Consider the following 576716-nt stretch of genomic DNA (forward strand, 5'->3'; position numbering starts at 1 on the left):
GCGGGTGGCTTACCTGAGGTCAGGAGTTTGAGACCAGCCTGGCCAACATGGCGAAACCCCATGTTTACTAAAAATACAGTAATTAGCTGGGTGCGGTGCTGGGCACCTGTAACTCCAGCTACTTGGGAAGCTGAGCCAGGAGAATCACTTGAACATGGGAGGCGGAGGTTGCAGTGAGCAGAGACCTTGCCACTGCACTCCAGCCTGGGCAACAGAGTGAGACTCTGTCTCAAAAACAAACAAACAAACAAACAAACAAACAAACAAACCGAAAAAAACCCCAAAAAGCCCCTCAATTTTTACCTAATGTTGAACACAAGCTGAAGAAGAACTATTTGAATGACATTTGATTTAATGTGTTTAGCAAGTGCATGCCTTGCCTAATGCCACCAAATGTGCACAAACATATTTAAGCAGTGTTCACCATTTTTGAACATGATGAAAACTTTTTAATGTTCCCTCACCTCTAAAACTTCCATAATAGCTTTGTATTTTCAGGATCTTCTGAGAAAACACTTGGTGACAAAAGCTCTTATGAATTCAGCAGTGCTTTGAAGTAAATCTGTATTTTTCACAATAACAGACACATACATTGGAAAATAGTGGTCTGCCTTTATGAGATATATAATATGTATTCAATGTACAAATAACTCTTGGTTAACATGTTGATTTTGGAACTCCTTACAATAAGCTTGGGGCCAAGATCAGAGCATGATAGCCAAGGAACTACAGATACAAATAGTGGTTGATTTATTTTACTGATCTTATCAGAAATTCTTAATTAAAGAGTGGTAAGCAAACCAAGACTAAGCCTTAAAGGCAGAAGCATATTCTGTCAAAAGACTTATTAATAAGAACTATGCTTTATAATATGGGGGAGGGCAGAAAAAATAAATACATACTTTATAATGTCAAAAGATAATACACTTTTTCATTGTTTAATCTGGATTCTGTAGAAAAAGCTGAACTTTTTTTTTTTTTTTTTTTACAATCACTTAATATCTGGAAGTAGGGGCTTGGGTAAATTAAATTGAAGTTTGTCATAATAAGAACAAGGCTCAACTCTGATGACCATTTGTAGAGCAGAGATTTCTCTTAAACAATAATATTAAAATGTGTCAGTGAAACAACCATTCAGATAATATTGGGGAGAGTTAAATTAGCACAACTTCCTATGATAGCAATTTGGCAAGATGCATTAAAAGCCTTAAATAGTTTGGCCCAGTAATCCTATTTAGTGGATATACAAATGCATTTAAATATTTTTTACATTGGTGAAGAATATGAAACCATCTACATTTCCAGCAATGGAAGTATGGTTAAGCAGATTATGGTTCACTGACTGAATGGAACATTAAGCAGTTATTAAAAATTATACTTACAAAGCACTTATTAAGTAAAAAATGCATCTTAAATTGTTTATGTTGTATAATATTATTGGACAAATAAAGATTTCCAGATTTTTATAATAAACACAAACATCTTTTATAGTGAAAACAATACATTTGTTTATTTTCAAACTGTATATTACAAAGTAGTTTTCCATTTTTTATATTATTGGAAAGCAATATGGAAACTAGCAAGGTCATTGACTTTTTATACAGGCAGATTTTGATTCAAATTTCAGTTCTGGGACTTGGTAGGTGTGTGACCTTGGGAAAGTAGTTTAAAAGCTCTAGTATCAGTTTCCTCATCTATATGAGTTGTTATGAAGATGAAATATAATAACACACATGTAAAATTCTTAATGTTAAGAAACAGTTAACAATTTCTATGTATGTATACTGGATTTGAACAAATGAAGAAATGAATGGTGGATGATGGGAATCAGTTTTCTCACTGCTGGAGAGTGATGTTAGATAAGCCAGGAGGAGGCAAGAGTGAGCCATGTGAATCAACTATGGATTAGAGATAGAAATCTCCATATGATGTCATGTTTCCCTTAATATAAAGATGCATAAATACAGACATAATTGTAGATATGTATAAGCCATTTACATGGATTAGGATATATATATATATATATTTTCTAGCTCTGTCTGCTGAGAGGATCTAGAAACAGTGACACCCTATTAGTGAGGAGCATACCCAGAGTACAGATCTTGGTTTCTAATACAATTCTTTCATTTAAGGAATGAGGGCTCCTTGGGGAAGTGGCTGACTCTAGGGGTGGGGCAGGGAAAATACAAGATGAGCCTGGAGCATCTTGTATTGCTAGAAAGTAAGGAAGCAGTCAAAAAACAAAAAGATGGGAACATGTCTAAGAAGCACAGGAGGTAAAAGAATTACCAATGGCCAAAGCTGGAAGAAGAACAAAAAGAAAAACAAAAAACAAAACAAAACAAAAACAAATTTGCAGAAGAGAGAAAAAAATGTAGTGGTAGTACTGGATTGTAACCTAAAGATAAAATACATGCTTATGAATCCATACTTGTATAAATGATTGATCAAGTAAACAAATAAATAAATGGGGAGAGAGACACATCTTACTCATGGAAAGATTCCAAATAATTTACATAGACACTATCTCCTGCAAGAGATGGAGCTCAATTCCTCCTACCCCTGAATGTGGGTTGGGTATAGTGATTTTCTTCCAAAGAACATAAGGATGAAAAAAGGGGAAAAACAGTAACTTTATAATGGAGAGATCTGACAAACACTACCTCAGCTTGATGATCCAGTGTTAACATCAACAGTGATATCACATTGATAGTATGTACGCTTGACATAATGTAATTAAAAATAACACTTTACCTCTGTTGTCTTTCCCCTCCAAATTTATAACCTCAGTTTAATAAGGAGGAAAACATTAGACAAATTCAAATTGAAGGACATTCTACAATATACTAGGTGATTCCTTCCCAAAACTGTCAAGGTCATCAAAAACAAAGGAATTCTGAGAGACTTTCACAGTCAAAGTCACCTAAGGAGGCATGACAACTAAATATCGTCTCCTATCCTGAATGGAATCCTGGAACAGAAAAAAATTACTAGTGGAAAAGCTAGTGAAATCTGAACAAAGTGTGATGATTAGTCAATAGTGATGTTAGTTCTTTAGTTGTGGCAAAAGTACCATAGTAATGTAAGATCATGTTTGCTACATCCTGGCAAGTGGTTGAAAAGTTTCCTTTGAACTTTCTAATCCACAAATTGAGGGATGCTGTTCCGACTTTGGTTAGCTATGAAGATTACTCACTCTTCATTCCCATCCATCCATTTAATTAACACTGATTAAGCACCTTAAGGCCCATGCTAGGGAATTAAGGTACATTGGTGAAGAAAATGAATGTAGCCTCTGCCCTCCAGGAGTGACTAAAAAGTGCTTTCTGTAAATTTGTTGAAGTTCCTTATAGATTCTGGATATTAGCCCTTTGTCAGATGGATAGATTGCAAAAATTTTCTCCCATTGTGTAGGTTGCCTGTTCACTCTGATGATAGCTTCTTTTGCTGTGCAGAAGCTCTTTAGTTTAATTAGATCCCATTTGTCAATTTTGGCTTTTGTTGCCATTGCTTTTGGTGTTTTAGTCATGAAGTCTTTGCCCATGGAAAAAAACAAACAACCCCATCAAAAAGTGGGCGAAGGATATGAATAGACACTTCTCAAAAGAAGACATTTATGTGGCCAACAAACTATGAAAAAAGCTCATCATCACTGCTCATTAGAGAAATGCAAATGAAAACCACAATGAGATATTTCTGTATGTTTCCTTCTAAAAACTTTATAGTTTTAACTTTATTTTTGGTCTATGATCTGCTCAAAATAAGTAAAGTTTTATTGAAACACAGCCACACTCATTTGTTTACGTATTGTCAATGGCTGCTTTCCCCCTATAACAGCAGAGTTGAGAAGCTGCAACAGAGACCCGTGTGACCCACAAAGCCAACAATATTTCCTAAATGGCCTTTTACATAAAAAGTTGGCTGATCCATGTTCTAGGGATTGAGCAGGGACAGGGTTGGTTAGACACAAAAGGAGATAGAAAAAATAAACTAGCGAGTGATACATGTCAGATGGTGATAGATGCAATGGAGAAGGATGAAGCAAGGGAAAAGGGATACCAAGAGCAGCTGCAAAGGCTGTGGGGGGTCATTAGGTAGTTTAGGGTTCAAGAGGACCTCTCCAAAATGGTGGCTTGGGATTGAAGGGAGTGATTCATGAGGGCATTTTAGAGAAGCACATTGGGAACTGCAAAGACCCCAAGCTCTAAGAGAAAAGGGTCCTCAGATTTGAGAAACAGTAAGCGGCCACTGTGACAGAAGAGAACGTGGGGTACAGGGAGAGTGGAAGGAGCTGAGGTCATAGAGGAGAGGAGAAGGGGAGGAGGGGCTGAGTAGGCATGTTTGAGGCCATTTTTTTCTCTGACATGGGGAATCTCTAGAAGATTTGGGGCCAGGAGTGGTGGCTCATGCCTTAAATCCCAGCACTTTGGGAGGCTGAGGCAGGAGGATCACTTCAGCCTAGGAGTTCAAGATCAGCCTGGACAATATAGGGAGACCCTGCCTTTACAAACAATTTAAAAATTTAGAAAAAAATTAAAAAAATTTGCTGGGTGTGGTGGTGTTGCACCTGTAGTCTCAGCTATTTGTGAGGCTGGGCTGGGAGGATCGCCTGAGCCTGGAAAATCTAGGTTACAGGGAGCTTTGATAGCACCACTACACTCCAGCCTGGGTGACAGAATGAGATCCTATCTCAAAAAGGAAAAAATAAAAGATTTGGGGCAGAGGAGTCAGGTAATGGGACTCCTTGTAAAGGATTGGTCTGGCTGCTATATTGAGAATGGACGGAAGAAGGGCAAGGACAGAAGCAGGGAAAGCATTTAGTGAGCTACTGTGGGGATCCAGGCAGCACAAATGGTGGCTCAGACCATAGCCACACATGGAATGAGGGGCAAAGCAGGACTGCAGCCCCAGATCAGCCTCACTCCAGAGTCTGTGCTCTGTCAAATGCAAGTTCTAATCACAGAAACTGATACTTTAGGTTTGGGAAATGCAAGGAAACACTTACCTGCAAAGGGTCTGGCCTCCTCAAGGGTTCTCTGAGTCCTATCAGGGGAATTTGGGTAGTTCTGATAGACAAATCCATAATAACAAGATAATTGGGGGATGCTAGATAAATCCCTTGGGCAGCACTCCTTGGGTCTTTTGAGTCAGAGTAGGGACATCTTTAGCATCTGATTAAAGCTATGGAACACACTCTCTGGAAAAGAAAAAGGACACACACACACAGATTCGCAATATTTTGCATACATTTTTAGAATGTTGATAGTCTTTGCCTCTAGGATTTAAGATTCTGTTGAGGTTATCTACATCTGAGCAAACTTCAAAATTGAGAATTGGAGGTTTATCAGTAAGAGGAGGTGGGCCTTCACGGAGTCAGTGGAGAGATACTAGGTTGGTGCAAAAGTAATTGTGGTTTTTGTTATTGAAATTAATGTAGTAAAGTAGTTAGGCACATGTGAATGTTATAGCAAGCTTTAAGCCATACTGAGCAAGTCACCTATTGTGACAACATGCAGACCAATGTTTTGCATATGTGTTAGTGAGAAATAACGTTCATTGTAGAACTTAAGACTTGTACGTTTTCAATGTTCTAGTTAGCATAATAATATTAATATGTTAGGCCCTGTTATACTACACAGTTCCCTCTGATGAATTTACTGATTATTTTTTAAACACTACAGGAAAGAACTATTTTAACCTCGATGTACTTCTATTGTATTGAAACAAAATTATGTCTTTGGTGGTGTATTTTTCAAAAAATAAATTTATTAATGCTAGAAAATACAGACATACTTGGTTTTATTGCACTTTGCTTTATTGCACTTTGTAGATATTGTTTTTACAGACCGAAGGCTTTTGGCAAACCTGCATCCAGGAAGTCTATTGGCACCATTTTCAAACAGCATGTGCTTACTTCGTGTCTCTGTTTCACATTTTGGCAATTCTTGCAATATTTCAAACTTTTTCATTATCATTATATCTGTTATGGTGATCTGTGTTCAGTGGTCTTTGATATTATTATAATTGTTTTGGGGTACCATGAACCATGCCTGTATAAGATGGCAAACTTAATGAATTTGTGGGTGTTCTGACTTTTCCACTCACTGGCCAGTCCTCTTCGCTTCCTTTCTTCAGGCCTAATCCCTGAGACACACAATATTAAAACCAGGCCAATTAATAACTTAAAAATGGCCTTTAAGTATTCAAGTGAGAGTTTCACATCTCTCATTTCAAATCAAAAACTAGAAATGGTTGCGCGTAGTGAGGAAGGCATGCCCAAAGCCAAGACAGGCCAAAAGCTAGGTCTCTTGAGCTACACAGTTAGGCAAGCTGTGAATGAAAGAAAAAGTTCTTCAAGAAAATTAAAAATGCCACTACAGGGAACACATGAATAATAAGAAAGCAAAACAACCTTGAATAGATCGAAACAGACACAATATTCTCTTAAACCAATGCCTAATCCAGAGCAAGGCCTTAATTCATTTAAATTGTATGAAGATTGAGAGAGGTGAGAAAACAGCAAAAGAAAAATCTGAAGCTAGTAGAGGTTGATTCATGAGGTTCAAGAAAAGAAGCCATCTCCATAATATAAAAGTGCAAGGTGAAGCAACAAGTGCTGATACAGAAGCTGCAGCAAGTTTTCCAGAAGACCTATCTAAGGCAATTGATGAAGGTGGCTACAATAAACAACAGATTTTCAATATGGACAAAACAGCTTTTTAGTGGAAGATGTCATCTAGGACTTTCATAGCTAGAGAGGAGAAGTCAATGCCTGGCTTCAAGGCTTCAAACGGCAGGCTAACTCTCTTCTTTGAGGCTAATGAAGCAATGAACTTAAGTTGAAGCCAATTCTTGTTTACCATTCTGAAAATTGTGGGGCCCGTAAGAATTATGTTAAATCTCTTCCTGCCTCTATAAATAAAACAACACAGCCCGGATGAGAGCAAATCTGTTTACAACATGGTTTACAGAATATTTAAAGCCAACTATTGAGACCTACTGCTCAGCAAAAAGGATCCCTTTCCAGATATCACTGCTTATTGACAATATACCTAGTAACCTAAGAGCTTTGATAGAGATGTACAAGGTTAATGTTTTTTTCATGCCTGCTAATGCAACATCCATTCTCTACCCATGTATCAAGAAGTAATTTTGACTTTCCAGTCTCATTGTTTAAAAAATACATTTTATAATGCTGTAGCTGCCATTCATAGTTCCTCTGATGAATCTGGGCCAAGTAAATAGAAAACCTTCTGAAAAGGATTCACCATTCTAGATGCCACCCAAGAACAGATGTGTTTCATGGGAGGAGGTTAAAATATCAACATCAACAGGAGTTTGGAAAAAGTTGATTCCAACCCTCATGGATGACTTTGAACTGTTCAAGACTTCAGTGGAGGAAGCCACTTCAGATGTGGTAGAAATAGCAAGAAAACTAGAATTAGAAGTAGAGCCTGAAGATGTGACTGAATTGCTGCAATCTCATAATAAAATTAGAGCAGATGATGACTTGCTTCTTATGGATGAACAGAGAAAGTGGTTTCTAGAGATAGAATCTACTTCCGGTGAAGTGACGATGAACATTTTTGAAATGACAACACAAGATTTAGAATATTTCATTAAACTTAGCTGATAAGGCAGCAGCAGAGTTTGAGAGGATTGACTCCAGTTTTGAAGGAAGTCTACCATGAGTAAAAGGCTATCAGCTAGCATTGTGTTCTATCTTTTGTGAAAGAGTTAATCAGTGTGCAAACTTTGCTGTTGTCTTTTTAAAGAAATTGCCACAGCCACAGGTATGATCTGCCACAGTCAGACCTGCAGGAACCACCACCCTGATCAGTCAGCCACCATCAAAATCAAGGCAAGACCCTCCACCAGCAAAAAGATTATGACTGGCTGAAAACTCAGAAGATCGTTAGCGTATTTTAAGCAAATGAGTATTTTAAAATTAAGGTATGCATATTGCTTTTTTAGACATAATATCATTACACCCTTAATAGACTACAGTGTAGCACAAACATAACTTTTGTATGCATTGGGAAATCAGAAAGTCTGTATGATTTGCTTTATTGCGATAGGCTGGAACTGAACTCTCAATCTCTCTTAGGTATGCCTGTATTGTCAATTTTCTTTGGTCTCTTTTGATATATTTATCTGACAATTGAGTACAAGGCAATATCACAATTCCTCTTGTTACATTTATGCTACCATTCACACTTTGTAAATGAAGAGATTGAAAAAGCTTTATAGGGAATGTAGATTCTTTTTCATTTATTAACTTGGCTTGAAATAGAAAAAAAAAGCCATTCAGGCCTAAATGGTGAGTTTTCTCCTTCCTTCTGACAAGTGCAACATGATGAGAGTTGTACAGTAATGTTGGGTTTTCCATGAGCGGTCTAAACTAGCTATTAACCTGGTATGTATCTGGATTTGAAAGATTCAGGCTGCAATTCTATTTCCTTAGACAATGCTCTTTATCTGACCCAATTCTAGCACTTCTTATCTAGAAGCAAAGACATTTTTCTAGTTGTTGTATTACTTTGATAAAGAGATTTGAGAGAGAGTAAATCAGAACAAGAATAATATAATATTTTCTCAAGGCATGCATGTAGAAGGTCTCATTCTCATGTGTGTTTAAGAACAAAGGGGTACACATTTCCTTAGTCAGTGTCATGCAGTGGCATACTGAACATATTTGACACTTGAAGCTGATCTTTTCTTTTTTTCTTTTCTTTCTTTCTTTCTTTTTTTTTTGGGGATGGATTCTCGCTGTGTTGCCCAGGCTGGAGTGCAGTAGCATGATCTTGGCTCACTGCAACCTCCGCCTCCCGGGTTCAAGCGATTCTCCTGCCTCAGCCTTCTGAGTAGCTGGGATTACAGGCCTGTGCAACCACGCCTGGCTAAGTTTTGTGTTTTTAGTAGAGTCGGGGTTTCACAACGTTGGCCAGGCTGGTCTCAAACTCCTGACCTTGTGATCTGCCCGCCTTGGCCTCCCAAAGTGCTGGGATTACAGGCGTGAGCCACCGTGCCTGACCAAAGTGGATCATTTTTTAACAACACATTTCCTCTCTATGACAAAACCATCTTCAGTAATTATCATAAAATAAAATTAGAGGCCTGTAGCTTTCATCCATAGGGATAGTGCCTAAATCTTTACTTGTAAGTGTTTCTGTGTCCAGCCATTGGTTTAGGATAATTTCTGGTTTCCTGACGCTGATCATAATATAACAAAATTTTGTTTCAAGGATTTGTTACACCTGCCTCTAGTGAATCTCTCATGCAAGGTAGTTATTTGAGCACTGTTAGATATGAGTTCTAAATTTCTCTTCAAAGATTCAATATGTCAGTATGTTCAATTCTTTGCCTTCTACTTTTAAACTTAACTTCCTCATAAAGCAACCTTTTTTGATCACCTGCTCCACCCTGACTCATTGCGATTTCCTACTCTGCCATAATCATTTTTCCCTCCAAACCATCACCCCATCTCTCTCTTTAAATTAGCCAATCGGAATTAGTTTAGCCTGTGCTGCCTAACCCTAGCCAATAGGGGAACTACACAGCAGCAGGGGCCACCTGCGTCAGGAATAGGAACCCCTTCCCCTTCCTTGTCCAGGTGTGCGCTCACCATTGCTCCGTCGGTGAGAGCGCACCTTTCTATAGAAGTAAATTGCCCTTCTGAGAAGAAAAAAAGAACATTTTATATTTGAGTGCTATTTCTTTTGTGGCACCGAAGCTTTATTTATAACAGGACTAAAAAGAATACAGCTGAGACTTTATTTAGATCAAGATATATTGTATGAACAGTTCTTTTTTACTTGCTTGCAATTTCATATTTATTTAATAAATGTCTATATAAATGTGTCATAATCTGGTCTGAGATATGCTTTCATTACAATTTGGTAATGAGGTTACGGGGAAGTGGCTGACACCCGCCTTAACATTCTTTTGAGACCAACAAGAATAACTTGAGAGTGTGCTCAACCAATTCTGTCAGCTCACAAAAACTAAGTATTCAATGGTCACCTTTATTTTCATGTTGCTTTGCTCCTTCTTATATGTGTAGGTATTCCACTCTAAAATGAATCGATTATGAAATGACTTACCTTATAAAAACAGGGTTAACCTTACAGTTACTCTGGTTTTCCAGGGAACAATGGCAATTAGGCATTTATCAATGGGATGAACCCAAACATGCAAAAGACTTAGTTCAACAAAAGAGACAAAGGCTTTTCAGCAATTTAAGAGTATTAAAACAATAGAAAAAACTTTGACTATGAGATATCAAAATTAAACTTTGAGGTCTTCTTGTTTCCTTTTATTTGGGATGTATAACTATTATTAGTTTGGTTTCATAGGTGAACTGGGCTATACCATCATATGGCAAACACTAGGTGGCGCTGAAGGACTGTAATAATTGACCACAATTAGAGCCCTTTACAAATCACATCATTGTTGGAATCAAGAAGAGTGTGAATTTTTACATTAAAAATGATGCATATGATCAGATTTCTTTCTCTTCTGACTATGGCTTTGCTTAGTAAAAATCCAAGTGCAGTTTTGTCATGAGTGAAATAGAATTTATGCAGTGCTTACTAGGCAATAACTTTTCAAAACAAATTACACTGGGTAAACAACATCCTTTTGTTTGGGAGCTCCTATTTTCAAATTTTGTTGCTCCTCAAAGTCATGGTCTTAGTCTGGTTAACAGTCATCAACTCATTGTAAAGCATCCACAGGAAAATATACTTGATAATCACCTCCCTAGTGACTGACAATTTCCCATTTTGTGCAGGTTTTTTATTTTTTTTAAATTTTTTATCTTAAAGAGTTACTGTAAATCTTGGAGCATAGTAGAGCATATGAAAGGTGAAGGCTGTTTCTTCACCCTCCATTTGCTCACATTGTAAAAAAGAATGAAAAATGCCTGCTGCAGAAGCTCATATTTTTCACGTCTCATCTTTACTCCTCAATGAGAAAACTCATTTTGTAATTGTTTCATCGGGGGCTATTTTTGTTCATTTTCATTGAAGGGTATCCAGTTCCCAGAACCTAATTAAGGTTTGGCAAAAGAGAGGATAGTATGCAAGGTTAATTAATTACATTTTTATTCTTTTTTTAGAAATGATAAAAGAAAGCATATACCTAGTTTTTCAGTCAGCTTATTTGTTATATTCCTCTGCAATATATGGAGAGTTTCTGTCTCATTCATTAATTCTGAAACCTAAGACACAAGATAGAAGTAGTGAAGCTGGGACTTAACATATAGAAATATATAGTCTTAAGATACAAAGTCTAAATTAGTATCTTAATATCTTACTCGATAGGAAGATCATTCCTACAAAATTAACATGAGTCTAATATAATTCATTTTATTTTGAATTATAGAGGCTTTTAAAATCCAAAACCTCATCACCATGAAAATAACCAAAAAGCATTTAGTGTTATATAAAATAAGAAATTTATTCACTAATATATGGTTAAATTTAAGTTAAATTATCCCAACTTTATATTCCTTTATCAAAGATAATTATAAAAAATAGCACTTTGGTTTTGTACAAAAGTTCTCTGAAAATCTCAACACAACTTCAAGTTTTAGGACAGATGACTTTAGGGTATAAGCTATACACTGAGGGCACTTGGGATGCTGAGTGGCTGTCTTAACTAGAGAATATATTTCCTTTATAGCATCATATGTTGCCATATAACTCTTATTTCTTAGGTTTTTTTCCTTAGAGCCCATGAACAAAAATAAGGCAAATGCGATTGTCAGATTTGTATTGTTAATCTTGAAGGATTCAATCATGTTGGGGTACCTGCTGGTTAATTATTCACTCAGATCTCGAATGGAATGGTATCTCAATGATCTAAGATGGTTAAGAAAGCTTTCGAAATTCACAAGAGTTTCCACACTAAGGAAGTAAGTAGAACATCTTTTAAAATATATCTAAGGTATGGAGTTCAAATAGGCTCAAGAAAACATTTGATTAATAAACCATTCTTTGTTTTGTGTTCTTAAGATCAGAAATCTAAGAGAATGAACATGTGGCAGAAAGATGTTCACTCCAAAGAGAAAACGTATTCCCAGAGTACATTTCTAGCTTGCATACCATTACTGTTTGACTCAGTGGTAGTCTGACAAAGCTTTGTAGAGGTACAGAATCAAAAGGAAAGAAAGTTGTTAAAGAACTATGTACTTTGCTGTGCTGTTATTTTGTTAAGTTAAGTAATCAAAACAGTTGTGAGACTATAAGTTTGTTATTAAGGAGGAAAAGAATATAATAGTAGAATTACAGTTTCACTGGAAAACAGATTCAGCAAAATCTCATCAATTCTAAATGAACATGCTTTGAAAACAATTTTGAGTTAGGATTCCAGTGGTTTTACTTATGTATTTATTTCCAGCAAGCAACCATGGTGGAAAGAGAAAATAACTGGATTTCAGTAGTTTTGGAATTGGATTCTGAATCTAGAACTGAATTAGGAAGTTTGGGTTCCAGTGTCCTGGAAAAACTTTGGGAAGGTTAACCTTTTTAAAACTATTTTATCATCTGTTAAATGTATGCTACCTATACCTGACAGCTCTTGTGTAGATTAAACGGGATAATGTATGCTCTATCAGATAACTGTACAACGTAAAAGCCATTTCCATCCATCCATCCGTCCGTCCGTCCGTCCGTCCGTCCATCCATCCATCCATCCACCCACCCATCCATCCAACACATCTATCATGTATTAATCCTTAATTAAAAGCCTTTACCTGTAGTAATACTTTATTTCTCATTTTATTTTTCATTGATACTGAAAGTGCTAGTTAATGAATAGGAGAAACAGAAAACCAAAAATGCTAAGCTTGGTCTAGGATGTTTTTTAAAGTGGAACAAATATAAAAGTAGAATTATGGAGTGCAATAGACAGCACAGGAAATACCTCATGAGGTTGACATAGATATGATACCTAAAATCTGGGGTAGCTATATATTAAAGCAAAAAGCATCCAAATATGGGACCAGAGCTATTCCTTGGTTAGTTTCTAAGAGGACAAAAGTCCTTGGATTGAATGAGGAATTTCCAAAAGATAATATCATAATTAAAATAATATGTGAAAATGAGCAGCTTTTTTTTCAGTAAAGTCAACAAAATGTCCTGACTAAAGCAGAGGGCTGTATAAGAAAATACTAAAAGACAAATTTTGGGTAGGGCCATTTTATGAAGGTCCTTAAATGTCAAATTGAAGAGCAGAAATTTAATCTACAAGTTGCTTGAAGTAGTTAAAAGCTAGGAAAAGGGGCAGAGAAAGACATCGTAGAAACATTTATTTGGTTTGCCATGTATTTTTGGATACTCATTGATATGGTTTGGATTTGTGTCCCCGCCAACATCTCATGTCCAAATTGTAATCTCCAATATTGGAGGAGGGGCCTGGTGGGAGGCGATTGGATCATGGGGGCAGACTTTCTCCTTGCTGTTTTAGTGATAGTGAGTCAGTTATCACAAGACCTGGTTGTTCAAAAGTGTGTAGCACCTCCCTGTTGTCTCTCTTCCTCCTTCTCCGGCCATGTAAGACATGCCTGCTTCCCCTTCGCTTTCCACTATGCTTGTAAGTTTCCTGAGGCCTCCCCAGCTGTGCTTCTTGTACAGCCTGTGGAACAGTGAGTCAGTTAAAACTCTTTTCTTTATAAATTACCCAGTCTCAGATAGTTCTTTATGGCAATGTGAGAACAGACTAATACACTCATTATGGGCACGGAATTGTGCAAAGCACTGAGGGGAGTGTTGCAGATGTGAAAGGAGATACTGATTCTTTCCAATAAGAGCTTCCAAATTAGCTGGAAAGAAGATATAAACACAATTGAAAACTGAGTATCACTGAGGGTGATCATAAAAATGTGCAAGTAAGCAGGTTAGTCCTAGATGGTATAGAGACTGAGGGAGAAGAAAATTAAGTAGGATAAAAGTAACGTCCTGAAAGATGATCCATATTCACTGTCTGTACACCTCTCTCCTTACATTTTTCTCTTGAATCCCCTCCATTCTAGCTCTCCCTTTATTTACTCACTGAAACTGCTCTTGTCATGGTCAGCAAAGACTTCCATATGTTTTAATTAAATGGTCATTTCTTTAAATCTTACTTGACTTATCAAAGCATTTGATTCCATTGCTAACTCCTCTTTTTTGGTCTCTGCCTGCATCAGTGTGTGCTCATTCTCAGTCTCTTTTTCTGGGTCCTCCTCACTCCTCCACACCGACTGTTTAACATTTAAGTGCTCCAGGACTCTTTTCTCCTTTTTCTATATTGATTTCCTTGATGATCTCATGTCTTTAAATACCATCTATATGCTGATAATACCCAAATTTATGTTTCCAGCACCGACATTTACCCTGAATCCTAACTCATAATACTCAATAGCTCCACATGGACGTCCAATGTACATCTCAAACTTAACATGCCTCAAACTGAGCTATCGATCTCTCCTCTCCCTCTGTCTACCTTTTTCTTCCACAGTCTTCCTCAAATTAATGGTGACTTCCATTCTTTCAAGTGTTCAGGGCAAAAACCTTGGAGACAACAGTGTCTCTCCCATTCCATATTCAATCCATCAGCAAATTATGTCATCTCTCCCTTCAAAATATATCCAGAATTGGTTCATTTCTCACAACCTCTGCTGCAATCCATGTCATGAAGTCACCATTGCCTCTTGTTTGGACTATTACGGTAACCTCCTAACTGCTGCTCTTGCCCTGCTTCAGACTGTTGTTGACACAGGATGTACAATACTGTGGTTAACATGTGAGTCAGGACATGCTTCTCTGCTCAGTGTAAAGCTATCCTGCAAGGACTTGTGAAGCGGAGTCCTTCCAGTGCCCTTCAGATGCTGCTCAGTCTGTCACCTCTGATATCAGCTCTTTGCCACTTCTTCCTAGCTCACCAGGAATGTGTCTGTTCTTCCCCAGACAAATTGGCATTCTTGCTGTCCCTCTAATGCCCAATGTGTACTCTTGCCTCAGCTTTTTTCACTTGATCTTCCCTCTACTTGAAAAGCTTTTGCTCCAAATATCCACATGGTCTACTTCCTCACCTCCTTCCATCTTTATTCAGTTTTCACTATCCTCAACCACTCCACTTAAAACTGCTTCTGCATTTTACTCCTGCCATTCTCTCTCTCTTCCCTTCTTTATTTTCTCCATAGAACTTATTGCCATCTAACTTAACCACATATTTTATCTTACATTACAATTTGTTTGTCAGTCTTTATGCACTAGAATATACACTCTCTGAGGACCAGGATTTGTGTTTATTTGTTCAGTGATATATCCACAGTACCTAGAACCACTGCTCATTCAATAAATTTGCGTTGAATGGATGAATGGATGGATGGATGGATGGATGGGGGAAGCTTCAGTGAGGAAGGCCTTGTTCCAGATGATGAACAATGGTTGGATTTGAAGATGTACAAAGGAAGAGGAAGTGGATGGAGAAGAGCATTCTAGTTAGGGAGAAGCTGCATAAGAAAGAACGTAAGGGCCGGGCACGGTGGCTCACACCTGTAATCCCAGCACTTTGGGAGGCTGAGGTGGGCAGATCACCTGAGGTCAGGAGTTTGAGACCCGCCTGACCAATACGGTGAAATAGAAAAAAATTACTAAAAATAGAAAAAAATTAGCCGAGCCTCGTGGCATGGGCCTGTAGTCTCAGCTACTCAGGAGGCTGAGACAGGAGAATTGCTTGAACCCGGGAGGCAGAGGTTGCAGGGAGCCGAGATCGCACCACTGCACTCCAGCCTGGGCGACAGAAACTCTGAAAAAAGAAAAAAAAAAAGAAAGAACTTAAGACTTGAATCAAGCCTGATATTAATATGATTGGGGGCAATAGGGCAATAAAATGAAATAAATGTTCTTGGGTGCACTTGCTATTAAATCTTTTTAAAAAATATATTTTATTTTTAATTAACAAATAATAATTGTATATATGTTTAGAGTACAACATGACTTTATGATATAGTTGGCCCTCCATAGCCATGTGTTTTGCATCTGTGGATTCAACCAAAACAGAATTGAAAATATTTGGAAAAAAATTAACAATACAACAATATAAAATAATACATATTTTTATTGTAACAATACAACAATAAAAAATAATACATTATATTAGGTATTGTAAGTAGAGATGATTTGAAGTATGCAGGAAAATGTGCATGGGTTATACGCAAACACTATACCTTTTTATATAAGCGACCTGAGCTCCCACGGACTCTGTGGAGAGGTGGTCCTAGAACTAATTCCCTGTGGATACCAAAGGACAATTGTGTATGTATACATCATGCAATGATTGAATCAAACTAATTAATGTATCCATGTTATCAAATCTTGATGGGTGGGATAAACAGGAGACTTTGACAAACTTTAATGTCTGCCACAAGGGGTTCAAATGTCATTCTGTGAGATGGAGTTTTAAAATTCCAGTTTATCACCTTCTAGGATAAGTTTTCTCAAAGTGTATTCTTCTGACGACCTTCATCGGATCACCTGGATGCTTGCTAAAATGCATCTTTTTAAAGATCAAGGCCCAGACTAGTAAATCCTAATCTAAAGTAGGGCCTGATAATGTGCATTTTACTTAACCCTCCAGGTGGAAATTAAGCAAACTAAGGTTTGGGAATTTCTGTCTTAGGGTATCTTAGATAGTTTCTAGCTCTAGGTTTGCTTGGGGATGGGAGAGAGGAGAGGAGGTAAGGTGGGAAAGGCTGTAGGTACGGATGTAAACATTTTACCCTAGATTCAACCAGAGAAGCTTTGAATTTCTCTATTTTACCTACCATGTTTTTGAGTGAGAATTCTCTTGAATAAATAATTTCTTGGAAAAAATTAATGAATACATAAAAAGTAACCCTGTTCTAGACATGGGAAGATAAGAGGAGATTTTCTGTGTGTGTGCCGAGGAGTAACAGGGCAAATATGTTGTGTAAGCAATAATCTATGGGTAGTATAAGGAACAGATCCACCCATCAAGTAAACATTTATTGGGCATCTACTGTGCAGTAGGCATCACACTAAGTGTTGGAGGTACAAAGATGGATAAGACCTTTGTACCATTACAGTCCTTACCACTATAGTGCTCATAGAAGTGAGATTAGTGAGAACTGGAAAACTAGTTAGGAACTGGAAAACCAGTTATAAGGTGTCTGTCCACATATGAGATGATGAAGCCTTGTCCACGGTGCAAGGAGGTGGATGCAAGAGATATTCCGAAGGAAGGCTTGACGAGACAATGTGCCTGACTGGTCTATGAGATGAATACAAAAATAACCAGATTAATTCTGAGGTGTAAAGGTACATAGAAAGTTTGGGTGCCACAAATGAAGTCATGGGAGCTGTGAATAGGAAGATGTGTGTTGGGGGTAGGGGGTGGAGTATAGTGTTGGGGGTATTGTCTAGTTTACCATTGAACATTTTGTATCAAAGAATGGCAGGCATTTGAGTGAAGATTCCATCTGGCAGATAGAGATATTAGCCTGTAGTTTTAAACCAAAGGGGTGGGCTGGAGGGCAAATTATCAGCCTGGGAGTGGTTAGTAGGAACAACCAGCACAGGGGACAAAAGGAAACTGTCACAGGTGTAGAAAAGAGACCTGGAAAGAATGGTTTTATTAAATAGTTACTGGTAAGGTTAATTCAATAGCCCAGGGCTCCAAGGCCTAGTGTTGTTTTTCTCCGGGGATGGCTAACTCCATTTCCCAGGTCCAGAGTTGGTGGTAGTTATGATAATGGTATGCACAGCGCTTTCTGTAACTCTTCTCCCTCTATCTCCTTTCCCTGTTTCATCTGGTCCTGAAGGTAGAGTGATAAGGTGAGGTCTGGTTGTAACAAACTGTTGGGTAAGATACTAATAAGTGGTGAAGCAACTGAACTGTGAGATAGGATTTGGGGTGTACCTGTGCAGAGGGAGCTAGAATTTGGGGACATTGGGGTCTTTTTGGTATCACCACATACTTGGCTCTGGACATGAGGGGGTTAATGAATCTGTCCTGAGTAACCCATTCAGCGCAAATTTTCCATTCAGTTTGTGATTCTGAGCAGAGGCTCTGAGGATGTTTGGGATGAAGGAGCTTGTGCCTTCTGGCCAAAATTTCCCACTCTAGTACGGTTCCTTTTGCTCATTTCACTTGGCTGATGTTTGCCTGAAAACTTCCTCCAACTATGCACTCTCTGAGAACTTCCTAGATGAGGACTTGCTGCTCCAGAGGCTCTGATATGCTCTCCTGCTGTGGGGTACACGAGGCTGTTTTTCGGACACTGAGCTTTCTGAGCATGATTGAACATTCAGCTCAATCTAGTTCAAGGTAAGGCTGGGGGTGCAAAACTGAATGTTGCTGTCCAGTAGAAAAGGGACATGTATAAACAGCATGGTGCAAATAGTAAGAATACATTGTAGTACACAAGTCCCTGAGAAAAGTGGAGAGGATGAGAGGTGATCTTTGAGCAGAGGTTGTAGGAAGATGAGGTGTTTACCTAGAGATTGAATTGAGAGGCATCAAAGCAAAGGAAAGAAGGTGCAGAGGCTCCAAGTTGAGACATATGGTTGTGTGTTAGAAGCTGTAAGGATAGGTAACTGATGAATGTGAAGCATGTAGCTGAGGAGGGGCCAGATGGAAGGAAAAAAAATGGAGTGGACAGAGGCCAGCTCACAGGGGGTCTCCTGTGCTGAGCTAGGGAGCTGGATTTGATTCTGTAAGCAGTGGAGAGTTTATGAGGAGATTTAAACAAGTGTCTGATGTGGGAACATTTTGGTTTTAGCTCCATCATTCAGGTAACAGTGAGGAGGATATATTTATGGAGATAGAAGCTGAAATGAGGGGAGATCAGTGAAAAAACTATTTCCACAGCCCAGATGACTAATGATATGAGCCTGGGTTATGAGCAGGAGCAGGAGCAGGAGCAGAGAAGAAAGGAGATAAGAGATAATTAGAAATAAAATTGAGATGTGTTGGTAATTTTATGTTTGATGTGGAGGACCAAAAAGAAAGCATAAGAAAATCTGGTACTTAAGTTTTCCAGTATGTTAGTGGGATCAGTTAGTCAGCTTTGCCTGTGATAATGCTGCAAAACAACACCCAAATCTCAACAGTTAAAGAGTGAACATTTGCTTCTCACTTTTGGATCTGCAGAACTACAGGTCAGCTTGGTGGCTATGCTCCAGATCCAGGTCAGGCTCTGGTCTTCATGTGCTTTCTCATTTTAGGTCTCAGGCTGAATGACACAGCTTCTACATGGTGCATGCTGTTCTCCTGGTGGCTGAAGGAGCAAGTGGAAACATGCTATGCCTCTTAAAGACTCTGATTATGACGGAAAAGAATAAGTAAGTAAGACAGGAAAGAAAGAAAGAGAGAGAAAGGAAGGAAGGAAGGAAGGAAAGAAGGAAGGAAGGAAGAAAGAAAGAAAGAAAAAGAAAAGAAAATAAAAAAAGAAAAAAAAGAAAGGCTTTGCATATATGGGGAGGTATACTTCTCCATTCCATCATGAGATCTTTTGGCAAAGGGCATGAGCTTAGTCCCATTACAAGTGGAGAACTCCACAGTGTGTGACACCAACTAACAGGATATATGTGTAATGTAATGACATAATTTCTTCTGTTTTAGGCATATTAATTTTAGGTTCCTCTAGCACATCTAAGTGGACATGATGGCAATTGAATATTCGGACAAAGAAAAAGATCAGAAATGGACTTTATGAACTTGGTGGTCACTAGATGTTAATATATAATAAAAACATGGAACTAGACAGGATTGTCTAGTAGGAGTGAAAAGAAAGTTATTGATGGAACCCTGAGGAGCACCAATGTTTAATGTAGGAAGATTAGTGCACAGATAATCTGAAAAGGAATGGTTAGTGGGTTATTTAAAATACTTGGAGAGAATAGTGGCACTGAAACTAAAATAGTGGAGACAGTTACTAGAGAGAGGGGTATACATTAACGGTCCAGTGATTCTCAGATTTTCAAGTCAGCCTTCGTGGAGATGAGTGTGAATGAGATCTTCTCATCTAACCCGGGAAGTTTATTTTTAAAACTAAATTGCTGATTGATGCTCATGGACTCACTAGGGATACAGTGGAATGATATAAATAAAACACAGGGTATGGTTCCTGGCATTTGCCTGGCACTTGGTAATTGGTAGCCATTACCCTGTTGAAAGCTATGGAGCTTTGAGAAATTACCATCTACTTAATACAAAATTTCATGTTAGACTATTTTTCTTTGAACTTTATCAAAAGCATTTTATTATTGAAACTAAAAGAAGCAGAAAAAATGTAATATTATGTGATTTTTATAGCATGACCCCTGAAGTTAATTATGGTGAAATTGTAATATAGTTGTTTTCATTAACTTGATATTAAAAAGGGAGATTGAAAAGTTTGTTGCATCCCTGTGATATCTCCTATTTAAAAGGTGTCTAATCCAAAACACTGTTATCACTATGACACTATATTTGGGTTGAAGCAGTTCTTTGTTCCCTGCCTGTATAAGTCATCTTGTTTTAGAGTGATGTATTCATATTGTCAAATCAGGATAAAAGCTGGACAAACATGTATGTTTCAAAATATCTAGGTACTTTAGATAATGGAGATGAACTATGCATTTACAGACTCATTTTCAACTTCTGATAACCAAAGAGCTTGTAGCCTTTGTCCTTATAATTTCTTCCATCCCTACGTGGTTGAGAGTCCCAGTGTTCTTTCTGGCTGAAAGCAGATACTGTATTTTGCTTTGTTAACAGAACATTGGTTATCAAGTTCTCTGTCTCTAATGATTCTGCTTTAGGGAGCTGTCAATTAATAATCTCTGGAGGAATCATCATAAAGAATTTCTGTAATGAGATTATAATGCAAAGGTTTGCTTAGTCACAATATTTTTTAAAATTTTAATTATGATTTTCGGGCGATGACCCCAATCTTTCCATCTTTTACATTCAACTGCCTTTTAAATGCTGGCTTTCTTCAATTTCTCTTATTATGTTCATCCTCTTTTTAAAGTTTTTGAGCATAACTAAAGCTACCCTACCTTTGAGAACCCTCTGTCTTCACCTAGTAGAATAAATGAAATGTGGATACAAAGGCTGAGCATATAAATTACCTTTAAAAAAGAAAATGCCTTCTACATAAAGGTTTTTGATTCTCTTTAGTTTTTTTTTTATTCTAGAGCTTGACGGCTATTTTTCCTCTCTAGTCCAGTGATCTTGTTATTAAAGCATTCTTGTAAAGGTAATTTAGCACACATGCCTCATAGTTATTAACCAAGTTCTACTACATTCAAATACCAAATATTCCAGGCTGGTAAAAATCACTTTGCAAATAATCCTTCCTTCCACTAGCAAAATATGTTGGGGGAGTGGAGAGGCCAGGGGCTTTTTTAGTAGTCCTGAGTGACATTTAAGAATTCTGCTAAAGGCCAGGCGCGTTGGCTCACGCCTGTAATCCCAGCACATTGGGAGGCCAAGACGGGCAGATCACGAGATCAGGAGACTGAGACCATCCTGGCTAATATGGTGAAACCCCGTCTCTATTAAGAATACAAAAAATTAGCCAGGCGTGGCGGCGGGCTCCTGTAGTCCCAGTTACTCGGGAGGCTGAGGCAGGAGAATGGCATGAACCTGGAAGGCGGAGCTTGCAGTGAGCCCAGATCGCGCCACTGCACTCCAGCCTGGGCGACAGAGCGAGACTCCGTCTCAAAAAAAAAAAAAAAAAAAAAAAGAATTCTGCAAAAGTAGTGGAAATAGCTTTGGATCTTTTCTAACCAATATTCATAAGTATAATAAGGATGCCACTTTGAGTGTAGATTCTCATAAATCAGTGACATTAAAAACATGTACAGAACAATTTACATGAAAAAGTAATATGATGAATTCAATGCAGTCAACCTCTGACCTAGAAGAAAGGTTATGAGGGTGGAGCAGGGAAGAAATGCAGAAAAAATCTTTGGCTCAAACCTATAAACACACTTGACTAAAAAATCTTTGAAATGCACCAAAAAAGAATGTTTTTTCAAACTGTTAATATCTTTGAAAATCATAATGCAGTATACAATTGTTTTTTGGGAAGCAGGTAAATTTTTTAAACCTGCATTTAATCATAAAAGGTAAAATAAAGGAACTTTAGAATTAGAAATCATTTAAAACATCATGTAACCTTACTTCTGCATTATACAGAGGAGGGTACCGAGGCCAGGGGAATATTTAGGCACTTGTCCAGGACTATACAACATGCAAATGCCAGGTTATGCTGAATTAAGGGCAGGAGGGTGATACAGTCTTTGTAAGTTTTCTATCACTATTAGAAAAAAAATAGGTACAATGCAGTACTATGTACAAAGTGATGTAATTTGGCCTGAAGCTTAAGCAAGACCACAGCTGGATGCTTTGTAACAATAGTTCTCTGTTTTTACTTGGATTTTCGGTAGAATATGATCATATTGAGGTGTTTAAGACAGGTTCATTTTAGGACAAAGTTTTGTAGAACTCAATCTGTCTCTTTATGTCTCTCTTCTCTCCAGCCCCAAGATAATTCAAACCTCTCCCTTCCCTCTCCCCTGCCAAAAAAGAGAATCATACAAATGAACCAAACCAAAATAGATAATTACATTTAACAGAACTATCAGTATATGTCAGAAGATTCTAGTTTAATTTCTTCTGGTTTTAACTTTCAGGAAAGTTAATTTCACTATTTTCTTTTGATGCAGCCCATTTTAACCCTTTAAAAATATATTTCTTAGAGACAAAGGTCTATATTATTTCTCATACTGTTCATTTCAGGTTGGACCAGGTAGACATGGGGAAAAGCAGACGCAGAGGGTTGTGTTTTACAGTGGTTATCATTCATACTAAGTTTATATGTGTATTAAGTTGCATTGCACACAAAGTTTGGAAACAGTATTTCTGAAAGAATTTTCAACATGAGTAAAGTCAGTAAAAATTGGTACAAACACTATACTTCTTAAGGTAATCACACTTTTGTTCTCACTCAATGAAGCTGACTGTTCATGTATTCTAAGAGTGCATTTTAGAGTAGGATACTACTTTAAACAGAAGAATGTAAGAAAATCATGCTTTTATTGCTCCATTGTTCTTTATAAAGCAAATGATAGGAAAAAAGGAGGGTGAATGAACCATTCTTGTCCACTTCTCCCCCAATATTATATTATTAAAACTGGAGTGGTTTAGCAGAAACAATGATACATTTTTCAGTGTTATTTGGTGGCTCAGTATCCTTTTCTGGTTGAGTATTATAGGAGATGAAGACCCCTGTGAAATATGAAAAATGACAATCCGCCACTGTTTTATATCCCAGGCCAAGTGTCTCATAGTATCCAGCGAAGGTTGAATGTCTGGGCAGAAGATCTCAGGTCATTAACAGAAAAAGCTCTTTGGCATCCTGTGTCATAGAACAAAGTGTCAAACCTGTTTCCATTACCAGGTGCCTGTGGTGCTTTTCTTAAATAATCAGTCCCATTCAGAGAGACATTTTAAGGTCTCTGATCATCTTTCTATTTCACAAGCAGTATTTTTTTTAAGGCTAAATGGCACTAGAAGCAGAATGTTTTTAAAGTAAGGTTTAGAAAAGAACTTGGTATATTCCAAAGCTAGCCGGATTCTTTCTCATTTTCCCAAAGGTCAGACAGAAGTTCAGCTCTGACAGCATTGTAACTGGGCATCCAGATAGAGGCAGGCAACATTTGCTCCAGCTCTACACTCCAGTCTGGGAGGCCTGGGAGCTCCTGTACAAATAGGAATCAATTTTAGGATAGCCTCATGAATCCTAGAGGATGGAATTAGACAAAGCTTTTTTTGCCCCTGCTTTGACCATTTGGCCTCAGATACAGGTGCCCCAATACTTTAATTTTTTCTTTAAAGTTTAAAGTTTTTAAGAAAATGAAATAGCTGGTAAGTGAAAATAGTCAAGAAAACATTGTAATTATGCTATATGTACATGTGCGTTTTTTCTGAAGTGGATTTTCAGAGACACAGTTAGAAGGTGTGCTTCACTGCTTTATTCTGCATATGCCCCAATGAATTCCAGGAGGTCACAGCAGTAGAGTACAACTTTTGAGATTAGAAGAGCTTGCTCTTTAAAGAGTTATTTTTAGCTGGAAGGGAGAGTGTAGACCTCAAAGTGCTGGCAGGCGTGTTCTACAGTGGGGATCTAATTTGGAGGTCTTTGGAGATCTGATTCCAGGGGAAGGTCTCAGTGGGGCTCCTCTTGCCTCTGCTGCAGGACTGGGTGGCTCTGCTGATTGTCACTGCCTTGTTTGAGGGGTGGTCTCCATCATCCAGGGGAATTCAGCCTGTGGTTGCCCTGGGACCTATTGTCTAGAGTGTACATTGTATCTAGGCCCAGACCTGCCAGAGTGTCCACAGCCACACTTGAGGAAAGGACATCCCAGACTCATTAAATATCACAATTCGATTTTGATGTCACTAACTCAGGTTCCTGAGATAAATTTCCATACAATTCCTACAGATTGATATGGATATGTGCATCACCCCAGGAGAGGCTCTGGTGAAGGGCAGGCTTGGAGATGCAATGGGCAAGGTTGGGGAAGAGATATCCTCTTCCGGGTTCCGATTTGTGCCCTGAATTTGGGCAAGCTCAAGGAGCACTGGCAACCCCACCAGCACCAGAAGAAGCTGGTCCTGGCTGTCTCCCGAGACTGGTGAAACTGCTCTGGTGGTGGTGCACTGGAAGGGTGGAGGAAAAAAAAAACAAAAAACAAAACAGGGTTTGAGGGGAAATGGCAGGGACACGGTAGAGGCACAGAGATACAGAGACCTAGAGTCAGAAATCCTGAGTGAGACACACAGAAAGGCAGAAAAAGGCAGAAAGATGCTGAGGGACAGAGACGCAGACCACAAGAATGACAGAAGAAGGAGACAGAGAGAGAGAGAGGGAGTGAGAAAGATACTGAGAAATAGGGACAGTAAGGGAGAGACTGAGAATGACAGAGACAGCCAGAGTCGGAGCACAGAGGCCGTGTCTGGGAGACGCTGGTTGAGTGGGAGGTGGCAGTAGCGAGGGAGGTGGTGACGGCTCGAAGCATCCCCCGTCCTCCTCCTCCCCCTTCACGCTCAGCCCAGCCGGCGGCGAGGAGTCCAGAGCCCAAGGTCGCCCAGTCCTCTCGGCTGTCTCGAGCTGAATGGCTGGCAGTCTGCGGCTCCCCCGCCTCCGGCCCGGCAGCCACAGGTCGGAGGCGCCCGGCGTCGGCGCTCGAGGCCGGCAGGGGCGCCCTGCACCCTCCCGCGCCCTTCCCCGCCCTACGCTACTCCCGGCTGCTCTTCCCGCCACTCCCCTGGGCTTTGCGATCTTCCCTACGCCCCCCGGGAAGGGGGCGCTGCGGCCACCGAAGACACCGCGGGAGCCACTTGTCCCTGTGGGCCCAGCCCGCGAGAGCCTGAGAGCCGGATCTGTTTACACAGGGTACTAATTAGTCTTTGAGGAATCATTCACCCACGTGCCAAAGTAATTGTCCGTGTCAGGAAGGTAGGCGTGCCAAGCCGCGGCTCCGCGGAGAAACCACGACCACCGAGCCCGCCGGAAACCCAAAGCGCTCCAGAGCGTCCCCGGGTGGCCGGGCAGCACCAGGGACAGCGCCCGGGACTCCACTGGGGACCGGCTCCTGGGCTTCCCAGCGTCGCGGGTAGAGGTACAGCTGCTCCGTGTGCCGCAGGCTCCAGATTCTCGCCACCCCACCCCTCCCTCAGAAACTCGGACTGCTCTCGTCTGCCGTGTGGTTCTCTTTTCTTCCGAAAGGCCAGTGTCTTATCTGTCAACTCCAAGTCCAGAGGACTTGCTCAGTCTCCTCCCCTTAAGTCATTTCCACCATCCTCAGGCAGCTGCGGGAAGCCGAGAGTCCTGGACTGTTCGTCCAGGTGCCAGCGCTGGCAGTCCCAGTCCGTCCGGTGCAGCAGCCCGGTGCATTCCCCTCTCTCCCTCCCTCTTGCTCTCCCTCCCTTTCTGTCTTCCTCTCTTTCCTCCTCTACTGCTCCCTCCCTCTCTTGCCTCTTAAGTTTCCTGCACCTTGAATCCAACTGTGCCAAGCCTTGGCTCCCGCGAACCAATCCTGAGTGCGACCCGGGCACTGGGACGGCGACTTCGCCAAAGCTGGACGAGGCAGCCGGACCCGTCTGCGCTCGAGCATGGAGACGGAGCGCCTGGGAGGGCACGTCCGGGGCGCTGGAGACGCCAGGCCCGAGTAGCTCCTCCATGGAGCCTGCCCAGAGCGGTCCCTTCTCGCAGGATTCGCCCCAAGTCCTGTGCGGTACGTACCCTTTGCCTCCACTGTTCCCGGAGGGTACACCTGGGAGCGGGGTGGTGGGCACGAGGAAGGGACGGCAGGGAGGGGCGCTGGTTAGGAAAGAGAACAAGCCTGGCAGGTGACCCTCACAGCTCGGAGGAGGCTTCTTCTCTAGAAGTTAGCGACCGGCTGTACCCTTTGGCTCGAAAAAAGTAGTGCTAGAGATGTGACTGTGAGCATTCGTGGGTATCTCTGTGTGCGCCAGGGGTTCGAATGGGTAAACTGAGCCCTGCTTTCCTGTATGCAAATTGCATTCTCTTTCCCCACCCCCACTTCACCGAACGTGTTGAGATACCTAGCACCTAATCGCGGTCAGTTCTACCTACCCCTTCCTCTCACCGCGCCCCCCTCGCTCAATCTCTCTCTCTCCCTTTATCTTTCCCCTCTATCTCTCTCTGCTGGTGTGTACGTGTGTGAGCACTGCCAGGGCTGGCGAAGAACCAGCCGCCGCCTTTAGTCCGAGCCGCCGGGCCACCCAACACTAGGGCAGGTCTCGCTGCCGGAGAAGCCTGGGCTCCGAACCAGCCTGCACGCGGCTCAGTGTGCTCCGCCGCCTGGGAACTCGCACCCGAGGAGCGCAGGGGGCAAGGAGCCCCTCACCCTCCCTCTCGTCCGCCCGCCCGCCTGCCCAGCTGCGGACCGCGCGCTTGCTGGTCTCAGGCGCTGGATTTACTCGCTTTTCAATTTTTCGTACCCTCCCTCCCTTTTTTTTTTTGGTCCCCCACTGCCCGCTACAACCCCCTTTCCCCGCTTGATTGTCAAGCCTAACCTTGCCCGCGTAGTCATGGGATGTCTAATTTTATTTGCATCTAGGCTGCTGAGAGCGCTCCTTGCTCTGTAAAGTGGATGTCAGGTGGATCTATGTTTCTGAAGGAACAAAGACTCAAAGAAGGCACCGCCAAGGAAGTTTGAGACGCGGGAGAATGCAGGCTTCGTGCTGGTACGTGCTTTTCCTCCTGCAGCCCACCGTCTACTTGGTAAGTCTTGGAGGGTTCGGGGCTTTCGCATTCTTACCCCGGCCGGGAGGCAAGGAAACTGGGGACACGCGGGAGAAGGGTTACGCCGCCAGTTCAGTGAGAGCAGCTTCCTAGCAGCTGTGTTGGAGCAACTTTGGCAAGCTGGTCTCTGGATTCCTGCGGATTTTCCGGGGTTCCCACCCCATTTTCTGCTCCAATCCCCCAGTCCCCTGCGCGTGATTCTGAAAAGGGGCTAGGGCGCCGCAGACACCCTAAACCCAAGGAGGTAGTGAGATGGGGTGCTTTATGTGATAGAAGGCCAACGAGAAGAAGTGGAAGGCAGGAACTCTCAGAAGCTCATGCACAGAGTTTAAACGAAGGGAAGTGGGGGTGTAGTTGGGGGGTGGAAAGAACAAATCTGCCCAGGTCTGTGAGTTTAAAAGTGAATCTACCCACCCACTTCCCCGATTTGGAGATGAGACACATAAAGAAGCACAGTTAACTTTCTTTGACTTGTAAGGGTTCCGACAGGATAAGTTTAACTATCAGGGGTACTGCAAGCAATCGGAGTTAGGACAGAGATACTCCAGCAAACATGTCCACCTTCCTCTCGTCTCGACCTCCCCTTTTCATCAAATAACTAAATCCCATCTCCAGTGACTAGTCCATTATTAGGGAATGGTAGGCTTTGTCGCCAGGGAGAGAATTCTAAACAAAGCCGCGGTCCTTGTCCTTCAGTAGCAGAGTTTTCCGGGGGGCTGGACTTTGTACACTGCTGGAACTCGGCTCCTGGTTGAAGAGCTTTGTTGTGGTGAATTGGTAGCTGTTTGTGCCATGTTGAGACAAGGAGAATGAGATATTTCAGGTCTGGCTTCTGGGGTGGGAATGGGGGAATGGGGGTAAGGGACACTTGTGCCCTGCTGGTGAAGTTGTGTTCAGTGTCCCGACCCCCAGAGCCCATCCTGGGCTGCGGGAGTGCACCGAGGGCTCGCTGTGTTCTGTCTAGGGGTGAGGTGCGCTAAAGCAGCCCGAACTCTCTGATGGGCTACACCTCTGATTGGAGGTGATACTGGCGCTCCTCAATCCCAAGAGCCTTAGATAGAACCCATAAGCCTGAAAGAATTGCCATCCCTACAATTGACAGCGTTTCTCGGCCGTTGCCCTGGTGCATGTGACTGCAAAGCTGCGAGTTGTGTGAATTCTGTGTATGTGAGTGACTACGTATATATATGTGTATGTGAATGTATATTTAACCGATTTCAGCTTCAATCCAAGAACCCTCGATGTTGCCTGTCTTTGCACCTTTATCGCCTGACCGTAGCAGCCGCGGACGCCAGAGGGCGCTGCGCATCAGCGTCCTCGCCCACAGGACACCTTGGGGTAAACAGGTGAAAGCCAGGGCAGCCAATCCAAAAGAACAGCCTTTCTGACTCTGTCACCGAAGTCTGTGCCTTTACCCGCTGGAATGCAGGCGGAATGCAAAAAGTGTCCTTCCCATTTCCCATCTTCAATCATTTTCACCCCCACCTGTGTTCAGTAAGCCCACTGACATTGAGAGACCATGGATGGAGGGCAGAAAGTTTGGCCAGAAGAAATATAGAATTTTTTTATTGAGAGATGGGGAGAGGGAATGCAAAGTGAAAGCGACGGGGGCGGGGGGTAGGTAATTTTAAGGATTCCCTTGACCATCGTAACCCGCTTGCCCTTTTCCTCTGCATACCTTTATGCCTGACCTGAACTTGAGGACTGTTCTTACGTCCTTGGGCTGTGCTCACACACACGGCAAGGGCTTGTGGCTATGGTGCAGTTTATTGCTTGGAGCAAGGATTTCGATAGTCTGGAAAATAATCTATCAAAAGCAGAAGTGAAATCAATACGTTGTGTTAAATTTTAAATGTGTTTGTTGGCAGTTAAACCGTTTTCCACTCATTACAACAACAGTGCTGGATTTATTCTAATGCGCTGCGTTCTCAACAACAAGCGCATTAATTCTTCTTTAATTGTAAACTGGGAGCATTTGAAAACCATTCAGTGTGCAAATTATGCTGATTCAATTACCGTTTAGTTACAGACTTCATTACCTGAATGCCTTTTGGCAATACAGAGAAAGGAGACCATTTTTCCAATTTCACTCAAAACAATACGAAATGTGAACAATAAAATAGAGAAGGCGATTTAGAAGTCCATTCTTTTTTCTCCAATCTAAAGTACTTTTGTGTGTCGGGGACTAGAAACCACATGCACCACAAAAACTACAGCTGATGGCTGTGACCCAAGGCAGTATTTCCAGGGATTGTAATCCCATGGATATTTGCCAGCAGAATTCCGAGCTGTTTTCCTGAAGGAGCAAAAAGCTGACTTCTACCATGGAAATGAATTTAAAAGGGTGAATTGGGCAGTCATTTCGGGATGGTTTTAGGCAAATAAAGAAGTAGAGAGCCTTGATTAAAACTCTAGGGCAATGAACCGATCAAGAAGTGATCAAGGCTTCTTTCTTCGTCTATTTCATTAAATACCAGATACAGTTAACTGGATTGATCATTTGTTTGTAGCTGCACATTGGAAGATTTTATCCCTTTGTAAGAACCTGCACTGGATGCATACAGATTGTCAGGAGCTGCTTTAAGTTACATTCAAAGAAGGCAAGAGTGGCAAAACCATTATTTTAATTTTCTCTTGAACTGACATAAGCCAGGGAAAAATTTGATGGATAATTTTTGACTTTGTGAGCTCACACCACTAGTTAAGTGCCTGCATCACTCTGTTTATGCCTTACCTCTTAGCTGATATCTCAGTGCACCTTGACCTTTAAGCCCATGGTATCCTAGTTATGTTTCCCAGGGAGTAATCACCACATTAAGTCCATGAAACAAGGCTTGTCTAGTTATCTCCTAAAGAAATATTTAGGCTTCTGTTTAAAGAGAATACCTTAAATACCCCCAAATTTGAGAATAACTTCTTATGAAAACTCTGCAGTAGGTCAATGCCCCACACCAAGCCACAGTTTCCTACCTGTATTTGGGTGAATGTTTGCAAAGTATGTTTCTGGGCCCGGGATTCTTTGAATGCTTTAGGTTGAGGATTTTTGTGTTTTTTGAGAGACAAGTCTGTCCTAGTTCAAAATAGAAGCTTATTTTAGTACTTTAATGGGAAACTAATTAGATATGTGCCCACAGAGTTACCTTCTGAAGCATGTTAGCTGGAATACTCAAAATCCACCACAGGACAAGCTCCAGCCATAAATGCATGGGGGTGGGAAACTAACTTTTAAAAATAAAGGTAAATAAAATTTCAGACTATTGAATGTTATGTATTGCAGATTTAAAAGCCTGAATTCAATAGGAGAGAAGTCTATGGTTAACAATGCTTATTAAAAATAATAAAAAAAGTTTTGCAATCTTTATTCTCTTATTATTCCTGGACCAGTTCCAGGATATTTTCAGTATAATACAATGGGATGGCAGGATGATAGCATTTTAACTTTATTGAAGCATATATTGAATAAGCTAGAAAAATATGGTTTCTTGCTGTGAAGAGTGGGGGTTCTAACTTGAATCAGCCTCATTGGATCAAGTAGAAGGATAGGCCAGGACACCAGGAAAGCATCTCCCACAGGGTGTGGCATTCTGTTTGCGGGCTCACCTGTGGTAATTCTCAGTTAGAGAGGTGAGTCTAATGAGCACTTTCTGAGCATGCTAATGAAAAAGTTACTCAGAAATTGAATCCAATGCATCCAACAAGGCACTGTATAATGTTACTGTGACTAGTCACCCATCCACAGCTCTATTCTAATGAGAAGGGGTCCCACCATTTCTGCTAGGAATTAAATTGCTAATAATAAAGTTGCTTTTTAAATCAAAATAGGCAGGAATTAAAAATCCTTTCTACACTTGTGCCACAACATTATGAGCCATCTATTCTCTCAAATTTGGGATATCCTTAAAATGTGAATTCCACACCAATTGTTTAATAGAGTTTGGAGAGTAATTAATGTATCTATGGGACCACTACCTCTGCACTGTGAAAAGCTAGACCATTTGGGTGAAATCCACTCATTATGAAGATGGCTGTTAAAATATATTGGAGCTGGGGGAAAAGCAGAGGGAGAGAGACCAGCAATGTGTTTTCTTTGGACTAGGTATGTGTGCTTCTCATTCTTTAAAAATTAAGCCAGCTGCACACTGAAAATTCTAATCAATTTGAGCTTATTACTGAAAATAAACAAAATAAAATAAATTTCCTGACAGTGGCTATTAAGTGTTCCCTATTAAGGCTAGTTCTTGGAGGCAGTACTAAAAGTTTCTCATTCCACTGCATTTCCTGACTCTTCTACTACAGACCAGCCTTTTAGATAGATACAGGATTCAGACTAGATTTTTGGAAGGCCCTCTACCCCAGCAGCACAGCCTTAGAACTCATCAGTTTTAAGATGTATTCCTGAGCTCTGGGGGACACAGAAGTTGCTACTATTCTAGGCATTTCCCTGAAATGTTCAACTTTCCATTGACCAAGAAAGCAGCTCGCCCAAGTGTGTGGGAAGCACTTGGGTGGGACACTTTTCTGCCCCATTTCCGGAAGGATTATCTTGGTCTGAGGCCTTCTAGTGACAGCTTTAGAGAAGCTGACTTTAGTATTCGGAGAGAACCAGGATTGCTCCAACTTTCTCAGCGGTATTTTTTCGGAAAGCCATTAAATTCGTGGCTCCTCTGCGCGAAGTTGATTTCTATTTGGCTTTGAATTGTTGACGGCTATTTCTTCCTTAATGAAAGTGTTGTCTGGGTGAAAAATATATCAGGTGGCTGGGAAATTGGTTGATTTTTTTTGAGATAGGTGCCCAATGTCCTATTTTTCTATCTGAGGAAAGATTTTCTGCAGACTACAGAAATTGACAGCATTGTCCGGGTAATAACCGTCGTCGACAATATTTTCGAAAGGGCATTTGAGTGACGAAAGCATTTAGATATTGCTTTTTCAAATAAGAAATTTTCTGCCCTGAGCTTCTTTGATTTTATAGGGGGTGGGGAGTTGACTAGGGGGGCGATGGGGAAGAAGGAGCCTCGCATTGGCAAAGAGATGCCTTCCCCATCCTCCCAGTCCTGGAATACCAAGGTGCTTGTCAGCTTCACCTGGAATTCCTGGATCTGAAGAGCCCTCAAATAATTCGGCTGCGAGTCAAAAGGGAATTTCGGGAATGAGGAAAAACACTCTTCTTGCGCTCCTGTAAAGCAAGTGATGGAAGCTCTGAAAGTTTGCCTGTCAAGTGGGAAGTTAGGAAGTGTGCGTTCTTTCTGATTTTTTTAAAAATAAAAAGTGTCTAGCTTTGATTCGATTCAGGAAAGCTCCTCTTGGGCAACCATTGTCCGTTAGGGGCTTCAGATCTCATTTTAAGACCTTAACAGTCCTCGCCGTCCTAATTAAGGAAAGGCAGGCGAGCCTGCCAGCAGAGAGCGGTTGGGTCAGCGGCTTCATGGTGCAGCCGAGTCTCAAAGCGGGTCTGCACTCTCGCCTCCCTCTGCATTCTCTTAGCCACTATTTGCCTGGTCCCGTCGAGTGTGTGCAGGAAGTTTCAGTCTTGATTTATCCACTAGTCAAGTTCCCGACCAGCTCTTTTTCTGGATGTCAGCACTAACCCCCTCCCGGAGCTTGGTAAACACAGCGCGCGCATTTTTCTGCCTCAGATTGGCATGTTGACGACTCTGCTTGAAGGAATGTGACAATAAAGTGGGAAACCAAAGCTTGGCAAGCACTTAATCAAGGATAAAAAGGTTCCGCTGTAAGGATGTCACTCAATTTATTGTGAAAGTCGAATGAATTACGTTTAATGAAAGTGCTCCCCAGATGAATATTACCAGCAATTTCCTGAGTTGGCTCTGTCAGCTCGAGATGAGGAAATGCCAAACCAGATCAGAAAAGAGCGCCCGTCTCAATTACTATGCAAGCTTTCCAAGAGCGGCTTTTTATTGAGATGATATATATTGGCGGCTTCTTCAAACCCCTCCGCGCGCCCAAGAGCGCGTTTGCGCATTTTCCAAGTTTGCCCTGCCCTCGCGGGTTGGTGGCTGTTGTTTAAACTTCTGATGAGCGCGCTGCGTTTCTGCTACGGGATGAAAACCTAATTACCTCCTCTGTAAACAGCTTTCCCTAGTATATTTTATTGATTGCGGAGGTGGGAGCCGGCAGGGGGTCTGTGGGGGTGGGCGGGGAGGGGATTCTCTTGCTCCTGTGCCCTCTGTTGCCGAAAGTTCCTTAGGCGTCTAGTCAGGGGTTCGGGGTGGTGGAAAGCGAGATGGCGTTGGGAGCCAGGGCGTTGGGACTGCACAAGCAGTGGGGTCCCAGGAGCAGCAAGACAGTAGCGCCTCTCGGGCCTCGGCTTGCGAAAAGCTTTCCTAGCTCCTTCTTCCTATAAATTAATGAGGGTATTTTACTCGTTCAAGCCGGAAATACGATGGGGAGGGGGAGACACAGGCCGCATCCAGAGCGCATCGCCTCATCTGCATGAGAATGGAGAACCGGGAGGCTTTTCTTGTACTGTTTCTTTCTCCCACAATAAGACAAATTGCTGCTTAGAAAAACTGAGTGTTTCCTTAGAAACTGGCTTGCGGGGGCTCTGCGCGTCCCCGCTGAACCTGCCTCTGGCCGCGCCTCGCCATCACCCCCGCCGCCCTAATGGATTCTGAAGCGAAGGATCCTAGCTGCCGCGGCTAAGGGCGCAGGGGGAGGCCGCGCGTCCTCGCCACACCGGAAGGAGAGGGCATCCGGCTCACACATCCCACCCTATGTCTTAGACCCCGTCCTCACACATTGACTTTAAAAGGCCTTTTTCCTTCGTCTTCTACAAGAAGCAAGAAACTTTTTTCGACGTAGGCTTCATACCCTCCCTTCGGAAACTCAGTCCGCTGACCAAAGCCGTAGTGTTCAGGCCCCGGGGTTTCCGAGCCGCAGTGGCCGCCGCCACAGCTGCGCGCTTTATTGTCTGCTTTTCAGTCGCAGGTGACCTCGAGCGATCCCGACAGGTTTATGGAAACACAGATGCAGCCCTCTCGCGTCCGGAGCCCAAGTCCCCATGCAAAAGCGCTGTTTCTGGGTAATTTTCGTCGACGCCACCAAGCTTCGGTGCTTTTGGGACAGCGGGCTGGATAGCGGCAGTTTTCGGGAGATAGGCCGCAGGCTATAAGATTTGATCGCGGGCAGGCGGGCGTGGGGCACGCCAGGGCCGGGAGAGCGACTCTTCAGCACCACGGCCAGCGCCACAGGCTCCGCCCCGCCTGGTGCCAGCAGTAGGGCCTCCCTCCCCCGCTGCCGCTCCGGCTGGGTCCTTAAAGTCGAGTTAGCACTCTCGGTTTCCGCAGATGCCTCCTCAAGGCCCGCTCGCGACTGTGACGACCCGCCTACCCCTTCCAGTTATTCGGGGGGCGGCTAGCTCCAGTCGCTAGGTCCCCTGCATGACCTGCGGTCAGAAACTCTTGCTTGCACCCCTCTCCATTCCCACACTCCGTGGTTGCGGCGTCACGTGATCACCACGGAGATTATGCGAATCCTTTTTTTCCCCAACTTCTCCCCCTACCCAGTCTCCCATTCTTTCACAGTTCATTAAATCTACCCCTCCCCCGAAACAGAAACGTGAAGCCTGTAACGAAGAGCTAGAAGTGTCTTTAGTAATGTAAAAGTCTCAACTGACAGACAAGGAAACTGAGGCAACCAACTTATTCGCAAGAGTAAAACCCTATGGGGAGAAGCGATTCCTGCCCCTCTTCCCCCGGCGAGGAACACGGCTGGAGCCACCCAGGTGCCTTCCAGGCTAAGGCGCCTTTAGCGGCGCGCAGGGGTGAGGGATAGGGTGGGGAGAGTCCTAATTATTATGAATTTCTAAAGGTGCAGTAATTATTCACGGGGAGCAGGACAAACCACGGCCAGGCAGGGAAATCGATATATTTGCTATCGAAAGTTCCTGGCTCGCCTTTAATGCAGACGAATGGGGGATGCAGCCTCATTATTTTCCGTGGTTAGGCTCGCCAGCGTGGGGCCTGATGCAGCGTGAAATCTATCATCATTAGACCCGGGATGGAGCGGGAGGGGGGGCATTTCTCTTTACTTACCAAACCGCAACAACAAACAAACAACGACAAACAACCGCCCCCTACAAACACTCATTCTCACACAACGTTGCCCTACCTCCCTCGCCCCTTGCCCTGGCCGCTGTTGCACACTCCCCCGGGGGCTGTCTGCACGCCCTAGAGCAGACACTGCGGTCACTTAAAGTGCGCCCAGTTCCTCCACCGCAGCGGTCACACCGTTGATTTGATCCAGAAATAAGACGGATAGTACCGAGCGTTGGCGCTAGGGGTTGTCTATGTCAAAGGCGAAGGTTGGCTGGGAAGTTCTGTCCGTTTCTCTTGCCTTAGCATAGGAGTCAATCCTTTTCTTGTCACCCGATTTTGCAAATTCTCGCTGTATTAAAGGAGCAGAGATCTGGCATGTAGTGCTGCATTAACCCGTAGCATAAGTTAGCTCGGACATAAAGCAAGCCCTCGAGAAGGAACGAATCAGAAGGTGAAAAGAGCGGTCGGAAGGTGAGGAAGAGAAGGTTTAGGCGCAACGCCTCGGAGGTATTCTCTGAGGCCCTGGCGAGATTTCGGCCTTTAGCTTAAGGGCCAGCCCGCTTTAGTTTTCTAGGACTGGGTATAGGCCCCGCCTCCACCCACCGAGGTCACTGAACTGTCCAGGGTCTTGCCTGCTGGATTACAAGCCTATTCCCATTTCTCCTCTCTTCCGCAGTCCACCCTCCCTGGCACAGTCTTTTTCACACTCAGAAGTTGCCTGATGCCCCCGGTGGACAGCTGCTGGGATGAAACTTGTATTCCTGTACAGGTGTCTTCGCAGTTACCTGCAATGCCATATACTTAGGGTTAACTGAGGTGTGTGTGTGTGGTGTGCATTTGTCACTGCCTCGTCTTCATCGTCTTCATCTAGCTCGCCCCTCCCTTATAACAGTCAATTAATCGCTGCAAAGAAGATAGGATGTAGCAGTTTTAAAATAACCTAACTCCTCCTTCATTGCAGTAAAATGATCGTATTTATAACATTAATGAGAACAAAATTAAAAATTATGGCCTTCCAGGCATTAAAGTAATAATATCTGCCCTCTTCTCTTGGATTTTCTTTTCCTCAGAGCCCAGCCTTTTTATGGCATATTGTGATTACCTGAGTGTCTTTGTTTCCTTGTGGTCAGAGACAGCTAGCCAACACAATACTAGGACTGTATGATGTAGGGCATCATTTCCTCCCACCCTCTTCATTTTTAGAGGCTTTGTAATTAAACTCTGTGAGATATATGTAACTTACATCCAGTGGAGAGCTCTTTTATTTATATTTATGTAGCATGCTGAGAAAGGAAAATTAAGGAAGTGCTTATATTGAAGTAATAAGCCTGCTTTGATATTAACAGAATTGTCCTCTTAATTTACTTTTCTCAAGTCTAAAGGACTATCTCTCTGAGATCAGACCCCACAGTCAAGCCTCTTTAAAGAGAGATCCCAATAAAGCGAAAAAGACATTTATTAGCTTGTATTAACTTAGAGGAACAAAAGGCCAGGCTTACCACTCACTGGAAATGTACACTATGGTAAAGTGCAGTATGATGCAGGAAGCTGAGCAGAAAGAGGTGACTGGAAACAGCTGCAGGGCCCTACATTTTTCTGCCTCCCTGCCTCTAACCCACCACAATGCATAAATTTACACATAGTTTAACAGGGCCTTCTAGAGCTAAGATAAAGATACAAATTGGCAGGAATTTTAATACAATTGAAAACCGCAGACTAAAAGAAAGAGGCACTTTCTTCTCTAAGAGGCTATTGGCACAAAAATTACGACAAAGATTTAGAGAAAATTTCCTGGTTTTAAAGAGCCTTTTTCATTTACAGATTACACATACACATATATACAAAGCAAAGCAAGGTTATATGTTTCTATGTATTCACCTCTTTAGAGGATTCCATGGAAAATAATTGTGGAGAATTCTTTTGTTTTCATGTAAGTTGTTCCAACATGGATTTGAAAGTACCATTTCCTTGGTAGGAATCTGATACCTGACATTGCACTGTTGTCCTGTTTATGTCAGTGTTTTCAGCTACAGAATGAAAGCAATTTTGGTAAAGAGGAACTACAATGGCATGATAGCTGAAATTTTAGTCATGCGCACTCCAACCTCTTCAACTGAACTTTAGAAAATGATTCTTCTCCTTGTAACCTTGTAGCTGGATGTTATTAGAGGCCCATAGGTATATAAAACAGCTTATATAAAATTAATGGACTGCTTTACATTCACAATCTCCTACTTGTGAAGCCCTTGTAAAACATTGCATCTACTTAAAATAGGAAGAATATAAAGTTAGGTTTGGTGTGCAATCAATAGTTGTAAATGATTCAGTGAAATATTTGATTGTGTTTGAGTGAGTTTGACAATGTAATGGAAATTTATTGTCTGTCTTAGTGCAGTGATACGAACACTGGTATGCTAATCATGGGTTGTCCCTTCTTTTATGTACTTGACCTGTTTTGAAAGTGATTATAAGAGTCCAAGGTAACATCTAAGTACATAATCAAAATTTTAGGAATGATGCATTTTCTTAACTTACCAGATACAAAGAAATTTATGGGTCACAAAGAAGTCATGGCTAAGAAAGAAAAAGGCCTCTCTAACATTGCTTTATTATTTTGCTTAAAATAATCAACAATATATCAGTTATGTATTGTTGATATTCTATATGCATTTTTGAATAAGTAAATGAATAGAGGTTTTGATTTTAGCATCAAACATAATAAAAATGAGACTTTTTGAATGTAGTTAAATCATTAAAACCAAATCTCTTCCTGTTTTCCACAGGCGCAATTTGAGGTCCTTATTTTTTTCTTCCTCCAAACAGAAATTAAAACTACATTTGCTCATTTATTCTGTTACATAGTGTATGGATCTCTAAGAAATGCCATAAATTCCACTATGATTTCCTTTTTTCCTCAATGTATATTTATATTGGGGGAATGAAGCATTTTTTTTCTTACCTTCCTGGACTGAGAATTATACACGGTTAAAAATCATGGTGACATTTTAAAAAGCTGTTCCCCTCCCCATTTCATTCCAATGATAACTAGAATAGTAATATTCTTTTTTTTTCTTATAAGAATGACCACTGCACTATCCTGTTAATATCTCCTCTAAATCAGAAACAGTGCCCTGACTTATTAACTGGCTAGATGCACTGCTGATACTGCCCGATTACTTGATGGAAAACTCTTAAAAGCATGAGCTGGGCTATATGAGACCTGTTATATTTTCTGTTTGAGAAATTTTAAGTGAAAATTCCATAATTAATCCTAAGTTTAATTCTAAAGCCTGTTTGCAGAATGATGAGTTGTGATTTGTTGTTGGAACAGCTGTGGTGTTAGTAATAGACCTGTCTATCTAATCTCTGAAATTGAAGATACAAAACACCTTTACTCACATATTTTTTTCCAGTTATTTGTGAATAGTTTCTTTCACCAGGGCACCATCATTTACTGTGTTAGAGAATTAAATGCAGAGAAAGATGCAAGCCACTGCATGTGAAAGGAAGTTATTCATGCATGGTCAGTGTAGTATTTCTCTGGTCTTGGTGTGGAACCTAATTGCTATTGATGTGGAGATTTTGCAGAACACGGCAGAGTTTTTGCGTCTTTCACAAGAAATATATAATTGAATGATGAGTGCCTGGTGTTAGCTTTTCAACCTTATTTCTTTTGGTTTAACAATGCAGAATTGTGAACAGCTGCAGCAAATAGGCAGCTACAATATCTAGCTATTATCAAATAAATGCAGATCTGGCATATGAGCTGAGCTACCACTTTTGGATCTGCACCTCTTGAATAAACATTCTGAAGTGTGGAAGCATGAAAAGTGAATGGTTTGCCCTGAGGTGTTTAATCCTGCCTTGCATTCTTGACTGAAATTCTTCACAATTAGGGTGACTAACATTAATATGTGGCCAGATGCATTTGCACAGATTGATGGATCCCCCCCCACCCTTGATGTTCCTCGAACAAGTGGTTAAAAGTGTGAGAGGCTTTAAAGGCAAAGCCACGTGCCTCCAGGTGGCTGATATTTTCCCAAAGACCATCATCAAACTTCCAGCCAGGTGGATAATATCATGGCACCCAACCAGGTGTCAACACTGAATTCACTTGGCTCCAATGAGGACCTGGCCATAAGAGAGAGAAAACAGGCCTGTTTTCAGTTATCCCAGGACCTCTCTCTCAGATCCCTCACTGCAATTCTTAAGGGAAGCAGCATTGTGAAAGACTGGCTAGGAGAAAAGAGAAGGTAATGGCAAAGTATTTCCTTAATTCTGTGACTTTGGGCAAGCTTAACTTCTCAAATCCTCAATTTCCCTGCTTGAAAAATGGGGCTGAAAATACCTCCCACCCATTAGAGTTATTATTGAGAATTCACAGAGTTAATGTATTCTAAAGAGCTTAGAAAGGTGACTGGTACAATGCAATGATGAACTAACAAAGAAAAAAGTCTTGCTAACATTTTAGAAAGAAGGGTTTCCGGACCAGGTTCCCATGTGCTTCCAGCACAGTCCTTATGAATATGACACAGAAGGCTGATTCTATCCTAGGGCCATATTTTTTGTTTCCTTCTTTCAGCTAGTTGATAGCTATATAGTTGCTCAGTGCTGCCCAGAAAGCCATATGTATTTAGAGTGGATAGTTGCCTTTACGATTACAGCCAGAAGAAAATGGACATTTGGCTGCGTGCGGTGACTCACGCCTGTAATCCTAGCACTTTGGGAGGCTGAGGCGGGCGGATTGCTTGAGCTCAGGAGTTTGAGACCAGCCTGGGCAACATGGTGAAACCCTGTCTCTACTAAAATACAAAAAACTAGCCGAGTATGGCGGCACATGCCTGTAGTCCCAGCTTTGGGAGGCTGAGGCAAGAGAATTGCTTGAACCTGGGAGGGGGAGGTTGCCATGAGCTGAGATTGTCCCGCTGCACTCCAGCCTGGAAGACAGAGCAAGACTTCGTCTCGGGGGGAAAGAAAAAAAAAAAAAAAGGACATTTCTACAGCAACTAGCCAATTGTTTATGGAAATGAAGAGATAAGTCATCAATAGGCTCAATAAACAGATTGCCTAATTGAGATGAGAATCCTTGTGATGTTTTAATTCCATGTGGCAAACACTATGGCCATTTATTAAGATGTGATTTTTAAATATTAATTTGTGAGTAGTATTTGCTTTAAATTACTTTTAACATTTGAGATTATCTTAAAATTTGCACACAGAATAATCAAAACTTATAATAACCTACTGGGTTTCAAAGTCCAGGGGCCTTTGGCCAGGGGGCTTTTTCCTATTGAAGTTCATTCTAGCTGAATATCTGAGTGTGACACATTAACTCCCTGGAAGTACTTGTCGAAACAGTTTGGTGGAATGAGAGCCACAGTATGCCTCTCATATGCTGCTAAAAATATCTTGTATAGGTTACCCTATGCCCCCTTCCAAGGCATTGCCCTGGGTATCCAAGAAGAGTTCCTACACAAAAACACTATTTTGTTTTATATTTGACATTAGAGTGTGGAAGGTGTAAAGACTACTAGAAAGGATAAAACGTTCCATATTTCTGTTTATTTTTTGAGGCAAGCACTGTGCCAGGACCTTAACATGGAGTTTTTTTTTCCATTTAGTTATTTTAATGACCCTATAAGGTGACATGTACTATTAATATTAGGTCATATTAATATCTTTACTGTTAATACGTTAATATGCTCATGCTAGTGATATGGTTGATAATACCCATTTTATAGATGAGGAAATTGAGGCACTGAGAGTGTGTCTGGTGTAAGGTGGCAAGATTCTATCTCAGGCAGTCTTATCCTTGAGCCAGGGCTTTTAATCATTAACCCATGTTATGTTTGTGTTGGAGAGTCTCATAAAAATATTTCAAAATAAATAACTGTTGCCTTCCATTTCAATTAAGAGTTCTTTTTTTCTCCCTCCTTTGGGCAGATCTTATTTGGGGAACTGGGGTCTGCATAAAATTGCTGTTGGTACTACTGTAGTTAAGTAGTTTTATTAGATGCAGTTTTTATTCTTTAGGGACTTCCCATCAAATGGGGATACAAAGTTAAGAAATGCAAGCTTGATACTGATGATTGTGACTGCAGCTTCTGCTCGTGGCATGTGGGACACAAGCATTTTAGGAAGTCTGCATCTATTGACCTGACCAATACGAAAAATGATCCCTGGGCCTCAGGGTAAGGTAAGAAGTGAGACTGGGACATAAAGTACAACCCTCAGTCATCTGTAGTAGATTTAAAAATGATACATAGTATCTGTATCTCTTCTAACAAATCACACTCATGTTTTTTGAATTATTTGCCATGTGTTGGCAGCAGGAGGTGGGGAGAGAAGAGCAGAGTTCACTTCTAAGGGGGAAACCATGTATACAAAGCATAAACTCTAACTTTCCTGTGGCACTCAATCTAATGAGTCCTGCTGTGCTGACAGCTTACTGGATTTAAAAGGGGATGCAAATCTACACTTTTTTTAAAGTAAAATATTTGCACAGTTATACAAACTATGAAACTTCAAATCTGCTTAGTTTAAAACCTTACAGTCAAAAGAGTTTCAGACATCCAACTAACTTAGCACAGGTCTTTCATTGCATTCTGCATGTGTAAAGATGAAGTAGAAAACTTCCTTGACAATATTTTGTAGAATTATTCGGTCTATGTTGGATCTAGGAATTTATCTATCTCTGAAAAATAAGAGTAGATCCAAGACACTTTTGCCCCAAGTGGAAATCCTCTGGTAAGAGATGAGGGAGGAGAGTCTGGCTTCATTTCAGTCTTGTACTACTTTTGACCTTGGGAGAGCTTAGTTATGCCTTGGGGCAAAAAATTAAATGTTCCATTTTGCAGCAGTATCATCTTTCACCTTTATGTGGATTTAAAAATGTAAATAAAATTGCTTTCTGTAAATGGTATACATGAAGGTCATATTCATATTCTCCGCAAGAATTCAAAATGCCATTTGACCCATCATTGGCTCAATAGATAATAATGTGTTCTATTAGTTTCTAGTAATCTACTTTTTAAGCATTTTATGACCCAATATTTTAATGCCTAGTTCCTAGTTTGTGAAATAAGAAGTCAGAAATAAACCTTTTAGCACTTCATTGTAGATTTATTTATAGAATGTGTGCTTTCAACTTTGAACTTTAAAAAATGCCAAATCTTCCCAGAATATATTTCCTTAGTTATAAAAGTGATCTGGATGAACATCTGCACTGTGGAAGAATATGCATTTGAAAGATTTTGAGGGCTCTAGCTTTTTTTTTTTTTCAACTATCATCTGTGTTCCTTTTGCTTATTTTTTCTTATAGATCCCTCAGGAATTAGGGTTTAGGAATCCTGATAACAGAGTGCAGCCAACAGACTTGGGAAGTAAAGTGACTGTTCTGTCTTTCAGAGAGCCGGTGTCTGAATTATTTTTATTGCAATTTGGATAATAAGACCCTGATAGATCCTTGTATTTAATTGTCATGATTTTGATCGCTAATGACTTTTGATTGCTTCTTCTGGAGACACCTGTCAGCCGCTTCCGAAGCACAGATGGCTTTAGCAGCAGCAGTAGGAGTTTCTTTTTCTTACTAACCTTGAGCTGAACAAACTATTTGGGGAATATGAACATACCAATGTCATCCCAAGTTTTTCTGTCTTTGAAACATTATTTTGTTTATTGAATAATGAATTGAGACTGCTCTTTTTCAAAAGCTTTTGGATTTTGTTTGATAGTAAAAAGCATTAGTCTTTTGTCTGAGTAGGTATGTGACAATTATTCAGTGGCCAAGGCCATACAACTGTGGTGAGAGAATACCTCTCTGTTTACTTGGAACAGTTCTGTTTTATGCCCATTGCCTATATCAAAAAAACCCTCCTTTTATATTCAGAGGTATCCTGATTTGGATGATTAAATTATATCATCGTCTTACATGTGATTCAATGTTCAAATGGCTGACTGAGAAAGGTCGATCATGAGCTATCAAAGATTGCTGCATAGGCAAGAAGAGTATTTCCATTTCTTTTTCATGATCCTTTCCCCATTAGGCATTCAGGGTCCTCATGGACTTGGGTGCAGGGTTCACCATGGTATGTGTCATGGAACATAGCCCAAACTCTTTTCCTTAAAAATCTGGTAAAATTTTTGAATGAAAATTGGGCAGTACACAGTTAGTTACTGGAAAAGCTGACAGAAGAAAACTGACTGATTAGCCACTCAGATGTCCCGCGGTTTGCATCAGCCTGGTGAAATTGATTTGGTCCCAGGCCCGGAAATGGAACTTTGTCAGTGATTCTACAGTTAATAGATATTCAGAAATAAACTGACTCTCACCAGAATACATTTTTGATATACCCTTTTCTTGTGAGAAGAATATCTGAAACACTAGAGTACTTTCCTTTCTAACAATCCAATAACTGAATCCAAGTTTTCTATGCTGACAAGCCCATCCAGTCTTTTTGATATACTCTTTGTTTAAATATGTTACCACCACTGATGAAACTTCAGTTAAATAGCTGTACCATGGACCTGTTGAATATTCCTCCTATTCCCATTTTTGATTTATTATATCCACTGAAGGCATTTTTATCTCCCTTAATGCCTTGGTTCCTTGATAGGCTAGAATCTCATTGACAGCCTTGATTTTTCATCATGTTTTACAGCTCTCTTTGTAAGGAGATGTAAAGGCCTTGGGAGTAGAACTGTGAATGTATGATGTTGATTTAATAGGTCAGGTTATTCATGGTGGGGAATTCAAGCAATTAGTTAGGATCCTAGGCAAAGCCATTTAGGTATGTGGTGGAAAGAGGGGAAAAGAAAGCCTTTTCCATGCTTTTATTCAAATGTTTGACTTGTTTTTCTAGTGCACATCCTAAAGACATATCTCAGTTTTCCTAAATTTCTTAGGATTATAGAAGTTGGTGCCTGATAAAGTATTAAAAAGAATGGGGGGTAGGGTGAGCTGGTCCTGGCGATTGATACTAGAGCCACTTCACAAATCTTCTGTTTTTGTAAATATATTGGCAAAAATTAACTGGATCCTTCTTGGTAAGAAGCATCAATGCAGATTGCACTTCTGACAGCCCAGAAGATGAGTGTACTTCTTAGTTTGCTTTTCTGGGGAAAGTCTCATCAGAACACGTACCCCAGGAATATAGTATCTGCAGGCCTCTGGCAAGAACAGACTTAATAATGATAACATACCAGAATTTCACCCCAGTTTGGAAACTAAAATGGTCTAAAAGACAGAAAGAATTCAGTTTACTTTCAAAGATACTTTTTTATTTTTTACAGAATTAGAAGGAGAGGGGGAAAGGGGAGAGAGGGAGAGGAAGAAAGAAATACTTGTATTTGTATTTATACTGTATTCAGAAACTGTCGTCATAAACCTATTACCCTCTCCAATGAGCTGAACAATTGACATGCGATCTTGCCTTCTTAGTCTCCGAACATCTGAAAATCATTCTGAATGTTTTAATAGGCAGGAAAGAGACAAAAAACCCACCCAAACATCAAACATGCACAATCACCAAAAATGCTATAGAAATGCATCATTGGTTGCCAAGGTGGCTGTATATCCCAAACACGGCATTTTTATTTCCAACTGTGGCATTTTGCAGTGGGGTTGTTTTATAAACTTAGTATATGAACAAATATGCTCTTACTCATGAGTTGTAAAGAACCATTTTTTTTAAGAAAATTTAATATGTTTTATTTATTAAACTGCCTTAGAGGAATATTGTGTAGGTTATTGTTGATCTGAGGACTAATGATATTGGTACTACTGCATCTCAGAAGTGAGTAATTCCTCTAACATGCTTTACACATAATGGTTTTAAGATATTTGTTGGTTCACTAAGGATAACGGCTTCCAGCTCTACCCATGTCCCTGCAAAGGAAATGATCTTGTTCTTTTTTATGGCTGCATAGTATTCCATCTTATATATGTACCAAATTTTTTATCCAGTCTATCATTGATTGGGCATTTAGGTTGATTCCATGTCTTTGCTATTGTGTATAGTGCTTCAGTGAACATATGCATGCATGTGCATTTATAATAGAGTGATTTATATTCTTTTGGGCCCGTATCCAGCAATGACATTGCTGGGTGGAATGGTCTTTCTCCTTAGCAAACTAAGGAACAGAAAACCAAATACTACATGTTTGCACTCAGAAGTGCGAGCTAAATGATGAGAACACATGGACATATACAGGAGAACAACACACACTGGGGCCTTTTGGAGGGTGGAGGGGGGGGAGGAGAGAGAGGATCAGGAAAACTAACTAATGGGTACTAGGCTTAATACCTCAGCGATGAAATAATCTATAAAACAACTCCCCATGACACCTATGTAACAAACCTGCACTTGTACCCCTGAACTAAAAATGAAAGTTTAAAAAAGGAATTTGTCGAATTGAATTTTGAAAGAGAAAGTTAGTGGACTGCCTTTGGAACCCAGTAGTTTACCAGTGAACTCTGTGATATGGTTGAAATAATGGGTAATTTTCAATGTCTTAGGTGTTTAGAGTCTGAAGGGGAGATAGATTTTAACCACCACAAGGTCTGAGACAAAGCATTTATCCTCTGCTTTGTGCATCATGCTTCTCCTTCTACAGGATGTTTCAGTTTCTCCAAGCCCTTTGTTCATTTGTAAATTTGACTTGTATTGATTGGGAAGTGTCAGAATTAGGGCCAGTCATGGAGCTAGATGTAGAAGATTTTCTGATGACATGCATTGGCCACTAGCCCCTCTTTCTGGCCCCCACCATATCTCTCCTCCTCTATGATATACTCAAAATTACAAATAAGTGCAAAAAGGCTCTTTAAAAAGAGAAACGTGGCTCTAGAGGAACATTGGTGGCTTGTGGTAGAGTTAGAATAAGTCAACTTTTCCAGCAATCAGTGCTCAATGGAATCCCGTGATTGAAACTAGAGTCTATGTCCCTATTGGGCAATATGACACTCTTAGTGAATTATAAATTTCTCCATTCCTGGGGCTTACTACATTAGACAGTCATCTTTCCTAGGAGCCACTGCATTATATATATGTGCTCATGGTAAGTTGTATTTCAGAGACAGAAAATGGATGAAGAGATTTCAAAAGAAGTATGTTTTCTTTGATAATTGCAAAAGATATTAAAAAATAGTCTAGAAGTCTAATTTATGATGCTGTTTTCTTCATTTGTGTAGCCATTAACAGTAGAGTAAATTGTGGACCAGAGGGCTACATGTTTGTGTCTTAGATTATCAGAGGTAACCTTGCAATCGTATGCCACGCCATTATTTTTTGTTAGACTGCCACATGAATCAATGAATTATTCCACCCACTATATTGTCGGTTCTCCTATATACATAAATCTAATAAAAGGAGATTAAAGCTGTGTTTGCAGGATGGTGGCATACGGCTAAAAAGAAAATAAATTGGCTTAAATTAAAGAGCAACTTGTGGCCACTTTAAAAGACTAATCCTGAGACTTTAATGAGTTGTCATGATATTCCATGTATGAAGAAAATTGATGTGCAGTATGTTGTGTCTTGGTGCATAATCTCTGGCCCTATTTTCATCTGTGGTGCCATTGAAAAATGAAACGAGTGGATCTTTTAATGGAAATCAGGACTGTTAACAGCTTTAGCAGAAGGGTGAAAGGTAAAGCTTTATTTCCTAGCCAGGACATTTCAGCTCACAATGAGAACAGACTTCCCTCTTTCTGTACACCATCTGCACAGCCTCGTGGCCTGCATTGCCATTACTGTCCAGAGAGAATGTTACTTCCCAGAAAGGATCAGAATTTGAGCAATGTTCCAGCCTGGAATTTCAACTGTCATAGGCTGTTTGTGAACACAAGTTGGGAGGAAATTGCCTGCTGCTTATCAGCATCCTCTCTTCGTTGCTTCTTCCAAAAGGGTTTCAGCCAATATTCAGTATCAGATGCTGTTGGAGCCACTAGCCTATACAATATTAAGTGGCTTGTTACAAAGCACATTGCCATACTTATAATTTGTTCAAACCAAATATGAGATAGCAGGGTTTTCTTCCCATGTGTCCTAGGGGATATTTTCTTGCCAATCATTTATTTCCTGACCCTTAGAGAGAAGGACAATTCTCTGGAATGGTACACATGATCCTTGCAAGGTCATTAGGCAATTTTCTAGATGTGGCCTCTGCTCTGAAAATGGGAAGAGAGGAAAGCCAGGCATGGGTAAGTCATTTGATAAGTGGTGAATATGAGGCATAGGGTAGTTAATTGTCTTACCTGGGTTACACATGTTGGAATGAGAACTCTAGTCTGATGATTTCCATTTTGCCCATGACAGAAATTAAAGCCACAAGATTTTACTGCTTCCCCATCTACATAAAGGTAAAAGTCTAATATGTTACTAAGGAGGGCCTTACCTAACAACACTATGTTTTTAAGGGAGGTAGAGTTCTGGTTTGTCTTGGTAGTGGCTGATTACCTTGTTGATCACTGAATTGGAAATAATAATGAATGCATATTATAATTGTTCATCACTATTTCTTGATTCTAATGTTACAATAATTTCAGCAATTTTACAATATAATCTGTCTATCTCTGTAGAATTCACAGAAGCTGTGGGACCTTGAGTCTGGTCCAAGTGGCTCTGTGTGCTCAGCATGTGACAAAAATGATGAATGGAATTGCAGGTTTAAGGAAACAGAGGTCTTATTGGAATGACATCTGCTTCTCTTCCAGGCCAGACGTGACATACCAGGGGTCAGTGAATCATGGTGGAAGAGAAATGTGACAGGCTTGAAAACATAACTTTTTTTTGGTCTATTTGATTTTGAGCTGAAAAACCAAAACAAAAGTAGTTGAATTTTTCTATTATCCATAACTTTGTACATCCAAATCCATAAAGCTATATTCAAATAACTGCAGTAAGAAACGCATTTTTGACTGTATGAGACTTACAGTTTAAGGCATGTTGCTCTTTTATATCTATTCCATGGGTAAAGTCTAGCTTAGTGAAAGAGACATTTTGCTTTTGATTTGTGTTTTAAGTTTATTCCTTGCCAGTGATTTCTAACTCCATTTATACCACTCTCCCCACCACAGCCTAGATAAGGTCTCTAACTCTCTATCCTTCTTAGATTGTCAAAATGGTGGCACAATATCTTCTAAACATTGTCCCTGGCATCTAGGACAAAGAACCCCTAATGTCCACAAAGGTCAATTGAATATTTATGCTTGATACGAGGGTTTTTAAAAACATTGTGTAGGAACTGGGGGTTCTTCCCATTTTAAAATGGCTTTTAAGTGGTGTTTTCAAACTCTTTACCTGTGGAAGAGGCATTAATTCTTGGCTTTTCCACTTAATTTCTGGTGGCCTTGAAGAAATTCTTTTTACTGTGCAACCATTTTACAACAGTTGGCAACTGACACAAGGGAAATAAATGTCTACTTCTCTGGTCTATGTAGCCTAAATTTCTCAGACAATCACAGAGCCTCTTCCTAAATGGGGGAAGAAAACAACCCAGAGATGCAATCTGTGGCTGGGTCAGGATAGGTACACTGATGGAGAAGGCACTTGTCAAGCTATGCAGCAAAGAATCAGGGTGCCTGTGACAGCTAGGCCTGGAGGCCCACATTCTTAACATAGTTGGAAAACCGAGGGTCTAGTCACAAACACTTCTTTTTTTGCCATTGGTAGAATGCTTTTCATTGCCCTAATTCTTAGTTTTTTTTTTTTAATTTTATTAAAAAAAAAACTTGAGCCTCAGAAGGCAGGTAAGACAATTTCATTGGTCCATTTGGTCTCATATAGCTCCTGGCATTCTCCCATTGTTCATACTTATATTTTCTCAGCATTCTCCTTGACTGGAGTGCTCAGTTCCTGGCTTACCTGAAATATTTGCATACTTATCCCTTGCTTCTCAGCCTTCTGGCAAAGACTAAGTGCAGGCTATGTGTGTGCATGGATGTGTTTAAGATCAAGGTTGGCATTTCTGTCATCTTTGTTGCCATTGATTAAAATAATTGAAAAAAAGTTAGAGCTATAAAAAATCAGCAACAGTTCAGCCCAATTTCTTCATTTCAAGAACCAAGGCCAGGAATGGTTCACTTTCTTCCTTCAAGAGTTAGTCGCATGCCAGAGGCAGGTTCCCAAAGCAATTCTTAATAATGTCATATTAAATGTTTTTATTTAATTATTTGAGAAAAATTTTAATTGGAACTGATGCATTTCAAAAATTATGAAAATAAATGCTATTCCATAAAAATAAAATGTTAGTGCTAGTGCAATTGAGATTTAATCTGATTGCATATATTCTATGCTGCTTCCTATGTAATCTGTGGGACTGTACTGATGTGAAAAGATGAACAACGGTGTTGCAAAGAGACGTGGAGAATCATTGACTTTAGGGTCTCTGGAACTGACTAGTGGGAAGAAGACCAGATGAGGAATTTTCTCAGGCAGTTCCAGAACCTCTTTCTAAGTGGGGGAAGGAAACAACCCACAGATTCATGCTGTGGTTGATACATACTAGATCATTATTAACACATTGATAGAGAAAACGTTCTAATACAGATTCCTAATATACCCTGATACAGATTCTCTCAGTTTTGGGTAAGGCTTAGAATGTAGAGCTGAAAAGTACTTTGGAGTTAATTTACTTCATCCCCTCATCCTTATTCCTTAAGAAAATGAACGAAAGAGTGATGAAGTGACTAATTCAAGATCACATAGCTAGTTTTAGGGGCACTTAAGAAGAGAATCCCAGACTTCGATTTTATGTCCTTCAGTATTTCTCCTACAATAAACTGCTCTCAGTCATTCAGTTTCTTGAAGTCTGTTTTCTAATATGTAAAGTGATGATTGTGGCATTTGGTTAACTATTCAATAGAGTTGTTGAAAAGAATAACCTTTAATTAATGAGAGAGAAGACAAGAGAGAGGGACAAAGAGAGAAAAGTAGGGTTTACCGTAACTTCGTAGAGTAGGAATTATGAGTAAAACACTGCAAATTTAGTAGGTTGAAATGATCTTGATAGAAGGAATCACTTTACACAACTATTTGAAAAGATCCCTCCTGGCATGGAAATAGAATTTTGGGGTGAGGTTAAGAAGGAGCAAATGACACATTCCTTTCCTTAAACTAAATTTATAAATTGATTATTGTCTTGGGAGCATTCTTACTCATAAAACTGTAATTACATAAAGCGTTCCCCTTACCATAAAGTAGCTTTTTGATTCTGATCTATTCATGATTTTTCCTTGATTTTTTTTTTCTTCCAAGGAGAAGGAGTTAACTTAATGAACATTTTGGGTTGTCTCTGTGGTCTAATAATTTAATGCTTATCTAAGAATTTTAGTATTTTGCATGGAAAGTGGTTAATGAGGACATAAAATTATTCATTTTTACCTGAATTCCAGATGAAATGATGAGAGAAGGATGATTAATTTTATCATGTAGAGACTTTACTGGATTTTACAAATTAAAGGCAAACACCCTTCACAAAAGTTCTTGGAGATGTGACAAACTGATTTATATTCCATTAATTTAACTCTATTTAGGCAGAATCATGGACTTCTGTAATAAAACACAAAATTAATTAAATTGCCCAATAGTATAATTACAGTTTCATCAATAGAGAAAACAACTTTGAGTGCCAGAGTTTTAAAATGTTAAACTGCATTTTCAGTTTAATTTGGTTAAAAATGTGTAATTGTACTCTGCCCTGCCATCTTCTTTCTTCTAGAAATATTAATGCAAATGCAGTCACTGCTTTCCCCTACTAATGACTTCAGCTTTGATTCCAGTCTACTAAACTTGTCCACTGTGGGTCCTCAAGACTGAAAGAGACTGAGGTTGGGGCAGCAAAAGCATTGAAATGGAGTGGAAAGGGTAAGGAAAATCTAGGGGAAAAGATTAAGGATGTGCAGTAGATATAAAATTCCATTATGAAGTCTGCGTGCCTGTAAAGAATATGACAGAAAGCAATATAGACCCAGATATGCAATAAATATTTGTTGCACGAATGAATTCGTGAATGAACATTGCAGGGCTGAAGATCCCTTGAAAATAAAAGCAAACATGAGTTATATGAAACATGGGTGCTTAGCCAAACTGAGCTATGCTGTGACAACCCCAAAGGTTTAATTGAATAAGTGACTTTCTGTAGGATTACATTTCAATGTGTGACCTTCCTTGTTTCCATGTTAGGTCTTCTGTTAGTTTTGTTCAGATGAGTAAATCAAAAGCTTACTTTTATACAAAAGAAGCTCCATAAATATTTAATTTACAAATGTAAGGATGATATATCATTTTTCCCTAGGCTAGATTTTTGAAGTTAAACTTTTGTTAATTTTATATAAAATTTGTGCTTGCTTCAGCAGCACATATAGTAAAAAAATTTTACCTGAAATTTATTATTTACTAACTTTGTACCTCTGATCTTTTTTATTCATTCTCCCTAATGGCCTTACGCTTCCCATTCCAAAAGAAGATGAAAGTAAAGAGGGACTGTCTTTATATCTATCTTTCCTCGTCCATTTAGTTGTTGCTGTTTTGGACTATATTTTTGTTAAGAATTAATTTTTTAAAATCAAGCAGTAGAGTACAAATTCAGGGGTTTGAGCCTTGATAGCAAACTTGACTCCTCTTTGCATGGCACTCTCCTTAGGATTTTCCTGAAGCAGGTTTGTTTAGTTAGTAATAGAATGTGATCAATGGGAAGGTTTGGATTCAATGAGAAGGCTAACTTTTACATTTTGCATTGACCATTGGACATGCCTAGCTCTGATCCTCCTAGATGAGTAGAAAGTTAGGGGAAATAAGCCAACAGTGTTTCGAATGGTTATTGCACTCCAGGCTTTTGTTTCTTGCTTAATGGAAAGTAGAAAGGAAAACAACATGAGCCCTGCAATGGACATGCTTGAGTGAGAATCTAAGCACTCCCAATTATTGACCACCTATCTTTGGAAAAATTATTCAACAACAGTCAAACATCTGTTGCCTATCTATAAAAAGGAAGATTGGAGTGATCATCTCCTAAGACTTTGTGAAAAATCAATGAAATAATCCATGTGAAAGTACCTGGCACTCACTCAGTAGGGCCTCATCACATTTCCTCAACTTCATTTCACTTACTTTTGGCTATTTGTGTTTGGATCTTTTCAATATTAGGTATTAAAAAACTGCCTTACACTGATGGATAAGTATTGGATGGACTAGAAATGTGGTAGTCATTGTCTCTTTGGAGGGTTATGAAAATACACAAAGATTGGAGAATTGCTTGGAGAAGATCTCAGCACTGGGTTGCAGAGGAAAAGAACATTTGGGGAGTGAAACATGCCCCGTTGCATTCAGTCTCTAATTGTTCAGTTTTCAATTCTCCATCCTCCCTCTGTCACATTGCATGGTTAGGAAGAGATTCCAGTTGGCACAAATCCCTTTCTCATTCTCCAGGTTGTATTTTTTTTTTCCTTTCTCTCTTCTTTTGCTTAAAACACCAGTTGAAGAAAGAGTAACTTCAGCTACTCCCAAGCTCTAAGGTGGAGAGAGAAATAGAAAAGAAAAAAGAATTAAGGAGACTTGAAGACAGAGGAAGCCTTTGTAGAGACTCTGAAGATGGTATTATTAATGTGAAGTAGATAGCGTTATCTAGGTCACTGTATTTTCCTCAAATCCAAATAGCTTTGTTGTTTTGCTCACTTTAAGAATAAACACACAAGTGCATACATGCACACCTACATATACTGAAACACCATTTAACACAAATGGAGTCATACTCCACAAGCTACTTGGGGTTTATATGTAGTATATTATTTTTATATTAATATAGATCAATGTTCTTTTCTTAAAAACATTACTCTCTTAAATGACCACACTGTTATATATATCTATATGTCTATATCTCTATCTCTCTATCTATTTTTTGAGACAGAGTCTCACTCTTGTCACCCAGGCTGGAGTGCAGTGGCGTGATCTCGGCTCACAGCAACCCCTGCCTCATGGGTTCAAGTGATTCTCCCACCTCAGCCTCCCAAGTAGCTGGGACTACAGGCATGCGCCACCATGCCCAGCTAATTTTTGTATTTTTAGTAGAGATGGGGTTTCACCATGTTGGCCAGGATGGCCTCGATCTCTTGACCTCATGATTCACCCACCTTAGCCTCCCAAAGTTCTGTGATTACAGGCGTGAACCACTGCACCCGACCTTGTATTATAATTTATAAATATTTTATGTATTTAAAGAACATATATGTGCTGGGCACTTTACAAATGTTAACTCATTTAATCTAGATAACAGCTCCCTGGTAATAGGTTCTGCTATTGTCATCACTGAGAAATGGAGAAAAAACTGAAGGATACAGAGGTCAAATAGCTTCCTACAGTCACTCAGCTAATGATGACAGAACTGAGATTCAAATGCAGCAAAGCTGGATCCACAGACTGTGCTCTTAACTGTTAAGCTGTGCTCCTTCCAGTCTCCTATTGATGAACATTTACATTATTTTCAGTTTTATGGTTTGTATCAGAGAAAATGCTGATCCCACAATGTATAGATATCTCAGAACAACATGTTGTACGTGATATATACAATTTTTATTTCCCAGTGAAAAAATAAATAGGATACTTGAGATGAATACCTTTGCATATTTCTTTTATCCTTTTACTCTTATCACTGTTATTTATCTGTGTATCATTTTGCATTTACTTAGTTATTTCCTTTGGATAAATTGCTAAAAGAGGAATTGCTGGATTGAGAGGCTTATTTTATAGTTAGACTAATAAAATCTCAACGTTTGAAGAGACATTACAGACTACCATGTTGCTGCCCAGCTTCTCTTTAATCTCTTACTTGAGGTAGGTGTTACATAGATTCGTTTCTCTTTTGTAATCTCCCTTCTAGCCCAGAAAATTCTTTACTTTTTAAGTAAACAGTGGAATTTACTGACAAATATAATTCATAAGTTTAGGGGTAATTCTTCAGTCATAGCCAAGGCAATGGAAAATAAGCCTTTTATAATAGATCTGAAATTCTCAAAAGTGAAATACATACTGCTCCTTTAAAACACAAATTGAGGCATATTTACATATACTGACACTTCCTTCTTTTTCACTTACCATCTTGGAGGTATTACCAAATGGTATCTATAAATGTATCTTTTTTTTTTCATGGTCACATAGTATTTTTTTTTTATCGTGAACTGTAATTTACTTATTGAAGTCCTCAAATAGACATTTATATTTTTTAACCCTTTGAAAATACAAACAGTGTTGCAATGACTACATACACACTCTTTCATGTGCAGTTATATTAGTATTACAAATTCTTGGAAGTGAACTTGCTGGGTCAAGGATATGCCAATTTAAAATTTTGATAGATATTTCCAAATTGCCATTAAAAAGTTTTGTCTCAGGTTATGTTTCCACCAAGAATGTATATGAGAGCTGTTTTTCATATCCTTTCCAACTTTTTGATTATTAGTATTTTCTTAGATTAAAAAATAGCTACTTATTTCAATTATTTGCATTTACTTCATTTTGAGTGAGGTTGAGTACCTTTTACGTGCCTAAGGCCGTTTATATTGCTTTGTTCTATGGACTGTTCATTCCCTTTTTGAGTTAGTCGCTTAAGCTTTCTAAGTTTAGTTTCCTTATCTGTAAAATGAAGGTTTTGAGGGATTAAAGATTATCTGAGGGGTTTTGTACAGTGTCTGGCAGAAAATAGGCAATTAATATAAATGTTGACTATTGCTGGCATTATTTCTACTACTCCATACTTACATCTTTGTCTGTCATTTGGACCTTTCCTAGGAGTTCCTGATTCATATTTCTATTCATATATTTTGTTCAAAACCGTATGTTCCCAGAGACGTCTCTCCTCTTCCTCCTCTTCCTTTTCTTTGTTCTCTACCTTAGTGGCTCTTACGTGCTCCTGCATAATCAGGTTTGACAATTCTCAGTGCTCTTTGTCCTTCACTCCTCACTCTTCCTTCTCCACCATATCTAATTAGCTGCCAAATTGTATCAGTTCCACTTTAATAATCTATCTCCATTTAACCTCCTTCTTTCTTAGCCATCCCTAGACATCTTTATATCCCCCCATAAAATCTTTTACCAACAATGTATGAGAGGTCCTTATCTGTGACCACTTGCCACTTCCATCCATCATTTTCACTCTTTTAGGAATATTTCTTTATGAAAACAAAGATGCTAGTATGCATCTTTTTCAAATTATTTGATAGCCATCTGCTGCTCATAGGTTAAAGTCCAAACTCCTGAGTCAGACTTTCAAAGCATCTTGCAATTTTAATCTTCCAGTCTTTTTACCCCACTACACTAATTCTTTCATGTTCCCAAAATGTCTTCCTGATATTTAACCATCCTAATCAATCTTTTGTCTGCTCCCTACACATGCTCAAGGCACCTCCTTAACATATATCACTTGCCTGTAGGAGTCAAGAAGATCTAGATTTGAATTCTGTTTAGTTCTGTTAAGGTAACCTAGAAAAGATAACCAATTTCCTCGTTTATTAAAATCTAGGACAATAAAGGTGGAATGATGCTTCTACAGAGTTTAGTGGAGTGAGAGGCACAGAGCAAATGTGTAATGCGTGTAGTTTTTTTTTTGTACTTGAATACTATTATTGATAGCTTATCTGGAAATGTTTTACTCTCCTAAGAATTCATATAGCAAGTGTATCACTCATCGGGATGGCATCCTTTATAGCCAAGGATTCATATGCCCATGTTCTGGAGGGCCTTAAAGTTAGCCTAACTAGTTTAGACTTTGGACTTTGATGTTTTTTTGAATGAGGGAGGGAAGGACCAAAATGTGCTTTGGGAAACAAATCTGGCAGCCTAAAATAATCCAGATGGGAGAGAAGGAGACATGAAGACCTATTAAGAGGTGGATATAGATACCAGGACTTGGGAAGGAGAACAATTCTAACTAGAAACAGTGGGACTTAGAAAGGACAACAGGAAAATTTATAGTATAGGGGATCTCCCCAAAATCTATAAGAAAAGCTTTCAATTGCACAAGGAGGTCTCAGTTTGATGGAGAAGTATGGGTAAAATCCAGCTGGAACCCCCAGAGGATTATTATAGCATCTTTACAGAAACATTTTTCTACTGGAATTTCTGATATAGCCCCCTTTCAGTGTGATCTATATAAAGAATTTAGAATAATGGAATTTTCTACTCGCTTCTCTATGCTCAGGTGACATTGGGGATTGTGCCTCCTGAAGGATTAATTACCTTTTATAAGGCCTCTCACCCCTGAAAGGCTTCCTTTTAGGTCATGGTCCAGCTCAGCCCGGGTTGAGTTGGGAAGGGTTGTATGTGGGATGCCTGCAGTGTCCCTGACAAGTAGATAGATGAGCTCTCATTTCTCATATTGTGCTATTAGGCTCCCAAGCTAGTGTAGCGCAAGATACCAGGAAAGTATTGCAAAGCAGGGGGCATTTTCACGGTCGCTTTCCAGCTGTTGGCTGTTAGCAACAACATCCATTCTGCTGCTGACACTCTGCTCTCCCTGGTGGCACTTATACTTAGAAATTATTTAAACCACTTAAAGACAGTAGAATATTTAAAAGTCAAAATGCCTGCTTTCTAATTATTCCCTAGACCTCACTTAGCAATAGCTGGCTTCATGTCACACAACATGACTCTCATGGGGATTACAGCAGCCCCCTGAACAGAAGTGATGGTGTTGGCATGCTGCTAACTAAATTGGAGACTGTTGTGTCCACAGCCTTGAAAAGGAAAGAGAATCCCCTTCTGTCCCCCATGTACTGCAAAGTCTCTAATTCAGAGGATAGGGCAATTTCAATGGGTTGTTCTTAGGTGGTTGGGGGAATCTTGAGGCTATTCCTTGACTTGCTTTAATTCACTCAGGTCATTCCTAATGAAATGATCTGTGAAAAATGTGAAGTAGTGAAAAGGGGGTTTGGTACTGTTGGCTTCTCTTGACCCTCACTGACTTTTGTGAGTACCTTGAAAAGTCATTAAAAAATACAAAAGGATTAATGAGTTAAAGGAAATCAAGACTGGGACCATGATATTATCAGGAAGTTTGTTGAAGGAGCTTTAGAATTTGCTTTGTTAAATCTTGAAAATGGCATTAAGCAGCTAATGGAGTTGATATATTAAATACAACCCTAGTCTGTATACAAGATGGACACTAGCTAATCAGTGATGTGCTACATCAGTTGGTATGGGAACGATGAGCTCTTTTTATTAGGTCAGCAGAACCAGTGATGTATGGAAGCACTAAAATGAAGGAACAGATTAGGCTGCTCTTTGCAATTTTAATTATGAATTTTTATGAACAGAAAAATGTAGACATTTTTGACTGCAAGAATAAAGGTGTCTGCAACATTTGCTGGAGTTCTGATCTATTCATGTTCTTTTTTCTTTAGCCTCACACCTAGATAAAGACTCGAAGGGACATTGTAAATTAATGTATTCTTAGTTTTTAGTATATCATTAAGGAAGATGGTGTGGGGAAAATCCTTTCATCTGACAGCTTGTGATATTACTCATATTACCCATTTTTTAAAAAGTAAAAAACCTAAAACTTTATACCTTGAAGAAACTTTGGGAAGTCAAGTTCCAGTCTTTTGTTCCCTAGTCTTGAAAATTTACTTTTCTTTCAGTTTCCGATCCGCCCCTCCCACCCTGCCCCGCTCCATTTTGTGTTTGGGAGGTGGTATAGGATAGTGGTAATGAGCACAGGGTCTAGAGTCATTAGAGCTGATGGGAATGTGGACTCTACCACTTGCTAACTATGCGACCTGGGACCATTTCCTTAATTTTTCCAAACCATAGTAGTTTCTGCATCTGTAAAATGGAGATAGTAGCCTCCCCTCCTTCCAGGGCTGTTGTGAGGATGAATAATATAAATGCAAGAAATATACAGCAGCTAGCACACTGACACTGAGTGTTCAGTGAATTTAAGAAATTATTTGGTATATGAATCTTGGAAAGTCTTCCTATTATAGAGTGCTTTCTTTTTTATATGAAAGTCTGTCACTACTTTGGGTCTCTTGGATTTTTCTGATAATGATACTTAAAGTATGCCCAAGTTTAACTAAAATCTGGTTTAAAAGGTCAATGTATTTTATAAATCTATGAAAGGGTATTAATAGCCAAAGACTGTGAAATGAGGAGCCACAGAAACATCAGGTGATGAAGCCTCTTCTAGAATTCTCCCTAAGGTCATATCATGCACATTTGCATATAGTTGGCATATGATTTACAGAAGCTTCCTGTCTGTTCTGAGATATTTTTAACTTATGCTTTTATTATGGCTCCCCTTAGGACACTAATTTCCTGAGTTTCCCTAATCTTCTTTCAGACTATCTTATATCTTACACTCTTTATGTTGTTAACTTTCTAAAAACATGAGCCTGAGATAGTAGATATATAAGTTAAGTGAGGGATATATAGCAGTGGGGGCTAGCACATACCTTTGACTGGGCTTCTTAACCTGTAAATGAAAATGTTGCATTTTTGGTCTAGCATCTTTAGATCTTGTGAGAGCATCTTGGAAGTTCAGGGGAATCAGGTTGAAACTATGACCAGTTAGTTAATACAGTGGTCAGTAACAAGATAGCCACCTCTTTCAATTTAGAACATTTTATTTAAAGTGAGTAATCATGAATACACATTTCCTTAGAAGAAAGGAGTTATCAGGTGTTCTGCCTGTTTTCTTCTAGAAAATTTATTATCAAGCATGGCTATTTATTTTGAGGCAGCTTCTAAGTTTTTCAGGCATTGTATACTATCAGTATTATTGATTGTACTCTGTAGGAATGCCTGTAATTTGTATGCAGTTAATTAATAAAGTTTATTGAGCATTTAGTTGTGAGATAAATTGCACAAAAAGAAAAATTTGTGATCCATCCATACTCCATTTAAATAAAGCAAGAAAGATAAGGAAAGTGGTTTGTGCCATGTTTTAATATACTTTCACCAAAATTTCTAAAACAAAGCAGGCTATAGAATAAATAATCAATATAAATGCTTCCAGAATGTAGCATATGAGATATTCTATAAAGATAAATCTAGAACTTGGCTAGAGCATTAAAAATAAAGTCAGACAAATGTCAGACAAATGGCCAAGTTAGAATGATCTTTCCTTGGAGTTTTCCTAAAATGGTTACATAGGTGAGTTTAGACAGTTGAAGGGGATTTAAACCCAGTTCAGAAATTTAAAGCCTATTCACATTTTATCTTGAAAAATGTCTTCTTTGAAAATGCTGACCATTAGATAAAAGCTGTGCTTGCAACAATCTGCATCTGTTTTACTATATCTCATTTTAAGATATTTTGTCCATGAATATAAAATCTTTTGCTTTGGTTTTTGGTTTTGAATTTGTGTTGTGTAATCAAAGATAATATCCCATGTCCTGCTATCTTATTTTTCATCAATACTCAACCAATGAACAGGAAACTATGGCCTGGGATTCTTTTCTGTACCTTAGGATGTGTACATTCCCTGGAAGTCTCCAAGATAATACTGGCTTTGGAAAGTTCAAAGCTTGGGGTTAAGTTTCTATGTTGCTTGCAGTTGATTGATTGAAAATGCTTTTTTTATTTGTAAGTTTTTCCCTAATGGTTAAGTTGTTATGATAGTTCAGTTCTTAGATTTGAGCGACTATTCTAGTTGTGCTAGTGTAAAAGACAGTGTAAAAAATTACCCAAGATAATAAAATTATGGAAAGGTAGTTTCATCTAAAATAATTTATTTTCTTCTATTTCTGGAAAAGTATATAAGGCAATTTTTAAGACTGTTAAATTTTTATCTGTGATTTTGAGACCATTTCTTTTCCATGCAATTGATACAATAATCTTGTTTTTAACTGAATGCTCATGTTGAAATTCTTATTTTTTAATTCATAAATTTGAAGTTTACATAAAAAGTAGATTTAAGTATCTTTAAGATACAGAGAAAAGAAATATTAAAATGTAGAAAAAGGATGTCAATTTTCTTAGAGTCCCATATTATACAAAGAAAGGGGTGAATGTTATTTTTTTAAAAAATACCATTATAGTGATTTTTTTTGGGAAATTCTACAATCTCTGAAATTTAAATTCTTGGACTATTTTAGACTTTCACATGAATTTATCTAGACTTTGAAAATGACTTCTATAGTGACCCATGGACTTTCTGTTATAATAGTCACATGAACATTAAAAAAAATCTTTATTTGCTAACACATTTTTATTGAGTATTTACCACGTGCCAGACACTGTGCTGGATGATTTAGCTCCAGCTCAGCAGCTCTCGGTTTTGTGAGTATAATCATCTAGGATCTAACGACAGAGAGCGTCAAATGTATATGTGCTCTCAGTTTCTTTTCTAAGTTCTGAACAATCGTTCCCTCTCCTCTTATCCTTTCATGAAACTACTAGTCTTTTATCTCTCTCTTTCAAAGTATGGTCCCAGGAAACAGTCAGATAATCAGATAACTTACATCTTATATTGAATAAGCTAACTTCATTATGAAGATTACCAGGGATCTTTACACTTTAATTCTATCGAACTGTGGATTGAAATGCACACTATGATGAGGGTAAAATACACACTATTACTATTATTGCTAACTATAGAAGTCTTCCATATGTATGAAAACTACCAAAGACTAGACATGCTGGGCATTTAATATACATTGTCTCTAATCCATGCAACAATGTTTGTGAAATGTCATTATCCTTACTCTCAGTTTACAGATGAGGAAACTGAGCTTCAGTGATACTGGCTTGCTAAAGTCCATATGGCTAATTATTAGAAGAGCTGCAATTCTATCCTAGTTCTGACTGCTTCCAAAGCCCATGTCCCTCTCATTCTACTAAACTGGCCTCCAACTGTATCTTAACATTGCATACACCAGACAATATGGATTATATGTCTTGTGTATGTAGTTGACATGCATGCACTACAGGAATCCAGCTCAGGTATGGTCAAATTGGTTGAAATTACTTTTGGGCTGAGTTTAGCTTAAGCATCTAGAGTTGGCCATGGCCCAACATGTCAGGCTTACAAATAAAAGTCTATTTCCCATTTATACTGTACTTTTATCTCTGGATAGATTATGCAGAGATCTACATTGACTATTAAGTTGGCTGAAATGTGGATTTCTATCATTTGATGCACATATAAGTGATGTTAATACATGTCAACCAAGAATGAGAGGGAAGTTTTTGATATGTGGTCAAGAGTAACAGACTAACATTGTTGAGGACGCCTGAATTTTTTGAAATAATTTTCCTACAAAGGGAAACATTTTGCTTTGTTCAAGTTGTGGCTGTTCCCTAGATTCTCAGAAATTCATGTTTTGCTTGAAGCTGAATCACTTCTGAATATTAGACCATTTAGGGCAAACTTTAGCTTTGTAGGGAAAAAATGCAGAGTAGGAACAGATCTCAGGAAAAGGTAGACCTGGTGCCTGGCTAAGCCAGTGGTGAAGTGTCAAACCTTTACTGGAAGTTCATGAGAGGGTGAGCATGAAATAAACACCCACCTTTAAGACTCTTGCTTAGGCATTTCATAGCCTGGTTTACATATGGATTAGTATAATGGCTGTTTATCAAATTCTTTAAAATGTCCTGTCAACTTGTCACCATAAAAACATTGTTGCAAAGGTGCTACTTTTGTAGCATGTTTTCAAGGCTGGCAATTGTGAACAGTCTTCCTCTTCACCAGCTATGGCTCTGTGATGATGAAAATAGATACTTTTTTTTTAAGAAGAAGGAAATAGCAGAATGGCCTAGACATGGGAATGGGATCTTATAAAATTCTATGGTTCAGAGAGGATCTTACAAATTTTTCTGGAGGTTAGGGCAAGAACAGGAAAAGTGAACAGCTAATTGGAACTTCTTGGGTTTCCTTTTTTTGGGTGATTGGGGTAGTGGGCAGATACAAAGTGATAGCATTTGGGTTTTCAGTGAGTTTATATCTGAAAATCAGAGCTAGTGCAGTAGGCCTGGTTTTACCCAAATTGGATTTGAATGACTTATGTGGAACTGCCGAGTTTAGCGTCTCAAAATTAAAGAAAACAATGGGATGTGGTCACCTTTGAATGTTACTCTTTAAGGCAGAGATCAGGCCAATGTGGCGGTACTCTACAAGAAAAGCTGTGCTTAAGGGAATTTATAAGTGGAATGAACCCTCACTCTGAGGGGAAGGATTTGTGAAGAGTAAAAACTCTGGGTCACACGAATATCATTAACATAGAAGATGTATTCTTATAAAACTGACCTTTAGTTCAGAAGAGGGTTGGAAGGACAGAGGGTTAAGGATGAGTATTAAAAAATCGCAGTCTCAATTCTGCTACTTAAGATGGGAACTGCTGAGTCAATGGCGGCTTTGGAAATGGGTTGTAAATACAATAGCAGACAACCTCCCTTAGGAACTCATTTTGTTGCTTCCTACAGAAAAGATCTTGACTTGGCATGGAACAATAGGAGGAAGGATTCATCCATGGCCTTCAACTAACTAGAGAAATCACTTTTTACTTTTTTATTCTTGAACTATCTATATTTATTTTTTTCTTCCCTGGAGACTAGAGCAAAATCTTTGTGAAGGTTTTTCTTTACTCATGAAAACAAGTACGCTATTACTCTTACATTTCTCATTTTTAACATGTTTCACTGGTGTTCCTTTGTTCAACTATACAGGAGAGCATCTTAAATTCTTTTCATTTAAAATAACAAGTTACAATAACAGTAGGTAGAGTATAATCTCATGGTAAATGGTGTTTACCATAAAGCTAACATTGATATTTTTCCTGAGAGAGACATTATGGGTAATTTTAATTCATTTATTATTTTTTTGATATCCTACAGGATGGCCATAAAAACTTAAAATATAAATAATATTATTTTATCATATTTATAATATAATAGCAATAAGCCATTATTTCATATCCCAAACATAGTAGCTATTATTTTATTTCCATAGGTGATGTGTCTTCTTTTTGTGCTAAGAATATATAAAAATAACTTACTGATATAGGTATATTCATATTGGAACTGTACAAATTTGTAATAATTGTGCTTTGACTTGTACAACAGCTCTGCTTCTGTTTGACTTTGTTCAAGTCATTTAAGCCCTTGGGGATTTTTTCCCCATCTGTATAATAAGGGACTGCAATAAATGATCTCTAAGGCCCTTCTAAAATTGTGTGATTTCATGAGTGAACACATTCTTCAAAGTACTTTGATATTCATGATTTCATTTGATTCCTTGACCACCTGGTGAGGGAGATAAGAACATTGCCATTTTACAAATGAGAGACTGAGCCAACGAGGGGTCGGGTGATTTGTCCAAAGTCACCCTGAGTTGGTATGAGACCCTGTGTGAGGCTATGGCTGTCCTTCTGTGGGCCCAGGCTTTTTGCCTCTAGTGCTGTCAGAGACTCCAGGATCTGGATGCCACACTTCCTTGGTGGAAGGAAGGGCCCAATTTCCCGGTAGGGAAGAGAGTCTGGATAGGATACCACAATCTGAGTTCCCTAATGGCAGAGAGGAGATGGAATAAATCCCAGGCCAAGTCAGGGAAGCTGTTGGTTTCAAATTCTCCTTCTCAGTCTTATAAAGAGTTAAACTAGGCTGCTGAAGGAATTGACTCATTAGCTGCAATAGATTCCCACTTGTCTAATGAAGGCAGAAGCCTCAAACAGAAAGATCTAGACTAAACAAGGGGAACTCACTTGGTTTTAGCACCTAGTCCTGGCATTCCTACAGGCTTCTAGAAGTTTGGAAAAGCCATTACTGTTCAGAGATCTCAGTTTCTCTATAGTTCAACAATAGGGCCAGTCTACCTTGTCACTGAAACATCTCCTTGTGGGCCTTGCATAAGAGGCACATATTACTACCAGTGTTATGTGCTGCTCTCCAATTCTAAAAAACAGACCAAGATCTGCACCCAAGAACCACTTTTCTGGTTATGGGGTTTAGACATGGCATAACTGATGGTCTTTTAAAATCTTTCTTACCATTTTCATATCTGAAGTTTTCAGGGAACACCCTTCAGATTAATTCTTCAATGTAGGGAAATGGCCATTGTCAAGTGAATAGGACTATACATGCTTTATCGAGCAGCTGTTCCCAACCAAGGCTTGAAAATCATTGACAAAAGCAGGCTGTATTATCTAAGTTAGTTGTTTCAATGCATTACACCCAGGCTATGTTATCCATCATAAATGTACAAGAAAGCCTTTTTCCCACTGCTATTGATTTTCGCATGGTGACTATTTGTTTGTATTCTTGACAGGATGATAGTTGGCTGACATTGCTAAGCTCTAGTGTCCTATACCCCCTGCCATCTAAAACTGGCATGCGGGTGTGAGGCTTCAGATTAACACCTACTTAAATAATTGCTCTCTTATTGGAGTTTTTCCATGTAACTTATTATTGTACTGTATTATCAGTTCAACATCTTTTCGCTCCCACACAAACTTTTGTTATATTTTTTCAGTTTCCATCTCTCTATGCTGCGTTTTCTGTATAAATAAGCTTATATTATCATTTGCTAGATTCTAAAGGCATTCTAAGGCAGTACACATGATCTGAGGTAGACATCAGAGTGCTGTTTTTTTTTTTTTTTAAAGAGAAGGCAAATTGCCAAAAGATAGACCAGCAATGATAGACCTTCCATTTAGTTAATTTCACAGCCCAATTTGACTAGTCTAGATGAATCTACCCCCAAAGAACCGACGGTTTCAGCTTGGGCAGGATGTCATTTCTCTTTTATAGGCTACTCAGATTTCATTTTTCACTTGAACTGCTGCAGGTATCCTGAGCTCCCTTCAAATTACCCAGGAGCTTGATGAATAGCTGGACTCACCAGTGAGTGGACAGCTCATTAGCCAATCTACAAGAGCCTGCTGTGACTACTCTGAATCAAAAAGCCAGTTTCTAATGGTGGATAGCCAATTAACAGCAAAATATAACCTCATGAATTTTAACTTACCCTGTCAAAAGTCTGAGTTTGTTCTCTTTATGATGTTTATTTTCCTTATTGTAATTAGGAATGTGAGAGGACATAGAATCAAGAATCAGGTGTATAAAAATAATTTTAGGATAGCTACACATATTTTGTGTTTTTTTCTTTCTCTTCAATTGGTGCAAACAATTTTGATCAGTTTCTATCGAATGGGTGCTGAGAGAAATGATACAGAAAAAGAAGTAGTAGCAAAGCTTTCTTGTTTTTATTAATAACTATTATTGTTTTATATATAGTACAAAATTGGGAAATATAGAGAAGTCTAAAAATGAAGATAATCACCCACAATCTCATCACGCAAAATTGACTCATGCTACCATTTGATTATACATCTTTCTGTCTTCTTGGCCTTTGTCTCTACTCCTTACTCTCTCACACACATCTAATTAACACATACCAAGTAAGTATGTTTAAACACATTTACAAAAAACAGGTTGATGCTCTGCAAACTACTTCGAAATCTGCTTTTATAGTTGATCGTTATATTGTGAGGATCCCTACATCATATATCTGACAAAACTTTAATAGTCGCATACTCACTCTCAAGGTTTCACTCAATCTAGCCCTGATCAGTCACCTTTTTCTTCTAGTTCACTTCATCCAGGTCTATACTTTTTCATGTCTCTTTTTTCCAACCTCACTTTTATACCCCTCTCTCCATCTCTAGTACATTGTCCACTTCCCACTGGCTTTTTCTTCCCTCTCAGCTGGAATTTAAGATGAACACATCCTGAAGCCGCGGCCATGCTGGTTGGTTCTTCTAAGTACCTTCTCCCAGGGTGAGAAGAATGAATGCTCCTGAGGCTTATGTGTGAGGACAGTCCCAGGTCTGAGAGCAGAAATGCCACTACCAAAGTCCCAGCCCTGGATATCACCCCTACTGGTGGGAGGCCATCCTGGTTTATGGAGAGGCACTCTGACTGGGGGGTGGGAAGAGGGTGTTGAGAACTTGTTTTCCTGCAGTGTATTATTCTCTTTGCCTTTTCACTTCTACATTCCTAGATTCCTTCTTTAGAGACCCCTAAACTTCAGTTGTTTAACTCTTGTGTAAAGAGATCAAGGGTGTGAAGCCTGATTCCCAATCTGGCCTGTCCCTCAGAGGCTCTATTTGAACCCTGCTGCTTGGTGTCCCCAGAGAGAATCTCAGGGACTTTGTTTCCTTTGAGGTTTACCTTTATTAGGAACCTTTCTGTTCTATAACTAAACCATAAGGTTGAACTATGTAGCTCTGGCCTAAAATCAATGGATAATTTGGGAAAATTTGGTATTAGGTATGTGAGGGCAAATTAGGACTTGATTTACAGTTGAATAATAACTAAACCCATGGAATGAAGATTTCTAAATAAAAAATAACAATAGCCATGCTGAAAACCCACCTAGAGCAGAAAAGTGATCCTCTGTGAATTGCATAAAGTGGATGTCTTCATATGACTTTCTTCTCTGCTAACTGCAACAAGGGAATCGGGACTGATTGCTGGGGAAAGTTTAGTGTTCAAAGGTTTTCTTCTTTGGTGGGAAGCTCTTTTGTTTCCCCTTTCAGGATATTAATGCTAGTGTTTTCTAATTTTTAAAATCCTTTTACCTCTTCACCTCTTCCATTCTTTTCTTTTGCTCCCGTTAAAATAAGAAGGATATAATATCACATATATAATTATTGATTAGGAACACTAAGCCATTTGATTGAAGTAAAATTTAGTCATATTAAAAATGTTATCTTGAACTGGCATTTGAATTCTGTAATCTTTATCTCTGTTTTAATTCCAGATAATACCCATGTCTGCCACCCCTGCACAACCTCTCCAACTTCCACTCACCTTGCCAGCAAGGAATATTTTTGTTTATTTTTAAGGCAATGAGAGTGGAGGTAGGGTGAATCTGAAATGATGCTAATATTGCTCTTACATGATGCAAGTAATGTTCTGAAAGTAATTTGATAAGTTCTTCTACAGTAGGTTTCTTAACATTTTGGGGACCATAGGCCCTTTTCTAAATCTGAAAATATTTATGGATCTTCCATTTTAAAGACTTAATTACCTTTCCCTATTCTGTATGTATTTAAAAGATGCCCATGAATCTCTGGCCTGTTCTTGGCAACACTCTGAGCGGTGCAAGTGAGTGTGGATATTCACAGTAGAATGCCCTGTTCTTTCTCTGTCAGCTGACAAGTTTCTTCCCTCAAACTCTTAACCTACTTTTTCTAATCTTTTTCTGTCTTTCAGGCCTGGGTTTGTATCTTCATGTCCCCAGCACACACATGCCTTTTGAGTCTCTCCTATAGAATCCTCTTACCCTGAGTTTAGACGCAATTCATTTTTTTTTTCCTTTCTAACATTACTCAAACCTTAGCTTGTTTTTCTTTTCCCTCATATTCATATGAGGGATTCATATAGATTCATATTTGGCGTTCTTTGATATACAGGTGTTATGTTGTTTTTTAATGATGTTTTTACACTAACCTTCCTGATCTGACATCCTTAAACGCAATGCTATACATTATTTATTTTTTCTACCTTAGCTATGAAGTATATCATTAAAAGGCTTCATGTTAATAAAGATAATAAAAAATAAAAACTGTAATGTGTTATACAAAATAAGCTAAAACTGTAAGAAAACGGCTCAATACATGGATTAATTAAACAAAAATACCCAGCAATGAGAGGGTGTAACTCACGAAAGAACCAGAAATTTTAACCAAGCACAACCAGGTATTGTTGTACTTAAAAATCTAACAACCATATAGAACTATTCCCAGAGTGGACTATAGGAGATCACAATGTACCTATTTCCTTATACTTGCCTTCAAATTTATTTTAAATTGAAGACTAGCTGGGAATCTTATGCCAGAAGAAGACACCTAAGTACAAATGTGTTCACGTTTTTGTTTTTGTGAGACTTGGGGTTTGTATGTTAAGCAGTACCCAAAAATACATCATGTCTGTGTAGTTGGGAGAGTAAGCAAATGAAGAATTCCTTTTCTCCTTCTTGGTTCTAAAATGGAGACAACCATATGGGGCATGACTCTATAAAAAGTACTTCCCTGGTGGATGACCTGGGACAGCAAATGTCCACAGTTTCTATAAGCAATTAAAGGAAGGTCTACCCAAAGATTGATATGCTTCTACACATTGTGTTTTACTTACTCTTACTTGTTCCCCTCCCTACCAATCCCCTGCTGTTCCCGAGCTGTATTTTTTAAAAATAATTATGTTGCTAGAGTGCAGGTGATTGATGGCTATAGATCATCACTCCAGTGGTCAAGCTGAGTTGTTGATGCAGCTAATAAACATACATTTTCTGGACATGAGGATGACTGGGAAAATGGCAATAAATTTTCTTTCTTTCCTAGACTTTTGCCTAGCAATACATACAAATGTACAATAGGATAGAGAGAGCTATGTAATTAAAAAAGAAATATGCAAATGTGCCTAATTTTCTCACAAGCCTTAATGCGCCTCTTAATGTAATTCTAGATTTAATGGCATTTTGGTGCTTGGGTCAGACCAGTGATTCTTAATAGGAATCACCTCCTGCTGCAGGGATGGTGCTGGGGGCGGATGGCTGCATCAGGAGCACATAGATGAGTGTTTAATGTGCTGCCTTAAGGAAACATGCTTTCTGAGCTGAAAAATCATCACTGTCTAGTTAGCCGTTATTGCTATTCTATTTCTTATGTGTCTTATTGTAGAGAAAGATTGAGAACCACGTAAGCTCATTGTCCAGAGACTTTATTACAATTATGTGTTTGAATTTCTGACTCCCTTATCAGCTTTTAAATCTAGGATTTAAGAGGCCTGAACCATGTCTGCCTCATTAATCATTCTTCTTGCTAATCATTAATAATCTTGTTAATAATTTGATTCCCATTGCTACACTTACAGTAGGTGCTCGTTGGATATTTGCTGAATGAATAAAAAGATGAATGTATGATGACAAGGAGACATTGCAGTTGGAGATTTCTCTGAGATTTGATTGTCTAGTTGGAAATTACCTTGCATGAGAACTTGCAAAAATGTGTAACTGTCTCCTTTCCTCCAAAAGCCACCAGAAAAACGTGGTGTAGGTTTCTTAACATTTGATAAGTTCTTCTACAGTAGGTTTCTTAACATTTTGGGGACCAAAAACTGTAATGTGATATATAAAAATAAGCTAAAACTTTAAGAAAATGGCTCAATATATGGATTAATTAAATAAAAATAAAAATACCCAGCAATGAGGGGGTGTAACTCAGGAAACAATCAGAAATTTAGAAAATATCAGTTAAGAAAGAATAAACATAAAACCAAATAAACAGAACGGGTAATTCCTTAAAAGAAATATAAATTAAAATGGACAAATTTTAAGATCAAAAAGAAATGAGGAAGTAAAGTTTTTGTAAAGAAAGATCCAACATAAGTATAATGGAAATTTCTGAAGAAATAAACCAAGAGAACAGAACAAATTCTAAAACCATAATTCAAGAAAACTTTCCAGAAATAAAAAACTGATTTGAAACTACATAGTGAAATATGTAGCTGAGAAAGTCCATCCAGAACAACAAATGCCAAGACATGTTCTAGCAAAATTAGATACAAAAGGAAACAAAGGCCATTTGAGCATATTGATCAAACCAAAAGTGATTTGTAAGTGAAAGAAAATTAGATTATTATCAGACTTTTTGATAGCAATTCTTTATAGCAGAACAAAATGGAGTAACATATTTAAGAAATTCAAAGAAAGAAAATATGAGCCAAAGATTTTTATATCTAGAAAAACTGACTTACAAGTATAGAGGGCACAGACTATTATTGGCATACAATGACCCAAATAATGTTGTTCCCTTGAGAACTTTCTGAGAGATCTACTAAAGAATGAACTTGAGACAATAAAAAATAACTATAGAGATATTGTCCTAAGAACTGGTGATAAGTTAAAAATATTGTTTGTTAACTGGTTAACATATATTGTTTAACTGGTTAACATATATGTTTAACTGGTTAAACATATAGTTACTTGTAGAACTAAGATTAAATGAGGGTTAAAGATCAAGTATCTATAAAACAGCAGATTTAATAAAATGAATATAAGGAATAATTTATTAAAGTGGGGATACAAATGAGGTAAGCATATTAAAATGTTTAAAAGCTATTCTCATTAACTTCATTGGTGGTGGTAATATTGTATTGTTATTCTCAGACAGTTATGTAACTAATATGGGAAAAGATGAGTAATTATGTGATTTTCTAATTCTGTCATTCCTGTGTATCTTTGAGCATTAGAATTTTTGTTGCAGAAAAAAGGAGGTACAGATATAATTCGGAAAGGGCTGTATTCTTGAATTTAAATTGGAAGTAAGAGTATGAACTCAAGACGTCTTTCATATGTATAAATGTATATCTTTGTATATCTATCTCTGCCCCCTTAAAGGCTTAGGAACAGTGAGCAACTTAGTGCAAAAAGCACTCCTAGCATCCAGATCGTGGTGGCTTTGAAATAATATTTCTCATTAAAAGAAACAGGACTTAGAGAAATGACTAATTCCAGGTCTGGGGCAAGAAATGTATAAGATGAATCTGTAACATTTTGCTAAATCATATAGGTAGGAAGCTATCAGAAACTCCTGTGGTTATGTCAAAAGAAACTCAGGAATCAATTTTAAGAACCTCCAATTGGGGCAATTTAAGCTTCAAAAGAGATAATAATTGCAGTGGAATAAATCCATAAAATAAGTTAAATGTGTGAGTAGATAACGGTATTTTAAAAACCTAGTTACCTTCAGAAGATGCAAGAGAACTAGTTCGTTGTCTTGAAAATGGGTAAATAGAGGGAAAGAATGTAACATTGATCCTGCCTTTCCAATAAGATAAAAAATAATTAATAAAATTAGAGATGTCTAGAAATGTATACAAGTGATAAAACTATAGAAAGTGATTGCTATAAAAGTTGGGATAGTGGTTACTTTTGGGAGGAGGGAGATGTTTGAGATTTGGATGGGGAACACTGATGAGATTTCTTAGGTAGCTGACATAGGTCTATATTTTGATATAGGTGGTGGTTGCAGGAAGTTGGCCTTGTAATAACTCATTAAACTATACATATATTTTCTGTGTGGTTTTCTGTATTTGTTTTATTTATAATTAAAAATTTGAAAACAAAAGAGAAAAAAAGGTTGGATGGAATTTTTATTTTCTCTCCTGGATGAATTCTGTGACTCTTCCTTTGCTCATATATGTGGCCTGAGATCTTATTAAATGCCTACAGTTCAAAACTCTTGAAATGGAAGGCAAATCTAACTTTACCTGAGTATGCCCAATGCTCCAGAGAATAGGCATGATTCAGAATGGACAATTTCCTCTTGGAATCCAGAATTATTCTGCACTTTATTTGCCTCCAGGGAAAACAAGGTGACATAGGCTCGTTGTCACCAGTGAGAATTTCTAACACTTGGTGTCAGGAAACTGGGCAATAAATCTCAGTGGACTAAACCACCGCCCTAAGTGGCTTACTCATGCCTTAACACTCCCTGAATAGCCTCTAAAAATGACTGCAACAGCTGTACTTTCCAGAACCTAGAGTTGATCTTTATTTAATTTATCCATCTATTGTGTGAACTTTGCCGCCCGGGAATTGTAAGAAGAAAAATGAGTCACCAAGATTTGTACATTGTGGAAGGCAAACTTCCCCCTCCCTACCAAGCAATCCTGGAAGTTAAATCTTTTATTCCTTAGTGATTCACTAAGTGTTTGCAATCATGGTCCACACATTTAGTTGTTGTCAAGATGGATATTTCTAAAGGTATTATTTTTTCATTTCATGGTGAGACTCTTTTTATCTTCCAGACACTTCAATTACTGACAGAAACTAGGTGTGAGAGGCTCAAACAGTGAGGTTTCATTTGTACATTGGTGCTCAGGATGAGGATCACACATGTACTATATTGTGTTCAATGTCTGATGAGCCATAGCAGCCTCTTTTGTGGATGTTGGCTGAGAGTTCTGAAGCTCAATTAAAGGTCTCCCTTTTCAGTCAATATCTTAAAATATAAAGGAGATACCTAGTGATGATTATACTGGTCAACTCCTTTTTCTCCTTTGCAGAACTCATATAGAAGAAGCTACATCATGAATAATGCTGGAGTGACTTGAGAGGTCAGAAGGCAGATTATTCACATGAGGCCATAGTGCATATTTCAGAGATACCTACACAGAGATGTCATTTATCCGGTTGCAGTGGTAATAGGATGGGTATAGAAAAATCTTGGGAAAGAAAAACACCTCCATGAAAATATTTGTTAGTGGTTGTGAAAGATCTTTTGATTTGAGGGTTTGAGGGTATTGGGAAATAAAATAAATACTATGAAATGAAACACAGAGGTCAGAAGTGAAATAGTGAGTCTGTTTTCATTGATCTTGGATTTGTTCATAATTTAGAGACATCCACCAGATTGAAGTTAGCATTCCAAGTAAGTGATGTAATTTATAAAACTGAAAAAACCCTAAATATCCACCAAAATAAAAATGCTTTATCTTGCTTTAATAAGTTTAATTTCATTTTATTTTTTCATTTTTATTTCATTTTAGATTCAGTGGGTGCATATGCAGGTTTGTTACCTGGGTATATTGCATAATGCTGAGGTTTGGGGTATGAATGATCCCATTTCCCAGGTAATGAGCATAGCACCCGTTAGTTTTTCAATCCTTGCTCCACTCCCTCCTTCCTCCCCTGTAGTCCCCAGTGTCTACTGTTACCATCCAAATGACTTCTGAGCCCTCTGGAGTTCTTGCATACATCACACTCAGTGCTGGCAGAACAGGCTGACCAGCACCTGATGCCCCCTCTGGACTGCTTCACTTCAGCTTGGACCTGATGCACATGCAGCCTTGTTGCCTTTTTATGGAGCTTCCTCTAAGACTGACTTGGGAGGCTCAGAGCATCTGGTCAATGTAGCCGAATCCGTAGGCTGGGATTACGCAGAAGCTGTGGCCCAACAGAGTGAAACTGCTGAACTTCAGCTTTGTCACCAGTTTGCTTCACTTTAAAGAGCAGCGTCAGCTTGAACAGCTGGGGCTAAATTGCAGGGAAAGTGTTTCCGTGAGCTTTGCTGGCTTTCCCAAATGAGTGTGTGGAATCTGGCCCCTGTCAGCAGTGCCAAAACACAGCCTTCTGATTGTGCCTCAGTGAATGAAATGAGGGTGGTTTCATTTCCCTTTCTAACATCCATTTCCCACACAGTCAAGTCTCCTCTAGCCAGGCCCACTTCTGTTTTTAGCAGGAAGCTGTTGAGGCCAGGGAAATCTGGAAGTACTTACTGTTTATATGACACTGGGAGTCTTTAGGTTCTCTTTTGGGCTTCCAAGCTTAAACTGACAGATATGTGACTCAAAGTGAAAGCTAGCCTGCCCTAGCTCAGGGTTTAAGTCTCAGCATTTCAAACTTTTTCTCTATTCTGGACTGTTCTCTATTTTGGCCTTGTAAATCAGGGGTGGTGAAGACTTGACAGGTATGCCTCCATTTCTCCCTCCTGTACAAAAGGCCAATAATGCTCATGGTCATTGACTCCTTTCTGCTAAATCCATATTCAACCTCAGAATACTTAATAATATCGTCAATCAATCAGTTAGCCCACATGTTGAATCCTGTTTGCTGTTTGGTAGGAGTGACAGTGGAGAATAGTGGCCCAAGAGACTGATAAGCGGGCCTTATCCCAGCATTGTGATGGATGGTGTCTTGGATAGAATAGTTAGAAGAATTGTCACTCTAGCTCTATCACTTACCAGTTAACTACAGCTACATTTGATTTCTTGAAGCTTAGTTTTTGTTATCCAAATAAACGAAATATCTTCTCTAAATACATTACATTTTGTTGTCAATATACGGAAATAAACAAATGGGTGTGGATTCCTTTGCAAGCAGCCTAGTGTGACATGCATAGAAGCTGTTAGCAATGTAATATTAATACATTGCAAATTCCTGCTTCTCTATTTCCTAGACTTACAGTTACAGTTATATACTAGGTGTTTTAAGAACCAAAAATTCCCTATTACTAGTGCTGTGGGATGTACATTAGATTGGGAATCAGATTTTTGTTTCTGTGCTACAAGTAGTTGCTTATAATATCTTGGTTGTTTGGGCTCTACATCCATATTTATAAAATTATGAGGTTGAATTAGAAGTTTTAAGCATTGCTCTTAGCACTCAAAACTAAAATTTTATTTTATTTTCTTTTTATTATTTTTTCTTTTCTTTTTTCTTTTTTTTTAAATTAACTTTAAGTTTTAGGGTACATGTGCACATTGTGCAGGTTAGTTACATATATATACATGTGCCATGCTGGTGCCCTGCACCCACTAACTCATCATCTAGCATTAGGTATATCTCCTGATGCTATCCCTCCCCCCACCCCCACCCCACAACAGTCCCCAGAGTGTGATATTCCCCTTCCTGTGTCCATGTGATCTCATTGTTCAATTCCCACCTATGAGTGAGAATATGCGGTGTTTGGTTTTTTGTTCTTGCGATAGTTTACTGAGAATGATGATTTCCAAAGACAGGGTATTGTTCAGTCACTCCGGCTGGAGTAGAGTGGTGTGATCTTGGCTCACTGCAGCCTTGACCTCCCAGGCTCAAGCAGTCTACCCACCTCAGCCTCCAGAGTAGCTGGGCATGGCTAAATTTTGTATTTTCTGTAGAGACTGGGTTTCACTATGTTGCCCAGGCTGGTCTCAAACTCCTGGGCTCAAGCGATCTACCCAGCTCAGCCTCCCAAAGGGCTGGGATTACAGGCGTGCACCACCGCACCTGGCTCAAAAACATATTTCTAGTGAAATCATATGAAACCCTGATATGAGACATATAAAAGAGCTGTGTTAAATCATGCCAGAGTGGGGTGTCCAGAGGCCTGCCTGTTTGACCTCTTCTGAAAGTGTCCCAGAAGTACTCTTGTAGCATCTTGGGATCCCCTGAAAATTTGAAAACCACTAGACCAGATGTTCTCCAAGGTCCATAGAAGTTTTAACATTCTACAATTCTAAATGTATAAGGAAGATTATTTTCTCGTTGCCTTTATTAACTTTCCTTTTATATGGTGGAAATAACTGGAAATTTATGGCCATTCCTATGCAAGCACAGCTAGCAACTAGAATAAATAACACTCCCCCCGCCTTTTTTTTTTTTTTTAAGAAGTAGACCATAGAGGATGTCAGAAATGTTTTTTATAGTCTTGTCTGGGAAGCCATTTGCTTCAGTAAGCCTTGAATCTTCATATGCTCTGCATGCAACAAACCAACAAACAAATTTCTACAGAAATCTGTTTAGTGTCTTCCATGTGCCAATCACAATGTTCATACTGGGGCTACAACGGTCACTAAGACACTGCCCGACCTCAAAAATCTCACATAGTCATAGTTGTTTTCAAACTGTGCTCAGCAAATCACAACAGAAACCTCATATTTTGGGCCTTACATATCAAGAATTTGTTAGGTTTTTAAGGGCTGGCACCATAACATGGCTTGCTTTTTTGTGCTGGAAATATTTGGTCCGCTTTATTCACCGTAGCTTATCTAGGTCTACACCATCAAGCAGGATGATGGCAATACCTGTGACTGAGAGCTCAATGATAGCAGCTGTCAAAGGATATGTAATTTTGACAAAGCACTTAGACTTTCTTTTCAACAAAAATAAGACAAGTTATTTTAATAACACATTTTAAATAATCCTAGGATTTACATTAATGAATGAAATAAGATTAGCCCTCGAAGTTTTAAACTGTATACAACATAACCACTTCATAAGTTGCTTTAGGGTTATTGATTTACTGAACTTGTTTGAGTAAATGTCATAAAATTGAGCTTTTAAAAAATGATGAAAACTCAAGGTATCACTTTTTAGAAGTAGTAATAGGAAAATGGACATATGTAGGTGTATTTAATTTCCTCCTTTCTTTCTATAAAAATAGTGGTATCCTTTCTTTAATCAGGGAAAAATATTGCATTATTCAGTAATGGATCAAATTCCAGCAATGACATTTTACCTCTGTTATTCTATACTCTGTTTAGATACAGAAGCCATCACTTAAGCCATTTGCAAAATACGTAAGCTTCTAAAAAAATATACAAGTGAGGTAATTGTGAGTCTGGAGCATATTTGTTAGGGCACTGATATGGTTTGGCTCTGTGTCCCCACCCAAATCTTACCTTGAATTATAATAATCAGCCCATGTGTTGAATTCCCATCAGCCACAGGGAACAAAATGGCATTATACCTCTCCTAATGTAAGAAGACCTAGAGGAGACATGTCATGGGAGGGACCCGGTGCAAGGCAATTCAATCATGTGGGCAGGCTTTTCCTGTGCTCTCTTTGTGATAGTGAATGAGTCTCATGAAATTTGATGGTTTTATAAAAGGGCAGTTCCCCTGCACGTGCTCTCTTGCCTGCCTCCATGTAAGATGTGACTTTGCTCCTCATTCACCTTCTGCCATGATTGTGAGCCCTCCCCAGACATGTGGAACTGTGAGTCCATTAAACCTTTTTCTTTTATAAATTACCCAGTCTTGGGTATGTCTTTATTAGCAGCATGAGAACAGACTAATACACCAAGCCGAAAACTGAAGCCAAACTAAATAAAAACGTGTCAATGCATCCTCCAGAGGGTCTTGTTCATGGATATCTCAGAAGTTCCGCAGAGGAACTTCTAATTTCTCATTATCTTTCCTCACTCCACAGAATGATGGCACAAACAATGACTCTGTTCTTCTCCAGGCCCCATGAGCTCCCATTGTCTTCCAAGAGATAGGTAGGGGTGGAGGTGGGATAGACTAGAGGTGTAGTATTTCGCTTAAGTCGGGGGGGGGGGCGGGGAGGTGGTTAAAGGACTTCTCATTTGCCAAAGTTCTTTGTAGTCTAAATATTATATTAAAAAACAACTATTTTTCAACTGTAGGCTAATAAGTTTCAAGGGACACATCAGAGGCAATAATTACAAATTATTTTCCTGAAGAGAACATTTTGGATTCAGGTATTGATTAGGTCCCTCTGTGAAAATGAAAAGAAAACCAAGATGAATAAACTTAAATCAATGTCATAAAAATTAGAACAGCAGCTGCCAGAACCATTTGTGGGTTAAACTTCATTGGTGTTCATCTGGCATTGACTTTAGTTATAAAGATCAGTTTCAACTTATCTGGTGTTCCCTTTCCAGCCTGACTTATGAAGATAAAATGCCTAGAAAGAGTTACTCTTGGGATTTTAAAACATATGATGGGATTTGAGGTACCCCATAAATGCCATTTCTTTCCCCATCTGAATGAGTCAAAAATATTTTATTTCTGATAAAATTGATTTTGGAGATTGTAATTTTTATCTGCTTGCAAGTAGTTTCCCTCCTTCTGAAGGAAGAACTAGACAGAATTCCCTTCAGCCACAGGGAGCAAAATGGCATTGTGCCTCTCCTAATGTAGGATGACCTAGAGGAGTAGGGCAGAATATATTCTTTAAGGAAGTAGAATGTTCTTTAAGGATAAAGCTAGGAAGCAGGGCCTTGGTTCTGACTGCCGGTTTTACCTTCCAAACTCAGTCTGATTAATTTTCTCCTCTGCAGCAGATAAAGGCTGGCCTATTGTTTTAGTAAGCTCCTTTACTTGTAAGAATCATTTGGAAAGGAAGGAGTATTCCCTCAAAGGATACATTCTTCTTTTAATAAGACTGCCTTCTGCCACAGACCAGCTGTGTGAACTCAGACAAGTCATTTAACTTTTCTCAATCATTGTTTCCTCATCTGTAAGACAGGGATCATAAAGACCTGCTTAGTAGATTAATTAAGCGAGATAATAAATGCCATGCTGGATCCAGCCCTCCCTGCCTCTCCAAACTCATCCTGTGCTAGTCTACACTTATTTCTAATGTTCTGGCTTTCCCATCTTTCTTTCCATTCCTGGCATACATAATGTTCTTTCTGACCTCATAATTTTTGGTGTGCAGTTCTCTCTATCTGGATAGGTCTCTTCTCATTATTTTTGATCTGGTTAATTCCTACCTTTTAATCGGTTCTCAGATTAAATATAACTTCCTTAGTTAAACCATTCTAATCTCCCTCATTTATTTAAATTACAGGCCCTTTATTATTTCTTGCTTATAGCCCTTATGAGTAATAATTTATCTTTCTTTGATTATTAGTTTAATCTCTATTTTCCATGATCAGATATTATGCATATAAGAACAAGAACCTATGTTTTTTTCATTTATCATTGCACATTGAGAGCCTTTAGAGTACTTAACATAATAGTTTCTCAGTACATATTTTTGAATGAATACGTAATCTACTTATCATATAATATATTCTATAAATAGTAGTTTCCTTTTGTTTCTGCTCAATATGTTATCAGTTCACTGGTTTGTATGATGGTAGATCCATCATTAGTGATACGGTTTGGCTGTGCCTCCACCCAAATCTCACCTTGAATTGTTGCTCCCATGGTGGGAGGTAACTGAATCACAGGGGTGGGTTTTCCCATGTTGTTCTTATGATAGTGAATAAGTCTCACGAAATCTGATGGTTTTATAAGGGAGAGTTCCCCTGCACATGCTCTCTTGTCTGCTGCCATGTAAGATGTGACTTTGCTCCTCATTTGCCTTCTTCCTTGATTGTGAGGCCTCTCCAGTGATGTGGAACTGTGAATCAATTAAACCCCTTTCCTTTATAAATTACCTATTCATGGGTATGTCTTTATTGCAGCAGTGGGAACAGACTAATACTGTAAATTAATCTAGCTTCTCTCTTGTCCTTCCATTTTATCACTCTACTTCCATACTACTTATGCATTGGTACTGTATCTCTCTAATCACTGTGTAACACTTTTAAGTGTCTTGAAATATAAATCTTTTTACTTCATTCACTAGCTTGCTCTGAAACAAGTGACTCTACTCAAAATAGAAAGAATAAAATTTTGGAATTTGTTTAACAAGGGAAGCTTCCGCATTTGGAGTGAGACCGTGGGACATGAGACAGCTTCGGACTGTGGGAAGGGCTCAGAGTTTAATATTAGAGGAGGTGTTTTGAGTTTCTCTTTCAACACCAGATTGACTTATTAAGTAATTTAAACTTCTGAAACTTAATTTCCTTATCTGAAGAATTTTAAGGGTCACATAGAATAACATATTAAAAAGTTAAATTATAAAAGGCCATTACAAGGCTTACAAAGGTCATCAGTTGTAACTTGGCAGGATTAGGTACTTATCAGGCTCTGCCACCAGATTATAAGCCAGTTTAGGGCAAAGTCTTTACTCATTATTTTGTCTTCCATAGTTCTTGCTCTTCATTTGTTTAATGGTGATAACAATATCTAACTTATAGATCTCATGAACACATTTTACGGAAAGCATTATCCTACAGTAGGTAACTTTTCTTTTTCTTCTTTTACCACTATCCCATACCATGGGACACATACTACATCTTACATATTACATCTTACATACTACATCTTACATAATACATCTTACATACACATTTATGTATGACCATAATGTGATCTGTCAGTTTATAAATCATACATCCATTAGTTGTGATATCAGGCTTCAAAAAAAGTAATGACTTCCCTCTTAAATGTTTATAACATTTGACCATTTAATAACTCTAGAGATTAAATTGATTAAGTGATTTTCCCAGAAGCATAAAGCTAATCTTATAGAAATCAAAATGACTGAAACCCAGGACTCATCTCCCTTGGTTTTGTAATTCTTTCTCCAACCGTGGCCGCTTATAGTGCTACCAGAAGGTACATAATGGGAATTTTATTTTGTGCCTTTTATTCTAATTTGTATGTTTTTGGTCTTCTGAAGGCTAATCAAGGACTTGCCTCTTTCATGTTCACCTTCATATAGGAATTTCTGACCTAGATCAATCACCTATAGCTGTGGAACCAACAATAAATCTACACTGAGTTTCTACATCTGTAAAATGGGTACAATGGTAGGACTCATCTCAAAGCTTCTGAGGGTTAAATGAGATAATCTCTGTATCAGACTGTGTACAGTTTCTGGAAGAGAGTAAGAGCTCAATAAAAACAGCTAATGCCATTGCTTCTGTTAAGATGATGGGTTTTGTAACTGTCAACTTTATCTTTTAGCAGCCTACTGAACTTCAACAACTCTGTTTTGAATTCTGCAGTAAGTTCTCTTAATGTCTCAATACTAATTGTGGTTGAAGAGTCTTTGGACTCAAACCTTTCAGAGGCAGATAATTTTTGTTCCTTGCATTTGCAAATCATCACGTATGGGGCTCTGATAGATGGGATGTGATTACAAGATTCGTGTCCAAGAGAATTTCATGTGATTGGCTGTTTCGTTGTCAGGGCTGTGACGGGAGGGTAAAATAACAGCAACATCTGTCCCCACGTGCTGGGGAAGATTCAGCCTATCTAGGGATGTTCTCTTCCTTCTTCAGTGTTCTATACAGAACTCTCTGGAAAGGGGGTGGCCTTCTCATATCGAAAAGGACCCTTCTTCATTCTAGGGAGTCTGAATTTTCATAGCACCGTTGAGTTATCTGTTCCAGTTCCAGAAAATTCTGGTGGTATAATACAGGGGATCAAGCTACTAACCACAATGAACAAAGAGAAAGGAACTAAAATTTATTGAGTGTATATGATGTGCCAGGTACTTCACTTGGGTAGTTTAGAGCTATTCTCACATTTAGTGTCACCAACTCCACTGAAGTCTGACTGGGGCTAACGGTTGAGTGGGTGGTGCTCTTACTATTAAACGGTTGATTCATGAGACCTGGGCTGTGCAGACTGAACATTTTCTTAGCCAACATTGGCCCATCTGAAAATAATGGACAAATATTAGGATACTGTGATTTAGAAAGAAAAGCTCAAGATTCCTGCTTTGCTATTCCATTTGACAAAACTACTCAGACTCATGGTATATTAGTATTATGAATGACATGTTGAAAGGACCTGCCTTAACATACCCTTAATTCCCTTAGCTGGACACTTAACCTCCACCTACAAATTCAATCCTGCTCTCAGTTAAGGGACCAATTTAATGGATGTATCAGGAGAATTTCTCTGCATCTCAATAGCTTTGCTGGGTCATGTTTTGGTCTGATGCCCTGGTTCAAGGTAAATTGGTTCTTGATTTAATTAAGCCAAACAAATCTTACTCTATTGAGCCTATGTCTTGGTCCCTCCAACACTCAAGTTCTGCGGTATCTTCAGTGGAAAAGCCAGAGGCTATTGTATTCCTGAGTCCCAGCCTTAAAAGGAGTGTCCTTCAGTATCCTACTGACTTAGTCTGGCTCTTTGAAATATCCTCTCAAGGCATGTGCTTGATTTGTGCATTCAAAGTCCACAATTTTCCAAACCAAGTATTTAAATGCTTTTCTGTTAATAAAAAAGAATTTCATGAATGCTACTTCGAGGGAAATTAACCAAATCATTCTGGCAGTACTTCAGATTCATTTTAAAAAACACAGGAGAGATTAAAAGAATGCATGAATGGTAATCTAATGAGTACAGAAATTACTAGACTAACTTAAATCCATGTATACCAATGTTACAGTAGGAGGTCTGGGGAGTTGCAGAGAAATAGCTGCTTGTAGTTACACATACACAGGCTGTTTTTTTTAAGCAAATTTTAAATTTAATTAGCTGATTACAACTTTGTAACCAAATTGTTTACTTGGTACTTCATACAAAGGAGTATAGTTTTCATTCTCATTTAACCTTCTCTGAGTGAAGGAATGTGGAAGTGATGATTCATTTTTTGTGGTCCTACATTTATAACTGGGGAGCTCTTTGCTTCCTGTGAAGCAGATCGGTTCCAATGTTTGTGGGAAGATTTTGACTACAACTGTTTACTAGTATAAAAATCTGTGTTATAAAATGTGAGAATCACTGTTTTCTATGTAAGATGTCAGTAGTTTTAAAATGGCAATAAATATTTAAGGGGGGAAGGAGACAAAATATTTAAGTGATTCTAAAGCTTGATATCCCAAGCCATATAATTTAATCACAACGGCCCCACCTTCCAGGTCTTTAATGTTCTACCAAATACATTTTATGAATAAATATTAGCCAAGTACGTCTGGTGTTTGTGATTAAATATTAACAGGGTTATTTTTACAAAATGCATAAGAACATTTCACAGGACTGTGTCTATGAATGTAAATAGGTTGACAGACATTTTGACAGATGCTTATGATTTCTTTTAGTGACACCTGCGACACCTGCTTTGGTTATTATTTACTATTAGAAAAACATTTTTTTTTTGCCTAATGTTCACCAGTTGCCTTCTTCCTCATCAGTGTAGCTTGTAGTTTATTATCCTCTGAAAATGTAATTTTACCACAGCAATGAATAAAAAATTTTGTAATTTATACTAATAAGCTTGAATGGGAATCCACTTGCTTTGGACATTTCCAGCCAGGCATAATTTATCCCTATCCTTGGCTGTGAAACAGTGTGGATCTTCTTAACTGAGTCCCTGACAGATGGTTTCAGCGTTTTCAGGACTCCATTTCCAATCATTTTGCCCATATTGCAAAATTGGCCTTGAAAAAGGGTAAAGAGTTGTTATGCTGCATTAACATCCCTTCAGAATTGCTTGCTGTGAAGGGCATGAAGAAATGAAGGAAATCAAGACAGTAATGTTTGAAAAATATGCTCCTGGAAGTTAGAAATGTTAGTGACATATTGATAATCCCAGATTACATCACAATCTCCATTTGATTTTGACTGTAAATCTCAAAGACACATTAAATACACTAGTAAAAACACAAATATTCAGTTAGTGTGGCTCATAAGCCATTCTGATGGTATTCATAATGTGGAAAGCTAGAAAGGGCTATCGTTTGGCTGGCTTCCCATCATCTTAAATCCTGCTGATAGGTACCACCACGGACTATTAGATGAACAGGGATTCTCACAGTACTTTTCAAGTCTTGCTACCAGCTCATGATGAAAGCACTGAAATATCTACATTCATTTTCCAAGAAACATGAATTGATCACATTCAGCATGCCAAATTTTCATTTTCTTTTGCAGCTTCAGCTGACTGACTTCTTCATCTAAAGTGCTGTTCTTTTCTTTTTGTCGCCTTTTAGTTTATGATCAAAATCAATGAGGACTGAAGCTTTCCACAGCCATCTATAAAATGCAATTACTGTATACAACACACAGTAAAACTCCTGTGGTGTGTATGTTGAGACATAATTTATGCGACTTACCTCCAGAGGTATCGATCTTTTTCTGTGAATGTTTTACAAAAGGGTCTCTTGAGTGCAAGCACAAGGAAATATGTGGCTATTGGAGCTGATCTATAATTTGATTAATAATGACCAATCTTTTGAACTTGACTCCTTACTGCACTTTTATTGTGATCCGACATTAGAATTTTAGATTTTTTCCTTTTGTCATTCTTTCCAGAAGCATAGTTATTCCTACGTTTTGATGTGCTCATCTTGTTACTTGCCTTATCCATGATGTCACTCTTATTAAGTTTGGCAGCACTATAGGGTGATGAATACTAAATTTGGAGTCAGAAGATCTGAGTTTGCTTTTGATTTAGCCATGTAAGAGCTGTGTGATTGTAGGTGCACTGCTTACATACCTGAGTCTCAGTTTTAAACTCTGCAAAATAGAAACAATAATCCATTTCAGGGGATACTGTTTTCTGAGGAGTAAATAAGATATTTATTTATTCAACAAATGTTTATCAACTAGGCCTTTTGACAGGTTTTGGGGGACACAATGGTGAATAAAACACACATGATTCCTGACTTCATGGAGCTTACACAATCAGCTGGTATGTAAATAAACTTCATATGCTTTAATATGTTATACATATGGAAGATGGCACCATCATCATCACTGCTATGACACATTGTGGTTGTTGTCATGCCTGAGAGTGGAAAGCACAATAATGCTGATGCTGTTTCTGACAGTGGGTCCCATTGGTGGAGGGAGCATTTAGAACTAATGCCATGGAAATTGTTCTGAAACTGCACAATGAGCCTTCTTAATGCTCCAAAGCTTAGCATTTACTAGTTTATCCCCTTAAGTTTGGCTGGAAACTCTATTTATTGATTATTTCCCTTGTAGCCAGAGTGTTCTAAGTGAAAGAGACAGAAAGAAAAAGAAGGAAAGGCCTTTTCTTTTGACTCTCCTAAAATGTAATCTATTAGAGTCAATGAGCACAGGAAGTTCATTTTCAAAGAACAAACTTTCCTGATTCATCCACGGTCCCTCAGGATCTTATCTTGGGGCAGCATGTGATGAATAATCCACTCTCCTCTCAACTATCTTTGTGAGGCAGGGTAAATTTGTGATTAAGGGGTTGTGGCCCTTTGACCTAGAATATATTTGCCATTGCCGGGGTTATATTATGGGATTTTCTGCCCCCCAAATAATGTGAGGATAATGGTTAGTTCACCTGAAGGAATGTCTCCTGCTAAGGCTCTGCACCAGCCATGGAAGGAAGTATGTTTTAAATTACTTGCAATTTTAACCCTATAGCTCCGGCTAGTTCATCACGGCTGGAGGAAATGTAGGGTTCAAACTCAGTACTTCGCTGGCATAGAAAATGGCAGCAGGTAAGTAATTGGTATATCAGACTGGCTTATGCTTTGACTTTGCTTACTGCTGTGCCCAGAATCTCATACTTTGCCAGAACATTTGGACTATGTGAAGAAAGAACATTTTGTCCTGCTAGAATGAGAGAACAGCTCAGGCTAATTTACCTTGAGCAGAAAACTGGAGAGTAGTATTAAACTTCATTGTTATATGACCACAATATATTTTCTCTCCTTGACCTGGAGTAAATGTCCACTTACGGGATTAGAAGAAAATTAATTGCCTACTTTTAGCTCACTGAAGTCAGTAACATAATAAAATGTTCATGTATCTGTGATCAGAAAGATTGTATTGTCAAGAAAACGTTCCAGTGGCACATGGCCACTTTTTGTCTTAAGGACAAAAGTCTGGAAGAAACCACTTCTAGTCAGATGCGATACTTGTGAGTGCATGAAAAGTTATCTCTTTCTCTCTCGGTCTCATTTTCTGTAAGTTTTAAGTGCCAGGAAAAACCTGAGTACTATTGCGCTAAGATCCATGGGATGGGATATTTTATCATGTTTCTGTTCACTCAAATAAGAAAAAGGATCCAAAAAATAAAATGAGGGTAAGCTTAAGAAGAAGTTAGTTGATTTTTATAATCATGTTTTAAATTAGAAAAGTTCCTTCTTATGTATAGTATCCTAGATTTTTTCCGTCTCAGGATATTGAAGGCCTTTACTGAGAATCAAGCTGTCAGCAGGCTCACAGGGAGGTACTACTTGTCACACTCTGTTTTCTAACTTGATTTTTCAAATTAGATTTCTTGATTTTTCATAGTAGAGTGATTTTTCATAGGAGAGTGATTTGTTTTTGGCAGAAAGGCATAATTTCTTACGTAAATTTTTATTCCTGCAGAGGAAAAGGAATTAATTTTCATTGACTATATAGAATGTGATAAATCCCATGATTAGCATGTTACACATATTTTTCAATTTTTATCTCTTTGTATCCACCTGTGAGGTAGGTAGTATTTTTTTTTCTTTTTTACTGCTGTGGGAATTAGGAGTTAACTTATTTTTTCTGCAACCTTATTTGACATCAGTGAGGCTCAGTTTCTCACTTGTGAAGTGAGGCTGATCGTGCCTTCTTCATAGATATTTAATGATACAATGTGTGTAGAGTGAAGATCACAATCACATAGTAACAATTTCAGAAAATTGTTGCTCTTTAAAATTTTCATTATTATTACTATTATATTTTTCCCTACCTCCAAATACCTTGACAATGCCAATAATGGAGTCAATCATCTGAATGGTGTATCTTTGTGCAGTACAACCATTTGGTTCTATCGAGCTGACAGAATTATCCTGAACTTAAGTCACTGCATTAATTGTTCTTATTCCAGGTACACATAATTTCATGGATGAATCTGCATATGCATATAGAATACAACTCAACTGGTTTAGTGGTCTAGCTTTTATGGGCACAGAGTAATAGATTGTGGTGGTGAGAACATGATCCTAAGAGTCAGGCACCTGAGTTCTAATCCCAGAGGCACATCCTGATTGTACTCCCACTAAATGCTGTCTCTTGGTTAAGTTCATGCTTTTATTTCCTCATCTGTAAAATAGGGATAATATAGATTTTTGTGAGGTTTAAAAAGGGATGTTAAAATGGAAGTTTCAGCAAGATATCATGGATTAGTTAGGTTTCTCCAGAGTAATAGAATCAATAGGAGATAGGTAATAGGTAGCTAAGTAGATAGATAGGGATTTATTTTAGGAACTGGCTCAGTGATTGGGGGCACTGGCAAGTCTGGAGTTTGTAGGGCAGGTTGGTAGCCTGCCTACTAGGATTGATGTTGCAGTCTTGAATCTCAAGGTAGTCTGGTGGTAGAATCCTTTTTCCTCAGAAAACCTCATACTTTGCTCTTAAGGCCTTCAACTGATTTGATGAGACCCACCCACATTATGGAGAGTAATCAGCTTTAATCTAAGTCTACTGATTTAAAGATTAATCACATCTAAAAAATATTTTCACAGCAACATTGAGGCTTGTGTTTGACCAAACAACCGAACACCATGTTAGCTAAGTTGACACATAAAATTTGCCATCACACACCATGATGCCATGGATGAGAAATTCTGAAGCTGGTTTTCCATAGATTGACTTCATAGAGAATATGACTTAGAGCCAATTCCATACTTTTCTAGCATTTTTTTTCATATTCTAAAAATGTAAGAGGGTCTATGGAGAAGGAAGAGGAATGATTTAGGAAGAGATGTAACTGAAGAGAGGCATATGATTTTGTGGATATGCAGAGGAAGAAAAAAGTGGGATGGGTGTTACCTCCTCTGCCTCAAGCTTTGTGAATGAGATTTCTATAGGACCACTCAGAGAATCTGAAATATGTTCCTTGCATGTGGGAGAAAGACTTAGAGGACTGGGGCTTACACAGGCATGGGAGTGGGGAATGGGCCTATGGCAGCAGGATAGACATGGCTGCCATGGTATTTGTTTGCATTCTTGGAATTTAGTGGGGCAGGTACAGCATGTAGTTGTGTTTCTGGTGAATCACAGGAGAGAGAACTATTGTGGGCTTGTCATGGGTCTTTCTAATAGGGCCTCCTGAAGGCACAGAGGGTTCCTGTGGAAAGAACTTAAGTATGAGCACTGGATTTATAGGGGCTTAAGAGGGACTAGGTGGTAGCTAGTTTGAATGAAGTTACATCAAATGAGTTGCAGCATTAGGATTCTCCAAACAGCACACTAAAAGCCCATTGGAGAGTCAGCTTCAAAATCTGCCAGACCTGGAGAGTGCAAAGATTATTACAATAGTACCATTTCATGTCCGGCCTTTCTTTACCCCTTACCTCTCTTCACACACACAAGACCCCTTCACCGATCTCAGAGGAGCTAGTGTGTGAAGGGTGAGCACAAGGTAGACAAATCCAGAAGCCAGGCATGTTCCTCTTTCCTTCCTCATTGTTTTCCATCCAGCTGGAGGAGAAAGAAGGCAGAAATTTTAACATTAAATAAAATTCAGACTTTTGATGAATATCATAATCTTGACATTCTAATTTCTAAATGGAGATTGTGTTCATAATTTACAGCAATAGTAATTGCAATTTAATATAATCCAAGAGTGGGCAGAAGAACCTTGAGACCTGCCCAAGTCTTTAATTGGAGTCAATAAGAGACAAAAGAGAATTGTGTCATGAGTACTTGAAAATGGTTTTCAAAGGGTGGTCCCCAGACAGGCTACAGTAGCATCGCCTGGGAACATGTTAGAAATGCAACTTCTTGGGCCCCATCCCAGAACTCAGGGAGAGGGAGCTCAGCAATTGCAAGCACTTCAGGTGACTGTGAGGCATGCTTTACTTTGAGATAACTTGTCCTAAAACAATGTCTCAATGTCTCTCAGGAGAAAAGTAGTTTCCTTTTCTTCTGCTCAGATATATCTATTTAATGACCCATGCTTCTCATAATAAATATAAAGGAGGTAGGTAGGTAAATAAAAACAGATTTTTTTAAAATTATACTTTAAGTTCTAGGGTACATGTTCACAATGTGCAGGTTTTCTACGTATGTATACATGTGCCATGTTGGTGTGCTGCACCCGTTAACTGGTCATTTACATTAGGTATTTCTCCTAATGCTATCCCTCCCCTTACCCCATGACAGGCCCTGGTGTGTGATGTTCCCTACCCTGTGTCCGAGTGTTCTCATTGTTCAGTTCCCACCTATGAGTGAGAACGTGCAGTGTTTGGTTTTCTGTCCTTGCGATAGTTTTCTCAGAATGATGGTTTCCAGCTTCATCCATGTCCCTACAAAGGACATGAACTCATCCTTTATTATGGCTGCATAGTATTCCATGGTGTATATGTGCCACATTTTCTTAATCCACTCTATCATTGATGGACATTTGGGTTGGTTCCAAGTCTTTGCTATTGTGAATAGTGCAGCAATAAATATACGTGTACATGTGTCTTTATAGCAGCATGATTTATAATCCTTTGGGTATATACCCAGTAATGGGATGGCTGGGTCAAATGATATTTCTAGTTCAAGATCCTTGAGGAATCGCCACACTGTCTTCCACAATGGTTGAACTACTTTACAGTCCCACCAACAGTGTAAAAGTGTTCCTATTTCTCCACATCCTTTCCAGCACCTGTTGTTTCCTGACTTTTTAATGATCGCCATTCTAACTGGTGTGAGATGGTATCTCATTGTGGTTTTGATTTGGATTTCTCTGATGGCCAGTGATGATGAGCATTTTTTCATGTGTCTTTTGGCTGCATAAATGTCTTCTTTTGAGAAGTATCTGTTCATATCCTTCACCCACTTTTTGATGGGGTTGTTTGATTTTTTTTCTTGTAAATTTGTTTAAGTTCTTTGTAGACTCTGGATATTAGCCCTTTGTCAGATGGATAGATTGTAAAAATTTTCTCCCATTCTGTAGGTTGCCTGTTCACTGTGATGATAGTTTCTTTTGCTGTGCAGAAGCTCTTTAGTTTAATTAGATCCCATTTGTCAATTTTGGCTTTTGTTGCCATTGCTTTTGGTGTTTTAGTCATGAAGTCCTTGCCCATGCCTATGTCCTGAATGGTATTGCCTAGATTTTCTTCTAGGGAATAACAACAGATTTTAACCTGTTTCCTTATAGCAGTAGTATTAAAACTGAAGTTTCCTCCTCTGTATGAGACAATCATAGGGCTCTGCTTATTTTGTGAGAATATTGAATCAAATGAGCTAATATCTGTGAAAATGCTTTTTAAACCATGAAGCATTGTACACACGCAAGTTATTATTATTACAAGTACCTTATTTAGATGGACATCAGCTTCATTTTGAAAGGATATCCCTGGGGTTTGCTGATCATTTAACTTTCATTATCATACCTGTCAACCAGTTTCCACTGCTAACCAATTAAGTATCAGGCAGAAGAGCCAAATCAGAGGGGAAGATTGGTAAAATCAGTGCTGAATGCTTTAATTTCAGTGGGAAAAAGTAGAGCTGATAGATTTTTGTCTTGGCTGAAATTGGATATTTAGAGTAACTTAATGACTACTGGTTTATCAGTCCCTCTATTTTTTCCCCCTGCTTTCGAAAAGGTTTCTGCCAGTTCCATAGACCCAGCCTTGGATGAAGTTAATAAAATTTGCAAACCAGAAGGAATTTCAGGATGAGATTGATTGTTTTTGAAATCTCCAGTTGTGGAAAGTTCTTTTCATATTGAAAATAGTCTCTGATTTTTTTGTTCTTATTGGAACATCTCTTTTTCAGTTCTATTGGGAAATTATAGCATGACGGGTTTATAGATACTGATAATTGCGTGTTACAAACTTCAGCATGCTAGCAGTCAATGAACACACTATTTTCAGGATCTATTATGAGCAAAGTCCTAGGGGAAATATCTAATGTGTCCTTCTTCCAAGTTGTTCTAAGAGCTTAGTAAGAGGGATAAGATTTAGACCTAGGAAAGGGAAATGTGATGTCAGTCAAATAGAATCTAGGTTAGAGTTGGGTAGATAATGCATGAGTGTGGGTGGCTTCCTTGAGAATTTGAGAATTTAACTCTGATTAAATAAATGTCATATATTTTATGTAACATTTGAGTATAAAGTTTGGTATTTGACATTCCAGGAGCTTGGACTTGAGAGAATGTTTAGCATGAAGTGAACAGATTCTACATAGTGTAAAGCCTCCTATCAGGTAAGATGATGTGAAGCACTACAGGTGCCTGGGTGATGATCAATGGTGTTGGACAGGAAGTATCTTTGAGCTGTGCCAGTGGAGAATTCTTTTTTGGTTTCTATACCAAGCAGGAAAGGACGATTCTTAAGGAAAGTACTTTAAAGTCTCTTCTATCACCACTACAAAAAAGAACATTTTGTTTGAGCATAAGAATGCTCCTTCCAGCTGAGACAGCACAGACAGAACGCCCAGGTGACCCCCAGCTGTGACAGCTGTGCACAGCCCTCCCAGGGTTCATAGCAAACAGCCAGTGCTCCAAGACTACTTTCATCAAATACTCAGCCAAAGACCAAGGCTCTGTAATAAGGGCCCTGATGCAAACAGCAGAGATCCCAGCTGAGCTATACCAGCCTACAAAGGCTAGTCTGGATTTGGAAATTAGCAAGAATGAGACTTGGATTCAGCCTAAGTTGCTTGTAGTTTGGTTAATTATTGAGCTACAAAAACAGACAGTGCAAAAATAAGGGTACAAGTAAGTGAGTATATGCAGCATCTTCCCAGGACCTCCCAGGTTCCACACAGAAATGCTCCCAAATTCTATAATCAATACTCATGCCTAGTGGGAAACTCACCAAGTCAGAACAACAAAAGCTAGACTCCCAGTGGTGAGGCCCAAGGAGCTCTCAAATGTCTATTCCCCGCCATTTTTGAGGCCTTTACTGCATGCCATAGTTGCACACTTCTGAGCATTGGCCTCTGCAGCTGGACGAGCCATGGCTTTCCATAGAACCACAGATTTTACAGAGAGGGAAGGACTGGGCCAGCAAAGAGCCTCCTTGTGCGGCCACATTAGGAGTTAAAGGTGCTCACCACTTCCCTCATGAAGAAGAAGCATGTACGGACAGAAAAATGTCTTCATATCCTTTATGGTTTGTTTTGTATGGATTCTGTGTACTATAAAGCGAATAACATTTTTATAACAGAATGTGGATTGCAATATTTCCAACAAATCTTTTTGTTCTTTTCATATATTTGTGAGTTAAAATACTGCATCCAGGTATAAACTCACACAGGCAGAAGTTTCCTCGCCATCAGGTCAAGATCCTGGAACCCGAAGAGGGCAAAAAAAGACAAGGCTTTTTGGTGTCTGGCATGGACTTAATTAGTGGTTACTTTTAGATTCTAAATCTAAGTTTTACTTCAGCAGCATCAATTACCTTTTGTCTAGTAGTCCCTCAGGTAACAGTATTGGATCAGATAATTTCTCTATGTTTGGTGTTTTAGGGAATTTCTGAAGTTTGGTTATCTGAGAAAAGGCAGGATATCATGATGATGAATAGCACAGACTTTAGGGTCAGGTTGCTTGAGTTTGAATTCGAGCGTGGCATTTTCTAGCTGTGTGACCTTGGGCAAGTTGCCAACCTCTCTGTGATTCAGAAATGGCATCTGCCTTATTTGGCTGTTGTGAGCATTAAATGAGTTGCTGTGTTTTGAAAATTCATAACAGTGCCTGACATGTGTTTGCTATTATTATTTCCAAACACAAGCCTCTTTTGTGAAGGGCACAATATTATCTAGACTGCTCAGGGTTTGCCTGCTTCTGTCATATAGAATTTTTGAAAGGAGCTTGTTTCTTAACTTGCTTAATGGCAATAACACTGTCTGTAACCACTGGAACCAGCTGATGCATTATCCATAATCCTAATAGCAAAATACAGATTCAATGTCTTTTCCTTTCTTAACCTCATTTTTCACAGTGTTATACGATTTTGATGCAGGCCTTCTCCAGTTGGCCCTCCCATTTTGCAGACATGTGATCAATGGTTAAATAATGACGTAGGGGTCCCTTAGCTTGTGGTTGCAGCCTGAATTTGAATATACATGTCTTTAGGCACTTAGCTCTAAGAAGTGTCCAGTAAAACATAATGTTCAAAAGTAAATAGCATGGAAGAGGTCTCTAACTCAAATCTTGAAAGGTCTGGTCTGCAATTGTGGAAGGTGTCTTATCCTTTAATGACACTTGTTTATGAGTTGGGATCTTCAGCATAGTTTTGGTTTTTGCTTTTAGAACTTTGAAAAATCTATCAGTTGTCACAGATACGATTTTTGTCATCTAGCTGTTTTGAGCTCTAGGGATCTGCCTTTTCTAAATTTCATAATATAATGTGGCTATCAGTTCTCACCAATGAATTGAAATTAGGCTTTTCATGTGCACAATGCAAACATGAGAAACTGTAGTTTGTTACTGAGTAATGAAATGGCAAATAATCAGTTCCTGGAAGCTTTTAGGAGTTGTACCATGCAAGATATGACTACAAATTACAGCCTGAGTGCCTGGACACAGTGATTTTCATACCCAGCCATGTATCCTGGGTAGAGCCTTTAAAAATGTGGATTCCTGGGTCCATTCATGACTTGGGAATCCATATGTCTTATGAACAGAATTATGTAAAAAATTTCATAGTGATTCTGATGAACCACTTTCCCAAATGACACATTAAAATAATTTCAAAACTCTAGAGTCACATTTCAAATATTAACATTAAAGCATTTGGACACTGGTAGGAACTTACATTCTACCATTTTACAGGTGAATAAATTAAGACTGGGAATGATGTAGCAATTTTAGGGTCATAGAGGTTTAGAGCAAGGAGCAAGTACACCAATTATCTGATATGTCATTGGCGCTTTATAAATGAAGAAACTGAAAACCAGTGCAGCAAGTAAAGATAGAGCTGTCATAGCTCCCCAAAGCAGCAACGAGAGCTATAGCAAGAACAGACTAACAGTCTTACCCAAGAGTTGTGGGTACATCAATGAAGACGGCAATTAGAGGGTAAGGCCTAGGGCCTATATACCCATCCAGTGGCCTACACAGATATTCTAAAGTTGTCTTGGAATATTACACAATTAGAGAAAAAAATTAATCTGAGATGTCATCTGAGTTTGGAGTGATCTTGTTGCTTGTTAATGGGCGAGTTAATAGACTGGAGGGAAAAAACATTTGGCTGAGAGCTGGGAGATCTGAGATCTTTTCTCATGTCTATCATTAATTGGCTCTGTGGAACCGTGTGTAAGTCACTTAACCTCTTCTAGCTTCAGCTTCCCTATCTCAGAAATTACAGTGATAATGTCTTTACTAAGTATTTTCCAGAATTGTTGTGAGTATACATTTTTTTAAATGTACAGAAATTTTAGATTTTATTGTATTAAGATGTGTTTAATGGCAAAAACTAAAAGGAAAGCAAATATTAGTTTTTCTTTTCCCAGGATTCCCTGTCAAGGGAACATTTTGATAAGGAACTAGGTCTAAAACTATATTTATTTCTTTTTTTTTCCTGGCCCTTATGTTAAAGATTAATTTAACAAACATTCATAAAAGTGTGTATTATGTACAAGGTGCTGTCTTGCACTCAACAAATAGGATTTTATTAATCCTCTTACATCAGTCAGAGTCCAACCAGAAGACAGAAACCACACAGTAATTTGAGTAGGGTAAATACAATATAAAGCATTAGTGGTGTGACAAGGGATTGGAGTAATGAGGGATTGGCTAGTAAGAAGTAAAGAGAACTCTGAAGAATAGAGGAGTAGCAAGTATAGGAGCACTCACTATCCCCAGGCTGAGATAGAGCTTTCAAGGAAGAAATAGGTCTCCTGTACCCAGGATTAAGATCCAGAACTCATTAGGAAGTGCATAATCATGGCTCACTAGATGGTAGAGGAGACATCAAAGTACCTCACTGGTAGAAGTTACTGCAAGCCCATCTTCTGGAGTGCTGGAGAAGCTGTTCACAGAGATGGGCTGGGCCTCCGAATGTGCAGCAATACTGTCTCAGAAGTGTTGGGGAAGCTGCTGGGTGCTAGGTGGGGCTAGCCACTGCATGATGCACAAGGTAGTACTAGAGAACCCATCCATGGTAAGGGCCGGATCCTGGAAAGACCACATGCTGCAGGAGCCTGTTGAGTGCAGTGTCTTGGAACTGGGTGGGAAACCACTGAAAATGTCTTTTTAGTGCCCTTTCATGATGGTGCTTTGCTTACACGAGCTGACAAAGAGAAATATTTGAAGAGCCCCACTCTATTTGTGCACAACAGGCAACAAAGGGTGAATATGGAGCTTCAAAATCAACACATTGATAACTGGAACACTTTTTAACAGTTCTGTGAAATAGGTACTGTTATTATCCTTATTTTATAGATAAGGAAACTGAGACACAGAAAGGTGAAACAACTTGCACAAGGAAGGTCACAGGAGTAATAAGGGGCAGAGCTAGGGTTTGAACCTGAGTATTTTGACTCCATAGTCTACTCTAAATTCCTCCCCTGTGCAGCCTCTTTGTCTCCTTCCTCACCGGTGATGCATGGTCAGTGTTATCTTGCATTATCCTGTGACTTTATATGCAAGTCCCACTACACTTGAAGATTGACTCTTACATTTACAGACATCTTTAAAGTCCTGGAACTATTTAGCACAAAGTTTTCTTGATACTTTTTCTGCCTTAACTATTTCTCTTGCTTGTTTTTGATGTTTCTTCAATTTCTGCTACAATCATGTGTCCAACCCAAACCTCAAACCTACTTTCTTTTTAGATTTCCTGATGCAGGTAAGGAAGGAAATGTGAAGGAGTGGTTTGATCTTCTCTGTAACATTTCTCTGTTTTCTGCTATCTTGCCACACTAGTTCAGACCCATAGTATTTCTTACCTATGAACACGGCCTGCCTAGCAGTCTGTCTGCTGCCCATTTAAGGTCCGGTTCATCCGGAACACCATCACTGCATTAGCCTTTCTGAATAGCTGCCCTGGTCACATCACCACTCTCCTCAGTAATCTCCAATGCTTCCTTAGGCACTGCTGTATTAAAGCCCATTCCCTCAGTTCAGCCTGCAAAGCCATCTACATTGTGGTCCTAAGTAGACAGCTTTCCAGCCCTAACTCTCCTGTCTTCTACTAGTGCCTATTCTTCTGCCTGAAGTTGCTATTCAGTGTTTCCTCAACTTTGTTTCTGCCCTGCCCCTGCTTCATTTCAGGGATGCATTATGCCAGGGGCTTTTCTGTCCCCATGTGTGTCCAATGTCACCCATCTTAGATGTCCCTCTTTCCACAAAGCCTTTCCCATTTCCAAACAATCTTGTTCTCTTTTGAAGCTCTAGAATGCTATATTTTTCTCTTGTAGTATTGCTTCTTAGGATAGCAGTACTATTCTCAACCTCCACCCTATTATTAGATCACAAATTCCTTGAAGACTGAGGCAATATTTTACTAGTTTTTCTTTCTTTCTTGTTTCCTTTCTTTCATTTTGTTTATATATAATTGTATTTTTTTCAGTCTGAGAGGCCACTAAAATAGGTTTCAAGGTATGGATTTTCAGTCAAGTTCATAAGACTCAATTAGATTTACTGAGCAGAAATTTTACTTAGAAAAAATGTAGAACAGGGAACTCACCTATGTAAAGCAGCATCATCACAGAAACTGCAGCCACTCAGGAGCAGTTTCTATCTCTTAGTCATGGCTGGGACATGTTTTTGTCTAAGATTAATAGTAAATGAATGGAGAACAAGGCCTATCAGAGAAATCACATGCTCTGCATTCCCTTGATGCTATGGACTGAATGTTTGTGTTGCAATCCTAACCCCCTAAAGTGATGATGTTAGGATTTGGGGTATTTGGGGTAATTGATTCATGAGGATAGGGTTCTCATAAACAGGATTAGTGCCTTTTCAAAAACAGACATGAAAGCTTGCTCTTGTTCTCTGCTCTGCTAAGTGAGGATATAATGAGAAGATGGGCAACTGAAAACCAGGAAGCAGATCCTCACCAGACACCGGATCTGCTGGTTCATTGAACTTGGACTTCCCAACCTCTAGAACTGTGAAAAATAAATATTTGTTGTTTGAACCACCTTGTCTATGGTATTCTGTTGTAGCAGCCCAAACTTACTAAGGCATTCAGTTTGAATGCCCTGCTAGCTACACAGCCCTGCAAGAGTAAGGGACATTCACTACCATGGTATCCTGCACACAGTAGGGGATTAAATTTTTTTTAAATTCAATTTTTTGTCATTTTTTGGTTAAATATCTGATTTTACACTGCACTGAAGGTCAGTGTTTTCCTCATATTAAGTGAATGCCAGGTCTCTGACCTACTGCTGGCTCTGATACTTTCTATACATACCCTTAACTCTCTGTTTCTAATTCTCAGCCCCATTGAGACCTCCAGTCACTGCTTGGTTTTCAAAACTTTCCTAATAATTTGGACTCATTTTCAGTGCTAACAACCTTCTTGATCTTTGAAGGCTTGTCTTAACCTCCTCTCCAGTTCTGGGTCCTTTATATTGGTCTATAATTTGCCCCAGAGTAGCCTGACTGGCCAATATAGTCATTTGTGAGCAATATACCATGAAATTGCTAAGCATATACCTATGCCTAGAAATAAATAATAGACCTCAACATTGCAGACTGGATTTCTGAGCCACTCAGCAGGGGTTCCTGGTAGAAGCAATAAAAGAAAAACAGTCTTAAAATCACATTTTTTATATTAGCAAATCTAAATCTAGGGGATATCAGAGAGTGTACTTATCAGATAATTTCCATGATACTTTTTGTAAAACTTGTGCCCATTAGGTTTCTCATGTGATTAATTGGAGATTTCAGTTTGCATTAAAGCTTTGCATACACTGAACATTCAATCATTCAATAACAGTTAGTTAAATAACTATGTTAGGCACATGATGTTCTGTTCTCAATTACTAGAAGTGTCGTTGTTTGCTAGAAAATTGACACTGAGGAGCATGCAGGTGTTTCTCTATTCTAAACTTTGTTGTGCATAAAAACCATTTCCCATGCAAATTAAAAGTGTAGATTTCTGGGAACCATTTTGATTCAGTAGAGACAGAAATGGGTCCAGACACCTGCATCTTTATAGTGTCCATATGGTTCTGATGTATGTGATCTGAGGACCATACTTGAAAAAACAGTAAGTTAGTCTTTACCAAAAGCATTCAAGAGTTTCACAGTTTTAGAGGTACTTTCTGAGTTGAACTCCAAAATATCCTTGAGGAACTTAGAGAGATTTTTAAAAACAATTTTATTGAAGTATAATTTATCTATTATAAAATTTACCTATTTTAGTGCACAATTCAATATTTCTAATACATTTGTTGAGTTGTGCAACTGTTGTTGCAATGATTTTTACCTCCTCTTCCTTGCCTGGATTGAAGGAATTCTGTTACTCCAAGGGAAGACCAAAGAGTCAAAGACCCAAGTTTGAGTTTTGGCTACATCATCCAGTGTCCTGAGACCTAGGAGCAAGGGACATGGGTCTTTCCATGTCTTAGTCACCTCATTTATAAAATGGGGATGCTATTAATATTTCCTTTATAGGTTACTTGTGAAGATTAAGTGAGAAAAGACGTTTGGAGTGCAATTTGTAAGTTTATTCAACTATCTAGTGAATGAATACCTACCTTTGGTTGCTTACTTGCTGGTCTAGGAACAGACTATTAATGAGTAAAGACAAATACCATCTCTGCTCTCCCTGAGCAGATAGCCAGTAGGGACAGTGTGTGTTTTATGAGAAAATACAGCAAATAAATTTGATTTGAGTGGGAAGACAGGATCCTGTTTAAGGAAGTCAGAGAAGTTTTACTGAAGGAGGTGATGTTTGAGATAAGAGCTAGCAGATGAACTGGCATTAATTAGGCAAGGAGATGGTGGTGCTAGCATATAGGGGGGAAGGAGTGAGGGCCAATGCAGCAGAGGGTACATGGAACATTACAAGCATCTGAACAAATGCAAGGGTAGCTGCAACATGAGGCTCAACGAAGAGGGTGGTGCTGGGGGCAGGCACCAGACCCTGCAAGCCCCACAGCCCATGTGAAGGTTTGGTTCCAATCCCTGAAGGGCTTTCAGTGTGTGTGTTTTCATGAGCCTGCGTGTGACATGATCAGATTTGCATGTCAAGTGCCCACCCCGGGAAGATGAAAGGGGAGTAGGATGAGGGCAGAGGTTATCAGAAAGCCAAATGGGAAGCTATGCAACAGTTCAGGTGAGAGACAATGGGCTAAGGTAGTTGTGGCAGACCCGGAGAGAGGTGGGTGCAGAAGAGGCAGATTTAAGGGATGAAATTGATTGGGTTTAGCTATGGGTTATATTTGGGGGTGGGGTGGGGAGAAGGAAGTGTCTGAATGACTATTAGATTTCTGACTTACATAATTGAATAGATGGTTGTTAATACATTAGGGCATGGAACACAAAGATGAAGAATTTGAAGGTGAAGGGGTAGATCATGAGTGAAACAGAAGCAAAACATTTACACCAGTGTTTGACATAACCAGGGGTAGCCACTATGATGATGGTGATAATTTCAAGATGTCATTGAAGCATCCTAGTGAACATCTTAAGCTGTAATGAGCTATACTATTATTATCATTACTTTGGTCATAAAACTTGGCAAGCAATATTTTAATTCATGTTTTAATTTCTTTCCACATATACATCAAAATCACTTATAACATGAATCCTTCTAGTAGTCCCCCCAGTGGTATAAAAGCAGGATTTTACCGTATTACATAGGTGCACATGTTTCATAATCTTCTAAGTTTATTGATTGAAGCTGAAAGCTGCAGCTAGATCATTCCTCAGAGTGCCTCTAGGGAGCGTTACATTAGAAAGATAACAGCAGGCTTATAAATTAGTACAGTTTACCAACCCACAAACATTTGTCACCCTCTCCCCTCCCCACAGGAGAAAATAAGCAGTCTTTCCTCAGCACCTCCTGCCTCATGATTTGTTTGGCATAAATTGCTACCTGCCTTGTGGCTGGGCAGTTAGCTAATTTAAAGGCTGAGTGAGAAAGCTCAGAAAACAGCCAGAGTGTTCTATTGAAGTAGACGGTCAGTCAATAGGGAAAAAAGGGAATAAGCTGATTAATGATCAAATCAGGAACACCCTTTGAAAAGAATCTTTATGCTTTGCCAAGCTAATTTCAGTGGATCTCATACCACTGGTCACCTGGTGCCCACCCAATGTTCCTGATTTCAAGTTTAGACAGTTCTCAGTATATCACTGTCAAATCATGACTGATATTCCTTTCAGTGGAACAATACTCAGATAATTGCAATTTAGCTTTTCTCTCTATTATAAATTTAGTTGTCTCTTTACCTGTGCAACAAAATCATAATTAGATGAATACCTGCATATTTATAGGTATATTTCAACCCAACAGACAGTCTAGACATTTTCTGCTAACAAACTTTGATTGATTGTTAAGGGCATGTGGAATCAGTAGTTGGCTATGTTGAGTACATCTCTGAGCTTTGCTTTTTCCATCTGTAAAATAGAAATAATATTATCTCCCTCATAGGGTAATTGCGGGAACTAAATGAAGCAAATATCTGTCGTATATATCTGTAAAATTCTTTGAACAGTGCCTCTTACATAAAAAGCATTCATTCAGTGAAAGCTATATTATTGTTAAAGAGTTCCTTCTAGCTCAGCCTGGGGAGATAGAGTGTAACCATTTCTCCATCCTTGGATAAACACTGTGGGTGGAGTTTGAGTCAGACCAAAATAAATTGCCCTTCATTTGTGAGATCTCATATTTGCTAAGCATCTTTTTTTTTATGTCTTGAATGTAAATCCTGGAGTTCAGAGGCTACAGCTATTTCTTCTATAACCCCAGTGTCTGGCCTCATGTGCTGCAAAGGGTCTAAGTTCAATCACTGTTTGTTGCATCAATGAATACATAGCACAGTGATTTGAAGTCTTTTCATTGGCCCTCAAATCTCTGTGGAAGGAAGTCAGGGTCTTGTAAAAGGAAAGATATCAGTCTGAGACTATTAATTTTATGCCTATGGTCATTTGGGGAGGCGGGCACATTAGAGGAAGTAGGACTAGATCCGTGGCCAAAGAGAAAGCTCAAACACAATTTCTTGTGGCATAATGCAAACAAGCGATATTCGTAAAAACAACTCCATATCTGTGGATATTTTCTTGTTTTTAGATGACCAAATTTGTCTGAAGGAGGCATGAAGCACCATGAAGTAAAAATTCTAACACATGGTGTAATTTTGATATCTTTATTAAATGACATTATCCATTAGTGCATGACTGCTGAGCCTACTGTTTACCAGCTGGAGGTGAACTGCAAAACTTATATATCTTATTTAAAAATTAAAATGTTGATTCTACAGGGTTATCAAAGAATCTAAGACATGCTGATTTCATATCGCAAATTATGTAAATGGAATTAATTTTGGAAGGCATTTTGTACAATTTAAGTAGCTTATTTCCACATTAATAAATATGATGTGGTGGCTAGGATAAACACCTTGCTTTGGAAGAGCACGTTTATTTCCCAAAGACAGTGTTAACTTGTGCCCTGTCATAGAGAGTAACAACATATGTGGAATGTCTATTCTCTTTATTTCTTTCTTCTTTTTTCTATCTCTGGAGACTAACGTCTTCATTTACCTAAGATCTCCAGCAATTGGAGGAAATCCTAAGGAAATTGGTAGTCCTCTGATTCTTGTGCTCCATTGTATTCCCCCTTCTTTTTCTGAGTGTGTGCTTGTTAGGGAGCTTGCAAGGATCTACAGTGGGCAGAAGCTTGTGTTTCATCTGAGAGAGGAGAGTGACAAAAGGGGACTAGGAAAGTCAGGCGTGACATGTCTATTTGGTGTGATCTGAGTTTCTTCCTGTGTTTTTCACTATGGGCTTCACTCACACCCATGAAACAGTTAACACATGTTCCAACAAAAGCAAAACCAGTGTGAAAAATGTCTCATCAATGCCTTTGTGTGGTGAGCAATGGGAAGTTGGGCAACAACATTTTTTCATGTAGCTGAGAATTAGCAATGATTATTTCTTCTTAAAGCAACATCTGCTTAATGACAGCTCTTTTAAACTTCATCAGGAAAAAGTGAGTGAAAAATCCTGTTATAAATACTACAGTGAAAGATTCTATTTAGATGTTCACTGTTTCAAAGTCACTAGCTCTGAGCTAATCCTAAGCTTCAGAAGCTTACTGTGCACCCTGACATGCTGACTATTCAAATGGGTCTCTCTCAAGATGGCTGGGAAAATGGTTCATATACAAAGGAGCTCAGCTTTAGCACCTAGCGGGGCTGAAAGCCAGGTGTGACAAAGGGTGTCTGGGGAGGCCAGAGAGATAAACTTGACATTTTGCCTATTTTCAACATTGAAATGACTGTTTATAAGTCAATGATGAATGTAATCATAGTCTTAATTAGTAATTACGAATGTTTATCATTATACACAAATATTAAGTGAAATACTTTCACAAACATTATTTTATATAATTTTCACAACTACCTTCTGAGGTAACTAATATGCCTGTCTCACAGATGACAAAGCTCTGAGGCATAGGGAGGCTGAGACAATTATCTGTAGTAGAATTTGCATTCGAATCTAAGATTAAAAAAAACATCTACATGTTCTGCACATACAATTCTAGCATTAGCCCCACTAACTTATAGGGCCACAGGGGAAAGTAAAATGTTTTAAAATTTTTTAAAGTTTGGTGACTGAAGGAATATTATATTTTGGTTTTAGGTAGAATGAGAAGTGTGGGCACAAAAGCATGGAAAGCCTGCTCCTTTTTGAAGAATTCTACAAATACATAGTCATATAATGTATAGGAATAGGTAACTTTTAAAAATACTTTATATGCGTATGTTCATAATGTATGTATTTATAAACACTATCAATATTAATTTAAATATTCTGTTATAGGTTCAAACTGAGGGACTAGTATATATTTAAGGCATTTGCCACTCTACCCTGAAAGTATAGTCTCTCTCAATAGACACTTGCTTGTTGGCTCCAATTCATTTTAAGTTTGAACTTCTGAGCCCTTCCATTGGAAGTTTCCATTTATTTTGTCATGGGCTCTTGGGAAATAAATGCCTGTAGTATGCTGCTACTAGTCTGATCTTCTCTGCTTCCCTGACCTTGGATCGATAAAGGAGGGGTCAAAGTAGATGTTCTCCACTTTGCAGACAAACTTTATTTTAATTAGAACAATAGAGCTTGGTTTAACCTGGAATCCAAAAAGAATAGGACTTGAATTACAATTACAGGCAAGTCTTCTAAAAAAATTAATGAGTTATGTATAGCATTAAAGAATTATTCTAACCCTTAGTGATAACAGCCAATCTGGGGCATTACTCATATCTCATTTGTAAATACTTGCTATATTTCCAGGCTTTGTGTTGGTGACTTTCTGGGTTAATTACTGAAGAGTCTGTTTTCTTTTCCATAGAGGCCACAACTCTTGTGACAGAGGCTGCCAGCCACAATTTTGCATTTCCTTCCTGCATGTGGAACCTGTCCTGCCTATGAATATTGTCCCAGCCTTTGATTTCAGATTTCTGCTGCATGTGGCCTGGGCTCCACTGCTGTCTGGCACCCTGCTCCCTTTCTCAGATGTGAGGCTGGTGTGTACAGTATAGACTGACCCCTCATTCAACTAGAGACCTTGAAATATCTCCTTCACTCTATAAGGAGTGGAGATGAACAGCCTAATAGTAGAACAAAAGAGGAAGCTGCACATTGTACCCAACAATTTGGGGAAGACTTTTCCACCTCTCTTCCAACCCCCTGGCCCCAGCGAACTTGTAGACTATATGTCACCGTGCGCTACTTTTGTGGCACCAGTATAATACAGCAAATAACAATTATTTCTGTTCTGATGCTGAATTAGATTCTTAGCTTTAAATCCTCTCACACACAGCAAGTTTGTAGACCCTACTGAAGATTCTGGCACAATTTCAGTCCTGGTGCAGGCAGCTTCAATAAGACATGGTCCAGGGTACTGAATTGAAGGCATATTTTCTTTTATCAAGGTTGACTGAAAGAAAGTAGCCACCGGGAGGTTCTGACAACACAGGAATGGATGACCCTGCCCAGCAGCTCTGGCCCTTGGCGCCCAGCCAGGGCAGATGCTAGAGATGAGTCTCACTACAGCTGCAGATGCCAAAGCTCAAGATGCATAATCCTGAGCTTGACAGCTGCCAAACTAGCCCCCTGAGTGTCCAAATGAGTTGGCTCTTCTGAAGGAGATGACAGGAAGGAACCAGAGGGATTGCTGTGGCTCCTCTCCAAATACAGCATTAAAAGGAAGCCAAGAGAACTTAGCAATTTTGCCTGTATTGTAAGAAGCGCAAAGAATCATGCAATAATCTTAACCAACTGTTATTTCAGTGGTTGGAAAGGGTTATGAGCTAGATCCCTTATATTTTTGTAACCCTTTTTGAATTTTAAAACATTCATTAATTCCATCATTTGACAAACATTTATGAAATGTCCACTGCATGACAAATAGTGAGAACACAGAGGTATATAAAGGTATAGGAACTTACATTAAGGAAGTGACTCTTAATCTTTTTGAACACAGTCTAATTAGAAGGGGACAATACTGTGGCTCATCAACTCCTGCCTTTTCCCTTTTGGTAGGAGATATTTGAGAGGGTGATTATGATGAATTTACTTTAGGATTAGTGGTTTGTATTTGAATCATAGTGCCCAGTCTAGTAATTTAAAAACTAGAGGCTAAAATAATTTTGATGCAAATACACATTTCTTCATACTATAAAGTTAACCAAGTAGCACAAAGTAAATTAACAACTAGAAAGTTAAATTAATAGTATTTCTTACTAACGGTAACAAATACAAACCACCCCCAATTTATTGTACCCATAATAAAGTGTTTTCTCCTAACTGCAAAATTCTATCTGCTTATGCATGTGTAGAAAAGGAGCGTTTCCATGTTGACCAGAATTGCATGGCAGCCAGACTTCTTAGCAGAAAACCAAATTAGAATTCGAACTACATTCTTAGAAACAGTAATTTTCATTTACAAACACTAAATGTTAGAAACTTATGACACACTGGATATATTACTAGCAAGTAATCCTTAGTGGTACAGGAAGATGAGGCTATACAGTATCGACCTTCAGTCTCTCTAAGGACCTGGAAAAAGGTGTTCTTTCTGAGTGTGTACAAAGTCAATATGAGAATTACTAAAATAGAAATATGCATGTGGAAGACATCATAGAAGAAGGAGGGAAAAGTGCCCAACTACCTAAGTAATGAGAGAACGTTACTTGGGACTGGTGGTCTTTGAATGGGGTCGTGAACATGGAATAGGAATTTTACAGGTGGATGAGGATGCAAAAGGAACAGTCCAGGTGCAGGAAACAGAATATACACAGAATAGAATGAAGGGATATCACGGAATAGAATAGGTTCTCAGTCTCTTACCTACAATTCTGAATTCCCCACATCTTTAAAAACTGAAGGGTTTCTTAACTCATGTGGCAACAAAATTGACCTTACGTGATGTGGGGCTACATGTAGTTTCTACTTATCAGTATTAATATTCACATATTTGGTTGCAGAAATATTAAAGCGTTGATTACAATGTATACCAGTACATCCTGCTGGAGGTTTTACTTAATAGATGCTACATGCATCTATTTCTAAAACCTGAATAATTTTGAATTCCAACACACCTGGCCCTAAGGGCGGCAGGTAAGGGATTGTATACCTTTGAGTAGCTGCCAACATTGCATTATGGTTTGGGGGAACAAGGAACATTTGGAGATGTGATTAGAGATCGGATGAAAAAGGTAAGGAGGAGTCATCTGAACCTCTTGAATTCCCTTTGAGCTCTCCACTAAGGCTTTCAAGAGAACCACCTATGTCATATGGTTTGTCAGACTTGCCTGCGTCTTGCTCCATGTATTCGTTTTCTAGGGCTGCCATAAAAAAGTAGCACAAACTTGGAGGCCTAAACAACAGAAACGTATTGTCTCTCAGTTCTGGAGACTACAAGTCTGAAATCAAGACGTTGGCAAGGTTGGTTCTTTCTCAGGGCTATGAGGGAAGGATCTGCTCCAGGCCTCTCTCCTTGGCTTGTAGAGGACCATCTTCTCCCTGTTTCTCTTCACTTTGTTTTCTCTCTGTGCATCTCTCTGTGCCCCAATTGTTCCTTTTTATAAAGACATAACAGATTGGGGTCTATCCTAATCATCTCATCTTTACTAATTGCTTCTGAAAAGACTCTATTTCCAAATAAAGTCACATTCTAAGGTACTGAGAGTTAGAACTTTAACACAAGAATTTTGGAGGTACAAATTTAATCCATAACTTATCACATCTTGCCTGCCTTCAATACATTCTGCTTTTTATATTAGTAGGCTGAAGCTACAAGTGTTGCTTCTCCTTCATACTCTCTCTCTCCAACATTTTTAAAGCCTTATTATTTGGGAAACCTACAAGTTATTTTTCTCATTTAAAAAATCCTCACTTCTAAGGATGATTCAGAGAGGTTCAGTGACATCCTTGAAGTTGCACAGCGAATAGCAGACTTGGGAATCAGTCTCTAGTGTTTCTACTACTATGGACAAGCATTTGGCTTTTGCTCAATGCATTGGAAAATGGTTAAAACAAAAAGAAGAATCCATTCCCTGATGCTACCTCAGGATGGTAGATAAAACTTCATATCCCCCATGTGCTGTGTGTGTCATGATTGTGGACTTATGAAAGTTATAGGGTCTGTGTTCCAAGTGGGTATATCCCATCATCTCATTGGTCTTTTAGACTCTTAGCTTGCGAGATAATGTAAGTTCTGTATGTATCTCTGATCCAAACAGACACTGTGCAAGACTGCATATTAATTTTTTAAATTGCATGCTATTCTTTTTCACCAAGCGGATGTCCATCTCCACTCCACTTCCTGCCCCTCCACTCACCTCCCCTTGCTACAAGTCAGTAGTTCAGTTGAGATGATTTGACCCAGATTACACACTCTAAAGGAAATTTACTTTACTGTCTTAGTTTCCAAATGTTTTACGGTCAGTTTAATTCATATGGCCCATATGTCTTCTGTCCCACACAGAGGCAGCTGCATACTTAGTGCCTTTTCTCCCTTCCCAAAGAACATTAGAAAAAACAGAGCGTTGCAGAAAGTGATGCCTGTGTGTATGTGTGTGTGTGTAAGAGTGCACACATGCAAGAGATAGTGAGACTAAGAAAGAGAGATTATAGTTTACAAAATGCTTTCCAGCTAAAATGACCTTTTAAAGGAATTTCTAATCTAGCTGGGCTGAAAATGTTTCCCATGGGGGATGATTGTAAGTGAGGCAAGAAGTCTGCATTTCTGGGCAGATGTGTGTCTAGGTGGGAGGTGGGATAAATTAGAGAACAGTTCTGCAGCATGTCCACCAGTCTGTGTGATTTTGCTTCATCATCATCAATTAATATTTATTGAGGGATAGATCATGGGACACATGGTACTGTATGCTGCTCCAAAGGCTAATATTTTATCTCCTGCTATGGATTCCTGGAGAGCTGCTACATTTCACAGCTAAATTGTGGATACTTGAGCAGTTGGTTAAAGGGATTCATTCATGTATTGTTTATAAAAATGCTTCACATTCTTTGGAATCAAGAAAAGCTTTTATGAATCGGTATAATTTTAGCTGATTATCACAGAGAGGAAGAGAAATGTATATATTGCACCAAAAGTAGTTTGCTTTAAGAATAGAGTAATAACACAACTCATGAATTCCATATTACTTTTTACCATGGTGTTCTAAAGGGCTGTAAATAAGACCTAATGTATAAATTTGGAATCATTGTTGAGAAACCTTTTTATTGCAGGTGTTATCATTTTCCTCATTCAACAATTGGTAGGCCTGAGCGTTTTAATCACATCTGTAAACTCACATGTGGAACATGAATCTGATCACATCAGCCCTCTGAGCCAAAGAAAATTGAATTAAATATTAATTTTTCTTCTGTATGGCCCATGGGTTACTCATTACTCTGCTATCTTACCTAACTCTAAATCTTCCCTTCTTCTGTTCTTACCACCCCATATTCCCGCAGCCTCTCACACACTCTTGCATACCTATCTGGTGTGCATGCACCAACTTCTGTCTTAGCCATATATTTTTCTGCCACCAAACCTTCCATTTGATTGTTTACTCATCTGTAACACCATAGGCTATTATTCACATCCTGCTTGCTTAAGTCTTGGACATCTTTAAGGAGCTATTCAAATATCACCAGTTATCAAGACCATTTTTTGATGTCCTTTCCTTTCCATCATTAGTAACCTCTCTATTTTTACCTCTCTAGCCATTACTCATCAGTTGGATCGTCTACGATATCTCTTTCCTCCTGCCTCCGCAATTTCTCATGCTTTATCTACTTGGGATTTGCTTATTAGTTGCTGAATATTTCATATTACTGGCTGGGTGCTCTCTTGTACCTTAAGGCAATAGAATCATCAATCAATAAGAAAACAGTTACTCAGAATATTTGTTTGGTTGTCTACTGTGAAGTAATAAACACAAAGAGCATTACAGTGAGCCTCAAATGATGATTTAATACTGTTTTTGCTGATTAGGAATTAAATTGTTTTGTATGAAATGTCATTTGAAAGTCTTCAGATATCACCTGGTGCTCAAGGATATCTTGATCCTGCTGAGGTTTCCATTAAGTTGATCAATAAAAGTGATGGTTTTGTCCTCGAGGAACATACTTGCCCAAGGCCAACAGCAGAATGGGGGAACTGCTTCATCTAAGTTATTCTTGCCTTTATTATATACTTTCAGTTATTAAGAGGAGGTAGAACTCTGGAGCCTTTTGAGTTTAGAACTTTAGTGAGAAGTGGAGAGAGAGAGAAAAAGAATGAATCTCTTGTTATTTATTCCCACTCAAACAGGTTTGCAAAGCCGTTTATTAACAACAAAATCATGAACGACTATAGAGAGAGCCAATGCCCAGGGTGCAGAAGGTGGATGGAAAGAAAGAGGGCAGATCTTTTCCCTTCATGATGTGTGGTCTGGCCATCTTAGGGGCTTCTGTTTTTGTTTTGTCCTTTAGGGTTTAATTAGATAGGATTCATCATTGAACATCTAAGAAAGCATGTATAAGTCAATAAATTATAAACAAACATTAATCAATGGATTGATCCAATCCACAAATGTACTGAGCACCTACTATGTTCCAGGCATAATAAAGCACCAAGAACACAACAGTAAAGAAGATAGATGTAGCATTTGCCTTTGCTGAGCTAGCAAACTAGTGTGCATAGTAGTGCCTCAGCAGTGAGCAACAGTGGCGGGTGACTAGGCTGTTACAGGGGAAGGACAGGGTGTTGCGGGGCCACAGAGAGGTACCTCACCCAGATTTGGAGGCTCAGAGGTAGAGTTGTCTAGAAATTGGGACTAAAGGGTAAATAGCATTTAACTGATCAGAGTGAGGAGAAGAGGATTGTAAGCATGTGGAGGACATATGTGGAGGACTGGGATGAAAGAACATGGAGTGTATGACTGTTGACATGGCTGAAGCATAGAAGCTGGGGGCACAGTTCGGTGCTGTCAGATGTAAATTTTGTTTCTGGGGGAGCCCATCTCCTAGGTAGGGGAGTAAGAAGTGGAGTCTGGAGTGATCCTTGCACATCAGTGTTTGGTTATGTTGCTTAAGATCTGACTCTGAGTTTGAAGCAGACAGATACACAAGGACTGAAGGGATATTTCTCTTTAAAGAGAACATACGGCACTGGATTACTGAGCCCTCCCAGAAGAGATCTTTCCTCCTATTTGTGCCTGGGCTTCTGTTTACAGAAATGGTGGAGTGGAGGTCAGGGAAGTGGGGAGAGGAACAACATTTATTTTTCTTATACTCTACTTGGGACATTTATAGAGGCAGTTCCTGGCAATTCTTTGAGATAATGTAACATATGCACTGGGAGAGAGCTAGGGAGATAATCCCTGACATCTCTGAAGAACCGTTAGGAGTGAACAGAGTTGCCTGGGACCATGTTTTGGTGAACAGAATTGTTTTTGAAATTGAGTTTCACATAAGCTTGATGTCCTGAAGCAGTTTCTTTCCACCACTGCAATATTCATCAAACATGCAGATAAAAGGTAGATAGGAATAGCAAATGCTTAGGTGCTGAATTTTAGTAGCTATATTTGTGAAACTTTGTAGGCCTGAGGTATGCCTTCATCTCAATTATGACAGTACTTTGTACATAGTAAGTGTAAAAAAATATTATTAGATTGAAGTTAACATTTGAATATATTACTAAAGGGTACAGGTCAATAAGAAATTCAGGGAAAAACCCAGACTTATTTTCTTCCATATTAAGAACGATTTATTTACTTCTTTTGCATTATTCCTACCTGGTACTGATCAGGGGCCTGGGTATGAAATATTTGTTGAAACATTGAAGGAGTGTAGTCCTAAATAAGAGTAGCATAAATATCTTCATCATCAACAATATAGTTATTATGTCTCACATTTTCAAGGTATTTTATTATATACCTAACACATAAAATTATTAAAAAAGAAAATATTGATAGCAAAAACAGAAGAATATATAAAGCATACATTTATTTCCTAGGTCCAAGTAGCTTTCCGCCCCCTTGTTTATAGAGGCAGGTCTTGCTGTGTTGTGCAGGCTGGGTTGGAGTGATGCAATCTCACTGTAACCTCGAACTCCTGGGTTCAAGTGATCCTTTTGGCTCAGCCCCCCAAGTAGCTGGGACTACAGGTACAGGACACCACACTCAGCTAATTAAAAAAAAATTGTAGAGATGAGGTCTTCCTATGTCTCCCCAGGTGGCCTGAAACTCCTGGCCTCAAGCAATCCTCCTGCCTCAGCCTCCCAAGTAGCTGGGATTATAGGCGTGAACCACTGCACCCAAGTAACTCTTTCTAATACATGGGTTTTGGAGCCACATAAGCTTGTGCTTAAACCTAACAGTTTCCACTGTTGAAGTAATATAGGGGCAAGTTCTTAAATTCTTTATATCTCCTTCCCCAGCTTCCCCCATCCCCTGTTCATTTTTTTTTCTCCCCAAAGACTGGAGATAGTGCGTGCTGATTTTGTAGTTTTGTGAAGCTATGAGGAGATTGTATCTTTATGTAAAGCATGTAGCAGAGTGCTTGGCACGGGTAGGTGATTGTTATTTGTCTCCTCAACTTTCCATCACCCTTTCCTTTGTTCTGAAGAATCAAGCTTCTGAGCAGTATGGCAAAGCCTCATTAGTATTATCTCATTTATTCTGAATTTGTTATTTTGCCAAGAATAGACAATATATTTTGTATACTCTATAAGGGAAGATTTCCTTAAATAAATGAATGGTGTAAAAAATTATAGAAAATGTATTACATTTACTCAAAAAACACCTTTAGAAAATGTGAGGCAAATGACACAAACATTAATTAAAGTTGCCCCTTCATATGTAGAGAGTCCCTAAAAGAACCGAGTAATATATATTCTGCAATTCACTTGTTTAAATTCAGGATAGCTTAGCCATGTTGTTTGACTTACTAAAATTTCCTACAGTGTTTCCCAACATTAAAAATGCTATTTTGTTTTCAGCAATGAACACATTTAAACTGAAGACACACTTAAACTAAGGGATTCCAAGGAAAGAAAAGGACAGGTTATACAAGGAAAGAGTTCTAATATGGAATAAGCATTTTCATTGCTTTTTTTGCTGTGAAATTGAATTGTCAGTTTTCCTATCTTCATAAATTGCAAAACAGCATTCATTTCCTTGTGCCTTCTTCTCTCTCTCCCTCACCCCTCCTTATGTTTTTACCTTTCCGTATGTGTGTGCATTACTTGAAAGCCAGGCATGGGCTGAAGGATGTTGCAGTAGAAAAAAATAAGAAGGCAAACAAAAGCTTATTGATTTCACTGTTTGTTAACAACAAAAAAATATATACACACACACACATATATTTATACACATGTATACATACAAATACATGTATATGTAGGTGGACATGTACTTGCATAGACATTAATGTATCATTTGAAATGAGAAAGTTTATTGATGAAAACCTATCATCTTAAAAATCTCACTGCCACAGTAGCTACAGATAAATTTCTAGTGTTTTTCACTATCTTCATCATAATGTTCATAAAAAATTATTTATATAAAGATGATGCATAATATATATATTTTCATTATACAAAAAGAATGGGGTTATAAACCCCAAATTCAAAAATGAGAAATATGGATTGAAAAAACTCCTTGATCACGTGTCACGAGAATCTGGAATAATCTTCCAATCTTCATGCTGACCTGGATTGGGCACTCAGAAAATCCATTGCCGCTATCCATCCTCTCCTGCCAGTAGTAGCTAGACAACCCAAATATAAGGTTTTTTTGCAAGTCACTGTCTGACTTTTTCAGACAATTCAACAACTTCTTTTTAAGGGGAAAAGCAGCAGCATTTGTTTTCCTTCAAAGCATTTTTGTTCTATGATTGAGATGACATGGTTTTTGGACTGCTCCCTGCAGGAGGAGAAGCCAGACGGAAGGTGGCTTTCTCTCAGCTCTGGCAATTATAACAAAGTCATAAAACCCCAGGTAAATGGGAACTCTTTAAACATTTGCAGATATAAATCCGACACGGTAGGAAAGTGACCCAAAGGGAAGTGCTTATTGATCCATTTCCCCCCAAAGCTGTCAGTGACGAATGAACATCATCTAATTTAATAGGAACAGCTCTAAGCCTGCAACCTTGCAGGTATTCTCCCTGGTTTTTCTTGTGTGACTGTTTGACCATGCCCAAGAAACTTAACCTTTTCAGGTGTCACCCTCCCTATCTGTTAATGGGGATAACAGTGTTTCAGTTCTGAGCCTTCTTATCTAAGGTAGCTCAGGAGAAATATGCTGTTGAGTTGCATTGTATCATAAACATATTTCATGCCGGGTTTTGTCACTTCATTTTCTCTTTGGTAAGGCCTTGTCCATCACTGCAGAATTCATTCTGTCCTAGAGTATAAAGCAGTGAAGGGGGACATTTCAAAGTTGTGGCATTCACATGTAGTTCATTGAGACAGCCACAAGAAATTCTGACATCCCTGCCAAATTCATTTGTCTCGTAAGCTGCACTTTTTCTGCAGCTAGATGTTGGAGCGAAGAGACATAACTTGACCAGATGATGTTTTCTCTGTCAGTTTTCAGATTAAATCCATCAATAAATACTTCCTAAGGTGATTCCAGTATATACGAGGTGTAGTTCTCGAAACTCAAGCAGAATCCTGAAGATGGATATGATGAATGTTTTGCACTTAAAGACTCTAGGGTGCTCAGACAAGTTAGAGCCACTACCAAACAAAGTGCAGTTTAAACCTGCTTGGCATCACTGATGTCCCAGTCCATTTGGGAAATATGATGTACGCTCACTGTGATAGAGAGTGCCGGGGCTCATCTACATCCAGTTTTCCTATTCTCTTGGAACATTTGCCAGTGCTATAGTTCCCAGCCCCCTTGCTGTTAGGTGGAACTGTGTGATGAATTCTAGCCAATTGCATAGTAGTGGGTGGGATGTATGTCACTTCTGGGCCAAGGCATTGAATTGCTGAGAAAGCTACCTCCAAGCTTGCTTTATCTTTCGCCACCATGGTATCCTTGAAGGCCAGGTGTTGAGATGGCAGCATTGCCAGATGGAGGGAGCTGGGATCGCTAGTTGTTGAATGATGGAGAGACCCTAATAATCCCCACAGGACTTTATGTGAGTGAGAAATACACTTTTGAAGGGGTTCACAATTGAGATATAGGAATTTTTAGACATCATTGCATAGTCTGGCCTATTTTGACTGATTGAATGTTAAATCATAAGAATTAAATGGCAGTGTAAGACAATGGCAGTGTAACTGTCACAAGCAGGTAGAAAAATAATTACCAAAAAAGAATTCAGGTGAACAAGTTTCCTCAGCACATGGGAAGATAACCAGTGTGGGTGGAAGTGATTTGAAGGATATGGAAGATTTGGATAGGAGGAGGACAGAGGCAGGAGGAGAGATAGCCTGAGAAGAAGGCCATGAGACGATGTTGTGAGCAAAGACTACATGGCTGCAAGGGAGAGTAGGATACTGACACTGCTACCTTGGAAAAGGGAAGAAAAAAGAAAGATAAACTTTGTATTATTGAAATACTAAAAGCTATAAACTCATACACATATAGGTAGTCATTGTTCTTAAGAGGCATTGTTTCAAAATTTAGGACTACAATGCATTACTGACATTCAGGGTGGAGAATATCACAGTTGATTATTTGAAAGAGAGCAAGACAAGTTACAATTGAACAAAGACCATAAGAATCCCTGGGCAATAGGAGGCCATTCTTGTGAAATCCAGGACACCAAGCATGAGTCTAGCTCTATCCCTTGGTCCCATTTTCTGCTGGGCTAGCTTTCCAGTTGTGTGCAGTGTTGACAGTGCAGGCATAGCATTCATTGCACAGCATTGAGGCCTGTAAATCAGCTAGTTCATACAATTGAATGTGATGACTAATTATGCCCAACATTGCTAAAAAGTCCCTTAGAAAATGGATCTAATTTGTTTTATGTAGTTAATATTATTTTATTGAGTATGCATTATTGATTTTATAGAGTAGACAATTCTTTGAGAGATATGTTTATGAATTTGTATCAGCTCTAGCACCATTTTTTTAAAGCACAGGAGATGCCAGTGAGGGACTTAAAATTCAAGTCCTCATTTTGTGATTGTTAATTTTATTCCATTGTCATTTAGATTAATTTCCCCTGCATTTCAGAAAACTAATTTTCCTATTTAAAGGATGAATTGTCAGCCCAAGTCTGGTTCCCTCAGCCTATATCTTCCATAAATGCCAAAGCTGGATTCATTCCTGCTTCCCACCTCTAGGTCCAGCCCTAGGTGCACCCTGTCCTTCTGGTGGAGACGGTGATTATATTATGCTCTGAGTTCAAAGGCCTGCGGGCTCTGTAGAGTCTACTTTGTACCCATGGGGCTTCCCCTTAGAAAGTGTTACAATGTGACACAGAGCATTGGCTTTGGAGACAGATGAATCTGGATTTCAGTCCCAGCTCTGTCATATACCAGCTGTGTAACTTTGGGCAAATACACTTTTTGTGCTCCAGCTTCCTCATCTGTAAAATGGGAATATGCAGGTATACTAGTTGTGAGAATGCTAAGAGAGGATGTGTTTCATGTCAGAAGATAACAGGCATGCAAAATGAGTGTTGGATGAGTGGATATAACCAGTAATGCTGGCACAGTTTAGTCCAGGACTTCCTTTGACTGCACTGGACCTGATTGAGGTCCATCTCAAGCCCATATCTTCCAGAGTTACAGCAGAGATCCTATTGTTACCTTTCACACTTGGTGCCTCATAACAGGCACACTCAGAATTTCTAATATTGGGAGATGTTAATCTGACCTCTTCTGGCACCTGTATATTGAAGCTGAGGTCCCCCCAACCAGGTTTTCACTACATGAAAATTCTTAGAGTCTTTTCTTCTCTCTTGATTGTACAAAAATGACTGAAGGATTTGATAAATATGACTGTACATTTGTCCTTTATGAGAATTAAGTGCAATTTTCTCTATACTAGCACTTCTAAAACTGTGTCCCGAGGAACACTAATTCTCTGAGATGTTCTAAATGTTCTTAGAGGGAAAAGAATAGGATTCTAAGGATTAGATACATTTGGGGAAACTTGGGTTAAGTAATCTTTTTTTCTTTTTGTTCAGGATTTCTTAAAGCGTTTGTAAAGTAATTTGTACTAAGGAGCTCTAAAAGACCTGACACAGACTAGGCATACAACAAACATTTGTTCCATGAGTGAATGAGTAAATGAACGGCTGAGTTAAACCTAAATTTCTCTTTCTGGATCCAGTTTTGAAGCCTCATCAGCTTCCCCTCACTCCTCACCCTTCATACATTCTATATCATGGGTCTGGACATGATTGCTGTCCTTCCCCACTAACCATTTGCTTTTGCCAACCTGCATGCCCCTATCCAGAAAATCAAGTGTGAGAGAAAACACTAGTGTTTCTCGTGTGTCAAGGATACAGGAAAGCTATCTTCAGCTGGGCACGGTGGCTCATGCCTGTAATCCCAGCACTTTGGGAGGCTGAGGCGGGTGGGTTACGAGGTCAGCAGTTCAAGACCAGCCTGGCCAAGATGGTGAAACCCCTTCTCTACTAAAAATCCAAAATTAGCTGGGCCCAGTGGCAGGCATCTGTAATCCCAGCTACTCAGGAGGTTGAGGCAGGAGAATCGCTTGAACCTGGGTGGTAGAGGTTGCAGTGAGTGGAGATCGCGCCATTGCACTCCAGTCTGGGTGACAGAGTGAGACTCTGTCTCAAAAAAAAAAAAAAAAAAAGGGAAAGCTATTCTCATACTTGTGAATCCTTATAGAATGAATGTAGTGACCCCAACAAATCTTGGTCAGTATCCTCTTAAGGCTTGGCTCTTTTCCCCTTGAGATGCTATGCTCTTAAAAGGAGTACCTCAGGTGGGACTTACAGGAGTCTTTCTGCAGGATCTACTTCAGAGGTTCAGCTGTCCCATTTTTTCCTTCCTTACTTACACTGATTGACAATTACCTTTTGGAAATCACAGCATGGATTGTTCCTCTCTCCTTTGCCCAATTAAGGGGACTTTTGTTTAAAATGACAATGCCAAGGTGTCTGATATGGTTTAGCTCTGTCTCCACCCAAATCTTAACTTGAAATATATCTCCCAGAATTCCCACATGTTGTGGGAGGCACCTGGGGGAGATAATTGAATCATGGGGGCCGATCTTTCCCATGCTATTCTCAGGATAGTGAATAAGTCTCATGAGATCTGATGGGTTTATCAGGGGTTTCCACTTTTGCTTCATCCTCATTTTTCTCTTGCTGCCACCATGTAAGATGTGGCTTTTGCCTCCAACCATGATTCTAAGGCCTCCACAGCCACATGGAACTGTAAGTCCAATTAAACTTCTCTTTTTCTTCCCAGTCTCAGATATGTCTTTATCAGCAGTGTGAAAATAGACTAATACAGTAAATTGGTACCAGGAGTGGGGTATTACTGAAAAGATACCCGAAAATGTGGAAGTGACTTTGGAACTCGTTAACAGGCATAGGTTAGAACAATTTGAAGGGCTCAGAAGAAGACAGGAAAATGTGGGAAAGTTTGGAACTTCCTAGAGACTTGTTGAATGGCTTTGCCCAAAATTCTGATAGCGATATGGACAATAAAATTTAGGGTGAGGTGGTCTCAGATGGAGAAGAGGAACTTGTTGGGAACTGGAGCAAAGGTGACCCTTGTTATGTTTTAGCAAAGAGACTGGTGGCATTTTGCCCATGCCCTAGAGGTTTTTGGAATTTTGAACTTGAGAGAGATGATTTAGGGTATCTGGCAGAAGAAATTTCTAAGCAGCAAAGCATTCAAGAGGTAACTTGGGTGCTATTAAAGGCATTCAGTTTTATAAAAGAAGCAAGAATAAAAGTTTGGAAAATTTGCAGCCTGACTATGTGATAGAAAAGAAAAACCCATTTTATGAGGAGAAATTCAAGCTGGCTGCAGAAATTTGCCTAAGTAGCAAGGAGCCTAATGTTAATCCCCAAGACCATGGGGAAAATGTCTCTAGGCCATGTCAGATAACTTCACCGCGATCCCCTTGCATCACAGGCCCAGAGGCCCAGGAGGAAAAAGTGGTTTCATGGGCTGGGCCCAGGGTTCCCATGCTGTGGGCAGGCTAGGGACATGGTGCCCTGTGTCCAAGCTCCTCTAGCCATGGCTGAAAGGGGCCAACATATAGCTTAGGCTGTGGCTTCAGAGGTGGAAGCCCCAAGCCTTGGCAGCTTCCACGTGGCGTTGAGCATGTGGGTGCACAGAAGTCAAGAATTGAGGTTTGGGAACCTCCACCTAGATTTCAGAATGTGTATGGAAATGTCCAGATGCCCAGGCAAAAGTTTGCTGCAGGGGTGGAGCCCTCATGGAGAACCTCTGCTAGGGTAGTGCATAAGGGAAATGTGGGGTTGGAGCCCCCACACAGAGTCCCTACTGGGGCTCCACCTAGTGGAGGTGTGAGAAGAGGGCCACTGCCCTCCAGACCCCAGAATGGTAGATTCACCAACAGACAGCTTGCACCATGCACCTGGAAAAGCTGTAGACATTCAATGCCAGCCTGTGAAAGCAGCCAGGAGAGAGGCTGTATCCTGCAAAGCCACAGGGGCAGAGGTGCCCAAGACCGTGGGAACCCACTTCTTGCATCAGTGTGACCTGGATGTGAGATCTGGAGTCAAAGGATATCATTTTGGAGCTTTAAAAGTTGACTGCCCTGCTGGATTTTGGACTTGCATGGCCCTGTAATCCCTTTGTTTTGTCCAATTCCTCCCATTTGGGGTAGCTGTATTTAACTAATACCTGTACTTCTATTGTATCTAGGAAGTAACTAGCTTGCTTTTCATTTTACAGGCTCATAGGCGGAAGGGACTTGACTTGTCTTAGATGAGACTTTGGACTGTGAACTTTTGGGTTAATGCTGAGATGAGTTAAGACTTTGGGGGACTGTTGGGAAGGCATGATTGGTTTTGAAATGTGAGGATAAGAGATTTGGAGAGGCCAGGGGTGGAATGATATGGTTTGGCTGTTTCCCCACCCAAAACTCAACTTGAATTGTATCTCACATAATTCCCACATGTTGTGGGAGGGACCCAAGGGGAGGTAATTGAATCAGGGAGGCTGGTCTTTTTCATGCTATTCTCATGATAGTGAATAAGTCTCATGAGATCTGAGAGGTTTATCAGGGGTTTCTGCTTTTGCTTCTTCCTCATTTTTCTCTTGCCACTGCCTTGAAAGAAGTGCCTTTTACCTCCTGCCATGATTCTGAGGCCTCCCCAGACATGTGGAACTCTAAGTCCAATTAAACCTCTTTTTCTTACCAGTCTTGGCTATTTCTTTATCAGCAGCATGAAAACAGACTAATATAATGTCTCAGCAGAGGTAAGGCACAGGTAAATATATTGTGCATAAACTTCTGTTTCTTGGAAGACAGGGGCTATCATAGCTTTTAATTCCTGTTCTTGTAATACCAGTCAGGACAACTCCGATGATAATATCTCACCAGAAATTCTCCTATAGTAATTTCCCAACAGAATTTGCCCCTTACCCAAAAAAAATGGGTAGAATTTTCCTATTAATTGATATTTGGGTAAATCAGGTTTAATAGCTTCCTCTTCCTCTCTCATTAGTGGCCAAAGTAATAGTAATAACTGACATTGAGTAGGAGAAGGCAAGGCCATTTTGAGTGGCCGCTTCCTATTATGTGGAGATTCTGGTTGACACTATTGTTGCAAGGAACCACGTAGTGACGTGTCGCCTCCCATGCAGCCTCAGCTTTTGCTTTCTTGGATGCACTCCAGAAGATGAAATTCTGATCCATGCACGATGGCTGGACAGTAGGCAGAAGGGGGCACTCAGTGAAGCTCAGATGGCCTCTAAACTGCTTTCAGAATCTTATCTGCAGTGTATACAACTTATTTTCCAGCTGCAACATTTTGTCTTTTTGGATAAAACTAACATGCCTCCTCCTTAAAAAATGACAGCATTATGGCTTTGGCAAACCCATAGAGGGGACAAGTTAGATCCACACAATCAGAAGGGGGAGACCAGTGCAATTAGTTGGGACCAGGACTTAAATATTTATAAATCTGGCAGGAATTAGTATAGGTGTTCCATACTTTTGAATGAGACTTTTCTGTGGACCTGCTAAATGGATCCAGACTCTGGCAGGAGAGAAATGAACTTGTTGAAATTAGCTGAATCTTTGTCATGTCCTCCAAATGGCTCATTCATCCAGGATCCAATATGAAATTGTCTGACAGACGTTTTCCTCTCCTGAAGAGACCTAACTATTGTAATTTAACATGGCAAAAGGACACCCACAACTTGATACACTTTTTAGTGTGAGAGACGGGAAAAGAAGGAACATGGGATGTGGAAATTGATCAGATAGATTTTAATCCACTGTCAATGACCCGTGACATGCTATCTATTTCTAATTGATCATTTGGTAGAAAAGAGTTTCCTCGGGAAGAATCTTCTCTCTGTAGACTATTTTCTTCGTGTTAGTTTTCTTTTTGTAGCTGATAAAACTCATACGGGTGGTTCTTTGACCTAGCTCCAAAAGCACAATAACCGATGGTTCGAATGAGAGAGAGAGGAGCTGTGGAAGTGGGGAGAGAGGAGTGGGGAAGTGGTTTCATTTACAGAAAACAGAAGCTGGAGAAGGGAGCAAAGGCTTATCTTGCAAAGACCCCCTCCTCCCCTGAAGGGCAAGCTTTGGGGCCTGTGGCAGTGCCCACCAGCAGTGGCACAGATTGTGCCCTTCTCCATGGTACCTGGGCTGCTTGCTGAGGTAATGGCTCTGGGGAGAGCCAGAGTGGGTGGAAGTGCCCATGCAGCTTGGGGCTACAGCCTGGACATTGCAGGAGAATACGGTGGAATTTAGGCATGACTTTGGTTTGCAGAAATGCTTTTGTTTTTGCAACAGATTGCATCCCACAAGTAAACAACATGTACAGACACATGATTCATTTTAACATGAAATCTGCACAGATGAAGTGCAAGGCATAAACCATATTGAATCGTCTGTCTTGTTTTAAGAGTCTTTATCTGAAAGGATGCCTTCTTTGCCTATGAAAAATATGTTCCTTTTTGCTGTGGTCTCTTCTCCCTCATTCTTCTTTGAAGGAACAGCTTTAGTTTGCTACTGACAATCATAAGGTTTACTTTGTTGAAGAGTAGAAAGAGACCTTAGGAAAATTGCACATACTTGCTTTATATTTTAAGTTTTATATTAAAGTTGAGACATCTGTTTTTCTTGTCCCAGGTGGACCTTGAAATAAAAGCAGAAGCTTATGATACAGAAGAGAGTACAAGAGTTTTCTATTGCTCTAATAACAAATTTCCACAAATTTAGCAGTTTAAAACAACACATATTTGTTATTTCAGTTTCTGTAGGTCAGAAGTTCAGCATGGCAGCACTTGCTTCTTTGATTAGGTGCTCACCAGACTCAATCAAGGTATCCCATGTGGTTCCCATCTGGGGTTCAGTGTCCTCTTCCAAGTTCACCAGTTGTTGGCAGAATTTGGCTCCTGGACCTGTTTCTTGTAGGACTCTATTCCCTTGACATATGACACCTGTCATCATCAAGTTAACAATGATGCATTTACTTCTTCTCATCCTGGTTATCTCTCTGATGTTCCTCTCTGTCACATCTCTCTGACTTCTTCTGTCCTTTGATTTTAAAGACTCACGTGATCACATTGGGTTCACCCAAATAATCTACAGTAATATCTATTTTCAGGTCACTAATAACCTTAATTATATACACAAAGTCCCTTTTGCCATGTAAAGTGACGTAGTCATAGATATGGCACCAGGGGGCCAAAATTCTGCCTGCCTCAGAGAGGGATTCCAGCAGGAAGCACAGTATAGGCAGCTGTGTGGGTGCAGTACACATGGGAAGGTAAAAGGACATATGACTAAGAGTTTTAGAAAGAACAGTAGAGATAAGGAGACTTGATGGGAGTCGTGATAAGGGTTCACACCTGCCAAGCTCTATTGTTCATGCTGGCAAGAAAGGGCTCCATTACCAGTAGAGTACAGTGGCTAAGTGTGGATGGTAGGATCAGGCAGCCTGCATTCAAGTCTTGGCTTTGCCAGTTATTAAATTTATTAACTCAATCAAATTATTTAATTATATTAAGCTTAAATTTTCCCATGTGTATAATAAAGATAATAATAAAGCTTAGCTTATAAGGATGTCATGCAGATTAAGTGAGCTAGGGCATAGTCTGGCATACAGTGAGTGGTCAATAAATTTTGTAATTTTTATTATTACCTCCTTTTCTTCCTGAATTAAAAAAAATGGTCCAGAGTAATTACATTAAGCTGAGAATGGCATGAATTTAATTTCTGTCCTCTCTCTTCTACCAGCTACCTGGGTGATCTTTCTTTGTCTCACAATTTTGTCACTTTTAAAATGAAGATTATGTTAATTATGCTAATCATTCCAAAAGTAAGTTGGTGATTTTAGAGCACTTTGAAGTAATCACTAGTTATTTTTGAAATGTGTATGATAATTTAGGGGAAAACAATCCTGATTTCTTTTAGCTTATTTTGTATCAGAGTCACACTACAACTAATGGTAGAGGCCCAGGACATTTCCCACGGGATGTAGAGAAAAACCAATCATCATGAAGAGCCTGTTGGAAGTGGACTTACCCTATGGATGGGCAGGGTAGCTGGTTGGCTAAGGGGTATGAGTTGTGAGATGTCAGAAAGACAAACTGCCCTCAAATATGTGTGCTATTAACCTGTAGCAAATGCCTCAAATATTAATTTTAGAGATCTTATCTTTTCCAATATTGAGACCTAAAAAGCAATGTGTTAGAATACAAAGAACCTTTCGCTCACAAAAATCTAGATTGGTTCTAGGACTAATTAGCCACATATCATACATCCTTTCTGAGTCCCATTTGTGAATGAAGGAGGTTAGTCTAGAATGATGTTTGAAGTCTTTTCCTTCTTCTAGATTCTGTGAACTAGACACCTAAGACCTTTGATCTTGGAGTATAAAAATCAGACAACCATTCTGGTGAGCAGCAGTTGCTCCAGAAGGTCGTCTCTGAGGAGATGAGCAAGAAAGACGGTTGTTGTAGGGTTTCTGCAAGTGTCGGTGAAAACTTGCCTGGAGGGGCATGAGGGAGGAGGTGAGTCAACAGAGGAGATGTTCTCAGGGGTGAGGTGAGAGCAGAGGGTGCCATGCAGGCCCTTGCCCAATTTTCAGCCCTGCTGAGGAGCTCTGACTACAGGCATCATCTATTCAGACATCTGGTTTGTACTATAAAGTTACTAGCCTGTTTCCTAGGCTGATTGAACTCTGTTGGCAAAAGCCTTGTCTATAAATGAAGTTAATACCAATTTATTTGTCTGAAGGCAGGGGGTTAAATTATACAGCTTTTTGAGGTTCAGTTAGCAATGAGGTATATTTATTCTGGGATGTACATTATCTCTTTTGCTTCAAAAGAGGACAGAATGTAACCTAAGGTTTTATATGTTGTAGTTTAAGGAGAACTAGAATGGGGATCAGAAAACATTATTTTCATCTTTGCTCTGGCACTGAACAGAGACACAAACCTGGGCATTCTGAAACCCATCAAGATTATATTCCTTCTTGGCAAGTGGAGATAATAATATCTGCCCTGCCAGCCTATTAAGCCATGTAAAGTGCTTTGCACAATGTTTCACTTAGTAAATCCTCCATAACTATGAGCTATTATTTTTCCAGCCCTGGCACACTACCTGAAAAATTTGAAACAGTCAATAAATAGCTATAGAGTGAATGAATGAAAAAAGGGTATAGTGAAGTTCAAAGTAAGTTAGTGTGATGTACTACATAATAATGTCATACTCTGTTAAATGAAGCAACAGTTTTTACATGTACAGAAACATTGTAGAAAAATTCTTTAAACATCTCTTCCCAAGTGAGGTGGATGGCATAATGTGTCACCTAATATCAGCGATCTCTTCTGTGAGCACCCTATGTAACTAGAACTCCCTTCAGTTACTGTACTCTCTATTCTCTATCTTGCCATATTTTCCATCTCAGCACTTACTTATCACCTGATGAGCATTTTTTTGCTTGTTTATTGTCTGACTTCCCCCACTGGAATGTGACATCTATAAAGGTAGGTTCTTTGCTTGCTTTTGTAAATTCTTGTTGCTGTAAACTACATTGGTAGAACAATACATGGCACATAGTAGGCACATAAGAAAGATGATGAGTTAATATATTTTGGGGATGCCTCCATTGTGACAATGACTTTTCTTAAATAATCAAGCTGTTTTCACTCTATCCACCATTACTTGCAGCCTACAATATGTTCCATCTGGTGTTAAAGCAGTAGCAGTATTTTTCTGTGTCTCATAGTAGGTATCTTACATATGGTTGGATCTTATTACCAGGACCTGGAAACTATTTGTATCTGATCCTTCGTCTCCTTAGGGATGGTCAGGATAACTACTTCCCAAATGGAGGTACCCTCAATCCCAACAGCTACAGAGGTGTCTAAGTTAGGAACAACACTAGTAATTCTGCTCTGTGCTCCATAAAAAATTAACAGCCATAAAAGTCAAATCAGCTTCCTCTCTAGCAAATGAACTTTACAACCCGCTTTAGCTTACAGACTCTTAGTAACCAATATGTAAAAAATACCAACCAGGGAAAGATATTTTCCTGCTTTATAGGCTTTAAAAAAACCATTTAATTCAATCTGGCACCCAGGCTGAATGTAAAATAGCTGCAAAGCAGTATTGATGGAACAACACATGATATAATTAAATCTATGTATCAATTCATCCAGCGTAAGATAAAAATCAATCCCGCTCAAACAGACACCTTCAGGCAGGAAAGAAGGAAAGCATTTGCTGCAGCCTGCCCCTATGTTGTACCCTGTTGGTTTCTTATTGGAGCAATACTCTCACCTGCTCTAGAATTATCCTTTCATATTTTTTTGAAGGGGGAGAGGGGGCTGCTTTTTACAGGGCTCTGAATAAAATATGAGTTTTTGAGCTTCCACTGCGGTTTTGAAGTTACTCCTTTCTGGAAAAAAGTGACAGAAAGCGACTTTCCCATGTAGACCACTGAGGAGCAAAAATCCATGATCTGAGGTCTGAGACCTTCCTGGGGAACTTGTTAAATTTGCAGACTCTTGGGCTCCATCACAGAGATTCTGATTATGCTGGTGGTGGTCCTAAGACCATAGCGTCATTTGCGCCCTGGGTGAGAATCCAGACTCTATCACTCAAACATTCTATGGCCTTGGGCAAGATAATTACATATTTTTATACCTCCGTTTTCTCATTTGTAATTCAAGCTTATGAATGGTAATGTGCTCTGGGTACATTCTCATTTAATCCTACTTTCTAGGTTAGTGTAGGGGTAAATGAGGCGATGTATGTTAAACATTTAGCTTACAGCCTGATAAATAGTGTACTGTTGCCACTGCCAGCAGCCAGGATTACTGAGTGCTTGCTGTCTGAGGGGCACTGTTCTAAGTGCTTTACATGTATTCACTCTTTTTAAAGCTTAGGTTGGTACTGCTATTATACTTATTTTATAGTTGAGAAAACAGGCACAGAGAAATTAAGTGACCTGTTTTAGGTCACACAGCATTGAGGTGATAGAGCAAAGAAGAGAATCCAAGTTTGTATGACTTCAAACACCACATATTTTACCCACTATCATTATGTATTTTCAGCTATAGATCACCTATCTTTTTTTCTTCTAGCTTTACATCTGGTTGTCATCAGCCCAATACTGAAGTTGTCTTCCTGGTTAATCTGTTGTTCTTTTATAGGTTCTGGCACTAGTATATTTTATTAGTGAAAGGACTCTTAACATATGCTTTTAGCGTATATTCTAAAATTAGAATCCATATCATAAAATGTAAGAAGTGCAAATAATCTGATATTCTCTCTCCCTCCCCCATAAAGATCAACATTAGGTGACATACCGGAAAACTTAGCATTTTTTTTTTTAATTCAGGTTAGTGTTCATCCTCAAGGGGAATCATGAAGAAAATGTTTAAAAACCAATTGAAAATTTAGTATTGTTTATGGTTATTTATGGCTAGTAGTATTATAGGCAACTTGCCTATCTCTTTACATTTTCTGCTTTTTCCAAATTTTGTACTACAAAGAACTGATACTATTAATACTTTTATAATCAGAAAGAAATTCTTTCTGTAAATAAAAAGCAAATTAATTACAAATAGGACCCCGTGGCATTGGTCCCATGTTTCTTCAGCCTGCTGTTCACTCCTAAGCATGCATCCTGGTCATCTCCATAGGACACCCAGAGAAGAGCTGATCAATATTTTGGTGTTAAGGGGAGGAAGAAGGAGCTGGTGAGAGGGAATATTTTGAAATTCTTTCTGTGAGCTCTGTTAGAAGTATGCCTCAGTTCACTGACCTTGAAAATTAACCTAGCGTAATCAGAGGACTAAGCCCCAGAATAAACAAACAAGCAAGATAATTCATTTTTAATTTTGACCAAATGTTAACAACATATTGTGCTTCCATGATGCCAAAACTTATTAGTTTAATGAAAAACAATATCAGTTAAGTCATTGGGAACACACAAAAATCAATATGGGTGTTATTCTATAGATCAAGCTATCACTTTATAGGTGGGATTTCTCTACCATTCATGTATTTGTTTATCACTTGACATAGTTAGAGGTCGATCTGAGCAGATGCTGGTGACTCACGGACAACAGTTATGAAAATATGAAGTCGGAGAAGGAAATGTGATGAAAAAGTCTTTAGTACCCTTCAGAGCCATAAAAGAACCACTGGAAACATTCCATTTTCTAATAAAGTGATTGCTAAATTTTAAAAAATAGCACAGTGGAATCTATTTACTACTAGGTTGAAAACATTTGGGTATAAAGAAATTGTAGACTGTGTAAAAAAATCTTTCACTCCAATAATAATCCCCCAGCCACACTGATGCATTAAGCTACTTTATAATAAGAGTTGCTGGGTAGCTAATGGGATAGGAGGCTCTGGAATGAAGGTATTTCATATCTCATATAAAAGCATAGTAAGTAAAATAGGGAGAGATGTTATTGTAAGTTCCTAAGAATTTGGAGAAGAAAAGCCTTTTATTTATCTGTGTAAGCTAAAAAAGAAATATCAAACAATAACAGTATCTTACATTTATAAATTATTGTACTCTCAAATATTTGACATGATTTCAGGTCTCTTTTATCACTCTATTCCTGCTAACAGCGCTGTGTCAGGTAGGCATTATCACCCCTGATTGATGAGGAAATGAAGGCATTGTTAAGTCATTTGCTCAAAGTTACTGGTAGGGCAAAAACTACAACGCAGGTTATGTACCTACTAAATTGGAGTTTATTTATACACTACATTTTTTTGTCTGTCTTGAGCATTTGTCATCATGGCACAAATGTATCTGAATGAAACATGAAAGAAAATAAGCAAATAGACAAAAAGAAAAAACCCAGTACCTAATTTGCTTTGTTTACATATCATTTAATATTTAGACATGCCCAAATCAATGAAAGTAAAGTGCAGTGTTCCAAAAAATGTCTAGGTGATTGACTACTATCTTTCCTTGTATCCGGATGCTATACCATCATTTAGACCCAGATAAAGTTAAAATATACAGACAGACATGAACACCAAAAATCTGAATCAAATTATGCATTTGGTAGTAGTCCTGTCTTTGACTCAGGTTTGAATATAGCTAGATGCCTGTCACGTTTAGGTTTGTACCAACAAAAAAAGAAAACAATCAGTGGAAATAATGGGGACAAATTCAGAGATACATAATAGAATCTTATGCTTCATTTGGGATTTTTTGAAAAGATTTGTTAAAAGAATGTTCCAATTTAAGCCCTTGATGATGTACTTCTGAATAACCTTGGCTATTAACAAAAATATACCCTGAAATTAGATGACCTGGATTCCTATCACATGAGACTGATAATGGATATGTGCTGACACTGTCTTGGTGACTGGGATTAATTGGGATATGGAATATAGCACTGGAAAAAAAATCCAGACAAACCAAACTCAAGAACAAACCAAGACCCTGCTGTCATGGTGGTCAGAGTCTAGTAAGGGAAGAAAGATAGAAAATAAAAAATCCTAACTATATGCCATTCCAAGGGGCTAGGATGAAAAATAAAGCAAGGTAAGAAGAAAGAGATAGAGAGTGACTGGGGTGTTCTTTTAGATAAGGGATCAGGCAAAGCAGTTTGTGGACAAGGTAAAATTTTAATAATAAATTTAATTCAATTTACAATTTTGAAAAAACTGGATTTTTCAAAGGTGGTCGATATGAAAATATTAAGGCAATACGTGGTGGCAGAACCATGCCATGTTTACCTTTTGTTCACCTGCTGTTTCCTTTGCCAGAAGCATCTCCTTTGTTCCCATATCCCACCCAGGTCTCCCCTTTGCCTAGGTGATTGTGGTAACTCCTGTTTATTTTTCAGGTCTCAACTTGTGTGATCCTTTGCTCAGATGGGAATTCTCTTCAATTCCCCCTAAACACCTTGTACTTCTACTTTTGTAATAGGAATCACATTTGTAATTGTGTGTTTATTATCGGTCTTCCCACTTGATTGAGTTATAAGAGTGCTAAGATCATGTTGCTCTGTTAACCTTTGCATTTTCTTTCTTCTATCCTTGTGGAGCTTGCAGATAAGAAAATATGAGTTTATCTCCTAGTTGGGGAATTGAACTCACTCACATGTATCAACGCATATAATAATAGAATGTTTGAAGCTCAATGCTGATCACATATTGAGGGGAGTAAACATGGGTGTCAGTAAGTTAGATTTTGGGGTGATAAGAACATGGCTTTAGAACATTTCTGTTTTTTTGTGATTGCATTGTGTAGCTAGCAATGTCCTGTTGTTGTTTGCTGTTGTGGGGTGGGGGGAGGGGGGAGGGATAGCATTGGGAGATATACCTAATGCTAGATGACGAGTTAGTGGGTGCAGCGCACCAGAATGGCACATGTATACATATGTAACTAACCTGCACAATGTGCACATGTACCCTAAAACTTAAAGTATAATAAAAAAAAAAAAAAAAAAGAAAGGTACCACGTAACAAACTCTGGTAACTGAAGTCATGAATGGCTCTTTTTGCTAGTAGTTTGCCTAGTTAACTGGTAGCTGACAAGCTAGTTGTATTTTTGGAGTTCTTTGGGGAAAGTGCTTAATAAGCTCAGCTATAAACTACAGAAAGGAGGCTATTGTGACCATTGGTAAACTTAAAAAAAAGGAAGTGACATCATTGGTTCACTTGCTCTTAGAGACATTCTGGTTGCTAGGTAGAAAATGTATTGTAAGGGGCCCAGAGAAGAAGAAGAGAGACTGTTTAGAAATCTATATTAATATCCCAGACAAGAGAATATGGTGGCTTAGAGTTGTGGAAATGGAGGAGAGAAGCAGACATATTTAGGATGTGTCTTGGAAATCGGATCAAGAGGATTTGTTTTATGGGTTGGATACAGGGTGAGAAGGAAATAAAGATGTCTGCTGATTTCTGGTATGAGTATCCAGATAAATGGTGGTGCCATTCACTGAGATGACAAGCCTAGATGGTGGCCAATTGATAGTGAGAGTTTTATTATGAATAGTTTTAAGTTTGAGATGCCAAATTACACATACACCTCTATGTTCTGGGCTAAGACTACAAATTACTGCATTTATTATGATGTTTGGAAATAATTTTTAAACCTTTTCTCTCTGAATTGTGAACTCCTTCTCAGCATAGCATGCTTTTGTATTCCCTTTTGTACTCCTTATTTCTGGAGTCTCTCAATTACCTGGATGGATGAACGGATGGATGATGACAGGGACTTCTACACTGCTTATTCTTTATTTCTCTGTCTTTCCTCTCCCTCTCCCCCTATTCACTTTATGTGCCACCTCCCTGCTTTCTGCAGTTTAACAGAAGCACTGTATTAATTTGTTCTCATGTTGCTAATACAGGCATACTTGAGACTGGGTAATTCATATAGGAAAGAGGTTTAATTGACAATTCGGCATGGCTGGGAGGCATCAGGAAACTTACGATCGTAGCAGAAGGGGAAGCAAACAAGTCCTTCACATGGTAACAGCAAGGAGAAGTGCTGAGCAAAGGGGGAACAGCCTCTTATAAAACCCTCAGATCTCATGAAAACTCATTCACTATCATCAGAACAGCGTGGGGGTAACCACCCCCATGATTCAGTTACCTCCCACCAGGTCCTTCCCATGACACATGGGGATTATGGGAACTACAATTCAAGATGAGATTTGAGTGGGGACACAGCAAAACCATATCAAGCACTAAACTGGGAATTATCACATTTGTGTACTAGCTGTATGCCAATGGGAGCTCTAATTAATATTTTTCTGGGCCTCAGCTTCTTCATCTGAAAGATGAGGCAGTTGGACATGATCTCTAAATTTCCTTTCAGCTTGAAAATTCTGTAATTGGTATTTTTTTCTCTGAGATGTTCAAATCAAATATATACTTTTAGGCTTTACTTTTTATGTTTTCAAAGGCATGCATTTTTAGAAAGAGACAATTTAGAGATAATCAGTTCAACTCACTCGTGTGAAAGGCGAGGGGAATGGAGCCCTATGATATGCTCCTCCATTTATAAAATAAGGCTACCAATGATAGTAACAATAACAATAGTTACAGCAATGATGATTGCTTCTCATCCTTTGGCTAAGATCAAGTGTAATAATAGTAATGATAAAAAGAACACCTATATCAAAATATTCTTGTGGAACTAAAATTAGATAAAACATATGAAAGTGTCTAGCTAGGAGTAAATGTTCAATAAATATTGATTCTCACAGTGGTTTTTAATATTAAATGTCATGTGACTTGCCCCCAAATATCTGGCTGGTGACTGGCAAAGCTGGGACTGAACCGTTTCCTTAAGGCATACAAGCCATTCATTTTTCTTCTAGGCCCCTTCTTGTCTTTTCCTCCAACAATCAGAGCTAAACCATCCTTCTTCATACAATATGGAGATAATACAGTGAAATAGTTATGAACATACCTTAGGGGTAGGATAAAACCTGGGTTTGAAACTAAATTCTGATATTCTGTATTTCTGGGACACTGGGTAAGTTACTGAATGTTTCTGAATCTCAGTCTCTTCATCTGTAAAATGAGGATAATGATAATGATAACCTCAAAGAGATGTAGTAAGGATAAAAGACATTATGTCAAGTACTTAGAACACCTCATGGCATGAATAAGGTCAATAAATAGTATCTATCTTAATTATCAACTTTTCCCCCACGTGCTAAGTGGCAGAAGTTCTCCACATTGTCTCCTCATTGCCTAGACAGAAGTTATTACACATACTCTTGAAAGAAGACTTGAACATTACCACTCATGGCAGAAAAATATATCAATTCAAATGTTGACTGGAGAAATATTGTCAGAATCATTCAGTTTGGATGTTAGAAGGTGACGGTAAAGCTGAAGTCCCAGACAGCAAGTTGTATGGATTTGAGCAGAAGGATGGAGAGGCATTTAAGAGGGTGGGCAGGAAAGAGATGAAATTGGCAGATTATCCAATGTGTTTTGAATGTTTGAAAAATATTACTAGTGGTTGGTAGATGTGTGGAAATATTTTAAAAATTCAGTGATAATTCATGTAAATCTGAGTAAATGAGGCTAGTAAAAGAAATGTCATCATTGGACATCATTTGGCTCAACAGTGAACAATATTACACAGACAAAGTTATGCAAACACTGACTACCTATGTAACCATAAATTGCAACTTCACTCTCCTGGGAAGATGGGTAGGTGGAAGGGGAGGAGTTGATGGTGGTGCTGAAGAAAAGCACCACTATCAGCTAAATTCTCATCTAAATTGACAAGAAGCTAAGGGATAATATCTAAGCTTGATAAATAAAAAATATAAGATTTATATTTAGAAACATGCAGAAAAACAGCTAAAGAAGCTGAAAGTGGCTATGCTTGGAGAATAGGACATGGGGAGTTAGAGGTTTGTTGGATAGAGGCCACTGTCTTTTCTTGTAAGCATTTATGAACTGTTTGACTTTTAAAACAATGATCACTCTGATAGCAAAAATAGAAAAAAGTGATAATACATACTATCTTTTCTTTTTGTAAATGAGATATATATGAGTTATCAGTAAAATTTACATGAAATTTTTCCTTTTAAAATGCTTATCAAGACTTTCACAGTGGTTGCAGAACTACAACCCTCACATATTATGTATAAGGATGTTTATAAAATACAGTATTGGATGATAGAATTTTTCTCACATTTATATACAGATATTGTTAATGCTGGAAATAAAGCATGTATTGATTAAATTATCAATGCACATGTATTACTAATATTACCAGACACATGTCCACAAACAAAAATTGAGGTTATAATTTTTAAAATAAATAGATACCATAATAATGCAGGATAATGCTTATTGTTTTACTATACTCTTCTTACATTGAGTGCAGGAATTGAGTTTTTCTCATCTTTGATAACTCTTGGAACCCAACAATGAATATATGAGTTACAAATATTTTCATTAGTGACTTTTGTTAATTATATTTCTTCTTATGAATATGTGCAAGACAGTAAACCTTTATATTTTGTTTTAGATAATTTACTTTGTTAAAAATATGATTTTGATAGGCTCATTTGGTGGTTTTGTTGTATACTTTTTGGAAAATATGAAATTCTATTACACGCTAATTTTATAGCAGATTTATTAGCAGATCCTACAATCTTAAAAACAATATAGTAGTGATTCTTATTTGGAGAAGATCAATGACAATCACAGAATCACCTGGGAAATTTCAGAAATTAAGTTACTACCCACCTTGGATATTCGAAATAACTCTCCCAATACCATGGGAGAGCAGGATGATGGTTCTTATCAGAATCTGAAAGAAGTAATCCACTTGAACTGGGACTTCTGCTGTCGGTAAAAGTGAAGTAATATGGGCCAAATTTACACTGAAACAACCAAGAATTAATAAAATGTGTGAAACAACAAGTTTAAAGATGTTGGACATCAGACACTGAAAGATAGTGATCCCTGAGAGTAGAAAAATAAACAAGGTGAGCCCTACAGTTTCCCTCACTTATTGCCTTGAGAGGGTTTCCAGGCCACTCTGCAGGGAAGAAAAACCCAAGTGAAGCCCAGGGGACCCCCTAAGTGAGGAGATGAAGCTGAGTGAATGGGGAGGTCAAGGTGGTTAGGATTCACATACAAAAAAAGAGTCCTCGAAAGGAGAGAGCTGCTTTTAAAGAGAATTTCCAAGGTCTGCAGAGGGTACCTTTCAATTCAGTGGAATAATAATTACCATGTAAATGTGAAGAAATTAACCAGCCTACAGAAGGAACCAGCTGAAAATGTTAGGGGTAACAGTGGCTAACACTCACACAGTGCCAGCAATAGTGCTGGTTTCCTCCAGTCAGACTTGAAAACCTCATGATTCATGGGCCGGAAGGTTCCTGTCTCAGTGGTGAAGAATAACTAATCCATGACTGAGCATGCTCCAGAGCTTCCCAACAAATCATAAAACCAAAGCCAGAATGAATCAAACTATTTCTAAGTAACAACTCTTCCAGAACAAAGCTTAAGTATATTTATTGAAATCCAAAAATAATGAGTACCCATCAAGGAAGATCTACAATGTCTGGCATTTAATTGAAAACTATCAGGCATGTAAAGAAGCAGGAAAACACAACCACTAATGAGGAGAAAAATCAAACAATCAAAAGTTATCCAGAGATGACATGAATGTTAGATTGAGTAGATATGGAAGAGACGGACTTCAAGGTAGTCATTACAACTCTATCCCATATGTTCAAAAAGTTTAGATATGGAAGATACAAAAAAGACCTAAATTAAACTCTGGAAAAGATGAATAAACTTGAAGATACAACAATAGAGATTATCCAAAATGAAACACAAGAAAAAAAAGGATATGAAAGAGGACATCAGTGAGTTGTGGGATAACTTCAAGCAACCTAATATATATATAATTAAGGTCACTGAAGGAAAGGGAGGGAGGATTGGAAAGAAAGATATTTGAAGAAATGATGCTTAAAATTGTTCCAATTTTGATAAAATTATAAATCCAAGAAGTCCACTGAACCCTAATCACAAAAAATATGAAGATATCTTCAACAAGGCACATCATAAACAAATTTATCAAAACCAGTGATAAATATAAAGAAGGAAGGGCATTAAAACTGGTAGCCACATGGGTAAATAAAGAAGAATTTTTGGTATAACTTAAATCTCAAAAATTGCTTAAACCAAAACAATCACAATGTAATATGGAGTTAAAAACATGAGTGAGAATAAAATACATGGCAGTAAAAGCACAAATGTCAGAAGGGGGAAAATGGAAGTATATTAATATAAGGTTTTTATACTATATATAAAGTGGTATAATATCGCTTGAAGGTAAACTGTGATAAGTTAAAGATGTATAGAGTTAACTCTAAAGCAGTAACTAAAATAACAAAACTAACAACAGAGAGGATAAAATGGAATAACAAAGATATTTAGTTAATCCAAAATAAGTCAAAACAGAGGAAAAGAGAAAGAACAGATAGAACATTTAGAAAACTAATAGCGAGATAATGATAGATTTAAACCTAACCATATCATGAATTAAAATAAACGTAAATAGCCTAAATATTTTAATTAAAAGGCAGATATTGTCAGATTATGTGAAAATTAAGATCTATTAATAACTATATATGGCTTGGGAGAAACACTTTATCAATTATAAGAAAAAGAAAAAATATACAATGTTAACATTAACAAAACAAAGCTGGGTTGGCTATATTTAACATAAAAGTGGATCTCTGAGCAAAAAAATAGTACTGGATATAAAGAAGGTAATTTCATAATAATTAATGGGTAAATTCATTAAATGGTCATGTAATTATAAGCATTTATGTATCTAATTTCAGAGCTTCAAAATACATGAAGCAAAAATCGCTAGAACTTTTATAGCAGTGAGAGAGTTAGAGATTCCAACACCACTTTCTCAATAATTGATAGAACAAGTAAGCAAAAAAAATCGTAAACTATATGGAGTATTTGAACAACACAACCAACAAATTGATCTAATCTGCAGGTATAGAAAACTCTACGCAACAAGAGCAGAATATACAGTGTTTTCAAATCTACATAGTGTGTTATCCAATGTGGATCATATTCTAGGCCATGAAACAGTCTCAGTAAATTAGAAAAGTATTCAAGTCACAAAAACTAGTTTCTCTGACCACAGCAAAAATAAATTGGAAATCAGTAAAATAGTCCATTTAATAACTAAATGAAATTACTTATACAACAATTCAAGTGAAAGTATCCTTTGATTTTAGGAACAAAAACCTATCAACTCTCACCTCAGGAGGAAAAATTATTATGTTAGATTATGCAAAAATTACCAGTATAGGAATACCATTTTAGGTACAAGTTTACACAGGCAAAATAATGTGGGTACTATGAGAAAGACTTATTCAGCAAATATACATGTACTTTGGATAAATGGAAGGAATTAGGAGACTTTGAGATCTGGAAGGTATAATGCATAGCGTAATTTTATTTTCTCTTTGCATTGCAAATACAGCCTAAAAGTCACTGAAAACACTTTTCCTTCAGACAGCATTTACATTGAATTTACATGCATTTGAGCTATCCCTCCTTGACCCCCATGGTGATTGTCCTTTTAGGGGTAGATATTTTGAAATTGGTTCTACCATGTATGTGTAGCTAACTCACTTTATTCATTATTTCTGCTTAACGCGTATACTCCTACTATAAAACTCTTCATTGACATTCAATTGCATCTCAGCCACTCCCACCTATGTATTTTTGCTCATGTTGAAACTCCACATTGAATACATTAATACCTTTTCCTTCCATTTTGCTTTCCAAACCTTATCCATGCAAGCTCCCATCTTACCTGCTATGGACTTCTCCTCTATTATTCTGATCTGTCACTTAATGTTTCTTCTCTGAACTCCTACAGAATTTCATAGATAATTAAGACTAAAGCAATATCACACAGACTCTCTTGTTAATTAATTTTGTATTCAGCAGGTTTTAAACTATAGTATACATTATAATTACTTGGGGGTGATTGTAGCAATGCAGATTTGGGGCCAAATCCTCAAAAATCCAAGACCACTAAAACTGGGGGCTCAGGAATTTATATTTTATAAAAAATCCCAGGAGATTCTGATGTGATGATTTGCAAATCATACTTTGGAAAAAACAAATTTCTTTAATGGATTTTAATAATTTGTCTAGTTCACACGTAGATGCACAGTATCTAATCCTTCTTTTATATTTTTATGTCAACAGGTAGCATGCTAAGCATATAATGGATCCTTAATAAATGCTTGTCCACCTATTGACGTAGTACAGTTAAACATTTTGTGTATGTACTCTTCAGTTGGCTTTTTAAATAAATGATTGCATACCAGGTGTTTTAATTTTTTTTCTAAGCTTATGATTTTGCTTTTCATTTGAATAATGGAATTTTAGAGCTGGAAAGGATCTGTAGAATTAATTTAGCTCGGTTCTCTCATATTTTTTCTGGAGGCAGTTGAGGGCAAAAGAGGTTAAGTGACTTAACCGAGTTCATACAGTTAATTAGAAAGAGAGCTACATCCGCAATCCAACTCTCCAGGCTCCCAAGCCTAGTGTTCTTGCTGGGGCACACGTTGCCTCTTACCAAGAAATTTGCCCGGTAGTTCTAGTTAGTCACACAAGTGAGAAGATTCAAACATGCATTTGTCAATAATTTGAGTGACTAAAAACTTTTATGTCACTCTTAAGAAATCACAGCAACTGTTGCTTTAGCTTGTTTGCTGTGGATAACTTTAGATTCAATACTTCTTTGTTTTGGGGGCTTTCTTGTACATTGTAGAAATTTTAGCAGGATCCCTGACCTCTAATCCCTCACTCATTGCCAGGAGCACCCTCCTACCACAATTATGTCAATCGGAAAGGTCTTTAGACATTGAAGAATATTCTCTGGCAAGCAAAATCACCTGCAGTTGAAAACCTCTACTTACAGACAAAAACATAGATCATAGATTCTTGAAAGACTCATAAAGAATGTTTACATGGAAGGACGCTTGGCATTTGAAATAATCCCTACCCGAAGACATCATAGGCATATGCCATAAACAAAAGAATAGTGAAGTTAGGAGTGCAGTGCAATGTTATAATGTAGACTGTACTGAGGCATATGATGGTGTCATTTTGATTTTACGGCTTTTTTATTTGTATGAATTTTTATTATGCTTCTTAAAAATTTTACTTATCAGTTCTAAAGTGCCTGTTTCTTTAAGTAGAGCATTATGTTATGGTATGAAGAGTGGTTTTCATCATTTATAAACCAACATATATCTATTCTAGACATGAAGCATTTGTTTTGCAGAATTTTCAAAAGTCAAGAAAAATTATGTAGCTATACCCTTTAGAAAATGTAAATACATATAGTGCTTTGTTATATGCAATGTCTTACCTTCTTCTATTTACTCTTTTCTTTGATTGTAGAAGCTTAGGGAAGCTATTTGACCACTTAGCCTAGCTTGACCTTAACAGAATAGTTTCTTAATGGATATCTACTCATCTTTGCTGCAGTACTGAAGGAAACAACTTCTTTCTACTTTCACAGAAGAGGATATAAACTGAGGTTTAACAGATGAGCAACATGTTATCAAGCAGCTACCAGGGAAATGTCTCTTCAGTGCTATCAAGGGTCCAAAATAAAGGAAGAGGAATATTATTTAGGGAAAGTTTTATCCCAAAGAGTAGCTTGTGAAATTGAGGCAGCATGGAGGGAGTAGAAGATTGAGTTTCAGTTCAGGCTTTGTCACTAGGACAATTTCTACTCTTGGGATCATTTTTATTCATCAATTAATGACAGTGTTGGGCCAGTTGATCTTGTACATGCCTGTGCTGCATATCTACAGTAGAAATTCTAATTATTTATGTTGCTCAAAATAAAATAATTTTAAGCAAAAAGATGAAAAATAGTATTAGAAAAACGCCTCAACTGATAACATAAACCTAATCAGGAAAAACTGTCCTCTTGTAGAGTTAAATATGAGATTTTACTTCGAGGGCATATGTACATATATACCTCAATACACAATGGTTCTAATTAAAATAAAACAAAATACTAACCTGCAAATAACTTTCTTTTTCTATGTTTGAAACAAAATACTGTATTTGCTCTTAGCAACTCTCTGCTCAGTTAGGTCAGTTAGTGGTTTAATATTTAAAGGAAATACTCAGCTTTATAATATTGATGATTTTCATAATTAAAGAAATTATAAATATCAACTGCTTAGACTCCAATGAGCTTATTAACATGCAGTAGAGAATACAAATGTTCATAACTGATACCATTTTTCTTAATCCATGGCAACTAAGCACTGTCAGCCCTTAATACAATTACATCAAGCTCTCATACAAGTTACCTTCTGGCCAAATGGTCTGACACAGGCAGTCAATATCTGGGCTTAATTATGTTGATAAACAACAAAAGTCACTTTTTTGTGTGTAGGCTAAATGCTCACAGTGGGTAGAGAGACCAGCTGTTGTACTTTTGATTTCACCGTAAAGATTGTAGCAAAAGGTCAGAACTCTTTTGATGCCAGCTAATTAAAATATCAGTAATTATGCAACTTATAAATTTGCTCTTAGTGTGTAAAGCTGAAACCTCTTTTTCATATATTTTGTGACTAGGTACTTTAGGGTAATTAGTTTGATGTGTTAAGTGTCAAGGAGATTGGCATGTTAAAGAATACTTAGGCAGTCATTCCTGGAGTTGGGTTTTCTTCCTTCACAAAATTGAGTACATTAAAGTATGGTCCTCCCATTCATGACAAAGGGAAATTAAGTTCGGGAGAGAAAGTCACAAATATGGAGGAAAGTATGTTCCATCAGATCATTACTGAAACGAGATGGGGATATTCTTTACTAGTGGTTTTTGGGCCTATTATTATATGCCTGTGAGTATTCCAGCGTAATTAATTGTGTTAGCTTCCTTAAAAATTTGTCCCTTTAGATCACACTGCAATCTATGGACTCTGTCTTAGAGTCACTGAGTGTTCTTATTAAAATGCATATTCCCTGGCCTCATGGTCAGATGTTCTGTCTCAGTAGGTCTGGAGTAGAGCTTGTGAATATACTTCGTAAATATTTGTTCTGATACTCATTAAAAGTTCTCAAACCACTAACTTAGGTTGCAGGAACCTAAACTCTGTTAGGACAAATATTTTGTCTATTTGCTTGCTTATCTTTCTGCTCATTCATCTCCCAGTGACCCCTCTTCCCTGCTCCATCTCCTACCATAAGCTTATCTAGGTTTCAGTGAACTGTCAATTGGTATCTGCTAATTGGTGCTTAACGTATTGGTGATCATGGTGGTATTTTTGTGTCAACAACAATAGTAATAACAGCAACAACCACAAGAACAGTAATATCTGGTTTACACATTTGAAACCTTGTATCTCTTTGACCCTCAAATACTTCTGGTGCCACAAGTTGTAGGGAATTTTCATACTGTGAGATGATATTGGCCTTGGACTTTCATGTAATCACTTGAAATGAGTCAGCAAATTGGGAAGTAGGAGTACTCTTGAACATCCTCCTAAACTGAGATGGTTAGCAATAACTTAAGTCTGTATGGAAGTAACTGTAAACCATATAAATATTTCCCATGAAGGTCCAACTAAATGTAACCATTCACAACCCAATGCCCCCTTAGGTGAATGCCAAAAATTCCTGCACACAATCGCTGCCACAGCACACAAGGTTATTGGAAGTGTGAGAGAGGGGGAAATTGGAGGAGAAAAAGATAGTGGCCTTAACATCATTGAAGTATCTTCTTTTGCAAATTTTAGAAAAACATATAGGTTACGAGAATATGTGTTGTCCTTCTCTTAAAGGGTTCCAGATAAGTAAGGGGCCCTGAAGCTTAAGCTTCACTCACTTCTCAGTAAGACACTTTTGCCTGTACACCTTGCTCAGTAATAGAAACAGCACAAGATGTATATACAATAAATAAATGAAGGACTAGAAAAGGTGTAATTCTTTTTTAAAAATTATTTTAGATTCAGGTGGTACAGGTGGTACAGGTACAGGTTTGTTTCATGGGTATATTGCATACCGAAGGGGATTAGTCTTCTAGTGTACCCATTGCCCAAATAGCGAATATTGTATCTGTTGCCTATAGGTAATTTTTAAACCCTTGTCCCCCTGCCCCACTCTCCTGCCTTTTGGAGTCTCCATTGTCTACTATTTCCATCTTATGTCCAAGTATACTCATTGTTTAGTTCCCACTTCTAAGAGGGAATATGTGGTATTTGATTTTATGTTTCTGAGTTAGTTCACTTAGCATAATGACCTCCACCTCCATCCATGTTGCTACAAGGGACATAATTCTTTTTTTATGGCTGCATAGTACTTAATGGTATATATATGAATTTATCCAGTAAACTATTGATGAAAACTTAGGTTGGTTCCATGACTTTGCTATTGTGAACAGTGCTTCAATGAACATACAAGTGCTGGTGTTTTTTTGATATGATTTATTTTCCTTTGGGTAGATACCTACTAGTGGGATTGCTGGGTCAAATAATAGTTCTATTTTTAGTTCTTTAAGAAATCTCCATACTGTTTTACGTAGAAATTCAACTAATTTACATTCCCACCAACAGTGTATAAACATTCCCAAAAGGTGTAATTCTTATCCTCCCACCTTTTCATATGAAGTGTTGAAGTTGACTTGTTTGAGATCACTTAACTTATTACAATGGGACAAGTATTAAAAAGGATACTTCCTGTTCATGGAGTTTACCATGCTCCTCAATGAGCACTACTCCTAGTGTAGCTCACTGTCACTTGGTTTCCATGTTGGACATCGCCCTGGTTTCAGAGACCAATCTGCATGGCGACATTTTTTTCTTTAAGAAAATTTCTATCTGCATGGACCCATTCTTTGTTAAAAGGAATCCAGAAGAATGTGACAGCCACTATTAGGTTATTTCTTCCAGATATCAAAACTCTTTGACTTAGTTAACTTGTGAGTTCTTAATAAGCCTATAAAGTAGCTGTATAAATGCTGGGTAATAGAGAGAGATAGAGGGGTATTCAGACTTTTGGGTAGTTTCCCTGTGAGACTGCCTAATGTGCCACTGACGGTGTCTCTGACATGAGAAGGACTTAAATGCCAGTTTACTAAAGTTAGTATTATACAGGGGTTGGTAGCCTGATTTATGGAGTTGGCATTCCTGAGTTCTTAACACAGCTTTGCTGCTTACTGTGTGACCTGTGCTCATTCACTTAGTCCTATTTCACTATCACATATTCACTATCTGTTAAGCATAACTGTTTTGAGGATTGAATGAATTAATATGATTAGTAAGTAGTCAATAAATACTGGCACTTACTGTTGCTGTACTTGGGTTTGTCTTTGACACTAACTAGCTTCTTGACATCAGCATCAGTTTTCTCATCAGTAAAAGGAGTAGTTAAGTGGTAGTTAAGATTCATAAAATTCTATGTTGAGTAATATTGGATTATACATATTACACTCAGAAAAAATTATTTTGAAGTAAAAGCTGTTGTAGAACTCCTTTGTTTAATAATTGAAAGATAAAAATCCCACTAATTATCTAGCATCTTAAAAGATAAATTAAAAAATCCAATAAGTTGGTTTCTTTCTTTCTCTTCGGAAACAAGTTTACTGAAGAGCCAGTCTTGTTGCTTAATGAACCAAGAACCCAGACCTTGGATTTCATTACTGTTATGATTCCAGATCCCACTAGAGTCTCTTATCAAATGTGGCCTCATTAAGTGCAACAGGTAATGCAATTCTCCGTTAAATTATGCTGAGTTAACTCGTGACTGACATGAGCCAAAATGAAATGTAATTATTTTAAATCGTTCCTATTGGACTGTAGTTGCACATCACAGACAGATATTAACACATGCACCACTACTTGTGAATCCTCATTTATCCAGGCTTTATTCTAAGTAAGTATACTGAATGCCAAGTCTTTTTAATGAAGCTTCTGTCAATAATAAAAACGAAATATAAAACAACTCCTGTGTTATCCTGTTTTGAGTAAGTTGTTGCCAAGACTAATTCAGTAGATTGTTTTCTTCCCCCTCTACGGAAGATAGAATTACTTATAAACAGACCCCAGCCACCAATATTAATCTGTGCTTTTTGGAATTTTGTAAAGATATTTATAACTTTGAAAAAGGAGAGAGTACACTGCCTTACAATAATTGCTAAGATTTTACACCAGAAATGGTTATAAATGCCATATATGTGTAACTAATTAACTAATTAACTTACTTAATCTGTTTTTACAGAGGAGGAAATAAATGTACACAGAGATTACACATTTACCCATTTATACATTTTAGCTAGTGAAAGAGCTGGATTCACACCCTGGAAGCCCAGTTTCAGTGCGTGTTTGTAACCACTAAACTACCATTGTTTCTCAAATTCCCTCTAAATTATACTGGTTTCCTTAGGCAGAGAGACACACTAAGCACTGAACAGTGAGGATTGAACCCACAGAATGCAAGTTTGTATCTGGTGATATATATGTCTTATTTTGTTCCTCAGTTAGAAAGAATACAATATATCAAATGCAACCCAATTTTTAAATAGGAGAAACCACCAATAGGTAGTTATAAAACTTGCCTGCGGTGATCTGGAGACTTTAGTGAAAAGCAGGAATAGTACAAGCTTGTGACTCTGACTTTGTCCTTGGCTAAAGCCACTAGTGTCTGCCTAGTGACAGCCATCAGTGGCTGTAGGGGATAGAGATGACTTGGACACAATTAGTGATTCCAGAGGGAAGTGACAGAACATGAAACGCCTGGGGGCAAAAGGGGGGTGTTGCTGGGATCCAGCTTATGGTAATAACTTCACCAACAACCTCAACTCAAAACAAAATTGATAATATATTTTAAAGGGCACTCCAAAATGATCTTACTATTCAACCCTTGGGTTCCACTGTTATAGAGTGAGCCCGCACTTTCATTCCTGAAGTCTTTTTTCAGAGGCAAAGACACATGGGCAATCCTATAAACTCTTCCCATGACTTATTGGAAGCATAGTGCTTCTGTTTTTCATTGACTTTTAAAAATAGTATTACTTTATATCAGAAATAATAACTCTTGAATAGACATATTATATGCAAAATAACCCATAATACCAACTCAGAGAGGAAATAGGAATTATTTTAGTCCCACCATTCAGAAACTATCAGTTAACATTTTTCTATGTTTACAGCTATAGTTATATCTATAACAACTTTTGAACCACATGCATCTGCAATTTTGGATCTTGTATTTCACTTAAGGTGAATAGTTCTCCAGGTTGTTACATATTTTTAAATTTTAAATTTGAAATACCATTTAGTGGGTGGATAATAACCTATTGCACATTGTACCATAATTTATTCTACATGCTCCTGTTGAGCAATTAGATTGTATACAGATTTTTTCAATTTTGAACAACATATATTTTTATACTTGAGTCCTGGAATTTTAAAAATTATTTTTAGGATAGTCTTTCTTAGGATAGGCATTTGTCTTCAAAGAATGTACAGTTTTAAATAAAACTTCTAATATGTATTAGAAAATTGTCTTACTGAAATATCTTAGTTTTTTAAAAATTCTATCAGCTGTGCAAAAGGATGTCTGTCTCATGAGATCCTCAAAAAATTAAAGATTATCATTAAAAATATTTGGTTAATTTAGTAGGTCAACTATTATACCCTATTCAATTTCTATTTTTAAACTATTTGTCATCTGTGTTTCCTCTTTTACAAATGAATTGTCTACTCATATCCTTTGTCTAAGATCTAATATATTAAAGAAGTGTTTGCTACTGTATGTTGTGATCAAAACGATGAATTCTGAACAAACTTGGTTAAAACAAAACATGCTAAATTCCAATCAACTTCACAAGGAGTTTAAAAGTTTTCCTTTACTAAATAAAATTCAGCCAGACTTTTTAAAATGAGATATGTGGAAAGATTTAGGTGAAACAAATACCATTTTTATAATATCTTATAAAATGGTGATGAATTATAAATAATGCAGAATTATCCTTTACGATTTTGGAACAAGGTAAAATACTCTGTTTAAATAAAATAAGAATTATCCTCTACAGTTATCTTTTACAATTTTGAGGAAATTATCCTTTACAATTTTGGAAGAAGGGAAATGCATTCTTTTTTAAACAGAAAAACATTCTTTTAAAATAAGATTTAGGAATATGTTTCATTCCTAAGTCTTACTTACTACTCTAACTGCTCATTGTTTCTGAATTCCTGCAGTGCATTATAACGACTTTGAAGAGCAAACAAATGAGCAAGAAAACAGTGTTGTACAAATACTGTCAAATATTTTTTCTCCATGTCCAACCATTTTAGGTTAAACAGTCTAATAGCTTTCTTCACCTTGTTCACCAAGTCAGCTTCCAATTTGTTCAAGTAGATCTATAGCTTTAAAGATGTGCATATTTTTTGAACATTTTTCCCTTAAATCCTCTGATGTCTCTTTTTTCTTAAACAAAAGACACAGTTTGCTTAGCTGCAAAATTTGTCTGTACTTTTCAGAAATTAACGTGAATCTTCCCAAGTCTAAGAACAATAATTCTATTTGGCTTAACTCCAATTGTCTGCAGAAAAAAAAACCAAAAAAAAAAAAAAAAAAAACCCATCGAAACCACACAAACTGTAAGGAGAGTAATGTAATTTGTAGAAATCTGCAGGAGGCCTCGGTCCTGAGTCCAGGAGTACTACTGCTGACGATTACACAAATAATGTTCCTATGCAATTATCCCAGCAATAACCGATAGCAGGCAAAAATTATAGAGGCCTGATGGGATTTATACTCAGAGGTTTCTATGTAGCACTTTGTTTGAATGAAAATGGCTGTCTTTATTTTTTTTTCTTTTCTTTAAAGAAAATAATCAGTCAACTTCTTAGGAGAACATAATTTTCTTCCATCTAGGTTTAAATGGCATTAGCACAGCAATCAGATGTCAAGGTGAAAGAAACATGTCTGCCCCAGGTACATAAATGGCAAAAATACCAGGTAATATGGGTACCATTTCCCTGGCTTTTGCATTTTAAATTGCATTAACCTTGTGCTGTGTAGAGTTATGATTTCTTGAACTGTTTTCACTCTAAAATGGGCAATCAATTCTACAATTTGAAAATATGCTGTGTGCTGTCAAGTTTTTCTCTTGGATGCGAAGGCACAGGAAAATATTCAGTTTGTTTTGGTTTTCATGTTTGCGTGATTACTGCACTGTATTTATTTCCACAATTCCTTCAATGTCACCATTTGACTACCCTTAATTAAAATCTGCTTGTATTTGCTCTTTGCCTAGGAGATTACATCTCAGGACATTATGTAATACATTTCAAGCAAATCAGATTGGAAGAAATTATTTTTTCCTTTTTTAAAACATGCAGGTATTAATGGTCACGTATGAAGTGTATTGAAAAGTAGTAAAGGTCCATCATTTAGGAAGTCAGACAGCCATTTTCACAAAAACTAAATACAACCACAAACTCTAAGAAGGAAGAAAGAGAGCACATGTGTACCAAATTCCCTTCCAATGATCCCTTTTATAAAACTTGACTAGAGGCAAAGAGAAAATGAAAAGCAGTTGTTAGTGAAGCTGTCTTTGGAAATTGTGCAGATTCTCTTTGGCTGAAAAAGAAAAAAAGCAGAGCTGGACAAACAAATTTATTTCTCTATCCTTAATGGATTGAATGGAAAATGAATTCCAGTGGGCAAACAAGGTTTGTCTTCATTGGGGTTTAAAAATTTATATTCCAAAGGAAATTTGGTAGCTTTTAATGAAAGTTCCATATTTTTTTTCTGAGGAAGGTGGTGGGCATTTTTTTTTTTGCTTATTATGTGTATTAGAAAACCGGAAGCAATCTAATAATTTTCTATATTTAAAATGATGGAGCAGAAATTGGCTGGTACATAATCATTAGTAAATAAATGCTTGTTGGATTAAATATTACTTGACATAGACTTGACTTGAAGCCTAGGCCGGTTTTATGACTAACTGACTAATGAGGAAGATACCCAGGTTTTAGCCTTAATTCAGAATGGGTCTTAAAGGAATGGAGGGACTGTCCAGCAAACTTTCTCAGGGTAATAGTTTAGAATATATGTGGCAGTAAATCTCTAGTTTCATCTATGCACCCAATACTGTCTTTTCCTTAAATCTTCCAGCTAACTTATCTCCACAGATTTAATGAATCACCAAGTCCCATCAGGCTAAGATGTTCAAACACCCTTGGTTTGAAAAAATCATCTTGAGCCATGATCAGTGCAGTCATTTTTTCTGTTGGATAAAAATAAAACAAACTACACGTTTCCCCAAGTTGAGATCTATTACTAATTCCAAATCATCACATAATTCTCTAATGAGTGTTGAGATTTCCTGTGGCATTGGAAAAATTTTTCAATTATATTTATTTCCAAGAACATTTCTTAGGAAAATAATCCTTTGATTTAACTGTGGAATTTAGTATTGAATCTCTAGAAAGCTGAAATGGTTATGTCAGTGGCTGAGGTGTGGTTTTAATCTACTGTGCTGTAAGAGGTACACAAACTGATTACAGGTGGAGTTATGCTTGTTAAGAGCTAAGTAAGATCTTGGTCTCAACAAGATGTGGGACTCAGGGAGCTTATAACATGATGGAAGAAAAAAGCAAAACAATAAGACTATGCCAATGTTAGATACTATCATTGCTTAGGTGTTAACCTTCAGGCATTTAGGATGACACCGAAGTTGTCTAAAATACAATAATAGCCAGGGGCAATCCTTCAGTCTAATGAGACAGATGTGATCCAAACCTGGGGATGATGCACTTGTCAGAGGAGGAGCAATACCGACCATATGGTGTGAGATCGACTCACATCCATCAGAAAGAGCCGGTCGGTGCTCTTGGGATTTGAAACTGAGAATGTTGTGCTTATGGGGCTGTAGATGTTTTTGGGTGTATGTGAGTGGGTAAATGAGCTGCAGTCCTCAGTACCCTGAATTGTGGTCCATAAATACATTTATAATAGGCTCTTAGTACATTAATATGTGTCATCTATGTTCCACATACTTCCACATCCTTTCTTATGTTCACATTTCAGGAAAAGCAAAACAGTATTTGGGTAGAAAAGAGGCTCTAGAGATACCTGTTTTAAAACCTGTGTTAAAAAACAGAACATGGCTGATCTATTTCCTGAATTCTTTGGCCTTTTAAGTATAAAATCCTTCCATTCTTTAGGAAGGCTCTTTGCTTGAAATAATACAGCCTGTTCACCAGAACAATTACGTTTGTAACAGTATGTGAAACAAGACTTTAAGGATTTAAAAAATGAAAGAAACAATCAAGACCTTAACTTTTCTAATTCCAGTTTAAATTTTTTCTTGATCCTATTAGAATTTTAGGAGGGATATCAAATTGATGGAAATTGCCATGACGTCTTGAATCACAGGGGTGTTAAATCCCTTTTGGATCAAGACACACATAGATGTCATCTTCTGCCAGAGCTTGATAGTAGGGAAGGGCAGTCCTTGGAAGGCAGTGTGGTTTGGCTTCGTTTCTGAAAAAGTGTAGGTCCTCAATAAAAGGCATTGAATGAAAGGACTGAATGCAACCCAGATATGCTGGTGTCAAGAGCCTGTGGTTCTAATGGTCAGGAGTGAATACAGTTCACTGGTTGGGGAAAACTAACACGCAACTGATAGACTGAAGTCCAGTGGGAGTTATTTTCTGCTCAGCACTCCATTGGAGGCTGCATTTGTGAATCAACTAAGAGCAGCTTTTATTGATATGGTCATTTTGCTTTTAGTTTCCATTTTGAAGTGTGTCTCTTTGATGGATGTGTAAGGAATCTGCTTAGACACCTCTGACAGAAGACACCAGGCAGAAGATACGAGTAGATTTTGAACAATCCTGATTCCACAAAAGAGATGACACAGACTGCTGAGTAAAACACAGCAAGCCAGTTTGTAAAGAGACCAAGCATTACATGACAGAAGCACCTAAGTCACTTTTCAGGTTGCTTGTCTTTGAGGGCTGGAGAGGAGGCTTCTTTCTGAAAGGAGAAAAGAAAAACTTTCCCAAGGCCAAAGCACACCAGGTTGTAAAAGCTTGGAGTAGAGCTTTGCTGACCTCTTGTCCAATCTCCCCAACCTCATTTCTTTGTTCTTCTTGGCAAGGACCCTCTGCTAGAATTTAGGCAGTTTCCTTCACAGATCTTGGCTATAACTTGTTCATTACCAGTTTTGAACCTTTGCATTTGTTATTTCTCACTTACTGAATGTATTCTCTGCCTGATTCCTGTGTGTCTACTTTATATTTTTTATCTTAAAAAATCTGGCGTACATCTAACTCTTGGGGAAGCATTTCATATCTAAGCTTCTCCTGTCTACGTCCTATGTCCCCGCTGGGCTTTCTATCTGTACTTGGAACAAATGGATCTAGTTTAGACAGTATAATTTGCATTGGGGTTAAATATTTGTTAACTATGGCTAGTCATTCTCTCTAACTATAATATAGGCTCTTGAGGGGAGGAACATATTTTTACTCATGCAGTTGTATTCGTCCTTCTTCCCTCCATCCAGGATAGGCCAGTGATTGGCAAACAGCAGGCACTTAGCACATGTTATGGCTATTGATCCAAAAATAAGTATCTTTATAATGGGCCCCAACTCAGAGAAGGTGAGCTTCAGGAAAATGGAAAAGAGTGATTACATAGAGTGTGTCTTCTGGGTGTCTACTGCTGCATAACAAACTATCCCCAAATTTGGTGACTTGACACAACAGTCATCTGCCATTTAGCAGGGTTTGGAAGTGATTGCTCAACTCTGCTGTGTGTGATGTTAGCTGGATTTTCTCTCTACTGAGTCTGGAGCATCTACTTCCAAGATTGCTCACTCACCTGGCTGTCAAGTTGGTTTTGGTTGTCTACTGGGAGTTCAGCTGCAAGTGTTAGCTGGGGGCTTTGATTTCTCTTCATGTGGGCCCCTCCACCAGGTTGCTTGTGCTTTCTTACAGAGTGATCAATGAGTTCCGAGAATGCTCCAGCAGGCAGAAAGTAAAAACTAACTGGCCAGTTAAGAACTATGTATTTCTAGAACTGACACAACATTACATCATCAGAAACAAAGTCTACCTCTTTATGGGGGAGTAACATGATAGTATTGCAGAAAACCACACTTGTTTTAAACATAGGTATTTGGAAAATACAGACTGCTATATGTTGTGTTACTAATAAAACTACACAAAGTCACATTACATAAAGCATGGAAACCCCTTGGTAGTGAACTCTTTTCAAACCAGTGATGATAGTTAACATTTATTTATTGCTTACTCTGTGTCAGGCACGGGCTAAAGGGCTTATACATGATTTCTCATTTGATTCTCACAACTTATGGGTCAGACATTTATTCCTGTCCCCATTCCAGATGAAGAAACAGATACAATGAGGTAATGTACCTTGCTCAAGGTCATAACTATTAAGAGGCAAAGGCAGGATATGAATTGAAGTTGTCTAAATTCATAACACATACACTTAACTCTCCTGTTTCCTAGTCGATGACTACGTAGAATGAGACATTGTAATGTAGCACAGAGATATGAGAAATACCAGTGGTCACTTGTCCAGAGGTTAAGAACCTGTGTTTGGGTCCATACATGTGCTTATGGGATAGTTGAAACCTCTGTGATTGTGTTACAGCATTGTTCATGTGGGTACATCCCGGGCTTTTGTTAGTCTTAAAAGGGCATGCATTGTAAATACTTAAACGTTAAAACAACAACAACAACAACAATGTGATTAGACCCCTCTTCCTAAGGCAGGCTCAATGTCAAATATCTCATAACAATGTCAGTCAACACCTTCCTTTAAAACATTCAGAAGGAGGCTTCCATGGTATACTGGGGTCATGCTTGCTTTGGGTCCTGTGACAGACTTGGTCAAATCCTAGCTACTCCTTTGCAATCCTTTTGATCTTTGGTAAGTTATTGACCCCTCCACTCAGGGTCTGGTTTCTTGGTTTGTAGACTAGAGCTAATGACAACCGCCTTTAAGGGTTTTGATGACAGAATAATTTACTGTGTGTAATGTACCCAGCAGTAATAGGGTTTTACCCATTGTTATTTCCTTTAATGGTATTTTGAGTATTGCACAGAACTGGTGCAGTAAAAACATTTCCTTCTCAAGTAGCTGCTACCCTCTAAAGGCAGGACAAACCTCCAGTGAAATTCATCTCTCACATCACTCATATACAGCGACATAAACTGCTCAGCTCACTTTTCAGGATTCAGTAGAATGCTGGACCCCATATTTTCCTCCTTGTGCAAAAACATTCTGCAGATTTAGTACCATGTAAAGGCATACAGAAAATCAATCCAGGCAACTGCTTCTTTACTTTCTGATCAGTTCCTCCCAGTTTATCCCCAGCTTTGAATGTACTTAATCTCTTCTATGTAGACCATTATCCTCTCTGCCCGCACAGTCCTATCATAAAAAAAGGTTCAAAGCACTTCACACACATAAAAAGGCTTGTTATTAAAATTTCTCTTCTGTCCTCCCTAATTTGATATTTTCTTAATAAAATTGGAGAGAGATTTCTATGAAATTTATGTATGAGAAACATTTTGATTTTAAATTCTTACAATTAGGTTTTATATGGGTTTCTTTATTATCTATCAGCTTTCAAGAGTCAAAATTGTATCTGTTTATTTGGTTATTTTTTTCGGTGACACATTTTATCTATTTTATTTTATTTTTTTGGCAAACATTAACAAGTCTTTTTGGGAGGTGGGAACTCCTGTACATAATGGAAGTGAGTCGTAATTCTTCCAGAGTGTTTTTCTCAGGTGCCACTGGACATCCTGTTAGACTTGAAGAGTTAGAGCAGCTGGGGCTTGGGAGAGAATATTAGTAAATGGTTAACAGTCAAATCGGCTTTTAATTTTATCTTTTTAATGTCTAGGAGACATTGGAGCCAATAAAGCTTAGTTACTACATAAAATGATATCTATTAACAATGCTTCCAGTGTGGTCTCTTTCTTTGTTCTTACAGCCTTTTCTTACAAGTAGGTTTAGTTCTTTAAACCTTTGAATGTGGCTCCATACTGAGCTAGATTCTTATATCTCATAGGCTCAAGTCACCTATGAGCCCAACGTTTTCCTTTTATATGATTGTTACTGATATTTAATAAGTTTCATTTCTCCTTGTTATTTTTAAATTAAGTTTCATCAGCCTACAGCAGATTTCGAGGTATTTTCTAGTTAGAATCGATTGTTTAAACTGCCCACCTTTCTTGCTTGCTTTTCATTTTGTTTCATAGATGACTGCCGTCTTTTCTGTTGATTATCTTGCTATAGTTTGTTTGTTTGTTTTGATCTGTTTTTGGAAGTATAGTGAACTGCAGGAAAAAATTAAAAACAATAGAATATTGATTACATTCTAATATTGGGATCTTTTTATTTTATTTTATTTTGAGACAGAGTGTTGCTCTGTTGCCCAGGCTGGAGTGCGGTGGCATGATCATAGCTTACTACAACCTTCAACTCCTGGGCTAAAGTGACTTCCACCTCAGCCTGCTGAGTAGCTGGGACTATAGGTACCATGCATGGCTGATTTTTAAAAATTTTTAGAGACAAGGTCCCATTATGTTGCCCAGGCTGGTCTTGGACTTCTGGTCTCAAGTGATTCTCCTACCTCAGCCTTCCAAAGTGTTAAGATTATAGGCATGAGCCACCACGTCCTGCTGGAATCTAATTTTAGAACATTAATATGAACATACAAGAAAGTCTTAATTTGATTGAAAAAGAAAAGTCCTTTCTTTCTTCTGTCACCTCCCCAGTGTCTTAGAAGATCTGTATTTACAATTTCCCTTAAATTGGTAAGACATGCTTTTGCCTTAGGTGTTTTCATTAAAATTCATCAACACCAGACAAACTCATTATTTGGATGCCCAAATTTAATAAAAATATAAATTCTTTTGGTTCCTATTTTCTCCCTACTTTCTTAAGACACAGTAATTAATTTATGCTGAGAACACTCATTTTTGTCTTAGCTGAGTTCCCTAAAACTTTCAGTGCTAAGTTAACAGGTACATGAGCTTTTTTCCTCAGTTAGATGCCACTAGTCCATTCAGTGTTGATAGAAGGCTGGGGGTGGGTCTGGTGCCTTAGCAGAGCCAAGTGTAGACCTTATAGGCTTAGGTCCGTAAACTTCACCTTATATTTTTCCTTCAAGATAATGCTACATAGACATGGATTTCAGTCATAGAAACTCAAATGTGTCACTTAATACAGAATGAGTCTTCATGATGTCACCAATTTGGAGTGGGCATAGCATACTGGGCCAGTAGTCAACTTGCCTGCCAAATCTGATCCATTTGTAGTGGTTGTTTTTCTGAAATTACTACTAGGCTGACATGAAAGATTGCCAGAATCGATTATTGATATCTACCATGAAGTAGGGAGAGAAAAATGGTAACGGTAGAGCCATGCATTTGCCGTCTTTAGGCATTATTTATGAAGAAAACAAAGAAGGACTCCTTTTCATTTTACTTTGATGCCTCAGTTACAAAACAGAATTCTACTTGAAAGGTTAATATAACTCATTTCTGCACATCTTGAATAATCCACTTAATTTCAATATTCGTAGTATAGTCAGGTCATATAAAATAATAGCATATGTAAAAGTCTAGTATTATCAAAAAATTATAAGCTGTGAAGTTTGATTTCTCAAACCCAACCTTCTCATACTATAATGCAGATGTGCTTTGCTTTACTCCTTGGCATTAGATATTTCAAAGACTGTTGACATTTGAAAACCAGAGTAGCTGAACATGGACTCTCTAAAGAACACACTCTAATTCTAGAAAAAAGGCAGTGTGATCTTTATTATTTTGTTTGATGTGACAGACTGCAAGGGAGTATACTCTGTGGTCATAGGGATGCTTTCATTTCAGAAGCAGCCACTTACTTGAATCCACATTATTACTGTTACGCCCTCCAATGGTAGGTTGTTGGCAAGTATTTATTACCCTTTCTGCAGTGTGTAAGTTAAATTTCTTTTCCAAGGCAATGGGGCCCTAAGGGAAAATCAAGGAAGGGAGAGAGTGAGAGGAGCCTGGGATGAGACGTCTGGTTCTATAACTTCCTTCCAAGCCATTAGTTGATCTATTGGATCAGCTTTTCTCAACCTTTTGTGTGTAACTTTCCTGGCAGAGTTGTTGAATTATGTGCAGCCACTTTCAGCAAGCTGCTTAGGTCAGGGGGCTTTTCTTTGGCATTTAGGTTCCACATACTTAAACAAAACCTCAATTTGCTAAGGTTTTTAACACTAGAAGCTTGTTCTCCTTATCTGGTTGTATTATTTCTTCCACACATTGTTATTCATAACACATCTGGCTGCAGGTTACAGCATTTTGGCTGAGTTTCACCATGCTAACCTTTGTTACCTCTCCTAGGGTTTAGGAAACAAGCCCCTCTGGATTGAAATATTAATGATCATAAGTACAACAGCAACCCCTCTGCTTTTCAAGTAATGCAATTCTAAGCTGAAGGGCAGCAGCACCAATTATAACTACGGGAATTCTATATACTCTCCCAGTAGGATAGACAGATGCACACACAGGGACTCAGCTGGGCTCTGATACTTGTAACTCAATGCTTCCTTGTGCTTTGGTGTTTTGAAGCTCTAAAAGAGAAAAATGATTGTAGCAAGGAGATTTGGTTGGTGAGGGAGAACCACTCACAACTGCTGAGCTAGCTGTGTAGCAAATTGCCCTTAGGTAGGGTCTCCTTACTTCTTGTAACACTCAGTTTTGGAGATGAGGGAAGCCTATGTCTCTCTCTCTCTCTCTCTCTCTCTCTCTCTCTCTCTCTCTCTCACACACACACACACACACACACACACACACACACACACACACACACACACCTCTCTCTCTCTCTTTTTCTCTTTCTCTTTCCCTCCCTCCTTCCCTCCTCTGGGCTGTTTTCAGTAATTAGAATAGTGTACCAAAGAATGTAGTAGTACCTTTTATTTTCAACTCAACTGCCACCTGAGAGACGCCCTGAGACATTCAGCCCAAGGGTGAAAACAAATGAGCAAAGATTATAAAACGGGTCGAGTCACATGGTATAGGGAGCCTGTTGGCAGAAACAGATTCACAGACTGAATCTTTTGAGGCTGACTTTTCTGCTAGACTACTCCCTAACTCCAGGCTGACAGTCAAAAGCCTTAGATGATTAGAGGGCATAATGAGGTTTTGTAAAGGTCCATGAGTTCTCAACAGGAAGAAAAGAGAAAAAAAGTGTAGAGCACCAGGCAGGGAAAAATTTAGGTATTTACATAAAAAGAGAGTGGTGCCAAAAGAATAAAACTGCAGAAAATGGGCAAACAATGGGGAAAGTGTTGCTGAGAAACAAAAGAACAAAGCAGTATGTGATTTTTTAAAAAAAGTATTGTATATATTTAACAACATGATGTTTTGATATACATATACATAGTGAAACGGTTACTATGGTCAAACAATATTAAGCATCCAAATGAGAGTTACAGATAATGGCACTTATCATTTACTGAATATCTATACTGTTCCAGGCACCATTTTAAGTGCTTGGCATGCTATTGACTTATGATCCTTGTAATGACCCTGTGAGGAAGGGAATATTTTATTACCATTTTACAGATAGGAAACTGGAGGCACAAAAACCCTAAATTTTAATTTGCTCAAGATCAACCTTATATTCTTAACCATTATACGTCAGCTTCCTCCCAAGAGATTGAAGAGGCTTTTTAAGAAGAGGTTGGAACAGTTGGAAAGGCCAGATGGAAAATATTGATCCTCAAAAAATCTGTAGGATTGAGCTAGGCAGGGGAGCTGATGTCTGTTCCAGGCAGATGAATAATATTAACAAAAGTACTTCAGCAAAAGAGATACCTTACAAAAGAGAGCTTTGTAAATGCATGATTTTTAATGGTTGATTCATTTCCTTGAAGCAACTGATTAACTTACTTTCCTTTTCCTCTATAACTCTGAATTCAGCCCTGGTGATAATGAAATGAGTTTTTTTTTTTCTTTTCTTTTCTTTAAACCGTAACTTTCTTAAATGTGATTTTTACAGATATTCTTCAATGACTAACACATTCCTGTGCTTGAGTGATGTTAAATGGAAACTTTAAAATAAATCTAAAAATAAATACAGTTGATGGATATCCTAATAGATAATACCCTAATGGATATTGTCTTAACGTATCCTAATGGATAATGTTTAATATAAATGGGAATGCTCATGGTATAAAAAATATGTCTGGTATAAGCTAGTGTTGTTTAAAAATGTGTATTGGTATGTGCATATATTTCAAAAAGATTGAAAAAACATATCTCTAGTTATCTCTGAGTGGTGAGAATATCAATGACATATATTTTTTCTGAATTTCCTAATTTAAAAAATGACATGTATTATCTCTATAAGCAGAAAAGATGCCATCAAAAGTAAAAATAAATATGGCTCTAACATCATGTTTTAGAAATGGCTCCAGTAGATAACTAAGTTATGAATTCTAACCTATAAGCATATACATACTTAGTTCTACTTTTTATTTGAATTAAATCTTCTGACTTTATATGCAAGATAGAACATTGACTTCCAAATCTGTAACAGAATTAGTCAAACCTCAGGAGGTCAAAATGAAACCAATTCTCTATCACACATTGCAAAGAAAACTGCCAGTTCCTGTTCTAAATTTTGGGTCCTTGAATTCTTTATCTGATTTCTAGTGTACAGCACTACTTAATTAGGAGAAGAAAAACATTGTTGTGTATTTTAAAAAAGAAGAAACTGTGTCTTAAGGCAAAAATCAGCCTAATTTTCTGTAGGTTATATTCAGTCACTGTGTCTGAATTCTTAGAGCTCTTTGAGAATGCCCACTAACTAAGAATTTGGATATATGTGCTCCTAGTTAGAGCCTACAATGAGCAACAAAATTGGTGTATTCCATTACAGAAATACAAACTTATGAAAGTATAATATGCTGATGTTACCATTTTTATTGATGACATAGGAAAGGAGGATGCAGAAGGGATTGAAACAAGACTCGGAAGCACTTTCTGACTATGAGCAATAAGGTGTGAAATAATGTGGAGAGCTAGTATGAGAGCTGGTAAAGGGAAAGGATTTTAGGAGAAGTCAAATTTCCTTGGGGTGATTCTGGTTGGGGGAAAAGGTTACCCATTTGGAAATTCCTCCTTCTCTATAGATTGAGACAAATATCCCCAGCAAATGCTTTATCTTTTTACCTGGAGTCCAAGGCAGCCACTGTGCTCTGCTAATAATGCACGCAGAAATTCTTTGGGAATGCCACTTATTGTGGTTAACTGGCTTGCCCAAACCATAAACCCTGGAGGGAGCTTAGTTAAAAATTGATGGGCCATTGAGTTTAAAAGAGCAAAACAAACAACCACAAAACAAATAAATAAGTGATGCTTCTTCAGTTAGCCAATGCCAGAACCCTTCACTGCCAGTTGGAATTTGAATAGGGTAGAATATATGCAAAGAACAGGCAAAATGCCTCTCTCAGTTCCATTGCATAAAACTAAGAAACTTCCCACCTCCAATCCTTCCTCTTGTCCCCAGAGCACAAAAATTATAGATTTAGCCCATGCTTTTTGACTATCTGCTCACTCCTTGGGCAGAAACATCAATCACCTTGCCATCCGCTTACTCTAATGGGGCTGTATAGTTTTTCTTTTTCATTGTCTGTTTGCCATCCTAGCCTCCTATAGCAAAACAGATTCAAGCCAATTGCAAAATTAATTTTAAAAATAAATGTCTTAAACCAGTGTAGCAGTAAATTAATTTCATGCCTATTCTAAATAGTTCTGTTAATAAAAGTAGAATGCGTATGGTACTTGAGAATGACTGTACAGGGGATGATTTTGCTGGCTTTCTCCTCGGGATGTGACATTGCTCATGGTTCTTCCCAACTGCTGCCAGAAGCTGTGTTGATTGTAGGTTGTGGGTGCTTAACAGCCATCTGGAAGGAAAGTTGGCAACACCTAGTTGAAAGCATATCTCAAATTGAGGGATCCTGGCTGCCATCTCGGTTAGTAAACACTGTAGCTTCCCCACTGGATTGAACACTTACTCCGAATTCCTAATGGGAAGAGAAAATCAAGAAGGAGGGAAAAGAATAAGGGTCACTTGAATGCTTTACGAACTGGCAATTCATTAAGGCAGGACGCTTTTCTTTTATTCCAGAACTCAATCCAGGTGAAGTGTGGTCCATTTCTTTCTTAATCTCATTAGATAGAGCTAGTCAATTACTGCTCAAGTTTAAAAAGAATATGCACTCTGTGCTTTTTAGAAACCAGAGTTTGTAACAGTCTTTGCTGGAAATAAGCGAAGAAGCAGGAGACATAGGATGATTTTGCTGTATGTTTATTCAACACTACAATGCCAGTTCTGAAATTATTCTATTGAATCTTTTTCTCTTATTTGCTGGACTGTGTCCTCTCAGGAAGTAAACAAGCAGACTTCAAGAGTCCCTTAAATTTTGGATTAGAGGTAGCAGTAGTAATAAAATAGGGAGCTTTTGTTGAGAACTCTTTCCTGCCCAATCACCTGTGGCATACAAAACGGCACCACAAATCAGATGTGGCCCTGTGTATTCTTTCTCATGTTTTCTTTCTCGTAGTTTTCAGGGTCATTCTCAGAAACCTGGAGAGTGATGATGGATAGATTCCAGCCCACTGTCACTCTGGGTGGGTCCTTTCAAAACATCAAAATGTGATTTTGCTGTCATTCGAGTGTCAATTTCTTTTCTCTCAAGAGTATTTACCAAGAACATCACTGGAAAGAGTTTGTCTTATACCCATATTTTAAGCACGCAGTGCAGGATCTTAGTATTTTTAAAGCCAAATAAAGCAAGGAAGACATAAGTCAATAGAGAAATTGAAACATGGAATCTAGATTTGTTGCCTAAATCTGATTCAAGAGCTTATGCAATCCTTAGAATGGGACTATTTCTATAGAATCACAGTGAGTTTGACATACATTCAAATATAAAGGAGAGAGGGTTTAGGTATAACAAACCTTGTTGTGTTCTAAACTAGAACATTTTTATCCAAACTAGATGTTAGTTTACTTTTATACTAGAGAAAAAACGTGAAACTATGTAGCAACAAAATATTGAAATATTTTGACTTACGCCACATCTTTTTAAACTTTATAATTTTATTTTTTTGGGTGTTTCACTGGTGTGTTTAGGTGCCCTCACAACATATTTTGTGGAATAAACTTATACTACCTCTTGGCCCATGGTTACTTTTAATGAGAGTTTTGTGAAGCACAACTTTATTGTGGGTTTGGCTTTCTATTTCTATGATTCCTGGTGAATTTTAGGACCACAAATTCAATAACAAAGGCGTTAAAGTATTCATTTAGTTTAGTATTCTCCCACAAACCTCATTGTAGCCTAACTCTCTTCCTTGAATTAAGAATGGGGGATCCTTTGGTGTCTTAAAGTGCTGACAGTTTCCCTTGGAAATTCTGTTGGTTTGGGGCACCCTGGTTACTCCAAAGTAGGTGGGATGATGCCAGGTGAGGACTTTACTGTCAAGAGAATCCTGTTGTTATTGCTTCCTTCTTATCCACTTTGCTTACCAAGTAAGCACAGCATTGTGTTTTCTGAGTCTCTCATAGAGGCTCGAGCAAAGGAGCTTCAGTCTCTCTAGTTCTTTGGCACCATCAATTCTGATGACTCAGATACTTGTCCAGATGGAATCATTGGAATCTTCTCTACGTAATGACACTGTGGTGCTCTCTTTTGGAGGACCATGAAATTGTTCCAAAATTAAACCTGTTGTTTACCTTTGGTTGCATGGACAGAGACTATGATGATTAATTTTAAATGTCCACTTGACTGAATTAATGAATACCTAGGAAAGTGGTAAAGCATTATTTTGGGGCTTTCCTATGAGGATGTTTCCAGAGGAGATTGGCATGTGAGTTTGAGTGGACTAAGTAGTGAGGATCTGCCTTAAAGGTGGGTGGGTAGCATCTAATGTGTTGGAGCCTTGGATGAATAAAAACAGAAGAAAGGCAAATTGGTCTCTCTCTCTCCTGGAGCTGGGACACTCTTCTCCTGCCCTCAGACACTAGGACCCCAGGTCCTCCATCCTTGCAATTCTCGGACTTACACCAGTGGCCTTCATGAGTTCGAAGGCCTTTGGCTTTGAATTAAGAATTACACTACTGGCTTCTCTGATTCAGAGGTGTTTGGACTTGGACTGAGCCATGCTACCAGTATCACAGAGTCTCCAGCTTACAGGTGGCCTGGGTCGTGGGACTTAGCCCCCCTCATCATCTGAGCCAATTCCCCTAATAACCTCATATTCATTCATATTTTTTTTTCTCTCTCTCATCTATCTATCTACTGTTAGTTCTGTCCCTCTGGAGAACACTAATACAGAAATCATCATTTACTCAAATTGTTTCAAGAACAAGAAGAAAAAAAGAATACTTAAAGATTCATGTGGCCTAAAATTTTAGTGAAACATTCAGGCTTCTCTCTTGACTGTCTGCTTTATCTCTCACACATACACATCTCTGATGGAAGCTTTGCTTTTCTACGAATCTTCATTATACACTTTCTACTAACTGGTTTGGCTCTGGTTAGCTTGCTTCAAATCTTATGTTTCCAACTCTAAATATGATTTTATCTCCCCCAAATAACAGTTTAAGTTCTTTTGGGTTTTCTAGAAACCATTTCTTGAGAAGCCCTGTTTCATTTTATTTTAAATAACAGGTCCTTTCAAAGATCACTTGCTAAGTATGAATTATTTGCCTTTGGTTCATGTTTGCACCTCTGGTCAAATCATTTCTGCAGGGTTCTTATAGTAAATACTGCACCTAAGAACTATGAGCATTACATTTCTTTGTGGAAAAGGCTGTGGGCAGGGCCCACAATGACTAACCACCTGCGTATCTGATATGCAATCCTTAGAATGGGACTATTTCTATAGAATCACAATGAGTCAGACATATACCTTGTTTCATTCTAAACTAGAACATATTTATCCAGTAACTAAAGTAGATGTTAGTTTGCTTTTAAACTAAAGAAAAAACGTGAAACTATAAAGCAACAAAATATTGAAATATTTTGACTTACGCCACATCTTTTCAAACTTTATAATTTTATCTTTTTGGGTATTCAATGCCACCAGACTGAAGCCTGCATATTTCTCTGAGGTGCTCTCTGAGGTTAGTTTCCTGCTAGTGTGGCTACGTGGAGTGTGATGTTCTTATAATCGACCTAAATATAGTTCAGTTAAAGGAGAACATATGGCCTTTCAGTGTTGCTCAAGGCATGATTTCACTGGACTAATTTCAATCAGATACTTTGTTTTCAGTGTGGCACTTAACAGAATCATAGGCAGTCTGAGCTAGGAGTGGCCTTACATCGTCTACTCCAAATCAAGTCCAACCCCTTTATATTTATAGAAAATAATTTGACCGAATACAGGTAATCTGTGTGGGTGAAAATAAGCTTGCTGAATTGCAGGGCGAGTCTTTTTTCAATGTCCCATGCTATTTTCAGGGATAGATATAACATATAGCTTTAAAATTGATATTCATCCTAAGTCCTTTAAATACAGGTAAATAAAATAGAGCAGATTATGTGACACTAACTGTAAATGTCCTGAGAATGGTAGAAACCTCTGTTGACTATAACTGGTTGTAAACCAAGATGCTGGAATTTTATTTTCTCAAATGTTTTCAGCATTTAAAATTTCCCTTGTATGTCTCTCTTAAGGTCCCAATTTCCTCGAATGAATAGGCAAACAAGAACTAATAATGTATTTTCTTTAGCTACATTCTCCCTCCTGATGCTATGATTTTTAAAAATCTCATGCTTTCTGCAAATATTTTAAATGATAAATTTTTACACAAGGCCCCAAAATAGCAGCTTATGTGCAGATGCATAAAGAGAAGGCTGTATTTTGTATGTAAACTATGTTAATGCAATGAGGAGACTATTTTTTATTTGTTTCTTTTCACAGCATTATGACCTCCTAACTGTGGTTCTATTATTTTGTATGTGTGTAAATCTCCAAACTTGATGCTTTGATCAAGCACTATGTCATCAAGTATCCCTTACATAATGCATAAAAGAAAATTTTCATTCTTAGCAAAAAAAAAAAATTCTCGTTTCAACAGAATAAATATTTATTGAATCAGTGCCAAAATGTTCAGTGAAGAACTGAGTACCCTGCTGGTACTTGAGATCTATGTCAACTACAGTTTGATGGAGGGCTTTTTCTTTGGTCCTTAAATGGGTAGTATTTTCTAAAGCTAGAGACTTTTATCTGCCTCCAAGTCAGTACTGAGTGCAGTGTTTGATATCTTTGCATTTGTAACCTGACCCATTTACTGAGCAATGCAACAGGGATTTGATCATGGATAAGAATTCCAAGTTAACAAATGCAAGGGGATTATGGAATTAGAAAAAAATTATAATTTTAAAAGCCTTTAAAATATTGACCCTTGACAATATAAGTCTATGAATTTAAAACTATTTTGATGAAATTCGAACACAGAGTAATTAATGCATCAGGTTGCCAATTCTGATGCATCACATCAATCTACTAATTTGGGATTACCAGACATTATGTGCATTCTAATCAGTAACTCTGGACATGTATAGCATCACCTATGAAAGTTTTGCAAAAATAATTGAACCTAAATCTAATTAAGCTTCCACACCTAGCTACCAGTTCTACATAAATGTCATGAGAAAATTAGAAAAGGGGGAGGAACCATCGTACTTTAAAAGAAACAATATACATAACAACCCATTGAAAGGGATATATGTTGTTAGGATTTAAATTCAAATATGACTATAAAAGAATATTTTTGAGACAATCAAGGAAAAATAGACAAGTATTAGATTTCATTTAGAGGTATTAATTTTGTTAAGTGTGATAATCATAACTATTTTAAGATATCTGTTAGCAATACATACTGATAAACTTATGAGTAAAATGATATAATATTTGGGACTTACTTTAAAGCTGTTCAGTAATAAAAGAAAATGTGGGAGGGCAGGTGCAGTCATGAATGGCAAGTTGTAAATAATTTTTGAAGCTGGATGATGGGTCTATGGGAGATTATTACACTCATTTCTATTTTTGTGTGTGTTTCAAAGTTTTCAAAGTAAGAGAATTACAAAATAAGCTAACAGAGGTTTGTCTTCTTCCTAGAGTGGGCAAGATCTTTAGAACCACAACTCAGGTTTGACTTGGTAAGAAAAAATGATATTCTGTAGGTTCCCACACTACTCAACACTGAAGGCTGACAACTTATTTATCAGGAGAGGGATACCTACGGTATTACTTTGGTCTATTACTGGTTGTGTGTCTATGGGCATTCACCTCTATCAGCCATTAGAGTTATCATTTGTGATGTGAAAATAATAGTACCCACAGTACATGATTGTAGTGAGGTTTAAATATGACAATGTATGTAAAATACTTGGTACAATGCCCAGCATTCATTCACTCCTCAATAAAGTGGAGCTGTTACTGTCTTTACCTCACTTAACAAAGATCAATTGAGTGCCAGTTATGTGCCAGAACCTGTGCAATATCCACAGGATTTTATGACAAAAAAGATATACTTCTCCCCATGAATGGTTCTTAATTTATTTAAAAAATTGACTCAGAAGAGATTGATGTTTTGTTGATATAAAACTGTTAAATATCAGCAGTTTCATGCAGTTCAACTTGGTAACTAAAGTGAGATATGATAATAGAGGCAGCATAGTTAAGATGATAGATTCTAGCACTAGACCTTTTGGACTTGAAACCTGGCTCTGGCATGAATAAGCTGTGTGATCCTGGGCAAAGTCATCTTTTTGTGCTTTAGTGTCATTGTGAAGTGAGGGATAGAATAGTACTTACCTTATAGGATTGTTATGAAGACGGCACATAACATACACAGCACAGTAATTCGTACATAATGAGCCTTGTATACTATAGTAATCAGCATATGTAGAAAGTGATGTGCGAAGGCACCCAATTGTGGGAAGTGCAGATAATCATATTGGGTGTTGGGGGTTTTTCTGAGGGGATCATAGAAGGTTTCACAGAGAGAGTATGACATTTGAGATTCAACAGGAAGAAGGAGTTATGCAGGCAAAGATTACTCTAAGCACAACTTAGACAAAGGACCTGGAATGTACAAAGGCATGGAAGTGGGAGGGAAGAGTTTCAGGAGCAGAGAGAAGTGGAGTATGGTTAGAGTTTAAAATGTGGGTCTTTGGAATGGAAAGGAACAGGGCAGGATACAGTCATGGTAGATTGGGTGATTTATATTTTGATAATTTGGTAGGCAAAAGAGTCATAAGGAGATCTTAACCAAAAGAACAATAGCAGTATTGTGATGAATTGCAATTGAGGGAAGACTTCTTGGGAGTTTATAAAAATAACCTACTCAGGAGGTGGTTTCTGTATCAACAGAATCAGTATATATGTGTCTGTCTATCTGTCTGTCTATCTAATCTAATCTAATCTAATCTAATCTAATCTAATCTAATCTAATCTAATCTAATCTAACTCTGGTTAGAAATGGGAATTCCTGGTCCCACTTAGAATTATGTGGTCCCACCTCACCCAGAATCTTTAACAAGATCTCCAGGTGAGCTATAGCATGTTGAAATTTGAAAAACACTGGCTTGACAATGTCACAGGAGAGTCTGGGCTAAGACAGGAATAGTGGGATGTAAAGGAGGGTGTGAGGGCCACTCCCAGATATATTTAAGAAGTGGAACTGAAAAGATTTGACTGATATGGTATGGGGATAGTGGGTAGTAAAGAGGATGCCCATCGAGAATATGTCTGTGATTACTTATTAGGGTTTCTTTATGGATGGCAATGGGAAACACAGGAAAAGGGGAAATTTGGGGGGAACAGAGGTGGGAAAAAGAACTCATTTTATTGCATATTAAGCAGCCTGTAGGACATGGAAGATCCATAAGAAATGGATTGAGGAAAAAGGAGTCACTTCATAATGAGGAAAATCTTAAGAAAGCGGTTATCTTAATGTCAAGGAAGAGTCCCAAAAGGACAAATGCTAGACATATCCCTCTCTACTGTTCTTCTACAACAGAACAAGGACAAATTAGAATTGGTTCTCTAGTAAGCATTAACTACTCTGAAAAATTTTGAGCTTGTAAAGGCAAAGATCTCTGGTTCCTCTGTCGAGTATAAATGCACAAAAATAAAACCGTAAGACACAACAAAGCTTGGTAATTTGTACGTAATTCTCCTCCATAGACTTGGCAGGAATTCAAGCTCTGGAATTGGAGAGGTTAAGGAGTCCTAGTGATTCCTTGGCATCATTGTTGGTGGATTTGTTAAAAAAAAAAAAACACTTGGTTTGGAAGGATGTGAATAATTTAGATATCTGAATTCACTATCTGCTGAGTTGAAATGAAATGCTACCCAGGGTTAGGCTTGAAAGGTTATTTAGCCAGATTGTGGAATCTCTAAATATGCTATCACTCCCCAAATCAGAGTTGCCACATTTAGCAAAAAACAGGACACCCAGTTAAATCTGAATCTTAGATGAACACAAATAATTTTTTTAGTATGTCTTAAATAATGCATGGAATATACATATATTTTAAAAAGAATGATTATCTGAAATTCAAAATTAAGTAGATGTCGTATATTTTATCTGGATACTTCCTCCAATGCCCTAATTATATTAAATAATTGCAATGGCAAGACAGTCTATTATTAAGGTGTAAGGTATCAAACAAACAGCAGACATAGAGCTGTGAAGGTAAAGCCTCATACTTATTTTTTTAAAGCAGACTCTGATATTAAGCAGATGTGCTTGTAGTGAACAAGGCAATGTTGAAAATCAAACTCTATTGCAGGTAGCATCTAACACATAAGGGAAACCTCCTTTTCGGTTGGATCTGTTTTTTAAAATTTTAGACTTGGGTATATATTAGTTTTTTTTCAATTAAATTCAACAAATATATCAAACAGAATATGCAATTAAAAATAGTTGGAAGTAAGAAATATTATGAGGCCACAGAGAAATAAGGAATTAATTCCATCAAGGGTCATTTGAGAAGGTCTTACAGAGGGCAGCATGAGAGCATCTTCTTAAAATACAGGATTTAAAAAAACCTCAGTATGTTATTTTTTTCTGATTAAAAGTAATACCTGCAGGAATTTTGTAGAGGGGAGTTGAAAAAAGTAGCAGAAAACAATTACCCTGAATCTCAAGACCTAGAAATACTGATATTGTTTTGATATATTTCCATCCAGTCTTTCTCTGAGTTTTTTTTTACCCAGTTAAGATCATACTGTGTACATGCAATTTTCTGTCCTGCTATTTCACTTAACAAATGTCTTAAACATTTCTCCTTGTCATTAAAAACTCTCTGTTCACATCATTTAAACCAATCATACATTATATTGGTGAGTAGTGATTTTCAATATAATTGTCTAACTTTGGGTTTTTAGGTACTGATAAGGTTTTTAAGCAACTATTTCACATTTAAATAAATTTATATCTCTATTTCTGAGTCTTAGAAGTAAATTTTGGGAATTAAGGGTATAAAACGACATGAATGGTCTTGACCTACATACTACCGAACTACTTTATAAATAGATTATCCCAATTTAGACTTGAAGAGTCAACAGATAGAGACAGGAAACAAAAGAGCACTATAGGGCATAGGTGGGGAAGTGTAGTATGTATTTGGCAACAAGGAACAGTTGGAATGTTTCGGAGCATAAGGCATGAGTGATGGATAGGTACAAACAGCCTGAAAAGGTAGTTTAGAACCAGGTTATGGAAGCTCTTAAATGCCAAACTAATGCAATGAGCTTTCTTTTTGCAGGGAGTTGTGAGCCATGGAAGGCTTCTGAGTAGGAGAATGCCATGACTTTAGAACTTTCTTCCAGTTAATTATAGGTTATTAAATGTCTCTGAACTTTTGGATCATGACCAAATAATATTTAAGGTCATCAGCTATCAAAATTTGAATGTCTGGAAATAAACTGTGCCATTTGCTCCTCATGTTTAAAGACATCATTGACATTTACCTTATTGAACATAAATTGATTTTTACACACTTCTGTCAGTGACTACATAAAGCTCCTGGAAGGTAAAAAGTGCTAGGTCAATTCTATGTCATGGAAGCCTTTAAAGGTGTACTCTGGTGGTATACAGAACTGTGAGTGTCATAAAGATTTATTGAGGATTTAAGATGTTCTTAGGACCTTCTAGTTTAATGATGTGCCCTGTAAGTGTTCAGGCTCTGAGCAGGACCAGAAGAGCAAAAATGGTATAAAAAGGCTATTCAGGTACATATTGTCTATTTAAAATCTGTACACAGTTTGCATCTTTTCCCCAAGTGTTCTGTTTGTCTATGACATGAAATATTTATCTGAAAAGCTAAATAAAATACTCAAATTTATTTTATATTTTCTAGGCAAAACTGTTTTTTTTAATTTTCAAAATTAAAAACTTTTTTTAAGAGATGGGGTCTTTCTATGTTGCCCAGGCTTGTCTCCAACTCCTGGGCTCCAGCGATCCTCCTGCCTCAGCCTCCCAAGTAGCTGGGACTCTGACTCGAACTGACTTTATTTTATTTTCTCTCATCACATAGATGTCTTTATGGAGCCAGTACAGATTCAGTTTAAGATTGCTCAGTCTGGTCAATAGGTTGTCTCTTTCTGAAGGAAAAAGATGGAATCTGTTACCTTCTTTCACATGAGTGCATACCCACAAAAAGGAAGATGGAACCCCAGATGGAAAAGGAAGGCCAAACAACACCACAGGTTGTTTTCCTGGTGTCTGTATCACATATACTTACGGGGTGGGACAATGAAAGCTTCCAAATTTAGAATCTATTTAAACATTGAAGGTTCTGTGTTTCAAATTCAACTTGATCTTGTTCAGCTTTGGATTCTGTCTCCTGCTGTCACAACATCCCTTCTCAATTCAAAAGGGAAGAAAAGAGATTCGTAGGACCTCAAATAGAGTTTCTCTGGCATGGCTGTGCATCAAGTGTAAATGAATCAGAAAACTGAGCATTAACTTTACTTGAAATAGATAAGACTTTAAAAAATAGGGATAAAAATGCATTGATGGTTTGAAATAGCAATTCAAGTAGTTTTATGGCACTTACCACCAGACATGCTTGGTTAAGAGAGTGAGGTACTCCTTCGACATTATAGCATTCATCGGAGACGTTCTGTTAAATCTAAAATGTAAATAGCTTCTCCCTTTTATACTATGTTTGACTCTGACATTAATGCTGTATCATTTAAGTGACTAAAAGAGTATTTCTGACTAAGCCTTCTAATTTTCTCATAAAACTTTGCTCAGAATGAATTTTTGCTTAAAAGGCCAACTCGAATCCATTTTTCTTTTGGCCAATTTAAAGCAAATAAATCAGGTCAGTTCTCTTTATGACACAAAAGGGAAAAATGATAAGTTTTCTTACTTCATACTCTTTTATTTTTGAATTTCTACAACTAAAATGTCTCTTTTTCTCCTTTAAGTACAAGCTGACAGGTCATTAATCCTTAATGTGAATTTATACCTCTGGGTATTTTGGGAAGAAAACTCATTAAAATTCTTTTGTTTTATATGTGACTGTCCTAATAGAAATTTGGAGTTCATGTTTAGAATTTGTTTAAATGAATAGAAAGCATAGAAATTCTTTTAAAAGAGTTGAAGTATATGAAATTACTTCTACCTATAGTCAATGCTGTTGCTCTGATCTTAAAAGTCTGCTGCTAACTTTTCTGCAGAAAGAACATAAGTTCTGTAAGGTCCATATTTTCAATGTGAATAGATTTATTCCATTTGAATTATCTGGATAGGCCTATGCACTTAATATAATTTTCTATAATGTTTCCTGTTTTTCTATGAAGCACTGTTTTATTTTTCTTTAATTCTACCAAAAGGTGAGGCATTGGGCAATGATCCTTTTTTTTTTTTTTTAAATAAGCTCTTACTTGGTCAAAGTTAGCTAGCTATGGCTTACGTATAGGCCCATTTTATGGATACTGGTGGATATATTCTGCAGCCTATTGCTGGATCATAGTTTCCCATTATTTCCTCTCTATCCAGTTTCTTCCTTCTTTATAGAGTGCTTGAAAGCCTTCTAAATGAAAAAGAACTGCTATCAACAAACTTATATTTCAAGATTATTAGAGAGATTTTATCATCTGTAAAAACCTCCCATCTCAATAGGGGATGGGTATACCTGCTTCTCTGATTTCCAGAATAGCTTCTATCTCTTTTTATTCTAGCCACTGGTAACAACACAAGAACTGATGAAGAGAGATATGCCTTGTATTTGCTTTCTTTTTCTTAAACAAGTATATCAAACTCTTCCATGGTCTTAACTGTACTCTAGGCATATGTTTGAAATCTCCATTCATTCCATGTTTCCATACTTAGCAAACATCAACTATGCCTTGAACACTGTGTTGGGCACTGGGAGCACAATAATGACCAAAGTAGTCATCATCCATGCCCTTTGGGGTAGGAGTGAGGAGAATGTGGCAATCAATGCTATCTGACTTGTTCCACAGGGAATAAAAGTGACAGCTGCGATAAGTGGTATTAAGGACAGACATGGTGCTATCATGTGTATAATAGGAAGAACTAATTTCTACTGAAGCGCAAGGAAGCCTTTCTTGAAGTATGTTTGAATGAAAGGATGTATTGAGGGGCATTCTAGACAGTGTAGCTTATGGAAGAAAGTGGTGAATGACTGTAATGTAGGACTGAAAGAAGGCTGCAGCCTTCTTTCACATGTAGGCTTAGGAGGGGTCTTGTGAGGTGAGGTGGGAAAGTTATATCGGGACCAGATCGTACATGACTTTGTGGAACAGACAGTAGAGAAAAAGGATCTAGGAGATAGTGATTTATTAGATAAGAGAGGTGAGGGAGAGAGATGTGATAGGATAAGTATCCATGTTTTTGACTTCTTCCTTATACTGATGATGGTTGTTCTTCATTGAAATGTTGCTTTTGTCTTGAGCTCATTAGATTATAAACTCCTATAGGGTCAGAGTTATGTTTCCAGATGAACTAGTCATCTTGAATATTAAAGTAATGAATTCTGGTCTGCAAAATTCTCTTTTTACTCTGAATGGCCTTTACTCTTTTATGGTGAAAATTTACAAATATTTACTCAAGCATTTGAGTTCCTTTAAAAACAGGGCCAAAGAAAATGCAAATAATGTTATTATTAGAACTTTGAAATAATGTTATTATTAGAACATTTGAAATGATAATAATATTAATACTGTATTAGTCAGGAATTCTAAAAGCTCAAATCCTCCCTGTATTGTTTAATGTATTTGCATAACATTCACGGGAGTATCTAAATTGTGAATTTCCATTACAAGGATAATGCAAAAAAGATTGACTGGCAGTTTCTAATCCTCTTATCGTTTCTTTTAATATAACTGATAAAGTTCATTTATCTATACATTTTATTCAGAGCTATGCTAGTGGATCAAGTAAGACTGCGTTCAGAAACCTGGGAATTGTTGCAGGGGTATGTGTCTTCTCCCACTATCACTAACCTTCTCCTCAAAACCAGGAGAGTAACAATCTTCTTTGCTGTGGTGATTGGGGAATATGTATGTGTAGTTTCATTACTTGCTTCAGTATTCCTTGTTTTTTTTTTGTTTGTTTGTTTACTGTTTACATCAAAAACTACCATTTGTTCCTTGGGCCACCCTTTCATCTATTGATCTATGATTCCAGCCATAGTTCCCTTCAAACATTTATTATCAATTACACACTGTGCATGAGGCACTGTACTAGTGACTCTGGACAGAGAAAACGACATCATCTGTGGAAGCCAGCTTGAAGGCTTCCAGTGTTCCTTACCGCCTGATACTGTGCCCTTGTGTAGTCTCCTTCCACAGTGAGTCAAGGCTTGCCTGTGTAACTGAACAAGTATTACGGAGGTGATGATGTGTGATTTTCAAGGCTTGGTTTCAAAGGGCATTGGGTCTTCCATCTTGTTTCCTTGAATCACTTGCTCCTTGAATCACTTGAGAGAGGCTTATTTGAAGAGGGACCGAGGCTACTTATCGTACCAAATTGTGAGCCACATGAGTGAGCAGACACCTTAGAAGTGGATCATCCAGCCCTATGCAAGCCTTCAGATGACTGCAGTCCCAGCGGACCTCCGACAGAAACCTCACGAAATACTCTGAGCCAGAAATATCTAACCACGCTATTTTTACATTTTTTCCCCATCAAAACCATGAAAGATAATCAATGTTTCTTATTGTTTTAAACCACTAACTTTTGGGGCGATTTGTTACACTGCAGTAGACTCCAACACTGGTTCCTACCTGAAGGTATTATTCTCCCTTCTATAACGGAGGAGGGTAGTATGGAGCTACTTGATTTACAAAGGGCTTTCATCCTGATAAACCCATTGTAAGTTGAAAATACTGTAAGATGAAAAGATCAAATTCAAAATTTGAAGTACAGTTTCCATTGAATGTGTCTCCCTTTTGCGTGATTGTAACTTTGAAAAATCCTAAATCAAATCATCGTTAAGTCAGGGACTGTCTATATTCACATCTCAGCCATGTCCCAAACAATAATAAAGTTCAACTATAGCCTCAGCAAATAGACAGTTACAATTCGAGCTTTTCAGAATTCATACCATAGATAATAGTAGTGACTTAGAATTTTCTAGCAATTTGCAATTTACTTTTGCAGTTTACCAAGTACTTTCATACGATAACTATAGTCCTCTGAAAGCAGAGCAGATTTTATAGATAAGGAGTTAACAAATCTGTATTGAGTAACTAGTGCAGGCTGGTCATGAACTAGGTACTGAGGTCATAGCAGAAATAAAGACGGACAAAGTCTCTGTTTTCACTGAAGAGGGGAGGAACACTTAAATGGTTACCAGAGCATGCTTGCTGCCAAGGATCAGGCATAAGTTGCTATGGAAACATAAAACAGGGGGAAGCCAAAGTAATATAAGGACCAAGAAAGGCTTCTCTGAAAGCATTTTAGTTCAGTTGAGCCTTACAAGATTGCAGGAGTTATCAAATGGAAGAAGTGTGGTAGGTAAAGATGAGGCAGAATATTCTAGGCATATTAAAGCCTGAGTCAGGATACAACATGTGTTGTTTGAAAACCTGAAAGAACTCAGGTATGGATGGAGCAGGACAAGGAAGAGGACACTTGGTGCTGGATGATGCTAGAGAAGCAGGCAGAGGCCAGGTACTCATCACCTTAGACCACTCAGTACCACATGTTTGTGAAAGTTAAAGGGAGAAATGTGAAGTGCAAGGCTGCGTGTGGCTGATCTAGAACTTGAACTCAGATTTTCTTTCCAATCCTTTCATCTTTTAGTACTCACTATTTCTTTATTAGAGTATCCTTGACAGATGGAGAGCGAGCAACCAAATACCTGCTTTAAAAGAGAGGAAGAAAGCAGATTCAGTGATGGCAAAGACAAGACTTACCTAAAATTATAACTCATTTGTGGTAGAGTAAAGAACTTCGCTATTAATCTAAGATTCATGGAATTCAAGTTTTTTTTGTTGTTTTTTTTGTCTTTCTGAGACAGAGTTTTCACACTTATTGCCCAGGCTGGAGTGCAATGGTGTGATCTTGGCTCACTGAAACTTTTGCCTCCCAGGTTCAAGTGATTCTCCTGCTTCAGTCTCCTGAGCAGCTGGAATTACAGGCATGCACCACCATGCCCAGCTAATTTTGTGTTTTTAGCAGAGACGGGGTTTCTCCATGTTGGTCAGACTAGTCTCAAACTCCCGACCTCAGATGATCCGCCCACCTCAGACTCCCAAAGTGCTGGGATTATAGGCGTGAGCCACCACACCTGGCCGGAATTCAAGTTTTATGACACAAAATTCAGAATATAATTTGTTTTATCCACTTGGTTTCATTTAAATCACATGATTGTTCCACTTGATTGCCAGAAGCATCTTTGGCAGTGTTGCAGAGCATAGATCACAGGGGCTATCAGAGACCTTGAAGGATGGTCCAGCTATAGCCATCCCTATTAAGTCCATTGGGGGGCATCTAGGGATCATCTAGAAGCGGGTCAGGCATTTGTCTGCATTGAATTCCTCTGGCTTCAGACCTACAGAGAAAAAGCAAAGTCTTTGCATAAAAAATGGCTGATGTATTTGTTATCAGAAACAGTGAGTGGAGACAGATGGGAAGAGTCTATGCCATTCCACAACTACTTTTGGCCAAGAACTAAAAAGTATAAAATGGGCAGTGGCTGTTAGTTAAAGAGAACAAAGTAGGCTGAGGCCCTGAGGCCTGCTTCACTGGGAAAGGGGCATGTAAGGATATGGACGGGACTTATGACCTTCCATGTAAGAGAACAGAAGGAAGGTAGCTTATGCAGCATTTATATGCCGAATCAAGAATGGGTATGGGCAAAGGATAATGCTGATTGAATATGGAGTTTAGAGGAGATAGTCACAGGCTGCTATTGTTAAAAGTTTATACTTCCACTGCCTATGACACCTTGAAAGATTGAAAATAAAGGCAAGAAGAGAGACAGGATGTTACTAACATCCACTTACTCCCGGCAGAAAAAGATTAGGAAACCAAGAATTCTTGAATTACTAACCAGAGACTGCTTCCTCAGGCAAGAAGAAGCTATTACTCTGCTTGGAGATTAGGGGGCTGAGAAAGGGAGAGAGGCTGATCCTTGGAAAATTGCAAAGCTGCTGAAGAGGCAGCAGCTGAACATATTTTCCTTTTATTTTTGAATGTTTCAGTGTCTGAAGAAAAAGATATCAGTCATAGTACTGACTGGCAGTGATCCAGACAAACCTCTGGATAGCTTAGAATTCTGATTGGCACTTGAGTGAAGTTCCCTGACACCCAAGCTGAATCTGCGGCATTCATGCAGGCTGAGTTGTGTTGGTCACTTTTTTTTTTCTTCTTATGCAGAGGGAAAAAAGTAGTTTCTGGGACCTGTTAGGCTTAAATTCCTTCCAGAGCAATTAGGGCACCTGCTTTCTTCAAATCTCTGTCCTTCTATCAATGAAATATTTTAACATCTGGAACTTGGCAGATGGAATTGTTCTTATATTCTTAATATTTTCCTTTTTATTTGGATTTTTAAAAACATAACCATCAATTCTTCTAGTCCTCTAGTGTTTCTGAATGAGTGCTCATCCCTGAGAAATGCTAAATCCCTGAGAAAGAAAGGGAGTTACAATCAAGGACCAAATGGGAGTCCATTACATTCACCTTCCACCTCTACCATTCTAGAAATCTTTGGTCTACAATCCTAGAATTTTCAGGTTTATTGAAATTTTCCCCAGAGGGTTTAGGATGGAAGAGAAAGCCATTCTCTTTCTCATTCCTGTTCTTCCTTTTTAAAAAAATATATACTTATTAAAGACATCTATGTATCAGGCATTGGGGAAATAATATGTATTAGTCCATTCTTGCATTGCTATGAAGAACTACCTGAGACTGGGTAATTTATAAAGAAAAGATGTTGAATTGGCTCATAGTTCCACAGGCTGTACAGGAAGCCATGGCTAGGGTGGCTTCGGAAACTTACAATCATGACGGAAAGCAAAGGGGAAGCAGGCACATCTTACATGGCTGGAGCAGGAGGAAGAGAGAGAATGGGGGAGGTGCTACACAGTTTTTAACAACCAGATCATGTGAGAGCTCACTCACTGTCATGGAACAGCAAGGGGAAAATCTGCCCCCAGGATCCAATCACCTCTCACCAGGCCCCTCCTCCAACATCAGGGATTACTGTTCGACGTGAGATTTGGGTGGGGATACAAATCCAAACCATATCCTAATGATTAGCACAACATGCTGGAGTCTTCACAGAGCTTAGAGTGTAGAAGGAAACACACATATGAAACAGAGCTTTTATAGTCCAGTGTGATAGGAGCCAAAATAGGAAATTGTAGGGAACGAGGGGACAAAGTAGCGACATTCAGCTTATTTGGGAGGGAGAGTAGAGGAGGTCAAAGGACTCCGCAGAGAAATTGCCATTTAAACAAAGTAATAGTGTCATGGGATCCTTGGGGTGTTGCTTTGCTAGCCAGAAACCTCTGTGGCCAGTTGCATCTTCTGCCCCTGCTGCCTCTGCTTGTGCTACCAGCCCAGATCCTATACCTGCCAAGGGCGAGACAGGTGCAGAGTGGTGAGGGGTGTGTGGGTGAGCAAGTGCTGGGTCCGGCGTCTGCACATAGCCAGGCATACTGGCTGCTGTGGCAGGGTGGGCAGCTCCAGGCACCAGCACAGGTGCTGGCTCTGTGACAGGCTGTTGCTGGATCAGATGTACTGCACGCAGCTTCCACTGTGGGCACTAGCATCTGGATGAGGGGAACACAGTGGCACTGGGAAGCTTGTAGATGCCGGGAATCACAGAGCCCCAAAGAGAGTGTCATAGCCCTGGCTCTGAGAGCCCCCAGGTCTGGTCTCCCCAAAGGGACACAGCTCTTCTTGCCTTCTCATTGACCACAGTATGGTGAATGGGGTCTGTGTTTCAGCCCTGTTTGTGTTACAGCTCTTTCAGTCCTGCCATTTGGCAGGTCCTGAGTTCTTGTCCTGTGTCCAGGAAGAATGAGGTATGTGCACACACAACTGGAGGGCGAGCAAGGTGGAGAGGAGCTTCACTGAGTGACAGAACAGCTCACAGGAGACCTGGAGCATGTAGCTCCTTTCTTCAAGCAGGTTGTCCCGACGAGTGTCCAGCTCTCAGCAGAGAGGAGACCTGCAGTGGGTAGCTCTGCAGTGGGTAGCTCCTTTCTGCAGGAAGGTTATCCTGGTGACCCGAAGTGGGTTGCTTCTTCCTGTAGCTGGTAGTTCAGACAACTGTGTGAGTCTAGCTGTGTCTAGGGGGTTTTTATGGGCTCTGAAGGGAGGAAGTGCATGCTGATTGGTCCATGGGCCCCACAGGTGGGCCAGAAAAAGCACTATGAGTAAATTCTCACTCTGGGTGCTAACTCCACCTGGAACTGACAGTCCAGCCCCCATGCTTCAGGCTGTCCCTGGCTTGAAGGTGGGGCTTCACTAGGGACCAACCCCTTTCCACCCAGGAGCCTGTCAGCCTCCTGCTGCCATCAATTATGTTGTCAATGGCACCCAGGCTGTTCACGCTGAGGGGCAGCTGCAGGCCCACGCCAAGCCACCCTCAGCACCCCCTTGGCCTTCCTCCCATGCCTGTTGGCACCCAAAGTCTGAAGGGGGCCAAGGGGGCAGGTGGCTGGCATGTCAGCACCACCCTGAGTGTGCGTACACTTGGCCGGGTTGTGACAGTGCCCAGGCTTGGCCACAACTTTGCTCCAAAATCAGAGCAGTCACCAGGAGTGGGGAGAGGCCAGGGAGTGAGAACAGGAACTGCCAAGCCTGAGGGGCAGGGTGGGTTCCTGGGCCCGGATATCATAGGGATGCTGGGTCTGGAGCCACTGTTGGGCAGCTGCAGCTGTGCCCAGGAGCATAGGGCTCCTACCCCTTTAACTCAGTAGGGGGCAGGGTTCCTGCCTGTTCTTAGCCCCTGCTGGTTCCCTAGCTGCAGCTGGGATTCCTGCAGTGGCTGTTCCAGACAGCCCACCATGGCCATCAATAGTGAGGGTGAAACGGTGCTAGGCAGAGTGCTCTGAGCCAAGAGTACAGGGAGTTGAGAAGATCCAGAATAGAGAGATGATGGAATTGTGACATTCTTAAGGTATTGAGAGAAGTTCACATGGGCAGGGTGAAGTTTGATGGTCATGGTGTTCAGGAAGGGCATTACGAAGGGTCAGGGAGGAAATGGTAAGAAATGGTACTGAAGAGATAAGCAGGGGCCAATTCATGAAGAGTGTGAAAGCTGTGCTTAGGGATCTGCTCAAGTATAGGCTGGATGCTTTCTTGCCCACAAGGATATAGTGAGGACTCCCATCCTGACTTCTAAATTGTCTGCCAATCTGTAGATCTATTATGACTTCCCAAAATAGGTACAGAGATCTGGCATTTCCCAACCATCTACTATAGGTAGACAGGCATTGTAAAGTGCCTTCTGGGGTCTGGAATCAGAGTGTCTGAGTTTGAATCCCGGCACAGCCATTTATTAGCTATGTGACCTTAGGCAAGTTACATGGCCTCTCTACGCCTCAGTTTCCTTATCTATATGTAAAATGTGGATAATAATAGTACCTGTACATAAGATTATGTGAATTTTAAGTGAAGTAAGGTCAGTGCCTAACAGATTGTAAGCATTCAATGCATGTTTGCTATCATTATTTTTATTATTACCCCATTATTACCCCCATCTTACAGTGGGAGAGACTGAGTTGCAGGGGGTTTAAGTAATGTGATACACAGCACTTAGTGATAGAATCGAGGATGACACTACCCTGGTGAAGGATGACATACTCTGCTTTTCTGGTAGAGAGAGCAGATATTGAACAGGGGCCGAGAGCAACAAGTGCAGCAACAGTGGTTCACAGACATTTGCCAGGTGGTCAGGACTTGAGAACTGACAAAGGTGAGAGGGCAGGTAGTCCCCTCCCATTCCCTCTTCATCTTTTGGAACTCCTCTGAGAGGTGGAGGAGAGGTAGGGTAGCAAGTTATTCTTTCATGCTACAGCCCGGTCATGGAGCTCTTGTTTGGATATGGAAGATGTAAAGTGGTGGTCAAGCTTCCAGTAGCTAATGGCATACAGTGAGAACACAGTTATCTGCATGGTCTCTCACAGAAAATTTAACATGGCTGAGCCTTTCAGTTCTCCCAAACTATTAATAAGTGTAAGCTAATTTTTCTTCAGATATTATTATGCATTGGATGCTGTTCTGTGTACTTTACAGATATTAACTCAATTAATATTCACAACACATTGGTGAGGTAAGTACTATTATTATCCTAATTTTATATATGATCAAACTGAGGCATGGAGAGGTTAAACAACTTGCTGAATCTTATAGAGCTGTAAAGTGGAATCAGGACTTGGCCCTAGATAGTCAGACTCTACAGCCTGTAATCTTAACCTCCATACTTAGAACTTTCTTAACTGTGAAGATTAAAAGAGACTATTGAAACACCAATAACATGGTTCCCCAATCCCTGTAGGAGCACAGAATAGCTTAGTTTGCCTTTTTCCCCTACAGACTTGTCTTCCTCAACAAGAAAATAAAGCTTTAGTTTATTTAACAAATATGCATGCATATTTTTTATTATGTATAAGCTATTTAGGTTTCATAGGGGGATAAAAGATGAATAAGATTTCCTTTAAGAGGTCAAGATCTAAAAAGCCAAGCTTTCTATAGAGACAAATACACACTCAGAGATCCAATACAAAATAAAGTATTAAATGGTATCACAGAGGGATAAAGTGACATGGAAATATGATCAGTACCATGGGTTTGGAGGACTTGTTCAAAAAACATTGGTGAGTTATTAGATCCTTAACCACTGATTCCAAGTGGAATCTGGGGGATCAGAATGGAGATGGTTGTTAAGGTTTGAAGTTGTCTGTGTTCACCATTTAAACGTCTAGTAATTTCACAATCCTTTTGTGTCCAAGGTATCCCATTTCAAATTATTACCTATCTCAATGGCCTTTTCACATTATTCACAATCTTATATTACTTTGTACTATGTATCTTAAAACATTTCTGTCTCATTTAGACTGCTTAGACTGACCACATAGGAATTGCTTTGGTAACTAGGACTATCGATATCTCTTTCTGTGTTAAAAATTGACTTAAGGCCTCTCTACAGTTTAAAAAAAGTTGTCATTTTACATTTTGATTACTTTTCTATATTGGAGATGTCAGTAGTGTTCAAAGTCTGGAAATTGGCCTACCTAATATTTTTACTGCTCTCTTTTCATTGGGAAATATCAGTAATTTGGGGGACTTTCTCTAAAATTATTCTATGTCTGCAACATCTGGTAACATGAAATACTTCATTTGCTTATAATTCTTTCTTCTGTGTTTTTAAAATATAAAGATATACCTCTTCTGTTTATTTGTGCCCTTGTAAAAGGGATCCAACCTGCTGACAGGTGCCCAGCTCTGCCTGTGGGGTCCAAATGAGGTATGCTTGCTCTGCCTGGGAGTGGGGAGTTCAACTGAAGCTTTGTGTTTTTGCTATAAACAATCCTTTATTATGGATCTTGAACTGTGGCTTTACTATAATGTAATTCTTAGAGAGTAGCTCAATTCTTTCAGTGTAAGTTGATATAATCATTCATGGGTAAATCATAACCAGGATTACTGATGAAAGAGCCAGGGTTGGTAGAAAGAGTCGTAGGGACAGGGAAACTTGCCCCAGTCTTGCTGCTCTTACATTGAAGTGTCTCATATCTAAGAGTCTTAAATATGTTTTATGAATCTATTTGCATTCTTGCACTCAATCTGGTAATATGATATATTTTGGCTGGACTGTTTATATTTCAAGAAACTTCATTTGTGTATTAAAATAAAAAAGATGAGTGTGCATCACATAAGTTGAAACATTTGCAATTAGTTGGTGCTACTCTCTTAAGTGATTGGGCAGGGCAGGCAGACAGCCAGCCTTGGCAATCTTTTCAGATTCTTTTTCATGCCAATTTGCAATTTGTGACAGTGCCACATTTTTATCGGGAGGGCTTTATTGAGCTTTGGAAAGAAGTACTTCTTGACCTGAATAGGTGGGTTCTTGGCTAGAACCCTAGAACTGTTTCTTCCTCTAATATTTTTCCATGGGAATGTTGGGGATAAAACACTGTAGAAAGCTCAGTGTGGAACAGACATCGACCCTTTTACAAGTTATCATGGAGAGGTTTGTAATACAGTTTGCTGTAGAGATGGAGTGATAGTAACACAGAAAGTCTTGAACGATCTCATCAGGAACACACCATATCTATCTTAGTTGGTTAGATAAGAATGGAATCAGTTGACTAAACCAAATGAAAATTTTAATCCAAAAACACTGAGGAACCTAAAATGCTGGAAATTCAAATCCCAAAACACTCTGTTTGGGATACTGTACTAGAACCTCATAGAACAGGAATGCAAGGGAAGAAGATTGTGGAGGGAGGTTGTATAAATGGGTTTGAGAATTTATTCCTGATCTCAAAGAGTAGGGAGTTTAGTATGGAATTCAATAATAGCTCATAGAAACTTAATTAATAAAAGCCCGTGTCATATGAACCAGTGCCAAATTGATTGCTGGTATGCAAGTAGAGACCACAGGATCTAAGAGGAAATGAGGACCCTGAATACTGTGATGGTCAGAGAAGTTTCCAAAGAAGACATGAGTTTTGTTCAGTCTTGAAGAGTAGAGCCAAATAACCAAGGTAGAAAGGGGATTAAGGAACAGCATGACCAAAAATTCTGGGGGAAGGAATGGCATGTTAAGAGAATAATGAATATATATATATGTGTATATATATATACATCGAGTAGAAACGTCACATACTGTAAGTTGGAGATTTATTTTAGGATAAAAGTAGTGATTTTCAAAACTTTTAACCTTTTGCATTCCAGTTGGAATAGCTCTAAGATTTTTCTTTGTGTCGGTTTTCTGTGTTGTTTTACATATTTGATAATGTGGAGTAAGGTATTTCAATTGATTTGAGTTGGGAATTTTAATTCATCAGACTATGAAGGAGAAAGTAAAACACCATGCAATACTCTATCCCTTAGAGAAAAGACTATTGTTGACATTAGGTAAATATTCCAGGCAATTCTCTATGAATACATAAAGATGGATACATAGATAATTATTAGATAATCATAAATAATAAAAAGGGATCATGCTATACCCGCTTATAAATTATATTCTTTATTATTTTCATGTAAAAATAGTGTCAAAATACAGTTAAGACTTTACATGTCAGAGAATTCAAAATGACATTTCATTTCCTAGTCATATCTCAGGCACCATGTTTCTCATAACCTTAATACCTTTGTGACATTTATTTGAAAATAGTTGCTGTGCAATCCTTTATTTTAAATTTCCTGGGTTCGTGTATATATCTCTAATTCTTATTCACAATGCTGCATTTATTCAAGGGCAGATTTTTAAGCTTTTTTTTTTTTTATAGAGGGGGATGGAGTGCAGTTTTGATATGTTGCCCAGGCTGGAGTGCAGTGGCTACTTACTACAGTGATCAGGTTGCACTATAGGCACCAACTTTTGAGCTCAAGGGATTCTTCCCAATCGGCATCCAAAATAGCTGGGACTATAGGTGCATGCCACTGTTTCTGGCTTCAGGAGATAATTCTTTTTAAAATTGTACTTTAAGTTCTGGGATACATGTGCAGAACGTACAGGTTTGTTACATAGGCATACACGTGTCATGGTGGTTTGTTGCACCCATCAATCCGTCATCTACATTGGGTATTTCTCCTAATGCTATCCCTCCCCAGCCCCCAACCACCCAACAGGCCCCAGTGTGTGATGTTCCCGTCCCTGTGTCCATGTGTTCTCATTGTTCAACTCCCACTTATGAGTGAGAATGTGCGGTGTTTGGATTTCTGTTCCTGTGTTAGTTTGCTGAGAATGATAGTTTCCAGCTTCATCCATGCCCCTGCAAAGGACATGAACTCATCCTTTTTTATGGCTGTGTGGTATTCCATGGTGTATATGTGTCACATTTTCTTTATCCAGTCTATCATTGATGGGCATTTGGGTTGGTTCCAAGTCTTTGCTATTGCAAATAGTGCTGCAATTATGATCAGACACTTCTCAAAAGAGGACATCGATGTGGCCAACAAATGTATGAAAAAAAGCTCATCATCACTGGTCATTAGAGAAATACAAATCAAAATGACAATGAGATACCATCTCACGCTAGTTAGAATGGCAATCATTAAGGAGTCAGGAAACAACAAATGCTGGAGCAGATGTGGAGAAATAGGAATGCTTTTACACTGTTGGTGGGAGTGTAAATTAGTTCAACCATTGTGGAAGACAGTGTGGCGATTCCTCAAGGATCTGGAACCAGAAATACCATTTGACACAGCAGTCCCATTACTGGGTATATACCCAAAGGGTTACAAATCATTCTACTGTAAAGACACAGGAGTGAATTTTTTAACATGTTAAATACATTGTATTAAATGACACTATGGATTCAAGGGGCAGACATAATTTGAACTAACTCAAAGAAGAGGGAATTTATTAAAACTGCACTGGGATATCTGATATAAATCAGGAAAGACAGGGAAAGTTGTGTCCCAGGACAGTGAAAAAAAAAATGGAATGGAATCTTTGCTTATTTTTGCACATTGGCGTTCTCTTGCACAACAGACCACATAACTACATGGTGGGTAATATGGTTGTTCAAGGCTCCCAGGCTTTAATTTCCACAGCCCTCCAGAGAGGTACTGACTCTTTTTCATTAGCTCCATCTTGGAAGACTTTGGGGAAAGACTGGTGTGGCTTGGGTTAGGTGCCCAATGGATTTTGAATAGAGTCACATGGCACACACCTGGTAATTGGAGTACATTCCTGTTTATCTTGTGTTCTAAGATAAGGGAGCTGAGCAGCCACCCTCCTCTAATTGGTGCCAGATATATACATAAAACTACACTTGGGTTGACATGGACAGGGTGCTTAAAATGCGATTATAAGGCCATAAAATTTAGAACACTTTGGAACTTCATTGTTTACAATTAAGGAAATAAGGTTGATAAGTGTACAATTTATTTACATGCATGCTGTAATCTTTAAAAAATTTCCTTTGTGTATTAGCACTATATGGAAATAGAAAAAAATCTAGACTGTCCAAGTTTGTAATTTAAGAATAAAGTAGTATGTTATTATCAGTGGAGGAAAAAGGATTCAAAACAGCTTTCTGGTGCAATAAAGTTTGCCTGCTTTCACACCTGGATAACTGACTTTTAGAAATACCAAATTTAACTTCTAAAATATTTTTCCTCTGCTCTGGGCTGTGGAAAGGAGGCTATAGGTGAATATTAAAAAATGGTGACTAATCTTAAAGTATAAGATGAAAATGGACACCTAAAATAGAATCTGAGAATCAGAGAATTAGAGGTGGAGCTGAACTATCTTTGGCAGGAACTGTCACTTGCATCATATTAAGTCACAAGGTATAAGATTTTTGAGCAAGACTTCTGAAAATTGTAGTTTTTGATGGGTGCAATGTTAGTTCTTGAAATATTACTATCCAGAAGGAGAAAGTAAGTATGCTCACCAGCAAACAGGAGAAGATAGCTGAGAACTATGTGGATGGAATCCTGCTGAAGACATGAGATGGTGGAAGAGTGGTTTCTGAGGGAGTATGTACCAGAGAGGGTATTATACCTAGCAAAAAGTGAGGGTGAGGAGATCAGCTTCTGATGCTGGACTACAGGGGCAGGAGACAAGAGCATTGGTCATGCAGACAGAACAGGTGAGTGAGTCAGAAAAAGAACGAAAAAGATAACCTGAAGAGAAGTTGGTGAATAAGTATTAAATCTTGAACCAAATATGAAGTTGGGGCTGAACGGAAGCTATTAAAGACTATGCTCTGGGAAAGGACAAACAGACCAGACAGCAGGTCTACAGTTGCAGTTGCACCATCCATTAGATAGCCATCATCCAGTAGATAGCCACCATCCAATAGCCACCATCTAACAGCCACCATCCAATAGATAGCCACTAGCCACAGGTGACTCTAACTTTATTAAAATAAAATGAAATTCAGTTCCCCGATCTCATTAGCCACATTTCAAGTGCCCAATAACCACATGGGGTTAGGGGTTCAAAGTCAGTGCAGGCATAGAACATTTCCTTCATGGCAGAAAGCTCTATTGGATAGCACTGAGAGGCTATGACAGCGAGCCTGAAGTGAACATGAACCTGAAGCCTTGACCCATGTCCTGGCTTCATTCTTCTTTTCCTAGTTATTGGAGGTTGACTATGTTGGGAATCTACTTGGATTCTGACACTAACATTTGGGGGCAAGCATCTATCATCACTAGAGAGGCAGATACTGGAGGGTGGGTTTAGATAATGAAACTCTGCATCCAGAGTTCTCTACTTCCTTCCAAAATATAAATAAGTAAGTCTAGGTCTAGGCTACCAGGTAAAGACTTGTTTTAATTATGGTTAGCCAAACCCTAGAGTGATCCTTCTGCTTCCAATCAAGGCTGTACCTAAGCCATATAAAACAGTCGACTGGCCAAGCTCTTTTTAGATGTTGCTTCATTTCTCCAAGGACATGCTAACTTTGTCCAGGATTTAGTGGGAAAATTAGAACCTTTACAGATGTCAGGTCTTTTTACATAATAGCGACAACACCTGCCTTATCGCAAGAATGTGGTGGTTTAAGATCCTGAAACTAAAGCCATCTCATTTTTGCATAACTCAATCTGTTCATGAACAATAAATGTTAAAAACTGAAATTCACATTCTGCTATTTGTAAATATTAATTCTTTGACTTGGTGTATTTATTTTAACTGAGATATGTTTTGCCCTCATCAATGATTCTTCCTAGAAACAGGGACCTTTTCACAGTAATTGACTCCAATTTTGTTGAACTGGTAAGCAATTAGGATTTGCGTATTTATTTAGTTTTTTTGCTAAATTTTGCTCTTTTAAAAATGGTATTGAGGAATAATGTCAAGGCAACACATAGAAGCTCATTTTCTCACTCCTTGAATTGTTCCTATTTTTAACTCAATGGCTTTTTTAAAAAATTGCATCGGCTTTCTGAGGCTATTAGGCTACTCTTCAATTAGGTATTGCTTCTGTGTACACAATAGCACGCCAGAAGCTGGAAAGTGCTCATGCAGTTTCAGAAGTGTTTAATTTGCTACCAGGGAATAGCTTAGTTTAGAACAGCATAAGAAAAGAAGAGAGGAGAAAACAAGATACTATTTCTCACACCTACAGTTACCAAAGAAGGATAATAAAAACAATGAGACCTAATGTTTATTGAGTGTTTACAATGGGATAAACATTGTGTCGTTCTTTCATGTGTTTTATTCGACCCTCACAAGAATGATTTCAGGTAGGTAAGATTGTTATTCCTATTTTGCTGATAAGGAAACTGAGGCTTATAGAGAAAGAGCAATTTATTCAATGACACAGAGCTAGTGAGTGGTGGATCTAAGATTTAATACTCAAATTGTTTGATTCTAGAGACCTTGTTTTTAACCACCACTTTCATATCTTAGTTGACTAAGATGGCTGTTTACTGAACACCTTCTTTGCTTTCCCACCTGTATCTTTTCTCAAGCTGGGCTGGAAATACCCTACTCCTAGTTGTCTTTGAAGTTTTATCATGCTTTAAGATTCTTATCTCCTCCAAGATTTTCCACACGTCTTCAACCAATATGAACATTCTTCTTCTCCCTTAATCTTGCAAAACTTTGTGTTTCCATTCCATTATTTTCAAAGTCTGCTTTGTATTGGAATTTTATGTCTGTACTGTGAGCTTCTGAGGAGTCAGAAGTTTAACATATAGAAGTTTTATTTCCCCTGGCACCCAGAAGTGTGTTTTAATATGGTAGGTACACAAAATATTTTTGTTGCTGACAATTTTGAAATTTCACTCACAACTTAATGAACATTGTATTTGCTGACTTTGGGTTGAAAGGGAGGGTGAAAGGGCTGAGGTTTCTTTTTTCTTTTTTTTTTGATAGTCTCTTTAGTTGCACTTCCTTATGTTTGAGGACAAGTTGTCTGTTGTCCTTTAATGGTGACCTTCAGGGTTACAGGCATTCATTCAACAGATACTCATTATCATCTTTCAGTCTTCTAGGAGCCAGGCATGTGATGGTGACAAAGACTGATTGTGTCACTCTTCTCTTGGAGTTAAGGGATAATCTGGAGAGGCGACAGATTGTCAAAAGTTGTCATCTAAATATATAACTGTAAGGGTACTACGGAGGAAACCAAAGAGGTGTTAGGATGAAGTGATTGAGGAAGTGATATTTAAGGGAAGACCTGACAGGTGGAAAGGAGGAAGCTGGGATGAGCAGAGGAAGGTGTATACTCATTATGTGACATGATGTGTGAGAGTCCTGGGGTAGGCAGAAGCTTGAAGAATTCAGTCACCATCTGTTCAAATGTCACGCAATACATAATATAGCAACAATTGCTTTCTGGTGGTCAGTTCTCCATAATCCATGCATGACAGGTTTATGTGCATTTCATGGTTATAGTTTAGACCGTGCCAATATTTCCATTTTGTAGGGGCTTTAGCAGCTACTTAGGGGTAAGTCATGGCTTTTGTAGGCTTGTTTACTTTTGAAGTTGTAAATTGGGTTTAAATTATAGCTTCTTACAAAGCAATCATCATATTTACTGTTCATTGAGGACTTATATGTTAAGTAGTATGTTAACCATTTTATTCATATTATTTCTTTTAATTCACTAAAGCAGAGATCTTGGCAAATGTTTCCACAATGGGCCAGATAGTAAATATTTTAGGCTTTACAGAGCTCATCGTCTCTGTTGCAACTATTTAACTTTGCTGTTTTAGTACAAAAGCAGCTGTAGATAATATGTTAATAAGTAGGTGTGGCAGTGTTCCAGTAATGCTTTATTTTTGGACACTGAAGTTTGAATGTTATATAATTTTCACATATTGTGAAATAGTCTTTTTTTTTTTAAATGTTCCAACCATTTAACAATGTAAAAACCATTCTTAGCTCACAGGTCATACAAAAACAGGCACTGGGCAGCATTTGGCCCAGGGGCTGTAATTTACCTACTCCCACCTGCTCTCCTCATTGTCCCCGTTTTACCAACACGGAAGCTGGAGTCACTGGGAAGTTGTTCATAGCCAACCCAGGTCTGGTAGATTCCAAGGTCCATTTCTTTAACTCAAATGTCTCACAGCATTAACAATTTGTTGGGTTCCAGAATGATTTCTTAATAGTTTCTGGTGTATAAATTTTAGTCCCTAAGCAGATTGCATGTTTCTCAGAGTAAGAAGCATTTTTTTTTTTTCTATTTGTCTTGTTTCCCTCCACAGGAATGATGCACTTACAGGTGGCATTCAGTAACGGGTTATCTGCCCTTAAAATGGTTTCTCTGAAAGTGGCTATGAACTGTAGATTTTTGGGAATACATAGCAATCATATTTATATTGCCCACCTAATTTAGCCTTTTAAAGCGGGGCCCTGAAAACTGATTAGAAAGATGATTAAAATCCTGGATGCCATTTTCACATCATATCTGTAGAATTAGTGTCATATTTCCAGTTTTCAAATGCAAATCTTGTAAAACAAAAAAGTTGATTTCTCTTCCTTTGTGGAATAAATTGCCCCCTAGTCCCCTAAACCATGGGGAACTCTTTAATTTCTTGTTTTTAAATTGTGCCTGTGGGGTCAATTAAAGGTGAATGTAAGAGCTTTCAAAATCTAAATAAAATGAGTAAATAAATAGAAAAAGCTTGAAGAAATTCATTAATAATACACCAGTAGCCAGTTTGTCTTGATGTCTTGCTGTCTCTGGACCTCTTCATCTCCCTTCCTAGTTACCTTAAAATTAAAATTCAGATGTGACAAAATTGTCATTAACATGTAGTAAGTGGCTAATATTTTTAACAATGAGAACTGGCCTTGTCATTTTGGATTCTGGTTATAACAGACATTTTCCATAGATTGGAAGATCCAAAATGTACCATGGTTTGGTAAAAATATATTTAAAGCATACATGATATGTTACATACAAAAATGCATATATTTTTACAAACATTTCAGCTTATGATAACATTTTTAGACATCAAGTTAAAAACATGTAAGTGGGTAGTTTTTCAAAATTCTTGTGGGAGGTATGATAGCAACAAATTTTGAAGACCACTGCTTTAGGGCATTTTTGTTTTAAAGGTTTCTCTGAAAGCCAGAATTCTTCAAGATCCCTAATGATTATCTACCTTAAAAGGCCCACGTTTTACTAGACCGCCACACTCCACCCCCACGTTTACCTGAATGGTAAATGTTAAGAGAATGCTGATGAAATGACATGCATACAAGCTACAGTAGTTTTGAAAAGAGTCTTTTTCACTCTGTAGTATTTGCAGAAAGAGGAACTGTTTTGATATGTACCTTGGGTAGAAACATGAAAGGGCTGTTTTGAAGTTTCACATATTTCAGACATGCAGAAGTATGTCATTGTTGACAATGGTAAACAGCTGGTAAAGATAACTGCCTGGAACAGCTGGAGGAGGGAGTTGACATTACCCTGTTTAGAAGTCTGGAAACAGAGAAAGCATATTTTTTTAACTACAGTGTACATCAGCAGCATAGATGCATAGTCTATGTGCCTATAAAGCAGCCATTCAAGCTTAAAAATATGTTTCTCTTTGCTTGTTTGTGGGACAAGGCTGTGAACAAAATAAATTAAGTGAGGAGGTTCTGACCTCTGCAGCTGGCTTCCACAAAATGATATGAGGACTTGGGGGGAAGAGAAATAAGTTTTGTCTGGCCTCAGTGGAATCTTCTCAAGGGAGCCTTGGTGGCAAGTTATATTTCTTTGGAAGTCGACTTGACTTTACTCTGGTTCAGGGAAGGAAGATTCTACTTAATAGAACCCTGGTGTCCCTAAAGAATCAATGCCGCTTCCAATTGGCACTTTCAAATTTAAACAAATTATTGTCTTGTGTAGGCTCAGCCTTTTCATTAGGTTTTCATGGGGAATAAACTTCCTGAATTTGCTGCAGGCTGAGTGTGTATTTCCATTAATTAGCAATGCAGGAAGCAGACACCAAAAGATGAGCAAACCTAGGTAAGACTCAAAAGCTCTTGAACCTGACAAAGCTACCAAGGTTCACAAAAGTGAAGTTACAGCTTCTACACTAAGTGGACTCTCAAGGTCACCCTGGAGAATTATTTGGCCCTAATTTTCAATGGCAACATCATCATAATGTTCTTTGGAAGCACACTTTTATCTGTCTTCTAAAAATGACATTAGGTTTTCTCTAGTATAAAGAAGGAGTGTTACTTCTGCCAGTATAAATAAATAAATAAATAAACAAATATTTGATTTCAAGAATTCTGGCTTATGTCACTTCGAGCAACCCCAGTATAAGAAAATATAAAATAAAGACAACAAATATGCATTTAAAGAAGTCATGTAATGAATTTTATTGCATTTAAAATATCATTGGATGTACAAATAATGATTTATTTTTTACTTAAGAAAAAATGAACTTAAAGCCGTGTTTACCATAAGTTGAAAAGTTGAAAAATGACAACCCTCTGGAAATTATTTGGTAAAATATATTGTAAACATATATATATAGTAATTTCGTAATTTAGTTTACGCAGCGAAAATCCTTAAATATTGTAAGTATGAATTAGTCATTGGATACATAATATTGATTTAATCTGCTAGGCATTTGTTTGAAAAGTATTTGATAAAATCCAGTTTTTAATGCTGCAACTTCTGACAATTTGTGAAAGTGTATCTGACTTCTACGGAACTCAGGAGTATACTGAATATATTTTAGTTGAGCTTAGTTATTTGTGTGTGTGTGTGTGTGTCTGTGTGTGTGTGCATGTGCGCTTCTGGGGAGGGATGGTTTTCTTTTGAATTTTTCAAGTTTCTTTCCCTAATGAAAGGAAAATTGAACAAACATCATCCTTTACCATCGCTTTTAGTGGTTATGTACCCATTTGTGGCTCGGTTTTACAGCCTGTTCTCTACTCTTAAAAGGTTATTATAAGGACAGATAAATAATAGGTTAAGTGATTTTTAAGTTACTCAGATGAATTAATTTGTAAATTTAACATCGTACTGACATTCAGATCCCTTTTAAAAATTTAGCATGCAAGTTTGATATGTCTACGATGTACATGTCACAGAAAACAAATGGTATATATATTCACTTAGGCATTATATATTTTTTTCCTGGGGATTTTGCATTATTCAATTTTTTATACTTATAAAATTAGTTAAGGTTGAGGACTATTGAAGTCCTGTTTTTTCTAAGGTGAGCAGAGTGGTTGAAATTGGGAAGTTCATTTCTGCTAAGTAAGTAAGCTCATGAGCTAATTCTGAATTGCCTGGGGAAATTCTGTTCAGGAACAGAATGACAGCATTGGTACAGAAATAAAACCTTAAAAAGGATATGAGTGCTTCAGAATTAGAGTTTGGAAAGTGACAGAATAGCGTACCTGGAAGGAGTTAATGAAGACATTTAGTTATTAGGGCTCTTGGAAGAATGTTTCCTGCTAAATGGCCCACAAAATCTAACATCAACCACTGCCAAAGTGTTTTTTATTGGAATGAACTTTACTATTATATCTTAAGTCAGCCTATGCAGGCCAGTTAACTGTCATGTCTAAGAGTCTACCATGTGTCCAATGGAGATTAAGGATGGGTGTCATTTACCTTTCAATATCATAAGTAACACTCATTAAACATTTACTATGCTAAAGCTTTATAGAAATCAGATTTTCTAATAATCCTGATAGCTCTCTAAGGTATATATTATCATGATCCTTATTTTACAGTTAAGACATTAAGGCACAGAGAGGTTAGGTGACTTGCCCAGGCCATGCAGTTGATAAAGGCTGATGTTAGCATTTGAAATCAGGGAACTCTGAAGCCTGTGTTCTGAATCACTGCTTTACTTTAGGAGTAGTGCTTGAAGAGCTCACCTTCTAATAAAGGCGAATGGGTACATACAATTTTAATATAGTAGGATAAATACAATCAAACAACTATGTGCAACGTGCAGAAATCCTATAGAAAAGGAACTATTGATATTATTTGTGGGAATAATCTTGGTATGGGAAGAAAGGCAGCTTACAGAGTCAGTGACACCTTGGTAAAGCATTGAGGATAAAGAGAGCCCTTCCAGGTGGGCAAAGTGGGGGATGGCCATTCACAGCTGAGGAAAGAGTCTAGCAAATATAAGAGATTTGCCACTACAACATGAATTCATAGAGCTGCAAATACTAGTTATGATAAATTTTTAAATGGGGTGGGAGTGGGTAAAGTGTTCAAGAGATGAGAATAGAGACTGACAACAACAAAGAGAGTTGGGTCTTTTCAGCCAGAGTAAGATGTTTTGGCCATTAAAGGGTAAAGTTTATTTAGCTAGATTGCTTAGTTGGACATGCATGGTGGACAGACGTGGTGGCTGGGAGACCACTTCGGGTTCAGTGCTAGAATCTAACCAAAGATAATGGGGGTGGGCAAGTGGGTGGATGGTAGAGCACCTGTATTAGGGAATACAAGCGTAAAAGCAGGCTTGGGGAAGATAGTGAGTTTGAATAAAGGTAGTACAATTACTTGATGAGTCATTCAGTGATATTCTGTACTTTCTTTATGTCTAGAATTTTCTTTAATGTACATTTGTATGGGGACAGATACTCAGAGGAACCAGTTTTAAAAATCAAACAGCCTCTATTTGCTCATTCAGACATCAGAGTTGTCTAAAGAATTAGAAGACTGAGTAAATGCCTCCAGCTCTGCTTATATAGTCAGGTCCAGGATGTAAAAGGAGGATCCGGGTGGGGGGCGGGGGGGGGGCAGTGTGGGGAGCAGTAGCTGTCACCTTTCTACTTGGCAACATGCCTTACTACTCTGAAGACCAGTCATTCTTTAGCTACTGTTAATGCTGATTACACAGAAAACTGCACAACACTTCACTTTGATTTGGCCAATTGAAATGCCCTTTTAGCAAACAAGTGGCACTACCAAATCAGTCAATTCCTCGATCAATGCAAATCTGAGAGTTCTTTTGCTGCGGAGAGTGGTCCTATCATTTCAGTGTAGTCAATTAGCAGAGGTGATATGAAAACCTCCAGCTCTGCTATAGAAAGCAAATAGGCTTTGCATGATTATTTAGCAGTTTTCTCATGTGTTCTTTCCTTGATGGAGTTAAAGGCATTAGGGTTTGAATCCTGCCCATGCTCATATATAGAGCATATGTCATCCTCTCCATCTTTATTGCTATTCATATTGAGGTCAATTATGAGCTGCTGTTTAATGTCACCATGAAATTGTTCAATTATTTTCTCCCAGCGTCTAAGCAGCTATCCTCAAAGGGATTTAGGAGGAATGGTATTAATACTGAGGAATTCTTAAGAAGCCAGTAGGCCTGGATGGCTCTCCTTTTATAATTCACCCCGTCTCAATTATGAGATCCAAAATGCTTGATAAGTTGTTAATGAATAGCTTAGTATCCAATCTTCTCTTTGGCTAATACTGGGGCAAATAGACATAGTTCCCTTCCTTGGTGGCGGAGTTGTAACTAAAGAAGAGAAGCTGCTATCTTTGTCACTTTTCCCCTCTTTCCCGTAACTAGACTCTTCTGGAGCCCCAAGGGCCCTTGCTTGGTTATTCCTAACTAAGGAACAATTAGGATGAGTTTTCTTTTTCCATTTTAATGTTGGAATGGGAAGCAAGGGGGTAGAGGAAAAGAAACCTTTTTTATTGAGTGAACCATAAGTATATTTGTACAGTGTCAGTATTTTCCGTTTGCAGTTTACAGATAAAATGTACTTGTATCTCTGTTATTATTGTCATGATTTGCAGGGGGATGCAAAGAGAAATATTTCTGTAAAGAAACAAATATCAGTGCTTTTCTTGTAATAGATCATGTTTCAGTTACTCCTTTTTTCTCTGTATAGCCTGGTAAGAGTTTTCTGAAGCCAGCCTAATTGCTTCTGATCATTTTATGCCTGCTCTAGGCTCTGGGATTTGGTTATGTCTTAGCAATGCAAAATCAGCAAAGTGTCTCTTTGAGACATTTCAATTTGTTCATTTATTCATCCAAACTTTTATGCATAAGGCATTGTGCTAAATTTATTGGAAGAAGGGGTATAATTGGATGAATCAGCCAGGGACCCTCTTTAAAGGAGTTTGTGATATAACGGAGGCAGTAGACATGGAAACAGTTAACTCGAATACAATGTAGAATGAACTGTGTTATAAGAGGAACAAATAGAAGGCTGTGGGAGAAGACATGAAGAAGCAGTTCTCAAAGAGATGACTTCCTGGAAGAGAAAATATTTGAGCTGAGCCTTAGGAGTGAGAAGGATAGTTATAGGTGGCATGGGATTGGTTGGACATTCGGGATGAGAGAATGCCATCAGCACTCACGAAGGTCATTACGCTCTATGATTTCATCTTCTTAACAATTCCCTGCCATGACTTTTGTTGTGGCCTTCAGAATCCTTCTATTTCCTAATGCTGTGTTACTCCTCTGGGCTCATCATTTTTGAAAATCTCATTCTCATCCTGTCTTCCCCACTTAGTAAGTACAATAGTATTCAATTTTCTTGGCTTAGTGTATGAGGTCTGCCATGATCTGGTAGGCACCTATGTCTGCCATTTCATGTCTTTCTGCATTTTAATTTAGGATTACCTATTCATCAGGCGTGAATTTTCACCCGTTTGTCTTACTGCCTTCAATTCCTTCATTTCTTATCTGCCTGTCAAACACTAAGTTCAATCACTTCAATTTGTACTATTGTTAGCACTCAAGACCTGGTTTATTGTGCTAGTACTGCAGGCTAGTATGAGTGGAGCCAGTAAACAGCACCATTAGAGAGTGCTGTTTAACCACACTTGCTCATAACTTGTGCCCATGTTACCCTTAGATAGTAAGATTTTTTTTTTTTTTGGTGAAGGGAGGGATTGTTGGTATTAGTTTAGTAGCAAATATAATTTTCATCTTTAGTCATTATTTATGTATCTTTCAGTCATATTACGATAACTATGCAGATGCTAAAATAGATTAATTTTGGAAGAAGAGCTTAAGAAATGAAAGATGTGGGATTGTGGGATTGAGAATTATCTGAAGACAATATTAGTAGTTGAAGGAGGGAAGGTGGCGTTGGTGGAGGGTGTTTTCCAACATTTTCAAATTTCTTTGTAAGAAAATATTTATTTATATGATGTTGGTCTTCAAATGAGAAGTTCGATTCAGTAAATAAATATTCAAAAAATGATTATTGCAGGGCATTGGGTATATACTCGTTCTGGGGCCTTTGCCTACTTTTTTACTGTGTTGACTTTTTAACCGAATCCTTGGAAACCCATGCCAGTGATTGAGAGGAACCATGTAAAAAGCTAATTTGGAAACCTGAAATCCTAATCAGGAGATTTTGCAAGGTTCAATTTTTTTCTTACTTATGCTTTTGCCCATTCAGTGCCTGACCCACTGGCTTCTGGTGGTATTGGCTACGTTCTCTGATCTATCTGTTTAGTGTCAGTTACCAGGTATCAGATTGCATAACTGAAGCATCTACTTGACGTACCTCTGTGCACCACATATGTGAAAGGCCTGTCACTGTGGTCAGATCTGGTTTGCAGATCCTGCTGTGTGGACCTGCATCAATGTCTAGGCTCTGTCTAGGACAGTTTGGGAGAGATCAGACGTAGATGTTCAGAGCAGAAATGTGGATTAAGTGGTATGACAACTAGTTCTAAGTCTTGAACTTTAAGCCACTTGCCTTCATTGAAACTTCTCTCTTCTCTATTACTTATGATTGACTTTTGGTTTCACAAGAGTATTTAAATTTTATTGCATAATATAAATGAACCACTTTGTTTTCATTAGGGGACTCCATACAAATGCAAACACTTTGTTTAAATACAGAAGTATATACAGTTGTCCCTCTGTATCCCTGGGTTCTGCATCCCTGGAGTCAACCAATCTTGGATCAAAAAGATTAAAAAAAATTGTGTCTGTACTGAATGTGTAGACCTTTTTTTTTTTGTTTTACTATTGTCTACATAATATAGCATAAAAACCATTTACATAAAATTTATTGCATTAGATATTATAAGTAACATAGAGATGATTTAAAGTATATGGAAGGATATGCATAATTTATATGCAAATATTATGACATTTTGTATCAGGAACTTGAGCATCCCCAAATGTTGGTATCCACAGGAGGTCCTGGAACCAATGCCCCTCAGATACCGAGGGATGAGTTTATATATTTTTCCACATGGTGATCAAAATTTCTTCCTTCCTGAGCCTTATGCAATTAGTTACTATCATTTCTCTTTTCTGCTTTTTTTTTTAAAATCCCATTAAAGGAAGTAATCAAACTTCTTTTATTAGTATCTGAATTTTAATCTACTATGGTGTTTGGTCATAGGAGAACCAGACTAAGAGGAAGTGAAAAAAATATCATTTTTGTTGCCAAATCACTTTTCAATGCATTAAAGGAAGAAAATGCAAAAAAGACAATGCTACCAAATTGGTGTATCCAGTGACTCTGAGGTTACCCAAGTTCTCAGCGCTCTCTACCTGTTGTTCAGGATGAAAAGTTCTCAGTCCCTTCACCATTTTCCTTTTCTTCCTCATGTGAAGACCAAGGTATATTATTCCAGAGGTGGTTAGTGATGTTGACCCTTGTCCTCACCAAAGTTATGCTTGAATTGTCTTTCATTGAAAACAGGGACAAGTCCCATAAGAGGTACATCTACTCATCATGGAATAGATCATGTCAGGACCCAATTCCCTAAAATACAGGAAGTCACTGTGACCTTGTGCTTATTTAGGGCCTAACTGCTCCATGATGAGAAACTCCTTCACTTCCCAGATTTGTGATCCAACTGGCTGTTCTTCCTGTAACTCAGAGCCACAAGGCTATTCTAGGACCAGACTGCAGGATATTCGGTAAAATGCCATCATTTGTTGGCTGCTGGAAATATTTGGCTTTAAATCAGTTACAATAAAAGTCCAGACCGAAGACCAATGGCCACATTTTAGCTTAATCAATACTGAAAGTTAAATACTTTTATGACTTTCAATTTTCTTTTGCCTCCAATCTCTTATATATATGTTATAGTAATAATAATTAGTATGTTCAGTATTGGTGGATATAGTATATCAGAAAAGTACACAACTTGCTTTTAAAAGTACAAACACCAGTCATGTTCATTGTAAAACATTTAGACAATGCCAATAGGCAAGAGTAGCTAAATTCTGTTACTCAAAAATTTTACTTTTGTTAATATTTTGGTGCTATATGCTCTTTTAGTTATTTCTCTTTATATTTAAAATAGATTTGTAAGTGATCCACGAATGTGTTCCAAATTTTTCTTCCTTCATTAGAGATCTGAACACATTATTCCTAAACTCAAAAATCTTTACTTGCTTTCTCTTGTGTCTGTAGAATAAACTCTGTCTCCCTGGCCTGTTTTTAAGACTCCTCACGGTCTTTTGACTGTTTCCCCTTAAACTTTCTGATTTATACTTTGGTCTCTGACATATGAATAGGTGCAGTTTTGGGTACTGGGTTCCTTTGTCTCAAATGCCCTCTCCCCTTCATTATCCATCTGGCTAAGGCTGTTCAAATCCTCTTTCCTTTGAATGTTCTCAGAATTAATGTCTTGCTTTACTCTGCTATTCAGCTCATTTATATTAAGCATAATTCTCAGTCAGTCTTTCCTTAACTCCATGTTTACATACTGCTTTCTCTACTAGATTTCAAGTCTGGAAGGAGAGGATTGTCATTCTCACAATTTGTTGTGAAGACTGATTTACTGTCAGTGTTCTCCACTCTGCTATTATCTGTATAAAGGCAGGGTCCACCTTCATAGCTCCAATATCATGTTCCTGTTGGCTGGGGAGAGCATAGTACAAACTCAACAATAGTGGACTTACCCTTGTGTCTTTTTTTTTTGATGGAGTCTCACTGTTGCCCAGGCTGGAGTGCAGTGGCACAAATTTGGCTCTCTGCAACCTCTGCCTTCCTGCCTTAGCCTCCCGAGTAGCTGGGATTACAGGCGCCCACCACCATGCACAGCTAATTTTTGTATTTTTAGTAGAGACAGGGTTTTACCATGTCGGTCAGGTTGGTCCCGAACTTCTAGCCTCAGGTGATCTGCCTGCCTGGGGCTCCCAAAGTGCTGGGATTACAGACGTGAGCCACCGTGCTCTGTCTATCCTTGTGTCTTTTGCAGCTCTTAGCATAATGCCTAGAATACGGTAATGCCTAAGAGATATTTGTTGAATTGAATTGTTATTGACTGTAAGTAAGGAGCATACATGGGCTATGTCCAAATTTGTTGGAACATTTTTGAAGGAAGTAAGCTTATTACTCTGAAACCTATTCAGTAGTATAAAGCATTTTGAATAGAAATACAGTTAAGTATTATTCCAGGTAGCAACGTGTGTTACAGAGTGTTCTTAGTGACCTCAATAGCCACTATCACCTTTTTAAACGTTATTGTTCTTACTATTTTTGTTTTAGTTTTTTTGCTCAGCTGGACACATTGTCCTTAAGATTGAATCAATAATTTTGTCATCAGCCACCTTCCAGGTAGAGGATTCCACCCATTTGCTTAAGACCCCTCAAGTCTGCCTTCATCATTTTGGGTATCATGGGTCTTTACTATCATTTGTTTAGCTTTTCCACATTTTGTGATATCTTTTCAGCTTTTACCTATTAGAATTATTTTTCCAAGTCTACTTTTGGATAGAATATAATTTTACTGTTTTTGGTTGTTCTCTAAGTGACATTGAAAGGTACACACTTTTTATTTTTTACTCTCTCCAGGATCTTAGTAGGAAGGAATGCATTTTATCTTTCACCACACTGTGTAATCTCCTTGGCATCCTCTTCTTTATTTGTTGGATTTTTCTTTTAATTAAAAAATCATTCCAGGTATGTTTTATTGCTTATTTATTCTTTCCTTATTTACTTTCTCAAAAACTAATTGAACATAGGAAAATAAATCTTTAATTCTGCTAAAAATATCAAGACTATTATTGAAATCTATTCTTACACATTCTTTAAAATGAGCACCCCAAATCATTGTTCTTTCTTGGGACAAATGCAATGAAGATAGTGTGTTAGCTATGCGATATCATCAGTGGTGTGCAAATGAGGAAAAAAATAAAAAAAAAGTGGATGGTTCTATCCTTTCTTCTAAAGACTAAGCTGGTAGCTGCCCTTAATGTTGGTGGCATTTTCTAAGTCAGAATCATGTACTACTTGGTACATTTAGAATGATATAAGAAGTGATTGGGATTAAGTTGTTATAAAACATCATGCATTTTTTAAACTTGTTGATTCAATCTTCTCTGCAACCCTTTTCAATATAGCCTGATCTTTTAAATTTCTAATTATCTTGTACAAAAACATATCTTGAGCACCTACCTACAATGTACCCAACACTGAATGTAGTCTTTGAGTGGTACAAATGGAATATAAGGTGTTACAATGAGAAAATACACTAAAATGGTTTCACCTGCATTTTCTTTTTGGTTGCACTAGTCCTGCTTTCTTACTGTATGATTTCCTTTCTTTGTTACATAGTAGATTGCTTTTCTCTCACCATATTTTTGATTAAAATTGACTTATGCAAGAGGGGCTTTGAAGTGAACAATATAAAAAATATAATTTTCGGTCAAAGTTTGAGCTTCATGGTTATATGTTTTTCATTGCAATTTAGAATCTATAATATTTTATCATGCAATATATATGCCTTATTTGTGATTTGGAATTTGTATTGAATTATTTTCTAAAACGAGATGTTATAGGCAGGTTCCAATATGGTATTAGACTACTAGTGGCAATAGCATAAACAAATACCAGTTTTGAGATTTGTGAATACACATTTCTTACAAATTTGTGGCTGGTCAAAATGCTGACTTTCTGATTAATTGGAAGTCTGTAGCCTCAAATAAGCCCAAATCTATTTATTCATGTCATAGAGGGGATACACTGAGTACTTCCAAATAATTTATATTATATGGAAATAGTAACATGCTTGTCATTTTTTCTCCACCATTTTAGATTGATTCTTAAATATCACAACATTGTACATCATTGCTAATTCTCAGAACTGCATACCATATTGCCATATTTACTTCTAAAGCTTTTCCTTTGTATTTTAACATTTGAAATAACTTCAAGTGAATTCATTCAGATTCATTCTTAATTACTAGGTTCCTAATAGGACTGTTTAAGGAATGCCTTATATTTGATGTGTGGAAAATGAAAGGTGATATAAAAATGCAGTGTTATAGGGTAGCTTCTGTGTAATTTTGGCTCACTGGAATGCCAGTTGGGGAATGGCAAAGGCTAATACTCAACAGATGGCAAAGTCCTAAAACCTATAATAATGGTTGCAGTTATTTTCATTACTGTCATTTGAAGGCACATGCAATAATGTGAAAAGGCTTGAACTGGGTAATCACAGTAAATATACTCAAAGGGACCAGATGCATTTCAAACAATCAAAACGGTGATGGATATTCAGGCTGAGTGCCACTTCTGCACATATTCTAGGTACATTTATTGCTAGGGATTAGAAGCAACATTACTTGTCACAGAGAGGAGCTCCATTTCCCCTTTTAGTAATAACAAGCAACAAAAATTGACATCTGTTATAACACAGACAGAACATTTCACATCCTTTATGATTGTGTGTCATTATCATGCATATAAATTTAGTTTGCAGATGTTCAACGTCAGAGATCAAAATACCAATTTTGCCTACAAAAGAGTTGCAATGGATACCGAAAATCTAAGCACTTTTGAAAATAGATAAGTTAAATCTTTTAGAGTGGGGACAATAAAAATCAAATAAGATTAGGAAGAAAAAGCATCAAAAGGCATCAGAAGGGGCTGTGTGGAAGTTTCAGAAGATCTTAATATTTCTATTTCCAGCTTTGTAAAAGCACCATTCTTGATTTTAATCTCCGGAGACTGTAGTTTGGAGTTGTTATATATCTTTGTTATTTTCTTCCATACAATAAATAAAATGAGGCCAACATTTTTTCCTTGAAAGAATCTGTCATTCCAGAAAATTAATTAGTTCACATATGAATATTCATAATTCTTCCTGTGTCTAATATGTAAAAATAGTTCTTGGTGATTTTGTGCAAGGGATGGGGTAGCAATGACCTACAATGATGCTATTAAACATAGTACAACAGACAAGTTGACCTTTTCAGGTATTCAGTACTCAATTTAACATCACTGTTTGTTCTATATATAATTTCCTTTATTACATTTAGGAAACAGATTAACAGATTGATAGAAGATGAGAGGAAAATTGTATATTTTGTAGTACAATATAAAACACCTAAGAATAAAAAAAATATGTTTTATGGAAAACTCTTCTCCTTTTCCCCACCCTAAGTAACCCCTAACCACATACAACTTCAACCAAAGGAAAGAAACCTACGTTACTTGTTTTAATAATCTTGTGCCTGCTTCAAAGGTACTGTTAACAATGTGGATGTATTTTGCATTTGCCTCTGGGGATTTACCACTCAATATTAAAGTACTTCCCACTGTGACATTTTAAAAACTGTCTCTTTCCTCTGCTGAGCTAAAAACATAATGGGGATCAAGAAAACCATCTGAAACAAGCATAGTATAAAATTTCTGCCAGGCATTGGAAGTTAAGGCATAGTTTTTGACCCTCCTTTTGTACTGGGCAAAGATACAGGACTGCTGCCCTCTCACTCTGCCTTTTCAAAAGCTTGTTAAATGAATTGGCTCTGCCATATTGTAAACTTGACATATTTGCCCAGGGTCTTTGGTTCAAATCTAAGTGTATACCCTACTAGTCCAGTGAATATGTGCAGAATGATACTTGTAAATCAAGACATGATAGTGATGATACTTTCTGAAGAATCTAAAAAAACAGAATTGGTAGGAAGCTGGGATTAGATGATGAGAACATACAGTTTCTTGAAAAATATTTTTATTTTATTTTTTTCTAGATATATTTTTCTACCTTGAAAAGCAAACCACTAATTTTATTGATTGCTTGATTTCTGATGTTTTGTGAATATAACCTATTCTTAGTAAATTTGGTAATCTGAGGACATATTTTATTGAATAATTTTAGTTGGGGCTTTAATTCTGGTTTTTCCTGGGACAAATATATGGTTGGACTCGTATATATCCTGGGACCAATACAGTTTAAATTATAGTAAAATTAACAAAATTAACTCGAAGTTTGAACTTGAACAGTGTGAAATCACATTGGAACATTTTAAATTTAGTAGCAATAATTGGCCTATCCATAATTAATACAGTACTTATATATATTATTGCTTAAATAGGTGTTTAAATTTTACATGCTCTGGGTGATTTTGCTTAAATGAGTTAAAAGCACAGTTTAATTAAGACCAATGAGTTGCTGGAAGAATGCATTTGGCTTCATACTTTTCTTGGATCGTGTCACTCGATACAGTACTCATTAACTAGTGGCAAATAAAAAAGTCAATAAATTCCTGTTTCCATCAACTAGACTAATGAACTTCATTAGTTGATCATGTTATCAGTATAATTACTACAGACCACATTTTGCCCTTGACTATTAATGTAACAGACTTCTGTACTTAGAAGAACTGCCTAAGAAGAGAACTCAGGTTAACTCTGGCAAATAACTTTGACTCTTTTCTTTCTAAAATAATTATTACATCCTCTGGAAATAGAGTATCCCATATACTCAGCTATGATGGTTTTCACATTCAACTGTGGGAATATGTTGCTAGACCGCTTTGCTTTGTTATAATTGTGTTGGCTATGCCTTTATGGGATACTGTTGTGGGTTGAAATATGTTCCCCAAAAAGATCTGTTGAGGTCCTAACATCTGGTTCCTGTGAATATGGCCCAATTTGGAAATAGAGTCATAACAGATGTAAATTAAGATGAAGTCATACTGAAGTAAGGTGGACTCTTAATCCAATATGACTGGTGCCCTCGTGAGGTGAGAAGAGACACACACATACCTAGGGAAAATGCCATGTGGTGATAGAAGTTAAGATCAGAGTGATGCAGCTGCAAGCCAAGGAATGCCAAGGATTGGTGGTGACCACCAGAAACTGGGAGGAGGTAAGGAAGGATTCTATCCGGAGTCTCAGAGAGAACACTGCTTTGCTGATTCCCTAATTTTGGCTTCTACCCTCTGGAACTGTGGGAGAATACATTTCCATTGTTTTCAGCCACTCAGTTTGTGGTACTTTGTTATAGCAGCCTGAGGAAACTAATACAAATTTCTTACTTGAATTATTAACCATAATAGATTAACTACTTAGCTAGTTAGGAGGAAGTGATCAGCTGTTCTCAGGGATAAATGGAAGTCTTGAAAGTCCAAGAATTATTCATTAGGACAAATTCTTAAAAATTCAATTTTTCTTTTTTTGAGACAGGGTCTTGCTTTGTCATCCAGGCTGCAGTGCAGTGGAGTGGTCACAACTCACTGCAACTTCAACCTCCTGGGCTCAAGCAAGCCTCCCACCTCAGTAGCCTCCCACTCCTGATTAGCTGGGACTACAGTGATGTGTCGCCATGCCCAGCGTAGTGGTATTTTTAGCAGATAAATAAGAATGGAGGTAGTGGCAGAGGTGGAGTGAGAAGAGGGACAAGTAAAATATAGAAATTTGAGGAAAGTGAAATGGCCCTTTCTGTATTTTTTAAAAAATATGGAGGTTTGCATCTTCTTGATTTGCAGCTTTGAAAACATTGACTTTTTTGTGCATCATATGACATTAATAACAGAAGCTACCCCACCAAAATACCACCACAAACTTGACTTAAAATAAACTCCAAAGAAGAATCCATTTTTCGTGTGATATGAATGACAAATGATTATAAGGAATTTTAATAATTTATATAAAAATCCAAAGAGTCATATTGTAAGTACTGACAGGTATACTAGGGAGTTTTTGATCACACTTAAAAATTACTTGTGTAATTAGGTACAACATTAAAATGAGAACAGGGATATATACAGTAAGTCCTCACTTAATGTCATTGATAGGTTCTTGGAAACTTAACTTTAAGGGAAATGACTACTCTATAATGAAACAAATTTTATCCCAGCTTAAATGATATAAATAAGAGTCATTTTGCTTGACATCACTGTTTACAAGAGCCTATCAATGATTTTAGGTGTGGACTTACTGTGTGCATAATTTATATATTGTTTAACAATATATTAGGTCCAAAGATATATCTCTGGCTTTCTTATTCTACAGATAGTTAATGTCTGCTAGCTAAGCTAGGTAAGTTAGGAAAAGCTTAGAAGCTCAATACATGTAAGCAAACAAAAAACCCAAAAACATCATGTTAGATGATTCTTTAACCTTCTATTCTAAAATTATAGCAGGCACTATACGTAAGGGCTTTATAGTTTACATTTTGTAGACGAAGAATATAACAATCAAGAAACAGTCTAAAAACTGGCAATGGAAGAAAGAATGAAGAGAAACCCAAGACTTAGCTAATTCATGATGTTGCCTCAAATATCAAGAAGCTTGTATTATGCAAATGGATCTTGTGAGAGGAAATGAACTCAGAACTGAGATTATGACTGTGACGTACTTTGAGACACTTTCAGAAAGATTGAAAGACGAAAAGATATTTCTTGGTACAAAGCACATTATGATTGATGACTGTTTGAGGGCAGTTATCTTTAAACTAGTATTACAGACAAAAATCCCATCACTTGTGTGAGGTCCTCCATTGTGTTGTAGATTTTATTAGCCTCATGGTTTTATGTGAGCAAAGAATGATCTCAACATGACACAATTTTAATATATTTTCTCCCAAGCTCTCAGAGCTATTTTTTCTATTAATTTTAACATAACAGAGACTGCAGTTTCCTTATATTTTGCTGTTCTAAGGGAGAAATATGTCTTTTATTTTAAGCCAGGCAGAGGGAAAGCATTTTTGTTGTTAAAATAAGTAAGGATGATTATTTTTCCCATTCAGATTTTCAAATCCCTTGGCGAAGAAGGTATTGCATTATTAAAATTTACTTGTTTGATTTAGAGGTACTGCTTTTGGACATGGTAAGAGTTTTGAACTTTAATTTTGATTTATTTGCTTGCTAGAGTGATAGCTAGGAAGAATTCATAACATTTTATTTTAAATGGAAATTGCTAACAGAAATAACTGCACTTTATAATCGTTTTGAGATAATTTTGGTTGCAATTTCACATTTGACTAACAGCATTAGAGATATGATTCCAATTAAGGGAAGCAGTAAATATTTTCCTTTGAAATTTCTAAGAACGGAGAGCCTTTCTGTGAATTAATGCATAGGTTGATATATGCAGAAAACCAAGCACTCTCCATAGCACAAGAATGTTGAATTAGCTAGGAATTTGCACTGAATTAGCTAGGAATTTTATACACCTGTCAACATTCTCCCCTTTTCTTGTAATTTTCTGTCTATTTCCAGATCTTCATTCCTCATGATTCTATCACAGGACGTGTTAGAGGAGCACACATCACTATGGCTTATGACATTTCAGAAAACATAACTTAAAAATTCCTTTGCAGAATTTTATTACATAAAAATTGATCACATGTAGTAAGGAATAATAGGATACACAAAAAGTACCACATAGAACAGTACAATTTTAGAAAGGGGAGAGAAAGAAGGAGAATATGTATCCTTCCAGATGTAGATCCCCAGATGATAACAGGGTTATTTCTGGGTGGTATGATTACAACTGGTTTCTATTTTCTTCCTTTTGTTTATCCATTCCCTCTAATTTTTATATGATTAACATGTATTAATTGTGTAATATTTTTTTCAACTTAGAACAACTGAATTAGGGTGGATGTTTTAAATCCCATCTCCATAGTACAATCAGCACACTAGATATCAAAGGCTCTTTTTTGGAACAGGAGAGCAGACTGCTATTAAATATTATTCCAGGGATATGCAAATGTTTAAGAGGCTCAGGTGGGCATGGAACAAGTGTGCTGGGAGGGTATCACCAATGGAATAGCCATTAAGGGCCTAGGCAGCTCTTAACTTGAGTCACAATAGCACTGGGTCTGGATAATAGCCACTGTAGCTGAAACGCCGCTTAGAGTTGTACTCTGTGCCAAATTCACTTTACCCACAGAAATTGCAAATGAGTTATCATTCTCATTTTTTCCTTTTATTTCTAGTTGCCACATCATTGTACATATTTATGTGATACAGAGTGATATTTTGATACATGTATACAAATTATGATACATGCCATGATCAAATCAAAGTACTTAGATTGTTGAAGGGCAGGCAGAAGACTACATGATATAATTTGATGGGCTTTTAAAATATTCCCTTACCCCCAAGTTTCTCTCAATCGGCTGGCCCTAGGGTTTTCAATTACCTCTGTCTTCCTTTGGGTTAAATCACCGTATTTTGAGAAAATGTCTTTGAAAATACTTGCGTTACATGGTCAAGACCACCATTCTACAGATTATTTGCTAAAGACCAAATCTCTGAAGAAATGAGCATAAAGTAAGAATATTGACAGAGGAAGGGAGACAGAGAATCGTTTGGATTGTTGATCACTATCAGTAGCAATAGGTGCTGAAGTCAAAGTGGAGGGTTTTTTCACCAGGACTCAGTGTGAAAATCCTAAGTATTTGATGTGAATTTGTGAAGGAAGGCACTGAAATAGGGAAAGAAAAATTTTAAAGCTTGCTCTGTACAGTGAAACCTTGTGGCATATTTAACAAATATGTTTTCAATAACTCCAATGATCTCTTGGTATGTTGGAATGTATAATTTTGCCAAATTTGCGTAAAGTTCATGGTAAAAAGATGATAGGAGACTTTGGTTAAGTAGTAGGTGCATCTATCCAGCCACTCAGCATTTCTTTCTCAGCAGGGCTCTTTTGTGTGTTCCTAGTACTACTAAGTCTAGAGTAACATGGAGAATTGTCCTACAGTATTCTTAGCAGTGAAACTTTAGGCAATTAATTTGTAATGTCAGAAAGTTCCCAGCATGCATGTAACACTAGAAGGAAATGTGATTTCAGAATGAGCCAGATGCATTTATAAATATTTCAAGATTGTAAATTTCTTGAAGTTTCCAGAGTAATAAAGAATATCAAGAACTGACTCTTTGGGAATTCAAGTTGTTATAAAGCTAATTGAATATGTGAAGGCATGTTCAATGTTTGAGTTCTTTTTCTCTTTTTTTTCCCTTCCACTTCTTTCCTTTCTCTTTCTGTCATTTCTCCCTCTTTACTTTACCTCTCTCCATCCCTCTTTCTTTTTCTTTCTTTTTTTTTACATTCTCCCCTTCCTTCCTTTCTTCCATTTTTTTTTTCTTTTTCTGCCTTTTGAGTATTTATAGTGATATAATCAAGCAGCTCAGGGAATTTGGCTGCAATAAAGGCTGTTTTGGTGACTCCCTGCTTCTCTTTTCCTCTCTGAAACATAGTTTTGAGAAGAGGAGATATAGTGCTAGTAGGAGCACTCAAGAGACACTTGATTAAACTTGAAATTTTATAAGCATTCCAATGCTATTACATTAAATGTATATAAATACTGACTTGGCCAGTTTTGCCAAGAGTGAATTAATAAGCATTCCTATGTGCTAAGCTATAAGAGAATCTAATCAGTTCTGCATTCTAACATTGCCTTTTGCTTCTACTTCTATTACAGTCCAAAGAGAATATTTAAAAGATTCCATGTTTATATTCTTATTTCTTGATATTAGACCACTATTTATTTTGTTAGCATTCTGTCTTCACAGTATGTCTCATTCATTCATTATACCCTTTTCCTGGCCTGGTATCATTAACCTTGCTTTGTAAATAAAGAGAGACACAGAGGTCAACCTTCTTGGCGAGTGTTTTGTCTGCTTATTGCTATTGCTGATATTAGATAAAAGTATTGAAAAAAATGCAGCTTAATTTCCTTGTTTACCTTACCTGAAGTTAGGTCTCAATTATGCACCAGGGGATTCTATGCTGCAGTGAAACTGCTTTGTTGGGTAGGATGTGACCAGGGAATACAAACTAACTTTCAATTTTCTGTGAATAAATAATAATAAAGATGGTCAGTGTGTTGCCAAACTATAGGGATATGTGTGTTTTTACTTGTCACTCTATACATGTGTATCCACATTTACATAACCATGTTTGAGTTTTCATGCCACTACTACCTTGAGTCTTCCTTAATATATAGGATTCAGAGGGTTTTTTTTCAATTATTAGCTCCATTACTTTCACATTGCCGATTTCAATAATTACAGTCATGTTTTAAGTTTTGCGCACATTTTCTTTTAGCCAGAAAAGCTCCATTTTAAATGCTAGCAAATCCAGTAACTCAAAAGCTTTCAAATATAGTCTATTGTCCAGGTCTTTCATGGTGCATTTCAACAAAGAGAATCTCTATGCTCACTCAATTTGCAAACATCTGGAGGAAAATAATGTGATAATTAGAAGGCAACATGGGTTCATCAAACACAAATCATGCCAAACTAACGTAATTTCTTTCTTTGATTCCTTAACAAGCTGAGTGGGAACACAGTGGGTATTTTTATTATAGTGAGACACTTGATGTAGCTTTCTAACAATCTTAAAAGGCTTAGGGAAAATGCAGATTAGGGAAAATGACTGGCTAATGTAGGATATCTTTGTAAAAAGGGACCAGCAACCATTATCTATCTGTGGTTCAGAATACAGTTAGTAGAGGCTGTTGGATAAATTTTATTTTGTTTATTGTATCATTCAATATCTTAAGTCTTTGACTTTGATTATATATATTTTATATCTCATAGTGTTTTTTAAGGTAACTGGCTATAGGGATTTTGTTTTTAACTAATAACATTGGTAATTTTTTTCTAGAAAGGAACATATATCTTGGCCAACTTTTTTCATTAAAAATCTATGAAAATCATACACACACATATACATATAAATCACATATAGACTGAACACACGTGTATATATAATTCATAAAATTATATCATAAATCATAATCTTAGTTTCAATGACTAATATTGTTTTAATAAATGTTCTTATGGTTTTATGTCTCTCCATAATGTTTTTATAAAAGTGAGAGTATACTAAGTTTACTATTTCTGATTTGTTTTACTTTAATAGTATAGTGTTAAACACAGTCCTAAGTTGATAAATGTACTTTTACAGATTTATTTATAATGATTGCGTAGTATTTCAGTGGATGTGCCATAATTTATTGACTCGTCTCCCTTTGTTAGATAGATTATATCTTTGTTGTTGTTTTTACAACTATAAAATATAATGGAATAGCTATACTTGTAGTTAAATCTGTTTTCTTATAAGGCATATACCTAGACATTGTATTATTGGGTAAAAAATGCAAACATTGTAAGAATTTTATGTGTGCTCTCTAAATGCCTTCCAAAAGGTTGAACCAGTTTACATTCCTACTGGCTGTTTAAGAGAGGATGCTATATATATGTATTCATATCTATAGACATATATGTATGTCTGTATGTGTATCTATGTAGATATGTGTATATGTCTATAGATTTTATGCATATGTCTATAGATATGGATACATATATATACATACACGTTTAGAAATAGACATACATGTGTACATAAAAGTGTATATGTCACATACACATACACATTTAGAGATAGAGACATATCCATATACATATATGTAGGTATGTATATGTCTACAGTTTCCATTTGGAAAAAGGAAAGTTCCTCTTTGGGAAAAATGAAACTCACCGGAAAGATTTAAATGATAAAAGTTGCCATAAATATTTTAGAAACTCTATGTTTGATTATGCAGCTGTGATGAAAGAATATCAAAATATAGGCTTAAATTGACTTTTCTCCTATTTCTCTGTAAAGATTTATCAAAAGGAGAGATTCATTTTGTGGCAGTTATTGTTCTTATTGAACATCCTGAAATAAGAATTATTCTATGCCTCAAAGTAACACTAAATTATATTCCTTGTTAATATATTAAACAAGCAAAGGTCTTTTGAATGGTGTTTGAGATTAAAGATTCTGTTTTGTATTTTAATTCTGCAGCAAATACAGCTTCCTAGCTTCTACTGTTAGTTGGCTCTGATTTCTAATTCTCATCTCTTCTTTCTTTTTACTTGTTGTGCCTCATTACAATTTCAAATGAAACTGTATGACGCTGATTGGAATTGTTTCTGTTGGGGGAAAATGTACGAATTAGATGTGCCCAGGAATTCATCTGCATTTGAGCCCTGCTATTTGTTTGACACAATGGGTTTTCAGGAATGGGATTGCGGGAGCTAAATCTTTAATAAAATTGTTATTGACTGTCCCTGCAGGAGGCAGTGCGCATGGTGGCTAAACATGAGGATTCAAACCCTCAGCTCTGTAGCTTATTGGCTATGTAATTAACCTCTCTGAGTACATTTACTCATCTGAAAAATGTAATGATACAAACCTCTTAAGGTTGTTGAGAGGATTCGATGGGATAATTTAAATAAGTACAGGGGACCTAGTAAGCTTTCAATAGATGTTAGGTGTTACTGCTATCTCTTGGTGATCCACACTTCCCTCAGATGGGAGGGCATAATCTTTCCTATAGCTATTGCAAAAATAATCTGACTCTGCTTGTCCCATATTATTGCCTCATTTTGGAACAATTATATCAGAATCTGTAAAATAACTATTATGTCAATATTTTCCTGCCTCTCTCCCTTCCCTCTTTCCCTCTTTCCCTTTCCTTGCATTTGTTGAGAACCAATGGTGTTCTATACTTTGCTAAAGATTGGAGAAGGAAAACTGATAAGAATCATATTCTGAAGAAGGTAACACACCAGTGGAGAAGACAGATGTTAATCAGGTAATCACATAAATAAATGTAAAATTGCAAGGATGACAAGTGCTACATAAATGACAGCTGCATGGGTTATAAGAGCATATAGGAGATTGGAAAGACTTCTCAGAAAATGAAACAGGGAAATAAAGTATAAGAGGTAAACAGGTGAAGCAGTAGACTTCTACATAGTCTCCCTATTTTTGCCGTTATCTTCTTAAAGCTTATTCTCCGCATAGCAGCCAGAGTGACCACATTAAAATGAAAGATAGATTATATTAGATCTCTGCTCAAATCCCTCTCATCATGACTTCATTACATCTCACTCAGAATAAATCTCATAGTTCTTGTTTTGTTTTATAGACCCCTGTGTGATTGGTCTCCTGCTACCTTTCTGACCTCATCATCTTTCACTCTCTTCTTACATAGTCACGTTCAACCACACTGGCCTCCTTGCTGTTCTTGCTGTTCCTTGAACATATAGGTAAACTTCATCTTGAAGTCTTTTGATCTTGTTCTCTGCCCAGAACACTTTCCCCAGGTACCCCCTCACCATATCAGTGAGCTCTTCCCTGATGACCCTATAGAAAATAGCAACTCTGTCTCTATCAGGACTCCTCATTGCCCTTATGCTGTATTTATCACCATCCCACATTTTATAAATTTACTTGTTTATTTTTTGTTCTCCCTCGTCATCTCGACTTAACTTGTTAAAACATCATGGGATCAGGAGGTTATATTTACTGCTGAAATCCCAACTCCAAGAATAGTGCCTTGAAGGTACAAGGAACTCATTCAATATTTGAGGAATGAATTAAGGAAGAAGAGACATGGTGGCAAGAGCATTTAGGACAGAGAGCGAAGCGTATGTAAGGGCCCCAAGGCAGGTAGAAGCATGGCAGCCAGGGGGGGACCGAGGGAAAGACATAGTTGCTTTTGAACACAGTGAACTAAAAAAAAGGGTAGAATACTAGAGGCAAAAAAGGTAGGTAAAGACTGGATCATGCAGTTATAAAGATTTTCCCCTAAAAACAAATACAAGCTACTGAAGTATTTTAAGTTGAGATGGGGTTGAAGGACCAGGTCAAGTTTATGTTAAAAAAAAAAAAAACCACTCTGGCCGAAGTATGGATATCAGATTTGAGGGGAGGACAGTGTGAATGTGAGTAGATCAATTAGGAGTTCGTTATAGTAGTTGTGCCAAGAGATGGTGCCAGCTTGGGCCACTGGCTTCAGTGGATAAGAAAGGAGTGGATTGTTTGAGAGCAGTGGTTCTCAACTGGAGCAATATTTGACAATGTTTGGAAATATTTTTTGTCATTACAATTGTTGGGAGAAAGGGGATGTCTACTGGCATCTATTGAGTAGAGGCCAGGGATGCTGGAAACCATCCTACAATGTGCAGAACACTCTCCAATTATCCAGTCCCAATGTCAATGGTGTTGAGATTGAGAAACTCTGTTTTAGAGGTAAACTCAAGAACTCTCTTCATGAGGTACAAACTCAGAACTTGCTGTTGGAGTAGACATGGGAGTTAAGAAAGTGGGTATTTCCTATAAAAGAAAGGAAATCAGTATGTCAAAGAGATATTTGCACTCCTATGTTTGTTGCATCACTGTTTACAATAGCTAAGATTTCGATGCAACCTAAGTGTCCATCAACAGATGAATGAATAAAGAAAATGTGATATATATATATAATGGAGTACTATTCAGCCATAAAAAAGAAGGAGATCCAGTCATATGCGACAACACAGGTGGAACTGGAGATCGTTACATTAAGTGAGATAAGCCAGGCACAGAAAGACAAACATTGCATGTTCTCATTTATTTATGGGATCTAAAAATCAAAACAATTGAACTAGTGGACATAGAGAGTAGAATGGATCAGAGGCTGGGAAAGATAGTGGGGAGATTGGGGGAACATAGCAGAGGTACAAAAAATAGAAAGAACAAATAAAACCTACTATTTGATAGAACAACAGGGTGACTATAGTCAATAATAACGTAATTGTACGTTTTAAAACAACTTAAAGAGTATAATTGGATTGCTTGTAATTTAAAGGATAAATGCTTGAGGGGATGGGTACCCCATTCTCAATGATATGCTTATTTTACATTGCATGCTTGTGTTAAAATATCTCATGTACTCCCATAAATATGTACACCTATGTACCCATGACAATTAAAGTTTTTTAAAAAGAAAGTGGGTACATCTCATGTAACCCAAAATATATACATCTATTATGTACCCACAAAAGTTAAAAATTTTTTAAAAGTAAATTAAAAAAACTTCCAGATTTGGGGCATGGGTAACTAAACTGATGAGTGTCACTCACTGCAGGGTTCTTCTGCCCATAAGTAATTATGATTTCTGTCCAACCTACATCTTTTCTTTGACGTTAACAACACTAACCAAAAGGGTAGAATGGATACTCATGTTTGTACTTTATGATCTGGGCATTTTGGGATCTATTTTATGGTATTAGCATGGAGGTTAGGAAATACAATATTTAGTTTGATATTTTCACTCAATTATCTGATGCCACTGATTCATCTGACTGTATTCATACAGCTGACATGTGTGGCACTAATTCTCAGAGCTGGCTTCATCAAAATAGCCATTGAATGCATCTTTTAGGGAGCATCAACACTGTGCTAACAAAATCTTGGATGTTTAGCCAATGAGCGTAAAGGTAATTAAATATTTTATTAACTTTGTATACAAGAGCTCAAAGCACTTTCACATACATTTTTCCTTCATACTCTTTATGTGCTTGTATTGGCAGAAAGAGGACAAAGTAGCTGTATTGCATTATAGCACAAACTTTCAGGCAATGAGACATTCCTGAGGCTTAAATTTCACTTGCAAACTAGGAGAAGAGGTGGAAAAAAGGAATCAGAATTTACCCTTTTGCTAATGCATTGTTTCCTTAGAAATGTAATCACTGCATCATTCTTTCATTTTGAGAGCCTTCTGAGATTATACAAGATATTTAATCCAATATCTTTATATGTTGAATCTGCATAAGAAGAACTGGAGAATGTGTGTTCTTTTTTATTTGTTTGAATTTATGCTAAACACACTATACAGAATTCAAGGAATGCTAATTATGTGTGCTGCAATTGAAGTTATCTGGACCCTGTTTTTTTCTCTTTTGCTGCTGCATTTTTCATGGCAAGAATCTGGTAGAAGATGAAAATTATAAAATTGAAATCTTTTCAGTTTGTGTGTTACTATTTTTAAGCAGGAAAAGTTTAGTATGTACAAAAGAGATGGTTTCAGTGAATTCCTGTGACATTAATGTGCTATCTTCTCTCTCTAAGAAGGAAGTTGAGAACTTGAGCTTGATTTTAGGATTATGTCTGCCCTGGTACCCTTGGTGAACATTTCTGCTTTTGCCATGTGTTCCTGGCATAGTTTTGAGGTGGCGTGCATTTCGAAGGGGCACTGATTTGTGTTTGAAAGAAATTAGGTCCTCTGTAATAGTCAGCAATCCCTGTCTTGTCTCCTTGGTTCAGATTGGTCTCTAATCTTCTATTACCTCCAGTTAACTTCTGCAGTCTGCTTCTATTCTCTTGTTAACATTTGTTGCTGCATCTGGGATGAAGCTTATAATTATGTGTCCATTGCCAACTCTTTACTAGAGTTTTGGTTAATCCAGGTCTTATTTTGTTTATGTTGGCTTAAGCAAATGATGTTCAATGCTCTTTCAGATATCCTTTAAAGTAATGGGATCAATAATTTAAGCCTTTATAAGTATGCATATCCTGGCTAACCTCATTTTACCCATGTGTCTGTACTGTCAGTTATATTTACATTGAGCAACCTCACTGACTCTTGTGGATTTATTTAACTATGAAGCAAAATAATAGTTATAAACTCAGTATGAGAAAGTATTACAGATATCATGTCTTATCTTATTCTCCAGCGTATTTTTTAAGTGGGAAACTGAGTCCCAGAGAATAGGAATAATTCTCTGCATTTGTAATAACACTCTGTAGTTTACAAAATATACTAATACCATTATTTCATATGATGTTTTCAGTAATTCTGTGAGGTGTGCTAGGAAGGCATTATTATCTCTATTTTACAACAAGGAAAAAAAGATGTAGAGAAATTGAGACTTGCTTCCTCAACTACCTACAACAAGTATGTGGTAAATCTGGATTTAAAATCCAAGACTTAAGGCTGTTAATCAAGTGTCCTTTCCCAAATATGATCTTGGCTCATGAGCAGAGTTTTTCCATCCACGTACTGCTGTGCTGTAATGTGTTGAGATACTGACTCTCTCAGCACTTAGAGCTGCCAGAGTAGCCATTGACCTCTAGTCACAAGGATCCTTCTCACCTCAGTGCAGCACAGAACTACTATTATCTTCTGTGTACCTCGACATTGAAAAAACACAGAAGCACAGTTCTAACATATAATGGAAGAAGACCTGATTAAGTCACTCAGTGAGTTTATTGAAAGATTACTGGGTGCCTAACAGTCCTGGAAATGTTTTCACAGTCTCCATTCATCCACCTCTGATACTCATATATATTTACCTCCAAGGAACCTCCCCTTCCTACCGACAGTTTGTGTGGTTCCAGGAAGCCAGCTGACAACAATTCTGACCCAGGTTAAAGATGTGGGCCTCAGTAAGCCTCTGTGCTGCCTCTTCTTGTCATGGTGATTAGTTCAGGGGTAATTATGGAATTCACCCAGAGCCAACCAGATCTCATGAGACTGTGACTTTTGGGCAAAAGAATATTGCTACTGTTCTGTAACAGACTCTGGAAGCATGCAGGCTGAGGCTGCTGCCACCAGCCTGACTCCTCATGTAGCTTAAGATTGAAGCCAATGCTGGAATTAAGGAGATCTGAGAGAGAAACTGAGCCCCGCTGATACCATTTGATGTCAAGCTGACAAAAAAGCTGAAGCTAATTCTGCGCTTTAGAATTATACGAACCAATACATTTCTCCTTTCCTTAAAATGATTAGATGAAGTTACCGTCACTAAAAATCATCTGTATTCTTTCATAAATGGTTAAAAATTCTAATTTGTCACTTTAAAGGCCTCATGGGGACAAGGACGAATTAGAAATGGATGTTCCAATTTGATCTGATCTCTTCCAGGTTGTATGTTTTTCTTCTCCCTTTGAAAAGGTAATTCATAACCTATGAATAAAAACGCTCTCTCTATAAACTTTCACACAATCTAAAGATGTTTTTGTCATAGTCAGTTGCCTATATTAATTCATCAAATAATTATTGTTATGACACTGAGGTAGGCTGGGGAACAAGACATCATCTTTGCTGTCAAAAAATTTATAATTTAGTTGGTAGAAAAAACATGTTATAATGGAAAGAAAATTAAATTTAATTAGTGTATATAACTAAATCTGATGTGAGTGTCACTGGAGTAGGTCAAAGGAGGACAAGGTGCCATAGATTCAAAAGTGATAGTCATCATGAAAGAGAGAACTGGAGTCAAATCTTTAGGATTTGGGCAGGTGACCAGGAAGAAGTCTGTCCAGGAGCTGCAGCATAGCACAGACAAAGACTCAGACAGGAAAGAATGGTGTTTGAGGAAGGTAGTGACTCAACAGGATGGGTTGCAGCAGAGGAGTTAGGGTGAGCAACAAAATAGCTTGGAAATTTCCATCTTTGACTTTTGAGAAGAACTTTGGGACAAAGCTCTTTGCTTAAGATTGGTATTGAGAAACAATAACATGCTAGCCACTCTTTTTTTTTTTTTTTTTTTTTGAGGTGAAGTTTCACTCTTGTTGCGCAGGCTGGAGTGTGATGGCACGATCTTGGCTCACTGCAACCTCCACCTCCTGGGTTCAAGCGATTCTCTTGCCTCAGCCTCCCGAGTAGCTGGGATTACAGGCGTCTGGCACCACGCCGGCTAATTTTTGTATTTTAGTAGAGACAGGGTTTCACCATGTTGGCAAGGCTAGTCTCAAACTCCTGACCTCAGGTGATCCACCTGCCTTGGCCTCCCAAGGTGCTGGGATTCAACTCTTTATTGAGCACTTACTACATACATGACAGTGGGTTAAAACTTCACATGCGCTATCTCACTTAATAATAATAACTTTCAGGTAGGTATTATTGTACCTACCAACCAACCCTGTAAGTGGATGAGGCAGAATGAACCAAGGACAGTCTGCCTCTGAAGACCATGCAGTTGCTCTGGCCATGAAATTCCATCTGTCTAAGATGAACAGAGCAGTCACTTTGCACATGTCATGTAGGTTTATAATAGTCCTCTGCACATTTTGGTGAGTATTTGTATTTTTGGCAAGTTTAATATTCGGAGTTACTACTAGCAAATTCTTAGAATTACTAGATTTCAGGCATTTAAAAAGCCTCTATTTTACCATGAAATTCATTGTGATTTATTCTACACTTAAAGCAAGGGAGTGAAATCTCATAAATTAGATTGAAGTAATAATTATTAAGAACATCACAACTTCTAGGGATTGAATTAAAGTATTTACATTATTATTTCATTTTTCCCCAACAGATTGTGAATGAGGGTGTTGTTATTCCCTTTGTATAGACAATAAGACTGAGATCAAAAGTATTTAAGTAGCTTATACAAGGGCATATAATTAGTGTGAGCAGAGCTGTGACTTGAATTCAGGTCCTTCAGTTATAAGTCTAGTTCTTTCCCAACTACATTAGTCTATAAGTGGCCAAAAAGTACATATGAAACTTGGCATTTTATATGTATTGGAGTTACATTAGAGCTTAAGTGGCCATAGAGTAACAAATGAGACTTGGCATTTGTGTTTACTACTAGTGAGTGTGAAAAGTCTAAGTAATTATCAAATACGAGGGATAATTTGACAAAGTTAAGTCTCATTCAAACTCAAAGTGTGACTTTTCCATTTGTCTGGTTATTCTATGATTTGTCAACAAGTCAGGATAACAAATATTTACTTAATACCAATTTATTAGGTAAAAGTATATGCTACTGTAAAAAGAACTTTGTGCAAACCCTACACTAATGGAATAGAAAATATGGTTGAGGGCAAGGCGAAAACCTATACAGTACAAGTGCGAGTAATCTCTGAGAAGTGATTAAATGAATATTTTGAGGTGGGACATAACTCATATCGTATGAATATTAAGGACTATGAGTGCAGAGGAAGAAAATATTTGTAGCTGCTGGAGTGGTCTTGGGAAATGTTAACATGAAATTTATTGTTATTCATGAAGGAAGTATTTGAACTAGTCCTTGAGGGGAGGACTTGGAGAAATCAGAAAGAGCAAAAGCAGAGTGGTAAGGAAGTATGTGGTGTGCTCCAGGGAGCAGTTTGTCCAGAACCAATATTTAAATACAGGATAAAATCACAGAAGTGGGTCAGGGCCAGCTTGAGGAAGTCTTAAAGAAAAACTAAGAGGCCTGAATTTAATGATGCAGGAGGGATGGCAGTGTGGGGCTGCAGGTGCAGAGGAGTGGAGACAGGGAAGACTGGGAGATGAATTAAAACAGGAGAAGAGTAGAGACAAAGGTTCATTTGTTATAGAAAATACTGGGGAAATTGGATGAAATAACTAACACAAACTACAAAGTGATTGGAACAGGTCAGGTCCCCACAAGTTAAAGGGGGAAGAATAAATAGATAAATGGCATTTCAAGTAAACAATCAGACAAATTTAATTTATCTGACATTCTGTAACACAAAGTAAACTGTCATGAAAACTAAATACTAGAGAGAAAAATTAAAAAGATAAAAGAAACAGAATAATTAACTACAAACACAACTTGTAAACTGTGATCGAATCATAGTTAACAAACAAAAAACCAAAAGCTGGGGTACTAGCGGAGAGATTTGAATATAGACTGGATTTTAGGTAATATTAATGAACTGTCAATTTTTAGTTTTGATAATAATTTTGTGGTATAGTAAGAAAAAGTTCTTATTTTTAAGAGATATATACTGAGAAGTCTCATATGTGCCTTTTATTGTCAATTTTTTTCTGCAAAATATATGTATATGCATATGTGTATTTTTATTTGTATTCTATCTGTATCTATATTTACATGTAAATCTTTTCTATGGCTTTGTATGTATTTATATCTACATTCATACTCAGACCCATACTCATAGTCACCCCATCCCTATCTCTGTATATATAGCTAGATCCAGATATAGATCTAGAAGAAGTATATGTGACATAATGTTAAAAAAATTTTGAATCTAGTTTATGGATGTACAGATGAGCAACGTGCTATTCTTATAATTTTTTGGTGTGTTCAAGATTTTTATAATAATAATTGAGCTAGAGGGAAGGGGGATAAATAGGTCAGGACTTGGAGCCTAAAGGAGAAGCAGTGTGAGTGGAAAGGAGGAGCAGATGTGCAGTGATAATTGGTAGCACAGGGTGGATTTTTTAACCCAAAGCATCAGAGGAGCCTCTTAGGTATGAGTTTTGACATTAAGGCCTTGCAGATTGGCTGTGGCCACATTTTGAATAAGGGCAGGAATGTCTTTAGAGAAAGTAAGTTTGAGGGAGAGAATGTACTCGTTTTCAGATGGGTTTTGTTTCCAGCGAATATGAGCTTTCCAATTGAACCTTGTTGGAGGAAGGTTGTCCAGACTCTGAGAAGATCAGAGCTAGAGATGCCAATTCCATAGTCAGACACAGCAGATGGCAGTCGAAATCATGAAATTGGATGCAAATTATGAGTAAAGAAGTGTGCAAAAGGAAAACTGAGGAAAACCCTAAGAAATGCCCATATTTAGGTGGTGGAAAGAAAAAGTGAGGAGAGCAAAGCAGACAAAGCAGGCCAAACCAGAAGGGAAAAGATAGTGTCATGTGGAGAAGTGGAGGGAGCACACAGCCCATGGTGAACACACCATGCATCTTTTTGAATGAATGAATGAATGGAGTTGTACAAAAGAGTGAGGGTCATTAAAGTGAAGATAAAGGGAACAGTAAAGACAATTGCAGAGTGAATGAAAGGCATTTGGGATTAGGAGTTGAGAGGTTATTTTAAACTCAGACTAAAGGTTTGGTGGAGGCTGTTGCAATGGTTCATTGTGGAAGCAAAAGCCAGCACGAGAAAGTGGGGAAGCTGAGTAGTAGAGGGCTCCTCAGTGCAGTTTGGGGATAGGAAGACCTGGATTCAAGTCATGACTCTTAACTCTATAACTGCCTTCCCTGGGCTTCAGTTGTCTATTTCCCTAAAAAAGTGGGGTAGGCTAAGTGATGTCCAACATTTCTTAAAGCACTCACATTCCACTGGCCCTTCAGCTGTTTTAAAATATATATTTAGAGAAGACTGTCCCAATCCATATTGTAGTGTCATTTTCAGCTTCCTATGTGTCACAGTTGCTTTGACTACAGAGTCCCTATGTAGAAATAGAATTATCCTATTCTCTTTTTGGCAGCCTCACTGATTTACAATGAAATTATCGGAATGGTCAATAGATACATCCATATAGCATTTTGACATAAGCAAAATGTAACTTGACTGAATAGTAAAATAATACTGTAATTTTTTATTTCCAATTTCAAAGATTATTTTAAAGAACTGAGGAGATGATATATTATGTTGCTATGCATTGGCAATTTCTGGTAGGAAGTTAGGGGGAAGATCAACTCAAATTCTGAAACTTTACTCCATTATAAGCTTTTCTACATCCTATTAGGTCCAAATATGCAGAAAGGGATTGTGCAGATGATACCATTCTTCTTAAATGACAAACCTGGAATGATGAATGCTTTTCCTGGTCAATTAACCCCTGCCAAAGCTCTCAGTGACTAAAAGAAATGCTGTGGAACACAGTCTCAAGTAGACTATAAAATATACAATTAGAGGTCTTCTGAAGAGGACAGTGTTCCATTAGAAATCTACCAGCTCCTTTTAACTCTATGGGTCCCTATTTCTCAGAACTTTTACCAGAGGTTTGTTCAGAAACTGGCTCATCACCAGTTTTCTTAACAAAGCTTTCAGATCTTTGTTATCACACAAAGAGATAAAGAGTCTGAAATCCTCCTTATGATTCAGGCATCATCTGTTATCCTAGATCAATGTCAAGCTAAAGATTTTTGGAAAGGATTTTGGCAAAGTGTAATTGTAGATTAACCCCACAGCCTTCCATTAGATAAATGGCATAATGGGAAGTTTCAAACAATGAGTCAGAGGACTGGGCTCTGATCTTGAGAAAGCTGATTTTCTCTATGACCTTCAATTAGTTATATAATCTTTTTGTCTGTGAATCAGTTATCTAATCTGTGACGTATGGTAACTACTTTTTTGTTTGTTGGTTGAGGACTATAGGAAATACAAGATGTTATTTTTTCTCATATGTTGGGAAGACCCATTCTTTCTGCATTTCTTTTAAGGGACCTCTTTCTCCTTAAGCACGTGGACTTCACTGGCAAACAAAGGATGTATTTAACCTGATGAGGAAAGTCAATTCTGAAAAAAAAAAAAGAACATTTTAATAAGGAAAGTGCTGGTGTTGACCTCATATTGAGTGTAATGAAGCATGGTTGGATATACATCATAAATTATGCATCTTTGGGCCTTAGTCTATTGCAAACTGCAACTTTGTTGAACCTCATGGACTATAATTCTGATGTGTCAGTGGGATATACTCATTGTCATGCAGTTTATTATTTTTTTTTTTTGGCAACTTCAAATACTTTCCTTACTCCAGATCTAACTTTCTGCTGAGGGTAGCTTGCCACCCACCTTGGATTCTATTACTTTCTCACTGCCATGAGGGACTCCTTTCCAAGCACTTGAATTTTCATTTTTTTTTCTTTTAAATTACTCCTTACAATGACTGATAAGAGATAGGATTCATTAGCACAGTTTGCTAGTACTTTGTGCTAATATTACACTGAAGTCAGGTCATATGAAATCAAAGTGTTCTTTAATTGTCCATTTTGCACATTCAACATGTTGCATATGGCCCTTCAGGATCTGGTCCTTGATAATGTCTTCTACTATTTTTAAGGCATATTTCACTCTGATTTTATGCCTTAATAACAGTAAAGTAGTAATTTCTCCCATGCGATGTGGTGTTTATCACCTGCAAGCCATTATCCATGCTTCTCTTATTCTTGGGACACTTTTTCTGGGCACTCTGCCTACTTACCTTCTATTCTTCCTATACACCTCTGCTCAGATTCCCTCTTTACCAGGTTCTTTTTCCTGACATCCTCATTCCTTTAAGCATAAGGACAAAGAGCCTCTCTGGGTGTTATTTTAATATCCTGTGAACGCCTCTGACTTTATGCCCCCACCTTGTTTATATTTCTGTTTATGTCTATTATATTAATTAGACAATGATATTCTGCAGATCATTCCAATACCCAGCCCAGTGCTTGGCTCACAGTAAATGGCTAATATACATTTAAGTGAATTGGCCTACTTGGAAGAAGAAAAAGATTCAGATTAGTGGCCATTTTTATGTATATTTGATGTCCAGCAACTATTATTTACGTACCTGGGAACTCATGCATGACCTCGGGCAAGGTAACAAGGGAATGCTCATTCGGTAAATGAGGCAGAATAAAAAACTACTTGTTAGTCTAGAAATTAAGGCCATATATAGATAGGCAAGTCTACATGGGAGGAGAAAAGAACTCAGGGGAAATAGGTAATGAAATAAGCCTCTTAAGTATGCAGTCAATGTTCTTCAGTTAATATCTCATATAAAACAAAGAAAAGACTTCCAAGCCTTCAATGTTCTAAGTTGCCATGGCAGCAGCACCACCACTCTTGGCTCTTTGAGTAGTAGGACTGTAGGGGAAGAAAGGCCTGACACTAGCAGGCAGAATGCCAAGGGGCTGGGAGAGGTTACTGAAGCATTTTATTACTGACACTGAAGAAATGATTATAGATCATGAAGCAGGAGAACCTACCATACCGTGGCAATGAGATTCATTGGTTTCCAGAGAGTTGCATTTTGACTTTTAAAAGGAGATTTTAAAAAATGATAGTCAAATTGCACTTCAATGGATTAAAAAAAATAACCATTTTAAAAGCAGAAGGGTAGAAGCTGCTAGAGAGTGTATTCAAATCCATGCTTCTTAGCAACCAGACCAGATTTCATCCATAAAAGAAAGCCAGAGGTACAATAAGAAAAGCCTCTTTGGTTCTCTAGAGAATATAAAGGCATATTAGAAAAAAAGAAGCACTTTGAGATCTGTGGATAAAAGGCACTATATGGGCATAAAGTATATTACAAAAAGAGAAGGACAAGGAAGAAATGATGTCTAGACTGGGCAGGTTATCTTGGGTACGTATGAGAATAATTGCCAAAGTCAAAATGAGAGATCCTGACAACTAGAATCATTAGAGTGTTCAGAAGTTAGTATTATTTTAAAACATAACAGATATATATTTTTTCCTGAATCAAAGCAAAATAAATGTAAAGGGAAAATAGAGAATATGTGGATTACTTAGTAACTACATACTATTTCCTCAAAAGATTTTCACAGTGAAGAGAGATGAAAAGGTGCAAAGAAAAAACGTCACTAACATGTTACAGAGTTTGATGTTATCTATCTTCGAAGTTTCAGTGAAATTCTACACAGTAATTGATTCTTTCTGATTCAGCCAAGTAGGAAACATTAGAACATTTCATGCATAGGTGATTTTTTTTTTTTTGGATAATGTAAGGTTAGAAGAGTCATCACAAACAAAAAAGCAAAAACCAAACTAAACCAAAAACCCAAACCCAACAACAAACAAACATTTAAGAGGAAAGTCAGGGACAAGAATGTAGTTTCTGGTGATAGGATAAGAAAAATTACAAGTTAAACTAGAACTGTAATTTTCTCTAAATTAAGCCAGCCCTTTTTGTGTATGTATAAAAAAAAAAGAACTGGGGGGTATGAAAGAAATGATTATTTTCATGTACTATAATCAATGCAGAGATTATCTTCAGGAAGATTCAACAATGTTCTTGAGTGGTATACAAAAAGCCTGGTGTATTTGAAAGAAAATAAATATAAATGAATGTTTTCTGGATAAATGAAGAAGCAAAGCTTGAAAGTAGAATGTGTAAATTTAGCAGAGATTTGACGCGTATGTTTGAACAGACGGTGGTGCAGTTGTTATCTTCCGAGGTTATTTTATGAAAGCTGCATTTTCCCTTGAAGCCAGACCCCATATGGGGTTGAGATGACGAAAGCCTCATGTATCTCACTATCATTAGGCTAATGAGATTGGTCAAGGCCACATGCATTCTAGATCTTGGCAAAATTTAAGATAAATCTAGTAAATTCTTCTAATAGCTTTGTGCTGTTTTTGGAAAGAAGAGAAAGATAAGAAATGAATAAAAACAAATTTTCGAGTACAAAAGATTTCATTTCTGAAATACTGTTCCATTATGAAAATGATTGATTTTAAGATAGATTATTTACCCCCACTGTTATAAAATTTTATGGTCACAGAAATAATTTAAACCAGGTATTTGTAAAAAATCCAATATGCAAACACAAACATTAGGAACATTTGTTTTTTAAGCATTCCTTTTGTACCCAAAACTTTGCAGTTTTTATAGTGAAGAGTTTTGAAAATTATGGTGGATGTACATTGAAAATGGGTTAGTTTAGCTGTGAAAAAGTTTATTTTTGAACTGAGACCAACTGTTGGAAATTATAGACAATTTGTAACTACTAAGAAAGGTGAATTGGTGGGAGCCATAATGAATGCTTTCTGATAGGAGGCTTAACATGACTTACATGCAGTTGGGGGAGATATTTCATTTAAAATCTTTGGGCAGGTTTTCATAGCTAGTTAAAAATAATGCAAACTGATTTTAAGTTTGGTGTGTTAATATTACAAGCTGTTATGTATATAAGTCATCGAGATTACTAAAATTGCTCTTTATATTGGTAGGAAATAGCTACATAGTATTGTCTGTAAAGTAGAGGCCACTGGGTGAAAAATGCTTTGATTGCTGTCCAAACGCTGAAGTTATAATACAGTGCAGAGCAACACCCAGTAATAAATGGAAGTACCATCTGCAGCATATTACAAATGAGTCAGTTTAAAGCATTGTGTGGGACTTTTTAAAACACAGTTGTAGCTGCACAGAGTAAAGTGGGGAGTTTAGAAATTGCCTGGTGCTTTTATCAGCTCAAGCAGCTACTATAGATAATTTAGGTCCTACAACATTTTGCCTCTGTGAGAATTAGATATTCTTGGCCTGAATAGCTTATATATAGCTTTAAGTTCATATATCTCTTGATTTGGTTGTACTATGCTAAAGAGGCCAAGATGGGTGGATTGGTGAAAATTTTACTCCCCCGCATTTCACCCTTGGGTCTTAAGCAAAAAGCATACTATTAATTTTGCCAGAATAACTTCTGTTGTAAGGCATACTGATGGTTGTTCGGACGCATCATGTTGACATAATACTATGATAATAGATGCCATCAGAGGGTGACATTCTAGTTCTGAGTCCTGTGCTTCATTAAGAGACTTCACCTGGAAAGTCTTTCCTACTAAGACATGTTCTAAGATATAATAATTAAATTATTATTGAATTTAATTCAATCCAATACTGAAAAACTAATTGAAGAATTAAAACTGTACAGTGTTTTATAATGTCTCACTATTCTCAAGATATTTAATGATACATTTTATGTCCAGGATTGGATATTGTTTCAGGTGCAATGCTTCCTCACGGGAGCTCCCAAGTTGCAATACATTCCCACCAGTGCTCCCCATGCTGACCAAAGGAAAACAACAGCAAAGATTTTGAGGAAAGAATGCAAACAGAACTAAAGACAGTTGGCATAACATTTATAAAAATGTTCTACGAGCATATACGTAATAAAATCCATCATTCAACATTCTAAGTTGTCATTTTACGACGAAAAGAAATATGCCCAATGTGATTAAAACTACTGAACTTTTATGTCTTGAGTTTTTCAGTTCTCTTGTTGCCTATGATACTACTGAGCCAAAGTCAAACTATTGAAGATTATGCATAATTTGACTTCACTTTATTGTTTGAAATTACAAATGCTGGGTTTTTTCTCCTTTTTTAACTTTTAACCTTTAAGTTCGGGGGTATAAGTTCAGGTTTGTTAAATAAATAAACTTGTGTCATGGGAGTTTGTTGTACAGAATATTTCATCACCAGGCATTAAGCCTAGTACCCATCAGTTATTTTTCCTGATCCTCTCCCTCCTTTCACCCTCCACCCTCTGAAAGGCCTCAGTGTGTGTTGTTCCCCTCTATGTGTTCATGTGTTCTCATCATCTAGTTCCCACTTATAAGTGAGAACATGTGGTATTTGGTTTTCTGTTCCTGTGTTAGTTTGCTAAGGATAATGGCCTCTAGTGCCATCTATGTCCCTGCAAAGGACATAACCTCATTCTTCTTTTATGGCTGCATAGTATTCTATGGTTTACATGTGCCACATTTTCTTTATCCAGTCTATCATTGATGGGCATTTAGGTTAATTCCATAGTTTTGTTATCATGAATCGTGCTGTAATAAACATACATGTGCATGTGTCTTTATAATAGAATGAAAATTAACTCAAGATGGATTAAAGACTTAAACGTAAAATCCCAAGCTGTAAAAACCTGGAAGACATCCTAGGCAATACCATTCAGGACATAGGGATAGGGAAAGATTTCATGATGAAGATGCCAAAAGCCATGGCAACAAAATCAAAAATTGACAAATGGAATCTAATTAAACTAAAGAGCTGCACAGCAAAATAAACTATCAGCAGAGTAGACAGATAACCTTCAGAATGGGGGAAATTTTTTGTAAACTATGCATCCAACAAAGGTCTAATATCCAGCATCTATAAGGTCTTTTTTTTCTAGTATGGTACTAATAATAGGATTAGCACTTTTCAACTTTTATTTTTGACTGCTTTGTTGATTTGTTTTATTCTTAGTATGTCCACAAAATGACCACTTAAAGGATTTTAACAGTTTTCGGTCACCACAATGTTGATAGCACTTGCAGGTGCTGTGGTCAACATCCAGAAAGCCATGGATTATTGGATATTCCAGGTGTCAATCCATTTAATTCTATTCTATTCTTTAATTTCTAACATTCTCTTATTAGAAGCAACTTATACCTTAGAAGTGTTGTTAGGACACAACACTAAAAACTATAATTCCAATTTCCATGTGTCTTTATTTTATTTCAAATGTATTTGATCAAGATGAGTATTACATTTTTGTAATAATAAACGTCCTCAGTTTTCTGGTCTGAAGGAGGACACCATTATTCATGTGTAGGTTATAGGGTATTCTTTACTGTGCCTGAGATAGCTAAAATATTGATAAAGATTTAGAGATTCCTGTAAGTTCAGCTTTGAAACCTTATGTCTGCCATTCAGGGAGCGTCCATCAGATGGCTGTGGCAACTTGAAAATTGCCATATACTTCCTTTTCTCTCCAGGGGCTGAGTGTTTACTAATAATTAAAATTTTCTTCCTCTAATTAATTTATTTAAAATAAATATATTGAATTAAGAAAATCTTATGATGACTAACCAAATAATTTTAGCTTGAAGCAAGATTGAAGATTTAAAACATCTCACGGCTTTTCCAGCAGTAATTTTCTATCAATATTTTTTATGTTGATTGCAATTTACTTCTGTATTGGCATTCTTGATTCCATTGCTTACCTGTTTACATTCAAGTAGATGTATAACTTTATGTCTTTGGCTCTTTTTCTCTGGTAGCCTCATTTCTGACTACTTCGAGGGTTGCTTGGCAGAGGTGAGTGGGAAATCAGTCACTTTAAGGGTTATCCTTTGATTTTTCTCACTTACATGCTTAGTGGGTAGTCTTGTCTATTTCCCAAATGCAGCAACTGGCACAGTGACTGGAGCATGGAATCTGTTCTTATCGCCTTATGATTCTTCTGAATTAGAAAGCATTCTCCTCAAAGATGGCAGCTGTGTGGCTAGCTTTCTCCTTGTAAGTTAACATACTGTTGCCTTAACTTACTCTCAAATTTCCCCTCCCATGAGAATTTCCGTGGTGTAGAGCTGTAATTGTAAAGTAGGGCTTCTAAGGCCCCTAGAAATATTCTAGTTTGTTAGAAGATTTTGAATATATCTTTCTAGAATTTTATTGAACCACAGTCTACTTAGATGAACATTCTAATAATCAAGTACCTAGTGAAAAGGAAACATGACAAATATATTTTTGGGGCAGATTATTTACTGCTCTGTGCATTATTACATCACTTCAGCCACAAGAGTATGGATGATTCTTTTTCAAATTGTAATTAATTCATGTGTTGAGAATGTGGGAAACTACTTTATGAAATTTTACAAATATTATCAGTGATGCATCCATGTGCTTCTACATGCAACCAAACTCACATAAAATCAATTAATAATGAAGTTAATACAACCATAATGTATCATTGAAATAAAAGTAACAGGCCGGGCATGGTGGCTCACACCTGTAATCCCATCACTTTGGGAGGATGAGGCAGGTGGATTACGAGGTCAGGAGATGGAGACCATCCTGGCTAACATGGTGAAACACTGTCTCTACTAAAAATACACAAAGCCGGATGTGGTGGCATGCGCCTGTAATCCCAGCTACTCAGGAGGCTGAGGCAGGGGAATCGCTTGAACCCAGGAGGCGGAGATTGCAGTGAGCCAAGATCGTGCCACTGTAGCCTAGAGACAGAGCGAGAGTCCATCTCAAAAAAGACATCCTTGTTGATGATCTCACAATAGAGTTTCCTTCTTTAGAATTATGCGGATGTGAAAGCGCACACACATTGTACTCCAGTGTTGCGTGACAACCGAATTTCTTAGTAGAATACTGAATTTCAGCCTCAGTAAGCTCTAATGATCTTCTAACATTCATTTATAAAACCCAAACTTTAGAAACACTTAACAAACCACTCAATAGGATGTTTAGTAACCTTTAACAATTTGCAAAAAATAATTGCCAATTACCCAGAAGACCTGAAAAAAGAATTCGTAATTTTTATACAGCCCATGGTTCATCAAGCTGAACCTTGCATGAGCTGACAACAATGCATGTTTGACAGTCTCACTTCAGTTGAACCCTCTTCTTGAGGATGACAAAACTGAGGTCTGCAGAAGGAAGGTTCTTGTCAGTTGTAGTAAAGTTAAATATTTTTCAATTTTTTGTGTGAAGTATTTGCTTAAGAATTGGAAGTCTAGGTTATATGCTGGGCCAGTTTCCTTATTTATTAAAACACCTTTGCTTAAGAGCATCTGTAAATGGAGATTTCTTCCTATTATGGGGTCATTTATTCCATTATAGGGTAATTCTGATTGTTTGAAAGTTGAGTCTGATGTGAGGCTGAAATCGAATCTGTCTCATGACAATTTCTATTTATTTTTTCATTTCCTGGGGATGTAGTTTAGCTGTGTCCCCACTCAAATCTCATCTTGAACTGTAGCTCCCATAATCCCCACGTATCATGGGAGAGACCCGGTGGTACGTAATTGAATCATGGGGGCGGGTTTTTCCATGCTGTTCTCATGATAGTGAATATCTCATGAGAATTGATGGTTTCATAAAGGGCGGTTCCCCTGCACATGTTCTCTTGCCCGCAGCCATGTAAGAGGTGCCTATGCTCTTCCTTCACCTTCCACCATGATTGTGAGGCCTCCCCAGCCATGTGGAACTGGGAGTCCATTTTTACTTTGTAAATTAAGTCTTTTACTTTGTAAATTACCTAGTCTTGGGTATGTCTTCAAAGCAGTGTGAAAATAGACTAATACACCTGGATAATGATAAGATTTGTTTTGTTTTGCTATCATACTCATCTGAGTGTTTCAGGCCTATGATATGGCCAGATTTGCATTAACTTACAAAGCAAGAGGTATAAAATTCTTTGGAGTGAGTTCTTTCTTCTGCAGTTATCTGCATGGTAGAGATTGTCCAGAAGAGTTTTTTTTTTTTTTTTTTTTTTTTTCAAAGAGCAGCCTCACTTCACCATGTGATTTGCTTTGAGATGGAAATGGCCCAGGAAATGATAGGGTTTATATCTATCTTCTTACTTAATAGGAAAGCATGCAGACGTAAAGAACTCCTCTCTGCCCCAAATCTCTGATAATTTCCCCAAGAATAAGTATTGAGAACTCCAGAATTCAGATGTTTCAACTCCTTCACAAGACACTTTTAAAGTACTTGAATAATAATTTCTGTATAACTTTCTGCTGTGTGTAGAAATGACTCTTTTGCTTCTCACCATTGACATATTACTGGAAGTGCAAACAATATTTGATGATGTAGCTATAATACTGGGAGTTTTGAACAATAGCTATCTCTAATCACATTTGTCAAAAGCAGACTAGAGATCTTACCTGTCTGAAGTTGTCAACCCGTAGGCCATTTTTCTAGAGGCAACCTAAAGTGCTGAATAAGATTTGCAAGTGGAAAAAAATGCCATGTCACCGAGGTAGAGGTAAGCTTGGAGCCCAAGTACTGTGCATAATTCTTCAAAGGTTATGAGAATGACAGCTATTAGCAGGCTGAAGGCACAATTCTTTAAGAACTAACACACAGCAGTCTTTGTTGCCTTTTGCCCTAAAATCTCACATCACATTCTATTTGGTTAGACAGCTATTGAACTCAAAAGAACTTCAGAGTTTCTTTCAAGTTTCTTTTCCTACCTTTCTCTTTTTAGTGGTATAAATGCATTCAATCTCTTGGGCACCCTTTGAATTATTCTATTAAATTCTGCAAGATCTTAGTGATTGGTTTCTGGTATTTCCTCCATTATCAAGACCACTGCTAAATCTTAAGGGCAGTGTTATGGGTATAGAAAAAAGAAAATAAAGATGCATCAAGATAGATATGTTAGATGGAGAACCATCACTCAATTACCTGCCAGAACATTGGAGAGTGACTGTGATGACACTGGGTCTAAAAGCATTTGAAATATTTAAAAAGAAATGTAATAACAGATCAACCCCCTATAGAAATCGTACTTTATTCTACTGAATTGTTTCTTGGAAGCATTTACGTCTTTAACCAATGGAAAGATGAAACAGCTTTTTTTCTTTTTTTGACAATTAAAAAAGTTTGGTCCAACTGAATTTAGAATATATACACTTGAATAGTTTGCCCATTTGTTTCAGCTAACTGGTAGGGTTTTTAAATGTGTATTAATTGTACCTCCTATTTATAGAAAAAAAGTGCTGTTCTTTGAGAGAGAGAAAGAATCCAGGAAATATGATGCTTAAAGGTAATGTCTTTCACTACACCCACTGAAGGTCACTTTATCTATCCAAGGGTAAAGTTTTTCTTTCTCTGTTTTATTTTTATTGAAGTTGGACTGCAGCCTGCATAGACTTTCTTTTTCCTTTAAAGATATCGTTTTCCGCCTAATTGTGCCCAGCTTCATTTATACCCTGAAAAGGATTGTGTTTGTGCTTACATACTCAGGAGACTCTTTGACTCAATAGCCAAACTCCAGCAACAGCCCTCTGGGATATTTGAGTAAATGTAAGTGAAAGCTCCCTGTGTTTGTCTCTGTGTTCCTTTTAAACAAAAGTTTAACTCAGGACACCGTGGGCATATTTAAAGAAATTTATCTGTAGAACTGTCTTCCAGATAAGATCTGAAAAATACATTTTGGCCTGCAAAAGTGTTCATCAGTCAGCAGAATTTCCAGTAATGCCTCTTGTATTTTCAAGCCACTTTCTCCCCGTATTAATAGGTAAAAGAACTAGCAGCACATGCCTACAGCCCATAATGATGTGCCTTTAAAACTTTCCGTGAGAACTTAGCAAAGGATTAAAAAGGAAAGGGCAAACCAAGGATAGCAAATTGGTTCAATTCCAGTGGAATGCCACCTCCAATCATTTAGTGAGTATGCCATCACAGGCAAGCTAAGGGGAATGATGAGGAGGCACTCAGTAGGAAAGCATGCTGTGATTGATTTGATTTTGCCATGGGCATGGGAAGGCAAATGATGACATATGTTACACACGTATTCCACCTCTGGCTTAATCTTCAACATCAGATTTGTATAGTCCTACAAATTACCTGTTTGAGTTTCTGAGCTACATCATTCATATTCTGTTAATTTGGGATTCTTATTTCCAACCGAATATATGAAGATTCGTATTGGATTTCTTTAACTAGTGAAATGTTCAAATCTGAGCAACAATTGAAGGTTCAGTAACAGGCCAGCTTTGCTTGCTTGGTCTTCCAGTTCTAGATCTAGGGACTTTGCTTTGATATTTATGACCATAACCTACTTTAAGCAGCCTAGCTTCATCTCCTTGAGAGCCCTGTGCATGGTACAACAATCCTTTTGTGTACATTTTGTCCTTTTTCTTCCTGGGAGCAGAATCATGGTACTGCCTATAGACATGTGGTCAGCCTTTACACTTAAATCAAGAAAATGGCAGGACCTTTGTCTTTTGTAAACTGTAAACATTTGAATGTCCCTTACACTTCATATTTCTCATCTTGCTCACTGCTGGGACTGACTCTTTTTTTTTTTCTTTGAGAGAGAGGGCCTGGCTTTTTTAACCAGACTGGAGTTCAGTGGTGCAATCATGGCTCACTGTAGCCTCGACCTCCTGGGCACAAGTGATTCTCCTACACCAGCTTCTTCAGTAGCTGGGACCACAGGCTCGTGCCACCATGCCTGGCTAATTTAAAAAAGTATTTTTTAGAGATGGGGTTTCAGTATGTTGCCAAGGCTGGTCTTGAATTCCTGAGCTCAAGCAATCCACTCCGTCAGCCTCCCAAAGTGCTGGGGATTACAGGTGTCAGCTACCATACCTGGCCAAGAGACTGACTCTTATTTCCTGTTCTGGTCAGTGAGGCTGGGCTGTCCCTGATTAACCTGCTTTTACACGATCTAATTGGCCACACTGACAGCTCCTTTTTATTTTTAGATGTTGTGTTTAGATTTTTGTTTAGATTCAGAAATAAATTTTAGGCTTTGAGCTACTTTGGCCTTTATTAATTTGTGCAATGAACTCACAATACAATACATGCTCTTCAGCTTCATTGAATTTGTTGTTTACACAGAGATTGATATTTTTCTTACATAAGTGGTTTAAGTCAGAAAATAAATAAGTTATTCAACTGGGTAAATATATTAATAAGAGGGACTTTGGTGATACGATATAAAGCAATGCAAAGAAATTTATTTTAAATGTGCTCCTGGTTTTTAAAAACATGCACTGAATAAGCTGAGCCCATACCTGGAATAGGAATCCAAGTCTAGACTATCAAATTAAATAAAACATACTCCTCCAAAAATAAAAAGTCAGCTAAAGAAAATTGGAGAATTGAACATAAAAGTAGATGTGGTGCAGGTGGCCATTACTTTGAGCAGAAAAAACTCCAGCTTGTAGAGACAGAGATGAAGAACCTGGAGAGGAGAATGCTGATCTACTAAAGCAGATGGTCCAAACAAACACGAGCTAGGAAAACAAAGCAGAAAGTCTGGGAGAAGAGCCAACATCTACAATGGACTAATAAAAGCGAACAAACACCTCGGCAACCACATCCGACAGCTAGGAACCCGAATTGGCACTGCTCAGCTCATTGTTTTGGGCATATCAGAAAAAGCAGAGGGACCACCAGCCCGTAGATGCTCCCATTCACTGCGGGCCAACAACCACTGGGGAGAATTAGAATCCTCCTGGTGCCAGGAAACCTCTTGAAGTTTGCATATTATCACTGCTAGTGCTATTCTCATTCAAATATACCAGTAAACCAAGGAATAGTGTAAGATATTATATTAAAAAGTTGTAATCCACAGTAGAAAGCTTTAAAGAAAGAGAATGGTGAGAACGAAGGAATGCCTTATTTAAGGATTGATTGTTGTATTTTTCATAAGTAGTTGTGTTTTTAGTTAGATAACAAACACTTAGAGGGGCTTTTAAGAGGGAGAGAGAAGAGCAAGGAATTCAAAAATTCTTTTCTCTGTCCATGCAGTGCTGTGCATATTAATTTGGTGAGTGATTATTGTGTTTAATGTTTCAATAGTATGATTTTAACAATGGATCCTATAGTTAATTCTGTATAATAATTTGTAATATAACCCATCTTGGCTGCATTATTTTTTACCCACTGCACTTTACTGCTCATATTTTACAATCACAACATAGTGGTTACGATCTTTGGGGACAGCTAGACCTTGGCTTGAATTACCTACTTCACTTACTCTTTGACCATTGATAAGTTTAAGTTCCTTGACCTCTCCAACCTTCAGTTTCCTCAACTCCAAGCTGAAGATAATAACATTTAATGAAACATATATTGAAACTATGAAATGAAATGTATAAAAAGTGCTTAGTTTCTGGCATAGGGCAAGCAGTCGATCACTGGTAGCTATCAACTTGTCTTTCTGTCAGTGCCAAATAAAACTGATAACAGAATTACTAAAAATTCATATAAACTAATAAGGAAATCTTTAATAACCAACTAATAATAGAATTAATATTTTGAGACTTCTGACCTTCCTAATACCACATTATCAAACTTCAGATCTGTCTAGAACTATTTTAATTTGGAAAAAAAAGTCTGATAGCTGCCTCTATATGGGCAAATGGAGATATAAGGAATTCTCCAGAGAATGTGTAGTCAAATAGATTTTCACATCTTGATTCCAGACACTATAAACAAAAGGCATGAACATTTACTTTAGATAGATGCAGCCACATTGTCCTCTAAAAGAGTACTTATTTACATAGCTACCATCGGTGTAAAAGAAAAAAAAAAGGCTGTTTCTCTATATACTTTCAAAATTTTGCCGATTTGTTGGCTGAAAAGTTGTATCTTGTTATTTTCATTGACGTTTTCTTAATTATTAGTGAGGCTGAGCATCTTTTTATAAGTTATTGGCTACTTACCTAGTGATATGGTTTGGCTGTATCCCCCACCCAAATCTTAACTTGAATTGTATCTCCCAGAATTCCCACGTATTGTGTGAGGGACCCAGGGGGAGGTAGTTGAATCATGGGGGTCCATCTTTCCCATGCTATTGTCATGATTGTGAATAAGTTCTCATGAGATCTAATGGGTTTGTCAGGGGTTTCCGCTTTCACTTCTTCCTCATTTTTCTTTTGCCCCGGCCATGTAAGAAGTGCCTTTCGCCTTCACCATGATTCTGAGGCCTCCCTAGTCATGTGAAACTGTAAGTCCAATTAAACGTCTTTTTGTTCTCAGTTTCAGGTATGTTGTTATCAGCAGCATGAAAACGAACTAATACACCTAGCTTCTGTGAATTGGTTGATCTTATAGTTTGACAACTTTTCTACTCAATTATTTATGTTTTTCTTATTGATTTATAGGAACTCTATACATATTTTAATTCGTAATGTATATTGCAAATCCATATTCCCATCCACTACTTGCCTTTTAATTTTTGGTTGTTTTACTCCATAGGAATTATTACTATTTATGTCAGTGTACATCTTTTTCTGTAAGGCCTTTGGGCTTCATATCTAACTTATGAAGATTTCAAATTCAAAGAGAAATCTGTATTTTAAATGCTTCTAAAGTTTTAAAAAATGTTTAGTGATTTATACAAAATTGATTTTTAAAATATTATATGGGGTGGAAATCAGAATTAATAATTCCATTAATGTTTTCTCTGTAAGAATATTCAGGGTCCTCATGTAATTTTTGAGTACTCCATTTTTTTCACCACTGATTTGAATATTATATTTATTAAGTATTAAATATATGTATAGTTTTAAATTCATTTTGCTTGCTTTCTTTGATCTAGTCACACATTTCTGTATCCTGTACTTCTTTACTTATCTTTAAATAAGTAACATAATCTTAAAATGAATTGGCTTTATTGTGCGTTTTAATATATAGAAAGTGCTCACTCATTATTTTTTATGTGATAGTCTCATAATTCTTATTCTTTTAGATAAAATTTAAAATTAGCTTATGAAGTTCTATCAGAAATCCTGGCTGGGCATGGTGGCCACACCTGTAATGTTAGCACTTTGGGAGGTCAAGGCAGGAGGGCTGCTATGAGGCCAGGAGTTTGAAACTAGCCTGGACAACATAGGGAGACCTCATGTCTACAAAAAGTAAAAATATTAGCCAGGGTGGTGGCGAGCCTGTAATCCCAATGACTCACGGGGCTGGGGCTGTTGGATCTCTTGAGTCTGGGAGTTCAAGGTTGCAGTGAGCTGTCATCACACCACTGCACTCCAGCCAGAGCAACAGAGCAAGACTGTCTCTAATATAAATAAATAAAATTAAATAAAAATTTAAAAAGTGTTATTTGTATTAGGCTGAAGTTTCAATTAACTAAAAGTTTGTGAAGCTGTAGCATTTTAATTGCACAGACTTCCATGTAAGAACAAAGTTTTCTTGTCTTTAAAAATATTTATTTAGTTAAGTTTTATCATATTCTTGATATTGATCTTTAACACTTTCAATAACATTTATTCCTAAGTATTTTATAATTTTTAAGAATGGGGACATTTTTATTATTAATTTTAAGCTATCAACCCTACCAAGTATTTGTTTATTAATTTTCAAAGTAATACCTGTGCACAGTTTAATATTAAATAATAAAAAAGAGTTCTCCTTGGATTGAAAACCCTGGTGTGCGGGAGCAAGCTTGTGTGGATCTCTTCCCAACTCTGTGTTCAGGGATGACAAATTGTTATTTTTAAATTGGCCATGGTGGGAGTATTTCTACCACAGAAATTGGCATGTGCTATAAATCTGAACTTTTTTTTTTCCTGGAGAGCAAATTTTAAACATTTATCAGCCTAACACTGCAACAACACTACTCCACTCCAATTCCCACCCCCAGAGACAACAATTTTCAACATTGTTAGCAGTCTCTTCAACTATGTGTATCTGTTTCTAAATATGCTTTGTCGGTTCCCTTTTTCTTTTTTAAAAATTTCATTAGCCATTGCTTATGGTATTTACTTCCCACCTTGAGTGACGAGAATTTCCACCACTCCTCTTTCTATAATAGTTTCTATAATAGTTACATCTCATTTTATTCAGGCACACTATTTTGATTATGTCCATATTTTTCATGAGTTATGTACTATAATTTAGTTTTCATTCTTATACAACCTTTTTGTCCTTATTTGAGTTAATAATTGCCTAATTTTTCTTAGCTTAGTTTTCTATGAATATATCACTGATTATCCTCTTCACTCAATGAATGTGTGAAACTTCTACAATAAAATCAAATGCCAGGGAGTTTACCTATAAGCTTCATTTCTTCCCCTTTGGAGACATTCCTGGAGCCCTGCACCTTCCTATTCCATTCTGCTCTCGATGTTACTATGGAAGTGTCATCCTTGGGCTTTCCTTCACCATCATTTTGGGAATTCCTTTTACTTCTGTTCACTGGAATTTATTTTCTTGGGCTATTTCTATATGTTGAACCACCCAATTAGCTTCCTTAAAAAGAGTGTTTTGAAGATCCTTTTTACTGGTACTTTGCAGGACTGAAAGTATCCTTATTCTTGCATCATACTTGGTTGATAGTTAAACTGAGTATAATGTTCAAATTGGAAATCATTTTTCTCTAGTGATTTTAAAGACATTGCTCTGTTGTCTTACAGATTCCAATGTTGCTGTAAAAAGGTCTGATGCCATTCTCATTTCGAATATTTTGTAGGTGGCCTCTTTTGTTCTCTCTCAAAGCTTTTAAGACTTTCTTTTTTAAATCACAGGTATTCTTAATTCAAATGATATCCCTTAGATGGGCATGTTTTCCTTCATTTGGCAGATTTTTTGAGGATGAGGGTGCTTAAGCAGTTCCCTCTGAGATTTATTAATTTTTAAAATTGGTTACCAAAAATATGTAAAAAATACTTTATCTTTTTAATGTTGCCTTTTTGTTTGACCATCTGTCTGGATTTTGTTATTCTAACATTCTAAATTTTTTTTGTTGATTTTCTTGGATATTTTACATGAATATCATCAATAAATAATGACTTTTTATCTATTCGTCCATATTTTCATATTCCTTATTTTTCTTGTCTTATCTAATTGTCTATGACATCTAGGGCACTGGAGAATAGTAACTGCAAACAGCAGATATTCTTTCACTTTCACTGACTTTAATGGGAAAGTTCTTAATGTTTTACTATGGATGTCTGGGCATATACTTTTTTTTTTCCTTTTTCTTTTCTTTTCTTTTTTTTTTTTGAAATGGAGTCTTGCTCTGTTGCCCAGGCTGGAGTACAGTGGCCCAATCTTGGTTCACCATAACCTCCATCTCCTGGGTTCAAGCAATTCTCCTGCTTCAGCCTCCCAAGTAGCTGGAACTACAGGTGCACGCCACCATGCCTGGCTAATTTTCATATTTTTAGTTGAGACTGGCTTTCACTATGTTGGCCAGGCTGGTCTCGAACTCCTGACTTCATGATCCACCTGCCTCAGTCTCCCAAAGTGCTGGGATTACAAGCATGAGCCACCATGCCTGGCCAGGCATACACTTTTATAAGTGAAGGACACTTCATTTCATTCCCAGCTTTATATAATTAGTATGATAAATAGCTGGTACATTTTCGCTATTTTAACTTGACATTAATTTTTAATAATATATGTATATGTACATATATATTCTTATACATGTGTAATTTTGCATTCTTCGGAAAATTGATTTGAGGCTATGATGAATTATTTTGTTAAGAAACTGCTGAATTGTTGCTAATATTTTATTAGGAATTTTACATGAATATTCTCAAAATAGGTGTTCTAAAGTTACCTTTTTAGTGCTTTTCTTCTGCTTTGATATCAGGTTATGTTAGCCTTTAGAAATGTTCTGGCTAATCTTTTGTTAATATGACAATTTGACTGATTTATTTAAATCTCACTTGTCTGAATATATTGAGATTTTTTTATTAGCCTAATATATGTTCAGGTTTTATAATCATTGCAAAAGACATTTCAGATAATGTATAATACGTACAAGATTTCTCTATATACCTACTTATTGTAAGCTTACTAATTATTGTTATTTAATTGAACAAAACTTTTTACTTTTAGGTTCTTTATTACTTTATTACTTTTGCATAGAGGTTTATTAGAGTACCCTCCTATGATTATAATTTTTGACAATATCTTCCTTCATGTATAAATTTTAACTTTAAAATCCATGTTGCTTGGTGTATAAAATTTAAAACTATGTGGATTTGGCCTTCTATCAGTCTAAATATTCATATTGTTTCATTTCATACTTTTGTTTTTATTTTAGTATTACATTTTTGCTAATAGTACTGTAGCACGTGCTCATAGAGGGCTTTCTTTGGGGTTCATGGACAACAACAGGCTGAAAATCTTTGCTCTTGGATTAGAGAAATGTGGTGTGTTTCACAGCTGGGCGTTACACACTTACATACTACATAGTTATCTCCCTGTCTTTTGAGGAGGTTTGCTTTGCTTTTCTTTCTGGCCTGGATATCTAGGCTAAAAGCCCTCTCACGGAAGAGTTTTCTTTCTTTGGAAAGTAATTCTTAAGACTTTAACCTGGGAAGCAAATGTCAGTGTTCCTAGCTGTTTTGGTTTTTGTCTGGGAGATGGAGGGCCAACACTGACACAGCAGTTGCTGTTTGACTGATGGTATTTTAATTAATTGTACCCATGAATGTCCTGCTGTTTCAATTTGCAGACTCTGAGCTTGGAGTTTCTCTGGAGTTCCTTTGGGAAGAAAGGTTCTCACCTTGGCAATGGCTTTCTCTCAGGCCTACTTTCGGTTGAAGTTTTTTCACTGTATTTTCTGTCAGTTTGATCCTCTCTTTATTCTCTTGTCTAGAAATCCTTCTGTATTTCTGGTTTGTTGATGGCATTTTTTCTTCTTGATGACTGCAGTTATTGTTGAATTCTTATTTTAGACTATTTTTTTTTGCCATATTGGGATTTCAGAAAGAACATTGTGCTCAGCCTGCTGTCTCAAATTGATAGCGTCATGTTTTTTAACAGAGTAGGACTTTTTTTGTGAATATAAAATATCTAATATCTAAATATAAAAAATATAACCATTACCGTCCAGATTAAGAATTAGAATATGATAATGACCATTGGATTCCATTGTGTATTACAGCCCAGCACATCTTCCTCCTCTCCAAGTGGTAACCACTCTCTTAAATTTTGTGCACATCATTCCTTTGCGTTTAGTAATAATTTTACTATATAAGTTTATCTCCCTAAACAGTATATGGTTTAGTTTTGCATGTTTTGTACTTTATATAAATAGAACGTCTTCTTTGGCAGTTTACCTTTTTGCTTAGCATATTATTTGTGGGATTCATCCCTGCTGATAAATGCAGTTCTAATTTATTGGTCACTTTTGCAGATGTACAATGTTCCACTGAATAAAAATAGTGCTCGTTCTCTTGTTGGTAAACATCTGAGTGGTTCTAAATCTTTTTTATTAGAAACAATACTACTATGATTCTTTTACTTTTCTCCGAATGCACACAAAGAATTCTTACGGTTTATACAAATAGGGTTAGAATGATTGAGTCATGAACTATATACACATCTTTAATTTTATTAGATAACTTAACCTTTTCCCAAAAGTTGTACCCACTACATTTCCACAAGTTCTATGTAAAAGTTTTCAAGGCTCCTCTCCCTCAGCAATATTTTCAAAGCTTTAAAATGTCTGCAAATATATTACATGGAAGGTTGTATTTCATTGGGCTTTTCATTTACAGTTTGTTGATTCCTATGATCCTGAACATCCTTTCATATGTTTATGGTATTCAAACTCCCTCTGTGATATTCTCCTTTATATTATTTGCACATTTTATTGGCATCTTTTTCTTTTAAATTTACTTTTAGGAGTTTATTAAAATAAATTTTAGGTATCAACCCTTTTTTGATTATATCTAATGAACATCACAAATATTATAAATGTATTATCTCTTTTTACTTCTTATAATGTTTTCATCATGGTTTGGGCTTTTTGTATCTTTTAATGGAAATATTTCTGTATCTTGGTCTTAAAGTTATTCTATACATTGTAATGTTTTGTTCTTTATATTCGAGTGTTTGATCCATATGGAATTGAGTTTTGAAGTACATTATGATGTAGTAACACAATTGTATGTTTTTATTTCTTTTTTTTTTTTTTTTGAGACGGAGTCTCGCTCTGTCGCCCAGGCTGGAGTGCAGTGGCGTGATCTCAGCTCACTGCAAGCTCTGCCTCCTGGGTTCACGCCATTCTCCTGCCTCAGCCTCCCGAGTAGCTGGGACTACAGGCGCCCGCCACCACGCCCGGCTAATTTTTAGTATTTTTAGTAGAGACGGGGTTTCACCGCGTTAGCCAGGATGGTCTCGATCTCCTGACCTCGTGATCCACCCGCCTCGGCCTCCCAAAGTGCTGGGATTACAGGCGTGAGCCACCGCGCCCGGCCTGTATGTTTTTATTTCATTTGGAATTCCCAACACCATTATTTCTCCACTGATAAGCAATTCTACTTGTTATATATCAAGTTTACATATATTTATAGGTCCAATTCTTTGTTTCATTTGTCTCTGTCATCTTTTTGCCAATTCCATGTGTGTTAATTGTATTTTTATTATAGGCACTAATGTCCATGAAGTATTTTTTTCCTTTGTACACGTTTTAGTAACATCTTGTCAAGTCCTCTCATGACCCTGTAGATATTTTGATTTTGCTATTAAATTAATGAATTTTGAAAAATTGACATCTTTTACATATTATCATCCTATCCATTAATGTGACCAACTCTTCAACTTTTAAATGGTCTTAAAATATGTCTTTCAGCAAAGATTTTAACTTTTTATATGATGACCCTGTGCCACTTTTCTTAGATGTATTACTGGGTGTAATTAGTTATTTTATTTTTTATTGTAAATGAACTTATTACAGATACATTTTTAAACTCTCCATGAGCGGTAAATACAAGTGCAATGGATTTTTGTACGTTTATCTCATATCCGACAATCTTTTAAACTCTATTATTCTTATAATTTGTATATTATTTCATGCTTTATCTGTTCACAATTTGTACATAATGACAATATTATTTCTTTTTTGCCTATCTTGATTCACTTTATTTTGTTTTCTTGTATGATATTCCTGGCTATAACCTCCAGTAAAATTTAGAAGAGAATGCTAATAAGGAGTATCTTTTTCTTGCTTTTAAAAGAAATATGACTATAGGCTTTGTTGTACTATTTGTAGTTATATTTTGTCAAGTTCAAGCATTCTCTTCTATTCCTAGTTTCTGAGATTTTTGTTTTTAAAGTCTTGAATGCCAATTTTATAATATGTTTTTCCTAGTCTATCAAGGTGATCATATAATTTTTCTCATTGAATGTGTTAATATAATGTAATATAAATCTTGCTGGAAATCAGTGGACCCCAAACAGTCCCTCTATAATTTTATTTTTATTTATGTTTATTATTTATTTTTAAATAAGGTTTACTTAATCAGAGAGCCTCTGAAGGCATCAGGTTTCTGTCATTTTTTTTTTAAAGGCAATAAACTGGCAACTCAGGTGCATGATGGGTAGGAACTGGGCATGGGGAGCTGGGAGGGGTACATGGAGAGAACACAGGGGAACAGGCACTGGGGAGGGGAGGAGAGAGAAGAAGGTGGAGGAGTATCAGATGGGACCATACAACAGTCAGACCCAGCTCCTAGCCACCCCTGGGACAGGCAGACAATCGGACAGACACGGATACAGACACACACAAAGACACGTGTGTTCTCTGAGCTCAAGAGCCTCTGCTGTCCTGCACAATCAGGGATCCGTCAGAGCCAAGTGTGGAGAAACTCAAGCAGATGCACAGGCTGTGCCTGATCCCTCAACCCTGACCCTCAGGCCCACAGTGTCTCCACTGGCCACCCGGAGGCTCTCTCCCCAGGGACTGGACATCCAGGCCCAGCGCAGGTCATGGGAAAGCAGAAGTCAGCTAGAAGAGAAAACCTCCAGACCACTCATGCCCAGCCCTGGCAGGAAAAGAAAGGGGTGGGAGGCAGAGAGGCAGGCAGTCCTTCTGTCCATCCATGGTCACACGATTGCATTTAACAGGAAGAAGACAGCCCCCAGTGCCAGGCCAGTTCAGCCATAAAATATATATATTATATATATATTTCTTTGATTTCATTTATGAATGTTTAGGTTTTAATGTTTATATTCATGAGTGTGTTGGTTTGTAATTGTTTTTCTTGAAATTCTTTTGTGTGGTTTTTATATCTCTAAATGATTTGGTAAGTATTCCCTATCTTTTAATCTCTAGTTATGTTTAAATGATGTTGGAATTATGTTCAATTCCAATATATTATATCCTACTCTAGTAGAAATTTTCTGTAGGCCTAGTGTTTTACCTTGTGTGAAGGTTTTTAATCACTGATTCAATTTTCTTAACCATTTGGTTTTTTTTTTTTTTAACTAAGTTTGGTTATTTTTTTCAAGTAATTTGGCCATTTTATCCCTAACCCATTATCTTATCCTAATTTATCCTTGACCCATTATTTCCCTATGACTATGTTTAAAAATTTGAAATATATGAGTTGATGTAGTTCTTATAATGTGTTTCTATCTTAATTTTTAGTCAAAATATTACATGGCCTATATGAAACTATCCAAACTCACTGTATGCCTTTTTAAAATAAATTTTTAATTTTTGTGGATGCATAGTAAGTGTATATATTTATAGGGTACATGGGATGTTTTGATACAGGCATGCAATGTAAAATAAGCACATCATGGAGAATGGGGTATCCATCCCCTCAAGCATTTATCCTTTGAGTTACAAACAATCCAAATTATATTCTTTAAGTTATTTAAAAATGTACAATTAAGTTATTTTTGACTATAGTCACCCTGTTGTGCTATCAAATAGTAGGTTTTATTCATTCTTTTTTTTTCTTGTACCCATTAACCACTCCCACCTACAACCAATCCCCCCACTACCTTTCCCAGCCTCTGGAAACCATCCTTCTACTCTCTATGTTCATTAGTTCAATTGTTTTGATTTTTAGACCCCACAGATAAGTGAGAATATGTGATGTTCGTCTTTCTGTGTCTGGCTTATTTCAGTGAACACAAGGATCTCCAGTTCCACCCGCGTTGTTGCAAATGACTGGATCTCATTGTATTTTATGGTTGAAGAGTACTGCATTGTGTATACACGCCACATTTTCTTTATTCATTCATCTGTTGATGGACACTTAGGTTGCTTCCAAATCTTAGCTGTTATAAACAGTGTTGCAACAAACATGGGAGTGCCTTTTTATTATAAACTTACATAAATCCCTCATGTGTGCTTGAGAATAATGTTTATTATTTTATTCTTTGGAGCAGATCTCTGTATTTGTACATTAAACCAAATGTGTTTTCTTGAAAACATCTGAAACAAATTCATTTTTATTTGCATAATTTATCAATTACTAAATGAGGGCCCTTCCTTAGAAAGCCAAAACTATGTGGGGAATTTATCAATTCTTATTGTAGTTTTTTAAAAAATTGTGTTTTATATAAGTATATACAAGTTTCTAATTGGTATATCCTTGTCTTACATTGAAACATTATTATTAATGAGATGACTCTTTTTCCAATGTAATCATTTTTGCCTTAAAAATCTGCTTTTTTTTAAGATTGCTATTTTACTCTCCATTACTTTTTTAGTTTTTTTGTATTTACACCTTTTTCCTTTTGATGGTACTTATTCGTCTATTCCATATATTATACTACTTTTCTTTCAACCTTTATATACATCTCTTTAAATCAGCCCTAAGCTGAGTTTACAAAAAGGTGAAAGTCTGTCTACATACCATTTTCTTTTTACTGGAGAGTGAGTTTAGTCCATTTACATTCATTGTGATTGCCAACATATTTCAATATAATTTTGCTATCTTATTTTGTGCTGTTTTTCATATGGTATTTATCTCTCTTTTAAAACGTATTTCTTTCCTTTTTTTGTATTCAATGTTTATTTTGTTTTACTTTTTCCATTTATGTTAGGATGTACGTTCAAACTACCTACTTTACAAACATGAAAATTACCATGCCTCTCAACACCTGTGTGTATGTGCACCTGCATATACACACACAATTATACCCTTACACACACATCCAAAACCAAGACCAGGGCAAAATATTTCCTTAGTATTTCTCTTTGGTGGGTGAATTTTTAAAATAATCTATGTTTTTACTGATTGTGCAGCCCTTTGGAGACGCGTTCTTTCCAGCTTTATATGCCTAGGTTCCAAGTCTATTGCAAGTGACCAAGGCCTTGTTTCTTGTCTTTGTTGGCTGCTAGAAGAGAAATGGAGTTTGAAGGTTAGCAGATGCTTTTATAATAGCCACAGCCTTAAATTACTGCTTATAATTTTCTTCTTTATTCCACTTTATTATTCTCTTTTGAGTTTTTTTCTTACTTTGCAGAATAAACACTAGTATTACTTGGTGTTGGATAGTGGGTATGTTCAGGGGATATCTAATCTACCATCTTGACAGAAACAGAAGCCCCCAATGCTATTTTACTCTTCATTGCTTTCCTGTGATATCCTCTATACAGGTAAAGAAGGCTTAAATTAAGGAGGGACTGAAATACTATGAAGTACAGTCAGTGAATTGGACATTGGACAATTATACCTGATGAAACCTGTCTACTTGGAGGTCTGTCTTTATCACTCAAGAACACTGTTGCTGGTATTTCTGGACAGTTGTACAAAAAGGATGCAATGAACAATTTTTATCTTAATTTACTTTGATTTAGAGAAAAAATAGTCTGTGTGGTATAGGAAAATCTGATCCAGCATCTTTTGTTCTTAAGGTTTTATCAGCATGATTTGAGATTAAAATGAATTAGAAACTTCCAAGTCTGCCTTTATTTTTTTCTAATACAATTATTTGCTAAATATGTAAAAAATAAAGTTTTCAAGATTGCTTAGGTTTATTACTATGTGATATTCATCTACATAGAAGAAACAAATACCTTATAGTTCAATTAAACTAGCCTTTACCTTATGTGATTTTTATAACATTTAGAAGGATGTCTTGTGATCTAAAGACACAGCTTCTTTGAATGAGCCTTAATTAGCAGTCTAAGTTTTAATATTATGTTTGTCACTGATGCAAGTCAGGTAGTTTATACATTTCAGTTTTGTCTTCTACCAAAGGCTGCCTAATCCTAACTCTGAAAAATGTTAGAATATGCTGGTATTCTTGGAACTTTCTCCTTTTTGTTTTTATTTTTCAAAATACTTGCATGTCTGTACATTATACAATGACAATCATGTGGCCTCTCGGTCAATCTCTTTAGTTGCCACATGGCAACTGTCTCTCAGCTATCATTTCAGTTTTGGCAGCATCCTATTGTAATTCACTTGTGTATATCAATGACTGGAAAAAGAGAAATGACAGTGCTGTTGCAATAAAAGTAGAAGCCACTAATACAGACGTAAGTAGTATTTAGTCTTATTCAGACACTCACTGTATTGACTGAGTTCAATGGTAAAGTAAATGAACAAAACTAAATGGCATGAATAAAATGTTGAAAATATACCATTGAAGGTTGATCCAAAAGATGGGATTTCATTTGAGACATAATATTTATTTATTTATTTATTATTATTATACTTTAAGTTTTAGGGTACATGTGCACAATGTGCAGGTTAGTTACATATGTATACATGTGCCATGCTGGTGCGCTGCACCCACTAACTCGTCATCTAGAATTAGGTATATCTCCCAGTGGTATCCCTCCCCCACCTCCTGCCATCCCACAACAGTCCCCAGAGTGTGATGTTCCCCTTCCTGTGTCTATGTGTTCTCATTGTTCAATCTCACCTATGAGTGAGAATATGGGGTGTTTGGTTTTTTGTTCTTGCGATAGTTTACTGAGAATGATGATTTCCAATTTCATCCATGTCCCTACAAAGGACATGAACTCATCATTTTTTATGGCTGCATAGTATTCCATGGTGTATATGTTCTACATTTTCTTAATCCAGTCTGTCATTGTTGGACATTTGGGTTAGTTCCAAGTCTTTGCTATTGTGAATAATGCGGCAATAAACATACGTGTGCATGTGTCTTTATAGCAGCATGATTTATAGTCCTTTGGGTATTATACCCAGTAATGGGATGGCTGGGTCAAATGGTATTTCTAGTTCTAGATCCCTGAGGAATCGCCACACTGACTTCCACAATGGTTGAACTAGTTTACAGTCCCACCAACAGTGTAAAAGTGTTCCTATAATTTTAAGTTGCCAAATAAAATTCTCTGTACCTATAAGCCTTTCGGATGAATTCAGAACATTTAATTTTGGTTCATCATTTCAAGTTTACCTTTTGCCTTTATCCTATGTTATGATACATGAAGAAAAACATTAAGAGAATCATCAACTGCCTGGTGGTTATAAATGCACTAGAAATATTTTTCAATACATTTTTGAAAATGCTTGTAATGGATAATTCATGGCTAAAATAATTAGTTCTTTTTTGTGTAGTCTATTAATTTTTGAGAACAAGTATAATATTCTTTAAGATACTTTTTCCTACTTTGACTTATTCTGTATATTTTCTCTGACACACAGAACAATATAAGGCCATTGATCCTCCCACCTCCACCCTATTTTCTGTTTCTTTTTGGTAAATCTTAGAAGCATTTTAAATTCCATCTGTCCCTTTTTAAGCTTTCAGCAATCTACGAAGGACTTATTCACTTTCTGGAGCACCTAGCTTCAATCTCAACCTTTACTTGACAAAATAAGCCTTCCATGTAAACATATGTTTGATGAAAAAATTTCAACAAACAATGAATTATTATTATAGAAAATGAGAAAAAGCTGTAACAAAATCACCTTTAATCTGCCTGCCAAGAAATAACCAATGCTACATTTTGATATAAACTCCCTGAAGTATTTAAATTTATGTGAATAAATTTTACATATGTGTTATTTTATCTATTTTATGTAGATAAATGAATCAAATAATAGTTAATGTAAGGTTTTATCATTTCTTTTTATTCATTCAAAATAGAGCCATTTATATATACTTATTTCCATATCGATAAACGTGCCTCTACAACTTATATTTTGTATATAACAAAATTCTATTACATGGTATAACAAATTTTAACTAATCCTCAATTACTAGAAATTCAGGAGGTTTCTAAGAACATTATTACACACAATTTTTGAGCACCTACTATGTGCCAGCTCATATATGAGGCACTGGAGTTTAGCAGTAAACAAGACAGGTAAGTTTCTGCTGATATGGAGCTTATTTCTGGAGAGTAGCCTTGAATTCATCTCTATTTTCTTTAACCGAGGTATTTTTCCTCATTATCACACAGGTATCTTAGGTTGTTGTCCAGAGGTGATGCTTTTTATCCTTCTTAAGGGAAAAAACATAACTTGGATGTATCTCACCATCCCTTTCTTCCACCAACTATGAGTAACAATTCATGGTTAAGATATTTAATTCTCTTTTTTATGTAGCTTATGAATTTTTAAGAACAAGTACAATATTCTTTAAGAGACTTCTTTCTGCTTTGATTTTTTTAATATATTTTGTTGACACAGAAAAATATAGGGCCATTGATCCTCCCACCTCCACCCTATTTTCTGCTTCCTTTTGTTTATTTCCAGAAGCATTTAAAATTCATTTTGTCTCTTTTTAAGTTTTCACAAATCTATGAAGAACTTTTTCACTTTCTGGAGTGTTTTTCACTTTCTCTGCTTTTTTTTTTTCAAGACTTTGATGGTACAGAAAAATGACTGCTCTTGCAAAACTAAAAGTGTAGCTGGAATATTTGTATTTATTGATTAAGAATCATCTTTTACTATCTTTTTAAAAATAAACGTGCCTAAATAAATACAGTTTAGTATATATGAGTTACAGTACAGTTTCATCTAAGCCTCATAGGCTACATATATTTTAGCAGTTTTGGTGGTGGAGTTTTGACAGCCACTTTTTTCTCTCGTGTTGTCCTGTGTGGCATTGTTCCATATCCTTAACCATAAAAGCTGAGGTGATTTCTATAGCGCTCGTAAGCTCTGGACAGAGAAGCATTGCACTAGCTACTGTAAAAATAGTTCTTAAGACTCTGGTACAAATGACTTTAAACCCTTTTGTATATATGTAATCATCCAATCTTTTGGCTTTTAGTTTTGGTTTCCCATAAGGATGTTATACTACCTTTTTCAATTATAGTAATGGCAGGATTTTCAAAGAAGGATAGTCTATACCAACAACCTATTCTATATATATAACTCCAATTTCTGTCCTCTAAATCCTGGGGAATATTTGCCGCCTTGAATGCAGAAAGGCAGCCCATCTGCTTCTTTGGGTAATTTACTTCATTATTAAATTGTTCCATAAGGTGATAGGAGAACTTTTCAGAGGAGTTTTCATCTTATCAGAAACATGATATACCATTGGACTTCATTCATTTTCTTGTTTTCATTTCTTACAATACATAGCTGACTATTTTCTCCTCTACATACTTTTGCATGGCTAGGGGTCAACTCCTATCATTAGAAAAATGTAGATTAAAAGTGGCACTATTAATGTAAGAGTTAACTTTGCTTGGATTTCATGTGTGGAAGTTCAGAGATAATTAATTGGGCTTTCATTGTAGTTTTGCCTTTTTCATTTCAATGTATAAATCTATTTTCAGGGAGGGCTGGCTAGCAGGACAGCAGACATCTAAGACTTCCGTAACCTTCACCTTTTGAAAAACTCTTCATTGCTTTTGGATAGTCTCAATTTCTTCTTCTATTTCTCTTAAGAAAATTCAGAATTAGTGTTGAAACTTTTTTTTTTTGTAAAATCATACTCTGTTAGATCCTTTCAAGTAAGGCATTTACCACAGATTTCCTGGAGTTAGATTCCAACTAGTATTTATGTTTTTAGTTGACATTTAGGAAAGGTTTTTAGCTAGAGTTAAAAAGAGAGTGAGGGGCAAATATGTGTAGCTCAACTGTTTTGAAAATGATCTGTTTTTAGAAGGCCACAAAACAAATATGATTATCTTATTCTTATTCTGAATTTTCACCACTAAAACCACGTTCTATTGAAGGAATATATAATAAAAGTGCATTATCATTTAGTGTCACAATGAGGGATTCAGGTGCGAAGGGAAGACTCTTTTCTGTGAAAACATAGCCCATCCCCAGCAGTTGGTAGAAGGATTTGCTGGAGTTCCTCCTCTTTGTGTGGCCTATAAAACATTCCATGAGGCATGTGGCAATAGTCACAATGATAGTGGTCTTATCTCCTCCAGTCTTTGCATCCTCACTCAAGCCACCTCTTTTCATAGACACATACTTTATGTTTGGGAAGAGGCGCTCTAGGTGAGACAACCCTGCCTGCTCCAAATAATTCCTACTGACATCCATGGCAGCTTCATTCTCTCTGAGCTGGAGATTTGGGAATTTAGGTGGGCACAGAAGAAAGAAGGGGTTTGGGGCATTGTCGTTTGGATGATTTTGACAGATTCTTCCTGGGGGTAAAGAGAGATAGGTGGGTCTAATCATCCAAGGGAAATAAAATGCAAAGGTGTGTATACGGAAGATCAAGGGAGAGGAAATTAAAATTATCCAGATTGCTTATTTAATAGTCAGGAAACTCAACTTTCCATGAAGGTAAGATTCCCCACTGTGTCTTTTTCTTTTTCCTAGAAATTGACCAATTTCTGAGTAGATGAAAAAATACAGGTGGCTGGGCGAAGTAGCTTATGTCTGTAAACCTAGCACTTCGGGAGGCCAAGGTAGGTGGATTGCTTGAAGCCAGGAACTCGAGACCAGCCTGGGCAAAATTACAAAACCTTTTCTCTACCAAAAATACAAAAATTAGCTGGCTGTGGTGGCATGTGTCCATAGTCCTAGCTACTTGGGAGGCTGAGGTGGGAGGATCGCTTGAGCCTGGAAGGTGGAGGTTGCAGTGAGCTGAGATCGCGCTACTGCACTCCAGCCTGGGTGACAAAGGGAGTCTGTCTCTGTCTTTGTCTTTGTCTCTGTCTCTCTCTGTCTCTCTCTCTCTCTCTCTATACACACACACACACACACACATCAGATATGTCCATCACACACACACACACGCACACATGCTTTCATTGTAGTTTTGCCTTTTTCATCTCAATGTATAAATGCATGTCAGTGTGTGTGTGTGTGTATGTTTATGTGTGTGTGTGATGGTCATATCTCATATATGATTATTATTGATTATTAAAAGATTTTCTTCATAGGATACTGCCCTTGTATGGAAATATCTATCCAGAGAAGAGAATAACAAGCAGTTCAAGAAGAGTTCACAGGCAGCCAGGCAAAATAAGGATCTGTTTTTTCAGACTCTTGCCTTTGACTAGAATTCTCTCCTCAGCTTTTGCATTTGGGAAATGTGACAAAGTTTTCAAGGTCCCTTTCGTATATCAACTCCTCTGAAAAGCTTTCCTTGATCTCTAGCAGAATTAACCCTTACTCCAGTGTGTTCCCTTGGCACAACCGTAAACACGGTTTTGTTTTACAATATTATATTTTGTTGTGCATGTGTCTTTCTCCCTAGCTACACTAAACTATATGGGGCTAGGAAGGCATTTAATATTGCATCTCTAGTGCATAGCAATTTGGTGGCACAAATTAGATGTAAGATAAAATGTTATTGAATGAATGATCTTCATCTAAGTGATTTATATCATTGGCTTCAGTTTATGTTTACATCTTGGTTGCCGCACAAGGAAGATATGTATAAGAAGGAAACGTAGCAAAGGCAAAATATTCTAGTTCACTTCTGATAAGACAAATAATAAAGCTAATTAATAATGAGTAAGCGTTACTTGCTTTTGCATCACAAAAACACAAGTAGGTTCTTTGTAATATTTGTAGAATAAATGAATAATTAATAAAAGCTTTTTAAAATTAAACCCTTAATATATGCTAGACACTGAGTAAATTTATTTACTTATCTCATTTTACTTCTATTAGACTGGGAGCTAGGTGTTGTTATCCCCAGTACAGAGAAGAGGATATAGACTCAAAGAAATGATGCAACTTTACTAAAATCGGATAACTCACAAACTGTAGAGTTAATGTTTTTGTTTTGTTTTTTTCTTCAGAGGGTGGTCTTTCTTCTTTTTTATTATTATACTTTAAGTTTTAGGGTACATGTGCACAATGTGCAGGTTAGTTACATATGTATACATGTGTCATGCTGGTGCACTGCACCCACTAACTCGTCATCTAGCATTAGGTATATCTCCCAATGCTATCCCTCCCCCCTCCCCCCACCCCACAACAGTCCCCAGAGTGTGATGTTCCACTTCCTGTGTCCATGTGATCTCATTGTTCAATTCCCACCTATGAGTGAGAATATGCGGTGTTTGGTTTTTTGTTCTTGCGATATTTTACTGACAATGATGATTTCCAATTTCATCCATGTCCCTAGAGTTAATGTTTGAACTGAGGTTTGTCTTACTCACTTTCTCATTAAGGTCTTCACCACTCTGCGAGTTTCCCATGAATTTACAATTCTTCAGCAATGGATTTTTTATTTTGGTCCTCATTCCAATTGTGTATGGCAGAGTAAGATTCGAGTTTCCACAGCTGGTGGATCTTTGATTCAGTGTTTATTGTACTTTTATGTACATGATGTCCTAACTGCTATAGGATATACAGTCTTAGCTACATAAGGGCAGGGATAGTGTTTAATTTATTTCTTAGTCTTATGGTGTCTTCCTGACACAGCACATTGCTAATAAAAGCATACAAACATTTAATTTGAAATTCTGAATTAAAAGAGCAAAAAACCAGCACCATAAATGCCATAAGGTAGTGCAAGTGCCAAAGAAATGTTACTAGGAAAATGGGCTATGAGCTCAGAATTGAGAGGAATTATTGTAGGTGGGAATGGTCAGGGCAGTTGGATTTGATAATTTTGTAAGATATTTTGGAACTTCCTGCCTTAGGTTATTTTTGGTAATTCCTGTATTTTTTGAGCAGTGATTTGCAGGACATTTCCTTTCACAACAAAGGTCTGGACACTTGACTTGGAAACAAGGCGAAAGTAGAGAAGTCCTGGCCCACTCCTAGGCAGTCACTGGAGGGAGGGTGAGGAATTTGGGAAAAGGAACCAGCATCAAATCAGAGATGAGGGCTCATGGCAGCTGAAAGGGAAGTGGACAGCAGCCTGGAGTATAAGATTCAGGTATGATTTATGATGAGAACTCCAGCAGCAGGAGATGTCAGGGATATTTCCAATGTTACAAACTTCAAAAATCAAAAGTTTCTTGGCACCAACAAAATCAATTGGAATATTAAGAAAGCATTACTGGACCAGGTGCAGTGGCTCACTCCAGTAATCCCAGCACTTTGGGAGGCCAAGGGAGGTGCATCACCTGAGGTCAGGAGTTCAAGACCAGCCTGGCCAGCATGGCGAAACACTGTCTCTATTAAAAATGCAAAAATTAGCTGGGTGTGGTAGCATGCACCTGTAATCCCAGCTACTCGGGGGGCTGAAGTAGCATAATTGCTTGAACTCGGGAGGTGGAAGTTGCAGTGAGCCGAGATCGTGCCACTGCACTCCAGCCTGGGCAACAGAGCAAGACTCCATTTCAACAAATAAATAAATAAAAATAAAAGCAACACTGTTTTTTGAAGGAAGAACAAATTCAGTGAAATGCAGTAATTCAAAGTTAATTTCACTCTGCATTTCTGTTTTCAGACCAATGTTTAGTGACTTCGAAAATACAGTATTTCTATGTCCATGTATACTTTCTACATAAAGTTTGAATAAAATTAGGCTTAACACTTATATATTAATACACTCTCTCAGTGCCTAAATTGTAAGTTCCTACTACTATGTTTTCTTCTTTTTATCTTCAGTACTTGCCCTGGTGTTTAATTTATGTTAAGTGCTCAATGAGTGTTTGATTAGTGAACACATTTCCATTTAGTATGCGGCAGTGTTTAGTACTTAAGAAATTTTTTCTTAAGTTTCCCTTAGTTCACAACTTACACATTGTAACTACAGCTACAATAAATTGAATACAATATGCAGTACCAGGCTCCAAGGAAACTTGCTTCATGTTGATTTGTGCTTATGAAGTTGACTTTGGGATTTTAAAAAACATATAGATTAACTGTGACCACATTCAGACATTTAAAAAAGGTTTCTTATCTATCCTTGGCTTTGATTTGTAAGTTATATAATCAAGATGAAAACAGTCATTTATAATCATTCCTGGTTCCCATATCGCAGTGTATTTATAAAAACAATATGTAGCACTATGTGTACTATTTCATAGTATTACGTATTGTCCTTCTTTTGGTTGCTTACACTCTAGTAGAAAAAAAGGTCAACCAATTTAGGTTACCTATAAGAAAATAAAATAATATAGATTAATGTGCATACAAAGTCAGTGTGAGGTATAATAGATGATTTTGGGACAGGGTAGGTTAGTTTTGAATGGTCTAAAAGAAATAATGAATTATATGCACAAGATTTATATCTGATAACTTAATATTTAAATGCTGTGATTTACAGAAGAATAGTAAAGGGAAAGCTGGCATAAGAATATATATATATATATATATATATATATATTTTTTTTTTTTTGGTAAAACAGAAAAAGTATAAGGTGAATGCCCCAGCAAATGGGTTTGTTTCGTGTATCAGGGCCAAGTGACAATTGGCTTTGTGTGGTTATAGTTTTCAGTCCCACTTAGAGGGATGTAGAAGAATCCCAGAAGTTTTGAAAGCTGATTAACAACTTAAAAAGGAAGATTACCAGAGTGCTATTGACAATAACTAAATGGAGATAATAAACGGCCTTAAACAGGTTTATCAGTCCAGAAAACATTGCTATTTAGAAAAACGTTGGATGCCTTCAGTATTTAGGGATATTGTTTCTCAGACCCTCTATTAAGGGTATCAGAAGACATTTTCTTTAATCAAGGTTTTTAGCTTCTTTGCGATGTGTTCAAACATCCTCCTTTAGCTCGGAGAAGTTTGATCATCTGAAGCCGTCTTCTCTCAACTCGTCTGGAAACCGTCATTCTCAGCAAACTATCGCAAGGACAGAAAACCAAACACTGCATGTTCTCACTCATAGGTGGGAATTGAACAATGAGAACACTTGGACACAGGAAGGGGAACATCACACACCGGGGCCTGTCGTGGGGTGGGGGCAGGGGGGAGGGATAGCATTAGGAGCTATACCTAATGTAAATGACGAGTTAATGGGTGCAGCACACCAACATGGCACATGTATACATATGTAACAAACCTGCACGTTGTGCACAAGTACCCTAGAACTTAAAGTATAATAACAAAAAATAATAATAAAAGAAATTTTCTTTAAAAAGAATGAATATAACTTAGAAATGCATTGTGTTTTTTTTTTCTGTCAACTCAAATTATTGTGTACTGTGCACTTAGTCACCTAAGGGTGCACAGCACAGCAGATAGTCTCAGCTCTGATGCAACTTATCATCCAGTGCTAGGGATGTGTGAACGATTGTGCAGGCAAACAATTTGGGGACATTTCACAATACAGAGAGAAGTGCTGGGATGGGATTGGCGTCAAGTGTTTGGGGAATACTTAAGAGGAGCATAATCCTGCTTGGGAAAAACCCAGTGTGACTTTCTTCATCTTGCAATATTACTTTAAATTAATTTAAATTGCTAAAATACGGTAATGATAATGACAGCAGATGTATGGAGCATCTTATTATGTGTCAGCACTGTGAAAATATTTTATATAAATTATTTCGTTTTAATTCTTGAAATTACACTGCCAGATAGGCATTAATTTGTTTTGTTGTTTCTATTTTGCAAATAAGGAAAGTGAGGCCTAACATTTTAAGTAACAGTCTGAGTAGCACAGAATTAATCAGGGGTGGTGAGAGGATTCAAACTCTTGGACTTACCTTACAACTCTTAGCTTACTGAACCTTTAGCTCTTAAAACTCTGTTAACTTACATAAACACGGGTGAAACTTTTGAAAAGCATAGTATTTGTTGCTAAAACAACTACTGTTCAAAAATTAAGAACAAACTTTCCCACATTTAAGTAGCTATGAATTTTAAAGATTGCAATGCCAAACTTGTTGAAGTTTTAAAAATGAATAAGGCTCAAATGTAAAATTCATTTTTTGGCATCTGAGAACAGGAAATGTAAATTTGAAATGAATTGGACAAAAGTAAAGCTACTCACTGAAACTGAAATCCTTTGTCATAATAACAACTGCAGCCTTCTTTGGCGCAATAATAATTGTAAAATTTTAATGTATGATTGAAGCAGAACTATCAGACAAGGAAAAGATTCACAATCTTTCCAATAATAGATATGTTAATTTTTTATGACACTGTACAAGAACAAGTTTAAGGTTACTCTAGAAGGTTAAACATTTGATTTTTAGTTTTACTATTTGTCTTTTATCAAAAATTTCCAGTCTAAAAATGGTTAATTTCACAAATGAAGAAAAGTATCAATTATGGAAAAATCAGAGGACATAATTTTTATATCATTCCTTTTTTTTTTTAAAGTAAGTGGCTAACACCATTATACATTGCCTTATATGGAATGATCTTTTCCTCAGGTAATCTCTTTTGATTAAGAAGCTGCACAGTGACATAGAAAAATATAGCAGAGTGATTGCTTCCTCTACAAATCATATCTGAATAATAAGTAGTCAAAGCAAGAATAACTGGGAATATTGAGGTGTCTTCATTTTCTAACCTCAGAATATTTCACCAATTTATTTTATCTTTAAAGTGCATTTGAAATTTTTTGTTGCCTTAAGGTTTGCAGCATATAAAATGATATTGTTGGAGAACAATTTGAACTGAGGATGGATTATGAAAAGATCTTTTTATCCCAAGTAATACCAATACCAAAGTGACTATTTCCTGTGCCTACTGATTCTTAAATGACAATTTGGCTCACCACACCCAGACTTATCAAAATAGTTCAACCTAAGCGGATCTGACAACTGCCTAGAAAGCTTGTCCGACCCCGCTTATTTTGTTGTTGCTGTTTTTCTGTTTTGTTTTGGGCTTTTAGCAGCCTGAAGTCATGTTTTTTGTTTTCTGTCTGAAGTGGTAAGCAGAAAAGAGGGGAGAGGAAGGGGCTTTACTGGCCCAACCAGAAACAGAAACTAAGAACCTATGTCTGTATTCTCTCCCTTGGATACCTGAAAAAGGACATTAAAAAGTCAGTGTAAAACAAAGAAAAAACAAAAATGTAAGCGGAATTTATGACTTTGGTTCAATTATATCCCAGATATCCCAAATCTGTAGAAATAACCAAGGGGAGATCAAAAATTTTCAAGTATAAAGGTAGTACTCAGTTTTTAACTTCTTAAATGAGGAGTGCCCCTCAGTCTTCTGTTATATAAAAATTTACTATTGCATATGTTTCCAAATAATGAATCACCAGGTATGACTGATACATAAAATTATACTATGAAAGAAAACTTACAAGTATTTGAAATATATCAAGTATCCCCCCAAAAAACAAACCAGTTAACTTGAAATTGTAAATTACACAAAATGTAATAAGTAAATTAACATATAAAGTCTTTTGTAAATTAAACAAAATATATCAAGTAAGTTAAAATATAAAGACTTCCCAGGTAGATTCCAACCAAAAAGTTGCTCAGGAGCTTGAAAATACCTTCTTAAATGCTTTGGCTCACATTTCTAGTTTAAATGATTTTTGCATATATTTTTGAGACATGGCATACGATTTTATATATATATATACACACACACACACATATATATACACACACGTATGTATCTCAAGAAGAGATGGATAGTTGTATAGCTTGATATTTGTTTCTATGTTTGATTTAACATTGTCATATAAATTTGTAACTGGCACTACATGGTATTGATGCCTTGTGATTCCCATAAGTAAGAAAAGTGGACAGTTGTTTTTTATTTATTTCCGTTCATAAATGTCAGAACGGGTACCCTTAAACTATGGGGATAAGTTTTGGCTTAAGTTACTGGAACTTTTTGACCAATATATTTAACTAGAATGAGAAAATGTACTTTGACAACTTCAAGCATAGTTATGATTCTATTTCCTAAATAAAAATTGTACAAAATTTAATATTTTACTTTTATGTAGGTATTTTTTTTAAATTTGTGAATGAAGGACTTTCAATTTTTTATCAAGACTGGGTGAGTGGTAGTTGTTATTGCATTACCTTTATGCAAATGAGAAAACTGAGAAGTGACTAAAGTCAGATAGCAAGTAAATAAGTATCAGTCAGGGCTGGCTGGCTGACTTCTGGTTCAATATTCTGTTCATTAAACTACAAGTAATGTTTTAAATCTATTCAATGTTGCAGTGATATCAAAAAGCCATAGTTTGTGATATTTGTGCAGCTACTAGTGTTGTTTCTTAAATATATTTTAAAATACGTGTCATTATTCAATGCTTGGAAGATGCAACAATAAAAGGTTATGCATTTTTTAACAAGTGAGGACATTTCTGTATAAGATTATCTTATCCATGTTTTTATCTTGATCAAAAATTTACTGATTATAACACAGTAAGTGCTAAAGGAAGGTATGAGTGTAATACTCTGAACTGATATGGATAGAATATTTTGGTGTGTTGGGAGATGAATGCTTACCTACAGAGGATTGATGACAAAGTCAGAGGGTATCAGGATGTGGTCCCACAGAAAGCTCTGGGCTTAAAATTGAGATATTGGAGTCATTTAGTATACATGGAGTCAATGTTTGTGAGTATCTAAATTCTTACTTGTAAAAAGAAGGAGATTGGTAGACATCAGGGTCCCCCATCGTTGAATTCTGGCTAATTCTGCCTTATCATCCCTTTCGCACTCACAGCGTGCACAGTTTTCCTTTTTAAATCCCTCTGGAAGAGGATGCACTTGACATTTAACCATGGGTCCCATCATCCTTTCTGGTCTTACGATCCATCTGATTTACAGTTTTTGTTATCTGCCTAGCCCCACTGTAGATTAATTCCAAGTTCTCTTTTTGCTAAGCAAAACAAAACAAAAAAATCCTTGTGGCATTTTCATCTAAAATTAACCGGTTGTATGTGTAATTGCAAACAAATAATAGCTAAAGCCGGCTTCTGTTCCAGATAATACTGTTTTAAGGCTACAAAACCTACTAAAATTGTTAAAGGTTTCTCAATTGCCAAAATATAAAGATATCCCCTTACAAAATTATTAACATTAATCTAATATTCTCATTTATGAAAATTCTTAAGAAGTACATTAATTACTTGACTAATCACCCAGGGGATCCAGCATTAGCTTTCTCAAATTTAACTGAGCTGAAAGGAGTCTAATCCTGTGATACAGAGAAATAATTGGGTTTCCAATGTGTGATAGTCTTAATTCATGGAGATAGCTTGAGTCCCTTGAAGAAAGGTCTGGTCATCAGGGTCTGTTAGCCTCTAATCGTAATCCTCATTTCTTCTCAAAGGTCTTGCTACCCTTTTTACTGGATTTAGAACGCCATGTATGATGCTTTAACTTTCCATCCGTAACAGATTTTCTCTGTCTGTTTTGGGTATTTCCACTCATTTTCTTCTCTTTGTCTCCCATCTTCCTAGAGAAGGAGAAGTCTTGTTACCCTTTTTACTGAATTTAGAATGCCATGTATGATGCTTTAAATAGCCTAACACATTTTCTCTGTTTTGGGTATTTCCACTCATTTTCTTCTCTTTGTGTCCTATCTTCCTAAAGAAAGAGAAGGGTAAGCTTAGCCCATCTCCTCCCTCAAGTGCTTTCTCTTTCATTTTTAATTCTCTTTGCCTAGCTTTTTCCCCTTTGTGAGGACCAAGAAAAATATCCTGTGCTTCCTAGAACATGTGCACTCTTCTTTCCCTCCTTATATTGCCCAACTTGTTTAAAAGTAATCTGCACAAAGCACACTTCACATGTGCCTCAACTGCTCACTACCTAACCTCTTACAGTTGGTAACCTCCCACTGCCCTTCTGAAATTGCTTCTGCTTTGCCTTGACTGGCATTTATTGCTTTCTGTCTGATTTTAAAAGTGATATCTATTTACTGTAGAAACTTACAAAGATATAAAAAAAGAAAGAAAAATTACCTTTAATACCATTCTCCAGAGATGCTGGATTATAAGGCACTTCTATTTTTAATCTTTTGAGAAACCTCTGGACTGTTTTCCATAATGCCTGTACTAATTTATATTCCCACGAACAGTATTCAAGGGTTCTTTTTTCTCACCTCGTCACCCACACTTCTCATTTTTTGTCTTTTTGATAATAGCCATTTGAACAGATGCAAGGTGATAGCTCATTGTGGTTTTAATTTGCATTGCTCTGATGATTAGTAATGTTCAGCATTTTTTCATATACTTCTTGGCCATTTGTATGTCTTCTTTTAAGAAATGTCTATTCAGTTTATTTGACTGTTTTTTAATTAGATTTTTTTTACTATTAAGTTGTTTGAGTTCTTGTATATTTTGTGTTTTAATCTCTTATCAGGTGTGCAGTTTGCAAATATTTTCTCCCATTCCATAGGTTATCTCTTCACTCTGTCAATTCTCTCCTTTGCTGTCATAAAGTTTTATATTTTATGTAATCCAATTGTCTGTTTTCACTATTGTTACCTGTGCATTTGGGGTCATATAAAAAAAATCACTGCCAAGACCAATGTTGTGGAGATTTCCCCTATGTTTCCTTCCAGTGGTTTTACAGGTTCAGTTCTTATATTTAAGTTTTTAATGCATTTTAGGTTGATTTTTGTAAATGGTGTAAGATAAGGATCTAATTTCCTAATTCTACATCTGAATATCCAAATGTTTCAGCACCATTTATTGAAAGGGCTGTCCTTTCCCCATTGTGTGTTCTTGGCACATTTACTAAAAATCAATTAACCATAAATACATGGATTTATATCTTGGCTTTCTATTCTATTCCATTAGTCTACTTTCTTTTTATATGCTATACCATGCTGTTTTAATATAATTTTGTAGCATATTTTAAAGACAGATAGTGTGATGCCTTTAGCTTTGTTCTTTTTGTTCAAGATTGCTTTGGCCATTTGGGGTCTATTTGTGGTTCCATATAAATTTTAGGACAGTTTTTTTCTGTTTCTGGGAAAAATACCATTGGGATAGTTATAGAAATTGCATTGAATTGGTAGATAACTCTGGGTTGTATGAACATTTTAACAATATTATTTCTTCACATTCATGAACATGGGATAGCTTGCTATTTATTGTGTTTAATTTATTTCATCAATATTTTATATTTTTCAGTGCACAGATCTTTTACCTTCTTAGCTGAATTATTTTAAAGTATTCTATTTTTTGGTAGCTATTTTAAAAGGGATTTTTTTTAGTTCTTTTTTTGGAAAGTTTGTTGTTAGTGTATAGAAATGCTAGTGATAATCGTATATTGATTTTGTATCCTGCAACTTTACTGAATTGATTTATTAGTTCTAAGAGGTTTTTTTTTTTTTTTTTGAAGGAGTCTTTGGGTTTTTCTATTTGTTAAGATCATGTCATCTACAAACAGGGACAATTTAGCATTTAATTTCCAATTTGGAGACCTTCTAGTTCCCTTTAGTTCTTTCTTTTGTCTATTTTTTCTGGCTAGGACTTCTAGTACTACGCTGAAAAATGTGGGAAGAGTGGGCCTCCTTGCCTTGTTCTTGATCATAGATAAAAGCTTTCAAGTTTTCACCACTGAGTATGTTAGCTTTGGGCTTGTCATATATGGCCTTTATTGTGTTGAGGTACATTCCTTCTATTACCAATTTGTTGAGAGGTTTTATCATGAAGGGTTATTATGTTTGTCAAAGGATTATTCTGCTTCTATTGATAAGATCATACGGTTTTTGTCTTTCATTCCGATAATGTGGTGTATCACAATTATAGACTTGTGTATGTTGAAACATCCCTGAGATAAACACCACTTGATCATAATAAGTAATCCTTTTAATATGCTGCATAAGTTCTTTGCTAGTATTTTGTTAAGTTTTCATATTTATGTTCCTCAGGGATATTGACCTGTAATGATCTTTTCTTGTAGTGGCTTTGCCTGGTGTTGGTATCAGGGTAATGCTGGCCTTGTACAATAAGTTTGGAAGTATTCCAATTTCTTTAATTTATTGGAAGACTTCAAAAAACATTGGTATAAATTATTCTTTAGATGTTAGAATTCAGCAGTAAAGCCATCAAGTCCTGGCTTATCTTTGCTAGAAGACTTTTTATTGCTTATGTAATTTCCTTACTCGTTATTGGTATGTTTGGGTTTTCTATTTATTCATGATTCAGTTTTAGTAGGTAGTGTATGTCTAGTAATTTATCCATTTATTCTAGATTATCCAATTTGTTGGCATATGATTGCTCATAATAGTCTCTTATGATCTTTTGTATTTCTGTGGTATTAGCTGTAATGTCTCCTATATTATTTCTAATTTTGATTCTTTTTTAAAAAATTAATCTAGCTAAAGGCTTGTCAATTTTATTATCTTTTAATTTTTTTGTTCATCTACTATAGGTTTTTGCTCTGTAACTAACATGAGGCTTGCTTAGAACATCTTATAGTTATAACTACAGTTATTTTAAGCTGATGACAACTTTTATCACATTAAAAACTGAACACTTTTACTCCATATATTCTAACATTTTGTTTTTAATGCCACAGTTTAATTTTTTAATTACATATTCCTTAACAGATTATTGCAGCTGTTTTTTTAAATACTTTTGCATTTTACTCTTTATACAAGGATATGTGATAATTAGCCATTACATTATTAGCATATTCTGAATTTGACTTTCACCAGAGAGTTTTACTTTCAGATGATTGTGTGTTATACATTAGTGTCCCATTTTTTTTCAGCTTGAAGAACTCCCTTTCACATTTCAGGTCTGGTAGTAATTAATTTCCCTAATGTTTGTTTTGTTTTGTTTTGTCTGAAAAAGGCTTTATCTCTCCTTTGTTTCTGAAGAGTATCTTTGTCAGGTGCAGTATTCTTGGTTGACAGTTTTTTTTTTTTTCTCTGCAGCATTTTGAATATGCATTTGCCATCCATTATCTATTGGCCTTTAATGAATTTTTTTTCTGTGAAATCTGATTCTAGCCTGATTGGAACTCTCATATATGTGATTTGCATCCTTTCTCTTGCTGCTTTCAGGATCTTCTATTTGCCTTTGATTTTTGGCAGATTGTTTATAATATGTCTTTGTGTAGTCTTATTTAGATTGAATCTAATTGGAGACTCTTCTATACCTAGATATTTATATCTCTACCTAGATTTGAAAAGTTTTCTGTGATCACTTATTTGCATAAGCTTTCCACCTCTTTGTCTCTCTCTTCTTCTTCTTGAACTCCTAAATCTTGAATATTTGATCTTTTAAAGCTGTCCCATAAATCCCATGTTTTATTTATTCCTTTTCATCCTCTTTTCTTTTTTCTCCTCTGATTGTATATTTTAAGATAAACTGTTTTCGAGTTCACAGATTCTTTCTTCTGCTTTGATAAATTCTGCTGTTGATGTTCTCTATTGTATTTTGTTGTTGTTGTTGTTGTTTAGTTCATTATATTTTCCAGCTCCGGGATTTCTGATTTAGAAAAAAATTATTTTAATCTATGTTAAATTTCTAATTTGGTTGTTTATTATAGTTTTTCTGATATCATTTTATTGTTTCTCTGTATTTTCTTGAAGTTTTCCAAACTTTCTTAAAATAATTATTTTGAATTATTTGTTAGACAGTTTGTTTCTCCATTTCTTTGTGGTCAGCAACTGAGAGATTATCGTATTCTTTTGGTGGTGTTATGTCTCTTTGTTTTTGTTGTTGTTGTTGTTGTTGTTGTCTTATGTTGATAAGTGCACATTTGGAGAAGTTGAGACTTACTTTAGTCTTTGCAGACTGACTTTGTCTGGGAATACCCTTCAGCAATCAGCCCATCCAGAGATTCTAGGCAGGCCATTTGCCACAGTCTACAGGTGAACTTGCTACTAGAGTTCTCATGCAAGCTTATTTGATTCTTGGGTTCAGCAGATAGGCAAGCCTGATGCCTGGGTCCATGGGATTGGGCCTGAATCCTGGATCCACTTGGGTAGACTTGTTGATTGAGTCCATGGGGGTGGGCCTGGAGCCTCTATCTGCAGGGGCTGGCTTAAAACTTGGGTCCACAAAGGCTGATGTACTGGTGGGATAGGCTTTGAGCCTGAGTCTGCAGGGGCTGACCAGGTACTGGCATGGGCCTAGGACCTGGGTCTACTAGAACAGGCCTGGAGCCTGAGTCCATAGGGTCTGGCTTGGTGCTGCAGCAGGCCTGAAGCTTGTGTTCATGGGGGCAAGTATGGCTTCTGGGTCCATTGGGGGCTGGCCTGGAGCCTGGGTCTGCAGGGGTTCATGAGGGCTACCCTAGCACTGCCCTGGCACTCAGGGGTCTACTGTAGTTAGGCCGAACCCTGGGTATGCTGAAGCCAGATTCGACTCTGGATCCAACTGGAGCATGGGTCCATGGGGACTGGCGTGAAGCCTGGGTCCTCTGGGGTTGGCCTGGAGCGTGGGTGTGTGAGTGCTGACCTGGAGACTAGTTCTATGAGGGCCATCCTGGAATTTGGGTCCACAGGGATGGTCCTGGAGCTTGAGTATGTTCCAGCCAGTAAATTGCTGGGATTTACAGTGATGGGTCTGAAGCCTGTATCTGCTGGAGGAGGCCTGGACCTCGGGTCTGCTGGTGTGGGTGTGTGCTGGGGCCAGCCCAAGACTGGGCAGACATGGAGCATGCGTCCATGGGTGCCAGCCTAGGTCCCAAGACCAGGAGTGCTAAGCTAGCCCTGCGTGGACCTGAAGCCTGGGGCTGTGTGGGTCCACCCAGCTCTGTGCTGGTCTGAAACCTGGGGTAGACATGGAGACCAAAGGGCCTGGCCTAGAGGTTGAGTCTGAAGATGCTGGCCTGATTACTAGGGATGTGGGGGCTGGCCTGGCACTGGGGTTGACCCGAATCTCAGACCTGGCTTGGGGGACAGTATGAAGCCTGGGGCTGTAGGAACTCAACTGGTTTTGGCACTAGCTTGGAGGTTCAGTCTGAGGGTACTAGCCTGAATTCTGGGAGCATGTGGGCTTGCCCAGCTGTGTTTTACTGGGGTGAACCTGGTGTTGGAGTACAAGGCAAAGTCTTGGCACCAACTCTGAGGTTCAGTCTGAGGTCTGGGAGCATGTGTGGTTGCCCAGCTGTGTTTTACTGGAGTGAGCCTGGTGTTGGAGTCCAAGGCCAAGTCTACTGCTTACTTCCCTCCCTTTCCCTCAAGCAGAGAGTATTTCTCCCCATGCTGTGCTGCAGGGGAAGGATTGATGTGGGTAATGTACAACTGTCCTTCCTACTCTCTTTAATGAATCTTTTCTTATTTTTGTGTCACACTCAGGTGCTATAATCTTTCACCTGTTTCCTTAGCTCTTGTAAAAATATTTTCATGCATGGATAGTTGTTCAAATTGATGTTTCTGCAGGAAGCCAGGGAATGAGGACTGGAAAGTTCTTTTCTGCCATATTGCTGACATCTTGCTGATCAGAACCCCAGTCTTCAGTTGTTAAGGATTTAGAATATTTTCTATTATAAACAAGTATTGGAATTGCTCTCTTGAAGGTTATCAGTAACCCCTAATGATGTAAACCAATGTCATTTTCTGGGCCTTCTGGCATTTGGAATGGCTGCTGCATCTTTTGAGATGAACTTCCCTCTGCCTTTGATTCTCTTTCTTTTGTTCTGACTTTTTATTCCTCTCCCTCTCCTAAATGTAGATGTCCCTTGAGGTAGTGTCCTTTGCTTTCTAGTCTAATAAACTCTTCTCTGGAAAATTTACTTTTCTGAAATTTACATTTTTAGTGTTGAAATCTCTCACAAGTTCTATCCCTTTTTTCTTCTTAAACATTTCTACTTAAAACCAATGTCAAAACCAAATTGGATTTACCAAAGATTATATAAAATTGAACTTCACTAACCCCAAATTTATGACTTTTTGTAACTTACAGATTTAATGGTGCTAACTGTTGTCTGAATTATCCAAGCAAAGCTTCTCATGTAAACTCGTGCATCTTTTCTGCCAACATATCCAAGTCCTTTTGTCCCCTCCCTCCTTTCCTTTCCATTTAATCTCAATGAAATTCATCCTCTACTGTTTTAACAGAAGTTATAACTTCCATTAGCATCACCTTTAGGCTGCCCAATATCGTCATTTACCAGAAAAAAATGTGTTCTTTAAAATATAGGTCAGTGGTCCAATATGTATCACAATATAAAAGCAATTTGAAAAAGTTTTTGATACTTCAGTTACCTGCATCACAGAAGAGTTTTCTTTTTCTATGTAGAGGGTTAGGGACAGGGTCTCTTTGTTCGTGCTTCTTCAAGGATTTGTGGTCTGGAAGGTTTTTCACTATGGGTTCCCCTCTGATACTGTTTTCTAATCATTGAAATCCATACACAGTGTGTTAGGTAATATCTAAGCTGATAGCACCTCTGACATGGTCTTATCTACTTGGGATGTACTCATCTGCCTGAGTCATCGTCATGTTCTTTAACAAGAAATCATTCAAAAATTGCCCTACCGTGGTCTGTGGACAGTTAAGACAGGCACTCCACAGATACATACCATTCAACTCTAATAAAGGCTACACATTTTTCAGATTACTTTTTAAGGCAAGAATATTTCTGTACAAATAGTTAATTAAATTACATATGCTATTTTTGTGTGTTCGTGGTGCTTAAATGAACAGTTTTATTTCTATGTGAAAGAGAAAAAAATGGTAATGTTATTACAGGAAAATACTATCATGTTAAGAAGAACATATGTTTGACTAAGATTTTATCATAGTAAGCACCCAGCTGTCTTTGGCCATTGAAGCTTTCTTGGACAGATATGTTCCTGAGCATTCTAAAAACACTCTTTTTGATTGCCAATATGATGTTTGGTTTCACAGACTTTCTGTCTCATGCATTTGCCATAAAGAATGAACATACTGATGCTCTCCCTCAGTTTTAGCAAGAGAAACATTTTAGAGCACTGGAATGAGGTACTATGGAAGGCTGTATAATTACCTTCCATTAAGGTCTTTAAAAACAGAATGGCTATTTATATTTCTTGAGTTGTCTTAAAGAAGCTCTTTCTACATGGGAGGAATTGTTCTGTGATGGTTTTTGAGGTCATTTCAGGTCGTGAGTAGTTTTTATGTTTTAGATAAGTTTGGTACAGAAAAACACACTTGTTCAGAAAAATTGGGTCTGGCACTGGTTCTATCATAAGGTTATTGCATAAATCCTAATTCTGTCACCATTTCTAAAGAGTGTTTTAGGATGGAATGAAATAATAAGTGTAAACATTCTGTTGCCTCTTTAGAAAACAGCTTGATTTGCATTTCTCTGATGGCCAGTGATGATGAGCATTTTTTCATGTGTCTTTTGGCTGTATAAATGTCTTCTTTTGAGAAGTGTCTGTACATATCCTTTGCCCACTTTTTGATGGGGTTGTTTGTTTTTTTCTTGTAAATTTGTTTGAGTTCATTGTAGATTCTGGATATTAGCCCTTTGTCAGATGAGTATGTTGCAAAAATTTTCTCCCATTTTGTAGGTTGCCTGTTCACTCTGATGATAGTTTCTTTTGCTGTGTAGAAGCTCTTTAGTTTAATAAGAAAATGTGGCACATATATACCATGGAATACTATGCAGCCATAAAAAATGATGAGTTCATGTCCTTTGTAGGGACATGGATGAAATTGGAAACCATCATTCTCAGCAAACTATCGCAAGGACAAAAAACCAAACACCGCATATTCTCACTCATAGATGGGAATTGAACAATGAGAACACATGGACACTGGAAGGGGAACATCACACTCTGGGGACTGTTGTGGGGTGGGTGGAGGGATAGCATTAGGAGATATACCTAATGCTAAATGACGAGTTAATGGGTGCAGCACACCAGTATGGCACATGTATACATATGTAACTAACCTGCACATTGTGCACATGTACCCTAAAACTTAAAGTATAATAATAAAAAAAAGATTAAAAAAACATAAAACACACCATAATAAAATGAAACCCCTGGGGGGGGGGGAAAAAAAAGAAAACAGCTTGAAAGACAAATCCAATACAGTCTTGTCTAATTGTTTTTTAATCTCTATACAGCTGAACTGTTGTGATGGTTGAGGCAATTAATAAAAGAAGTCTGCATTTTGAAGAAATAATAAGTTAGAATAAAAGTCAGGGGAGACCATTGTTTCACAGAGGCGACCTAAGTGGTTTCAACTTATACCAACACTGTGTGCTAACAGCTGTCGGTCCTTTCTCCTTTTCCAACTTTGAGAAGTTTTCTCCTTTCAAACGGTTCTTCCTTATCCCACAGTCTGCTCTGCCATCTCTTTCCTCATTACTTTTCTTGGCCTGAGCATCTGTTCTTTCCCCTGTGTGCTGCTAAGGGAAGAGGCAAGGTGGTAGGGTGAAAAGAACATGGATTTTGAATGAGACAGACCTGGATTGGAATCTTGCTTTATTACTTACCATCAAGATTGCTTTAGTCAAGTTACATATCTCCATCTAAAACACTGACATAATTTCTGTTACAAAACGAGGTGATATATTGAAAACATCTTAGCAGGGTTGCTGACAAATAATGCATTCTCAATAATTATTAGGCATTATTGCTCTATTTTCATATGGCGTGTCAAAATACCACCACCACCCAATTTAAACATAATTATTTTAAGCCTAATAAAAGGAATATAAATTGGCTTTAGAAAAAAAGTATAAATAGAAGCAAAAGTTATTTGAGTGAGATAGCCAAACATAAATAAAAGCAGGCATTATTAACATAAACAGTTTCAATTAAGATGCATGCTTTTAAACTGAATACTTTATGAGGAAAGTATCAAGTTCTCAGATATAAGTTGAGGATGGATACCTCTGGTAATTTTCCCAAATTAGAGGCCACTATGAAGAAATAATATTTCAGATATATACTCAAAAATGGAAATGTATTTCAAATCTGTATGTTTGTTGGTGAAAGCATGTGATATTTTCCAAGTCAAAGAGGCTGTGTGGCATTAGAGTTAAGTGCAGTGCTGGGTTTGTATTCCAACTTTATTAGTTACTAGCTGTATTATCTTGGGCAAGCTATCTAACTGCCCCATGCTTCATGCTTTCATGCATACATTTGGAATAATAATAGTTCTGTGCTTACATAGTTTGTGTGTGTGTGCATGTATGTATGTATGATAATTAACTGAATTATTTCATGAAAGGGATTACAACAATCTTTGGCAAAGACTAAGTGTTCAATATTAATTAGGTGCTCTTATTGCTATCATTATTAGTAGTAGTAGCTACAGGAAGATAGTGCTACTTGAAAAAAAACACATCTTCCCCAAATTATTTTATGGCTAACATGGATTGAGCATTGAATATCTTCACAGACTAGAAGAAAACACTGTTTGAGCCTAAAACAAGGGGATCAATATTATCAGTATTTCATTTATTTATTGATGAAGAAGTTAAAGATAGCTACAATGTTGAAAGCTACTCCACATAGCAAAGTAAAGATCTATTGTCTACTTGGTTTGTAAATAAGATATAGTATTGGAGTTGTGCCTAAGTAAAAATTATTTTTTCTATTGTAAAAATATCAATTATACATTTATTTTTTGTAAGGTACATTTTTAATCAATGTCCCTAGTACTTACAAACATATAGACACACACAGACACACACACACATGCACACACACACATATGCAATTCAGTCCTTGCTGCAATTCTGCAAGGCAGGTATTAATATTTCTATTGTACAAATGGAAAAATTGGAGATGAGAAAAATTCTGTGGGTTGCCTAAAGGGATGACTAAACTGAGTAAATGGGATACTTCTCGACTCTTCTTTGGGTCGCTTTGTTTCTCTCAAAGTATATTCACTTCCTGAGAGTATGACTATTACACTTCTCTGTGGACCTCTGCTATATTTTATGTTCAGAAAACGTACCGTATTTAAGAAGAAAGTTCATTCTTTGCAATTAAACTCTACTAAGAAATATGGGTGCATTCATATGGAGAGTTGCTGAATGCCTGAGACTGGCAAGCAAATCTCTGGAGGCAGAATGGAAACAAAACTCACTCTAAAGGAGTTTGGGGTTCCAGGCATTTGCAAAAGTAGAAGGCCAGAGATAAGCATGGAAGATGCTGATCAGTAGACAGACTGGAAAAATGTGACCATAGTCACAGAGGGGTTGAATTGTAGCTGCGTTAATGAAGCAGGTTCTTGACAATTTTGGTAAACCATGCTGATAGCCAGCAGCATGCACCAAAGAGTCAATCGTGCTCTCTGGAGGCCTATCACAGAAGGGATGCCAACTAATGAGATTCCATACATCATTGTGATGAGGTATGAATGCCCATCAGGAACAATCGACCTAGAAACCGAGGCCAGTATTTCAAGGGGTATCTTACAGTCAAGCCCTTACTGGTGTAGACAGCTCCAGATGAAATATATAATTTTTCTAAGCCAACTTGGTGACAGAGCAACCCTGACTATTTCCTACCAGGGCTGACAGGTTTTTTGGACTGGGTATGGATGAGTAAACCCTAAAATAGAACAAGGGGTAGGCTAAATCCTTCTGGTCATGTGTGTTGCTGGGAGAATAGGAACTCTGGAATCAGAGAGACCAAGATTCAAAACTCAGCTCTTCCATTTATTTTATATAATATTGGGTAAATATTTACCTTCTTAGGCTTTAGTTTCTTTATCTCTAAAATGGGACTAAGAATACCTACCTCAAAATGCCTAATATAATATACATAAATTTCTTTAATGTAACATCTATTTAATAATTTTCATTTTATTTTATTTAAAATTTTTTTAATTTCAGTATTCTAATTTTTAGGCATAAGCCAATAAATATTAGTTTTATCAGCCTCCTTCTATTAATATTTGAGACCAGAATTGATATACAGTGTACTTCATATCTTTTCCTGATTATAATTTCCTCACATTCTTGCTTTTTTCTTAAAGTTGATGATGCATTTATTCATTCGACAATCAGTTATTGAACAAATATAATGTGCCAGGAACAGTGTCAGGTACTGAAACTGCAGAAACAGAAGACATGGCCTTTCTTCCAAGTTAATCATTGCAGCATTCATAGACAACTTCCATACAATATGGTGGGTACAGGATGCTAGGGGAGCACCTCGGACAGATAGAGTGATGATGGTTAACATCTGTGGTACATTTTAAAGTATGAGTATAGGTTATCCAGGTAAACGTGGATGAGAATAATGATACATTCCCCCAAAAGGATAACATATGGAAAGATATGGAGGCCTTGCATGGACAAATATGGGTCTCTTTCTTGTGTTTTAGGCCATTTATAATGTGTAAATGGCTTCCAATAAATTAGTCAATTCAACTGCTAATCACGGACACCCATTTCCATCTAGCCTTCTCTTTTGCCACTTGTTGGTCATTCTTGGCTCCAGCTACCTCTAATTATCTAGTTTTCTATACTGTTTGGCTGTGTAAACTAACAAATCTCTAGGGATAGGCTTTAGATTTGCAAGCAGAGTCTGGATGTTTTTCTTAACAATTTAACCATAGTCAGTGCCACAGATGTGTTAGCAAAAAATAAAAGTGTAAAGTTTTACTGGGAATTAACATTTCAATGCAGTTGCTGCTGTACTTTACACACAGCCTTGAAAACAAGTATTATAAATCGAATAACCAGAAAAGATTATAACTCCCTACGTCTAAGATGTGTGTTATCCTAAGTGTCTATTGTGTGCAATAATGTAACTAGTTTAAAAACAGTGTTCAAATTTTGTTCAAATAGTCTATCAAAGCAAAGGATGGAATCCTGGTGCTCTTTACTTTAGTTGGCTTGTGTGTATTAAGATGAGTAGCTGTAAACTGAAGTCATTTGCATAACACTCCACCTGAGAGCCCCAAATCAGGCCTCATCTATACAATCGTGATTTTTATTTTATTTTAGTTAGATAATATATTTTGAACAAAGGAATTTTCTGTTTGTATATTATTGGAATATATACCTTTAAAATGTCACTTTGTCTAGCAAAGTGTAAGCTCACAGAAATATGTGGATATGTACAGAAATGTTGAATAAACACATTTACATTACTAGAAAAGAAAAGAAAAAGTGATGGCTGGTGACTTAGGATTCCAAGAGGTGCTTATTTATCAGTATAGAGCTTGGCTGCCTCTTTATAGTTTTCTAGTACTTGTAGGAATATTAGTAAGTTGCTTAACTGGGTAAAGAAGTAGCAACTTAAATATATATAATCCGTTATGACACAGGGCTTAAAGGCCAGAGAGAAAACATACTGTTTGGGACCTATAGTTTTATACTCTGTTGTTTCAAATCTCATTATTTATCAAGAAGCGTAAAGAGCCAACCAAGGTGATTAAGGGAGAAAAGACTTCTGAACCAAATATGTTTACTCATCACTCTAAAGTATATGGGCTTATGCAGAAATGCTAACCCTGCTACAAATTTACACTGTTCAGCAAATACTGGGTCTCTATGTTTTGTTTATTCCAATTGTGTCCTTTAGTCTCTGAGTCTCTGAAAGCATGGTACAGGTTGAATGTAGCCATCTGTGATGTCCTGTCTGATGTATCAGAGTTATCTTGACAACAGACAGCAAAGTTATAGATGTACTTTGTTTCATACTAATCTGGTATTGAGACCTAAGGAAACTAGAATAATTATAAAGGGCAGTTTTTGAAGAAATTCCCCATGCTATATTTAACCAGGTTGATAATGACAGAATTTGCAAATTAAACTAAATTAAAAAATTTCTAAGGTTATAACATTTATACTAAGATCTGTGATTCCTTAGAAAGTTAATGTTTTAGTTGGGTTCCATTTAAGTAGAAGGTTGTCAGAATGTGAATAAAGAAATAATGAGAAGGTATTTAGAAGTGCATTTAAGAAATGACAGACCAAAGAGAAAATGCTAGTTTGTTAATAGGAAGAGTAGACATTAAATGAATTATTTGCCAAGATATTTACAGCGAAAGGCAGGCGACAGATGCCAGCAACAGACATGAGTTTCCCCAGAGAGGAAAAGAGGAACTTTGATAGCACAAAACCAGATGATCAAGGTATTAGAATGTGAAGTCTGACAAAAGCTCCCGGCCATATGGAGCCCATCCCATTACTGTGAAATGAAAAAAGAAAGAAATAAACCTTCCTCTCTATGCTTAGTTTCCAACTATACAAGGCACTATATTAAAAGAAAATGCAAATGCATTTAGTTTAGAAGAAAACTAAAGATTAATTTAGCTATGAACAAGATGATTTTTATTGATAATAAAACAATGCATTTTACAGGTTATAAATTGAAGTTTATTTGAAACTTATAAAATGACTTAATAAAATATACTCTCAATCTTTTTGTCACCAAAGTAATTAGATTACATTACCAAATAGTTGCCCAAAGAATTAGTGTTTACATATATATAAGCATAGATACATTTATATATATTTTATAACTATATATGGTTATAAAATAATCTTTAGTATCAACCAATATAAACATCTCAATGTTGTATGTTTCCAATGAAAATGAAGAATAATTAGGATTAGTTAAAGCTTGATGGAGTTAGAGGATACTTTTGAGAGAAAATGTTGGATAAGAGGAATACATTTATCCTATTTCAAGTCTCTCTAAAGTAGGTGATTTCCTAAGTGTTTTAGGTCGCTAGTACACTAGTACTATTGTTTAGTAGCCCAAGGGTCTACAGAACTCACCAAGTTATGGGTTCAGAAGAAGGTTATGCCAGACGTTAGTCCAGAAGTTCAATAAACCCCACCTCTAGGTGCTTGGTCTAATTGCCATTATATAAATTCACATCTTTCCCTTGAGTAGATACATTTTTCCTTTTCCTTTACTCCTCTTAGAACTACTTCTGTCTCTCTTATGTACCCTTTCCCCTTCTAGAACATCTCTTGGGGTCTGTGGGAGTTTCTTATTTACAGTCCTTTTGCATCTCCAGTGTTTTTCTCCAGTTGTATCCTAGCTTCCTCTGGTTGTTGCTCACTACAGCCAGCATTGGAGCTGTTTGCTGGCTGTAGTGGATGGGCAGCTATGCCAGTGTTCGGGGGCACCTATCCTCTCGTGATCACCAAAAATCTCTTATTAATCTCACTCCCAGGGCTCTCAGCCAAGTCACAGGCTCCTATGGGTCCGCAGAGCCTCCTGTTAAGGAATGGGTCACTTCCTATTAGTTGCTGCTTGTGCCATTTAGGCTATTACCACTGCCTGCAAGTTTGTGGTCTGCACATGAACTACTCCTAGGGGGGAAAAAATAGTCCTCTTGTTGTTATTTTGTTTATTTAGAGTGGTCCCACAGCAGAGTTGCTTTGGACCTTATTATAAAATCTATTTTATCCTTGCAGACCTCTCCTCTCTTAGTTTTGGTTCACTTTTCTAGATTTATCTTTGCTTTATCCAATTTTTTTTTTTTTTTTTTTTTTTGAGACGGAGTCTCGCTCTGTCACTCAGGCTGAGCGCAGTGGCACGATTTCGGCTCACTGCAAGCTCCGCCTCCCGGGTTCACGCCATTCTCCTGCCTCAGCCTCCCGAGTAGCTGGGACTATAGGCGCTGGCCACCACGCCCGGCTAATTTTTTGCATTTTTAGTAGAGACAGGGTTTCACCGTGTTAGCCAGGATGGTTTCAATCTCCTGACCTCGTGATCCGCCCACCTTGGCCTCCCAAAGTGCTGAGATTACAGGTGTGAGCCACCGCGCCCAGCCTGCTTTATCCAATTCTTATTGGCCCCTAACATTTTAAGAAATAGTTCTGTAAAGAACATGTTCAAGTGTAATTCAGTACAATTTGCAACATTATGGGCTAGACAAATAAGATTTCAAGGAATTGGGGTGCCGCACTGGAGAGCTCTATGAAAAGAGAAACTGTATCCCATTTATCTGTGTATCTCATATAATGGCCAGAATGTTTTTTAATTAATGTAACATGTTTAATTGATAACGTTAGAGTAAGAATTAAGGAACACTCTAATCATAGCAGGTTTGAAATTGTTAATTGTTAAAATCTTATTGTCAATTTTCCCTCAATGTTTCTTTGTCACAAATTAACTTTTATTTTTGGTGTGAGTTGAAAGTCTTTGGTTAAGAATAAATATTTGTGATCAAATGTGTCTGAATTGGATGAAGGCTTGTTTCATGGTGGCCTTAATCACCCAAGTCTATTTGTTGCACTCTCTTCATTAAGATTTAAGCTAGGCTGGGCGCAGTGGCTCAAGCCTGTAATCCCAACACTTTGGGAGGCCAAGGTGGGCGGATCACGAGGTCAGGAGTTCGAGACCAGCCTGACCAACATGCCGAAACTCTGTCTCTACTAAAAATACAAAAATTAGCCAGGTGTGGTGGCGCGTGCCTGTAATTCTAACTACTAAGGAGGCTGAGGCAGTAGAATTGCTTGAACCCAGGAGGCTGAGGTTGCAGTGAGCAGAGATTGTGCCATTGCACTCCAGACTGGGCAACAGAGCGAGACTACGTCTCAAAAGCTAAATCATCTGTTTGAAACCCTAGTATGTTTTCAGACACGGAGTGGTATTTGTTCATGACCTGATTACTCTCATCAACAGCATAAAGCTTTTATTCAGTGCCATTTGTGGGTTTTCCTATGTTGGTAATTGTATAAAAGAAATTCAATTCATTTCAAATATTTATTGAGTACATGTGATGCATCAGGTACTATGATAGATCCTGGGGATATGAAGGTGCATTAAATGTGGTAAGAGTGTGCTGGTGGTGAATCCAGGAGAGGGATAGTTTGTTTCAGATGGAAGGAACAGCATATGCAGAAAGCACAGAGTGTGGAAAATACATGGGCTGTGTGAGGTCAGATGAATAATCAGTGCAGGTAAAGTTAAAAAGATATGCAGTCTGTTCTTCCAAGCCGTATAACCTAAGATTGTAGATTGCATTGAGAAAAACAAATCCCATGTCTTATAGATTATTTCTCCAAATGACTAAAGAGAAAATGTTAGGTAGTATATATAGATGCTTAGTTAAAACTTGTTCAATGACAAAAAAGCATTTTAAAATGAAACAAAACTAAAAATATGTTTCTGATGGAAGTAGGAAGATGGTGCACATTTCAAAAAGTGAAGTACAATGCCAAGACACTCGTGCTTAGTGACTAAGGAAAATTGTAGAATTATTATGCAATGATCAAAGGAATGAATTCATGTAATACCAAGGATCACTGTAACGGTTATTGATATAAAGTTAACACCTGGAGCTGCCAGTGCTAATGAGGTAGCTCCCATCAAGGATACCTGTGATCAGCATCTTTTATGTGCAAAAAAGTGCTAAAACAGCTCCTGCATAAGCCATGAGGAAAATTTCTATTAACAGAATATTAGTGCTGGAAAAGGATCACATGACCTAAAGCTATCAGCAACCTTCTGAATACTTCACCTGGGACAGGGTTAAGAGACTATTGAACTAGATGTTTTACAGATGAACAAACTCAGGCTACAGAGGTAAAGAGAGTTGCTCAAACACACAACTGGCTAGTAACAGAGCCAGCGCTAATGTCCGGTACAGTGCTCCTCTCCTAGACTTTGCTGTCCCTGGCCAGCCCCTTTATGTTACGTAGTTAGATAAGTAGATATTTATGACATCATTAAGTGGCATAAGTCATTTAGCTTCAGAGCTATCATAATAAAAATCCATCCCTTTTACTTTTAGATTTGAGACCTTTCTACCATATCACACCATCTTTCATATATAAGCATTTATCTTCTGACCAAAGTGATATATGATGCAAAAATACCAAATATAAACTGGAATTGCTTTATGCTTCTTTCTGTGAAAGTTAAGTAATATTTTGAGACAATTTACCCAGTAATGTGTATTTCTTTAACTTTGTAGACACCAAAGGGATCTTGTGTTTATCATAATATATATATGACATAAATTGTAATATATAGTTTAATGAAGCTACTCAGAGTGGGGAAAGTCCATGAGTTGGAACTGTGCCACTGCCCTGACGTTTGCTGCATCCACTGACCCCTTGTCTCCTTGACTAGACAGTAAGTCATAGGATTTCTAGGAAGGGGGTGTGCATGTAGAAGGCAATTACAATACTTGAGGCATTTCTTCTGTGTTAACAGTTATATCTAAATTTTGATTCCATAATATACAATGTATGGTGAAATGAAATCTTAATTACTATACTGCATTACAAAGTTTATGATTATTAGTACAGTGTGGCTGTTTTTCTTGAGAAACATCAGGCCTATGTCAGGCTGCATCTGAGATGATTGGGAGACATTGGCCTATCTGGCCTACCACATCTATATTTTTCCAGTCTTTCTCTACTACTGGGAGGTTGTAGAAACTTGTCCAGCCCATATGTGCCTCATTTACTGCAGTGAAACTGAGCTTTGCCCCTTTTCTAGAAATCTGAAAGTTGAGATCCAGAACCAGAAGTCCTCAGGGCAATTATCAGGAGCAAGAGCAAGGAGGCAAGAGAGGAGAAAAACAGGAGGAAGAAGAGAAGTGAAGGGTGAGCATGCCAGTGGAAGGGTCTGAATGGGTGCTGGGGTGAGGGGTGATTGATCACCTTCACCTTTGTGCTTGAGTATGCCTGTTTCATTGAAAGGGCAAGGGAGGGGCCGAGCAGGCAGTGAGGATGAATGTGGTTACTTAGGGTCCTGAGGAGCACAGGTGGGAAAATAATTCAGACCTCTATAAGTCTCTTCTGGCCTTAGAAATAGTAATTCTCAAACCTAGCCGTGCCTCAGAAGTTCTTTGGGATCAGATTCCCAGGAAGATGCATTCTGACTTCATAGGTCTTGGGACGAGATCAGGAGTGTATGTGTTTTAAAAGCACACTAAAGGATTCTGATACACAGCTGATTTGGTCTATATGCCTCTGGAAATTCTTTACAGTACTCACACAATGATTAAATGATTATATTTTAATATTTAATAAAGACTCTGGAATATTTACAAGATACCACTTTTACTTTACCAAATTCCTTTGCTCCATATAAAGGTCATACAAATAAGAGGCAAGACTTTACTCTCCTATTCTTATATCATCTGGGGAAAAATCACTTGAAATAAGCATCAGTGGAATCAACATACAGATATAAAATTGAAATATAATCTCATGCCTCTAGTGCTTAATGGAAATGAGTACCCACCAACTAGACTTTGGGCATGAATAAATAGAAGTATTGACCATCAGTCAGAAGCAATCATTATAACATTTTATAAAGAATGAGTGATGCTTCTTCAGAAATGCAGTACAAGATATGCCATTTAAAGGAATGCACACATTATTAACCTTTTAATAGTTCAAGTCATTAGAATGTGATGTTGAATGTTTTCAGGTATCAAGAGAAGATGAATTTACCACAAGGCAGCTTATTCCAGCACAAAGAGCCCTTGATTTCAATTCAAGAAATCTGGGTTCTAGCTCTCATTCAGCTCCTAACTAGCTGGGTATATTTTTCTGTTTTGCATTACCATAAAGGAATATCGTGTAGCTTGTGAAGAAAAGGTGTTTATTTGGCTTGGAGTTCTGCAAACTGTGCAGGAAACATGACACCAGCATCTGCTTGGCTTCTGGTGAGGCCTCAAGAAGCTTTTATCCAGGTCGAAGGTGAAGTGGGAGCAGGTGTGTCACATGGAGAGAGATTAAACAAGAGAGATGTCAGGCTCTTTTAAACAACTGTCTTTTGCATAAATGCATAGAGCAAGAACTCACTATTGTGGGGAGGGCATCAAGCCATTCATCAGGGATCCAACTCCATTAGGCCTCACTTCCAACATTGGAGATCACATTTCAATATGAGATTTGGAGGAGAGAAACATCTAAACTATTACACTGGCTGAATTGCACAACACTCCTTAGTGTCTTAGAAAAAGAGTGGGGCTATATCTCCAAAGTTTCCCAAAATCAAATTTTCTATGATACTTGTCATTGTGATTTAGAATTCTTACACAGGAATGGGTCAGATTACTGCAGTACTACAGTGGTTGGTTGGCAGAAAATGATTCAGCCCAGTGTGCTTTCTTCTGGTAAAATGCTACAACTGACAAGATCATTTCTGGGTTTGCCATTTATAGTCTCTAAATATCTTTAATTTAAAAATAACCTATTTTTTTTCCTGGCTTTTTGATCTATTAGGTTGGCACAAAAGTAATTGCATTTTTTTGGCATTAACTACAATTACTTTTGCACCAACATAATTTTTTTTGTTCTAGATCATCTTGTCACTTAACAAATATTTATTGACACGTATTATGTTCAAGACACTAGCCTGCTTAATATGAAAAATATACCCCCAAGGAATTTAGAGATTAATAGAGATGACAAGAAATAGACAATGCCCAGGAAGCTAGAGACATTGCTATAAAATGATAATTATAAGAATTCAGACTAGGAGAGCTTATTTCTACTATGATTCTGCTTTATAGAGATGGCATCTGTGTTGCGTACTAAAGTTCAGGAAGGATTTGGAAATGGAAATTTGCTGGGGCACAGCACTTCAGGTAGAGAGAGATGAAAGAACTGTATCATGTTTGGAGAACAGTGAATGATTAAGTTTGATGTATAGGACATAAGAAGAAAATCCCTGGGAAACAAGCTGAAAAGATGGGTTGGATGAGTGACGGTGAGGCTCATGGGTCTGCCTTTTCAGGAAGAAACTTTCTACGATCAGGCTATTTCTGGGTTTGTTAATATCATATTCCTGCCCGTGAGGCACCTTTGCCATTAGCTGTGATCACCACATGGTATGTGTGTGTTTCCTCACACCAGAGTTTATTTTCAGGAGACTCTTGACATGGTATCCTGGCCTTGAAACTTGGCCTTTGATATGCGATACTTGATGTGAAAAGTTAGGTTCACTGTTCCTACTTTGTTGACTGTTTTCTTTCAGGCCATATTCTGGTTTTATTAATTCTTAGTCTCCTTCCTTCAGTATGTTTCAAGACGGTATGTATGAAGGAGAAACTGATGCTTGAAATAAAAGAAAAAATGCACGTCTCCTGATACTAAGCACTAATGATCCTGGATGTTCAGAGCTTCGTGATCGTCTTGCTAACAATCTGGCACACTTACAGAACTGTAACTGCAAGAAGATACTGTTTGGAGAGGTTTTACTTTCAATAATAAACCGGATCTACTCATTAATTATATTCTAAAACCAACTTTTGTCATGGTGAGAAGAAAATTTCAAATCATTTCCTTTAGTGTCCAATGTCCCCTGTGCTATTTATTATATTCCTCTGGAAACCATTTTGTTTACCTATTTGAAATCTATTAATTTTGTCCCATTGGTCATATTTAGGCCCTTCTATAAGATGTACTTGCTGTGTTAATTATTTAACTATCTTCCAACATAAATAATGTGTGGGTTTGATTTCAAGTGTAGATGATCCAGGATGTGTTTTAAAAGGCTCAAATTCACCATGTTGCACTGTATAACTACATTAGGTGTGTCTGGGAATGGCTCTGAGCAGAATTAGAAGTAAAGGAACTTTGTTCTTCATCCTAGATCTACTTTTCTTGTCCCTTCCCTCTCCTGCCAGTGGTCTTGGCTTCTGTCTCTCAGGAACAGTTTCTATCTGTTCCTTTCAAAACCTGCCCTTATATGATGCTCCTTTAAATTAATTCACACAATAGTTTAATCAACTGATAACTGAGAGTTATCCTTTATTATGTGCATTTGATTTAATAGGTTATAATACCCTAAGCCAAATGAGTTTTTTTTTTTTAATTAGGTATGTTTGAAGTAGAGAGGCATTCCTGGCTTATTAAAATGTATCCTTTTGACTTTTAGATCCCACAGATAAGTGAGAATATGTGATTTTTATCTTTCTGTGCCTGGCTTATTTCACTTAACATAATGATCTCTAGTTCCATCCATGTTGTTGCAAATAACTGGATCTCATTTTTTTTATGGCTGAATAGTACTCCCTTGTGTATATGTACCACCTTTTCTTTATCCATTAATCTGTTGCTGGACTGTTAAGTTGCTTCCAAATCTTAGCTATTGTAAACAGCGCTACACAAAACATAGTGCAGCTACCTCTCCTTTGATATGCTGATTTCCTTTCTTTTGGGTATGTACCCAGCAGTAGGATTGTTGGATCATATGGTAGCTCAAATTTTAGCTTCCTGAGAAACCTCCAAACTGTTCTCCACAGCGGTTGTACTAATTTACATTCCCACCAATTGAACTCATCGATATAGAGAGTACAAGGAAGGTTACCAGAGTCTGGGAAGGGTAGTGAGGGAATGGCGGGGGGAAGTAGGGATGGTTAATAGGTTAAAAAAAAAATAGAAAGAATGAATAAGACCTATTATTGGATAGCACAACAGGATGACTACAGTCAAGAATAATTGTACATTTTAAAACAAAGAGTGTAATTGGATTGGTTGTAACACCAAGGATAAATGCTTGAGAAGATGGATACCCCAATTCTCCATGATGTGTTTATTCCACGTTGCATGTGTGTATCAAAACATCTCACGTACTTCACAAATATATACAGCTACTATATACCCACAAAAATTAATTTAAAAATGAAAAATGTATTCTTTATCCTCTCCTATCCCAATCGAAAAGAGCCATTTTAAAAAGTTAAGTATTTGATAAAATATTCTAAAGCTCTTTGTTAGGTATGACCTTAAGTTTAGCAAACATGCCTGATATTTTATACCTACAAGATTCCTCTTTCTAGTTTGCATTTAGAATGTGCTTTATTCCTCAAGTGTTTGGATGTTTCTTTTCTTACATCTAATGAAAATTCTGTATTGCTGTCAAAATTCAAAAAGAACCATTATCATTTCTCTGTGGTAGTTCAGGAAAATTTAAATTAGATTTGTACTCTTCAAAATCAAAGCCTGTTTAGGCATAAACAAATTACATGCAAATAATGCAGAAAATATCAGGTGTATTTATTACACTTGGATATGACCTTTGGAAAAATAATATAGTGCCTGGTTTTGTTAAAGAAGCAGTGGAGAACTGTGGCTGAATGAAAAGTCATCTATACACAGTAAAAGTATAGTTTCTTTAAGTAATTGTTCATATCAGAATTATACTCCTGTTCTGATATGTAATGAGAAAAAGGTGAAGAAAGTTAGCTCCACAAATGTGCTAAAGACAAAGAGACAAGTGGCATTATTTCATCTGCCTTTGGTTCTAATCTTGTTAAATTAGGGGAGAGAGGAGAATAATCTTTAAAATGCCATGTGTGGAATGTCATACATGACTGGAATCTAGGTTCCTTCAAACCAACTTAATATTATGATAAACTGGAACTGTTGTCATTGTTGTCATTTATGCCATCACTGTATTTATGGCCAAGGATGCTGCATTTTATTCTGAATTACACATTACCATAAACAAATGACGATAATTTTGATGCCTATAAGAAGTTTTATTTTTTAATGAAAAAAAGCAGGCAAGATGTTGTACCATTTGGCAAGATAGAATTTTCATGAAGACAAAGTATGTCATTGTTCATATAATGTAGTTTGGCAGTGCTAAGTAAGGGTCTCAGTCTCAAAACAAGACACCCTTTTGACTTCAGCAGATATGTAAAGGCCTTTCATTACCTTCCTACTTACTCCTTTTGGTAGATTTCACAATATGTAATGCATCAGTGCAGAGGCTCTCAGGATACCATGCATGTAAACTGTGATGACTGGTGGAGTATTGGGATCATTAGACTAAGTTTGGGTTGTAGAGGATTGGGCACTGCCTGAGTGAGCTTTTGGAGGTGAGTGAGAAAAAGGAGCAGGGGGACTCCAAGAAGGAGGAGTGCTAACATGAGAGACAGGGAATCCAAATTTCATCAAATCTTTTAATATTTAGTAGGACTAATTTTAGGCCCAGTATTACTAATTTTTTCCCATTTGATATTTAGCTTGTGAAAAGTCAACATGTAGACATTTGGTTGGGAAAAATGTTATATTAAAACATCATTTTACCTCATTTTTCTAATCATAGAAACACGGTTCTTTTTCCTGTAACATTTATGTCTCTGGACGTTTTTGTCCCTGAACGTGCATGGGTACAAAATCAGAAAGAAATGAGCTTAAATACTGCCTTTGCCACATAGGAGCAAAGTGATTTGGGGCAAGTTAAATAACCACACTGATCATAATTTTCTCATTTGAGAAATAGAGATAATAACCTTGATGAGATTTTTACGGAGCAATATGATGATATCTGTACATCACCTCATTGAGTGTTGGTACATGGTAATGTTCAAGGTTAGCTAGTATCATTGTCATTGATACTGCTGTCTCTCTGCTGAGACATTCTGAAAATTATTTCTTTCTAGAAATGAGCCTTTTGGTCAGACTTCACAAAAATGTTATTTTATTTTTAGTATATTTGAAAATCAGGCCTATCAGGCTCTGTTGTTTTTTTCAACGTGGTACAAATACATGCAGAGTTGATTTGATTTTAAATAAGTAAGGTATGAGAATCTTAGTCAAACCTTTTTTATGCCAAGAAATGTAAAGATTCCTTATTTGAATATTGTTGTGGTTCTTTGTATAAATGTAATCATTATGAAATGTACATTATGACTTGCTTCTCCATGGCATCTTGGACAGGAGCTTTTGCTTACTTTGGCAGAGGTCTGTGTGTATAAGGGTGTCTTCAAAATGCACAGCTGACTGATCAAAGGGATGCTCTAGGATCTGATGTTCTTGATGTAGGTAAGACTCATTATTCAGAAACTTGATAAACAGAAATATAAACTTCTTAATAACACTAATGTAAGTCATGGAACTGATTCATTATACATTATAAATTCATTTACATGTCTTGTAGTTAATTCAACATTTTAAATGTTATCTTCTATTATTTAATGTCCTGTAGTATATATCTGGGTAAATGGGGTTCTTATTTTTTTCTGTTACTGTAATATATTAGATTGCTGCTTCTGTCCTTATTTTGCATATCTTCCTTGCTTTAGGCCAAACCAATCTTTAGATTGTGTCTGCCAACAGAATTGGGAAGTACAGTTAAAGAAGCAAAGGATTACAGGTCATTGATCTGTTGCATGACAGGCAAAGATGCGATAGAAAGTAAGTGATGTTTTAGCTTAGTGTGTTGTATTCAAATTAGACACATGCATTTGTCTTCTTTTCACTTATAAGGCTTTGGCACTCATCAGACAGTCCTATGCTGGGAAGGGGAATTGTAACTCCTGCTCTCATTTATCTCATCATCTCCTAGTCTTGTTGAGAAATCTACTTTGACATTGCAGATACATTTTCATTGTATGACACAGTTAATAATTAGGATTTCAATTTATCAGAAAGTAATTGATAAATGTTGCAGAACAGGATTACAGCTTTCAGGCACATCCTTCTAAAGGTGCTCTTGGATACTGTATTGTTACATTTTGAAATTGACATCTGTTAATGTTTCTAGGTACCTTCGTTTTCCATGGTCTTTGTTTTTGATCTCTTCTGGTGCTTTCCTTAATTATTACAGCACCAAATTCATAGTAGTCTCTTTTTCAAAAAACGTTTGCTGACTGAGTATCTGCTCTTATGTCTCTGGAATTTTTTAAAGCACGTATTGTGCCATTCATTATCTAATTTATAGAATGAGAGTATATAGGATGGCTAACTTCATATAGGAGGATAACCCATAGTTTTCAGAGTCAAGGGCACTCAGCTTTGAATCTCATTCTATCCTGTACTAGCTGGAAAAAATAAAGTAGCTTCACTGAGCCTAGTCTTTTACACAAGTAAAGTAGGTATGCTTTCTATTACATGCTACATTCTATGCAGATGAAGTGAAAAAAAAAAACCCAACTTACTATCAGTCAGCTCGCTGGCAGGAAACATAGGACACATTCAAATGGGAAACTGAGGGAAGCAACACCTTGTAAAATATGGGCAAGTTTAAAGGGGACCTGCAAGGTAATATGAAGTATCCTGGACCAGCAACAGTGGGGGATCCTCGCTATGCATAGGCCTGAAGGGGAGTGATAGGAATGAAGTTTCCAGAACCCAGAAATAGTGTTAGGGTGTAGGAGAGTGCCTTCTGGAACTGTGGCCTTTGGTAGAAGAATGAAGCTGAACCATAGCCTGGTAGGGCATGAGAACAGGGAGTAAATACAATAACTTGACTTGATTCCCACTGTCCCATTTTCTGCTAGGGCTTCTGATTGGCCAAACTCAGTCAGAAAGGAATCCACTAATGCAATTTATAGAAATTAGCCTCTAGGAAACAGAGAAGGGTGGAACTGAGAGGAAAATAAACATATCTAGCTATCTATGGATCTATCATGGACTTAGTGACTGCTATTTAGCATATAGGGTGGCCATATAATTTATTGTCCAAATTGCAATACTTTTGAGAACAAAAGGAGACACCACTATTAATAACTGCACTGGGACAACAGGCATAAAGCAGAGCTGAGCCAGGCAAATTAGGCTTACTGTTACCTTACTAAGACCATAATAAGCCTAGGTGAATATGAATTGCCTTTCCTTTTTTAACCACTTTTCTCAGATTCTTTCTTTTCTTATAATAGTGTAATGTGAGTATTTTGAGAAAGAAGATTGGATTATTTTAATAAAGCAATCTAGACTCATACCCCTGTGGCAGGCTTTCCAAAGTCGTAATTATTACTGAGTCCCTTGCTAACATCTGCCAGAAGAGTGCAAAGGATTTAGGTTATTCGTTAAACTTAAGTCCTGATTATCTTGTTTAGTAGTCTCCCATTGCTTAGAAACCTCTTTTGAGCACTGAAGACAGTGGAAGCAGCAGAAAGTCTATTAATAAATGGGATATACATGCTTTGCATGAAGAAATTTGGTGAGCTATTTATTTTTCTCTAGCCATGGTCTTTCTATTTCTATCTTAAACCCAAGTACTTCACATGTAGGTTGCTTTGTTTTTAAAGATATCTATGATTAGTATTTTTAGTTTGTGTTAATATTGGTGATTGACCAGGAATGGTTTTTAATGTCTTATTTCAAGCAAGAAATAAGAATACTAATGAATACAGGGAATTCATGATATCAACAAACATTTCAGCATAGATACTTGTAAGTTCAAAGACCAAAAATATTTAAGTGAAGAAATGTCAGTAGGATTAAATGGAATAAAGTGCATTTGGAACAAAGGAAACTCTATGGAAATTGTAGTTTACCTTGTATATATGTCTTGACTGTGATTTTTTGACAGCAAACTTGAGAAATAAACAATCCTGGTGGTGTCTGCTTATCAGTGTTCCATTTTCATATTGATGCATTTACTGCCCCGTTTGTGACATCCCTGCCAACATCAATAACCTGCTGCTTCCCTTTCCTGGCCCACTGACTTTTTGAAAGTACTTGCTTTGCCCAACTTTGATGTATCCATTTGTTCATAGGATCTTGCACTGCTCCTTTGCCATTCATTCAGATTTGAATGAAGTCTCCTCAAGGAGTGGCTTACTCCTTTCCTCTGAAGACTTCCTTTTAGTTAACAATTGGTAGATTCACTTGACTGTGAGTCTAACTGATTGGGGTGACATATGGCTCTCTCAGCCCTAGTGTTTTTCCAACCCTTTTGAAAGACAGGGTATAATCCTAACTTTCCAATGGATTCTTTTTAGAACTTCTTTATTTTATTTTACTTTTTTTGAGATGGAGTTTTACTCTTGTTGCCCAGGCTGGAGTGCAATGGCGTGATCTCGGTCACCATGACCTCTATCCACCTCCTGGGTTCAAGCAATTCTCCTCCCTCAGCCTTCTGAGTAGCTGGGATTACAGGCATGCACCAGCACGTCCAGCTAATTTTTGTATTTTTTGTAGAGACGGGGTTTCTTCAGGTTTGTCAGGCTGCTCTCCCACTCCCGACCTCAGGTGACCCGCTCTCCTCAGCCTCCCAAAGTGCTGGGATTATAGGCATGAGCCACTGTATCCTGCCCTTTCTAGAACTTCTTAATGTCACCTCTACAAAAACAAATTAAGGAATTTACACAATTTGGTATTGTTAAACATGATTTTTTAAAAAAGCATATGTAATTATAATAAAATATTTTTTGCTACCAAATACAATTTTTTAAATTGAAAAGTAGAAATGGAAAAATTTTTACCACTGAAACTGCCGTATAAAGGTAAAGCAAATATTTGCAAATAAGCTGGTTAACTAATGTATCTATTCATTCACAAAATACTTTTTAAGTCCTGTTATCACCAGATGTTCCAGGCATAGGGGTACAATGGTGAGTAAGATAGGCATGTTCTCTAATCTAATGGAGTTTAAATTTTAAATAGGGAAGACAAGCAATGAACAACTACAACACAAGTAAACAGTTTATAAACCATCAGAGACTATCAAGTGCTACGTGAAGAATGCTGTTATGGAGTCACAGAGTTGGTGCCTTCTAGGTTAAGGAAAGTCTTTTGAAGGAGGTGACTGTTAAGCTAATGTCTGAGTGACAAGGGGCACCAGTCAAGCAATGATATGGGGAGATACTTTTCTAGTCTGTAGGAATCTCCAGCACAAGGGGGCTGGGGCTAGAACCAGCTTGGCAGGTTCTAAGCATCAGAAGATGGTCAGGGAGGTTGGAGTGAGCAGAGAGGAGAGTGCTATGAGATGGCAGGGAGGGATTACCAGATTCTGTTGGGCTTTGTAAACCAGGATAAAGAGTTCAGATTTTATTCTTTGTTCTCTGGAATATAATTGAAGTGTGTTACATAAGGAAGTGAAATGATTTGATGAACATATTTAGAAGATCACTCGGGCAGCTGAGTGAAGAGTTAACCACACACGTAAGCCAGAAAGGAGCCTTGAAGATTATTGAAAAGCTATTGCACCACCAGTGATAGATAGTGGTGGCTGACAATAAGGTAGTGGTGACCGCACTGGAGAGAAATAGGCAGAATGGGGTCAAGTTTTGCTTTGTTGGATGTTTGACTTTAGAAAGCAGTCTATAGGAATATAATAGTTGGTGACTAGAATCAAAGGGTTGTTTGTTTCTTTTTAACAGAACAAGACTTCCTAGGTAAGAACTCAGGAGGGACTTATATGTGCTCTAGCTATACTACTTTTTTCCTGTTTAGTTTTCTTGGCCTATTATCTGGAAAAGTGCTACCCAACCTTTCTCATAAAATATTATGGGAAAAGTCTCCATAGTTGCCTCTCAACCTGTCCATATTGACTGGGTGCTTTGTGTTAGTCTAACTCCCAGTATCCTTTGTGTACACAATTGTAATTCACACATTTTTGTGCTATTTAGAAAAGGGTGATGGTAACTTCTAAAGCCGAGTTGAAAGAAGCATGATAGAAAGGGATGCTGTGTGTAAGTAGGTTGTTTGGAAGATGAAATGACCCATGCTGTATGAATGTGACAAGGAAGAAGGGGATTTGAATGAATCACCCTTAGACAAAACACTGCCTGTAAGTGATTCAAAGGATGCATTACAGAAGCCCTTTACGAGTAACTGAAGTCTTCCTACAAGCCCACAGCTGATATCTTGATTAAATATTTAGAAGGAGCTCTTAGGAAAATAGAAAAAAGAGGCAAGTGAAGGGGCAAGGAGGAAAAATTTAGAGTGGAAATGGAACTTAAGCAGAGTCAAAGCAAGAAGAAGGGAGAGTCTCATTCTCCATTTGCTTCAAAAACAAAAACCAAGAAACAACCCCCGCCACCAAAACAAAAACAAAAACAAAAACAAAAAAACCAAACCTCAGTCTGTGAACAAAGCCCAGGTCAATATTTGGTAGAAAGAACGTTGACTTTAGAGTCAGGCAGGCCTGAGTTTGAATCCACATTCCAAGTTACATGTGTGTCCTTTTGTGCGTAAGAGAGGGATGCTTATACACAGCATCCCTTCCTATCATGCTTCTTTCAACACGGAATTGCCTTTGAGTCTCAATTTTTTCATATAGAAAATGGAGTCATAATGTCTAAATCATAGTGACCCTAGAAAACATTTAATGAGATGGCTGTATTTGACTCTAACTCCTGTCTGTTTATCTAAGTGTCTTTGGCAAAAGACTTAATCTTTTAAAACTTTGTTTCCTCATCTCTAAGGCAGGACTAATATCTATGTCACAAGATTGTTGTCTAATACATTATCATTAAGTGTTATTATTTTTGAAGTTTCATTGTTTAAAATCTCAGACCAGAAAAGGCAATCAATAAATATTTTTTCCTTTGTTATTTTCTTTTCTTCAAGTCTTGTATATTATTACTGTTCATCTTCCATTACAGAAAATCACTCCCGTACACAATGTTTATAAGTTGGTTTTCAAGTTTGCTTAAATAAGTACATACTTGCTTTGAACTATTTTTCTCCTGGGATCTCTGCATGATTTTTTTCCTCTCAGTTTGGTGTAATTACTAATGGCTTCTCTTTTCACTCTAAAAGTGTCCCAGTTTGGATAACAAATTATGTTGTCACCCCACTTATGGTTTCTGTTACTCATGTAATCATCCAATGTATAATTTAAAATATATATCTTTTAATTTTATGAAGAAAGAGTCATGTCAGGATGACATTTGTAAAAACAGTTTTCTGAAACAAAGCAGTATCTTGTTTACTGAATATGCAATGAACGAATCCACTGGCAAGCCCTGATTGATTAGGACACTCATGATGATCTGTCACTCCTGGAACATGCTGGGGCAGACCAGTTACATTCTTGTGGATCATTTCCTCAAGCTGCATGTCATGAAAGTGCTCATGATGTTAGAATGCAATCCACTCTTTCCTAAGTGCGGGTGCATGGTGGTCTCTGTGATTCAGATGTCCCTATGTGCATTGGTTGAGTTGTCCCTTGACACCCATGTCAGGGATACTTGTAAAAGCAACATGACTGACTTTAGGGAAAATGAATTTTTGAAGTCTCAACAGAAAGTATAGCTCAGTGCTTTTGGGGGAACCACAGGGATGACATTTTTTGGGAATGGTGATTTCATTTCTCCACTTGGTCATATGGTAGAGAAAAAAAAGGCTCTTTTAAAAGTATAGTCTGGACATAGCCCTAGTACCACATCAGATTGGAAAACTATGAAACTTTGAATTCTTAATATTTCATTTCTCCTTAAACGGGTTATAATAACACATCTATTTTTTTCATATTTGATTCATCATTTGACTGATTTTTATATGTTCTAGCAGGAAAGGAGCTAAAAAATTCATAATATTATAATTAACAAATGTCAAGTACCTTTACAATTTATCTCATTCTACTTTCTATGCCAACCTCTTTCCTATCACAATATAACTAGAAATTCATATAAAACAGTCCACATGAAATAGCATCTGCTTTCAGCTGGCTTTCTAACTTCTCAGAGTTATATACATGAAAAAAAGTTGAAGAAAATGAGAAGAGAGTAAAAAATAACTGCTAAATTAAGTTTAAAATGAATACTTCAGGGCAGGATTTGGGATTCTGTGGATAATTCAGTCTACCTAGGAAAGAAAATCTCTAAATACATTATTATTTTAAAACCAAGTATTAGAGGGTTTAGACTTTTAAAAGCATTGGATATAATTTTGGATGTCTGGCAGAACTAGGATATCAACTTTTATTAAAACAGTCCTTTTAGGAAAAAACATGAAATATTCATTGCTGATATTATTCCAAATTTTCTTCTATATTAAATCTGGAATTAGAATAGGGTACTTCTAATTTTTATAATGGTAGGTACATTGTGCTGTAACAATATTAGCTCCAATTTAAGGGCTTGGCGGATGCTAGGTCTTTGAAGTTTACTGTCTCATGTAATCCTCCCCACCTTCTTAAGGGTTAGTGTTATCTTCATAGCACAGGTGGCAAAACTGAGGTTGCTAACTTGGTCAAAGCCACACAATTAGTGATTGATGGAGCCAGTTTTCAATGCTAGAACTTGCTCTTTTACAGAATGTAGTTTGTTTACAAGAGTTATTATGTTTTTTTCCTAGATGTCATCATAATTTTAGTGGAAGTCACAATTTACTGCAATCATAATGTTTGCTAAACACCTCTTTATCCCTTACTTATCAGATTGCCATCATTAGCCTTAACTACATTGCTATTTATATGACCTTTACCTTATACTTTTCTACGGTTAAGTAGATATGAACCATTTCAGCCTTCTTTGTTAAGGAATTTTGGATATTTCTTGGTTCTGGTCTTCCAACTTAACTTCTAGTATACTAAGTATTTTGTGCCATAGTTAAACGTTTACTACCATTGACAAGAACTGTCAGCACTCAAAACTTTTTTATAAAGAAAAAATACCCTACAAATGTTAAGATTCAGATTGTTGAATTTTAATCAATAGGAAGCTTTGCTTACCCTCTGCAGTGAAATTTTCTAACTGAGATTAAACGTGGTTCCTATTCTCAGCTGTGCCCTAATGAATGTTCGTGGAGTCGTTCTATTGCTTCTTAATTTCTTCTTTTTAAAAATATTGATGTACTCCTTAAAACTGAAAGAAAATAACACCATGTGTCCGGGGATTTGGAAGCATAGTCTGAAGTAACTTCTAATAGCATAAAGTTTCAAGTTTTGTTTCATGTTAAAAATTCATGTGTGCACTGTAACTTGTATATTCTTATCTCTGATATAAATATATTGTCTAAAATACTTTCACATAAAACTGGTATTTCAGGAAGACGTGCTACATTTTCCTCTGGTATGAACTGTTTTGGAAAACTAACTTACGTTTTCTGGTGGCACACATAGTCTAGTTTGAAAATCATGAAGCTAAAGAATTTTCTCCAGGAAATCCTATTAGAAAAAGGAGCCACTCATCCATTTATTCATTCAACAGATATTCTTTCCTGAATTCACTCTAATGACTATGGGGACATTGAGCACAGGCTAATGACTAATTCCATCAAGGTTCTTGCTTTCATGGGTCATACATTCTGAGGAGGAGTATTACTAAATAACTAAGTAAGCCAGAAAATGCCATATGACAATATTAGGATGAAAATAAAGCAAGATATTGTGATTGGAATAAACATGGACTTTTTCAGATCCCATAGGTTGAGAAAGATCTCTCTGGGGATATAACTTTTTAAATGGACACCTGAATGATAGGCAAAAGTCAGTCATACAAATATATGTTGCAGTAATTTCCAGGCATATAGTTCCAGCATAGTGCAAAAGTCTTAGGGCTGAAATGAGTGTGACTTTGTCTTTTACCAGAAAGAAGGCAAGTTGTATAGAGAGAGTAGAATAAAAGTGAGGCCTGTAGTCCCAGCTACTCGGGAGGCTGAGGCAGGAGAATGGCGTGAACCCGTGAGGCGGAGCTTGCAGTGAGCCGAGATCTTGCCGCTGCACTCCAGCCTGAGTGACAGAGCAAGACTCCGTCTCAAAAAAAAAAAAAAAAAAAAAAAAAAAGTGAGGCCGGGCACGGTAGCTCATGCCTATTATCCCAGCACTTTGGGAGGCTGAGGTGGATGGATCACTTGAGGCCAGGAGTTTGAGGCCAGGAATTTGACACCAGTCTGGTCAACATGGCAAAACCCTGTCTCTACTAAAAATACAAAAATTAGCTGTGTGTGGTGGTGGGCGCCTGTGATCCCAGCTACTAAGGAGGCTAAGGCAGGAGAATCACTTGAGCCAGGGAGGCAGAGTTTGCAGTGAGCTGAGATTGTGCCACTGCACTCCAGTCTGGGTGACAGGGAAAGATTCTGTTTCAAAAAAAAAAAAAAAAAAAAAAAAGAGTGAATGATGAAGTGAGGGGATCAGATTGTCAAATACCTTGTAGACTATGGTGTCAAGAGTTTGGGCTCCATTCTCAGTATGAAAGATGCCAGTTGGGGGTTTGAAATGGGAAAGTGACATGATCTGGCTTATTCTTTTAAAAGGTCACTGTGGATGCTGCATGGATAATGGATTATAAGGGTAAGAATAGAAGTAGTGTGACCAGTTAGGTGTTCTATGAAATGGTACAGGTGAGAGATGATAGTGGCTCAGACTGCAATAGTAGCCATGGCTGCTATTTGTGGTATATTTTAGAGGTAGACAGAAGACTCGCTCATTGTTTAGACAGACTGAAGTGCTGGGGTAAGGAGAAGAGTATTGTCAGAGATTTTAACCTGAACAACTTGGTGTGTCTCTTTTTTTGTAATTGAGATTTTATTGGTTGCATGATAATTAGTATATACATTTCAATTTGTACACCATTGATGAGATGGGGAGGATCATGATTTGAGGAGAATGAACAAAGTATCTGTTATGGAAAATGCTTACTCAATATTTAGGTGAAGAAGTCAGGTAGGGTACAGAAGCCAGAGAAAGGCTCAGGCAAGCATGTTCCAGAGAGCGAGAAAACTGTAAGTACAGAGGCTAGAGTAAGCTTGATGAATTTTAGGACCGGCAAGAGAGCCAGTGTGTTTGGAGAGTGGAGCAAGAGAGACACACTGGTAGAACAGAGATCACAGAGATGACTCCTATAGGCAGGATCATTTATGGCCTGAAGGTCATGGAAGATAATTTGGATTGCATTCCAAGTGTGGCAGGAAATCATTGGTGGATTTAACCCAAGTAAAATGGTCTGATCAACATTTGTAAAGTGACCACTTTGGTTGTTATATGAAGAACCAATGGGGAAAGGACAGTGCAGAGAGCAAGAGTAGAAGAGGGAGATAAAAAGCTTACTGGGAGGCTTTCGGAGTCAGAAATACTAGACGTCTTACAATGTATGGCTGAGTTCTGTACCATGACAAACATTTACACCAATATTCCATGTGTTGTTTGAATACTCAGCTGAAGATTCATGGAGGTAATAAACCTATTTTCAATTCTATATTATATATAAATACAAACCATTTTTGCATAGTTTTATTGTACACTAAGTTTTTCAGGAATACAATTATTGCACATATTGAAGAAAATGTTGTACTTGTTTCGTTCAGAACTATACCAATAACTATTCACCATTTTATAAAATCAAGTCATTGATGGTAATGCCACCCCTGGTATTTAAATTGGTGTGGCCAATATCTCATACCAGTATGTATCTGTGTTTGTAATTGCTATCTTATTGATTGCTCTATGTATAGGTATAAGCATCTGATTTCAACATGTCTTGTAGGATAGTAGTATCTATGCATTTACATATTGAAAGACATCTTATGGGGTACTATACTGATTTTTTTGTAGTGTATATAGGTTACAGTATCTATGAATTTTATTTCAGAGTGATAAACTATTGCTATATGAAGGAGGCTATTAGAGTGATAAGTTGAGAACCACAGATCTATATAATTATGGATAATCTGGAATCTTAAGTTTATGGTTATGACCAGTTTAGGCTAGATGAAATTAGAATTGGTAGTCTCTTATATCAATGTAATTTTCCCAGGAACACATAGCTAATCAGCCACTTGTGCTAGTTTTGAATTCAGCCCAGAGTGTCTCTAAAGCCCATATTCATTACCATTATACCATTATATCAGGGTAAAAATTTATTTTCAGAAGTTTATTCATTGTAGTAGAGTATGCTGCTTAAATCCTTGGTGCAAAGAAAATGTTTTAAAGCTGTGTCTCTATTAGCAATAAAATAAATTTGTTGATTTAGCCAATTTAGTGATACAAATAATTACATTTGGAGGATTAGAACAGATCAAATTTTTTTGGTCCATTATATGATAAACAAAATCTGATTGTGGTTTCTTTTCACTTAGATCCAGTTGTTGAGATGTCTTACAGAAAAGGCTAGGTTTTCTCATTTTTCATTTTAAACGCGAAAACAGGTTTCTATTTGTTTCTAATTATCTTCTCTTATCACAAACTTACCTCATACTTGGTTAGATAAATGCTTCAGGACTATCACAAATGGAAAACATACATACTTTTATTTTAAGATTTTAAAACTACTAATTGTTTATTAGAAAAGATCTTCAGTTTTTATCTCTGATTTTCCCTTTGCAAATTCACATAGTGAAATGTTCTTTTTAGTGTCAATGTTTTATCTCATCAGGTACCAACAATATTATTATTCTGCAGAAGAATAGCTAAGAAGGAATTAACTTGGCAGTAATTCTCATAAAAAAGTAATTTTGAAGAGATATGACAGTTTTGTGAGCCGTTGTCCACCTATCACCAAAGCATTTTAATTTGAACGTTAAAAGAATTTGCAAAAGTTAAGAAAGATAGTTGCTAGGGAATAATATATCAACACATTGTGTACTATATCAAAGAGTTTTTTGATAGGGTTTTGATGATGGGAAAATACAAGTTAAAATACTACATCTGTCTTCCGTTTGGGCCACTTTGCATTGGAAATTGATGTGGTTTTAAAAGATTGATTTTTAACATTTCCTTTTTATTGTGGGGCAATCCACAATATCATGGAAGATTTCTTAATCTTCATGTTGCACCTTGCTCTTCATGGTGATTTGTGCTGTCTTTGTCTTATGGATAGAAAGGGAAGATCCACTTACTATGTGGAAGATATAAAAGAAATTAATTACACTGCCTGTGGTTATTATCTTCACAGAATCAAATTACTTGGTTTAGGAAATATTTCATGTGTTAAAAATCCAGTGTGAACCAGAGATACTGCACCTCAACCAAATGAATGGTGAAACCCGAAGATAAATTTTCTTTTCATTACTCTGCCTGTGAAAGGCAGCAGAGCACATGTTTAAAAGCTCTCCAGTGAGGCACCTGAGAGAAACTGTCATCGTTTCTTTACCAAATTGAATTGTAAACTCTTCCTATTTAGGATCGTTTATGAGCAGTTTGAATGTTATTTAACAAGCATAATGTTGTGGAGTAGTGTTACATATTGCCTAAGAAGGAGGTTTCTATTACTTCTATTTATCTTTTGCATCAGTGTTTGACAGGTAACAAATGAAATTCCTTTTCTAAAATTAAATCAGGCTTCATTTCTGTCTTTCACCCATAAAGGATGAAACATTATTTGCTTCTTAGACAGTTCCTGTACTCTATCATCTTTCATTACTTTTATAAGTTCTGTCATAAATGCTTTACCTCTTTGGCCTTGGCTTCTAACGGCCTATTATAGAGAGAAGTGTCTGGGTTTGATAATATAAAAACCTTAAATGTTTCTTTACCCTCAATTAAAAAGTACTTTAAAAGCAACATTAGAGTACAATATGGTCTTTCACTTTTTTATTATATTTGCCTTCTTAAATAGTTTTGGTTCTTTATGACCATGAAAAGCAGTGTTTGCAGAGAATTTGGGGTAGCTCCCTTTACTGAAGTCCATAGCTGTACACCTGCCTTCTGGACATCTTTACCTGGTTATCCCACAGCACCTTAAATTTAGCCTGATCACTGTTCCTTCCCATGTTTTCTCTATTACAGAAATTGGCAAATGATGGTCTCTGGGCTCAGTCTAGTCCACTGCTTGTTTTTGCATGGCCTTGTAAAGTGAGAATATCTTTATATCTTTAAATGGTTGAAATAAAATAAAAAGAGTAATATTTCATGATATGTGAAATTTAGATGAAGTTAAAATTTCTTTGTCTATAAATAATGCTTTTTTGGAACACAGCCACACTTGGAAAGTTTCACCACTCTCTCAACTCCTAATCTTAAAACCACTGAATCACCTTCCAACCTTTCCTTTTATTCATATTCATATTCTGTTAATGTATATAAGGCATATCTCCAAGGCCAAACTTCTCTTTACTGTAACCTTTATCTCTTGCCTGGACGTTTGCAATAGTTTTCCATAACTCCTGCTTCTCTTCAATAAAATGTAATTCTATAATGGTATCAGAATTATCATCTCATGAACATTAATAAATTAGATCATTTTTCTCCCATATTAAAGATGTCATTGGGATCCTTCTTTCCATAGAATCCAGTCCAAACTCCTTAGCACTGTAACAAATTCTTTCATTCATTGGCCCTGATTCCTTTTCTAGTCTAATCTGCTGTGGCTGCCTGTTCCCTCCTCTTGCACCTCTTGCATCTTAAATTCCTACAAGACAGTACTTCTTATTGTTGTCCCCCAATATGTTGATTTCTTTCAAGATTCTCTGCCTTTGTAATGTGGCTGTCTTATCTTTATTCCCCTTTTACTACTTTTTATATAGCAAACTTGATTTAAGTTTTTGAGATTCAGCTTAAATGTCACATTTAAGAATCCTTTTCAAGGGCTTTCAGGTAAAATTAAGTGTTCTCCCACTGAATTTCTGCACTTGTGTTTTAATCATCTATGTAGAAGTTGGAGCTCTTCCCCATTTTGTATCCTCAGAACCTAGCATTTGTTACAAAGATAGTCAGTAAATATTTGTTGGCCGAATAAGTGCTCATTTACTTTAGAAAGATTCTTCAGTTTAATTCAGCAGAACCAAAATTCTAAAAATAATAACAATCAAGTCTATTATTCTATATGGTCTGGAATGAACCTCTGAATCTTTGTGGGTGATTATCCAAAAGTCTCTGATAAGCATCTAGAACAGTCTTCCTTATTTAATTCTGTGGTTTCCTAACTTGCAAATTTATTGAATAAAATGTACCAATTTATCTATTAACTATTTCCTTCCCAAATAATTATTCATGATCCCAATTAAAGAAGAAAAAAGCCCTCCGTATTCTAACTTTTGTTGTCTGTGTTATGTTGATCTAGTTTTAATCAATGAATTAATTATTTCTATAGGCAATAGTTAAATTTTCAAATTCAGCTTTCTCTGGTGCTTTTTGGCATCTCAAAGATTAGAATGGCAAGAAGATCAGGTCATGTAGAAATAGTACATGGCTCTATCACCTCAAACTTTTATGCAAATTATCCTAGTTGGATCATTACATATTGCATACATGTATTGAAACATCACACTGTACCCCATAAATATGTACAATGATTGTGTAAATAATAAAATAAAACTTAAAAAATATTATGTGTTATGTTTCACTTATTCAAACCCGACATTTATTTGAGGAATTAGCTAAGCTTCTGATGTCCTATCATTCCCCCTGCTCTGTCCTTGGATTCACATTACTGCTTGTTAGCATATCCATGGGAGGCTAGTCATGGGCCTTACTGAACTATTATATATGTGCCTTACATAGACTGGTTGGATGGGAAAGAATATAAAACCATCTAAATAAAGATTTTAAGATTATCTATGAGTTTCATTCATCTATTATTTTCCTGGCTCCATTTAGTGTGGACAATAATAGTGAGACAAGCTTATGATTATATAGTACTTTATACTTATTTAAAGTGCTTTCACCTACATTATGCCTCCTGCTAGGAAGGCATAGGTGGTACTGTTACAGAGATTTTTCAAGTGAAATGGATGCTCAGAAAAATGAAATTACTTTCTAAAACTCTTACAGTTAGAGATGTGATAAGAGTAAAACTTAGTTCCTGACTCCATGAAATTTTTCTGATTTTTTCTTCATATAAAATATGTACTCATTATCAAACTATTGCCTCTGGGCTCTAAAACTACCCTTCCATACTCTGATTTGTGGTACAGGGATAGGATTTGCAGGGTCCTGTTCTCCTTCATTAGATGGCCTCCTGTTAGTTTCTGCCAATAGAGGGCACAGGAGGAGGCTAGATATTGCTGGAGGAAGAGAGGGATTTTACCTTTCCCTTTTTGCTGCTGTTTCTGTCAGCATATGCCTAGTAATTGAAGTTGAATAGAAACTTATCTTGGCCTTCCCCAAATCAGCCTCATCATACTTCCTTAGAGCTACCAGCATCCACAAAGCAGTGCCTCTCCTCAGGTTCAAGTCCCAGCCCCTCCTATGAACTTCTAGATTCTGATCACTACCACACCTCTCATATTTCTCAATACTTAGTCATGGTAGCTGCTTTCTACAATTATTATGTCTGTGCCACTTTCGTGTTCCATTCATGCTTTCTCAGTCCCCTAATTTAATACCTGTGAAATCAATTCCCTATGTTATATGCACTCTATTGAAATACCTGGTTTGGTTTTTGTTTTCCTAAAAAAATCCTGCATAATGGTATGCTTGTTATCAGGAGTAGTCACAGAAAATATACTCTGGGATTAGGTGATATTCTGGGGTTGCTTTGGTTATGTATTTGTCTTTGTCTTGGAAGCAGTACTGATTTTTTTGCTTATAGTATGCAGTGGCGCTCAATTAAATTATTGTCTATGGTTGATTGAAATGAAGTGTCTGCTGAAGCAAGTTGTTGGAGGGATTAAATGGGTGGGATAGCTTTTTATGACTTCACTGAGGAGCTTTCAAAAAAGAAAAGGGCAAACTCCTTTCTTTAAACCCTTGTTTCAAATCACTGTTAGATAATCAGAGAGCTTTCATAGCAGCCCTGAAAGATTTTATTCCTTATGATTGCGGGCCAACCCACTAGAAAGAGACATAAAATTACACCACCCTCCCTTTGTTCAATTATTTCACCTGGGGAACTTGCAGTACAAAGGGACGTTTTTGTTTCCAAACCCATTCCTATTACTTCCAGACCCAGAACTAGAATCAGATATCAGAATACTCCAGAGGAAGAATGAAGTCTGACCCAGGATAAGATAACTTATATTCTAGAATGAATGAAAAATTTTGCTAATTTATATCAAAAGTTTCAAGGGTTTTAGACTAAGGAGGAGATATGTAATGATATATATATCATATATATATCGTATATATGCTATATATATATGATATATATATATATCATATATACACATAGCATAAGGTTAAAATTACTGCTATGGTTAAATTGGCAGAAATTTGTGATTTCATGTTTTAGTTTGTTTTAGTTCCAGCTTTCTGCTGAAAGTGGTTGTAAAAATTCATCTGGTTAGTAACTGAAACTTTGACTCAGTGGTAGCCTACATTCAATGAGGTTGAAATCCTAGAACTTCTGTGGCATACTATGAAGGAAGGAATAAAAGGGCATATGGAGGTAGGTAGGTATTTTGGAGTAGATTTATTCCATGTGTCTTTCACAGTCGATTCTCCCCATGCCATCACCACCACACGAGACACTGTATTCCCAGAGAGATGCCAAAGGACATTCTTTTAACTTAAGCATTGAGAAATACATTGACAAATAGAATACCCCAGCAGTCACTCTCTTCTATAAGCCAGAGATGATGGTGGGAGATGCTGCCAATGAGATAGCTTCCTGAATTCACTGGGGTTTCTGGAATTCTACAGGGGCAAGGTAATTCCAAGTGGTGATGCCTAGCCTTTAGAATTAAGGGGAGACCATTAGTAGAAGGCAGGAGTAGCCAATTGGCATGGATCATTTTTATTATCTGCATGGATTTTTTGGTATAGATAATTATGGTATTCATAAAAGCAAATATATAAACACTTCTCTAAAATATCACTTAATCTGTAAAAAAAGATAAAATTGTAGGTCTGGTGGCCAGGAACTTGACTTGAATCACCACAGTGAAGGGTCCTGGCCTCTCACTGAGTTCGTAGGTTAAGTCAGCTTTCAGAACTGGAGGCAAAATCCTCCTAAAGGTGAATCCTAAAGTACTTTCACAAGTATATATAAAATCTTCCTTCAAGTTCTACCCAAAAGGACCTGCAACCACTAACTAGGGTGACTATGCACTTGGGAGAGAGAAATGCCCAAAATATATAGGGATTAGTAAATGTTGTGTCCAAATTTATACTAATTCATGGGACCCAAAATGCTACTGCAGTCCACTAGTCAAAGTGGAGATTGTGCTTGTCCTGACACAGAGCCAGGACTAGGGTAAAGCAAGCCAGGCATGTAGGGCATACAAAATTGTAGACTGCACTCACAGGTTTATGCAAGTGCTGAGTCTTCCTGAAGTCTCAATCCTGAATTAACAAATGGAGTTTTGAACAAAGCTTATCCCCTTAGTGGGTCCATGGACCCGTATTGATATTACTTCTCTGGCATCTGTGTGAATAATTGCAACACACTCAAATGGCAAATGACAGGTTCCATACATTTATCCCTGATTCATGAAGTGAAAGTTTTTCTGGCAGGATGGGACATGGGTAAACTTCTGGAACTTTTCTTCCCTGCCAGGACGGTGAACCTAAAGTAATACTGCAACCCTAGAGAAACTGCAGATTAGTGCCACCACCAAAAGCTTGAAATATGCAGGGGTGGTGGTTTCCATTACGTCCTCATTTTATTTCCTTGGTCGGATTTTGAAGAAGATATATGTATCTTAAAGAATTACTGTGGATTTTCTTAAATTTAATCAGGCATTGATTCCAGTTGCAGCTGTGGTCCCATATGCGGTTTCTTTATTGAAGCAAATCAACGTAGCCCTTTGGACGTGGTGCACAGTAATTGATCTGGGAAATAGTTTTGTCTCTATAACTATTGCAAAGATCACCAGCAGCAGTGTGCTTTTACCTAGCAAGATCATCAGTGTATCTTTAAAGTCTTACCTCAGGGCTATGTCAACATTTCTCTCTGCCATAATTTAGTCCTCAAAGATTATGGTGGCACAAATCTTGGTTAGCTTATTTGGCTTTGGGGGACAACATAAACCACATTTCTTTGTTGCTCCACTGTGTCTATTGAGTAACTGAAAAGGCATCTCATAGAAGGAAAAGCCTCTGCAGCTAGTAACACTGCAGTGCAAACTACTCTTCTACATAGGCCTAGTGTCCCAGTAGACATAATAATATTTGATGTATCTGGAAATGGAGATACTTGTGGAACTTCTTAAAAACCCTTATAGGAGAATTAGGGTTATAGTCTCTAGGGTTTGGAGAAAAGCTATGTCAACTTCTGCAGTTAACTAACCTCTTTTCAAAAAATGGTTCCTGCAAAGCTATCAGGCCTTGGTAGCATTGGAATACCTGAACATGGATCATCAAGTAACCATGCAATTTTAGCTGCCATCATAAACCATTTGATTGGGCATGTGTGCAACAATTTATCATGTGTGGAAGAATATGTTAGAGACCAGGCTTAAACAGATTCAGAAGGCACAAGCAGGTGTCTCAAACTTTTACTGCATATAATCCTTCTGCATTACCTCTCCTCCCTCAATGCATAACTAAGCCCTCATGGGGGAATTTCTTAGGAATAGTTGAGTGCCAAGAGAAAAACTTGATTGAGGTACTTGAGTGATCCATTTGAAATGGTCAGAGTGTGAAGATGTTGCATTCTATGTAAATGTTCAACAGAGGCACTACCAGAGAACAGGCTCAGAACAACCATGTGGAATAGAAGACCCATCCTCTGGTTGTCAGTTGGCCTCTCTCCTCAGCCATTCTCATTCCTACTCAATGTGTTCATGGTCATGGCGGCCATGGAAGCAAAACTAGACACTATTCCTGGGCTCAACAACACGAATATTCCCTTACCAAGACTGGTCCAATTGCTGCCAGTCCTGAGTGATTAATCTGACAGTTGTAGAGGCTGAGGCTATGTCCTCTGTGGGTACCCCATTGAAGAGGGAGGAGGAGTCCCTCTTAGGAGCAGATTGACTGTATTAGACAGATTTGTTTTCGTTGTCTAAAAAATGTTTTTGAAATGCAGAATGGTGAGAGTGAGAAGGGGGTGAATGATGAGAAATTAATGGGTACAATATATATTTTTCACACGATGAATACACGAAAATTGCAGACTTCACCAGTACACAATATATCCATGTAACAAAATTGCACATGTGCTCCATAAATTTATAGAAATTAAAAAACAAAAATATTTTAATATGTTTTAATGATTATTGACTATATTAGTTTGACTTTTACTATTTAAGCTAGAAACCTGTATCCTTGACTTCCATCTTTAATTTGCTCTCTAGCACTTCACACTCACTCCACCCAATATTTCTTATAATTACAAGGAATTTATTTGGCATTTGTAAACACATTATGCTTTTTAAGCTTCTAGCAGGCCCAGCTTTTCTATTCTACCTGGCCAAAATAATATTCAATATTGAAGACCCATCTTAAATATCACATCCTTTAATTCCTGACAACATTTCCTATGTATTTACAGCATAATACTTCTCAGGCTATTATTAAGACATGTTATAAGTGCATGTTTACCCCATCTAAATAGTATGTTCCACAAGGAGTTGCCAATGCTATTATTGCATCCTGTCCTTCTGCTTCCAAGTCAATGACTATTATATTGTTGGTTCTCAGTATGTATTAGTGAGTGAATGGAATATGGTACTTTCCACTTATTTTCTGGTTTTACCATTATATTGAACGGCAATGAATATATATATATATATACACACATCATCTCATACAGATCCATCAGGATCTGTAGGTCAGTTTGAATAATGATAGTAAAGCAGTAAGACATATGAGAGATGAGCATTGGTCTAATATTCAAAGGCCTAACTCTAGGATTTGCTAGCTGTGTGACCTTGAGAAAGTCACTTAACCTCCCTGAGCTTTGATTTCTTCTCTTCTAAAACTAGGCCTCTTTTAACTTTGTAATTCTACTTCTTAATTGCTCACTTCAAAAAAAAAATAAATTGTATTATTGGAACAATTAACTTTTAGAATTTCCCTTTCTTATTCTTTATTTTCATATAGTTTAGATTAATTACTTAAATAATGCAGATAAAAGCTTTTTTTTCTTTTGAAAATGATCAATGCTTAAAACTTTGCTAGGATACAAAACATAAATCTTTAAATAATTTAATATGCACTCATATATATGAATATGCAAATTTTAAATGGAATTAATTTGAAGCTGAAAATATTTATAACATGCTATTACAAAGGATTCATCCTACATTTGGAATCACTATAGTGACAAAGAGCCAAATCATGGTCTATAAAGAATTCTTAATTCTTTTCTTCACTCAGAAATGATCAAACATGAGGAACCTGATGTCTGTTAGTTAATTCATTCAACTGACATGAAGGAAGATATGTTTTTCCCCCTTTGCTTATCTAGGTGTTCTAAATTTTGTCATTCGGTCAAAATAGATTAAGAGATATGTGTACCTAGAATGCACGTTTTTCTTTTCTATTTTTTTTTAATTTTTTTGGTTTTGAGATGGAGTTTTGCTCTTGTTGCTCAGGCTACAGTACAATGACACGATCTCAGCTCACTGCAACCTCATCCTCCTGGGTTCAAGTGATTCTCTTGCCTTAGCCTCCCGAGTAGCTGGGATTACAGGCACCTGCCACCATGCCTGGCTAATTTTTTGTATTTTTAGTAGAGATGGGGTTTCATCATGTTGGTCAGGCTGGTCTGTAATTCCTGATCTCAGGTGATTTGCCTGCCTCGGCCTCCCAAAGTGCTGGGATTACAGGTGTGAGCCACCATGCCTGACCTAGAATATGTGTTTCTCTATATCCACCCCATACAATTTTTTTTTACAGAATTGCATTTACTGAATTGGTGGTATGCTATTATCATACTATGAAGAATGCTATAAGGAAATTATGAAATTCACTTTTGATGGATTTTTAGCAAGAACATCCTTGATATTCTCTATATCTTGCTACTCAACATGTGCTCCATGACGAGCAATGCCGACAATACCCAAGAGCTTATTAAAAATTCAGAGCCACAGGCCCTACCTGTAGATGAACTGAGTCAGAATCTGCATTTTAACCAGAGGCTGAGGTGATCCATATGCACATTGAAGTGTGAGAAGCACTGGACACCATGACCAAATAGTGTCCTTTTTATGAGATTCCTCATAAAATTGGCTTATGATAAAGTTTATTTATCTTAAAATAGTAATTATATGATTATGACAGTATACATAATTAAGAAAAAAACTGTGCTTCTCCAAATAAGAGTATTTGTTATTGTTTTCAATCTTTGGAACACTGTGAATTTTGTAGTTGATCTCATTTCCCTATCTGCTTTGGCAGTGTGTGCTACCACTTTTGAGTACTGTTGGTAGTCCTCTTTGAAAGTACTTTTCTTATCCTTTTATTTGCTGATTTGTATGTCATTCACATGCTCCCTTTGCCTTGATACCTTCAGTTTTTAAAATTGTTAAATGGTGTATTAGGTGCTTCGAATTCTTGGTGGGATGAGCATAAAGAAATAAAACCAAAATAAAGAGCCTAAATATTTCCAGGATTTGTTATATAACTTGAGCATTGCAAACCTACTCTTTCCTCTTTGCCACCTACCTCTCTGTAACATCATAATTAATGTTCAGTATGAAGATTTTTGAGGCACTCTGGGGGTTACAGTTATCAGAGAAGTACTAATTATACTCAGCACACTATACTGTACTTACTGAGCCAGAAACATGGACTAATATGTTTTATAAAGAATTTAAACAAGAGTGGAAAACCCAAAAGATTTCTGACTAAATCAGAACATTCACTTCAATTAAAACATTCTATTTTATGAGAACACTGGTGAATATGAGTCTGTTAAGTCTTTATAGATAAATTATTTTTCTAGTCCTTTTTTAAAACCAAAGTACAATGATTTTGTAAGAATCTAGAAATTATTTACATCAAATTTGTACTGTTAAAACAAGTTGCAGGTAAATTCTGAGCTAATGTTAGGCTATATATCTTTACCAGCAGGCAGCCAAGTAGTTGAACTTACTGCCTCAGGAATCCATTGAACCAATAGTGGCTGAATAATTTTATGACCAGTAATAAGGCTCACAAGTTATACGTGCTAAGAGAGGGGTAATCAAATCTTATGCTTCAGGGCAGAAATTAATCACTGCAGGGGTCAGAAAAGAATCTCCTTTGCCCTATGAACAGAATTGAATAATTAGGCAGTATCTGTATTGATACTGTTTTAAAGCCTTGTTCTTAAGCATCAGAATTGGTTTTAAGAACAATTTTGTGACTTCGTGGGGGTGTTTGAGCTCTTGATTAGAAGAGGAGGGGTGCTGCAAGTTGAGCAGTTTATTCTGGCAGACAGAAGGGTTGGGCAGCTTCCTGATTCCACACTGTTCAACCTGATTTTCATTAGAAGCTCAAAGTCCCTGCTGTTAAAATGTCTCCAGGCAGCTGGGGCAAATGGGCCTCCTTGCCTATCTGGAAATCTTGTGGTGGGTTTTCATCTTTTAATCAATTCTTCCATGAGGGAGGAGGGATAGTTTACTAATGTGTGAGGTTTGTTCTCTGTCTTCTGCAACTCATATTTTACATTTTAAAGAAGCATTTTTCTGGATTGAGGAATTAAGCCTTGAGTACTTTTTCAGGAAAACAAGATCAAGGGGAAACATGATAATCAAATGACATTGAAGGCCAAAATCAACTGCCAAACTCATAAATCTTTTCAGGTTTTTCTACATGGTTGTTGAACAAAGCATGTCAACGGTTACGGTTTTGTGATAACACAAGGATACTGTATTCCATGGAAAGTAGATTTTATTTCCTACATCTTTCTGCTATAGCTCTATCCTCAGCAGTTTTAAATTTAGATATGGCAACATAACTTTCAAGTTATCTCCCTGGAGTATTCCTATTAAAAGGAAAACTAAAGGGTGAACCATTTCCAAGTAATGACTGCCTATGAGTGACCTAGATTCTCAATACACCTGGAGAAGAAAACAAAGACTTTATTGACATACTTATTTTTTGACCCCATTGGCCTTCTAGATGTTTGTATATTTGGTTCTCTTTGTTCTTACTTTGTTTTCTTTTTGAAGTCAGTAACATGTTGTTAGGCTAGTCCAGCATGGGTTAGACATATTTATTTTTGATGCAAAATAGTATTTTTTTTCACGAAAGGATTTACTATATCCTTTCTAGAGGCCTAACACTGAGGCAGGCATGTAAGTTAAAATAAAGGCAGCAAGTTTTCTCTTTGGAAGCTCATAATCTGGTTTGGAAACATAGGCCATAGCCGGAAAACACAGTTAAGTCATGTTACAAGCAGTCAGGTTAAGTGTCAGAATAATGGTGTCAACATGGGCTGGCACAATTTATGGAAGGAGTGAGGCTGCTTTGGGTACTGAAGAGTATGTGTGCTTTTTTTGGGGTATGGGAAGAAAGCTATCACTTGGGAGCATGAGTGTGTGCATGTGGGGGTGTGTATGCATACGTATGTATGTGAGGGGATGGAGATGCTGCAGAATGAACAAGGACTTGAATTCAAGAAGGAACTGAAGGTAAACAGGGTCATGTAAATGGAGGGAAGCCTGACCTCTGAGGAATTGAATGCCAGGGTAAGCGATATTCTAAAGAGATTATACAGCCGTTGTTGAAAGCAAATTTTGGGAAGGATATGGTTACAATAGGGAAGCTGAGATAGAACAGTAAAGGGCCAGGGTCAGGAATTCTGACTAGAATGCCATCCGGTTGCGAGACAATTATGTTCACATTATCTGCCATTCGCTTGGGTTTCACAACTAGAAATTCTTCTTGATCAGCTTGGCTTTTTATTTCCTTTGAAAGCTCAAGGTTGTTCTTTGCCAAAAGAGAGTCGAGAAGTGGAGCTTGATTTCACTGACATGTGCTAATGTGACTACAGCACTGGTATAGACTCTTAGGAGCTAGATTCAAGCATCTTTATGTTTAGATCAAAAACGAACACAAGTATGTGCCCCTAAATCAGTGTTGAACTCAGTATGTTTAATTTCAGGATCAGTTTTCTTTATGTTATTTCTTTCCAACCAGGTATCCAATATTTTTTACAAGGCCATTCTCTTGAATTAAATATACATTAGATATCTCATCTAGATAATAAATCGTTGTGTCAGCACCTATCATGATCTCACCAGATTTCATTTTGCAGCATTTCCCTGATGCTCTAAGATAGCAAAGTAAATCAACTGCTTTGACAAATGAGTAGCTTAAACTCCTTCAAAAAGTCAGTCAATAGTGCCCACCGAATGAAAATTCTTCCCTCTGTGTCTTGGGAATACAAAAAGAACTGTATGACTAGTCTCCACTCCTGATAAGATTTCAATAGAATGAGAAAAAGAAAAAGCACAGACTAAGCATTAAATGAAAACATAAAAAATCCTAGAATAATAACATCTCTGCATCAAATAATTACTGTGTACCAAAAACTTTACAAGCATTATCTCATTGACTTCTTATGTCAGCCCCATGGGTTGTGTTATCAGCATGAATAATTTTGCAGATGAGGAATATGAAACTCAGAGAGGCTAGCCACCTTGCTCATGGTCGCGCATCTAGTAAATTGCAGAGTCAGAATTAGAACTCTTATTTGTCTCTTTCCTCTTGCTGCTTTTAGGATCCTTTCTTTATTCCTGACCTTTGAGAGTTTAGTTATAAAATGCATTGAGGTAGTCTTCTTTGGGTTAAATCTGCTTGGTATTCGGTAACTTTCTTGTACTTGAATATTGATATCTTTCTCTAGGTTTGGAAAGTTCTCTATTATTATTCCTTAGAATAAGCTTTTTACCCCCCTCTCTCTCTACCTCCTCTTTAAAGCCATAACTCTTATATTTGCCATTTTGTGGCTATTTTCTAGATAGGCTTTCTATTTTCTACAAGAAGCTTTCTTGTAGGCATGCTTCATTCTTTTTTATTCTTTTTTCTTTTGTCTCCTCTGACTGTATATTTTCAAATAGCCTGTCTTCAAGCTCCCTAATCCTTTATTCTGTTTGATCAATTCTGCTATTAAGAGACTCCGATGTGTTCTTCAGTATATCAGTTGCACTTTCAACTCCAGAATTTCTGCTCGATTCTTCTTATTTATTTCTATTTCTTTGCTAAATTTATCTGATAGGATTCCGAATTCCTTCTCTGTGTTATCTTGAATTTCTTTGCATTTCCTCCAAAAAAACTCTTTTGAATTCTCTTTGTGAAAGGTCACATATCTCTGTCTTTCTGGATTGGTCCCTGGTGCCTTAGTTTGTTTGGTGACATCATGTTTTCCTGGATGGTCTTGATGCTTGCAGATTTTTTTTTTTTTTTGCTACCTGGGCATTGAAGACTGAAATATATATTGTAGTCTTTGCAACCTTGGCTTGTTTTTACCTGTCCTTCTTGGGAAGCCTTTCCAGGTATTCAAAGAGACTTGTGTGCTGTGATCTAAGTTTTTGGTCACTGCAGCCATATCTGCATTAGGGAGTACTCCAAGTGCAATAACACTGTAGTTCTTGCAGATTCACAGAGTTATCACCTTGGTGGTCTTGGATAAGATCCAGAAGAATTCTCTGGATTACCAGGCAGAGATTCTTGTTCTCTTCCCATAATTTCTCCCAAACTAATGGAGTCTCTCTTTCTGTTCTGAGCTGCCTGGAGCTTGGGAAGGGGTGAACACAAGCACTCCTTTGGCCACCACCACTGGAACTGCACAGGGTCAAACCTGAAGCCAGCACAGCACTGAGTCTTGCTCAAGGCCCCGGTAACCACTGTTTGGCTACTGCCTTGAATACTAAAAGACGTAGGGCTCTTCAATTTACAATTAGCAAGTGTCAAAGCCAAACAAGGCCCTGGGTGGGTTCAGAAATGCTGTCTAGGATCCAGGGTCTAGAGTGTGAAATCTTTTAAACCTACCTGGTGCCCTAAACTACTGCAGCTGAGCTGGTACTGAAACCACTACACAAAGTCTTTCCCACTCTTCCCTTCCCTTTCTCCTGGGAGAGGAGCCTCCTCCTGTGTCCATCACCACCATAGGCCCATGGAGAGTATTGCCAGGCTACCACTGGTATTCACTTAAGGCCCAAGGGCTCTTTACTCAGCTTGTGGTGGATGCTGACAGGCCTGGGACTGACTCACCCTTCAGGGAAGTATGCTCCCCTCTGGCCCAGGATAGGTCCAGAGATGCCATTCAAGAGCCAAGGCCTGGAACTGGGTACCCAGGAGCCTGCTTAGTGCTCTTCCCCACTGTGGCTGAGTTGGTGTCTAAGCTTAAGACAAAGTCCCCTTTACTTTTCCCTCTACTTTTCTCAAGCAGAAGGGGTGTTTCCATAGCCACCACAGATGTTAATGTGCTGGGTCACACATGAAGCCAGCATACCTCTGTGTCTCGCCCAATGCCCACAGTATGTACTACCTGGTTACTGCTGCTGGTTATTCAGGGCCCAAGGGCCCTTTATTCAGCAGAGGATGAATTTTGCCAGGACTGGGTCTTTCCCTTCAAGGCAGCAGGTTCCTTTCTGGCCTAGGTTGTATCTAGAAATGTCATCGGGTAGCAAGGGCCTGGAATTGGGGCCTCACAACTCTGCCTGGTGCCAAATCACAGTGTGGCTGAGCTGGTATCCAAGTTGCATGACAAAGTCCTCTTTACTCTTCCCTCCCCTCTCCTAAAATAGAAAAGAGGGATCTCTTTTGGAACTTGGAGCTGCCCTGCCTGGGGTTGGGGGATGGGTGGCACAAGCACTCCCTTAGCTTCCCTGGTTGGTGTCTCATTAGGTCACATGCCCCTAAGTTCATTGGCTCTGAGCCCAGCACAGCACTAGGACTTGCCTAGGAGTTGCAGTCCTTGTGGTTTAGACAGCCTTTCAAGTTTATTTAGGATCCCAGAGCACTTTAGCCTGTGGTGGTGAGGCTTGCTGAAAGTCAAGTTCTGATTGCTGCAACAGGCAATTCCCCTCTGGCTATGGCTGGTCTAAATGCCCCCTCTGTGGGTGCTGGCCAAGTTCTGTCTAGCTTTGGCAGCACTGTGTTCCAATGCAAAGTTCCACAATCACTACACTCTCCCTCCCGCAGGTGCCCAGGTTCTCTCTCCATACCACATGGCGAACTGCTGCGAGGGGATGGGGGAAGGGTGGCATCAAAATTTGAGACTGTCTTTCTTATTCTCTTCAGTGCCTCTTTCAGTGATATGAAGTTGAAACCAGATACTGGTTTTTGGTTATTTTGAAGGTGCTTTTATTGTGTAGATAGTTGTTAAATTTGGTGTTCCTGCAGGGAGGACAATTGGGTGTCAGGAGGAGGCTTCTATTCGGCCATCTTGCTCTACTTCCCCAGAATCTGGACTCTTGGCTCTTGAATTTTTCAGCCAGATCTCCTTTCAGGTTGCTATGATCAGTTATAAAAAGGCAAAAATGCCAAAGTTATTGTTTTTTAATTAAAAATAAAACGAGTTGGGAAGGTTACACAGAGGAGCCACTAGGGTTGTGGAGAAAACACACGGGTTAGATAAGAGTCTTCAAGAGAAAATTCCAGGTGAGGGAAATGGCAGGCTTGTAATTACAATGCAAAAGACTACAGGTGTGGGACAGCAAACAGGACCAGTCAGTTGACGTGAGAGATGAAGGGAGAGGTGTCCCCAAATTAAGAGCATTATAAGAAGTTGAAATCCTGATTTGAAATCTTAGTGCTGAACACGTAAAACATTGTATGTGTGTGTTTGCGTGTGTATATTTATATATACATATATATATATGTATTAGCAGTTGTCAATGCATATATATGAATATACATATATATGTACATATATGTATATTTACAATGGTGGGTTGTGGGTGCTGAGCACTAATGTGAGTTTCACATGGCAAAAACAAAAGAGGGACAGCAGACAAGGTGAAAAAGCCAGCATCTTTGGGTATTAAGAAACCCAGAACCACAGGACTTAAATTATCCTTAAAACTCCTTATGGCAGTAAAGGAATGTGAGTGTCAGAATAAATTTCATACCTAAAAATTTCACGTCTTACTCTTTTTTATATTACACACCTCAAAACTTCAGAAAGTCCTCCCGTATCATCTCCCCTTTAAGGTGGCCCTGACTATAGCTGTAATCTGCAATTCTTTGTATAAAAAGTGCTAGGAAATGGAGTTTAGCCAATATAATTTTCCCAAATCTTGGACCATGGGATTAGGATTAATCAAGGAGAAAAACGGCAGCAATGTTGTTTGCATGAGATTATAAAATGTCAGTGTGACAAAATTTTTTGTTTAGAAAATTTAAATTTATTAAGTACAGATTTTTATCCAATTTATTGTATCAGACAGCAATAATTCAAAAGAATTCCACCTCTGCATTACCAAAGGGCAAATATAAAAGATAAGAAAAATTTAAACTTGTGAAAAATATGTTTCTGTACTTTTCATTGCCTTTCAACCATTTTGAATTCTTTGGATTTTGGTGTTAAAAGGGTATTACTGGGATATGTCTGTGTTTCTGGGCTGGTGAACAATGAAGAGTACATGATTAAAAAAAAAACCTGCAGGGAATATTTAACTAGTATGTACCAGCAATAAAATATTTAAAAACTTATGTACTAGTTGATAAACAGTCATTGCCCTGAGCCATTGGAGTGTCTTCCCCTACAATCCTTTCCTCCCACTGCTGTATGGGGCACTCTAGTCTCTGGCCCTTCCCCCAGGATTGTTTCTACACCTCCCTAATGCACAGTATCTGAAGGGTTGATTACTACAGCAGGGAGGTTCCAGGACACTGCTCTGGTGCCCCAGTACCCACCTTCATGTTGTATAGTTGTTAACCATTTTGAATTGCACCCCAAGAAATAACACGCAAGTTACTGGGTGAATGTGATTGGAAATGTAACCATGTCTTCTCTTACTCAAGTACTTCTGTTTGTACCTCTTTCTTTCCCTACTTTTCTTTCCTTAGTAGGTTTGCTAAGAAACATACACGTATAACTTTGGAGATGATGCATCCTTTCTCTTGAGTGAAGTGTGTCTCTAGCTGTATTCATGTCCTATATTCTTGTTCTGATTTTAAGAAAAAAAATGTTGAAAATAATAAGAGTGGTATTTTGGTCACTGTATTTGCCTATGGGCTCAAAACAAGAAGGATTTATTATGTATGTTTCCCCAAAGCAGAACAGTTCTGAGATTGATGAAAACACTCCAACAAATTGACTGACTGATCTTTAGTGAGTCAACCTCTGCAAAATGTTCCTAGGATTCGGCTGAAAGAGATAATGTGTGGATTAAAAAAAAACCCTTAGATGTATCTAAGATTCCTGAAGTTCCATCACTGAATTAATCATAACTTTGAAACATTAGTTAAAGACTACCATCGAAGTCCCTTTTCTGACTTTTGGTTTTTCACTGAGAAGTCCAGAATAAAGGTGCCTTCACTTTCTGTGCCACAAGGCACTGGAATGAAATCTTTTGTAATACCAATGAGACTTGTGCTCCCATCTAAGAGATGCTAGCTCCCTCCTGCTACATATGTGGTAAGCTTATTTTTCTACCACCTGTGAATATAGTTTAATAATGACAAACTTCTTGATCTTTACATCATTCATGTCGATTTTAAAGTGCATGTGAGAATAATGGATTCTAGGTTTTCCTAATAAATATTAAACCTTAAAATAAAAACTGGATCACGTGGGTGTATTCTTCTCTCTGTGTGTATATATATATATACAACATGTAGATATGCATGTGTATACATGTACACATAGACACAGAGCCCCTATATACCTTTATTTTGGCTTGATGACTCAGGATGTAAAAAGTTGTTTCTCTTAATGTTTAATAATACATTAATGTATTTCTGGTACAATACTTCTTTAGTTGCTTATAATATTCCTAATGATGTAGAACTGTTCTTTACATTTCTACTTGAAATGCATTTGCTGTCTCGCAACATAGAGTATTTATGCAGTTTTACTTACAGTGAAAAAGAGATATTTCTTCAAACGTATTATATGTAAAGCAGGCTTGAACTCAGCTTTTGATTAAAACATAGTTATGTGGCCTTCTAGCTCAGCTGTAATTGCATTTAAAATTCCTTTCTGCACTGTACTGAAGACCGCAAACCAATATTAATAAAGTAGGCTTAGAGCAGTGTAGCACCTGAGCAATTGGTTCTTGACAAACGTTATTTACCTAACTAGAGTTTCATTTCAGAGCTAACATGTCTCTGTGCTACTTGAATAAAGCACTCATCTGAAAACTCTGTTAGACATTTTAACCCGATTTAATTTATTCCCTGAAAGTTTAATCCCCTGTTGAAAAGAGTAGTTGCAAATTTTCTGGAGTTACAACTCACTGAAGTGAAAAATAGTTAATGACATCAAGAGTTTAGTTAAAAATCTTTCTCAAAATGTAAAACAGGGGGCAAGAGTTAATAGGATATTTTTTATAGTTATATTTCAATCCTTTTCCAAATCTTTCTAAAGTCACTTGCTTCTCTACCATTAAAGAGGTATGAAATGAGTTACTTAGACATCTCCAGGAAGTAGGGGGAAAAACCACTTATATTTTAAACCAGAAAAGCAAATCTCTTCTGAGCTTTGTCATTTAAGTGGCACATTCAGTCCTTTTACATTTTATAACACCCTTTTTGTATCACATCCACCAAACGAAGCAAATATTAGGTGCCGGCCATCTACAGCTTTCTACCTAACTGTATGAGGAAGCAGGGTACAGTCTGCAACACAGAATGCTTTGGCACTCATATGCCATCAACCCAGACTTGATTTTATACAGTAAATTGTCCAACAGAAGTCTATTTATCTGTTATTGAAATATTTTTGGTTTCACTGCCAAAGAGGATAAAAATATGGGTGGAGAGAAAATAAAATCTGAATTGACTTTGTTTTTGGCATAGTAGAAAGCATTTTGGTCCCCTTTATAGCCTCTTAAAAATCTAATTATTCATTTGGCAGATATACCTCTATAGCACAACTGGATAGTTGTTTTAAAATATGCAAAGTGCAGATTTCAGACTTAATAGGAGATAATGACTGCTTTATAGCCTGTCAGGTCATGGCCTACTTGGCCTAGTTACAGAGATATTGCTTCATGGTTCAGTGCTCCAAGAGCTGATGATGGCTCCAGGCCAGCAAAGGTGTCATCGACATAGTAGAAAGTAAGGGTTTCTCTGGAACTCTAATGGGATGCTCCATAAAGCATAGATCAAAAATATTATGGCTTGGATAGTACAACCCTAGTGGGGACATTGGGTGGTATTTTTCCTCCATATGTCATTAAGAAAATGACCAAAAATTTATGTGCAAAGTCATAATTTCACATTCTAAAAGTAGGATTATTAATGAAAATTATATTATATTTGGTGGATAACCATTTGAAAAAGATAACAGTGTTCTGGTTGCCAAAATGACTTGGAAAGTCACCATTTAGGCAGTTTCCATAAAAAAGGCATCTGCCTTAAGAGCTGTGAGCCTGCAGCCTGGCTCCAGAATCTAGGCTGTTACCACTATGCCATGCTACTTAAAATGTGCAGTGTTTTCCGACATGAATTTAAATTATGGAAATGAAATACTTTTATGCAAAATTAACTACATAGATCAATATAATCATATTGATTATTAATGAGTAAAAATAAAATAAAAAATACAATATTAACCACTGAGAAGAACAGCTTATGTACATTCTAATTCTCAAAATAACACTGGGACAGGGGGATTCTATCTCTAAATTAGAATAAGAAAATTTAGATTCAAGAGATTATGGCTTCATAATCAATTGTCATTTGGCTATGAAGTCCTTGCTGAATATCCTTGAGTGTCTGTATAAGCACCTGGTGTATTATGAACAGTATGATCTGCTTGTCAGCTCCTTTTGGAGAATGATGATTGAGGTTACACTTTAACTTGAAGTTCAAGGATTGGGCTTCCAGGATTGAAACCTGAGAATGCCTCTGCTTGGTTCAGTGTCCATTCTTGGTTCATGTCTGTTCAATGAACTGAATCACCATAATGTACACTCTTAAATAGCAATAGGTAGTACAACCACCTTTCATTTGGTAATAGCAGTAATAGTAATCTTGTGGTTTTGGGTCAGAACAGCAGGATAAGAATTCGAATGCTGTTTCTTGTATGTGTGATTCTAAGGCCATCTCTTGGGGCAGTGGGTCTTGCATTTCTCTACTCTATCATTAGGTTACTGGTATCTACATCGCAGGCAGATCTGTGGGGATCAATCCACTCACATAATGTATTAACATATGATGGAAATGATAAACACTATGCAAATATTTGTTTAAAAATCTTTATGATTAAAACAAAAGAATGTCAGCCTCAGACTGAAAGATAAGTTTAGTAAATCCAGCAAATGGATTTTAAAAAACATTAGCTTCACTTAAACAAAATGTGAAATGAAACAGACCACAAAATGACAAGATTTAATGAGCTTATTATCAGTAAAACAATTGAATATAATGCAAATTAATTACCTGTAAAATTATATTAAACAGGCTAAATGACTGACTAGGCGATGATTTTGCGTAGTACAATAATATTTTACTCTCTGCAACTACTAAAAACATTGCTTCCTATATACTCAAACCAAGGAATACCCTTTCTCTAATATCACATTTGTCAATCTAAAGTTCTAGAACTTTACTATAAAATGATTTGCAGTGCACATCAGTACAACCCAAATTGAGGGACATTTTACCGATTAATAGCCTATGCTGTTCAAAAATGTAAAGAACCAGAAATAGAAGGGAAATAAGCCATAGAGTCATGACAACTGAATGCAATGCAATTGCATGTATTGGATATAGAACCCGGACTAGAAAAATTGGTAGGCATAATGGGGTAACAGATGCCATTAGAATAATGGCTATAGGTTAAATTATGGTAATATATCAAGGTTAAATTTCCTGATTTTGATAGTTCTATTGTGGTTACATAAGATAATATAATTTTCTTAGGGTCTACTCCAGGACCTGCTTAACGGTAAATGGGCTTGATGTCTCAAAGTTACTCTCAAAATGGCTCAGAAAATTTATACACACATACATACATATGTGCATAAATATGAGAGAGAGTAAGACAGCAATAAAGTTAATGTGATCAAATGAAACTAATTGGTGAATCTCGGTAAATGGCATATGGAAGTTTCTTGTAACTTTTTGTAAATTGGAAATTATACCAAAATAAAAAAATAAAAATCTAAATACGTTTTTGTGCAGATTTAAATTAAGATGGATAGTCTTTGCAGTCTATTTAAGAACCAAGATTACTTAAAGAAAGACGGTTTCACTTAAAAATGCATTTCTTGTGGCTCACGCCTGTAATCCCAGCACTTTGGGAGGCTGAGATGGGTGGATCACGAGGTCAGGAGATCGAGACCATCCTGGCTAACACGGTGAAACCCTGTCTCTACTAAAAAAAATACAAAAAATTAGCTGGGCGTAGTGGCGGGCACCTGTAGTCCCAGCTACTCGGGAGTCTGAGGCAGGAGATGGCCGTGAGCCCAGGAGGCGGAGCTTGCAGTGAGCTGAGATCGTGCCACTGCACTCCAGCCTGGGCAACAGAGCGAGACTCTGTCTCAAAAAAAAAAAAAAGCATTTCTTGATTGTTTAAACGATCATCCAGTTCGAAAAAACCATAAATCTCATACCTTCCTTTAACATTATGTGAAACTATGAAATAAACATTTTAATTAAAAGGAAATTAATGATACGCTTAGAATATGCTATTTAATTTCACCACCCCCATGGCAAATTCCATGATCCTTCGTAAATATTACAGATCAAGTTACCTTGGGTTTACTTTAGTACTTCCTGTTGAGAGTTACTGACTTTCAAGTCTTGTAGCAGGAGAGAGCCTCCAAAATACCAGGACCTTTATTCATTAGAGGGTAAAAAGTACCGATGATGTGGGTTATATGGAATGAGTTGACTTAGAGATGGATTTGAAGTATGCGAAAAAAAAGACTTCCATGGAATAATTTTTTTTAAAATTTTAATGTTATAGTTATTTAACAAAAGCTTGCTGATGGATTCATTTATTTTTGGCTGGGATAGAATAGAAAATCTGACATTTTACTTTTACTTTCCCCTTTTAAAAGCAAGACTTCTGAAAATAGGAACGAATGAGATTTTGGGAAACACATATAAAACATTTTCCCTTCAGAGCCTGAAGAATAATTCCCTCTGTGTTATCATTTGCTTGACTGAAATTCTGTTACAACGGTTCTCTCATTTCAATTCTCTCCTTCCTCACAGTCCTCACTGTTCAGATAAAAGCCTGGGAAGATCTGTGCACAAGTTTGTGTCCAAAGTCAACCCAAGAGACCCCGAGGTGTAATTGCAATAGACTAGGTTAATGCCTCTTTTTTAGGGGTTTGCAAATGATGCCAATTTTCTAGTATCTCTTCCTTTCACAAAATTAAAACTTTCCAGCAAAGTTAAGCAAGTTCCTTGTTTTGAAGTGATTTGGTGATTTCCAGAGCTTTGAAGCTTTAAAAGCTCTGAAGAAGACGTTAAATACCAGCTCTCAATAAAGGAAAACCTTGGAATGCAAGAGGAGTGGGCTGGATGCTAAGGAACCTTCATCACAATTTTGGCTCTGCTCCTAACCATCTTGATAGCCTTTTGTGAGTCACTTTAGCTCTATGAGGCTCAGCTTTCTAAGTTATAAAATATGTTCAATGGCCCCTTCCAGCCTCAGATGTTTAGTGATTGTAACTCTCAACAGTCATGGATTTTCATGACACAACCACAGAGCAAAAATGTCACAGTCCAACTGTGTTTATTTACACTTTATCAACTGTAGAGTCAAGCCAAAAATGCCTTCAATACTCACATTTTAATATCGTTTTAATTTGTGCTGTTAATGAACACTTTTACAGCTCTATTTTAAACCATTGCAAACATACCCATAAAATTGTGTTTGCTTCACATTTTAAAAACCCCACTGCATTTCCCAAGCAAATAGGCATTTATGCAAACAAATAGCCTAACACGTGTCTAACTGCCTGTTTCAAAGCAATTATTATTTGTCAATACAAATGTCCACTTGAGTAGTGCAAAGAAAATGCTCCCAGAAAGTTTGGCAGGCTCTGTTCTCTGCTTCAATTCTATCAGTATTCTTTTCATTACCACGTTAGGATCAAATTTCTAGAAATTCAAGGAAGAAAATGTAGAATATGATGCTAACTTTCTTGCCACTTAAGAGACCATACTCACTATTTTATTAAGTTTTGCTAATGTTTGTCAAGCCCCCCCAAAATATAGTTTTATGCTCATCTAGGTATTTTGCTCTTATTCAGTTTTGTCTTAAGTAAAAATACATTTATTTGGGGATTTTTGATATAACATTTTTGGTTATAATGGCCTGTAGCAGTCACTTGTATTTTCCAAGAAGAATGCCACCTTTTTTTCTTGTGCCACTGTGCATGATTACAGAATTACACAAAACCTCCACAAAGGATTACAATACAAACACCTTTATCTCTGCCAGATATATAATATTCAGGAAGGATTTGTATAGGGTGCTATGAGTGGATCAATGATTGCTGTAGAAATGAAGTTTATGGGGAGCTAGATAATGCGGAGTTAGCTTAGCTAATGGGAATGTGTAGATAGGATTCCAGGAAGGGGAAGCAGCTTATACACAGGTTCTAAAGTTGGAATAAAGAGAGCACATGAAAAAGTCTGATGTGCAAAAATCCTGAGACTAAAGGGAAAAGTAGCCAACATGAAGCTATAGACATAGACACATGTTGCATTGACTTAGACTACTTTCCAATAAGTAAGCAAGTAGATAAGTTAATAAATAATCAAATAAATAAATAGGTAAGTGTATCTTAGCTTTGAACATCCTTTCTATCAGGAATAGGGCCCACGATAACTTCTTTAGTGGATGAGGCTTTTAGTAGTAGTTCCTTGAACAACAGCTGCTCCTTCCAGGTCACTAAAGCTCACAGAATAGGTGGTTCCCACAGAGTGCCTCAGCCAGCAGTTACCACAAAAGTTCCTGTCCATCTTTTTTCAAAGAGACCTGGGACCCTTAGTGACACAATCCTGTCTTTCAGCACCATGAATAGAGGCAGCTGTCATATGTCCTAGCTGTGCCCTCTAGCGGCAGCTGGAATGTTACCCGGCTCTTTGAAAAGGGTAATTAAAATACCTCTCGGTATTTGAAGTCAGTGAGTTTAGGGACATACTAGAAGAGGAATGTCTTCCCCAACGACCTGTTCTCTCAGTTTGCCTATGATGCCTTCTATCCACAGTGCTCAAGGTAAAACAAACTGCTAATAATGAGTAAGCCATTTTAAGCTACATTAAAAGAGGGTTGAGGGAATTTCTGAAAATATATACAAATTTTCATCCAACCCCTCTATTTTGACTTATTTTACAGCATCTCTAGTCATTTTGAGGTTATGTCTGCCTCATTCTCTCTATGACCTATTTCATCTTATGATGTTTGTATGAATACCCTTCTTTGATTTAATGGAACTGTTTACTTAAGACTTGGCTCTTTTTGTTACCAAGGATATTTCTTCTTTTAACCCCAGGAGCACCACTCAGTTTTATGTCTGATTAACTTTTCTTAACAGAATCTAAATCCAGAGGCCATCTTTTTGCTTATTTATGAGATCTCTCTGGCTAAACATCTTTTTTCATTAGCTCATGTCTCTTCAGTATGAGATTTCACACACCATGCTTTAAGAACCTGGGAATTGAGGAAAGTGGTGATGCAAGACCAAAGCAAAATCTAACCCAGGGTTGTGGACAGTAGCAGCATCTGATTCCAAATCTGGAAGTAACTGGTTAAGAGATCTGCAGAGGGCAGAGTATAGTAACCCAGTGCTAGGAATCTTGCAAGGGAGAAACAGAAGGTCAAGGAATGGATGTTACCTTCTTAGGGAAGAGCCTTTTAAAAGAATTCTCAAGGGAATAGTTTTCTTACAGAAATAGTGGTGTTTGATATTCTCAGTGCATGAGTTGTATCTTCCCTGAGCTATGCCTAAGAACCCATTGTAGGACAGGCGCTGTGACTCACGCCTGTAATCTCAGCACTTTGAGATGCCAAGGCAGGCAGATCACTTGAGGCCAGGAGTTCGAGACCAACCTGGGCAACATGGCGAAACCCTGTCTTGACTAAAAATACAAAAATTAGCTGGGCATGGTGGTGGGCGCCTGTAGTCCCAGCTACTCAGGAGGCTGAGGCATGAGGATGGCTTGAACCTGGGAGGCAGAGGTTGCAGTGAGCCGAGATCCAGCCACTGCACTCCAGCCTGGGCAACAGAGTGAGATTCTGTCTCAAAAAAAAAAAAAAAAATCCATCGTAGGGCCTGGTACTCTAAGTTGGATGTGTTTTTACCACTTCTTGCTCTGGCCAAGGCATGATTCACCAAAAATGTTTATTTACTTAATGTAAAAAATTCTTTAAGGAATTCAAACTCCAGCATCATCCACCTTTGTTGAAAGGGTGAGAGGTCTATTCTATCTACTAGACTTTATTTTTTCTTAGACAATGCCACACTAGAACATTGGATTTGCTCTGCTTCAGAGAGTTGGAGATTCTCAGGACTTTTATAGGAGTGTGGAGAGGCTCTATTTCCAGGATCTTTACCTTTTTTTTTGTATTTCTGGGTTGACTGACATTGTCCACTCAGCACCTGGAAAGCTCTGAGCACTGTCCATGCACAATACTCTGATCAGAAAAAGACACTAGAAGGGTTTTTGAATCAATCTAAGGTCTAAATGACACAGGAATGTTATTCCTTGGCAACTAATCTCCATTATTTAATTTATATAATGCTTCCTTCTAACAAAAGGCTTCCAGGTGAAACTCTGGATAATCAGAGTGTGTTAATTTAGGCATATTGTATCAAAAATATCAAAGTCATTATTTCCTTAGGAATTTGGACTTCTATTGGATAAGCTGTGTTATTATTGCTACAAAGTGTGTTTTTATATAAAGTTGTATATAAGAACATCTGTATGTATATTATTAATACCAGTGGCTAATAGGTACAAATGTCTTACATATACTACTCTGAAAATATGGTTGGAAGGTGAGTCAATCCTTCCTCATTTGTTTCTTTTTCTTTTTTTTTTTTGCACTTTACTGCAATAATTTTCATTTTTTTGTTTTTTAAAAATTTATTATTATTATACTTTAAGTTTTAGAGTACATGTGCACAATGTGCAGGGTAGTTACATATGTATACATGTGCCATGCTGGTGCGCTGCACCCACTAACTCGTCATCTAGCATTAGGTATATCTCCCAGTGCCATCCCTCCCCCCTCCCCCCTCCCCCCACCCACAACAGTCCCCAGGGTGTGATGTTCCCCTTCCTGTGTCCATGTGTTCTCATTGTTCAATTCCCACCTATGAGTGAGAATATGTGGTGTTTGGTTTTTTGTTCTTGCGATAGTTTGCTGAGAATGATGATTTCCAATTTCATCCATGTCCCTGCAAAGGACATGAACTCATCATTTTTTATGGCTGCATAGTATTCCATGGTGTATATGTGCCACATTTTCTTAATCCAGTCTATTATTGTGGGACATTTGGGTTGGTTCCAAGTCTGTGCTATTGTGAATTATGCCGCAATAAACATACGTGTGCATGTGTCTTTATAGCAGCATGATTTATAGTCCTTTGGGTATATACCCAGTAATGGGATGGCTGGGTTAAATGGTATTTCTAGTTCTAGATCCCTGAGGAATTGCCACACTGACTTTCACAATGGTTGAACTAGTTTACAGTCCCACCAACAGTGTAAAAGTGTTCCTATTTCTCCACATCGTCTCCAGCACCTGTTGTTTCCTGACTTTTTAATGATCGCCAGTCTAACTGGCGTGAGATGGTATCTCATTGTGGTTTTGATTTGCATTTCTCTGATGGCCAGTGATGGTGAGCATTTTTTCATGTGTTTTTTGGCTGCATAAATGTCTTCTTTTGAGAAGTGTCTGTTCATGTCCTTCGCCCACTTTTTGATGGGGTTGTTTTTTTCTTGTAAATTTGTTTGAGTTCATTGTAGATTCTGGATATTAGCCCTTTGTCAGATGAGTATGTTGCGAAAATTTTCTCCCATTTTGTAGGTTGCCTGTTCACTCTGATGGTAGTTTCTTTTGCTGTGCAGAAGCTCTTTAGTTTAATTAGATCCCATTTGTCAATTTTAGTTTTTGTTGCCATTGCTTTTGGTGTTTAGACATGAAGTAGTTGCCTATGCCTATGTCCTGAATGGTAATGCCTAGGTTTTCTTCTAGGGTTTTTATGGTTTTAGGTCTAACGTTTAAGTCTTTAATCCATCTTGAATTGCTTTTTGTATAAGGTGTAAGGAAGGGATCCAGTTTCAGCTTTCTACATATGGCTAGCCAGTTTTCCCAGCACCATTTATTAAATAGGGAATCCTTTCCCCATTGCTTGTTTTTCTCAGGTTTGTCAAATATCAGATAGTTGTAGATATGCAGCATTATTTCTGAGGGCTCTGTTCTGTTCCATTGATCTATATCTCTGTTTTGGTACCAGTATCATGCTGTTTTGGTTACTGTAGCCTTGTAGTATAGTTTGAAGTCAGGTAGCGTGATGCTTCCAGCTTTGTTCTTTTGGCTTAGGATTGACTTGGCGATGTGGGCTCTTTTTTGGTTCCATATGAACTTTAAAGTAGTTTTTTCCAATTCTGTGAAGAAAGTCATTGGTAGCTTGATGGGGATGGCATTGAATCTGTAAATTACCTTGGGCAGTATGGCCATGTACATGATACTGATTCTTTCTACCCATGAGCATGGAATGTTCTTCCATTTGTTTGTATCCTCTTTTATTTCCTTGAGCAGTGGTTTGTAGTTCTCCTTGAAGAGGTCCTTCTCATCCCTTGTAAGTTGGATTCCTAAGTATTTTATTCTCTTTGAAGCAATTGTGAATGGGAGTTCACTCATGATTTGGCTCTCTGTCTGTTATTGGTGTATAAGAATGCTTGTGATTTTTGTACATTGATTTTGTATCCTGAGACTTTGCTGAAGTTGCTTATCAGCTTAAGGAGATTTTGGGCTGAGACAATGGGGTTTTCTAGATATACAATCATGTCGTCTACAAATAGGGACAATTCGACTTCCTCTTTTCCTAATTGAATACCCTTTATTTCCTTCTCCTGCCTAATTGCCCTGGCCAGAACTTCCAACACTGTGTTGAATGGGAGTGGTGAGAGAGGGCATCCCTGTCTTGTGCCAGTTTTCAAAGGGAATGCTTCCAGTTTTTGCCCATTCAGTATGATATTGGCTGTGGGTTTGTCATAGATAGCTCTTATTATTTTGAAATACGTCCCATCAATACCTAATTTATTGAGAGTTTTTAGCATGAAGGGTTGTTGAATTTTGTCAAAGGCCTTTTCTGCATCTATTGAGATAATCATGTGGTTTTTGTCTTTGGCTCTGTTTATATGCTGGATTACATTTATTGATTTGCGTATATTGAACCAGCCTTGCATCCCAGGGATGAATCCCACTTGATCATGGTGGATAAGCTTTTTGATGTGCTGCTGGATTCAGTTTGCCAGTATTTTATTGAGGATTTTTGCATCAATATTCATCAAGGATATTGGTCTACAATTCTCTTTTTTGGTTGTGTCTCTGCCTGACTTTGGTATCAGGATGATGCTGGCCTCATAAAATGAGTTAGGGAGGATTCCCTCTTTTTATATTGATTGGAATAGTTTCAGAAGGAATGGTACCAGTTCCTCCTTGTACCTCTGGTAGAATTTGGCTGTGAATCCATCTGGTCCTGGACTCTTTTTGGTTGGTAAGCTATTGATTATTGCCACAATTTCAGATCCTGTTATTGTTCTATTCAGAGATTCAACTTCTTCCTTGTTTAGTCTTGGGAGGGTGTATGTGTCCAGGAATTTATCCATTTCTTCTAGATTTTCTAGTTTATTTGCATAGAGGTGTTTATAGTATTCTCTGATGGTAGTTTGTATTTCTGTGGGATGGGTGGTGATATCCCCTTCATCATTTTTTATTGTGTCTATTTGATTCTTCTCTCTTTTTTTCTTTATTAGTCTTGCTAGCGGTCTATCAATTTTGTTGATCCTTTCAAAAAACCAGCTCCTGGATTCATTAATTTTTTGAAGGGTTTTTTGTGTCTCTATTTCCTTCAGTTCTGCTCTGATTTTAGTTATTTCTTGCCTTCTGCTAGCTTTTGAATGTGTTTGCTCTTGCTTTTCCAGTTCTTTTAATTCTGATGTTAGGGTGTCAATTTTGGATCTTTCCTGCTTTCTCTTGTGGGCATTTAGTGCTATAAATCTCCCTCTACACACTGCTTTGAATGTGTCCCAGAGATTCTGGTATGTTGTGTCTTTGTTCTCGTTGGTTTCAAAGAACATCTTTATTTCTGCCTTCATTTCGTTATGTACCCAGTAGTCACTCAGGAGCAGGTTGTTCAGTTTCCATGTAGTTGAGCGGTTTTGAGTGACTTTCTTAATCCTGAGTTCTAGTTTGATTGCACTGTGGTCTGAGAGATAGGTTGTTATAATTTCTGTTCTTTTACATTTGCTGAGGAGAGCTTTACTTCCAAGTATGTGGTCAATTTTGGAATAGGTGTGGTGTGGTGCTGAAAAAAATGTATATTCTGTTGATTTGGGGTGGAGAGTTCTGTAGATGTCTATTAGGTCCACTTGGTGCAGAGCTGAGTTCAATTCCTGGGTATCATTGTTGACTTTCTGTCTTGTTGATATGTCTAATGTTGACAGTGGGGTGTTAAAGTCTCCCATTGTTAATGTGTGGGAGTCTAAGTCTCTTTGTAGGTCACTCAGGACTTGCTTTATGAATCTGGATGCTCCTGTATTGGGTGCATATATATTTAAGATAGTTAGCTCTTCTTGTGGAATTGATCCCTTTACCATTATGTAATGGCCTTCTTTGTCTCTTTTGATCTTTGTTGGTTTAAAGTCTGTTTTATCAGAGACTAGGATTGCAACCCCTGCCTTTTTTTGTTTTCCATTTGCTTGGTAGATCTGCCTCCATCCTTTTATTTTGAGCCTATGTGTGTCTCTGCACGTGAGATGGGTTTCCTGAATACAGCACACTGATGGGTCTTGACTCTTTATCCAATTTGCCAGTCTGTGTCTTTTAATTGGAGCATTTAGTCCATTTACATTTAAAGTTAATAGTGTTATGTGTGAATGTGATCCTGTCATTATGATGTTAGCTGGTTATTTTGCTTGTTAGTTGATGCAGTTTCTTCCTAGTCTCGATGGTCTTTACGGTTTGGCATGATTTTGCAGTGGCTGGTACCAGTTGTTCCTTTCCATGTTTAGTGCTTCCTTCAGGAGCTCTTTTAGGGCAGGCCTGGTGGTGACAAAATCTCTCAGCATTTGCTTGTCTGTAAAGTATTTTATTTCTCCTTCACTTATGAAGCTTAGTTTGGCTGGATATGAAATTCTGGGTTGAAAATTCTTTTCTTTAAGAATGTTGAATATTGGCCCCCACTCTCTTCTGGCTTGTGGAGTTTCTGCTGAGAGATCTGCTGTTAGTCTGATGGGCTTCCCTTTGAGGGTAACCCGACCTTTCTCTCTGGCTGCCCTTAACATTTTTTCCTTCATTTCAACTTTGGTGAATCTGACAATTATGTGTCTTGGAGTTGCTCTTCTCAAGGAGTATCTTTGTGGTGTTCTCTGTATTTCCTGAATCTGAATGTTGGCCTGCCTTGCTAGATTGGGGAAGTTCTCCTGGATAATATCCTGCAGAGTGTTTTCCAACTTGGTTCCATTCTCCCCATCACTTTCAGGTACACCAATCAGACGTAGATTTGGTCTTTTCACATAGTCCCATATTTCTTGGAGGCTTTGCTCTTTTCTTTTTATTCTTTTTTCTCTAAACTTCCCTTCTCGCTTCATTTCATTCATTTCATCTTCCATTGCTGATACCCTTTCTTCCAGTTGATCGCATCAGCTCCTGAGGCTTCTGCATTCTTCATGTAGTTCTCGAGCCTTGGTTTTCAGCTCCATCAGCTCCTTTAAGCACTTCTCTGTATTGGTTATTCTAGTTATACATTCTTCTAAATTTTTTTCAAAGTTTTCAACTTCTTTGCCTTTGGTTTGAATGTCCTCTCGTAGCTCAGAGTAATTTGATCGTCTGAAGCCTTCTTCTCTCAGCTCATCAAAGTCATTCTCTGTCCAGCTTTGTTCCCTTCCTGGTGAGGAACTGTGTTCCTTTGGAGGAGGAGAGGCGCTCTGCTTTTTAGAGTTTCCAGTTTTTCTATTCTGTTTTTTCCCCATCTTTGTGGTTTTATCTACTTTTGGTCTCTGATGATGGTGATGTACAGATGGGTTTTTGGTGTGGATGTCCTTTCTGTTTGTTAGTTTTCCTTCTAACAGACAGGACCCTCAGCTGCAGGTCTGTTGGAGTACTCAGCCGTGTGAGGTGTCAGTCTGCCCCTGCTGGGGGGTGCCTCCCAGATAGGCTGCTCGGGGGTCAGGGGTCAGGGACCCAGTTGAGGAGGCAGTCTGCCCGTTCTCAGATCTCCAGCTGCATGCTGGGAGAACCACTGCTCTATTCAAAGCTGTCAGACAGGGACATTTAAGTCTGCAGAGGTTACTGCTGTCTTTTTGTTTGTCTGTGCCCTGCCCCCAGAGGTGGAGCCTACAGAGGCAGGCAGGCCTCCTTGAGCTGTGGTGGGCTCCACCCAGTTCAAGCTTCCCGGCTGCTTTGTTTACCTAAGCAAGCCTGGGCAATGGCGGGCGCCCCTCCCCCGGCCTTGCTGCCGCCTTGCAGTTTGATCTCAGACTGCTGTGCTAGCAATCAGCAAGACTCCGTGGGCATAGGACCCTCCGAGCCATGTGTGGGATATAATCTCCTGGTGCGCCATTTTTTAAGCCCGTTGGAAAAGCGCAATATTTGGGTGGGAGTGACCCGATTTTCCAGGTGCCATCTGTCACCCCTTTCTTTGACTAGGAAAGGGAACTCCCTGACCCCTTGTGCTTCCCAAGTGAGGCAATGCCTCGCCCTGCTTAGGCTGGCACACGGTGTGCGCACCCACTGACCTGCCCCCAGTGTCTGGCACTCCCTAGTGAGATGAACCCGGTACCTCAGATGGAAATGCAGAAATCACCCGTCTTCTGTGTCGCTCACGCTGGGAGCTGTAGACCAGAGCTGTTCCTATTCGGCCATCTTGGCTCCTTCACCCTCGTTTGTTTCATTCTAGACAGAGTTGCACTTTAAGAAGCTAAAAATTTGTCTATTACCATTCATATAATAGCCTTGTTATGGAAAAATCATTTGTATTGACCACTAATTCAGGTAGAAAGAAGCAATTTCTACATATAGAACACTTCTCTCTTCCTGAAAGGCATCTGGATTTACTGACAAATTCAAATCGTTTTATGGGTAATACAAAAGTGATTCTGAAGTGTCTGTTTTAGCGAAGACATAGTCTTTCAATGTGTTATTTTAAATGTTTTGTTCATTATTATAACCATGTACTCAGGGGTCCTTAGATGAGATACTCCTTATGACTTTTAAAATAATGTAATATAAAATATAAGCTATTTTTTTCTCGGTTATTGTCTCCTTGTTAGTGGTGAATCAGTGAGTGGTGAGGAAATGTGAAGGCCTAGGATACAACTATTTACTATTGTAGACTATATAAGGACTATACCTTTGGGCTTCGTGAAATTTATAATTTTTTAAATTTTTTAAAAAATTTTACTTTAAGTTCTGGGATACATGTGCAGAGCATGCAGATTTGTTACATAGGTATACATGTGCCATGGTGGTTTGCTGTACCCATCAACCCATCATCTACATTAAGTATTTCTCCTAATGCTATCCCTCCCCTAGCCCCCTACTACCTGACAGGCCCCCCATGTGTAATGTTCCCCTCCCTGTATCCATGTGTTCTCATTGTTCGACTCCCACTTATGAGTGAGAACACGTGGTGTTTTGTTTTCTGTTCCTGTGTTAGTTTGCTGAGAATGATGGTTTCCAGCTTCATCCATGTCCCTGCAAAGGACATGAACTCATCCTTTTTTTATAGCTGCATAGTATTCCATGGTGTATATGTGTGACATTTTCTTTATCCAGTCTATCATTGATGGGCATTTCTGTTAGTTCCAAGTCTTTGCTATTGTGAATAGTGCTGCAATAAACATATGCATGCATGTGTCTTTATAGTAGGATGATTTATACTCCTTTGGATATATATACCCAGTAATGGGATGGCTGGGTCAAATTGTATTTCTGGTTCTAGATCCTTGAGGAATCGCCACACTGTCTTCCTCAATGGTTGAGCTAATTTACACTCCCACCAACACTGTAAAAGCGTTTCTATTTCTCCACGTCTTCTCCAGCATCTGTTGTTTCCTGACTTTTTAATGATCACCATTCTAACTGGTGTGAGATAGTATCTCATTGTGGTTTTTAATTTGCATTTCTCTAATGACCAGTGATGAGCTTTTTTTTAATATGTTTTTTGGCCACATAAATGTCTTCTTTCGAGAAGTGTCTGTTCATATCCTTTGCCCACTTTTTGATGGGGTTGTTTTTTTCTTGTAAATTTGTTTAAGTTATTTGTAGATTCTGGATATTAGCCCTTTCTCAGATGGATAGATTTCAAAAATTTTCTCCCATTCTGTAGGTTATCTGTTCACTCTGATGATAGTTTCTTTTGCTGTGCAGAAACTCTTTAGTTTAATTAGGTCCCATTTGTCAATTTTGGATTTTGTTGCAATTGCTTTTAGTGCTTTAGTCATGAAGGCTTTGCCATGCCTATGTCCTGAATGGTATTGCCTAAGTATTCTAGGGTTTTTACGGTTCTAGATCTTACGTTTAAGTCTTTAATCCATACTGAGTTAATTTTTGTATAATGTGTAAGGAATGGGTCCAGTTTCTGTTTTCTGCATATGGCTAGCCAGTTTTCCCAACACCATTTATTAAATAGAAAATCCTTTCCCCGTTGCTTGTTTTTGTCAGGTTTGTCAAAGATCAGATGGTTGTAGATGTGTGGCATTATTTCTCAGGCCTCTGTTATGCTACAATTGTTTATATAACTGTTTTGGTACCACTACCGTGCTGTTTTGGATACTGTATCCTTGTAGTATAGCTTGAAGTCAGGTAGCGTGATGCCTCCAGCTTTGTTCTTTTTGCTTAGGATTGTCTTGGCTATACGGGCTCTTTTTTGGTTCTATATGAAATTTAATGTAGTTTTTTCTAATTCTGCAAAGAAAGTCAATGGTAGCTTGATGGGGATAGCATTGAATCTATAAATTACTTTGGGCAATATGGCCATTTTCACAATATTGATTCTTACTATCCATGAGCATGGAATGTTTTTTCCTTTTATTTTGTCCTCTCTTATTTCCTTGAGCAGTGATTTGTTATGATTTCCGTTCTTTTGTATTTGCTGAGGAATGTTTTACTTTCAATTATGTGGTCAATTTTAGAATAAGTGTGATGTGGTGCTAAGAAGAATGTATATTCTGTTGATTTGGGGTGGAGAGTTCTGTAAATGCCTCTTATCCTCTTGGTCCAGAGCTGAGTTCAAGTCCTGAATAGCCTTGTTAATTTTCTGTCTCATTGATCTGTCTAATATCGACCGTGGGGTATTAAAGTCTCCCACTTTTGTGTGGAAGTCTAAGTCTCTTTGTAGTTCTCCTTGAAGAGGTCCTTCATATCCCTTGTAAGTTGTATTCCTAGGTATTTTGTTCTCTTTATAGCAATTGTGAATGGGAGTTCACTCATGATTTGGCTCTCTGTCTGTTATTGGAGTATAAAAATGCTTGTGATTTTTGCACATTGATTTTGTATCCTGATACTTTGCTGAAGTTGCTTATCAGCTTAAGGAGATTTTGGGCTGAGACCATGGGGTTTTCTAAATATAAAATCATGTCATCTGCAAACAGGGACAATTTGACTTCCTCTCTTCCTATTTGAATTTCCTTTATTTCTTTCTCTTGCCTGATTGCCCTGGCCAGAACTTCCAATACTATGTTGAATAGGAGTGGTGAGTGAGGGCATCCTTGTCTTGTGCCAGTTTTCAAAGGGAGTGCTTCTAGCTTGTGCCCATTCAGTATGACATTGGCTGTGGGTTTGTCATGAATAGCTCTTAGTATTTTAAGATATGTTCCATCAATACCTAGTTTATTGAGAGTTTCTAGCATGAAGGGGTGTTGAGTTTTATTGAAGGCCTTGAGCAGGTATTGAGATAATCATGTGGTTTTTGTCATTGGTTATGTTTATGTACTGTATTATGTTTACTGATTTGTGTATGTTGAACCAGCCTTGCGCCCCAGGGATGAAGCCGACTTGATCATGGTGGATAAGCTTTTGGATGTGCTGCTGCATTTGGTTTGCCAGTATTTAATTGAGGATTTTCGTATTGATGTTCTTCTGGGACATTGGCCTGAAATTTTCATTTTTTGTTGTGTCTCTGCCAGGTTTTGGTATCAGGATGATGCTGGCCTCATAAAATGAGTTAGGGAGGACTCCCTCTTTTTCTGTTGTTTGCAATCATTTCAGAAGGAATGGTACCAGCTTCTCTTTGTACCTCGGTAGAATGCTACTGTGAATTCATCTGGTTCTGGGCTTTTTTTGGTTGGTAGGCTGTTAATTACTGCCTCAATTTCAGAACTCGTTACTGGTCTATTCAGGGATTCAATTTCTTCTTTGTTTAGTCTTGGGAGGGTGTATGTGTCCAGGAATTTATCCATTTTTTCTAGATCTTCTAGTTCATTTGCATAGAGTTGTTTATAGTATTCTCTAATAGTAGTTTGTATTTCTATGGGATCAGTGGTGATATCCCCTTTATCATTTTTATTGTGCCTATTTGATTCTTCTCTTTTATTCTTTATTTATCTTCCTAGCCATGTATTTTGTTAATCTTTTCAAAAAACCAACTCCTGGATTCATTGATTTTTTGAAGCATTTTTTGTGTCTCTATCTCCTTCAGTTCTGCTCTGATCTTAGTTATTTCTTGTCTTCTGCTAGCTTTTGAATTTGTTTGCTCTTGCTTCTCTAGTTTGTTTAATTGTGATGTCAGGGTGTTGATTTTAGATCTTTCCTCCTTTCTCCTGTGGGCATTTAGTGCTATAAATTTCCCTCTAAACACTGCTTTAGCTGTATCCCAGATATTCTGGTATGTTGTGTCTTTGTTCTCGCTGGTTTCAAAGAACTTATTTATTTCAGCCTTAATTTCATTATTTACCCAGTAGTCATTCAGGAGCAGGTTGTTCAGTTTCCAGGTAGTTGTGCAGTTTTGAATGAGTTTCTTAATCTTGAGTTCTAATTTGATGGCACTGTGGCCTGAGAGACTGTTTGTTATGATTTCTGTTATTTTGCATTTGCTCAGGAGTGTTTTACTTTCAATTATGTAGTCAATTTTAGAATAAGTGTGATGTGGTGCTGAGAAGAATGTATATTCTGTTGATTTGGGATGGAGAGTTCTGTAAATGCCGATTAGGTCCTCTTGGTCCATAGCTGAGTTCAAGTCCTGAATATCCTGGTTAATTTTCTGTCTCATTGATCTGTCTAATATTGACAGTGGGGTGTTAAAGTCTCCCACATTTGTGTGACAGTCTAAGTCTCTTTTTAGGTGTCTAAAAATTTGCTTTATGAATATGGGTGCTCCTATATTGGGTGCATATATATTTAGGATATTTAGCTCTGCTTGTTACATTGATCCCATTACCATTATGTCATGCCTTTCTTTGTCTTTTTTGGTCTTTGTTGGTTTAAAGTCTGTTTTCTCAGAGACTAGGATTGCAACCCCTACCTTTTTTTTTTTTTTTTTTTTTTGCTTTCCATTTGCTTGGTAAATATTCCTCTATCCCTTTATTTTGAGCGTACGTGTGTGTTTGCATGTCAGATGGGTCTCCTGAGTACAGCAGATCGATGAGTCTTAACTCTATCCAATTTGCCAGTGTGTGTCTTTTAATTGGGGCATTTAGCCCATTTACATTTAAAGTTAATATTGTTGTGTGTGAACTTGATCGTGTCAGTATGATGCTAGCTGGTTATTTTGCCTGTTACTTGATGCAGTTTCTTCATAGTGTTGATGGTCTTTACAGTATGGTATGTTTTTGCAATGGCTGGTACTGGTTTTTCCTTTGTATATTTAGTGCTTCCTTCAGGAGCTCTTGTAAGGCAGGCCTGGTGGTGACAAAATATCTCAGCATTTGCTTGTCTGTAAAGGATTTTTATTTCTTCTTCACTTATGAAGCTTAGTTTGGCTGGATATGAAATCCTGGGTTGAAAATTCTTTTGTTTAAGAATGTTAAATATTGGCCCCCAGTCTCTTGTGGCTTGTAGGGTTTCTGCAGAGAGATCCACTGTTAGTCTGATGGGCTTCACTTTGTGGGTAACCCAGCCTTTCTCTCTGGCTGCCCTTAACATTTTTTCCTTCATTTCAACCTTGGTGAATCTGACAATTATGTGTCTTGGGATGGCTCTTCTTGAGGAGTATCTTTGTGGCCTTCTCTGTATTTCGTGGATTTGAATGTTGACCTGTTTTGCTAGGTTGGGGAAGTTCTCCTGGATAATATCCTGAAGAGTGTTTTCCAGCTTGTTTCCATTCTCCCTGTCACTTTGAGGTACACCAATCAAAGGTAGGTTTGTTTTTTTCACATGTTCACATATTTCTTGGAGGCTTTGTTCATTCCTTTTCATTCTTTTTTCTCTAATCTTGTCTTCACACTTTATTTCATTAAGTTGATCTTTAATCTCTGATATCCTTTCTTCCACTTGATAGATTCAGCTACTGATACTCGTGTTTGTTTCATGAAGTTCTTGTGCTGTGTTTTTCAGCTCCATCTGGTCATCTATGTTCTTCTCTAAATTGGTTATTCTAGTTAGCAAATCATCCAACCTTTTTTCAAGGTTCTTAGCTTCCTTGCATTGGGTTAGAACATGCTCCTTTAGCTTGGGGGAGTTTACTATTACCAACCTTCTGAAGCCTACTTCTGTCCATTCGTCAAACTCATTCTCCGTCCAGTTTTGTTCCCTTGCTGGTGAGGAGTTGTCATCATTTGGAGGAGAAGAGGCATTCTGGATTTGGAATTTCAGCATTTTGTACTGGTTTTTCCTCATCTTTATCTACCTTTGGTCTTTGATGTTGGTGACCTTTGGATGGGGTTTCTGTGTGGATGTCCTTTTTGTTGAGGTTGATGCTATTCCTTTCTATTAGTTTTCCTTCTAACAGTTAGGACCCTCTGCTGCAGGTCTGTTGGAGTTTGCTGGAGGTCCACTCCAGACCCTGTTTGGCTGGGTATCACCAGAGGAGGCTGCAGAACAGCAAAGATTGCTGCCTGTTCCTTCCTCTGGAAGCTTTGTCCCAGAGGGACACCTGCCAGATGCCAGCTGGAGCTCTCCTATATGAGGTGTCTGTCGACCCTTGCTTGGGGGTATCTCCCAGTCAGGAGGCACGGGAGTGAGGGACCCACTTGAGGAGGCAGTCTGTCCCTTAGCAGAGCTCAAGTGCTATGCTGGGAGATCTGCTGCTCTCTTCAGAGCCAGCAGGCAGGAACATTTAAGTCTGCCAAAGCTGTGCCCACAGCTACCACTTCCCCCAGGTGCTCTGTCTCAGGAAGATGGGAGTTTTATCTATAAGCCCCTTACTGGGGCTGCTGCCTTTCTTTCAGAGGTGCCCTGACCAGGGAGAAGGAATCTAGAGAGGAACATTGGCTACAGTAGGTTTGCTGAGCTGTGGTGGGCTTCACCCAATCCGAACTTCCCCCAGCAGCTTTGTTTATACTGTGAGGGGAAAATCGCCTACTCAAGCCTCAATAATGGTGGATGTTCCTCTCCCCCTCAAGCTCAGGCATCCCAGGTCGACTTCAGACTGCTGTGCTGGCAGCAAGAATTTCAAGCCAGTGGATCTTAGCTTGCTGGGCTCCTTGGGGGTGGGATCCACTGAGCAAGACCACTTGGCTCCCTGGTTTCATCCCCCTTTCCAAGGGAGTGAACGGTTTCGTCTCACTGGAGTTCCAGGCGCCAGTGGGGTAAAAAAAAAAAAAAAAAAAAAAAAAACCCTGCAGCTAGCTCTTTGTCTGCCCAAATGGCCACCCAGTTCTTTGCTTGAAACTCAGGGCCCTGGTGGTGTAGGCACCCGAGGGAATCTCCTGGTCTGCGGGTTGTGAAGACTATGGGAAAAGTGTAGTATCTGGGCCAGAATGCACCGTCCTTCAAGGCACATTCTCTCACAGCTTCCTTCGGCTACAGGAGGGAGTTGTGCTTCCTGACCCCTTGTGCTTCCTGGGTGAGGCAACACCCCACCCTGCTTCTGATTGCCTTCCATGAGCTGCACGCACTGTCTAACCATTCCCAGTGAGATGAGCTGCGTACCTCAGCTGGAAATGCAGAAGTCACCCGCCTTTTGCATTGATCTTGCTGGGAGCTGCAGACTGGAGCTGTTCCTATTTGGTCATCTTGCCAGTCACCTATTTTCCTCCTTTTTCTTTCTTTAAAATAACCTTAGCATACTGTACCTTTTTTCTTTTTTCTTTTATTTTTTGAGACGGAGTCTCGCTGTCGCCCAGGCTGGAGTGCAGTGGCTCGATCTCGGCTCACTGTAGGCTCCGCCCCCGGGGGTTCACCCCATTCTCCTGCCTCAGCCTCCCGCGCAGCTGGGACTACAGGCGCCCGCCACCTCCCAGCTAATTTTTTGTATTTTTAGTAGAGACGGGGTTTCACCGTGTTAGCCAGGATGGTCTCGATCTCCTGACCTCGTGATCCGCCCGCCTCGGCCTCCCAAAGTGCTGGGATTACAGGCGTGAGCCACCGCGCCCGGCCTGTACCTTTTTTCTTTATAAACTTTTAATTTTTTAAAACTTTTGATTATTGTGTAATAACACTTAGGTTAAAACACAAACACACTATAAAGCTGTACAAAACATTTTCTTTCTTTCCATCCTTATTCCATAAACTTTTTCTATTTTTTAAATTTTTATATCTTTTGCTTTTTAAACATTTTTAAAAATGAAGACTCAAGCACACATATTAGCCTAGGCCTACACAGGGTCAGCATCATCAAGACATTATTAGGTGATACGAATTTTTCAGCTCCATTATAATCTCCTGGGACCACCATTGTATATGCAGTCCGTCTTTGTCTGAACATCAGTAGGCAGTGTGTGACTGTACCTCTAAAGATGACCACAGAGTTGTCAGAATTATGCTAATTCCCACTTCAGTTTGTTTGGATTATTTGAGCTGATGTAATGTTTCCAGTCAGAAGACAAGAATAGAATAGCAGTGCACATTCTGAAAGCCTTATTTTCCTTTCTCCTTCAGGGTTTCATAACCTAACTTGGCATAATAAGTCTCATGTGTTGTGCTCAAACTGCATATAACGCTATATTTATGCCTTATATTTGTAGCCCCTATATTTATACCTTAGTATAAAAGAAATGAAGGAAACAAGTGTGTATCCTCTTCTCTGATTTTTACCCAGAATTACATAGATAGCTTCCTATTGTTTGGGTGGCAAGAAGAATAAATACAGGCATGTATTTATCCCCATGATATGCACTACATACAAATTTTTTAGTTTTTTCTTCACAAAAACCCAATGAGTTAGGTATTATCTAAATTTTTTAAATGGATAAAATGTGGCTCTAAGAGATAGACAATGATGAAGTAGCAGGATTTGCATTTAGACCTATGATCTCTGACTGCAAAGCCCATTCTCTTAGTTCCTACGTAATACAGGCTCCTGGAGCCTACTGGGTTAAGAGAGAGCCATGAAGCTCCTTTTCTGCTTTTCCATTGTTAATGCAGCTCTGTGGTACCTGAAGCACTGCTTTGCATGAAGGAAATGATGTACCTTTTTTGTTGCTTTTTTTTTGCTTTTGTTTTTTTTTCCTTTAAATTTATTTATTTATTCCCAGCTTTACTGATATGTAATTGACCAATAAAAATGGTATATACTCAAGGCTTATAATGCGATGTTTTGATTTATGTATACACTATGAAGTGATTACCACAACCAAGCTAATTAAAATATCCATTACCTCACATAGTTACCATTTTTTGTGTGTGTATGTAGTGAGAACTCTCCTACTCTCTTAGCAAATGTCAAGTATAGAATACATTGTTAATAACTGTAGTCACCATGTTGTACATTAGAACTCCAGAACTTATTCATCACATAATCAAATGTTTGTATCCTTTAACAAACATCTTTCAATTTCCTCCATTCCCCAGCCTCTGGCAAATACCAGTCTACTTTCTGTTTCTGAGTTCCACTTACTTGGATTCCACATACAAGTGCGATCATGCAGTATTTGTTTCTGTCTAGCTTATTTTACTTAGCACAATGTCCTCTAGGTTCATCCATGCTGCTACAAATGACAGGATTTCCTTCTTTCTTACTAATTTTCTCATCCATTATGTATATTTCTCATTAATTATATAGTGCATATCTTCTTTTTCCATTCATCCCTTGATGGACACTTAGGTCTATATCTTGGCAATTGTGAATAATGCTGCAATGAAGATAAAATGCAGATTTTTTTTGAGACCCTGATTTCATTTTCTTTGGATATAAACCGAGAAGTGGGATTGCTGGATCAAATGGTAGTTCTATTTGTAGTTGTAGTTTTTTGAGGACTCTCCATATTGTTTTCCATAATCTCTCTACCAAGTTATAATCCCATCCACAGTGTACAACTGTTCCCTTTCTCCACATCGTGATCAGCACTGATTATTGTTTGACCTTTTCATAATAGTTATGCTGACAGATGTGAGGTGATATATCACTGTTGTTTGGATTTACAGGAAGGAACGTATTTTTGATGTATTAAAACACTACTTTCCTCTGGCTTATGTAAAATGCAGGTACTTTGGGTATTATCAATAAAATACAGGCTCTAAATTTGTAAGAAAGGAATCTCTGAGTGCCATGTGTCCCCCTAAAATATTGATTGTGAATCAAATAACATTCACTATTAAAATAGATGTAGCTAAGAATATGAACCATACAGGTAATTTATTAAGTGCTTACTCTATGCTAGGCACTCCTTTTGCCAAGATACACATGGCATAAAATAGAAAGAACATCTTTCAAATATTCTTAAGACTGTAGTCTTGGGAAACTAAACTCTTGAGATAATTGTATGAAAAAGAGTCTAACACATCTTTAAACAGCTGCCTACCTCTCTCTAAACTAGTTAAGAAAGGGTCTAGTGAAAACATGGGCACCACGTCATCTACCTTGTAAGATTCAGAGTGCCTGAGATAGAATTCTAAATGTCTTTGCAGAGAGAAAAAGCAAAACAAGTTGAAAGATGAAGGAATACTATATCCATGTAAGTCTATGGCCAGTAAAGACACTTTTGGGTATGGACAACTGATTTTATCCTATATGAACTTCTTTTAAAGTAATCATACAAATATATACACCCAGAAAAAATGAAAATTCAATGAGAGAGGGGAGTGGGATATCTGAAAAAGCAACGAGCAAAGAAAACAATGGAATTGAGGCTGAAATAGTAACTATGTAACCTGGCTATAAAACAATGTAATAATTAAGGATCTATCACACAAAACGTATAAAAATGTAAAAATATGGTATATTCATAATATAGAATTCTAACTATACTTAAGTTTAAAATAAAGGTGATGTGCATTGTAGAATGTTTAGTTAATAAAATACAGGGGATATATCTGAATATACTAGCTGAGATGTGTCTCTAAGATATTTTGTTAATTGGAAAATATATAATGTAATTTGTAAAATAGACACCATGTATGTAAGATATTTATATATGAAAAAGAAAATACTTAGGAACAATATATACCAAAATTTGAACAGGTTTTATCTTTGGTTGGGGGGGGGGGATTGCAAGGAAGCAGGGGTTGATGATGAAGAACATCTTTTACATTTTATTTTATTAATTTCCTATAATGTTTAATGTTTTAATAAGCATAAATTAATGTAAAATTTCATTATTAAAATGGCTTTTAAAAATAAAGGATATATCCTGTGGAATAGTGAGAAGTAGCTTACCAGCAGTGATCTTGGACAAGTGCTATTTGAGTTTCATATCTCTTCAGTAAGCTGAAGACTTCGCTATTGACCTCAAAGTTAGTGAGTGTGTGAGTGTGTGCGTGTGTGTGGTTGAAATGTAATACAATGCCATATGTAAAGTGCTAATTACAATGTCAGTGATATAGTGTGCCCTTAACCAATAGTAGTCAATATTATGCAACATATATTCAACGTAGGTAACCATAAACCACTAAAATGAAGTTGTAATCATAGAGCATGTTTGTTTGTTGGTTACTTATTCACCAATGAGCAATGTTGCTTAAGCAATAGTTTTTTTTTTTAAACATTTTTGTTTGTGTTCATACATTTGGTGAAATAAATATAAATTTTTCAAAGCAGTCTGGAGATTATTTATGCTGAACAGTAATAGATCAACAGTAAAATATGCAGGTTGGTAAAAGTTAAAAGACATCTCATTTCTCATTTATAAAAAGAGATATACAAATGTTTGGAGACACTTCTAGTTGAAGATTTTATATATAAGGAAGTAAACATTTTGCCACGTACGGCCAGAATAGTTGAAGTGGGAGTGAAGTCGAGAAGTGGTTTATTCCCCCAAAATGGTGTCTTTCAACAATATTTTAAAAGATAACATATTGGCATTATGGCATTATTACTATAAACCTATTATGAGATGATATTAGAACAAGCAGTGTGTAATTATGCTCCTAAGACATGTATAGGAGGAGCTAGAGCAAAGTGTGGCAACTCTTTTTTTTTCTTTTTTCTTTTTTTTGAGATGGAGTCTCGCTCTGTGGCCAGGCTGGAGTGCAGTGGCGTGATCTAGGCTCACTGCAAGCTCCGACTCCTGAGTTCATGCTGTGCTCCCGCCTCAGCCTCCCGAGTAGCTGGGACCACAGGCGCCCACCACCGTGCCTGGCCAATTTTTTTGTATTTTTAGTAGAGACGGGGTTTCAGTGTGTTAGCCAGGATGGTCTCTACCTCCCGACCTCGTGATCCGCCCGCCTCGGCCTCCCAAAGTGCTGGGATTACAGGCGTGAGCCACCGCGCCCTGCCAAAGTGTGGCAACTCTTCATGCGCTCACACTTCCACCATCCAATGGTGGTTTTTTCTCTCTAGCCCCAGACTCAGTTTTTGTCCTAGGTATGCTCCTTTGATGTTAGATGTAAGCTTGGTCTTTGTTTAATGTTGAAGAAAATGACCCTTGTCTATGCCCCTATTTTTATATAGTCTCAAAAGAATCATATATTTAAAAATGCATACACTTATGTTAAGAATCTTTATGTCTCAATGTTTCTGAAACAATGAGACACATAAAATTTGTGGAAATGGTATCATTGAACTAGAGAGCCAGCTTTGGTAATGGGCATTGGCCACTTTTGACATGGAAAATTATCCTCAGAAAGTATATTTGGTGTTTTCATTATAATATTATAGAAAACATTTATAGAAAAAGGTCCATATGCTTTGGTTTTTTCTTTGTTTGTTTTTTGGTAATCATCTTTATGCCATAGTCCTTACCACTTCTGATGATCAACTGGCTCCTCTTCTGCCCGTCCTCAAAGTGCTAACGTTTTAAAAGATATTCTTAGCATACTTCTTTATTACCACACGTTACTTGCACAATACCATCTACTCATACTACAAAATCAACATCACCATCCCTCTCATGTCTCCAGACCTTCAGATCCTTGTTCCCAGTCTCCTAGTGGATGGCATCACCAGAATGACTTCCCACAGGCACTTAAACTCCCAATGTTTCTATGAGATTTAATTTTATTTTCCAGCCAACTTGTTACCACTGTTTTCCTTACAGATGCAAGCAAACTTTCTCAAACTTTTCATGTTTCTATTTAGCCAAGAATCATCAAGCTGAGTTAATCCTACATCTGAATTATCTCTTAGATCCATCATTTCTTCCTCTTTTTCTCTGCTACTGTTTTGGTTCAGGTTCACTTCTTTTTCAAATGAAATATTGCAATTAGTTATTTAACTAGTCTCCCTTCCTTCAAGGTCTCTATTAAACCACCCTTTAATATCTACTCAGCGATTCTTCTAGAGCCAGGATGACCTACTTAAAAAGAAAACAAAATGAAATGTAGTGACTCCCTATTTCCTGTAAGATTAAGTTTAAATGCCTTAGCAGCACCTTTACGATTTGGCCGTAGCCTGCCTTCTACAAGTTTTTGGCAAGCTCTTCTGTTTCTCCTCTAAAGTAATGCTCCCTGGGGTTCAGCAGTAAGAAGCTATTTTCTTTTTTTCCCCTTTCTTTCTTGACAAGTGAAAATTGTGTATAATTATGGTGTACAGTATAAGGCTATGAGATATGTATACATTGTGGAATGGCTAAATCAAGCTATTTACCATATGCATTATCTCACATACTTGTTTTTTGTGTATGGTGAGAATGCTTAAAATCTACTCTCTTAGCATGGTCTCACCTAAATGTGGAGTGTAAAAAAGTTGACCTCATAAAAACAGAGTAAAATGGTGGATACCTGGGGGGTGGGGGTGGGTGGAGTAGAGAGATGTTCGTCTATAAATATAAAATTTTAGTTAGAGAATAATAAGTTTGTTTTTTCATTCTTACATTTGACATGTCCTTTCTCTGCTCTGTGCTTTGGCACTGTCTGCCCCGAAACAGAGTCTTGCTCTGTCGCCAGGCTGGAGTGCAGTGGTGCGATCTTGGCTCACTGCAACCTCCGTTTCCCTGATTCAAGCAATTCTGCTGCCTCTGCCTCCCTAGTTGCTGGGACTACAGGCGTGTGCCACCATGCCCAGCTAATTTTTTTTTTTTTGTATTTTTAGTAGACACAGGGTGTCACCATGTTGGCCAGGATGATCTGATCTCTTGACCTCGTTATCCTCCTGCCTTGGCCTCCCAAAGTGCTAGGATTTCAGGCGAGAGCTACTGTCCCCGGCCCTGTTCTTTATTCTTGGAAGAACTCCTCTGGCCCATGCACTCGCTGTTAAACTACCAAGCCTCTTTTATCTACCACATCTAAGGATCATCTCTTCTGTTATACCTTCTCTACCTTTCAACTTTGACTATGATTGCTGGAATGTTACACATAGTGCTGGTTGCATCACACTGTGATGGCTTAATTGATGCCTCCAGTAGACTGTGAACTTCTCGAGAGCCAGGACCATGTGCCATTGATGTTTGCATTTCTTTATTCCACTCAATATTCTTGTAGTCTCACTATACAGCTATTTTGTTCATAAGACAAAAGAAATTGGAGTTGTTAGTCTTGAACAGCTCTGGGGACTTTGCTAAGGAACCTTCCTGTTTTTTCCAGATTTATATTCTCTTTTAGACATTGCCCTACTTCCTTCCTAAGTAAAAAGCAAGGACTGAGGGAATAAGAATATTTAAGACAGTGTTAATGATGATTACAGCTGAAACCTGCTTTGATTCTTTACCCACACTGAGATGTTCCGGAGAGGCTTCCTGACTGTCAGCACCACTTGAAGCCTTTCCCATTATATCACTGAAGGCAAATAATTCATTGCATTTGGAAGCTAAGCTGTTTAATAGCTAAATTTATGCTCATCCTTTGTTAACTTAAGTTCAACCACTTACTTTATTTGCCATATATTTAGGTAGTCACAGCAGCACTTTCAAAAATATATGCTTGCTTTCTTTCCTTTTCAACATTTCAATTCATGTTACATTGTTTGGAGTTCAATATATATTGATGCTATCCTTAATTTAAATTTAAAAAATTATTTTATTGTGGTATGAGCACTTAATGTGAGTTCCACCCTCTTAACAAATTTTTAAACTGTAAAATACAATATTGGCTATAAGTACAAATATTGTACAGCAGATCTCTGGAATTTATTTCAACCTGATTAACTAAAACTTTATGCTGATTTTCTCCCCATTTTCTTCTCCCCCCCTTTCCCCCACAGCATGCTTTTTTTTAATTGTTTGCTTTATGTTTGTGGTTATATTGAAGGGAGATTTTCTTTCAAGAATGCTTTATGCTCTTAAATCCGATTATAAATTAATAATTTACATAAAATATTATGTAGTGAGATTCAGAGGTAAAAATATCTGGTGATGGCAACAGCTAAGACGACTATTGAACAGTGTTCCAGGTACTGTCCTTAGTAATTTGAACGGAGTGCCCTATTTAATCCTCACAACAGCCCTGTGAAGAAGATTGATATTATTCTTCTATTCCCTAGCAGAGAGAAACAGCAAAGCTTAAACAAGTTAAGTAACTTGCCCACATCACACAGCTGTTAAAGATCAGAACCTGGACTGGGATGCAGGCAGTCTGACTCCAGAGTGCACTCCCATAATTACTACAGCTGTGGATAACATAATTTAGAACGAAACAATTTTTATTCTACCTGAAAATCAGAGGTTTGTCTGTCAGAGGAGTCTTAGCAACTTTTTGAATAGATTGATTCTTCCTTCTTGAAACCATATTCACTACTTCCACAAGTTTTACTTTCATTTCCCCCTATGCTACTGGTAAATTGAACTGTAAATCCCTCTTCTCCTCCTTCTTTGGGATAATTTCGTTACTGCTTCATTAGCCAGTGCATCATGAAAGCATCTCAATACAGCCCTTTGCTGATGCTGAGATATAAGCACTAAGCCACTACTAAATGCGTTCCTGTATTTATTCTTTTTGCCACTCAAACAATGGGAAACTGTCTAGATAATTCCAGGCAAAAACCAGAGAAGAGGATACACATGTATTTGTTTTATACTGAGGCATAAATGTAGGAACTGTGATAAGGGCAATGCTTATGTAACTAGGCAAGTGCAGATTCAGATGTTTAATCAATTAGATTTTATTAACACACACACACACACACCCAGTCTCCCAAATCCAAAGGTATGTACTATTTTTACTGATTAATGTTAGTTTTAAATTTTACATTATAGCTACTCTGTGTTATAGAAAAATAGTATGTTTTGAAATGCAGTACCTTCAGAAAATGAGTGGGAAAGCTGAAGTTGTTTTTATTAGTTTTATAACTACAACGAAAAATACTAACTCTGGAACTGCTAAGGATAATCCTTTTGATGTGAGAGTAAATATTTTTCCATAATGGAATGGCTTTATTGTCAGGATAGATTGGAAATGTATTGCTTTTTTCTTAAGAAAAGTTATATATTCCTATGCATAATCCTCCTCTCCCAAGGAATATTTTTCCTCTCAACTTTATCCTATTAGAAATTAATATTTAGTCCTTATTAAAAATTACTTGTGCTAAAGCAACCATTTTGCTGTTATTAGTCATTTCTACTGTTTGAATGTGGTCCATTTCTGCGATACTATTTTGGTATGAAGAAAATCTGTAAACAGGAAACAGTTTGGGTACATAGGGGAAAGGAGAGATACCAAAGCAAGGGTTGAGCAAAAGTGAAAGGGAAGTACTTACAACTAAAAAAAAGTTGGCAGCAAAGATAACCTTATGTCAATTTCCTATATTTTCCCCAAGACCACTAATGGCCATCTGATAGCCCCATTTGACTCCACAGCAGGGTGTTTGCTTATTGTGGGGAGCAGACACTTTAAAAGGACTGACTGCATACATGAGGCTGGTCCGTGTTTCTCTTAGATGTGACCTTGCCCTGACAATAATCCAGAGACTGATTCTCCATTGGTCAGTGTTATCTAGTCTTCCTTCATCTCTGCACACAATGGCCCTCTGCATCTTTCCATGAAGGCATTGCTATTGCCTTGGGGATCACAGCAGATGCAACTGTACTCGAGCTAGCAGCCTGAAAGAGTTCACAGTTTTTTTTTGTTAGCCTACCCAAAGTTTCAGTTTTGGCTTTTCAGGGTGCTGTCATGGGATACAAACGCATGATGAAGTTGCGTTTTATCTCAGATGCAATGAATTTTCATGGAGACAAACTTGCAGGGTTTTTAAGCTCAGCATTATTAGGAAGATTACAGCTTCAGCTGGTATTCTTTCTGTGGTGAGAACAGTCCAACCACACTCATGTTACCTCAGTTTGAACAGGCAAATAGGAGACTGCTTCTTGGCTTGAAAAGAAGGATTACAAGATCTAAGAGCTTTTGTTCTAGTTTAGATGACGAAGGTTCTCTGCATCCATGTCCCTGGGGGAGCCCATTTTTTTCCACATTCCAAGCACTTGGCTGTGTAATCCTGGGCAAAACTTCTCCCAGGCAAGATCTCCATATGTATTATTTGGTTGCTTTCTCTAATTGTCCTCAAACATCAGCTTAGTATTCACAATAATAGCTACATTTATTGAGCCCTTTCCAAATGCTAGCCGCTGTTCTAAAGGTTTTACCTGTTTAGCTCACTCAATCCTCACAAACTTATGAAGTAGATATCATATTGCCTACATTTTACAGATTCAGGAAACAGAGGCAGAGGGAAGTTAACTAACTTGACCAGGGGCACACAGCTTGGCACTGTCAGAGCTGGGAGGGAATTCCAGGGAGTCTGGCTCTAGAATTTATGGTCTTGCTCTCCAGGGATTGAGAGCGCATCCTTTCAGTAACAAGTGGTTGAGTAAAATGCTATTTTCAGGTCACATTTGTATCCTAACAAGAGTCCCACACAGCTAAGTCTAGGGAAATGTCCCTGGAACACAGCTATAATTCCTAATGGGCCTGAATTTTAAAAAGCTTTCCAGGAATGACCATTCATTTTAAGAACAGTGTGGAAGGAGACTGGAGGGTCCAATGAAGCTGCTGAGTAGTAATCAGGCTGGTATCTGAGACAAGACTCAGAACTGGTTCTCCAGGGGCATGGCAATATAAGTCTATTGTGAAATGTGGCTTTTTAATGGGTAGCTGGGGACTCCATTCAACAGCCTTACCTTAAAACAGCAAGTCCGCATATTGAATGGTTTACTGGTCTTGGCTATTTTAGTTCCCGTGAGTCCTTAGTTCTGTTAGCTCCTGTCTTTGATTCTTCCATGTCAGGATAAGAAGTTACTGCTTTAACTACAGGCCAGTGTGGTCATTGTGGCCACTGGTTCTTCTGTATCTCTGTGCAGATCGAAATACAATTCTTTCCTAAGAAATAATTTTGGGGTCCCAGGAGAACAGTGTCTGCATGTGACTCTCATAATCCACCCTGAAGTGACCTCTCAGTCATTGACCACATGTTGTTGGTTTCTCTAGAATTGACAATTACTTAAAGTCACGTTCCTAGATCACATGTTAAGCCCTGCAAGGTAAAAAATTATGTCTTATTCAATATATTCATTGCTTATTATAGGTGATAGTAAACATGTTATTTTGTTTTGACCTGTTAAAATATACCAGAGTCTCTTTGCAAAACTAACTTTTCTAATATGGCTGTAATATGGATAACGAAATAGTCTAAAGGGTGTCAGTTGACCTATGTCTGAGAATCACAGTTTATTTCATATTTATATATTTCTTCTAACAAAATGGGATACATGTGCAGAATATGCAGGTTTGTTACACAAGTATACATGTGCCATGGTGTTTTGCTGCACCTATTGACCCGTTCTCTAAGTTCCCTCCCCTCACCTCTCCACCCCTCAACAGGCTCTGGTGTGTGCTGTTTGCCTCTCTGTGTCCAGAGAATCATACAGTTTTAAAGCTTAGGGTAATTTTGAACTAGAAAAAGAACATAATGATTTATAAAATTTGATTTCAAAAGTGTTTGAATTTTTGTGCTAAGAAGTAATTACTTTGGTTTATATTTGAATTTACTTTATTCATGCTGGGCGGCCTTTTCTTCCATTAAGCAATGGTTTTATATAATTTTTAGGTCATATTTAGTAGTTTTTCCACCCACATCTCCCTTCTTCCATTGTTATACAAAAATATAAGTGGTAAAATATATTGGCCCGATGCTGATGGTGCTTTTAAAATATAATTATTTAATTCTGAGACTCTGGGAGGGGGGGCTTAGATCTCTGCTTTGGGTGTTCTTCTCAGATGTGGTGCTTTTAAAAAAAAGTGTAATTATTTAATTCTGAGACTCAGAGAAGGCTTGGATCTACGCATTGGGTGTTATTCTCAGATGCAGAGATGTAAATGCCATTTTTCTGTTCTGTTTTCAGGTCACATGTGCCAATTTAACGAACGGTGGAAAGTCAGAACTTCTGAAATCAGGAAGCAGCAAATCCACACTAAAGCACATATGGACAGAAAGCAGCAAAGACTTGTCTATCAGCCGACTCCTGTCACAGACTTTTCGTGGCAAAGAGAATGATACAGATTTGGACCTGAGATATGACACCCCAGAACCTTATTCTGAGCAAGACCTCTGGGACTGGCTGAGGAACTCCACAGACCTTCAAGAGCCTCGGCCCAGGGCCAAGAGAAGGCCCATTGTTAAAACGGGCAAGTTTAAGAAAATGTTTGGATGGGGCGATTTTCATTCCAACATCAAAACAGTGAAGCTGAACCTGTTGATAACTGGGAAAATTGTAGATCATGGCAATGGGACATTTAGTGTTTATTTCAGGCATAATTCAACTGGTCAAGGGAATGTATCTGTCAGCTTGGTACCCCCTACAAAAATCGTGGAATTTGACTTGGCACAACAAACCGTGATTGATGCCAAAGATTCCAAGTCTTTTAATTGTCGCATTGAATATGAAAAGGTTGACAAGGCTACCAAGAACACACTCTGCAACTATGACCCTTCAAAAACCTGTTACCAGGAGCAGACCCAAAGTCATGTATCCTGGCTCTGCTCCAAGCCCTTTAAGGTGATCTGTATTTACATTTCCTTTTATAGTACAGATTATAAACTGGTACAGAAAGTGTGCCCTGACTACAACTACCACAGTGACACACCTTACTTTCCCTCGGGATGAAGGTGAACATGGGGGTGAGACTGAAGCCTGAGGAATTAAAGGTCATATGACAGGGCTGTTACCTCAAAGAAGGTCACATCTGTTGCCTGGAATGTGTCTACACTGCTGCTCTTGTCAACTGGCTGCAAAATACACTAGTGGAAAACAATCTGATGTAATTTCTGCCCAGTCAGCTTCATCCCTCAGTATAATTGTAAATCATCACAGATTTTGAAGTCACACCTGAAGACATGCTCTCACATATAGAGGTACACAAACACACTGTCATGCACATTTCAGCTTGCATCTATCATGATTCCTGTTGAGAGGGCTTTCATTGTCTGACTCATAATGGTTCAGGATCAACTATCATCAAACGGAAGGATTAACTAGACAGAGAATGTTTCTAACACTTGCTGTTATGGAAATCTCTTTTAAAGTCTTGAGTACATGCTAATCAATAATCTCCACTCATGCATTCCTACTGCTTGGAGTAGCTGTACTGGTAAATACTACTGTAGGAGTATCTGCTTGTTAAAATGGAAAAATGTGTCTTTAGAGCTCAGTGTTCTTTATTTTACAAACACAACAAAATGTAGTAACTTTTTTCCAGCATACAGTAGGCACATTCAAAGTGGTCCAAAATGGCTCTTTTTTCTTTGAAAGGGGCCTGTTCTCAGTAAAGATGAGCAAACATTTGGAATTTACATGTGGGCAGACATTGGGATAACAACTTTCATCACCAATCATTGGACTTTTGTGAAGTCGACACCAGCTAAGGCTGCTTAAAATAAGTTCTGATCATTATATAAGAAGGGAAATGCCTGGCAGACACCATGTAAGTTATAAGTGTCTGTCTTATCTTTACTACACATATTGTAACAAATTCAATATCCTAGTCTTCATTTGTATGAATGGTTTGTATTGTACATAGTTTAACCAAGTGTTATTTGAGCTGCTTATTAATATTAACTTGTACTTGTCTCTCTGCTTGTTATTGGTTAAGAAAAAAGGATATGAGGAATTCGTTTTATCAATGTAGCTGTGAACGCCATTAAAAAGACAAACTTAATGTACAGAGCATTTATTCAGATCAAGTATTGTTGAAAGCTATACATATACAACATTACAGTCTGTCTGTATTTAGATATTTTATTTCTGGACAAAATGAAATGTACATAAAAATAAAACACTTAAAGTTGAGTTTCAATATGTACTTGTGTAAGATGGTGATTTAAATGGTTCTGACAAGAAGAATGTGCTGGAATACAGTCTTGGCTTTGCATCTCATATCTCTAAATTTGTACAGAACTATCTAAACTGCTGTTAGTTGCCCAGTCAAAACAACTTAAGAGTTTCAATCTGAAGCCTGGGGAATTTGTGGCGTATAGCATTGCATACATTTTTGGTTTGGTGTCATGCTAGTTATTCAGGAATTCCAAAAATCAATGAACATAAGGAGATAATTGAGGTCTCCTAAATTAATTATATATAGTTGAATTATTTCCTGACCAGTCTTTATTTAGCAGAAGAACGGAAGTGAAAGCATTCTTTTTGCTTTAGCAGAGTCAAGATGCCTGAAGATTGTGGCTGAATTATCCTGATTATACTGTAATGACTCAACTCAACTGAAGAAATTGTGATAACATTGGAGGGCTTCAATGCTCAATTTACCTATAGCAGATTGGATCAACATATATATATATATATATAGCATTGTTTATGGACATTAACTTTATTTAAAAAAATAATTGCTGTACACAATCTCAGCAAAATAACCAGATGAAGAAATATGGGAGGTGACCAATTTTTAAAGCCATGAGTTGGGAATCGGAATTTGAATTGTTTCAAAGGTTAACAAACTATGTCAAATTAAGAACACAAATTCATTATCATCTTCCCCTTATGGTACTTAGAAATAAGTCTGTTTTCATACAGAAAATAATGAAAGTACTGCAAGAGAAACAAAACCAGAATTCTAAAGTGAGAACTCAATAACCGATTTGATTAACGAGAGTCAACTGCAAATCGAGCACTCATTACTCTGTTAAACGTCCATTTCTTGAAATGCTCCAAAATATCTCGACCATTTATATCAATATAGTTGTTATTAATTAATTTACCATGGAATTTAGAAGCTAATGTTAGAACAGCGTCTCTTTGGTACAACAGGCAGTAAGACCTTAATGAGTCCTGGCTGCTGAACATACTTGCCGTAGATAAATCTTGTCTGTCATTCTGGAGTTTACTTATCAAAAGTGATCACTTAGGAATCAGTTGGCTCTTAGCAAACATGAGAGTAAGTAAGAAAGGAAAAAATATATTTTTAAAGGATCATTCGATTAGTGGACTATAAGTCTCATTGTATGGTCTGATCTGTCATTTTGTAATACAAAATTCAAAGTAAGATAAAAATGTACTTCAGTCTCCAACCCTCTATCTTGCATTCTAACCTCCCAGTGAAATGTAGCTTATACAGTTTTATAAACACACAGAACACAGCTAACTAACATTCATAGACTGAAATGTTTTACTGAGATTTTCTTTAGAAGAAAAACAAAATAAGAAGAAAAGATGTAGCAAACTTCCAACAAGCATTTTAATTTTAAAAAATCCAAACCTTCAGGACCCTTATTCTGGGCCGGTACACACTCATCCCAAACTTCTATATCAACAACACCTCTATCTGTAATAGAGAAAAATTATTATGATATAGAACTTTGATTCAAAGAAATGTATTTGCACCCATTAAATTCTTCCTTTCTTAGACAAGGAAATGGGTGAAGGAAGATGATCAATGTCAAAGATCAAAGGCTCAGAGGAAAACTATTAGACCAACTTGTTGCTTAAACAAACTGGTTAAGTTTTAACTGTGTTAGAAAATGCTTTTGTTATTTGCAAAATAAACTTTAAGCAACACTAAGAAAAATAACATTCTCTAGAATCCTAAATGTTATTTCACGCCTTTGCTGAAGTATAGAAAAAAAAAAAAAACTTCCAGGTGGAAGTGGTTAGTATCTGATGCAAACATGGGTTTGTCATCTCCTATTGTTCGTTTCAAAAACATTTTAGTAAAATCAAAATTATTATAAAGTATTGATTGTTGTAGCTTCTTGCCTCATGGAAGAAAAATGATACAAATTACTGGTTTATTTCTTTATAAAACAAAAAAAATGAATTGTCATGTTCTCAGTTGGGCATTTTTGGGTCCATGGCTCTTGAGAGAATTTCTCTGAACGAGTGGAAGGGGCATACCTGGTAATGTCACACAGTAAAGTTCTGGAAGTGATTACTTTGCAAGTAATTGAGATACTTGTTAAATTTAAAAGTGTGGACTGGGAATCTTCAGGTTCCTACATTTCAGCAATAAATTGTAAGCCATATTTTTGCACAGAATAGATTAAAAAATCATGAGAAGCCTGAGAAAGTGTTTTCTTTTCACTTTTTTCCCACTGCTTTATATGTAAGAAGCAGCCTAACGAATAAACAGCTCTTTGGAAAAGCAATGTCCATCTTCACCATCAGCTTTGAATGCCCAGTTTTAGCCTGAAAGAAATTCTAATGGCTGTATTTACAAACCATTGGAAGACGTGGTTGATATACCAGTTTTAGAACTTTATTTACCTGTTCAACTATCAATCTATTTATTTTACATTTATTTCTTTTATGTTTTTCAAATAAAATGCAAGTTAGTATATCGATTCAAATATTTAAAAATAAACAATTTGCATAAAAATTATGACCACTTATCGAATCTCTAGACGATAAAAATTGAGTATAGGCTGAATACAAAAATTGACTATAGGCTGAATCAAATCCTGAAAAACTTATTGCAAGGTCAGGGTTTCCTCAGGAGTCCCATGCATATGAAAGAATAATTGCGGGGGTTGGGTACATAAGACAAAAAGTCTAAAATTGCAGTGTATCATTAAGTTTTATATACAATAATATCAGAAATATTTTACTTAACAAATTTCTAATTTCTGTTTACTAGGATGGGAAAGACAGAAACCTCCTAATAAAAGTTTTAGTTAGGATTTGCTCCATGAGCAAGGTCTAGAGAAACAGCCTTAAGGTAGGGGAGTACTAGCGCCAAGCAGCTAGCCAGGTGTCCCATGCCTGACCAAAAGTACTTTCATAATTCTGCATCAGTGATAATATGCCTTTTATCACTGATGGTTTGCAGGATAACTGTAAAGCTCCCAGATGTGATGGCTGTGGAAGGCCTAGAGACTTTCTGTTGGTGGCTGGAGTAGCTGTTGCCATCAGAGGCCAGGTGTTGTTACCCAAAATTCTAGCTACTGAATTAGACATACAGCTCTGTTCACATCCTCACCCAAAAGTCTCTGGCTTTTTATTTCCTGATCTTAGGAGTTCAAAGGGACAAATAGAATGCAATTCTTCTACTCAAACACAAGAGTAAACTTGGCCCTTGTGATTGTGATAATTTAAAGAAACAATGCAAGAAAGTTGTTAGAATGCAGCTATTATTGAACACTTTTTTTTTTTTTTTTTTTTGAGATGGAGTCTTGCTCTGTCACCCAGGCTAGAGTGCAGTGGTGTGATCTCGGCTCGCTGCAACCTCCGCCTCCCAGGTTCAAGCGATTCTTCTGCCTCAGCCTCCCTAGTAGCTGGGATTACAGGCCGGCACCACCACATCTGGCTAATTTATGTATTGTTAGCAGACATGGGGTTTCACTATCTTGGCTAGGCTGGTCTTGAACTCCTGACCTCCTGATCCATCGCAGCCTCCCAAAGTGATAAGTATTTTATTTTTAAATAAAAAGTGTACCATTGTTTCCATTACTGCCAAAATTTACCATGTCAATTTTCTGAAGTCCAGTTTTATTACCAAAATCAATTTGTTTTGCATTTTATAGCAATTTTTGATAGAAAGCATGGCCAAATGACATTGCCTAAGCAGGTTAAAAATATTTCATAAACTTTGTAAGAGAGGTAAACAATTGCTATTCTCTTTTATTAACCCCCTTAACCCAAAAGAGAAAGGGGTACAAGTCCATGATAATGGCTAATATTTGTTGAACATATAAGGGTGGGCTGTTTACTGTGCTAGGCATTTCTACTTATTCCCTCACTTAAGCATCATGACACTGTGAGGAAGGTGCTCTCATGCCCATGTTACAAGAGGAGATTGATGCTTAGAAACATGAAGTAAGCTCCCTGAAGTAGCACAGCTCTTAAGTGATAAATCAGGAAGTCAAAACCCATCTCTAGACTCCAGAAACTGACTTTTTAAACTGTTACTCCTCTCTGTGATTCTATTTTCAAATTGCATTGAAAACCCTTCTACCCAAAATTGGCACATTTAATGTAAACATAAGCATGGTATCATTATATCGAAAAGAGATGAATAATTCATTTAATTCATTTATTTTTCTTCGGCTTTTTGCTATTTTTCTTATTTGCTCAGTTCCCCCTCATAATCCTGTGGCGAATTCCAGCCCTGGTAGCTCTCAGGCAGAAACCAGCTATACAACGTAGTCGCCTCTGCCAATACACTGCTGCGGTAGCTAGCATTGTTCCCCAAACTACTTTTTATAAAATCATTTTTGATTTAGGGCCAGAGTTGTTTCTGAGCTTGATACATATGAAAGTTGCAGGTCAGGGATAAATGGAGCTATAATGTAATTCAGAATTACTCAAGATTCCTTCACAGGAATCTCATTTCAGGGAAATACTACTGCATGCTTAGGAAACTTTCAGCAACGTGACTTAAGTTTTCCTCAAAAATGACTTAGATAATTTTAATGTGGCTTTTTTTCAACTGTATTTATTTCATATCATAGTGAGTCTTTCTGCCCTTCTGCTACAGGCTTTGAATTGGGTATTCTCATGGAGTCAAAACAAAAACACATGAGGGTATTTTCTGTAAAAAGCTTAAGTGAGTTGAGGATACTTGAAAAGGTTGCTCAAATCCTGTCTTCTGATATGTTTCATTTTCCTTGCTTTCAAGGTTTTATTCTTAAACACACACACACACACCAAAAATGGTAACAATTTCCTTATTTTACTTTCTCAAGTTTGTTAGAAACCCAGCTCTATACACAAAACAGGAATTGGAATACACTGAATGCTTGTGGCTGCTGGGCCCTGGTACTCTATGACAGTGACACTTATACTCACTTACTTTTTGTAACTTATTCACGTTTTGCTCATGTATAAAATTAACATTCTTTAAGAGAACCATAGGTGTGAAGGCAACTCGTACTCCATTATGTTAACAGAATCATGTTCAAATTCTAGCATGTTGTAAATAATCTGTGAACTCAATGTATGAACTCTGTTATTAACTGAACCTGGTCACCTTTTCATTTTTCCCCTAATTTTGGAAAAAAGTGAATATTATTATTGAAACGACACATGTTCAAATCTAAACTATTTCACTCTCTATAAATTACAAAACACTAGAAGTGTAGTTGAGCTTAAAATGATCTTCGTTTTCTTTGGTTCACAGGATTTTTGTTTGTTTTCATCAGGTATTTGTGAGGTATTACTCTTGCAGTTACTCTTTAGTGGGGCCTTTTGCAGTATGTGCCCCCAATCCCCATACACACATTTACCTATTTGTACCTTGTGGGCTTCCCCCAACTTAGGCAACTACAGCTTCCCACATTCAGGCCTCTGCTGTAGCAGGGCCAAAAAACAAATAAGGACATTGGAAATTCTTGGCAAATTTATTTTGAAAATTTGGCAGAGCTAATGATCTTGTCATAAAAAGTTTTTCTGTTTGTTGCTTTGTTTTCTTTCCACTTGAGTTATGTATATCAAAAGGAATGCCTTGAAGCACGAGGATATAAATTCTGCATCATATCTAATAGAGTTTCTTGGAAAAAGTTAAGGTCATGCAGAGCCAGTTCCTCCTCACTCATTCCACCAACTCAAAATAGGCGTTCTGTATTCACACTGTGAGGAAAAGGAATTCACTAGTGGAGGCAAGATTATAAATGCCGGGGTGGCCCTGGGAAAGGGCCTTGACCTCTTGGGGCTTCGGGATCTGACAGCAGGGGGATACTTCCTCCCGGAATGGAATATGGGGAAACAGCAAGTCTTGCAGCAGAGTTGAGATGGCTGTATGCAGTAGCTAGGCCATTGGGAAAGGGGTGTCAAAAGTCTCATGAGAGCAGCAGGAAGTTTTCTGTTGTAGCAGAGTGGCATAAACTTGATGGAACCCAGAGTACCAAAGAGGCCTTGAGATTGGAACAAGGAGTATGCAGGAGCCATCTACCAGACCTGACTACTGCAGACTAGACAGGATGTGAGTTTCTGGGATGCCAGTGTGGGCTCATAGTGATTGAGAATTGGGTACCAGCTTCTGCCAACACCATGGCATTTTACATGCCCTGTGAAAGTTGTATGCAACCTTTGGAACAGGTTCGAATAATCCCTAGATAGATTGAAAATGACTTCGATTGGCTGAGATTTTGTGTGTTCTCCATGTGGCAGAATTTGGGTTTAAGACAAAAAGTTAAGCTACAGAAAGGTAAAATCACTTTTTCTACAGTTGATTATGTGACTAATTAACATCAACTAGATGTTATTTTATTCATTTGATGAAATTTGGTGGTATATATTTTGGGAAAAGCAGAATGGTAGCACACTGTGGAACAGAGGTTTTAATATAGAGACACCTATATTGAAGGACAAGATAGCCTATTAAAACGTAGAGAGGATTTTGCGACCTTTATGATGCTTCCCATCCAATAGAAATTCAACATTTTAATATTGGCTTAGATAATTTTCATAAATAATGGTTTTAGATTCAAAGGACAATTACAGAAGCATGAAGGAGATGGGTCAAGGGTAAATACGTTTGCAAATCACATCTTCAACATTCTTCCCCCCTTCGCCTTCTGGAATGGAATTTTAATACTTTGTGGGTAAGTGTGGAACTTAGTTTCAAACACCGACATACTGAAAGGAACAGAAGATTTTTTACACTTTGTGGATAAGTGTAGAACTCAGTTTCAAACACTGACATACTGAAAGGAACAGAAGTTTTAGGGAGTCTTACACACCTGTGCTATGGAGATGCATTGCACTGGGAATGGGACTCAACCTAACTCATCAGCTGCACATCTAACACTCTTCTGTTATACCAAACTATACTTTCTCCACTCTCTCTGAGAGGTCCTACTTGTATAATTGTAAAATAATCTTTCTATATTAGGGTCATGCTCTACACATATGTCCCAAATTCCTAAATTTCCACAGACATAGTAAAATTTCCATTGCCTGGTAAATTTCTATTGCCTGGTAAATTTTGTTTTCTTTGGATCACAAGATTTTTGTTTTGTTTTCATCAGGTATTTATGAGGTTTTCCTCACAAATATACATTGCCATAGTAAATTTCCATGCTTGGGCCTCTGAAATAGGACATGAAGGAGGCTAAGAAGGAGACAGAACTAAGCTATTTGTGTAATTTTCTATCTTAGCATTCATGTATTCATTTGAGATATTTACTGAATGTCTACATGTGTCATGTGCCAGGTTAGGTACTGAGTATATAGCAGTGAACAACGTAAACAAAGTCCCTGACTGACTTCGTAGAGCTTAGAATCCAGTGAGACAAGACAGCACTCACTAAATAAACACTTAGTACATCTGGTGGTAATGAGTGTTATGAAGACAAAAGAGAGGTATGATGTAGTGGTTTATTCGTTTCTTTTTTTTTTTTTTAATTGATGGTTTGGAAAGGTGGCTTTTCTATTCTGTGGTAACATTTGAAGGAAGTGAAGGAGCTAGTCATAAGGATATCTAGTACAAAAGCATTCCAAAAAACAGAGCATAGCAATTCTAAGTGTCTGAGGTAGGGGCTCACTTGGTGTGGTTTTGGTGAAAGGCAAAAGGAGTAGCTGGAGCGGAGTGAACACTGGACAGAATCTTAGAAAATTAGCTAAGAAAGGGAGCAGAATGTTGGCTTTACTTATGAATGTAAAATAAGTCTTCAGAACTAGTGCTATTACCTGCCTTACCTTTATGGACCACTCTGTACTGTGGAAAATGGATTGTAAGTGGGAAGGGTGGCTGCATTGAGGCAAGATGTGAAGCTAGCATAACACAGAGGAGAGATCATGAAGGCTTAGATTTAGACCATGGTGGTAGCAGTGTTGGCAATGAGGAATGATTAGATTCTCCATATAGGACAAAAGTGGAGCCTAGGATTTACTGGCTGAATTGGTTATGATGTGTGAAAGAGAGAGTTAATGATGCCTTATTTATTTTTTATATTCAGGTTACAAATAAAGATAGATGCTTTATAAAAGCAAACATTGGAAAATCTGCTTTGACATTAGTAGAAAGTTACAGATGTGCATGTTCCTTCTGATCTCTATTACACTTGATCTATCTCTTTGGAATCCATAGAAGGGAAAAATTAATTTTATATTTTGAATACTCTATATCTTCTTTGGGTCCATTCTGATAGTCACTTAATTGCTCTTAGAAGCATTGTGAGATTTACACAGTTATTTTCTTTAGATGCCACTATTTAAACATATATGAAGAATTCATTCAACAAGTGTAAAACTTGCTTAACATTGATCCATTGTTGAAAATTTGAGAGAAAATTTACTATTATGTAAATTGAAAGGGACAAGTAAATAAAAAAAGAACATGTAAATTTCTTTATGTTCCATTTTAAACCATTATTTCTTATTCATATCTAAGTAGATCTACATATAACCTGCCAATAAGGCAGAGGTTCTGAATTTGGCTTTCAGGGAGACCATGAAACTTCCCAAATTGTGCATATATTCCTTTTTCTTGGAAGAGAGATTCTATTTTCCAACATATTTACAAAAGGGTTTTTAAAAGTTAAAAATGTTAAGAACAACTAAATTGAATGGTTAAGGAATTAGAAAATGATTGGTGGGACTGAAGCTACTCGCTGATTAGCTAAATTAATAACGGAAAATTTTGAAATATTTTTGGAAGATTACTTTAAAATTATCTATTTTACACTTAACCATCTGCAATTTAAAAAATTAGTTTTGAGGTGGCTGGACGGTTATAATTTTTGTGTATTTTTAAACTTCTGAATAAAAGTTCAATGAACAAAACAATAATTAAACTTAAAATATTACATCATCCTAAATTGTCTAGAAACATACTTGGGGAATACCTTAAAATCAGGTGTTGTCACCACAATTACTTGTTAATCTACAAAACCTTTTCAAAATCTTGAGCACTAACACTGTACTTGTACTCAGCTTTCCCTGAAATGTGCAATTAAACTGAAAACCAGGAAAGAAACTACAAATCATAGGATGGAAAGGCTATAATAATCTGTCTAGAAAAAATTAATTGATTATGTAATTGGGTATGCCATTGTACACTGGCTAACACATTTAATTCATATTGATGTACTTTAGTGGGACAATTGATTCAAAAGTATTGTGCTTGAAGATTAAATATGTAGAACTGATATTTACTTAGAAATGTAAATATATGTGGTGGTTGAATAGTCAGCTATAGCCATCAGTTGATGCTGACTCTCCTCGTTTATTGTTTAAAAACAAAACAAAATAATAACAAGTGTAATTGTTTCATTTCATATGTGGAAATTGATATTAATATTTATAGGCCTCTGGGATAGCATTTAGTATTCTGCTGTAGAATAATAGTTTGGTAGTTATAACAGTTAAGTGTCTTAAATATTATATGTATCCCTTAATATATTTCTGCTGATAAGGGATCCTGGGGATGATGTAGTTATCAATGCCAAATAAAGACTACTGCAGGAATTAATAATTGAAACACTTATTAACTGTATTTGTATCTTTTTTACAATGATGTGATTTAATTTGATGATAACATTCAATGATATTGACTATTTCCAGCATATTTGAATGGCATAAACCTGACTTTCAAATTTGTGGTCAGCTCATTTTGACTTACATCTTTCTAGTTGTAAAAGGTGTGTTAGTCTTGAAAACAAAATGAAAATAAATGTATAAAGGATACAAAATTGTCTTTAACTCTAATATTTATATGACTAAAATTCCTGAGTTAGCAATGAACTTTAAGTTATCTAGTGTTCTTTTCCGGCACTGCTGTAGCAGACACTGATACCGTCCTGTCTATGTCACTACTTTCCTTATCACTGCAGTCCACGTTAGCTCAATTTCCAACTGCCAGCATGTGGATTTCTTTTCCTGAAGGCTTTCTTTGTCTGCTGGAGCCTGCTCTGCTACCTGTACAGCAGGACAGAAGTGCTCAGGAAATAATGCTGTTTGGTACCCAAGAACAGGCTTCCACAAGTTACCTGAGAAGTCCTCATCCAATGAGCTCAAGAGGGATAACTTTGATGCGTGTATTGTATACGGATTCACCAAACCCCACAGTGGTAACTTGCCTGATGGAACACACTTTACTAAACTACTTTTTTCTGCTTCAAATCTTCACTTCCTTACTTCTTCATTATTGATGCCTAATATAATCACCTTTAATATAAATTACTTTCATTCAAACCTTTGTCTCAGGAAATGCTTCTAGGGGAATGGACACTAAGATATATATAGATTGAAAAAAATTTATTTGATCATGATATTTGCTCTCAATCACAAATATAAAATGATATCTTTTGTGAATGTATATTTTAAAAATCACATTTATCGAGGTATAATTTACACACAATAAAGTACAATCATTTTAGTTGTACAGTTCAATAAATTTGATACAACTATGTAATTTCCTTCATTATAATCAAGATATGGAACATCTCTCTCTAAAACATTCCCTCATGCCCCTTTGTAGTCAATCCCCATGACCCCCACTATCGATTCCTCACTATTGATTAGGTTTCTTATTCTAGAATTTTATATAGAAGGAATCAGAGTATATACTCTTTTGTCTGGCTTCTTTAACTCTGCATTATGTTTTTGAGATTCATTCATTATGTTTTTCATGAATCAATAGGTTTTACTTATTGCTAAGTAGTATTCCATTGCATAGAAATGCTACAATTTGTGTATGCACTTATTTGTTCATGGGCATTTAGGTTGCTTTCAGCTTTTGGCTATTATGAATAAAACTGCTTTGAATATTTGTGAACAAGCCTTTGTGTGGACCTATGTTTCATTTCTTTTGGGTAAATACCTAAGAAGGGAATTCTGGGTTGTATAATAAGGGTATGTTTACCTGTAAGAAATATTTAACTGGTTTACAAAGTCGTTTTATACATTTTATATTCCCACCAATGGTCTATGTGAGTTAGAGTTGCCCCAGGGCTTTCCCAACAGTAGGTACTGTCAGTCTTTTAAAATCTTAGCTATTCTAGTGTGTATGTAATAGTGTCTCATTGTGATTTTCATTTGTATTTTACTCATGATTGGTGAAGCTAGGTATCTTTCAGATGTTTTTTGGTAATGTATAGACTTTCCATTTGTGAAGTGTCTATTAAACTCAATAATTTCAAAATTATTGAGTTTAAAATTTTAAAATTATTGAGTTGTAGGTGTTCTTCATATATTCTGGATAACAGTCCCTTGTCAGATATATATATTGCAAATAATTTCTTTTAATCTTAGCTTGCCTTTTTATTAATAGTGTTTTTTGAAGAACAGAGTGTAATTTGTCACCATTTAAATAATTAGTACTCTCTTGATGTCCTAGAGAAGCAAAGATCTAAGAAATCTTTGCCTACTCTTAATTTTTTTCCCCAGAAATTTTAGAGTTCTAGATTCTTTGTTTTGGTCTATGATGTATTTAAAGATAGGTTTTGTGTGAGGTGTGAAGTTTTTTCATATGAACATAGTTTTTTTCCAGCAACATTTGTTGACAAGATTGTCTTTTCCTCACTGAATTATATTGACAATATTGTAAAAAAATGATTAAACATATATATGGGGTCTACTTTTCCACACTACTTGGTTCCATTGATTTCTATCTATACATTTTGATACATTGTGATTTCATTTTTCTTCATTGCAGTATATTTTCCAAGTTTCAGTGTGATATTTTTGACTCATCATATCTTTAGAAATATGTTAATTTCCTCATATTTGTAGATTTTTCAGATGTGGTTTTGTTATTGATATTTAACCTTATTGTGGTTAAAGAATATACTCTAGGTGATTTCAGTCTCTCTAGATTTACTGAGATTTATTTTATGGGCTAGCATATGGTCTGTTTATTTTAGTGGGTGGCTTGTTTATATGCCTTTGAGAAGAATGTGTGTTCTGCTGTTGTTTGTTATAGTGTAGTGTAATGTCAATTATGTTAAGTTGGCTAACAATGTTTAGCTATTCCATAGCCTTACAAATTTTGTGTATATTTAATTTTTTGTTACCAAAGGAAGAGTATTAATATCTGAAACTATCGACATTAGTTTTATCTATTTCTCCTCTCATTTCTGAATACTTTTGGCTTCATGTAGTTTGAAGATTTATTATGGGCATATACACAAATAGGATGTTACATCCTCTTGACAAATTAAGACTTTTTGTTATGAAATGTTCTTCTTTACTCTTGGTAATATTCCTCAATCTTAAGTACATCATTTAAAAATGTTATATAGCCAGTTCATCTTTATTTGATTAGTGTTTTTATAGTGTACCTCAAAAAATCCTTTTACTATTTACCTACCCATGCCTTTATTTTTACATTGTGTTTCTTATAGACAGCATATAGTTGAGTATAGTGGACACTGTGCTGTGTCGCTCATATGCTCCTTCAATAAAATACTTCCAGCCCAAGCTTTTGAGAATGCTGTCAGCAGACAGGCTTTAGCTTTCAGTTTCTTCATGAATTGCTTATGCTCCAGAGGGCTGCGTCATCATGTCTTCAGAAATTACATTTCTGGCTCCAGTTGATATATCAGAAAAGATAAGGCTAATCTGAGTTTTTTTGTTCGTTGTAGAAGACCCATTTTTAAAAAATCACCTTTACACTTCACCTTTATTCTGATGCTTTCATTAAATTATATAGAAAATCAAATAATTATATGCAAATGTTTAAGAATGTTAAGAGACATTTAAGCTACTAAGTTTCCTTTTCTGTGTTAATCAATGAAATGTGGCCTTTGCCTGAGTTTCATGTCCTTTGGAGCTAGGAATGGATGATGTATGTTAATCTAGAAAGGATCATATCTTTTATAAAATAAACCAATTTTAACTTCTTTTTAAAGGATTGATTTAGATGAGACAGGATAAAAATAAAATGCCAGGACTGATTGGCAAAATGAGTCGGTATATTCTCATCAGTAGCCTCAATGACAAATGCATTTATTTTATTCTTCTACCCTCTGCAAGTGTCCTACAGAAGTACTTATATAGCATATAAGAGTGATCAGTTTCCAATTTGATAACTAAATGGAAACCGTAGAAACATTTATTGAATGCACGTTAGGTCCCAATTACTATCCTAGGCACTTTACACATTCTCTGTTTCAATCCTGGAAGTAAACCTGTGAGAGCTATAGATGCAATCGCTCATGTTTTATTGGTGGTGAAACTGAGCTTCATAGAGGTTAAGAGAATAGACATTGACAGTCTGATTCCAGACTGGGTGCTCCTTTTGTGCTTTCATTTTGGTCTTAATTTTTGGACATAATTAAACAGAAGTTTTGGTACTAATTTTTTAGTAGTCTGGGAAATATGCTAATATATCTCTGAGTATATATTTTATTTTTTGTTGGTAAAACTATATAAAGAAATTTAAGAACTCTAACATTTATTTATATTTGAAGATGATACGAATATTTCATTTCAGATAATGTACATTAAATATTTCACTCTGATGACCTAGATACATTAACATTGTACAGTAGCATTTGAATATTAACATTTAAAAATGCACTCACTTTTCAGTTATACCCTTATTTTGAATTATGGGGTCATGATTAAATATTTAACCAAGAACTCAAAACAGTGGCAGAGGTACATAGCTACAGTTTTGATTTGACATAGCTACAGTTGTGATTTGAGGGTTTCTCCCTCAAGGTGACTATTTGCTTCTAGCATCTGCCTAAATATGTAGATGCCTATATGCCTATAGTATAGGCATATAAGCATGGATTAGTGTTGATTAATTTTTTTAGGGCACTTAAAAAATCTTTTTACTATTAACTTATTTAAACCTTTATGTGAGAAAAGAAATTTGTCTATTCATAAGAAAAAGAATGTGCACATAGCATAGTGACATTAGTAGGGCATAATGTGTGAAATAATGTAGAACTCTTTAATACTATGAAAACCAGGTAAACTATTATTTTTAGTAATTTTTAAATTTTGAGTGAATAAATTGCATAGGAAGACATATTTTAGAGAACATATTGATTTTCGTATAAAACCACTAGTTCATGACATATGACAGATTCAACTGGCAAGCCTAATGCATGGTTATAATTTCTTCTTAATATTCCATTTTTCAACCACTGCTTAGCTTTACCTTACCCAAAATATATTTGTCTTTTTCTGCATGTTACTGATTTCTCACTCTGTTAGTATTACCAGTATTTGAGGAGATCAAATAATATTTTAAATATTAGGCTCATTATTGCAGTCATATTTTTTTTAAAAATTACGTAAAAAGCAATTATTGAGCCCCTACAATGCTCTAGACATCATAATAGGTGCTGAGAACACCAAACTAATTTTTTAAAAGAAATTCCACATTGTAGCAGGTAAAAATAATTTGTCTCATGAGAGATATAATTATATTATACCATATCATATCAACACGATATGATATAGAAGATAAATTGCTTTGGTGGCCCAGTTGAAGAAATAAAATATCTTGCCTGTAGATAGAATGAGGTGTATTATGGTTTAGATGCTCCCTCTAGTTTGAATGCAAGTAATTTATTTGAAAGGTAGATAAGTGAGACTAGGAAGGACAGCCAATAAAGGGGCTTTAATAATCATAGGTAAGCAAGGGTAATATTTATACATGGGATTGGACACAGAATAAAAATAAGCTGATAATTCTCTGAAAGCCATAACATTAACTGGGAAACTTAAATAAAGGATCTAAGCTTGAGTATAAGATGAAGAACAAATAATTTGGGGGGCCCAGACCGATGCTATTTCTTTTTTCTTTTTTGAGACAGAGTCTCACTCTGTCACCCAGGCTGGAGTGCAGTGGCATGATCTCAGCTTACTGCAACCTCTGCCTCCCGGGTTCAAGCAATTCTCTGCCTCAGCCTCCTGAGTAGCTGGGATTACAGGCGTGTGCCACCAAGCCTGGCTAATTTTTTTTTTGTATTTTTAGTAGAGACAGGGGTTCACCATCTTGGCCAGGCTGGTCTTGAACTCCTGCCCTTTTGATCCCCCCACCTCAGCCTCCCAAAGTACTGGGATTACAGGCGTGAGCCACCACACCCAGCCAACTGATGCTATTTCTATAGAGAAAAATGATTGTATGAGCTCTTTGCTGACATATATTTTTCACAATTTTCTTAATTAGTCCAAAGCACCTTGAATGCTAAACTTGAAAATATAAGACCAGTGTGAAGCTAACATTTTCCACTAAGTATATCTCACCAGTGGGCATGTTCTGTGAAGAAAGTAGACAGTTTTGAGTGTTCTTTTTTCCTTAGGATTTGATAAGAATTTGTGACATAGATTGTTGGAGTTGAAAAGTGAGCCCTCAATAATAGCAACATTCTTTTCTATCTATTCTACACAATGTCACAAATAAAGAGTAAATTTGCAGGCCAAAATATCAACTTGCTTATTGATAGAGACTCTGTACGAGGATGTAATTTATTGTAAGAGCCAGATGGGTCTGAAATCCACACCCAAGGACTGGGCTGACTTACCCAACAGTTGGGGAAATATGCTTTTCATGTGGATCACCTTCCCATGGAAGATGGAGTAAGGTGAGAGGAATTTCTACTTTTGGGGGCCAGCTTGTTCTGGGTGGAGCTGAGTTTAACATGCACAGTTATCCTCCTCACATTTGTCAGATATACCACTGTGTTCCCGAGTGGCAGAGATAGTGAAGGAGTAGAGAGAGGCCAAGTGTGTGTGTAGAACAGATTCTCCTTCATAAAAATCAGAATTTGTGTTGGAGAGGTGGCAGGAGAGGGATATTTCCCCTTTTTAAGAGATTATGTAAAAAGATTAGAAAAAAACAGAAAAAATTGATTTAATATTTTCCCTGTTAGAAAAATTTGGGTTTGTTGTTGTTTAGGATAAAATGAGGAAAACTCATTATTTTATAACTACTCATAATGATAAAGATATAGAAAATTATAGCATCAGAGTATCCCTTAAATAAAAATTTTCTATTTGTTTAAAATCTGATTATTAACAGTTTGGGCATCACCTTTGTTCTAAACAATAAGTGTAAAGAACAGTTGTAATAACAAACTTAACTAAAATTTAACTTTGATTCAAATTAGCTTTAACAGTATCACTATATATTTTAATTTAATGTAGTCTACATAATCTTCCAAATTTTTACTCTATAGAATGTCTAAGCAGTGAGATGCTCACATTTGAAAAATGGCACAGTCACATTAGTTGGGAAAATATTGAGCTCGTAAAGCTTTGAAGGTCCCAGACTATGACTATGGAGTTTCTTAATTTGAATATAAATTGTGAATAACCTAGAATTTTAAAAACTTGACTACTGTCCTTTCTTTCACAGACTAATTAATAGGACCATTTTTTTTCTGTTTAAAATTCTTTAATGTGTGTTATTGTATTTTGTTCTCAAAGCTATCTTCTCAGGCTGGCATTAAAATCAGAATATGAGAGATGAAAAAATTGAGATATTAAGCTGCATCATGGGTTCAAGGCAGAGGACTAGAGAGCTCGAGTCAAACTGGAGTCTTCTGACTTCCATTCTGTCAGCCTTTCCATTGTGGTGTTTTTATTACGTACAACGTAAAGTCTGTCTTCATAGAAGGTCAATGCAGTCAATTAAAAAGGGAAACAAAAAAACATAAGCATTTGATGTAATAATAATGAAAGGAAGCTGACATTATTCAAAATAAATTTTCTCTTACTGAATTGATGAGTAGTTTGGAGGAAGGCAAAAAGGATTGAATTACAGTGTTTTGTGCCAAAGGGTTTTTTTGACCCTGAACCCAGTTTATTTTTCTGACTTTGAGATAAGATGCTGAGGTGGCAATCAAGTTTTCTAGAAAAGGTCTAACATGATATGAACAGAAGAATTTCTCACTTTCTCATATTAGAAAACTTTCCTTTTCACTTGATATTTGAAGATGAAGGGCTCATTGATACATGTTTTCACTAACCCTTAGCTTAAAACTGCTCTATAAAAGATTGTGAAGGAAATAAATATGAACCTAATCTTGATTTCTGAAAAGCTATTTCTGGTGAAACAAGAATGGGATAAATTGGTAATGCAACCTTTGTAAACATGATTTTATATTTTTTATGCTAAGGACTATACTCATAGGAGCTTCATCTTCTACTCATTTGCATGATATTTTATGGGTCAAACATCCTCTTCAGCTCAAGCGAGGCTAGTGAAACATTTAGTCTAGAGGAAATTTTTATTTTTGAATAAACTTTGTGTATCAGCTTATAGTAAAGGATTCTACTGTTTTTGGTCTTTTCATATTTTTTAAGAGTGTTTTTGTTCAGGATTGCTGTTTACTAGTAGTTGAAAATTGTATGGAAATGCATAGGATTTAGGTCTGTTTTTGAGATGATTTATGTGCAAGTAAATCCTGTAAACCATCACCCCAAAGCATATTTATGGCTTCAAATATCTCTCCGTTTCCATTGCTCTTCTGCAGGCAGGAAGCGTCTCATTTAGGATTCATGTCCTCTGGGAGGGAGAGAAAGTAGTTAGTATGCATTTTTTAGGATATTCTCTTAAAGATTGCTCCCATTATTAAAATGTTTTTTGAAACCAAAATACAGATAATTTTGTCAGCATTCAACTTTTTACTTTAGTTCACTGAGAAGGACAGTTCCTGCACTCTGAAATGTGTTGACTGGACTCCAGGATAAGCAGATATAAAACCAGATCAGTTTATGTTGAGAAATTGAATGTAGAATTGGAAAGCAGAAGGTTGTTGGGAAAGATGCTCTATACAGATTTACTTTTTAAGCTGTTTTGGTTTCACCTAGTGCAAATCATTTTACCTCTCGAGTCTCAGATTCCTAATCTGTGAAATAGATGTAATAATACACACCTCCGAGGGTTATAAGGATTAAGTAAGATGAAATTTATAAAGTAACATAGCATGGAGCTTTATACATAGTGGATACTCTATGAATTCTAGTTGCTATTATTGATTTATTATAAAATATCTTTTAACCTGAGAATCCAAATGAGATGTTAAAAATCACACCACACCACCACCACCACCACATTATTATTTATTTTAGGTTACTATAGAAGCAAGAAAAATAGGCTCCTGAAGGCCCTCGAGTCAAAGCTATTATAATGACTTTGTTCTTTTCACTACCTATGTTGATTTGTATGTAAATATATCTTTATTCTAAACCAACAGTTCTCAACTATCTCAACCAACAGTTATCAAAGTTAAAAAAAAAAAAAAAGAATACTCAGTCTCCTTTTCTATGACACTTAAATCAGAATCTCAAGGTAGAGCCTGTGTTTTTGTAGTTTTTAAGAGCTTTTCAAGTCAGATGCGGCCGTTGATGAGAATATCTGGCCTACCATGCATCTGACCCCAAGACTGATGCATCATTTTTATAAATTACAATAAGACAATCAAATTAGGTTAAGTATATTGGTTAAGGTAGGCATCTTAGGCTGTGATGCTTAATTACACTTCCTAAATCTTTTACTTTCTGGGTTGTGGGCAGCATTAGAAACTTACAAGAAAGTCAAGTTTAGTGGAATCTGTGTAATAGGCTGCTGAGCAGTGAAATAAAAAGTAAGTAGATATGGGAATTTTATTTGGAGAAAAAATGAAAAATGCTAGGTTATTGATTATTGATAGGCCCTCCATTTTACCATTATTTTAAGAAGAAACCATGACTGACTCTTAATTAACACTCATCTCAGAAAATTTTTACAGTTGAGAATGTGCAAGATCTGGGACATTCATATGGCTGCTTTCTTGTACTATAAATCACCTGTCTAGAGGCTTGTTTGGGGCTTGGTTTATTTATACAGAATGAAAAAAGGAAGAGTTCCATTATCAGATCAATTTGGAATTGACTAGGCACCCAAATTCAATGATGCAGAATCAAAGTGTCCTGATGATGCAAAGCAAACTTTGCCTCTGAAGCCCTGGATTTAAGCAGTGTTTGTGATGCTAGATCATATTAACATCCCCCAGGCAGTTGGCAGTGGTAATGTTCATTTAGGGCATCAATCTTTATGCCCATGTTGGAGTTATAAATCTGGGCATTCAAAGGACTCTTGCAACAGTAATCATGTGGATAAGTGATTTTTTTTTTATTTCCATGTGGTTTTAGATAGCTCTCATTTTGTATAAAACTAGTATATTCTTGATGACTAGAAGAATACATTTCTCTTTGTAAGTACATATATATTATAGCGAATGTATACACTGACACATCTAGACATCATGTGTAGATAGTATGTACCTCTTTGTTTCTAAAATATATATAATATATATTGCTACATTTCCCTATTCCTTCCTCGAAGAATGTACTTGGTCAAAACATTAGTAAACATATACTATGCTATAATGTATCTATGAACTGAGTAATGAAGCCACACTGACTATTTGCTTTGCCAGAATCTGTCCAGCAATTATTTCTGTCCATAATTTTGGTCCAGTGAGAAATTGTTAGTACATACAGCAAGAACGTGACATCATCTAGGATAGTAGATAGATTGATATGTGGACTACCGTGAAGTGAATGAGAAACATACAAATGAAAACGTTTTCCAACATTGTAAAACACAGTATTTTTTATCAGAATATTTACGCGGTTTCTCTTATGTACAATGTGCTAACGCTACTTAGAGAACACAGGTTTTTAGAAAATCTAAAATTATTAGTCTTCAGCTTTTAAAATGTCATATTTTGCTTTATAATTTTATATGCTGTAAGTAAAATATTTAATTGGTATATATGGTAGATTTTTGTGCCACAGATTGTTCAAATAAACTTACGGAATTCTTTTATTTTTTATTTATTTACTTATTTTCAACGTTTATTTCAGAGTCAGGAGGTACATGTGTTAAGTTTGTTACCTGGGTATACTGTGTGATGCTGAGGTTTGGGGTATGAATTATCCTGTCACCTAGGTACTGAGCATAGTGCCAAAGAGTTTTTCAACCTTGCCCACTCCCTCCCTCCCCACCTTTTAGTAGTCCTCAGTGTCTATTCTGGCCATCTTTACGTTCACGAGCACCTGAAGTTTAGCTCCCCCTTGTAAGTGAGAACATGTGGTATTTTATTCTTTTGTTTTTGCATGAGTTTACTTAAGATAATGTCCTCCAGCTGCATCCGTGTTGCTCCAAAGGATATGATTTCATTCTTTTTATGGCTGTGTAGTATTCCATGGTGTATATGTACCATATTTTCTTTATGCGATCCACTGTTGATGGGCACCTAGGTTAATTTCATTCATTTGCTGTTGGGAATAGCTCTGTAATGAATAAGCAAGTGCGTGTCTTTTTGGTAGAACAGTTTGTTTTCTTTTGGATATATACCCAGTAATGGGATTGCTGGGTCAAATGGTAGTTTCTGTTCTCAGCTCTTTGAGAAATCTCCAGACTCCTTGCTATGGTGGCTGAACTAATTTGTATTCCCACCCCAACAGTGTAAAAATATTCCCTTTTCTCCACAGCGCAACCAACATCTGTTGTTTGTTGACTTTTTAGTAATAGCCATTCTGACTCATGTAATATGACATCTCATTGTGGGTTTGATTAGCATTTCTCTTATAATTAGCAATGATGAGCATTTTTTGATATATTTGTTGGCCACTTATATATCTTCTTTTGAGAGTGTCTGTTCATGTGTTTTGCCCATTTTTTAATGGAGTTAGTTCTTTTTTCCTTGTTCAATTGTTTAAGTTCCATATAGATTCTGGACATTAGGCATTTGTTGGATGCATAGTTTGTGGATATCTTCTCCCTTTCTGCAAGGTATCTGTTTACTCTGTTGATAGTTTCTTTTTCTGTGCAGAAGCTCTTTAAAGGTTCTACTTGTCAATTTTTGTTTTTATTGTAATAGTTTTTGAGGACTTAGTCATAAATTATTTCCTAAGGCCCATGTCTAGAATGGTGTTTCTGAGGTTTTCTTCTAGGATTTTTATAGCTTGAGGTCTTACATTTAAATCTTTAATCTATCTTGAGTTAGTTTTCATATATGGTGAAAGGTAGGGGTCTTGTTTCATTTTTCTGCATATGGCTAGCCAGCTATCCTGAGCATCATTTATTGAATGGGGAGTTCTTTCTGCATTGCCTACTTTTGTTGACTTTGTTGAAGATTAGATGTCTGTAGGTGTGAGGCTTTATTTCTGGGTTCTCTAATCTGATCTATTGGCCTATGTGTCTGTTTTTGTACAAGTGCCATGGTGTTTTGGTTATTGTATCCTTACAGTATAGTTGGAAGTAGGGTAATGTGATGCTTCCAGCCTTGTTCTTTTTGCTCAGGGTTGCTTTGGCTATTCAGACTCCTTTTTGGTTCCATATGAATTTTAGAATAGATTTTTTTTCTCTCATTCTGTGAAAAATGACATTGGTAGTTTGATAGGAATAGCATTGATTCTGTAAATTGCTTTGGGCAGTATGGCCATTTTCATGATATTGATTCTTCTAATCCAAGAGCATGGAAAGTTTTTCCATTTGTTTGTGTACTCTATGATTTCTTTTAGCAGTGTTTTTAAATTCTCCTTGTAGAGATCTTTCATCTCCTTGGCTAGATGTATTCCTTGTTATTTAACTTCTCTGTGTGTGGCTATTGTAAATGGGACTGCATTCTTAATTTGGCTCTCACCTTGAATGTTACTGGTGTACAGAATTACTACTGACTGTTATATATTGATCTTGCATCCTGAAAGTTTGCTGAAGTCATTTATCAATTCCAGAATCCTTATGGCTGTCTTTAGGGTTTCCTAGGTATAGAAAAATATCATCTCTGAAGGGATATAGTTTGACTTCCTTTTTTTCTATTTGCATGCTTTTAAATTCTTTCTCTTGACTGATTGCTCTGGCTAGCAATTTCAGTAGTATGTTAAATAGGAGTTGTGAGGATGGATGTTCTTGTCTTCCAGTTCTCAAGTGAAATTCTTCCAGTTTTTGCCCATTCAGTATGATGTTGGCTGTGGGTTTGTCATAGATATATGTTCCTTCAATGCCTAGTTTATTGAGGGTTTTTATCATGAAGGGATGTTGGATTTTATCAAAAGCTCTTTCTGCATCTATTGAGATGATCATATGTTTTCTGTTTTTAGTTTATGTGGTTTTGTTCTGTTTTTGTGGTAAATCACATTCATTGATTTGCATATGTTGAACCAATCTCTCATCCCAAAAATGAAGCTAACTGGAACATAGTGAATTAATTTTTTGATGTTTTTGATGTCAAATTCAGTGTGCTAGTATTTTTTGAGGGTTTTTGCATCTATATTCATCAGGAATATTGCTCGGTAGTTTTCATTTTTTGTTTTGTCTTTGGAAGGTTTTGGTATCAGGGTGATGCTGGCTTCATAGGATGAGTTGGGGAGTAGTCTTTCCTCATCAATTCTTTGAAACAGTTTCAGTTAAACTGCACCAGCCGTTCTTTGTATGGCTAGTAGAATTTGGCTGTGAGTCCATCTGGTCTGGGGTCTTGGTTTTCTTTTTTTTTTTTTTTTTTGATTGGTAGGTTTTCTTTTATTACTGATTTAATTCAGAACTTGATATTTGTATATTTAGTATTTTAATTTTTTTATTTGATCTTGGGAGATTCTATGTTTCCAGGAATTATTTATTTACTCCCTATTTTTTAGTTTGTATGTATACAGGTGTTCATTTTCATAATAGTCTCCAAATATCATTTGTATTTCTGTGGGATCAGTTGTAATGTCACTTTTGTCATTTCTGATTGTGCTGATATAGATTTCCTTTTCTTTGTTAATCTAGTAGCCATCTATTGATCTTGTTTATCCTTACAAGAGACCAACTTTTGGTTTCATTAATTCTTTGTATGGATTTTTGGGTCTTAATTTCATTCAGTTCCACTCTGAGTTTAGTTGTTTTCTTCTGTTAGCTTTGGAGTTAGTTTGTTCTTGCTTTTCTAGTTCCTCTAGGTGTGATGTTAGATCATTAATTTGAGAACTTCTACCATTTTGAGGCAGGTATTTAGTGCTATAAACTTTTCTCCTAATACTGCTTGTTTTGTATCAAGAGATTTTGGTGTGTTGTGTCTCTATTTTCATTTATTTCAAATAATTTTTTGATTTCTTTCTTTATTTGTTTGCCCGAAAGTTATTCCACAAGTGGCTTAATTTCCATGTAATTGTGTGGTTTTGAGAGATCTTTGTATTGATTTCTGTTTTTATTCCACTGAGGTCTGAGAGTATGATTGGTGTTATTTGGATTCTTTTAAATTTATTGAGACTTGCTTTATGACAGAGCATGTGGTTGATCTTGGAGTATGTTTCATGTGCACCAGAGAAGAATGTATATTCTGTAGTTGATAGATGGAGTACTCTGTAGATGGCTATTAGTTTAAGTGTCAAGTGTCAAGTTTAAGTCCAGAATTTTGTTGTTAATTTTCTGCCTTGATGGTCTGTCTAATGCTGTCACTATGACGTTGAAGTTCCCCACTATTACTGTGTGGCTTTCTAAGTCTTTTCATAAGTCTAGAAGTACTTGTTTTAGGAATCTGGGTGCTTCTGTGTAGAATGTGTATATACTTAGTATAGTTAAGTCATCTTGTTGAATTGAATCTTTATCATTATGTAATGTCATTCTTTATCCTTTTTTTTTTACGATTGTTGGTTTAAAGTCTGTTTAATTTGATATAAGGTTAGTGACCCCTGCTTTTTTTGTTTTTCATTTGCATAAAACACAGGATTAAAATACCTTCTAATCTTGGATTGACAATCTACCTTGAACTAAAAGATATGTACATCACCTGATTTCCTCTTTCCTTATTCTTTATATCTGACTAAGCCATTTCCTTTGACATATTGTTTTATATTTTTGGATCCCTTACTGTTTATGTGACTTCACTTCACTAGACTGCCCACTCTTCTGATGTTTTACCACAATCCAGTAGAATCAACTGTAATATTGAGAAGATATTTTAGATGCTCAGTTTCAACTAAACCAATTATGCCATCTAATATTGCTCTACTTAAATTGTAGTTACCTTGCTCTTAATTTCAATTATTATTATTATTATTATTTTGAGACAGAGTCTCACTCTGTCACCCAGACTGGAGTGCAGTGGTGTGATCTTGGCTCACGGCAACCTCCACTTCCCAGGTTCAAGAGATTCTCCTACCTCAGCCTCTTGAGTAGCTGGGATTACAGGTGCATGCCACCATGCCCAGGTAATTTTTGTATTTTTAGTGGAGACGGGGTTTCACCATGTTGGCCAGGCTGGTCTCCAACTCCTGACCTCAGGTGATCTGCCTGGCTCAGCTTCCTGAAGTGCTGGGATTATAGGCATGAGCCACAGCACCTGGCTTTTAATTTCTTTAAAAAGTAAGACCTTTTTTTTTTAAAAAAAATTAAAGTATATGTGCTTATATATAATTGTATCCTAAAGATATTAAATATATTTCATACATTTCAAAGATATTTTCACATTAATATAATGGATTGTATTAAACAGTGAGATTTTGTCCAAGAAGATTGACAGCTTAGTTTTGTTATATGAAATTTTTGGAATTTTTTTCATCAACATTTACGAAAAATGTTTAAAAAACTTGGAAGAAAAGTAATACACATGGCAACTTTCCTCTTTCCTTAATGACTTTCAAAACAAAAGAAAATGCATATAAAAGGAAACACTTGTGGCCTAATTTTATTTTTTAAAATTAAATTCTTATTACTTAAAAAATTGGTATTACCTCATGAAAAGTCAGTAAGAGTCAGACAATCTAAGTATTTTTGTACATTTGTTTGTTTTTAATTCTAAATTATTTCCTAAAATGCTCATAGAGGGGTATTAATAAATGTTAATTAAATTGCTATAATTTTTACGTACTTTATTCATCATTGTCATCTGTTGCTGCTCTTGCAGCAGAACAAGGAAATTGGTATAAAACATTCGAAGTTCAGAAGTCCGTCTTGAATGCCTTTTAAAATGTTCATAATTCATCTAATAATTTATCTTCTAGTTATGATCAAAATTATATACAAATATTTGTTTACAGGACCTTTATTACACCCTTTAACATACAAAAAGATCATGCAAAATAAAAAAAATGCCCACTAACAGAATTGTTAAATAAATTGTAGTATATCTATGCTGTGGCATAGTATATGCTTTTTAAATTCATATTTTCAAAGGCTATTAAATGGCATGGAAAAGTCTTGTAATATTATCTGAAACATTCACTATTGCAGGCTCTTTGTATAACGTGATTCTGGTTGTTGTGATTTGGTGATTTAAGCACTGTGCTTATGGCATTGTGTGTTTCAATACATTCGGAAGGAAATGCATCAAATATTAAAAGAGATCATTGCTGGCTTGTGTTACTAAAAGTAAAAATTTCTTATGCTTTTCTATATATTTTCCATTTTTACTGTAAATATATATTATATTTTGTTTGAAAGATGTTACAGAAAGAAAACTGTGGCGCTCAGTAAAGATAACAATGTACCCCAAAAGATCATCATTTTCGAAGCACAATTTTTTGTTAGTCTCTGGAGGAATACAGTCTGTCAGTTAACGACTCCATAACCGAGAGACCATATCATCCCAGTCAAACAGAGGATGATGAAAGACACTCAGAAACCTCCACTGAGCTTATGCCAAACACAAAGGCTTTGTGTCAGCTCTGTTATGCTCAAGTTTAACAGCCTTGGTGGCAGCAAATATTTGGTTCATATAAAACAAGAATAAAGCTGATGTAGTAAAGTTTTAAACATCATAATGTGAAAAATAAGATAACCCTTTTGGGAGCAATTGGCAATAATATCAAGAGCTTTAAAAAATGCTTATATTTCTGGGCTAATTTAACATCTGAGGGTAAGTCCTAAGGAAATAATTTCAAATATTGAGCAAATTTTAGGTTCAAATATGTTTAGACATTTTTTAAATGACAAAATATTAGGTGCTAAATATCTATTAGAAGAAGAATAATTATAGGATATTTACTTGATAAACTGTTGTGAAGATATTAAAAATAAAATATTGAAAATGCTTAAAATATGTGTGGTGAACAAGCAGGATGTATCAATGAATCTACAGAAAGGATTTTAATAAGTTTGCATAAACGGGCATTGGACAGAAAAAAGAATGAAATGAAATATGCCAAAATGATCAGTGTGGTTCTGTTCGGTGGTAGAGCAACAGGGTTATTTGTTCTTTTATTTTTCTCTATATGCCTAATTTTCTTTTCTGACCATTCTTTCATAAGACGAAATAAAAGTGACTAAAAAAAGACGGTGTTGGAAAATTTTTGTCTGTATAATTTTAAAATAAAAATGGGACACTTAAAGTAAGCTCTCAAATGGTCTATACCACCTTGACTATAACTCAGTTATTTTACTGGCTCCCCATCCATCAGTATCAAGGCAGATAGTGATCTGTCTCTAAAAAAGCCTCCATCTTTCAGAAGTCCACACCTGAATTTCACCCAAGAACCCTGCATCACCATTTGTCTGTGGGTGCTATGGACAGTGGTATGAGGAGGGATTGAAATAAAACTCTACTGAACAATAAAAAATTGTGTTTGAAAATAAGTTTTATTGATAATTTTTCACTAAATTCTCACATGCAGGTATGGGGAAAAATCACCCCCATCCTTATATTAGAATCTCTGCATAAGAAGTACCAAGATGGGAAAGAGTGACCTGATGGGAACATAGGGTTCTGCAAAGACAATGTGCAATTGCACTTTCCTTGTAGTGGGAAAGCCAAAGGAATTGTGAGAGCTGAGATAGAGAGTATTCAATTATTGTTTGTTTACTTTGCTGTGTAGTAAACCTCATCTATTTACTCAAATCTCCAGTAAAAGTCAGTTACAGACATAGCGTTATACCAGTGGCTGTTTTGGGGAATGAAAAAATCACTATTCCTTGCAGTGGGAAGTGATTCAGGGAGGAAAGGGACAACATATTTGGGTAGCAAGACAAACTGAGCTAAATAAGAGGAAAGAACTTGAAGCCAGTAATGACTAGGAGAGATGCAAACCCCCAAGAATTTAAGGAGAGATTGGGAGAGATGTTTCCTCCCATTTGGTTGACAAAGCTAGTTTTATTTGTATTTCAAAGGGCAAGATGATGCCAGGTGGCATTAACTTATGGTTGAAAAAGGCAGAATTTTTTATATGAACTCGGGAACTCAATAATGAATCCAGTGATGTTGCATAAAATCAGAATTACCAAGCTCCTTTGCCTTTGTCAATTTTTTCTTTTGCTTCTAATAGTTGGAAGACGGTTCTAACATCTCAGATATAAGACATTTTCTAAAGTTAATTCATTCACCTAAAAATATTTATACTGTCTACTATATGCCAGGCATTGTTACAGGCACAGGTGATACATTGACTAGTAAACATACTAAATGCCCTACCTTCATAAGACTTATATTACTCTAAAATTAAAACCTCAAATTGAAAAAGTTAACACTGAAGTATAAATAGACAAATATAAACAGAAAAATTCATTACATTTAAGCACCCATTCAACTGCATCCTAGAAGAATAGTCATTTTTTGGTAACATTACAGATCTTTTACTAGGTCCATAAAGATAAGAACAATGTATTTATGTAGCTTAGAGGTATGTTGGATCCTTGCTACATTAATACTGAGAGTTTTAGACTTTTAGGGCCAAAATACAGCCCTATACATCCTTCTAGCCCAGTTAATCTGCAGAGTGACTGGATTGAGAATAGTTATCTAGCAAGAATTGATTCCACTGTCTGGCTTTAAAAAATGGAAGTGGATGTGGGTAATAAATGAGCTGTGGAGTTAATGTGCTATGCTTTGAATATTTGTGTCCCCAGTAAAGTTCACCTGTTGAAGTCCTAATCCCCCAGGTAATAGTATTAGAAGGTAGGCCTTTGGGAGGTGATATAGTTTAGGAGGACTACGTAATGGATTGGTGACCTTAGAAAAGAGGCCCAAGAGAGACCTCTCAGCTCTTACACTATATAAAGACAAAAATAAGACACCAACTATGAACTAGGAAACAGGCCATTGCCAGACATCAAACCTATTGGCACCTTGATCTTGGACTTTCCAGGCTCTAGGACTGTGAGAAATAAACTTAGTTTGTTATACACTGTCCAGTTTATCATACCTTTTTATTTTAACTGAAATGGAAGAAGAGAGCACAAATGCTTGTTAAAATGAACCTCATGGAAATTTGAGACTTTTCCTTCAACATTACTGACTTTATTTATTCCTAAGCCAAAATGGCCAGACCATATGGTTAGAAGACTCTTAACATCATGCTGAGGGTTGGCACTCCCTGAATCACTGCAGTGTAATTCAATAGCAACTGAAGTGAAACAAACATCACAAAAGCACACAGGCAAAATCCAGCAAAATACCATAGGAACTGTCCTTTGTTATTACCATTTGGTCACAAATACTTAAATGTGGCTTTTATTAGGGACATTCTGTAGAACAGTAGTTTCTTGTGATACTTGTGGAAAAAGGATTCAATGGTCAAATGAATTTCATAAACCATTTATTTCCTGGAGGTTCTCAAAAGCTTGTCAATCTAATAAAGTCCCTAAGACATCCAACGTAAAGAAATCCCTTGGCTTTTGTTTACTCAAAGTTTTTCTAAAGTTTTTTTTTTTTTTGAAAATGAACTAACTTTTTATATTTTGTTTTTTTTTTGGTTTCTAGAAACATCTATTATCATCCCATAAATGTACTTTAAAAATGTTACTGTAATGTGTTTTAAATTTTAAATTTTGAGTGAAAAGATAATTACATTAAGAAGAGAATTTACTTGAAGTTCATGAATGGTGCATTTAATCATATTTGGTAGGCATCAACAAACCTGAAAAATATTTTTGAAGTCTTTATGAATAGTTTTTTTTTCACTGAACGTCTAAACAATTTTAAAATAGCAAATAGGTTCCTAGGCCATACATAGATGATGGCAATTTGTTGCACAAATTTGCACCGGTAGATAATCGGATTTTTATCACTCATTCCAAGCTGATTATGCTCTTCGAAGATGTTCTGCTTTTCCTCGACTTTGCATCCAAGGCACACATTAGCTGGGCAATTGCTTGCAGTTTTTGTTTTTCATTCTCTAGCTTTTAATGCCATTTGAAGATCCAAAAACTTTCAAGAAGCAGCAAAGCAAAAAAGTACTATCCTGCTAGCTAAAAGAAAATAAAACCATTTTCAAGGTATGTTTACTCCTCCAATTTCATGGATGCTAAAATCCACGAATGGGCTCCATCTCAAGGCCATCTTGAGCAGAATCACACTCCTTTGCATCTAATGTTAGATTCCTCCACCTAGGAGTATTTTTCCTGGGAGAGTATTTCTTATTAAAGATGAGCAGCAGCATTTCCCAAGATGAGCAAAACTTTGTAATGGCTTGGTTTTTAGACACCTGATGGGATATGCTAATGCAACCAAAAGTGCCTCTGTGAAAGAATAACAGCATCCTATGAGGAAAATAAAACCTTGCTATGCCTTTTTACTTTTGCTGTTAACTAAAATTATCAGGCTAATGAATAGAATTCCTGTCCTGTATATAATTGTTATCTTTCCTTGTTAAAATATCATTAAACACTTAAACACTATTTATATTTCATTTGTGAAGAGAGACCACTTATTCTAAAGTTCAGATAAGTGACTGGATTGTAAAGGAAATTAATGTCAGGACTCTGAGCCTAAGCTAAGCCTGATCATATCCCCTGTGACCTGCACATACACATCCACGTGGCCGGTTCCTGCCTTAACTGATGACGTTGTCTTGTGAAATTCCTTCTCCTGACTCATCCTGGCTCAAAAGCTCCCCCACAAAGTACCTTGTGACCCCCACTCCTGCCCACCAGAGAACAACCCCCCTTTCTCCTTTACCTACCCAAATCCTATAAAATGGTCCCACCCCATCTCCCTTTGCTGACTCTCTTTTCGGACTCAGCCTGCCTGCACCCAGGTGATTAAAAGCTTTATTGCTCACACAAAGCCTGTTTGGTGGTCTCTTCACAAGGACGCGCTTGAAAATTAACATCAAAAATATGCTTTGCTATCTTTAAAAACAATCCAATAAAAGAAGTTAGCTTCAAAGTAAGATCCAACCAGCTTTTAGTTAAATTATAATCCTATTAAATAGAAGACTTAAACTGAACTTGAGGTATCAGCTATCAAAATCAAGTAGAAATTAATTAAATAAATAGCTATTAAATTGACATATATTACTTATATTATGGGCTATGCACTCTGATAGATGTTAGGGAGATAGACAGCACAGTCATGGTCCCTTTCTTAAAGAGGTTACATTAGAGTAGAGGAAAACGTGCAATAGATATGCAATCATGCCATGCTCAGTGTTAGAGAGTAGGGAGGAAGTGGCAATTCACGAAAGCTTCCAGAGGAAGTGAATCTGAATTGAGATTTTATAAGTGACTGATAGTTAGACTTGGTGAGCTGAGGGGATTAGACATTCCAGGTAGAATGCACAGTATTTGCAATGGTACGGGGTGAAAGGGAGCTTGCTGAGTTCTGACATCTGGGATTAGTTAGAATAAAGTCAGAGTTAGTTTAGTTATATGCCGTGCTAAGGAGTTTATATTTTATCCTGTAGTCAGTGAGGGTCATTGACACATCTTACTCAGGGATTTCAGAGATCAGACCTTGTTCAAGCACATATTTATGATTATGATCGGCAGCATTCAAAATATCAGATTGTAGTAGTGGTGGTGCCGTGTGCATGTGTGTGTGAGAGAGGAGAGAGAGCAAGAACTCAGGTATGGAAAGATTTATAGGGCTCAGTAGTTTAGCAGTGGTGGTGGCAGAGAGTGGCGGTTGGGGTGTGAAGGGCACCCTACACTGCTGGCAGGTGAAAGTAAAATTCCTTTTTGTGATTAGGAATAATTCACCATATGGAGCCAAAAGTAAGAGTTTTTCTCTTGTTCAAGGAAATAGTGATTTTTCTTCTGGTGAAACCAGAAGGGGAATACTTCTGGGTTTCAGGTTTTAGGCTGGATGGTAAAGATGTCTCTTTTCCTGATCCTGTGACTCTGTCTTCCTTAATAAGATTAATTTACTTCATCAATCTTTTATCTCTTTTATGTCTGAAAGAAATTTTTGCATAATGTAAAGTACAATTTTCCAAAGAAAAAGCTACAGCTGATTATAAAATCCAAACTAAATCTGCATTGTGCTGAGAGTGTATCAGCTTCATCAAATGCTCAGACATTTACCCACAATTCAACCTTCCTAGAGTTGTCAGTTTCTTTCCTTTTAAAACATGTTTGTCAATTATATATATATATATTTTGTATATATATTTATTTATCTATGTAAAATCTTTAGTGACTCTTCATTTCATATATGATGCAACATCATTTCCTGACATGTGAGAGTAGTTTATTTTTCAAAAATAATTAACACTATTTGAGCCCCAACTTTTCTTAGTACCTGCCATGATTTTTTTAATACAAAGGGTCCTTTAGAGATAAGCAAATTAACTCAGTATACTAAGTTAAGAGTAAAGGAGATTGAGTGTGTGTGTGTGTGTTTTCTTCTTTTGGAAAGGTAAGGAGCCGGTCATTAAATTCAAGGGTAGGAAGATAGGCTAGGCATTATAAAGCTACAAGAATCAGGAATTGAAAAGTCTTTGTGCTTTTTCTTTCTCCAGGTCTGCCCTGCTATAATCTCTTAACCCTATTCCTCTCTATATGCCTGTTTTAATTCTCTTCTGTAAAGTCTAGTTCTGTTTAGATATAAACTGAAGGTCTTAGTCACAGATTTATACAAGCTTTCCAGTAAAGACCCCAAATAACAATCCTACTACTGGCTAGCTACTTACAGGAAAAGAAGACATTATATAAAATAGATACTTGAACATGTATGTTTGTTGCATCACAATTCACAATTGCAAAGATACAGAATCAGCGTTAAGTGTCCATTAACTGGTAAGTGAATAAAGAAAATGTGGTATCTATATACCATGGAATACTATCCAGCCATTAAAAATAAAAAAATAAGTATTTTGCAGTAACTTGGATGAGACTGAAGGCTATTATTCTAAGTGAAGTAACTCAGAAGCAAAAAACCAAATACCACATATTCTCACTTATAAACGGGAGCTAAGCTATGGGTGTGCAAAGGCATTCAGAGTGGTATAATGGATATTGGAGACTCAGAAGGGGGAAGATGAGAGGCAGATGATGAAAAACCACCTAGTCGGTAAAATGTGTACTATTCAGGTGCTGGGTACACAAACTCCAGACTTCACCACTATACAATTCATCCATGTTACCAAAAACCTCTTGTACCCCTAAAGCAATTAAAGTGTAAAAAATAAAATTAAAAAAGAAAAAAAAGCAAATACCTAATGGCTCCAACACAATTCCAAAATGACAGGAAAGAAATCCTAATTGGTTCATCTTAGGCCACATATTAGCCCATTTCAGTGGGCTAAAAGCAGGGGGCTAGGTAGCTTGGGCCAGTGCCCACTCGCTGGGGATGTAGAGAGGAATAGAGAGATGCTCCAAGGAGGAAATCTGGGGGCAGGAAGAAAAAATTGGCACTCTGAATCACCAGCTGAGCCACATTCCTGAGTCTGCTGCTACTCCCCCACTTCTTTTCCTCAGAGCACCTCACAAATTTCAACTTAACCTAAGTTCTAACTCTTTAATTTAGATGCTAATGAGCAGTGAAATGACCCAACTATGGACATGAATAAAGAAAAGGTAGAATGAAGGTCTAAGGGGAAACTCATGAAAAAGATAATGAAACCTTGAATAATCTAGCATTACCTGGCATACGTGTGACCTACTGTCTGTGGGGCAAGAGGACTCACTTGTCTTCCTAAACTATTGGTATGGTTACAAGGACCTGAATTTTCTCCTGCCAATGTAGCACAAGCTGAATTAGTTCTATGAATCTTTCCTGGGAACTGCTTGGTACTTAACCTCTCCTCACCTTCTGCTAGCAATTCTGAAGTGGACATTTGTCTTGTTTCTATTTGTGCTGTTTTAGTCCTCTCTTTTCAGAAACTGCACCCTTAGTACATTACTTTGCTTCCTTAATAATAAGAATATCAATGTCCCTAGAAGCAAAACACGTAAATTTAACCCTTCTTGCTTTTTTGTGTGGAAAAAAAAGCTTTCTGGAGTTTTTTTCTCCACTTTAGTATGTGTGTAAGAATGAGCGTTGATAGTTGCAGGAACATATTGTCTTCCCTGTGGGTGATGCAGGATTATAACTAGGGGCGAAGGATAATGGTCTTCTTGTCCACACCGCTTCTAGCTTTGGGTGAAGTAGCAGTAGAGCTGATGGGAAGGCACTACCATTCTGATGTTGGAGTAATGGCTCAGCAATGGAAACATTCAAATTAGCTTTCAATGGATTTATATAATTATGGTTTGACATATGGCCTCATCTCAGGAGCTATCTTCCCTAAATGATGCCCCCTCCGTTGAACATCTGTTTTGGTTTGAAACTGGCAGAAAAATAAAAAAACACCAAAAATTTAAAAAAAGACCATTTACAAAATTAAACCTATGTTTTTTCAAGCCCTTGATGCCAAGGTTTCCACAGAGGTATGACTAAAGCACAAATGAATACCAGAATAAGGCTGAGTGGCCCATTCCCTTTGAACTAAAACAGTTTCATAATCTTGAGTGATTTTTAATCTATATGGAAGGTGGACCATTATCTTTCACATGTCAATTCATTGACTTCCTTATTTCCAATGACTTGCTTTTCCTCTTCACCTTAACAACCTACTTTCTTCTTCACGCCTTGCACCTATAAGTGCCCCATCCTGTAACTGCTAATTCAAGGATCTAACTTCCTGACCCAATTCTCCTCTATTTTCAGCATACTTGTTCAGTAGTTCTCATTATGCCTATCCATAGATCTTTTTGGCTCCTCCTATTCTGCCAACTCATTTTCCAGTTCATCATGTTTCCCTTCTATTCGCAACCCTTATATTCAGTTTAAACTTTAAGGTATATTACATCAATAAACTCACTATTATCATAAATTCCTTTTCACTTTCTTTTTGTCACATTTCTACGGCAGAATCCCATTCCTAGATGAAGCCAACTGTCTGCTTTACTTGTACTGGTGCCCAGGTAACACAAAGGTCTTTGAGAAAATATTATAATAAAACATACTTTTTCTTCTAAAAATCATAACATGACTTCAGACAAACTCTTAGTATTGTTGGCAATCATGGTTCATACCTCTGGGCAATCTTCCCACTACACACATTGATATTTCAAAGTTTCTATACTCTTCTCAGATGTCTAATATATACATTCCCACTCAATTCCTCAATGTCAGTGTATTATCTTATTTTCTATTTATAGAGAGAAAAAAACAGAAATAGACAAAAGAAGAACCAATTCCCAAATTTAGTTGTACTTCTACCCATCGTCCTCTCCCTCTTACAGTGGAAGAACTGGTCCTTCATGTCCTCCTGGCCAAGACTAAAGTGACTCCATCTGTTTTCTCAGAAACTATAGGCTATTGTTTGTCTTCTTACCTTTTCCTTTTAATTACATCCAAACCCCCCTCTACTGGACTATTTGCAGTGACAATTGAGCATGTTCAAATCACTTCTACCAAAACAAAACCAAAAAACAACAGCAAATAACTTTTGTAGCACATTTCTCAAAGAAATTGTCCATGCTCAATTAGTATTTGAATAAACAAAGACATTATTTGAAAATATTTGGCTTATCAAAATATTTCACTTTGAGAAGGACTTTCACTGTGTAAAAGCTTTAAATCTAAATGTATATTTATTGAATTTCTACTGTATTGAGTATTAGGGATATAGTATATACAGGAGAGTTCTCTCTATATATCGATGGGCTTACTGTCTAGTAGGGAAGACTGGCAAGTAAACATTAACAACATAACTTTATTTATGCTATATAAATGTATATGTATGGACTATGGAAGCACACACGAAAGCAACTGAAAATTTAAAATGAAAATACAGCATAATTTTTACTGAGGTAGGGTAAAATTAAGACAAATGTGCTTTTAACTTAAAATGAGAAATGTTCTCCTTTTAAACTTTTATCTTAGGTTCAGGAGTACATGTGCAGGTTTGTTATATGGGTAAATTGCATGTCATGAGGGTTTGGTGTACAGATTAGTTCATCACCAGGTAATAAGCATAATACCCCATAGGCAGTTTTCCTATTCTTCTCCCTTCTTCCATCCTCCACCCTCAAGTAGGACCCGGTGTCTCTTGTTTCCTTCTTTGTGTGCATGTGTTTTCAGTGTTTAGCTCCCACTTATAGGTAAGAACATGGAGTATTTAGTTTTCTGTTCCTGCATTAGTTCCCTTAGAAAAAAGGCCTCCAGCTCCATTCATGTTGCTGCAGAGGACATGATCTTGTACTTTATCATGGCTGCATAGTATTCCATAGTGTATATAAACCACATTTTCTTTTTCTAGTCTACCTTTGGTGGGCACTTAGGTTGATTCCATATCTTTGCTATGGTGAATAGTGCTGCCATGAACATATGCATGCGTATGTCTTTATGGTAGACCCATTTCTATTATTTTGAGTATATACCCAACAATGAGATTGCTGAGTTGATGGGTAGTTCTATTTTTAGTTCAAGAACTCTCCAAACTACTTTCCACAGGGGCTGAACAAATTTATATTCCCACCAACAATGTATAAGCATTTTCTTTCCTCTGCAGCCTTGCCAATATCTGTTATTTTAAAACTTTTTAATAATATCCTTTCTGACTGGTTTGAGATGGTATCTCATTGTGATTTTGATTTGCATTTCTCTGATGATTAGTGAGGTTGAGTATTTTTTCATATATTTGTTGGCTGCTTGTATGTCTTCTTTTGAGAAGTTTATGTTCTTTACCTGCTTTTTAATGGGGCTACTTGTTTTTTTATTCCTGTTGATTTGTTTATTTTCCTTGTGGATTCCAGATGTTACTCGTTTTGTCAGGTGCATAGTTTGTAAATATTTTCTCACATTCTGTAGGTTGTCTGTTCATAGTTTCTTTTGCTGTTCAGAAGGTCTTTAGTTTAATTCCACCCTGATTGTCAATTTTTATTTTTGTTGAATTTCCTTTTGAGGACTTAGTCATAAATTATTTCCCTATACCAATGACCACAAGAATATTTCCTAGGTTTTTTCTAGGATTTTTATAGTTTTTGTTTTTAAATTTAATTCTTCAACTAATTTTGAGTTCTTTTTTGTATATGCTGAGAGGTAGGGGTCCAGTTTCCTTCTTCATAACCATACCTCATATGGTTAGCCAATGAGGAATCCTTTTCCTATTGCTTATTCTTGTTTACTCTGTCAAAGATCAGTTGGTTGTACATGTGTGGCTTTATTTCTGGGTTGTCTATTCTGTTCTATTGCCTATGTGTCCATTTTTATATCAGTACCATGCTGTGTTGGTTACTGTAGCCTTATAGTATTTTAAAGTCTTGTAATGTGATGCCTTCACCTTTGTTCTTTTTTCTTAGGATTTCCTTGGCCATTTTGGCTCTATTTTAGTTCTATATGAATGTTAGAATAGTTTTTACTAATTACTTGAAGAATATCTTTGGTAGTTTGGTAGGAATAGCATTGATTCTATAAATTGCTTTGGATAGTATGGTCATTTTTAACATTATTGATTCTTTCTACCCATAAGCATGGAGTGTTTTTGCATTTGTTTGTGTCATCTCTGGTTTATCTGAGCAGTGTTTTATAATGCTTGTTATAGAGATATTTTACCTCTCTGGTTAGTGATATTCCTAGGTATCTTATTCTTTTTTTGGTATTGTGAATAGGATTACATTCTCATTGTGTATAGGATTTTGTGAATAGGCTATTGTGACTAGGATTTGGGTCTCAGTTTGGACTTTGTTGGTGCATAGAAATGCTACTGATATTCTTACATTGATTTTGTATACTGAAGCTTTGCTGAAGTTGTTTTTCAGATCTAGGAGCTTTTCGGCAGAGACTATGGGGTTTTCTAGGTATACAATCATATCGTCTGCAAACAGATAGTTTGACTTCTTCACTTTTTATTTGGATGCCTTTTCTTTCTTTCTCTTACCTGATTGCTCTGGCTAGGACTTCCAGTACTATGTTGAATAGGAGTGGTGAGAGTGGACATCATTTTCTTGTACCGTTTCCCAAGGGGAATACTTCAAGCCTTTGCCCATTCAGTATGATGTTGGCTTTGGATTTGTCATAGATGGCTGTTATTGTTTTAAGGTATATTACTTCAATGCCCAGTTTATTGGTAGTTTTTAATATTAAGGGATGTTGAAATTTTTCAAAAGTCTTTTCTATGTCTATTGAGATGATCATGTGGTTTTTGCTTAAGTGATGAATCACATTTATTGATTTGTGTATGTTGAACCAACCTTGCATCTCAGGAATAAAGCCAACTTGGTAGATTAGCTTTTTGTTGTGCTGTTGGATTTGGTTTGGTATATTTTGTTGAAGATTTTTTGCATCTATGTTCATCAAGGATGTTGGCCTGAAGTGATCTTTCTGTGTGTGTCTCTGCCAGGTTTTGGTATCAGGATGATGCTGGATTAATAGAATGAGTTAGGGAGGAGTACTTCCTCCCTAAGAGAATAGTTTTTAAGAATAGTTTCAGTAGAAATGGTACCAGCTCTTCTTTTTACATCTGACAGAATTTGACTGTTGTATTGGAACTGTAGCCTAGTGTGTATTTATGTCTACAAATTTTATAAAAATTTTGCTAGGCCATTTGAGTCGAGACTTGCACAAGTATTTATTAAAATTTATTATAAATTAATTAATAATAGATTTTAATACTTGTGCAAGTCCCAACTCAAATTAAAGGATCTTAGATTTTACTCTAAAATCTTGTAATTACCCATCAAATCTTTCCAATATTTAAGTTCGGTCTATTTTTTCAAGTGACCACTCTTTCTTTCTTCTATAATGAGTTCCTGGTGTTGACTCACAGTTCATAATGTTTTTGTTTCAGTTTACCAACTCTGGGAAACTCTCTGTATCAGAATAAATCTCCCAGAAAGAACACTTAGCAACATTATATTTAAAAAAATCATCTGTTTGAAGCCACACGAGAATTGATGACATGAATACCCAATATGTGGGTAAAGTAAAATAAATACTAAAATATTAAAATAACAGTGATATATTGTGGAATTTATGCATGCATAGACATGGATGTATGTGTGTGTGTGTGTGTGTGTGTGAGAGAGAGAGAGAGAGAGAGAGAGAGAGAGAGAGAGAGAGAAAAGCAGTAATATTTAAACCCTAAGTTATAATTACATTAAATGTAAATGGACTAAATACTCAAATTGAAAGAAAAATATTGCCAGAGTAAACAAAAAATTAAAATCATTTCTATATTACTTACAAACGGGACAGCTTAATTATAAAGCTGTGAAAAGATTGAAAGCAAAATGCTGTAAAAGATACTAACCAAAATGGCTAATAAAGCTATCCAATATCATACAAAGTAGATTTTTAAAGTGAGACATTCTAGAGATAAGGATAATTTACAGCGAAAATGGGTTAACATACAGGTATCTCAGTCCATTTTGTTGCTATAACAAAATACTTGAGACTGGATAATTTGTAAAGAAAAGAAGTTTACTTGGCTTATGATTCTGGTGACTAGAAATTCCAAGAGCATGGGTGCTGGCACCTGCTTGGCTTCTGGTGATGGTCATGTGCTGTGTCACAACATGGCAGAGAAGCAGAACAGCAAGTGGGTGTGTATAAAGAAAGGCACACAGAATCTGGGCTCACTTTATAACAACCTGTTATATGAGGAACTGGTATATTTTCAAGAGAGTGAGAGAACTCACTCACTCCCATAAACTTACTCATTCCCACAAGATGGCATTCATTTATTCATGAGGGCATTGCCCCCATGATCCAAACACCTTCCACTAGGCCCTGTCTCCAAACACTGCTACATTGGGAATTAAATTTCAGCATGAGTTTCAGTGAGGACAAACCAGAGCTAAATCATAAGCAATAGAACAGACATATAATTCTATATACACGACTCTATATTCATATGTACCTGGTAACATAGCTTGAAGGCATATGAAGCTATAACTTGTACATCTACAGGGAAAGTTATTCAAATCCACCATCATTTGACTTGAATGAATTTCTCTCAATAAATGATAGAACAGACAAAAATTAAGTGTGTAGAAGATTTAAAAATACAATAACAAGTGGTTATAAAGATACATTAGGTTTTAAAAACCTAATGCTTGAATAATTAAATCCCAATAAAATAAAAAATATTTTAATTGAAAGATAATGAAAAGATACCATTTAAAAACCTGTGGTTTAAAGCAAATCAGTACTTAGAGAGAAGCTTATGGCCCTGAATAAATATCTTAGAAACAAGATTAAAAATAAGTATTGCTCTCAGTAAGTGGTTAGAAGAACAGTTCAGTAAATCTAAAGAAATTAAAAGGAATACAATAGTAAAGAGAGTAGCAAAGATCAATGAAATAGTAAGCAGGAATAAAATAGAGAGGGTCAGCAAAGCCAATAAATAGTTCTTTACCAAGATTAATAAAATTAATAAACTTTTAGTAAGATGGTTGGAGAGAGAGAAGCAGAGGGAGAGAGAAAAAGGCAGTATGAATTATAAATTTCAGTAATGAGAGAAGTAATAAAATTAGATATTCTACAGACTTTCAAAGTCTAATAAAATAATATTAACGACCCTGTGCTATTGAGTTTAAAAATGTAAGGGTAATGGGCAAACTTAGAAAATATTCAAAACTAACAAAATAGTAAATAGCAAACATATTAAGAAGCTTTAGGCATAATTTTAAAAGTTCCCACAAAGAAAACATTTAGACTTAAATAGCTTTACTGGTGAAATAATTCTTTCAGCAATTTTTAGAAATAAATAACATCAGTCCCTTACAAACTCTTTAAACAGAGAAAAGGGAAACACCAAATATCAGCATAATCTTGATGATAAAATCTGACAGGTACCTTATGAGAAAGAAAAATTATAGACCAAATTCATTATAAAAATACATGTTAAAACCTTTAACATGACATTAGCAAACCAAATCCAATGGCATATGAAATGAATAGCCTATCCAGGAATGTACACTTTTGATAATTAATGAATTTGATAGATTCAATATATTAAGAGTGTAATAGATGTTAAAATTCTTTGTCCAATTTTACTTTTGTAAAATTAGAAATAGAAAAGAAATTCCTTAGTCTCATAAAGAGTATATACATAAAAGATAAGAAGAAAATATATTTAATTGTGGGATCCTGATAAGTTTTTCTGTGAGTTGGGGAAGAAGGCATTACATGTTATACAAACTCAATAAAATGGACGGATCTATCTGTATATTCTTGCATTGGAAGTCTCCATATTGTACAAATGTTAGTTCTACTGAAATTGGTGCAAGGTTGTATGGAATATTAATCAATGAAGGGCAATTCATAGAGTTCAAAAATATCGCAATATTCTGGTTTAGGTACTTTCATCTAGAATATGTAATAGTCTCCTACAAGTCCATTTAAAAAGACAGAAAATCTAACAAAACTACTTTACACTTGAGGTGGTACAATACAAAAGAGAATATTCAAATGGCTAAAATAACATACAAAAAGGTGCTTAACCTCATTAGACCTTGGAGGAATGCAAATTAAATCCATGAGCTACAACCGCACATCCACAAGAATGGCTAAAACTACATGCTGGTTATTACTCATGATTGGGAAGATTGTAGAGCAAACGAAACTCATACATTGGTGGTTAAAGTGTAAATTGGTACAACAACCTTGCAGAACTGTTTGATAATATCTGGTAAAGCTGCACCTATACAAACCCTATGACTCAATATTATCATCACTGGCTGTTTAACCATCAGAAATGCATGCATGCGTTCATTAAAAAAAAGTCCACAGCATTAATAGTAATAGAGAAAAGCTGTAATCTACCCCAATGTTCATTAAAAGGTAGAATGGATGAATATATTGTGATATATTAGTATAATGAAATACTATATGGCCATGAATATAAAAATATTTCTACATGAAATAATAGCAAGAATAAATCTCATGAGCATAATGTTTAGTGAAAGAAGTCTGATACAAAAGCACACAAACTGGTACTATTCCATTTATGTAAAGTTCAATCCCTGGCAGGATAAATCCCTTGTGTAAAGAGTCTGGCTACGGGTTACTATTGTGGGAAGGAGTAGTGTCTGAGAGGGGCATGGAGGAGTTTCTGAATTGATAGTAGAAATCTATTTCGTGGGTGGGCAGAGTTAGATAGATCTATTCCATTGAACAGTATTTGTGATATATGTGCTTTTCTATATAAATGTTGAACTTGAATATAAACCTTTGAAATATCTATGATTTGGAATTATTAGAGATATGGGACGTTCATATGAGAAAAAGAGAAACCTGTTATTTTTTAAGCTTGAGAATGTTTTCCATCAAAAACAGGATGGTATAACAAAAGGGAATAGACTTTGGGATCAGGCTATTTTGAGTTCTAATTTTAAATTTATTGCCTACCAGCTTTATGAAACTGAACACCAGAACACATCACCTAATTGATTTGAATAGGTAAAACATGCCTTATAAGAATACATATTGTGTCAATAGACCTGTGTTTGTTGGTTGGTTAGCATTTTTTGCGTGTTTAGTGCTGTTGAAGGAGTAAAGCCAGTGTCCTCTCAGAATGACCTAGAGCCAAGAGATGTGGGTTTGATGGTTACTACATTTCTGCTTTTACTCACTTGGAAAAGTCCAATTTAGAAAAAAATATAAGGTGCTTTTTTACACACAATTCATAATTACTTTGCTTTGCAATCCTTGCTCTTTCATGGTTAGTTCCTAGGCACGTCAAAGCAGCAAAAATAAACAGACTAATTTTCCTACACTAAGGACTCACTGAGGAAACTCATTTATCTCTTCTGTGCCAAAAGTAAATATCTTCACAGTCTCCCTGCTTTGCCTTTTAGGTGACTCAGAACACCTGGTTGCCAATTGCTAGCTGATGATAATTAGCTTTCAATTATCACCAGTTACATTTTCACCTGTTCAATTTGCAAATTCCTGAATTTTTTGGCTTGTTCCATTAACAAGTTCTGATCTCGTCTGTCTTCAGTGCACCTGGCAATGTGAGAGTGAGGGAACAGTTCTTTCACTGGGGAATTCCCCTTTCATCTGCCGTTCTGTCCAGTTTTATCCATCTGGTGTTAAACCGGGACATGCTCCGCAGAGACACATGGAAAGACCTACGTTGTTAGTCTCTTATGCTTGCAGTGCTGTCTTGATTTCTGAAAGTGTTTCTATGGCTTTTCTCACTTCATTCACAACCAGCCAAATAATCCTTTATTTCTGTAAATTAGCGTTCTCAAGAGATGACCAAAACAATATCCAGGCAATATAACAAATGAGTGTATTTTTTAACAATGGAGGGGTCTCTTAATAAAATTCAACAATGACTTAAGACTCAATAAATCTGGAAATGAAGTGAAGTTAATGGAGATAATGCAGTAAGATTTTGAGCAGGAATAGGAAAATATTCTAGTGAAATTTGTTGGTAGTTACATTTGAAGACATTCATTCGTATCAATTAAACAGAAGATATTCACTAACTATCTGATAGGTGGTCTTGGAATAAACATAAATTAAAGTGGAATCCTATAAATAATATGTTAACACCATGCACAAGGCAATATTGGATTATAAGATAATATTAAACTTAGTGTTAAGTGGACACATCATATTGACTTATACCTTAAAGGACATATAATTCACTAAATCATTCACATATTTTGGGGTATTTGTGTTGCCTCTGTTTCTTACATTATTAAGAGTAGCACTGCAATGAACATCCTTCTATTTTTATGCCTTTTAGTATATTTATGGAAAATTATTTGTCAAAGGGTATATAACTCATATATAAAGAATTTTAAAATAACATTGAAAAAACAAAACAAGGTTGCTTAAATTTTTCACTATTTTCTATTTAAAATCGTTGCTTAAATTATAAAACAACAAAACCAGGACATTAAAAGTACTATAAAGAGAAAAAAACTCCAGCACCTTTCTCTAACTTTATATTTAATTTTGCGTATCTTCTTATTTTTACCAACATATATCATTTTAACCATAGTTTACAATAAATATTATGTTTTTAATTTAATAATGTTTAATGTTTTTCTGTTCCCACACTTTTTATTACTATTAGGGGGTGCAAACTTAATTGCGATTTTTTCCATCAGTTTTAATGGCAAAAACCATAATTACATTTGTACCAATCTAACATAATGATGCAAATTAGTTCACTAAAATTGTGTATTATAATGTACTAAATCATTCCTGTAGTTTGGGGTTTTTTGTGTTGCCTCTGTTTCTTAAATTATCATGAGTTACACTGCAAGGAACATCCTTCTGTGTTTATTCCTTTTAGAATATTTATGGGAAATTATGTGTCAAAGGGTAGGAACCATTTCTTATGCACCTTGGTATAATACCAAACTGCCTTTGGAAATATTATTAATTTGTGTTTTTGAATTCCAAATCTATATTACTAAAATGATAATGTTAACTCTTTTTACTTTTTTTTTTCAACACGGATATCTTTTTACCTTTTTATATTACAAATTAAATAACGCTTAATGAAGGGAACTTACAAAATAGGAATATTACAAAGAAAAACAAAACCAAAGTTAACATGATTCTATGACCTGAAAAATTCCTTAGCATTTCAAATATAATGTTTTAAATTTTTATAGAAAATATTTAAAAACTGAACTAAAATGGTGATATTTTAAAACAATTAATAATATCCATTTCATAGTTTAATCTTCCTAATTACATTTTGAATTTTTTGGATGTAAGCATCATGCCTTATTTTTATTTTGAATCAGCACAGTACAAATCATAGTTCTGTCATATGAAATATATTCAAATACTTGAAAAACTGGTGAAGTCCACTATGTTCCCAGAAGGAGGCATGCACATTTTACAAATTCCAATTTACTTGAACTTAGAACTTATTTTAATATATTAAGTTTTTGCTATCTCATAAATATGATTTAATTTTATATTTATTCATTTACTCAGGGGATTTCTTGAGTGGCAAGCAAAACACCAAGAAAGATGTGGTTATTCTAAGATATGCCACAGGCTGATTAGAAAAGACTTTATTGAAAGAGTAAAACTTGATCTGAATATTAAAAGATGCTGATAGAGAGTAAATAGGTGTTTATTAGGCTTAAGTGGATGAGAGAAGTATTTCAGAAAGAAGACACAGCCATCAAAGACTCAACCATGTGAGGGAACCATGACACTGACAATAGCTTGATGTGAGGAAGAAGTGTTAAGAGCTTGTAGAAGTAGGCAGAAGCCAGACCAGAAAGGACATGATGTATCAAGCTAAGGATAGTTCCCAAAGGTATTACAACATGGTACTGACTTTGTAATTGGAAAATTTCTAATGATATATAATTAAATAGACATTTATTACGTCAAAGCCAAAATTTCCTAAATTCCAGGGAACATGTTTCATGAAACTAGTCAGTATAAACTGATGTCTGTGGAAGTAACTTCTTAAATACAAAATTAGAGAATCATTGTTTCGCGCATATGTTCACAATCTAAGCAATGCAGACAGTATATTTAAGGGTCATCTCCCTAGTATGGTAAATGCATGAAAAGGCAACTTTAAGACTTCATCTCAACTAGAACTTAACCCTCAAATCTCAACTATTAATGCCATCATATCTCTTAAAACAGTAGGTTCTAACTATGCAGATACATATACTAGATGACAATTTACTCCCATACAAACCTTTTCTCCTTAAAACTAGCATTCTGATTTTTTAAAATGGCAGTAAATATTAATGAAGCATGAAAGAAGGTAGATGGGGATAATAGCTAAGCTGAGCCACCAAAGATGGCCAGTGACCAAGAATATATTCAATGCATGCTCAACAATTTTAAGTGAAGTAGGCATGTCAGACAAAAGGATATGGCTCTGAGTGTACATCGAAATATACACAAGTTATATCGTTGGACCCACAACAAGCAGTAGTGCTCAGTCTGAATGTTCAAGAGGAATTCAACATATTTCATTTGTAGTTGAGCATTTCTTTAGTATTACAAATAGTATTTCTGGAGCCTCTGTATGGTCCCTCAATTAAGATTTGATGCATTTTAGTTCAGCTGCCCGGGAATGTGCCAAGCATTATGGGGCAGTGCTGCAACTTTCTCAGACTTCTGCAAGGAACTAGTGTAGGATGTAGAAGAGTTTATAGTAATTATTAAACTATTTGTATTGGCTTTAATTTCTGGGCCTGGATAAGAAAATCTGGTTGTAGTTGTTTCAATTACTTAATTCCCATTCCATGTTTTTTTCTGACTTTAGAATGTTCATTCCAATGATGTCTGATTGCAGAACTTTAGTCTCTGGATTTTTATGCACTCTTACACCACTGAAGTTTTTGCTATAAATACTGAAAAATGTAGTCAGCAAGAAAGCGCTTATGGAAACTTTAAAGATCTGACATATACCAGTGAGTATGCTATCTCTATTTGGATAGTCAGTAACTGCTTAAATTGATAAGCCACTTAAAAACTGCCACCTTCAGTGGTTCACTGATTCTGTGATTTATATTTGTGCAATTTGGTATATATCATATAAATATCTTATAAAAATTATACTCTTGTACGTTTGGTTTGCCTGGGGCTTTTAGGTGGTATATTTTTTGATATCTTCACTTATTCACCTGAGAATTAAATGTGTTATTTCTCACTCTCAATGTTATCACACTCCTTCAAGGTAAAATAATTATGAAAGTCGGAAAATTTCTATTGTTTACATGAGGAGAAAATTCCCAGAAAATCTAGGTATTTTCCTCACTTCTGTGAATTCACATTTCTTGATAATTGATGAGTTTATATAAACTACTTGTACTTGCTGCCCTCTTAAAAAATGACCCTAGGACTGAGATGGCATCTACATGTAGAATAGCAGAGAATGAAGGATTAAAATCATAGTATTTCCATACTGTGAATTACAACTTACCTATTGCAAATGTTTTAGAATATTGAGTGAAGTCTCACTTTCATTTGCTTCTTTGTGATATGTGAATGTTTGCAATGCTCCAATTAAAACAAAAGCTACATTTCCCAGCTTTTCTTTATCCCAAAGGGTAAATATATAACTTTGGTTGTTGAATTATGAGAAGAAGTTGCCAGGTGGGAGTAGTTTCAGCTAGTACCTCCCATCTGTTTTCTCCTTTCATTTCGTGTAACAGAGACACATGTGTGACAGTGGAGCAACCATTTTGCCTCCACAAGATGGCAAGAATAAGAGTGGTGTCACTTTCTAAAGAGACTATATTTATCTTGAGCACCATGGGCCTGCCGTGTCAGAATTACACCATCTATGTCTGATCTTGTTGTGTGAAAAAATAATCTCTTTTTGGTTAAACCACTACAGCTTGGGTTTTCTCTTACTTGTAGCCAAGTTAAAATCCTAACTCATATACCAGACAAAAAATATTTACTACATGTACTAAATTTAATATATTTATAATATAATGCTAAGTTTTTTAAAAAAAGAAATGTGAACTTTTGCTTCTGGAATAACTGGTGTGGAATTACTCTCTCCAGACAAACAACCAGAAAAATGAAACTACAATAAAACCACCATTTCAGATGTTGGACAGCCGGCAGAGCAGGACTGAGATCCCTGAGAGAAGGCAAACGCATAGTGTGGGCCATATGCTTGACCAGACGTATTGCCTGGAGGCAATTTCTGGATGGCCATGCAAAAAAGGAAAATCCATGAAGAGTCTGTAAGTCTTCCTGATTTGAGGAGAAGGGGGTTGTCTAATCAGAAATGAAGAGGTATACGAAGACATAAATATGGCCCAAAATGGGGAAAAAGATCAATAAGTATAAACAGTTGTAAAAAAATTACTAAAATGATGAACAAGAACATTAAAAAAGTCATTATGGTCAATATGCACAAAAATTTCAGAACTGAAAATATAGATAAAAAAGCAAGTTAGAACTTCTAGAGATGAAAAATACAATGTCTAAAATAAAAATTTTATGGGGTGGGGTTAACAGTTTACACACTGCATGATAAAAGACCAGTGAACATTAAAATGAAGCATCAAAAACTAACCAAGGTGAAATACGGAGAGTAAAAATACTGAACAACAAACAGAACCTCAGTGACCTATGAGACACTATCATGTTTCTTTAACATATGTGAAATTGAGAACTAGAAATACCATTTGACCCAGCCATCCCATTACTGGGTATATACCCAAAGGACTATAAATCATGCTGCTGTAAAGACACATGCACATGTATGTTTATTGCGGCATTATTCACAATAGCAAAGACTTGGAACCAACCCAAATGTCCAACAATGATAGACTGAATTAAGAAAATGTGGCACATATACACCATGGAATACTATGCAGCCATAAAAAATGATGAGTTCATGTCCTCTGTAGGGACATGGATGAAATTGGAAATCATCATTCTCAGTAAACTATCACAAGAACAAAAAACCAAACACCGCATATTCTCACTCATAGGTGGGAAATGAACAATGAGAACACATGGACACAGGAAGGGGAACATCACACTCTGGGGACTGTTGTGGGGTGGGGGGAGGGGGGAGGGATAGTTTTAGGAGATATGCCTAATGCTAGATGACGAGTTAGTGGGTGCAGCGCACCAGCATGGCACATGTATATGTATGTAACTAACCTGCACATCGTGCACATGTACCCTAAAACTTAAAGTATAATAAAAAAATGTGTGAAATTGGAGTCACAGAAGGAAGGTAGCCAGGAAAAAAAGTGTTTTAATAAATAAGGGCCTGAAACATTCAAAATTTGATGAAAAAAGTATGACAGACCCAAGAAATTTAATAATCCCAAACATTATGCACACATACAGTATATTAAAATCAAATAGCTGAAAACCAGTAATAAAGATAAAATGTTAAAAAGCAGCCAGAGCAAAGAGATACACATATTGCAAAGGAGTGAGTACAGTCATGAGTTGCTTAATAACAGAAGACATTCTAAGAAATGTGTCCTTAGGTGATTTCATCATTGTGCGAACACCGTAGGGTGTACTTACACAAACATAACTGGCATAGCCTACTACACACCTGGGCTATATGGTTTATCCTATTGCTTCTAGACTTCAAACCTTCACAATACATTACTGTATTGAATACTGTAGGAAATTGTAAAATAATAGTATTTGTGTATCTAAACATGGAAAAGTGCAGTAAAAATACAGTATTATAATCTTATGAAAGACCACTGTTGTATATGGAGTTTATCATTGACCAAAACATTTTTATCATCAGAAACTATGCAAGACCTATGACAATGGAATGACACGATATTAAGAGATTAAATTAGAAAATCAATGTTATCATTTGAATAGATGCAGAAAAACTTTTGACAAAACATTTATTTAGGATAAAAATTCAAAATTAGAAAAAAACATTTTCAACTTGATAAAAGGTATCAATAAAGCTTGCACTTGATATCATACTTAACAGTAAAATTCTGTATGCTTCTTCCTTCTCCCCTAATATTGGTAACAAAACAAGGATGTCCACTCTCATCACTGCAATGCACCATGATACATAATATTTTGGTGACTGCATTGGTTCAGTAAGAGAATAAAAATAAATACAAGGAAAGAAAAAAGTAAATTTCTCTTTATTGAGACAACATGATTGTTGTAATCACTCTACAGAAGCAGGATAGGTCCCTCACCCAAAATTTGTTTTAGTTGTTGAGACAGATGACCCCACATATGTACCAAAAATGTATAAAAGGACTTAGCACTAACAGAATGAGGCTTTCTAGGGATAGCACAATGAAAATGACTTGACGTGGGAGTGGTGGCTCATGCCTTAGTCCCAGCACTTTTGGAGGCTGAGGAAGGTGGATCACCTGAGGTCAGGAGTTCGAGACCAGCCTGGGCAACATGGTGAAACTGTCTATACTAAAAATACAAAAAGTAGTCAGGCGTGGTGGTATGCACCTGTAATCTCAGCTATTCAGGAGGCTGAGGCAGGAGAATCTCTTGAACCTGAGAGGTTGAGGTTGCAGTGAGCCGAGATCGTGCCACTGCACTCCAGCTTGGGCAACAGAATGTGTCTCAAAAAAAAAAAAAAAAAAAAAAAAGAAGAGGAGGAAGAGGAAGAGAAAGAAAAGAAAACGGCTTGAGAAAGCAAAGAAAATAGATTGAGTTGGGGTTTTATGGTGATTATTAAGAGTGAGTTGAGAGTTTCTGCATCCCTGCTGACAATAAAGGATTAGAAATAGAAGATAAAATGGAATCTAATAATTCCCAGATAAAAGGAATCTGAGCTTTCTTATCAGTTTGCCCAGATGTTGGGCAGAAGAAGTGAAAGGGGTAGGGCTTAAAAGCCATCAAGTTGTCAAATATCAAAAATAGAGTCAGAATTTTTATTACAATTGTACGCACAGAAAATTCTAAGGAATTTCTTATAATTAATCAAAATGAGACATCACAGGAAGGTCAATATAAAAAATCAGTCTATATGCTGAAAATGAACAACAGGTAAATAAGTTAAAAATATCATTTTTACTAGGCTCCAAAAGCATGAAACATTTAATGTTCACTTTAATGTTTGTGCAAATTCTGTACATTTAAATCTGTAAAATACTTAGAACTATTTGTAAAATACTTAAATGGAGACATATATCATGTTCATTGAACAGATGACTCATCAAGATACCAATTATCCACAAATTGATCAATGGATTCAATGTAAATCCATTCTTAGTCTGTTTATGCTGCTATGACAAAATACCTGAGACTGGGTAACTCATAAAAACAAATGTATTTTGGCAGGTTTGGTGGTCTGGTTAGGGCTATATGCTCCCGAGGGGAGAAACACCATGTCCGCATGTGGCAGAAGGCAGAAGAGCGAATTAGCTTGCAGAACACTGCATGAAGCCTCTTTTATAAAAGCTTAAATTCCATTAACCAGGGAGTCCTCATGCCCTAATCCCTCTTAAAAAGCTCCACCTTGAGAAATAGAAATGCTTTTACACTGTTGGTGGGAGTGTAAATTAGTTCAACCATTGTGGAAGACAGTGTGGTCATTCCTCAAGGTTCTAGAATCAGAAATACCATTTGATCCAACAATCCCATTACTGAGTATATACCCAAAGGATTATAAATCACTCTACTATAAAGACACACGAATACGTATGTTTATTGCAACACTATTCACAATAGTAAAGACTTGGATCCAACAGAAATGCCCATCAATGATAGACTGGATGAAGAAAATGTGGCACATATACACCATGGAATACTATGCAGCCATAAAAAGATGAGTTCGTGTCCTTTGCAGGGACATGGATGAAGCTGAAAACCATTCTCAGCAAACTAACACAGAAACAGAAAATCAGACACCACATGTTCTCACTCAAAAGTGGGAGTTGAACAATGAGAACACCTGGACACAGGAAGGGGAACATCGCATACCAGGGCCTGTCAGGGGGTGGGAGGCTAGTGGAGGGATAGCATTAAGAGAAATACCTAATGTAGATTACAGGTTGATGGGTGCAGCAAACCACCATGGTACGTGTATACCTATGTAACAAACCTGCACGTTCTGCACATGTATCCCAGACTTAATAATAATAATAATAAAGAACAGCTTAAAAAAAGCTCCACCTCTTGATACTATCAGATTGGCAATACTGAATACTGAATTCTTCAAGGAACACATTCAAGCCATAACAACATCCCAATATGCTTTTGTAAAAATTGAGAAGTTGAGTTAAAAATGTATATGAGAAAGGCAAATGATCTAGAGTATCCAAAAAAAATTTGACAAAGAAAAAATTTGGAGGACTCGCAATTTCTGATTTCAAGACTTAGTGCAAAGCTATAATAATAAAGACAGATTTCTTACAATGTTAAATATATGGATCGATGGAATATAATTATAAATCCAGTATATGATCAATTGATTTTTGAGAAATATGTCAATATTGTTCGATAGGGAAAACTAAGTTTTCCAAACATGGCACTGAAATAATTTCATATCCATGTTAAAAGAAAATTTTATATTATAAAAGTTATATAAATATTAACTCAATATGTATTATAGAACTGAACCAAAAAAAATCTGTAACTATAAGTTCTATAGAAGACTACAGAGGAGATAAATTTTGCAGACAGTAAATTTTTAGATAGGATACAACACAAATGTTAAGAAGAAAACAGTGTTAAATTATACTCCAACAAAATTAAAAACCACAGACTGAGAATATTTGTAATACATTTGATAAAAGATGTGCATCCAGAATATATAAAGACCCTCTAACAACTCAAAGATAAGACAAAAACTCAATTAAAAATGGGCAAATATTTGATCAGACACTTCATCAGAGAAAATATATGAAGACCAACATGCACATGAAAGATGTTCAACATCTTTAGTCCTGTGCAAATGGAAATTGCCACATGATCCCACTGTACACATGTTAGAATGGCTAAAATTAAAAAGATTAAACACCAAGTTGAAGCTCTCATATGTTGCTTTTGGGAAGATAAGTAGTATAATCTCTTTGAAAATCAATTTATCATTTTTTAATTAAACACACACTTACATACCTGAGGCAATTCCAATTCTGATTATACACCAAAGAGTATTGAAACACATGTCTGGATATACTCATTCTAGCTTTACTCACAATAACCCCAAACTGGAAAACCCCCAAGGTTTTTCAACAGGAGAATGAATGTAGAAGTTTTGCCCTACTCATATAATGGGATGTTACTTTAAAAATACTAATACATGGAAAAAATATGGGTAAATATCAAAGTATTATTCTATGTAAAAGAAGCCATGTACACTGTTTATACTGCATGATTTTATTTATATGAAAATCTAGAAAAAACAAATCACATCTATGATGACTGAAAGATCAGGTTGTCAAGAGCTTGATGTGTAAGAGTAATGACTGGGAAGAGTTATAAGGAAACCTTTTTTGAGTGTTGAAATGTTCTGTATCTTGAGTGTGGTGGTGGTTAGCCTGGCAAACATATTTGCAAAATTATCAAACTCTATGCTTAAAATCAGTGCAGTCTCTTGTATATAAGTTATAACTAAAGTATATTAAAAGGCATAATAAAATATACGTACATATATTTACAGATGCACTATAACATTTATACTGCAATATAAAATATGACCCCAAAAGATTAGAAAGTTATATAACCATATTTTAATAATAATTACCCATATGTTTTCTTCTCAGTATTAACCTTTATTTTCTTTATTTCCCAAATGAACTCATGTTGTGTTTATAAACAAACAAAAACAAGAGAAAGCAAAGAGTTTCAGGGCTGAAATTAGCAACATGGATCTAAGCTATTTCCTCTGGTCTTGTATATAGACGTCATGGTTATTTCTTAAAAAAAGGAACTTATTTTCTTCTTCCTTAGCAAAATATTATCAATTTTAAAATGTCTAAATGACAATATTAGTTTTCAACTGAAATATAAGTGACTTTTATTTAACAAAATAGTGTTTAGAAATTCCTACATTTATATATCCTAAACCCAGTATCTAGTGTTCCAAGAAAATCATCTATAGAGAACATACTTTAGTTCATTTCACACTGTTAATTGTGTAACACACTGTAACCATTACCTTTTACCAACTACAATTACTCTTCTAATGAAAAGTGATGAATTTAACAAGAAATTATTAGATCTGTTTTATCTAAGCATGAACAAGTGGTTGATAGGAAATGCTCCCTAATAAATATTTAATTCCTTTTACCACTCCCTCCTTCAATTTTATAATTGAATTATATGCTTCAGCTCAGTTAAATAAATAATAATTTTACACATCTAGTGTACAAAATACCATAATGTGCAGCACTGGCTATAAATAATCTTGATTTCAGACTAGCGAACATAGTGGCTTCTTGACTGCTTCTGTCATTTGCTTTTACTTCATCCAGCATGTAAAGGCAAACATTTGGAAGTTATTTTCGTTCTTTTAAAATTTTTCTTCTTCCCAATTTTTCTGTCTCCCAAATGGTTTTCAAATATATCACTTTCTATGTAAACCATTATCTCTGAGCTCCTAATCTGCTGCTTCCTTTTCTTCGCTCCCATTTTTCTTCCAGTTCTATATCAGAAAACCCTTCAGAAATGCTTAAATTCTGGTTTCAATCTTGTAGTGGCCTCCAATTGCCTTTTAGGACAAGGTGCAAGTATCTTAGAATAGTGTAAGAAGTCCATTGGGATTTGTTTCTCGCTACTTCTCAGTGTCATTTTCCCCATGCCAAAGTATATCAGAAGCATAATTTTTATCCTAAGAATACTGTAAAATAATCTGTATATTTTAACCCATCTTCCTTATCAACTTTTCATTTTTTTGATTTCTATCATGTTTACAAACAGAGCCTTCAAAAAACCTTAAAAGAATGCATAATGAAGAAGAGTGTAATGGACATGACAAATACACTACTCATATCTCCTCACTCTTTTCAATGGGCACTAGAAATGGAGAGAACTAGAAACCACTGGGGCAGCCCTCAACAAATTAAGGAGAGAAATTGATATATAAATACCACAGGCCCTTGTTCCTAGTATTGGTAAGAACCTTTTATTTGCAGTGGCAATTTGCTGGATAGCTGACTCTTTGTTCCCTTCCCTTCCCGCTCCCTCTCCCTAACTCATTTCTTCAGATCCTCTCCAAAATAAACTGCTTGCACTGAAATCTTTGTCTAACTTCTGCTTCTTGGAGAACACATAATGAGACATGAGTATAATGTCACTTTTTCATTAAACTGTTTTTGCATGTCATCATCTATTAATGTTCATTTAATCAGAATATCTTAGGAGCTGCAAAGTAAACGATGATACCCCCATATGAGCACATAAACTTATATACAGTTTGTGTATAAGGATACAAATTTTGAACATATAAACTTCCTTGATATCCAAATAAATGAAAGTAATTTGAAGGCTAAACAATGAGATAAAATAAACCAAAGAAGATGACATAAAACCAGCCTCAGTCTATGGGTATTATTTGACCTACAGCATTCTTCCGTTAGCCTTGGGAAAAAAAAATCCCTGAGTCAAAGCTACTATCAAAATATCACTTAAATCTATGTATTATTCTTATGGTCGGCAAATACAACTTTAGACTTTTCTTACTTTTTTGTTTTTTAAAATTAATTTCTGCCATTTATTTTACAATAACATTTTATTTTAACACAATATAGTAAATCAAAAGGCAAAAGAAAATAAAAAGCATAGCACTCGTAATTTCTCCCTGAAAGACAACACTATGAAAAATCTGGCATACCTTTCCATACAATTTTCCATATGTACTGATATAAACAAATGTAGGATATCACTGTTCATATTTTTATGAACACTTTCCCATTGAATATATTTGGAAATATTTCTGTGTCATTAAATATTCTCATAAAATTATTGAATAGATTTGGAAATATTTGTCATAAAATACTGTCATAACATTATTTTGGTGGTTATAGTTACTCCCTTTAAAATGTTTCATTTTGTTTTGTTTTGGTTTGCTATTATAAGTGGCATGTTTATAAATCTTTGAAGTTAAATTTTATAGAGTCATACAGATAACAGAGCCCACCCATGGTAATCATATACTGTAATCATATGGCTTGCAGAATCTTGGGAAATTTTACTGGGCAAATGATGCCAACTGGCGTCAGAGAATCAAGTAATTCATTGATGTCTCAAACCAACTTCAAATTTGTCTCTGCTCAAATTTTATTTTATCAAAGATCCTTCTCCTATATAAGCACTTTCCCTAACTTTCACTTTAATTTCATCACTAATCGTCCTCTTATTCTGCTTCCTTTCCCCCACATAACACACATCATAACCTTATTTATTACGTAGTTACTCATTTTTGTGTGTTTCTTGTCGGTATCCCTAATAGACTTTAAGAATCATGGAGATTCTGGCTATTGCCTTCCATTTACTGTAAGAACCAACATCCCATAATAGTTAATAGTTTATATCTTTTCTTCAGATTGGAGACTTTTGTCCAAAGGTAGATCAGTTGCTAATTTTCCTGTGAGTTCTTGGACTATTTTGACATGTATCATCTGTTCATTTGCACTAGAAATTTATTTAATATTATTTAATAATATTAAACTGGGTGCTTTAAACGCAAAGACAGAAAAGACTGACCTAAAATCTACCTGGGTTCTTCTCAGAGCCCAGTATCAAAGTTAAGATGTACCAAGCATGTCGAACCCGGGGCCCATGGGACTCATGTGGCCCAGGATGGCTATGAATGTGACCCAACACAAATTCACAAACTTTCTTAAACCAGTATGAGATTTTTTTTTTTTTAACTTAGCAGCTATCGTTAGTGTTAGTGTTCCTATGCATGGCCCAAGCCAATTTTCCTTCTTCCAACGTGGCCCAGGGAAGTCAAAAGATTGGACACCCCTGGGTAACAATTACAACTATTACAAAAGTAAATGTGAACACTCACTTGGTAGGTATGTATTATCTATAATACGTTAATGTCTATAAAAATCATTATCTACATATTTTACATACTGTATTTATTTTTGTTTTATTTTCAATTTCCATGGGTACATAGTAGGTGTATGTATTTATGGGATACATGAAATATTTTTATAGAGGCATACAATGTTTAATAATCACACCAGGGAAAATGATGGATATTCACCCATCACCTCCAGCTTTTATCCTTTCTTTGTATTACAATCAATTATACTCTTTTAGTTATTTTAACATGTACAATAAATTATTGTTGACTACACTCACCCTGTTATGCTATCAAATACTAGATCTTACTCAGTCTATGTTTTTGTACTCACATTAACCATCTCCAATTCCTTTCCCTACCCAATACCCTTCCTAGCATCTGGCAACTATCATTCTATTTTCTATGTCTCCGTGAGTTCAATTGTTGTAATTTTTAGTCATAAAGAATGAGTTCTTGTCATTTACAACAACATTGTCTATATTATTCCCATAGAATATCTTCCTAATAGAAATGAAAGTGCATGAGAATTTTAAGGATGTTGCACATTCATTACTTTTACTTAGATTTTGTCATATTAAACATTTTCATGTGACTTGGAGTAGGGGAATAAAAAATGTTTTCATTTACTCATATTTTGTTTGCTCATTAAAAACATGTATTTCTCTTTATTTGCTGCTTTTGGGGGTAACACTAGGTGCTTTCAGAGGAGAACTTTCCCTTTCCATCGCTGAGCTTAGCCAACAGTGTACCAGAGGCCAGGGTATTTCATCATGAGTTGCTGCTGATTAGCACAGGTCTTGACACGTGAGTTTTGAGTATTATCTTAGCTCTATAATCACAAATGTTATTGAGCAAGAAATTATTCATCTCTATTTAGAAAGAGCTTTGGTAGTTGACTCTATGACCTCTAGAGTTGAGTCAATACACCAAGCAGATTTATTAGAAATACTGTAATATATATTCTAAAAAAGGAAGAAGTTCCTCAATAAAAATTAGCTTGACATCAATGCCACCAAAATTCTCCCTTTTACCAGAGAAAGAGATTTTCAAAGTTTATATATCATCAAGGAAGAAAAATAAATCTTATGAATACATTTATATGTTTTAAAAACTAACAAAGATAATTACTTTATCATGCTTGTTACTCTGTAGAAATGAATTTTGGTATCGTTTTAAACACTATACTTAAGATGAATGCCTCTGATTAACCAGCCTCAATAAATATAAAAAAGAAAGAAACACAAAGACATGAATAATTTGTTACTTATTGAGTAATGTACATTTGAGCCCCCCAAATGGTATAAAAACACATTTAAAAGATACACCAGAGTCTAGAAAAATATATTTGCAATGCATAGGATTCTCAAAAAATCAAGACCTAGAATATATGAAAATTCTTATATTCAGCGAGACAACTCCAAAGAGAAATGAGAAAAAGGTATAAAAATACACTTCAAAGTAAACTAAACCTGTTTGTTCAATAAAGGGCACAAAGCTCCAATGAGAAGCAATAAGTTCCAGTGATGTATTACCATATTATTGACTTTCATCATCATGGTATTTATTATACACTCAAAAATTGCTGAGTAGATTGAAACATTCTCATTAAAAATGATAAGTATATGATGTGACAAATATATTAACTTCATTTAATCATTTCACTATATATGCATATCAAAATATCACACTGTATACCATATATACAATGAAAAATTAAAATTAAACCAGTATGAGATTAATATAAATTTGTGCAACCTTAATGGAAAACAATTTAGCAATATCTAATATAAATGAAAGTACAGATAACAAGCAATCCAGTAATTCTAACTCCTAGTCATACATTCTAGAGAAACTCTTTCAAAAGGAGCCTGCCAAGTACTGCACAAATGAATGGGTCTAATCCATGAGTCCACTCAGATTTGTCTGATCTCTGAGTGTAGTTACCAGAAAAATCAACCCAGACCAAAGGAATTATGAGAATTAAAAATATTGTTTCAAGTCATTAAAGTTTGGAGTAATTTGTTTTACATAAGGTTAGCTGGTATTTTTTCCCATAAATATCTATGCTGTATATGAATATAAATAATATAGTAAAAAGAAAAATGAGATATGATTTATGCAACAATATTACAGAATAATATTTCCATATGAGGCAAGATATGTCTTTGTTTTTTTTTTCTCTTTGGATAGAGAAAACCAAAAAAATAAGAGAGAAGCATATTTCCCTTATAATTACAGGAAAGGAGCTGAGCCTGTTGTGTCCTGAGACTGAGTTCTCCTGCCCCAAATGATCTTTGGGGACCTTGGTATTTTACGGTCACAAAGAGAATTTGCTTTGTCTTCACCCATTGAGAGGGGCTGTTTCTGAGAGTTGAAGAGGCTGAAGTGTCCAGATCTAAAAGGAAAAGAAAATTGTGTAGTTTAGGTTAGTCCAAGAAACAGGCACTGAACAAAGGACTTCAGTGCCAGAGATTCGTTTGGGAAGTGCAGGAAATACCAATGAGGAAGAGGTGAAATGATGCCGGGACAGAAAGAAGAAAATAAAACATATATTATCCAGCCTGCTCCCACAGGGGTGACTGCAGCTGAATCCTGTGCAGAAACTACAAAGTGGTGCAAAACATCCGATTCACATTAATTACCACAGCTACCCTCATCCTCTGAGTGGTGGGGGAGCTGGGGTACTTACACCAACTCCAATAAGTTGACCCTATTCTAGTGGAAGGGTAGTGTTAATTCTCCGGAATTTCCAGGCTGCTATGTAGGAGAAAGTTCTTCTCTGGTTCCGGGAGGAAAAAAAAAAATCCCTCATGCATGGGGTTCACTGGAGAACATGAAAGGTCTGAGAGATATGGGCAGAGCCTTTGTCTGCCCCAAGGATCTTCCCCAAAATTGGGCAAAAGAGAGGGGTAGTTGATGTGGGAGTTTCAGAGCCTGGCCTACTTGCCCAGTGGTTGGGAAATGGGGCTTGAGATGGCTCCAGGTTGCCATGATTATTGTGAACCAATAACTTTTGTGCAGGGTAGAGGCTGATTCAGAGTTTGCTATACTTGGCCTTTCAGACCACCTGGCTCTCACAGCTTCTCATGCTTCACAAAGTAGGCTCTATGGCAAAGCAAAGAAGAAGGAACAGCAGTTTCAGCCCTGTAAATGGAAGACATGTGTATTGTTAGGGAATAGGATGTCCCATTGTCAGATATAATTAAAGTTTTGGCCTCAATGTTAAGTGGGGCATAAAGACAGGGTAAGTTAGAAAAACAACACTGTATAAGGCTTCTTGTACCCAATCATATAAAACAAATTAATATCTGCAATGGATGACAATATATCTTATATTATTGTATTAATATATATGCAATATAATTTTAATCTAGTTTCTGTATTCCATTATAAGGGTGTATCATAATTTATGTAACCAGTCTCCTATTGTTGGACTTCTGATGTATTTTGAATAAAATTGAGATGGTCATCCTTGACTTTTATCTATGTGAGGCTGAAAATTTTCTAAGGAGAAATTTCTTACTGTGGAATTCTGGATCAAAAGGTGTGCACAGTTCAAGAGTTTTAAAATATATTCCATGATAGTCTTTCAGATGTATATATTTATTTATATATATTTCCACAATCTACTTGGGGTTTTATAGATGCACAAGCAGCATTTCAAAGTATGTCTTTTAACTACATACAACCATTCCTAACTTCCCTGTCTTAATCTTCTTTTACGTCACAATTTAACAGAAAGTCATCAGTTATCAGGACAGGTATATCAAATGGTACCACATTGTTCTTAATGAGACTAGTTGAGATTCTTCTCACTTTTGAGGTATATTTGGAAACTGGAAGATTTTTTTCTTTGATGTTTATCTAAACCCATTTGGTAAATTTGCTAGCTTTTGTCTAATATTCAATTCAGGTTTGATTTGGTGTCAAGGAGTTACCAAAATTTGAGTTCTTTGACTCATGTTTTTCAGTTTTGTTATTATATTGTTTGCATGATGAAAAACTGATAAACAAAAGTCCATGTATATTTTAAATACCACTTATTTGATTTACAACACTTGAAACTCCCCGTAAGTAAAAGGAAGATGAGAGAGGTTGAATTTTTGATAAGATTAGAGTACCATCAGGAAGTAATATTAAAATTGGCTTTCAGAATATAGGAAAGCATTTGTCCAGTTATCTTTAATTGATCTGCTATAAAAATGAGAGTACAAATTGTAGATGAAATTGCAGTGCATTACAAATCAAAGAAGAGGATAAAATAAAGCAATAAGACAGGATGTGGATTTTTAGTTCTTTTTTCATCTCAGTACTCATGGGCTACTTGGTATTTTTCAATAGTGCTAGTAAAGGAACAATGTTCAATAACTTAAAATGAACCTGGACTTTAAAATGAAATGAAAAAGCAAGTTCTCATAATTTCAGTTACTTTTTATTCAAGAAGGGGGTTTCTGTGACAGACTGCTTGTTACCGCATTGTCTGACAGCCTGGAGAAACTACTCAGGCAGCATGGGTGAAGGGCTAATTATGTCAATGAGGGGAGAGAGGGGAATAGGAATTAATGAGCCTGAATCTCCCCAGTGCTATGCTACTCCCTTACTCCCTGTTACTAAGTTAGGCTTGCAAAGATGTGAGTTTCTTTTGTAGCCAGAAGTGCTCAGGGAAGCAGTCAAGAGCATGGAATTGGGCTCTTCAAACTTAATCTCATCTGTTTCTTACTATCTGAATTACAAGTTATTTAATCTCCTTGAGCCTCAGTTTCCTTGTCTATAAAATGGGAAAGATAACGTCAATCTCATTGGGTTATTGTGAAGATTAACAAAGATGAAAATCTATGCATTGCCCAAGTTTGTATGTGACATACATTAAGCATCAAAGGATAGCTATATTATTTTTACTTGCTGTTTCGGCTATTATTCCTACTATTACATTATAATTATTTAATGGTTTATTTTGGTTGGGGGTTAAGTCATTTAGTAGAAACAAAAGAAGCACTTTATAAGATTCAACTTTCCTACAAATCACACTTAAAAATGAGTTGCAAGTGATTCTTTTACTATAATCAATAGAATAGGCTTTGTTAGATCTGCTGAAGGGGGATTCTCAGATTCTAACTCTGCATAATTATTAAGAAAATTAATACACAAATGTGAGCATTTATATAATTTATTCATATGAATAACAACAATACAAATACTATAGTAGTTAGCAAAACTGGATGATGATCAAAATCACTTGGGCAGCTTTTACATCATAACAGAAATAAAGGTCCTATCCCAGACTTTCTGAATTAGTGTTTCCAGCTCGATTATTTATCTGTAAGACATGGAGCACTTGTGATGGTCTGACCCATGCAGTAACTCTTCCCATATTTGAGGGTTAACTTTCAGAAATGCACTGAAAGGTAAACGAGCTCTTCCCCTTCAGTTTTCTAATAATATAGTCCTTAGAGTTATTCTAGTCTAGTCTTCTTCATGTGCAAGTATCCTGGCACTCCTGACTCATCCAACAGAGAGACTATGTATCACTCCGTGGATGCATCTAATTTAGTTAACAGAAATCCCTTCTCATGAAGTTAAATACGCCGCCTTGTAACATTTGCAGAAATTTAGGGAGATAGTTCTCTGAGTGCTTCTGTGTTTAAATTTGAAACTATATTGTTTAAAAACCAAAGATGTGTATAAAATGCTGGGAAATAAAATTCAGCTGTGATGTGTGGGAGAGGAACGTGACGGAAGTTCAATGGCTTGTTTATCCATTGAGTTTTCTTCATCCAAACCACTGTTGCTCTCTTCAGACCAAGTGTGCAAAATTAAATGCCAACAAAAACTAAGCAGGTAACATATATGAGTGACATAGGTGGAGACTATCTTATAATGGTGTTGTTCTTAATTACCTACATTGAATCCTTTCTGAATCGTTTTGTTTGTAGGTTATATATGTAGTGATAATTCACTTTTCAGAAGGTATATGTATTCCTCCAGTTTAGTTGAAAGTGGTGGTCCTCTTGGTAGAAGATTTTTTTAAATTTTGATAGAGACATGGGTCCAACAAATATTTCATATTCCCTTTAAGAAAACTGATGGTGCAAGTGTAATGATAAACGTGGCTGACACTGGGCTTCACTATCTGGAGGCAGCAGGGAGTAGAGAGGATGATGATGAATGGAAGAATTCATTTATTATCTGAGGAGAATACCATTTCTTAGTTGACTGCTGCCATGTAGGAATAAAGACGCAATGTTCCTGGATCTGATTTTTTAAAAAAGATATCTCCATATGTCTAAGAGCTGGAAATTAATACAAAATTTAAAAATATATTGTTGTCTGTACAATCAGGCCAACAAAGACACATCTGTGGGATAAGATGTGGCCCATCTTATATTTTCCTTCAACTTCACTTTAGACCTTTAATTTTTTCTAACATAAATGTAATCATGGATATTTACCATCAATCCCCAGTGATGCCATGCATTATTTTTTCATGTGTATTCAAGAATAAGATTTTTAATTTTAAATTCTATAAAACTTTTTGCCTATAATTTTCTTTCTTTTTTTTTTTTTTATTGATACGCAGTCTCGCTCTATCGCCCAGGTTGGCATGTGGTGGCGCAATCTCGGCTCACTGCAATCTCTGCCTCCCAGGTTCACGCCATTCTCCTGCCTCAGCCTCCTGAGTAGCTGGGACTACAGGCGCCCGCCACCATGCGGGCTAATTTTTTTGCATTATTAGTAGAGACAGGTTTCACCATGTTAGCCAGGATGGTCTTGATCTCCTGATCTCATGATCCGCCCGCCTCGGCCTCCCAAAGTGCTGGGATTACAGGCATGAACCACCGCGCCCGGCCTTACCTATAATTTTCTAACGTTTAGATACAAGTCACTAGAAGAATACCTAGAGTCACAGGCTATTAGAGTTGGAAATGTTCTTGAAATTTTCATCTATTAATTTTGTAGATGAAGAAACTGAGAGGAAAACGGAGTTGATAAAATTCATGCATCTAGTTAGTGGTAGAGTCAAGGTTTGAACCCAGAATTCCTCAGTATTTCTCTAATGCTGTTTTAGCACTATCATGGTGCCTCTGATTTGCTTGTTAGTTTATTATATAAGGCCTGGGAAATAAGGCTCAATTTTCTTACGCAAATTTTTGTACCCGTCTGTTCCATAAGGAAAGAGACATATATTTGGCACTTTAGATAGTAGCAAACTAAAAATGACCTCCTAAATGTACTTGGCACTTTAGATAGTAGCAAACTAAAAATGACCTCCTAAATGTATGCTTTGTTATGTAGGATACTTCAACATAACAGACTAAGTGACAGCAGAATTAAAATTGTCAAACTCCCTGCTGTACATTATCCATTTATAAACTACTAGTTTTGTGCTTGATTGGTTATATTAGTCAGATTTGTTTCAGCATTGGATAAAGCCTCAGAAGTAGGGAAGGAAGGCACACACTGTGCTACTCTTATTAGTCTTAATTGTCTCCTGCAATTCATGAAAAGTGAGCTTTCCTTGAATCTTGTTTTGGTATTTTTATTTTGACTTTGTTCAGCACATTTATTAACACTAGTAAATTTCAGGCTGTTTTCCAATAGAACTCAGATGTTCGAACACAACCATATTTAGGAAATAGCAATTGATAATGCAGCTATTTAGTTTCTGTTCAGAATCTGCTATTTCTTAGTGCCAAAAGATGCAGCCCAAATCCCATTTGCAGTGTTTATTACCTCTCAGAAACTGTGAGCAAGCATCTTTCCTGGTCCTTTTACTTGTCTGTCTTGTCTATTGGCTATCCATTTTCCATTGTTGTCCCAGGTTGGCTGCCAATGGTATATTTCTCAGCCACTTAATAACTTTACTCAGACAGATTTATAAGAAGCCAAGTGCTGTCAAGTCCCTGAGATGTATAGATTGAAGCATTCTTCCTCTCCTCCACCCATTCCAACTTTACAGTATAAGCCTGTCTCCTTAATAGCACTTTGGTCTTAATAGAGTGTGTCTCTCAGGGACCGGCATCTGCTGCATTGTTGGAGCATGGCTGATGCTCATCTCTTCTGAGCTGGACGGCAGTTAAAGAGGAGCAATTTATTTCTGCTGTTGTCAATATCACATTTCATGAACCTGAAACTCATTACATTTTTTTAAAATTACCTTGCTTGGCTTTGTAAGGGCATTTTGTATTTGCCACAGATCATTCTTTTAGATTTGGAAAGAACTGAAACTTTTTGTTACGCTTCTGATTGGTATAATAGGGTGTCATTTAGGCTAAGTGTAGGCAGGAGAAGAAAAGCACACCTTTTGACTGCAGAAACTGCACTTGACTTGCTTAATAACAAGGATAGTGGTTGTGGAGCATCTAGTTCACAGTGCAAGAGAGAGAAAAGACAGCTTCTGGCATCAAGAAGTTTCTAGAAATACACAGAGACTGGAAAATTTCTCTCAAAAGGAAATTAAGAAACATATCTGAGGAAGAGCTATTGGTATTATAAAGGACATAGCTGGGTGGGCATTATAATGCTGAATCCAGATAAAATTGTTTTTTTCCTAAGCACATCTTATGTTGCAGTTGTGCCCTCTATCATTTCTATCTGTATGTTTCTGTAAAGCAGAGGATGACAAACTGCAGCTCACCACCTGTTTTTGTATGGCATGAGAGCTACGATTTTTGCAGTTTTATATAGTTGAAAAAAATCAAAAGAATAATCTTTCTGACACATGAACATTATATGAAATTCAAATTTCAGTGTCTACAAATAAAGTTTTATTGGAACACAGCTGCACTCTTGTTTACATATAAGGTCTGTGGCTGCTTTCATGCTACAACAACTGTTTATCCCACAAAGCCTAAAATATATACTATCCAGATTTTTCCAGAAAAATTGCCAGTCCCCGGTCTAGAGCAAAGTGCTAGGCAATCAGGCATATTTCTTTTCCTTTCACCTCCCCATTCTGCTACTTAGAGAAAACACTGATAACAGAAGTTGCAGAGTCAGGGCTGGCTCGTGGCCCAGATGGAGTTGCATAAATGAAATGATTTATAGGATACAGCAAAGTTTCTTCTACCTACCAATATCTTACTATGTCCTGTCAAGATACAATTCTATCCTTGTCTGACGTAAGTCATTCCTTTGAGGTCAATTATCCAAAAGTGGTGGGGAGGAGCATTATTTATGGAAGACTACAAAAAATATTTTAGAGTAGAAAAAGTCCATACTGAGACTTAAACCTGAGATCTAATTAGGAATTACCAGTGACTCAGCCATATGCCCTTAAGCACTGCATTTAAGCTTTTGCAGAATGTTTTCATCTGTATGGATGATAAACCACCTGCTCTCTAATGTCTGTTTTAACTTCTTACTTTGTACTTCCCAATGTGTGGGAGGGAGGCTTAGGGCATAATTTGGATTTCTCCCATTAGGATGATTGAATTTACTAAATAAATGATGTGCTACTAAGAAAAGATGCAGAGATTCTGTCCCTTCATGTACATTATTGGTCGCCATATCAACAACACCTATAACAAATGAGATGGTTAATAATATGATTTGAATTAATGAATAAATGATTGCATGAATGAAATAGCCTTATGAATTGGGTATCACGTCACTAAATTTCCCTTTTTCACTGGATTCTATGTTTGTGATTTGTCTTTTTATGACCTTACCTTACACTTGTAGGTTGGGAATGAACTTGACCTTTTGCTATCCTTCTCAATATCATGGAATAGATGTTCATATTGCCTTCTACTGGCTTGGCTTACCCAGGGCAAACATATCAGTCAGATCTGCTGGTATGCTAGACCCTTAGCAGAGCTTCCCCTGCCAGACTGGCTGAATTCCCACAAGTGGGAGCTGGAAACCTTAGGGAGCTGAGAAGCAGCCATAGAATGCCAAGTCAGAGGAGATAGCATCTAGATTTTTGGATGAAGCCCAATTAGAGGACTGTCAGTAGCAAACTTTAATACTTCTGAAACTTGCCCAGAATGAACGCTCCATTGGATGTCAATATATAATGTATATGTTGGCTCTGTGGGTTTTTGCACTTACAAGCTCCTGTAGCTCTAGCATTTCTATGTTCAGAAGGGTCCTTATTTCTAAACAGTAGCTAAACATATGTTTAAGGAAGCAAAATACAGTCTTTTTAAGTAGGAAAGTCATAATTTTGTTTTGGACTTCAAGAAATAAAAAAGAATTTAGAAATGGTGGTTACATGGGAATGTTTGCCTTGAGAGAGGAGCTATTGTAAAGGAGCATCCTTTATTATAGTTTTGTTTTCTTTTCATCACTTCTGTAGTGGTAATACCTTCTAATATCTGCTTTCCAAGATGAAGACAGATAGGAAAAGTTGTATGTGTTGATCTAACACTTGAATTCACTCTATTAAGGGAATTTAATAGAGATTTTTTTAGCCAAGGAACTGTAGCATCTCAAATATGATGCAGGAAATATTAAAATATGTTTAAAGGACATTCATATTTACTTTTCTTGCCTGTGATTTAGGAGGCAAATGGCTATGAAAAGATGACACTTATAAGAGTAGAATGGGACAAAAACAATAAGCATAAGTAATATGTAAATATTCTGTTGTCTAAATTGAGTACCATTAATATAATCTGTATGTGTGTGCTTCTGTCTTTTGCCAAAAGTTACCTCTGATTGCTTATTAGACCGATCAAGTAGCTAACTACTTTTATATAATCAGTTTACCTTGTAAAATGTTGGTGTGAAATTCAATGGTTGTAAAATATGAAGAACATCTTTGAGTCTTCCTATAACTAACAGTCCCAGTTCCTAGAATGCGTTTGTATGAGGTTGAGGTGTAGATGAAGAGGGTGGAATGGTATCGCATCAGATAGCTATTTGGCTATTTACTTTGATTTTCTCTATCTACATTGAAATAATTGCTCTATGTACCCTCACAAATGTAAAATCCAGATTAAGAAGACCTAGTTACATTCCTAGGTCAATCCTTGATAAGTATTATTTTAAAGACTTCTATAGGAGAAATTTCTAAACTTTTCCCATAACATTTCTGTTATTTTTAAGTAACTTTTCCTTTCCCACATTTAAAATTCTGGTTCATTGCCTACATCAAGTGGTTATAGCAAAGGTGAAGTGAACAATCATAGTACTGTCAATGATTTTGATATAATCATGCTGACATAATTATGTTTTTATGGACACATTAATACCATAGTCAATGATAAATAATAAAACCTTGCAAAAAGAACAGCGGATTATGATCATGACTAGTTTTTATTGAGAACGTCAATATGTCAGGAATGGTTCTAAGTACTTTGTAAGTTATAATGTTTATTTTCAAAATAATTTTGTGAGTAGGCACTCTTCGTTGTTTCATAGATATGTTATAGATGAGGAAATTGAAGTACTGAGTTTTAGGCAACTTGCCCAAAGTGACACAGTCATTAGGTAATGGAGCCAGAATTTGAACCCAGACAGTCTGACATCAGAGTCTGTGTGCCATCTGATTAGTTTTTTAGACATATTTCTGAACTTATTATATTTGTCACAAAAATAGTATTGATTTCCTAGACTCAACTTCCAAGTTGTGTTTTGCAAAATCGTTCCTTGGAAAGAAGTTCCAAGACGTTTTAACTCATATGGGGCATTCCTTGGCTGAATATGATCGGGAAGTAATGGTTTTAATAAACAAACCAGTTTCTGTGATGCAGGCCTTCTGAGAGCACTTACTCTGTAATGCACATTGTAGTGCTTCAAAACTGGGAAAGAATATGCACTATTTGTCTCTCCTGAAAACACTAGTACTTTAGACAGTGCATATATAGAACATTTCCATCCTCACAGGTATTTCCGATAGGCAGCAATGCTGTTGACTTTTGTGTCTGCATTTGTGGCTAGATAGAAATAATGGTTACATGGGTTATTAAACCACATAGGCAGACACTGGTAACACTGAAAGTGAATCACCTAGAGATTAAAACAATTTTGACTTAGTTTTTCTACTGAAAATGAATCTTTTGATTACAATAGAATTTTAGTACATATGAATCACAAATCCCTTACATCTATAGAACAATTACGTTTATAGTACTTGGAGTTCAGAGTTTAAATAAATATAAGCAGTAAAATAAAATGGGGGAAAGCATTGAAGAAAGGAAAGATTAGTAATTGATCTTGAGAGCAAGAAGCTGCATTCAGGGATTCCCCTTCCTTTGTACTGGATACAAAAATCAAATGTAATTGTAAGATACAAATGGCATACTTATGCCTCTAACTTTAGAGCAATAACGATTGTGATACTTAGCTTGATAAAACTAATGATATAAGACAGACCCTCCCATCAAAGTAGCATTAATGGAGGTGTGGGAATCAGAAAATAGATTATACTTAGGGTTACTTGTAGATACTTAGGAATATTGAAAGCAATTATCTTAGAGATCAGGTAGGTGAGGTAAATACATAAAGAGAGAGGGCATGGAAGTAGGGCAGTATATTAGTCTGTTCTCATGTTGCTAATAAAGACATACCTGAGACTGGGTAATTTATAAAGGAAAGAGATTTAATGGACTCACAGTTCCACATGGCTGGGCAGGCCTCACAATCATGGCATGGCAGAGGCAAATGAGGAGCAAAGTCACATCTTACATGGGGGCAGGCAAGAGAGTGTGTGCAGGGGAGCTGCCCTTCATAAAACCATCAAATCTTCTGAGACTTATTCACTATCATAAGCATAGGAATAGCATAGGAAAAACTCGTCCCCATGATTCAATTACCTTCCACTGGGTCCCTCCCACAACACATGGGGATTATGGGAGCTACAATTCAAGGTGAGATTTGGGTGGGGAAGCAGCCAAACCACATCAGGGAAGGATTGGGCAGTGGGGTGAGGGTGTGGATATAACATAACAGGGAATTTTTCCCAAACCAATACTTCTGTCACTGGCTACCAATGTGTGACATCTGAATCCTAATTGCTCCATAGTAAATGGAAATCAAAATTCCGCATTCACTAAAGTGAATAGAAAAACTATTCTAAGTTAGGGAGCAATATATGTATTTACATTGTTATACTTCTATAACCAGAAAGCAAGACATTGCCACCATCTGGAGGGAACTGTTATTAATTGCAGGTTCACCATCTCAGAGATAAAACCAGTTTCTGAAGTTTCCTAAATGCATACCTAGAAAAATCTGTGATATTTGGTGGTGTTGAATATTACTCACATTGAAGCAATTTTAAAATGTTGTGAAGGTAAGTTCTCCTACATATAAGCAAAATTATGATACACTTGAGGGTAGGGACAATGTTTTATTTTTAAATTATTCCTATTTGTATCCAAGTAATGCATGTATATTACTTAGAAAGGAAAGTACCTACTTAGCACAGTCATCAATATTTCCAAGACTCCTACAAACTTTTGTCACTTTATATATCTAAGTAATGTGCTTATACATCTTATTCATCAGATTTAGATGTTAAATTTACTTCCTATTAGAAAAGTTAAAGATAGCTGTGTCTGCTTCTCTTCCCTCCAGCTGTTTAAATCAATACTCAACATTCACATTATTATAGTTGTGTAAATAGTTTCCTGCTCAAATATGTATAGTTTGTAATTTTTGGTTCAGTTTTCCTGTAATTAGTAATTGCTGTTTCTCCTTTGCTTACGTTTCTATATCATTTTACCAAAATTGTCATTAAAATTATAAAATATTTTATAAAAATTCAAATATATTAAAATTATCTCCCCTCCTTTTTTCTTGGAAATATTCCTTTGGAGTTTATCATCTTTTTGCTCCAGTGTGAGCTTGGGTGCTCCCTAGTTTCTGAAAAGTTGTCATCTGGGACTTCCCTATAACACCCTTCTGGTTGGAGCTCCTGTGTCCTGTGTCAGGGTTTTCCTCTTTGCTGGTGTATACCTTCATTTAGTACTGGCTGCACATCTTTCTTTAGTTTCTCTAAAAGAGGACATGGGATTTTGTATGTTTAAAATGATTTTTATTTTATTCCCGATAACTTTGCCTGCATGAACAATTATAAGTGAGATAATGGGTTGTTATTCAGAAGCATAATCCTATTTTGTCTGTCAAATTTTGTATATAGTTTTTGTTCCAATGAAATCCTTTAGAATACTTCATCATTCATCTTCTGGAATTTTATAGTGATGAGACCTAAAATAAGTTTGTTTTCATTTATTGTGCCAAATGCCAGACAATAACTCACATTTTTTCCCCCTTCACTTCTGGGAAACTTTCTTCTTTGAATATTATTTTAGAGACACATTGCTTTTTTTCCTTTTCTCTTCCTTCACAAAATCCTGAGAGGCTGAACCTTTTAGATTGTTATTCTTGTTTTCTTACCATTTTGGTCTGGTCTCCACTTTTTTTCAACTTTCTGGGCGATTTTCTCAATTTTTATTCCCAGTATTTTTATTATTTAATTATTTCTGCTGCTGTTTCTGGATCCTGTATAAGTTTTTACTGAAGTATAAAATGTATAAATCATAAGTGTAACAGTTCAAAGAATAATCACAAAGACAGCATGTTACCACTACCAAGTCAAGAAATGAAATGCCCCTTATCTCCCTTTCAATCTCTACCCCTTCCCCCATTCTCAAAGGTAATCACCATCCTAACTTCTAATACCATAAGCTAGCTTTGCTTGTTTTAAACTTCATAGTAATAGAGCCACTTCCTTCTTACTCTTTTGAGTCTGGTTTATTTTATCTAATTTACATTTATAAACATATTATGTTATGTTTGTACGTTTATAATTATAAATTTCATTTGTATTTACATATTTTATTGTTTGTAAATTGCACCTTGTTATTCCATCTAGCAGGGGTTGGTTCATTTTCATTGCTTTATAATATTATTCCATAGTGTACAAATATAATTTATATATTCATTCTACAGTTGATAAACTCGGGGTTTCCAGGGTTGTGTATTATGAATAATGCTGCTATGAATATTTTTGCTTATGCATTTTTGTACATGTATGATGCACTTCTAAGAGTGGCATTGCTGGGTTTAAATGCGTAAGTCTACATTTTGCGAATACTACCCATGAGTTTCCAAAATTCTTTCACAAGTCTCCACTTTCTTCTGTAGTTTATGAGACTTCCAGATGCTCCATATTCTTTTAACATGTATTATTGGCAGTCCTTTAAACTTTAGCCTATTTTTAGGTGTGCGATGCCGTTTTTAAATGCTTTAAATTTTCAATTCCCAGATGACTGATGAAATTGAAAACCTGTTCATACATTTATTGGCCATTTGGGTATCTTCTTTCTTGACATGAGCTATTTTTTCTATCTTTTCTCATTTTTCTATTAGATCATATGTCTTTTTCTTATTGATATGCCAGTATTTTTATATACTCTCATTATGACTCTTTTATCCATTAAATGTATTACAATTATATTCTCTGATTTCTTTTATTCTCTCCTAATGGATTCTTTGGTTGAACAGAAATTCTTAATTTTAATGTAGTTAATTAATCATTTAGTTATTTATTTCTACTTTACCTAGTGCTACTTCATCTTAGAAAATTTCAACTATTCTAAATTCATGGAGATTTTTTGTCTTCCAGAAGTTCTTTGATTTTATATTTCCTATTTAGAATGTCAACACACATGCAATTGATTTTCGTGTAAGGTATGAGTTAGCAGACTATCTTTGTTATTTTTGTGTTATATATTTACAGTGAAACATGATTATCAAAAAGAACTTTCATTCTGCACTGCACTGTAGCATCAGATATATAATAAATTATATGTCTCCATTTGTGTACGACTGTTCCAGACTCCCGTATTCCTCCAAACCATGCATCTATCCTTGTGTCAGCACCTCAATACTTTAATTATTGTACACTATTTTAAGTCTTGATATCTAACTGTGTAACTTCTCTTTAAGATAATGCTGACTATTCTTGGCAGTTTGCATTTCTACATAAATTTTAGAATTGACATTTCCCCAAACCTTGATTTTTGATTTGGGTTATTTCAAACCTATATGTCAACTTGGGAAAACTTACAATATGTAATCTCCAAGTTCATAAATATGTGTATCTCCACATTTACTGGTGACTACCTTAGTTTCTTTGATTAATGTTTTGTAGATCTACTATGTTGAGATCTTATCTTGCACATTTATTATAAGATGTATTGCCTAATAGTTATTTTTTTCAATTCTTTTATTTTGGTAACACACATACAACACAGAATTTACATTACCCATTTTAAGTGTACAGTTTAGTTGTAGTAAATACATTCCTAACGTTAGGCAATCATCAGCACCATATATCTCTTGAACTATTTTAGCTTATAAAACTCAGAGTCTATATTCATTAAACTATAATTCCCCATTCTTTCGTCCTTACATCAGCTGGCAATCAACATACTACTTTCTGTCTCTATAATTTTGTCTATTCTAAGCACCTCGTGTAAGTGCAATCGTATAACTTTGTCTTTTCGAGACTGGCTTATTTCACTTAGCATAACATCCTCAAGGTTGGTTACTTCTATTTTGTCTAAATGAACCAAAATATTCTAAATTTTCTAGTGCTGTTATTAGAAGTTGATCATTTTATTCCTTTGTTTCGATTGAGAAATGAGAGATACCTCCCTCCTTCCATCCCACTCATTTTCTCAACAAGTCTTACTTCTTATAAATAACTGCTTTTAAGGGCCAGAAACCTCTAAGTTGTCTAAGAACAAACAGAATCGTCTAAGAATAAAACAGAATAAGGCAAGGACATGAAACTCTTGTGGGGCCTCGAGTCCTCCTGCTTCAGTAGATATCTCAGCTTGTAGATATCAGGTTCATCCAAGGAAGCTGCTTACAAAAGCTTGGCCTAACTTTATTTCAAGGGCTGTTATTGTTCTTCTTTTCCTTCTCTCTTCCTTCTAACTCTTCATCTCTTGCTTTACTGCTCTCTTTCTACATCCTGTCTGTCTCTGTCTCTGTCTCTTATCTTCAAACTCAGCTTGTTTAGTTGAAAATTGTTAATGCACATGTTTGGAACTTATTTCTTCTGCCTTAATGATACCTCTGAAGTTCAGACAATAATTCCAAAAGGGCACAATAATGATAATAAAAGACATGAGTGAGTCCAAACATACTTTAAAAATGTACTTTTTATTTCCATTGCATGAAACAAAAAATGAAATGCACGTGTAATGGAATATATAATTTATACAAGAATGTCATGGTATATATATTTGCACTAAAATCAGTGTTTAAAGGCCAAGCAAAATATAAAATCAACTAAGAACTCTCCCAAAGTCTGACTTTCCAGCAGGAATCCAGGACAATCTCCTTATTTTCTGTGGCTCCACATGGATCCACAGTTCAATGCCTCACACCATTTATGAGCAAATAATCTTTTAATTACTGCACTGTAAAATTTTTAAGGTGTTGACCATAAAAATTGCTAGAATTATTCAATTTAAAGAACATATCTGGTGATGATAGGTCCAAGTGGCTTATTTTCTACTATATTGTAAATATTTTCACAACCATATTTCCCTTTAAATTTGTTTTCTTAGATATGTTTTCAGCTCATAATTCATCCTCATCCTTAATTCCATCTAAAATAACAGTTTGTTTTCCATATTACTGGTTTTTATCATTTTGCTAAACAGTTTTATTGCTTCTCTATAACATTTTGAAAATTTGGTTTTAGCCTTTAATTTTTAGGCTTTATTGAGTTGTAATAGACAAAAACTTCATTTATTTATAGTGTACAACATGATGTTTTGATAAATGTATACAATATGAAATGATTACCACAACCAAGCCAAATAACATATTCATCACTTCACATAGTTATATTTTTCTTTCTTTCTGTGGTGAGAACATTTATGGAAAAGATTGTTCTTTCCCCATTGTGCATTTTTGGCATCTTTATTAAAGAACAGTTGCCCATAAATATGTACATTTTTTGGTGCTCTCTGTATGCTCCATTTGTGTACATGTATTTTTTTATGCCGGTACCATGTTGTTTTGATTATCAAAATTTTGTATTATATCTTAAAGTCAGGTGTTGTGAAGCCTCCACATTGTTCATCGTGTTTGAGATTGCTTTGGCTGTTCAGGATCTTTTGTTATTCCGTATGAGTTTTTTGATTGTTTTTTCTATTTCTGTAAAAAAATGCCACTGGAGTTTTGATAAGGTTTGCATTAAGTATTTTGTCACTGTAGGTAGTATGGACATATTACCAATATTAATTCTTCCAATCCATGAATATGGAATGTCTTTCCATTTAATTGTGTCTTCTTCAATTTCTTTCAACATTTTAATTTTCAGTGTATGGATGTTTCACCTAATAGGTTAAATTTATTCCAAGATTTATTTTACTGCTGTTGTAAATGAGATTGCTTTCTTGATTTCTTTTTTGGATAGCTCATTGTTAGTATATAGAAACCATACTAATGTTTGTACATCAATTTTGTATTCTGTAACTTTACTGAATTGTTTATTAGTCTTAACGGATTTTTGGTAAAGGCTTTAAGGTTTCCTATATATAAGATCGTGTCATCTACAAACAGTTTGGGATAATTTTACTTCTTCTTTGCCTATTAGAATGCCTTTTATTTATTTTTTTTCTTACTTCCTCCGGCTAGGACATTCAGACTATCTTGAGTAGAAGTGGCTCCTTGTCCTGTTCCTGATTTTAGAAGAAAAGCGTTCAGCTTTTCACCATTGAATATGATAATAGCTATGGACTTGCCATATATGGCCTTTATTATGTTGAGTTACATTCCTCTATACCTAATTCATTAAAATGTTTACTACAAAGGCACACCGGATTTTGTCAAATGCTTTTTCTGTATCTGTTTAGATAATCATAAAATTTTTGTCCCTTTTTCTGTTAATGAAGTATGTCACATTTACTGATTTACATATGTAAAATATTCTTGCATCCCAAGGATAAATCCTGCTTGATTATATTATCCTTTTAATGTGCTGTTAAATCAGTTTGCTAGTATTTTGTTGAGGATTTTTGTATATTTGCTTTTTTGCATATTTGCATATAGCCTGTTATTTTTTTCTTTACTGTCCTAGTCTGGCTTTAATATCTGAATAATACTGGCCTTGTAAAATAAGTTTGAAAGTGTTTGAGAAGGATTAGCAGTAATTCTTTTTAGAATTTAGTAATTTTTTTAGAAACCACTATAGTCCCTTTTTATAGCTGCTGCACTATTTTATATTCTCACCAACAGCAAACAAAGCTTCCAGTTACTCCACATCCTCATCAACATTTTCTGTCTTTTGATAGTAGCCATCCAAATGAGTGTGAAGTGGTATCTCATTGTAGTTTTGATTTGCATTTACCTAATGATTATCAATAGTGAGTATTTTTTAATGTGCCTTTGGCATTTGTGTATATTCTTTGGGGAAATGGCTATGCAACTCCTTTGCCTATATTTGAATTGAGTTTTTGTTGTTCTTTTTGAGTTGTAGATGCTCCCTATATATTCTGGATATTAATCCCTGATCAGGTATATGGTTTGCAAATATTTTCTACCATTCTGCGTATTGCCTTTTTAGTCTATTGAGTCATTCAGTGCACAAATTTACTTAAAGTTTTGTTAAGTCCAATTTGTCATTTTTTTTGTTGTGCTATGGTGTCATATTCAAGTAATCATTGCCAATGTCAATGTCATGAAGATTTTGCCCTATGTTTTCTTCCAAGATTGTTGTAATTTTTGCTCTGATATTTAGGCATTTATTTAGAATTAGTTTTTGTAAATGGTATTATCTAAAGGTCTAAATTAATTCTTTTGCATGTGGATATACGATTTCTCAGCACCGTTCATCGAAAAGACTTTTCCCATTGAATGTTATTGACATGCTTGTCAAAAATCACTTAACTATATATGTGAGGGTTTATTTATGGGCTATCTATTCATTCTATAGGTCTATATGTCTATATGTCTATATGCCAGTAGCACTCTCTTTTGATTACTGCATCTTTGTTGTAAGTTTTGAAATTAAGAAAGTGGGAGTCCTCCATCTTTGTTCTTCATTTTTAAGATTGTTTTGCCTATTTGGGTTCCATTGAAATTTCCTAAGAATTTTAGCATGAGTTATTTTTATTTCTTCAAATTAATCATTGATTTTGTGATAGGGATTACACTGAATATGTAGGTTGCTTTGGTTAGTATTTACTCTTAATATTAAGCCTTCCAGTCCTTGAATGTGTAATATATTTCTATTATTTATGTCTTCATTAACTTCTTTTAGCAGTGTTAGTTGTTATTGTTCAAGATTTTACTTATTTTGTTAAATGAATGCCTAAGTATTTTACTCTTTATGATACTAATGTAAATAAGATAGTTTTCTTAATTTTCTTTTCAGGTTTTTATATGTAGTATAAAAATACAACAGATTTTTGCAGTTCACTTTGTATCCTGCTGTTTTGATTAATTCATTTAGTTCTAAGAGTTTTTGTGTGAAATCTTTAGGGTTTTCTACATATAAGATTGCATCATCTGCAAACAGATCATTTAACTTTTTTCCAATTTGGATGCATTTTATGTCTTTTTCTTGCCTACTTGCTCTGGCTAGAACTTCCAATACTTACAGCCTTTCACCTGTGAGAATGATTTCAGTGTGCATTTTTTTCATATATGAATTTTATTATGTTGAGGTAGTTCTCTTCTATTTCAACTTTGAGAGTTTTTACCAAGAAAGAACATTCAATTCTGTCAAATGCTTTTCCTGCATTAGTTGGGATAATGACATGTTTTTTTCCCCTTAATTCTGTTAATGTGATGTATTACATTGAGGAATTTTCATGTTAGACCATCCCTGTGTTCCATGAATAAATCTCCATTTGGGTATGGTGTATAATCCTTTCAATATGCTGCTGAATTTGGTTTGTTAGTATTTTGTTGAGGATTTTTACATCAATGTTCACAAGATTTAGTGGTTTGCAGGTTTCTTTTTTTTTTTCAGTGTTCATACATGACTCATGGCTTTGGTATCAGGGTAATGTTAACTTCATAGAATGTGGTTGGAAGTTCTCTCTCATTTTGGAAGGATTAGTGTCCTCAAATGTTTGCTAGAATTTACCAGCAAAGCCATCAGGTCCAAGGGCTTCCCCCTACACCCGCCCCCCGCTGGAGATTTTTGATTACTGATTCAACCTTCTCACTAGTTATAGGTCTATTCAGTTTTCTATTTCTTTATAATTTAGTCTTGGTAGTTTTTGTGTTTCTGGAAATTTGCCAATTTTATCTAGTTTATTCAATTTGTTGAAATATAATTGTTCATAGCACTCACTTATAAACCTCTTTGTTTCTGTATTGTTGTTAGTAATGTCTCCATTTGATTTCTGATTTTAGTGATTTGAGTCTTCTATTTTTTTCTTAGTATATTTAACTAAAGGTATGTTAATCTTTTGATCTTTTCAAAGCACCAACTTTCTTAAAAATGAGACTGTATTTTACTGATGGTATAAGGGAGAGATACTAACATGGCTTTTTGATAAGCGAAGAGGAAACCAGGGGTCCCAATAGGTCCTTATGTAGATTTTCAACCAAATGTCTCATTTTCAACTCTATCCTTCACCAGTCCACTGGGATTTTAATATTGCCAATATGAATTGAATGCTTTTACTATGGAGCTATGGAAATAGACAAATTAATGTTTCGAGTACACCAAATTTCCATAGAATTCAATTGTGTCCTTTTTATCTTTGTATTTTCATCACCTAGCTCAATGCCTAGTATAGGTTGAAGTTATTTTGTTGATTGAATAAATTTAACAAACTAGAAATAATTTTTTAAAAGATTAAAAGTTTTACAGAATAATTAAAATTGTATATTTATATAAGCACTTGTATTTCACCCCACATAATAAATATTGTTAGGTAAATTGTAGGGACTATTTAATAATATATATTTCACTGTATAAATTATGAGTCTTCACTACCATAAACAAAAAATTTACTGAGAATGCCAAATTAAAGTTCTGGGCTTTGTCAAAAATAATGTAGGCAAATTATGGAAAAACAGTGCAGACAAATTCTTGGCAGTTTTAGTGAATCAAAAACATAGCCTACGAATCCATTATGTGACTACTACCTAATAGAGCTATCAGAGGGACTGCAAATGGAGGAAGCAGAGCCAGGAATATAACAAGTTACTACTGTAATACTGAGCAGAAGCACGTCAATATTACTGCACAGTCCAGAGCAGAAGTTCAATGGGGTCCCACGTTTTGGTTTGTCAGCTGTAATTTTTGTAACAGAGGTAGTTGACATCATTATATTTGATTTCTTATTTCCTTAAATATCATTGAAGCAAGGATATTAAAATACTTTCAGCCCTGGAAAGAGTAACATTCTACCTAGGTTGAAATCTTATTCTAGCCTGATGCCACGTTAGGTGGAACTGGGGTAAAGTATTAGAGTGTGAACACTAGATAATTGATACAACTTGAGCTAGGCACTAGGGAGGCATTGGACTGTGGTGAAAAGGACACAGGTTCTGAAATTAGTCACACCTGAGTTTAAACACTGCATGGGCCACTTACTAATTGTATAAGCTTGGCCATTTTAGTGTTAGCATTGAGATGGGATTGTGATATCCACTTAAGAACAATGTTCGTGAAATCAACATAGCACATAGTTCGCTTTAGCTTCTTTTCTTACTACTCAGTTCACCCCTAATGTATTCTCCTGCCACACAAAATTCTAATATTTATTCAATATTTCAAGTATTATTTTACCTGTAGATTAATTTTTTTTCCTTCCCAGCATGTAACTTTGCCTGGTTAACTCTTACTATTTCTTGAGGTCTCAATTAAATATCACTATCTCTGAGAAACTTCCATAAGCATCCAGACGGATCAGTGCCCGTTCGCTCTGTATTCTCACAGAACCACAGTCAAGCCACTTATCACATGTATTAAAACTCCCTATTAACTTGTCTATCTTTTTTACTACGTTACATGATAGTAGTGACTATGTCTTTTTTATTGCTAAATCTCCAGTGCCTGTTACTAAGAGGGAAGTCTATAAAACATACTGAGCGAATGACTAAATGTTTACTGGGGATTCAGCCATAAACATGGCACAATTGATAAGTACAATTTTTGGTTTAACGGATATAGCTTTCCAGAAATGGAAGAATACATTAAATAAGTAATTACAAAATGGGTCAATGAGTTACAGTTATTATAGGTGCTACAAAGAAAAGTAACAATAGAAATAAAAGCATGTAACAAGGGATCTTGACCAAATTATGACTGGAAAATTGTGAGTCTGTGATGGTTTATTTTGGGTGTCAACTCAGATAACACACAGTACCCAAACATTTGTCCCAGTGCTGTTCTAGGTGTTGCTGTGAAGGTATTGTTTTTTAGATGAGATCAATATTTAAATTAGTAGACTTTGAGTAAAACAGATTAACCTCCACATGTGGGCAAACCCCAGTTAGTCAGTTGAAGAGCTTGAGAGGGGAAAAAAACCCAAAACTGAGGGGTTTTTTTTCCTCTATGTCCATTAAAGCTGTATCCATTAAAGAAGGAATTCTACCTCCAGATTGGCTTTCAACTTAAGACCACAACATCAACTCTTTCCTGGGTCTCTAATCTGCCGACCTGCTCTGCAAAATTTGGACTTGCCAGGTCCTACAATCTTATGAGCCAATTCTTTAAAATAAATCTCTTTCTCTTTATATATACATACATCCTTTTGGTTCTATTTCTCTGGGACATGCTAATATATAGCCATAGAAAGACAACATTGAGGAAGTGATGCTTAGTTTGAGCTTTGAAAAAAGAGAAGGAATAGTTGAATGAAGAGGGAATAGAAATAACATTCCAGCAGAAGGAAGAACATGATCAAAGGCCTTCAGGTGATAAGATACTGCATATTCAAAGAATAAATGCAGAGAGTATTGACGAACGTGCCATGAGACAAGTCAAGTGAGATAGACAAAATCATACAGAACTTGGCCATTTTATATGAAGGAAATTCACAGACCACCATTTTTTTTGTATTTAACTTTATAAATGATAACATTAGATCTACATAGTGGTATTAATTATATTTTAAATTGTTCATAATTTAAATAGTAGTTTAGTAGTACTTTATTCTTCTATTAATGCATTGATCAAGAGCAAACCGTTATCTGCTTTTTATTATCCAAACTTAGAGACAATCTGGAAAAAATAATAGAAACAAATCCCACGTGGCTCAAATGGATGTTTGAAAATGTGAGAAAAGATCAAATATCTGCAACATTGAATCAAAACATCAGTAAAACATTAGCAGAGGTTGAGTGAGCCTGACAAAAGTTCACAAAACAATTCACTTAAGATAATGAAGAAGGAAGTTCAAGTGTGAGGGAGGCAGAAAGAGATTCAGATTATTTAATATTGCTTAGTTATTGTGCTTTAAAAAATACCATTTGGCCTTCTTCTAAAATGTCAGTGCACATTTTTGTAAATTTCACTGCACATCTATTCATTGTATCGCTTCTTTTAGACCTTTTAATGCTGTTGTGCACGTTCTCGGGATTGTCAAATATTTTTGAAACCATACATGTATTAGTGTTATAGAAAAAAGTGGATGAGTAAAAGAAAAAAATACATAAATCTTGAAAAAGCTTTATGATAGATGCTTTTTAAATAATTTGCATTTAAAAAATCAGAATAGATTTTTAAAGGAAGGGATATAGTAGTAAATGAACACATTAAGTGTTTCCCATTCTTAAGTCCGTTTTTTGCAATTAAGAAATTGAGCATAATGGTGGGAGAATAAATTTTTAGAATATAAACCAGGCCAGGCGCCTAGATTACATGGCTCATGCCTGTAATCCCAGCACTTTGGGAAGCTGAGGCAGGCAGATCACGAGGTCAGGAGTTCGAGACCAGACTGGCCAACATGGTGAAACCCCGTCTCTACTAAAAATACTAAAATTAGTCGGGCATGGTGACACGTACTTGTAGTCCCAGCTACTCTGGAGGCTAAGACAGAAGAATCACTTGAACCTGGGAGGTAGAGGTTACAGTGAGCCGGGATCGCGCCCCAGCACTCCAGCCTGGGGGACAGAGTGAGACTCCATTTCTAAATAAATAAATAAATAATAAAAAAGAATATATAAGCTACTTTTCCCCTAAGAATTTAGTGAATAACCTTTCAGGAAATATATTAAATTCTGCATTATACACACACATATACATTATAATGTATTGACTAACATAGTTATGAAGGCGAAGCTCAGCAATGTGCTTTCTGCAAGCTGGTGTCCCAGAAAAGTTGCTGGTGTAGTTTGAAGGCATCAGAGCCAGAAAGCTGATAGTCAGATTCTAGTAAGAATAAGAAGGCCTGAGGATAAGGAGCACCAAGGGCAGAAGAGTGATGTTACATCTCAAGCAATTAGGCGGAGGTTGAATTCAACCTTATTTGGTCCTTTTGTCCTATTCAGGACACCAGGGAGGGCCATCTGTTTTACTCAGTTTATCAATTCAAATGTTAATCTCTTCTGAAAATACTCTCACAGACACACAAAAATATGTTTAGCCAGATATCTGGGCATCCTGTAGCCAAGTTAATTTGACACATAAAGTTAACCATTACACTAATATGTAAATGCTGTATTTTCTAAGAAATGAAAATAGTGCACGTGCTCCTGAAACCATGAAGTTCTTTGAAAAGTCAGCTCTACCTTGAAAATTTTTCCATGTTCCCCTTATCTGCTTTACCAACTATTTTAGCTTTACACTGTTGTTGAGGTTTTTGCTGCCTGAATGTTCACGTCTTTGTGTTTCTTAAATGGCTGTATGTATCTGTTTTATGTCAACTAACATTGTGACAGCCAATTGTCCTTTTGTCATAATCTTTTTTGTTTTTAGTCCACTCTGAACAATTTTTTGTTGTTGTTGTTGCTTTAGATGATGGAGAAGAGGGTAGATTAGGGAATGCCAAACATCCAAGATACTATTAATTACCATACCTTTAAAAATCTGTTTAGAGCCACTGCAGCAAGAAAGAAAAGAGAAGCACTGAAACTTCAGCTGTCAGCAACTGGCTACCTTCTGCCAGGAGAATATAAAACCTACTAAAGGGATTTTTGTTCTCAGAGAGAATGTTGCTGTGATGCTATTGAGATGCTAACTTCTAAGTTCAGCTATCAGATGACATAATTTACAGTGCACATATCTCATCAAAAGCATTCAAAATGACCAAAAGATCACTTGTGGGAATAAAAGTTATGTAACATCTGGGCAGGTGGCAGGCAATACTTGTTCAACGGCCTGGCAATTGGCTTACTTCACTAAGGACTGTGTGGTTCTTGGGTCTCTTCTGTTTAATATCATTCATTGGTCCTTCACTTTCATAGCCACTTCTAGGTTACATTTCAAAAAGAATTTTATTTAGTAGGTTGCATAGTTACACGTATTGAGGAAATGTAAAATTAGATTACTGCAGACATAACTAAATCTCATACTAGGGAAAGTTTTTAGACTTACAGACTTAAATCATTAGGAAATAAAGGATATCTTATTTCTTCAACCCTGAGACCACTTTAAGTTTTAGTCTAATCCACTCTACACCCCCATATCGCCAATAGATTTCTTGACTGTATTGTAACCACGTATCTAATTTCAATTAGTGACAAGATTCTTAACTTACAGCCTGGTACTCCTTCTACTATTTCATACTGTCTTTACTGCCCTCCAGGAGAGGATACAGAAACAAGAAACAATTTGACTAGAACTCACCAAGATAAATCATTACCACTTTTCTTTGCTTCCATTTGTGCTATATACCCAAAGGCTTGGGAAATTAAAAACATGAGCTTTAGTAGTGAAAGTTCTTGCCAGCATTGTTTGCCAAGCAACCACATAAAAATACTGAACCGTTGTTTTCTTAGTAACATTTCCTTTCTTTACTGAGAAATGGATAAGTTGCAAGTATTGATTAATTGCATTATAGAACAAACAATTACTGAGAAGCAATTTGATTTTAAAAATTAAGCTACTTGAGGGGAAACTTTTATTAAACCTCATGAACTAATGTATCAGCCAGAATGTCCAGACAGTACAGGCTGATTTTTGTTATTCTTGGGCAGCCAGCCTTTGGTATTGGATATAAGATATCATACTCACAGAAGATTAGTGAGTGGCCATTTTTAAATTAAAGTAGTTCTTTGCAACATGAAGAGTGTTTTAAAAAATGTTTTTTTGTTCAAATAGCATTGCTCCCTGAAAATGACAATAATGAAAGAACTAGCTATCCTTTAATTTCAAACAGTGTTATCTCAAGCAACAGTAGTTCAATGATTTTGTTGTTCTTTTTAATGACCTAAGCCCAGGGTAAATGATTTATAATGTTTGCTTCACAGTCACACCAGTAAAATCATATCGTGAAATGATCTCTTCATTTTTCATGATAGATTACTTTGAATAAAATTGCATTTAGGCAATATCCAATATTTACTAGCCTCTTCCAGATATATCTAAATTACAACAAACAGTAGGCTCTTTTCGCTGCAAATTGCTGTATTTCCGAAACAGAAATTTCTTTTCTTTCTTTCCTATAACCCTTATTCAGATAGTAAAGATAATTCTAGAAATGGTGATGTCATCTGAATATTATAGTCGATCTCTGAAAAGTAGATATGAAATAGACCTATAATGTAGGAATACAATAGCTTTTTTAATTTAGCCAAATATACACTTACATGTGCATATTTATTACACATAAATATACACACACACACACACACACACATATATATATATATGTACTCTTGGAAATGATCTTGAAACCAAATTTATCTTATAGCCCTAGAGCACTGTAGTTCTAACTAGTAATTAATTTTTAAAGATAGCTTTATGAATTAAAAACAGAATTTTAAAAATTTTGTATTTGTATTGATTTAGGGGTACAAGTGTAGTTATATTACATGCATAGTGGTGAAGTCCAGACTTTCAGTGCACCCATCACATTAATAGTGTACATTGTAGCCAATAGGTAGTGTTTCATCCCTCAATCCTCTTCCCTTCCCTTTCAAAGTTTCTGATGTCTGTTTATTTCACTCTGTATGTCCATGTGTGCCCATCGTTTATCTCCCACTTATAAGTGAGGACACATGGTTTTTGACTTTCTGCTTCTGTATTATTTTACCTAGGAAAATGGTCTCTAGTTCCATCTATGTTACTACAAAAGACATGGGTTCATTCTTTTTATGGCTGTGTAGCATTCCATGGTGTGTATGTCCCACATTTTCGTTATGCAATCCACTATTGATGGGCACCTAGGTTAATTTCGTGACTTTACTATTGTGAATAGTGCTGCAATGAATATATGAGTTTATGTGTCTTCTTGATATAATGATATTTTCCTTTGGGTAGATACCCGGTAGTGTGGTTGCTGGATCAAAGGGAATTTCTATTTTTAGTTCTTTGAGAAATTTCCATACTGTTTTCCATAAAAGTCATACTCGTTTGTAGTCCCACCAACAGTTTATACTAATTCCCTTTTCTCTGCATTCTTGCCAACATCTGTTGTTTCTTGACTTTTTAGTAATAGCCATTCTGACTGGTATGAGATTGTATCTCATTCTGGTTTTGATTTAAATTTCTCTGAGGATTGGTGATGTTGAGCATTCTTTCATATGTTTGTTGGCTGCTTGTATATCTTCCTGTGAAAGATATCTGTTCATGTCTTCTGACTGCTTTTTAATGGGGTTATTTGGTGTTATTCTTGTTGAGTTGTTTGAGTTCCTTGTAAATTCCGGATATTGGCTCTTTGTCTAATTCATTATTTACAATTATTGTCTCCCAATTTGTAGGTTGCCTGTTTTTAGATTACTTCTTTTGCTGTGCAAAAGTTTTTCATTTAATTAATTCCCATTTGTCTATTTTTGTTTTGGTTGCATTTTCTTTTGAGCATGTACTCATAAATTCTTTACCTTGACCAGTGTCCAGAAGAGTTTTTTAATAGGTTTTCTACTAGGATTTTTATAGTTTCAGGTCTCATATTTAAGTCTTTAATCCATCTTGGGCTATTTTTTATGGTAAGACATAGGGGTTCAGTTTCATTGTTCTGCATATGGCTCTCCAGTTTTTTCAGCACTGTTTATTGAATAGGAATCCTTTCTCCAGTGTATGTTTTTGTCGATTTTGTCAAAGATCACTTGGTTGTGGGTGTGAAGCTTTATTTCTGGCGTCTCTATTATGCTTCATTGATCTATGTATCTATTTCTATACCAGTACTATGCTGTTTTGGTTACCATAGCCTTGTAGTATAGTTTGCAGTCATGTATTATAAAGCGTCTGGCTTTATTCTTTTTACTTAGGATTGCTTTGGCTATTCAGGCTCTGTTTTGGTTGCACATTAATTTTAGGGTTAATTTTTCTAGCGCTGTGGAGAATGACATTGGTAATTTGATAAGAATTGCATTAAATATGTAGATCGTTTTGGGCAATTTGGTCATATTAATTCTTCTGTTCTATGAGTATGGCATGTTTTTCCATTTGAAATAAGACAATATCTTATTTGGAGTCTTTCTGTCTGAAATCCAAAATTCATTTACTCTCCTGTATAGCTAAGGGGATTTGAATTGTGTTATGTGAGTGTAAATTAATACTAATTTTAAATAGTAATCTTCAATTATTTTCATAGATGAATATGGTGTACAAAATAAGACATTTGAAGATTGAGCTAGTGTAAAAGTCTCTAGATAAACAGAAGATTTTGAGATACTTGTTAATAAATTGCAGTTTATTTGTTGTATAATAAGAGTTTAATTGGTTTCAGGATTTCATTTCTGGATTATTAGTGTTCTATAGATAAGTTTCATGGAATAAGTATTTGTTTTGTTTCTGAACACACATCAATTTGAGCACCTTACCAAATCTGGCAGCATTGACTTGTTGAGCACTTGGTATAATGAACTAAGTTGCAGGTCATATTTATGCCAGATACAAACTTGTAATTAATTAGTACATAAAATTTTACTTTGAAATGTTTTATAAGTAGAATATAAAATCCTGACCTGCAAGGAAAAAATATATATAACGAATGGCAAGAAAGGACATAAGAACTAAGAGAACATTAAAAAATAGTGAGATCATCAGCTCGAGCCCCTCAGACAGTCTTGGTCTCAGTCTAAAGTGATATGGGATTGGAGAGCATTATTATTCTGTAATCATACTTTATGTTTAAGAACTTCTTGACACTTTAAAACCGTGAGCTGTTTTGCATGATTTACATGCTAACCAATGATATGAACAGATGAGGGAGGAGGTCATTCATACCTAAGTGTAGGAGCACATTTATTTTGAATATACATTTTATTTTTCCTCTGAGTGGGCTAATTTCTTTTTAGAGAAGTGTCACCAAGGGTGGAATGAAAAGAAGGAAAAAGAAAAGAAAAACATGTAGACAGAGCAAATATACATAAGAAAATTGAATTAATTAGGGGAAAACAAATTTTATCCCTTGCTGTAGAATTTAATATGACTTGGAGACTATATCATCTCCGTGAGAACAACTTGAAAAATAAAACAATGGTATTCTAGTTTGAATGTAAAAAGAAGATTAAGTGCCCTGAATATAATAATAAACTCAGAAAAATAATGAAATTCACTCAGATACTAATGTGCAAACACCAGGAGGGCTCTAGGAAAAATATAACAATAAAAATCTTGTTTCATATTAATTGCATCATTTGACAAACTGAACATTGAGTTGCTTATGTCCAGCAGCCCTTACATAGGCAAGATCACAGATGTACTCTGAGATGTTAAAATGCTAGAAATCCATCTTCCCAGGAGGATTTTTGCCAATTAGTTTAGGACTAAAGAATCCTGCCAGGCATGTGGCTGCCCAGCAAGGTAGAGGATCAGAAACAGGAAAAAAGAAATATTTTATAAGAGAGAGCTAAAAAAACAGCAACTCAGCTGGTAGCACAAAACTATGCTTAAAAGCAACTTTAGGATTAGGAAGCTTTCATAGTGGATTGCATTATAATTTTAGAAGTCTTTTTGGGAAGATTTGCTGTATTTTTGGCATCAAAAAATTGTGTAAAGATTAAATGATGTGCTTATTCATTATAATAGCCTGCACTTAATAAAGAATCTAATTAACTGCTTTTGCAGATATTGCAGAGTAATTGATGGGATCATGATGAGCCAATTTTATCACCTTAGAAATATTTTGGATATTTGGACCTCTGTAACAACTGATTAGATGGACTTTTACTTTTTAAGTCTTTATTTGGAGATAAAGCATCACCATATGTGGAGGAAAAACTATACTCGTAAAATAAAAATCTAAAACGTAAGTATAACTTTCAAATTATTGAGCAGCTCTAACTCATTGACAGAACTAAGGTATGGACTTTCTCCTTACTTGAGTTAATTAGCTACATTTTTTCTCCTTACTTGAGTTAGCTACATGGCTTATAAAGAAAAAGAGAAATACATTTTCTGCTCATTCTTTTTTTGTTCTTTATTTCTAAACTATTTAGCCATAATTTATTCCAAGATATCTTGAAATAAATATGTTTGTTTGGTAGAGGCTTGCATTCTATGAAAACCTACAAGAAGATATCTCTTCTGAGTTTCAGTAGTGTGCTTGCCTTTATTGGCCTTTAGTCAATTTTCAATTTGTGTTTTCATGATACAATTAAAAAATATTGAATGGCAGGAAGACATAACTGAAAGACAAAGCTAGAAAAATTTAGGATGCAAAAACTCACTCTGTGACCATAAATGAATGTGCACATCAAAATAAATATGCTCCTTCATACTCTTCATTGTTTTTCTTAAGAAAAACTCTAGTCTTTAGGCCTGGGTAATATTATACTCCTCTAGATTTCCTATTACTTTTTTGGGGTAAGGAGTAGGTAAGATGTTTGACATATTCCCAAACATTCAGAATACTGCTGCAGACCTTGCAAATATTCAAATAGTACTTATTGGCTATAAGCCAATTATAGAAAAATGACCACCTACTTGGTGCTAGACCAATGCTGATCAAGCAAGAGATCACTGTGAGAATATATAAAAGAAAATTTTCATAGTACACAAATCAGCTTTATACAATCAAGGCTCAGAACATTTAAGTGTTTGGGTATGAATCAGTCAGGGCCCAACCAGAGACATAGAATTAGTTGGAGATATGTATTAATAGATTTATTGCAAATAACTGCCTTACAGGATTGTGGAGGCTGGCTACATCAGTCTGACATCCGTAGAGCGGGCTGTCAGAAAGGGCAGACTTGCAAGCTCAAGTATGGACTGAAGCTGCTGTCCACAGGCACAATTTCTACTGCTTTAGGGAAGCCTCAGCTCTGTTCTCACAGCCTTTCAACAGGTTGAATTAGGCCCCCCAAATTATCTAGTATAATTTCCTTTACCTCTAGTTAATAATAGACTTTAATCATATCTACAAAATAACTCAAGAGCAACACCTAGATTAGTGTTTGGTTGAATAACTGGGAACTGTTACCTTGCTAAGTAGACACATAAAACTGCCTAATGCGTGGTAATTCCCAGAGGACTGGCATAGAAAAAGATAGCTTTGGATTTAGTAAGATTTGGGCACTAACTGAAACTTTAACTATTATTAGCTATGGGATCTTGAGTAAATAACAAAATATTTATGTAGTTATTTCTAAAATTTGACATTCTTATTAATGAAGTATGTGATATCATCATTATCAGAATGAGGCTAGGTGTAACACACTTACTGGCACTTAGTACTCAACAAGTGTTAGTTCTTCCTGTCCTTAAAAAATCACATCTTATGGTTAGTACAGTGATGTTTCTAAACAGCAATGCTTTGTACAATTTAAGAAAGTAAAAAAAAAAAAAAATAGAAGTGCAAGCTGTGACAGAAAGATGGCAAAATATATTGCAGTTTAAGATATATTAACAGGGTTGTTGGAATGAGGCCTAAATTTGAGTATTATCTTAATTAGTGAACAACTGTGACAACCTGGTGTGCCACTTGATCGTTTTAAGTCTCGGCTGACTCACTTATAAAATGCGGGATGTAAATACTTGCTCTACCCACCTTATAGGAAAATTATTAGATAATTAGCTACATCTTTTCTCCTTACCTGAGTTAGCTAAGTGGCTTATAAAAAAGTACTTGCTCTACCCACCTTATAGGAAAATTATGAAAAACAAAAAATGAGTATGAACTCCAAAAATTACACAAATTATTATGTTGGTCATTAATTCTGATCCACCCTCTGTTGAGTAAATTATAAGGATCTCTTGAGTGCTTCCTTCAAAGATTTAGAATACCAAAGGGTTTTTTTTTTAAATTAAAAATGGGGGAAAATCCAAAACCTCTCAGCTATTTATTAACATAAAAACTAATTTCTTAGGACTAAGAGAAAAATAAGTAATTAACTAAGATATTATAGAGTTCTCCTAGGCTTTATGAAAATTATTTTAAAACATTTATCTTAAGAAATGCACAGCTAAGTAAGCTTAAAACTGTTTTATGACACAAAACTCATTCTGTTCAGGTTATGGAACTTTGAAGTTATCAGCAATTTACTTCTGTGTTAGTATAAAGAGCAATCTCCCTGTACTTTATGAACAGGAAATCTTTATGGAGTTTCTGTGTGTATTTAATCCAGCTATCAACTGCTGAGTAACAAAGTATCTCAAAATCTAGTTGCATCAAAAAAAATTTATTTCTTAATGCTCATGAATTCTGTGTGATAGGAGTTCAGATAAGGCATAGTGGTGATAATTTGTTTCTTTTCTAAAGTATTTGGGGCCTGAGATGGGAAGAATAGAATGTTTGGGTAACTTGCTGTGGGCTGGAAAGATGTGAAGGCTTGGGGGCAGGCTTGAGATGTTTCTAAGACAGGGTTCAGCTATAACTGCAACACACAACTTTTCCATGTGGCTTTGGTTTTCTTACACCATGGTTGACACAAAAATAATTGGGCTTCTTATACACTGGCTCAGAGCATCATAAGTGACCAATTTCAGGGATTAAGGCAGAAGCTGAGCACGCTTTGTGACCTAGTCTCAGAAGAAACAAAGTATCACTTCAACCACATCTATTGGTCAAAACAGTCACAAGCTTACCCAGATTGAAGGTGATGAGACATAGTACCCAAACCTTACCAGGTAGAAAATAAGTTTTAGCCATTTAAATTTAGTTCTATGATACATTTCAAATCAAATTTTGCATATGGAGTAGATATTTGAGATATTGGTTGAGGTTAATTTTTCATGATAGACCTCCAATTTTCCCAACTCCTTTTGTTGAACAGATTATTATTTCTCCCAGTACTACATAACGTAGTCCCTGACTGAATGTGCAACTTGCATACCAGTTAAAGCCAGAGGAGACCTGTAAACTGTTTAAAGTTAAAAAGCATTTCCAGACCCACACACAGATCCATTAGCAAAGAGTCAAAACTTAACTGCCTCAAGGGGTTTAAGCACAACCCCTTACCAATTATTGGCTGACCACTAAGCTATGTTGATCCAGGTATAATACTAGGAAATCAGGCTTAAAATTAAAAAATACCACACACCACTGGAGAGATACGCCTTACTGTGTTACTCTAAGCAAACACACACACACACACACACACACACACACACACACACACACACACACCCCAAAACAGCAACAGAGAGATTGGCATCCAGAGTTGCTACAATGTACCATCTAAAACGTCCAGTTTTCAACAAAAGTATGAGACATGCTGCTACGGCTTGAGTGTCCCCACCAAAGCTCATGTTGGAATGTAATTGTCAAGATAATAATATTGGAAGGTGATTACATCATGGTGGCTTTGGCCTAATGAATGGATTAAAGCCATTATCATGAGAGGGGGTTTGTTATTGCTGGATTGAGCTCCTGATGAAAGGATGAGTATAGTCCCTCCCTCTTTTGCTCTCTGTCTGGCATGCTCTTTCCCTGGCTTCTACACTCTCTTGTCTTGTGATGCCTTCCCCAGTGGAATGACCCTTGCTAAATGGTGGCACCATGCTTTGTGCTCTGCTGCAATGACAGAAAACCACAAATGGGGTAATTTATAAAGAAAAGCCAAGATCTTTGCTACTGCTTAACAAGAATGGCCTTTAGTCCCGTTTTCAATACTTCGATCTTTATTTCCATCTAAGGAACCCCAAAAGTGGGCCTGTTGCTATGCTAAATACCTGAAAATGTGGAAGCAGTTTTAGAACTGGGTAATGAGTAAAGGCTGAAAGAATTTAAAGGGTAAGGCTAGAAAAAGTCTATATTGCTGTGAATGGAGCATAAATGATGATTTTGATGAGGACTTAGAAGAGAAGGAGAGCTGTAGGGAAAAATCTAAATCTTCTTAGAGATTACCTAAGTGGTAATGATGAGAATGCTTGTAGAAATATAGACAATAAAGACCATTCTGATAATATTAGATGGAAACAAGAAGCAAGGTACTGGAAACCAGAGTAAAGGCCATTTTTGTTCCACAGTAGTAAAGACCTTGGCTGAATTGGGGGCAGATTTCTCATGAATGGTTTAGCACTATCCCCTTGGTGCTGTCCTCTCAATAGTGATAGTGAGTTATTATGAGAACTTGTCATTTAAAAATGTGTGGCACCTCCCTAACTATCTTTCCTATTCCTGCTCTGGCCATGTGACATGCCTGTTCCCCTTTACTTTCTGCCGTGATTGTAAGTTTCCTGAGGCCTCTCCAGAAGCCAAGCAGATGCCAGCATCAAGCTTCCTCCACAACCTGCAGAACCATATGCTAATTAAGCTGCTATTCTTTATATACTACCCAGTCTCAGGTATTTCTTTACAGCAATGTGAGAATAAACTAATACAGATATTGAGCTATTATTTTCTATTTTACCTTGAGTTAGTTTGGGTAAGTTGTATTTTACAAATAATTTGTTTATGTTTTCAATTTATTGGCATAAATTTGTTTTTAAAAATCCATTTAATATCAGTAAGATCTATAGGAATATTACAACTTACTTTTCTCACGTTTATAGTTGGTGTTTCTCTTTTTTTCCACTTGATTAGTCTTGCCAGCGGTTTATCAATGTTATTTGTTTTCAAAAACCAACTTTCAGCTTTTTAATTTTCTGTTTTCTATTTCATTAAGTTATTTTCTTATTTCCTTCCTTCCTTCCATTTAATTTGCTCTGGTTCTTCTCATTTTTTAAGTTAGAAATGTAGGAAAGTTCAAATACTTCACGGTATAAATTTTTGTCCATATGAGGCTATAGTTTCATTATCTAAATTTTTATATATTGTGTTTTTATTATCATTCAGTTTGAAAATTTTTTAAATTTCTCTTGTGATTTTTTCTTTGAAACAAAATTTTTTAAAGAATATTTTAAATTTTCTAGACATTTTGGAACTCTCGATACTCAATATTTGTTTCTACTTTAATCCCATTATAGTGAAAAACATATTTTGTTAAGTATCAATCTTCTGACATTTTTTTGAGACTTACAAACCAGGATTTTGTGTATCCTGGTGAATGGTACCTGTGTACTTAAAAAAAAATGGGTTTATTGCAGTTAGATTTCTTTTTGTAGTTGTTTGGTAGTGTGCTCTTTCAGTTTTTGCTTCGTTATTTTTGTATGCTTTGTTATTAAATGCATACATGTTTAGAATGTAAATGCATACAGGTTTAGAATGTTTATTCTCTAGTTGATTTGTTCCTTTTAACAATATGTAATGTTTCACTTAATATTTTGTAACCTTGTTTACCTTGAAGTCTACTTTGTCCAAAGTTAAGATATTTCAGTTTTTTTATGATTACTGTTTGCATGGGATAACTTTTTCTATATTTCTATCTTTGTTTTCATATTTAAAATTTATTTTCTTATAAAATATAGCATGTAACTTTATAACTTTAATTTTCTTAACTTTAATTTTCTTAACTTTTATAATTTCTTAACTTTAATTTTCTTAACTTATACTGTAAAGTTATAATATAACTTTATAATTTTCTTATAAAAGATAGCATATAACTTTATAATAAACTGATTTTCTGTGGAATCTAGTAGTCTACAAAATGAAGAGGTTACTTCTGATTCACAAAAAAATGAATATTTCAGCAATATTGTTCTCGTGTTTCTTTTTATTCTTGAGATGAATCAGAAATGAAAAAATGATTTGAGAAGTATATTTAATAGAAAGCTGGGAGAAGTCAAGTGTCAGAAAAACTATCTCAAATTTGCTGGAAATAGTGATAAAAGTTTATGGTCAAAGATGTGGGATTTTTGGACAAATATCATAATTCTCCCAAACCCGTGAAACTACCCACAATAGTTTGGGAAGTTGGACTTCTATTAATTAGAATGTAAATATAGTATGTGGTATTTTTATTCTCTGATTTCCTAAACAGGCATTTATTATTATATTGTTTCATGAAAAAAATCGATACTTTTTAAAGGTTAAACAGTAGTGAGAAAAATTAGCTGTCATATTCACAAGTTCTTTATCTTAGGAATTGAGAATTATTATAAAGTATTTTATTTGTTATTTATTTTCTCCAGATAGTCTTGGTGAACTAAGAGTATTCAAATATTAATTCTAGTTAAGTTTTTAAAGGCTCAATTATTAGACAAATATCAAACATGATATGATTTCTGATTATTCTTGTCATTAATTTTCTTACTTTACAAGGCATATATAACCGTAAATTCATTTAAAAATATAAAGGAAGGGCAGTAGTAAGAAGAGTCAGGTCATAAAGTTCAATGTATTCAGCATTAAGTGAAAACTCTTGCTTAATTTACCAAATTGAACATTAATTAAATAAAATGAAAAGTTTTGTTTCCTATACAAAGCTTTTTTTTTCCTAACTGTAAACACCATTTGGTGTTTTATTTATCACAGTATTTCAGATCTAAAGCATGAAATGCCACACACTAACTTGTTATTTATTTGCAATCTGGGACCACTTACATTGAGTTGCACCTGTGAGGTTGTCTAGTACATAGTAATGTGAATTTTATTTTATCAATGCACACAACCAAGCACACATACTCAAATGGATAACTAGGTTCCCTTTGTTGCCATTTGTTGGTAGTTAAATAACACCTTGGAACAAAAATAATAGTTCATATGACAGAAAGCACTTTGAAAGGAAGAATAAGTTTTAGAGGTATTTACCTATTTTTGGATTGAAGGTCCATAAGCTAAACTACATAATTTCTCAACCAAAGATATTTAAAAAAATAAAGAAAAGCTTTGGTTTAGTAATAAAGAAGGAGAAATTCAAAGAATATCTTAAAGAATGTCATTTATAGGCTTACATTATTTGGGTTATTTTTTAGTAGATGCACAGAATTGTTTGGAGATTTGGCTGAATTTTAAAAAAGGTCTAATTTCTTGCAAATCCCATATAGCACAACAATAGCCAAACTCTTCAAAAACTCAATTTTCTGCATTCTAATACCTCTAGAAATCTTATTTAGAAGTATAGCTATTTAATTCCTATGTGTAGTTTTTGTCATTTTGTCCAATGACTATATTTTCCCAAAATAATTCTTCTTGCCAGTTCCAAAACTGAACATCTTTGCATAGACAGACGCCAACACAAATATATAATTATTGAGCTATGTTAGAAGAGGTATATGCTTCATATAACAATTATTACTTGGCTAATCTTCAAACAGAGTGCATTACAAATTAGTGATGATGGTTGTCACTCTTCCTTCTAGTTGCATAATGAATGACATTTCAACATTTCAGTAGAGTCCTATATTTACATTTCCTTATTTTTATTAAAACTTTTTGCCATATAAATTTTAAGTTTAATCAAAAGGCAACTTAGAAAGGCCATTCTGCCTAAGGGATATTTTTCTATTAAGTATTATGACATATTGGTGGCCTTGAGGGATTATTGGTTTTTGAAGAAATATTAACAGATGGAAATTTGCATTTTAATACAGTTCTCCTCAGCTACTCGAGCAATTTTATTTTTAAGACCTGTGACAGGTTTCAAAGCTTTAGTTCTAAAGCAATCTAGTCAAGTAGAGCTTACATCATTTTATTACAAATAACTAAGTTTCTAATAGTATTTTTTTCACCTGAAATTTTTAGTTTGAGATGTCGGGGAAATCAACACCCAAATTTTATATCTGCACTAAAACCAGACTTGATAATTAGGGCAAGTAGAGATGAATTCTTTTTAAGCCTTTGCTCTTAATAGTTGAGGAATAATAAAATAGCACATCTAATTAGGTTTCTTTGATTAGTAGTTAAAAGTGAAGTAGATGCAAAGCAACCCTTCACACAATTGTTTCAGTCTATCTAGATGGTTGTCCCTGGGGGAAATGATTCCTGCGATAGCACTAGGAGATTCTGTGAAATAAGAACAGAATCCATCACCCTTGATCCTGGTATTAAATATATATTCGGAATCGCTATTGAAATTAATTGGGGATTTTGAGTCAGGATCAAGTGTCTTATCACCACTTAAAATGGTGGCAGTTAATAGAACCTAACGTTAACCTCAACAATTACAAACGGATTTTTCCTTTAAAAACAACTAAGTAGTTAAATACCCGAGGATGGTGCAATGAGTGATACACACTTCCCCCCTTGATTTTCAGCCGGAAGTGAAAAATTTGATTTGTTAATCAAACCTAAACGCCTGAAATAACAGAATCAGAGCATGAACAAATTGCCCATTTGCTAATGAGCAAATCAAACCACCATGTATTAGTGCTCTCAATACATTGTAATATGTACAGTGCCATTCTGAGAGAATGGAAGACTGGAGAAGAAAAAGTAAGGAAAGGAAGAAGAGAACACCTGGATTTCTGGTAAATAGATGAGTGCAGTTCTTACAGTACCAAATCAGCACCATTACTTTTATAAATGATTTTCAAAAGATTCCTACTTTGCAAATTCTGTCCCCTAATAGATTCTTACACTGTGATTTAAAAAATTCACCCATAGTTAGCAATTTTATTTCAGATGTAGACCCGTTTGTAGACAGGAAATGATATATAAACATATGCTAGCCCTTTTGAAGTAAGAGGTTTTTTGCATTTCTTTGGCTAGCCTTGGTGATGCTGGTTTCTCCTTATCTTTCATGCATATTTTGTTTGCAATTCTATTAAGACCACAAGTCAAATAGGTAGTAATTATTTCCCACGTATTTTGAGTAGTATCTACTGCATTGCTTTTGTTCGATAATATTTTAAAATAATACAACAAACAACTAGAATCATATAATAAATTCAGGTGATTAAAAGAGATCACTGTTTTGGGAATATGGAGAAATAATTACTTTTTCAACATAATTTAAGCTCAAGTAGATTTTCAGATCTAAATTCTGTGATACAAAATGGCATTATTCTCATTTAGCCAATTGTAAAGTAAGGCTTACAAAATATAAATAACTTGCCTAAAATCCTACCACCTGAAAAATGGAGAGGTCATTCAATCCCATTTTTGTCTGACTTCAGAGGTTATATCACCTCCAGCAGAGCATGATTTGATGGAAAAGACATGTGAATATGCACTTGTCATTAGACAGGTGGAATCTGTAATTTCCCCCCCAAAAAAAAATTTTGTGATGATTTATTTGTCTCTATCACCTGCATTTTATTTTCTTTGAGTATATAGCCAGTAAGGTTGTTGATGATGGAATTTTCATGAACAATAACAAATATATAGACAAAACTCAACTTATGACAAATCTTTTATTTGCTTATGTGATATTTACTTATAATTCTTGACTTTTAGAATACCCTATCATCTGTGGGATTATGTTTTCTATGTGACCTTCATTATCTCAAAATTTTAGTATATTAAAAACGGTACATATCTTGAAATTAGTTATAAATAGGTTTACTATTTATATTTTAGTAACACTATGATATAAATAATTAGTTTAATTTTTGAGCCTTAGTTTACTCATCTTTAAAATGGGATTATTCCTGCTCTTTCCTCAAGGAGAATAACAAGACAGAGGATAAAATGATGAAGAAAGTATAACACTGTGCAATTTGCCACAGAAAATATGCTCAGTAAATACTGGCTGTCCATTTCATTTTGCTTCCAGAAAATATACTTTTAATTTTTTCACAGCTCTTCAAAAGCAAAGGACATTTGCTATTCTTTACTCATAAAATACCTGGGAAAAAGTACTGAGTCTCTGACAGTTAGGAGACAGGCATTATTGGGTGATCTATTTTAAGGAAATCGCAGGGGATGAAAAACCAGAACTGAGTCTGATTTCTGCTTTTTCAGTAATAGCTGTGTAGGCCTACATAAATTACTTAATCTTTTCTTAGGCTCAGCATTCTCACCGATGAAATAAGTCTAAACCCAATACTTACTCAATAAAAGATGAAATTAATTCAATGTGAGACATGTTAAAAATGGCCAATAAGGAAGGCCACTGAGAAGTGCAGATAGATGTAACCAAATCCTTTCCCAAGAGTCATAGACGGGCAGATACATAGGAAGTATCTCCATAGTCTTATTTTAATCCAGGGGTTACCAATGCGGTTTACATGTCCTCATTATACTAGATGTAAGAATAACAAGTTGCTACGGGTATATGTAATGTAACAACATGGATAGGGCAGAAAAAATATCCACAAACTAATATAAGGCCTCTGAAAATAAAATAGTTGGGGGGTATATCAAGTAGTGAGGAAAAATGATCTATATAACTGCAAAGGCTTCAAGAGCAGTTATGTGCAAAAACAAAATAAAACAGATGCATATAATAAAACCTCTAGTTATTTAATAACCATCCAACCTAAAAATATAAACTCTCTGCTTCCCATAGTTATAGTTTAGGAGGGAAAGAAATATTTCATATATTCTCTTAAGAAGGTGAGAGATTTTTGTGATCATTTGAACCAAAGAACAGAGAAAACAGTGCTTCATCCTACTTAAAGAGGTCAGGTAAAACTTCCAGGACAGGTGACATTTGTGCCAGTAGGATGTGTCCTAATCTGATAGACTGCTGTAAGATCATCCTTGACATACCTGACAAACTCCTCTTCCACTGTGATTTGTTTATCCAGCTAAGCTACTTAAATATGGCCTAAAATTTTATCTGTCTTTATACATCCCTTTGAATCTTTGTAATCTGTTTCATCTTTGGGACGGTAAAGCATTTACAAGATATGCTTGGGATTTTTGGACTAAAAATCATTTGTAAGAAAAAAATACACCATCATAAACTTACTGTTTTGTGTTCTTTAAATTCTTCTTACTTGCTTTTAAATGACTTCAACCACCTTAATTTATTCTTGAGAAAATAAATGTTTTCGTCAATTTGAAGATCAAAAGGAAAGCTGTGACATGCTTTATTGTTTTGTCTGTAAATTTTTAGGTTAAAAAATAAAGGTAATAGAGTTGGCATCAAAGTACTAGCTCTTTTGCAAATTGACATAGAACCATCAAACTTGATTGTATAAGCATTTTTTGTTTTCTTCTTCTGAGACTGGGTCTCGCTCTGTCACCCAGGCTGGAGTGCAGTGGCACAATCTTGGCTCAGCACAACCTTTGCCTCCTGCTCCGAAGCAATTCTCCCGCCTCAGCCTCCCAAAGTAGCTGGGACTGCAGGCCTGCACCACCATGCCTGGCTAATTTTTGCATTTTTTTTTGTAGAGATGAGGTTTTGCCATGTTGCCCAGGCTGGTCTCGAACTCCTGGGCTCAAGTGATCTGCCTGCCTAGGCCTCCCAAAGTGCTGGGATTACAGGCATGAGCCATTGTGTCTGGCAATCAATGTAACTTTAAGTGTCAAAATTCTTTCTATTTATAGAACCTACAGAACCAAAAGTGAACCTATAGGATTTGCCATAGCCAGATGCAACACCAGTTTATTACATATTTAACAGCAGTATCTAAATAAACAGATTAATGGAATTAAATGAAGAACATAGTACTTATATAGAAAAGAAAACACCTAAAATTCACAATATAGCCCCTGCATTGTAACTCATGAATGAAGAACTCAGAGGTATGAATTAGTCAATCCAATCTCATGTTGGTTCTGGGTACCATTTAGTGAAAATAAAAACTGTCTGGGTTTTATTTTATATGTAACTGTAGAGTCAACAACATGCATTTTCTTTTTAAAAAATCTGATAAATTAAGAATTTTTTTCTATATAAAATACTTTCTCACTTTCTATTTCCACTTTGACTCCCAACAATCTTGTAAGCAAGCAGCCTGGGCAACAGGGCAAGACTCCATCAAAAAAAAAAAAAAAAAAAAAAAGAAAGAGTTAAGTGTTTCTCTACCATATAATGCCATATGCATGTATCAAACATATATATCCACCTATAGGAAATAGCTGTCATTGCCATAACAATGAAAGCAGACATTGTCTCTGTTCCTGTGGTGAGGGGATAAAAATAAACAAATGAAAAAAACAGTGTAGTTTCATGGAATGTTAAATGCTGTGGAAAGGCAGGGTCTGTGTTAAATTGGTGGTCAAGGAAGTCCTTTTTGAGGAAGTGACATTTGAACTAGGAACTGAATAATGAGGAGTCAGCCAAGTGAAGATCTGGGCAGAAATGTTCCAGGTAGAAATTTGTATATGATGAGACATCACAGCATTTTTTTCCCCCCGCTCTGTCGCCCAGGCTGGAGTGCAGTGGCACAACCTCAGCTCGCTGCAACTTCTGTGCCTCCTGGGTTCAAGTGATTCTTCTGCCTCAGCCTCCTGAGTAGCTGGGAATACAGGTGCGCACCACCATATGCCTGGCTAATTTTTGTATTTTTAATAGAGATGGAGTTTCACCATGTTTGCCCGGCTGGTCTCGAACTCCTGACCTCGTGATCCGCCCCGCCTTGGCCTCCCAAAATGCTGGGATTATAGGCGTGAGCTACCACGTCTGGCCCATCACAGCATTTTTATATGAAGTAGACCAGGATATATATGAAGTAAACCAGGATTTAGAGAAAAAGCTCTGCTTGAGGCACAGCCTTTTAAAAATGTGTTTGTACAGTTATTTCCTAAACACATGTTCTTTAGTATTCAAGAGTGTCCTTGCAACTCTGGCAATAATTCTAAGGATAAAGTTAGGTCCAGGCTGTGCTTTCATTCTTTTTTATTTTTTTAAAAACTTATATTTTCTGGCAGTTGTAATACACCATGAATATTAAATTAAAATCAATTGCACACTTACTTATCCCACTCTAGGGATAAAAAGCATAAGCTAACTTTGAATTAACTTCCACTTTAAAAACATGACTTCATTTCAAAAGCTTAGGGTGCTTTCTGAGAAAGCTTGATAGCTCCATGTCTCTTCATTGGAAGTTTTACGCAGTTATTTTGGGTAGAAGGAGGAAAAAGGAACAGTATAAAATAAATATGTAAAGTACGGTGTATGTCAAGCAGACATATGATCAACTCTGCTTTTTTGCCTGGATACTTTATTACTATTGGACTATATAGTAGAAGACAACTGGATGTTCTCCAAATCTATATGTTTTCTCACTCCCACCAATAAAGCATCTATGTTCCAAGCCAGGGACAATCTTACTACTCTCCTAGTTAATGATCACTTCAGGGGCTGACTGCTGGAAAGAAGGTATGCTTTTGACATTCCAGAAGACCCACATGTTTGGGCAAATAACAGCCCAATGCTGTGGCTAATTCTGAGACCCAGGACCTGGGCTGGCCATGGAGTGGTCAGCCTCAGTTTGAGCAGAGAAATGCAGCCTGGGTTAATTATGATTGTGATATAGTATTACTTACAATGGTATCTATGGTTGTGTGGAAGATAATTGAAAAAGGGGAACTACAATCAATGACTTACAGAAGAGCCAACTGAAAGGCAAGGACATGCTATCAATACCAAGGGAAATGGGGCAGTGGCAACTTACAGCACAAAGTGGTTTGCTGTATGATTTTTGTAGGTCAGTACGGATATTTGAAATAGGGACATAAGGAATCATTAGCAAACTGGTGATATTGAGGGTTATGAAAATGGTTGGCATTATTTAGGGAGAAGGTATGAAGCTGGAAAGATATTGAAGAGCTGTATACTAATATTTAAACATAAGGTAAAAAAAAAAGAAGGACTTGGGTATAAACTGTGAGAAAAATCAGAGATATAAAGCTAGAAGATTCTGATGTTACGGAAGCCAAGGAGAAGAGCATTTCAAGGAATAAGAGGTCAATTGTGTTCCTTAATGCTGAGAGATGAGAAAGACGAGGACAGAAATGCCTCTGTCAGGTTTACCATCCTTTACATTTAACAAAACGCAGGTTATTAGTGATCTCCCCTAAAGCAGTCCTGGCACACTGGTGGGAAGGGAAAAACCAGAGAAGGGTGGATTGAGGTTGGTGAATGGGAGTTGAGGAAATGGTGACCGGCTGTATATTCAAGAAGCTTTTTCAGCAAGTTAGGATGTAAATCTGAAGTGGAGATCTTGATTTGTAGTTTAAGTGGGACCCCAGGAATTGAATGTCTTGCTTGGGAGATGGGACATGGCAGAGATTTCAGAATATGTTAACAGTCTTGGGCCAAATCCATTAGAGAAGGATATAGGTGGAAACAGGAGAGGGAGGCCAGTTGGAGTATGGCCTTTAATTTGAGGAGAACCATCCATTCCTCTTTAGCTGGATTAGAGGAAAATATGAAGAGATAAAAGAAAGGAAATGGCAGGGAGTTGAGAAGTTTCCCTTCTCTGAAACATGGCTGGTCGGGAAGGGATGGAAAGCAATTAAGTACATGGAGCTAGTTCAGAGGCAGCATTTTGAAACCATCAGAATTCTGCTCCAGTGGCTTCCCCCTATGGCCTTCTTCTGAGCCAAGTCACACTCCATTTACTGATTAAGTGCAGAGGATGCAGCAGTGGCAAGGAGGACCACATCTAGACTAGAGCAGATATTCTTTCTTTTTGCTAGGGAATGTGAAGGTTTTCAAAGCATTCCAAATTGGCCCAAGGGTAAATATTCGAAGTGAAAAAAAAAACCCATCATATATTGATTACCATCTGTGGGTCAGCCATTTCAATTACTTTACTTTTCTGATTTCCTGTTAAAGGAGGATTCCACTCTAATTTAGGAAACTGAGGCATTAAGAAACTAACTCAAAGTCATATAAATAGAAAGTAGCAGAGCAGGATTATTCCTCTTCCTACAAGAGAAGAGGGATAAATGTGAACCAACCAAAATGCCTTTCTCTCCCAAGTTATATATAGCAAATTATACAATACTTCATACCTCTGAAAACCTGAGGCTTCTGTGTTAGATTTATGTAAAACATTATTTTTGTTCACAAGTGATTTAAAAGTGCCTCCATACAAAGGAGTGCTCATAATTAGAACTTACATATTGTAATACATATCTCTTCTTTACAAAATGAATTCAGTTGAGAAATGTTTAAACATCTAAGCACTAACAAGCATAAATGAATAATAGATGAATGATGGAGGCATTGTGTTGCTATATCAGTATTCAGATATTTTAAAAACCACCTTACCCATAATTATAAGAAACAATGACCAAATCTCTGCTCTTTCCCAAATACCAATAACTAGGTTTCAACACCTACTTTAAGTGATTGAACTGCCTAAAGAAGAAAGCATTAAATAAAGTTTTTATATATAGAACCTAACCGTTTTGTCTGGCATTTGGTAAACACTTGTTAATATTGGTTGGTTGAATAAACAAATGAATGGAAATAGAATGTAGTGTTTCAGTAACTATTGTTACCAAATAGTACCCATGGCATCTCCGGAAGTGAGAAGTATACTTTTAAAAGTTAGTTTAATCTATGCAAGTTCAGCATTTGATTGTGACTATTGTTTTTTCAATTTCCGTAGCACTTAAGAACAGAATAACATTACTGTGATTACAACTGAAATTAAGTGGATAAAAGCTTTCCAAATGGGTAAAGGAAGGTCTATAAATTAATCTACTATTTTTCACCTTTTCCTTCTAGTACGAATGATTCATAGCACTTCCATATCTGTGACATTTTCATTATTAAAAGTTTATTTAATTATCAGTATGATGCCCCTTTTCTCTTAAGAAAATCATATTTTACACTGGCCGTTGTTTGTGAATGGAGTTATCATGTCCTTCAATCCACTTGGAAACCTGAACATCAGTTCCATTAAGCTGATGGAGTTTGCTATTGACAGGTTAAATAGAATACATCTTCCAAGGGCTCTGGCAACTTTTCCATATATTCAATTGAACTGTTTTGTGCTAGTAATGGAATATATAAAGTGCATTTCTTGTTGTTTCCATTTCTTCTAGGTTCTGGAGTGATGATAAATTCAATCACATTGCCCACTATTTAGTTTTTTTAGATTAATTTATTTAGCTGCTATTTCATTGTAAATGCGTAACAAGAAATACAATAATCACCCCTTGTAAATTAACAACTGGATGCATAGACTAACCCCATTTATTGTTTTCTGTTAATGTTGGTTGTTTCCAGTTTGTCAAAGTACATTAAAAACATATTATGATATTATGTGAATGCTGAAATTTACATATTTTAATACATGTACCTATTTTTGTCTTCCATCCCAGATTGAAATCCATTATTTAAGACTGATGTTTTATTCCTCTTGTGCTTGTAACTGAATTCTTCATCAGAATAGATAGTAACTATTTTATGAGAAAATTAGAATTTCTCCAAACAGAAGAGGATTTCCCCTCCTAGTTAAGTTGGTTGTCATGCTTAAATAGCATATTTTGCTTTGTTGTTATTTCCAATTGTTTTTGAATTGGAAAATACTCACCATGCTACTGCATTATTATAAGTTACATAACACAATAAAAATCCTAAGATTTTTTACTTTGCTAACTTCTCATCAGAAAGTATTTTTTTCTTTGCCAGATCTCCTTCCTCACTATGTTGTTTGGTAACTGGTAACCTGGCATAGGATTCTATCCAAGGAATGGTTTTCTTAATAACCCTTAGTGTTAATACTAGATTTCCATTTAGGAATAACCAAGACACCTAAAAACTCTCAATAAATTAGGTATTGATGGGACGTATCTCAAAATAATAAGAGCTATCTATGACAAACCCACAGCCAATGTCATACTGAATGGGCAAAAACTGGAAGCATTCCCTTTGAAAACTGGCACAAGACAGGGATGCCCTCTCTCACCACTCCTATTCAACATAGTGTTGGAAGTTCTGGCCAGGGCAATTAGGCAGGAGAAGGAAATAAAGAGTATTCAATTAGGAAAAGAGGAAGTCAAATTTTCCTTGTTTGCAGATGACATGATTGTATATCTAGAAAACCCCATTGTCTCAGCCCAAAATCTCCTTAAGCTGATAAGCAACTTCAGCAAAGTCTCAGGATACAAAATCCATGTATAAAAATCACAAGCATTCTTATACACCAATAACAGACAGAGAGCCAAATCATGAGGGAACTCCCATTCACAATTGCTTCAAAGAGAATAAAATACCTAGGAATCCAACTTACAAGGGATGAGAAGGACCTCTTCAAGGAGAACTACAAACCACTGCTCAAGGAAATAAAAGAGGATACAAACAAATGGAAGAACATTCCATGCTCATGGGTAGGAAGAATCAATATCATGAAAATGGCCATACTGCCCAAGGTAATTTATAGATTCAATGCCATCCCCATCAAGCTACCAATAACTTTCTTCACAGAATTGGAAAAAACTACTTTAAAGTTCATATGGAACCAAAAAAGAGCCCGCATAGCCAAGTCAATCCCAAGCCAAAAGAACAAAGCTGGAGGCATCACACTACCTGACTTCAAACTGTACTACAAGGCTACAGTAACCAAAACAGCATGGTACTGGTACCACAACAGAGATATAGATCAATGGAACAGAACAGAGCCCTCAGAAATAATGCCACATATCTACAACTATCTGATATTTGACAAACCTGAGAAAAACAAGCAATGGGGAAAGGATTCCCTATTTAATAAATGGTGCTGGGAAAACTGGCTAGCCATATGTAGAAAGCTGAAACTGGATCCCTTCCTTACACCTTATACAAAAATCAATTCAAGATGGATTAAAGACTTAAACGTTAGACCTAAAACCATAAAAACCCTAGAAGAAAATCTAGGTATTACCATTCAGGACATAGGCATGGGCAAGGACTTCATGTCTAAAACACCAAAAACAATGGCAACAAAAGCCAAAATTGACAAACGGGATCTAATTAAATTAAAGAGCTTCTGCACAGCAAAAGAAACTACCATCAGAGTGAACAGGCAACCTACAGAATGGGAGAAAATTTTCCCAACCTACTCATCTGACAAAGGGCTAATATCCAGAATCTACAATGAACTCAAACAAATTTACAAGAAAAAAACAAACAACCCCATCAAAAAGTGGGCGAAGGACATGAACACACACTTCTCAAAAGAAGACATTTATGCAGCCAAAAAACACATGAAAAAATGCTCACCATCACTGGCCATCAGAGAAATGCAAATCAAAACCACAATGAGATACCATCTCACACCAGTTAGAATGACAATCATTAAAAAGTCAGGAAACGACAGGTGCTGGAGACGATGTGGAGAAATAGGAACACTTTTACACTGTTGGTGGGACTAAACTAGTTCAACCCTTGTGGGAGTCAGTGTGGTGATTCCTCAGGGATCTAGAACTAGAAATACCATTTGACCCAGCCATACCCATTACTGGGTATATACCCAAAGGACTATAAATCATGCTGCTATAAAGACACATGCACACGTATGTTTATTGCGGCACTATTCACAATAGCAAAGACTTGGAACCAACCCAAATGTCCAACAATTATAGACTGGATTAAGAAAATGTGGCACATATACACCATGGAATACTATGTAGCCATAAAAAATGATGAGTTCATGTCATTTGTAGGGACATGGATGAAATTGGAAATCATCATTCTCAGTAAACTATCACAAGAACAAAAAACCAAACACATATTCTCACTCATAGGTGGGAATTGAACAATGAGAACACATGGACACAGGAAGGGGAACATCACACTCTGGGGACTGTTGTGGAGTGCGGGGAGGGGGGAGGGATAGCTTTAGGAGACATACCTAATGCTAAATGACGAGTTAATGGGTGCAGCACACCAGCATGGTGCATGTATACATATGTAACTAACCTGCACATTGTGCACATGTACCCTAAAACTTAAAGTACAATAATAATAATAAAAAAAGGAATTACCAAGACACCATGTATTCTAATTATACTCTGTCAGCTGCAGCAAAACTTTCTATGTATTTTCAAGGAAGATGTTGGTGTATTTTTCTCTTTTGTAGAAAGATATGACAATCAGATAACAACCCTAGATTATAAATATTAGTTTATTTTCTAAGACATTTGAAAATCTAAACTGTGTCAAGAGATTTTTTTAAAAAGGGCCTATTGCTCTGTAGCACAAGAATGGCATTTGTTTTTCATTTGAAAATATTATAATAGATTCTTTCACATACAGACACAAGTAGAAAGAGTAAGACAATGAAGCTCTGCGTACACCATTTTTGGAAACAATTTTCTGACATTATAGGTGACAAATCTCGGTAAGTTAATGATCGAGGGTTCACAAGTATCTAAAAAGTTACCTGATTGTCTTTATGCCCAAAAAAGTCAAAGTTGTTTTTCCAGGTTGTTTTCTTAAGTAATAGAGCACTTTATAGGAAAGCCTGACACCTTATCAGACTTAAGTTATATCACTATATTAAAAAAATCACATCTTTATTGAACAGCAAATTCTCCATGAAAGAATTATAAAATACAGATTAGGCTTCATTCCTACCCTCAGGAATCTTATCTATTTATTAGAGAAAAAATGTAGAGATCTTGCATATATTAATACAAGCTAGAATTGAGTTGATATCTATAACTAGAGAAGAACTATTAGCATATTAATTAGGATCATTTTTGCACTCCATTGTCATGAAAAATATCCGTTTTAATTTAGATCTCCATGTTATATTATTCTCATTACTGCCTCTCAGTAAAAGGTAATCAGCTTGAAATTTATATGCGTGTGTAAATAATACAGGCTTGTATTTGGCAGAAGGAACCCATCCTGGTCAATATTTCACAGCATGACACTTCTACATAACAAGGTTGTACTTAGATTAGAGAATTATGCTTTACAATATAGCTATTAATAAGAGAACCAATGAATAAATTTGCTTATAGCCCCTTCATGTATTTGGACATTAACCTGAGTTTATTTTGTATGCAATAATATGATATACAGATACACTCATATATGCTACATATGGATGCACTCACAATGAGGAAACAAAGGTGGTCTTAATATTAAGTGCATGGATTGGTCAGGCATGGTGGCTCACACCTGTAACCCAGCACTTTGGGACAATGAAGCGGGTGGATCATTTGAGGTCAGGAGCTCAAGACCAGCCTGACCAATGTATTGAAACCCTGTCTCTCCTAAAAATACAAAAAACTTAGCTGGGCATGGTGGCGCATGTCTGTAGTGGCAGCTACTCGAGAGGCTGAGGCAGGAGAATCGCTTAAACTTGGGAGGCAGAGTTTGCAATGAGCCAAGATTGCACTACTACACTCCAGTCTGGGCGACAGAGCAAGACTCTGTCAAAAAAAATAAAATAAAATAAAAATAAAAGGGGGCATGGATTGGTGTCTGGCTTCCGATAACTGAAGAATATCTCACAACATACATATATTTTGCAATGCAAACTATGGAGTGGTAAGGGCATATTTGATGATTGGAAAGATAGTATAAGGCAACCATATGCAGAGGACGAAATTTGCTCAGAAATGGGAAAGAAAGACATCAATGGAGAATGCAAGGAGGCAGGGAATCAAAGTATCGTGAGAGTTTTGGAGTAGTTATAGCCATAGAGCACTGGAAATCTAGAACTAGATTTTCATACTTTAACCATGAAATATTTGGAAGCCTTGAAATTCTTTATAAAGTCTTCAAACATGATTTAAAAACATCAGTGATGGGTAATAGTAGAGTGGCTAACTTGTCTCATACTCTATGTAACTGGGCATGCTTATCCATATTGAACTTAAAAATAAAACAATAGCTTAGATGGGTTCATCTTTTATTTGATAATTATGTATTTAATAAGTATTCCCTCATAATTTTCCAATTAAAAAGGTGTTCTTTTGACAGTGACTAATCAGCAATTACAAATTTTGGCCATTTGATAGCAAACTTGGGAAACATGACTAGTTTACCCTCACGATGAAAGTAAGAATTTTATTGGCCTGATCTTTTTGAAATCCTAGGAAAAAAAGAAATATGTGGATTCAGCATAGCATCTAGCACATAAATACTTGTTGAACTGAAATATTCAGCAGAAAAGCAAGTCTGATTTGATAGTGGAATTTAGCTCTCAGAGGGATTAGAGTCCATTATTTTGGGGAAGATTCTCTGTATTAAAGCAAACGTAAAGGTGGGTTTGCTTATTCAGCAGAGTATACAGTGTTAACCAACTGTTTTGCTTCGATACACTTATTAAAGCTCCAATTATTGTGGAGAGTCTTTTTTTGATTAACGTTGCTATTTCTATTTGATGGCTTTGCCTTAAGGTTCTGTTTTTGTGGAACATAATGCAGTTTAAGCTTGTTAGATCGATCAATTCCCATATCAGATAGTCACAAACATTTACACACATCTCTTAATCTGAAAGTTACATGATAATATACTTCAGATGCTCTTACTCATCTGATCAGTAACTCATACAAATCAGCCACCCATGTTTCTGAAACTATTTTCATAAACATATGTGAATATGAAAAATGATACTGCAGCATATAGCATATGAAGAAGTTATGTGGTAGGCAGGTTAATGTATTATTGAATTCCACATGAAGTCTTTCATGATTTTTTTAAGAGGACTAAAGATGCTGCATAGTAAACATCCTCAAAACAGATTATAGTGCAAAATAATATCATATATAATACATCATTTTGAGATCCAAAGATAACATCAACACAACCAAATACAGACAAGAAAAGGTCTTTTACAATCTATATGTATTTATTCAGTGAGTGCTTCTGTGAAGTGGGAGGGGCACTAATGTTTGTTGAGATACATTTTGATGTCTAAGCAGCCAAACTTTTCAGATGGATGATCTTATTTGGCTCAGGGCTGAGGAAGATGTCAGAAATCCTAAGGGGATCTTTGAGCACTATTGATATTGGCTAATATAAATCAGTATAAATACCTGTAATTAATGTAAAAATTGACTGATTAAGAGCAAAAAAGTAGCCAACTACAAATGATCAGCTACTGTTGCCTAGAAACTTTGTCAGTATATGAAGTATGTATTGTAGCATATTAATCAAATGAGTCAGATTGCCAATAAGTAAAGCATTACCATATTTCACAAAGGATATAAAAGATGGACCTAAGACTTTATATCATCCAGGAGGAAAACAAAAATTTAGTATGCTCTTTAGGTGTTGACCTTGGGAAACCAAGTGTCACTATTATTTTCTGTCAGTGTCCCATGTTTCAGTTGGTAGTATATGTGAGACAGCAAAGAAAAAGACACTCTTCTGGAAGATTCGTATGACTTGAAAGAACAATATTCATCTTGATTCTAAGTCCTACTGGCTATTTCCTCACACAATGGGGATTTTGAAAATATCAGGACTAAGTAACACAGAAGAACTTGGTAGGGACTCAGAAGTGATAGTGGCTTGCATTAATCAGAGCTCCATGATTCTTTGTCCGTAATACACAAATGACACTCCAGAGGAGAGGCAGATATACTGTGTAACTGAGCTGGCATGAGGAGAGTCATGGAGTCTCATGTTTCATAATCATAGTACTCTAGTGGAAAAATTTTTGGTATGTGTTGTTCTTTGTTGTGTCCCCAATGTCTGTCCCAAAGGAAACATTCAATAAATACTACTTGAATAGATGAATTATTTGATAAGATGTCAAACATATCGCTTGATAAACTGAAAGCAATATTTACATTTCAGAAAAAATGAATTTTTAAATCTTATTTTCATAAAATGAAACTAATTTTTTGTTTAAATATATTACTCTTTTCTTCCTCCCTATGCTTGATACAAGTATATATAGAGAAAATTCCACTTTTTTGATGTTGCTTGTTATTGTAATATTTGTACTTTTTCCCAGAATAAAACTGTATTTACTTTTCTTGGTGTTTCTGGCCAGGCTTAATGTCAAACAAATTATAGTCATGAATAAATAGATGTGTTAAAATTTAAGAAACAACATTGGGTGTATCTTAAAAATGTTAAAAAGGACTGTTTTGTAGAAATAAATACACTGTACTCAAATTGCAATAATTATGGAAGGTGATTAAATACATTTGTTATAAAGTATGTATGAAGAACATAAGCATAATATTTCATGTTATATCATATTGAAATTTAAATGTATTTAAATACTTTTTATCTCTATTTTAGAATAATTTTCTAGAATAACTTAGATGCCACGGATATTTGTAAATGGCACCAAATTAGAAACATTATTTCTTTGCCATTTTGAATGTTTCTTCATAGAAAGCAGAGAAATTCAAGTCATTACACTGACCACACATAAAGACTAATTCTAGCATACCCTAAAATTGTAGTCAATGATGATGCTATTTCTTCCACTGTAAGAAAAAAATTTTAAAAAGATCTAAAGCGCCGTTTAGTTCTATTGTCTTCTACATCCTCAGATGAAAATGCACGTGTGTCTATTCACTAGCAATACGGCAAAGAATCCATAGTTCTGTTAAAATACTCTCAGCTTTTATGGAGTTGGTACAACAGGAGCACTTCACACATCATTGGAAAGCCAAGAGAACTAGTTCCAGATTGTTATCACAAACTCTAAAGCATTGCTCACAGGATTGCTTGCTTAGCACTAATGTTATTTTCTTTGAGAGAGTTTCACGGACCAGTTTATTATTAACCTTACCTTCTGTGTTAGCATAACACTATATGTAGTCCTCTATTGACACTGCTCATTTTGTATAATAATTATAGCATAGTCTCTGGCCTATATTTACATAAAAAGTTCTTACTGAAATTATATAAATGTATATATATTTATATGAGTTTATGGGCATATTCTCATAGGAACAAAAATTTTATTTCTAAATTTTTCCAAATGTTTTCCTAAAACACTTTAAAATTTCATGTCTAGATAATATTCAGTATTTATGCAACAAAATTAAATAGATAGTTTTGTAATTTTTTGGATTCTATCCTTTATGTTACAGCTAACACAAATATTTGTTATACAAAATAAGATTCTAAATAGTGACTACATATCTTGTACATCTTTATTATCCATATTTTATAAAACGAATGCTAGTGTTTAAAAGACTGTTAGTAAAGGCTAACCAATAACATGCTTACCCAAAAGTGAGTTATCTATCAATCTGTACTTATATGCATCTCACTGATTATAAATTTGCATTTTATAAAGTACCATGTGTGTTTTCTTCACCAAATAACATATGTTTAATTCATATATACAGCCTCATGTACTTGATTAATACATAAGAGACATTTAATGCTAATTTAATTCATGCAAAAACCAATTTATTTGGATTTTTGGTTCTAGAAGTGGAAAGTAGCTTTTTAACCAAACTAATTCTCCTACAGGTACAAATTATAATATTTGTAAAATATTAAAATGAATATTTGCAAACACTAAAAAGTGACTAAAACACATAGAAACTGGAGGGGATCAAACCCTTGAAATCAAGGGACTCCCTTGGTTGAGATATATTCTTATATGTCTTTCTCCCTGAGACTGTTCCTAATATTGTGTGGCATAGGGCAGCTGGAACTCAAGCAGAAAGCTTAAAGTTTAGAAATATGAACTTCAGAGTTACAAAAGCAGCTATAAACTAGAAGAAAAAATTAGGAAAGGGAAGATATCATGGAGGGAGCCCAAACATCTGTGATACTCCCCCCCCGAGAAATTCTACACACAGCCAGGGGACTCAAAAAGTCCAAGGAACAATAACAGCTGAATAGCAGAAAATTTGAGCATGGATTTGAGAATCTTCTCACTCCAAAGTAAATATAATTTGCAGTTTGAATTTTCCCATATATGAAGCATTTGGTAGTAAGTAAATACCTTAGGTTTTCATCAAAACCTGAGAATGACCACACTTAAGGATTAGTGACTAAATTCCCTGACATTAAAACCAAGACCAAAACAGACCTTTTCTTAAAAAGTATAAAAAGCCAGATCAGTCATTAACTGAACTCATTCCCAGAAGAAAAATCCATACTCAAAGAGTCCAAACTTCTTATAGTGTATTATTCGCAATATCTAGTATACAATGAAAAAGTTAAACCAATATTTCGTGCAAAGACATGGGCAAGAGTGGCTCAAGGTCAAGTGAAAAGGTAGTCAATGGAATCATACCACAAGATGACCTGAATATTAGAACTAGAACATTAGAACTAAAAGAACTGCAAAGTAGTTATTACAACTGTGCTGAAGGACTTAAATGAAAGTCATAATGGGTAAAAATATGGATCGTATCAGAGGAATGGGAACTACAAAAATGGAAATTCAAAAATTAATAACTACAATTTCTGAAATGAAAAGTTCAACGGATACACTTAACAATAAATTTAAGATTACAAAAGAATGGGTCAGTAAAAATGAAGAGAGTAATATAAATTATCCAATCAAAAGAAAATAGAGATAAAGGATGAAATTTTTAAAAGAACAGCACCCTACTCACCTATGGGACAATATCAAGTGGCGTAATAAATGTATAATTGGACTTCCAGAAAGATAGAGAGGAGAAAGGATAGGGAAAACATCTTCCAAAAAAATAGTTGAAAATTTGCAAATTTTGATGAAAAACATCGTTACAAGTCCAAGGATATTAGAAAAGATGAAGCATAATAAATACATAGAAAATGACATATAGGTTAGAATTTTACTTTCAGCAAAAATAATCTTCAAAATTGAGAGGTAAAGACTTTTTCAGAGAAACAAAAAGCTAAGAATTTTTCATCAGCAGACCTATATGGTGTAAGAGACACTGAAAGAGTTCTTTGGGCTAAAGAAAATGACATCAGATAAAAATTTAGAGCTACGTGAAGTTATGATGTCACCATAATTGGTAAATATGTGAGCAAATTTAAGAGGCTATTTACCCCTTCTCTTTAATTCTGAACTAAAAAATTATGACCATTTATAATATATATGTAATTAAAATATATGATCCAATAGCACGAAAATAAATTTAGGTGGTACAAATAAAATCATATTACTTCAAAATTCTTACATTTTATGTAAATGATACAATATTCTAATTAGTTATAACTTGAAGATAGATATTGTATGTCCTATAGCAACTACCAAAAATAACATAAAAAGTATGAAAAAAGCTAATAAAGAAATTTAATTATTAAAAGATATTCAATTAACTCAACATAAATCAGAAAAAGAGAACCAAAATTGAGATATAAATAGGAGAAAAATTGCAAAATAATAAACCTAAATCTAACCATATTAACAATTACGTGAAATTTCAATAGACTAAACACTTCAATTAAAAGGCAAAGATTATTAGAGTAGACCAGAGGTTGACAAATTATGGCCCATGGGCTAGCTACCTGTTTTGGTAAATAAAATTTTATGGAATACTATTATTCACATTCACTAACACATTGTCTATGGTTGCTTTTGTGCTCTGATGATAGAATCGAGTATTTGGAATATATGATTCTCAAAGCCTGAAGGGAGCATAAGACGATTTTCTGAGATGATGGAAATAGTATGTATTTTAATCGGGTTGATTGTTGTAACAGTGTATTCACACATCAACTCTGACTTTTGACTCAGTTTTAAAATTAAAATCTATACATTTTTATTTATATAAATTTTTATCAAAAATAAAAAACACAATAAAAATCACTGGGAAAATTATTTATTCCTGAAATTCTAAATGCACAACATTTGGGAAAACTACTTTTAGCCATGCATTTTGTTTTTGGTTTTTTGAATCAGATAAAATGTTAATTCTTAGTTTGTGTATTGGTGTAAAGAAGATGATAAATTGTCCTTCAACAAATTACATAAATTATTGGTATTTTATTCTTTAGAAAAATGTTGCTGCTAATAGTTTTATTTGCTGACCTCCTGGTAATATAAGCCAAATGAATAGGGCTGGTATATGTCATTAATCTGTTGGCCCTTTTCATTGAGTCCATGTTTGGTTTTGTAGTTCAATATACATGAACTGTTAGGCTTCCAGAGAGCTTTCATGATATATATTGGTTTCATTGCTAAGGAGGTATTTTATCTTTGTCTCTGAATTTCTATAGTAGTTTTGGAAAATGTTATTTAAATGTTGTAAATTTGTGAGTAAATGGTAGAATGCTATGAACTATATAGGACTTAATGATATCTATAATGAGTTACTAATAAGACTTGTTACAAAATTACAACAATGATGTACTATGAAAAACAATAATTACAATTGTAATAAGAGTTGGGAAATGATTTGAATTAAATCAATATGGAACATGTAAAATCTCCAAAAGTATTTGTGCATGAGAAAGACAAAGAACATATAGCTGGCTATCAATACTTAAGGTAATTCGTTACATTAAAGACTTCCCAAAAGGTAGAATTGGCAAAACTCTCAAAATAAATGGAAATGCTATGAAAGTGAGATTTACAAAACTCCTGGATTATGTAACATTTTTATGCATAAAACTCACTATTTCTATGTAATTTAAACTATACTTCAGTGTTCTTTCAACCAGATCCAGCCTCTTTGGATAACTGGGGCACATGTACAAAAGTGGGTACATGCCAAAATTTACCTGCTTCCTTCAAGTTAACTTTGTGCTGCAGATCAAACTTTAGTTCTAGTTTTAAGTTAAACATTGAGAAAGAAGCACGGCTGACAGGTGGGGGCATGTGGACCTGCTATGTTCCCTGCATAACTGGCTCAGTGTATACATTTGCTGTTCTTCTTTATGATAACATGCAGCTCTACGCCATAAAAAGAAAGGCAACCCACTGTTTAAAATGCATTTAGGGGATATGAAGGTCACAATTGAAGTGTGAATTTATTTTAGTTGGTTTGAGTTTCAATTCTAAATGCCTTTACTTTACTGTGTAAAATCTCTCTTGCTGTTTTGAAAATTGCACCTGAACAGAGAAAGGTCTCATTTAATTCAATATTGCTTTACTTTTATATAGAGTCTTTCTTTAAAATCATGTTCCAAAAGGCTGAGTTAAATAATATTGCTTCAAAGGGAAATTAAAAAGTATAGTTGGGGAGGAAAAAAAGCAATGTCCACCAAAATGGTGAAATACTAAATAATTTTAATATTATTATACACATAGCCAGGTCTTCAGATAAATCTACCATATTGTTGGCAAGTACAAGAAGAGCCACAGCTGAAGACCTCCCTGCAGTGTTGGTATAGATTTTCTTTCCCCTTTTTTCTTCCCCAATTTTTCAGGGCCTTTCTCTTAGAGTGCCCGATTTACAAAATGAAAATACAAGATACCAACTTAAATTTGAATTTCAGGTAAACAGTGAATTTGTTTTAAGTAAGTATGTTCTGAGCAATATTTAAAACACACTAATATATGTCCTGTATTTTACTTGCATCCCTTTCTCACACTCAAACCCCCAGTGGGGAACTAAGTGGTGGTCTTTCTGATGACCAAGGGCTAGAAGAGAGACCAAAGTAAAATCTTGTGTAAGATCCTGGTCTTTAAATATAGCTCATGGTGTCATCACGATTTGGCAAAGGGGCAAATATATATACTGGAGGATAATGATGGCTCTAGATTCTAGAACTTTTTCTACATGACAGATTCTCTAGAGAGAGGTTGCAGTTATATGAAATATTGCCCAATATGTACATATTTGTCATTAACTGCCAAAATCCATAGCTCCTTGGTACTAGCCTGACTCTCTTTGTATAAATATTTGCTCTCCTTCTGTAGACCCCAAACCACCAAATCCAACCATGCGTTCTGGTCCGCAGAACCCCCAGTCACTATAAAACCCCCATCTGTGTTTTTTTTTTTCATGAAATACATTATCATCAACAATGTCTTTTTTCTGCAAATCTACTTTTTCAGATTTTTTGTGTTTTAAATAAGAAGTGTCTGGTTGCCAATACATTTCACTGGAGTTAAAAAATATTACATCCCTTTAGCCACTCATCAAACTGAAGTTGATAAGGTATCGTAGTTATTCAGACTGATGATACTTTTCTACTTTCATATGGGGTGATTAATTCAATAGAGAATGTACTTTTCTTAACAAGTAGGCTTATCATGCAAGGCAGATTTATCCATCCTATTAGAGGATTAATAGTACTGTGAATATATCAGGAACTCAAAATGCAGACCTTTTTTCTAGAATATTTTATCTACTCTTGATAAAACCTACTTAATTCTACTATATCCTGTACTATATTTACCTTACAACAGAATTTAATCTCTAAATGTATTAAAAATTTTTACCTTGTGAATTTGTTTAACATCAAGAAGGATCAAAACAATATGTATGGTAATAATATTTAGAAAAACTGATATTTCCAAAAACCTAACGTCAGCTCACAGATAGTTATGGAGAAGAGAAATGCTGAACCCCACCAAATACAGTTAATACAATCTGAAGCTTTATAATTAGGAATAAGAGAATGAATAAAAGTGTAATCATCCTAAATATTGGTATCTGGCAAGCAAGCTTTTCAGAATTCATTAAGGAGTTTCAGGGATACTCCATAATAGGTTGTGAATAATAGGATTAATACAGCCATGGGCAGTGTTAGGTCAGCTGGCAGTAGATCAATCCAAAACACATAAAATATTAAAAGGGTTATAGATTAGCAATTAGATGGCTTCACAAACAAGGAACAGTTCCTTGAGCATATCTAAAGGTTAACAGATGAAATGTCAGTTTTCTCAGTTTATGACCCAGTAGCATCTAAAGATGAGAGAAGAGATGGGACTTAGACTGTGATTATGATTGACATAATCAAACCAAACCATCCTTTTAGTATCAACATCTGGATTTCAAAGGGAACAGATTTTAGTATTAGGTGAGGGAAACACTTGTGAAATACAATGAAGTAGTTTGAAGGACAAAGTTTGGGGTGTTAGAATTCTGAGAGACATGTCATAGCCAGTGATTCAGATCTTATGTTCAGTATTTAGCTTCCAAGTATTTGTGAGATGCCCTGGGAGAGGTAAGTGAATTCTCCATTTCTGTGGATGAAAATCAATGCTGTACATTATGACAACCATGTTCTATTGAAATTTCACTTGACACACAAAGTTTATCAATATTATATAGCTATCTGAGTCTTGATTTTATTGTTTTCCACGAAGACATTGCCAAATGGGGGTATTACACTGCTTTTGATTATGCTTTGTATGAAGAAAGCATAGTATATAAGAACCTGCCCATATTTAAGATATGAGTTTTTGTAATTTACAACTTCATGACTAAGGAGTTTGCACCAAAGAGCTACTAAACTGTTTCCAGGAAAGAGTTTTTGAATGCCCTCATAAAATGATATAAAAATCAATGTGAAAACCTGGAAAATAAAGCTACTAAATCCCATTAAATCAGAGTATATAGACTGGACCTCGTATTTCTGGCATGTTAACACCGTTGTTCTGACCCTCAGTTCCTCTGTAGTTTTTGACCTTCATGAATAGGCAATGTGGCACAGAAAAGAGAAAAGTTTAGTATTTAAGAGCCATGTTTTTACAATGGTCCTTTCTTCATGTATAAGTTTCTCCATGGCTTTCTGAGCTCTATTGATTTCAATTGGAATTGAGCTCACAAATTTCCATACACAGTCGACTCACATATTCAGGGGTATACTCCCACATATAATTTACTACATCTAATTGGTAAGGGAATGCAGATTATGGGTAAGGTAAGTCAGTACAACATAAACTCTCACAGTCTTAGAGTTCTTTTTCAAGTTCTTTAAACCAGTTAATAAACATATGCTAAGTCAACCTTTGTTGCTTTGATGTACAATGCTGCCAACCCTTATGGTTGGCAATTGGTTGTCTGAAATTGTCTGAGAGTCATATGCTCAGTTTAAAAGAATGTATTCTCACAACAAAAACAAAAAATTGACAATGGGATTGAACTGAAATAAAGAGCTTCTGCACAGCAAAAGAAACTATCAACAGAGTAAACAGACAACCAACCAAATGTGAAAAAATAGTTGCAAACTAAGCATCCAACAAAGGTCTAATATCCAGAATCTATAACGAACTTGAATTTAAAAGCAAAAAATTATGCCATTGAAAAGTGGCAAAGGACATGAACAGACACTTTTTAAAAAGAAGACATACATGTAGCCAACAAACATATGAAAAAATGAATAACATCACTAATCAGAGAAATGCAAGTCAAAACCACAATGAGATACCATTTCACACAAGTCAGAATGGCTATTATTAAAAAGTCAAAAAATAATATGCTGGTGAGGTTGCAGAGAAAAGGGAACACTTATACATTGCTGGTGGGAATGTAAATTAGTTCAGCTACTGTGGAAAGCAGTTAGCGATTTCTTAAAGAACACAAAGCAGAATTATCATTCAACTCAGAGCAATCCCATTATTGGGTACACACCCCCCAAAATCTAAATTGTTCTACCATAAAGACACATGCACTTCTGCGATCATCGCAGCACCGCTCACAACAGCAAAGACATGGAATCAACCTAAATGCCCATTAAGAGTAGGCTTGATAAAAAAAAAAAAAAGAAATGTACATATATGACATGGGATACTACGCAACCATAACAAAGAATGAAATCATGTCCTTTGCAGAAACATGGAGGGAACTGAAGGCCTTTATCCTAAGTGAATAGGATAAATACAAGAACAAAAAATGAAATACCATATTTCTCACCTATAAGTGGAAGCTAAACATTGAGTACATATGGACACAAAGAAGAGAACAGCAGACACTGGCGTCTACTTAAAGATGGAGGGTGAAGATTTAAAAACCTGTTAGGTACTATGCTTATCACCTGAGTGATGAGAGAATTTGTAAACTAAACCCTGTGACACGCAATTTACCTATATAACAAACGTGCATATGTAACCCTGAACCTAACATAAAATTAAAAATAAATTTTAAAAAGGATGTATTTTCAGACTTCTGTGGAACCTTGGTGTGATGATTTTTACCAAAATGTATGGCTTTCCAAAAAGAAAAATTGACGGTGGGTTTGACTCAAGTTTAAAAATTCATTCTTACATACATTCTGTTAGAAATCTGCCAGTTGGAGATTTTCTGACACTATTTCTTTATAAACATTAATATAAGGCCTCAATAATGTTTAGAAATTATATATGTATATGTGTAGAGCAACCAATTAACATAATTATATTTCCTGGTTTTCAAAAAATGTTCAAAGTTATCATAATCACTAATTTATTTGCTTCTTATAAATGATTGATTAGGCGTATTCCATGTAGATATTTTGCATTATCTCTATAAAATGTTCACTCTATGGACTATCAATGCTCTCTGTATTACTGTAAGTAGAGTAAGTATTTTTAAGTCCACAGAATGCTAATTCAAGAAACCCCAAAACAATTTAAAATACTAATCCTTAAAATGCTTTTAGTCATGGTTCTCCAGAGACATAAAACCAACGCAATACACAGAGAGAAATATAAAAAGGGATTTATTGGAGTTGGGTCATTTGATTATGGAGGCCGAGAAGTACCAAGACAGAAGGACTAGAAACCAAGAAAGCTGATAACGTGACTCAGTCCAAGTCCAAAAACCTCAGAACCAAGGAAGCCAATGGTATTATTCTCAGTCTGAGGCAAAGGCCCAGAGTCAGGGTGTCTGACCACGGGGCAGACTGCTGGCGTGAATCTTGGGGTCTGACATCCAGGGATAAAAGAAGAAGGGTGTCCTGGCTCTGGGGGAGAGAGAAAATTCACCCTCCCTCAGCCTTTTTGTTCTGTCTAGTCCCCCAGTGGATTGGATGGGGCCTGCCCACATTATGCGCAGAACTTTCCCACTCAGTCCAACGACTCAACACACCAATCTCCTCTGGAAACAACCTCAAAGACACACCTGGGGCAGCCCAATCATTTTAATCAAAAGCAAACCCATCTGGGTTTCCCTTTCAGCAGAAGAGGACAGGCTCAGCACCTACTGAAGCATAGAGAATAAATAATACTTTACCAAGTATCTGAGTATCCGTTAATCCAGGAAAGTTGACACCCGAAAGCAAACATCACCCAAGAGCAGACATTGAATTCACAGTAGTTTACAGGTTTAATTCAAGTACAGTTACACAGAACATACCTTGGTGGTTTTAAATACAATTCGTTTCTTTTTCTTTTTTTTAAATTATACTTTAAGTTCTAGGGTACATGTGCACAACATGCAGGTTTGTTACATATGTATACATGTGCCATGTTGGTGTGCTGCACCCATTAACTCATCATTTACATTAGGTATATCTCCTAATGCTATCCCTCCCCTCTCCCCCCACCTCATGACAGGCCCTGGTGTGTGATATTCCCCTTCCTGTGTCCAAGTGTTCTCATTGTTCAATTCACACACCTATGAGTGAGAACATGAAGTGTTTGGTTTTTTGTCCTTGTGATAGTTTGCTGAAAATGATGGTTTCCAGCTTAATCCATGTCCCTACAAAGGACACGAACTCATCCTTTTTTATGGCTGCATAGTATTCCACGGTGTATATGTGCCACAGTTTCTTAATCCACTCTATCATTGATGGACATTTGAGTTGGTTCCAAGTATTTGCTATTGTGAATAGTGCCACAGTAAACATACATGTGCATGTGTTTTTATAGCAGCATGATTTATAATCCTTTGGGTATATACCCAGTAATGGGATGGCTGGGTCAAATGGTATTTCTAGTTCTAGATACTTGAGGAATCGCCACACTGTCTCCCACAATGATTGAACTAGTTTACAGTCCCACCAACAGTGTAAAAGTGTTCCTATTTCTCCACAACCTCTCCAGCACCTGTTGTTTCCTGACTTTTTAATGATTGCCATTCTAACTGGTGTGAGATGGTATCTCAGTGTGGTTTTGATTTGCATTTCTCTGATGGCCAGTGATAATGAGCATTTTTTCATGCATCTGTTGGCTGCCTAAATGTCTTCTTTTGAGAAGTGTCTGTTCATATCCTTTGCCCACGTTTTGATGAGATTATTTTTTTCCTTGTAAATTTGTTGGAGTTCTTTGTAGATTGTGGATATTAGCCCTTTGTCAGATGAGTAGACTGCAAAAATTTTCTCCCATTCTGTAGGTTGCCTGTTCACTCTGATGGTAGTTTCTTTTGCTGTGCAGAAGCTCTTTAGTTTAATTAGATCCCATTTGTCAATTTTGGCTTTTGTTGCCATTGCTTTTGGTGTTTTAGACATGAAGTCCTTGCCCGTGCCTATGTCCTGAATAGTATTGCCTAGGTTTTCTTCTAGGGTTTTTATGGTTTTAGGTGTAATATTTAAGTCTTTAATCCATCTTGAATTAACGTTTGTATAAGGTGTAAGGAAGGGATCCAGTTTCAGCTTTCTACATATGGCTAGCCAGTTTTCCCAGCACCATTTATGAAATATGGAATCCTTTCCCCGTTTCTTGTTTTGGTCAGTTTTGTCAAAGATCAGATGGTTGTAGATGTCTGGTATTATTTCTAAGGGCTGTGTTCTGTTCCATTGGTCCATATCTCTCCTTTGGTACCAGTACCATGCTGTTTTGGTTACTGCAGCCTTGTAGTATAGTTTGAAGTCAGGTAGCATGATACCTCCAGCTTTGTTCTTTTGGCTTAGGATTGACTTGGCAATGCGGCCTCTTTTTTGGTTCCATATGAACCAAAGTACTTTAACATTTGGTTCCAACTTTAAAGTACTTTTTTCCAATTCTGTGAAGAAAGTTATTGGTAGCTTGATGGGATGGCATTGCATCTATAAATTACCTTAGGCAGTATGGCCGTTTTCAAGATATTGATTCTTCCTATCCATGACCATGGAATGTTCATTCATTTGTTTGTGTCTTCTTTTATTTCATTGAGCAGTGGTTTGTAGTTCTCCTTGAAGACGTCCTTCACATCCCTTGTTAAGTTGGATTCCTAGGTATTTTATTCTCTTTGAAGCAATTGTGAATGGGAGTTCACTCATGATTTGGCTTTCTGTCTGTTGTTGGTGTATAAGAATGCTTGTGATTTTTGCCCATTGATTTTGTATCCTGAGACTTCACTGAAGTTGCTTATCAGCTTAAGGAGATTTTGGGTTGAGACGATGGGGTCTTCTAAATAGACAATCATGTCATCTGCAAATGGGAAAAATTTGACTTCCTCTTTTCCTGATTGAATACCCTTTATTTCTTTCCCCTGCCTGATTGCCCTGGCCAGAACTTCCAACACTATGTTGAATAGGAGTGGTAAGAGAAGGCATCCCTGTCTTGTGCCAGTTTTCAAAGGGAATGCTTCCAGTTTTTGCCCATTCAGTATGATATTGGCTGTGGGTTTGCCATAAATAGGAAAGTGAACAACCCGCTCCTGAATGACCACTGGGCACATAACGAAATGAAGGCAGAAATAAAGATGTTCTTTGAAACCAATGAGAACAAAGACAAAACATACCAGAATCTCTGGGACACATTTAAAATAGCGTGTAGAGGGAAATTTATAGCACTACATACCCACAAGAGAAAGCAGGAAAGATCTAAAAATGACACCCTAACATCACAGTTAAAAGAACTAGAGAAGCAAGAGAAAATACATTCAAAAGCTAGCAGAAGGCAAGAAATAACTAAGATCAGAGCAGAACTGAAGGATATAGAGACACAAAAAACCCTTCAAAAAAAAATGAATCCAGGAGCTGATTTTTTGAAAAGATCAACAAAATTGACAGACCGCTACCAGACTAATAAAGAAAAGAGAGAAGAATCAAATAGACGCAATAAAAAATGATAAAGGGAATATCACCACCAATCCCATAGAAATACAAACTACCATCAGAGAGTACTGTAAACACCTCTACATAAATAAACTAGAAAATCTAGAAGAAATGGATAAATTCCTCGACACATACACCCTCCCAAGACTAAACCAGGAAGAAGTTGAATCTCTGAATAGACCAATAAGAGGTTCTGAAATTGAGGCAATAATTAATAGCTTAGCAACCAAAAAAAGTCCAGGACCAGATGGATTCACAGTCAAATTCTACCAGAGGTAAAAGCAGGAGCTGGTACCATTCCTTCTGAAACTATTCCAAACAATAGAAAAAGAGGGAATCCTCCCTAACTCATTTTATGTGTCCAGCATTATCCTGATACCAAAGTCTGGCAGAGACACAACAAAAAAAGACAATTTTAGACCAATATCCCTGATGAACATCTATGCAGAAATCCTCAATAAAATACTGGCAAACCGAATCCAGCAGCACATCAAAAAGCTTATCCACCATGATCAAGTGGGCTTCATCCCTGGGATGCAAGGCTGGTTCAACATACGCAAATCAATAAACGTAATCCAGCATATAAACAGAACCAACGACAAAAACCACGTGATTATCTCAATAGATGCAGAAAAGGCCTTTGACAAAATTCAACAGCCCTTCATGCTAAAAACTCTCAACAAATTAGGTACTGATGGGATGTATCTCAAAATAATTCATTTATTTTTCTGTTTATATCTTCTAATTTATAAATGATGTACAATTTTATCTTATTGTATTTATCATATCTTGAGACATCAAGTTTACATTTTACTTATTAGAATTGGTGCACTTAAAATGTTATTTTCCCTTGTCATTTAGAGTATATATTTAAAATTTTGTTATATTTCTGTGTGATTTTATATTTTATTCAGTTTTATTTAAAACTATTTTTTAGTTAAGGCAGTCTTTAAAATACCAATAGTTGTTCTTTTGTTCCTATTCTAAAATTAATGTCTGGTTTTGTTGTACTACAGTGGGACAATATAGAATACATAATTATATTAATTCGATTTTTAAGATTTTCTTTAATAGGGTGGTAAGTTTTTAACAATAAGAGGTTAATTATTTTTGGCTTTCATATATAACGTATCAGTTTTATTATCAGCTTAGAAATGCTGTAAAGGTAGTTCTCACCCTAAGTCAGTGAGCATATTACAAAAGAAATTCCATGGAAGTGATTTACAATTCATCAAAATTTCCACTTAACTAATATGACTGGCATGTCAGAAAATGTTTCTCAGAGGAGAAGCTTCATAATTAAGTTGTATATGATGAACTGATATAGTCAGTACCAGAAGCAGGGAATGTGTAAGCCTGGCAGTAAGAGAGCACGTTAAAAACCACCTAGGATAGAGTGCACCTAAGAGAGAAAAGGTCTAGTATGATTCCAGGTTTCAGGATTGAATGACTGAGTAACTGGTGCTGCTTCTTATCAAGGTGCAAATACAGAGATTGTGAGAAGGAAGATATCAAGTTTGTTATCAGCCATATAACCATGCAGTCATACCATTATTTACACATTTCAAAGCAATTTGAATATAACATCCCATTTTGTACTTACAACAAAATAGTGAATGAAATAAGGCAGCTAACATTTCCATTTTATGAATGAAGAAATTAAATTAAGTGACTTGCTGAAGGTCACAAAGCAACTCAAGAATGGACTCAGAAATCAAATTCTGGTTTCTGATTTATGAACTCAGGGCTTTTTTCTGCTATTGTACTAGAAATCCATATTGTAACTATTAGCATCCCCTGTACATATTGGTTGTATAAATTATTTTGAAATGAAGCAGATGCTCATTCGTGACCTGCTACACATATATTCATCTCTCTCTGTAAAAACATTGACTTCCTGACAATATTAATGACATAACTTCTTTTAATACATTTTTAATGTACTAAAAATTCCTCATTTTCAACTTTAGGAGAGACTAAACATGATAGCAAGAAAAAAGTAAAGTTTTTACATCATGACACTAGTTCTGGAGAAAAATTATTTCTAAAGGCAAGAATTTAGTTGAGCTGGTGAAACGAAAACCATTCCTTTCATTACAAATAGCTTAAATCTGTAGTCTCATAACTACCCCCTAGCCATGAACTTCAAAGCTCTGCCACAGCAGTCCTGGAACAGGTTTCTTATTTTTTCATTTGAACTTCTTAATCAATCTTCTTCACTACCTACTATTCACGCTTTGGAAGCCAAAGAAAATAGAAATCTGAGTTTTAGCTGAATCAGACATAAACAAAAGCTAGGAACCAAAGTGAAATCTGCCATTCAGTTCAGGTCTATTTTAACTCTGGAAAACCCTCTGAGCTCTCTCTTCTTTATAACGAACCAAATTGTATCAGTCACCTGCACATGCTAAGAAGTTTGTACTATAAAAAATTGATTTGTGAAATACAGCAGTAACTTAAGAAACAAGAAAATAGGTAGTGGAGCAACAAACTGGATGCATTAACTTCATTCTACTTAGTTCATGTATGTATGGTTTAAAGAAAATACACACTTGAGATACAGCCTAATTAATTGCAGTGGTTTGTGTTCATTTTACTTGCTTCCATGAGGAGTAGTGCATAGGATCTAGGATTGCAAAGAGGGAAGAAAGTTGCATGGGGTGAAATCAGTTACTAACTTGAGATGTGAGACAGAGCACATTTTTCAAAATTGGCTACAGCAATATTGCTTGTCCTTCATATTCTTCCAGATGCTTGTCAAACCCCATCAAGAGTTGGAGACAATGTTTCTTCTCCTTAAACCTGGGTGGGGCTTTGTGAGTGCCTTTATGAATACAGTGGTGGGGAAGTACATTTTAAGGCTACATCACAAAAAGAGAATTGAGTCTCCACATAGCTTCCTCTCTCTAGGGAAATTCATCTGGGGAGCTCTAAGATCAGATGTAACCAGTGGGGATTCCTGAGCTAGACAGACTACAACTAGAGGCCACATAAGAGAAAAGGAGAGATTCCGGAAGACCTCCAGCTGTTAAAGCCCTTAGCTGTTTGAGTCTTCGAAGCATCAGCTGCCAGACATGTGAGTGAACAAGTCTTAAGATGCTTCCACCGGAACCTTCAAGCTGTCCCAGCTGACACTGAGTGGAACCGACAAGCTGCCTCTAAGACTTGATCAAATTGCAGATTTGCAAGGAGACTAAATGTTGTCACTGTTTTAAGCCACTAAATTTTAAGTGATTAGTTACACAGCATTTGATACAACAAAAAAATTTATGTATATTTTAAATTGCATGCTATCAACAAATTCAGCCCTCCATTATTTAGGAAATAGTTTATACTTTATTTATACACTTAATTCTTTGTCTTATCTCTTCTGCCCATCTATTGGATGTTGCATCCCTAATAATACTACACTGGAAATAAAATTAACATTAGATAATATGTTTGTCATTAGGATCTTTAAAAAGAGATAGTTCGGGAGAGAAAACGGGGAGAAAAATTTGCATAATTAGGACACTGTGATATATTCAGGAAGTATACAAAAATAGTATTTCTCCTCAACAGTATTTTCAATGAGAATATATAGGGTAAAATTTTTTCACAGTGGCCATAAAATTAATATGGATTCCAGAAATAAACTTATTTGACATTTGTTATAGTGAAAACTTTTTGGATATAATACCAAAGACATAATCCATGAAAACAATAACTGATAAACTGAACTTCATTAAAATTAAAAAGCTTCTGCACTGCAAAAGACACTGTCAAGAACCTGAGAAGACAAGCCTCAGACTGGGAAAACATATTGGCAAAAGACACATCTGATTAGGGACTGTATCCAGAATACAGAAAAGACTCTTAAAAGTGAATAAACAAATGACCTTATCAAAAAATGGGCCAAATACCCGAACAAATGTTTCACCAAAGAAGATATACAGTTGGAAAATAAGCATATAAAAAGATATTCCACATCTTATCTCACCATATGTTTTAATTTAATTCAAATTAAAATAATGAGATACCACTACATACCTATTAGAATGGCCAAAAGCTGGAACACTGATGCACCAAGTGCTAGTAAGAATGTGGAGTAACAGGAACTCACATTCATTGCTGGAGGGAAGGCAAACTAGTGCAGCCACTTTTAAAGACAGTTTAGACATTATGCAAATTAAACATACTTTTACTGCACAATCCGGGAATCACATTTTTTGTATTTACCCAAAACAATTGAAAACTTCTGCCCACACACAAAAAACATCCACATGGATGTTTATAGCAATTATATATTCATAATTGCCCAAACTTGGAAGCAACCAAGATGTCTTTCAGTAGGTGAATGAATAAACTGTGTACATACAGACAATGGAGTATTATTCAGCAAAAGAAATGAGCTGTGAAGCCATGAAAAGACGTGGAAGACCCTTAAATGCATATTACTAAGTGGAAGAAGCCAGTTTGAAAAGCCTACATACTGCATGAGTCCAATTATATGACATTCTGAGAAAGGCAAAACTATGGAGACAGTAAAAAGATTAATGTTTGTCGGGGGTTGGAGGTAAGGAGGAATTAATGGGTAGAGCATAGATTTTTTTGAGAGGAGTGAAGCTATTCTGTATCATACTACATTGGTGGATACCTGTCATTATACATTCATCCATACCCATTGAAGGTACAACACCAAGAGTATGCCCTAATCTAAATAATGAACTTTGGATGATTATGAAGTGACATTGTAAGTTTATCAATTTAATAAATGTACTCTTTTAGTGGGGGATGTTGATAAAGGGAGAAACTGCATGGACAGGGGCAGGGACTGTATGGGAAATCTCTGTACTTTCCTGTTACTTTTTCTGTGAAACTGAAACTAATAAAAATCATCTTAAAAATATTGGCACACATCATATGAGATTAGTAAAATATGGTAGGTATATCAATTTTGTAAAGGGTAGGAGTGATTAAAGACTATAGAAGACTTTAATGTTAACTTTATAATTTTTTTTTTTTTGAGATGGAGTCTTGCTCTGTTGCCCAGGCTGGAGTGTAGTGGCGTGATCTCGGCTCGCTGCAACCTCCACCTCCCAGGTTCAAATTATTCTCCCACCTCAGCCTCCCGAGTAGCTGGGACTATAGGGACGTGCCACCACACCCAGTTGATTTTTGTATTTTTAGTAGAGATGGGGTTTCACCATGTTGGCCAGGCTGGTTTCAAACTCCTGGCCTCAGGTTATCTGCCCGACTCGGCCTCCCAAAATGCTGAGATTACAGGTGTGAGCCACCACACCTGGCCATATAAATTTGTTTTATTCAAACAATATTTTAATGCTTTTGGTTTAGAAAATTACTACTTGTGAAAATATTTATAGTCTTTTTAATTGCTTCTTACATAATATATTTTCATAATGTATTTGTTTTAGGTTAGTACATAAGTCTTTCATTTCCCCCCATGTGGTAAGTACAAAACATCTCATTGCTCCTATCACAGAAAACACACTAGAAGAACAGGAAGATGTTTTGTTTGATATGTTAGGTTCTAAAAATACAGTTAAATATAAAATCCAATGAGTCTGTAGTTCTGATATGCTAAAAATACATAAAATCACTTTGGATACTATTAGGTTTTCTTCATTGCTGATGGTGAGGGAATTAAGAGTACAGTTAAGGTGCAGATTTTTATGTAAGTTGTGGAGTTTGATATTGTTTTATGAGAAAGAATAATCAGCATATTAAGGAGTTTAATAGATCTTACATTTTCAACCACCATTAATCTTTAAATTTTATGATTTAACTTTTGAATCCTCATAGTTAAGCATTGTGATTTCTTTGATAATATTTCATTAGATTTTAAAATTTAACATTAATCAAATTACATATAATTAAATCCGGTGTTATTGGAGAAGAATCATGACATGCCAGGGAGATGAGGAAGGAGTATATTCAGTACATATTTTTTAATACAAAAAAAGAACACTGGTTATTAATTGCGTCATATAAGTGTACTTAAAAGTGTCAATTTCTAGAATGCATAGGCCATACTCCTTGCTTAAATTTATCTGCAACTATCCTGAGAGTTCATATACAACTATTTTAAAATTAATGCATATGTATAATAAATTTTATTGATGAATGATAAATTTAGGTAAAATTTAATACACTTATACACAAATATAGAGCTAAATTTGCCTTTTTAAAAATTATGATGCTATGGTATGATTCTCATATTTATGTCTCTATGTGATATATAGTCACCACATAATCTTGTGTTCCTTAAATACTGAATAATTACAGCTTTGTTTATAGCCAAAATTCTTTCTTCTACAAGATAGAGAATAAAATAATATAGTATGGTTTCTTTCCTATCTTATTCTTATTTCCTGACAAATAAATAAAAAGTGTTATCAACTTCAGTTTCAGGTCTTTAGTTATGATGATTTCTCTTCATGTAATAAAATATCATTTTTGTGAGTTTCTTTCTTTTATTCTGCTGTCACTGACCTGGCCCACAAAAATACAATTTCATAGAGCATTTCTTAGACAGTACTTTCAGAAATGTCATTGCACCACTAGAGAATTGGCATTTTCTGTGCCAAGATGTCATTCCTAATAATACAGTGTCTTAGGAAGTGAAGCTGGGAGAAATAGCTAGCAGGGTGGTGAAGGATGGGTTGCCACATCTGTAAGTAACGGTGATTTGTGGGATGAGGATCTCACCAACAGGGCTCATCTCCTCTCTTCCTCTACATTAGGATATTCAGCAGCACCAGGGTGAGGCTGTCAAGGACCCCAGTGGGGACTGAGAGTGATGATGGAAGCTGTTTTGCATTTTAGTCATTCCTGATTGAACTCTAGCTCTCCTCATTGCAGAAGGTAAGGCAGCAGGATGTTCTATACAGACAAACAGAACTTATCTTTCCATGCTGCTAAGTGCAGTTCCTCTCTCTGCTAGAGTTATATTCACTCTGTTATTCAACCTAAAATTCCTTTAAGGGGACATGGTTAGGTAATGTTGGTGGAAAAATCAGGGCCCGTATTCAGGTGGGAATTTAGTGACTTACTCTGTGGTTGCTACTGCCAAGCTCTGGGGGAAATTTCTTCAGTCATTGTACCAGAGAAGATGCAGTGGGTGTATTTAGGTTTTTACTAGACAAAATTGTCTAAAAGATAGTGTCCATGTTCCTTTGAATCACACTGCACATAACCTGTAATAGCACCACAATCACGGTCATATAAAATTTTCTACAGAGATGAAGCTGCATATGGAAATGTATCTCAAAGCAGATTCCACTATAGACTAAGGAACAGGGACCTGCTTCAATAAAAGCATCTTCTTCCAGGGACCAAAATGTGTCATTTCAGAAGACTTTGTGGTACTAGAAAAGTTCAACTAACTTAAACAACAAAAGTGTTTTACTAGTTAAAACTGAAAACTGCAGGTGCAATGCAATAGGCATTACTAACATCAATATCCAATTCACTCCTACTGTCTGAAACAGAGTGACACAGACCATGCTTTTCTCACACTAGCAGAACTCAAGGTGTTTTCATATTTGCATGGTCTCAACTTTTCCAAAATTGTCTTCATTCACCCATTTGTCTTTTCTGCTCCAATTATGCAGGGCTAAGTACTGGTAAAGGAGCACACACCTGTGTCCATATTCCCTTACTTAAAAAGATCCTGGCAGTGCTCTGTCCAATTGTATAATAATTCCACTAGTTCGTTAACATCTGCTTCATGACAAACTTTTTCAATCATGCCTTCTGTGATTGCCTATAGCCCAGTTTGATAAATTCTTATAAATTTTTGTGGGTTATAATGTTATTCAACATCAAAAATCAAATCAGAGTTTTGACCATATTAAACAAGTTTAGTGAAGAATGAGAGAGGAGATAGTTCTGTCTCACCAAACTATTCTCCAAGACTGTCAGGGGAGATGATGATGACAATTGTAGTATAGAGTAGTATCTTCCAGTCACTTTAAATTTTTTGCATGTATGAAAACATTTATGTGAAAACCATGTGAAATATATACTCACATTATTAGTATCTCACAAGTGTAGAAATTGAGGCAATGAGGTAGTGAGCTACTTGCCAAAGGTCATAGAGTTAGTAGGTGCCAGGGCCTGTGTTTGAATCCATGCCTAACTGTCATACTGTACTTAGCAGTCAGAGGGCACAGGCTTTTAAAAATGTTATCACTTAATGGCTGATAATCCAGCACGTAAAAATCAGAATCAAAGAACACTTAAAAGACACTTAAATTCATTTCAGAAAGAAATGGGTCAGGAAAACTTAGGACAGACATGATAAGAAGAAAATATAGGGTAGACATGTTTACTGTCTTCAAGTATTACATAGGCTGTGAAACACGGGGGATTAACTTATCTTAAATTGCCCCAGGACTAGAATTAAAATCATTAGGCACAGATTTTCACCAAAAATATAAAGAAGCTATTTCTACCTGTCAGAACTGCCTAAAAATAATTTCAAAAAAAGCTTTGTGAGAGAGAACATTTCCTATAGCTGAAAGTTTCCCCACTTTGGGCTAGCTGACATCTTTTGGCAAGAGTTTTGTCGGTGGGTATCAAATATCAAACTAGTTAGAACACACAGATTATAAGAACCTGCACATTCCATGAATTATCAGAAGACTGTCCTCTGACTGCTGGGACTGGGAGGCAATTTAATACCATGGGTAGATCAGGGACAGAAGGCAAAAATGTGAAGGAGGAAAATAGGAAATAAAAATGGAAATGGAGTGGGTGGGTGATGACTGGGAGAAGAGCAAAGAAGATAAACCGTCATCTAGTGAGGCCCCACTGGGCAGAGCCGCTAGGGCAGAGAGAGTTGAGCCCCTGTACAGCCTTTCTCCGACCTTTCCAATGTTCACACGTTTAACAGTGGCTTAGGGTTGGTTTAGCTCTGCTGTTATGTTTTTCCTTTGAGACAGCTTTTTCCTCTTTAGTTAGGAAGGCAGAGCTCTGACTCTGTTGCGGAGAAAAAGCTATTAAAAGAAAATTGTGGTATATAAAATGGAGACACATTTTTGATTGTATTTCAAAGGATTTGAAGGGAAAGACAAGAAAATCAATAAATGCATGGATTCTTTTACACTTTAAAAAGACAATTCTTTCCTTTCTAAAGTCTGTTTCTAGGTGTTCCTGCTGTGAAATCAGCCCATAACACAAAGATTTGATGGAAATTTACTTGGTAAAAGGATAAAATAGTAAACAGAAGAGTGAAGGTTTCAGTTGCTTCCCACCCTTTCTACTTTTTGACAAGTGATAATGCCTTCATTGGGAACCATGCAGTTTTCAACGTGTTTATTTATTTGGTTAGAGGAAGGTTGACATTCATTTTTAAATCTAAAGTATAAAACAAAGTCTTTTATTAATCATAATTCCCAATATTTTACAGATTTAAATTATCTATGACCCAGGGACTTCTTTCTCATTGTTATTTTGGCTAACGAGAACATAAATAACAGTTACATAATACCATAAAACCACCATAATAAAATCTCTGGCAATTTGTGAACATAGGTCTCCATTTGAGATTCTTGATGATTTATTGTAAACAACAAACTATTTTAAAAATTTAAAAAATAATAATTTTTGATTTGAGGAGATTTTTTCCAAACCAAATCCTTCTCCTTTCATTAAGTAGAAAAATGGAAACTCTGCCCCTGTAATTACTCCATGTAATTGGAAATTTTGTCCTGATTCATCTAAATCATTTGGTTCTCGCTAGGAGTATTAGATGGTATTAACTTCTCTTTCTCTGTGATGCACAGCATTTTTAAACATTTTTATTTTGAGATACTGTGGGTGTGTATATACTTATAAGAAATAATAGAAAGAAATCCCATGTACACTTTTCTCAGTTTCTCCCACCAGTAGCATCTTGCAAATCCATAGTAAAATAACCAAGATATTGACATTAACACAGTCAAGACACAAAACAGTTTCCTTACCAGGACAACCTCTCGGATGGTCATTTTATAGCCATACCCATTTTTCTCCTGCTTCCACCCATCCTTTAAGCCCTGACAACCACTATTTCTTCATTTCTATCATTTAGTCATTTCAAAAATGTTGTATAATTGGGATCATATAGTGCCTTAATCTGTTCATGCTGTCATAACAAAATGCCATAGACTGGGTGGCTTAACAGAAATTTATCTTCTCACAGTTCTGGAGGCTGCGAAGTTCAAAATCAAGCTGTTGGCTAATTTAGTTTCAGGTGAAGGCTCCTCTTCTGTCTTGCAGATAACTGCCTTCTTGCTGTGTTCTCACATGGCCGAGAGAAAAAGCCAGCAAGCATTCTGGTGTTTCTTCTTATAAGGGCACTAATGCCATTATGAGGGTCCCACCCTCATGACCTTATCTAACCATCAAAGGTGCCTTCTCCAGACACCATCACCTTAGGGATTAGAGCTTCCAGGTATTAATTTGTGGGGTATACAAATATTAGTCCAGAACATACATCATGGAATGTTTTGATAGTGGCTTTTTTCTCCCACTTATCATAATTTTCTAATTTATCCAAGTTGTTGTGTGTATTTATAGTTCATTACTTTTTATCACTGAGTATTATTGTCTAATATGAATGTGCCATAGGTTGTTTAACCATTCACTTACTGAAGGCCATCTGGGCTGGTTACAGTTTTTGGCTATTACAAATAAGCTGCTATAAACATTTGTGTACAGAGTGTGTGTGTGTACTTGTGTGTGTGTGTGTGAGAGAGAGAGAGAGAAAGAAAAAGAGATTTCTTTTCCCTGGGATAAATGCCTAGGAGTACAATTGTTGGGTCATATAAAAGTTGCATGTTTAGTTTTTAAGAAATGATCAAACTTTTCCAGAGAGGCTGTACCTTCTTACAGTCACACCAGTGATTTTTCCCATTTTCTAATTGGAATTTTTATTATTGAGTTTTAGAATTTATTTATATATTCTATATTCTCATCCTTCATTTGTTATGTAATTTGCAAATATTTTCCTCCAGTCAGTATCTTGCATATTCCTAACAGGACATTTAGCAGAGCAAAAGTTGTGAATCAATGATGTTTTAATTTGTCAAATTTTCCTTTTACAGAATATGCTCTTGGTGTCAAGGATGAGAACTCTTTGCCTAATTCTAGATCCAAGTGATTTTGTCAGATATTTTTTCTTAAAGCTTTATAGTTTACATTTTACAGTTAAGTCTGTGATCCATTTTGAGTTACATTTATATAAAGTGAGTCTTTTGTTTCACTTTTTTGACTATCAGTATCCAAGTGTCCCAACACTATTTATTGAAAAGCCTCCTTCATTGAATTGTGTTACCTTCCCTCTCTCTCTTAAATGACAGGAAATTCCAAATGAAGCATGGAGTTTAGCTACCCATTCCAAACTAAAGTTTTTGTTTTTAGTCAAACTTCCTCCACATCTCGTATGTCATCTTATGCCTTTGTACCCAGGCACAAATATGGTACACAAAGTTGATGATCATTCTTTTTTCCTTTGAGTTGGAGGAGTCTCACTCCTTGCCCTGGCTGGAGTGCAGTGGCGTGATCTCGGCTTACTGCAACCTCTGTCTCCCAGGTTCAAGCAATTCTCCTTCCTCAGCCTCCTGAGTAGAGTAGCTGGGACTACAGGTGCGCACCACCGTGCCCGACTAATTTTCGTATTCTTAGTAGAGACAGAGGTTTCAATGTGTTGGCCAGGTTGGTCTCAAACTCCTGACCTCAGGTGACCTACCTGCCTTGGCCTCCCAAAGAGCTGAGATTACAGGCGTGAGCCACCACACCCAGCCCTATTCTCTTATTTTTCTAATCAATCATCTAAACTTTCACTTATCTTATTAATGAGAACATTAACAACTCTTTTCAATTTGCATATATCTTTTATATTGTTAAGGAACCAGAATAACTTACGCTGTTAAAGAAAAAAGGAAAATGTTGGCTGCTCCAAGCCAAATGCCAGGTGATTAGTATATTACTATCATTTCCTACTACTGCCAAACAAAATTATGTTTGGAGACTGGCCTGAGAGATGAAGTCTGTCCCCTGCTGCAACGACTTTTTACAGGTTCAGATCCTTTCCCAGACTCTGGTGAAATTTAATGGGTGGCAGGGGATGATCTTTCTCAATGCCAACCCAGCCAATGGGCCTCCATGCTGGATCTCAAAGTTGAAGACTCAATTTCAGCAATTTCAATTAATTCACAAAATCACTTACTTTGGTTTATACTGAACCTGAGAGAGAAAAATCAGGCCTGGTTTGTGCATCTGCTCCCAATTATTCTTGGAAACACTTCCTCCTCTACTCAGTCAACTCAATTCTCTCCTGAGTTCACCTAATGTGTTAAATTATTTCTTAAATTCTGAAAACAAAGATCTTCTGACTACTCACTCCCAATCAATTCTTCCAAGAAACTTTACCCTTACTGATACCAAGATGATTTATTCCTAATCAATACGTGTAATTCATGGCTCCACTCTTACCAAATAAAGAAACATTTAATCTTTGGTGGATATATCAAGTAAGAGCTGTATTAATCTCTAAGAAGGGTATATAATGGAGCAGCTTCTCATACTTGGTCTTGGAATCAGTCTTTTCAATATCTCTTGGGACCAGTTTATTATTGATATTTGCAGAATATTTTGTTTTTCTAAAACTTGAATAGGGGAAATAAAACATTTCTAAAGAAATGTGAAAGTAGGAAACTAAAATGACTGTCTCAAGATCATGCCAAAAGTTCTGGTACATGTTTATTTACAGTTCATTTTAAAACTGTTTCACAGACAAGGACCTGAGAAATGCCAGCTACATTCCAGAAATTGTTATTCAAATTGAAACCTTTAAGGAGATTCTTAAATGTATCTTATCTTGGATTTTATGTTTTAAAACTTTTTATTTCCAGAGTAAGAGCAAAAAAGAAACTATGTACTTGTATATCACAAGTAAACAATTTCCGGTCCCTGGGGTTTGTTATTATTTGCAAGCTCACTTGTTTGCCTTGTGAATTATCTATGCTTCCTCTTCAAAATCATTGAAATACATTTCCTTATAGAAACCCAATAATCTTGAGATAGAATGCTGTAATGTATCATCCAAAACACAAAGTCACTTACCTTGGTTCATACTGAACCTGAGAGAGAAAAATCAGACCTGGTTTGTAAATAGGAATAAAATTTCCCTACATTTTTAATGGAAGATATCTGAGGTGTCAGAGTAGAGAAAAAAAATGGCTTTTGCTTCCTAGAATGGCAAGTCAATGTCATAATAGTATTACCATCTTTGTGAGTTGCTCCTTTTTCATAGTCTCATCTTCAAAAAAAAAACTCAAGAATAAAGCAAAACTATTTTTTGGGTGAAAATATATTAATTTTCTAGTCTGCATACTGGCTGTTATCTGTATAATTACTGGTTTGACTTAACCTCGGTATACAGGAAATTCTTTAAAACGGTTTTTTTATGTTAAATTTTGACAGCTGCTTTGATTTTGACAGACATCTAGTGAAGTGTTTCCTATGCAGTATGACAGTGCCAGCCATGACGTTAATTGCATCTTTTGTTGGAAAATGCCACATGTAACATTTCAAACAGAATCCAAACACCAGGATGACTATTCATTTATTTTGCTTTGCAGTAGAATTCTAAAATATTAGACTTTTGTCTTTCTCACTTTTCTAATTGACTACTTCAACTATGTGCACTGATCATATTAGCCAGCACAATCAGTTAACTAGATAGTCTAATCAAGGATGTCTTTTATCAACAACATGCCATACTCAGTCCTTTTGAGAACATGTTAGAGTTTTAATTGGTTTTTAAGTGTAAACTTAATTCGAGAAACAAGTCGGTATCTTTTCTAGAAAATCATAAAATGTGAAATATAACTTCAGACTTACAGACATTGATATCAATGTGCATAAAGTAATGTAAAGTAATTTAACAGGAATTAAGTTTGTTAGGGTTTCTGTTGCTATTTCGGACAGGAAGATCTTTCTCAGCATACATTGCAGAAGTGTTATCGCTATGCACTGTATGCTTTCTTATATGTGTTTATTCATATATCAATTTAAGAAATACTACAGAATCTATTCAGTGCCAGGTACAATAGTGAGAAAAATAATAAATGGTTGCTGTCTTCATGAGCGTTGCTTTACATCAAAATATTGTTTTAAAATAATACATAGTATCATCGAAAGGCCCATGTTTTCTTGCACCTGGAATCAGCTTTGCCATTGGATATATAACAACCCCTTATCTACAATCATAAGGTCCAATTTTGCCGTATAAGCAATACAATAATTTTTACCACAATTTTATTCATCACAGGGTCAAGTTGTGTTTAACTATTTACCTTCTTGAGAGACTTAAAATCCACAGCCATATTTACAATACCACAATTCTAACCTTAGGAAATTAAAATATCCCTGCTTGTTTTCTGATTACTGCCATGACAATGCAAAGAAAATTAAAAATTAATCTGAAAGTGTGCCAGATAATTTAGACTCACTACAGGAAATATTTTCACTGAACTAATCATTATCTTTTGGGTTTGGTGTTAATGATCAGTTGCTATTTTGTGACATCTCTTTCCATATTGATAATGTCAATTTGTTTATCAGATTTGTGCTCCTATTGGTGTAATTTTAAAAAATTGACTACCAGCAACTGGTGCCATCCAATGCCCTTGGAAGCATTAGTCAAAATATGAACATCCAAACTTCATTATTGATGGAGCCACTGGAGAAAAAGACGTTTAGAAATGACAGAGTATATTGATTATCAGATGTTATTATGATATTCAAGGGACTAACTGTCCTCAATTTGCTGTTTAGACTGTTGGGACATCAATAGAGTTATCAGCACTGAATCAGATGATGCATTATTCATTTGCTTTCAGCCTTGACCCATTACTTAAATATAAGTTTGAGATTTTGTAACCACCTCTTATGTTTTATCTTAACATTTGCCTTGAGTGAACGTCTGCCCTTATAAATTTTAATGGCTTTCAAATCTAGATCACTCTCCTAAACACAATTTTCAATAGTTTGCTCTATATCTTTATACTATTTCTTTTTTATTATATCTTTGAGATTTAACTGAGGTGCTATCCCAAATTCTGTTAAATGTCTCTTGTTTCCTAAATTGATTTGCTATCATTTAGCTAATTCAAAATATTGGTAGTGGCTAACCTCTACTTCTAGTCCTAACCTCTACTTCTAATTTACCAAAATGGGCACTTTTTTTATATTGGTGTTCTATTTTTTATTTCTAATGCCACCTAAGTCACCCCATATATATTTTTTGGGTGTGTACAACACACATTTGCCTATTTCCATAGCCTTCCAACATACACTTTCTCAGAGTTCTCTTCAAAAATTACAGGATCATTCTTATTCCTACATTGCTAGCAAACCCTTAGTAGCTCATCACCCCAGGCTCCTAAGCCTAATATCAAGGCCCTCTCCATACTTGTTTTCCTGCTTCCACACATGCCCACTTCCAAACTACTCTCCTCATACACCCAAGAGGGACAAGTTAAACATGCAAATCAGAGCATGTCCCAACACTGCTTATGGTAACAGTGTATAAGCTTTCCATTGCTGCTAGAATAAAATCCAACTTCTGTTCCTCGGGGTTGTTCATGGTCTGGCCTGACTACTTGCCTGTCTTTCCAGATTCTATTTGCGCCACTCTACTCTGTTATGTTCTGGAAACACTGTTCTTGATAATTAAAAAATACTTTATACATTGTGTCCTCTTAAGTACCAAGTAGGCTGAGGCAGGAGAATTGCTTGAACCCAGGAGGCAGAGGCTGCAATGAGCCAAGATCGAGCCACTGCACTCCAGTCTGGTGACACAGCGAGACTCCGTCAAATAAAAAAAAAAAATTTTTTAAAAGACAGTATTCTTTCCTCCTTTCCAATCTTATACCTTCGGTTTCGTTTTTCTTGTCTTGTTGAACTACCTACAACTTTCAGTATCATGCTAAATAAAGTGAATAGGATATTGAGTTGTTGTTTTGTCTCCTGCTCTTAGAGTAAGAGCATCTGAATCCACACTCTTAGGTATCCTCACCATTAGGCTTGTTTTTTGTAGATATTCTTTTTCAAGTTAAAATTCCCCTGTGAGTTTTCATCATGATAAATGTTAACTTTTGTCAAATGCTTTTCTTCTTCAAATGATTATGTACATTTTCTTATTTTTCTGGTAATATGGGGGATTACATTAATTGCTTTTAACTGTTGAACCAGCTACATATACCAGGATATACCCCACCGGTCATAATGAATATGTTATTTTATACATTGTTTGATTTGATTTGCTAATACTTTGCATCTATATGGGAAATAACTGGTCTATGGTTTTCTTTTCTTAAAATGTCTTTAGCTTTGGTATCAGGATAATGCTGGCCCCATATTATGACTTAGGAGGACTTGCCTCTTCTTCTGTTTCCTGGAAGAGTTTGTGAAAAATCAGTCTCACTTCTTCCTTATATTTGGGAAAGTTTATTGGTGAAAATATGTAGCTCTAATGCATTTTTTGGAGTTCTTTAATTTAATTATATAGACCTATTAAAATGATCCACTTCTCATTCTGAATTCTGATATTTTATGTCTTTCAAGAAATTGAGCCATTTCATCTAAAATATCCAATTTGTTATTCAAAGATTTGTTCATGGTATTTATTTACTATCCTTTTATTATCCCTTGGGGTCCTTAATGATAACCTCTTTTTCTGCTCTGAAATTGATCGGTTGTATCTTCTCTCTCTCTCGATTTATTTTTTTCTTACTCTAGCTAGGGGCTTATTAGTTTTATTGATCTTTTCAAAGAAAAATTTGGGTGTCCTTGTTTTTTCTGTATTATTTTCCTATTTAAAATTTCATTGACTTTTACTTTAATCTTTATTATTTCATTTCCTCTCCTTGGCTTTAAGTTAAATTATTCTCCTCTCTAGTTTTATAAAGTAGGAATTTAAGTTTTTATTTTATATCACTTTTTCTCATACATGTATTTGATGCTATAAATTTTCTTCTATGCAATACTTAAGTTTTAGATTTGGGGGTACATGTACAGGTTTATTACATGGATATATTACATGCTGAACTTTGAGCTTCTATTGTTCCCATTACCCAAATAATGAACATATGGAGTTTATGTTGTTTTTTAGCCCTTCTCCCCCTCTCTTGCTCCCGCCTTTTGGAGTCCCCAGTTTCTAATTCCTGTCTTTATGTTTTTGTGTACCCAGGATTTATCTACTACTTGTAAGTAGAATATGCAATATTCTATGGTTTTCTATGTCTGCATTAATTCGCTCAGGATACTGGCCTCTAGCTACATCCATGTTGCTGCAAAGGATATGATTTCATTCTTTTTATGGTTGCCTAGTATTCCATGGCATACATGTACCATGCTTTCATTATCCAATCCACCATTATTGAGCATCTAGGTTAATTCCATGTCTTTTCTACTGTGAATAGTGCTGTCATAAACATATGAGTGCAGGGGTCTTTTTGGTAGAATTTTTCTTTGGGTATATACCCAGTAAAGGAATTGCTGAGTTGAAGGATAGTTCTATTTTCAGTTATTTGAAAAATTTTCTAAACCCTTTCGACAGAGGCTGAATAACTTATATTCACACCAATAGAGTATAAGCATTTCATTTTCTCTGCAGCCTTGCCAACATCTGTTGTTTTTAAACCTTTTAATAATGGCCATTCTGCCTGGTGTGACATAGTATTTCATTGTGGTTTTGATTTGCATTTCTTTGATGATTAGTGATGTTGGGCATTTTTTCATACGTTTGTTGGTTTCTTGCATGTCTTCTTTTGAGCAGTAGCTGTTCATGTCTTTTGCTGGTTTTTAAGAAGGCTATTTTATTCTTGTAGGTTTATGTTGCTTATAGATTGTGGATATTAGTCTTTTGTTGGATGCATGGCTTAATTTTCTTTCACTTTGTAGGTTTTCTGTTTTCTCTGTTGGTAATATTCTTACTTTGCAGAAGCTCTTTAGTTTTAATTATGTCCCAATTGTCAATTTTTGGGTTTTGTTGCATTTCTTTTGGAGGACTTAGTCATAGATTATTTGCCTAGACCAAAGTCCAGAAGAATATTTTCCAGGTTTTGTTCTATGATATAGTTTTAGGTCTTACATTTAAGTATTTAATTGATTTACTTTTTGTATATAGTGAGAAGTAGGGCTCCAGTTTCATTCTTCTGCATATGGTTAACTAGTTTTACTAGCACCACATATTGAATAGGTAGTCCTCTTCCCATTGATTATTTTTGTCAACTTTTTAAAAGGTCAGTTGGTTATAGGTGTGTGGCTTTATTCCTATGTTCTGTATTCTGTTCTATCGGTCTATGTGTCCATTTTTGTATCAGTACCATGCTATTTTGATTAGTGTAGCTTTGTAGTATAGTTTGAAGTTGGGTAATGTGATGCTTCTGGCCATGTTCTTTTTGTTTAGGGTTTTGTCTATTCAGGCTCTTTTTTTGGTTCCATATGAATTTTAGAATTTTTTTTCCCTAATTCTGTGAAGAATAACATTAGTAATTTAATAGGAATAGTATTGAATCTGTAGATTGCTTTGTGTACTATGTATATTTTAATGATATTGTTCATGAGCATGGAATGTTTTCCCAATTGTTTGTGTCATCTGTGATTTTCTTCAGCAGTGTTTTGCAGTTCTCCTGCTGCATCATGCAAACTCTAGAAAGTAGTATTTTCCTTTCCATGTAGTAAAAAATATTTTAACTTTTCATAAAGATTTCTAAGTAAATTTTTATAGGAAAAATTTAATTCTCTTAAACCGTTCACATCCTTCTGGAACCTAAATGTTAATTTTGATTTAAACTCACTAACTTTTCAGTAAACTGTGCATAACCGTCTAACTTCATTTGGTCTAAAATAACTATATAGGGTTATAAAGCCAGAAGTACTGATGGGATACAATGATGGGTAGCTAGTAACTTGAAGGATATACTGTTCAAAGTATTAATTCTTTACCAGACTGTTTTTGTAAGGTACACAAATAGAATTTCTCTTTTCATAGTAGATATACAATTTTTTCCATGAAAATAAAATTAAGAAAAGTTTTGTAGTTTTGCAGGTCTTCATAATTGTATAGGTTTGGTAACCTTTGTGACTTATAAGGTGATGTGATCCAAAAACCTCAATAGCTGTGTGTGTACTGGACTTTTGCCCCTGGTATTGGGATACATATAGAAAGAGCTTCAAGGGACCTTGAACATCAACTAAACAATCATCTTTTAACAAAAAAGAAGTAAGGGTCAGCCTTTCCTATTTCCCAAAATTCTATGTCAGGTGTCTATTTTTATAGTGTTTTGTGTATCTTTATCATAGCAGTATATTAAAATTGGTTTTTACTTGCCTGCTTTTCACTATAATGAAAGCTCACTAATTGCTTAGTAAGTAGATTGTTAGCATTGAATTCCCAGAACATATAAGGCATTTTAAAATCTAGAATTATAATAACATATAACATTTACTGAACATTTACTATGTTTCAGGAAATCTGTTTTATGTATGTTATATAACAAGATATATATCTGTGTATATATGTATAACATTTCTATATACACATATGTACAACATCTATATCTTTCATACATACACACAAACATATACCTATATACATGTGTATAAATGTAGACATCTCTTCATATAAAACTTGTCAATTCTGTGAGGAATGGGCTATTTATTATCCCCTGCTTACAGAAGAGGAAATTAAGAGTCAGCAAGGTGAAGCAACTTGTGCAAATTTACAGTGAAGTTAGTAAGTGGATTCAAGATCCAAACGTAGCATTTTAATTATACAGCCCTCATTTTTAGCCATTATATTTAATTGCCTATTATAGAGTAGATGTTCCATAGATGTTGAAAGTAGATTAAATACATCTAATTGAGGGAATGAACATGTAAAACACAATGCCAATATAATTCAACATGCTAAGTTATATAAAATCTGTAAGCAAAAGGTATGCTATACTATTTGTATACAAGAATGGGTCAGAGAAGGCTTCATAGAACATTTCAAACTAATATTTAAAGTAATATTTTGAAGAAATATGTGTTCAAATCAAATATAAGAAATTTTATTTTATCTTTGTCAGTAGAATGCCCACTTAGGTTTTTCTTCTGCCTTACCAATTTAGTAATTAGTAAAATACACTGCAAATCATTCTTAATACACATTTGACACAGATCCTATCTATTTGCGTTTTCCCATATATGTTTAGCTATACTTTTCTTATGAAAAATGAATGAAAACCAGAATGAATAATAACCTACCTCCTCTGATGGCTGAGAGTAAAATATCCTGGTCTTTGTATCATTTGTTAAGTTCCCCATTCATGAATTATCAGCATTTGGTTTAACTGACTGGGGTTTCAGAAAAGGATGCCCCTTTTTTTGGCTGAAACTAAGGAATTTGATGCACTGGTACTTATATGCACTTTAAATTTTCAAGATTTAAAATAATCTGGTGTGATAATGTAATCTTATATGTTTACCTATGAAATAATTACTTTTAAAGCAATGCTTCCTAAATGATTGTCTTTTTTTTGTAAAACTTAAGATTTTTATAAGGCAACAAAATATATTGATTTTATTTTTAAAAGACATTACCAAGGTTCCTAAATTTTTAATTTCTGTGATAGTCAATGTTTGTCCTGCCTTACCCACTCCCTCCTAGCTCTCCCACTAATTTGAAATTAAAAGTGTGGAATAACATGCCTCATTCTAGTCATGAGAAAAACCTCAGACAAACTGGGAGATTTTCTGTATAATGCCTAACCTAGTACTCCTCAAAACTATCAAAGGCTATCAAAACAAGGAAAGTCTTTGAAACACTATCAGAATTGAGATACACCTAAGGAGACATGACAGCCAAATAATGTAATGTGGTCTCGTGGATGCATCCTGGACCAGGAAGATAACATTGAGCAAAAATGGAGAAAATCTGCATACAATGTGGACATTTATTAAGAGGCATGTATCAAATATTGGTTCAATAATTATAATAAATATACCATACTCACATAAGATGTTAATCATAGGAGTATCTGGATATGGGGAATTTATAAACCCTCTTTACAACTATTTTGTAAATCTAAAGTTATTCTAAAATAACAAGTTTGTTTAAAAAATATACAATGGTGTGCTTATTCATGTTAGCAGCTCTACCAGGAAATCTTGAAAGACTGAAATCTTTTCATGTTTGCTTACAAGTCATAAAATTGGGGCATTTTATAAAGGTATTTGTTATAGAAAATTAGGGAGCAACTTTAGTGAATTCATTTGAATATAGACATTGAGTGTATTCTGCTACCAAATATTCACATGCAAATTCACTCAAATGAAAAGCTCTTTTCCATATACTGATTTTTCAGTGTTATAATGTAAATGTGAAGAAAATCTGTGTTCAACAAACTTCCTGAGGAAGGCTTCAGATTTAAACTGAACCCTCACTTGTCCTCTGTGTCCCCACAGTGTCACTTGACACATCATGGGGGACAGGCTAACATTTAACTAACGAAAGGTAATTAATTGTACTCCCTTCTGAAGCAATTGTATTTTGGGTATGTAGGTAGTGCTTCTATTACATGGCAGGCACAACACAAAGTTTTATTTAAAATGCATGCAATATCGGTGGCTTAGAATCTCTTGATATAGTGTCTTTCCCTGAGGACAAGGCTTTAACCACTTCCGTCTCTAAAAAATATTTAGGCCAAACTTTCATCTTAGTATAGAGGAAAAGTAGTACATTCATCGCCCCTGCTTGATGCATACCTGGATATGATTAATGTAGACATGCTCTCAGGACTAGGATGACTATTCACAGAAGTTGGGACTGTCAAGCTCTGAGTTGAGTCAATCCTTATGCTTCACAGTTGTAGTTTCTATTCCTCACCAAAATTTTAACATTTTCTGTTTGGATATTCTTCTTTGCCCAGTTAAAAAGTTATCATCCTCTTATTAATCCCTGTCCTCATCCCCAAGCCTTTCCCCTGTGCCCTGCAGAAATTCTCTTCCAATTGAGAGCAATGTACAAAATCCTTTAAGTTAACATGAACAGTTTCTTCCATTCTTTTTTGATTGAATCCAGGATCTTCTGGGGTCACTACTTCCCTTGCAGACCTCTTAGTCACTTTTTTACATTTTCATATAACATGTGTCCCCAAGGGTCAGAAGTGATCTATGTTTTTTCCTAAAATTAAAAATGACTATTTGAAAGGCCAGTGAAAATAGAATGTTAATATTTATGTGTTTTCTAGACCAATTCTCTTCAGACGCCTCATTTCTTTCACTAAAAATACATTGAGTATTTTTTCTTGAGCAAGGTACTTGATCAGTCCTGCTTTAGGTGCAGCAAATTCTGTTTCAGTCAAGATTGTACTTGTATTGGTTATCTTTGCCTACGCATACATTTACTCAAGAACTTACAGGCTTAATACAACATATATTTATTATCTCACAGATTCTGTGGACTATAAATCTGGTCATTGTTTAACAGGTTCCTTTGCCTCAGAGTCTCTAGCAAAGATGTAATCAATGTCAGTTAGGTCTCCAGTCTCATTTGAAGATCTGATTGGGGAATAATCCACACTTCTAAGCTCATGTTGTTAGCAGGATTCAGTTCCTGGTGGACTGTGAACAGAGGACTTGATTTCTTGCTGCTGGTTGGTCAGAGACCACCCTGAGTGATTCTCACTTCTTTGTTTCACCAGAATTGCAGAGTTGGAAGTGAGAGGGAAGGAGGGAGGGAGGGAGCATGAGACAGTGAGAGAACAAGAGAGCAAGCTAAAGTCAGTCTTCTGGAATATAATTACAGAAGCGACATCCCATCAACTTTTCCGTATTCTACTTGTTAGAAATGAGTCAATAAATTCAGCCTACACTCAAAATAATGGGATGACAGGAAGAGATGTGTATCATGAAGTGGGGATTTGAAAGCTGCTTGCCACAAACAGTCCGGAAAAAAAAAAAATCACGCACTGAAACTTTTCCTTTATCTGCCTCATACTTTTTGCCTCTAGACCTCTGCCTGCATTTTCCTGTGCTGGAAACATGCTTCAACAGCTGCCTCCTCACTCTATTATCAGCATGTTTCCTCATCTTTAAAATACAGATCAGGTTTGACGGCTAATTTTATGTGTCAATTTGACTGTGCCATGGGATGCTTCAATTAAACATTATTTCTGGGTGTGTCCATGAAAGTACTCTGAATGAAATGAACATTTGAATCAGTGGGAATCATCCAATCCATTGAAAGCAGAATAGAGCAAAAAGGAGGATGGATGAAAACTTAGCCCCTTTTGCTTCCTGCCTTGAGCTGGAACTTTAATCTTTTCTGCTCTTGGACTGGAATTTATATCATCGGATTCTCTGATTCGCAGGCCTTCAAATCTTAAAGTAGAATTTTACCACTGGCTTACCTGGGTCTTCAGTTTGCAGATGGCAAATTATGCAATCCCTCAGGCTCCATAATCATGTGAGCCAATTTTTTATTTTATAATATATCCTATTGGTTCTGTTTCTCTGAAGAATCATAATACATAATCGATCACCAGGGTCCTCTCTCTGGTAATGTTACGTTTTTCGTGCAAAACTTTATCACCAAATATAAGGTAAAAGAGATATTTTTTAAAAAATGTTTATAATAGAAGGCTGAAACTTGAAGAGACCAAAGATAATATCTAGTTTCTTTTTATAGGCATTGACTAGGTAAATTTACTTTCCTAGTGCTGTATAATTTTTCAGACAAAAAATAGTTTCTTGTTCCTGAGATTCGGATAATCTTACCACTTCTCTAAACTGGGTGATATGTTATTTGTCATTATTAAAATTATCAAAGGACTGTTTGAATTCATAGTAATGGATTTATTTTTCTCTGAATAGTAGCTATACCTGAATACATGCTAATGAGTATATCAACTTGAAGTTACATGTTATTTTAGTATGGAGAAAGGTACATAAATCCTTTTCCCGATAGATGACCCAGGATAACTAGTTAGGGTAGAAAGAACTTTAAAAGGGGGAAACTAACTATTTTCTAGATTTCTTATGTAGGAAGTGTGTTAAATTTACCAAATTTGCCTTACAGGATGTGAAACAAGTGGCAATTCACATCAGTAACTGACGCATTAAAAAATGAGGCTCATTTCAATTCAGTGTATATTGGCCCTAATCACTAAATGTTGGTTAATTTAAAATATTCCTGATGTCTTTAAGCTGCACACAATTTTAGAGACTTTGAGTGTGAACCTATATGTATTAATTTATACACACACACATACAGAGCACTTAGATATTCAGAAAATAACTGAAGACAATGAACTAAGTTTTTTAAACTCATTAGTAACTGATACAGAAAAGGTACCATTGAATAAGAGTATACACAGCTACTAGAGCTTGCAACTTCAGGTTACATCTCTACATGGTGCACAAGGTTATTGAAGTCTGTATCTACAAATAAAATGACAAATGCTAACTTTTCTCCTTCATTTATAATGTTGAAGTGATAGAGGAACATAATTGCCTGCATGATTGTAGGCCATATAACAGAAGACCAAGGATTTTAGCACAAAGTTTTCTCTCTCATTTGAACACTGATTCATAATTTGATCATACTGATGTCATCTAAACTTAGTTGACCACACACACACAAAGGTTTCCATTCTTTTCTTGACCTGCCACACTGGCCAATTACTATGACATTGATAGACCGTTGAAAACTGATCTTTGCAGGACAAATAGCTAATGCATGTGGGGCTTAAAACCTAAGTGACAGGTTGATAGGTGTAGCCATGAACTATGGCATGCATATACCTATGTAACAAACCTGCACTCTTCACATGTATCCTGCAACTTAAAGTTAAAAAGAATTCTAGCATCCAAAAAAAATGACCTTGAATACTTCTAATCCGATTAATTTTTGAACCACCTTCTTGTACCAAATTTCCTTCTCATTAAAATGGAGAGAGTATTGTACATTGACACTTATTAAGGTGAGTGGAGGGCACTTAAGTGGCTACACCACAGAGCATGACTATCATGAAGCACAGCCATGGCCTATTGTGTCAGTCATTGCTGCGACTGTGCTTAACGTGCTTAATGTAGACGTGGAATTATTTGATGGAATTATGATGAAAAAATGTCAAGCCTTATGGGAGACGCTGGGTAATGATAATGAGCCAAGTGTTGTAGCCCATTGGTGCTGGCTGCCTGATTTGTCCGGATGGGCTTCTGCCTGGAGGGTTAGCATTAGCCTTTTGACAACATCTCCATTAATTCTCACTTTACAAAGAGTGATGGCATGGAAACCCGTCTCAATTCTTGTGCTTATGAGATGTGTGAGAATAAGGCACGCCTACCATTTCAGGGAATGGTAGGGACAACACTTAAAATCTGTGCTCCTGAAAAACAGTCAAATGAGAAGGCATCAACATCTTCAGAACTTGAAAATAATTTTTTTAAAGTGCCTTTATTAAACTCAGCATGGGAGACAATCTGAACCAGGATCTTCATCAATCAGATTAACTACTTTCCAAGATGAAAACAGACGAGGCACAGTGTGAGGCTGAGCAGATATTTATCAAAAGCCATATTAATAACCACTTTCAGCTTTTTCCTGACAGTTTCATCTGAGGTTCCATGTTTAACATTTGAGTATCATATGTTTTTGTCAGAATGAGGCTAAGAGCATCAATTAATTAATTCTTTTGAAGTACAGTTCAGAAAGGTAATAAAGTAACTGTCCCTAAGGCCAAACCAGTAATGGTAAGCAACATTCTGGAGCTACACAATTTGTTACTTGGGAGAGAAATTAAAAGCAAAATGTCTTCTTGAACTCACCTGAGAAAAAATACAGATAAATTTTGCAAAGTGGCAATAAGGTATAGATGTATATGTATAGCCACAAATATATATTTGGTATACATAATTGCCTACTTGGCTGAAATATTTCTCATTTACATTCTGGTGTATACTTTAGCAGAATAAAAATGGACTCTTTAATTTGCTTTATTTAAATGGCCTGTAAATAGGGCAAAATTAAACCTGGAAAAATAATGAGGAAATTTTTATATTAAGATTATCAACCACACTTTAGTGTTTCAGAAAATTAATTTGGTGGGTTAAAAAAATTTCTCAGCTCATGAAAATTAACACTTGAAGTAATGCAACTTAGAGTGTAGAAAACATTTGTACCTTGTCACAGTCAGATGTGAGTTACATATATTTAGGGACCCCTTCTGCCATCTCCACTTTATGCAGGGCCCATCACAGACATGGCTAATGTAGTTCTCACTTCAATGATGTAATATTAGCAACTGGCAAGCAACTAAATCTTAGTAATCTCAGAGATACTTTTGTGTACGTAAGGTGTCAAGCCACAGTGCAAAATAAAAATAAGACAGGTGTGTGCTGATGTAGGCTCATTTTACATGGGGTATTTCTTCAGTCTGGAGGCATGTTCCTTATGAATAATTTAGAATGAGCTTTCTGTTACTTGAAGCTTTATATCATCCACGTTTACAGTGACCCAGCCTTATGACAAAATTCTGTCGCATAAATTCCTGGATGAGATGGTCTATTTTGTAAAACTCTTTGACTAACAAACAGATACTAATTCAAAGTGGCATGACTTGGAGTGTGAGCTACCTTTGGAGGTAGATGGCCTGCCAGGCAACAGCAATATAAGGTGCCTTCTCACTCTGATGACCTGTGAGTGACAACTCTCAATTATTATGTTCCTGCATCAGAGGCTTGGATCACAACTTTCTTGCTATTGTGATGTGGGTTCACATATTTCTTTTCCATTTTTCTTCCATTTCCTATCCCTATTCTAAGACAGGTTATTTTTTCTTCTAATTGATTAAAAAAAGGTAGTGACGTTTTATCAATTCATACTCAATATTAATACTTCTAGTATAGAAGTATTAGGAGTTTCACCGTCTCATCTTTTTGTCAGGTAGGATTTCAGAGGTTTTTGAACTGATATCTTTATGGGAGCCTGGCACCATGGTCTCAATAATTGTCCCCCTAAAATTCATATGTTGAAATTTACTCCACAGTGTGATATTATGAAGAGGTGGAATCTTAAGCAAGTAATAAGGTCAAGAAGGCGCTGACCTCATGAATAGAGTTAGTGATCTTCTAAAAGGGGCTTGAGGGAACACTTTTGCTCCTCTTGCATGTGAGGACGCAAAGTAGGTGCCCTGGACATGATCTATATAATGACTTACTGGTGTACTTCCAGCCTCTATAACTGTAAACAATAAATTTATATTGTTTATAAATTACCTAGACTAAAGCATTTTATTATTATGACCCAAACAGATGAAGAGAGCTGGCATCTCAGTTCTCCAGGTATGTTTAAGTGGAGTAATAATAATACATTGAGTGGAAAAAAAAGGGATTAGGTCAAACATCAGTGGTAAGTTATAGGAGTTCAAGTCATTGAACAGTACATTTTCAAACCTCAATTGTCAGATTTTTTTAAATCACTCCTTCAAAATAGATGTTTGTAATGGTGAAACATTCCATTCTTTTGTACTTTTAAAGTGCATTCACATATGACATCCAATTTTCTTCTCATACCAAACCAAGATAAGATAGTTTTTGAACACATGAAGGAGGAGTTTCTCACAGTGGAAGAGGTGCCTGGGAAAGACTGGGCTGCCTAGACCATCTGCAAGTGACACAGTTGACCTTATTTTAATTATAGAGCCACCACATCCGTGATGACAATATGAGCTGAAAGAATGAGTCATAAAAAGAGATGAGTGACGGTGAAGAAAGGTGAGATTCTTCACCTTCCCCAAGAGGGGGACTTTCAAACACATGAAACTCAGGACAATGAAACTAAGGCATTCTAATTATATGCATAATTGACTCCAGCTGATTTTTCCTTTCCCTGCTACCATCCTTCCCCTCCTCCCTCTTTGTGGTATGTTGTATTAAATTGACATTTTTGAGTTTCTGTTAAAATACAGACACACACACACACACACACACATATATATACACATTATATAGCTATATAAATTTATGTTAACTTAGAATTGTTATAAGTCATTCTACTGCCTTGATTTATGCTCTTTAGATTTCCTTCTAAATTCTATCATTTGCTTCATGCATTTCTTTAGAGTTTATATGTTATATTTTATATGTTTTTAATTTTATATATTATGTTTTAATTTTTTTTATATTAAGGTAGGAATTAAAGTAGGAACTATTTTTTATTTATTCAGTACTTACTATATATTAGCAATTACACATTAATAATACATAAACTAAGTTCAATGTAAAAATCATTTCTAAACCACATGGACTGGCCTATTCGCTATTCTAAGTATGAGATCGTGCATTGCTTCTGATGGTTTTCATCACCTGAGTTATTTTACTGGATTTTTCTGTTCACGTCTGATGCTAATTTTTCTATTGAAATATTTTTGTACATTACATAAAAAGAACACTATAAAGTTATGTATATTCATATGTATATTAAACTTTTGCCTTTTTAAACATTTACTGATGTAATTCTATGTGCTAGTTATTGTACCTTTTACAAGTATAAGCCAGTATAACCTTCTTGGTATTCCTATTTAATAGTATTGCAATATCCATTTTAAGTTGAAGAAATTTAAAAGTGAGGAAAACTTTGTTGGAAGTCACATGGCTAGTAGCAGATATATAGCTTTAATATTAGCCTATCTTATTTTAAACCCATGTACTTAACTCCATTTCATGCTACCTTCCTATCTATGCAATAATTATTTCCCTCAGGCTTTTACTTTTAACTTTAGTTTCTTTCTCCTTAAAAATTGTTTAATATTTATGTAGTGAACCACATCTATATTTTCCTTTAGGGTGTATGCTTTTGCTGTTATGCTTAGAGTCTTTACCTGCTTCAATATTATATCACTTAAATGTTCCTCTAGTTTCCTGTTCTAATCTTAAAAAATATTAATTACAGATCCTTTCACAAAGCTTTTGAAAGGCAAAGTCTTTCAGTAAAAAATGTGCACAAATTTCCGTATATAGAAAATTTTTCCTACAACTTCAGGAAGTTTATAAAATCTCTGAAACCTGTGCATTGAGGTCAAAAGGGCCATATTCTAGTATGTTTTGATAATTCTTAATTCTTTTGCAATGAATTTTGTATGAGTATAATGCACTGAATCATGTGCTCCCAACATTCATATGGTGAAGTCCTAACATCCATTATCTCAGAATGTGATAATGGATGCATTTGGAGATAGGTCCTTTAAAGAGGTAATTAAGGTAAAATGACATCATTAGGGTAGGTCCTAATACAACATAACTGGCATTCTTATAAGAATAGATTAGGAGACAGGCATCCCGAGAAAAGACACAGGGAGAAGATAGCTGGCCATCTACAAGCCAAGGAAGGAGGACTCAGAAGAAATCAACCCTGCTGACTTTCTGATCTTGAATGGCTAGTATCCAGAATTGTCAGAAAATAAATTTCTAATGTTTAAACCACCAAGTCTGCGGTACTTTGCCCTGGCAAAGTAGCCCTTGTAAACTAATACAATGAGATAGGGATATAATTTTTGTAGCTTGCTAGATTTATTTTTATTTTTGGCAAATGAGTTTATCATTTCAACACCATTTATTCAGTAATTTCTTATGTACTTACTGAGAATATCACTTAAATCATATTTTAAATTCATCCTGTGCCCAAGTGTAAGATGTGAGTCTTGATATATAGGATGTATATGCATGCATACATGCATGTGTAGGCTGGCTTCTGTTTCCATCTTAATTCATATGGTAAGAGCATATGCCCTTAACTATTCCTATTTTTAAGAAATAAGTTACAGTAAAGAAAAACAAATCCTCCCACATTTTATTCTTTTGTTATTGCTGTTTGTGTGTTCTTTGTATGTCAAAGGAACTGTAAAATAGCTTTTTTCATAACACAAGAAAATTCAGTATTTGGAGTTAGATTGGATTCAATTTATAGCTTCATGCAAAGAGGTTCAACATTTTTATAATAATCTTTAAACTTGGGGCAATGTATATGGCTTTCTCTTGGCTATGCCTTTTCTGCTCCTGGTTATGGTTTGCTCGTGTTCTTCCCATAATGTTGTATATTTCATGATTTATTTTTTCCTAGGCGTTTTATGTTTCAAGGTTACAAATATGATTTCCTTTACATTTTATTTCCTACTAGTTTTTGGCAGTATCAGTAAAGCTCTTGGTGTTGATGTTGATAGAGATGACAAAGACAATAATGATTTACCTATTATATTCTCACTTTCATTACATGATATTGTCGTTATCTCCCCCTACTTTTTTCTTAGAAAGTCTTTTTCTTTATGATATTTTGGCATTCACATATATCACAGAGTCATAAACAAGCATTAAGATAGCTGGTCCTAAACAGTTTGGCCTTTAGGGTCATAAAAAATATCAGTTCTGGAATTTTTTCCCCGGAACGGAGTCTCGCTCTGTCGCCAGGCTCAAGTGCAGTGGTGCAATCTCAGCTCACTGCAACCTCCACCTCCCTGGTTCAAGCAATTCTCCTGCTTCAGCCTCCCAAGTAGCTGGGACTACAGGCCCGCACCACCATGCTCAGCTAATTTTTGTATTTTTAGTAGACACATGGTTTCACCATGTTGGCCAGGATGGTCTCGATCTCTTGACTTCGTGATCCACACACCATAGCCTCCCAAAGTGCTGGGATTACAAGCGTGAGCCACCGTGCCCGGCCTCAGTTCTGGAATTGAAGATCTTTTCTGTAAGACCCTTTCTTTTAATCTGTTTTTGTCTCTATTAAGAGAGATATCTTTGCTTTACACTTTCATAGATGACCTTGAAGTATTTCCCTGCTAGATCCTAGAACCAAAAACATTTTTTTCTTTTAAGTCAAATAACTGAAAATAAAGAACAGCAATCTTTTCTTTATTGTTGGCCTGTGACCCTTTATCATGACCTGGGGTGACTAATGCATTGTCTTCGTCCATTTTTTACTCTTATATCCCTTCTTCCTTCTCTACTGCTACCACATCCAAATGCACTCACAAATTGTTTTATGTTTTTAAAACTAAAGCTGCTACCCCAAACCAACACTTTTACAAGCTATTTTTACCCTATTTAATGAAGCAAGACCTTTGCATCCTTCCTTCTGGGCTTTTTCACATGAGCTCAAATGAAAGGCGTAGTTGGGAAGACTGTGGAGGCAGTGGTATTGGTTACAAGGCAATAAAAAAAAAAAACCAAACTAATTGGCTATTTGTATAGATGGGAACATAGAGAAAGGCCTAAAAATAAATTAGCACTGGGATGCTGAGAGTGAATAGCTTGGGAGTCTTCAGAGAGTGGGCCCTTAACAAAAAAGATTTTTTTAGGGCATACTGGGGAGTCAACGTCATTTTTGTATTTCTCCTCATTCTCTAAGAAGCTACACATAGTGCGAAACAGCCTTGTAATGTTTGTAATATTTCCTTAATTTCTCAATTTTTGCCCCCTCCCATCGTATTGAAATCAATTAAAAAAATATATATCAACTGTTTTCAAACTACTCTTGTTCTGTCTCTACAACACCCCTCCAAACTGTAGCCAGAGGTGGATCAATGTATTCCCCTTGTCAAATAACCTTGTTATCAATGTTTGCAGAATAAAGTATGGTTTTTATCAAGAGATAAGAGACCCCACACTGATTAGTTTGCTTAACTCTTTCCTCTCTGTAGATGTTAACTGGGTTTCTGTGATGTACCAGGCTATTTGAGCTTCACAGCTATGAATATGGCAGCCTTTCCCCTCAAGTTTCTCACGGTGTAATGGGGCCGTCAGAAAGGTTAATAAACCTACTTTTGCAGTCAAATAATACATGGCACCTTGCTTTGAATCCTATGCAGCAAACATGCTCTATCTACAGCAGTTTTTCCTCCCAGAACGCACATGCCCGTATCTTTGCAAATGCTCTTGGACTGTAATACCTTGCTCTCTTCCAACGACAAAGTATCACATTGTGTTGGTAAATGTTTATCAATTAAATATCATCAAAACTTATACATGACTTTCAACTGATTTCATTTAAACACGGTTTAGCCCAGCAATCCCGTTTGTACAGTTAAACCAGGATTTCTCCTCAGATTCTGACAAGTGCTTATCTTCCACATTCCCTTTCCACACAACATTTTATCATGACATAAATGCAATCTAAAGTGAGATTTCTAATTAACTTTTCCAGTGTGTTCAGGTAAGTTCAAATTTCCACATAGGTTTTGTTTATAAATAAGAAAATAGTTTTTATTTGGGTGGCAAAGGGCATATAGAAATCTGTTTGGAAGAAAAGGAAATACATCACACACATACTTGGAAGTGGTACATAATTTCAAAGAAAGATTGCCAGTGAGGCTAATTGTGACTCAGTGATAAATGACAACAGAGCAGATTTGTATTAATGTTATTATTTTTCTTCGATTTTCCTTTATAGTTTGCATTTTTTAAATCTCAGATTTTGCGATATCAATAATGCCCGATTTATAAAAGTTTGTCTCAAATCCAATTACCATTTTATAACATATTTCAAGTGATAAATAACTGAACATGCATTAAATCTAAGAATATTTGAATTAAACAAATTTAAATAGAGTAATAAAGGTTATGTTCAATAAAAACCATACCTGAGAAAGCATACACAAAATAAACATAAGCAGATAGATGACACCAAATAACTTGCCTTTTAATTCTAATTAACAGAATTATCTGTTACTAAATATATATGTTTAACATATAAAGAAATATTTAAGGCATACTTTGGGTGTCTGACCTACCCCAAAGCCACTAATAAATGTTTTGGTTCTCAGTATTTATTAAAATGTTTTTTATTTAACATTTTTAGAAGTCAATATGTTTATATCAAAAAAAGCCTTATCAATGTGGATGCCATATATATGTATATATAGACACAACAAAATGTTGAACAAAGTTATATTGCCCAATTCTCATGCTAGCATAGTCTTTATTGAGAGAGAAGGGCCAATATCCTATTTTTTGTTTGTGAATGATTATTTGGACATTGTAGAAAGATCTCTTGTATTCTCTTGTCAAGGAAAAAATGACATCATATGACAAGAGGCAATGAAAATAAACTAATGTAAATTTACTATAATGGAAGAATTATAAAAATGAGTCAGATACACACAACCACGCATCAGCATGGTCAGAAGATCTGGCTTTGGATTATTATGTGGTAGTTAAGAGACATTAAGTAAGTTTCTTAATCTAATTTTTACTTTTTGATTTCTCATCTGTAAAATGGACTTTATACTAGTGCCTGTACATAAAACTGTTAGGAGAAAAGTAAGGTAGTATACATAAGATACTTAGCTCCTAGTATTTCAAAAAGCCAGCTCTTTTGCTGACTTTAGAACCATTATCTTCATTACAATGATGTCATTTGGAGTTGGTGGTGAATATTTGTTATGAGAAACAGTATATATATATATAGTGCTATGTGAGGTAAAAAGCACTAGATTTGGAGTTAGCCCCATGTGGTTGAATCTACGTTCTTGTACATAGAAAATGTGACCTTGGGTATATTAACTCCTGAAAGATTGAATTCTTCAACTGTAAAATGGGGATAAAAACAATTGCCCCTTTCAGAGTAAGAACTGCTCTGCATAATGACAAACATTGAAGTCTGAAAAATTAGTCCTTCCTTTCCTTTAAATTATAGGGGATCATTTAGGTTAGTCACTTAAGCTCAATTCTTTGCCCACATTGATAGGAATTTACTGAACTGATACTGTTCAGGTTTGGAGGACTTGAAGCCATTTAAAAAGCTATTGGTTGAACAACTGCTCAGCTACCACGTATCAATTAGAAAGGCCACAGTCGCCAGCCCATCACCCTCATGGTGAGCTGACCAGTCAAACATCAAGAGGGATAATGCTTTGGTCTTTATACTTTACAATGGGATTTATCATGTGAACCTTGTAAATTTCTATGCAGTGAGTATAGTAAACAAATACTGAAGTAAGTAAGTGGCCTAAGGTTATAGCCAAGGCATAAACACAGTTCTCCCAGTGTCTTAGAATGTATTTGAGTTCCCACAGCCTGGGCTTAAAGAGCTTGTTCTTTGAGTGAGAAACATTTCTATTAAGGGAAATGAAAATATTTAGAAGTTCTAATGCTAATAGCACTTGCTTTTACTACCACCTCTGTGGTCTCCCTTCAGGTATCCCTCCCCCATGCTTGAACCATTGATATGCCATAGAATATTGAACCTGTATTTTTTTGGAAAATTTAATCAAGTTATAGCCATTCCTCCTTGGCCTTTGACTTGAATATATTAATAAGGCATGACCTCGCATTAAGGCAGCGTGTCTTCAACTATAAGGCAGGATTTCTATGAGATTAAAGAGCTCATAAGAACCATTGCACAGCCTTGTAGAAGTTGTAGGTATGAGCGCTGATGTTTCCTAAAGAAAGGAGTTGTCTGTAGCTCATTCTTTGACCAGTTTTGATCCAGAATTGAAAACTGGCAGGCCAACTTTCCACTGCCAAGCAACAAATAACTGGTATACAAATAATTAGTTAGTCTTTTATCATTTCAAATGTTTGCTTTTTTTTTGTATTAATAGTATTTTACTAGTATTTTTGTGGGGCTCCTTAATTTAAAAAAGTTTAGAATAACTTCATTAGAATAAAACCAAATTATTTATGCAAAGACATTCTCTAGGTTTTATGTATTTTGGAGGAAGGTCACTTTTTTAAAGATCTGCTTAAGTAGGGAGCCTGCCTGGGAATGAATGGGGTAGGGCTGCTTTGGCAGAGCAGGAGTGGTCAGATTACATATCATTCTTATCTCTGTCCTAACGGTGGAAGATATAATCCGAGAGCCATGTGGCTTTGTGGGGCTTGAGGCAAGACTGGCACTGATCAATCATTTCAAGCTTCACTGGCTTTGATGCAATCTAGACAGCAGAACATACTTTTGCATTTTTTCAACATGCACCACAATTAGATAATTTTATGTTTGTTTTTATCATAATCTTGCTAGATTCCATTAGGCCTCAGGGCATAGTAAAATCTGAAAATGCCAATTAAGTGTTTTAAATCATTTAAAAAACAGCAGTAAACAAAGTCACACTTTCTACTAATAAATGCACTATTAACAATTTCAATTTAGACTATTCTTGAAGGAGTGAGTAAGGCTGGCCAAATTTACAGGAAAACAATTATGAAAACATGGGAAAATACTGTGCTCCCAACAGCCTGATATACAAATTCAGCAAACAAGCTGAAATCGTTTAGCCAATTTATAATACCATTACTGGCATCCAAATCCAAGCCTATAATGATGCAATATTTATCAATTTACTCAATTATTTTGTCTGAGCTGGAGAATTTAAAGTCAGACATTAAGCTCATCTGTAGTCCAGAATTCTCTGCAAGACCAAGGGAAATCAGAGAAAAATCCAAGTCCTATGGCATCACTCAATTTAGGAATAGCTTCATATTTCGATAACATTTTAAATCTTTAAAAAATTGCTGTATTTTGGGCATTTCCATTTTAGTAAACATATTAAGTGTGATGCTAGATTTTTATCTTATATAATATTTCATTGTATGGAGATGTGATAGTTTTATTTATGACCTATGGCTGGAAACTTAGATGGATTGTAAATGGTTGATATTTTGAAGAATTCTGGAGTAAACATCTTTTTCAATAAATGTATAAATTTCTGATGATTTCCTTAGGATAGGTTTCTAGCATTAAAATTAGGGTAAAAAAATGTTAGAGATTTTTGTGTTGTTGAATGATAAAATACATTTTTAAATTGCGTAACTATTTTCTAGATGGACAGAATGAGACAATTTTCTTCAAAAGTTCTTCTGTTCACAATTAACTAAAATCAGGAATGAAAGTGGGGATACTACTACAGACCTCACAAAAAAAATTCTATGAACAATTGCATGCCAATAAATTAGATCAACTAACATGGACAAATTGTCAGAGACACACAAATAACCTAAACTAACTCAAGAAGAATTAGAAAATCTTTACAGAACAAATATAGACATTGAATTAATCAAAAAAACCTCTCAACAAAAGTTCAGGGCCAGTTTCACCAGTGAATTCTACCAAATATTTAAAGAATTAACATCACTCGTCTTCCAAAAAATAGAGGAGGGAACACCTCCTAATTCACTCAATGAGGAATTACCTTGATGCTAACACCAATTAAAGATGTGATATAAAAAGAAAGTTACAGACATATTCCTTATGAATAGAGATGCAAACATCAACTAAATACTAAAAATGTAATCTAACAGTGTTTGAATAGATTATATACCATGAAGTAGGATTTATCCCAGGAACAGAAGCATGGTTTAACACAAGAAAATCAGTCAATGTAATGTACCAAATTACTAGTATGAAAAGGAAAAAGCAGCTCATAATGATCTCGATGCAGAAAAAAGACTTAAGAGAAGCCAACACCCCTTCTTGATAGAACACTCAACAAGATCAGGAATACAAGGAAACTGTTATAAGGAAACAGGACAAAGAGTATTTACCAAAAAAACAAAAAACAAAAAAAAACACAGCTTTCCCTCTAAGATTAGAAAAAAGACAAATATGTCCAGTTTCTCCACTGCTATTCATCATTGTTCTGAATGTTCTATCAAGAGAAATTAGACAAAGAAAATAAATAAAAGGTATCCAAATTGGGGAAGGAAGAAGTAAAACTATATATATATTTGCAGAGGATATGTGTACATAGGAAACCCCAAAAAATCCACAGAAAGCTATCAGATCTAATGAATGAATTTAGCAAAGTATCACAGTACAATATCAACACAAAAATCAGTTGTGCTTTTATGCATCTAATCAAAAAAGGAAATTAAGACATTTTATTTACAATAGCATCTAATAGAATAAAAATACCTAAAAACAAATTCAACCAAGCAAGTGAAACACTTGTCACTAAGAACTACAAAACATTGATGAAATAAATGAAAGAAGTCTTAAATTAATGAAAAGACATTCCATGTTTAATGGTAAGACGACCTAATATGCCTAAGTTGTCCACAGTACCCAAAGTGATCTACGTCTTCAATGCAATCCTTATCAAAACTCCAGCAGCCTTTTTTGTGTAAATGGAAATGCTCATTCTTAAATTCATATAGAATTGCAAGGGGCCCCAAATACCAAAAACAATATTAAAAACAATAACAAAGTTGGAATACTCACACTTCCCATTTCAAAATTTGCTAGAAAGCTGCAATAACCAAAACATTGTGGGACAGGCATATGTCTACATATCGATTTATAAAGATGCACAAGCCAAAGAAATAGAATTGCGAGTCCAGAAATAAACCTATACATCTATGGTCAATTGCCTTTTAACAAGGGTGGCAAATCCATTGAAATGAGGAAAGATTATCATCAAATGGTGTTGAAACTGGATTTCTACAGACAAATCAATTGGGCCCCTTAAACTGTATAAAAACACTAACTAAAAATAGATTAATGACTTACAATTAAGAACTAAAACCGAAAAACTTAGAAAAACATAAGGGTAAGTCTTCATGTCCTTGATTTGGCAACAGATTCTTAGATATGACATCAGAAGCATAAACAACAAAAGAAAAAATAGATAAACTTCAAAGAAAAACATTTTTTATGCATTAAAGGGGATTATCAACAAAACAGAAAGACAACCCGAATGGAAGAAAATATTTGCAAAGCATATATCTTTTAAGGGTTTAATAACCAGAATATGTAAAGAATGTCTACAATTCAACAACAATTTAGAAAAGTGACACAGGACTTTAATACAATAAGCCCATGAAAGGAAACTCAACAATACTAGTCATTAGGGAAATGCAAATTGAAACCACAATGACATACTGCTTCACACCTAGATAAATGGAAGTATACAATAATAAATTCTAGATAAATGCTAGATAAATGGAAGTATACAAAGTAGAATGAGGGTCATGGGAATGAAAAATTAGATAATATTTTAAATGAAAATCAGTAAGACTTGTCAACCAATTTGACAGAAAGTGAGAGAATAGAGTTAAAACAAGTTTGAGGTTTTGACTTCAGTATCTGGCAAATGAATTGTGCTACTATGGACTGAATGAGTCCCCTTCAAAATAGCCATGTTGAAACCTAATCCCCAATGTGTTGGTATTTGAAGGGGGGCCTTTGGGAAATGCTTAGGTCACAAGGGTGGAAACTTCTCCATGAATGGTTTAGTGCCATTATAAGAAGTGCCTATTTAAGAAGAGGCCAGAGGGCTTCCTAGCACCCTTTCAACATGTGAGGAAACAGGAAATTGTCCACTAGATTCTAAATCTGGTTATTTTGATCTTGGACTTCAACTCCAGAACTCTGAGAAATAAATTTGTTGTTTATATGCCATCCAGTCTATGACAGTTTGCTATAACAGCCTGAACAGACTAAGAGATGCTCCTGATGAAAATTGGAAACATGATTAAAAATTTGACCAAGAATAAATCCTTGAAGAGGACTCAATATTGGAAACAATCAGATGTTGGGGAAGTAGGAGAAACCAAGGCCACCCGTTAATAACTATAGAGAACAACGAGCAGGAAAAATCAAGAAATGACTGTTGGTTTTAGAGACAGAACATCAAGAGCCTTTGAGAAACTCCTTTTGGTGTTGTAGTGAGGATGGAAGCCACGTATTAAAAGAATACAGAGGTATTTTGCTTTGTAATTTTCTAGCTCTGTGAATACTGTCAATGTTTCATTCATTCTTGCCAGCTTAACCCTTGGCATTATTCTCAGTACTCCTTCCCCTTTCTGCTACTCTCCACAATCAGTTCAATAATTTCTATTGATTTTACTCACTAAATATCTGGTAAATATATCACTCTCCTTTCCCATTCCCAAAACACTTCTTCCAAGTCAGGTCTCTCAGTGTCTCCGTACTAAGCTACTGCAATAACACCACTCAATCCATTCTCTGCATAGCAGTATATATCTGATTTTGGTAATATGCCACTGAATATCCTTAAATATCTTTTTAAGATGAAGACAAAATTCTTTGATATGGCTCCCTTAGAACTAAACTATTTGGGTCCCACATATCTTTCCAGACTCATTTAGTAATTTTCTTCCCCAGACATTACAGTCCAGTCACACTTGCTTCCTTAGAGTTCTCCAAATATATTTGTCTCTGTTACCTACTAGACTGGAATGCTAATTGGGAGGGAAGATATTCTCACTATAAATTCTCCCTTTTTACCTCTTCTAACACGTGGGATATAGTAAAGTCATAGGTTTTCAATAAAAGCTTGTGGAGAAAATGCACTTGACATGGTACATTTCCTCTCACTTTGGTGACAGTGCCCAGTATAATTGAATGATAGTTTAGAAAGACATTCAAGGTCAGTAAAACATACTCTCAAGGTGCCTTTTATGAGCAGAAAGCAGTATTTTTGGACAATTCAGATGAACACAAACTGCTGATTGTTAAATATTTAAATCAGAGCTTCCTGTTGAAAAGCATGATTTGAATTGAGGCATTATCTGAGGGTATTTACTCTCCTGAGGAGATAAACTAGGAAACCACTTAGTAGCTCATACTACCTCTTGACCTGCAGTATTTATATTTACGTTTCCACGTTAGTTCCTGTTTATAATCTCTAGGTCAAACATTGGTCTCATCAGCCTGCATGAATTTTGGTATTATCATGATATAAACGCACATTGTCAATGAAATAATTTTAAGGCTTGTTGATATTTGTATTTCTGGAAACTAATGGATATAGATTTCAAGTCAACGTAAATTTTAAAGAATATTGATTCATTTTCTAGTTGTAATCTAATTTAGATTAACTGTTAAGTATTATATGTAATTTTTATAACAAAAAGTGTTTTCCTTGTACAGGTTGTTCATCAGTTGGGTTTCTTTACCCTTGCTGCCTGTCGGTGCTCCCCTTTGCTACAGTTGTAGGCTCTTATTCTGCTGATGCATCAGAGGGAATATAGACTTTTGCATTTCTGCAGAACAGGATTGATTATGTTTCCCTAGCATCGCCTATTTCAGTGACTAGCACTTATCTTCCTAGTTGGGTGAGCTGAAATTTCCTTGCATCTCACATGTAGTTCATCAGCTCCAAAAAATATGAGGAGTACAGTGATTAAGGGCAATAAGTAACACCGCTCTCTTTTGCTTCTCCTTTCCAAGGGTAGTAAGCAGTTTCTTCAGTTATTATATTAATCGCCAAGTAATCTCATTTCACTATCTTTTGTTTTCCAGTTTCTCCAAGTCTTTTAATGCTATCTTTTAAATCTCTTTATATAGCTTGAATGACTATAGAAGGATGGCCTATGCTAGCTAGTTGTCTGTTGGCTTGCTCCTCAATTCTACACCGTATCCTCTCCTCTGTATTGCAGAGAGCTTGAGGTTAAAGAGATTTCCCTGACAGTAGAATTCCGATTAATTTCTTCAAATGGGAAGCACAAGCTAGGATATTGAGAACTGGAAAGAAAGGAGGAACAATTTATATCTATTACTGATCGAGTTTCAAGCAACAGTAGCCGAGAAGTGAGCAAGAGTGGGCACCTGACTGCATGGGCAGCATGGTTTTAACAGTATGAGAGGTAATAGCATCAGTCAACCTGGACTCAGCACTCATTGTCTCTGAACACATAGCACTAGGTGTTGTTCTCCTAGGCTTCTGCAGTGACAGTAGTTGTTTATGGGTCCTGTAAAGACACCATGGCTGTTATTCTTACAGCAGATCCATCAGCAGAAATGTCCTGGACTCTCAGATACATTATTCTTTTTTTTAGTCTAGGAGTTGCATCACCTTTCTACATTTACTATTCTCTGAGCATCCTAATTTTAATCTTATTTCCTAGACTTTAATACTTTGGTAACTAATTATCTGTGTTAAATTCACTTTGTATGAAATACTGTTTTTGTGAGGGTTCTCTAGAGGCACAGGACTAATAGGATAGATATATATATGAAAGGTAGTTTATTAAGGGGTATTGACTCACATGGTCACAAGGTGAAATCCCACAATAGGCCCCCTGCAAGCTGAGGCACAAGGAAGCCAGTTCGAGTCCCAAAACCTCAGAAGTAGGGAGTTGACAGTGCAGCCTTTAGTCTGTGGCCAAGGCCCAAGAGCCCCTGGAAAACCACTGGTGTAGGTCCGAGAGTCCAAAAGCTGAAGAACTTGGAGTCTGATGCTCAAGGGCAAGAAGCATCCAGCAAGGGAGAGAGATGAAGGCTCTAAGACTCAGGCAGTCAAGTCCTTCCACGTTCTACTGCCTGCTTTTATTCTAGTCGCGATTGTAGCTGATTAGAGGATGCCCACCCAGATTGAGTGTGGCCTGCCTCTCCTAGTCGATGACTCATATTGTTAGTCTCTTTTGGCGATAAGCTCACAGACACACTCAGGAACAATACTTTGCCTCTTTTAATCCAATCAAGTTGACATTCAATATTAACCAACAACACAAATACCTTGAAACAAATACCTTTTTAAAAAATAACTAGACACTATATACATTTTATACATTTTCAAATACTATATAGAATTGTCTAGATTTTGTAATTATAAATTAATCATGTTGATGAATGTATGATTGTATTATACATTTTTAAAACTTCATATTTCCGTGATGCCTCAACATTCTCACAAACAGGCTGTGAACACTGCTCAGGCGACCAGAGGCACTAGTGTGATAAGACTGGTGTCTGCTCCATAAGCATTCTTCTTTGCCCTCGCTTGACTATGATCTGGTAACGTTCATACACACTAATGAAATCCCTTCATGCCTTTTGCCTGACTCCCAGTATAGGCACTTTTTCAGGGGTCCACCTGCTTGGTTGAGCCCACTCCCTGGGAGCTCTTTGTATATGACCTCCTGTGTGGTATGCTATGCCTCCCTCTTGTAGTACCTATCATCTTTTAACTTCAAATGCCTGCCTGAATGCGATTTCTGATGTCATGTTGTAACGATCTACAAAGATATTACAAGGGAGACTTACTTCCCCACTTACAATACAGTCATTAGTTCTTTATTTCATATTACTGTATAACATTACATAGTATGGTATAAATTACATTGTATTATATTGTATGAATAAACCCCAGCTTCCTTATCCAAACATTTTCATTTTCTAGATATTAGGAAAATGTTATTTCTATGAATATTCTTATGTCTTTCAATATTCTTACATGTATTTCAGTATCTATTATGTGTATATATTAGAATAAATATACAACTTGGTATACAACTTGACTTGAAAAATTGGTTTTATAGAATATTAGTGTATTAATTCTTAGCAGATACTACCACAAGATTTGCTTACTGGATGTACCAATTCATATTCTCACCAAAACTGTATGACGGTTTCATTTCTTTCACATTCTTTCCAATACTTGGTATTTGTTTTACAATCTACTTTTAGTGCCTTAAAACAAAAACATTTTTCTTAGAAATGAGCAATTTAGGCAAGACTTGGTGAGATAATTGTCTTTGTCCACCCACCATTTGCATCAACTTGAAACCTGATGACTGGACTTATCTGAGTTTTCATTAACTTATGTTTGGTGGTAGATACTGGTCATTGGCACACATATAAGGCCTTTGTACGTGTAGCTTTCTCACAGCATGATGCCTAGATTCCTGAGGAAAGCACAGGCACGCAGAAACACACACAGAAATAGAGAGGGAGGGGAGGGGAAAAGTGGCAAAGGATGTTTATCACTAATTATGACTTAGATGTCAATTTTACTGTATATGAGTTGTTAGAAGCAAATTGCTAGATGTGGAGATTACAACATCTTTGTAAGAGTTTAAAATATCCTTACCATTTCTCACTTATGATTGTTGATAAAGTCAACAAAATACAAACTACAAACCAAAATATGTTTTCTGGTAACCCCAATATCTGGATTTGAGGGTCTCAACCTCATTGTGTACTTTGACTTTTAGTGCTGGCCTTTTTTTCTGCTATAAGTCATAATTTTTAAATAAATACTCGTCTTATATAGAATAATTGTGGTGGATGGCTCTGAATCATAGTGATAGTTCTCATTTACAGTAGTTATGTTCTATGAAGTCACTGCAAACACTGAAACAGTGGATATTGAATCAATTATCCCAAGAAAAACAAAGTTAGGTTTGTGGGATCTCTAGTCATAACATTCTCATTTAAATCCATCTTGTTTTATGTGTGTTTTAAAACATCTTATTTAGCATACATTGTTGATTCATTCATATTAAACTCATGGCCAAGAGCACTATACAACTTATGTCTAAATGTAGCTTATCTAATGTGTGCATTTTCTCCGTAAGGCAAATACAGATTTCTCGTACTTAGGAAGACTGGACAGCACTTCAGCACCATGCCTCGGGCTCATTTTAAAAAATGAAATCAACAAAAAATAAGGAAAAAAGTGACACTAAGTACAACACCAAACAGACTTATAAGAGCTGCAACAAGAAGGCAGAACAGTATCTTGTTCAATCTCAGCTGGGAACATTAAGTTTCGGGAAACAAATTTTTCACCACTTTGTGCATGCCCATAAATGGCTTCAAAAGCACTGGAAGTATTGATTTGGGACGCCTACTAAATTTCAGTGAGTAAGCAAATTTGCAAATAGTCTTCAAATAATGAAGATCAACTATCTTTCCAGAACATAATTTTATTTTCTCCTGGCAGACAAATTATCTTTGCACCATCAGTAACTGAGGTGATTCTAGGCTCTCCGTTAAGAGCATTTAGCAATGTTCTTCTTTGGTGAATTTTACACTTTGTGTTTGATTTACTGTTTAGGAACATACACAAAACGTCACCAGCCTGGTATATAACAGGATAAAAGATAAGAGTAATGTTGCACACCTCACTTGTGTCGGGTACATGCTATGAGACTTTACAATACCATCACATTTTTCCCTTCCCAAAACCTTCTAAAGTAGATATTTTAATCCTCAGTTTATAAAAGAAATTGAGGCTTTGATTGGACTAAGATATTTATCAAATGGGTATCTACCGCTATCTCAAGAGCAGTTCCTCTAGAGTCAGACCAACTGAGTCCTGTCTGTCTCTTGCAAATAGTTGGTAATCCACTGTGCTTGCACTGTTCTTTGTGACATTTGTGGTCACTGAGCACTGAGATAAAAGTTTCAACAGCAAGTGGCCATACTACAGAAGAAATTCTTATATAATGAGGCATTTGGCCAGAAAAGGTGTCAGACGGACCATGAGTCAGCAGTTTTTCCCCCATCACAGAATCAGAGTTCAGTCAATTGGGTTCCTCTGTTACAATTGTTTGTGTCCTCACTGACATTATTACACAATTTCCAAGTAAAAACAGTTGAGTTATGTGATGTTTTCTGAAGAAATTTTAAAAATCTGACTTTAACACATGGAAATGCGTATGTTATGGTTTAGGGTTTATAAAAACAGTATTTAGAAGCCCTGTGCTAGGCACTATGCTAAGTGATTTCAGTTATTAGGGCGGAGGGGCAGAATAGGTTAAGTTGTTTAATAAGTAAGTCTTATAGAACAGTGGATTATAATGGGTAAATTCACCATATTATTGCTTTACTGGCACATTCTTATTCTCTTTTACAACTCAAAAGAGAATCATACAAGATTCAGTTGCTTGCCATTCCTTTTTGACTAGACAAAAAGCAAAGAAATAAAGGAAGGCATTTGCTGGTGCTAAGAAAGCCTCCTTTAGGAAAGCTGAAAGGGGCTGTAATTAGTTACCAAATACCATCTTGAATTCACTGTGCATTATTTTTCACACACAAAATTGAGCGTTGGAGACCAAAGGACATGGAATGTAAAATGATGCCGCTAAACTCCATTTAGAAATAGTTGTAATGCAATTCCCAGTTGCTGGATTGATGTTATCTGCTCATCTTCAGAAGAAATTGAACCCTGAAATATCACTAATATTTCCTAACTGTTCTTTGTTACAAGTTGACAGTGATTTTGAGTAATTATCCTGAAAAAGATTATTTTTTAATCTTCTAGATTATAGGGCAGCCTAGTTCATGTTTTTAATTAGTCCCTTTTTTGAAAGTATGATGGTATAACATTTGAATAGCACAGTGGATTTCTTAAACAACAACTTGACTTTACTATAAAAAAACTACATAAATTAAGAGCCAAGTTTTTAGTAAAAATCCCATTTGTGGATTAAGTTCTTCTGGAAGAAAGCAGCATAGAATTAAAATAGCCAGGCTATCAAAATCAGGGGGCCTGACATATTCTTGGTTTAGCCGTTAGTTACCTTCGTGATGGCAGATGACCTTTTTGGCCCTGATTTCCTGAATCTGTAAAGTGAAGGAATTCAGGGAGAAGATGCTCTCCAAGGCCCTTTCCTCTTCTAACAGCCTGTTTTTACGTATTATGTAATTCCATCTTACTTAAATTAATGGTACATTTTCCATGCAGGCCTCTAAAGTAACATTGGAGAGTGATTAAGGGAAAGTGTAAAGAAAGACTAGCTCATAGACGAAATAATTCCTTTATGTTTCATTGCTTATAGAAAGATGCTGTCAAGAGTACTGCTTTTTAAGCTTAATTTGCATTCACATTGCCTGGAGATCTTGTTAAAATGCTGAGTCTGACGAAGTTTGGAGAGAGGCCTGAGAATATGCATTGTTAGCACACTCCTGAGTGATGTCCTTCCTGCTGGTTCCAGAAAAATACAAAAATGTAATAAAGCTAAATTTAGAAAAATATTTCTTCTGGAGAGAAGGAAAAGAGATGCAACATTTTGGGAGGAGATTAGTTGTACTTTCTCAGGGAAGAAAGGCCTCACTGAAAATTTGACATGTGATCAAGGACCTAAGGAAGGCGGAGAATGAGCTCTGCAGTTTTAGGGGTTGTTCTGAGCTTGAAAGTACAAATGCTCTTATGCATGTGGCAAGTTCGAAGAACAGGAGAATCAATGTATCTGGAACACAGCAAGAAAAAATGGGGCCAACATACTTCTTAGAAGCTCAGTATGCCATATTAAGGATTTTGGGTTTATACTGAATGAATTGAGCAGCATGGGACATTTTGAGTAGAGGCATCATGTGCTATGATTTTTATTTTGAAATGGCCACAGCGGCTCGTGTGTTGAGGATGTACACCACAAAAGAAAAGTAAGAGTCAAGGAGATGAACTAGAGCAGATACTGACAAACTCCAGTACAAGGATCTAATTTGGACTGCCTGTTCTGCTAAATGAAGCCTTACTGGGACATGGACATGCTCATTTAATTGCATAGTGTTGATGGCAGTTTTCACATTGTGGCAAAATTAAGTTGTTGAAACAAAGATCCTGTGGCCTATTATATCTAAAACAACTGTAGATCTAACTCTAAATACAGAAAAGTTTGCACATCTCTGAATTAGAAGGCTATAATCCAACACATATAATGGAGACCTGTATCCAGTTAGTAGTGGAAGTGATTAGAAATATTTAGATGCTGCATATATTGAAAGTAGAGCCAACAAACATGCCTATAGGAAAAGGGTCTAAAATAATCGACTTCACCTGAGCAATGGGAAAGAACCGTCATTTACTTAGTTGAAAGATTGGGAAGAGCACATTTAGAGGTTCAGATCATAAGTTTGGTCTTCAGACACCTAACACATCCAACAAATAAGTACAGTAGACAGTTGCACATTGAAGTCTGGAGTTCAGCAAAAAGACCTTAGCTAGTAATATAAATTTGGGAGGTTTTGGCATGTAGGTGGTATTACACAGCATGGATGAGATCACAGGGCAGTGATGCTGGAGAAAGGTTCAGAGGTTACACCTGAGGCTTTTCAGATTTTGGAGGTCACGCAGATATGGTAAAATCAGCAAAATGCAATGATATAGAGCAGCTAAATGAGAAAGACAAGGACACATGAAATCTTTGATGCCTCAAAATAATAAAGTCATCAGTCAAGTTAAGAGCTGCAGCTCTTGTAGGTAAGATTGAAAAGGAGAATTTATTGGCCAGCTTAGAACAATGTGGAGATCATCGATAACCTTGAGGGACATCTTAGTGGCATATGGGGTAAAAATCCTGATTGGAATGAATTCAGGAGAAAATGAAGAAAGAAATTGAAGATGGTTCATAAAGAAAATTGGAAGTTTTTCTCTGAAGGAGAGAATAGAAGGTAGCAAAAGGATGTGGTATTGAGAATTCTTTAAATTTCTTTTTCAGATAAGAGAAATAGCAGGATGCTTGTATGCTATTGAATAATTTGGTGAAGAGGAGAAAAGGATAATACCCAAAAGAAAAAAAAATTAAAAGTGCTGTGTTTGAGCAAGTGCACGAGTGGAAGTGATGTCCTTCAATGAGAACACAGGTTGTTCAATCAAAGCAAGAGAAGTGAAAGCAGAATATATAGGCAATATAGAAACAGTTGAGTAGATAGGAGTGTAGCAGCTGGGGACAGTCTTCTGATTACTTTAAAAATTTTTCTTCTTTCTTTTTAGCTTAAGAAGCAAAGTCAAACTGAGCAGCAGAAAGAGGTCTTGGAAGTATGAGAGGAGAGTAGAGGGTACGCAATATCCATTAAGAGAGGAGGCAAGTGAATAGGGGAATATAGGATTTCTGCCTAATACCTTGGGCTAAGAGTCACAACAAAGCATACGTTAATATACAGTGAAAATATTCTAAATATTCGAGAACAAAAATGATTCTAAAACTTTCAGTAAATGAACTGTGAAGTTATTTTCTAGATATGCTTAACATAGGAAAATCTCAACGTGGAATAATAAAACTACAATTCTTTATATTGTATATTGTTACCAGGAAGTGCAGGAAACCTCAATTCTTAGTCTTACTTGGGGAAAGTTCTGCCAAGTGACTGATTCAGCCAAAAAAGGAGAATTTTTGAAAGAAAGTAGAGCGCAGAGAGTTTGCTTAAAGCAACAGCATAACTCTGAAAAGATGAGTCACAGCCGGGTACTTACAGGGAGTGGGCCAGCTGCAGCCCCTGAGAGTTCCGCATTGGGTTTTTATGATGTCAAATTCTTGAAATTCTCACTTCTGTCTTACGTTTGTTTCTCGGTCTAATTTTTCCACTCCTACATTAAGTCTCCTTTCTTTCCCCCATGGACTTCTCAATTCAGGCTTGTGGGACCCTCCCTTACCACTATTAGGGTGCATGTGTGGGTCTGGTGTCAGATACAACTGGCGCCTGCATTATCCCTTATAAAACTTTGCCTTTTGTCTCTGGTTAGGCATGTAGCTAGCTCCATTCTGACAGGTTAAAAGCAGAGTGAATCACTATGGGGCATCTTACCGGGCATGCCTTTCTGCATGGATATTTTCCCTCCTCTTTGTTCATATATACAGTATGCAGGTTTCAAGTGATCTCTGGGCTGTGAGGTTTTCCAGACCTCCCCTTTCTCAGGGGCTTCCCTCTCCTGTTCATGTCTGGTTCTCTGCCTACTCCAACATTATGCAATTTGACAAGTGACAAAGACTCCAAAGTCACAATCCTGGAAATTGATAGCCTAGGTTACAAATCCAGTTTGACTGATTTCAAACTGATTTCCAGACTACTTAGAGTGTTAAGCATGTTTAAAACCTCCAAAATTTGAAAAGCTATTACAGAGATAAGTATCCTATGTTTTCTAACTCAACTATTGTTTCAACTGTAAAAGTTCAAAAACATTACGTTTCTAATGTTCCAGGTCAATCACCCTGAACAGTTTTTGGGCAAACTATTTCTGTCATTCAACACCTTAATCAGTTTTAGTAAACACTTTAGCCAGCTCTGTTAGTTTTTAAAGTGCTCTAATGAAATCTTCATGTAAATCACTAAAATCACTAACATGCTAATTCATTCTTGAAAACAGTAAGTTTTAGAATCACAGAAATTTCTTTGAAGAAAGTCTTAAATAACTAAAAGGAATATGTTACTAAACAGAACTATCCAAGTTTTTAGCATTTTGAATAAAGAATTAGAACAAAATTCACCAAATAGTAAAAGATGAAAGCAAAACAAAACACAGCAATAAAAGAACTAAGAATACACAAACTTATGCAAGATAATTCAGAACGAGAGAGAAAGAGAACTCAAGAAAATGGCTCTAAGAGCTCCCGACTGCATTGCTCCTCAGGGTTTTTATAAAGCCAAAAGAACTGGCAACAGGTGCCCTTTAGAGGCCTCCAAATGGTTACACCCTATGACCAATCAGAGGCTGAAGTGGATGCTTGGCTCACAGTCAATCAGAGGCTGAAGTGGAAACTTCTGTCTCCTTATCACAGGCACGAGGATGTGGCCTGTATGCGACCAGTCTTGCCAAGAACTGGCTGCACCTGCTGTTGTTTAGTTTATCCCTTAACCCCCGTTTATACTAATTCCCTATTCTGCCTCAGAATGAATTTCTGGCATAAATGAATCAAGAAACAAAACCCAAATTTGGTATAGTTTGCTCCTCTATGATAATCTCTTCAAGCAAACATAGTTTAAGTTTCAGATTGTATCCTCCAAAGACTTTTTAGGTTTTTTCCACATGTGAGACTTACCCCTGATATCTAACAGCTGACAATTAGATGATCTTACCTTGTCCCATGACCATTAATATTTTCTTATATGTTAATGACTTCCAAATTTATATCTTCTATCCAGTTCTCTTCTTTTGCGCTTCAGTCAGGCACATTTATCTGTCTTGTTGACGTCTCCCTTAGGTTAATTCAAGCATAATATGGTCAAAACAGATCATCTGAGAGGTTTGCCACATCTGCAAGAATAACGATCATACTCAGTAATCAGACTGCTGGCATTCCAGAGAATGTTGACATCACTCTTAAGGAAGGCCTAGTTATTTTGAAGGGGCTCTGAGAAACTCTGTTGAGGGACTTTAATTATGTGAATATAGAACTCAGTCTCTTTGGTGGATGGGGGGAAGAAAGGTAGAGGCTCCAACTTGACAAATGGCAGGGAAATACAAAGAAACTGGCTACTGTGCATACTATCTGTGGCCATCCACAGAGCTTGATCAAGGTGTTACAGTGAGCTTCCATTACAAGACGAGATCTGTGCATGCTTACTTCCCCATCAATGTCATTATTCAGGAGAATGGGTCTCTTGTTGAAATTCAAAATTTCTTAGTGAAAAATGCATCCACAAGGTTCAGGTGAGTCTGGGTGTTGCTTGTTTAATATCTCAAACCCAGAAAAATGAGTTAATTCTTGAAGAAAATGACATTGAACTTATATCAAAGTCTGCTGCCTTGATTCAGCAAGCCACAACAGTTAAAAACAGAAATCAGGAAAACTGTGTATGGTGTCTACATCTTTGAAAAAGGAACAGTTTAGCCCCCTGATAAGTAAAGCCTAAAAGTTGTCCAGCTTAGGAAACAAAATGCTGATTCCTCAAATCCGTTTATGATGTTTTAAAGATTTAACAAAAACCCTCTACTGGAAAAGAAAACAAACAACAACAACAACAAAAACACACACACAAAAAACCAAGCAACCAACTAATCAGACTGTCTGAATTATAGCTCTCCTCTCAAGTTATTTCCCATTTTTATAATGTCACCATCATTTGCTCGAGACAAGAACCATCTTTAATTCCTCTCTTTCTCTGAAACCATATTTACTCAATGAACAAGTTTTCCAGGACTTTTTCCAAAATACATGTAAATTCAGTCCTTTGCTCCCTTGCAGTTCTCTAGTCCAAGCTCCAATCATCTTCAGCTTGTTTTATTATAACAGTCTTCTAAATAGTCTGAATATTTTTCCAGTTCCTCTAATTTATCCACAAAAAAAATTTTTTTTGAAAGATCATTCAGATAACATCACTTTCCCATTTAAAACCTCTCAATGCTTATTGTCATGTTAATATAAAATGGAAACTCACTATTCTGGTCTATAAGATACTACATGATTTGGATTCTGTCTGGATTTCTACCTATCACTCTGCCCCCTGGCTTTTTCTTCAGTTGCACTGTTCTTTGTGTTCTTGGAAGACACTAAGATTTTCCAGCCTTAAATACTTTGTTTTTTTTTTTTTTTTTTTTTCAGACATCTCTATATATGTTTTTAATCAGCCTTAGATACTTTGTATCCACTCTCACCACTGCCTACACCACTTCCCATGGTTCTTATATTTCAGATCTCCTATGAAATGTCACACACTGGGAGAGTTGTTTCTTGACCATTCTATCTAGGATAGATTTTCCACCTCTGAATGTATGTTTTCTCTACCAAAACATCTGCTTATTTCTCCTATGGAACCTAACACAATCTTTAGGTATTTTTTTATCCATGTGTTTCTTTATTTTGTGTCTAATTTTTCATAGGTTTTTTACTGAAACGCCAGTGCCTATCACCTATCACGTTCTTAATTTTTGAATGAATGGATAAATGAATAAATGAATTAATGTATCATTTTCACTCATCGCAGAAGTGATAGTTCATTTTCATAGTTTATAAATTCATTAGTTTCCATACACAGTCAATTGATATTTAGATTACAGGTGATAATTGTCTTCCTAACACTTCTTCACTCCCCATTTTTAGGTTGTAAGGATTCTGTTTTAGTCAACTTCTACAGCTATTTGGTACATCATCTTTTTTTTTTTTTTGCCTTCTTTCTTTATAATTCGAATGGATATTTATAAGGAAACTATTTAGCTGAATACCTCCAGCTCTTTCTCATTTTCACTCAAGCCCTAACCTATGGGTGGATATTTTCCCTATTTTAACCACCTCTGACCAGTTTTAACATTGCATAAATCAAAATACAAATTTACAAAACACAGGATCTCTACATAAATCTGTAGAAGGTAGTAAAAATACGTTTTTAAAAAGTGAATTTGAATCAGAGGGAAAAGTGTTTAATTATAAAAGCTCATCCCAAGTGGCTGAAATCACAGCATGAGACAGAATTTATTAAGGCAATACATAGCCAGCTGAAAGTTATCAGATCCTTTTTTTTTTTTTTTTTTTTTTTTTTTTTTTTTGAGACGGAGTCTCGCTCTGTCATCCAGGCTGGAGTGCAGTAGCGCGATCTAAGCTCACTGCAAGCTCCACCTCCCGGGTTCACGCCATTCTCCTGCCTCAGCCTCCTGAGTAGCTGGGACTACAGGTGCCTGTCACCACGCCCGGTTAATTTTTTATATTTTAGCAGAGACACGGTTTCACCGTGTTAGCCAGGATGGTCTCGATCTCCTGACCTCATGATCTACACCACAGCCACTCACTAATTTTAGAGAATGCCACTTCCAAACTTTTGGTGATCTTTAACCTAAATTCCAGAATCTCACAGAAAGATGTAACTGGAGATTATATAATGTCATACCTCAAACATCTGCAATAGAAATTATTAAATTGTCTTTGGAGATTCAGTGAATTTATACTTATATAATAAGTTATCCTTTTCTGTCACAGAGAGCATTAGCAATGCATCTTTTAGATTCTGTTTTACAGTCTGCTGGGGCCAAATGGACACAGCCAGCGCCCACTCTTGCTGGTTTCTATACTGGCCCATATTAACCCAGCTAATGCTTCAACAGAGTAGAAAGCACATTTACTTTCACTGTCTCATTTAATGTTCTTTATCCATCAACATGTACTGAAGAATGTTTAATGGAGAGACAGAGCATGGTTAACAAGATAGACATAACTTTTTACTGAGGTATGCCTTATAGAGGCTGACACATGTTTTAGAGATGTAGAACAAGGAAAGGAGTGTCACAAAAAGTATCAAGTACAAGTACCCTCGCATCTGTCTTATTGGTTGAGGGGGATTGAAGAGTACACGAGGTAAAGAGAAAGACCTATGTGAAGAACCCAAAGTACTTCTAAGAAAATCAGAAAGTCAACATAGCTAATAATCAGAATGTGGGTGAAATATTATTGAGATAAGGGAAGGAGGAGGAGGCCCTGATCAAGCAGTTTGTTCTTAGGAAAATGAGAAGTGACTGAGTATAATAAGGATAATAATCTTTTTGAAACAGTTCTCAATACTGTCCCACTCACTGATTTTCTTTTTTAAACATCTTGGCTCCAGGGAATGGAAGAGCAAATTGTAAACTCAGAAAACTGAAAGTAGAAGTAGCCATTCCCATTGCCAGAAGGGAGCTGGTAGGCAAAGACAGAAAGTGAAGGAGAAAACTTTCCTGTTGGTCCTCTCTTTATTTTACCTCAGTCAGCAACATCATAATTCTAGCAATGGAAACAACCAGGTAATTTTTCAGGAGGGTGTTTCTCACTTTCCTAGCTGCATATTAGGAAAATTTAAGTTTCCTGAGAGGGAATGCCAGTGTAACCCAGGTGGTATGTAAAGCAGTAGCATAAACAGTTGAGAAAGGCAAGATTCCCAATTTTCCACAGGTCTTCTAGTTTTCCTTTAAGCTTCAAGAAGGTCGTGGAAGATAATTGGGATATGATCGGGCTTGCCACCTCACGCCAAGGTCTATACAGTTAGGTAAAAGGGCCCCATAGAGAAAGGGAAAAAAGAAGTTCAATTAGGCCTCTGACAGTATCTGCAGAGCCACGAGGCTGCAGAGAAGGTTCCCAGCTGAGTGTCTGAAGGCACTGAATGCTCCCACAGCAGAGTAGTATCCTACCTAGCAAGACCAGGTAAGAGCCAAACCAGGTGAGCCAGACCAGGTAAGAGCATTTATAAGAGCCAGATAAAATGAAAAACAGGCCACAGGTTTCCCTTGCAATAGACATCAGCAGCTGCTGACAGTTAGTGCAAGGGGTTTTACACTGGGGCCCAGGAGATTTCACAAAAACTTTCAAAAAAATTAATGTCAGAGGAATGAATAATGCAATCTCTGCAGAGCGTGTAGTACAAGAAAAGGGGTCAGGTGCAGTGGCTCATGCCTTTAATCCCATCAATTTGGGAGGCAGAGGTGGGCAGATCATGTGAGGCCAGGAGTTCAAGACCAGCCTGGCCAACATAGAGAAACCTCCATCTCTATGAGAAATACAAAAAAATTAGCCACGTGTGGTGACTCATGTCTGTAATCCAAGCAACTTGGGAGGCTGAGGCAGGAGAATCTGAGCTGGGAGGTGGAGGTTGCAGTGAGCCAAGATCCATCCCACCATTGCACTCCAGCCTGAGTGGCAGAGGGAGACTCTCAATTGAAAAAAAAAAAAAAGAAAAAGAAAAAGGAGGCATAGGACAGAACTCCGAGTTTTGGAGGAAGGTTCCAAAAGAAAATAACATTCTGAGTAAGGAATGTTCGATTGCGTTGACTGAAAATTTCCACTGGACTTGAAATTGGAAAACATTAGTGACCTAAATATTAACAGATTTTGTGAAGAGAAGAACTGAAGAGAGAGTGAAGTAGCTGTTGAGTAAATGAGAGAGTAAAGGATAGATGAGGAATAGAGACAACAACTATAGGCCTTTCAAGAAATTCAACAGTGAATGGGAGAGAAAGTAGGTGATTCTTGAAGTAGAGTGAGAGAAGGTTGTCTTTTGTTAGTTAAATAATTTGTTTGTTTGTTTTGAGGAAGAGTCCTGAGCATATTTAGTTGTATGAGGGAAGGAATCAGAACACAGAGAGAATAGATAATACTCCATGTGGGCCCCCCCAAAAAAAGAGCAGCAGGAAAGGCACTGTGGCTTCCATTTTACAAATAAGAAAACTAAGACTTAGATTTAGTGGTTTGCTGAAGGTCAGGTACTGTTGATGTATTTGAAAAAGAAGAAAGCCTTTTTAGTTTATGTGTTCCAATTCTTCTTTCAATGTATTTAATATCCTCATTTGCGTTAGGACACTGCTGGATGTTGAGATTGGCTAAATGACCTGTAACGTTTCATCTCATTGCACTGAATTCACAGACTACTAAGAATTGTGGAGTCCCTGAGTGATCAGTACATGAGGTTCTTGTGAGATCACTGCATGTGAGGTAGCTGGGTTTGTAACTCCTACTACTGTTTGTGAATTTTTTGGTGCTGGTTACTGCAACCTCCACCTCCCAGCTCAAGTGATTCTCCTGCCTCCACCTCCCAATTTTCTTGGATTACAGGCATAAGTCACCACACTCGGCTAATTTTTTTGTATTTTTAGTAGAGATGGGGGTTTCTCTATGTTGGCCAGGCTGGTTTTGAACTTCTGGCCTCATGTGATCCACTTGCCTCAGCCTCCTGAAGCGATGGGATTATAGGCATGAGCCACTGCACCCAGCCCCTTTTCTTGTACTACACACTCTGCAGAGATTGCATTATTCACTCCTCTGACATTTTTTTGAAAGTTTTGTGAAATCTCCTGGACCCCAGCGTAAATCCCTTTGCACTAACTGTCAACAGCTGCTGATGTCTATTGCAAGGGAAACCTGTGGCCTGTTTTTCACTTTATCTGGCTCTTATAAATGCTCTTACATAGTCTGGTTCTTACCTGGTCTGGCTAGGTAGGATACTATTTTGCTATAGGGAGCATTCAGTGCCTTCAGTCACCCAGCTAGGCACCTTCTCTGCAGCCTCATGGCCCTGCAAATACTGTCACAGCTACTGCTATGCCCTTTGTAATCTTGAGAGAGAAAAACGGGGAAAGCTCAAACAATGGAAAAACAATGAAAACACTTCTAGTCTTGGACAATGCGTAGAGGAAATAATGTTTCCAGTTCTTAGTGCTTGGTCAGCTGAAAAGAATTTCATCCCTTTTCATAAGTTTTGGGAAAACTACAGTGTGGTTTTTGCTAAATGTAAGGAAAGGAGAATGCTGATTGATATTATTTTATCTATATTAATATAAACAGCTAAAAATGGATAACCTTTATGAATCCTGGCTATGTGCTAGGCACACAAGTGTGATAGCACTAAATACCTCATTGAATCCTTACAGAGCTCTGAGACAGGATATGCTCTCTCCATATTAGGAATAAGTAATAACTAACTTCAACTCCTCACTCTAACACTTGTAAGTGATGTGACTTTTGGCTCATATGTTAGTTAGTTTTATGTTGCTATAAAGAAATGCCTGAGACAGGGTAATTTATAAAGCAAAGAAATTTATTTGGCCCACAGTTCTGCAGGCTGTACAAAGATGGTGTCAGCATCTGTTCAGCTTTTGGTGAGCCTCAGGAAGATTTTAGTCATGGCAGAAGGAAAGGGAAGCCAGTGTGAGACATGGCGAGAGACAGAGCAAGAGAGATGGGGTGGGGGTGGTGGGTCTCAGACTCTTTTTAACCATCAGATCTCATGGTAACTCATTACTGTGAGAAGGCACCAAGCCATCCACTAGGGATTTGCCTCCATGACCCAAACATCTCCCACCAGGGTCCACCTACATCCAACAATGGGATCGCATTTCAACATGGGATTTGGAGGGGACAAACATCTAAACCATCTCAGCCAGTTATTCAACCTCTTGAGCTTCAGTATCCTTATCCATTACATTTAAATGAGAATGACAATAATAATACTTTCAACATAGGGTGATTTTGAGAAGCAAATGAGTTACCACTTTTTCAAAGAAACTTACAGTGAGAATATCTAAGTTTGTGTAATATAAGATAATTATCTGATTTTAAAACAAATTCTGCTCCACCAGCTCAGAACTATACATCAGTTTCTTGACTCCCCTGTTGGAACAAATAATGCATTTTTTCCAGAGCAAAATAAACAAGTATAATTATTTGGGTTCTATAATTCAGATAAGTCATAGAGCTTCTGGACTACCTTAAACAACAAGTGATCATGCATTACAGTAGAATCTGGAATATATTTTTGATTAGAAATGTTTACAAGTGTCAAGGAAATATTTTTTGTGAGATGAGTTGGAGATTGCTGGTTGTTTACCTATAAAAAACGGGAAGAAATTTGATACCTTCCAATGAGTTATCAGTCAGATAGGTTCTGTAGTTACTTCGCTCAGGTTATTTTTATTTACTTGGTTCAGTTTAATTGACGCTTAATACACCTGTTGGAAATATCACCAACGAACCACAGCAGAAGAGTTTAGGTGAGAAAAGCAGTTAAAATTCCCCTCTCTAGTCTCCACTAGATCATATGGAAAGCAAGTGATTTCTGAATAACTGAATTCATTTGAACTTGTATTAGATTATCAGGCAGTTTTGTTTTGTTTTTGACTGCTAAAAACACTATTTTCCATAAAATCCAGATACCTCCCTACCTCAGCCAACTTGTATCTTTTACTATTGATTTTGTCCTTACCAGTTGAATTCTTATACTTGAAAATGCTTCGAAAAATAAAAGTGCACTATAAAAGATAATATTTATTTATAGTATGGTGTTATTTTCTATGTTTCAGAACTCTGCTAGGTTAAGAAATACTGAGTTCACTCCAAATTATTTTATGAGTAGGAATCAGAGGAATTATCTAATCTTGAGAAATGAGATGGTTTTCTGGCATTTAAAATATCTGCTTAGACTGATGTTATAAACGTTGAGAAAAAGAAGAAAATGATGAAAAACTGATCAATGAAATATGTTTTTATCTTCTGGAAAGCCCCTCAAATGTCCAACATTTCCAGTAATTCCTAGTAATTTCTAACAGATCTCACAGTATAGAGATGAGTAAACATATCATTTTTAAAATTGACATATTGAATAATCTCATTAAAATACCACAAAATATAAACCTTATACATCATTCTACAGGTAAAAGAACACATAAACAATTTTAGTGACATACTCATATTCATAGATTATTACCAGAAATATGTATATTTTAAATTTCCGCATGTATATCTTTTATATGAGCAAGATACATTAAGTTCTTAACAATTTACTGTGTCTATGTCTATAAGGAAGATGAGGGCAGGGTGCTGCTACCTTCTGTTTCTGCTTCTGATTTCCTTTCTACCCTGCTCTATCCCCAAGAATCTGAGATTAGCCACATCAATGCATTTCTTTGCCCTCTGTTTCTATTTGGATTTGTTCAACAGGCTGCATCAACAGAAGATCAGAGGGAGAGAGAGAAGTGATGTAGGAGTATGTTTTTCCTTTTGCTGTCTCCGTGCCAGATTGAGGTCAGGTGATTCTGTCCCTCTAGAAAAGGCTGTAACTTCTGTCAGGAGGTCCTGTTCCTGCAGCTATTCTCTTCAGGTTCCAGTAATAATTTGCATCCCTTCACCTGAGGCCCAGATAAAATACTTATTTCTCTTGCTATTATTAGTCTCTGTATATTGCATTATCTATGGATGAGGTCTTTAAACCTTGGCCTACTTTGAAAATAATTCCTTTAATAAAATTTCCTCAAATTACACCTACTTGAGTGCTCTGTTCCCTGACTGAATCTGTTAAAGAGTGGGGAATGGATTCCTCAGAGTACTGAGTTTTAAAGCAGTAACTTTCAATGGCAGCATCGTCTCTTACTTGCCTTGTTGCAATAATCTCTAATTGGTCTCCCTTCTTCTAACCTTGACTCATCAAAGTGGATCTTCAACACTGCTGCCAGAATAATCTTGTTAAAATGTAAGGAAGATCAGTTCATTTCTCTGCTCAAAGGTCTTAGAGGATTTTAAATCGAAATATCCAAGATATTTCCATGTCCTTGGAGCCCTAACAATCTGCCCCCACCTGGCTCCCTTACAGCTCTGCTCTGGTCTCCTCTGCTAGTTACCCCTTAGCTGTTCCACTGCTCTGGATGGCGATGTTTCTTGAACACACCAGACATTCTCCCTGTTGAGGATCTTAACGCTTGCTCTTCCTGCTGCCTGGAATGCTCTTCCATATGGCTTTTTCCTTCACTGACTTCAGATCTATCTATGCTACGACTTCAGCTTCCAAAGTAGTCTTTTCCTTAACACTCTATTTAATGAAACAACATCCTCTCCTGGGCTCCTTTACACAGTTTTTATTTTATTTTTTCTCTAAAGTACCTATCACCAACTAACATATTTATTTTGTGCTATTTCTCTTTAAAGAATGTAAATTGCATAAAAATTGATTTATTTCTGTTTGCCCCTACAATCTATATCTGCAGAACAACACCTGGGTCTTAGTAGGCACCTACCATATACTGACTGAAAGAATGAAGAAATGAATGCGTATAACTCACTAGAGTTAAGCAACATTTTACTCAGCTCACATTTACTTTAGCTGTAGTATGTTGATGATTGAATTAATTAAATCAATTATTTAGTAAATAGCATTGATACAGTTCTATGCTGAAAATTTAATTGCTCCCTGATATTTCCATCTTTTTAATATACACAAATAGACAGATTGCAAGTCTTAATTTACCCTTAAAACAATATTTGTTACATAAGTAAAATGAATCAGTAAACGGATTTTTGAACTAGCTCTACTAGTAATTTACACTATATAACATAAGGCAAAGTCATTTTAATTTCTTTGTGCTCCAGTTTCCCCACCTATAAAATTAGGGATAGGATTAGATGATTCTTAAGGTCCATTCTTCTTCTGAAATTCTGAGAGGTGATTGTTACATAAAATGTCTTTTAAATATGTTTATATATTTTAAAATATCATCTAAAATTATAGTGTAATCGATGCTAAGTACAAAGAGTAAGTGACATCTTCAGGAAACACACAGGCCTTATTATTTGTCTTTTCATTTTCTTTGCTAACAATATATCAGAAAATCTCTTTCTGGAGGATAAAAACAGATAAAATTATCAAGAGAGTAGTGATCATAGATAACACATTGATTGAAATAAAAGCATAATTTTGAGTTGACTGTTTTTCACTAATGTGTTAAGAAGCAGATGAAGTATGTCTGAATTCCAGATTATATTGCAATGAATATTTTTGTTTTTTATATGTCTGGAACTTTACAGAGGATTATCTCTGCAGAGGATCGTCTCACAAATTTCCAAATTCACAAAATGACTTTACATTGATCTCAAATGAGTACTTTAAATTGAAATGAACCTTTTATATTTGACATATTTTTTGCTTATAAAATTGATACTGCACTCCCAGAAAATTCATGTAAAATTTATAGGAGTCTCTAGATGGTTCTTATCTATTTATTGATCTGAAAATACGAAGCGACAAATTTCTGAATTTTCGTCAGCACTTGTATTGTGCCAACACGGCAAAAATCAGATGCTATTTATCATTTTTGAATTTTCACCACCAGAAATGTCATTAATTTTAATGATAAAATCCTGTTATACTTTGCATAGAGTTGACCTTTTGAGCTCTCAGAAAAAATGTATCATATAACCATAAGATGGTATTATTGTTACTTGGAAATGAAATAGATTTCTTATCTTTTCATAATAGTATGATGGACAAAAATGTGTGTCTTTTGTCATTTTTTACTTTCTGCATATTAAGTGCAATATTCATTTTGAAAATAAGTACTTCTTGTATATTTACATGTATATTTTATTTTAAACTACTGGAAAGTAAAAACAAATACAAACAAATAATTACATACCTCTAGCAGGCAGCCAGAAAGTGTTCTTATTACATTTATTGTTTCATCATCTCAATTATTTTCAATAAAATCTGAACTAAAATTATTACTTATTAATAAACTCAAGCCCATAAATATCTTTTATCCCCCTACAAAGTGGTTTTTTATCCTGCATCAATTTATCTTGATTATGAAACAAACAACTTCTCAAATGAGTAAAAAATGTAGTGTCTGCTTGTCACACATTTTGACAGTGAAAGATTCTTTTGTTTGGAAAACAAAAGAACTCACAATTTCTGGCTTCTTATAGCTTGATGATATTTGTTTCCATCATGCCATTTTACTTATTGTACAATACATAGTAGAATGCTTTTTATTGGCTTCAAACATAGGCTTAGAACAGGCATCGTTCAAAGAAAAGGGTCTCTACATGCATCACAATTTCTTCCTTGCCACTGCCTTTTCATATATAGTTAGGTGATACATCCATCCTCATTAGGAACCACTCCTCTTTATGCACAGACTATTCCTGACAATCAACCAAGCCAGTTCTTCTCTTGGATTTAAAATATTCTCATGACATTTATTCTCACTGCTTTGCTTTTTGTGGTCCCTAATTAGTACAATCGTTTTTTTAAAGAATAATACCTCCTATATTTATTCGTGCCAATAGAATGAAACAGACTTCATGGGTAGAAGGATGCAAGCAATACACAAGGCAACAATAAGAAAGGCACTGCCAAGTACTGGATTTAAAAAAGTAGAACTCACAAAGAGCAGCCCTTAAAGAGTCTGTTTAATCATTGCTAGAAGTGTAAAGTATAACTACCTTATATGACTGGTCGCCCACCATTTAATATTTATAAAGCACATTTCTACTTTTCATGAAGTTTAATATTTTATGATTATTATTTCTATAATTCCACAAGAACCCCTCAGAGAAAGCATATTACAAGTTAAAAGTTATCTGATAGGGCAAGGGGAACACGTTTATATGACAGCTTATGTGATAGAATGAATTAAAATAACTCACTGGGAGATGGTGATACGGGTTGCATTCTGGTTCCTACCATTTACTACATTGGTGACAGAGCAAGTTCCATGGTTCCTATGTTCTTTAGTTTTTAATCCTGGTAATGAAAGACATGACTGTCCTGTTCTACCTTTTACACTATTTTGGAGTTTATTGATAACGTGTAGAAGGATACTTTCAAAAGAGAAAATGTTCTTAAAATATTACATTTAAACATCCTAAACTCTGTATTCCTTGCTATATACCTATGTAGAATCTACTTGACCTATGAAATTGGTCCTAACTTGCCCTTTTCCTCATTGTTGCAACCATTTAGGTACAATTCTGTTAAATTTAATCTTTAAAAAATTAGCCTTTATCTCTATAATTTGATCATTTTTATTCTAAGAGTTTACAAATGTGATTCTACCTCTCTTACTCAGAATCACCTCCCTTCTTTAAGATATTTTACAGTGGGCAGTCTTTTATTCATCACCTGAAACTGAGCTAAACATTGATGCTATATTTTGGACATGAATGCTGTATTTCCCACTATAAATCTTTAACCTTTCACACTTTGTGGTTAATAGATGGACTTGGCAATCTCACTTCTGGGTATAAATCCAAAGGAAATGAAATTAGTATCTGAAAGAGATATCTGCACTCCCATGTTTGTGCAGCACTTCTAACAATAGCTAAAATTTGGAAGCAACTTAAATGTCCATCAACAGATGAATGAATAAAGAAAATCTGATACTTATCCACCCTTCAGCCATAAAAGAATGAGATTCTGTTATTTCCAACAACACGGATGGAACTGCAGGTCATTACACTAAGTAAAATAAGCCAGGCACAGAAAAACATCACGTGTTCTCACTTATTCGTGGGATCTAAAAATCAAAACAATCAAACACATGGAGATAGAGAGTAGAAGGATGTCTACCAGAGGCTGGGAAGAGTAGTGAGGTAGGGGTGGGGAAATGGGGTGCTCTGGGGGAGGTGGAGATGGTTAATAGGTACAAAAAATTAGTTAGAAAGAATGAATAAGATCTAGTTCTTGCAAAACTTAAAAACAGATTTACCATATGGCCCAGTGGTCTCATTACTGGGTATATATCCAAATGAAGATAATTTTCCCACCAAAAGGACCCATGAATTCATATATTTATCTCAGTGTTATTCACAACAGCAAAGACATGGAATCAACCTAGGTGCCCATCAACAATGGGCTGGATAAATAAAATGTTATATATCCAGTTCGCTGTTGATTGGATATCGACAAAGAATATGTAGGATATCAACAAAGGAGATATATATCTATAAATATCTATAGATATAGATAAATATAGATAGATAGATATAGATATCTATAGATAGAGATCTTGCCACTCCACTCAAGTCTGTGTGACAGAGCAAGGCTCCTTCTCCCCCCAAAAAAAGAAAAAAAAAGAATAAAATCATATCCTTTGTAGCAGCATGGATGCAGCTGGAGGCCATTATCCTAAGCAAATTAATGCAGGAACAGAAAACCAAATACCGTATATTCTCATTTATAAGTGAGAGCTAAACACTGAGTAGACATAGACATAAAGATGGCAACAGTAAACACTGGGGACTACTAGAGGCAGGAGGGAGGGAGGGAAGGAAGAGGGCAAGGTTTGAAAAACTATTAGGTACTATGCTCACTGCCTGGGAGACAGGAACAGTCATGCCCCTAACCTCAGCATCACACAATATACCCATGTAACAAACCTGCACATGTACTTCTGATTCACTAAAGTTGAAAATTATTTACAAGAAAGAAATTTGATAAGAGAAAAGATTGTGTGTGTCTTCATCTCTTACACCCATACACATAAATCACAACTATGGTTGGTGATGGAGGTGTTAATTACTTTGACTGTGTTAATCATTATACATTGTACATGTATACCAAATTATCACATTGTACAGCTTGGATATGTACAATTTTTATTGATCAATTAAGTATTTTAATATTTTACTTAGGATGACCTGTGTTTGAAACTTTGCTTTACTGTTTATGAGCTGTGTAATCACATGCAGGATGTTAAATCCGAAGCTTCAAAATGGGAATAATAATAAAACATACCTCACGTAACCTTTAAGAGAAGTAAATGAGAGAACTGATTTGAGTGATAACTCTACTTGTCCTGTGTGGGCTGGCCTCAGGTCATTTAAACTCCTTCTCTATTGCAACACCATGGTCTCAGTGAATTGATTTTGTGTAGTGGGCAGGAAGAAGCCATTAGGTGAGTACATCATGCTGCTGCCCACCTGACCCAGCAGGGAACCAGTCTCTCGCAGAGCCCCATATTTCTTGGCATCCTCAAGTTAGGTGGGAGCTGTTGTATGTGGTCACAGCATAGCACCTACCAGTTCTGCCTCTCCTCCTCCATCTCCTACCTGATGCCACTTGCAGAAGTCTCACAACTGGTTCTCCTGACAGTGTGTGTAGTGAGAAAGCAAAGATCAGCATCTGGCGTGGTCTCCACCAGTTGTCTGGGCACCCAAGGAGAAAGCCAAGGGCTGGGCCCAGCATGGACTCCCCTGGTACTACTAGCACCTGAGCAGAACTGATTTCCCTCCACAAGACAGTTTGAGTTGACTCCCCTCAAACTCAATGTTTTACTGTGCCACGAGGAACCAAGCAGCTCTGTTTAGGCCAAAATCCCAAAGTCTCAAGGATGAGTTTCATAGTTCTAGGTCCTCAGATCATGCCCAGAATTTTACCAAGTGTTACTGAATCACTTCCATCAGTTTTTGGTTTTCTCTTCTTTTATCCCAAGAGCTGAAACCCAGAAGAGAAAAGATGTTAAGTCATGCCTATTCAATTTTCTCCAGAGCCCTCAGCTAAAAACAGGCAAACAGAGAGTAGTAAATAAGATTATGTAAAGGGCTTGCTTCATGTTTGGCACTCCATCAGTTGGGCCTATCATTATCAATGTATCATACATTCTAGTTCCTTTTGCTGCCATTCCTGACTTTGCAAAATTTATGCTAGATTTTCCATTATCTTTCTTTCCCTTCCACAAAAAATAAAGTTGCTCTTCTTTATTACAAGTGTATAAACATGTGGAAAGCTCCTCCTCGTGAGCCTCTACAGTGTTAGGCATTCTCTTCCTTTATTGATTTTTTTTTTCAGATTTTGTGCCAACTGTCTCATGCCACCTTCAAAAATCCTGAAATGATAGTGTAATCAATAAACAATAACAACATTACACATACCTGGCTGTCAGTTTCAAAATACTCACACTCAATGGCATCATATCTTAACAGACACATATTCCCAAATAGTCGTTTCTAAAACTTGTGATCCACTACCCTTTAAGCCCAATGTTCATTCCCCATACTATATATATTTCTTTTTTTTTACTCAAATCATCCACAAATGGGCCATTTCCCTCATTGTGATAGCCCCTCTTCTGTTCACCAATATTAGATGCAATTTTGTTTACTGGACTATTACTTATTACTACTCAGTGCTTTATTTTCTCATTTACATAAAAAAGATGGAAAATAGTACATGAAGTTTTTATTTGGATTAAATGAGTAAATAAAAATTAGTGTACATATAGATTACTTGGAAGAAAGAGCCATATGGTAGTTCATGTATGTTTGTATATTTCCTATAATATTTAACACTAAATAAATTTTCTGGCCATGTATACTATATATCATTTGGCATACAGAGGCCAGATACCTAATATATTTATGTATATTCATAAAACGTATACACACACACACAGTATCCATACTTTTAGTTCAATGTTTTATTTAGTATGAGTATCCTCAAAAGAACTCCAACAGGTAGACATTATAATCTTCATTTTACATATAAAGAAACTATGGCTTTAAGAAGTTATAATTTCTTTGGAACCACTCAGCTAAATAGCGCAGAACAAGATTCCAAATATATGCTCTTCTCTTGTAAGCGAATGCTGCTTACACCACTTCATCTAATTACCAGACACTGTTTTATTCAATGATGAGGGTTTGTGATTTAGAGTAGCCATGTCCCATGTCCAAGCCTGAGATCTCTTTGTCAACTATTTCAACTGGATGAGATAGGACATCATTTCATCACTTTAAAGGGAAACTTGAGTTGAGCATGCCACTTTCATTCTCCTCTGTGAAAACATGAGTGACTTTCTCCACATTAAATCTGGGAATCAAACATCTTTCAAACATCCTCACCCCACCCCACCCCCAAGCATTATCAGCTTTCAGTAAGTAAGTTTTCCCCTTCATGAATTAAAAATAATAAAGATGCTCTTTGAGAATGCAAGAATTCCTTCATTTCAGTTGTAGATGTGTTTCAACAAAATTGGTGAAATTTAATTATCGAATTATATTCCAGCCTAAGATTGGCACCAGTTTTAGAAGTGGTTTCAAATAATCACAAATGAATTGGAAAACTTGATGAGCCAATTATTCTCTGTCCATGACACTCTCAGTATTTTAAAGTGAGTGTGTTTCTGTAGGTTGTCCATAAATTATTTTCATCTTTGTATTAAACAGAGTCAGTTTCTTAAATATTTCTGAAATATGCTCTATAATGTATTCCAGGTAGAAAGTTCTTGCATTCCAAGCTGCCCATTTCCTTAAACTTAATATTCACTTTAATCCTGTGGATTCAGTGTTCTGTAAAATGAATTTACTTCAAATGAAGAAGGTTTTTCTATAAACATCCACGTGCATCATTTTAGTTCTCTAGTGAATCTGGTTTTATTGCTCTAAGCAAGTTTTCCTTGATTCCATTTGTAAAATATTTCTGAAGAAACAAAGATGGCTTTGAACATATTTTCATTTTTCCCATTTTACTGAGATTATGATTCCTTTGAAGAGTCCTCAGATGAATTTCACCTTTCCTTTTTGTCTATTTCAAAGAAAGGGAGCCTTTGAAGAGTGTTTTTTTTTAATTTAATATAGCTAAAGCTTCTCTTACACGCAAATGAAATTTCCACTTAATATTTTGGGTTTTTACTGAGAATAGGCTATGCTCAGTGGAGAAAAGAAAACAAACTTATTTGCAACTATTCCTACTTTCTATGGGGACCCAAGTCCCAGTCACCACTTTTGCTGCTCTGAACACAACATGGATGCAGCAGGCCCCAATTCCAGCACAATTTGCTGTGAGTATGGGGACCCTAAGTGTGCATACAGCTGCTACCATATACCTTTTCACTTTCATGAGTTATGAGTTTAGGAGATGACCATGGGGGACGTGAGAAGGCAAGATGTATTTCACCCCCTTATGTACTTCCAAATATATCTGACCAGAGACACAAAGAGAATGCTGCTTCTCCTTCACTTCGGTGGTTATCAAAAGGATGAATGTGTCTATTTTAATTTTAACGAAAGAAACAGAAAATGTAGAAATTATTTCTATGGGATGCAATAGTCATGCTATAGCTGCCATAGACTTTCTGGGAATCCTTTTTGCTTTTCCTCTTTGAGTTGTGGCAGGATCACTAGAGCCCAGGAGATTGAGGCTGCACTGAGCTAATATTGTACCACTGCACTCTACCCTAGGCAACAAAGACAGACACTGTCTCTAAAAATAAATAAAATATTATTCAAGTTACATATAAGTGTGAATGTTTGTTCCGTGGCAATTCCATTTAGAGTACTTTTTATGTACCAGCAAAAAATATATAAACCATGCTTGATTTTAGAAATTAAAATATGATAGGCTATTTAATTTTATCTGAAAAATTACAACTTGCATAGAAACAGACATTATAAAGAGGACCCTGGAGACTAAGTTACAGGAGACGTACTAATTAATTTTAAAATTCAGTTAAATGATGACAGTACTTCACATAAACACATAACGATATAAAGTGAGAACTGTAACTGTTCTTTCTTTCAATGTTTAAATAAATCAAAGTTTGCATTTATAGAAATAAAGTAACAGAAAACAGATGTTACAGATCTGTGATACTGGCCAGAGATGAGAGATGAAAAACAGACTAGGTACCATTTTAAACTCTTGGACTGTGTAGTAGGCATCTTCCTACTCCCATCCATTCTTCCTGCTTCCTATTACTAAATAAATAAGTAAAGATACTCTCACCATACATTTTCTTGCCAAGCAAACTTTGTGTTTTACTACTTATACTAAAATGAATAAATCCTGAAATTTTTTCACTATTAAAAGTTCTAGATGTGTCCTGATCTACCTTTTTAATAATTTTGACTTACTACTTACTCTACCAAAAAATATTCTCAAATGGTTCTATTTGTTATTCCCCAATACCTTCCTCTCATTTCAGCTTTGTTTATGCCAGACATGTAGTGTTGTAATGCACATCAAGTACTCCTTACCACATATCTTCAATCAAAACCCACTCTCTTCTTCAAGTATATGTTCAAATTCAGCCTCAAACATAAAAAGCCTTCTTGATTGACTTGGCCAGTTAATAATTCTGAGCACTTGTTTTGTACCATTTCTAGCACTTTCCCTGTACTACCTAGTATATTTTGGTTTATATATTTTCTCAACTGCACTGTTAATTTTATGGCAAGAAGTACCATCAAGATTTTAACACCTCTAAATTCCCCTCAGTATTAAAGTCATATTCTCTAGAAAAATGTGGATGAAACAATGGATTGTTCTTGAATGCCTCTGAGTAGCTTAATTCCATAACTCTCATCATAAATGAAGGTCTCATAATTTTATACTTACAATGTTTATGGTCTTGGCTACTATCAAAATCCATTTATATTCAAACTTTCCAAAGAAATTAGCCGTAGACGAATATTCCTGGGGCTCCTACTTTCCCTTCTTAGTCTGCTTCTTCAGTCACACTTCACACTACCTTTAGCTATTTTTTAATCACTTTTATCACCTCAGTTTGTTTCTCCATCAACAAACCTTTGTTGCATTCCTGTATTTACATGAAAGAAATGTCCAATTTCCTCAACCTACTTTCTTGGTCTTATAATCACTTTATTAGGCAGTTCAGCTTCTTCCCAACCTCTTATCCTTTCGGCCTAATTGGTCTATTCCTTTTCACAATTCAACTATTTTTACAAAATAAACATTTCCCATTAAACAAAGAGGAAGACCTGGATGTTCTTTATACTTTTATTATTTAACATTGTGCTGAGTTACTAGCTAATGCAATTCATAAAGAGAAAGAAAAAGGAGATATGGAAATTAGTCAAATATAAAAAAATAATTACCTGCAAATAATAAAGATTTTTTATCTGGAAAACTCAAGATAATCAACAGAATTTTTATAAAAAGCAAGAGAATTTAGTAAAGTGGGCACAGAGCACGATCAATTGCCTTCATATATTGAAAGAAGGAGCTACAAGATCTAATAAAATAAACAACAATTTTTATAATAGCAACAGATAGAGGAAATACCTAGGACTAAAAAAGGAGTGATCAATACCTAAATGAAGAAAACTGTAAATCACTATGGAGATTAAAGAAAAGATATTTTAACAAATGGAAAGTACAGCATGTTCTTGCAGAGGAAGACGCACAATCATAAAGATATCTCTTTACACTAAATTGACCTACAAAGAAAACAGAGCGGTATTAGTGAGAGGTGATTTAAGTGCCTGGGTTTAGTGAAACTAGCAGACTTGAATTTGAATTCACTAGCTGTATGACTGTGGAGAGTTTACTTAACCTCTCTGGGTCTCATTTCCCCATCTAATAAAGGAAAGAATCTACCTCATTGTGAAAATGAAAGGAAATTAGAATTTTGTTTATGAAAATACTGAACACATCACCCAACCCTTGGTGCATTCGAAAAATACTAGTTAGACATCATCCCATTAAAAAATACCAGTAGGATAAATTTGTACAACTAAAAAGGCTGATTTAAAAATATATTTAGAACAATTGGACATATTTCCCTGAATCAGTGTTGTACCCTGCTCATCTATAGCTTCATCTTGCTCATCTATAGCCTCAGCCAAACTTATCTTCCTATAGAACTGGCCACAGTGCTACCTCTGTTAGGTAGCTTTATTCGCCACTGACTACCACCAAGTCATAGAAGGCCTATTAATTCCTATGCTCTTCATTTGACGCTTAAATTATTTTTTTTTGCTATTCTCAGGCATGCCTTCATATGACAATAGTTCAGTTCCCCACCTACATATTGAGTCTAGGTGTCTTATATGTATCTGAATATTTCTTGGTACAAGTTATAGTGTCTGTATAGGCATTAGTTATTTAGAGTAGGAACTTTTATCCTACTTAATTTTAGTTATCTCCTTTATTTATTTTCAGATGTCTCATACATGCCAGCAGAGTTGATCCCAACCTAATTACGCCCCAGGATTAAATTTTGTCACTTTGTTCCAGGTGTTCTAAAATGTGCTAGATAAAATTGGGTCTAGGAAGTTGGATATATAGCTTATTAGTCTATAGCTGAAACAAGCATGCATATTCTGGGAAATTGGTGCTTATTTTGGCTTAATCTCATGATCTTATGCAAAATATAAGCATCCTTAATAAAGCCAGCCTTGAGCCAGGCTCCAGGTTGCCTGATATAGTCTGGAAGTTAGAAAATTGAGGAGAAAAGGTAGAAACTGGCTCTAATAACAGATACGATGCTTAGTTGCCAGGAAGAGCAAAGATGATGTGAAAATAGAGACAGGAAAGCCTAAGCAAAATTCTTTGAGCTGTGGAGTTGAGGGCAACTCAGTCTCCTGTCAAGATAATGAAGCAGGAGAATACAAAAGCAAAGATCAATGTGTGTGTTATCTCCTGTTAGATTTTAGTCTGAGAAGTCCTGTAAATATTCTTTCTTTTTTTTTTTGGTATATTTTATTGAATCTGGATGGTTTTTAAAGTACTGTAGGTCTATAAAATAAATATGAATTACCAAAGAAAACAGAGCAGTATTAGTGAGAGGTGATTTAAGTGCCTGGGCTTAGTGAAACTAGCAGACTTGAATTTGAATTCACTAGCTGTGTGACTGTGGAGAGTTTACTTAACCTCTCTGGGTCTCATTTTCCCATCTAATAAAGGAAAGAATCTACCTCATTGTGAAAATGAAAGGAAATTAGAATTTGTTTATGAAAATACTGAACACATCACCCAACCCTTGGTGCATTCGAAAAATACTAGTTTAAAAATGCAACCTTCATTCTTCTAAGGTTCAAAAATACTCTAGTTCTTTTAGATACCTAATTTCTGATAAATCCTAAGAGCAGATGCCTTGCTTTTACTTGGCCATAAAATTAATCAGAAATAGGCTGGGTGCGGTGGCTCACGCCTGTAATCCCAGCACTTTGGGAGGCCGAGGCGGACGGATCAAGAGGTCAGGAGATCGAGACCATCCTGGCTAACGCGGTGATACCCCCTCTTTACTAAAAATACAAAATATTAGCCGGGCGTGGTGGTAGGCGCCTGTAGTCCCAGCTACTCCGGAGGCTGAGGCAGGAGAACGGCATGAACCCAGGAGGCGGAGCTTGCAGTGAGTGGAGATCGCGCCACTGCACTCCAGCCCAGGGGACAGAGCGAGACTCTCTCTCAAAAAAAAAAAAAAAAAAAAAAATATATATTAGAAATAGTCTGTCATTTCTCAGAGGATTATATACAGTAGTTCATTTATTTCAGGGTCAAGAGAAATGTTAATGTCCCAGTATATAATTCGGGTTTTCGCCAGAATTGAAATTTATGGATTATCACACCTTCTGAATTAAATTTAGAAAATTTTTATTTTTCTTTTTCCCGTGGCAATGAAATAATGACAAACATTTTTCGGGGTGGCACCTAAAGCAAAACAAATGTGATCCTAAAGCCTTCCTCCCTTTCAAAATCTTGTATGATCTTGGTTCAGGCCATTCTCCAAGTTTCTCAATTACAGTCCAGACAGTCTTGCAAATGTGGTGTCTGCGGGAGGTCACAAGAGCTTTTTGCAAATCATGCCCCACTTCTATAAAAAGGGAGTAATTAATATGTGGCTGTCAAAATGTGGTGAGGATTAATTGGGTGTTTATAAAAGTCTTTAAAGGTACAAAATGCTGTAAAGGCTGTTTCTTTGCTTTTTAAATTAATCATAAAACGTGGAGATTTTCCAGGAAAAGTATTAAAAATATTAGAATTTCATTGCTCACTTTCAGGAGATAATTAAAATATGGAGCATTTTTATTATATAATTTCTTGATAAGAATCATAGCTCTTTTAATTAGAGAATTTAGGAGAGGTTAAAATGAAGTTTTCATTGATCCTCAATGATCACATAGCAGAGGTATTTTTTGATGAAAGTTATTGTAAATGAAAAACGAAGAATCCATGAATCTGCGCATTAACATCCTTTTTATCAAATGAGCTTTGATTGTCTGAAAGAGCGGTCATTCTTTTCCTCATTTCTAACCCATGACACACTATTTCTAACACTGCTCTCCTTTGGACGCCTTATTAGTTTTCATTTAACACAAAATTCTTAGCAAGTTTAATTATTTGTTTTCCCACTGCATACAGAAGCTCTTAGAGCTAAGCACAAGGAGAACAGGAAAAGTTGTATTTGATGGCACAAAAGGTGGGGAGAACAGAAATGCTGTGGATGTCAGTGCACTAGGTGTTGGTTGTACTGCTGTGTTCAATGGCTTGTCTGAGGAAGCACGGATGTTAGTAAAATTCTTTGGTGGCATATCCATCAACAGTAATTGAGAATAAAACGTGAAAGCTGTAGCACTTGAAGAGTTTATTTTGAATACAGAAAGTCTTTTTGCTTTATGATATTACATACTATGAGACTTCGTTGCACATAAAATATGCTGAGGAAGAACTCTGTATTTCATTACATAAGTATGGAAATAACAAAGTATTTTTAGAGTGTTCCTAGGGTAGCCCAAACCTAAACATAGAAACTATCCATGAATAGTTTCTCTCCAGTTCTATGGAGCGAAGGATTCACTAATTAGCCAGGCAGAAAGGGAAGAAAGAAAGAGAAAGTGTATGTGTGTTTGTCTATGTGTGTGTTTAGTGTGTGGTGTACATATTTATGTCATGCAGGAGGTATTGTGAGATAGTGGTGGATGGTCTTGGGTTCATGGAAAGGCAGTATTGCACATGGATATAGACCTTTGGGTTAGATTTTGGGTTGAGGTGACTTTATAGCCCAGATTCACCACTCATATAGTTGGGTGAGTGGACAAAAGCTCTGAAATAATTTATTTTGTAAAATGGCGGTAATAGAGGTGCATGTTATGTAGATTACTTATTAGGAAGCCTTGTGTAAATTCATGTTAAAATGCTTAGCAGGGTGTCTAGTAAGCAGAGTAAACACTTCAAAAATATTAGCTATTATTCTTATATTTATTATTGACACAATATTTCTACTGATAGTCTTGGAAACAATAATAAAGTTTTATTCAAGCAGCATAGAACAAAATCCACCTCCCCTCTGCCCTCACCATCCTTCCCACACGAACGTCTAAGCAGTTAAGCCAGTGATTCTTCCCTTTTTCCAAGCCTAACACACCAATGATAGGTATAGCACCCACATATTATTAATTGTATTCACCAACTAGTAATATGGGGAGAGATTCTCAGGGGTGAGTAGGAGGAGGAGTGGATCATAGAGACCTGTCTATGATATATAGAGGAGTCTATGATATATAGAGGAGTCTCTTCAGCTTTCTGATACACACTTGTTCCTTGCTGAGTCTCTAAGCACAATATAAAATGAGGACTTTGGAAGAGTAAGGAATAATCTCAGGACTAAACCCAAGGCCATTTTTTTTTAAGTTGATAATTCTTTTAAAAAACTTTTTGGACGTTCAAAACTTCTGGCATCTCTGTGTCACTGTTTTATATGCTTACTGAGTATACGAAAGAAAACCATACCGGTGCTATTAGTGGAAAAGAATTCTAGATTCAAGATCCGCTTCCATGAGCAATTTTCAGAGACCACATAATTACAGAATTATATGTATATTGCCTGTTAAGAGACAGGCAGTGCTCAAGTTAAAAGGGCTGACCCTGGAGCCAGACGTTCTCTTCAAATCCAGCATCTATCTCCCCCTTACTGCATTGGATTCTTGAGCAAGTTAATCTCTGTGCCTCCATTTACTCATTGTAAAACAAAGGTAAAAATAATTACCTACTACCTCATGGGATTCAGTAAAAATTAAATGAGATAAAATATGTAAAATGTATAGAGTGGCTTCTATCATAAAATTGCTCAGAAATATGTTATTATGTTTTCCTATGGAAAGGGCATTCTCAAGTACTAAATTAACTGTGAATAATAATTGAATTGAATAATGACACTACATGTATTTGGGTGACCTTTAATTTCCTTATATCAGTTATACTTACGGTTAGAGGAGAAACCAGAATGAAGCTATTAGTTGTGCAATTGTGCTTAGTGGGGAAACAGTAACTTCAGCTAATAATAATCTTCTACAGTTTTGGGGGCTTTAGAGATCACAGATTTCTATGTATTATGCTTGACAATTTGCAAAGTGCTTCACAACTATTGCATCATCTATCCCTGGCAATAATCAAACAATTATGTTTATTTTCTTTAAAAAATAGGATTCAAAGTGGTTGTCATGCAACCCTAGTCAAACGCTATTGCTGGTTACCATAAGTCTAATAAACAAAAAGGGCCAAAAACATATAGCATCCTGCTCTTTATCCCTCCTTTTCTCTCTGCCTTTTTCCCCTTTCCCTTTCTTCTTTTTGTTCTTTTTTTCCTTTCTTCTATCCTTGCAAAATATGGGCTAAACTTAAGCATGTGTCATGTACTGTGCAAAGTGCTGGATCTAGAGTGGTGCAATGAAGACATATCATTGCCTTCTCTGCAGATCACATTTTGATGGGAGACTCATAGCATGTAAGCAAGAAAACAAATCTGTTACATTAATGACTATATATTGTGAAACGATGAAGAAACAAAGGCAGCAGTGTGATAGAAAGAAAATGAGTTGGGAGTGGGGGCTACTTTTAGGCAAGATGGTCACAATACACTTCTCTGAGGAAGTGGCATTCCTGAAAGTTGAAGGAAGTGGAGAGCCTGTCAAGGGAGGAGGCAGGTGAGGTGCGTAAATATATTACAGTCAGTCTGGCATAAGTTGTTTCAGATCCCTATTGTCTTGCAGGTTGAAGTACTTGAATTGAGTCTGGAGTACAATTCCTCCAGGGAGCCAAGAGATTTTCAGGGTTGTGATCATCAGTGTAACCCTGATCATCAGTCTTACCCTAGCAAAGGGCTGGGACTGTGCTTCATGGTTCTATAAGGGCTACCACAAAGTTTCCTCTTCTGTAGGCACCATAGCTATGACAAGTGGGGCCCACTCTGTATTAATTCATTCCTCTCCAAATGTGTCTCCAAAGGCCCTTTCTTGTAACTGCTATATTCAATGTGCAGTTTAAGTATTCCTTAAACTTCATCACAAGGTAATTATTTTTTGTTTTTGCTGCTTTTGTCTCTATAGCTTGTTGGACCAACAAGAAGATTCTAATTCTACACTGAAACCTACAGTTCTCATTCTAGTCTGATATAGAAGATAAAAGTCTTTTGAATAAGAACAGTGGCCTAGGCAGTATTAAAAAGAAATCTTATCCCCAAAAGGATGCAGCGTAAATAGAGCAGCACATGGCCAGCTGTCGGAGGAAATCTCTTTGGCTTTATACTCCCCACAAGAGTGCAGTGAGCAGGTCCTTTTAGTATGTCTACCAGGATACTAATAAGATGCTAAATGAAAACATCTTTTAAATATCTGTATCTGCCAATAAATTCCCAGGCTTATAAATCCAGTGGGTATGACATTTTGTTGTCATGTTACTTACACTCAGTATTTATTTTGCACTGCCTGAAACAAACTCTTTAGCATCAGGTGCAGAATGCTGAAAGATGCTACTACATTACATGTAAGTTTTTCTGCAGCATCTTTGGCATTTCCCATGAGACATCATCATGTACGTAGCTTTGAATGCAGAGTGATGTAATAAAGCAGGATGAAATATGGCTGCAGGATGAAATATGGCTGCAGAATACAATGATGGCACCACAGCAGGCCTCTTTAGCTTTTTTTATATTGAAGATTCAGCAGGACTATTAAAGTGTAATGGCACAGAACATCTTGTTAAAAAACAAAAAGCCACAGCCTTGTATGATATTCTTGTTTATGGATGATATTTATTACTTTTGTATTCTTATTGTGTGCTTTGAAGTCAATTGAAATGCAAGTGCTAATGAAACCTCCACCATAACACATTTATTTTTCCCTACCCCAAATGAGTCTACAAGATGTAAATGACTTACATATATCAACTGCTCAGGTTTTATTGTTTTGGGTTAACTTATTCACTGTAATATTCTTAATGAAAGTAATGACTCTTATACTAGTTTGTATATTCACATACTACAGTTTTATTAAATCACGCTGGGAAAGTTCACAATGAAGGTCCTAAAATAAAGTTCCATGTTTTGTCAAATATATAAATGCAATCCACTTACCAAATATCAACACTACATATTTTGTTATTCATTGTTTCCTAATTTCACCTCACCAAAATTTTAAGGTTAGGGTGGTCCAGGATATAACATATTAGTCATATGTTCGTATTGCATAATTTTTAAAAAGAATACTCATCAGAGTTATCTACTTTACTACCTGAAGTTTATTGCACATTATATTGATTATGATGACCTAAAACAATCACTTTAAACTTTTATTCTCAATGTTTACATTTCTGTGAACATACGTACTTTAGACAAAAGCAAACATTTTCATAGGATTATGGACATTCCAGACGGAGTGAAACAGAAGCTTTCAATATACAGTTAATTCTAAACTATGTCCTAGAAAAACAACAAACAAATCAATAAATAAGACCACTGTGTAATATAGTTTTAGAAATAAACCTAAAAATTTTTGTATGTTCATTCCACATTAATATACTGGATGCCTGGTACTGGCATGACACCTAGGAAGCTCTCCCAACATTTTGCTGAATGAGCAGTCTACTAATATTTAACCTCTTGAAGCCAAAAAAATTTTTTTTTTTTTTGAGACGGAGTCTTGCTCTGTTGCCAGGCTGGAGTGCAGTGGCGTGATCTTGGGTCACTGCAACCTCTGCCTCCCGGGTTCAAGCAATTCTCCTGCCTCAGCCTCCTGAGTAGTTGGGACTACAGGTGCACGCCACTATACCCAGCTAATTTTTGTATTTTTAGTAGAGATGGGGTTTCACCAGGTTGGCCAGGATGGTCTCGATCTCTTGACCTCGTGATCCACCTGCCTTGGCATCCCAAAGTGCAGGATTACAGGCATGAGCCACTGCGCCCAGCCTGTAGCCAACAATCTTAATCTGTCCAAAAATTAGCCTTTATTTCTACTTTTTTCTCTAGTCATTTTTTGGTCATTTTTTTAATTAGAAGATATTACTTATTTTGCAGACTAGTCTTAAAATTTTGAGATAACAGTCAAATCAATCTCCCTATATGACCCAGTTTAATCAAGTATACCTTCACAAGTCGTTTCTAAATATGTTCCCTCTTCTTCATCACCACTGCATATGTCAGCCCTATGCTTTTATGCTTTGTACTGCAATAATCTTTCAATTGGCCTTGCTGATATCTTCCACCTCCAATTGATCCCTATATGGCAATCTATTTCTCTTCCTAGCCTATAACTGATTGTGTAGCTTCACTGCTTGAAAATTATAAACGCTCCAAAACAGTAAAAGTTTTTCATAATCCCAGTTCCCTAGTATAACATGTAAGTCTGAGATCTAATGCCAACCTACCTTTTTTAGACACTTCCTCTCCCCTTTCTTCATTGATCTTATGCTATAACTAATCTTGAAGTCTCAGATTAGTTATAGCATAAGTCCATTGCCTTTGATGCTTCTCTCAATTTAGATTGCCTTCCTGAATCTTTAGATCCACTTCTACAGCTTTAGCTCCGTATAGCCTTCTCTGAATAAAAACCAGTGAAAAGTATTTGTTTATTTCTCCCAACCACTCTCCCCCGAGTTATCTGTCTGAATCTTCTTTAGAGCCATTGAAGTATTTACAACTAACAGTAAAATATTTGCATACTTAAAAACATTTGCCTTCTATATTAAAACCCCTTGAAGGTCACTATCTTGTTTGTTTCTTCTTTATGTTCCTGTATGATGCTTAGTACAAAACTGTTAACATTTTTAGTGTTCAACAAACATTTGTTGAATTAAATTGAATCACCATAAAATACATTACACGCTTAAAAACTTCAATTCTCCATCTAATGTCTGCCAAATAACCCTTAGCTCCTTTAATCTCGATTCAAAGCCTTATTTTCCAACTTACAAGTTATTTTATTTGCTCTTACTTGAAGCAGAAGAATAAAGAAAGTGGGGAGATGAGGAAGAGAAACGCAAGATGTAGGTTCTATGAAGGCACCCAGAAAAGTTAAATCATGCATGTGATGTAAAGAAAAAAATCTGAGAGCCGCAGTCCTCAGAAGGCTTGTGCATGCTTCTTGAAGTAGCAAGTGGTTTTATCCATTATATGAAAAGCATTTATCACATGGTCAGCCTTTCCATTTTAAAGAAAATATGTTTTTTGAGTTTACAAAGCCACTTTCTTCCGGTACTGATTTTCCATCCATATGGCAGCAATTTTAAGCTCATCTCTGAGTGACAGCTAATGTTGCATCAGTGCGAACTGGTGAATGATGGCTTCCAAAGAAATAGCCAAGAAACTCTTCAAGGTATCAAAAAGCTTCTGGTGAATAATCTGGTTTTGATTTAGAACCTGTAAGAAAAGGGCTTTTTAAAGATGTCATGACTTTCACTGTCCTTTTTCTTCTGTATCTCCCCATTCAGCCTCGGGTATTTATAGCACAGTAATGGTTACATTCTTTGTGCTCAGGGCAGATTTTCATTTTCATTTCTTTTATAAAATTAATTATTCACATGGCAGAGAAAACGTTTTAAAGTTAGACTTCACATTTTGATCTTCAACATAGTTTGAAACTGATACTTTTTTTGTTGGTTTGTTTTTATTTTCTAGATGACAGCACTAAGAATTGATGGAATCTTTTTTGCAAACTCTGAAGAGAATCTGGGATGACTGCCGGTTACAGAAATGGAGGTGGGAGGCGATCTTTAAGTGTGAAGATATACCTCTCATTTGAGTGTGCTGAATGTCTATTTAACCACATGATCAGAAAATTCTTCCTTATACTCAATGAGATCTTCTTTGGAGTGAGATGAGCATATTTTTGTCTGACACTCTATGGGGTAAAAGTCAGACATTTTCTAATAATAATTACCATCTATTTAATGTTTTTATATGCAGAACCTATGGTAAGTATCTTACATGCTCTTCCGATAAATATGCATTGGTATTCTGAATTTACAGACGAAAACATTTAGGTTAAGTTGCCCAAACTTACATGAGCAGAACCTGGATTGTATATACGTATCAAGGTCCATAGTACTTTGAAACCCATGCTTTTAATCACTCCACTCTGCTCACTCTTGACAATAAATTTTCAAGAGTTTAAACTGCAATGATGTAAGCAACTGCCTCTTACTGCTCTTTTAGTTTTGCCCCTGGGAGCATTGGCCGCCTTAGTTTCTTGAATATGACAATATTCTTCTCCAAGTAGTGATACAAAGTACTATCTGTTGGATTTTTTCCTAATGGTGCTGACAGTTAATTGTACCTATAGCATACATCATTAGTATATGGGTTTCACTACCATAAGGCTTTAGTCTGGTTGTTGTTGTTGTTTTCCTCTCCAATCGTAAATGCCAGCTTCTAGGCTTAGTTTTTATTTTCAAGACTCTTTTTGCTTAGATTCCCATTTCGGAAGCATAATGGGATTGTTCATTTTTAATAAAGTGCTCTGTAAAGTGAAAGTTGAGAGCTAGATGGAGATTTTGTATGACAGTAAGTCTCTGGTTTCAAATTGCTTGAATTTTGCATTATCACATTTTCTCTTTTTGGTTAATTAGTCTTATCTTGATCATACTACTTAGATACTTGGAAGATTTTTTTTAAGCTTCTCATTCTAATTTTTATTTTTGGAAGAAACCTGACTACAACTTTAGAAACATAATTGTAAATCATGTTAAGGGATATATAAAGCCACTGCATTACTTTTATAATAAGGATTTATTTGTGATATGAACTATGGGCAATCAGTTGCTACTAAGACATAGCCTTAGCATACGTTCTAGAATAGTATATAAAAATTTACATCATTGTTCTAAGAACTCAACGTAAAAGGGTCATAAGAGTTCCCAAAATGAATTACACAATTTCAGATAAAGAAGAACTTCCCAATAATTCCTGGAGATTTCCTCGGAACAGGTAGCATGTTTTTGTTTTCATTTTCCCATAAAAATATATTAATTTTATAATTAACATGAATTTTGCTTTTAGAATAGAGCAGGTAGAATCTGTAGACATGGTAGAAGAGATCAAAGTGGAAAGTATATATTCTATACATTTTAAATACAAAACATACATTTCACCTTGAAAAATAAAACACCTGAGCCCTACTACTGATTTTTCTGCCATGATAATCAAAAAGGAATGAGAGTGAGAAAGGTAAGGAGGTTATAGAGGAAAGAATGAGAAAAGGTCGGCAGGGAGGAAGAAAGCAAAGCCAAATATTTTGGCTATACTTATTAACCACAACCAAAAACTAGTGTGGGTAGATGAAGCATAGGAATATGCACAGTTTCACACAATATCTCAGCATTTCCCCCTCTTCCTTAGTTGTTATTGTCTGCATGTAACATTCATATTTATATTTGCAGGCTTTTCATAGTTGATCATTCTTGTGGGTATGTGCATCCAGTCCTCTTCAATAATGTTGAGAGAGTTGGATAATTCTCATTCCAAACAGTTCTTGGTCATTTAACTCTTAATGTTCTTCATTCCAGAAAACAGACCGATTCTATTCTAGGAAATATTAGCTTTCTCTCAGGTGGCTAACAATTTTATAAGAACCAATTTTATCATGTCATTGTACAATTTTGTGCAAACGAGTTAGCTTGTAAATGACAGGCAGTAACATTATAGTGTTTTCAATGCTATTCAGATTGTGAACAGCCAGAAACATCATAGAGCTAGTCTGCCATTGAAATAGTAAAATAAATATTTTTATTGAAATGCATTAAATGGTTGGAGAGTCATAGACTGAAATAAAATAGAAAGGGACACTCAGAGATAAATTTGACAGGAGATCTCAGAGCTACTTCCTACATAATCATAGTGCAAGGAATGGGGATCCAGTGATAGAATTTATAGCAATGGTTTAGCCTTGAATGACTATAATAAAGAAAGTATGGAGGCTGAACATTTTATCACTTTAGAAAGGATACTTGAGACTGCTTCAACTGCTTGAATATAATTCAGCCTCTTCAATTACAAATATGACCCAATCAAATCCCAAAGACCTGAAACAGCGGGGGTCAGTTCCCTTTTTTCTGTGCTTAGAGAGTGATGTGCAAACATGAAGCACATATTTACTTCAACATGTTTGTGTGGAGAACTGTGGTTGTAGGCACTGTTTTCAATTGCAACTGTGTTGGGGAAAAAGAAAATAAAGGGAAAAGGATCAAAGCATAGAATGAAGCCTAAACATATTTGTAGATGTCCTATTGATGGAGAATGGTATTTATCTTTGAAACAAGAAGCTTTGTTTAAATCCATAACATTCTTTTTACTAAGAAACAATAGTCCTTTGTTAATAACATGTGATAATCATACAAACAGTTCAAACATTATCAAGAAAATAATAATAATGTTATTGTTGGTTTCTGGATTTCTGCTGTTGTGAAACAGGAATAGTAAAAATGTAAGCTTGTTGACTATTTGTTTTTTCCATAAGTAGTTAGTGAAAAGAAATCTTGGTAGGTGCCAGTGAAATCATGGCAAGTATTGAGATAACTTCCAGTTTTGCTAAAAGGAAAAAATACAGTACTTATTTGGAAACTCTTATTAAAAGCTTCAAACAAAATGTAAAGCTTTGAATTTATCAATAAAATCTGTTAATAAGACGTTGGTATTAACTCATAAAGATATTGTTTCATAAAATCCCCATAATTAGGATGTCTAATTTTTTGAGACTACCAAAGCTTCAAAGGCCTTTAGACCTCTTAAAAATAATATTTTACTTCATTTATATTAAATCAGTATTTAATAAATTAAATAATTATTTAGATTTTAGACAATTTCAACATTTAAAAAAATACTACTAATGTGCTTAAAATCTTGCAAAACTTAAAAAGTGATCACTACAAAACCAATAGTCTTAACAGTTGAATGTTATCACACATACCTACTTGAGGTGACATCATAGAATATTCAGTCTTCTGCCAGTCGCAGAGTTTTATAGTTTTGGGTCTTACATTTAAGTTTTAAGATGAATTTTGAGTAGATTTTTGTGTATTGTGTAAGATAGGGTGCAATTTCATATTTTTCAACTTGTATATCCACTTTTCCCAGTACCGTCTATTGAAAAGAATATCTTTTCTTCATTCTGTATTCTTGGCACTCTTGTGTAAGATTAGTTGGCCATATATGTAGAAATTTATTTCTCCGTTTTCTATTCTGTTCAATAGGTCTATGTTTCTGTTTTTATGCCAGTACTATACAGTTTTGATTATGATAGCTTTGCAATATAATTTGAAATCAGGAAGTGCAACTGGTCCACTTTTGTTTTTCTTTTTCAAGATTGCTTTGGCTATTCAGGATTTTTTTTGTGGTTCTACTTGAATTTTAGAATTTTTTCTCTATTTCTGTGAAAATATAATTGCAATTTTGGATTACTTTTAATCTGCAGATCACTTTGGGCAATATGGATATTTAAAAAATATTACTTCTTCCAATTCAAAAACACAGGATATCTTTAAATTTGTTTGTGTCTTCCTCAATTTATTTCATCAACATTTTATAATGTTTAGTGTACAGATCTTTTACCTTCTTGGTTAAAATCATTTCTAAGTATTTTATTATTTTTTATGCTATTATAAATGAGATGGTTTTTTAATTTCATTTTTTGTTAATTTATTTTTAGTGTATTGAGCACAATTGGCTTTTGTATGTAGATTTTATATCCTTAGGTGTTAATGATTTCATTTATTCTAACATCTTTTTGGTGGAGTCTTTAAGGTTTTCTGTATATAGGAGCAGACCATCTGAAAACAGAGACAGTTTTCTTCTTCTTTTTCGATTTGGATGCCTTTTCTTTCTCTTGCCTAATACACCTGGCTAGGACTTCCAGTACTATTTTGAATACAAGTGACCGGAGTGGACATCCTTGCCTTGCTCTTGATCTTACAGAAAAAACCTTTCCATCCCTCACCAGAGGATAATGTTAGCTGTAAGCTTGTCATGGCCAATAAATATGGCCTTTATTATATTCAGGTACATTCTTTTCATATTTAGCTTGTTGAACATTTTCATCATGCAAGGGTGTGTTACATTTTGCCAAATACTTTTCCTGTATCTATTAAGATGATCATATGACTTATCATTCATTTTGTTAATGTGGTGTGTCATATTTATGATTCATGTATGTTGAACTATCCTTCTGTTTTAGGGATAAATTCTACTTGACTGTGATCTGTGATCCTTTTAATGTGCTGTTTGATGTGTTGATTTTAACTATCTATCTATCTATCTGTACATATATATATGTTAATCACGGATATTGGCTGTAAATTGCTTTAAGAATTTGTTCTGCTTTTGATATCATGGGAATGCTGGCCTTAATAGGGTGAGTTTCAAGGTGTTCCTTCCTCTTTGATTTTTTTTTTTTGAAAGAGTTTGGGAATAATTGGCATTAATTCTTCAAATGTTTGGTAGAATTTACCAGTGAAGCCATGTGGTCTTGGGCTTTTGTTTGTTGAGTGGTTTTTGATCAATGAGTTAATCTCCTCATTTATTGTTGGTCTATTTAGATATTCTATTTCTTCTTGATTCAATTGGTATAAATTGTATGTTTCTACAAATTTATTCATTTCTTCTAGTTTATCTAATTCATTGGCATAAAAGTGTTCATAGTAGTCTAATGATGTATTTGTATTTCTGTGGTGTCAGTTGTAATGTCTCAACTTTCATTTATAATTTTATGTATTTAATCTTCTGTCTTTCCCAGTTAGTCTAACTAAAGGTTTTATTTACCTTTCCAAAAAAAAAATAAATAAATTCTCTGTTTTCTAGTTTGTTTTTTTTTTCTAGTCTGTATTTCCTTTATTTCTGCCTGATCTTTATTAACATCTTTCCTCGGGCTGACTTTGGGTTTAGTTTGTTCTTCTTATTCTATTTTCTTGAGGCATAACGATAATTTGTTTGAGATTTAAAAAATTTTTTCTTTTCTGGAGACAGAAAAGAGTCTCACTCTGCCAAGCTGGAATGCAGTGATGCAATCACAGCTTACTGCAGCCTAGACCCCCTGAGATTAAGCAATCCTCCTGTCTGAGCCTCCTAGGTAGCTAGGGCTACAGGCATATTCCACAACACCTGGCTAATATATATGTGTATATATATATATATACACACACACATATATAATTTATATATATATATAATTTATTCACAAATAATAGAAAGCTAAGAGAGTTAATTACCACTAAACTTGAGCTACAAAATCTAATAAAGGATTTCCTTCAAGTTGAAATGGAAGGATGCTAAATAACAATATGAATTCATATGAACGTAGTATCATAATTAGTGAATTAGCCAAAGAGCAAGATATTTTTCTTTATTTGAATTTTTTAAAACATTGGCCTAAATATACGTATTCCATCCCCCAAACACATTGTTCTGACCCAGATGTCAATTCATGAAAACTTGCTGTCATAAAAATTTAGTAGTCAAGTCAAATTATTTATTATTTACTCCTTGGTATTTACCCAAATGAATTGAAAACTTATTTTTACATAAAAACCTGTACAGAGATGTTTGTCAGCTTTATTTATGATTGTCAAAATTTGGACACAAAAAAGATATCCTTCAATAGGTTAATAGATAAATAAGTTGTGGTTCATCCAGCCAACCAATATTATTCAGTGTTTTAATAAAATGCACTATCAAGCCAGCTATGAAAAGACATGGGGAAAACTAAAATGCATATTAAGTGAAAAAAGCCAATCTGGAAGGGCATATGCTATATAATTCCAACTGTTATATGACATTCTAGTAAAGGCTAAACTTTGGAGTCAGTAAAAATATCAGTGGCTCCCAGGAGTTATGGAGGACGAGAATTTTTTTTTTTTGTGAGATGGAGTCTCGCTGTGTCACCCAGGCTGGAGTGCAGAGGCGCAATTTCAGCTCACTGAAACCTTAACTTGGAAGATTTAAGAAAACCAGTTAGTGTTCTCAAAACAATTTCAAAAAGTTACTCTTTTAAACATGTAATTGCATAAAGCTGAATCTTACTTTACTACTTTTCATTTTGTAGCAAACTATATTTCTCAGCTATTCTTGGAAGACGAAATTCTCAGTATGTATTTGTGTGCCACCAACTCTTGCCCAAAACATTCTGCTTTGTTGAAAAAGGCTCTTCATTTTGAGCGAGAGGGTAAAAGTAAGTGGAATCAACTGGTAGGCATGTAAAGAGAGGTTCATTTGTGGACTATACTCACATACATTATAAGATGCTTTTGGTATTAATAGTTTGACTTCAGTGCCTTTGTCGGTGGTTTAAAATGTAATACTCTATATTCCTGGGTGATACAGAAGAAAAAGAATTATACTTTTTGTGGTACTTTTTAAAATAAATGGACAGAGATGTGAGATAATGGGAAAAAATTGAGGTATCATAGTATCTAATGCTAATGAGAAACTCCTGGGCCAACAGTGTCCTTTACTGAATGATTATCTTCATTTGGACTGAATATGGACTTAGCAAATCTTGGGGACAAGCCTAAAGAGTTGTAGACTTTCTGATGTGCTGTTTATTTGTTTCCTGGTCTCTCAAAACCACAGATAATCATAATTTTTAAAAAAGCAAGAATTTCTAAAAATCGTCTTTTCACTCTCACTCCCACTTCCCCCAAATCACTGAGAAATATTTGAGGACTTTGTTGCCCAGTTTAAAATTACTAGTCATGTCATGTTAGCACAATAGCAATAGGCACTAGTTATATAGCCTGCTTGTGTTAACAATAAAAGGTCAGGATTTAAGAAAAAATATATGTCTCCAATCAATGGCCCTGGTGTTTTTCTGATTAAAAGGAAAGAAGGCTTTACACAGAAGCCAAATGAAGTCATTGAAAGTTGAAAATAAACAATTACAAACATTGTGTTTTTCCTTTCTCTTATCATTTTATTTTCAGTTAATAAAGAGCATAATCTATTTGTACCTGCTTTTGCCTTAGGAGCTGGAAGAAGATAATGAAAATATTTTACTATCTGTTTTCAAATTATAAGCTGTGTTTCCAAAGAAAGTAAAAACTCATGTATATTATCACATTATTGTTCTCAGGGGATTGCAGTCACCATAGTGATTGTAATTACATGGCTTCATTAACTTTATATATTCTACCTGTTATGGGGGGGTTTCACATTAAGAAAATTTGCATATGCAGGAAATGAATGTCATTTGCAGAGAGCTAATGTCATTAAAATTTAGGCAGTCCCTATCATGCAAAGGGGTTTCCATTGGGATATGCTTTTCAGTATGCCCTTTATAGTCATTGTACAGAAATCTATTTCCAAAGCTCTAAAAGTAAAACCTTTAGAGGAAAATATTAGAAATCAACAACTATTTTAACAAATCTGGTTTATGCTGGAATTGAATTACTGACACAAATGCTATTAAAACACACCAGTATAACATGGTTCTGAAAAAAATGTAAATATTTTGAATATTTGCAGTGTTCTTGCACAGCATGTGCGTATGTGTGAGTGTGTATGTGTTTGCATGCTTTCTTGTACTACTTGATTGTGTGACCAGTATTTTTTAAATGCGTATTTTTGTTTGTTGGCACTTTCTATAGTTATTGACCAATTTAATCTGTTAATCTTCACTATAATTGTTTAAAATTTCAATATAATGTCAAGTGAAGAAATAATAAACAAACAGGAGACATAAATAAAAGAAAAAAAGGAAATGAACTTTTAAAATACTAAATTCAGAATTAAGGCCCCTACGATGAATGCATTTTAGAAATTTCGAAAGGCAGGATAATTTTTAAAAGGGTTTCATATATCTTTGTGTTTGGAGCACATGTACTTAAACTTTTGGTGACATCAGAATGCTGAGTAGTCTAGAGAGGAAACTATAAGGTGAGAGCAGGTGAGGGGCTGCCCATCGTTACCAAGGAAATGAATACCCATACCCTCATACGCTTGCCCTAGCACACTTCAAGGCTGTATCAGAAGTTCTTGTCTTTCTAATTTCTGTTTGCCATACTAGGATCAATATCAACTATTGAGAACAATGTCATTAACAGCAGTAAAGCACTCATTGTATAAATAGGGAAATGGGGGTGATATTTGCCATGTGGCAGAGGCTATCAAAATTCCTAAGGAACAGTCTTGAAAACCAGATTCAAAGCAACTCATAATTTAGTTTCAGCTATTAAAATTCACAGTTCACAATAATAAAGAAATTACCCATTTTCTGGTATAAAATTACATCCTAGGGAATTACATTACACATGTAAATTATGGTGGGCTGTTTTCAATCTGTATCTTTTTAGGTTAATTAATTCTTCAAGAAAGGTGATGTATATAAGTATTGAGTGAAAAAAATCACTTTATACAGGCAATTCACATAGATCTCAAAGTTGAAAGCAACAGAGTTAACAATGACAGAGTTCAGAGGTAACGGGAAAAAAATCAATTTTTAATCAAATTATTCCTATAACTTCTGAAATTTTCTCTATCTGATTAAGAAGTTTATAACATTTATGTTAAATAATTTAGAAGAATGAATACATTGAGTGAATAAATTAAAATACGTTTTTCCTTTTCTGCTAGCCAGACAATTTTGCTCTCTTTTTGACTGTAATATATAGGACGGACTTTCCTAGGGTAAAGGTAATCACCTTTTGGATCAAAATGACATCCTGATTTGTTGGCAGAACATCATGTAAGTTAATTTATGACCACTTCTAAATGAAAATGACCCAAATCAATTGACCTCTTATTAAATGGGTTGTGTACCTATTATTAATTTTGGACACTGCAATCAATGCCTGTTTAGATTGGTTGGAAAAAATAACACATAGCCTTTTTTGGTTAGTTTGTTGTTGTTTGAAAATACAACAGAAGTTTATGGACTTATTCCCCCAAATCTATCAACAATTATTTATTTTGTATTTTGGAAGCAAGATAACTCTTTAAATAATTATATATTTATTTTAACTGTGACTCTTAAAAATATTCAGTTCAATCAACAAATGTTTTTGAGCATCTACTGTTCTAATCCAGTGTTTGGCAACCATGGCTGTTTCCTGAATCAGTTAGTAAAGTTTACAAAATTACATATGCATAGGTAGTCCTTCAAACTTATTATATCAGAGTTTGTGGGGCGAGATTAGTTCTTATACATTTTTTAAAGCTTCAGAGAGTTTCCGATGTTTAATAATAATTGAGGACCACTTTTCTAGGCATTATAAAGCATATAGAAAACACACGGCCAGGCCCGGTGGCTCACGCCTGTAATTCCAGCACTTTGGGAGGCCGAGGCGGGCGGATCAGGAGGTCAGGAGATCGAGACCACGGTGAAACCCCGTCTCTACTAAAAATACAAAAAATTAGCCGGGGGGCCGTGGCTGGTGCCTGTAGTCCCAGCTACTTGGGAGGCTGAGGCAGGAGAATGGCGTGAACCCAGGAGGCGGAGCTTGCAGTGAGCCGAGATTGCGCCACTGCACTCCAGCCTGGGCGACAACAGAGCGAGACTCCTTCTCAAAAAAAAAAAAAAAAAAAAAAAAAACAAACAAAAACAAAAAAAAGAAAACACACATGTGAATGACAAATATTTCACAATCTCTTGACTTTGATAAAATAATTTTTTAACAAAAATTCCTAAAACAACAAAATTCTATCAACTACAGTCCTCATGTTGCACGTTAGATTTCTAGGAGTCTTCATCCTATATATCAGCTACTTTGTATCTTTTGTACCATATTTCCCCATTTCCTCACCACCAGCCCTGCCCCCGATAACCATTGTTTTATTCTATTTTTGCTGTTTGGACCCTTTTAAAAGATTCTACCTATAAGTGAGATCATGATGCAATATTGTTCTGCCTCTGTTTTACTTCACTTAGCATAATGTCTTCCAGGTCCATCAGTGTTGTGGGAAATGGTAGGATGTCCTTTTATTTTTACAGCTAAGTAGTATTCCATTGTGTTTAAATATAAATAATATATACATATATTTATAATATATTATATATACATTATATATAACGTATATGTAATATATAAATATAATACGTAATATGTATATAACATGTATATATAATCTATTACATATAGATTACATATACACATCACATATTTTATGTATATATGCACATATAATATGTATATATGATATGTGTATATAACCTAACATAATAATGTATATATAACAATGTATATATAATATAAATACATATATACATATATTTATATATCTTATGTTAAGAAGGAAGTTAAATACAAAAAATCAGAAAATTACACTTACAGCCACTTTGTGAGAAGATTAGTTGAGTAATAAAGAAAAAATACAGTTCTGAGTGAGATAATTTAGTACAGTACTCACAAATTTCTGTGTGTCTTAATCTCTTGGAAACCTTGCATATGCAGATGCAGGTCAGCAGTGAAGGAATAAAGACTCTTTTCACCTACAGGATAGCCCTGACAACCAGGGAAGATGGGAACACTCTTCACTTGCTACGTCCCTAGATAGGCAAAGATGGAGAATGGAGCTCAGAGGAGAGGACTTGCCCAGAGTTATACATTTGAGAACTGGAAACTTATAGAATGCTACCTGAAAACTACAGAAATGCATGGTATTACCAATGGAGTGTATGCAAACAGAGAAAAGAATGTTCAAGATGAATCACTAAATATGTAAAACATTTCATTTCGAGATTAAGTGGAGGAAAATTAACTAACAAAGGAGATTTAAAAAGGGTGGCCAGGGAGGTGGAAACAAAACCAGGAAAATATGACTTTCCAGAAGATTAATGAGGAGACCTATTTTCTTTAAGGGAGTGACTGTGTCTAAGGCTGATGATTTTAAGTCAGGTACACATAGAAAATTGTCCATTAAATCTTGCAATATGAAAATTAAGCCATGGCAGCTGTATTTCCCCTGCTGTAATGTTATGTCACTTTATTGACTAAATTGCTTAATTTAGCACTTATATGTAGCCTTCATTTTTATTCAGCTTTACAAAAAATTTTTTTTCTCTTTCAGAAAAAAGAATTTCTACAGGATTGGCATTATTTTATATGTATTTTTTTTGTATTCCCCCTTATTAGTACAGTGTTACAGATTTAACAAGCCTTCAATAAGTACTCGTACAATTGACATGTTAACTTTTTCATGTCAGGAAATAATTTAGAAATTGGACTTTTCTAAATTAAGGGGATGAAGTCAAATGTAGTTATGTTATTTTTAAAGGAAATGGATGCATTGGAATATGCTGAATCTCACAAATAATATGTGTATTTTTCTATGAAAATGAGTTTAACAGAGATTTTATAACTATTTTTGCATCTTTCTTGTACTACTTGGTTGCCGCCATCTTGATTGTTTTAGGATGTTTTGTGAAATCTGTATCTTTATATTTTGTGAAAAGGGAATAAAGCTTCTCTAAATTGATTTGATGCACTGAAGAAATTGTATGGGCAATCTCCCTTTGTTATATTAAATGACCCAGGACATAGAGTAGCTTAAAAATATTCTCTTACAAATGCTACTATTCAGAAAAGTACAGTAATATGGCATTACCAGATGTCTTTTTACTGCCTTTCTATTGAAAAATGCAATTTTTAAGGAAAATTAAGTACTTCTATTGTATAAACTTCATCAACAATCAAATGACCATAATCTGATTTGTTCTTCAGGGCCTTCCTTATCACACACAAGTCCTCCCAGAAACTCAAAATGAAAATGGTGGCACTGTAGGAATCTACAACCAGAGCCAGCATCTATTATGATATATTTAGTTCCCACACAATGCATTTTCCTTATTAACATTAATTATGTGGTAAAGGAAATTGGATGATTCATAAAAGCAGAAAGCATTTGGCTTGACCACATTTTATAGCAGTTCAAATAAGAATTCTTAATGCTGTTTAACAAATGTCTTTTTCACTCTTCATTAAATCCCCTTGTTGCCATCCAATCTTGATTTTAGAAATTAAAGCTAACAACCAGATTGAGAGAATCAGGAGAGTGACAGCATGGGGCAAAGTCTCAAAGCCACAACTAACAGCATGGAGCAAAGTGAACCTCAAGCTATTGCAGCTCTCAAAGAAGGCTGGGAAGGGGAGGAATGCATTTGCAGGGAAACTCAATTATAGCAACCCTCAGCCATAGGAAGTAGTTGTGAATGTTGACATGAAAGCTTTTTCCCTTAATGTTTTAATTAAATACCTAGAAGCCAACGCTTCTTCTCAGTTAGTGTCAGAACACTGCTTCTTGGTGGATAAATGTTTACAACACAAGCTCAGCTGAGGATTTCTACAAACATGACTCTAAGAACTAAGAAGGCTTTTGCTGAGGCACTTGAGATCAAGAAAGCAGTAGTGATTATAAACTAGCAGCACAATAGCAGGATGGTTTAATCCACCCAAATGTCAGTTTTTGGTTTGCAAGTTGGCAATCCCACCTTCATCTTCAGACAAAAGGGCACTGGTTAGTCATCTGTTTAATTCTTTAGCTTCAGTGTGTCATTTGGATATTGAAGGAAAATCCCTTGTTTCACTCTGCCATTTCTGACAGCCTCCCTCTAGACCCCATTAATAAGCCTTTTAGAGAACAGAATGCAAAGTAGGCAGCAGGCAGTCCACAATCAAAATGGAGATAGAATAGACAGTAGAAATATATTCCCTTTGTGAAGATGGTGCTTAGGTGATCTTTGTTGAAGAGATTTCTTTTTTTAATTTAAACTGTGTCTTTCAAGATATTAAAGCAGCATTTGCGGTGTGGTAGATGTGGGAGGTCATTTGGAATTTGGGAGTTTATGATAGGATACAGAAAAACTCAAGTGATATTTACAAAATGTGCAAACAATGGCACAGACAGGAAGCCAGGCTGGCCTTGGGCATGCCTAGGGAATATCCTTCAGAAAACAAATATGCCACTCTTTAATGTTGGTTTGAATCTCATTATAAAATTGCAAGTGAAATGAGACACACTTTGCCTCTGAAATCGTGATTCCAGAAGCAAAGCAACTGTTCTCTAATAAAGCAGCCCTGTTAAGATTTTTAGGATTTTAATGTGCTTTGAAAGCACATAATTTGTTAGATTATGGACTCTTTCTATTGAATCCCCTTTTCCACTTTTAATTCATTAATAATTTTAAGTTGAGAGTGTGTGTGTGAGCAACATTGTTTAATGTACCTCAATTTTGAGCTGAGTGTGTGTGTGTGTGTGTATGTGTGTGTACATTCTGAGCAGCATTGTTTAATGTATCTCAATTTTCAGTTGAGTGTGTGTACATTCTGAGCAACCTTGCTTAATGTGTCACGTGCAGATTGATGTACCAAGTCTCTAGAGAAGTGTCATTCCAAATAACCTTTTCACAGGCATTGCCTGGTCCAAAAAACATTTCAAAATGCAGTTTCCAGAGATGTAAGTTTGCCTAGGGATGGAGATCTTTAAAGAGACCAAAACAACTACAGGATCTTGTAGGAAAGTTCTTTATTAAACGAGCAAGATCTTTTAGAGACCAAGTTTGGATCTGAATCTGTGTTGTACTGATTTCAATGCAATGCCAAGTGTTCTGTTGTAATCAAAGACTGAAAAGCAAGAACACAAAAGAAATGGAGATATCAATTACCAGAGAGATCACTTTTATTTATAGAGTAGCACTAGGGAAGTCACTTATTTTTCATGTATTTAGTCCTTTAATAAAACACTAATAAAGCTTTTATGTACTTCTATATCTCAGTAAACCATCAGGCATGCCTTTTAAAATATACAAAGGTGAAAATAGCTGTTTTCTGCTAGGAATTTGTTTCTGAACTGTCCTTTTATTAGAATGTACGTAAATCTGAATTCACATAGGTAAAACAGTAAAAATATGCTAAGAGTACTTGAAAAATGTACACACAAAACGGTCACTTAAGTAAGCTACATCATGTATATAATGCTTACTAAATATGGAAGATTAGATTACATTTATGAAAGAGATCGACAACACACACCCGTGTGTGTGTGTGTGAATGTGTTGTGAGAGATCAATTTATTTTCAAAAGAAATAATTAAGATGTTAATAGCCTTAGGCTCACCAAGGTTTCCATGGACTATCTAGTATTGCTACCTGTTTAACTTTCCTGTAACCAGCGGTGGTAATTGGTGTGTTTTTTGGGGATATTCCCTTGGCTAAACCCTACTGAAGCATCTGTTCCTTGTAAAATAGTGTCTGAGCTAATCAGCCTGGGAAGTCATCTAGCCCTGTCCTATCACATTTTCATAGATTTTATGTGAACATTTTGTTGGTAACTCTTATTATAATTTTTTGTTATAGTATTTATATCTGGGTCTATAGGGTTTTGAAAGCCTACTTTCATTAGAAGGGGTCCTCGGAAGGACTATCCATTGACGCAGAAGACAGTTAATTGCTCTGTCCATTTTAATGGAACTCATGAAAAACATCCTGCATACTTACTGTGTGCTACATAATTTCTGTGAGAAATAATTAATTTTTAAAGTTTTTAAGCCATAAATGATAACTTGTATTACATTTAACAAAAGCATTATTTTGCCTTCAGTGATGTCCTTTGTAGAAATATGAATTTCAAAATACATCTTGCATCTGGATGTCTAAATCCATACAGAAGAGGTGGGAAATAACATCCATCTTTTGATATCTCACAGTTTACTCAGGATATTCCCACGCCTCCTTGGAGTCTTTAAGTAACAGGGAGAAAAAGGTGGCTTATTAGTAAGGTGTCACTCCCTATAAATCACAGGCACTGCCAATGAAGTGAACTCTGCATCTCCCAGTGCAAGAAGGCTGATAGCAGAGGAGGCAAGCAATGAGAATCTCATACTACCCATGTGTTTACACAGAGCAGCAACCGATCAGGGAGAGAAACAACAGGTGCACAGTATCACAAAATTTTCTAAATTTGTAAGTGTAGAGTTACATATTTATTAACTCACCATTAACAATAACACAAACCTTTCTTAACATATTATTGTTATACAGTTATACGTTGCTTAACAACAGGGGTATGATCATAGAAATGCATCAGGCAATTTAACCATTGTGTGAACATCATAGAGCGTAGTTACACAAACATAGATGACACAACCTTCTACACACCTAGGCTATGTGGTATAGCCAATTCCTCCTATGCTACAAACCTGTACAGGCTGTTACTATACTGGACACTCTAGGCAACTGTAACACAAAGATAAGTATTTGTGTATCTAAACATAGAAAAGGTATAATCAAAATATGGTATAAAAGATTAAAAATGGTACACCTGTATGGGGCACATACCTTGAATGGAGCTTGTAGGACTGAAAGTTGCTCTGGGTGTGTCAGTGAGTGGTGAGTGAATGTGAAGACCTAGGATATTCTGTACACTATGAACTTGTAAACAGTGTACACTTAGATTGCACTGAATTTATAAAAATTGGTTTTCTTTCTACAACAATAAATTAACCTTAGCTTACTGTACATTTTTACTTTAAAACTTTTTATTTTTTTAACTTTTTGATTCTTTTGTAATAACAGCTTAAAACACAAATACACTGTACAGCTGTCTGAAATATTCTATTTATAGCCGAAGCTTTTTTCTATTTAGAAAATTTTTAAACTTTTTTTCTACTTTGTAAGCTTAAATAAACTAACACACAAACACACACACTAGGTTAAGCCTACACAGGGTCAGGATCCTCAATCTCACTATCTTCCACCTCTACATCTTGTCCCACTGGAAGATCTTCAGGGGCAATAACACACATGGAGCTCTCATCTCCTGTGATAATAATTCCTTCTTCTGAATATCTCCTGAAGGATCTTGACTGAGGCAATTTCACAGTGTTCTTTTGAGGAGAAGGAGTACACTCTAAAATAATAATAAAAGTATAGTATAGTAAGTGTATAAACCCATAACATTGTCATTTATTACCAAGTGGTATGTGTTGCACACAATTGTATATGCTATACTTTTACATGATTGGCAGTGCAGTATGTTTGTTGACACCAGCGTCACACAAACACATGAGTAATGTGTTGTACTACAACATATAGATAGCTACAATGTCCTTAAGTGCTAGGAATTTTTCAGCTCCATTATTATTTTATGGGACCATTATCTTATTATTTGAGTTTCATCCTTGACCAAAACATCTGTATGTGGTGCATGACTGTATATGGAACATTTGGGGTCTTATAGCATGGTCTTCAAATTAGGGTACATGTAGCTATGTAGGTAATGAACCACTTTTGAGGTGGGGTAACTAACTGGGCACAGGTGGAATTGAGGATATTATTTTCCATGTATACCCTTTCCAAAACAGATCCGACTTAGCAAAGGATTAGTGTGGCTTTCCTAACCCCAACTCCCTTTTGAGAATCCTGCTACAATGTTACAGAAGGAAGTGGAAACGATCACCAACTCATTCCAAATTCCATTACTACATGGTTCCAAGGTATAAAAATCTTGGCTCAGCAGGGTGGCTCACACCTGTAATCCTAGCACTTTGGGAGGCCCAGGCAGGTGGATCACGAGGTGAGGAGTTCGAGACCAGCCTGACTAATACAGTGAAACCCCATCTCTTCTAAAAATACACAAATTAGCCAGACGTGGTGGGGGGCACCTGTCGTCCCAACTACTTGGGAGGCTGAGGCAGAAGGATCGCTTGAACCTGGGAGGCGGAGGTTACAGTGAGCCTAGATCACACCACTGGACTCCAGCCTGGGAAACAGAGTGAGATTCTGTCTCAAAAAAAAAAAAAAAAAAAAAAAAATCTCCAGGGCACCAAAAAAAGAAAAAAATCAAGAAATTAACTGCCTTTTCTACTTGTCTCTGCACTCCTGCCTCCTTCACCAGCCCATTACCTGTCCATCTATCTACCTCCCACCTATCTATATATCTATTTAACTATGTCTGTCCATCTATCAATCTCCCACCTATAAATACCTATATATCTGTGTCTACCCATATTTTTACCTACCTATCCCTTATAATTAAAAATCAAAACTGAGATAGGTTTTGTGGTGAAACTTTATAACATAAAACTTGAAAAGTAAAGTCATCTTTTTTCTTATACGAAGTGACACTGAATTTGAGAAAGATATGACTAGCTTTGTCATTTGTATTTTTAGATATATATTTTCTATAAATTGAATATTCTAAATCTGCACTTGCAAAGTTTTAATAAAATCATACCTATTGTACACATGCAATATAATTATGGGTGTGATTACATTCTTTGCAACTATGAAAGTTAAGATAAAAACTTTAGGTGTCATTATAAGCATGTACGAACAGAAACAGTTTTTCAAAATACTTTTAGGGGTACTGAAGCAAAGATTTGAACATGGATTTTATAGGCTTCACTGTCTGACCCTTGAAATAATCTAAGTCAGGTATCTAAAAACCCCTGCCCAGAGACCAAATCTAGCCATTGTCTATTTGTTGTTGGTTTTAGGGATAGAAGCTAAGAGTGGTTTTTGCATTAAAAAAAATTACATATTAAATGGCTTTGGAGACTAGGTAGCTTCCTCAATATTTAAATACTTTTATTTTAGTAATCTTTGGGCCAAGCGACGAAAATAAGGATGCAGTTCTAATCCCAGAGGAGGTAAGAGGGAGAAAAGGAAGGTAAGAGGGAAAAAAAAAAGGCAGAAGAAGTATGAGATCCTGGAGCAATTCTAAGAAAGTTTCAGCAAAGATGATGGGGAGTTCTCAAGCCAAATGAGTTCTCAGTGGAGTCCACTGTCTCCAAGAATGCGTCGGCCCTGGTATCCTGCCTCAATCAGTCGTGGCAGGAAAAGCCGGCAGGATGTGTGGTCTCATCATGAAATGAGTGACAGATTTCAGAGCACAGTGCCTGGAGTTGTTGATCACTTACACTTCCTGCTGTTTCTGATCTAATAGACGTATGTTCATGTCAGCCATACTTTGTAACAACAGAATAAACTCTAAGTTTTATTTTTTCTAAAATAATGTCTGAACTTGAATACTAATATGCTTATCTCTCATCATGTTACTCTCCGTTTTATGTCGACTTTGAGATCCCTCTCAACCTGGAGGAAATAAGATGTATCACTATATTTGTTTCTAATAGTTTTAATAATATTTAGGGTTTGATTGAGCAGGGAGAAAAAGGAGAGAGGAAAGAAAAGCAAAAGAGAGAGAAGAGTGGGAGAGAGAGAAAGAGAGGACATTATTTTAATTTAATTTCTCATGAAAAGGTAAATGCCCAACAGCATTTATCAAATAGATTATCCTATCTCTTCTGATTTTAATGTCTACCCAGTCATATACTAAAAGCTGCATATATGTTTCAACCTGTTTTTTGGCTATTTTATAGCTTTGATATATTTGTCCATCTCTCCCAAAATAATATTTTGTCTTCATTTACAATGAATTTAAGTTTTAGTTTTAAAAAAGTCTTCCTTTTATTCTTCTGTCACAATTTTCTTCACTGTTGTTGGATCTGAATTATAAGGATTTTGTGATTGATCGGTCTATAAATTTAGGGAAAAAATCCTATTGGTAATTTGAATAAAATTGCAATATATTTGGAGAAAAATGACATCTTTCCCAATACAGAATATTTCAATCCAAAAAAAATGGGAAACTCATTTGTTTAGGTTTTTGATTATTTCCTTATCTGTTTTAGTAATGTTTCATACTTTCCCCCCATAAATATCTTGTCTAGATTGTGTTAGATTTTCCCAAACACCTCATGAATTTTGTTTCCAGTGTGAATGATGTCTATTTAAAAGTCACATTTCCTAGTTTGTTATTGCTAGAGTCTAGAAATTCTATTAATTTTTGCATGTTAATCTTTTAAACTAAAAATTTCCTAAATTATCTTATTATTTCTAAAATATTGTTTACAGATGTTCTCAGGTGTCTGAGATAATTGTATAATCTTCAAATACTGTCAGTTTTGTTCAATTTTTTCAAATCCTTACACTTGTTATTTTTTAATCTTTATGGTTTTACTGGTTAGGACCCACAAGATATTTTTTGGTGTCTATTATTCTTATGACTTTTGTTTGATTGTTTGTTTCACTTTACATGAAATATTACCAATGTGTTTTCATTAGGTCCAATGTTTGTGTATTGATAGGTATTCCTTTTCAGGTTAAGGAAGTCACTTCCTGTATTATTACCAGTTGGTCATTTTACTAATGTCCTTGCCTTCTTGAGCTCCTGGTTTATGGTGGGTGGGGGAGGGGGGCTGAAGAAAATCTGATAGACCGTGCCTTGGGAGGGCTCTAGGCTTTGCCTCCAGTCCTACTTGCTCCACCATTTCATTATTATGAAAAATGAAAAATGATCCTTGGTTCAGCAATACCCTGGCTTCACTGCTCAGTCAAATATTTCTCTAAGGTCCTCATTTTGTTTTAGTTCTTCTTAATTTCTTACTGGCTTAAATGAGTGAAAAGATACTTGGTTGATTATTTTTGTTGCCACCAATAATATAGGTCTAGTAACCAATCTACCATACCAGTAAAAACAAAATAATTTTTGAATAATTTTCACTAATCCTAGAGAGCTATCATCAGAGTGGTTGCCTGAAGTGATACTCGGTGTATTTTCTTTGATTTTTGGGTAGAAACTTTCACAAGATTAGGTTGACAAATCCATATAATAACCTATGTATTTCTGATATAAGTGTTCATGTATTACATAATATCTGATTATTTAAATGACCTGGTAGGATTTATCTAAGGAAAGTTTTGGGACATATTAAATATTGTTTAAAGGAAGGCATATTCTTTTCAAGTCTGTATTATCAACCCTTTCAGTAGTCATTTTACAGCACCACAGAAAATAAAGATTTAAAGTAAAATTAATCATACGAGGTTTAACACTAGAATACTTGCCTATTGTAACATCACCTTATTGAAATATCAGTTCTGAGAGCTGAATGTAACTCCTATTCAAAGACCTATACTTGTTTTAAAAGCATATAGTGTATTTTATTATTATTATTATTTTTTTTTTTTTTGAGATAGAGTCTCACCCTGTCACCCAGGCTGGAGTGCAATGGCGCGATCTCGGCTCACTGCAACCTCCGTCTCCCGGGTTCAAATGTTTCTCCTGCCTCAGTCTCCTGAGTAGCTGGGATTACAGGCGCCCACCCCAATGCCCAGCTAATTTTTGTACTTTTAGTAGAGATAGGGTTTCACCATGTTGGCCAGGCTGGTCTCGAGCTCCTGACTTTGTGATCCACCCGCCTCGGCTTCCCAAAGTGCTGGGATTACAGGCTATTATGTTTTTATATTTCCTTTATGATGACCATTTTAAGAGATAGCATATGGCTAATAAAACCTTACAGGAAAACAGAATTATTAGAGTGATTGTGAAACAAGAAATGCCATTTTGTAAGAATTGGCAGTTCTTTCCTAATAAAATATTCAACATAACTAGTTGTCAAATAAATACAGATGTTAAAATAAGAAATATGCTCAGTATAGCATAGAAAGAAGGTCAACATTAGTAAAATAAAATGAATTATTTTGATAATCTGCATAATTCAAACCTTGGCTAATCATTTTGACAGTAAAGCAAGAATCCTGTCTCTGTTATACATTGCTGTGATGTCACCACCGAAAATGTGCATGGGACATAGTACGTCTCTGTAATAGTTTATTTAAACACTGCTGTAAAGAAATACTTGAGACTGGGTAATTTATAAAGAAAAGAGGTTTAATTGACTTACAGTTCTTCATGGCTGGGGAGGCCTTGAGAAACTTACAATCATGGTGGAACGCACCTCTTCACAGGGTGGCAGGAGAGAGAAGCAAGCAAGACAGAAACTGTCAAACACTGATAAAACCATCAGATCTTGTGAGAACTCACTCACTATCATGAGAACAACAAGTGGGAACTGCCTCCATGATCCAGTCACCTCCCACCAGGTCTCTTCCTCAACACCTGGGGATTACAGTTCAAAATGAGATTTGGGTGGGGACACAAAGCTTAACCATATCAATTTCCAATACATCTTTATTAAATTGTTTATTAAATTTCAACAAAGCCTGTTATTGCTGCCAAGATAAATTAATTCTTTATATAAAATTAATATTCCATTTTCATTGATGATGTACCCTTCCAACACTAGGCAGCTCCCAGGTAACAGTTATATTGTTAATGACTGCAGCAATTTACTTTCTAGTTTGAATTAAATTTGCTGAAACAAATCTATAAAGTTAAAAGATTCGTATGTCTAAAATGTATATACACATACACACATATAATTTACATCACATATATGTTATATAAGATTATAAAATAACATACGTGTATATTATGTATACTGTGTAACATATACATACATATGTACATACAAATACACATACATACATACATATGTATATACAGGCTCATATGCATGCATGTATATGCACATATATACATATTCACATATGTATGCATATATGACATTATATATGCATGCACATAATACATATGCAAATACATAATATATGCATATGTTGTATATAACACATAATATATGGTATATTAATCATGACATATAGTATATCTGTTTATATGTTACATATAATATATGTAACATAGATCTATGTTACATATAATATGCTATATATACTTTTAAAATATATAATATATAATTAGTTATATATATTTTATATAGTATATCTTATAATTATATATTATATAATTATATATAGTATATTATATATAACATGTTATAATAGCATATAGTATATTATACATATAAAAGCAAAAGTAATGAGCCTTAGGCTTCTCCAGCACCTATCTCATTTTAATTCTTTTTAATTGCTCTTGCTCTAGTACATACACATGTTACTTTCATATCTCTACATATGATGTGTATCCCAGGGTTTCTTAATTTATCAATGTAAACATTGCAATCTTATTGGGATACATGTGAATATTTATATTCTTGCATTTCCACTCCTATAAATTTTTCAAGGGTAATGTATGTGTTACATATTTAGCATCCCCTGAAACCCTGTCCTCCGCCATTGCCACACTATTCTTATGAACTTAAAGTTTGTTTTACCTGTGTAAGTTTTTACAGCATATACATTTTGTCTGCATATGTGTTTAGTTCACATAAATAGTATTGCACTATAGCTCAATCTGCACTATATACATATATATATATATATATATATATATATATATATACACAGAGAGAGAGAGAGAGAGAGACAGAGAGAGCCGCAGAGCCATTCATGTTGCTATGTTACAAATAACCCATTGCCACTAATTGATCCATAATAGCCCAGTTATGAATTCACCACAGTTTTGACTTTCCACTCTCCCAGTTGTAAACCTGTACTTTTTATCCTACTTCCCTCAGCTTCACAAATGGGGCTGCAAAGAGTATCTTGAGCATGCTCTCTGACAGAACTGTGTGGGAATTTATTTGGTATATGCACCCAGGATTAGATTTGCTTGGTTTTAGATTTTGCTTGGATTTAGATTTGGATTCCAGCAAATATTTCAGGCTTGTTCTCCACAATGGCTACATTGATCAAATACACACACTACAGTAGGATTTTTCCTCCCTACATTCCTGCCAATATTTGGCATTAACCAGTTTATCAATTTCCATCTATTTAATAGATATTTCACATTTTTAACCTTACTAATGCTTTGAGCATTGTTGTATTTGCATATTAGCTTTGTTGGTTTCCTCTTATGGAAGTTGTCTCATTTTCCTATTTTTGTTTTGGAATTGTTTTCCTCTTGTTGACTATCAATCATTCTTATAATATATAGTATTTTATTGATTTTAAATTTTAAAAATATTTTGTTCTATTCAATTTTGTGATAAAGAAAAAAATTGATTTTCATGTAATCAGATTTTCAGTATTACTTTCATGAATTTTGCTTTACAAGTTGTATTTAATTTGAATCTTATTAAACACATTTTTGTGTATTGGTGGTGATAATCTTATAATTCTTCTCATTTATTTCATTAATGTGCTCAATTACCTTGATATATGTCCTACTATTAGAACACTTTTGTATTTCTTGGATAAAATCTATTTAATCATAATGTATAATATAGTGTTTCCTTTTGTATCATTAGATTTGGTTACCTAATTTATTTTTATTTCTTTAATTGACAGATAAAATTGTATGTGTTTTTTATGTACAACGTTATGTTTTGAAGTATATACACATTATGGAATAGTTAAGTCTAGCTAATTATCAAATGTATAACCTCAGTAGTTACTGTTTGGTGGTGAGAACACAACAATTTGCTAATATTTTATTTTGAAAACTCAAATTGTATATTCATAAATAATTATAATTTGTCTCCATTTTCTTTCTTTAATTTTGAATGCAGATTATGCCAGCTTCCTAAAGTGAGCCAAACACTCTTCACTCTTCTTCTGTTTTCTTTAAAAACTTACATAAGAAAGGAATTAAATATTCCTTGATATATTGGTAGGACTCACATGAAAAACCATATTGGCTCCAATAAAAAAGAATATCACTATTACAATTTTTATTTTTTAATTGTTAGTGATATATTCAATTTATACAATATGTCTTGTTTTAATATTGTTTTAAAGAAATATTTATTTAGGTTATCAAATTTATTCATATACAGTTCTTTCCTTAACTTTATTATTTTAAAAACTCCATCTGTGACTATGGTTATGTTTCTTCTTAATTCTGTACTTCTATTTTACCTATTCTACTTTTTCAAAAAGTAATTATATTGAGGCATGCCAGATTACTAACTTTTACTAAGAATCAAATTTTGGTGGTCTATTCTGTAAATTTGGTTTGATTTTTCATTTCCCATGTTATTTATTCTTTTTTTTATTCTAATTTCTCTTCTTTTTTCCTCTGGATTTGTTTTACTGTCCATTTCCAACTTACTAAAATGTATGATCTTTAATTCCTTCTTTTTCCCTGGTAGGTATATTTAAGCTAAACGTATTATTTCCGTTGTGTCCCCAAAAGTTTGACACACAATATTCTCATTATAAAACAGTTTTAAATAACTATTGATTTTCTTTTTATCAAGATATATTTAATAACACATTATATAGTTTCAATATATATAATTTTAAGCTGTCCTTTTGTTACAAATTTCTAATTGTTTTATTGTATTTTGTTTAGTATTCATTTAAAACAACATATTCTTTTAAAAATAATTTTACTCTATATACGTAAGGTATATAACAATGTAAAAAACAGAGAGAAAATAGATTTTTCTAAGAAGACAGGACCTTGAAACTTGTGGAATTATAACAAAAGAACTAACATTTTTATGATTGGGATTCCAGAAAGAGAGGTAAAAGAGAGTGAGTTAAAAATGTACTTGAGGAGGCTGGGCACGGTGGCTCATGCCTGTAATCCCAGCGCTTTGGGAGGCCGAGGCTGGAGGATCACGAGGTCAGGAGATCGAGACCATCCTGGCTAACACGGTGAAACCTCGTCTCTACTAAAAATACAAAACAAAACAAAAAATTAGCCGGGCGTGGTGGTGGGCACCTATAGTCCCAGCTGTTAAGGAGGCTGAGGCAGGAGAATGGCGTGAACCCGGGAGGTGGAGCTTGCAGTGAGCTAAGATCGCGCCACTGCACTCCAGCCTGGATGACAGAGCGAGACTCCGTCTCAAAAAAAAAAACAAAAACAAAAAGGACTTGAGGAAATGATGGCTGAAAACTTCCCCAATTTGGCAAAATACATAAACCTATAGAGTCAAAAAGCTGAGGGAATGTCATGAAAGATACCCTTCCAATTTATACCAAGATACATCATAGTCAATCTTCTGCAAGCTAAAGACATAAAACATTTAAAATATCAAGGGAAAAAATGTCACTTAGCATATAGGAGAAAAACAATTCCAAATGACAGCAGATTTTTCATTGTCATCAGAAAGGTGAAGCAGGAAAACACACACCATTTTCCAGTGCCAGCTGAAAGGATAATAAGGAAATACTATAAATAATTCTACATACATGAATTTGACAACTTGCATGAAATGGAGCAATTCCTGAAAAAGAAAAACAAAAGGAAAAACACAATGTTCTACAACTTACCCAATACAAAATCAATAATTTGAAAGCTCTGTAACTATTAATGCAATTTATAATTAAAACACTCCCAAAATACATCTCTGGGCTTAGAAGATTTCACTGGAAGGAACATATTTTATTAAATGATTAAATAATTATTAATAATTATACACAATTTCTTTCAGAAAATAGAAGAACCACTTCCAATTCATTTTATGATGGTACTGTTGTTCTGAGAACAAAACCAGACTATGTGTACAAAAAAAGAAAAGTACAGAAAAATATTCCCTATGGCATAAATGCAAAAATCCTTAAAATATATTAGCAAATAGAATTCAACAATAAATAAAAATAATTATAAACCAAGGCCAATGAGGTTTATATTATGCAAGCCTCAGAGCTTAAAATTAATCCTGTGATCCATCATATGAAGAAGCCAAAGAAGAAAAATCATAAAATTAATCACTGCACAAAAAAATTTAACAAAATTTAATATGTATCAATGATTAAAAATCCCAGAAAGGTCAGAATAGAGAAACTTCCTCAACGTGAAAATAGCATCCCAAAAACTTTGAGGGCAACATACTGAATGGTAAACAACTAAATGCTTTTCTTCTAAGATCAGGGACAAGGCAAGGATGTCCACCCTCACCACTCTTTTCTAACAGTATTGTAAATATAGCCAGTGAAATAAGTCCAGCAGTACTGTAAATTCTAACCAGTGAAATAAGTCTAACAGTACTGTAAATTATAGCCAGTGAAATAAGTCAAGAAAAAGAGAAAAAGGGTATTCCCATTGGAAAAGTAGAAATAAAATGTTCCCAATTTTCAGATGACATCTTTGCCTATGTAGGGAATCTCAAGGACTACCAAAAAGAAAAAATTCTAGAACTAATAAGTGAGTCTAGCATGGTTATAGGATACAAAATCAACATACAAAAGTCAATTATACCTCCGTATACTTTTAATGAACAGGTAAGCACAAATTAAAAATATAATATTTATAATTGCTCATGCAAAGAAAAACTTAGGTATAAATCTAACAAAATGTACAGGACTAATATGGTTAAAACTGCAAAATGTTGAAGGAAAAAAAAGATCGTAAATAGAGTGCCACTTATTCATGGTTGGAAAACAATATAGTAAACAGTATTCTAATTTTCCTCAAATTGATATTCGATTTAACACAATTCCTATCAAAATACCAGCAAAATGTTTTGTAGATGTAGATGTGATTATCTAAGAATTTTGTACAAGAGGAAAAGGACTTAATTGCTAAAACTATTTTTGAAAATTAAGAGTTCAATGAGAAAATTCAGTTGACCTTTATTTTAAGAATTATTATGTAGCTACATTAATCAACACAAGGTAGTGGTAGAGGGATAGACACATAAATCAGTAGAACAGAATACAGAACTCAGAAATAAACCCACAAAAATATGGCTAATTGATTTTTAACAAAATCATAAAAGCAATTCAATGGAGGAAAGAAAGGCTTTTATAAGAAGGAAAAAAAAAAAGGAACCTCATCTGAAGCTATCAGCTTACACCAAGATTAACAAAAAATTAATCATGGGCTTAATCGTAAACTACAAAACTTTTAGAAAAACACATAGGAGAAAAGCTTTAGGATCTGAGTTTAGGCAAATAATTATTAAGCTTGAAACCAAAAGTATGATCCATAAAAAGAAAGATGGGCAAATCTTTTGTTCTTTGAAAGACATTGTTAAGAGGCTGAATATATAAAGCTGAGGACAGAAAATATTTGCAAACCACATTCAACAAAGGACTATATCTAAAACATATAAAGAAATCTCAAGACTTAATAGTAAAAAAACATATAATTAGAGAACAAGCAAAAACATGAAGAGACATTTCACTGAAGGTACAGGTGGCAAACAAGCACATGAAAACATTCAACATAATTAGCCATCAGGGAAATGCAAATTAAAACCACAATGCCATATTACTACACATCTATTAGAATGACTAAAATAAAAATTAGTAATGACACCAAATGCTGGCTAGTATTGGAGCAAATGGATTACTCATTTATTGCTTATTATGTTGTGAGACTGCTAAAAGGGTACAGCCACTCTGGAAAATAGTTTAGCATATTCCTACCATGGAGTTACTAAAAATGAAAGAAGTCATTGATATGTGTGACAACTTGGATGAATCTCCAGAGAATTACAGTGAGTGAAAAAAAGCCTATCCTAAAAGGTATCATACTGTATAAGCCCATTAATATTATTCTTGAAATTATAAAATCATACAAATGGAGAACAGAAGGGTGGTTGTCACCTCTTGAAAAGAGGTTGGGGGTAGGAGGTAAGTAAGCATAGCTATTAAAGAACAACATGAGTGATACTGTGGTGATGAAGATGTTCCGTATTTTTATTTTATTAATATCTAATCACTATAATTTTGCAAGACATTACCACCGGGGGCAACAGAGTAAAGGGTACACAGAATATTTCTGTGTATATTTTTTACAATCGCATGTGTCTACAATTATCTCAAATAAAAAAAGGTTTGATTTAAAGAGTGGCTTAAATACTACATAAGTAAAAATTCTGTTTCTGTTTAAAGTTTTATTTTTAGAAATCTACTCTGTTCCATTTAGTTGCATGCATAAAGGCTTGAGCTGTTCATAAGGTTTTATAATAAAATCTCAAATTTTCAAATAACAATATAATCATATTGTGGCTTGGGTTGATCACAAACAACCAAAACTTCTACATAGTTTTTGAAATACAAAATCTTCACATTTTTATCATCCTTGAACATGATTACTATGGGGTTTGTTTTTGTTTTTGTTTTTGTTTTGAGACGGATTCTTGCATCTTGCTCTGTCACCCCAGCTGGAGTGCAATGGTACAGTCTCGGCTCACTGCAACCTCCGCCTTCCGGGTTTAAGCAATTCTAATGTCTCAGCCTCCTGAGTAGCTGGGATCACAGGCGTGCACCACCACGCCTGGGTAATTTTTGTATTTTTAGTAGAGGCAAAATTTTACAATGTTGGTCAGGCTGGTCTCGAACTCCTGACCTCGTGATCTGCCCACCTCGGCCTCCCAAAGTGCTGACATTACAGGCGTGAGCCACCGCTCCCGGCCAAACATGATTACTATGATTTTAAATGGAAACAAATGATTCATGAAATACCATTTAATTACTACTACTAATAAAATAGCTTTAGCGTATAAATCTTTGAGTCAAATGTGTATGTACTTTTTAATCTCCTTTTAATATCAAACCTATTTATGGAACACTTGTCCCATTTAAATGTATGTTTTCTGTTGATCAGTTTGACTTACTTACATACCGAGGTCAGACTTTGGATATTATAGGTATTCTCCTGAAAATATCCCTCCACTATTTTCTCAGCACACCGGGCTGTATGGTTTCATTCCATCTATGTTTTGCTGTTGGCTAATTCATACCCATAGCCTCTTGTTCAAAGCTAAAGATGAACTATAGGTCCTTTAGCAACTACAATAGAGAATACACTTGCTTTAAGAAATGCTTACCATAATACTAACATTGTATTATAGGAAACTGTATTTAGACTTCTAAGGAAAACATCTGTAGCATTATTTACAACACTCTCTCCCGAGCCCTTGACATTACAAAACTGGCTCCTTCTACACAGACCTTTCTGCTCCTCCTGGATGCCTTTGGAAAACTGCCAAACAATGGTAATAGTCATTGTCATGGGAAGGCTTTTATGTTCAAAACATACACCTCTATTAGAAAGTGAACTATATTTGGGGAGAAAAAAAACATGAATGAGAAAGCAGAGGATGATTCAAGTTATACTCACTTTAAAAAAATGAATGTGAGGGAATTATTTTCCACACTGTCTGAGGAGAGAAGAAAAAAGCAACCTACATTACCATAGAAAGGTTTAGCTAGAAATTTTAAATAACTCCTTGTTTATAGGTTTGAAAGCAATCATAATCTTTACTAGAGATCATAATTTTCTTTAACTAAAATCCTAAAATCCAGTAGCAGAAAATTCTTATTTTTATAGTTATCTTTCAAGTTATAGTCATTTTTCTCAATTTCAGTGCTACAGATGGTTTGGGCCAGATAGTTCTCAGTTAGGGGTCAGAGGGAACCATGTAAATTGTCAGATATTTAGTAGCATCCCTGGCCTTTATCCCCTAAATAGCAGTAGGACTCTCTCAGCTTCTTTAACAACAACAAAAAAAAATGTCTCCAGACATTGTCAAATGAGCCCTGCAGGAGGAGAGGGGAATCACCCCAGTTGGGAACCACTGCTGTAAATCATTGGCCTATCATATGGTAGAATGGAGAGGTCAATGTGTAAGATTTTAGGAGTCTTATTTTCCATCCTCAACAGTGACTATTTCATCTATATACTATTCCAACATCCAGCTTTGTTTCTCTGCCTTATCCCTCTTACAGCTGATGGTCTTCCTTATACTTTGGTCAAATTTCCCTAGTCAGTCTCCTTTCCCATCCCAAAATGATTCTTCCCTCCCTTCATTTCTTTCTTCATTTCTCTCACTTACTTTTATTCTTCCTACATTCTTAATTAACTTTCATTCATTCTTGATTTTAAAATTACCAGTCTTCAGGGACATTTTGCTTCTTTTTGATCACATGCACATTCTCTGTTTGCTGTTATACTAAATGTGTCAATCCTGGTCTAAAAGCAGGACAGTCTGTCCAGCTGGGTTCTGGGCTATATCTGCCATTGCATTCTTCATTGCACCTCCCTTATCCTTTCTTTCTCTTGCATCTTTCATGTCTGCCTTACCAACGAATTATTCCCAGCAGCATGAAAACCTTTTCATTTTATTAAAAAACTAAATAAAATGAAATCAAAGTAGTGTGATTTTCAATCCTCCTTCACGATTTATCCCAAATTATGCTTTCCTGGATAGTAGAACTTCTCAACACATCAGTTCATACTTTTCATCGTCTATTTAGACACATCCGTATTTACTTTCAATCTATTTATTCTTTAACCCATTGTAAGTTGTCCCCATAGCAACTATTTCACTAAAACTGCTCTCATCACGGTACCCAATAAATTTCAGTTTGTAAAACACTACGGGCACTCACACTTCTTTATTCTGAACTTACTTGACTCCCCAACTGATGTCAACACAATTGCTCACTCTTTTTACCTTAAAACCTTTTATTTTCTTATGTTCTCTGGCAGCTGTCTCTTCTGCTTTTCTTTTTCCTTCTCAATATTCTTCCTCATTCTTTTTATTTTCTCTTCATTCTTTGTTAGTGCCCTTTTTTTGAAACTGATGTCTAAAGATTGGGGCCCCATTCTGATTGATATTTCACCTTATTACTTTCAGAGTACCCTATACTTTTTTGCATATAATGTATCAGCTTTTGCCATTCATTTTTAGGATTAAAATCCTCCCTTACCCTCAAGATAGAAACTCCTTGATGACCGAGACCATGTTTGTTTGTTTGTTTTTCAGAATCTGTAGCATTTCCTGGCATACCACAGGCAT

The 576716-nt window shown here is 36.3% G+C and overlaps 1 protein-coding gene and 1 long non-coding RNA gene across 2 annotated transcripts; both read left to right on the plus strand.

The window, feature by feature from the left end:
• The first annotated feature begins 24781 nt into the window (after positions 1-24781).
• Positions 24782-344997, plus strand: NXPH1 (neurexophilin 1). The gene is made up of 3 exons (XM_019030340.4): positions 24782-26300; positions 27150-27313; positions 343054-344997. Exons 2-3 carry the CDS (start codon positions 27260-27262, stop codon positions 343813-343815), a joined length of 816 nt encoding a protein of 271 aa, XP_018885885.2. The 5' UTR covers positions 24782-26300; positions 27150-27259; the 3' UTR covers positions 343816-344997.
• On the plus strand, positions 219330-222490 carry LOC129534676 (uncharacterized). Its single transcript, XR_008681350.1, has 2 exons — positions 219330-219924; positions 222288-222490. It is a non-coding gene; the product is annotated as an uncharacterized lncRNA (long non-coding RNA).
• Positions 344998-576716: the final 231719 nt, after the last annotated feature.

Source organism: Gorilla gorilla, chromosome 6, assembly GCF_029281585.2.
Source record: "Gorilla gorilla gorilla isolate KB3781 chromosome 6, NHGRI_mGorGor1-v2.1_pri, whole genome shotgun sequence".
In the NCBI taxonomy this organism is placed as follows: domain Eukaryota; kingdom Metazoa; phylum Chordata; class Mammalia; order Primates; family Hominidae; genus Gorilla; species Gorilla gorilla.

Coding starts and splice junctions, on each gene's coding strand:
- NXPH1 (XM_019030340.4), top strand. CDS start 27,260: ATGCAGGCTTCGTGCTGGTACGTGCTTTTCCTCCTGCAGCCCACCGTC. Junction 27,314..343,053: donor TGCAGCCCACCGTCTACTTG/GTAAGTCTTGGA, acceptor TTCTGTTTTCAG/GTCACATGTGCCAATTTAAC.